Consider the following 550,718-nt stretch of genomic DNA (forward strand, 5'->3'; position numbering starts at 1 on the left):
TTGCAGTTGTTGTCTTCAGTTTTTTTGCAAGAGCACGACAACAACAGCAGTAACAACAACAACAACAACAACTATCGATGACTGGCAATCGATCAAGCATTTCGCGTACATTATCCGAGATGCGTGGGATAATTCTGTTCTAATTTGTAGACAGTCAGGCTGTCTGTCTGTCTGTCTGCCTGTCTGTCGAGCAGTTAGTCTGGAGGGCAACTGTTGCCACTTGACGTCAGCGCTCCGAAAATTGAAATCGAACTGTCCATGCAAAGCACGCATCGCACATCATAATTAATTAACTGCTTAAAATGCTGGCACGCATTCAAAGGAAGTTCTAACTGGCCACCGACAACGGAAGAGTTTCGTTGGCTCTGCCAGTAGGTGTAGATGTATGTGTAGGTGTGTGTGTGTATATATGTCTGTCTGTCTAGGTGGCAGCATTTAAGCCGCCCGCCGTTCAACTTCCGTCGCTTGCACTTGCCACTCAAGGCAGCGTCATTCCCCAAACAGTCGCTGCATGCAAATGAGGAAATGGGCGATTGAGCGAATGAGCGAATCGATGACCACTTCGGTAATCAGGTGAAATGGTCACGACCTGTTAATCGTTTTATGAGTGTAGCGGTGCTTTTGTTTCCTGTAAGCCACCGCGTACGGTACTTTGTACAAGAGAACTAAAAACTGAAAACTGCGAACTGCGCACAACAAAGCCCCAAATGGGAAGGAAGCCCTTTTGCTTGTTTTCTCCGTTGCTCTGGACTGTGCCTCCATTTATTTAAATTGTAACGCACAGCCCGGTGACGAAGGTGCGCAGGTCTACCGGACAGTCAGCCGAACAGCCAGAGAGGCAGATCTGCAGATCCCGCCAGCCCCTTATGGTTTATTCATGAGGACTGGCAAACACGAAAAAAGTGGCCTGTACCAATTGGCAATTGGTTGACGTCGGCAGTGGACGTCTGCGGTGCGTCCCTGGCCTGCTCCGGACACTACTGCTTAAGTGGCTCATTGTCACCCCAGCGCCCAATTAGACACCTGAGCGCGATGTAGCCTTGTGGTATTGAAATTGAGGAAATTGGGCGACTTGGCTGCATTACAAGCAGAGGTTAGTTCCGCCCATTCGGACAGAAACTACTGAGTGCAGCAAAAAAAACATACATAAAGGCTTCTAGTATGTTAATAACTTATTACTAGGGACTTATCTGCCCATCTGGAAAAAAGAACGAAATTCACTCAATATTTGGAACTTTTGAGGAGCACCAACGCTTTCAAAAGAGACTTGTGAAAAGCTTTGAATTCATATAATAATTCAAGTGCAGTACCAGAAAGAATCATTCTTAAGAAGAAGGTATGCTTCCTATATACCGTTGCTGTGCGAAAATCGATAGTCAAAAAAGTATAAAAGTGTTGCCCTTTTAAAGAAAACTTTTTAAGTATTGTAGACGATTCAAAAAAACTTTCTGCTGAAGGCAACTTAGCTACTAAAAAGTCTGCATTTCAGCTCCATTCCCCGGCATTGAATTATAGCTGAATATCCATCCTTAAAAGCGCCGGTTGCAAATGTGTTACAATCCAAAAGTTTGAACTTATGGTAGTATGTGGAACACATAATAATAGCAAAACCTGTTTTTTTTAGACCAAAAAATAGAAAATATGACAATACAAACATTAGTTGTACAACAGTCCTCAGAATATTTGAAAAGGTCAATTCATATCCCGCATGTTGACTCGCTTCACACGGCTTAAGAAAATAGATTCTATGAAGAATAAAGTCCTACGTTCTCCTTACTTTGCCCCATCCTGAAAATATGCTGAGAACTTGAACTTCTCAAATTATAATCATAGCTAATCGTTCCATTTATCTTTGAGAATAAAATACGTTTGTACCATATGCACACATTTTCATTACTTTAAATTTTCCCATTTGTCCATATTTTTAATGTCCCAAGCACCCAGAGAAACTTCTGACACTGAGTTAGTTATATGCGCCTCTAGCAGAAGAATGAGGAAGAACAAGAATTAAGAACTTGATGCTGCGTAGTACTGGAGTGAAATTGTTTCGCCAATAACTATCTTAGATTTAACCGATTTAGATCAAATTTGAAATAAAGTAGATAATTGTAAATAGAAAACCTATGCAATACATGGTACTAAGCTTTAAAAGGAATGCGACTGCAATATTTCGAGAATTACATTGAAATCACCTGAACCACTATGTTATATCCAGAAAGACCCAGAAGAAGAAGAGGAGTGTAGCTGCTCGAGTGAAATTGTTTCAATAATAACTTTCGGACCGAATTTTAACGGCATTCGAAATAACATAAGTAAATCAATAATGCATCTGTCACGAGTTTGGAAGGAATGTCCGTCTTTCAAGTTGGCCAGACTTGGTTTGTAGATTTTTACAATTTTTAAGCCAATTAACTGAGTTATACGTTGCCTACATGTTTACAAACAAAAATTTGTTCAATGTACAACAGGCATTGCATACTTACAATAAAGAGTTTAAACATGGCTGAGCTTCATTATTCATTATACCTCGCTAGAAGTCGTTTTAAAAGATGAAACTGATATTAAAACAGTTCCTGTTTAATAGATTATGCCAATATCCTGATTGCGCAAAGGCAACTAGGAGTCGAATGGAAAGGGAAAACTATATAGTTTTCGAAAAGCCCAGCGGCACCTCTGATTCATACATTTTGTAGTCTTTTTGTTTGTATGTATGTATGTACATAGAAGAGTATACAATATGCAGATTATACTTAATCAAAGGCTGACATGGTTGAATGTTCCTGTAATTAATGCCAGGCTTGCATTTCGCCGGACAAAACACCGCAGACTAGAAAGTGGCCCTTATCCAGTAATGAGTATTTCTTCAGCTTTGGTTTTATTAATCTCAGATCATTTTGGTTCTACCTTCACACATACGAAGAATCATTCCTGAAATATTTGAAATGTTGCATTCATGTTGAGTAAATAGCTTAGCGATCATCGTTGGCGCTCTGTTGTTGCCAGAAAAAGCCTATAAATAGTAATCTTAAATGAGCTACAGAAGCAACACGGGCACAACAGCAAATCAAAATTTTCTAAATGGAAATGGAACAAGCACTTTCGGCAGAACTAAAAATACGATACAACTGTGTCTATATATGCCACCATAATATGATCTGCATACATACCTATACACATACATTATGGGTGTGTGTCTTATGCAGTTTTGAAGGTGAACTCTGGCACTCTGTTATATAATAATAAATATGAGTGCAGTTGAGAGCCCGCTGGCCAATGCATAGCTGGCATAAACGCACGTAAAACGCTGGCAAAACGCGCGCAAATAATTAAGTATTAGAAATGTTGAGAAATTCCTAGGAAAATGCAACAACAGAAGAGGCAGTCGAGGCAGCAGCAAAAAGTAGTTGCACACAGACGTTCCCAGCTGAGGCCAAGAGCCTGACCAGGCCAGACAAGCTGACGTGCAGTTAGAAAGACAGCCGCGCTGGAGCCTGCCGAGTTCCAAGCTTACAACTCGAGACTCGAGACCCGATGCTTGATGCTTGATGCTCGATGCTCGGGGCTCGAGCCTAGCCCCAACCAATTAGTAAGCGCTGCACAGAACGCGCTACAATTGTGAGAACCTTGGCCCGATAACGAGCACGGGGAAGCCGAGACGGGGGCAGCACATAAAAGTCGATCTTGGCGTGTGAGTATGATGAAATGTCAACTGAATCGGCAATCTGGCAGCCTGGCAACATGGCTATATGGCTATACATATGGCTACGTGGCAACATGGCAACATGAGCTCATACAGCGCCTGAGCTCAACATGCTGTCTGCAGCGCGCCTGCCTTATAGAGCATGCAACAACGTTCTATTTTGACAGTCATTATGATTAATTTAAATCATTAGCCAACGGGCGCGGGCTTAGGGAAGAAGATGAAGTAGAAGAAGAAGAAGAGGAAGGCATACGCGAGCCTAAGTTTGTTTTTTAATTAAATGCAAGCGGGAGAGCCGAAGAAGCTGGCCAACTATTCGCGGAAGAGACAAGCTGGCGACAACGACTATGAGGCTGGCGGACGACGCGGCTGAACCTGGGACTCAGCGTTGTTGTCAATGTCTGCAAAAGGCAGCATAACCATTTGTAGCTACTGGCGGACTTGCGATCCGATGGATCGATCGATCGATCGTCGCTTGTGTTGCGTCGCATGAAGAATGTGCCGCTGCCTGGCTCGATTATCAACTGGGAGCAATAACTGCAGATGCGCAGACGCAAACGCAGACGAATCTCGGCTGTGGCAGTATATCTGTATCTGTTAGTCACTGCACGTGGCCAACAGCAACAACAGCACCAGCAGCGGCAGCAGCAGCAGCAGAATTTTCTTGTGAACGGCTATTTAAGGACATGGCCGGAATGCCCGCGTCTGTGAAATATTCGTACTTGCTACTGGCCACCATCACCGCTGCACCACCCCCGCCTCCTGCCTCCACCTTGCTGTCGTGTTACGCAAATCCTCTAGAGCTTTTGCAGTGCGTGCATTGCGCATTGGCATGTTCTCTGCCCATATTGGCAGACACAGCACAGCAAAATTCCTCGCATTGCTGAAGTGTATCGGTTTTAACCTTCGTATCTGCGTTCTTACCCTGTCTTGCCATTCCATGCCGTGCCTTTTCCATTGGCTTGCCCCAATGGGCCCAACAGCGGTTTGCCTAAATTACAAATTAACTTAATCAGCGCTGATAAGCACAGAAAATGGCCGATGATAATTAACATGCGCACTCATTAAGTGCGCGCGCATTAATAAACTCAATCACGCACAAACGACTGCAGCAGCGCAACAGCAGTATCAGCAATAAAAACAACATAGACAGCGGCCAAGCCTGGGTAGGAGGAGTCTGCTCGGATACTTTGCTGATCTATGCGCAGGCGCACACGAGTCAATGAGCCAATGGGACGCAGGCAAATGGCAGACGTTTACTAATGAGCCGCCGTAAATTATGCATAAGTCAGTGAATGTGGGAGAGGGCGTGGCGCAGACTAGAGTCTGTTCCACATTATAATGTCTGTGCATAGTGTGTGTGTGTGCAATGGGTGTTGGAGTTTGATTAATTAAGCCATAAGACAAGCACACACACACACACACTCACACAGGCATACACACCAAGCTGTCTGCCAGTCACACACTTCTTATGTACGTACTGATTTTTTCGCTCTTTGCCCGATTGTTAAGAGCGGCGGCACTCCCACAGCTTGAATCACTCGCTCTTGTCTGCTGCAGTTGTTCATCGTGAGCAGCAACCGGTTCGGCCCAAGTTTGGCGGCAGCATTGACGCTGCTGTCGCTTGCCATACGCGTGCGTTGTTATTAGGTATTTGCACGCCATCTGAAGCACAACAAAGGCAACATCGATCGCAAGTTTGCTCGACCGCACTCCAAATAAACATACACACACACACATGTACACACAACTAAGCAACGGCAGCGCGTAATTTACGTCGTTTCAATTTGGTCTTAACAACAACAACAGCAACAACAACAAAAATAAAAGCATCAACTATAGACAGACAGCAACATTAAATAACTAATAAAGTCAAAAAAGACAAAAACAAGTGCAGCAGCTCAGCATAGACCATAAAAACACTACGCAAACAATTCGAACATAAAAAATGAGCAAATGCTTTAAAATATAGAACAAGCGCAACATCAGCAACAACAATAAGTGTTAACAAACATAAACTTTACATTGTTATTAAACAAAATAAATATTTTGCAACAAACGCAAATGCCCTTTAAAGAAAATTCGAATTTTCCGCCACGACTCGCACACATTATGCAACACTGCAAATAGTACTCGCGCACCCAGCCCTGGCAACGCCTGCTGACCGACCAGCGACGAGCTGTCAAACGCTGTCAGTTTTTTTTTGTTGCGCCGCGACGGATGGTGTTTGCAACAAATATTCGTGCGTGTGCGATTTGTAATACAATTTGAATTTATTGAAAACTGCGTGCAACGCATCGCGATTTGTGCGTGGGTCGTGTAAAAAGTGCAGCTAGCAGACGACGCATCGAACAGCAAAAGCGACCGACGCAGTAGAAGCGCGACGTAAAAAATAGGCACACACAAAAACAAAAAGCCCGAAAAAAAGGCAAAACGCGGCCGCGCGATTCTGTGTGTGGTGTGTGTTTTGTGTTTATTTTTGGAATAAAAAAAGCTGTCGACAAAGCGGGCGGGAAGAGTGGGAAGAGGACCACTAAGGCTAAAATCTAGCTAATAGCCACAGCCACACGAAGACGTCGACGACGACCAAGACTACGTAAATTTGTGCCGCGGCCGGATTTCGCAGCGCAACGCAGCGTCAGCGTCACTTCAAACGCAATAATAGCTGCGCGAGGTGCCTTGGATTTATACGCGTACGCAGTGCCGCCGACGCCGACTACGTCGTCAACGTGCGGCGACTTTAACGGCTCCGCGGTGGAGAACTTTTACCTCAGAATGGACCCCACGCGCGGTGACTCGCGCTATAACCTAAACTACTCCATGAGTAGTATAGGTCTGAGCCTGGCCGACCAGGCCGACATGTATGGCAATCCGGCAGTGGCCGCTCTGGGCGCACGCCCGCCCAGCGGCGGCCTACTTCAGAGCATGGGCGGCGGTGGGGGTGGTGGTTTGCCTATGCAGCGGTCAAATACAACAGCAGCAGCGGCTGCGGCGCAATGCCAGACGCTGGCCAACAGCCAGACTCATAGTCCACAGCACGTGGCAGCGGCGCAACAGCAGCAGCAACAACAACAACAACAGCAGCAGCAGCAGCAACAGTCCCGTGGCCTGAAACGTGCCGGCTCTGACTGCTATGAGGACCATCGTGCGGCTGGCTTGACGCTGCAGGGCCTGGAGAGCTGTGCCGCAGGCAGCGGCACTAGCGGTGGCGGGGGTGGTGTGGTTGACGATGGCGTCGAAGGCTACAATCCGCTGCCCAACAAGAAATCGCCGCCCGCTAATGGCAAAAAGACAAAAGGACGCGTCAAAATCAAAATGGAGTATATTGACAACAAGCTGCGTCGCTACACGACCTTCTCGAAACGCAAGACGGGCATCATGAAGAAGGTAGGTGGTACGGCTCACTGGCCCCATTTTCGTGCACCAGCTTATGTGCAATTAATAAATACTATCCACCTCTTTTCCTCCCCCTTCTATTCTACCATATGCCTCCTGTTTCATTGTGCGCTTTCTAACAATGCCAAATGTTGGCGGTGCTTTATCGTCTCGATGCCATCGTGCCCCAAGCTGCTTTGGCGGCAACTGCACACAATGTCAGCATGGGCGTAGATTCCCAGAGTGTTGGCTAGGCAAGAAACTTTCTGTCTCGGTCAATATTAAAATAAACGAGCTACAAAGATATATTCGCCTGCGTCAAAGCTATATATTCTATTATTCCCCCAAACTCATGCGCCTAGAACTGCATACCCTATTGTGTCTCTACTGTCTAAGCTTTAAAAATTATATTTTGGTCCTCTCGCGACCCACGAGTGATGCAATCAAAAATGACAAAAAATTTAGTCGGTATTAAGTTTAGTTCAAACATTTTAAATTTTTCCTACGAAAACTCCCCTCCATAATTCATATCGGTGGTGTAGTGATCTGACGGTTTCAACGTATTATATCTCGACTATCTCTACAAGAGTAAAGATTGAACCAAGTAGTCAAGTCTCGTCCTGCTAATCATAGATGTACTTATAACCTACAATCATTTGTTACAAAATAACACATCAAAATCATAAGACTACCTTACACCTTTAACATCATTTAGTTCGATTATTTTAGAAAGGCAATTTAACATTTGGACACATTTAATATTAATATGTATCTTGGCAGAGTGAGTTAACAATACACAACAGACAATGGAAATTATATCTATCTTAAAATTGATTTGATTAAATTTAATTTGATTTATAACTAAAAACTAATTTCACATTTTAAAAGTTAAAACTAAACTTTTAAAAGTTCCAGTTCCGGCGGTTCAACGTATTTTTTTTTAAGGATTAGAAAACAAATCGATTAATAGCGGTAAAACTCACCTTTTTTAGCTACGCCCATGGGTCTTCTCACTGCGTGGCGCGTTACTCTGGTCCTTTGTGACTGTGTAAGCGCGGTAGCCACGATTCGCATTTCCCTTTGTTTTCGGCTCCATAAAATGTTAATTTGCCGCCGCAATTGCATTCAAAGACAATGTCCAAGCTGCAGGCGCGTTGCGTGCTCTGGCCGCTGCCAATACGCCACTCCAAAATTGCACCAGACAATGCTTGCCCTCAGTTCTTAGCCTTTTTGTGTTGTAGCTTACTGGCATTTTCAAATGATCAATTTTCACACGCAAACTTACATAATTCATATGCGAAAGCCAAAATGTTTAACATTTTTAAATAGACTTCTCGGACTGACCCCTAAACTCTGCATTTTATCAGGCAGCAGGGAACAGCAGGCGGGCAAATCACGATCTCAGCACGATCTTGGATCTTGCACATGTGTAAAAAACACAAAAATCTTATAAAATATTTGACCCCAGAGACAAGCTCCGTCTCAGATCACTAGTGGGGGGAGTCGTAGTCAGCTTTATGCTACTTATGATAGGCACACACAGCAGATGGTGGGCGACGGGAGGCGAACGCGGGACCTCCGACCGACCACAAGGTACAAGCTTTTGTTATACATTTTCTGTTGACTTTGATGTGGTCCTCATCGTCGTCGATGTTGTCACATGCGACAGTTGACAGGCACACAATGGATGACGGCGCTACAGTCGGGAATCCTGCGAAGCTTTAATGCCAATATATTTCCAATATAGCCAAGTTATGGGCTGGCGTCTACAAATTGAGGCCATTGACCCTGCGGATGACAGCCAACCTGCCGCTTTACCCTCATATCATACTTTCCTTGCCTAATATGGGCATTTTGACTAAGGCCTGGCTGGCACCGTTAGCACCGTTGGCGTGGGCGCCGCCGAACTTACCCAAAATGGATATTTCGCCAATGCGCACAAAAAGTGAAAAGTGAGTGAGCTAATGTCAGCAGAGACTCTGAAGAAGACGATGCGATTGTAAAAAGTGATCTCATTTGTTGTTGGCCTAATTGTGTGGGCAGCTGCCGCCCCGTTGCTGGGCATGGTCTCATGATGTAGACAGGCGGGCTTAAGCACGCGTGTGCTATTGCCTAGGCGTGTCTCTGGGCATGTAAAGCGATTGTTCAACAATGGACAACCGAAAGCCCACGGCAAGCGGCACAAGGCAAAATGCAGCAGGCGCAAAATGCCGCCAAAAGGTGTTAAATTGAAATCACGAAGCGCGTCCTCAGCTCATGAGTACCGGCTGTAGGAAAGCGCAGCCTTGGCCACAAGCTTGGGAATTGTTGGTGCTGTTGTTTTGGCTGTTAAGGCTGCAGCACGGAAGCGTATTGATACGCGACGATCGGCAGATTGTGCGATAAGCCGCGCCAGCTTGGCTGCCTGGCCATCGGTAAGCATCGCCTTCGTTGGTTCGTTTGGTCGGCGCGCCTTTGGCCGATTGCAACAGCAACAATCGCGTTCTAACAAATGACTCTGGCAGGGTCTCTGGGGCTGCCTTGTCCTGTCAACGTATTGGACTGCTCGTTGTCTGCCCGCTTGACTCCCACCCTCCCTAACCACTTGTCGTGTCCTTTGTCTTTGTTCGAAATTCAAATTGACATGAATTGTTGCTGCCTAGACCAGGACCAGTGGCAATACCGACACCTACTCGCCACGGCCGTGTCAATTGTTTGCATTTACACATGTTACACATAAAATTGGAAACCAGAAATGGACAGTAGCCAGTGCCCGCCCCTCTACTGCCTGCTAGTGCCCAACAATTTCATTAATACAGTAGACGCTCGCACATCAGAAATCTCAGGCACATGGCCTTACACGATTCAACTGCTAATTTCTTTAGTTACTCGGCTACAAGAAGAACCGGGCCAGTTGACATAATATAGCCATGACCATCTGTAGGACCTCGAAAAGTATACGAATTAGAACAATGAACTGTGTATAATGAGGTCTTTGTCTGTCCTTTTGTTTATTATTCTCAATTAATTATTTTAACTAAAAAAAATTTAAATAATATTTTATACATTTTTATTTTTATATTTTTTTTTTTTTTTTGATGAAGCGAGTATTGATATATAAGAGCCCTTAACCTTTAACATTCCATTTTGGTTTTAAAATAATGTTGATAAGTGCTTAACTAAGCGATAATAATTGATAAATACCTATCTTGGATTGGAAGACAAGTAAAGACACTAATATCATCTCAAGACTTCATACAAACTTTAAATTATAGTGTATCGATATATCGTTTTAAACATAGAGAAGCGCCTGGATTATGGTGAGAATATTCAATTTATCAAGCTAATTAAGTCCAGCCACACAGGTCCATCAAGTCAGTTAATAGTGGGGTGGATAATTGTAATTCAAAAAAAAAAAAAAAAAAAAATGTATATCTTCATCTTACAATAAATTCATTTCGAATTGATTTCAACCTCACAACTCTTGCCCCAATACTTTTAGAATGATACATTACATATATTTTTAAATTGATTGTAGTTAATTGCGTTTCTCAGATCAAATAATGAATCATTTTAATACAAGTGCATTAAATATCAACGTGGAAACTAATGAAATCGTGCCGACGCACAAAAAGTTTTGAACTTACTTACTTGTATACGTACCCCTATAAGAACTTCGAATTCCAGTTAGCATTTTATGTTTGTTGTTTTATTTCTTTCGTTATTTTAGTTTCAGGAGTCATTTCTTTGTTTTCGGTAATGATAGTTTTTTAATTTTAATTTTATCTGAGATCGATATGTATATAGTAAATATATATTACAAATACGTAACGACCACTCAAGCAGTTTAACGCCTGCCAAAACAGACAGACATTACTGATTAAGTCAGCTATATATGTAAAGCGGTAGGTGTAGGAACGCAGAGGAGGGCTGTGACTTTTGCAATTAATTATCATAATGGAACATAAGCATTATGCGGATGTAACTAAAACTATAGAGTTAAAAAGTTCAATTACAAAATTTTGTGCCTAGTTCTTACTTGTATAGTCCCTGAGATCTAGGTTTTTATATTGACAGGGCGAGTAGGTGTTTTTCGGCGCGGTGTTTTTGGAACTAATCGAGATTAAACTTCTGGGAGGCAAAAAGTTATATTAAAATGGTATTGACTGATCCATTAGAAATGCCAATGCATCATCTTTTGTTGTAAGTCAATCGAACTTGAGGCACCAATTCTTTCAGTTGAAAGATTTGGCCATTTTTTATATGATTTGTCGTCATTGCATTCTCGGCCATCTTTGAACATGCCATTCATAAACTTTTGGTGCGTGCGTGCAGTTGTGGAAAATGGAGTTATAGAGAATCACTAATTGCGTGGGAGAGGGGGAGGGAAATTCCGAAACACGTTTTTTGCGTATTCACATAATGCATCTTGGCTTAACAATTTGGGGTCTCTTGCTTTTATGGTCTCCGAGATATAGATGATAATACGAACGGCGTGTGAAATAACGCATATTTGTGTATTATTTGGTGTCTCTATCTCTTGTAGTCTCTGAAATTTACGTGATTATACGGACAGACAGATAAGACTAGATCGACTCGTCTTGTCATGCTGAACAAAAATATTGTATATACTTTGTGGGGCCTGCCACGCCTCCTCCACCTCCCGCAAAACTAATATACTTTTGTACATTTCATGTACAGAGCATAATTAAGTAGTAAAGAAACATTTTTTTTTGGATTTCCTGCACCCAAAGGATATACTTGTTTAGTGGGAATGTATGTAATACATATGTATATGCAACGAACGAAAATTTGGTTATTACATCCAGTTAGTGATTATGTTTCCGTACATTATAGTAAGTTTCATAACGAAAGGTCAATTGTGAAGAAAGTTGTTGTTGCTGCTTTGACTCAATTCTGTACTGCATACATACTTGCTTAGACACGATTCTGATGTAAATGTATGCTGTTGAAAACACTTATGTACGAGGTTGTATGTATAGAATATTTTATATATATGTTTTGTGGGTTGGGTAAAAGGTATATAGGAGTTGAGCCTGCTCGACTCCAGCATTCCCTTCTTGTATCAATTAAATTATGGCACACCTTTGTCGAACCGGACCATACATCTCTTACACTTTCCGGTATCCTTTCGCTCATACCGACAGACAGACGAATATGGCTATATTATTTAAAAACTTTGCGGGATCTACCACGCCTCCGTCTGTGCGTAACACGAATTCACACTAAACTAGTTTACTTCGTACACTTTGGGTACAATCCAAAAAAAAAAAAAAAAAAAACCCCTTCCAAAGAATCTGGAGAAGATGCTTCTAATCTCATGAAACTATCTGCAATTATGTGGTCCATAAATTAACCTCTAACTTTCTTTACTGGACTCTGTTAGGGTTAAATAGTACTTACTTTATTTGAGCTCATGTACGTACTAACAGCATAATTTGATCATTTTGTGCGCGTTTTGCCGGCGAGTTATTTATTCGCGGTGTTGTCGACAGGAACGGCAGCAACAACACCCGCTGCAACAATTTACAGTAATTACGCGGTGTTGATAGGCTACCGTTGCTCGTTGGCATTAGCTGTTGAAGTCTGTGGCCGCTTGTTTGCAAGTGCTTATCGCAACATAATCGCATTGCCTAGTCTGAAATTTATGTGCCGCCTTAACAACAGACTCGACACTTAAGCGTAATCTCACTGATATATATTGCTCTTGCTTTCCACTCTTTGCAGGCCTATGAGCTTTCGACGCTGACCGGTACACAGGTAATGCTGCTGGTGGCCTCCGAGACGGGTCACGTCTACACATTTGCCACGCGCAAGCTGCAGCCGATGATCACCTCGGAGGCGGGCAAACAACTGATACAGACCTGTCTTAACTCACCGGACCCGCCCAGTGTAGGTGGCGGAGACCAGCGCATGTCTGCCACGGGCTTCGAGGAGACGGAGCTCAGTTACAACATTGCCGACGAGGACTCAAAAGTAAGACAATTAATTTATGGTCATCACGGGCACGCTCATCTGGGGCATCCGCAGGCGCCGCCCTCGCACTATAGTCTCGAGCAGAGCCTGATGCAGTCCAGCTACAGTGGGGGTCAGGCTTCGCCGCTTTCCCATGCCCAGGCATATGGGGGGCACGCACATCATGCGCATGTGCCCCATGTGCCGCCGCCACACTCGACGCATTCGCACATGTCTCATACGCATGCGCAACGTTAGGCGGGGCACTCGATATGGGACTTAGACAATATAGGTGTATCTACATATAGGGTAATTATGTTTATGTAGCACTGTTTCTTAGGCAGCATTCCAAGTTAAGCCCAATATCCACCTCGAGCCAATCGGTAGAGAGACACAAACCAACCATACCGAATTAAAAATTTGGTTGGTTCAAAGGAATTCAAAAGAAAGAAAAAATTGATTTAATCCCTGAAAATTGCCAAAGTTTATTCCTTCATAAGATAAAAGCAAACTTCATACTTCATAATAATGAGTGAGTGATAAAAAGTGGGGCTGAGACCTGAGACCTGATGATATGATTGTTTATCAAAATCCCTAATATCGCTACCCTTTCTCTTGATGTGGATACTTGAGCTTTAAGCAGATCCAAAGTGCAGCAAGTGGTTGGTGTTTGGCCGGCCACACGATCTCGCCGCTCTTTATGTTGGGTGGAGGACGTGAACCCGATTCTCTTGGGGCGCATTTGATGTCTAACTTAATATAATTTGTATATGCTAGTCATTTATAGAGCAAAACTTGTACTTTCATTTTGCAGTCTGTGCCATAGCCCAATCATACATAGAGCTCCATGCAAAGCAAAACTAGTGCCATTTAACAGCGAGTAAAATAACGAATCAAACGAATTAAACAAGCCGACCGCTAGAGACTAGAGACACCGACGCGAGTGCCTTAAACACAAACACAACAAACAAACAAACACATTAGCACAAAAACTTACAAATAGTACTACCTGGGCTGGGTAGACAGCCTAGACTGCTTATTCGATATGTAGTATCGTAGTTATTCGTTAAAATAAGTGCAATAAGTCGCATTACAAATCAACAAAAAAGGCACTGCAGGCATACAGATATAGATATGCATACTATATGCAAACATATTCAATATTCGTGCATGTCTAGTAGCAATAGAGTACTCATAGAGATTTGCTGTGCAAAGTCTACTCGTACTGAGGAGGAGAGGGGGAATAGCAAATGTTTTTTGGTAAAGGGGGCGCGCTGACGGGTTCTTCTTCTTATGATGTATCGATGAGCGTGCTCGCAGTTCTTAAGCTAATTTAGTTGCAACTCTTCTTCATTTTGTCGTTTAGCCTAATGTTAGCGCTATTTATAATTTATAGCTATATTTATATTAATTAATATGAATTAACATTGATTGACTGCATTTGCAAGCAAATGTTGAAGTTATTCTCTCGCTAATTCCCATGCTTGCTGGGAGATCGGAGATGTTCGCTAGTCATAATGGTTGAATATTCAAAGGTGGAAGACAAAACAATCAAAACCGGCCAAGAATATTCTTTGCAGAAGATAATTCATATTTCTAAATTTATTAAATAATCGATGATCAGGCCTTTTGGCAAGTTTTAAGAAAACAAAAAAGTCATTGGGATTGTTTTCGTAGGGACATGCTCGCTTCCACGAATATTCAGCAATTTCGAACTAGTTCCTGTCATACTTAAATCTCTCCAGCAAGCATACAAAAAAAAAAAAAAAAAACATTAATCATACTTTGAGTTGCCTGTTGCTTTACTAATATTTATTGTATTTAAAACTTAAAATCAAACCAAAATTACAAAGCAGCTCAAACAAAATCTCCCACAAAAATATTTGGCATGCAAGCAAGAATGCGGCTAAGCAATGTCCGCGCAATTTACTGTAATTTATTAATAAAAACGTATCTTAGTTTTTCCGCAACTAATTTATTTTAATATTTCTGTCAAACAGAAATGCAAACCAACAAATACTTATATATAAGTTAAAGCAATTTTTAATTTTGAAATACTCGTGCAATTTTGCAAGCAAGAAAAACTTGATTGGTTATAAACTTAACTACAAAAAATCAAAACTTAAGCTAAGTGCAGACATACGAATAGATATATATGTTTTAAAAAAAATCAACGTATAGTACATTATACATATTATCGCATATTATTTAGCGCAATATTAAACAAAAAATAATAAACAATGAAATGGAAAATCAGATCGCTCTGCGGCTTCGTGTCCTGCCCACAGCTGCCGAAAAAGTAGTCGATGTGGTTGTTGGTGTTGGAAGTTGTTGCAAGTTGTTTGTAGTTTTAGCTGAGGTTGTAGTTTCAAGAGCAAGGTTAAGAGCTTCGCTTAGCAAACAAACAAACACTCAGTTGGTTCGATTCGGTTCGGCTCGGCTCACTACACACATACAAAACATACATACATACTCGTAGATAGTTCATTTCAGGTTAACCTACACATGCCCACAAATTAGGCGAGTGGGTTGACATATCGAAGCATTCGCAAGCGACTGTGAATGAATATTGTATTTGTATCTGACGGTTTCATCATTGTAAAAGCTTCCGCTTGAACTAATGCGCGACTCTACTGTTGATTTGTTGAGTGCGCCCAAAACAATGCCAAATTGCACGTGGGCATTGCGGCTGTGACGTCATTGCGACACCACGACATGACGACCAGTTCATAAATCGATCAACAACAATCGGCTCGTCCAAGTCCGCTACCAACCAACCGCTACGAGTCATGCACCAACTAGTCGCTGACTTGACATGCAAATCGCCAGTGCGATGCTTTTTCAATGCCAGTTGCCAGTTGCAAGCCTACCCTCCTCTCTCTCTCTCTCTCCCTCTCTCACCTACCCACCCGCTCACTTAGTCGGTCGTTCGCGTAGGCCTCACGTTTGGCTGATGTTGTTGTCGTCGTTCTTGTTGTTGTTGTTGTTGTTGATGACGTGTGTGCGCGCCGCGCCACTCTTTCGAGCAGTGCGCATGCGCAGCTGTGGATTGTTATTTTTTTGTGTTCTACTCAATGAGTTGAGTGACTTGCCAAGCGACGACGAGTATGAATGAAAGCCACGCACACATTCAAATTCGTTAGGCCCGCTGGTGGGTGTTTTGCTTCTGCTCTCTGCTCTGACACCCACGATAAAGCACGGGTCACCGTTTTCGCAGTTGTTGTTGTTGGCCAGCTGACTTACCACTAATATACATTTTGTAGCTGTGTCCCCTCTTGGCTGCTGTAGGTCGTAGATGTTGTCGTCGCCGACGTCGCCGGGAACGCCAACTCTTGGTCGTAAGACCAAGGTTAATTGTCAGCCCGCGCCGCCGCTTTTTGCAGTGGGCTGCCACATTATATATGTGTATACACATTATGTATATTATATATTTCTATATATACAAGTATATATATATATATGCATGTATATATATTCGCCGTGCGGGTGTCTTTATATGGTTTGCCTAGTTTGGCGCGCTCACCTGCGCATCGCACGCAACGCCCACCAACAGCAACAAAATTTAAAGTCAAGAGTTCTTTTCGGTTTCAGTTTAAGCTTTTATTTTATTTGTTATGGCAAACATAATGCTCGGCTAATTGTGCCTGCGCATACGCTTCTACACTGACAGAAACGGTCAGATCTAAAACCAGCATATACGGACATGCTTGTGCAACTGATCGGTTCTACTTCCACTTATAGTTTTAGTAAAATCGGCTTTGATCTTCCTTTAAATTCGAAGTACATGTCAATAATTTGAGCAATTTTACAATAATTCTATGATTGGGATATCTGAAGCATGTTATTTGCTTGACTTACGTTGCACGTTAAAATAAAACACAAATATTCAATACAAAAAATATTTGTCCAATTAAAAATAACATTTAACTGGACACTTGGTATTTTCTTATCATAATGACTACTGCCAGGTATCTATACGCGTTTGTGATCAGAATAATTTTGTAAGAGGTCTGTCTACATTTTTGCGACAAATTTTCCTTCAGTGTAGGCAAATCACATGATTGTTGTTATTGTTGCTGCAGCAGCTTGTTGTATATCAGTTTGAGAAATTAAAAGCATTTTGCGGTTTTGCTGCTTATCGAGCAACGACGCCCCGCGCCGTCTCGCGTTCCTAACGACATTTCAATGATTTTTTTCCACTGCTGCTCCTGTTGCTATTTTGGCCGAGAGTCACCCTGGACTGGCCAATTGGCCACGTGCGCAGCTTCTGCGTGTCGCGCGCGCACTCTCTCAGACATAACACACACATACATGTGCGCGGACCCAAACGGACTTCACAAAGGGATTTCCAATGCGCCGATTACGTACGAGGGCGACCCCTGTCAGGCAGGCATTGAACATCGGGGCTGTGGCTGTCCAACCAGCCACCAACAACGCAAATGCTCGCCATGCACGTAAAGAATCTTGCGTGGCGATGCTGGCATCAGGCTGATGTATATATACGTGTATGTGTGTGTGTGTTTCTTTAAGCCGCGTTGTAAAGTTCTAACCGCATGCCGCCACAATGTCCTCTTAATTTCTTAGCTCAGCTGCGTTTGCTGCGATGATATCGTCGTCGTTGTTGTTGTTGTTGTCGTCGTCGTCGTCGTCGATGTAGGCTTCGTCGCTTTTGCTGCTCCCTCTCCATCTTCCTCAGCTCGAACTTCTTCTTTTGCTGCTGCGGCTGTCTGTGCTCGGAGCTGCGCTCGTTTTTTTAAATTCAACTGATTGTACTGTAGCTTCTGGAATTCGGCATTTCTTAAAGCATTTCGCATGCAGCACCGCGCATTGTCATCGCCATCGTCGGCAGAAACTTCTTGGACCAGCCTGCCCGCCTCCAATCTCCAGCCTTCGCTTTCGCCCTCACATTCGGCATCGGGTCTTGGCCATGTGCCGCCTTCGCAATCTGAAAAGGTTAAGAAATGACAATTTGTGAGCTTTTTCTTCGTTTTGTTTTTGTTGTGTATTGTTTTTTCTGCTGCTGCTGCTGCTGCTGTTGCTGCTTCTGTTGTTATTGTTGTTGGTTTTGTTTTGCTTGCTATTAGCTTGTTGTTGCTTTCATTGTGATTATTTAAAAGCGGCAGCCAGAGTCGCCGCCTTAACGAGGCAGGCGCTTCAACAGCAGCAGGCAATCGGACCTTTCAGGATTCACATTTAGTTAAGCAATTATTGTTGCAATGCAAACAAATAATGCGTACATTGTATTGCCTGTTCAACTGTCTAAGCCACCCTTCCCCAATCCCACTCCACCACCTCTAGCACGATCGACCTGAACCGAGGCCTCAGCCCATGCAAGATTTCGTTGCGCCATCGTTGACTTACTCCAATGATTTTCAAGTTAATCAAAATTCTTTGCTATCCGCTATGAAATCCAACGACCTTACCTACCGCCTAACGAGTGGCTGTGTTGCTTTGCGGCTGTGTGGCTCTAGCGCCATGTGGCGGCAACAGAAAATCGGGAGGTACAGACCACGCCCAAGCGCCCAACTACTGAAGCGTGGCAGCACTTTCTCGACCGTTGCTTTGGTCTTATGTAAACTAATCTTACAATGCGCAGTCAAGCATTCTTTGGCTGAGAATTTTTAAGCGATTGCCTCACATTTTAATTTGAATAAAATCTTTCGAAATTATCAAACGATTAGCCCAGTTAGGTGTTTTAGTGCCACATAATTGCGAAACATTCATGAATATCACTTCGAATGACACATTTTGTTTACTCCAATTGAAAAGCTATTTTACCTATTGCCAATTTTCTTTTTCTTTTTATATATTATCTGATCTCTGAAACTGTGAAGTATTTTAAAAAATGCGTTACAAAAGTCTGTTTGAACTTCCGAATAATAACCAGAAAAGAATGCGAAAATGGAACAATTGTGGTCGCAGGCTCCTCTTATATGAATAATTTTAACGATCGAGCCCAGAGGGAAGTGATTTCAAAATATTCACTATTCACAAAACCATTTTTATGCCGTTTTTGATTTTCAATTTTTTTTCGTGCATGAGCCTCGTTGGATACCAAAAAATTGTTTATAACAATGTTTATACAAAAGTAGTTTTCTTTTTATAACTTCAGCACCTTAAATCAGTTCTCCTTACGTATACTCTTATATTAAAATACAATCGGAAACTGTAGTACCCTTAATTTAAATTTTTTACTTAAAAGCAAGAAACACGAAATCAAATTTAAAGAACCTATTGTGCCTGTCTGCAAACTAAACTAAAAAAATGTTGATCGCTAAGGGTTAGGAGTGTATTAAAAGGCCCAATAAGAAGACTTCTTATTCATATGCAAAACAAGGATATTGAAAATCCTACATAGCCTGAAAAATGTTCAGAACTTAAGACCGATGGATAGATATTTTATTTATTATACCAATTTGATACCTTTTCTCATCTTATTTTGAAGTTTTATACAAATATATTCTTATAACCTGAACCCGAAGGGTAAAGAGGAATTATATTTTCTTGTAAACCTCAAAATAAATAAGACCTTTTTATAGTGTTCAACATAGTCGCTATATAAGCATCGGTGAATGAAAGCTAGTCGGAAGGCTATATCAGAGAAAAGTGTCTGGTTCAGGGTTTTCACTATTCCGGTTTTCGCTCCTTTAGCGTTCCAATCGTTACATTTTACGACCCCAGAAAAATGGCTCGTAGCTATATTATACAGGACTAATGTCAGGGCTATCTCAAAAAGATATCACATATTACATAATTGTGGGTGCGCTTTTCATATCGATACGGATATGCTGTACCCGATGGGTAAAATAAAATGGTTACTTTTTGTAAGAAACGCACCAATCCTAGCAACAGGGTGACGTTCTGATATATAATATGTGTATCCCGATTTTCTTGGAACTTCGTTGAATAAATGTAGTGATAGGTATCCGCTTAAATATTGCTCCCGCCAACTGTCCAGAAATATTCTGAAGTCTTGCAAGATAAGCTAGATGAGATCGATGGTACAAACGGATAGTGAGTGGCAGTCATACTTTCTGTAGACAGTTTGATTAAAATCGCATTTATGTGCGTCAGACAGAATTGAAAATGTAAAGCAAATCGTGTGTTAATTGCAAGTTGCGTAATCATCCGATCTCAGTTTTGTGTATAGCCACTTGACACGACTCCACTCAGAGCCGCTAAACTTGAGTACCACCGATCAGCGATCACTTCCTGCCACAATTGCGCTCGCAGCTCTTCGCTCGCCGCCCATGATGCGTCTTTGTTTTTGAGCAAGTAACAGAATTAGAAACAATAATAAAGCGCAGAATCGTCTTCAGCAATCGATTCTAAGGGCAACACGCAGTCGCCACCTCACACTTGCGCCATTATTGTATAATAAATGTGACTCGCAGCCCACACAGAGCCAGACTCAGAGCGACCCACAGCGGCCCACACAACCAAAGCAACAGCAGCAGCAGCAACAACAACAACAGCAACAGCTCAGCTCATTTCCTGCCCACTACAAAATAAAATGTTGAAACAAATGTTTTTAAGATATAAAGTTAAACAAAAAATATAATTTATAGAAGCAAGAAGACAAACAATCAACAAATTAAGTCACATAAATTCTCAATTAAATTTCTCAAGCCTATTGAAAAAGTTCCTGCACCGTGCAAATGTTTGAAGCTGTCTTTTTTTTTATTATTATTTACATACGAGTATATAAGTATAGGAAAATGTATTTTTTTTTATGCTGAGTCTAGACGCAGACCCAACCTTAGTTTTAAGTCATCATTGTTCAAGTCGTTGACGTCGTCTTGGCGTCTGATTGGCGCCGATTAAGCCATACATTTAAAGACGACGAGGCAAGCGCTGCAATTATTTGCGAATTAACATTTATAACACTTGATCCTGTACGCATCCGTTGGATAGAAAGCGGGCACGCTTGCGAGCAACGTTGCGAGCTGCCTTGACGCTTCAGCGCATTTAAAAAGTATTTTTATACGCGTTGCCCATTGCGTATTGTATGCAATAACAGCAACAGCAGCAATAACAACAACTAGAGCCTAGGAAATATTTTTCAGCATTTACAGCCACTCAGCCTGCTGCTGCTCTGTCCACTCTGTCCGTTTGTTTGTTTGTTGGTTTGTTGGCTTGTTGTACTATGTCTGTTATGCGGATTCATTGCAGCAGCGACCACAACCACCACATGCGGCTGCTGTTGCTGTTGCCCGAGCTGTTGTTGCTAATGTTGCTGCTGGTGTGCTAAATTTCACACCAACAATGAGCGCGCGCCACAATGAAAATGAGTAACTGACTAACTGACCAAGTGACTGAGCAGCGAAGTCCAAGTGTCGCAAGTGGACGACGCTTGCCAGCTTCATCGATACCTTAATTTGCTGGCACGCAGAATGCTTCAGAAGCGTAACCGCATTTTTGGATAATCAACTTAACAACAACAGCAACAACAATGAGCCTGTCCGTTCTCATTCCCTTTTGGCACGCGTAAGATTTCCTGCGCAGAGCAACTGATGCGCAACTGAGTGCCGAAAATAAAAGTCCACTTGCACTTCTCAGCTTACGGGGCACAAAATTTGGTTGTTTCTTTTATTTATTTTTTTTGTTAGCTTCCGTTGACCAACTTTGCGAGTTGCTGCTTATCTGTGTGTGCATGAATGTGTGTACTATAGTATGTGTGTGTTGCAATGCCTTTTGAAAAGCTGTTAACATGCGTTGTCATCGCCGCCATATGTTGCACGACTCCTGTTCAGCTGTCGCCCGTCGTTGTTGCCGATGCCGTTGCCGTCGCTGTTGTTACTGTTATTACTGCTGTTGTTGTTGTTATTGTTGTTGGTGCATTGGCAAGCGGAGTCAGGCGGCCCGCCAACGCCACCACATGTTACAACTAATCCAATTTTGCGTCTTATCCATCAGCAGGCTGAGCCGCAGTTTGTCAGCAAGCGTTGGTTTCCATTGAAATCAATGCGAAAGTGGAAACGCCAGCGATTTGCGTAGCTTCCAGCGCTAGTTATAGCTTCCTCACTTCACATGTGCCGTCCCTTATTTGGAAGCTTGTGCAGTGCGCAAAAAACACCAACAGCAATACTAATACCAACAACAACAAAAGTCAAGCCCGCAAACGCACACATACATATATACATATAGTAAGTATATACATATGTATGTATGTATGTATGTATGTACATACTCGTATATATAGATTTACACCGTTTGCTTGTTGCATCGACGACATCGAAGTCGTCGTGGCTGCCGTCGCCACATTGGCTGACTTATGACGAAAATAATTGCGGCTATCGTGCCTGGCGATCGCGTCATCGCGCTTCGGCATCGCCATCGGTAGCAGCGGCAGCGGCAACGGCAACGGCAGCGGTTTGTAGAAAGCTCATCAAGCTGCCTGCAATAGTTTACTGTTTGGCCGTTGTACGGTGCGTATGAGTAATCAATAATATTTTTTATCGCCATTTGGTTGTTTGTGTGGTCTACCCGCATGCATTTAATTTTCATAATGCCGTGGCACACTCCTCCCCTCTGCAATCAGGACAGCCAACCAAATCGATTGGCATAGTAATTTCGCACAAATACAAACAAACTATACTATATGTACTCGAATGTAGATATAGCGCCAGACAACAGCCGTCTGAATACGAGTATCGACTAGAGTCGCCGCTTAGAGCTCCTCCATCAACAATTTCACATGCGATATATTGTAATTTATTTAATTCGTTCATACGATATCTCTCGTATTTTTGTACGCAAATTTGCATTCGCAGCGTTTCTTTATTTCGCATTTGTTGTTATTGCTATTGTTGTTGCTTCGATAAAGTGCAGCCTTTTATTTTACTGCTCTTTTTCTGGCGTGTTGGTGCGTTTGATATGCAAATTTTTTTGGTAGTTGCTCCACAAGGCAGACATAAAAAGATCGACAAACGGCATCAGCAGCTTAGCACACGAAAATTACAGCCATACAAACACATTTCAACGTGTAGAAGATGTAAGTAGATGTAAATTCAGATATTGAAATGGCTCATGTACATGTATGTATGTGTTTGTGTGCGTGTGTATATGACTGTATAAGGCGCGAATATGGTGACAGAAATCTAATAGAAATTATAGAACAGTTTATTATCTGCAGACGCCACATGAAGAGTTTAGGTGGTCTTAGCTATTTAGTGTCTATGTGTTGGGTATTTAATCACCATGAATGGCTATCCATGTAATGGTGAAAGCACACAACACTCGGAAAGCGGAAATCAATCGGAAAGTATTGAAATACTCTTTCAAATTTCAAAGAAATTGACGATAACAGGTTTATCGCCGTTTGAATGACTTTTGGAAAGCCGATTTCTTAAATCTGAGGAAGATCCTGCATAACCCTTGTAGTCAGAGTTAACATTTTTTAGCTCTTCCATCGATTTTCGGTCCAACGATATAGAACTTCTATTATGTGCATTTTGATGTTGTCATTCATACAAAATAGTTTGAGGGTAATTGTTTTGTTAATCGGAAGAGACAACAATAATCGATCACTGAGACTGACTGTGCATATCTCTTTGGAGGAGGTGAAAAGGTAATTGGGATGCAGTCAAAATGTTTGGGAATATCGGTGTTGATCTTTCGACACAAATTGATGTCCAACTCTTAATAATTTGCGGTCAAACTTTCGCCATCCAATTTCTTACCTAGTCAAAAAGCGTTTTATATTGATTAGAGAGTACATTTGAAAGTCCGAGCATCGGCCGATAAATACACATTTTCTCAATACTTCTCTTTAAAAACATGTTAATAATATAGTTTCCTGACTGTTTCGTACGAAATTTCAGCACTTTAGCCTTCAAATAGTTGTGGGAGTACTGATCGAAACAGACAGGCCGATTTGGATCGTCTCGTCCGGCTGGTGAAGCTCTCTTAGTTGAAATCTCTTTTATCCTGGCAACCTTTCTAAGCGGACACTTTTTCTAGAACATTCGTCCCCTTGAATAGACACTTGCATTGGTCAGACAAAAGTGAGTCCGGCCAATTGCGTTTTCACTGTACATATAACATGTGGTCTCCCATTCCTTCTGGCTATCACAAACTTACACACGAAAACAATATGACAGTTAATTCTGTATCAAAATGTTAAAAATTTAATAATAAATTATTAATGCAAAGGGAATTCCAATTTCAATTAAAAGCAAAATTATTCAATGCTTTATAAAATGTTGTTTTATCCATTTTTATACGCTGTACCCAAAGGGCAAAAGAGTATACTAGTTTTGTTCGAATGTATGTAACACACAAAAGGAGGCGTGGCAGACCCCACAAAGTAAAAATATATTTTCAATCAGGATGACAAAACGAGTCGATATAGCAATGTCCATCTGTCTGTATTAACGCAAGGATCTCAGAAAGTATAGGAGCTAGAATAATCATAGTTGCTATTCCCGCCCACTCCCCCATTATCAGTTCTTGGAATTTCAAACTTAAATTTGGCAATCCAGGTAACGATTATGTGTCCGTATTTTAAGTTTCTGGTCACTTATCAAAAAATTTGGAGCTAGAAATGAAATCTCTGCCCAAGCTCTCAGCTGTTGTTGGTACTGCTTTGACTTAATTCTGTACTGCACACATGTACGAATTTTATATTCGCATATACACAATTCCGATGTAAATGTGTGCTGTTGAAACTCTATATGTTTATGTCTCCACTTATATATTCATGTATTGCATATTTCTAATTAATTTTAATGAATTTATTAAGTTACTTACATTTTTTAAAATTAATTTAAAAAACTTTTTAAATACAGTACAGGGTTTTTAGGAGTTGAGCTCGCTCGGCCCTAAGCCTTCCTTTCTTGTCTTTATTTACTTTATGTGTACTAACCTCCTCCTATGTATAGTATGTAATACATGCAGGTCGTATTCGACCTTATACTCGTACCCAGTTTTATGTCGGCACTGTAAGACGGTCTGGAAAAGGATGAGGCAGCCTGAATGCACATTCTCCGCATTTGCTGCACTCTCTACTGGCACATTTCATTAGTTTTTTCATTAGTTTCATTAGCTTGATTGACTTAAAACAACTGCCCAAAGGCTGCCTTGGACGACGACACGAGGCGTATGCGCAACTTTTTTGCGAGGCATAGGCGCGATCGTTTCAAGTGCTGCCACTTACGCGACGCCTTGACATGCCCACACGTACAGCAACGACCAACACATAAGTAGTAACAACAGCACCCAACAACAACTTTGCAACATGCCACGAAACTTTTGGAATTTGTGTTTCTGTTTTTTGCTTTTTCATTTTTTAACGGGCGGCGTGTGAGAATTTCTTTGAAATGCAAGGTACGCGTGTTTAGTTTGGCTTTTTAATAAGCTGCAGGTCCAGGAGTGGGGGACAGCAGCGAGGAGCCAGGCCCAGTTGCTGTCCAGAGTCTCACAGAGGCGACGAAATTTATAATGTGGCACCAAATTAATTCACTGCCAAGCTGCCACGTTGCCAAGGTGCAAAAATTATCACACCATTCAAATGACGCTCACGACGCTCAGCAACTGGAAGCAGATGGATGTAGGATGGGGTCAGCAGGGAGCAGCGAAGCAGGGGAGCACATGTCGTCGGTCAGTGCTTTGGCGGCAAACATTTAACAAGCAGTCAGCCAGCCTATGTCCGCAACCAATGTCCAATAGATGTACCAAGCCACCTAGTCAGCTCGCTAGGCGTCCAATTGGCTGGCGGCTCGCTCACAATGGTCTGCCTGGTGGTCCTTTGTCACAGAGAGTGGACAAGCGCTCGCATTTGCGGCTGTCAGTGCTAATTTGTTGTTTTTGTTGTACTAAACGGATGTGTGTATAGTATGTGCTATATTTCTGCTGTAACTGTTCAGTTTCAATTGGAATTATTTCGATGCACAGTCTCTGTTTCTGGCAGAAAAGCTCGCTCGGGTGGTGCTAAACTGAACACGTTTGTTCCCCCTAGCCATAGAATGATATTTCATATATGGGCGGTTTCACATACCCTTCAAGCATACTTAAGTGTTCTAAAGTGCTGCCAAATCGAGCCTCAATATTTATAAATATTTAAAATTATACGATAAAGTAAATGGTTCGTCGTTTGCGTTCGTACTCAAGAGAGATTTTGAATATAAATGGATATGGAGATTTTCATACTCTTTCTGGTTATATGCGTCCGTTCCGCAACAGAACGAAAGGGTGTCGCCATCCTAGAACGATTCTAGACAATTCTAGTTTTCTTCTTTTTCTAATTAAATGTGAAAAAGGTCGGAGTTTAAAATAAAGTGCCCCAATGAGTCGAACTCATTATGATAGCAATATAAATTTCGCTTCACTCTACAATACGCAACTTTAACGACTCAAATGAATTGTTTAAAAGAATAAGTAGGCATATCCCATGAATTGGGTTTTCTAGCTCAACTAGGCCGAACAGGCACATGTTCTGAGAACGTGTGCTTCTTCGTATGTTGTTGTGGAGGAACTAATTGAATTGACTACAAGGCCAAAATATAGTTATAAATATTAAAAGCGCAATAAAAATCTGCATGTGCATCATTTAATGATGGAACGTGCGAGTTGTACAAATTATACGACGAATTCCTTTTGCTGCATTTATATTTTCCCACGTCTCATTAAAGTTGCAGTTAAAAATGCAGTCAGACGGTCAGACGATCAGACAATCAGGTACGCAGGCAGGCAGGCAGGCAGGCTGGCTGGCTGGTAGGCCCATGCTGTTTGCTTCTTTTACTTTCTATCTTGGCATTTCATCGTCTTGATTGTTGCTGGTTGCTCGTCGCTTCTCATCATTATTGTCAACTCGATGAGTTACCAATCTCATGGCTGCTGTCTGTTGCATGCAGCATGCAGCATGCCGCATGCTGCCTTCTGCCTGCTGCCTGTGTTGCGTTCTAGATTGATGTCTCAGCCTGGCGAGCTTGGCACAGTTTGTGCGCTATTCGATATTGACAATTTTTGTTTTTTCCTCGTTTTATTTTGGGTTTTCTGTTTAATTTTTGTTGTAGCTCTCATTGTTTTTTGTAGCGCTTTGTCTCACACTGCGCGCTGCTGCAACCCACTCGTCGACTAAAGCGCTCAGAAGCTCTCCACGACTTGATTGTTTTGTTGTTCAGTTTGTTGTGCTTTCAAATTACACATATACTTAGTGTGTTTATATACACGTGTGAGTGTGTTAGTGTACATACATCTGATTCGCGTTCATATACTTGTATACGCGCTTTAATTAAATACTGAGCGCGACTCGTGGGAGTTAATTAGACTGAGGTGCGGAGGTGTGCGGGCGTCCCTCCCTCTCTCTCTTCCCCCGCTTCTCCCTCTACTCTGCTTCGCGTTCATGTCGAGCATCAGCTATTAGTCGCTCGATATTACGTTAACATGTTACATTTATGTTTCTGTGGCTTCTGTGATTATTTCTAGTCAATTGGTCGGCTACTCGATCGGCCATCCCTGCTCCCCCTCTCCTGCCAGTACCCGTGCCCGCACCCTTTCTGAACAGTTCTCTGTTCACACGCTGCTCATCAACAATTGCTGTCACGAATTTTCCACTCTGTGCGTTTTTTTTGCGCGCGCTTCTTGTTTGTATTTTAAAATTTATTTATTTGTGCAGCATCCACACCAGCAAGCGGCCAGCCACCAGCGGACACTGGCTAGTGTTCCGTTCCGTTCAGAGGAGCAGAAGCATCCACACGGCTGCCCTGGACACACAAAAGAATGCATTTGATCAGATAATGTAATTCGCATTTTAAATTGAGGCGCATTCCCAGTTATACTTCTTCTCACATGCATTTACCGAACGATCCCGCGACTGCTGCTTGCGTAGGCATCCTTCAGGTAGTTGCTTAGTTGTTCTCGTTGTTGTCGCTGTTGTTGTTGTTGTTGCTGCTGCTGCTGTTGTTGTTGCTATTGCTGCAGCAGCAGCAGCAACAGTGGCTGCCTCTGCGTATCGAACGTTGCGGGCGTTCTATTATTACGCACAAGTAAATCATCGACAACGCGCAGAGTCAAATGGCTTGTTAAGTAATTTAGTTGCATTTTTTGCAACATTTTTTTTATTACATTTTTCAATGCATTTTGGCATACTTGTATTTGTTTAAGCGCTGACCGTGCAATAAATGGATTTCAAATTGGAAAGTGGGAGTTAGTTGAAGGTTCGGCGGCAAGTCCGCATATCACAATAAACAACTCTGATTGAATATAAATCAAATCATCTAAGTATTACCATCGTTCAAGCTTCAAGAGCAAACAATTAAATCGTTTATAGCGATATCGTACAGCTTATAATAGTTTTATAGTGCCTCAAAATAATATAACACCAACAAATTACGCGAAATTTACTTTAAGCATTCTGTACTTTGGTTTATTCCTTTTTCATGCATCCCACTGCATGTTTTTTATAAAATGTTTAGAAAACATGCTTATATGAAAATGTGTTTATTTTGAAATCGTAAAGAAGCAATAATACCCTTACTCCCACAGTTAAATACATATGTGAATACCCTATGCCCTATGAAAGGCGTGTGCAAAGCACATATGTATGTAACGGACGGGAAGACTTCATAAAGTATATATATTCATAATCGGTATAACGATGAAATCGCGTTTTGTATCGTACTTCACCTTGATCTGAAGTTGTATCACCATTTCATAGAACATATTGTTCCTATGGCACGTTTTGAAAAAAAAAAGTTTATTTTAATTGTATGGCTGTAACGGGGATGGAAATGTATACATGGTGTTCAGGAGTCTAGTGGTTTATTATATCAACTTCGCATTCGAAACAAATGTTACGACGAATAATGTAATATTACTGATAGTCAACAAAATGTCGGCCAAAATATGGGTATAAAGCGGAAATAATGTTGATTATGGCCTGCGTTCCCAGCTCATATGAGCTCTACACAATTATTGGTCACATTGCGTATTTCTGTTTATTTTTTTTGTATTAGATATACATTTAGTTTATATGCCATGTACCCGAAGAGAAAAATGGTACTTACATTATATTAGACATTACCATTCTTTATAAATGAACAACATATTTTCGGAACAAGTAGGTGGAACAGCCTATGCTGGGCAATGGCTACTTCATACATACTTGTAACTTAAATGGGATCATTTTTATTTCAATGGAGTTTTCATGGTATTTTAGCACAATAATCGGGAAACCTTTATGCAGAAATTGTTATTCAAAAGTATCATTAATATTGTTGAGAATTTTGGCAGAGTTTTGCGTCATAGTGGTAATTAGATTCTGCTTAGCGATAATATGCTTAGATCATAAAATGTGTTTTCGCTTTCGAAGGATTAATGAAGCTATGGGGCTCATTTAAATATGAATATAAAATTCATCCGATTTATCGCATACCACCGTCGCGATCTCTCGATATATCGAGCCCAAGTATTTGCATATCTGCACGCAGATCTATAACCACTCTGGTTGGCCACAATTTGAATAGCAGTCTAACGCTGAACGCTTATGATGTCGCTCGTCCAGCTGACAGGCGATCCACCCGCCACAAGATCGTCGTCGTCTTCAATCTTTGTCCTGCTTTCTAACGATTGAATTTTGATATTTGTGACACGCAGATTTTCCATCAGTGTCAACAAGGCATTGTTCGAAAACGTCAACGTGGTTGGTCCGCACTTTGACTGACAGCCTGGCTTAATCGCAGGCTGCCTGGATGGTTGATTGGTTGGATGTCAGAGTGGTTGAGCGCTGTTTGGTTCGGCTGTTCCTTCGTCTGGCTGGCAAAGATTTTTCAACATCAGCCAAAATGCAAACTTGCAAAACACAACGCGTACATTTGCATAGACACAATATTATAGGACCAGTCGCAAGGCGCAGGCAACTGCGCGCAACAGCTTCCTGGTCCGGGCCTGAGAATTTATGTACCCACACACAAATGTATCGGCGCTATCTGGCCAACTGACTGTTCCGATCGGGCCGCGCAAGTGTTGCCAAACACCGTTCTATGTAGCGGTTGTTTATTGGCCTGGAAAATCTATCAAAAATGCATCATGCATTTATTTATGTATATTTATTGTACGTAAACACAAAAATAATGTGCTTGACATTTGACCCGACCCAACCGTCTACCCGTCTACCCTCCCTCTCCCTGTTGCACCCCCTCGCCGCATGGTGTTGTTGCTGTTGCTTTTACTGTGGTTGCTGATTATGAAACTTGCGCTGCGTGGCTTTGTCGGCCGGTACTTGCATTGTTATTGTTGTTTGGCCCGTTCGGTTGGTCACAACATTTGCATTCTAACACAAATCAAACAGTCGGCTAGTCTGGCCGTCTGGCCATCTGACCGTCAGACCGTGAGGTCGTCAGCACACTCCTCCCGAGCCACATTGGCTTGGCCACTTAAACGCTCGGTTATAATGTTGTTAAAATACAATAAATAGCCAGGACTCGCAGCAGGCGGTTTGTGTTTGGGCCGATAGATACACATGCTGATTTATGAAATGTGGCCGCTGCTTTGGCGGCTAGACTAACCTAGCTGACTTGCTCAATGGCTCAATGGCTGGCTAGCTGGGTTTCTTGTCTTGTTGCTATTGCTGCTGTTGTTGTGGCCAAGTGATTGTGTGATTGCGCACGCCTTTGATTGAGTTGTCGAGTGCCGCGCCACAGCAAAAATTGTGTACGGGCCAGCTTGCGCGCTACTGGACAGTAGTTAATAATGAAAGACAGTGAAAGGTGGCTCAGAATTGACTTGTGCAAATGTTCGAGATATAATTTAAAATGGCAACGGGACAGAATTCGGTGCTAGCTAGCGCTCACCACGACTTATCAGTCGAATTATCGTAATACCCAAAACCAAATCAACGTTGATAAGAGAATAATACTGGGGAGGATCACCCCTTCATATACGAGTATATAGAGCAGAATTTGACGTCTTAGGCAAGCGACGAAATAGCATGGGGAGATCAGGAGCTAGGCTCTAAGCCGGAGTAGCTTAGCTCAGAACGATTACAATGCCCTTAGCCCTTCACAAGCTAGGAAAACACAAGTACTTTCATTTTATCAAGTTTTCGGTTACATTTTGAGATTGTGACATATCTTAAAATTCTCATCAAATTTCTATTTCTAACCCCTTACCGCTGCTAAAAGATATTTTGTACATCTCGTTAAATTGTAGCTTGAAATATAGTTCACAAGTATTTTCATGTTCATATTGGAAATAGTTAAAAATAAATAGACTTATATTTTATAAGCTACATAACTAAGTATACTTTTATCTCAAATCCGAGTATTACTTACTTAATGTTCGAAGATGCAGCTCATCGGGCAATCAACGTCTGGAAGTTTAATTTCTCACACTACTTCACTTAACTCCACTGTTTGTTTAAAATGTATACTGAGTTTTTTTTAAGTTTTTTTTGTTGCACTGATCTGTGTAGAGTTTTTCAGTCACTTTATTACGTCTTCCATTGCACATTTTAATGGCAATTCTGCCGATCTTTAATCGTACGATTGGTCGTCGTTCATACGTCGTCATCGTCGTGCGCCTCACACAGTTCCTCACAGACTGAACAGGCCAGCAGAGCTCAGCCAGAGACATGGGCACCACTCAGGTCTTCGAGGAACTCGTTTCAACTTAAGAGCATGCGCAGCGTTGCTTCCAACCAGCAGAATAGCCCGAATCGCGGACTTCCTCTCACAGTTCGACTCGCGCTCTTTTGTTGTCTCTTAAGATCGTCAGCTCTCTCAATTTTCAATGGGCACTTATCTTTTATGGCTTTAAACATACGAGTATGTACAAGAGCTGTGGGCGTGACTTATCGTCGCTCGTGCGCGTATTAGATTTTATAGGCGCTTTCGATGTGCTTCCCAGTACATTTTGGGCCTGGTTTTATGTATATATATATTAGGTATATACACATATAATATGTACGAAGACTTCGCGTTGGCCGGCACGATAAATGAGCAAACAAATGAGCGGCAATTTATGTGTTTGTTTTTTCTACATTCTGCGAACTGCCATACAGACATATGTACATTCATACTTGTATATGAAAATTAATTAAACACGAATCTTAGATTATATTATACTTATATGTATACTATATATTTTAAAATCAATGCAAATACTTACATAGATATACTTGTACATAGTTGAATGTGTTGGGCGTAACCAGTTTGTCGTTGTGAAATCTATGCACAAAATGTGAAATCAGCATTTGGACGGACGTGGGTTTTGTGGCACGAGTTTTGCTCATTTTTGGGAAATGTATATCCACATGACACAATACAATCTTAGGTAAGATTTTGTTTAATAACCTAATGATCACATCGCTAATCTCTGAGAGGTAGTTAGTCTTTAAAAAACACTTAAAAACATAATATGCTTCAAAGGCAGAACTACTTGATGTTTTCCGAGTGTTTAGCTGCTCTCCCTGGAGTTTTTATTGAAATGCCCCATTGATAAATATTTTCATAACTTTCCAAGGTTTTATGTTATAGTCTATTTACATCAAAACCATTTTGCACTATTTCGTTTTTACTTGTATCTCGGCTTTGCAACCAATCTGTAGTCGGTCAGATCTTCAATCGGTTGAAATCAAAATAGTCTGTCTCATCAAAGATGAATAAAAATTGTGTCTCTACTTACCGTGGATGAAAAGATATAGACAGAGATTATGCAACATTAAATTTGAGCTTATTAAAGAAGCTAATAAAAACGTTTCTCAAACAGCTTTAATATCAAGTAACTGATTTCAAACAAGAGAGAACGCTACAGTCGAGCAAGCCCGACAGTGTAATACCCTGTACCCAGGTAAACTTCCGTCACTGAGTTATATGCGCCCATAGCAGCAGCAAAAAGAGGAAGAAGAAGAGCGAACTTGTTGCTGCAGTTTGTGGGGGTTGTACTGGCGAGAATTTGTTTCGCTAATACCTTTTCTTAGAATTGACCGAATTGAATAAAATGAATAAATGAACAACAGTAGACAAATATATATAAATTATGTGTGCAAAGTTTGGTTTAGGTAGCATTTGAAATGTGGACGCTATTAGCGAAATTCTGCAGCGGGGGAAGGGGGGGAAAATTAAAAAAAAAAAAAATAAACTCGTCCTTACTCGGACCTAGGAGAATCTGGATGCCAACTTTGGTTATTCTAGCTTTTATAGTTTCTGAGATCCTCGCGTTCATCCAGACGGACGGACGGACAGACGGACGGACATGTCTAGATCGATTTCTCTCGTCATGCTGATCAAGAATATATATACTTTATGGGGTCGGAGATGCTTCCTTCTGTATGTTACATACTTTGCACAAACCTAATATACCCTTTTTACCCTACGGGTACAGGGTATAAAAATCGTTACCAAATTATTGTGCTTGAACTATACTGTATTCAAATATGACCCTGGAATCGCTCGATTGTTTCCATAAGTACAAATCCTTTTGTTTTTAGGTTCCATTTCACTCCACTTTTTTTTAGCTTACATGAGCATATGTTTTGTGCGCATCTAAATGTGAATTTTATTATGTTTAAAACGTTTAAATTTTTTAACAAATATGTTCGGTTAAATTTTGTGTAAATCATAGAATTTCTATAGCGTTAAGATTGTTGCAGAAGCAGGCTACGTCAAAAACTTAATTTAATATTATTGCATAAATTATCCAAACGCTTACTAAATTAAAGAATTGGGGCTTCAAATTCGTCCGTTTACAACTAAAAACATTGCTAATTCTGTTGGCATTTCTATTGTAGTCAAACCGCGTTTGGTTCCAAAAGCATTGCACCTATGCACTCGTTCTTCGTGACCATCTTGCCAAAAATAAGATGCATATCGTTCTATAACCACCTCATTCGCATGATTTGAATCCGTGAGTCTTCTGGCTTATAAAGAAATTGAAAACACCACTCCGGAGACACACAATTAGGAAGTTCAAAACCGAATAAATGAAGGTACTGAAGGCTATTGCAGAAAATGATGTTTTGTACTGATTCGAGTTTAGGAAAAAGCGTTGGCATAGAAGGGAATTACTTTGAAACCGCTAAAATAGATTTTAATGAATAAAAACATATGTTGAAAATTATAATAGATAGTGCGTGCTATATTTGTGCGACCTAGACCCGGCTCATTGAGAAATTTTTATTTTATTTGCACGGCCAGGGAGCTAAATCCACACCCACTATAAGCACATAAGCCAAAACTCAATCCTGATTCAAAGTTATTTAATTTCAATATTTTTTGATTAACTTATCTAGATTGTTCATCAATTTTGTATTCTTATTATTGGTATTTTTTGGTAAAAAATATAAAAAAGAATTAAGAAAACCTGAAGTCGAAATTTCCAAAAAAAAAACCCCCCCTCTTGAACTTAGAACTAGAAATAAATAAATAGTTAAGTGTGGAAATATTAGATTCAGAGTACATTTGAACTTGTTTAGCATGTTCATATGGAGAATTTTGTCCGACCTTTTAAAAACTGAATGGCCTGCTGCCAATTACGTTGCTTTGGTAACTGGCCATCCAGCTAACATCAGCCAACTCATATGCCCTATGCCTGCTCCTGCGCCCCCCCACCATACCACTGGAACACGCTCACACACAGACACACACACACACACATTGGGATCAGTTCATGGTTACGTGTAATTGCAATTTCCATTCAACTGTTTACTCAGCCAAACTTCGTTTCATTTGTTTGGCTTGTATTTGCAGTCTCTGTTGTTGTTCTTGTTGTTGTTGTCGCTGCTACTGTTCTTAGTGCCTATCATAAATTGCAGAAAGTGCGGCTGCTTGGCAAACCCCGAGCTAATCGGTGGCGTTTCATCTGGCAGTGAAGCAAGTTACCAGCTGCAGGCCCAGCTCGGGATAGCGATAAGTTGTCGTTGTCGTTGTCCTGCAGCCGACTGAGTTGTCCTCCACTCCCCCGCCTTGCTGTTGTATAGGAGTCTTCGAAGACAGAAAGACGCAAGCACACGCATAATAAGGCCTGACATTTGAAAGAGGGGGTACGGGAAAGAAAAGAAAAATTGGGAGAAGAATAAGAGCTAAGTGCTTGCATTGCGCGTTGCAGGTCCATACAATTTATCCAAATAATTGCAGTTAACATGAGTGGACCTGGTCGAAACAATAACTAAACGAGCATGCCCCAGTCGTTGTTTGTCGTTGCTGCTGTTGTTGTTGTTGCAATCGTGGCATCTTAATGCCCAATGACATTTAAATAGATGCTAATTCACATCATAACTGGCCGGCAATCTAATGAATTTTAAACTTTGGCTTGCTGAACTGATAGCTCGCGTTCCCTCATTTATTTGTTCATACTATAATGTGCGCGTCTAGCTTTCTTTGCACTCAGAGCGTGAATCCGTGCAGCCACAATGTGTGTGCACAGTGATTTGACCAAAAATAGCTAGACAGTAAAAACGCTCGTCTAGCTCTGGCTTGCGGATATAAACGTTTTCGGCCCATGTTGTTGCCCGGATGCGGCAACAACGACAGAGTCTCAACGTCTACGCAGCTACCATCCCATCGCTGTATCTTGGCAACTGCTGCTGCCTGCTGTTGTTGTTGTTGTTGTTGGTGTTGTCGTCGTTGTTTCGTGTCAACTGGCTTTGGCTTTGTTTGCAAGCCGACCAAGCGGACAACCAAACAACCAACCGCCAACCACCAGCCACCAGCCGCCCCATTTACTCTTTCGCGCAGCCATAACATTTGTTTAACGTTTCCTGTTGAACTTTCCTTGCTCCGACTGCGGCTGTGAATGCTAAAGAGGCCGTTCAGACAATGAAACAATTTTTTCAAACTTACCAGCTTCAGCTTCGATTGCTGAAATGGAACGGATATTTCAATGGTATTTCCAATCGTAAGCTACGAAACTAAGTTAAAGAATTTTTCTTTTGGTATCAACTCAATGAAATAGTACTTCCAATCCTAAGCTACCAAAATAATTTCAAGAATTTTCCTCTAGGTGTATTTTTAGTGAAATGAACAATATCTTTCAATGGTACTTCCAATCCTAAGCTACCGAACTAATTTCAAGAATTTTCCTCTGGGTATCTTCTTAATCCGACTCTTGAGTACTCTGTACGCGGTGTTACTGCAATGTTACTGCAAAACTCATTTAGCGAAAATATAAGCAAAAAGCTAATTTTAAATCACAAAGAAATCGCATTCTTTTAAGAGATTATTTATTATGAAGAAGGGGGGACGTCATGTGTACATGTATGATCAGCATGAAGAAGCGAATCTATATAGACATATCCATATCCATCCGTCTTTCTTTCTTTATGCTTACGGGAATGTATTATCCATATCTGGGCAACAAACAGCAAACTTTTCTTCAACGTATTGATCAAATTTGAATTAATTTTCAATTATTAAGAATTCTTAATTAAAATTTTTTCACTTATTGGTGACTTTGTCCATTTAATTGGGGTTGGTCTCAAGATTAACAAAATGTATAAAGAAACTTACCAAATATATTCATTATTTAGGTTGAGTTAATTATGTTGAGCAATCAATTACATAAAAGGGATGAAAGGTAGTCACAATTCATAAACTATATATTTATAAATAGCTGCCCTAATGTTTTTGTTTCAAATTGTTTTTATTGGCTGTAAACTACACCGTGTAGTCTACCGACTTGGCTTAGATTCAAATATAGATTCATAATTGGAAACGCTTTTATACTTTTCTTCAGCTATTAATTGCAACTAGACCTTAATTTGAAAATTAGAATATAAAATAAGTACGTTGTTAATGTAAGGGGACTGAGATCAGTAGAAAACTAAGTCTGAAATCTCCTGCGCTTGAATAGTCTTCTGGAAGGTCTTCCAGTTAGTATGGAATACAGTGCCTTCATGGGTGATGTATTGTCTCCGATCAGGCCTACACATGGTTTGCAGTTATGGAGAAGCCAGCGCGCTCCTGTCGTAGGGACTTAGCCTATTGAGCTATACTCTTCAGCAATTTGTAATGGGAATGTGAAAAGACGTCAATGAATTTAATTTTATTTAATAGATTGGCGATGGGGAAACTATTTCCCAGTTTGAACGGTACCTTAAGTCTGCTGCGGCAATTGCAGCGGCGTCGGCGTCGGTTGACGGTGTCGGTTGTGATTGCGTTCTTGACGTCGTCGTCGTACTCTTTTGAGTCTTCGTGCAATTGTGCGTTAGATTTAAGTGCTTTCGTGGCAGCCTTAATTTGCATTTTTATTTTTATGTTTTCATTGAAAGCGCCATCATCAATGGAAGCGCGCGCCAGTTGGGCGACCGGAGAACATGCAATGTCCCGTCCCAATGCCGGTCACATTTTGGCTGTTTCCTTTGTTCGCGACTGTTGGCGGTATCAGCGGCGGTAGATGCTAACAGCATCAACAGTAGCAAGAACAACAACAACAACAACAGCAGCAGCAGCATGCAAATGCAAATGTTTATTGCCCAAATGCTGCCATTGCAGCAATCTGCAGTGCTATGCCGTGTCTTGCCCTGCCCTGCCCTGCCCTGCCTCGACTCACGAGCTGCAAGCTAGAAGCTCAAAGAGCGCGCCCGGCCAATCTTTTGTCGTTGGAGTTGTTGGAGTTGTTGGCGTTGGACAATCCCAGACCAAAGTAGTGCGCAGGTGATGACTGCCAACAGTTGTCGCCGTTGTTGTCACCAACAACGTTGTTGTTGTCGTTGTTGTTGCTGTTGTTTTGCGATTTTGTCGCCATGTGGCCATTTTGGTAAAAACAACTAATCAATCCGCAAATGTGCCATCCGTCAATCATGAGACACAAGCGGCATCGGCGGCGTTGAGCGGTTCGCGCGCTGCTGTAGGTCACACGCCGAAGTGAGTCGCATTCGCCAACGCCGCCAACATCGGTGCCGCTATCGGTGGCAACAACAGTGGCACCAGCAGTGGCAGCAGTGGCAGCAGTAGACCAGAGCCAAATGCCACCACCTTGGTTGGTATTGGCCAGTAGCAATTGAATGTCACCATTCCAATTTGAAAATTCATTCATTGCTCGCACCGATTGAATGACTGAGTGACTGACGGACGGACGAACTGATCGACTGTCATTGTTAGCATTTATTTTTAGCCTTTCCCAAATTGCCTATTTTTGGCGCAGCCGATGGCCACACATACTCGTATGCAGCAAAAACTACAACAAAAGCCCCAACACTGCTGCTGCTGCTGTTGCTGGTGCTGTTGCCGTTGCCGCCATGTGCCGAACATACTCGTATTACGGCAAGACAAATTTCTATATAATTGCATTTGTCGCAGGCTCAAGCCCCTAGTCAGTCTCAGGCCCCCAGTCTCGGGCCCGTCGACCATGGCGCATTTAGACTTTATTTTAAAACGTGCCGTATGGTCATCCAACACAACGCAACGCAGCGCAGCGCAGCGCTTCGGCCCCATTCGCCCAGGTTGAACAATGCTGCATTATTTTTATATAAATTGCATGCCATTGCATGCCATTCCACTGCTGGTAGCCGCTGCTGGGTTGCTCGCTCGCCTTATATACTCGTATATATTTTTATTTTTTGTTTTCGTTTCATTTCGTTTTGAGTCCGCAGCGCGTTCCAAGCTCAACTCTAATTGTCATTTAATGAGACACGCTCGGCATTTGCGCACGACACACGACTATCAATTCAATTTGCGAGCCTTGACTCACTCACTGCCCGAAGATGAGATCCTGGCGCTGCGCTTTCGGGATGGGTTGTCTTGAATGCCAATTCCATTGGGTGGCTTGCCCGCAGATTCTGGACGCAAATTGAGAAAGCTGCTTGGGTAAATGAGTGCAGGTCGGGTCTGGAATGTACTATAGCATTGCAAACTCTCCTAGTCGCCAATAAATCCCTAATGAGACAGTGTTCATTTTATTAATACTTTCATCAATTCACCAACAAAGCAGAGTGAAATATAGAGGATTACATTGGTGTTGTGCTATCAACAGTTCCGACACATTATTATTACCAATATTTGTGCAAAAATATTCCAAATATTTTAAAAATACAAATATAACAAATCGTACTCAATCGTTGAAGTTAATGTTTTATGACAATATTGCTTTAAAGAATGTTTGCTTATTTGTTTACAAACAATTTGCATTTAAATACTTCTAAAGTTGCTGATGCTTTATTTGAAAAGCAATATCAATGGTGTTTGAATGTCCACTTAAGGTATTTTGATGAATTTCTGCGCAAATTATTTGTGTACATACCTGGCCGTAGCATAGTATCTGATTCAAAGAAACTCAAAACACAGCAGAGCAAGGTTTACTAGGTATTACTACAAGGTGCTAACATATTTTATACATTAATCCAAATTCCATTTTAAAATGTTGACGGAACGGCTTTTTAAAAAAAGCGGACCAACAAAAGAAAGCTCAGAAAGAATGTTGCAAAAGTATTTTGTTAAATCATACTCTCGAAAATACATGGATTTCGTTCCTAATTTCTTAACTGAATGTATCGCTGATACTGAACCTACTAGTATAATAAGACATAACAAAAATTGCAAATAAGATAGTAGTAGAGTTATTTTAGTAATTACCGTCGCAAGCTTCTAACAATTAACACAAGCTTAGAAAATATAAAACCGAAGTAATGAAGTTATAAATATATCTTAGTACCGATGTTAATATTTTCGCAATGCAAAAATTCTGATTTCGTCTTGCAAAACTGTAAAACACACTTTCAATATTGGTTGGTTGCCTACCAATTTGCAGCGCCCACAACGTTCAACCAAGCCCAGGCCCTTCTCTGCTCATTGTCAGCAACTTATGTAAACCGCAAGGCGTAACCGCAGTTGCAGTTGCAGTTGCACTTGCCGCGGTATCATGCCCGACTTAGAGACAGTTTGTCTTCGCTCTTGCTAATTAAAATGTCTTGGTGCTGTCACTCAAAAAGTGGTTGGTCGCTCGCTTGGCCGACTCGGCCGACCCGGCTTGACGCCCATTTTTGTCAGCGTCGGCCAAGCAACACGCAACTCGCATCTCGCAATAATGCGATTTTGCCTTTAGAAGCGGCAGACTCTCGGCGAGGCGACAAGACAGCCCGGCTAGACATCGGATGCACTGCTACAATTTCATTGGAAGTCACAGCCATGACGCGATCGGTCTGTGGAAGCTGCTGATGCCGATGTCGAAGCCGATGCCGATGCCCGGCTCATGCGACGTATGAGCAATGCGGCGTACAAAATGGCGGCCGTTGATTCGATGCGATCGCGTTGTTACAATTTGCAATTATTTTGCGTGGCAGGCACCAATCAAAATTAAAATGACGTTGCTGTTGTTGTGGCAGTTGTTGTTACTGCTGTTCCTGTTGTCGTTGTGGCCGTCAGAGTCAGAAATCAATATTCTAAATTCTTTAACGCGTGTGCACATTTAAGGCAACGGCGAGCTGTGCAGCGAGCAGTGCCTGTGGATTGAAGCTCATTGAAATGCGGCGCAGACGCGCACCAGCGAACAGCGCAGTCGGCACTTATACGCAATTTCGCGCCTTATTTGGTGCAAACGTTTTGCTGATATTTTTTTCAGCTTGTGTTATTTGCAGTGCCCAGCAGCAGGCACTTGGCTGGCATACTGAACTTTGGCTGGCAACTTAGCCACATTCAGTTTGCCGGTCTTAGCTTAAGTCAGACAGACTATTTGGCGCCTAATCTCGGTATTTTCCTTGCTTTCTAGGATGAACGCTCGCCCACTTCGTCGGGCAACGAATCGGACGACTCGTCCGATGTGGAAATGCCGACGGCAACGAATTGTGAACAGTCCAGAACAGGGGCCAAAATGTCCTCAGCGCCCACAATGGAGTCCAAAGCAGAGGCGACTACGACGGCCACAGCTCAAGGATCGAACTTTCAGACTGAGCGTCCCAGTACCAGCGGGAGCGCCATGACCACGGCATTAACCAGCAGCACCACCACCCCCACAGTCCCAAGCATTGGTGCTGCAGCTGCAACCATTGCATCGGGTGCATCTGGTGCATCTGCCACGCCGACTGATAGCAAATATGTCTACCCCGCAGCCTCGTTCGCCAGCATACCTCCGGACATGCTGCGCCAGCTCATACAGTCGGGCCACTTGCAGCTGCACGCGGAGGAAGGTAGGTTATTCGCAAACTATTGTTTATAATCTGCATCATCAATTATCACTTCATTTGCATAAACCTTTGAACGGATTTTGAACTTCTGTAGTATAATATATATTTTTTAAATAATTTTCTAACCGCGATAAGCTCCTTGAGACATTGAATGAACACTTTTGCAATGTGAATTCAGAATCGGTCCACCATATTTTGAGTTATAGTCCAAATTATTGTTTTGAAATGTGATTTATCTTCCAATTAATGTACTTATTAATCAGCACCGTAATGAACTAATTTGTAATGCCGCCCACATTGTAAAGGTTATTAATGGAAAGATTATATATCATATATTTTCCCATGGTCCCATATGCAAATAATTTGGCTGGTTACTTTCGAGTTTTAAAAGTAGCCTTTGAAAAGTAAGCGTAATAAAGTGTTGTATCAGATAATTAAATTTGAGCGTAGACTTAATTGACTTTAATTGAAATATTTGTGTTATACGCATCAAATTATTTGCACCCAACCTTTGTTTTCAAAGAAAAGCTCTCATTCTAATACTAAGAATAATACTATATTCAAGAAGAGTTAAGTTCAATGCTTAGTGAAGTAAGTCGGTTTTCAAATTCAGCCGATAATAGCCTCTTCGAGTTCTCTGCCACCCAGCATCATATTGCATTCAAGTAAAGGACATACCTTTTTTAGAATTATACAGCCTTTGCTTTTGAATTTTATTGCTTTACATAACTGAAATAAAATATGCACTTCCCTATTTCATTTTCGCTTTGCAGATGGCAATCAATATGTGACCATACCTCTGAGCTCTACGGCGGCCAATCTTATCAAGAGCAACAAAATGGCCGCCAGTTCGAGTGCACTGTCGGCGGCGACGTCTGCAGCGGCAGCAGCAACCAGCACGACCGGCAAGCCTGAGCAGAGCGCAGATATAAGTTTGTCGATTAAACAAGAGTATGATTAGCGATGGCTTTCTGTGCACAACTAATAATTGCTTTTACAACAACCACAAAAACATAAACAACTTGCCACGCCCAAATCATACGTATATATCCAAATATACTTGCACACATACTTAACAAGGATGTTGCCTTAAACATTCGGCTTCTTAAACTGATTCTTTGCAAACAAATTGTAAATCACAAATGTTACTTCTTAAGTAAAAAATCTAATTGAGGAATAATTTAGCACTAAAATGTGATTAAAAAGCGAAATTCAAAGAATTACGGGAGGTTTTAAACATAACGGTCTATATTTCACGAATATGGTAGCACATGCAATTCATTGAGAAACATATTGCAGGCAGTAGGCTAACACTTTGGTTATTAACCATTTAGATATCGATCCAGAAAGTACGGAGAATGCTCAAGTATTCATTACAAAACAATAGAAAAAGACTTTTTTTGTTAGCCCACAAAATAGCCTTCAGTTTGAAAGATAAGCTTCTCATTCGAGGAGAATCTATTACTTTTGTCGTGTTTTTATCGATTACAGGATTACATTTACAAGTACTCCCCAACAGCCCTATTTACCCACCTTTCTGAACAATTTCGTTCACATTCATGCACTTCATTGATTTCTTAAAATCGTAAGATTGACAATAATATCTGTACGGCTACGTTTAATATCATCTATCCAATTTTGAACTCGCTTCAAATAAGATATGTAGTATATTCCGTGAATTTCATCCGAACATCAAGTGAATATCGATGTATGAGTGCATTCTCTTAAGATATTTCACCCATTAGAAAAGAACATGTTTCAAAGTTCAAACCTAAGTTTCACGCTCGTAGTAACAAAAAGTCGTTCATCTGCCAAATCGACTGCTGCCTGTTATGTTAATTAGAGAAAACCTGAGATAACGCTGCGTTATTACTAAATGACACCAAGCAGATCATTCTCTAGTGTTGATTCACAACTAAAGAGCACGTATCGGCCTTTTCTATTTACTTTAATGATTTTTAAATGCGTTCAGTTTAAGCAACTTAGTCACAGCTAGTCTGGGCTGTGCACTTACACATACATGCACTAAGTCATATACATACTTATACATACATATGTATACCTACATAAAGAACTATATATCATGTAAAGAAATATTTTTATACCTATCTGAGCCGTAACCTTTGCGCTTGGTTGACGCGATAAATGCTGACAAGCAAATACGTAAATTTATAATGAGAATTATGAGCAAAATAAATATGAAGATGATGTTCCTAAGCTTCAGAAATAAACGTTGCTTTGTTAATAGTTTATATTGTTTTATTAATTATATACAATACATACACTATAAACCGATTTTTCTTGCAAACCAACAAAATGAATTGTTTCTGATTGTATTTTTGAATAAACTTAAATTCAAAAGATAAATAAACCCAACAGCTATATTCAATCTCTGAAGATGGTAAGTCTTTTATTCCTATGAAAATTGAAAGGAGAAACAAGATATCTGAGATCATTGTGTTCATACAGACAGACAGACGGACGTGGCTATATCGACTCGGCTTGTCATTCTGATCAAGAATATATATACTTTTAGGGGTCTGCCACGCTTTTTTGTGTGTGTTCCGTGTACACTCGCACAAAACGAATATACCCTTTTACCCTTTGGTTACAGGGTATAAAAATCTGTTTACCTCACCTTATAATATAGATTCTCGGGTTTCTTTTCCCATATTTGTACTAAGTATACTGTATACTAAGTTTGTCATACATTTGTCAAAAATTTAGTACCTTCTTATAATGTGCTTGATATAACCTTTACTGACCGAAGAGCTTTCCTAAGTTTTGATGAAAAATATTTTAACTAGAACTGAAATTGCTTGTATCGATTTTATGAAATCAATGAAATACTCGTACAGGTATAGAAGGTGTAGAATAGGAATAGAAATTTAAAAAATTAAGAAAATTATAAAGGGAATTTCCAATATATACATTTTCTGCGTATTGATTATACGAACGAATATGAAAATCCCCCATAGGGGGGTAGTGAGGGAAAAACAAATAAATAAAACAAACTTGTATAGTGTACACTGTACACACATAAAGCGTCTTTGTGCAAAATTGTGTTATAGTATCTGAGATCTAGGCGATTATACTGACGCACAGGCAGGGCTAGATCGACTGATCTTGTCATGTTGATCAAGAATATACTTGTATGTATATATTTTGTGGGGTCTGCCACGCCTCCTTCTACTTGTTACATTTTTCACCTCTCTAAAAAGTACATCTACAAATACATACTTATGTCTCAGAAATATGAAGATGAAATAGAGCCGGTGTTCCGATAGGAGCAAAGCCTTCGGAATGCTTCCAGTTGGGGGGAAAAGGCGTTGGCATATATGCTTATTACTTGTGCGTATTATATATGCTGATTACTGTGAAGGCGATGAAATAGGTCAAATAGAATTGTTTCGAATTGATTTTAATCGATCTTAGCCTATGCACCAAAAGATGGAAAATAAAATGCGGATTCACGGTGGAAGTCCACGCATGAGAATGTTAGGATGCCGTAATCCCTTTTCAGAGCGTAAAACGTCCTATTTTAGTGTTTACCCGCTTGATTGATGGATGTCAATGCTTAATGAGTAGTGCCATGATAGTGTGTGCCATTCATTGAGCGATTGATTGACTGACGACATAATCTTATTGACACTTAACCTAATTAGACGACGCTCATTACTTAGTGTCTGTCCATCGCCACGAGTCTCTCATCGACCGCACTTAAGTGCAGCACCTGTTATCTGAGGGCAGAGGAGGGCGAAGGCGTCGATGGATGTGTCCCCGCTTCCGTTGCCGACCAAGCACTTTGCATGCTAAGCTGCCACATGTCTGAGTTCGTTCAGTTTGCCACAAAGACGCGACGTGTTGCTCATATAAATATGCGCACTCTGCCGCATTGCCTGGTCATTGCTGACACGCGCCGTGGCTTCCGTAGCCAGCAACAACTATAAGTCTTCGGCCGGCTTTCGAGCCGGAAGCCGTTAGTACAGCTGACATTTATGGAAAACGCCAACAACAACTGTAAAAAAAACAGACAAAAAATCAAAACCTGCCCGTCCCTGACGTGGTCAAAGTTGAGTGGGTCACTAAACTCGGGCCTAGTCTGCCGTTCGGTTTTGTCATCGTGGTCGCTCTAATGGAGCTGTATGCAAATGAAACTGCAATTAGCGTTGATTATCGTCGAGTTGATTGACATTGTTTGTACTCGTACAGGGGTCTGTGGTTTATTAACTACGCCCACGCTACCACCTTGTGAATATTGATCCTGCGGCGCGTACACGACCTGACCACTGTTGTCTGTCCAGCTGTTATTATTAATGGTCGGTCACGCGCCCAAGGCTCCGCGTTAGTCAATTGCAATTTTAGTTTCCGTTGCGACTCACCGAGCAACGGGCGCAATTTTTTGCATAGTCCGTCGTCCACAAAGTCTGCGAGCCCTGTCTGGAAAAAAATCAATACTAATGAGCCCTCAAATAGGTGTCTTTTAATGAGTAAAGTGCCAGCAAATACCGTGTCATAGGCAGCCGCAGTTTCAGTTCACATCGGAAATTGAATATCCTAGCGTCTCGAACGGATGTAGTCGAATTGCTCGGCGGGAAATCGTTCCATCGCCCACTCAAACCATAGGCTTAAAGGATACGCAACAAGAGTAAAGCGGAAGTGTGTGCGTGAGACGCCATGCGCCTGGGTGCCTGACTGCCTCCTGACTGCCATGGGCTGCTCGAACTCGAAGAGCACGCCAGTCGTAGACGAGAGCAAGGTGCCGGCGAAGAGCAACAAAATGGAGGCAATGAACAGCTCTAAGCAGGAGTACCGTAAGTAAGAGCCAGTAGATGCAATTAGCCCCGGTCTAATCGCTTTGCACACAGCGGCCTCAGAGGCATTCACAATACCTCTGGATAACGACGATGACAAAGCAGTGGCCCCCCAACTGAACGAGACTTTGCGGGAGCCACCCAAGCGCATCCAGGAGCTTATGCGACAGGCGGCCAGTACGGAGCCTCTGACCCTGGACGAGCTGGAGGAGAAGCAGCAACGCGCCGAACAAAGGCGCCAGGAACTGATGCAACAAAAGCTCGAAACCATACAGAAAAACACGCAAATGCTAATGCGCGGACACGAACGAGATGCCTCGAGAGAAGGAATGGATAAAGAGGAGGAGGAGGAGATGAGACCGAGTCCCCCACAATAAGCACCCAGATATCACGATGCATCCTCAACTCTTACACTTTCTCACGTTCGTCTTTTATTAAAAGCTTGAATCCACATACTCGTACTTGAGCGCATCATTAGTATTATTATGTATTGTAGTATATTTCCAAATTAGATTGTATGCAATTAAATCTCATTTCATATCCGTGTAACGCAAGGAGCAGAGATAGGGGTATCTCTAACCGCTTGCCATACTCGTAAGCGCGTTCGTAAAGTTTACTTAGCAAATTACACTATACAACTATATATAGTATTGTAGGGCTTATTGGAGGTGCAGCTCTCTCGTTGCTCCTCTCACTAAGTGTATACCCGTACGTGTAGTAGGTGGTACTTGGATGTGTGCGTGGTCGTAAATCATGTCTTTTGGTTGATTGGGTAACTCTCCTTAAACTCCGCTTTTACTGCGTATCCATATACTAGGAAGTGTTTATCTGGTGCCATACGGCTATCTAGTATATTTCATATTTTAGCCAAACTCCTATCGCATATTGCTTTCAATAATACAGTTTAAGAGGTCGTAGTAGTAAGTTACTGGAATTATACGCATTCTCGTATGTATTTATGCTTATATTTGAAATAATTTATTTGTTGCGTTTTGACTACACTGTGATAAAAATTGTGTTATTCTCTGCTTATTCTGTATTTGTCCATGTAGGTATGTATTTCCATATGCATTTAATATGTTTACATTGTTTGTTCTACTAACTTGATTTGGTGCATTTCAAAATTATATTCATTAGCTATGACATTTTCTTTAAGTGGTTTTTTAAGTTGTAAGTATCCACAAACCACGACATGCAAGGAGCGAATCGAAAATATCTAATCCAATACATTTTTGAAACCCATTCCTAGCTTAAACATCTAACGAACCTCTCGTTTCCTATGAATCGGAAATTATTGTATACTAATTGAAAAGTATAGCAACCAAGAAATTGCAAATCGTTTAGCCGACTGACTGAATTGAAAAAACATTGCTATGCCATATGATGAAATATTATATTAAAGATCTTCTGCAACGGGTTTATACGCTAGATGAAATGGTGCGAGTGTGATGGATTCTACATCGATAAGTCAGAAAACATAAGTACAGAGCTAATTAGTCTACAGATGCTCTGAAGTCATGTCCAGAGGGTGTTAACGTATCAGTCTTGGGATCCAATTAATGACTAGATTGACCAACCAGTTATCTTGATCATACAAAAAAGAAACGATCAATTGAAATGCAATTCATCATTACTTGGAAACTTATACAATATCCATGAGAACAAATTAGTGGATTTTTCGTCTATGATAGAAGTGCTCTGAAAGATGTGCGGACTATCTGAGATCACCAGTTCACCGTACACTACTAGCGATATTATAAGTGGGATCATTAATTATTGGTCTACGTACTTCTGCAATCACATTTCCAAAATTCCAATTAGTAACTAATTTCGCAACCGGAAGATTCTGCTCACCTGCATGTCGCTTTTATGGCATATTGTTTTTGGCACAATTTGTTGGCCGTTTGCTTGTTGCTCAATGTTTAAAATATTTTTTTTTTTGTATTTAATTATCTCTCAAATTTAGTCAACAGCAATAAAAATGGTTTGTTGTTAGTAGTTTAACTATGGTGGGTTACGTTCTTAATCCGTATATACTATATGTATACGAGTTCTACAAACTTGAATAGCATAGTTATGTGGTTTGTGTTCTTATTCTTATATTTTTTATCCGATATATTGTTTTCATATACCTCATTATGGGGGCTCCTTTCGTGCGACACCCATGTACAAAAATGCTTTAAACTATCAAAAGGAGTAATACAATCACATTTACACTTTTGCTTTAGTTTTAGCTTTAATTTGGTAATTCGATTATACATTTCATTTGAAAAATACCTAGCACATAAGCTGGAAATGAAAATCGTAAACGCAACCTCTTCAATTTCGTCAACGTGTTGGGGTCCGCCACAGATTCGATGCCTGCGGGCCTTATCTCTATATATTTTGAACTTGGTTAAAGCTTTTTTAGTTTTGGTTTTGCTTGGTTTTGCCACTTGCATCTGTCCACTAAATGTAAATACGCCAACAACTTAAGCTTAAATATTTATGTATAGTATATTTGCATTATGTATTCTATTAGCATAGTATACTATATATTCCAAATTTGTTGTATGTGTTTATATTTCAATTAAATTCTCTTGGTACGCTCAAACTCAATGGGGGCTTTGAGGGGCGAGATTTTCTCGTGCCTACCTAAAACTAAATGTGGGCATACATGTTTGCATATGTACTGTACTTTATATATTTATCTATCATATATATGGGGCTAGACATCAAAAATCAGTACTTCTTGTAAAGTGTAGCTAAGCCTAATCTTTGAATTTTCTTATATTTCTCTGCAACTGTTGCATAACATCTATTGTATATAAACGCCTACACCTGCACCAGACTTCAGGACCCCGACCTTATGTAAGTCGCTAAATCTGAACATCTGTCCAGTCCACCAAGTAATGTAAGTATTAGAGGTATGTATAGGTATACTTCCAACTCGAGTGGGCTGGAGCGCTCCAAATGCTTCGTGCTCGGCATAGACGTGGTGTATGACTTTCACAACTTAGTTATAGACCCCCCGGACCATGCCCTCACGGTTTCGGGTGTGCCACTTGCAGGTGAGGATGCGGATGTAGGTGCGTCGGAAGCTGGCATTGCACAGTGCGTAGCACATGGGATTTATCGTAGAGTTGATATAGCACAGAGCATAGAAGAAGTCCCACAGCTCCGTGGGTATGCAGTCGGAACAGGTGGTGAGAGGCTTGATCAGCACCAGAATGTTGTATGGAGTCCACGTAATGATGAAGCTCAGCAGAATGGCCGACAGCGTCTTCGCCGCCTTGGACTCTTGCCGCTTCTCCTGCGACTTCTTCTTTTTTTTGGCCGTGTTTCGGGCATTCAGCACGGCATGGCCTGGCTTCCCCAGCTGCTTGGGGATGACCTTGGCATTCAGTGGGATGCGCACATCGTGCGGCGCATGCGACATCCGCCGGCCCAGCGGAAGGCTATACTCTGAGTCCCTTGACGGCAGCGGGCGCCGAGTAGGGGGAGCAGCGATGGGTGCTGTCGCTCCCGTTGCCACATCCTCGTGTATCATCTTGATGGAGGGCGCACCTTCGCCATGACCGCTGCCTCCGTTTGCCGCACTCGCACCATCCGAGGGTAGACGTATGAGTATTGTATATACCGAGTCCTGGCTCACCGACCGCGAGCCAATGCGATTGGCAATGGGCAGCGTTCGTGTGTCCCGTGCTCCGGCTGCGGAGCTGATGTTTCCACTACCCACAACGGCCGCTGAGGCTGAGCCCGAGGCGATACTTCCTGCAGCGACCACTGTATTCATTTCCTGCATTTGAGAAATGGAATTGTGTGGCGGACGTAGGGGAGTCGGTGAGACATCCGGCAGCATGATGCTGGGCGGGCGTACGCCGCTCACGCTCCCGCCCATCGAGTAATTGTCCCGCATCACGTTCATCGAAGTGCATCTGTTCGTGTCGAGAGAGAGAGAGAGAGAGAGAGAGAGCGGGGATGAGAAAAGGAAGCGTTAGTGTGTTTATTGAGCATTGTATGTAATATGCTTTTTGAATTGTTACAATAACAACAACAACATCATCATCATCAATAATAACAACAGAGAGGGCTTGCAAGTATAGTAAGGTGCACTCATGCAGTGGATGAGTGCGGTACGAGTACGAGTATGTATGAAGTCTGAGAATGTTTGGCTTCGTCATTCACTTCAGGTAAACAAATATTGGGCGAGGAATGAATTGTCGGTGCTTGGTGCTCATCATGAGTGTGGGGTGCATGTGTGTGCGGGTGTGTGTCTGTGTTTGTCTTACACAAATAGTCGTAAAAGAGCTGCTTTTGTACTACCTGGAGACGGAGCTTTGTAAAGGAGTTTCAATTGTTACAGGTGTTGCATACCCTAAATCAGAAGGCTCCTCCTGCTCGTACGCAAAATCGTCCGAGTCCTCGCGCCCGGAATGCCACCACGCAATGCACCACTCCTTGATGCTGCCAAAGCACGAGTATGGCTTTTTGATTGTATTGGTGCTTTTGATCTATGGGGAGCGAAAAATTCAAAAAGAGTTGTGAGACAGTTAGGTCATGTTATAATAATAACAATAAAATATAATTAATAATAATTTAAAAAAAAATATTTTTCTTTATTAAAATGGGAAGTTATTTTACTATTCTCTATTTGTATTTAAAGAAATTAACATTAAAGTTAAATTAACATGAAATTAAAATTTAACATCTAAGATACACATTTTCAGCAAAATTATCTATAGATACGAAGAAAAATGGATTCATTTCATTTACTTTATTTCGTTTCTATAAAAAGTTCTGTACTTCTTTAACACAAACCCCTATAGAGGCTATTAGAAGAATAGGGTCATCCAAACATGATCAATTTATTTATGAAGACCTTGGATTTAATGCTGCAATATAGTGAATTTGAGGCGGAACTGAATTACAATATATACATAGCTGACATAAGAACTCGCTAGTTTAAGAGAAGTCTATATAAGAATCTATATAATAAATATTCTTGGGTACATTGGATCCACAATGAATTAAGCATAGCAAGCAATTCGTTGTAATACACAATTGAAACCCCGGAAGTAGTTGCGCTGAAATATAAGCGCTAGAAAAACTAAAATACAAGTAGTATTACATTTTAAGTGTATTCCCTTAAAGAGTAGCCATAAAGAATACAATTTACTTCGACAACTCGGAATGACGATTCGCCATTTTCAAATTAATGACTATTATTAGTGAGTATTAATAAAAGTAAATAAAGTAGTAATAAATTATTTCGATATATGCCTTCATAATCACATCAAATCAACTTACGCTAGATTTGCGCGAATGCATGCCTTGATAGCCTGAATCTATGACCATATTGGTCATATACACGCTTTCTGCATCCGCTGAGCTCTCGGAGCGCGGCCGTCGCCAGGTGTCGTGATCATTGGCGCCGAGCTGGGCAAAGGCCAGCATTCCAGTCGCATGGTTGACCACGGTGTTCTCGTCACTGTCAGGTGGGGTACATAGGTACATAGAAAAGGCATTAATGGGGTTTTTTAAAAGTAAAAGTAACATTTGGTGGTCACTCACCTGGAATTGGAACGCTTCGACGAGTCCTTCTTTCCTGCCTGCAAATTGGGCAGATCCTTCTGTCGCTTCTTCGTCTCGCGCCAGATGCGATAGTAAAGAAAACACATGATTGTGACCGGAAAATAGAAGGCCGCCAGGGCCGTCCCAAATGTAATGTATTGATTTGTTTCGATGAACTGAATGTAGCACTCGTCCTGCGGCACAGTCCGCTTGCCCTCAATGTAGGGCCAGCTGTAGATCCAGGGCGGCCACAGAAGTAGGCTGATACCCCAGGCGGCACCAATCATGACAGCCGCCTTGTTGGTCGTACGTTTCGCACGATATGTCAGCGGACGCGTCACGCTGAAGTAACGATCAAAACTAATGATCAGGAGGTTCAGCACCGAGGCGTTCGATGCCAGATAGTCCAAGGCCAACCACGTGTCACACACGTGTGGTCCCAGCGGCCAGTAGCCTAAGATGGTTGTGACCGCAAACAGCGGCATGGATATGGCCCCAATTGCAAAGTCGGCAATGGCCAACGAGAAGAGGAAGTAGTTGCTTATCGTTTGCAGCTGTTTATCAATCTTGAACGAAATCATGACCATGACATTGCCCGCCACTGTTACCGTGCTCAGAATCGCTGCTACGAAGCCCATGACCAACATTGAAGCTAGTGAGTATCGCGGACCCTTCGGCTCATAGGCGAGCGTGCTGTTCGTGTGATTGCCAGACATGGTGGAGGCATCTCCTTCGAACAGACCGCTCGCCGTCGTCGTCAGATTCTCCAGCAGTGCCGTCAGCAGCGTTGTGCTGGGCGCCAGGGTCGTTGTGGTGGTCGTTGTGCTCGTCGTCGTCGTCGTGGTGCTCGTAGTTACGGTTTTAAACAACGGCTCCAGTATGCTGGGCGGCCCGTGCGCTGCTAGCGCCAAACTCATCACAGGCTCCATGACTTATGCTTTATATATATATATAAACATATAAATATACATTCATACGAATATATATACATATATATTTATAACGCTTCTCAACACTTAGCCAACAGTTAGGCAAACTGGCTTTAAATCGCTTTCGAATCTATGCTTTATCTATTGCTTATTCCAGCCGCAGTCAGTGGCAACCAAAACCAACCCAAGCAGCACTGCCGCCTTCGTTTTGCAGCCCTGAAATATAGGAAAAGAAACGCAATGAGACCTACAAATGTATTAATATTCTCGTACATGGTATATTTGCGGGCATTTTCAAGCCTAGAAAACTTTCCATTTACCTCGTCTAAACGATTAATACAATACGATTTCTTAAACACTACTCGTAGATGAGGTGACATCGTGGGCATCTGAGGGTTGCATCTACTCGTATTAATCATTCTTCAAAAGGATTTAAAGCCGTTCCGCACTTTAAAGACACAGAAACATGGTGGTGGGTGTTTCAATAAATCAAGTCTACATAGAAATGTGTTTTCCAATGGGCGAATGACAATTAAGGAAACGTTATCACACATTTATCTGATACAAGTATATAGAAAGTACCTGTACATTGTATACATTGCATCTTTCAGAAAAATCGCTCTTTTAGAAGAAGAACCTTTTTAGATAAAAACCTTTTTAGAAACCGGAAACGTAATTTTGCAGAATTCGAAACACTTCTAACTTATAAGTATTTTGGCAAATGACGGCACTTTTCTTTATGAATTCTACATAAGTTGCTATAACGCTCTTTGGGATCTAACTGATTGAAACATATTCCCACGAATCTGTAATACCCGCTTTTCTCGTTTTTATTAGTGTACAAGTAGATGGTGGAATGAAAATGCAAGAGTTATGAGCGGTCCTTTGATATATCAACACCCTCCCGGCGGCCATTTCTGCGGCTTGTCATGGTCACAGGCTTCGCATTGTCTGTATAAGTTGTATATAAGTATATTGTGTTTTTTATTTTGCAAATGGCATTTTCTGTGTGATTTGTTTTAATGAAAACTGTTTGAATGTGTTTCCTTCGTTTGACAGCAGCCAAGATAAACACGACCAGGCCCAACCCATGCCAAAGATGCCTGCGGGCAACAATGCGCTAGAAAACACACACAATACAGAGAGACAGAGCAGCTCCGAGTATACACATACTACTATACATTGCTCATCCTTGTTGTTATTGTTGTTGTTGTTGTTTTTGCTTTTGTTGGTATTTTGATTATTGTGCAACAGTCGGAACTTCGCTCGAGGACTCGAACGCTCGAGCACTCGACGCAACTCAACTCAACTCAACTTGATTCGCTTTGCGGCGACACTTTGGCACGGAAATGTTCAAGGCTACTTCCTGACACTTTTCACAAACTATCGATGTTCCCTATGCCTATAGTATTCGAGTCTGTACATGTTTCTTTGTGTTATTATATGAGCGTGTGAACGTGTGACATTTCATTTTGCAGCCATTGTGTTTTGATTTGAAAAGTTTTTTAATGAAAAAAAAAAACATTGCGCATACGCCACGTATGCTGCGTCTTTTTATGTTGCTATTGATTGATATGCTTTGATATGATATAAATGCCATGATTGATTTGTATTAAGGCAACTAAAGTATGTTGTATTTTGTATGCGAACGACATCGTTAATGGGCTTCAAATAGAGCGGGTATACCAGCATTATGAAATCACGATTGACAACTGACATGTGTTTGACGAGCAAGAACATTTTTGTGATAAGGACAACATAGAGTATCAGTCAACAGGTTGTCTTCATTTATTCATTTCTTTCTGACAATGTTAGCGCCTACTACATGAGCTGATGATTAGCTACCAAGTGAGATGATCGATATGTCAATCGAAAAGTTTTAAACCCCGCTTTCAGAAATTGAATAAAGATTTGAAATGGGATTGAATACCTTACATTTTTGGATTCTGCGACTGTTTTTGTCGAATCTTTTTTTCCGTTTATTTTCCGCAACTAACAGCAGGAACTTCAAAATCTGACCTTCTATTTAAAATACATGAACAGGTTTATTCATAATCATAAGTTTATGGATTTATTGGCTTTTGAAAAGGTTTCTTTCTTACAGCATTTTGATACTATATATTGTTAAACATAAACCAAAAAAGGTAAAGTCGAGCGGGCTCACCTCTTAAATACCCTGACCACCACACAAAAAAAAAATTAATTAAAAAAATATATTAATTTAATTGAACAATTGAATTAGATATAAAATAATATTTTATCATATTTACATCAGAATCGTGTCTGTACGTGTTTGTGTACTTGTCCATATGTACGTACAAGTATGTATATATGCAGCACAAAGTTGAACCAAAGCAGCAACAACTTTCTCGGACTCTGGAGAATCTGGAAACCAAGTTTGGTCATTCTAGCCCTAACACCTTCTGAGATCCTTTAGTTCATATGGACGAACAGACGGACATGGCTATATCAACTCGTGTTGTCTTCCTAGTCAATAATACAAGGTGTGTTCCAAAGTAAACAGGACTTTTTGAATCTAGCGCCCCCTGGTGGCGCTATTTATATATCGACTGGTGCGTTAGAATCTGCTATCTTTATCGATTGCCCAGTGAGAATTTCATGACATTTCATCGATTAGAAGTGAAGTTATTGCGTTTTAAGTGTCAGTATGTTTGTGTTATCGGTGCGAAAATGAGCTTCGAACAAAGAGCCAACATTCAATTTTGTTTTAAAATTGGTAAAACTTTTACCGAAACGTTTCAATTGATGGAACAAGGTTATGGCGATGATTGCATATCCCGTAGCAGAGTGCACGAGTGGTTTCAACGTTTTCAAAGTGGTCGTGAGGACATAAATGACGATCAACATGCGGGCCAATCAAAATTCGTGATCACCGAAAATTTCATCAAAAATCAGCCGAAATCATCATTGAAATTGATGGAAATGGAATTGAACATCTCCAAAACATCGATTTATCGCATTTTGACCGAACATATGGGCTTACGAAAGGTGCACGGTTTGTTTCGCACAAATTGACTGACGACCAAAAATTGCTCTCATCGATCGACGCTTGTGATTATTCAGCTGATATGGTACCGTGCGACTTCTACCATACCGGCCAACGATCTAAAACACTCGTTCGACATGCTTTTGGATCGTGCAAAAAGCTGTATTGAAGCAGAAGGAGACTATTTTGAATAAAATAAATTGATTTTGCCGAAAAAACCATTTGTTTTGTTTTGTTTTTTTTTTTTTAAAGTCCTGTTTACTTTGGAACACATCTTGTATATATGTACCGCCTCCTTCTGTGTATACATACATGCGCACACAACTAATTAGGCTATATTTTGTTTATCTATATATATAATATGTTTGACAAACACTTTTTACTCTGTTTGTCAGTGTTTCATCTTGCTTCATCTTCATCTTTGCGAAAGGGCATCTACGTCTAGAGCCATTAAAACGAAACAAGAATGGGAGTTGCGGCTTCGGCAATTGCGCGAAAGGGCATCCAGATCTGATCCAAGAAACAAACAGCAGGGGGCGATGGACATCCTTTGTACAGACGACGAAAGGTGGAAAACAGTGGGTACTCATCAAGGACGTAATCGAAGCCATAAAAAGCGAAGGACGTATTGGGAAAGATGTGACGTCGGAAAGAAAAAAGCACTGCAATTCAGTGGCGCAGGAACGCAATCCGGAAGCGCTAGTATGTACTATACTTATAAGTCTATACCGCAACCCGTTTTGCTGTGGCTCATTCTCATGGTATGGATAAAAAAAAAACAAAGCTGTTATAAAAGTTATTCCCGAATACTCGAGGCTATACAACATTTATAGCCTGTACCCAAAGGGTGAAAGGCTATACTAGTTTGGTGCGAATGTATGTAACACACAGAACGAGGCGTGGCAGACCCCACAAAGTATATATATTCTTGATCAGGGTGACAAGCCGAGTCGATATAGCCATGTCCGTCTGTCCGTCTGTATGAGCGCAAGGATCTCAGAAGGTACAAGAGCTAGAATGACCAAACCTAGGCAGGTCAAGTTTATGTTTTTATTTCCCCGCAGTTGTGTGTTTTTTCATAACTCCCGTAATTCTCGGAATTTCGAACTAAAATTTGATAACTACATCCCGTTAGTGATTATGTGTCTGTTTCATTATAATAGGTCAATTCTGAAAAAAGTTATAGCCATAAATAAAATCGCTGCCCATGCTCTGCTTGTAGCTCTGCATGCAGCTGTTGTTGTTGCTGCTGCTTTGGTTAAGCTTTGTGCTGCATACATACACGCATATAAACACGCAGAGTCACGATACTGATGTAAATGTATGCTGTTGAAACTGTACATGAACATGTCCTCAATTTAATTAAATTATTCAATTAATATAATTTTTTTAATTAATTTTAAAAAAATTTGTTTTTTCGTTTTTGGAGGTACAGGGTATTTAAGAGTTGAGCTCGCTCGCCTTTAGCATTCCTTTCTTGTTTTTGTATGCGTAGATATGGAAAATATTTCAGGAAACATATAATTGTCTAAGTTGTAAGAAGAAATCCATCTGTATACCGCACAACTACAAACATCCTGACCGTTAGCAGTTTTGGTTGTTATTGTGAACGTCAATCCAATTCGGAATTGCAATCTTTGGTTTGAAAGGCTATATCGGTCGGGATCAATGCAATTCGAAATTATAAAATTAATTAACCGATATGAATGTGCTTTCTTACATTTATGACCACATGGATACCAAGTTTGGTTATTCTTGTTTTTATACTTCTTAGAGATGGACGATCAGAATGTACCCTTCGGGTACAGATTATATTAAAGTATTATAGGGAGATCTGTTAAGGTATTTTTCCAAGACCGGAACATATTGTTGAGCAATTTTGCTAAAAAGTAGCCATTATTATAAGTAATTGAAATATAATTTTCACAACAACGTATTGTGAGAAAAGAGCCTGTTTTATGGTTCAATCGAAACACAAATCGTTTCCAAATAATCCTTTTCTGAATTAATATAAAGAAAATCATATAGCGTGATCAAATGACTAACCAGCAGGCTTTCAGTTCTTCAAACTAAACGTTTACTGGTACTTAACAGTTGGTTGGCTCTCCATTTATCATCGGATTAATAGGTCGGTGCAGTGCTTGCACAGAAAAATGGCCTGTTTTTGGGGCCAAATCAAAATTATAGCCAATTAAATTCCCTCCAGCCAATAAATCAATCAAAATCTGGATATTTATCTCATTTTCTGCCATGCAGAGTCGCGAGCACACAAACATGCATAAATCAACTGAAGAGCAGGCACCCATAGGGTGCCATAAATTGGACCGCCATATCGTATTCACAACGACGACGGCAGAAGAAACAATAATTCCAACATTTTCGGACAAATAAGTGAAAAAGAAAATACCAAGTTAAAAGCGAATCGGCTATGGATGGGTGGATGGACGACGTCTGTGTGTTCGCACGAAAATCTCTTTAACAATTTCACAACTTTATCAGCAAAGTAGATGTAATTTGAAACTAACTAAAGCCTTCCGCACTACGTGCTGGCGACAGGACTATGTCAGCTTATGCTCGCACAGCAACACATGCATACATATTTGTGAGGTGGGGCACCCAATCAAGCTAAGGAGTCGGTAAAATGGAAATGCGTGTGGCTGACTGTCCGCTCACTCACTCGAAGGCCTGCCAGTTCTCCTGTTCGCCTGACTGCTCAAGGCTTTAACTTGGGATCGGGCTAAGTTTTGGGGTTGGGCTCATAATTTAGGTGTGTGTCCTGGCTAAACGTCGCCTGTGCAAAACATTCAAATATGTCAGACAGGCGAGCGCTCCTTGAGCTTGAAGCGTATAATCGAATTGGAAAGTGAAGGAACACAACTGAACAGAGCAGAGCAGAACAGGGCACAGGCCACAGGCGCGCCTTATTTGCCATAAAAAAAGGATTTATGGATTTATTATGAAAAGAGGAGCGACGTTGTCGACGACCGACGAAGTCGGGCGACGCATAAACAAGCTAGCAAGCAAGCAAACAAACAAAGTAGCAAGTAGCAAGTAGCCAGGCACTCTCACACACACCTCCTCACACACAACCATACACACAGTCACGCACACATACACGTATGTATGTACATTAGTACACATGCCTTGAATAAGCTGCTGTTAAGTACCAAGTTTTTCTTGCTTGTTTCTGAGGGCATATGCCCACAGCTTTCAGAAAGTCACAAGGCGCACGGATTTGTTTGCCGCTTATTAAGCTATTTTTATGACACGCACACACGGGCAAACACTTCGACAGACGCGTCCTTTGACTTTGGTTATGAGGCAGCCTCCATTCTAAATTGACATTTCCTATTTTCATTTTATTTTATTTTTAAACAATTTAATCGCATTTTTTGTACTTGACGTGGGTGTGCCGCTACACTGACTCATTTTATTTTAACACGCACACCAAAGCACATTTTCAAACCCATTCACACACACATACACATTGTTAGTCTCTGACGGATGGCCGCCAAGCGCGTTCATTCAAAACTAACTGCATACTTTTAGGCACAGTTGGCAAACTTTTCGTTGTAGTTTGTATTTTAATTTTGTGTTTTTTGTGCGACGCGCCTTTTTATGCAAATTTCTATTGAAGCGCCTTCAAATAAATTTGCCCCATGGCACATACTGAACGTTGACATTTGTGTCCCGTGGGTGGGATTGCATTTGAACATTTGTCGTCTTTCTTATTTTTGGGTCATGTAGTTTTGTTAGACATTCGGTCTACTATAGCTGCTGCCAAATACGCCACATGGCCCCAGCTTTGAGTGCCTAAGTGCCTGAAAGCCTGCCTTTTGCTGCTTGTTTGCGGAAATTAAATTGCTGCTTGCTGGTGCGTCTTACCTTATGCTGCTGCTGCTCTAAGCATATTGTATTGCTAGCGAGCGCCGCACCCGACGCGCCCCACACACCAGCAGAAGCACCCGACTACATACATACATACATACATACATACATACATGTATGTACATCATTCGTAAGAGTGTGAGTGTGCATGTGTTACCCTTGGCAAACTCACAAGTTTAATCAAAACGAGAGCACTGGAAACGCACACATCAACACACACGTCTGCGCTCGCTCTCTCTCTCCCATTGTCGCTGGTCGCTCACTAACTCACTTACATGTGTACGCTCTCATTTGTTGTTGAGCATCAATTCTGTTGTTGTAATGTTGACATTGGTGTTGTTGCTGCTTCTGCTGTTGATGGTCGTCGTTGTTGCTGGTGGCTTGCCGTTTATGTTACTGATTTTGTTGCTGCCGATGCTGCTACTGCTGCTGATGTTGATTTCGGCCATTTGCCGCTCCCAAAAGTATGCTTTGTAATTCTTTTTATTGTGCGCGCACATTTTTGCTGCTTTTGGCCAAAACTTTGCGCTGCCGCCGCTCAATTCATTCTTCTTCACTCCGTGCTCTGTGACTTGCCCCCGCAGCCACAGCCGTGGTCGCCCATTTCATCCCCGGCGTGCCTTAGTTTGGGTCTTAGGCTAAGCAGAAGCAGCACCGCCCTCTGTACACCCGTGTTGGCGCGTTGGTGCGTTCGCGTTCGCTTTTGCAAATTTTATTATACACAATGCCGCCTGCTTCGCTTCCCCTCCGCCTACTGTGTCTACGCTTTGACGATTTGCGTGCCCAGCTTTTTACATTTTACATTGACGGACAGCGCCTCAATTTATCGTTCACAATCGCAACTTTTTTGTGCACGCTAACAATGAGGGAGATGCACATTTAATTCGCGTGAATTGAACTAACACAAATTCGCTTAATTAATTATTGTTTTTTTCTTTTGTTTTTTTTTTACTATTATTTTGTTGCTTAACGCAGGCGAAAACGTCTATACGAAGTGCGCTGCACCACGTATGTGGGCGCACGTTTCTAAATCTCGTCCGGGACTGAACTGAAAATTTCAAGCGTATACACTCAACATCGTGCTCTCTACCAGTCGCAAGCTGGCACACGAGCTGACACGAGCGGACGGCCGACGTCGTTTACTGCCGACGGCCAGGAAGCTGTGTAAGCATCAATGTACACGTATATGTATATATAAGGGTGTATGTGTGTGTATGTGTGTCAAAGCTGTTATCTCCTATGCCTTGTGCTGGAATTTGTGTTTGTTGGGCAACATGGCGAGCATCCTCAGTAACACTCTTAACAATAAAGGCAGCCAGTGCGTAGGTACATATATGTCAGGGCATGTATGTATGTATGTATGTATGTATGTGTACGTAAAAGCGGAAAAACTGTTACAATCTATGCAAGTATGCGTGCCTCTGTATTTGTCAGTGTTTTAAGCTGCAGCAGCAGCAGCAGCAACAACAGCACAAAACGAAATGAATGAATGAAACAGTCACAGCCAAGTGCAGACCCAAAACGTGGGGAGTGCCCGACAGACCAACCAAGAGCTACCCACAAGGTGCTTTGGGGCATTGCTGAAGCGTGCTTCTAGTTGCTGTTGTTGCTACAATTGCTGCTGTTGCTGCTGTTGCTGTCGGTATTTGTGCTCTTCATCAGCAGCAACTTGTGTCCGTCGTCCGCGACCGCCTTTGGCTTTTCAATGAGTGAAGTGCGCTGGAAAAGCGCATTCTCACATTTCAATTAAATAATACCACGAGCGTATTTCAGTTGCTCTTCTTATTGTTGTTGTTGCTGTTGCTGCTCCGGCCATTGTCATTGCAGCTGTCACTTTATTAATAGGAACTCGTGTTGCGTTTAAAATAAGCGACATCAGTAGCCGCAGCAACAACAATGGCTAACATAGGCAAGGCTTAGATACGAACATATGTATATACATATGTATATGTATATATTTTTAGCAAAATGGCCAATGCACAATGAGCAAAAAACCTATAAAAGAGGTTGTTCACACACACGCACACACACACACAGCAAAGGGCTTTGACGGTTCTGCGCCCAACACTGCGCTACATGAAATGAGAATGAGCTAGCTTTTCGGCTTTGCGGTCAACAAGACGCGGCATTGGGTTCGCTGGCTGCCAAGACCACTTGGGTCAGCTTATTTGAAAGGTTCTGCAATGGGGTATCTGTTTTGTGTTGTTATTTGTGTGGGTGTATAGCGCTTTTTTCTGACGACCGCAAAAATTTCTATTGAAATTTCAAGCTTATGATGCTTCACACTACAATTTAATAGAAGGGCTCTTTAAATATTGTAGTATTTGTAAATAGTTAGCTCCACCGTTCGTGTTGAATGGATCAAAATGGTTACAAAATAAATCAAAAGACCGAAAAGGTTACGACTCAGACTCCAGCTAATCAGCTTTTGATGCAATGTAAAGGGTTCTAAGTGTCATCGTCCATAGTTTACTAGCAGACCTAAGCTTTAATTAACTCTTAGGATAAGAATAAGTAAAGGGAACATCTGACCATCTAAATCTCCGACACCTGCGCTATTAAATGATTATCCTAAAGCCAGTTTATTAGACCCTCTACACGAACAGGATTATTATTATCTCTTTATCTCTCGGGACTGTGGGAGGATTAGTGATACAGTGACATATGGACGTAGGTGTTTTATGGACGTTGGTCGAAAAAATGTAATAATATTAAACACAACTACCCTTCTGTTAAATTCTCTAGTAAGTCTTGTGCTTATTTATAAATACTGTTCATACATTTGGTGTCCGCAGTAATGTCTGCTTAATAAATGCACAACTGAGTACGAATTTCGCAATCCTTTTTGGGTTTTAAGGTTTCCTTTTTTACCTTTAATGTAATAAACAATTAATTAAAATAAAGACTCAGTGTACTAAATACTTTTAATTAAAGTTGTTTTGGGAATTTTGTTAGGTCTATTAGTCTCTAACCATACTCGCTGAGAATCGGAGCAACTCCTTAATACCCTATGCGTGTCTCTATGTGTCTATGTATGTGTCCCGTTTGTACTCTTCCACGGTCTTTGGAGAATTTGGCAAGTTTGGTTATTCTAGCTCTAAAATATTCTGACAAATCTCCTTCTGGGTGTTGCATATACAATAGACAGCGTATCCATCTTTAAAATTCTATTCCATTCAAACTATTCTTTCTTGCGCTGTACTTATCGCTTGCTCTTATATTCCAACATCTGATGGTTTCTCTAAAAATCAGTTGATATTGGATTCGCATTTACTTTTTACTATATCTCTATTTTTACTAGCAATAATTGGCGTATCATTGATTAATTTGCATATTTTTTCAAATCAACTTACTTTTTATATTTAATCCCGAATTTCGATTAATTAATTGTTTCTGCTTTGCACAGGCACGCGAGATTTTCATAGACAATTCCCTCAGTGTGCAGTTAAACACTCTTTGCGTCAGTTCAAATGCAATGAACAAGTTTTTAAAAAAAATTGTAATTGTTTTAAATTCTATACCTTTCTATTCCATTCATTCGTTACTTTCTTGTTCGTTACTTTCTTGTTTTTTATTTTTAAGTTTTTAATTTGCTAAGCCCATTCAGAGCCCATTGAGCCAAAATATATAGGCATTTATATTGTTTTTGGAATAATTATTATTTTTTTAAATTGATCAACATTTTATTTAAGCCCCAAACTATGGCGTTTTAGTATCAATTATTTATTTTTTACTGAAAAATTAACGGTTTGGCTTACAAGATATAACTATTTTAATACAGACACGCATAGACACGATCCTGATAATTGCTTTTAAGACTGTACACAACCAAATGTCTTTATGTGTTGATAATTGTTTAATAACATAATTACATTTTTTCAAATTAGTAGCATTTCTTTTTTGTTAACATATTTAATGTGTTAGTGTTAGTGTTAATGTGTTATTTTTGAGAGTGAACGCAATCTGCAGTACCTGGTACTTACCTTCTCCTTTGATGGTTTTACTTAGTGGTTCCCTTGTTTTTTCATCGCGTTAAAGGTTACCCAAATACCTTTTACCCTCTAGGGTAATTCAGCAATGCAGCCGATCGATAAGTTGGATGGCCAATAAAGTGTGCTCATAAGTGCCGACTTATGGGCAATGGTATGCGAAGGCGTCGTTAAGACACGATATATAGAGTGCTGAACAAAAACCTGTGTTCGATGAAACAAATGAAAAGGCGTTGGCTTCTATTATACTCTGAAGGCATCGCAAATATGTAAATAACGAGAGCATGGCAAAGGCTGAGAGAAATACATGCATGCAGTTAGTCATGTCCGTTGTGCTAGTTTGTTACACACATATAAGTTCATATGCATACATACATACATGAGAATTCTGGAGTCGAACAGAAGTGTGACATATACAGTTGGCACAACAATAACCAATTAAATTAATATACTGAGTAAATTAGCGTAGATTTATTATAAACCAAAAACGATAATCAAAACGAGCAATTAATATACCAATTACATATTTTAACAAGAGAGAACGCTACAGTCGAGCAAGCCCGACAGTGTAATACCCTGTACCCAGGTAAACTTCCGTCACTGAGTTATATGCGCCCATAGCAGCAGCAAAAAGAGGAAGAAGAAGAGCGAACTTGTTGCTGCAGTTTGAGGGGGTTGTACTGGCGAGAATTTGTTTCGCTAATAACTTTTCTTAGAATTGCCCGAATTTGATAAAATTTTAAACAAGAGTAGATAATTATATAGAAACTAGCAGGTATTGCCCGTCTTAACCCGGCTCAATATAATGTTTCCAATTGTATTTATTTTGTGTGTGCATAACCTACCCATATGTTTTCACCTTATAAGTTACCAGTAGGAAGGCATTTAAGGTATTTAAATGAACATTTTCTGTTCTTGACAAAAAATTGTTCAGTAGTCCATTAAACTATTATATTAAACTATTTCGTTAAACGAACATGACCGCTATAACTAATATTTTTTAAAGCTAGTTTTCCCCCCTTTGGAGCTAGAATTTTCCAAAAGCCTTTCTTAGTGTGCTCCTACACTATGATGGATACTATGAAAGGATACTTGAGTCCAAATTTCATCTTTTACCGTTTGGGCTGTGCGTTGATCACCAATCAGTCAGGACAAACTGTTTTATATATAGAGATAACGCAACGTTTTAAGATAGACTATGTGCAAAAAAGGGGAATAATTATAAGGGTATATCCTAATTTTAAATTCACATTTGAGTCTTTTCGTGCCATATTGAGTCAATACGGTCACGCACAAACTCGGAATATGAAACACGGCACACTGTTGTTTTTAGAGCATTTTTTTTTTTTACAATCAAACAACTGTGTTCGATTGCCCATTGTATACATTAATACGAATGTACATACATGCTATATTCATACACAGGCATACATACATACATATGTATGTTTCTCTTTACTTTTTCAACCGTACGTAGAGAACCGCACACATAGACACGAACTGTTGCTTGTTGTGTGTGTGAGTGTGTGTATGTGATGTCCCCAACTATTTGATATTTGTTGTTGCTGCATAAAGTTATTAATGAAAACCCTAATGCCAAATGCACTAAACAAAGAAAAAAAATAACTTTTAAAAATGTTATATAATTTTCAATTAATTAACATTTCTTGCTCTGTCAGTGCAAGGCGAATGTACATACATACATATGTAGATACATATGTACGTACATGCCCCAGGAAAAATGGTGAAAGCCCAAGTATACAGTTTTTCTTGTATTCTTTTTGAGAGTATACAAACTAAGTTTGAAGTTAATTGGATGAAAATTGTAGATTTTTCATACAAAAGTTGGAGCTCGTTTTCCCCCCTTTGGCGTTAGAATTTTCCAAAACCGCTTCTTAGTGCTCACCTACACCACTGAAGACAACATGTGTCCAATTTTCAGCCTCCTAGCTCTTACCGTTTAGGCTGTGCGTTGATTGCAAATAGCTTTTCGTTTACCGAATTTTCCACCGGAAAATCATTATTATTCAGGCCGCAGGAAAAATATTGAAAATTCAAGTTTACAGTTTTTTTGTATTCTTTGTGAGAGTATACAAACTAAGTTTGAAGTTAATCGGATAAAAATTGTAGATTTTTCATACAAACGTTGGAGCTCGTTTTTCCCCCCTTTGGAGCTCGAATTTTCCGAAACCCCTTTTTAGTGCTCACTTTCACTATAAGAGGGATCTTGTGTCCAAATTTCAGCTTCCTAGCTCTTACCATTTGGGCTGTGCGTTGATTGCCAATCAGTCAGTCAGTCAGTCAGTCAGGACAAACTGTTTTATATATATAGAGATTGCAATCATTGTTTTGTAATTTAAAACAATTATAGTCCCTGAAGCAAATTTGAAACACAAATGTTCGTTATAATGATTGAGACAAAATTTGTAGTACATCCTGATAGATACAATTGATACAATTGCAAAGGATGTTATAGCCACAAATGTAATCTCTGCCTAAGCTGTATCAGCAGCTGTTGTTGTTGTTGCTGCGCTGGCTAAACTCTGTACTGCACACATGCTCACACATGTACGCAGTTCCGATGTAAATGTTCAGACCTTTATGTGAAATCAAATACCCAAGAAGGTATAAAACATTTGTTTTTCGTAGATTTTTAAATTTTTTAAATTTCTATAATTATTGTACACATAGGTACAGAATATTTCGAAGTTGGGGCACCCGACATTAGCTTTTCCACTTGTACTAGATATTAGTTTTGAGACGAGTTACGATTGAGTTTTACACAACGACGTGATGTGAGCAATTATCTCTCAATATTTTCAAGCACATAATTAAAGTATATCTTGAAAGTTATTCTCACTGCGAAACTGGAAAGATACACACGCACAAATCACATTCTACAAATAATAAAAATTTATAGGCACTGAGAATTGAGTGCGAATCAACACCAAGTTGGAAGTCAAACATTTTAATATCGTGCAAGAATTATTTAAGTCAGAACTAAACAAGAGAGAACGCTACAGTCGAGCAAGCCCGACAGTGAAATACCCTGTACCCAGGTAAACTTCCGACATTGAGTTATATGAGCCCAAAGCAGCAGCAAAAAGAGGAAGAAGAGCGAACTTGTTACTGCAGTTTGGGGGGGTTGTACTGGCGAGATTTTGTTTCGCTAATAACTTTTCTTAGAATTGACCGAATTGAATAAAATTTTAAACAAATAAATTATATATAAATTATGTGTGCAAAGTTTGATTTAGGTAGCATTTGAAATGTGGACGCTATTGACGAAATTCTGTAGCGGGGGATGGGGCGGAAAATTTAAAAAAAAAAAAACTCATCCTTTCTCGGACCTAGGAGAATCTGGACGCCAACTTTGGTTATTCTAGCTTTTCTAGTTTCTGAGATCTTTGCGTTCATCCAGACGGACGGACATGTCAAGATCGATTTCACTCGTCATGCTGCCCATGAAAGGAAAGCGTTATGCTGACGTTGATGCCATCCAACAGGCGGCGACCGCCATCCTCAACGCTATACCGACAAGTATATGCACTTTATGGGGTCGGAGATGCTTCCTTCTGCATGTTACATACTTTGCACAAACCTAATATACCCTTTTTACCCTACGGGTACAGGGTATAAAAATAACTACTATGGAAATATTCAAAAATTTCGAAAAGGCTAGCTTCAAAAAGGTTTGCTCCAAAGCATACTTGTACGCTAAAGCCTTTTCATCAAACACCCTAAAACGACTTACAGTGGGCTTTTTACCAGATCATGACTCAATAGGCGTCATGATTGATTCCTCAGATATGCTTATAAATATTTTTTAATTTCTTGACAGTTTGTTTTACCGAAAATACTTTAAGCTGGTTAAATCAGATATTTCATCTTGCACGTGTTCATTCACACAACTGATTCAAAGGATGGCACTGAATGCCCGAACATTATTTGTGAAAAATATTTTTCGAGTAAACACGTCTTATAATGGGAAAAGAATTTTTTCTCGAATTTAAAATAGGCCAGCTTTGTGGAAAAATAAAAGTATAATACAAAAATAAACATTTGCGCATTAAATTGTGGACAAAATACTTAAAAAGCAACAAGAATTTGTTAAAGACGTTTATATGGAAATGGTGAAAAAAAGTAAATTTTGTGCTCGCTTACACAGACGCGCGCTAAATAACATAAAAGGAGCGTTTCCTAGACGACCACGCATCCTTTTGTTGCTCTAAGCAAATTTTTATTGCCATCAAGGAACGATTGTATTACTTTCCATCAATTCTGTCGGGCTTTTTCGCTAGCAAACAATGTTCGTGTAGATAGTGGGGAAATGCATTTTCTCTCGACGAACAATTTCGCATTTGGAGGGCCTGCTTTACAAAAACCGTGCGATTATTGGTTGGTATCGGTACTGCCTTTGTTCTTTGATCTAATAGTGACCAGCATAAGCAGTATATGAATACACAATCGCGCCCATGAAAAAGGCACGAAGAACCGTTACGTAACGGTACTTTTTAAGTTTGTTTTGTATTTAATGGCGTTCAAGTGCAAAAATTGCGTCAATTTGAACAGAATTAGAAGATCGCGTCCTGAAATGAGCCAATGTGCAGAGAAAACGATGGTTTTAACAGAAATGTAAAAAGTGTATATTATTAGCTTTAAAAGGCAAAACTTATCAACGAATCATTTGTAAGGAGATTTTGGGTAAAATACTTATTTTAAAACCGAGAGTTTAGCGCGCCTGTCTGGCAGCGGACGTCCAAGAATGACTAGTGAGCGTCAGGACAGGAATTTGTTCGAATATACCGTTTAAAAACGCTTCTGAAATTGCAGAGGAACTTTAAGATGCCAGTTATCTCTATATATATAAAACAGTTTGTCCTGACTGACTGACTGACTGACTGACTGACTGACTGACTGACTGATTGGCAATCAACGCACAGCCCAAACGGTAAGAGCTAGGAAGCTGAAATTTGGACATAAGATCCCTCTTATAGTGAAAGTGAGCACTAAGAAGGGGTTTCGGAAAATTCGAACGCCAAAGGGGGGAAAACGGGCTCCAACGTTTGTATGAAAAATCTACAATTTTCATCCGATTAACTTCAAACTTAGTTTGTATACTCTCACAAAGAATACAAAAAAAACTGTATACTTGGATTTTCAATATTTTTCCTGCGGCCTGAATAATAATGATTTTCCGGTGGAAAATTCGGTAAACGAAAAGCTATGTGCAATCAACGCACAGCCCAAACGGTTAGAGCTAGGAGGCTGAAAATTGGATACATGTTGTCTTCAGTGGTGTAGGTGAGCACTAAGAAGCGGTTTTGGAAAATTCGAACGCCAAAGGGGGGAAAACGGGCTCCAACGTTTGTATGAAAAATCTACAATTTTCATCCAATTAACTTCAAACTTAGTTTGTATACTCTCAAAAAGAATACAAGAAAAACTGTATACTTGGTTTTTCACCATTTTTCCTGGGGCATGAAAAAAGGGGGGTTTTCCGTGGAAAAATTGAAACACAATCAACACCCCACAGCCCAAACGGTAAAAGCTAGGAAACTGAAAACTGGGCTCAAGTATCCTATCATGGTGTAGATGCGCACTAAGAAGGGATTTTCGAAAATTCGAGCTCCAAAGGGGGGAAAAGTAGCTCCAAAGTTTGTTTGAAAATTCTGCATTTCTGAATCGATCAACTTTAAATTTGGTTTTTATAATCTATAAAAGAATACAAACAAAACTGCATGCTCGGTTTTTCGAAATTTGTGTTGGAGCTTGAATTATTGGGGTTTTAATATTTATTCATTTTTTCAAATGAAAAGTTTGTGTTATAAATTTTGTCCGATCGATTTCAAATTTGGGTAATATAATCTACGTAACTAAAATTACAACTTTGCATTTAACGATTTTTAAAATATGCATTACAAATGCAGGCAGAACAAACAATACAAAATATCAAACAGTTGGGGACAACTAAGTATACATACACACACACATACATATATACAAGCAGCTGTTCGTGTAGTTGCGTGCAAACGGTTGAAGTAGCCAAAGCAAAATGTGAGACACTAATGTGTGAATGTTCATTTGTACAAATGTATGTACATATATACATACATACATATGTATAAAAGTACATTCGTCTTGCACTGACAGGGCAAGAAATGTTAATTAATTAAAAATTATTAACATTATAACATAAACATTTTTATGTTATTTTTTCTTTGTTTAGTACATTTGGCATAAGGGGTTTTTAGGACAACGGACTACAAGGCGTACGCTGGTTGGGCAGGGGGGACATTGCTCCCCTTAGAAAGAATTTCGCATTATGAATTACACCAGCACCATATGTATTACATACGTACATACATATATACATACGTCTGTATGTATAGTATGTACATATGTACATCAATAAGTCTGTATGTACGTACATACATTCTTATATACATATATAGGTTTGTATGTATGCAGTGGGCCATCGAACACTGTTGTTTAATTGTAATAAATAGTGTTCTATGTTTTCAAATCAAAATTTTTAAAACAACAACAACAACTTCAAGTTATTGGCTCGCAAAACTTCTTTAGTTTTGATAATTTACGGCTGTTAATTGCATACGAAAAGTGCCAAAAGTTTACAGTTACCGTACACACACAAATACATTTGTATGTATGTATGTACATATGTGTACAGTGAACAATCGAATACAGTATTATAATCAATAACTCTCAAACGATGTTTTTCGATGTATTTGTATTCGACATGTATTACGATATATCAACACAAGTATCGATATTTTCGATATATCGCATTTAATTTTATTATTGGGGTTTTAATATTTATTCACTTTTTCAAATGAATAGTTTGTGTTATAAATTTTGTCCGATCGATTTCAAATTTGGGTAATGTAATCAACATTATATCAACAAATTGGCATTCAACGATTAAAATATAGCAATATGTTTTTTACTTGCCATATATCAAATATCAAATAGTTGGGAACAGTTCGTGTCTATGTGTGCCCATGCATACATACATATGTACAAGCATATGTATCTATGCCTGTATATGTATGAAGCATGTAAATACAAAACAACAACAACAACTTCAAGTTGTTGGCTCGCTCATCTTCTTTCGTTTTGACCATTTAATGTTAATTGCAAAGGCACAACGCCAAAAGTTTACAGTTACCGTCGCTAAGCAACGACTGCGTATGCGATAGTAAAGCAGAAACCGAATAACAGAGCTACGCATATTCTGCTTCGCATTGCGGGCAGATGTATGTATGTATATGATTTGTTCCTATCGATCTCAATAAATAATTAGATTTTATTATTTAAATATTCTGCTTATTGCATTCAAACTTCGATATTTTGATGGTATCGGTGGCTTCAACTATCGAAAGTTTTACTCTAGCAAATTGAGATGAGAATTGTCAGTGCTTTTTGATCGTGGCTCATCGCTGCACGGCATTGACACGAGTGCCGTGTTTCATATTCCGAGTTTGTGCGTGACCGTATTGACTCAAATGTGAATTTAAAATTAGGATATACCCTTATAATTATTCCCCCTTTTTTGCAAATCGTCTATCTTAAAACGTTGCGTTATCTCTATATATAAAACAGTTTGTCCTGACTAATTGGTGATCAACGCACAGCCCAAACGGTAAAAGATGAAATTTGGACTCAAGTATCTTTTCATTCGTCGTGGAGTCAATAAAAGATTAAGTGATCAATGTGTGCAAAGTTCTGCGTTGCATTCCCCATACATTATGATTGGGGGAGCAATTCCAAGTCGTGGTGTTGGAGAACTGTGATTGGTGGAAGGTATTGTCAACTCGTTAGCCGATGTAGAAATAATAAAAATGGGTGTTTTGCCTATAATCGAGCCTCTAGCTGAACACGATTCAAAATTGGTTTTTCAAGATCAAAACTATTCTTAACTTGAATAATGCTCTTGAATAAATGGGAATTGGTACTGGCTATACTAGGCTTATTGTGTGGTACTCAGAGATAGTGAGGATGTATAAAACATCCAGAAAAAGGCGTGGCATAGTATTGTATATAATTTTGTAATCGTTGTTTTTGAAATTTGTTCGCCAAGTTTGTCGATCCCATCCTGTTGGTTCTTATTCTTAGTCTTACTTTTGCCTATTAGTTTGTTCGTTCCGGTCCTTAAGATTTGATATCAGATCTGCACAATACTACATTTCAACAAAATGAAAAGGCTAGTATGTATAGCCTTGATATTGAACTTAAATTCAAAACTGCACTAACAACGCTATAGGCCACAGCGTCCTTAAAAAATTATCTGTTAGTTACTGTTATATTTCTCGCACCTAATTTTTTTTGTTTTTCTATTTAAATGGGAAATCTTTAAGTCCGGCACAAAAAATCAGTTTCTCGTTGAGCTTAAGATATATAATATAATAAAATACACCTAATTCTGTTTTGCACGCTAGATTGGTTCTAGAAACAACCGTGTAAAAAAGACATTGATCATATGCAAAAAAAGATGATTGGTTCCTTATCTCTAAAGAAATATACATATGTGAAATTTTGAATTTTCAAACCGTGTTAAATCAAAACCGTGTAAAAAAAAGGCGGTGTAAAAACAGAATTAGGTGTATTTAATTTGGATTGACCTTCTCGAATTACATACAAACACAAAACATTTCTGCACGGTTTTTAAAATATATTTTTCATTTGTTTAAATTAAATACATATAGTAAATTATATAGGCATAAACTTTTACAAATATAAATATCTTTTTTTATTTGCCGGCAGATGCCGCCGCTCTTATTCACATGCTGTCTTGCGTCATTTGCGATCTGCTATCTATATTGTTTTTGTTGTTTTGGGACTGAGCGGCCAGCCACGTTACAAATGTTCCGCATTGACTTTTTCTAAACTCTCTCACACAATCTTAAATGTTTATCTATGCATTGTTGCTGTTTTCGCATAATTTATGTATATATATTTACAAAAGCAGTTAGGTCAACAAAAGATTACTAGTGTGTGTGCCTGATTTTGTTAGTATGTATGTGTTTTTTATTTTGTTTGTCTATTTATCTGTGTGGTGTGTTCTTGTGTGGGTACATAGTTAAGCATTAAGTAAGTTGCTGTTGACGGTTCTTGTGTACATATTTAAGTGTATATACGTGTATATATAGATATGTATGCTATATGGATAGATGCTCTTGTGTATGTAAGACATACTCGCTCTCCATAAATATAGATTGATTGATAGATATAGATAGACATGTACAATGTTAATAATTATAATAATAATAATTTGTAAAAGGCTAAAATACAATGCAATATTAAAATTAAACCTATGCAATAGATTACGACACAAAATAAACTTGAAACACTGCGCTCCTTAGCGCATATACAAAATATATATGTACATATATATGTATCTTCTTCTTAGCCTTCGGAATACGAACTCAGGCTGCTGCGCGTCGAGCCCGTAAAATGATCGCGCTGCAATGTATCCGTGGGCATGGAAACGATCAAAGCGCCGCCATAGAGCGTCTCCATCTCGTCCAGCTGCTGTGCAAATGTTTCCTCCAGGCGCTGAGGGATTCAAAGTCAATTAATAATTTGGGTCATATATTTATTTAAATATAATTGTAGGTACAACACATATATATATATGTATACAATTCATATATGTATGTATGTATGTATGTTTGTAGATAGCGCATGCATAGCCATAGCCAGAATAAGGTTTCATATTTGGAAAAGAAAGCCAACTAACCTCTTGTTGCAGCCGCTGCTGTAGTTGCTTTACATATAGAAGTAGAAGAAGATCAGCAAAGAGTGGGTGTGATTTCGGAAAGGTTTTAAGAATTTTGTTTCATTTATTTGATTCAGTTTTGTGGCAACAGCGCGTTGATTTGAATTTCGATTAATGTGGCATAATGAAATTTGTATAAGTATGTAGTTATGTTAATAAGTTCGTTGATATTGAATGTGTTTATGTTTGTATGTATGTATGTATGTAGTCTAAGCAGTGGTAAATGCTTGGTGGTAACCTGCATCTCATGTGTGGGTGTATGTGTATTTGCGTCTTTATGTTTTGGCCATCTAGCTAAGTACGTTGCATAGATAATACTGCTGCTATATATGTATGTTTGTATATGGAAGGTATGTAAGTGGTAAAGAAATTTGGCAAGCACCGGCGCTTCGTAACTATAAAGTTAGCAAACAAATTTATTGTTTAGCGAGAACATTACTGTTACTCAACCGCTTATAAATAAATACAAAAACAACGTTTAAAGACTAACAAAAAATGTTGTGTGCGCACGAAATATGGCGCCAACTTTGGCAAACATTTTATGGCATTTTCTTTGTTTCCCCCTTTTTTTTTATCATAAATAGAATGCATTCGAAGAGAATAGAATAGGGTATTGGGGAATTGGAAGTAATTGTTAATTCAGGTAGATGCGGGATACATGTATGTGTGTGTGTGTGCAGTTAACCAGCACCGAGTTGAGAAAGCAAGCGAAAAGATTAGTATAGCTAATTAGTGTAGCTAAGCAGAATGATAGTTAAGGCGAAATGCATTGGAATGTGCCAGGTGATATCCATCCGGCAGCTCAGGACAGTCGAATCTCAGGCGGCCGACGAGTCCTCACTCCGACTGTACTGCGTTTGACCCACACGAGGTAGTTTGTATTTCTGCTTATACAAATCATAGTATAAGTCATCCACAGTTTCCGTCATTGCATCGTCCTCCGGCGTATTTTTAGTGGTGCTGCGAAGGTTTGGCTGCACCTCATCAAGCAGCGCTGCTGCTTTCCGTCCCGCATCGTAGATAAGCTCGGCATCGCTGAATCGGGTGCTCAACTCATGCATATTGTACATTGACTGAGCGCTGCTAAGAGAGGACCGTCCGCTGCTACGGCTCGTCAACGATGGCCGTTTGATGGCAAAGGAGGTGGAGTGGAGAAGACGCTGCGCCTGCGCCGTGAGCACCGGGCCCTCGTGTATGCGCAGCTCAACCTGATTATCCACGCCTCCTGAAACATTGAAGCGATTGGCCACAAAACCCACCTTTTCCGGTGTCTTAGGCATCGGTGGTGGTGGGGGTGGTACGCTTTGACGAAAAGTGCTCATGGCCGACGGCTGCTTATCCGCATCTGCACTGTAGAGCGGCGGCGTGCTGGTCACCACTTTTACTAGCTCATTGGATGGCGGCACAGCCGCCTTTGTTTTTAAGCGTAGCTCTCCGGGCATGGTAGACACACTGGCACGTTTCATTGGATCCACCTCGGCATCCTCCTCCAGCACCAGTTCGCTGATCATTTGGACACGTTGCTGCTTGTGAAAGATAGGCGTGCTTGGCACGCTACGACTTAAGTCGGGTGCTGAACCGCGAAAGTTTGAGGCGCCACCGCCGCCAAGCATCAGCAGCGAGGAACGTGATCGTGGCAGCTGCTGCACATCGATAAAGGTGTTACGGGGCAGCAATCGCGCCGAGCGCTCATTGAAGATGCCACGCAGGCGCACGGGCAGCTCCACCTCCAACTCCTCGAACTCGCCACGATTGGCTACCAGGCCATAGCGTTTTTCGAATTCATCGATGGCCGCGCTGATCGAAGCGTTTAGTTTCTGCATTGGATTAACATGCAAGGCCAGTAGTTGGATGTTAGTAGTTGGAAGCACAGCAGTAAGCATTTCATTTATTTTTGGTTTAGTTTTGGATTTGTTTTTTTTTTATATATTAATTTTGTAGTAGGTAGTATGTAGGTACAACATAGTAGGCCACCACAGTGTATGCATTTGCGTGGGTGTAAAGAGAAAGAAAAAGTTAAAAAATAATTGAATTTTAGTTGGCGTTGATCATCAAACTCAAAACGGCAGGCGTTGTGAATTTGAACCACCATAGTTCACCATAACCACAACTACAACAACTACGATATGAGGATAGGTATATTCTATGCACAACATCTAAGACACTCGATCCAATTTGTGAATCTATTTACAATGTATCTACGACTTCACAATACACACACAATACACCGATTAGGGAAAAATTCTCTAGTTGGATCAGCGCTAAGCGCCGAAGATACACACCTGCTTGCGAGGAACCAGCTGCTCTCGCCACTCTCGTAACTCGGCCTTAAGCCGCTCATCGATCTCCGATAACTTGGCATGCTCATGTTCGACTAGAGCTTTCCGTTTTTCATTCTGCAATTGCTCCAGTTCCCTGCGAAGAATGTAGACAGTTATAAGCAAAATAACACTATATAGGAGATATTGTTTGGTTTCTATGCAAACTCTATTACTAAATGGCATTAACTGCCCTTATTATCTCCTCATACAAAACTCCCCACAAGTTAGGGGTACTCTCGGGTAAATTACAAATAAACCGTAAAGAGGTTTTAGGCCAACACAAAGATAGAAAAGATTGATAAGATATAGAACAACGTACCTAATTGCGCTTTCACGCGTGGCGCGTAATTCCTCTAATTGCTTTTGGTGCTTCACCTCGAAGCGGCGCTCTTCTTGCATATAGCGTTTTTTCTCTTGCTCTTGGAACTGAAATAAAGAAAGGGATTTCAGCGATCCCAATTGAAGTAAATTTAATGCATTCTCACCTTCTTCAAGCGATCGCGCTCAATGTCTGGATCAAGATTTGTTGATATTCGCAACGATTCACGGAACATTAGATCGCGGGCCTTACGCTCAGCACGTATACGCTTAGGCAGCGCACGCTTTTCCAGTGTCTGCTTCTTTACCAGATCCTCCTCCTTGCGCTGTAGCATGCGTTTAACTTGGTCCAACTCCTTCTCGTGCCTAATGATCATCTGATGCCGTTGCATGAAGCATAGTTCCTTGACATGACGCTTAGACAGCTGGTGGCGTTCATGTAGTTGCTTCTCTTCTAGCTCCCAAAGCAGAGCCTCCCGCGTTCTCATCGCATTTTGTTTCTGTTGCAAGAAGTTGCGATTGATAGTTGCCAAATGGTCGCGATGTTTCTCACTGAGCCGGCGCAGAAGCAACTCATGCCTTTCTTTGAGAGAGTCAAGGAATGCTCGCTCCTTCTCCTCATGGTCCAGTTCCATGGCGCTTCGTCTCTGTTTGAACTCATCCTTACGCTTGTCTTTGGGAAACAGATCGACTTCTTGCTTCAAAAGGCGTATCTCTTGCTTAAGGTTCTCGCGGAATATCTTAAGCTCCTGCTCCTGTTCGGAACGTATGCGTTTGGATGAAGAGCGAAGCTCATTTTCCTGCGTCTGTTCAGTTTTTTCAATCAGCTGCTTATGTTGGCGCGCCAGCGTATCCATATCAGCCTCGTACGTCTTTTCTAGCGAGACGCGCTCCTGATCAAATCGACGATCCTGCTGTTCCTTGGCTAGCTGCTCTTTAGCATGAAGCTCGTTCTGCTGCTTCTTTTCCTGCTTCTGCAGCATTTTGAGCTCTCGGAGCTCTTGCTTGCGAAACACGTGATCATCGTAGATGCGTCCGTTCTCCTCATCGCCGTAAATCACGCGACTAGTAGTCGTGGTCATTTGCACGCCGTCGATCTCGAATTTGCGGGTGCGCTTGCGCGTCTTCTTGCGCAAATTACGCAACTCGATCTCTTCTTTGGTCAGCCCACCACCGGGAGCAGTGCTAACCGTCTTAGCCGCAGCCGGCACACGGGGCTTTAGACGTATGACCACATCCTCCTCATCAATGACATCGTTTTTGCCAGGATGATTGTTGTTGTGATTGGTTGCTGACGGCGGCGGCGGCATCAAAGGTTGCTTGTGATCTACCTCGTTGCGACTGTCCTGACTAGTGGTGGTGCATATGCTGTCTGCATCTCCTGTGATCAGTACCTCAGTACCGCGTCGACCACGCACCGACCCATTCTCGCTTAAAGAGCCCATACTACTGTCCGGCGAGACGCGTTTATCCTGCTCGGCGTGAGGTAACGGTTTAAAGCGATTCACAATTATGTTTACGTCCTCGGGCACAGCAATGCCATTGGGTTGGCGCTTAACTACCGACTCGTGACTGCTGTCCTTTACTTTAATTTCATCACCCACAGTAACGACGGAGACGTGACTCGTGTCCATCAGATGATCGCTATGGTCGTGACTGCCTGAGGCAGTGTTGTAGGCGGAGTCGTCGTCCGCATACGACGGACTAACAATCAAGACCTCGCTCTCGTCCAGCTTACGCGCATGAACGGCTTGAACAGCTGACTGGGCAGCCATATCCTGGGCAGCTGACGCCGGATGCTGCCGTTCGTTGACTGTCAGTATCATGGAAGATTGTTTATGTGGGGGTGTCGCGTCACTGAGGCTATCGTCCAACGAGGGGAAGTCATCATCGGTGGATGACTCATGCAGATGAGTACTCTTATTTAAGTCATTTGACACTATGATGACCTCATTCTGAGTTACCGACGACAACGGGGGTGGCAGGGAGTTGTCAATAATCACCGGTGGATGCGTACTGGTTACTACAGTAATCTGACTGACTGAATCGATGCTGTTGGGCAGCACATGTTGAGGCTGCGGCAGCGCTCGCGCCGCTGGTGATGCATCGCTGTTAATGGTAATTAGGGAAGTGCTCGAGCTTAGCAAAGCACCGGACACACTGCCAGAGCTGGATGAGCTGGCCACCGATTGCACCGATATTATGGAAGATGCTGTAGGCGAGGGTGGCTGCGGTTTCTGCTCCACATCGTGCTGGCTAATGCTCACTTCAATGGCTGTTGTTGTAGGCTCAGGATCGGGCGGTTGAGGCTTCTTAGGAGACTCGCCCGCATCTTCAAGTGGCGGCGTTGTGGACTGCTTGACAATTGCTGCTGAAGGTGGCGGTGGCGGCGCCTTGCCCTTTTCCTTTTTGACAAAGGGTTGCTGCTGTAATTGCAAACAAAATCAACATTGTGGTAAATCAGTGATGCGTTACTTTTCGAAACAAAGATAATTTTGTATCTCGTTTAATTAATGTTTTTAAAAAAATTTTAACTTAAACAATTTTATATGAAATTAATTACTGAAATGAGTATAGAATATATACGAATCTAGATAACTGGAATAAAGTAACTACTACTAGTGCTAGTTTTTATTTTTTCCATCATGAAAAAAGATACTTAATTTTTTTTTTTTAAATTCTCTTAAATTTTAAAAATAAACTACCTTGAGGAAAACAAAAAAATAAAGTTTAAAAAAATGTATTGACTAAATGGACTTACTTTTTTGTCCGCATCTGACTTTTCAGCTGTCTCCATTGCAGGTGCAACGTCTTCTTTGATTCTTTGCAGAGCTGCAACATTTGATTGTTGTTGTTGTGGCGGTGCTGGAGCGGGAACTTTTGTATGGGGCACTGTTGGAGTCGCCACCGCTGCTGATTCCACATTGTCCTCAGTGGAAGATTGTTTGTTGCTGTTTGGTTTGTCTGTCGTTGTTGCTGTTGTAGTTGTTTTCGTTGTTGGAAGACTACTACTTGGTAGGGATTGCTCTTTTAAATCCCGCGATATGGATGTAGGTGTACCTGGAACTGCAAGTAAGCGTGTAAAATCGTGAATCGTTTTATTATTATTATTTTATTAACAACAAAATACACCGGGTAGTCTTCAGAGCTTTAAAAAGCTTTTTCATTGAACGACTACCAAACTTACGTTTGTCAATGTCTTGGCTCTGCAGCGAAGCAGAGTCATCGTCCAGGTCGAGCTGGAGCGCCGAGTTGCGGGGTTCCTGTAGAAAAATGACAAAATAACAATTAATAAATTGTTATCAATTAGAGAGTGTTGGTTGTGTGCTCAACTAGCTTAGACAAATGGCAGCCACTCAAAAGACAATGGAAATCAAGAACTCAAACCAAAATGAAAATAACAAGTTGCATGTGATAAACGCTTGACAATATTGATAAACAAAAAAGAAAATAAGACCAGTGTCAGTGCTGATGCCCAGTTGAAGAGGCGTGTGTGTATAGAACGACTTACCAACCCTCTGATATAGCGAGCGCCGCTTCACTTGGCGTTTAAGCTTCTAAATAAATTTAAAATAACAAGTGACGACGCACATCAAAAATAACGGCGACGAAGACGACGGAGGTTACGAATGACATTAAGCGATATGGTTATAGTTACAGATACAGTTATCGCATTGTGAGGGTGTTTTGTTTACGCGTTAAGCAGCGTGTAAGAGAGAAAATTACAATAGAGAGCAGGTGAAAAATGCAAAATAAAAAACTTATTAGTTGCTATCTTCAGCCAGCACAGTTTTATAATTTATAATTCCCTTTAAAAGTTTTTAAAAAGGCTCTACTACAAGGATTATTTTTAATACGAAAATACTTAATTGATAAATTTCCCAGAAGTTAACTCTATTTAGGTAATTTAATATAAATAAATTACATATGTTTGGTTTAGTTCCGTCTACAAGGTCAGGTTGAATTTTAAGTTAATGAAAAATATTAATTAGCTCTTGAAGATTGTTCCCTCTACCAATTTTAAAATCAAATTGCATAAATATCATTTAAGTATGAGTTGTCAGTTGATTTCATGGATGGATGAATGCATATTAATAATAATTCTTCAATTTGCTCATTGAAATGTGCTTGGTTTAAGATATCAGTGAAGGTTTTGAGCGTATAGGATCTTCTAACTACCACATTGGCTGTTTGTAGGTGCTCATACAATAGACACATAAAACATATTTAGAGACGCTTACCTCAGCCTCATCATCGACCACCTCCTCAACCACTTCGGCCTTGTACTCGAGCAACAAGTCCTTGATGGGCTTGGCATCCAAATTGGTATTTATAAAATTATGTTGCAACAGCACGTCTGTGGTAGGCCTTTGTTGGGGATCCTGAGAGAAAAGGAAACAATATAATATTTTCCTGAATTTATTTGAGGAATCTGCGTTTTGAAGTCAAATCGATAACAGAATACATCACATTATATTACTTTAACATGTTTCAACATGCTTAAATAATAAATTATAAACCTCATGAATTAAATATTCAAAGAATACCTTACCTTAACCAGCGATTTTTTGAGAAAGTCATTAAAATCTTTGCTCCATTTGCTAGGTTGGTCCAACTTGGGCGGTTCACTCTTTTGAATTTTTAGCAGTACACGCATGGGTGACATTTCACTATTCGGAGGTTCCATTTGCGCCAGCTCGATTAGCGTTATGCCCAGCGACCACACATCTACCTTGTGATCGTAAGGATTGTCACGAAAAGTTTCGCACAACACCAATTCAGGCGCCATCCAATACGGAGTGCCTATGAAGGTGTCGTGTTTCTGCATGGTGTGTTTGTTCTTTGCCGAAACACCAAAGTCCGCTGTAACAAAACAGGCAGTTAAATTGAAGTAATTGGAGCAGATGCGGACTGTCTGCTTTACGACGTCTTACCCAGCTTAACGCCGCCTTCCATTGTGAGCAGAACGTTGCCAGCCTTCAAATCACGATGTATGACCTTATTTCTATGCAGAAATGTTAGGCCCTCAGTCATGTGCTTGCACACGTAGGCAATCTGTGGCTCAGTCAATGGTTTCTCCAGCTCAACCATAATGCTATCTAATGCACCACCGTCACAGTACTCAATGAGCATCTGCAGATATTAAAAAAGATGTTTTTGTTTTTCAAAATATCGTTAGCAAGAAGGTTCTCACTTACCCATAATTTATCATCTATGGAGAAGGCCTCGTAAAGTTCTACAATATTTGGATGCTTAATCTCTGAGAGTATATCAATCTCTACCATATGATCACTTAGATTCTCTTCATCTTCTAACGTGCACATTTTGGCCGCTGCAAAACGTTTTTGTTCCTTGTGTTGCGCTTTGTAGACTTTGCCAAACGCACCATCGCCCAGTTCGCCGACCATTTCCCAGAACTCCGCCGGATCTGTATCCATTTTGATGTTATTATACAGCCGCTTCTTCTTGGCCTCACCGCCGCCCAGGTGAAAGACTTTTTTAAGGTTATTTATGAACGACATCTTAGCCGCTTCTTTTCCTCTCAGTGGTACACAAAATTTACTAGTTTCGGTGCGCGATTACGTTTTTGGGTACGAAATTTTTGTTTGCCTACATGCTGCAGGAGCGTCGTTAAGACACCACTACACAGATCCAAAAGGAAAACTAGATTTGGTGAAAGCTGTCGCATAAAGATATGAACGCACACATGCATGCATGCATCATTGATTGTCCGAAGCAATAGTGTGTTCATTGATTGATTGTATTTAGTTTAAACTAACACGATGTCGATTAAACTACTACTCACCTTCTATTTGTTATTTTTTCAGGGTGCTACCGCTACCACTACAATCGCCGCTTCTGGCGAATTAAGTGAAATAGGCCAATGAAGAGTCCGAGTAGTGGGCTTGGTCACAGACGTTGTGGTCGTTTGGTGCCGTCTTTTAACGCTTCTGTATGTTTTTTAATTTAATTAGCAGCTTTAGCTCTCGAGCTCCTAATATTTGTACATGGCATCAAAAAAAAACATACGAATGGGAGGAAAATGATTACAAACGAGAAAAGTTAAAAGACGTAGACAAAAGAGCATAGCAGTGCGACTGCCTGGCTATGTGCGTGCCAATGTCTGTATGTATATTTGTATGGGTATCTTGTGTATGCATGCGTGTTGGTGTATGTGAGAGCCGAGCTGGTCTTTGCGTTGACTGCTTTCTTGGCAATTTAGAAAATGTGGCCAAATGACCGTTGTAGCGCTGCTGATAACGCTTTAATTTACACAACGCCTCAATTTTGTAAACACAACGCGCACTTCGAGCTCTACTTCGTTTTGCACTTGTTCGACAGCACCTCATTGATGATTATGCCGCCGCAGAGACAGCGGCCGAAACCGAGACTGGGCGTGAAACTGTAGACGAAGCCAGCGAAGCAAGTGCTTCGGCCAAAACAATTACCTCATCGTTGTTCACGCGTACATTCATTTAATCATATCATATCAATTAGTATCGAGGCGGCACAGTTACCGCGATTTTATAGCATTAGTAACTTTTCGTTAAGATAAAAACCGTTTGACAGCACAAGCCAAATTACTGGCTGCCCAATTAATTTCACTCTTGCAACGTTGTGACGTAGCGTGGCCAGACTGCTCTGATAGTGCACTAAAGGGAGTCATATTGCATGCCACACTTAATTAACAAACATTCTCCCACTTTTACAAATTCCACTTCCTTAAAGTTTTAAATTAGACGCAATTAATATTTTGTCGTTCAAAATTGACTGCCATTTAACTCGACCCTTGTAGTCTGGCAACGCGCATAGCATAGCAAAAAATGGCGTTTAGTCATCTGTGCGAGAAGAGGATACAAATACACACGGCTTACAGTGCTCGCCGCCACAGGCGCAACAGAATAAACGCTATTGCACACACCAACACACGCACACGACGAGAAAATAAATACAATTTTTATCACGTCTATGAAAAAATGCCAATGCCATTAAACTATGACTTAATGTTTGTATTGTGGCGCTGTTCTGTAGCACAATTTGGCACGGATTTGTGCACTATCACCAGTTTCGAAGCACTTGCAGCTAGCATTTATCTTGTTGACGTCTTGGAACAGGAAATGTGCTACGTAGCGCTTTACACATGCATTACATCACAACTCCTCTTCTAGCCGCTGTAAGGGCAACGAGAACGAATATGACAAAGATACTAACATTTTCTAATTAACGCTTGCCAATTTTTGAAATGTAGTTAATAATTATATTATTTGCTTAATTCTCTTTAGACCAGTGTTGTGTAGGGATGTGGTAATTATCGATATTAGAAGAATTTTATAACGATACTTTGATGTCATATACCTACTTGACGATTTATTATTATCGATGTTTGAAGTTCCGTATCACGGGTGAGCATTGTTGGTTCTTTCATTCGATACTTCCACGTAAGAGTGTGTTTCTAAATAATTTCCAGAACACTTTGTTTGTTGAATGGAACTTGGAACAAATGTAAAAATCGAAGACGATAGTAATCTCTGCAAAGTGTACTTTAAAACCTAGGCTGTTCAGGTCCTTAATCCAGCCTAAAATAATATTACTATAGATCAAAAAGGCCATTACCCAATATATTCTTTGTATTGCATCATGAGAACATTTCCGCACCAACGGTAATAAGTTTAAATAAGTATTTCCTACTAAAAACAGGTTTAAATTTACCTAATTGAAATATTTTCTAAAACAAGGACTGTTTTCTGCATTCTTCAACAAATTAAGATCTCAATTTTTATTCCAAAAAATTTTGAAAATATAATTTTTTGGTATAAAAATACTCAATTTACAATACCGATATCGGAAATTGTTTGCGACATCGATAAGTAAGTGTCAATGAATATTTTATTCCAGCGAATTGTATTTGCATAAGAAGAAGAATCTGCTTGTCATTCGTGTCGCTTCATTTTAGCCGCAACAATTTTTATTGTTCCACTTCTGAAACTGTGGAAAATAAATCAAACGACAACTTAATCTTAACGGGCCGTTCCTGTTTATTAGCCGACAAATTATAACACACACCGTCAAAATGCCATCGCTGGAAGTTAGTGTAAACAAAGTCATAGTTCATCCTCTGGTCCTCTTGTCCGTGGTGGATCACTTTAACCGCATGGGCAAAATAGGCAACCAGAAGCGCGTTGTAGGAGTCCTTCTAGGCTGCTGGCGCTCCAAAGGCGTGCTCGACGTTTCAAATAGCTTCGCAGGTAAGCATTGAAAAGTCGATAAGCGAAACCCTTAACCAAAACATTTTCAGTGCCCTTCGACGAGGATGACAAAGACAAATCCGTGTGGTTTTTGGATCATGATTATCTGGAAAACATGTATGGAATGTTCAAAAAGGTCAATGCTCGCGAACGCGTGGTTGGCTGGTACCATACTGGGCCGAAACTACATCAAAATGACATTGCCATTAATGAACTTATTCGGCGCTACTGTCCCAATTCCGTGTTAGTGATCATTGATGCGAAGCCTAAAGACTTAGGCCTGCCCACTGAAGCCTATATATCTGTGGAGGAGGTGCACGATGACGGTTCACCCACGAGCAAAACATTTGAGCATGTTCCCAGTGAGATAGGTGCTGAGGAAGCCGAAGAAGTTGGAGTAGAGCACCTACTGCGAGACATCAAGGATACCACTGTTGGTAGTCTATCGCAAAAGATCACCAACCAGCTTATGGGTCTCAAGGGGCTTAACGCACAACTGCGCGACATCAAACAGTATCTGCAGCGCGTACGTGATGGCAAGATGCCGATCAACCATCAGATTGTGTACCAGCTGCAGGATATATTTAATTTGCTTCCGGACATTACCAGCGATCAGTTTACAGACACCATGTACGTAAAGACTAACGACCAAATGCTCGTCGTGTATCTGGCTTCCATGGTTCGCTCCATTATTGCGCTACATAATCTGATTAACAACAAGCTGGCGAATCGGGATGCAGAAGAGGGCAAGAAGACTGGTGATGTCGACAAGGAAGCGAAGGATAAAAACAAGGATGGCAAAGACAAAGATAACAAAGATACAAAAGATAAGGATGCCTCTAAGAAGGAGGAAAAGTCGGACAAGAGCAAGGACGACGGCGGTAAGAGCGGCAAGAAATAGGAGCGAAAGAAAAAACGAAAACCACGTCGTAAGCGAAAGAAGCAGCCACCTCCGGAGCAGCAACAATGAATAAAACCACAACAATAGCACAAGCTGCGACGATCGCCGGCAATAACAACAGCGGGTATCAGAAAATTAATTGCATTCACTGGGGATTTTTGTTGCCAACTAAATTTTGGCGGCATTCAACTGCATATGTGGGCGGGAACATGAACTGGCTTCAACATATTAAATTGCATAATTCATACATTTATGTATACAAACATTTCGCTAAAACAAGCTACTAATTAACTGCAAGTTTATGTAATTAAAATATAAATAATTTAAAATCGAAAGTTGTCTTTTAGTTAAAACTGTAGGAATTGGTATGCAAAAATATGCATTAAAAGCATAGTTCTTAAACATCTTTATAGAATTTTAAATGACGTAGTTGTAATTACTCCACGTCTCGCATGATCTTCCTTCCTTCATTTTTTAATGTTGGATATTAATATGGGCTCCAAAATTTGAAACAAACCTATGGGACATATAATCCCGATCGTTTTATAATTCCAGTATCATCAATTGCTTGAATTGGGCTACCTTCCCGAGAATTTTTAATTGTAGAAGATTTATTTCAGTTATGAATATTTGTCTGTATCTTTCGGCCTTAGGCAATAATTAAAAGAGAGCTTTGATGCCAGCAGTAATAACCGATTGATTCACATGTGAGTTTCTGCCTTAAACTACTGAATTTCCTATGAAGGACTTTCACACTTTTTTTTTCGTGTATCGGTTATAAATCTTAAACGGACAGCACTCATATTTTAAGTCTAAAAGCACTTCAGAGGAACGATCTGCTGGGAATTGGAAATGTGGCTTAAATACATACTATTTTAAGTAATGTTTGCATTTCGTTAAAGTGCCGAACGGCATTTTCTGTCGCTCGCAGTAGAGATTAAATTTTTAAGGTAGACTCCATTTATTGACTTCTGGAGCCCTCAAATTCTAAAAAATCATCATCCGAATCAAGCGAGGTGCTTCATTTCCTCAGTCGCTTACTTTCCTTTCTGCATATAAAATTGTGTGAAAAAAGTTTCGGAAACAATATTGGGGGGATAAATATCAATAACTGGGGTTAAACTATTTTCAAATAGCTCAGATTTGTGGCAACTGTCATCTGCAAATAACTGGCAAAAATGGAGATTTACGAGAATCGTGGAGATTTTGAACTCATCCTGTTCTGGCCACCAATTGGATGCATGCATCAGCATGTCTCTGCAGAAATTTTCAATAAGACAGTCTCCACTATGGTTGACAACAATTGAATTTAAAATACCTTATTTAGAACAATGGAAATTTTTGCATAGCTCCCTACTAAAACAAGAGAGAACGCTACAGTCGTGCAAGCCCGACAGTGAAATACCCTGTATCCAGACAAAATTCCGGCGTCCATAGCAAAAAGTAAAAAAAATAATGATGCCTGCAGTTAGTTGGTGCAGTACTGGTGTGAAATCGTTACGCTAATAACTTTTCTTAGAATTGACCGATTTTGAAATTTGAAACAAAAGTAGATAATATATATATACAAGTAGATTACGTGTCCAAAGTTTGGATAATGTAGCTTTTGAAATGTGGACAGTATTGACGAAGTTCTGTATACAAAGTTTGGTTAATATGAAGTCCAGAGACGGAGAGATAGACGGACACGACGAAATCGATTTCTCTCATCATGCTGATTAAAATATATATACTTCACTAGGAACACATGCACTCCGATGTCTTATAGACGTACATGTGCATGTACTCGTATGCATTACAAGTGCATTAGCAAAATGTTTCCTCCGCTCCTCCGTTATTATTGATCTTTCATAACTCACATAATTCTTGTAATTTTGTAATCCATTTTGGCAATTATTTCTGGTTACTGGCTTCTGTCCGTATGTCATGTCATGTCGTGATAGGCCAATTTAAAAGGAAGATAAATGATATTTATGCCCAAGCAATGTACGCAATGTTGCTGCTTTGGCTCAAATCTAAACTAAAGAGGTATAATCGGTCAAAAAATTATTATGCCCTGAACTGTACCAGTTTTGTGCGAAGGACGCGTGGCAGACCCCACAAAGAATATATATTCTTGATCACGATGACAAGCTAAGTCGATATAGCCAAAAGGTACACTCCCACACCCCAGCTATTAGTGAATTTTCATAGCTCACGTAATTCTTGGAATTCAAATTTGGTAATTCAAACCCATGAATGATTATGTGTTCGTATGCCAAGTTTCATAATGATAGATCAATTATGAAGAAAGTTATATTCATAAAAACAATCTCTGCCCACAGCGGTTGTTCTTATTGCTTTGACTTAAGAGTACTTCGAAGTCGGGGCACGCTACTTCAGCTTTTCCACTTGTAAGAGTTGAGCCCGCTCGACTCAGTGAAAATCAAACATATTGTCAGATATAGATATAATATGCATTTACTATTTATTTTATATCCTGACAGACCTTTGCGAAGACTGCAACGATTAGGTTTTTTCAAAACATTTAGATAAGCATAAGCCACCACTAACTTATTAATCCTCGCGCGGAAGTGCTCGAGGTTGGGCTATTTTATATTTGTAACAAGAAAGGAATGCTAAAGTCGAGCAGGCTCAACTCTTAAATACCCTGTACCACCCCACAAAAAAGTAATTAAATTAATTAATTAATTTAATTTAATTAATTAACTAAATTAATTTAATTAATTAACTAAATTAAATATAAAATATTCCATGCATGCATACATACATTTACATTTACATCAGAATCGTGCCTTATGCGTGTTTGTGTACTTGTACATATGTATGTATGTGTGCATTGGGCCTGGTTATATGGCTATAACTTTCTTTCCGATCATTCTATCATAATGAGACTTGGTATACGGTCATATAATAACTAACCTAATGTGACTACCAAATTTTAGTTCAAAATTCCAAGAATTACGGGAGTTATAGAAAATCGTTAATAGGGGGGGAGTGGGGGGGTGGATCAGAAAAAATGAACAAACTCGTCCTTTCTCGGTCTCAGGAGAATCTGTATACCAAGTTTGATTATTCTAGCTCTTATACTTTCGGAGATCCTTGCGTTCATACAGACAGACAGACGGACAGACGGACAGACAGACGGACATGGCTATATCGACTCGGCTTGTGATGCTGATCAAGAATATATATACTTTGTGGGGTCTACCAAGCCTCCTTCTGTGTGTTCCATGTGCACTCGCACAAAACTAATATACCCTTGTACCCTTTGGGTACAGGGTATAAAAACGAACAAATACTCGTACACATATTACTGGATCCATTTTTATCTGCAGTATTGAAATGACTTAATTTTAGTTTTTACATTCCGTTTCGCGCCACTGTAGCCTCTGCTTGAGGCGCCTGCGCTCTGCCAGCCATGATTTCCATGGAGGCAAATCAGCTGTGAAGCTGCCAGTCCAGTAATTTGGTTGTTACATAGTGAAGAGAAGTGCAGCCAGCGGACGAGTTGAAACGTGCAAACTTTGCATAGAGTGCTGCGTAATTGAGTGCAACCAGAAGGAGTCCAATTTGTTTCTGAATTATTTAAAGTTTGTGTGAAAAAATGTCGAGACACCTAAGATCTGGTTAGATGTAAGGGTAATTTATAGAACTTCGTCGCACACCTGTTGAATTTTGGGTTGTTAGATAAGTTGAAGTTGCGGGTGCCATCGTTCAGAATATATGTACTTATGTATGTACATATGTACAAGTATAGTATATACTTGGAAGTGAAAAATCAATATTCGCGAGCATATGCTAACAAAGTACTTTGATAAGCCCAATGCTCTGAATATATTGCTATTAATCAATCTGGGCTGTGTGTACCGCCCACAACTACAGCAAGCAACACCAACACTTCAATTGTGGAGAAGCCTCGAGTTCAGAACCTGCCACGACCCTGAACTTTGCAGTGAACTCGCGAAAGCGCAGACTGCAAAACAACATGGCCAGTATGGGTCGTTTTGGTAAGGTGAGTAAATAGGGGGAGCACGGGGGTCGTGAGTTGAATGTCCTTGGAGCACGCAATCAGTCCGTCAGATGCCTTATGAATGTGTCCAGGCAGCGGTTAATCGATTAAGGCTGATTGTGCGAGTAGAGCTCATGCCTGGCCGGCTAAAGTCAATGTAATTAGAATGCGAGGCACGACTGGCGACTGCCAACTATAGCTGCTAGCCTCCCACATTTGCTTTTTTATTACATTTGCGTGTTGTTGTCTGGCTTGCTGGCCCGCTGGCTTGCTTGCCTTGCTCAGTTACTGACCACTCGCCAAGGCGAACGCGCGTCCAAGTCGCTCAACTCATAGAAACATTTATCTTTCTGTCTAGTTCAACGCAAAAGCGGAGAGAGAGGAACTGGCTGCCAGCACAGCTTTGCTGAAATCATCGCCCAACATTTTGGAAAATTTCCCGTACGACGATTTCTCCGTGGAGCACGCCCAGCTGAAGCGCATGGCCACTTCACCGCAGGCGCCGCGATTTAGCGAAACACTAGAGCGACATGCTTTCATCCGTAACGTGATCAACACCCAGCCGTGCACGGGTCGCAATGGCGAGCGACGTTACTCCACTCCCGGCGAGCAGCAGGCGCATGTTCGACGAAGTTTGGAGGAGATTTCTAAGGATATCAAAGAGATCGAGCAGTTTCTGACCGCCACGGAGCAGGTAATGCAGCGCGAAAAGCAAGTAGAGCAGGCCAAGGAGCAAATAAAACGTAAGCGTGACTACCCCAACAAAGAGAACAAGACGCCCAGCCCAACTAAGAAAGTGACCTACAAGATCAATGCCTACAAGGTACCGCAGCGACGCCAGCGCCCGAATAGTCCCCACTTCTATTATTCCCGATTGTATCTTCGCAACGGACGCATTGGGTGCGTGGAAGCCGAGAAACAGGCGAACAATATTGAGAGCACACATGCATTAGTTAAAAAGATTCTCCGATATGAGCACGAAAAGCCACTAGTCAGTCCGGCGAGTGTACGACGTGTCTTGACCGGTCGTGGCAGAGCAACGACAGAGGCTATAGATCTGACTCCACTACCGGGCGCTGTGCCCCTGGAGGTGCAACGTCAAGCGGAACTGACGGCAGCCACGGGACAGGTGATAATCCCAAAGGAGCCGGACCATTGCGACAGCGTTTCGCAGGCCGTCTTCGATGTGGACGACGACGAACAGGATGTGCAAATATGCTACAATGAGTCACCTGAACTGCAGAACGAAGACCGCAATATCCGTGCAGTTCGTTCGCCTTCCCTGAACACCAGTGAAATTGTAGCTGTCCTTGAAGCTGATGAAGATGTGCCCACAGCCATGTCCACGATGCACAGTCAACGCTTAAGTAGTGCTGGTAGCCTAGATTCTCAGAGTCAAAAGTTCTTGCGCGATCAGGTGCGCCATTTGGTTAGACGATTTACGGCGCGAGCCAACAAAGTCAAGTCGCGTATTGAACAGCCACCCACGCCCTCAAGCAGCGCAGGTTCATCATCGCCACCCCCACCGCCGACATTGCATGCAAGTACCAAGACCCTGCATCCTTCTCCGGAGCACAAGGTTCGTCTGGTGCCCGCCGGACAATCGCCACATCGCGGCCGTCTCTTCGAGGCCGATACACCACGCTCCAATGTCTGGCTTTGCTCCAGTTTGTGTGGCGCCAACAATGATGAGCGTACACTTGATCCGCAGGGCAAAATCTATATTTCTTGGCTTTGTGTGGTCTCACTGTCGTTCCTGTATAATGCCTGGGTTATTCCACTCCGTGCGGCCTTTCCCTTTCAGAATCAGCAGAACACGAATATTTGGCTGGCCTGTGATTTCTGCGCAGACATTATATATTTGCTGGACGTGGTGTTTTTCAAGCATCGCGTCATGTATCTGTTCGAAGGGTTTTGGGTGAAGAACAAGAATCTGACGCGGAAAAATTATATGCGAAAGCTTCAATTCAAGGTAAGTATTGTGTCTAAGCATATCAGAGGCACTCGTGGAACTTCCACACCCATTGCTATCATTCTAACTTTAACCGAAGATCTAAGAGGAAAGGGAAGTGGTAATAGTATTACAGTTTTTGATCTAATATTGGTAGAGAAAATTATATCTTTAAATTATTGACGTTCGATGACAATAGCTCCCAACCTCTTACCCTAACCTTATTCCATTTATATCAAGATTGGGTCTAAGTGGTTGCCGAACTACAGCTCTTCTTATCCGTGGCTCAAGAGCTGTAATTCCATTGGCTAGTAAAAAGAAGATTTTCAAGCACTTACTGAGCACGGCATATTCAGAATTGTTAAGCTCTGCACCCAAAGGATAAAAGGGGATACTAGTTAAGTGTAAATGTATAAACAAGAGAGAACGCTACAGTCGAGCAAGCCCGACAGGTACCCAGGTAAACTTCCGTCACTGAGTTATATGCGCCCATAGCAGCAGCAAAAAGAGGAAGAAGAAGAGCGAACTTGTCGCTGCAGTTTGGGGGGGTTGTACTGGCGAGAATTTGTTTCGCTAATAACTTTTCTTAGAATTTACCGAATTGAATGAAATTTTAAACAACAGTAGACAATTATATATAAATTATGTGTGCAAAGTTTGATTTAGGTAGCATATGAAATGTGGACGCTATTGACGAAATTCTGTAGCGGGGGAAGGGGGGGAAAATTCCAAAAAATAAAATAAACTCGTCCTTTCTCGGACCTAGGAGAATCTGGATGCCAACTTTGGTTATTCTAGCTTTTATAGTTTCTGAGATCCTCGCGTTCATCCAGACGGACGGACAGACGGACAGACGGAAAGACGGACGGACGGACGGACATGTCTAGATCGATTTCTCTCGTCATGCTGATTCAGAATATATATACTTTATGGGGTCGGAGATGCTTCCTTCTGCATGTTACATACTTTGCACAAACCTAATATACCCTTTTTACCCTACGGGTACAGGGTATAAAAACCATATCCCTGATAAGGCGAGTCGATCTCAGAATGTATAAATTTTAGATTAACCAAACCTGGTAATTGTGTTTTTCCCCACTGATTTTATGAATTTTTCTTAGTCTTTGCCATTCAGAGTACAGGGTATTTAAGCGTTGAGCCCGCTTGACTCTACCATTCATTGTGGTTTCTCTGTCATGTCAGATCTAGATGCAAATAACGATTAAATATCTACCCAGTGTGTCTCTGTTTCTTTTACAGTTGGATCTCTTAGCACTGTTGCCATTAGAGTTGTTCTACCTAAAATATGGAACGGCCGCCGTTTGGCTACGTTTTCCACGCTTCTTCAAGATTCAAAGCTTTTGGGAGGTGTTTCGTCTGCTAGATCGTGTAATTTCCTCACCACACTTCGTAAGTTACTTTTTAGATCTGAACGATTGCCGCGGTTCCTAATTAATGGAGCTCATTCCAGGTGCGTGTAGCGAAGACGCTGACCTACATGCTGTACATGATACACATCACAGCCGCTCTTTACTATGCTTACAGCGACTACCAAGGATTGGGACAAAATCGTTGGGTCTTCAGCGGTAAGGGTCATCCTTATGTTCGCTGCTTTGCATTCGCCACCAAGACGGCCACCTCTATTGGAAAAAATCCTAAGCCGGAGCGTTTGGGGGAGTATGTCTTCATGACGGTGGCCTGGTTAATGGGCGTCTTCGTTTTTGCGTTGCTCATTGGTCAGATTCGCGACATTATCTCAACGGCCACGCGTAACAAGCACGAGTATCGACAGCTAGAGGACGAGACTCTGGAGTACATGAGACGTTTGAATTTATCACACGAGGTGCAATCACGTGTCAAGATGTGGTTTCGTTTCACCTGGGAGCAACAACGCACTCTAGGTAAATACAGAATATACAGAGAGCTCTGGGAGCGTATGATTACCAGATTTATTACAGATGAGTCCAACATTCTGGATGCCTTACCTATCAATCTAAAGACAGATATAGCCATTTCAGTGCACATTCACACGCTTTCAAAGGTGCAGCTCTTCGCCGACTGCGAAGAAGCACTGCTTCGAGATCTGGTGCTCAAGCTGCGCGCTGTTACCTTTCTTCCGGGTGACTTTGTGTGCCGGAAGGGCGAGGTGGGTCGCGAAATGTACATCGTTAAGCTCGGCCAGGTGCAGGTTATGGGAGGTCCGAGTAGCGACGTGGTGCTGGCCACACTAACCGAAGGGTCTGTTTTCGGAGAGATCAGCTTACTTGGAATTAATGGCGCTGATCGGCGAACCGCCGATGTACGCTCCAGAGGTTATTCCAATCTGTTTGTGCTCTCAAAGTCAGACCTAAGCGAGGTAAAATCAAACAAAGCACATCGTACCTAAAATAATTGGCTTCATATGCAATTTAGGTCATCGCTTACTATCCCAATGCCCAAGCCATTCTCAAAAAGAGGGCGCGCCAGCTGATGCGAAAGAATGCGGCAAGAGAACGCGAGGAAGAGCGGGAGCGGGCCAGGAGTGCACTGCAGGCAGACGTGGTTATCGGTAATCCAAAGACACCAGAGACGCCGCCTAAGCTGCTTCAGACAGTCATACAGGCACTACCCTACGAGTCACCAGCGGTCATGCTCATCACCCGCGGCTCTAAGCGCATGCGTCGTAAGAGACATTCGTCGCAAATGGAGACCATTGTGGAGCCTACATTGGATGTGAGTGGTCACAATGATGTATTGTGCATGGATGCTGCCTCAGTCAAGCCAGGTCGGGGCTCCCCAGATCTACTATCATCCATTCAGAAGGAGCTCGAGTCTAAGCACAAGTTTATCAATTTGACCGACTCGGAGAAGGCTTTGATTATAACGCATTCGACGAATAACTCCATGGAATGTGTGCAGGAGGATGTCTAGGGTTATTTAACAAATAGAATTGCGGTGTAGGTTGCGGTACATGCAACACAAATACCAAGTATGTGCGCTTTATAGATAAAGTTGTCTAACAATATGCTTTATTAAAAACTATACTATTTAAACACTTGCGTAATATGTGTCAATAATGAGTAAGGATTATAATTTCAAGAACTACTTACATACGTCCTTCTATGTTCGAATATTTTAAAATAGCATGATCAGTTATCATTTGAAATGAGTAGTGGTTCCTAGTAGTGGATCTCAGAAGTGATTGGAAAGAAATGCACTTTTGGGATACAGGTTGCATATCCTCGCACCATATTTTAACCATCCTAGAGCCATCGTGTTGAGTCTTCTTGTAGTATAGATCACAACATCATACAGCTTTTATAGAAAAGAGTTGATTTAAGAGGAGTTTTTTAATAAAAACTTATTTATTTATAACAAGTAGTGGATCCAAATTGAATATTCATAATGTTTTTTCTGCCGGTGTTCTATATCCTGAGGCGGACGATTGGTGACATTTTTTTTTATCGGTTTTCGCGTGTCCTAGCTTGGGTTCATCACATTAGAGAGAAAATGCTCCAAATAGTCCTTTTGCGTGTACCTTCAACTTAATTTGTTTATAAACAGCAATCACCTTGACAATAATTGATTCTTTTTGTTACTATTAAGCTCATCGTTTATTTTAAGTTTGATAAAAAAACACAACAAGAGTTTGACTTTTACGATGTATTCAGTCTATTTCTAAATGCTAGGATGCATTTCCGACCTCTCTCTCCCTACGAGCGTATGTCCTTGTAGTGTTTGTCCTCCATATCTTTATCCAGCTTGATCGAGTATTTGCCAATTAGAGAGCCCTCTACATCAGCCTGACCATCGGCATTGAATTGGGGACCTTCGCCAATTTCCTTGGTATCTTCTTTAATCACGCGATAGCCATTTTCATCAGCCTCGTAGAACACGGTGCGATGGACATACCCGTCGCTGTAACTGTAACTGCCCGTCACTTTTGTGCCGTCGCGTGTCTCCTCTCGTCGAAGGGTACCGTCATTAATACCGTCGTCAATATTGGAGTCAAAGGAATACTGTGCGCTTTCATTTTGTATCCGTTCCATTTCCCGTTTGTCTTCTTCTTCTTCGGGAGTCTGAATTTGCGAATAGAGGAAGAACACGTATAAATATTGATATTCAATGACACCAATGACACGCCCCCTATTTAGCATACAAAACATACGCCGTGCCTTTAAACCTGTCAAGCTACTAAGCTCATTAACCTAATTGGAGGTTATGCGAATACACTAATATAAAACCAGAGTGAACGCTAGAGCCGTTAAATACCCGGTACCCACTCCCAAAAAAGCGAAAAAAAAATATTATAATTGCTGATCGGTTTTGTAAAAGTCTAGTCTTTGGATTATTGACATACGATGATTATTCTATAGCAATAGCTCCCCAAGCTGTAACTCTGACCTTATCCTAATTATATCAAGACTGAGTCTAAGTCTAGCCTATACACACTTATGAGCTCCTTGCGTCCATACACACGGACATGGCTATATCGACTCGGCTTGTCCCCTTAATTATAAATATATATACTTTGTGGGGGCGATATATGAATTGTCAGTGCTTCACTGGCAGCCGTATGCGCAATGTGGGTTATATTGGAAATACGACGGTAAGTAATGACGTAAATGACTAAACAAGTTTTTAAAATTGGTATAACCTGTATTAGTCGGATTTTTGTATGAGCTAGAGTCTCCAAACTTGGTACAAACGATTGCCTAATCCGGGAAAGGACGTGTACTCGTATATGTTCGATGCAGCTCCACACTTCCCCACAAGAAACTTTTGGCTACAATTTAATTTTGCCATCTCCATAATTGGCATCTTAGATGTATCTACTATATAGTATATCTAAGAATGCAAATGAAATGTAAGGAAGCCTATACTTCTATATACATAGAGTTATATATTATTGGATCAATTGTGTAAAATTCAATCGTAAAGATATCTTAAGCAACCTCGGTAATTATGAGTTTCGTGACACCTTGAGATTTTTTGTTGTTGACTGGTTGAAGCGCGGATGCAGAGTATTTGAAAAGCAGACTGGCACGGTTTAAGCATTCTTCTCGTCTTTAAAATGTGAACCTAGAGCTTTTAATTTTTGTGATAAATGAAAAAATGCTTGTGTGTTGCAGAACAGCAAAATACGCTTCATACAAACTAATAAATTTGTTTAAAAGTGTAAGAGCTATAAATAGGTTTTTACGAGGAAAATCTTTTCGTTTGTTAAATTTGAATAAATTCATGACTTGGAAATTTGAGAACAATAGTAGCAGCTGAAATCGGAATTAAAAACATACATACGTAGGTATGTATGTACATATACAAGTATACAAGTATATATGCTATTCATAGGATTCACGGTGTGTGGCGGAGCTTGGACGACCTCATAGGGAATAAATAAAATGTGCTTAGAGCAGATAGGTAGAGCTACCGGTGATATATGTAGATGCTAAATCTCCTATGGATATTAGCTGCGGCATTATTGCTTGCCTTGCGATTACCGTGTAATCTCTGCATCGCACCTGCTCCCCATCAGTGCCCCTTCACTCAACGGAGACGACTTTAAATTGCAAATCTTGTTTACTTGCCATTTTGCATGAGTGTATAGTGTGTGACGCATTTCTAATTATTTTTCTTAGGTCGTTATAGGGGCCGTTCTTAAGTGAATGAGCGGAAAACGCAATTGAAATATTGTATCTATACGTGTACGTACATACATATTCGTATGTGCTATACACTAGTGCGACAAGTGCTCAATTCTCAGAAGAAGATCCAGATATGCGCTACACTTACAGCGATATCTAAATTTTAATTTATACTGAAGATGTATACATTTTAATAAACCTTGGAAAATGATTGCAAGCACCAATAAGTAGTCTCATATTCGCTATTGCTGAACTTGTTTTCTTCGATTGGTTCTATAATTTATGGAAAAGAAAATCGTTTCAATTCTGAATGATAATAAAAGGCTCAAAATATCTCATTCCAATACTACTACCTCCAACTTGGTAGGGTCTATGTCTACCGCCTACAGCTCACATCGAAGTGCACGGCCGTTAAATTGATAAATGTTGTATAGTTGTTGCGTTTCAAGCAAAGCAAAACAATAAAAAAATGAAAAATAAATAAATAAAACCAAAACTTGTTGTGTGGCTTGGTCCGCCTGGGCAAACAAGTAACATCATTGACGATCGCTGGCATATAAAGCGAGCCGCTTCAGTCGTAAGTGATTGAAGCAACGGATCGGACGTCGAACAAGATATACTCGTACATAGATACATATACTATACTCGTACTATACACCAACAAAATGGGTAGGTAGCAAGCAAAAATGCGGAAAAAAGCTAAAGCTGAAGCTGTTGCTGAAACTCTCTCCACAAAAATCACAGCTAACAAAGGAAACCACCTGATGCTCGCGTTGCTCGTGATTAGCGCCTGTTTGGCCACAACTTTGGGGGCCGGTGGTATGTTGAATTAACTCTAGCTCTGATAAACTGGTCTATTTCATCCATCCCTGCAACAATCCCTGCAGACTGCCCCTCTTCGACGAAGGTGCAGAACTGCACGCCCAAGTGCCTGCACGACAGCGAGTGCAGCGCCATTGGGGGCAAGTGCTGCCCGAACTTGTGCAATAGCCGGAGCTGCGTACAGCCGAACCTTCTGGGGAATTCGGGAGGCAACAGCTCGCCCTTCAGCAGCAAAAACTGTGAGTGCGACATGCATGCTATGAATTTCAGCATTTCAGGGGGCGGATTAAAATTGTTTGTTCTTTGCGTTGCAGCTGGCGGCGCCACGGGCATCTACTGCGGCAACGTCAAGTGCAACAGCTTCGAGAAGTGCGGAATGGACCGCTCCACCAAGCGACCAATGTGCATGCGCAGCTAGACTTGGGCAACATTTACAAGCAGTAACAACATTCAATAAATTTGGCACCAAATGTCACAATCTCTTACTGTACTGTACATGTATTTTATAAATCAAGCTTTTTTCTTTGCACTCACAAGTGGCGCAGCAAAGGCGACGGTGGCCAAGAGGCCGGCAACCAACACGAATTTGAACATTTTTCGATTTTTTTGAATTTAGTGTATTGTGTGTAGACTTCGGTTCGAACGTTTCCCGAGCTGCTTTTCTTGCTATGCGCGCTGCAAGTGTACTTTTTACTTTGGCTTGTTGGCTGCGTCGGTGGCGCGCTTTTATATCGCACTTGAAAGTGTGCTCTGCCGCAGTTGGCAGCTGCAGGCAGGCAGAGGCGCCGACAACGTCGCCAACGCCGACGACGACGCCGACGCCGGAGCTGGCCAAAAAGTTGCTTCAATTTGTTGTTTACATTTGACAAGCTGCGATCTTCGCCTCGTCGCTAATGCCGCCATCGCCTCCGCTTCTTCACACTCTGATCGGGTTTGCAGCATACACGTACTAGTAGGTTTGGATTTCAAACGATGATGGGAATTTTGCAATCGCTTTTCACAACGACGGCTGCAGTTTGTTTATCTAAAGATTTATGCGTGTGAGCAATGCTTGTATTCGAGCAGTGCACTAAGCCCTACGCTCAGATGCATTGCGTAAGTTTTACAGCCTCTGTCTCTGCCTCATCGCTGTCGTTGTCGCTGGCTCTGCGGCACCCCAAGGTCAGTTGGTCAACTTGCAACCAGTTTCCGGTGCACACGCGGTCCGGTGAACGCCTGGACAGGTCTGATCGGGCCTGGCCAAAAGAAAAGGCCAGAAACCTGTGATAAAGGCGCACGACTTTGTGGCATTGGTTGCGCATCGTTGCATTGCTACTCCCCTTACTTCAATTCACTTTTTATAGTTTTTGTTGATTTAGCTGTTTTTGGTTCCATTATGCAATTTATGTGAAGCTCTGTGCAAATTGAAAGTCGCCGCTCGCATTGTTGTTGATATTATTATAGGTTTGTAGTTGTTTTTTGCACTTACGAGGAAGTAAGTGGCGGTCCATTACGTTGTGTAGTATGTTTGTGGCACCCTTTGGATAAAAAGTCGCTATAACGTGGCAATGTAGGTACAGTGGTTCATCGGATACTGCGGATTTTTAAATTTGGACCGCGTAATCGGCCCTCATAATTGGCAAATTTTTCATATTATTGGTTGCGAGGAGTGCTCGCGAAGTCTGTCTATCTGAAGCACTACTTTTTCCATAGTTTTGTGGTTATATAGCTTAAGCTTTGCTCAACGCTTTTTCCTGTCAGACATAGATAAAAGGGGTATTCCTGATTGCTGCTCAAGGTTTGATTTCGATTTTAGTCAAACGCCTCTTTAATTTAAAGTATTCTTTGCATTTAACCAACAAAGTGAAGAATGTATTTTATTGCATTTGCCATATGTACGTACTTACATAATTTTCAGTATAACATATCTGTTCCGACCAAATCAGATCAGAGCATTACTTGTATATACATAGATAAAATGAATATTAAGGCTTGATGTATAAAGGATAAGCTTTAAAATGACACAGCTTTTATAGTGGCTAATCAAAATCATTTTTAGCTTCATTAACACTAAACATAAAATTTAATAATATGATAAATATAATTCTATCCCTCGAATGGTCTAATAAAAAAATAATAATAATAATAATAAATGGTCTAATAAAACTGTCTTTTTAATTAAAGATACTTATGTCATTTCGCTTACAGAAATTAGTCGCTTTGATTTCAAATAGTTTAAATCTTAGATTTATTTCCAGCTGATAATAGCTCGCCCATTGAATTAATTTTCAGGCAGTTGAATTTGTTAAATAATTTTGGAGCCCATGTCAAAATTTCGATAAAATTTTAAATTAGAAATTAGTAAAACAACTACATGCAGAGCCTTTCTTAAATACCACTAAGCAATAAAATACAAAAAGCTTAATATTACATTTCATTTCCTATTTACTAAATTATATTTTTCGGAATAAGTAAAAAAAGTTAATTAATGTATAGCTTAGCTTATAATATGCAGCTTAATGTATGTAATTTAAATATAAATATACAAGTATATCATAAATATAATAATATTTCCAACCAGATGTCGGTTTCGTGGCATTACATGGTTACAGTTTCAGAACATATTTGTGGATTCGACTGAAACGATTGAATCTCTCTTTCAAAAATTGTTCTCTGCTTGGTATTTGCTTTTGTAGGTCGCTCTTTTATTGTGACCCACTGTACATCCGTCCGCCTTGCACGTTCCCACTTTCAATTCGGGCTCTTTCACATTCACTCGCGACTTTCCTTAGTTTCGTCGTCTATTTCCAAAATAAACGTTTGACATATGTATGTATAGTTACGTACAATTTGTATTGTTTGTTTGTGGCTGCTTTTCATTTGTATTGACATGATTTCGATACTGCTATAAGTATTACTGATGCTTCGGTTACATGCTTGAGTCAAATCAAAATAAAAACCTGAAAAATACAAGATTTTGCTCTTTATGCCTTTTCGTTGTTGATGAAATCAATATATTATACATATGTATGTATGTACGAGTACATAATACACTCAAGGTAAGATAGCGCGCCAATTTCTGGTCGTCGTTGTCATCAGCCACTCGCACGCAACACCAACAACGCAGTGTTAATAAAGATTTACTTTATAATAATACATACATACAAGTGTTATGTTGTCGGCCAAATGATGACGGCCAATGTAAAAACCGGCAAAAAGCTGTAGCAGCTGCCAACGCACGCCCGCTACCCAAACTTTTGATTGATTGACTCGTCTAGCACGCCACTTGCATGCCATTTGCCTAAGCCCCCTTCAATGGGTATCGTCCACGGGGTCTCCAGTTTGTGGCTTATACATCGCTTCATTAATAATCAACACACTTTCGATATTTATGGCGCCGGTACCTTCACAAATTAGCGCAGAGCTCGAAGCGGCTAATTTTCATGTATTGGGGCATCTTCAGGCGATGTCTTCAAGTCACCTCGTGCCACGCCCCACACTCTACGCTTTACGCCCCTCAAGCCTAGGCGTTACAGTGACAAATTGCTAAGCTCACTCTTTTATCAGCGCTTTTATGTAAATTTCTCGTTTTTGTTTTCAGCTGCTTTTGTGGTTCGGACTTAACTTTGCCGCGATTTGGCTCAAGGCCAAAGCAATTTGACATTTTGAATAAAAAACGCCAATTAAATATATTCAAAGATGGTAAGATGTAAGTATGAAAATAAAAGGCTTGGTTGCGGGCTAGTTTTGTTTACAATTCAATGACCTTTCTGGCACAAAAATAAATGCATATATTATATATAAAAAATTATATATACTTGTATATGCAAAGATATGAACATATATAGTGCACGCCTGACAAAGCATATGCCCACATTTACGGAGTAGTATAAGATGGTTCCTCTAACACTAACATTGTTTATGACCTCGTGATTAATAAAAATGCTTTTGCCCTTTGTTTCTTTTGCACATATCTTGTCCATGTTAAGAATATGATTATTAAATATTATTATTATTATATTATTATTAAATAATAATAATAAAACAAAAAAGGAATGCTAAAGTCGAGCAGGCTCAACTCTTAAATACCCTGTACCACCCCACAAAAAAGTAATTAAATTAATTAATTAATTAAATTTAATTAATTAACTAAATTAATTTAATTAATTAACTAAATTAAATATAAAATATTCCATGCATGCATACATACATTTACAATTACATCAGAATCGTGTCTCTGCGTGTTTGTGTACTTGTACATATGTATGTATGTGTGCATTGAGCCTGGTTATATGGCTATAACTTTCTTTCCGATCATTCTATCATAATGAGACTTCGTATACGGTTATATAATTACTAACCTAATGTGACTACCAAATTTTAGTTCAAAATTCCAAGAATTACGGGAGTTATAGAAAATCGTTAATAGGGGGGAGTGGGGGGGTGGATCAGAAAAAATGAACAAACTCGTCCTTTCTCGGTCTCAGGAGAATCTGTATACCAAGTTTGGTTATTCTAGCTCTTATACTTTCGGAGATCCTTGCGTTCATACAGACAGACAGACGGACAGACAGACGGACATGGCTATATCGACTCGGCTTGTCATGCTGATCAAGAATATATATACTTTGTGGGGTCTACCAAGCCTCCTTCTGTGTGTTCCATGTGCACTCGCACTAAACTAATATACCCTTGTACCCTTTGGGTACAGGGTATAATGAATAGCCATAACATGGGGGTTCCCCTTTACATACATAGAGAAAATTTCAAATGACACTACAATATTTATGTGCTACTCAATAATATTACAAAGCTTTGGCCAGCGTTATATCTACATCATATAAATGCCATATAATATATATAATACATAAAAATTGCTTGTACGGTATTGCAAATACTTTTGAATGGGTTTTTGTAACAATACAAAAATCCCTTGGCCAGCTTAAGTAGCGAAAGTAGAAAGTAAACGGAAAGTCATATACGAAGTCATCTCATCAAGCTGATCATACTATATAGCCCACATTCTATAAATTAAATGTATTTTCTACGACTAAGGCATCTTCTGACCTATACTTTCATGCAAAGCTCAAAGTTAAAACCATTTACATGTCCATCAGCGACTAAGATGAGCATCGATTGGATAAAGCGAAAATTATTTTCTTCAGCAAGAGGTACAAGATTGAGATTAAGCAGTGATACTGCAGTATCCCTCAGACCAAATATATACTTTATACTTCTTTCATGAGTACTTATTGGATATGTAATATTGAGCTGTTGTCAGTTCCACTGCTTGCCTATTTTCGATTTTTACTGTCAATATTTAAAGCAAACATTATTATATTTTACAACAAAGAATATTGTAATGAGATAAGGGTATTGTATTATAACTAAGTTTCTGACCCTACTCCCATTGCTTTGAGTCAACCCAATATTGGAACAAATATTGCCCGATATTGGTTGTTTAAAATGCTATCACGATGTTTAATTTTGTTCATGTCAGCGAGTAGCAAATATAAACCTTTTAATACAAATTTTATAGTGATAATAATATATTTTGAAAATAGTGCTCTTTGATGTCGAAAGGGTTTACTAAACCTAAATAAAAATCGGAAATACATTTCTTATTGCCATTGTGAGTAATTTTTTATTTGATTCATTCTATCGATCATTCACTGTTAACTTAAATATAAATACTTTTATATTGTGTGTGTTGGCATTCATATGTATCTTCCTTGCGAACTCAATTATTAAATGATAACCTCAAGACTTGCAATAATCACAATAATTTACAGAAGTTTATAGCATGTGCAGAATTAAAAATAATATTTATTTAATTTGGAGGCACTGGAACACGACGCAGCAAAGGAGAACGGACAACAGCAGAGCCAAAAATAATTACGCCGTTCAACTCAGCTTTATTTCAACGCACTTTATAGGCCTTCAATGGAGAATGAAAGGGGCCGATGGCCCAAAAATGTAACGATTTAATTACAAAGAACCGCGTCAGCCGCAAGAACTGGAAGAACAGAACGGATCCTTGAAGTTGGTTGGGGTCGAAGCTTTGAAGCTGGTTGCGGTGGAAGCCTTGATCTAGCTAGAACAGTTGCTTGCTATTAGCCCTCAGCGGGCGTATCGACGGGCGGTAATCCGTACGCTAGTGGCGCCAAGTTCGAGATTTAAATCGTCCGGATCAAACGCAGACGGCAAGCTTGGCATAAGTTATTGTTACTATGAGCATTAAATTCGTGTTGGTTTAGTTTGGTCTTCTTGTGACAGTAAATAAAATAAAACAAGAAGGAAAAGCCCAAAAATTAAACAAGATAGAACGCTACAGTCGAGCAAGCCCGACAGTAAAATAGCCTGTACTCTCCACAAAAAAGAAAAATTAAAAAAAAAAATTAATTAAATTATTAAAAAAATGAATGAATGAATTAATTAATTAAATTAAATTAGAATACATGTTTATGTTCAGTTTTAACAGCATACATTTACATCACGTACCTATGCGTGTTTATATGCGTGTATGTATGCAGCACAAAGTTGAACCAAAGCAGCAACAACAACAACAGCTGCGGGCAGCGCTGCCGACAGAGCTGCAGGCAGCGCATGAGCAGCGATTTTACTTATGGCTATAACTTTCTTCAGAATTGACCTATCATGATGAAATTTGGCATACGGACACATTAGTACTAACTGGATGTACCTACCAAAATTCCGAGAATTACGGAAGTTATAAGAAAAAACACATTGCGGGGGGTGCATCGAAAAAAAAACTCAAACTCGTACTTTCTCGGTCTTAGGAGAATATGGAAACCAAGTTTGGTTATTCTAGCCCTTATACTTTCTGAGATCCTTGCGTTCATACGGACAGACAGACGGACAGACGGTCAGACGGACGGACGGACAAGGCTATATCGACTCGGCTTCTCATCCTGATCAAGAATATATATACTTTGTGGGGTCTGCCACGCCTCCTTCTGTGTGTTACATACATGCGCACAAAACTAGTATAGCCTTTCACCCTTTGGGTACAGGCTATAAAAAAAAATTTTAATTTAAAAATGAATCCAAAAAAATTGACTACCAAATTTAAGTTAAAGATGCCAAGAAGTGAGTTATAGAAAATTGTTAATAGCGGGGGAGTGGGAGGGTGTATATATGCCCTTTCTCGGCCTCAGGAGTATCTGTATGCCAAGTTTTGTTATTCTAGTTCTTATAATTTCTGCGATCCTTGCGTTTCATTGTACTATGTATATACATGCGTACTAACCTAGAGATCTACACAATATACATTTGTATGTGCAACATATTTAAGGCCTTTAATCACGAATAAACTGGCCCTCTATCAAAGGGTAGGTGTCCAGGCAGTATCGTCTAACTCCACACCCGGCACCAACAGCAGTGATGTGCCAAATGCCAGTTAGTGGCAGAAAAGAAAATCCGCTAATTTTCGTCGGCATGTAAATGTATGTATGTGTCTGTGCATATTTTAGCAACACACATTTTATTGCATTCCATCCGCAAGCAAGCTCACAAAAACATAAGAGTTACAACGTAAAACTTCAACAGCCTCAAGGTTGCCGGGTAGCCCCTGAAATTGCTGCTCATTTACATAGCCAGCTGCCAAAACTGTTCTAGGTTGTTATGTTGCGCATACGCACCGTTGACGCTGACGCTGATACTTTGGATGTCCTTGAAAATGGCTTCTCATCACGAGAATGAGAACTGGCCGTCTGTTGCAAAATGTCACTGGACATGTCCGTGAATGTGGTATTAGCTTTACAATATGAACTACGGCGAGTGGCTTTTTTAAGGTTGTATCCTTTTAAAACGCCTTGTGTGGGTGCAACATAAAACATAAATTCACAGCACGCCTGTAAATAAATCCCCTTAACTACTTAGCATATATAGTAAGCTTTTAGTTCATGTACACCTTTCATTTAACTTTTAAATTTAAATAAATGGTAAAGACCAGGGAAAAATGTTTGAACTGGAAAGGACAAATGTCATCTTATGACGACCTGTCCAAGCTACCAGAAAATCGAAAATTAGCTGAAAATCTAGGCGCAACAGTAAAGTTGATTTTGAGACAATTTAAAAACATTCCTGCAACACTTTCGAAAAATTAGTTGTTGATGATGACCATTAACTGTAGTGTGTGAATAATAATCATGTTTAGGGCTATCCGGTAATAGTATGATCCTCTAATTGCTGACCACAAGTACATGTTGTAAACAGCTTTATTCCTGCAAAGGCATCTCCTTCCAAGCGTACTAGCAGGTAGAGAACTTTCACATAAAAATAGATAATAAACAACAACACTTTTTTGCAATATTGACAGTTATATTAAAATATTCTTTTCGGGAAGGTATAACTATAGCCACACACTTTAGTTTCTCATTCTGTTTTTGCCTATCGACAAATTACATTTCTGGTTAAGTACTTAAATGAACTCCACCGGGTACGTGGAGATGTTAAAAGCGAATATCACGCCTTTTTTGAGATCTCAAAAACCCAAGAAGTATATTTTTCAACAAGGACATCGTATCAATGCATGTTAGCCGTGAGACGCATTCTTGGCTCGAAACCAATAAGGTCGTTACTTTCGAGTGGCTTGCATGTTTTCCGGACATGAATCCAATTGATAACTTGTGGGCTCTGCTGGTACGAAAAATTAATGCCAAAATACTAAATATGGCAATATTAGGTAGCTAAAAGAAGCCATTATTAAGGCTTGGGAAGAGCTTTCAGAAAAGGGTCTAAGAAGTTTAGTAGACAGTATGTCACACCGAATTTTTCAGTTAATTCCTGTTAAGAAATTGCACTCAACATTAAACTTAACCAAAAAAATTAATTACTTTTTATTTCCCTTTATTTTCTTTAATGTAGTGAGGTGCGGCTATAGTTATGTACCCTTCCGAAAACAATATTTTAATTGTAAATAGTGCAAGGAAAGTGTTGTTGTTTATTATCTCTTTATTACCTATTTTGATGCCCTTTCAAGCGGTATTAGCATTATTTTTGTATCTCAACTCCTTCTTTCATAGACACTGAAAACATGGGTGCGGCTATAGATATGCTCCAAAGTGTCCCTATAGTAGGTATTGGGAGCTAAATAACCTTTCGGTACCAATATTAACGCAAATGTGTCCCTCGGCAGACCTCGGGAAACCTGGATACCGACTTGGTTTTTTCAAGCTCTTATTTCGACCCATGGGTATGTCTTCAGAAAACCCTTTCAGAAATATATACTTTGTGGGGTCTAAATATATAAGTGAACTGCTAAATAAGTATGCCATATAAGCCTTTGGGTATATGATATTAAAAATATATCAGTGATTAGGAAAACTTCCATGCATGAATATTTTCATACTTTGTCTATTTCTGAGAGCTTCTTTATAGCCTTAACCTAAATATGGTTTCTTGGGGCACTTTTTAAATCGTACCGCTGGACAATTTAAAGGTGCCCTTTCAAGCGTCGTGCTCCGCCATTTGTTGTCTGACTTAATTAAGGCTCACATATGCACACGCATGGCACATTCAAACAGTCATTGTTTTTGGCTTTCATCCCCTCCTTCGCCTTCGCCTTCCCATTCCCCTTTCCCCTTTCCACTGTCACTGTTGTTCTGATAATTACTTTTGATAACTTTTGTTGGCTTACGCGGCTTGGTCGTTTGTTTTATTTTGTTTTAATGTTCGCCGGTTCGTTTGTTTATTTTGTTGTTTGCTTGTTTGCTTGTTTGTGCAATCCTTGTGTGCTTTTGTTACGAGGCCATGACTTTAGCATTTGGCGCCATTACAGAGCTTGCACTTGCAATTGCATATCCATACACCCTCAGGCCACACCCAAGCTGCTAAGCTTCAGTCTTAAGCTACTTATTTTCGTGAGGCTGAGTGCCGTGGAAAGTCCATAACCGGAGATGGGCTCAGCATTACTTACTAATGGTCCAGTCCGACCGTCGAATCTGCAGTACGTATTCAATGCAATTACCATGCGGCCAACGGCACAAAAAATAATATAATGCAATTATTATGGCACTAATGGCCGCTCACATCGCCAGGCACATAAATTGCATACTATATGAGAAATGGCTCTCTTTAAATCAAATCAAGCTGGGGCCGCCGTAGACATGCTTCGGACAGGCAGAGCGCCCTGTCTGTGCAGCATTGACCCTGCAGCAAACGCAGAGGGAGCTAGAGGGAGATAGAGAGAGCTACATGTGTAATTGTGTCGGTGGCAGCTATTTAAGCTGCTGGTGATGATGTGGTGTTGGTGTTGCTGCTGCTGCTGCTGCATGCAACATACAAAAGCGCCAACCGGAAGCAAGTGAACACAAGTGGCTGTTGACTGGCTTGTCAGGAAAGAGCAAAGGAGGGACGGGACAGAAACTCTATACGGCTGTGGTGGCCTGGCTGTTGCTTTTATTAAGCAGCAAACAAAATCTAAACGTCAAGGATGCACTGTGGATAGCTCATGCATAGTCAGCAGGCAACATCCATTGGCTGTTTCGTACACAGAGATAACAAACTTCACAATACAAGTATAACTGAGCTGCATCCAAATCGTTGAAAATCAATAAATATTCGCAGTCACATATCTTTAAAAACCAAAATCAGAAATTCCCACATGTCTTATTCAACTATAATAGAGGGAGCTCATCTCACATATCCTTCTCTGTATGAACACAGACAAAAGGAGATGTGCAGAACGACTTATCATGCTTGTCTTGTCATGCTCAAGCAGGAATATATTCTTCCTTTCATAATACCATTTTATGCTAGAATGCTTGAAACATGCGGATTTGACTCTTAAAACCCTGTACCCACTTCAAAACGACATACCTATGTAAATATGTGCATCTATTGAAGCAAAGCAGCCACAACAACAACAGCCGCTTTTTATACAGGCATTTATATGAAGTGATTGTTAAAAGGGTAAAAAATTAAATGCCATCTGTTTATTAAAACCCGGGAAACATGCAATATGTTCAGACTCGTTTTCTTCCCTTACTGCCATAGCCAACTTCGACAACCACCATTACTATCCTACCACAATCAGATCAATATTACAACACAAATTCCCTAAAATAAAACTTATTTGGGTACCTAGCCACAAGAATGTTACTGGAAACGAAACAGAAAATACTTTTACAAAACTGGCCACAGGTCTTCCTCTTATTTACACCCCCAACTACAATTCCTCCGACATAACCCTAGCTGTAAAAAATTATTTTACTCTAAAACAAGCGACTCGATTCAACCAAACATCCTATTGGTATCAGCAAAGCAACGCCGACAATTTATCTCTCCTTGACCTGTACAATAACAATCCGCAAAACCTCCTATCAAGAACAGAACAAATACAACTTAATAGAATTCGCATTGGACATACCGCATTAACACACACACATTTCATGGACGAAACTCTATCTAAACACTGCCCTTTCTGCAATAACGCGCTAATAAACATTGCACATATCCTCACCTCATGCCCCACACTCCTACCAAATAGATTATCTATTTTCCCAAACGTTAACCCCATCACCCTAATTGCAAACCCATCAATACATAACTCCAAACTCTTATTTAAATATTCAAAAGCCACATACATTTACCACAAAATCTAAACCCAATCCCCATACATATGTATTCCTACTTTTTTCTGTAAAATGTACATACAAAGTTAGCTGAAGGCCCTAGTAGCCATTGCTAACATAATTATATAGACTACAAGAATATGAATATATGTACTTGTAGCAACTTTGTATGAATTTTTAAATTCAAATTTAATTTTACTTATTATGAAATACTGAAAAACTAACAAAAATAAAATGATAAGGTCGGGCGGGCTCGTTAGGGCTTGTAATTTTATTTGTAACCTCCATCCTAGCGTTACAAATATTAGGTTACTTTAGTAGTTAGTTCGCTAGTCACTAAATGTTTACATCCATATCAGTATATATTCCTTAACTATACATATCATATAATTTTATGTAAAAACATTTAATTTAATCTTATTCTCATTTGTTCTATTTATTAATTTATAGCACAATATTTAAAAGTTACATTGTTTTGTATATAAATGTACATACATTTAAATTTTAAGTTTTTTATTTTTTGGCCCTTTTTATTGTTATTACTTGTACATACATATGTATTGTATTTTCATTACGTTGTTTTCTCGAAAGTGTGCTTTAATACTAATTCTAAAATGTGTTTCACGGTTGATTATTTTTAAGTTATGGGGTAACAGACGAACAGTGCCTTTCTGAGCAGGATAATCTATGCCAAACGCAAACTAAATTATTAGTTTTTCTTGTCATACAGATAATTCGGTTCTTTTCGATTCATGGTTCTATGCAAGAAACTAACAGTCCTACGTTTTATCCACGAGTTAAGGGTCTAGTTAAAAGTTTTATTAGCGTATGTCGTCATTGGGTCTCTTTTTTAATGTTAAAGACATATCGTGCAATGCTGTTAAAGGCTACTTTTAATTTGGTCTGGCTTACGCCAGCACAGTTTCCGAATTTGTTAACTCCATAAAATAGTGAGGTACGTCTTAGCAATAAGGAGCTTGAGTTTGGATAGGAGGAAATGCTGCGTCCAAGAGAGATGCCTTAGTGGTCTATCGGTTCTTCCTACTGCATTATTTCTATTATTTGAAGCTCGGATTTTCCAGGACCGTGCTCACTTACAGAATGAAAGGCAACTTGACACCAAATTTACGTTTATTTGTTCCAACTGTTCGTTGATTAGGAATCAGTTGGTCAGTCAGGATGGGATTTCTAATGCATGTATGTATATTGTATATTAAAACATCTGCACATTCAGTTACTTAAAGACTAAAGGGATTGCGAATTTCGCGTAGATTTCGAACAGCAGTAGACTATTTTTTCTCCCTGAATGTTTCGCAAAATGGACGTACCGTCTTCTTTCTTTTCATGTCTGCAACCTTGTTGCTAATTAAAAAGTTCAGTGTACAAGATGTTTTGAGGTGAGGAGCGAGAGAGGGGTAGCCATTCAATGTGGCCCGACTTTAAATTTATGCACACAACTTGTCACGCCAAGCGGCAAGACAAGCAAGGCAACCAGAGGTGGAGACGCAAAAGGGGGGTGTGGGCAGCCCGTGACTTGTGGGTGCAACAGCCTGAGTGGCGTGTGTGTTGCAATGCTAAGCCAACGTTGCTGATGACTCTGGCTGCGCAAGCAATTTACAACGCACAATGCGTTGACACACGTTGTCCACAAATCTGCGGCTGGCTAAGACAATGACAAGCCATGCACCTGCCCCGTCTGCCCAGCCAGGAATCGCCCCCATCATAATCCATCTTCTGCCATTGCCAGGGCGCATCATTAAACCTGAAAAGTGTCAAATGCTGGTGGCAACAACTTAAACCTCAAATAGAATTCAATGCCGTGTTAACAGAAGCAACACAGTAAGAACAACAGCGCTGCTCTGGCCAAGTAATCTGGAACCGAGCAGCATTCGAAAGTTGTTGGGAACTTATGTGCACAGGCGCTGGCCTGGCGAACGACTGCAGTCATATTTCAAAAGTGTTGACAATGAAAATGAAATTCCCATTAAAATGCAATATGTTGTAGTTGTACTTCTTCAGCTCCTGCCTCCCTTCCGCCGGCCCTGCTTTTAATTTGCTGGCCAAGCCGTATAGCCAGTACAAACATTGACAATTTTGAGGTGGAGACGAGATGAAGCTGATGTTAAGCTTCCCAGATAGCAACAGACAGGCTTGGGCAGACAGTACGCCATGCCACTTATGGGGTCATTACTTTGTGGAAGAGTGTGAGTGAGTCCATGTGCGTTGCAGGACAGAGTGTGCACGATATTACAAATTTCATTTGGATTTGTAAAACAAATATACAAGTATATAGCTTCAATTACGTTTATGGATCATTTTCAGCAGAAATACTTGTATCTTTTTCCTTATTAACTTGTATTTACAAAATCATTTGACTCGGCAGTCAGCATATCAGGGCAAAGAAACATTTTGACATCCTGACCCAAAGGATAAAATGATATGTTAACACGTTGATAGCCGAAGCTTTGAAGTACTACAAATAGTGGAACAAGCGCGATAGTGAAATATCCTGAACCGAAAAAACACGCCACTTTGTTATAAGCATCGATATCAGAAGAACTAAAATGGGAAAGAGCGAACCTGATACTGCATGACTGGCATAAAATTGAATTAGGAATTTCGATTCAATTATTTACGTAACAGAAATTAAATTTTTGCATGACCTTTAGAATTGTGGGCAATACTTGTATTGACATTATTCTGATGCAGGATAAGGAGACGGACGGATGCTATTTGAGTAAAAAATGGTACGAATTGTGAGTTGCGGAAAAAAGATAATAGCGGGTTAGTGGGTGGAAGGACCCCCACCTTCGGTGGTTATTGCATAAGGATTTATTTTATTATATGCATTTTATTTTTTGTCAGAGTGGGTATTTAACAATTGGGTCTGCTTGACTGAAATCTGTGTCGCCACGTGGTTAAGTTGCGGCAATGACGAGCAGAATGCTTATACTGCTGAAGGGTTTCTTTAATTTTATTTCAAGCATAAGGTAACACACAAACTTTACAAATAAAAAATCTGCATGTTCGAAAAGCACTCACAAACACGTCCAATCGCAATAAAGAATATATGGTAAAATCTTTCAATTATAATGGCTTTTATTTAAACAATTTATAAAGGTTGTGTTCAACCCAGCCTCTTGTCAAAAGAGGAACTGCGTTTACAGGAGATTCCTGATTAACTTTAATGTGGACGTAGAAAATTACCAAAAAAAAAAGGGGGTCTACTGCTACCGAGTATTTTTAGCGTCTAGAACTACAAGTATGTAAAGTGGTAGAAGCGCCAACACTACACATACCCCGTGTAGTGGCATGAGTTATTCGAGTTAGAGCACGACTGTTTGTGAAGCAAGCACTGTCGGGTTTAAAGACAGCAGCTTAAAGTGTTGGTGATGCGCATTTGCACACAAATTGTGACCATAAAGAAAACGTAAACGAAAGAAATAAACGTAGGAAATTGGCTTGGAATCATTGCACATAAAATTACATATTTTCTGGCTCACTAAACAGCAGCAACAACAGCGGCAATGGCATCAACAACAAACAAAACATATAGACTCATGTTCACATGTCTGCATGTCCGCTTGTGTACGTTGATGTGCGTATGTTTCTATGTGTAGTCTTAGCCAATATTATGCATACAATTTTGCGCTGAAACTGAAACTTTCCATCAGAGGAGGCGGAGGTGGCGGGCACGCAGAATGGAAAATGGAGAGGCAAATCAAACCCGGCGCCTCAGACTCAGCCTTAGCCTTAGCCTTCGGCCACGACTGTTTTATGCTTTTTATGCCTTCGGTTTGGGTCTCGAACACAAATTGAATTATACGCACACGGTACAACATGGCGTATGCACAACATGCCAGTCTGCCTGGGTCTCGTTCCGTTTTTTTATTGCACCAACCTACTACCTACACTACTTTCGAAAATATAGTACTAAGTACATATATATATGTATACATACATATATGCTGACGACAAGCGATATGTGCAACTTGAGCAAGCTTTTTATCATGGTTGAGTTCTTCTTCCCAGGCAAACAAATTTTTCGGAGCTGGAGGTGTGCTTCGCATGGTGAGACACGCAGGAAGCACGCATCTGTATGTAGGTATGTGGGTGTGTGTGTGGGTGTGTTGTCACAAATATGTGCCAGTGATGTCACTTTTTAGTTGTCTTAACTAGTCAGTTAAGAGATAATAAATAGGCAATATTGCTAATTGTGGCGATATCTAACTAAGATTGGGTTTTCAATTTTACTGTTGAGCAGTTCTTAAAATTGTGTTGCAGAAAAAGAAAATCATTCTCCTGCACAGACCTTTATGAGAATGATCCTTCCAATAGCAGCAATGAATCTTATCAAATATTTGGCCCACTAATACAAATAAATACAAGGGAGTTTCGACATTGTTTTGATAGATATTTCTGTCTTCTGCGCTTTGATTATGTGCTTGGTTGCTTTTTGATATTATTGTCAATTTAGAATGCGAACCAAGGTAGCAAAGACACTAAAAGTAACTGCGAACATAGAATGAAACGCGAATAAAATGTAATTTAATATTTATGAAAATACTAAATTTAATGAAGTTATAAATATAATCTTTAAGTCGGGGAGTGGGGTCGCATGGGCAAAAAAATCATGAACTCGCCCTTATTTGGACTTATGGACTTATATTCCAGCATAGATGTTTCACTTTCCAAGATCCTTAGGATGATATTAAATAAAATATTATGAGAGTTATCAGACCGGCGGAAAGAATAGAATTTCAGTTGGAAATTATGCGCAAAGATGCGAAATATTGAACTTTGATTAATAAAATGGAAGCAGTAAGTCTTGTTTATTAATTTTTAGTTTACTTCATCTTTTGGGTTAAAATCGAACAATATGCTTTTGGAAGCACCAACGCGAACTGCATCGAATTCATGCCCAGATGATCAGACAAATGTTTCATGTCTACTTGATGGATATACTATAGCTAGTACAAAGGTTTACATCCGCCAGAAGAAGCGCTGGGCTGGCATCGCTGCCCTAGGAACGACCTCACACTCAGACAGCCACACGCCCATACAACATGTTTTTTTTCTGCTTTGATTGGCGACTTTTGTTGTTTCTGTTGCTGCCACTTCGGCAACGTGCCTTGAGTGTCGTTTGCGTGCCTTATTGTTGTTGTTGCTTGCTGCTTGCAAAAAGCAAAGATTTTGCTTTGATGTTTACAAATCTAATTTAGCTGCTCCCCCAATACATGCACAAGCAAGCACACACACACACACATACTCACACGTACGTTCACAGAGTAGTCGTTAGCATGGCAAGCTGAAAAGTCGGAAATATGCCCCCAAGTTTTTGCTGTCCGACAATAAAACTTCTGTGTTCGTCTCAATATTACGCATACGCAGTGTTGATTGGATTTAGTTGGCACCTATGTACATAGCTGCTGCCTTTGCCGCAGAGTAATCATTTGTATTTAAAACATAGCACGACCAGCAGCAACTCAGACAAACTTCGTGTCAGATTCAATGCCAGCCGACAGGCAGCCGCCCCCAGGCTTATCCTTGGCACGTTCCTAGATGGCTGTCATGTCACTTCAGCCACCTCACTAGCTGACAAGATATGGCACCTGCGTCTGTAGTTGTGTGTGCGGCTTGCCAGTTGACTGCATAGACATTGCATTACAGCTTCTGCAGCGACTTTTAAAGAGTTCACCCAAACACAACAGGCGCTCCACATATTATCGACTATAGTAAGTCTACATAGACATTCGAAACACAAAAAACTGCTAGTCAACTCTTGTTCCCCCGGGTACAGAGGTATTAATTACAATTAATTAAACCAATATTATTTAACACTTACGTACATACATTTATTTAACTACTTATTCATGCGCATTCATTTCAACGGGCTTGTGCTTATGTTTAGGTGTGGAAGCAGATTTGAACCAACACCAGCAACAGGAACACCTGCCGGCAGCGCAAGATTACATTTATGACTATAACTTTCTTAAGAAATTTGCCATTTGGGAATGGGACTTATTATACAATGAGTATATCGACTCGATTCGCTATACTGACCAATAATATATTTTGGGGTGGTCTGCCATGCCACCTGTGTGTTACTTACAGGGTGGTACATACAGTGGTTTCTCTGTTTTTTGATCATAGGCTTTCTCTTTTTTTGTCTGAACGGAGTCAAGTTTTTAAAATTTTTAATATCTTAAGATATGATAAATTATTATGGAAGTGATTTTGATTTGATACTTAAAGCTTGTCAAAGAATTCTAGTTGCTATATTACCAGACTATCTCCTAATAGAGTTTACTACCCATATGTATATGTATATATGTATAAAAAAAAACAATTATATTTGCTCAATTATTTTTATATGCAAAGATAGTTGTAATATCTTACTACTTTCAAAGCTCCAAGTGATTTTATATTATACTAAAATTGATTCAATAACCCGCAGCATTCCTTAATAAATTAAGTATAGACGGTCGACTCAACTACTTATATAACTTGTAAGTCATTCCATATGATTTTCAAATAGATTACACTATAAGTTGTTAATTGTATTGAAACATAAACATGAAATCAACTATAAGTGACATCATACATTTTGTAAGTGCTTAACATTCGGAAAGTCCATACGAACAAGCAGAGCAGGGGAGACCTGAAATTTTCAGCTTGCACTTCTCACTTTCCATATTGGTCCACAATCTGGCTCACTGTACTGCAATCCTTGTCGAAAAACTAATGAATTTTTGCTGTTGTTTGTGGTTGCAGCCTGCTGCTAAAACTTTAATTCCCAGCAATACTTAAATATGCAGTGATCTGTACTGGCTCAGGATTTTATCCAATACGAAATTGCACAAAGATTTCAAAGTAACGGCAAACGCGCTTGGGGCGCCAAGGCGCAACATGTCAGGGTAAATCGATAGGTGGGCCAGTGCTTTGGAAATGGTTTCATTAGAATGCATAGCTACAGCACAAAATTCATCAAAGTTGAGCACAACAGCAGCTGGAGATCGATGTCTGCGGCGCACATACACTTATATACATATGTACATAGTACAGTCAATATATGCATGTACTCGTATGTGTATTCACATCCAAATAAGTATACACAAGTACAGAGCATGATTGATTAACTCGAGCACTTGGTTGCTCGATGAATGGACAGCTGGCTCAAGCAAGTAGCCGTGATTTAGCAGAAAAAACTGCACGCGGGCGTAATTTAATATTTGGTATATACAAAATGCAAAGCAAGCTGTAACAGGAAACAGAGGCGGCTGGCAGCGACAGGAGCAGCAGTGGCCCAGCCGACTGACACTTAATTAGAAGTGCCGGAAACGGAAACGAAATGCATGGCCTTGCCAACAGGGTAATGCCAGTGCCATCTTCTCTGCATGCACACATGCACATGTCCACCCAGCCAACATAAATGACGACAAATCCATCTCCGATTTCCACAAGTAAACTATCACTTTTAACTCATTTTGGGATTCTATTTACTCATTAAATAATGATGTTTTATTTAATTTTATTAAATTATACCAACCCAGGCAGAATCAGATTTTTCATTCAAGTCGGCGGTTTCGTTTTGCTTCTCTCTGCTTCGCCTATACGATTTATAACACGTTTATATTGTAGCGGTGGGAGTTTTTTTTTTTTTTTTTTTGGCTACACACAAAGGGCATGACACTGATGGGCTTGATCCACTGTAACATCATTTTTAATATACTTACATATATATACTGAAACACAGTTTTTCATTTTGAAAGTTAATGGATTAAATTCCTAATGTTTACGTTGGATCGTTTTTAATTGTTCCTCTTGGCATTGTTCAGTTTTTGTTTCTGTTCGCAACACAGATTTGTTTGTCGGGTGCGCGTGTCTCAGCTCAAATACCGTCGACGATGACGACAAAATTAAATTCTATACACATAGACAGACCCACACACACAGACACAACGTCACTCTGCTTCCAGCATTTGCAATTTGTTTTGGCTTGACATATATGATAGCATACTTCAAGGCTTCTCCTCAGCCATCAGTTGCTTTTTATTGGCTTGCTTGGCTGATTTGATTTCAATGCGAATTGAAGGAACAGCCATGCCCAACTCCATTTGCCAGCTGCCTCGCATATTTGTGCACAAAACATATTTTGGTGCATTTTTGTGCGGACAACTTTGCTCTGTTTATCTAAGGGTACACATCATAATTGTGCACAGACCCCAAAGCGGCGACGTCGACCGGCGTTCCTGCGCATAATTGAAATTCCAGCCTAAACGCGTTTGTGACAGGAAATTACGCGGCCAAACAAACGCGGACGATAAAAGGACGGAAGACGGATGTGCAGGCTAAATATTTGGGGTTTTGTTTCTGCTGATGATGACCTTTTGGCGCACGTTTGTTTATAATTACTTTTCGCATTGGGGGTTTGCGGAAATGAAGCCGCTTGCTGTAAAGCACTCGTACATAATTTGTTTGTATGTACAGTCAAATAATTAATAACAATATTTTATGGGCAAACAAACAAATGAAGGATGTGGCCTGGCTGAGCAACCTGGACAGCATGCAAATCTCAAATGCGTAATTAAATATTTATATGAAATCGGCACTTAAATCATGGCGCGTGCTTTTTTCTTAAAATGTAATTAATTTTGGCCAAACAATAATTATACATGGTTATAATGACGAGCGGCGGCAGTTCAATGGGCCGCACGCATTGCAATTGCAGTTGTGTTGCTTTTACTTTTGTTGTTGTTTTTTTTTTGTTGTTGTTGCTGTAGTGGTAATTACATTTGGAACACACATTACGCTCGAGGGAAACACAATGGTATAAATCTGAGTGCGAGTACGGATGTTAGGGGGTGCAACGCAATCAATTAAAAATGCCAATGCAAGTGCATTTGAATTTAACTACCTCCATGGATGCATGTAAATCATCTGACTCTTTCGAAAAGAGCATGCAGCGTTGCCACCTGATGCGAGCGCACAATGAAGCGTCGCACTGCGCATGTCAACGCTTTCCAGGAGTTGAACAATGTTTTTCCAGCATGACTTGTGCCACAGGATAATCGCACTGTGTTGCGACAGTACCAGCGGAGCTATCACAACGCCTCGTAGCAAACGCGCGCTCCCAATGGGCAACATCTTAAATCATATCATAATAAACGCGCAAAGGCATAGTATATTAAATTGCTAAAGAACTTTTATCTACTAGTGAAATAATAAAATGTATTATATGTGTGGAAAAAATAAATATACATAGCTAATTTTTATATTTATGTTTTTATCAATCAATTTAAAGCAAAAACGAGTGCCGCCTTCCTGCACCGCACTGGCAACCCTGGCTTGCTGCTTTTGTTTTGACAGCTCGCTCGCTCACTTGCTCTTGCTGGCTCTCGCGCTCGCACGCAGCGCTCGCCGCAGTCACCGTCTGATTTTTACAAGTTGAAATGTTGCGTTCCCGTGGGTTGCGACGCGTTTTTGTTTATGAAACAAATTACTTATATTAAATTAAGTGCTAACGTGCAGTAAGTTGTGCAATGCCATTCCCCGCGACGCGCTAGAGGCTGCAGCGCTGCCGTCCAGCCATAACATATCAAAGCGCCGCCGCTGCCGCCGTCCTCATCGTCGCCGCGAGTGAAACAAGAAAAGCAAAATATGCAATTTTTTATAAATTGTCACAAATTGTGTTGGTGTTGTTGTGCTCAAAAAGTAGCCATGTGTTTAACAAGTGCACGTTTTGTTAAGTGAAATGCTAAGAAAGCGCGCTGGGGCGCACAAGATAACAACAAAGAGCAGAGGCAGAGGCGCTGCTGCGGTCAGTGTAGCAACTACAACAACGACAACAAGCAGCAGCAGCGCAGCCGAAGATGCAATTGTGTGGCCTAACAACGACAATTGACTAACCCTAAGCCACCTTTATCACCTAACCAACAAAACCAAATTAAAATCCACAGTGCACCACTAAACAGCACCACAGTCCATACCACCACTACCACAAAAAGTAGTAGCAGTAACAACAACAACAACAGCAGGAGCATCGTCATCAACTATCAAAATGCAGGCCAAAAAACGCTACATACTTGTCTTCGTCTCGTGTGCGTTTCTCGCATATTGCTACTTTGGTGGGTACCGCCTGAAAGGGGCGCCGCACCGACCACGTCGGGCACAGCACGAATCCGCAAAGGATGGGGGTGTACAACCCTACGCTCAGTTGCCTAACTATTTGGGAAGCCATGAGCTACAGCCCCTATCCAATAAAACGAATGCAACAGTCAAGCGTACGGTCGCCTGCCGCATGGAAACCTGTTTTGATTTCACGAAATGCTATGATCAGTTCCTGGTTTACGTGTACCCCCCAGAGCCGCTAAATTCGCTGGGCGCAGCACCGCCTACCTCAGCTAATTATCAAAAGATTCTCACTGCCATACAAGAGTCGCGCTATCACACCAGCGACCCCGCCGCAGCCTGTCTCTTTGTACTAGGCATAGATACATTAGATCGTGACTCGCTGTCCGAGGACTATGTGCGCAATGTGCCCTCTCGCCTAGCGCGTTTACCCTACTGGAATAATGGACGCAATCACATAATCTTTAACTTATACTCGGGTACTTGGCCGGACTACGCTGAGAACTCTCTGGGCTTCGATGCCGGGGAGGCTATTCTAGCCAAGGCTAGCATGAGTGTGCTCCAGATGCGTGCCGGCTTTGATGTTAGTATTCCGCTATTCCACAAGCAATTCCCATTGCGCGCGGGTGCCACCGGAGCCGTTCAATCGAATAATTTTCCCGCCAATAAGAAGTACTTGTTAGCGTTCAAAGGCAAGAGGTGAGTAGATGAGCAATGAACGACCTGGCCCAACTGCCATTCAGTAGGACTTGCAGACTACTGTTTGACTTTCTCACTTCACTTATGAATTATTCAACCCTTGAGGACCTGTCAATTTTTTATACCCTGTGCCCAACGGGTAAAAGGGTATCATGGAATCGTTTAGTTGTGGTAACATCTAAATCGAGACCTGGTAGACCCTATATTTATTCTTGATCAGCATAACAAAAACGGCAATCTTTAATCTCTGTACCGTACTATAATCCAAATGTTAATTTATGATATTGAAATTATGTATAAACATTTATCTCTTCCTATTTATTTTGCTTTATCTAATTTTTAAACATTTTTATAAATTTTGTTGTTGTTCTGGGAGTGGGGTGCAGGGCATGTATGAGTCGAACTCGCATTGCATTCATGTATTCATATCCAGTCAGGCAGTAAATTGCACTCCGCTTCCAGGCGCTTCCAATTTTGTATTGATTCGTGCTAGAGATGACATCGTAATGTTGATAGGCACGAAAAAGTTACGTTACATCCCAAAAATTGAAGGAAGTTTTAAAACAATTGTAAATGGAACTCTACTATACTTTTATTTTTAGCTTTCTTTTAACAAGATTAGGGCCAGAAAGAGACAAAGTAACAAATTGTAATTGTCAAATATTTCATTTTAACTTCTAAACTTTTTTTTTTTTTTTTTTTTTTTTTTATACATATATACAATTTATTAAACTAGTTTTCTACTACCAATATGGCAGCTTAAGCTAGTTGAAAGTTAGGGAATACAAAAGTTGTCTATAGTAAGCATCTATAGGACGCACTTATATCTATGTACATATATACAATATTTACAATGTTTTACATGAAAAATGATTATATTTTATGATATATACTATGTATTTTATACAAGGGCTCTTGTGGGGAGATCCTTTGGATGGCACTTCTTCAGTCTTCTCTTCTTAGGTTTGGACAGGAGCCGCCTCGCTAGTGCGTTGGGGTGACTGCCGAGTCGCTTCTCGTAATTGCTTGCGTGCATTTGAATGACATCGCCAACCTTGGGGACACATAAGTCTCTTTCGATGTCCCTAGTGCGCATATACCAGGGAGCGTTGCATATTTTTCTGAGTATTTTAGCTTGCGCAACTCTTATTTTGTTTAGGTTTGAAGCAGCGGCAATGCCATAAATTGGTAGCGCATACTTCCATATTGGACTTAATATGGACTTATATACTGTCACCTTACTGTGCAGGGACAGCTTGTTGCATGGTGCAAGCAGCCATGCCATCTTTCCGGCTTTCGCCATGACCGATCGCTTGACCATTGTTGTATGCTTGCTGAAGTTGAGTCTTCTGTCCAGAATTACACCAAGATATTTGTGCGAATTTGTATGACTGAGCGTGCACCCCAACATTGTGATATCTCCGCATGACGACGGCCTTGTTGTAAATGTGACATTCGCACACTTGCTGGCGTTGATACCAATGTTCCAATTCAGAGCCCACTTCTCGAAACTACTTACATACTGCTGTAAGGCTTCCGAAGCTACATCGATATCTCTGCTTCTGGTAAGCACCGCAGTGTCGTCTGCGTAAGTAGCTATTAGTGCGTCATCCTCGTATACTCCAATGATCTCTTGCGGTGCAGGCATATCAGCAGTAAATAATGTATACAGGGTAGGACCGAGAACACTGCCTTGGGGCACTCCTGCACAAATTGAGCGCCTCGTGGATTTCACTCCATCAACAGCAACTCTGAAGCTTCTGTCCCTTAGAAAGCTTTCGATGAGTTGAAACAATTGAGGAGTTAGCATGCCTTTCAATTTGCAGAGGAGACCATCATGCCACACTCTATCAAAAGCTTGTTTAATATCCATAAACACAGCCACTGAGTACATCTTTTGCTCCATGGCTTCCAGGGCGAAGTTGACCACACGGTGGAGCTGTTCCGGTGTTCCGTGACTTCTTCGAAAACCAAATTGCCATTTTGGAATTCTGCGCGTCACGGCTTCGAGCTGGAGAATCCGGTCCAGAATCACGCGTTCCATCATCTTCCCGAGGGCAGGTAGCAGACTAATCGGCCTATATCCATCTACTTCAGTATGCTGTTTCTCTGGCTTTGGAATCATCGTAATTAGCGCCATTTTCCAGCAGTTTGGAAAGTGCCTCAGCCTGAGTATGTTATTCATGAGCAAGACAATATACAGCAGAGCCCTTGTGGGGAGCAGTTTCAGCGTCCTGTTGTCTAAAAGGTCTTCTCCAGGCGCTTTTTTTACCTTTAGATTTTTTATCTGCTGTACCACTTCTTGAAGTGTAACTGGGCTTGCAGGCAAGGCCATTTGGAATGGCATCTCCAGCCTAAGCTCGACTACCCTTCGCCTATCTGCTGTTGTAAAGTCAAAAGGCTTAAATCTTTCCTCTAGGCTGTTTGCAAAGATTTCAGCTTTCTGCTGACTGGAGTAGCTCCATCCACCTGTAGGATCCTTAATTGGAGTCTTAGGGATGACCAGCCTCTTAAATCGCCTCGTAAGCTTCCAGAGCGAGTAATTAAATGATGCATCTGGACCAGCACTTTCCAATATGTCATCAATTCTGCCTTGTCTGATTTTAGCAAGCTCTTTTTGCAGTCGATTGGACAGTCTTTTGTAGATTTGATGAATGCGAGTATCTCCAGTTCTTGCATATTCTTTCCTGACTCTTCTTTTCAGGCTTAAGAGCGCAGCAGCCGTTGGTGGTAGACTAGCTTGACTATGTTGGGTTGGCAAGCGTAAAGTTTTCGGTGCAGCAGAAGACGCAGCCAGTGAAATGTTCTTCATGAGGATTGATATCGCGTCTTCGATATCCTCTGGGCTGTTAATTTCGACGTTCAGGTTAATTCTTCTTTCGAGATCGGCTTTAAAAACATCAATACGGGAGCCAGGTGGTAGAATATATTCCCTCTTGGGATTATATTGCGGTGCATGATGTAGCGTCGCTACTACTGGAAGGTGATCCGATGCGAGCTCATATTTTGTTTCAACGGTGAGTCTGTTTAGGGCAATCCTGTTGACAATAAAGAAGTCTAGTGCAGAGGGGTTAAGCCGTGTGTTGTAAGAGTAGAAAGTTGGCTCTCCAGTAGCAAGAACTTGGCAAGTAGTACTAGCTATGGCCTCTTGCAAACACCTTCCTCGCCTGCAAGATCTGGAATTACCCCACCATTGGTGTTTTGCATTAAAATCACCGCCTACAATACACTTATCTCCTAAGGTTGCAAGCAATAGATCAAAGTCGGCCCTGCACCAAGCTTCATTGGGAGGAAGATATAGGGAGGAGACTTTGATGCTTCCACCATTCGTCGGTATAGTTACGCTGGCCGCTTGGATGCTTGTTTTTAGAATTGGCTCATTCTGTGAATGAGCGATACTTGATCTAATGATGACTGCAGAACCACTTTTAGCGGTGCCACTAGGATGATTAGCGTAGTACTGGTCGTATCCTGGCAAATATGCGTTCAAGCCAGGACGCATATGCGTTTCGGTTATTAACATGATATCGATCGAGTTTGAACTTAGGAAAAGCCTGAGTTCATCATTGTTTTTGACCAGGCCCCGTGCGTTCCATAATCCGATTTTTAACAGCGGATTTAACATTTGGATATTAGTTTTTGTACCAAGTCACGGAAGGCTCTATTGGAATCCATATTTTCCTGTATGAGCTTATACATTTGATCCATTCTTGCGTTTAGATCTAAAATCGCCTTTTCCAGCATACTAAATTTGTTGTTTAGATGCCAATCTTCGGCGGAACTGTGTGATCGGGGCGAGTTTTGGTTTGTTGGCGCGCTGGTACGTTTTTCTCCAATTGGCCTAGCTGCATCAGCATAAGAGAAGCCACTCTTAACAGTAGAGTTTGAGATAAACTGTACTTTAGTGCCTTGGTTATTTGGGTAACTCCTATTGCTACCGATAACTAGTCCATCTTTCGGCAACCTCACAGCTGGCTTAAGTTTTTTGGCTAGATCAATTCTTACCTTGCAGCCTCTGAAGCTCGACATGTGGTCTTCGCCGCAATTAGCGCATATAAATTCCCCATTATCATTCAGGTTACATGATTTTGAGCCAGTATCATGGTCCCCCGAGCATTTACCGCAAACCGGCTTTTTAAGGCAATAGTTCCTCGTGTGCCCGAAATCTTGGCATCTGAAGCATTGTACCAGCTCTTTACTCTGTTTGGCCTTTGATATTGTAACCCTGTGTCTACCAATTTGAGTTATTTTTAGTGCCTCAGCAACGTTGGGTGCGTTCTGGAGGTTAACGTAAAACATATTTTGTCTTGTTTTGACATTATTTATGTCTTCACCATCCTCCTCATTAATTTGAATGTTACGCCAGTCCGGTTTTCTGGGGCAATATATATTCAAAACTGTAAAGCCCTTGTCGGTAAAGGTGCGCTCTATTAATTGCCTGGGTACATTGGGATGAATATCTCTGAGCACCAATCTGCAGGGTTTGTTCTCCTTCAACTGGTGGTGCCAGAATTGACAATTTTGATTGGACAATAATTTGATTATTGCACGAAACGCATTCGAATTCTTCGTATAAATACGCGAGATCCCAGATTTCGATGTGCGTATGTCGTAATCGTTAGGGGAGACAGCAGAATTGAGCGCCACCTCCAGTTTATCCAATTTGTTGACTTGTGGCACACATATAGCAGGAGGCTTAGGAATACTACTTCCCTGCTGGAAACGGCTGGCTTCATTTTGCTGGCTCGATGGATCTTCGGAATCTGGCTCTTCCATTTCCATAATGGAATCAGCTTCTTCCGAAAGGGCTGCAAATCTATTATTTTGAAGCGCTGGCGGAGAGGAGGACGCAGTTCGTTGTCCCTGGGTTGTATTGACAGGAGTTGGCTTATTTTTTTGAGCCGATTTTAGTGACTCGACGGCTCCTTTCCGCTTCCTATTAATACCGGGTACTGGCATTTGAAACGAGCAAAATTTGTCCAGAGTTGGATTTGCAACTAAGTTTGTGATTGAAGCCGGTGTACTCACAACGGCGGGTGTGGAGCACAAACTGCCATTTGATGTCGCTACTGTAGTATACATTGATTGAGAGTTCACCACAGAAAATGTTAGGGTACTTGTAGTCGATGTACAAGTGGTTGAGGCAATCCAGTTACTGGTTGAGATTGACGGCTTTAAGTATGGTTTTCCCATTGACATATGCAAGTCCTTGGTTATTTTTGCTCTCAGCTCCGAAGGTGATTTACCAGAAATTTTTCTCATCTCCACGTACTTCGGCAGCTTATTGACTACTTCCTCAGCTGCTCCGAGAGCGGCCGAGTCTTCATCAGCATTCATTTACGTGAGATAAGATGACTTGCAAAACAAGCAAAGAAGAAAAATTCTGGGCTGTCTCTGCTCCGATGACGTGTATACGTCAGCAGAGCAGCCCCATACAGCAGATTAATTGTTGATTGGAATCCAAGAAAATAAGGATACTAAACGATTGCCAAAAAGCCAAGGTGAAACTAGGTTTCCGGGTGGTTTTTTTTTTTAACGCACTATACGCGAAATAATTGAAAAAGAGGAATTTATTACAATTTTTCACGGAGCGCACAATAAAAAGTCGACTAGACTGAACTTCTAAACAAATTATTATCTACGGCCAATGCTCTTGATGAATATTCTCCACCTTCAGAGTATTATCATACCTGCCACAGCAAAATAATTCAATTTCGTCATTGTTCGACACTCATAGTTTCATATCATGGAGACAACGAATATCTTTGTTTGCCCATTGTTTTTCATACAAAGATTCATTTTAAAATGTAGTGGTTGGGTGTACAGGTCTGATCTAGCCTTGTAAGATAAGTAATAATTGAAAAATACAAACGAGTTTTCTATGTCTTACAAACAATATGTAATATACTTAATACACAACTTATACTTAACACTTAAAACACAACTTACGCAAACCTCAGCAACATACACATTTAAATAGATGTCAGATAACTAAATATATGGTTTAGGTGTACTTATGGAATAATAAACAAGTAGCCGCGCGAACCCGTCTCGTACTTCCTGTACACACCTTCCGCTTACAGTGCTTCGACTAAAATAAACTTGATTGTACCAATGGTTCCCAGCTAAATTATATACTTTAACATTTTTAGACAATTTCAAGATATATTGAGCTATAATTGTAACACATTTATTCCAAGTCTGGTTACCATATCGTTATAAACAAAATGAATTATTTTCATTAAGGCTATTTTTCAATAATAATAAAATGTGAAGGCTGTATGAGATGTATTACAAATTTGGTGTACCAAGCTAGTATGGTTAAACAATTTTCGACGTACATATATAATAAGCGATTAGAGTAGAGGAGTAATTTATATTCGTTCGTGTATATAGTATGTGTTTATTTTCATATTCACTTCGCATATTTAAACAATTATTTACAAATCCCACAATTCTACACCTTTTGGTGTGAAACTATAGTATGTATAAAGGCGAATAACTCAATGCTTATTTTTTAATCCATGCCATAAGTCATTAATTGGTTTTGTTGTCAAATATAATGTTCAGCTATAGATTATTTACGAATGAACCGCTATTGATAATCATATTACATATTTTATTTTAATAAAAGTATACACGGATTTAAATATAGCGAGTCGAATGCTGGATTTATTTAATTAATTTTTGTTTCATAGTGTACGAAGTTTGATTACATTTCTTGATATAACTTCCTTTCAAATTTACCTATCATGATAGAATTTGGCATACATAATCAATAATTGGAGATATTCGTCAAATGTAAGTCAAATATTCAAAGAATTACGGGATATATGTTTCCTGCGTATTCATAAAAAGGGTTTTGTGTCCCTAGCTCTTATGGTCTTCGAGATATAGATAATTATACAAACTGCGTTTTCGAAAATCCACTATAGGGGGAAGTGGGGGTGCATCTTAAAAAATAAAACAAACTCGTACAAAATTTGGTGTCTCTATCTATCTCGTCTTGTTTATCAAGAATATACATATATACGAATTCTTTGTGTCTATCATCTATTACATTTTTCACATCCCGCAAACCTAATATATTCTTGTATATTTTATGTACAAAGTATAAAAATTGTGTGTCATTTTATGTTAAATTTTGAAGCATAAAGAAACCCCCTTTTGACGCATAAATAAATATGATTATTGTTAGCTTTAACATTGGTAATTAATATAATATAATAATAATGGGTAAAGAATTAAAGATGTCATATTACGATTTCGGGAAGTAATATTGTAAATATATCGTTGCCTCAAAGACAATTTTGCATGCAAAGAAACATTTTGTCACGTGCACGTCACCAATACGCGTTCGCTCACCTGCATTTTGAAAACAACAACCTGGCTACCCAACTGCAACAAATCCCATCGCGTTGCCAACCCCTTCTCGCTTCCTCCCACTTCCTTCAATGAAATGCCAGTCCAGGGCCTGTCACATTGCTTTGGCCGTTTTGGGCATTTAAATTGAAAAATTGTCTAGCAAAGCGTCATTCATCATGCTTCCAACTGCCTCCCTCCTATTCCCCTCATTGGCCACCTCTTGCTTCGCCACCCTTTACCGCTGCTCTTGCTTGTTGTTACTCTTTTGTTTGTCTTCACTTTATTGTTGTTTGGCTTGTGAACGCCCACTTCGCAACGGCCGCCGTTCTTTTGACAAGTAACTGGATTCAATAACGGCCACGTCGTCGTCGTCGTTGTTGCCACTCACATCACACAGGACATTGCGAAAAGGACGCTCGCATGACCTTTCATGTTGTTATTGCTGTTGTCGCTTCTCTTGTTTGCAGGGTGGAGTTGTCCTCTGCTTGGCGACAAAGCCTGACTGCGATAGTTGCTGTTGTTGTGCTTTGAATGAGCTCATTCGCATTGTGCTAAATTTAAAATTGATTTTTGGTTTTTCTTTATAGTGGCGTTGTTGTTTCAGGCAGATGTCGGCCACTTGAAAGTTTGTTACCTCATTAGCGCCTAGTTACCCAAATTGATATTAATTGTTGTCGTCGTGATGGCCAGACATGGCCAGACCAGTCCACTAGCTTGCTGGCCCATGCTCATTAGGGAAAGGAAGGAAAAATTGCATATGTCTTCATTAAACTGAATGCATGCCAACAATTAACGAAACGTGCCGACAAGAAGCGGCAATGGGGCAGTAGCAAATGGGCTTGCAAGGAATTTTTACGAGGCAATTAATAAATTTATGTTGGCTTCACAATGATGATGCCGACTGAGTCCTTCGTCCCTTTCAGTCCGCCAACAATTGAGTCACTTAGCATTCATATGTTGGAACGCTTGAGATATGGCGATGTGTATGTAAATGTGCGCATGAGTGTGAATCTGTGTGGGTGTGGCTGTGTGTAGCTCATTGGGTCACACTCTAATGGTGAATGTGGTGGATGCGGAGAGGTGCTGCAAGATTAAACAAGCAACAACAGCGCGTTTTAAGGGGCACGCCAAAGTGATGTTAAACTTGTTAATGATGCAAACAGACACACACACACACATACGCACAGAGGAAGGCAACCAGAACGAGACACACAAACAGATGGAGCATGGGGTGCTGGCGACTCTTGGACACATTGGGTTGAGGGCTACTTTGCTCATACAATTAAAACCGAAAGCTACGACACATGCCAAGCCACTTTACAATTATGCGCACTTTAAAAACAACAAGAGCAACAACAGAAAACAAGATGACGGGTACAACAGCAACACACAGACATATGTAAAAGCATTTATGTGCCACCACCTCTGCATTCTCTATGTCCTTGTCGTCCCTGTCTCAGTTTTTGCTTTGCTTTTGGACGCAGCTAAAAAGTTTTCCCTAACGCATTTAATTGCGCATCAGTTGTGTCGAAACAGTCCATCGTGTGTATTCGTATGTGTATGTTGAAGGGCCAGAGGTAGTGTGCAAACTTCCCAAGGATGGTGCCTGTTAATCTGTGGCTTTTACTACCTGGAATGCAGGATACATAGTTCATTCACTTATCGTGCTAGTTTGGCTTCAGATTTTAACGTGTTTATTTAGTGTACTAGGAGTTTTATTAAAAAACTTTTCATGTTCCTCTTTTCTAGCACATGGAAAAACCTCTGATTTGCGGTTGACTGATATGAAGATATTTTTGCAACAATAATACATTGTGTGCTTTAGAGATAGTCGATGGCAATGATTGTGTTTCGAACGCGCCAATGCTCCAACAAGAGTTGGGATCGCCGGGTTATCATATTCATAGTTGACCGGATTTGTTTTAAAAATAACAAACGAAAGAGATTACACTCTTAAAGTAAGGGTCGAAATTTGTTTGCTATATTAAACGCATGTCCTGGAATATTATTTGCCACATTATTTGATACATTTCTAGCGTTCAATTAAAGATTTGTTTATGCCTAATAGATCTTGAATATTGTGGCAACCCTATAAAAAGAAACAGTAATGGAATGATAGAATGAAAGTGTTACACCCTTTAGGTTTATTATTAATTAATAACAATAACAACTAATAACAATACAAATCAAAACCCCTATGTACACATTCATTCATTATACTCTGTACATGAAATGAAAAAGAATATATATTATTATATTATATATATATATACATATAGTATTCTTGATTAGCATGACAAGAGGAGTCGATCTATCCTGCCTGTCTGTATGTCCGTCTGTCCCTCCGTCCGCATAAGCACATGGATTAAAGAGACTATTAGAGCTAGAGACACCAAATTTTGAACAAATATGCGTTATGTGTGTACGCTTTGCAAGATTGTTTTATTTTTTTCATTTTCCTACTTTCCCCCTATGGGGGATCTTCGGAAATAATCGAAATAATCATCTATATTTCGAAGACTATAAGACCTAGGGTCTCAAAATCCAAGATACCTTGAATGTGCAGAAAATTTGTATTTCGGATTTTTCCTCCCCCGCTCCCCCGCACTTAGCAATTTTCCATAACTCCCGTATTTCTTGGAATTTTTGGCAAATACCTCCAGTTAGTGATTATGTGTCTGCATGCTAAATTTAATAATGATATGCCGATTTAATATGAAGTTATAGCCATATATCTAATCACTGCCCAAGCTCCGCCCGCAGCTGTTGTTGTTCCTGCTTTGGTTCAACTTTGTACTGCATACATGCTTACACAGACATGAATAGACACGCCTAGACATGCATACACTCACATAGACACAATTCGTATGTAAATGTGCAATTATACACCCTTAACGTAAGTTAAAATCGAACCATTTTTTTTTTTTATTTTCTTAATTTTTTTACTTTCTATAATTATTCTACACATATGTACAGAGAATTTCAAAGTTGGGACACCCGACTTTAGTTTCTCCACTTGTTTTTCTTTTCATTTGGATATACTTTTTTGAACGAGTATGTATGTATGCGAAGGATGTGGTAAAGTATGTGTGTTTCAGGAATAGCAATCCAAAAAGTAGCAAATTAATCTCTAAATATAAAATTCCTGATTGTCTCGAGAGTGTTATTGTGAGTTATTGGCGGAGTTCCTGAATGTAGCTATTAAAACCGACTTTGGAGACTGGTAGGCTTTATTAGCATTTCATTAATTTTTGTACCCTGCATATTAGGTTTTTGCAAGGTAGCAGAAAGACGTATCTCCGACCCCATAAAGTATTTTAATAAGCATGACAAAAGAAATCGATCTAGTCATGTCCATCCGTCCATCTGGATAAACGCCTGGATTTCGGAAACAGTTGAGCGCTCATTAGCCAAACTTGGTATGTAGATCTCCTAGTGCCTTGGCTACATGGGTTTATTTTATTTCTTTGATTTCTCCGCCCCTCCCCGCTACTGAATTTCGTCAATACTGTCCTCAATTTAAAAGCCACATACATAAACCAAAATTGGCACAATCAATCTATACACAATAATCTACATGTATTTTTGTTTTAAATTTCATCTAAATCGGTCAGCGAAACTAGTTAATTCTAGTATATACTACGCCCACAAACTGCAGCCTCAAGTTCGCTCTTCTTCTTTTTGCTTCAGCAAAAAGTTTGTCTGGGTACAGGGTATTGAGCTGACGGGCCTGCTTGACTGTATCGTCCATTCTTCTTTATCATGCGAATTTGATAGGTTTCTCCCCCACTCTTTTAATCATTGTCAAGTTTCCATCGCCTGACGAAGATCTTGCAATCCTAAACTTCATGTTGTGGCCCAATTAGGTTCGCTCTTCCAATCGTTTGGAAACTAAAACAAAAACTGTTAACTGGAGATGAGATAGCTAGCTCTACAGAAAGTTACAATTGCAGCAATATTTGCGTGGGTTATAAGCCAGTTTTTGTTAATATTTTCGTTTCGCCAATTAGTAACAACTAAAACAACATCATACACGTACAAGAACATCATATCTACTTGTCTCTACGTGTACTTAAGTGCGTTGTCATATTCCTTCTGATACGCAAATTGAGCGTCGATGAGTCGACGTTGTTTGTTTTCGCTTCTTGGCTCTTGGCAAGTGCGTGCTGCGTTCATTAAAATGAGTGAACCTACCGCCCCCACGCCCCTCGGCTTTCCAAGCCACGTCTGTAGCAGAACAATAGCAATTAATTATTTTTGCGCAAATTGCGAAGCGCAAACCACAGAGCCTCTGGTGGTGGCAACAATGGGTGGCCACTTCAAACTCTTGCCTCAAGTGCAGCATGCGTCGCAACGCATTGATAGACTCGTTGCCCGGCCGACCGAAGGTCGGCTATAGCCGAATGTTTGCCACAGACCAACTGTACACCAACGAATTGAATAAAATGCTAATCAGAAAGACCAAATACAAAATATAAATCCTAGACTTGTAGAATTCATGTGCATGCTCATACTAATCCCAAAAAGCTCAAATGTTGTTTTGAAACACTGGTCTGCAAAGCACTCAAAATATTTAAAATCAAAAAGTAATAATCGAATTACTATTTTATCTATTGGGTGGTCAGATAAGTACTTAGACTACAAATGAAAAACGAACAATTTGGAGAAGTGGCGATTTATTTCTCAACTTCGTCTCCTTTTAGCGCGGTAGACTTGACCCACCGATTCTTCTTTGATCCGTCCGAAAAATACGTTTTCAGGAGGTCTGCAAACAAATACTAGAAACGCAGTCAGTAGCACCCTCTGCTTTCTTCAATATGTAATCAATATTGAAACAGAGGTCAGTTTTCGGAAATTTATAAGAATGGTCTTTGTTTCTGAATATATGGACATACTTATAATTATATCAATTATTTTTAGTGGATGAGCACTGTCATACATGAATAAGTATTATATGTATGTTGGCATTGTCGTGTAATGCGCATTGATGTGTCTCTATGTACGTATGTATGTACATGTACATAGTATGTGCGTGGATATTTGGAGTGTACATATGTGTGTGCGCCTGGCCAAAGCCAATTGCATTTTACAGTTTACATTTTGGTGCTGTTTATACCCTGTACCACAAGGGGAAAAAGTGTATTAGGTTTGTACAGAACGAAGCATCTCCGCCCTTCTGATTGGCCGCCTGGAATTCAGACACACACCTTATTGGATGTAAGATATGTTATTAAATAACATACAACAAAAAACGAACGTTTATTCTAATTTAGTTATTGTTCAGTGAGATTTTCGCGACTGCTGACTTCCCCTGATTATGGACTTCTCGTTGCAACTCTCTACTGACCTGCTCCATGCTTGTGTCTAAAAACAGAAGGACATGTTTTGTAGCTTTGTAGCATATTTCAAAATTCATCCAAGTCGGTTAATCGTAAGAACATTTATTCTACGGAGAAAATGTGTTTTTGGTACAGAGTATTTCGCTGTCGGGCTTCCTTGACTCTCACAATCTCTCTTGTGTGTTTTTTTCTTGCGACCCAAGCATTTGAAATTGTTCAAATCAATTCGGGTTTGAAAAAAGAAGCAGGAAAGTGCGACCCCAGCTGCACTCACACATACGCACACATCAACGTATTTCGTAATATTGAGTTAATTAATTTTCCTAAATTTTGCCGGAGGTATGTTCATATGTATGTACATGGATGCCGCAACTCGCTTTGCAATCAAAAACGAGTGAGTCCTGCCATAGCCGCCATTTTCTTTTTAGTGTTCATCTCTACGCCATTTTATTTTCAATGGCATGTGTGTGTATGTCTGTTTTATGTGTACCACTTGCTGCTCGGCGCTGGCGGTTATTGTTGGCTGTTTGTGGAAGTTGGCGCTTGCCATGTCATCAATCGTTTTCGGGCAAATAAATTTCATGATTTTTATCTATTTAGTGGAAAGTGCAAGGCCCTAGTAAGGCGTGGGTTGGCAATTTTTTAAAGCACATGCTTCAGAGTTAATTTGACGCCGATTTAGCCCCGAGTGCGTGCAACCTTTTTTATATCCCATAAAAATTATTTATTGTCAACGAGCTGGTTTTATTTTATTGACTTTTATTCGCTACTTCTACGATGCGGCGGCTGGTGCCCAGTTGACCTTAAACTTATGCCAAATCTGCATAAAGAGGAATTGGGGGGTTGAATAAGAAAGTAATCTAAAGCAAAACAGAGAGAGAGAGAGAGAGGGAGAGGGAGAAAGAGTGAGGCAGAGGTTAAAAGAAAAACGCCAGTTTATGTCAAGTCAAATGACAGCGAAGACGGGAACGCTGCCACCAACACCAGCTACGATGTCGTCAACAAAGGCGACTTGGGCAGCAGATGAAATTCGAGAAAATTTAGCAACAGTTTAATGTGCCACTGCGTCCGCATCTTCCACTACCTATGCCGCCGTCTGTGCTGGACAAGCTTGGACATTTTGCATAAATTGCGCAACTGTTTTTTACAGTTTTTATTATTATAATTTTTTTTTGCTCAGCTTGAGTGATTGAGTGAGGGGAAATAGTAGTGCCCGACGTCTCATAAAATCATATCAAATGAGATGCGATGAGATGAAATGACGTCTTTAGCTTGGCGTGCGCGATAAACTGCTCTCACTCATTGATGATAAGACCGGCGTAATGAGTTGTAGTTATACTAGACTTCCTGTTGGCAACATCGCGCACTGAGGTATACGACCCCAGATCTGAAAAAGTTTTTTTAAGTGTCATACTAATCCCAAATTTCTAGTCGAATACAACAAAGGAATGCCAAATTTGTTGGTGACCTGTACCAACTCCCACAAAATAAACAAATCTAAATTACAGAAAATATAAATTTAACAAAATATTGTTCAATTAAGTCCGACATGATATTACAAAAATAAAGACGCGTCGGGACTTACTGCTATGATAAAGTTTGTTCTCCAAGGAAGCCAACGAGAAACTCAAGCAACAACTCAACTTAAAGCTACCTAAGCTAAATAACGCCCGTCCGTCTGGATATTGTTCTCAAATTATTGTTGTACCAATTAAACCTGATATATCAATTATATATGATTCAAAATGCACTGAGCAATGAGACTAATAATTATTTAGAGTTAATATTATTTTATAGGCTTGATTGTTGGGCTGCAATCGACTGTGGCTGCAATCTTAGATGAGACATCCTGCAAGAGGATTTGAATGTAAATCGAGCGTAATTTGAAGTTTTACTTGTTAATCTGACATATTTTCTTTTACGAGATAGATGCGCAGGGCTCTGTAAATACTTTATAATGTCGATGTTGCTTGCATTGCGCCACAACTCGGCGCCATAGATCCAGATAGGTTTAAAAACGAGAAAAATACAATAAGCTAATAAAACAAATAAGCAATGGTTTGCGAGAGCTAGCGCCAGTTTTGTTCCCGACAGTAATTCACACGCCCGAAGCATTTCCACCGACTATGGGTTTGATATACTATATATACATATACTTGTTCTTAGTATGTATTATGTGTGCATGCTCGCTGTACAGACGAGAAGCTTTAAAAGGGCGCTGTGGCCGATTTTTATACTCTGTACATGAAATGTACAAGAGTATATTAGGTTTGCGGGGAGTGAAAAATGTAACAGGCAGAAGGAGGCGTGGCAGACCCCACAAAGTATACATATTATTGTTCAGCATGACAAGACGAGTCGATCTAGCCCTGTCTGTCTGTCCGTCTGTCCGTCCGTATGAACACCTGGATCTCAGAGACTATAAGAGCTAGAGACACCAAATTTTGCACGAAGATGCCTTATGTGTGTACGCTATACGAGTTTGTTATTTTTTGTTTTATTCCCCCCCCCCCCCCCCACTTCCCCCTATGGGGGTTTTTCCGTAACGCCGTTCGTATAATCGCCATTATCTCGGAGGCTATAAGACCTAGGGATATCTAATTTTAAGTCCAAGATGCCTTATGTGAATACGCAGAAAATGTGTTTTTTAGAATTTCCCTACCTATTATGTGTCCGTATGCCAAGTTTCATCATAATAGACCGATTTAACAAGGAGTTATAGCCATAAATATATTTGATGCTGCAGCGCTGCTCAGCGCTGTACAGAGTATTTCAAAGTCGGGACACCCGACTTTAGCTTTTTTACTTGTTTAAAGTGGCCTTCGTTTTGGTCTCTGTTTGCGCCCAGCACGTGCAGCCAATAACAAGTGAAGCACATAAACTATTTTGAGCGGCTTACACGTCATAAGCAAAAGTGAACCGTTTGAGATTCACAGATTTTGTTGTTGCTTTTGTGGTGTTATTGCCTAGAATCAGCTGATAACCTGCCCGGGCAAACGAATCTTCGAGAACTCTTATGTTACTTGGAAAAATACTATAATCAAACGGAACGCCCTCTTCAGACCCATGCGTGTGGCACATTTCCATAAAAGCCTAGGAAATAAAACAGTATATCACTCTTGGCAGTGAAATTCCCTGAACCCTAACGAATAAAGAGAATATTAAAATATAAAATATATTGAATATATATTCCCTGTACCCCATCCATCTAAATCGGTTAATCCAAAAATATATAACCAATTTAATTCAGTAAGTACTGGAGCCAGAAATTGCACCGTATTGAATTTTTCGAGGTTTTTCAGTAGCTGATTGATGCCCATTTGATTTGATTCGCCTAACAATTTGTTGTCATTGTGACGCTCTGTTTTACTTTTGATACAGATTATGGAAATGTTTGACAAACGCTTCGCAATAGATAGATAATTGGACTGATAGATAGATGAAAACTATCGGTTGAAAAATTATGATCGAAATATTAACTTTGGTTTTAAGCTTAGTAAAACTTTTTTAAAGTCTACGAGTGGAGTACGCGATTGAAGAATGGTTGAGATTAGTTAAGTTTTGACCAACATGACCATCCAAATTTCCAAAGATGCAGTCGAAAAATTGGCCAAAAACTTCAGTGAAATGAATTGAAATGGATTTGAATATCTCAAAACGAACCATTAATCGTCTTTATACCGAACAATTGGGTCTGATTCTTGATTTGTTCCGCAAGTGTTGACTGTTGACTAAAAGTTGGCCTCATGGGTCGACCCTTTCGAGTGATTTTTTGACAACAAAAAATATATAATTTTTCCCATCAAAACCACCATTAACCACTACCTATGATTTCGCTCCGTGTGACAATTACCGTTTCAGAAAATTGCATTTTTCTATTAAAGGCTTGTAACACCTTTCTGTAGGACTGCCGTTCGAATGCTTATTGTTCAATATGCTTATAGATCCTGCAAAACGTTGTACAAGTATTGAGTCGAAAGAGGTATATATTTCAAATAGAATAGTCAAATTTAGGCTATAACCTAAATCTTGTGTTCTGATATTTATAAATTGCTGTTTATTTTAAATAAATAGAGATATATGTACTAACGAAACTATGACAATTAAACAGACATTAATAATTAACAGTAAATACTGTTGAAAAAAGTTTTTTGCTAATTTCATTTTCTGTCAGAATTTTACTCAGAAGCGCTCTTAGGCTTAAAAAATGCTAAGTTCAATAAAAATTCAGTAATAATATAATTAAATCCCGAAGCATCTACTTAAATTTGGTCGCTTTGCATATTTAACAATTATTGTGCTTATTTAGTGTTAAAGCAACAAAAAATATTAGATTTTAACTACATCTGAAATTTTGCGGTTCACCTGCTTCCGACCATCGAGCGTCACACCCAAACTTTTCCCACTATGAAGTGTTTGGTAGATTGGCCAAGACACATTTTGGGCTACAAATAAAATAAGCTTAATTGTAATTTAATTTTTTAATGAGGCAGAGTGTGTGTGTTCGGATGTGGGCAGGCAGCGACGGAGATGGGTAGTCGGTTGGGTTGGTTGGTTCGTCGGTTCGTTGGTTGGTCGCTTGGTCGCACTTTTGTTCTAAATGTGAGTGTCGTCCTTTCAAGCCTTCGTCCGCTTGCTGCACAAATTTTAATTATGCCTGTGTGAGTGCAGTCGTGTGTGTATGTGTGTTGGTTCCTACGAGCCTTTCACTTGGCTTTCCACCCAACTGGCAGCCTGTTGTTTCTGTGCATGTGTTTATGTGGTTTGCGTCCGTGCTAAATGCGCATGTGGCGCGAAATGAATTTTGCACCGAAAATAACAACAACAGCACAAACAATGCGCTGGCAAGTCCACGGATGAAATAATATGTCATGTGTGCACTTTTGAACCTAGAGCTACACACACGCCACATATGTAATAGCTGTTGTTGCTGTTGCTGAGGCTGCAGCAGCTTGTGTGTGGTAAAGACCTGCAGTGAATTAAATGTTTTTTTGTAAATAAAAACATTATAAATAAAAATTCATTATGCACTTGGAATATGGGCCATGATAAGTTTTGTCTCCATTCCTGATCTGCATGGGAAATTAATCCACAAGCAAGCGGCTGGTTTAACATGTAGTCTAATTTGTTGTTGTATGATTCTGAAAGCACTGCGAGTATACTTAAAATATAAATAACTTTAAATTAAATTTACATTTAGGGTCAGGAAACCTGGTCCTAATGTTCAAATGTATTTCTATAGTGAAACAATTTACTTTTTACAAAATATCAAAAAGTAAAATAAACTCGTGTTGCCTAAGAACTATGAGCGTCTACATACGAAGTCGTCTGTCTCCGAAATCCCAGCGTTCCTCCAGACAGATGGACAGACAAACCGATTTCTCTCGTCATGCTGATTAATCGCTTTTTAAATTGATACACCATCCCAGAAGGAGAAGATGGGCTATTTTATGTTTGAAATTAGCTATAAAAAGTATTTAATGTCATTGCTGCGAATCCATTTCGCAACCTACATATAACGCTGAACAAAGTCTTTGACATTTTATAAACAATGCTGTATTTACATACATACATACGTGGCTCGCATCTAGTTTCATGAAGACCTTGTACAAATCGTTAACACCCTGTACCAAGTAATACCAAGTAATATAAAAACTTTGTAATATAAACATAAGGCTTTTCCATTGCTTCTTGTTTTAATAAGACGGAATTGCATGATAAGTATTGCGCCTAAGAAGCTTATTTCATTGAGTTTTCAATTTTCGCGATTAAGGTGTATGTGTATTTTCTTGCATTCTAACTAACCACTTGTTCACTTATTTATTTTTATACCCTGTAGCCAAAGGGTGAAAGGGTATACTAGTTTTGTGCGATGTAACACACAGAAGGAGGCCTGGCAGACCCCACAAAGTATATATATTCTTGATCAGGGTAACAAGCCGAGTCGATATGGCCATGTCCGTCCGTCCGTCTGTCCGTCCGTATGAGCGCATGTATCTCAGAAGGTATAGGAGCTATAATACCTTGGTATCCAGATTCTCCCAAGACCAAGAAAGTACGAGTTTGAATTTTTTTCGATGCACTCCCCCGTGTTTTTCCATAACTCCCGTAATTCTGGCAATTTTTAACTCAAATTTGGTAATTACATCCATACTGGGGGATGCCAACAGCTTTTGTTGTTGTTACTGCAAGTCAAAGCAGCATACTGCACACATATGTATAGTATCATACTACTAGTATGTACATACACGCATATAAACACACATAGACACGCATGATGCAAATGTATGCTGTTGCTACTGTACATAAGCATATGTCTCCACTTATGTAAATATGTATGTATTGAATATATTTAATTTAATTAATTAATTGAATTTATTTATAAAAATAATTAATAAAAAATATTGAATTGTTTTTTTTTCTTGTTTGTAGGAGTGCGTACACTGTTGTGTACACTCTCTTGTTCACTTTTTTACTCGCCATATAAATACGGATAATATATCATCCACATCGTCGAACCTAATACGGGTGGCTGATAAGGGCTGTACCGCTCCCAATTCAAAGCCATCAGCTCCAAAATTGGCCGTACATGTTGAGTCACAGTCGATTACTGAGTATTCCTACTGTTGCATAGCTAGGGCATTCCTGAAGCACTATGTTTATTTTTTATTTTTCTCTTTAACGACCTTTAAAAGTATTTTTAAAGCATTAAGGCATTGTACTTCGTTGGGAAATAAGCATTCATACTTGTATTACACTTTAATCATACTGTTTAACAACGAAATTAATTTCATTAACTCATTCGGGCTCTTTTGCCATTTATTTTCCAACATTATTTCAATGTGTAACTATATCATCCAGATTTCAGGAATACAATAACTTGCAGCTTGCAGCTTGATAAGAGCATTAACATGACGCACTATTTGCATGAAACGAAGCAACATCGACAGCAACAACAACAAGCACTACAAGGAAAAATTCAACTGTACGCCCACTTGGCTTGGCATGAGTTTAAAGAGCTTTAATCAAAAATTCCTGCTTTTGGGTCCTGGCTTATATTTAAATTTATATTGCAAATAATATTTCAAAGTAGCGGCTTCTGCTAATGTAATTATGATGAAATGCGTCACCGGAACGAGTGGAGTGGCTGGAAAGGGAAAGAAGATGCCAACAACTCCAACATCACAGGAACGGCTGAGTTTCTAAACCAGCTCTACACTGAAAAAGAATTGCTGATTTCCTTAAGAAATTGTCATTAGTCTTTCATGAATGGGATGTTTTCAACAGTTATTTTTAATGGCATGGCAGACCCCACAAGTGCATCTCAAAATACACACCCATAGATATACCCATATTTATTCGAATTGGACAAATATTAAACGTTAGGATAAGGTTTCAGCAGGTGCAGTTCTGAGAACAAGTGTGATGTTGGCTGATAGACTGATAGATTTCTAAGAAAAAGAGTAAATGGACAGATCCTACTCAAACAGCTGGGTTGAAAAGAGTATAATTATTATAATATTATTATTTATTGTCTGGACTTAAAAGGTGTCAACGGATTTACGTTATGATACGCACTTTCGTATTATTTTTACTTACTTTTTGGATTTATTTAATATTGCCATTTCTAAATGACTCCAGTATGAATTACGTGAAATAAAATATTGTACTCTATTGAAAAACTTCTGCCAATATGCTTAAGTATATACTTTGGTTCTCTTTATCTAGTTTTTTGTGTAAATATTACTTATTAAAGTATACAAATTGATTTGACGTGTGGAAGGACTTCCGTTTTTGAAGTTAATACCCATTTAAAGAGCTTTGGTCTAAATAATGACGACGGAGATTGCCAGCAAATAATGATTGCCGTCCTATTTAGGATTATTTTACTTTCAGATATTCTCGAAAAATATACATTTTACAGTTAACTCAAAATAACTTTTCTTAGAATTGACCGATTTGGATCAAACTTTAAACAAAATTTCATAATTGTATATATACTTGTAGTGTGGAAGTACTTTCGTTTTTAAATTTAATCCTCGTTTAAAGAGCTTTGGTGTAAATAATGACGACAGATATTGCCAGCAAATAATGATTTTCGTTCGTCCTTTTTAGGATTATTTTACTTTCAGATATTTTCGAAAAAATATAAATTTGGCCGTTTAATCAAAATTAGATCTTGATCGCGATTTTTTGTTCCCGTGTACGTCACTCGCTACTACTACATTGTACTTCTGATTCTGTTGTGGCTGTTGCTACTACTTTTGCTGGAGCTGGTGCTGTTGCTGTTGCTGTTACTGCTACTGCTTGCCAGCAATTTGTTGCTAAAAACACGCAGCAACACTTGAGTACACGCGTAGAAAACAATAAATTTATAAACGCTATGCCTGCGACTCGCAACAATAATGGTGCAAAACGTTCCTGGCCGGGTGTTTGCTGGCAGCCTGACAAATGCCGGGGCAGTGGGTGCTCGGTCCTCCTCCCTGCACGTACGTGCGCGGCGCTTTTGTAAAGGATTTCTGTACATCGTTGGCTTTTTACGTATGCGTTACAAATACTTTTCCAAATATAATACACACCAAAGTTGGAATGTGAATGTACCTGCATGTGTGTGTGTGTGTATGTATTTAGGTATGTATGTGTATGCAGCTTTTATTGGTTGTATGCCTGCTCTGTGCCTGCGGTTGCCGTCGCTAAACAATGAAACTTTATTTGCAATTTTTGTTGTTATTGTATTTTCATTGTTTGTTATTTACTTTGGCACTTTTTACGCTCGTTTCTGACTTGGCGTGGTCCTTGTTGTTGTTCCCGTTTTTATATGTATGTAATCGTTTGTATTTATGTATGTGCGTTCATATACACGTACTATATAAGTATGTGCAGGCTTTTAGTTAAAGGGATCGACCAAAACATGCTGCTAACTTTTGTGCTTTTTCTTTGACATTGGTAGGGACGCGTCGTACGCTGCTAATAAATTGATTAAATTTCATGACACTTCATCATGCCGCAGAGGCAGCCACAAAACCAGCAACAACAACGATAACCCACAGCGGCGACAATTTGCGCGTTCTTCAAGTGGCTTTTGAATGAGCCAAGCAACCAGAAAGACAGACAGACAGACAACCAACCAAGCAGCAACTTTTACGAACTGTGACTGTCTGTGGTGTAGCGCTTCTGATCCTGTTCTGTGTTCTCTGATGGGTGTGGGGCGGGCAGGTTTCCAGTCTTAGTTGGCTGGCATGCTTTGCTTTTTATATGATTATTACTATACTTGCTGAACAGCATGGATAAGAGATGGGGGAGGTGGCGAGACGCCCATAGTATTTGGTGCATGTCATATACGAACCATTTTATGATTTTATGTACTAAGTATTTACACTAATTAACAGCAACAACAATAAAAACCAGCAGTAACACAAGGAATTTTTTGAAAACACATTCTAATTGAATTTACTTTTTGGTATTTGTCTACCATAAGGATTTGTCTTTTTACGTACTGCCGTTGTTGTTGAATGAATGGCGTGTTGTCATACTTACCAGGTTTCGTTTTTGAACGTAAATAAAACAGCAACAACAGAACCCACATGCTAAGCCCTGAATGCCATTTTGTTTGTTTGCCCGTTATGTGTTTCTCTGTGTCCAATGAAAGTGAAGAACCATGCATACACATATTTGATTTAATTAAAATTGTTGCTGTTACTCCATGCAGCAGGCAAAACAAAAAATGGAAGAAAAGAAAGGAGAAAACTCGGAAGCAAGAAGATAGAGCTTAGAAAATGAACTGTAAGGCGGCAAAAGTCAAGCAAAAGGCTGAACTGTACATACGGGTTTTTTGTAGTCAATAGCTTTGTCTACTAGTGCAGTAGCAGCGAAACAACAACAATTATTATGAAAATTGGTTTTTGGTCCCTTTAGCATCTGATCATGTGCTGCATTGAAGGAGCTCAAAGAATTTCGATGTTTTTCAATACCCAGAAACCGAAGGCTAACAAGAAAGGAATGCTAGACCCCAGTTGGTTCAACTCTTAAATATCCTGTACCCACCGCACAAAGAGAGAAAAACTTAAAAAAACAAGAGAGAACGCTACAGTCGACACAAAAAGGAAAAATTAAAAAAAAAAATTAAATAAATAAAAAATTAAATTATTAAAAAAAATGAATGAATTAATTAATAAAAATTAATTAATTAAATTAAATTAGAATACCTGCTTATGTTCAGTTTTAACAGCATACATTTACATCACGTATGTACCTATGCGTGTTTATATGCGTCTATGTATGCAGCACAAAGTTGAACCAAAGCAACAACAACAACAGCTGCGGGCAGCGCTGCCGACAGAGCTTCAGGCAGCGCATGGGCAGCGATTTTACTTATGGCTATAACTTTCTTCAGAATTGACCTATCATGATGAAATTTGGCACACGGACACATTAATACTAACTGGATGTACCTACCAAAATTGATTTCAAATTTATAAGAAAAAACACGAATTGCGGTGGAGTGGGGGGTGTATCAAAAAAAATAAACAAACTCGATCTGCCTAGGGCTTATAGGAACCTTGATACCAATTTTGGTTATCCTAGCTCTTGTACTTACTGAGATCCTTGCGCTCATACAGACAGACGGACAGACAGACAGACGGACATGGCTATATCGACTCATCTTGTCATCCTGATCAAAAATATATATACTTTGTGGGGTCTGCCACGCCTCTTTCTGCCTGTTACATACATTCGCACAAAACTAGTATACCCTTTCACCCTTTGGGTACAGGGTATAAAAATTACTTTCAATTTAATTTTTTAAACAACTGAATTCATTTAACTAATTAATTAAATTAGATATAAAATATTCAATTTCAACAGCATACATTTCCATCACAATCATGACTATGCGTGTTTATGTGCTTGTATGTGTGCAGTACAGAATTAAGTCAAAGCAGCAACAACAATGACAGCTGCAGGCAAGAATATATATACTTTGTGAGGTCTGCTACTCTTCTTTTTTAAGCCCCGCAAACCTTATATACTCTTGTACATTTTATGTAAAGATTATCGATTAACCGATTCTATTCATGAATGAATTGAAGAATTTTAATAGTTTTGTGGAAACCGAAGCTTTAAACGAGGAATATCGAAAACTTGGAATGGATATATATTGCTAGCAAATACAAAGAAGTTCAGCTACTTTCTGCCTTTCCATCCCTAATTTGCGAATATTTAGGGCTCCAACCATTCCAACTGAAGTGCTCCCCAAGTTTTTCCCTTTTTTTGCCAGCTATCTTCGCACTTTGCAGAGGCTTGAAACTTCACATTCACTGCCAGAATTTTGTATTTCAATGGAATTTGGTTTTTATTTTACTTTTCTGTTAATTTGATTTAATTTTGATGCTGCTGGGTGGCTGTTGTTGTTTCTGTTGTAGTTTCTCGAGTCAATGCTCGTTTGCCTCTTTGGCTTATGGCTGTACTTTTGCCCGGTTGTCTGTCCGTCTGGAGGATTGCCCCAAAAGGACTTTTCATGTGGATAATTAAACAAAAAACCAACAAAAAGCGAGCGAACTGAAAAGCACTCGGAAGCATTTTTTATGCCAACAGCTACAAAATAGAAAATAGCAAAATAAAAATAAAAGTGGTTGCTGTTCTATTTTCCTCAAGTGAACGCCTCACGCCTTTCCTTGCCTTGCATTTTCATTTCATTTCATTACATTATTTTCCTTTTGTTTAATACTCAAAGCACTTTATTTGCGGTTGGGCGTAAAACTTTTGCAAAACATTCTCCCAAGTATTCATGAGTATTATTCGTGGGTACTCGTGTTTTATGCGCACATTTGCAGCTAATGAAATTTTTTACGTCGCTCTTACAACAAAAACACCAGCAGCAACAAAAGCAAAGGACGCGTCGAAGTGCAATGAAAAATTCATGTAAAATTTGCATGAACATAATAACGATGGCTCATAAATGCCGTAAAGGGAAGAATCCTCTGCATGCCAATGTTTTTAGGCAATTGTTAATTAAAAGTTTTTGTAGTTCAATTTCTGAAGCTATTCAATTGTTTTTACTTAAAGCTGTAAAAACATTTAGCCACTGTAACTGACTACACATACAAATGTGACTCGAACTAAACGCTGACGTCATAAGTGTGCTTCAAGTGGGCCAGGCCACCATTGTTGCAGCTGCATATACGCATCCGCAGGATATGATGCTGACTGCAGATGCAGTTCGCTTCTGACTGCCTGCCTGAATGCCCGCCTGCAATCGACATAATGTGCTTCAATGGTTTTCTAATGGACTTCATCCGCCATTTAATGCACGCACCACTCGCCTCCACACTCACACGCACATGGCATTGAAGTTTTGAAGAGGCAAACTCGTTGGCAGCTGCAGCAGCTTGTAAAGATTAATGATCAAAGCCGTGGCACCAGCTTCGCCATCAATGCCAGCAGGCAACATGGCGCGATAATATTCGATTTGGCGCTGGCCGTGCACTATCGAGCGTATCAATAAAAATTGCTTGGCCCTCTTCTTCTTCTTGTTCTTCTGCTATTGACAGAGCCATTGCCAGACGAGGACAGCTCAAGTACTTTGGGGCTGCCACTAGTTAGTCATTTAATAGCAACATTTGAGCTGAGCAGGGCTGAGCTGGGCTGGGTAGTGTTGCCGCAAAGTGTTATTCTCATAAAAATTGAATGTCTTGTACAAATGCATTGCGTGCTTTTAGGCGCGCCCCTTAAAACAAATTCAATGTTTACTATGTATCTTACTATTTCACAAAATATTTATTATAGTGATGTGCAAAAAACACGCCCGCAATGCGCCACTTGAGCAGACATCAAAGGTGATGCAGAAAGGTGCGGGTGAGGCAAAAAGATAAAGGAGATGTAGCGGAGCGGCACACGCATGCTTTCATTTGTTGTTATTCAAATGGGTATGTGTCTGTATGTTTGAGCGTGTGAATGTGTGTATGTGTGTGTGTGCGTGTAGCATTTGTGAAACCGCTCAGTACCGCAGTTTTGCATTTTTCCAGCTTTTATGCCTGCCCAGGCACTATACAGAAAACACACACATCCGCTCACAAACAGACCTATCGACATAGACTCACATACATACATATGCTGCTGTAATTACCGCCGTACCGCTGATTACACTTCAACAGCTGCCACATACAGACAGACAACAACTTATGCAGCCCCTTCTGCTGCCTCTAAGCACTTCTCTTTCCCCACCCCCACCCACGCACCATGTCCCATCTCCCAACACGACCAGCAATGGCAGTGGGCCTTTACGTGTGTCAGATCTGGGAATAGAGCGCAGCGCCCGCTGGGCTTTTAGCTGCACTAGTTTACAACGAGTCAGTGCAGCCAACCGACAACACACAAAATGTCATATGGTTATGGCGAATACAAATTTGAGTTGCATAGCGTTAAGTTCCCACATATTCAACGCTCCGGAGTAGAGTAAACGATGGAACAGAGTTACCCTCGCGCCACACAAGTTTAAGAAGTGGGAATAAATTGCAATAGGCTAGCTTTAATTATACAACTGAAAATCAAAGCTTGAGATCATAGGACTTTTTAGACAACAATGTCGTAAATGAAAAACTCTTTTAAATAATTTTTGATGGGTTAAAAAGCAGAAATCAAGAACTGTTTTCACACAATTCTTATGAGATGAAATATTTTACTTTTTTTTATGGTTATTATGTTGCAACATTAGATACTGGCAGAAGAAAGCATCTCCGACAAGAAACAAGACAACAAGAAAACTTATTAGAGAAACCATTTTACAGGGTATCTCTCTGTCGGGCCTGCTCAACTGTAGCATTTTATATGGTTTTAAAAAAAATGTAATTTGAGCATGTAAACCGAAAATGATTGTTTAGGATAAACGATAATCACAGTCTTGATGGACCATATATACAGTGGAATAATGAGTCCAATGCTTGCCCTTTAAAGTGTCTCTTGTACTAATTTTCATGAAATTATTTTCACTGTAGGAACTATTCCTTATGATATGTTCTCCTTTGTCGCCTGTCAAAACCGTCTGCGCTATATGTAGGTGTGTATTTTTGTATGTGCTCCAATGCATGTCCCTCTAGAGCGAGTACAGTTGGTGGCGCTGCTGTGTATTTGAATATTTAATTTTTTAGCGTGTGTGCAACACACGAACATTTCGCACTTCTAAACGCTAAACGTTGTCGGGCTGCTTCGCCCACATCCTCGCATCGTCATCATTATCGCTGGCTCTCCTGCAATTGCTTTTTCCCCAGCTGCGCCCAGGCAGCGCCCCCCTCGTGGTAATGCCCGTGGTTTATTAAGCAAACAAAGCGTTTTCTATGCAAACTAGCGTCTTGCTGATTGCTGCCTGCCATTCGAGCCGACAGTTCAATGCACTTGGCCAGCGTCGAAAAGCAGGCACAGCGTACGAGTATAAATTGCTTGTTCTTGTAATTAATAAAATTTAACGGAGCACATGTTTTCAAGCTGTCACTCAGGCCGCTTATACAAGTAGTTGTTATTAAACGCCCCGAAAGACCGAATTTTTAGATTTAAATATTAATTGAGTAACAATGGCTTGCGAAATGACTCACGCAAATTGACAAATTGTTTAAGCTGACAACGTGATGCAAAGCTGTCCTGTTGGGAGAATGGTTTGAAAAGAAGGGCTAAATGGATGGTAGAAAGAGGGAGATTGGAAGTACGGCTTCTTCTTTTAGCATGCAAAACATGTTTTACGTAATCGATTCGTGTGGTGTTTCATCGATGCGCGTGCGCTTCGTAGGAAAAGCGCGCGGAATTTTATTTCCTCCTTTTTTTGTTTCCTGTTACGCACTTCAACACACACATTTTCCATACCAAATTCCATTATCCCCTTTGACATTTTGCAGCGAGTTAGTGTCCTAGTTTGCTATACAAAAAAAAATCTCCCAACTTTCCGAAACAACCGAAAATAAAGGAAAGATGGGGAAAAACGCGCGCAAAACTGCATGGCATTATTACTAAGTTGTTGCTGTTGTATTCGCAATCGTTGTTATTGCTGTCGTCTCACGCGTTCTACGTGCGCTGGCGTTGCATTGTCACCCATAGTGCTAGCCTGCACCCACAACCATGCACACGTATAGTCCGTATGTATGTATGTACAGTACATACACACACTCTCAGTACACACCCACTTCCGCTCCGGTTGCATTGTTCATTTAAATTCTAATTTGTATTTTGTGCACTCGACACTGGGACATGCTTCCTACCAGGCTGCTCGGACAGCTCCCCTCTGGCCGTGTTATCACGTAACCAATATTGTCCTTGAAAAAATGGTGACATGTATGCAGGTGTGTGCAGGGCTGTCTGTCTGTCTGTCTGTGTGTATCAAGTAAAGGCACTTTGCTTGAGTTTAGGTCTATGGCTGGTATATGCTGGTTCTGAAAGAGCGTTAATAGTGTTGTTGTTCTCTTTAGATTTTTACTGGGCTCATCATTTACAAGTATGATGAAAATTACTTTGCCATAAAATGCATCTTTAACGATTTACTCGAATGAAATGAAGTTTCTTGCCAAAAATTTAAAGATATACTTATGTACAAGTACATTCGGATGACATTTTTATGGCTTAACCTGCCGGAAAATTCCTAACCACAGCTGCTGTGCCTCGGAGCGTTCTTCCCCACGGTTTTAATAATTTACACCACTTTTTAACCACTTCCGATAGAATCTTTGATAGCACAGGCCTCTAAGTTGAAGGTCAAGTTTTTGGAGTGGTTAGAAAATATTACTTTTTTTCTTTTTAGTGATTATTTGAAATGGTTTTTTACTTCGGTTTTTTTTATTGTCGTTATTGAATGCATATAGTATCTCTAAGTATATGTATACTTCTAACTCCGATTGGATTTGATATCGATATAATCTCATAAAACATACAATAATACCACAAAACCATACATGGTCTGTGGACAAAACGAGTATACTACTAATATGTAGATACATATGGTATTTTGATAAATTTGGTCAATTCTATTCCTTGATTTAAATAGCAATACAATGTTTGTTGAAACAGAAAAGGCAAAGAATGTACATTTTACTTGTATATTTTCTTTTAATTGCTTTCTTGGGAATTTTTCAACAATCAGATCTACGACGCGCACGAAAGAAAGATAAATTCCGGCAGATGTACTATAAACCGCATTTCATCGCAATAAACCCCTATATAGCCAACGCTTTGCATTCCAATCTGCGTGTGGCCACTTAAGCTACGCTATGTTGCATTTAAAGTTTATCGCGAATTTTTCTCTCAGTTCCTTGCTGCCCCGCCCTACCGTACGCTTGTGTCTTTCCCCAAATGCTCAACCCCTCTTTTAATTCAGTTGTTGTCGCGTTGCTTTACTTGATTAAAAACCACACAAAGTAAGCGCCTTCTGCTTATTTGTATATGTGTGTGTTTTTTTTATACCCTATGTTCAGAAAGTAAAAAGGGTATATAAGCTCTGTTAAAAGTATGTACCAGGTAGAAGGAAGTATCTCCGACCCTATAATGTATATAGTACAAATATATTATTAATCAGCATGAAGTTCATTCGTCCTTCCATCTGGATGTCGGCTGCAAATCTGAAACGGCTGAGTCCACATTAACCATATTTGGCACGTAGACTCTCCAAGACAAAAGGAGTTTATTTAATTTTTTTCCCCTTCCCAGCTACAGAATTTTGTCAGTACAGTTCACAATTCGAAAATCAATTTTGCATGCGTAATTTCTATTTAATTCTTAACCTTTAATTTCGTTAAAATCTATTTTACTCCAGAATTGCGACCCCAAATTGCAGCAGCGGGCTCACTTTGTTTCTTCTTCGGTTTTTTCTGCTTTGCGCAGATTGGAGGAACTTTGTTTTGGGTACAGAGTATTTCACTGTCGGACATGATGTAACATTCTCTCTCTTGTTTGTGTGTGTTGGTTTCTTTGTTGTTGTTAGGGTTGTAGAAGGAGAACGGCATAGAGCATTGTGTTGGGCTTTCCACTTTAGCCGCTGTCTTATGTCTTTTGTTCTGCTGCTGGAATTTATAGCAGGTTTAACCTACTTTGCCAGGCGACCGACGCCGACGTCAGCGCAGTTCGTCGTCGTTGGGTCAGCTTCAAGGCGATGCAAAGTTTTAAATTAGTTGTCAAATGCAATGAGCGGCAAACCATAAAGCAGCGAGAGTGGGAAGTGAACGCGCGAGTGAGCGAACTGTGGAGTGAGTGAAAAGTGCGGCTTAAAGCGCATCGCGCTGCATTAATTGCAATACAAATTATGGAGCTGGTCGCGCTTGATGGGAATCGCGTGCTTCTGGTGCATTGACTTGCCGCATGGAAGTGTGTGTGTGTGAATGTGATTTTTTCTTTTTATTTGCACTTAGGAAATGCCTTAAAACTATATTCCGACTAAGCTATTGAATTCAAAGGCTAGCAGTGAGCTCTTTGGTCCGCCCACTCGATCACATCTCATCGTAGACGGGCTTATCACCAAACTTGATGGAGCCGCGCTGTCGGAGATTGGAGTGCTGTCGCTTATACTCCGACTTAGGCAACCTGTAATGCAGGGGCTGCTGCTCCGTTTCATCTGGCTGCATGTAGGCAACGGCGCTGGGCCCTATGCTCAGATAGGTGTGCTTCACCTCCGCCGGCCACTTATCTCCCTGCATGGCATCGACCAGCGTCGCCTCCATTTCCTCATCACTTTGATGTTTGTCCTTCTGCTGATGCGCATCCTTGCGCTGCTGCTCCTGCAAGCGCGCACGTAAACTACTCATGGAGTGATTGGAATTGGAGGCGGAAGACGGCGTCGGCGTTGGCAGCCAGGGTTCTGAGTCCGTATGGATTATAATCACCTCTTTGTGCTGATGTTGTTGGTGTTGCTTATGGCGCTTGCCATGCTTTGTTGCTTGGGAATGCTCGCGCTCTCGCTCGCGATACTTTTTAAGATAAGCTGCGGGATAGTTTGGGGCCTCGGTGGTGGTGCTGGTGGTTGTTGAGCCATTGCGTGCCCGATACTGATGCTTGGAGGGCACAAAACCGCTTTCCATTGGGCCGAACGCTGTTATTGGTATGTGCACATGTACCTCACCGCTTTCCTCGCCAGTGTGCTCGGTCACCTCATAAGTGTGGCGACCCAACGCATTCTGCAGATGCACGTCGTCGGCATCTATTTCGTCATCTCCGCCTTGTGAGGCCACCAGCTTCTCTGGCTTGGGCAAGAGTTCGTGTCCACTTGCCACAATATCGGTGTGGAGCTGCGTCAGCGGTTGTGGACGCTGCGTGATAAAAGCGCTGGGCTGCTCACCAGGTCTGTACACTGGCTTCCAGCTTTGATACTCCATGATCTTGCCGGAGACGACCTCATTGTTGCCTCTCAATTTGTGCTGAAAGTATTTCTCCATTATTGCCTCATCGCTGCTCGCGGGCAGCTTGCCCTCGGCTATCAACTCCTGTTCCTTTTCCACTTGTCGCATGCGTGTATCGAAGCTCATCTTGTTAGGCAATGGCTTGGCGATTGGGTTGACCAACTTAACTATCTTTTTGGTAGAGCCCCTCATCTTGATTATCTTCATTGGTTTGTTAGTATGCGGGTTGCGTATAATGTACTTGACTCGGGTAGTCTCCGTGGGCAAAAAGTCCAGCATGCTGTTGGAATTGTGCATACTGCTTGAGCCAGCAGTGCCACCTGGCAACAAATCACTGAACATGGACTTCATCGCACGCGCTCCATGAAACATACGCCCCATTAGTCCACCCATCACAGAGTTGTCCATTTGATGCCACATAAAGCGTCGTTGAATTCTGAAAAGTTGTAGAATGCAGTTCTATTTCAGTTTCAAATCCACTCTTCCCTATTCCGAAGAAATTTATGAATTGTTAGCATGCATTTTAACAAATTTTTAAATACTGCAAATACTATTCAAATGCACATTCTTTAATTCTCATCGTATAAAGAAAAGGGCCCAATCCAGGGGCACTTTACGGAATTTTAACAGATAACAAAAGATCAACATTAATTAAAAGTGCAATCGTATTTGCAAAATTTCGAACAATGTAAAAGACATTTTTTTTTTTTTGTGTTTTGCACTGTTTCATATAGTTTCTAAATTATTTGTTATGTTTGAAATACTGATTTATGAGTATCGTATTAAAATGTCGCTTAAATCATCGATTCGAACAGTATGTGATCTAAGCTGCACAATTTCTCGGTTCAAAGCTACTTTACCTGTGATTTTCATCCTGATGCTCGTCCGCCATGCTCGGTAAGAGCAACATTGTCACTATCAGCCAAATCCAAAGCCAAATCCATGTGATCTGAAGTCCATAAATAGCTGCACTTCCTTAGTTAAGACAAATGAGACATGTTATTACTTACGCATTGCTTCCTCATGATTTTGACTACAGGCTACTTGATTGATGTGTTCCGTCTGTTCCCACCGCTTTGTTTTTTGCCATTAACTGTGATCTCTGCGAGTGCTATTACTGCATTGTCGGCGCATGCGCCCCAAGCACTTGCTTTTATACTCTTGGCTCGCTGCGCTTGCTCCAATTGCAGACGTCGTGCCTGCGCCTGCGCCTGGGCCTGCGGCTTGGCATTGGCATTGGCATTTCACTTTCAGAGAAACAATGCACCAACAGACTAGCTGGTTGCTTGGTTGGTTTGCATGCTAGTAAGTTCATCTGGCCGCCTTTTGATGAACAATTAGTTCCATTAGTTTTTAACAAAAGGCGACGTTGTGGTTGCCACCATGAGCGCCGGTGTCTGTTGTGGCTTTTGTGGTTTCTGTTTCTCTATTGCTTTTTCCTTCCTCTAGTTTTTTCGTCTATTGCTTGTTAGTTGCTTGTTTCCGCATGCATTTCATTTTCTTAAAGCTTGCTTTTCAAGCACATATCGTGCATATTTTGAACATATTATAATTTCTGTTAAGTCGTTGAAAATCGCCCAAAGAGAAGAAGCACCTTATGAGTTAATGCCTATTAATGAGTGTGCTTTTTATACTCTGTACATGAAATGCACGAGAGTATATTAGGTTTGCGCGAGCTGAAAATTATAACAGGCAGAAGGAGGCGTGGCAGACACCACAAAGTATATATATTCTTGATCAGGATGAGAAGACGAGTCGATCTAGCCCTGTCTGTCCATCTGTCCGTATGAACACCTGGCTCTAAGAGCTAGAGACACCAAATTTTGCACAAAGATATATTATGTGTGTACGCTGTGCAGTCCCCCGATAATTGGGTTTTTCCGTAACACTTTCGAATAATCACCTATCACCCTCGAAGAAAATGAGACCTAAGGACACCAAAATTTAGGCCTTTTGTGAATATGCAGAAAATGTGTATTTTGGAAGTTCCCTCCCTCCCCACTCACCCCCACAATTTTCCATAACTCCCGTAATTCTTTAAATTTCTAATTAAAATTTGGCAAATATCTCCAGTAAGTGATTCTTAGTCCGTATGTCAAGTTTCATTATGATAGGAAGATATAGTTTTAAATATAATCTCTGCCCGCAGCTTTTGTTGTTGTTGCCGCTGCTTTAGTTCAAGATTGTACTGCATACATGTTAACACAGACACGCATAGACATGCATACACTCCATAGACACAATTCCTTTGCAAATTGTAAAAGTGTGTTCGAATACCAAGGGAGGTAAAACCATTCAAACACTTTTTTAAATTTTCATAATTTTTTTAATTTCTATAATTATTCTACACAGAGTATGTACAGAGTATTTCAAAGTCGGGACACCCAACTTTAGCTTCTCCACTTGTTATACACGTACGAGCATGTAATTAATCGAGCAACTTATAGTCAATTGCATCATAAATTTACAAGTAGGAATGGCGCCATCTAGCGTGATGAAAATTCACTTGAGCTGTTTGCTCGTCGGCTTATTGAGGATTGCTTTGGTTAGCGCCTGGGTAAATGACTTTGTAGCGTGAATTTATTATTACATTTCAATGGTGATAAGTGTTTGCACGAAACGCTTAAATCGTTGCGCTGGATTTGTGCCATGTGGTGAAAATATAGATTGTAAATCGGACATAAAAACTAACCTACCTACTGGGGTAGTTGCCAATGAATAATTCAACCATTTTTTGTATCAAAAATTAGCTTTCAATGGTTATAAGAAGCCCATATTTGCTTAAATTATTAAAATAAGGGTGGTGGCATAGTACAGGCTCGTCTTGCTTTATATTCCATGCAAATGGATAAAAGTGTAATAAATGTTTGTTAAGCAGTATCTCTTGTGTCTATGTAGTACTTCCATGTTAAAGATTATCATCATTCGTCATATTACCAGTCATTCAGCAGAAGAACCTTCAAATTCACGAAAGCGGAATACACGTAGAATATAAGAATCAAGTCGGTAATTCTTATACATATATCGGTCAAATGGTTATGGTGTAGGAAGCGTCTTCAATTTGAAATTTTACGACTCTGCCTATATAAAATACTCGTCCAAATCATAGATTACACTTGTGATGAAAATGATCGCTTTCTAAAACATCCCTCATCTCGGGCACATCACGTTAGTTAGTTAGTTAGTTAGTTGAGCAAGCGAAAAGTTTGAAGTTCTTAATATAACAGCCATCATAGAAAAGCAAGTCACTCAATTTCTTAGGTGTCGTATCTACACTCTACAGTATTTTAAGATAAACAATTGCCAACCCCTTCAAATAACATCAAATGGAATGAATATATCAATACTGCAATCCAAATCTTCTTTGTGTTTGGGGCAGGGTTCAATTATGGCATATGTAATTTGCAGTTTGAAATTATCAGCTTGCAGAGCAATTAAGAAGCTGTTAAATAGAACAATGCCAGTTTCATAGATTCATTTGCACACACTTAAACACACATCTGCTCCAATTATCTACTGGCATATTTACAAAGCGCTCGTAAAGCGCCCAAAACACGTTGGGTTCGTGTACTGCAAATTACGCATTCGCAATGTTGCGCGCAGTTGCATTAAGTGCGTCTGCTGCCATTTTGTTTGTGTGCGCAACACACATACCTTCATGTCAATAATGTATTTAAAATGCCATTTGTGTAAATGGATTATGTAATCGATGCATTGTTGCTGTAGCTAATGCTTGTACTCCTGATGTGCCCTGCACAAAATGCCAGCGCTAGATTCGCCGTTGCCGCTATCGTCACAGATAGATATAGTATGTATACGTACATATGCACAAATAAAGGTCTGTCCCTACACATATGTATATGTAGAGAGAGAAAAAATTGAATGCACATGTGATCAATATCATATCCCAGAAACTTAGTGCCATCTCCCCTGGATATATTTGGAAGACATTTTCAAATATATCGAAATGTTTTTAGTTTTCGGTTAGTCAGTTTTCTGTTGATCAGATCATTTATCGTTATTTAGATAAGAAATTGGATAATTGTATTGTTTTCTTGATGTCTAGTTAAAATGACAACCTGTTACAACAAGTAACACTTGCGCTCCGTTCGCAAAACAAGGGAACAAACCATAGTTCAACTACTTATAAAGAGTTATAGTATATCCATAAATTAATCTCTTTTCATTTGCTGTCAGCAGCTTTACTCTTGCTCTTAGTTTATTTCAACACTGTACTGCAGACAAAAGCGTTGACAAAAATACGATGCGAGATTTTGTAATTGAAAATGTATATGTTTGTACCGTATGTCTGGTGTATACAATTATACCTTTAAATTGTTTTTTAATTTAAAAAAAAAAAAACGTTTTTATTTAATACAAAATATGTTTTTACAATTGCTTTTAAGTGAGTGCATGTCTTTTAAGAGTCGGGCCAGCTCCTGTATTAGATTTTTAGTATTCTAAATTCAGACCCTCAATTCGCATTTCCATACTTTCTGTGCCCGTTCAGGGGCTTGCACCTGCACCTTTTATTGAGATTCAGGGTTCTTTGTAGAGATTGTTCTAATTACTCGGTTTCTTCATGATTCTATGAATTTGCTTTTCGTCAGTGGTTTCAGTTAAAATTAAAATGTAATCAAATGAATAGATGCATCTAGTCGATAATAGCCTGCGCTTCAAATCACTTTTCGGATTCGATATGTTTTCATGATATTGTGATGTTGATACTTTTTTTGTTTCTGTGTACATAAGTACTTGCACATATGTATGTATGTACTTTGTATATGTATTTGTATTATTGCTACCAAGCTTGGCTTGCTGATAGCAATTCGCCAGCTGTTGTTGTTGCTCCTATTACTGTACTTCGACATTGGCATTCAACTTGTGTGTGTCTGTGTGCGAAAGCTGAGCAACAAACGCCGATATATACACCCTCATATGAGTATAAAGTATATGGAAAGGCAAATTGATGCCTTAAGCCAAATATAAACACAATAAAACCAAACAAGCCGCAACAACAATGAAGTGCACATAGGATCCGCACACATACACACACACACACACACGTGCATACGCAGTGGCAAGTTACAAGCAGAGGCCTTCCTCCAGGCTTTGGGTAAGCCACAGAGAAAGACGGCAGACGAACTGTTACCACTAACTGCGAAGTGTGTAAGTAGAAATTTGCCTTTAGCCAAGGCAAGTCTCAACACAGGAACAACGAGAGCACCAACAATGCCAAGTTGTATCGACAATGTTGATAACTTGGCGGTTTTGGGTTCGATTTTTATGTTGAAGAAGAACGAGTCAAGCATTAGTTACGATTACGTAAACAATGGCAGCAGAAACAGAATCTGACCAATAGGATTCTATGGATCTGCCAATATGAAAGAACTGATATCAACTGCTTAAAATTCTTTATGTGGGTATGAAACCCTGTACCCAAAGAGTAAAGAGAATGTATTAGGTTTGTACAATGTATGTAACATGGAGAAAAAAGCATTTCCGACCCCATAAAGTATGTATATTCTTAATCAAGATCGAACAATCTTGGTATGTAGATAATAATTCTAAAGCTAAATAAACCAAACTTTGCACACGTACATAATACTTATATAATTCTCTACCTTCGCATGAATCGGTCAATTCTAAGGAAAGATATTTGCGAAATAATTTCAATCCAGTAATGCACAATAACAATATTAATGCTCTAAGAAAAGCATCTGAAACATCACATTTCAAATTTAGTTTGCATGTACATATGTACTATCAATCAGAAATACTTAATTCGGTATTTGTAACATTCCATTTAAGTAAGCCATTGTTTTTTTCAGCCAACTGATATTTTCATGCAGTTTTCGTTTTTTTAATACAAATGTAAGCATTTTCTGGTAAAATATTTGCAACACCTTTTAAGTTTTTCACTTTAGTCTTCATTAATACCAATTTACTGTTAGTTTCTTGTAGTTTTCGTTTCGTGATTTAAAATTTAATTAAAAAATATCAAATTGAAACTTTGGAATGAAACTTTTTAAAGTTCTCAATTTAAGTTGGTGTACAAGGCTTTCAAGAGGTGGGCGAGCACAACTCTTGCAACCTTGCTTGTTTTTATAAAAATACGTTCAGTGGAGTTTTGCTGTATTTTAAATTTTACTACCATATCTATAAGTTAACTAAATATAGAATATGAAGCAAAAGCCTCGTATAACTATATTCTTAGCAAATATAACTAACAGTGAATACATTAAAAATTTCTGAAAGTTCATCTTTTTATTTCCAGAGGTTTTGTACTTATAGCTAGATCCCATTTCACAATTTTGTGGCATCGGGATTGATTATTACAGTTTCTTGGCATCACATATATCACGTATACTACTTATATACGACTATTTCCTCATTATCATTATTCTCTTTGTTGGCCCATTTATAGACTATTTCGTGATGTTGCAGTTTTTGTAGGACTGCACTTAAAATATATTTACTTACTGTTCTGTTGCCAAGTAAAGTTGCATTTTACTACCTGGCCATCTGTGTGACTGTGTATATCCGTAAATGTGTGTGTATTACTCTGATTTAATGCCGGGGGAGATGTTGCTCTGCTGCATTGTGAGCCGGCGACACAATTTTTACGTTATGCCTGGCACACATACGGAAAGGCACATAAAGATATAAAGATATGGCGCATACGCCACGTTTCCAACTTTACGTCTATGTCGTTGCTGCTACCACACCCCGATGCCCCTTCTCCATTCGGATGGTGGCCCATTGTCACAAAAGCTTTGAAGTTCCATAGAAAAGGTGGCGTCGCTGCATTGAGTGAATGAGCGAGTGCTGCATAACTTCAGGCTAATGGCCGCATATTGGCTCTGTGGCGCGCACATCTGATGCCAACAGTCGCGTTAACCGAAATCATTGTCTGAGTCGCGCCCTGCCTCTTTAAGTCTCTCAAGTCCAAGTTGCGCCAGTTTTACAGACTGGCAAGTTAATGGACCCATAACCTCATGCGATGACTGGCACCATTATACAATGTACTTGTATATGTGCCATCTCGGTGGTTTGGACTCTCTAAACTTTGGACAACACGTTAATTTGTTAATCCTATTCATTTTCATTTTTTTTTCGTCATCTCACGATTTGTTTACTTTCGCGAATATCCTTTTTATTAATGTAATTAAATTTTCTACAACCTGAATCAAAATCAAATAGTAAGTATGGTGTTACCACGTTGACCATGTTTACCATTTTTCAGGTTGGATTATCTTATTCAGGTACAGGGAATATAACAAATTTTAAGTTAATGTACAGGCCTATTCAAATTTGATGGTAAAGTGTCCATTCCTCACTTTTCATGGCTTTAATGTTCAGATTGTAAGTAATAGTTAATCCGAAACTAATTACCATATCGTTTATAGTATACCCTGTCCCCGTGGAATATTACAGTTTTCACAAGTTTAATATACTAACAAAAATTTGTTTTTAATTGAAAAGAAAAGAGAATTCACATAACTATTACAGGATTCGGTATTCGGGGTACATTTTGTGTTTCGAAACATCAGCTTATAGGTTTTCAACAGAATTCACGTAGTCACACGTTCTGCTTCAAGCTTAAGAAGGAAATAATTCTTAAAGGCTCCACTCCACAAATGTTAAGCTCGTTTGTTAAGTTAAACATATACGAGTAAGTAGGAATATGTATTTGCGCTTTCGCCGCAAATATGTCCCCGAATTCAGCCCACTTCTGTGCGAGGTCCGCTAAGCGCATTTAATGCGCGCATAAATTATTCAGAGTGGGGCCGAAAAAGCGCGCCATGGACGTCGGCCATACTCAATTATTTTAGATTATGTTTGGCTTAGTGGTCAGCGACGCGGTTCAATGTTTGCCTGGTTATTGCACTTTACGGCTGGCGCTCACACAAGGGGTACTTGCCTCTGTCCGCTCATTTTTTCCAATTGTACAAAAGCCTTAGGACTGCTAGACCCAATCAATGCATAATTGACCAATTTAAGGCATAAATTACATTAAAGCAGCCGGGACAGCAGAGCATACACATTTGTCCTTTTGTAAACGCATTTTTTTAGCCTACTTACGGGTAAAGTGCGATTCTGTTAGTATCTGTGTGTGTTAGGTTTGTCGTAGTGTTGGTTGGTGCATTTAATTTATATTAATGCTGTAATGTCATGCCCATTTACATTGTCTGGTCCATTCTACACTCTGCAAATTAATTTACATTGCGCAGCAAATCCCCAACGTCCTCTAATAAAATTGTATACCATTAAATTGAGCTTTTGTTTTAGGGGCCTCGCATCGATTGTCCTTTAACCGCAAGCCGTAATTTTTTAGCTCATCATACCGTAAATCAATGACATATTAGTAAATTTCCATTAGAGACTTTAACCTGCCAAGAACAAAGCAAAAATAAAAATGTCACAGTCAAGCAAGCTTGAAAGCAAGCAACGAGGAAATGCTGAAATGCACACTCTTTAATCTTTCAGTGCAAATGCAAATAACTCAGTACTCTGAATATGTATCATGCTCAATATTTTTTTTCATTCATTCTTCTGTATTTACACTTCTGTGAAAATAACTGTTATGCTCTGGAAGTGTACCGTTATTTTGGTTTGCTGTTTTCTTTGAAGCGATAGAAGAAAATGCATGGTTTTTTCTGCGACAGCCGATTAGCACACTTATGCTTCAGTGTTAATTTTTGCGAGTGCGTTGTCGTATTTGGCTTTTTAAAGTTTTTGTTCAATAAACTTAACCAATTTTCAATTAAATTGAGTTAATATGGGGAAAGCTAAACCTTTGAATGATACGAAAAAGGCAAAAATAATGACATATAAAGAGTGTTGTCACTCAATTCTTAAAATTTCAAAAATAATTAATGCAGCCGTAAAGTTATTTCCTCATTTTTAATTATGAGTATACCTATGGGAAAAATATGAAAGGTCGGCCCTCTTCTGTGATTACAGCAGCTGACAAGCGAATTATATTGAGGCTCGCGTTAAATTCACACGACTCAGCCACCAAAATTAAAGAAAAAACAGCTGTTATGGCGTGTGTTCGGACTGTACAAAGAGTTATTTCAAAAGCAGAACACTTAAAGCTCCTGAAAATAAAAAAACACCTCTAAACCAGCTCCGAAAGGCCCAACGGGCCTGGACCAAGGAAAGGGAGCGTCTTTTCAGATGAAAAAAAAAAAATTTAACTTGGAGGGTTCAGATGGCTATGCTACTACTTTCATGATCTAAGAAAGGAAGAGCATACTTTAAATCGACTCCACAGCCGTGCCGGTGGTGTGATGGTGTGGGGAGCAGTTACTTACTATGGGACCATAAAACAGCAATTTCTTACAAGTCGTATGAATGCCACAACATACACTGAAGTATTGAAAACAGCTTTCCCTGCAATCAATGATATTTTTGGGTCCTTGGAATGGAAGTTCCAGCACGAAAACGCCCCATACACACTGCAAGAACCGTAAAATCTTGGATTGAGCGTCAAAACGTGCCTTTACTGACATGGCCGCCATACTCGCCCGACCTGAACATTATAGAAAATGTTTGGGGATGGTTAGCACGCAAAGTATACGAGTCTGGAAAACAATACTCAACTGAGTCAGAGCTAATTGAAGGAATAAAAAGTGCGTGGGAGACCATTTCACTAAATTATTTATGTATGAAGTCATAGTTAACCATGGTGGCTCAACCCATTATTAATTTTTCTTAAATAAGTTAAGAAAATGCAGAAGCTTACGTAAAAAATTAATTTGAAGGTTTTCTGGTTTAAAAAATAAAAGTGAATTTTTGGTATTAAATTTGTTAAAATTCTGTTAGAATATTATTTATAAAGCAAATACAATAACTATTACTTTTTCTGGTGTATAATTTAATGAACTTTTATTAGCAAAGGCTTATGAACATTTTATTGGAATACATTGAATGTGCGTATAAAAAAGGAAACATAAGCTTTCCCGCACTTAGAACCTAAGACTAGCATAAGCATAAGACTCTCGGGGGTGCTTGCATTCATATAATCGGACGGACATGTGTATACTCGTACAAAAAAGAGCTAAGCAATTTAATCATATCCTTTCACCCTTCGGATCCAAAGTATAATTGCGGTTAATAAAAACAACAACTTCTCCGTACATTATTTATAAGATCCATTTCGACAATTTGTAAAGGTCTACTCATACGTACTATCACAAGAAAGGGCCCAAAATTTGAGCTTTTGATCTCTTTAGGATTATGGAATTTGAGTCGCCTCGAGCTATTTCATTCATTCATTATAGCAAGCGAAGCCAAGCCAAACTCAAATATCCGACTTGAATCCATGTTGATGAAATCAAATAACTTATGGTTTAACTCTTAAAGCCATTGAAACGAGCTGGCGAGCAGCTTACTCTTGCCTTCCGGCCTGCCTGGCTGTCTCCCTCGCTGCCTCCCCATTCGCCTTCCTGCTGGTCAGTCCAAAACGGAAATCAGCGTTGCCAAATCTGTGGCTAGCAACTGCTTTTGCTATTTCTGTTGTGCCTGCTTCTGCCGCCTACTTCATTGTGTATATGAAATTTGCTCAATTGCAAGCCAAGCAGAAGGAAATTGCGCGCACACAGCAGTACTCGTACACACACACACACACCGACTCACACACAATGGCACATTCATACTATACTATATACGAGTATGTGTGTGTGTGTGTGTTTATAATAACCACATGTATCTGTCGGCATACGAAGGCGCAGCGTCTTACGATTTTTTTCTACTTGACTGCGGCCGTTGCTTATGTTGTTTCTGCCATTTTGTTTTGCCATACACTTGACAACGTTTATTGTGTGGATGTAATGCGCGTGTTCCTTGCTGCCGGCCATTGTCGTAGTTCTAGTTGACTCTGCGTATCTTCTTTTGTTTCAATTGCTTTTTTTGGCCAGCGCAGATTTAAGTTTTGCGTGCAACTACGTCCTCATTGTCGTCGCCATCACTTTTCCCATTGTCATCCTCATCGCCGTCTTTGTCGTTGTCTTATCCAGGCAGACGCATCGTTGCTGCCCAGCTGTGTGCTTAGCTTTAACTGCTATCTCTCCTACATACTTTCTTCCCGACCCCTCTCTCCCTCCCATTTTATAGCAATTGATTTCGAAGTCGTTGCAATCTGCCAGTCGCATCTAATTGCCAAGCGCATTGGCGGCTTTTATGTTTATGACCATGACCATTGATAAGCTAAACTAAATATTTTTCCGCTTCCCTTTTTTCCTTTAACTTGCAGATATGTGCATGGGATTGGATCAGAAACACGCAATTCGCTCTTCCATTTGCACAACGGACGCGACATGGTGTTGGTCACCACATGTCGCCATGGAAAAAGCTGGCGAGAGCTGCAGGACAATCGCTGTGATGAGGATAATCGCGAATATGATAGGTAAGTGAGAACCCTACCCAATGGGGCAATGAAAAATAATTTATTTAGGCTGCGTGCCTTGCTAATAGGCGACATAGGACGCAGGGCAAGGTGCCACCCACTGGGTGAAACATTAAACGCAGAATATAAGCGCCGCACGCTGTCGCCTTCGTGATTAATGTGCCGAAAATCCAACTTGACAAGCTCATTTAAATGAGACGCTAAAGCGAAGCCAACACTTGCTGCTCAGCAGGAAGTTCTTCTGCTTACTTATATTCTCTCACCTTCCTTCTATGTTCCTTTGTCCCGCCCGACATTTGACTTGAATTGAGTTTGCTGATTTCCTGCTGATTACAAACTTTGCACACAAAATACATTACTTGCCATGCTTACTCTCCATCCCGTTTTCTCTTTTTTTTGCAATCAATTTATTGTTTTCTGCTCTGCACTTCCTCTCCAAAGGTTCATGTAGTGTCAGCACTAGGTTTACCTTTCACCTTTAATTGAATGTAATTTTTCATATTTTACTTCACATATTACGAGCATGCATACCTCAATTTCTCAACCCCCCTAAACATCCGTCGCTGTCTCCTTGTAATTTGACATGACTTATGCGACAAATCTGCTTTGGCGTCAAGTCAGCGATTTATGCGCCAGCCGACACTTGACTCGTTCCCCATCTACTCCATGGCCCCTTGGCAGTCCATATCTTTCTGCTTCCAACTCTCCCTGTCTCACCCCTTAACCCACTACTCCACATAATCAAGCAAATTGCTTTCCTACTCACATCATTTTTTATCCAGTCCTCGTTTTTAACGCTCCGACTTTCCGCATCAGCCGTAACTTCGTTAATGCACCTGTCAGATATGGCGCATATTTATATATGTCGAGCAAAATTGCATAATACCTTGCGAATGAAGCATCACCTTTTTTATACTCTTCATTGGAAAATGTAAGTGCATATTGATTTTGCTACGTAAGTTTGTAACGCCCATAAACAAATTCAAATTGTTGGGGCGCATGGCAAAAGCAGAAATAAGAGGAAGGGCGAACTTTGTGGTCGTAGTACTGGAGTAAAATTATTTCTCTATTAGCTCGTACTGCCTGGAGATGAAGAAAGTCTACAAACCAAGTGTGGTTTCCGTGGGACCAGCCGTTTCCGAAATCCAGGATGAACAGACGGATTGCTAGGCAGACAGACAAGTCTCGATCGATTTCTGTCGTCATGTTGATGAAGAATATATATCTATACTCTATATAATGAAATATTAGATAATGCGGAAAAAAAGGATATATACATAGTTCGCTACCAATTACCATAGATGAAAAAAGTTTCTTGTAAAACACAATAAAGTGTATATGAGCATAGCTACGACGCAAATTTGTAGCTCGCTTTTATACAAAAATGCACATGCTTGTGAAAAAGCTTATAAATGTTAAGGAATAGAATGATGTTGGGCATGGGGTTTTTATAAGCTGTGCATTAATATGCATAACGGGACTAAAGGAAAAGTACATAGTTATATTTCTGGATGATATTGGACCTCAAAGCAATTCAGCAATGTCCATCCTAAAGTTTTTGGAATTGTTTGTTTTATTTTTTGTAGTCAACGAACACGACCTTCAATTCAGATGACAGGCAGATACGAAGCCCAAAAGCAAATCCTATAACGTAGCACAACCTTCATATTTCTCTTTTCTATAAAGCGCCAATATCCATTACAAAGTTTTGCTTACAACTTTTTACAGCTGCATTGAGCGAACATAAAAATCTGAAGTAGAGAAAAACAGAAATCCTTGAGCTGCTTTTAATGAAATTTTTGACGCGTTCATGTTGTTTTTTGTTGTCCTCTTTTTCTTTTGTTATTGTAATGAGCCTAAGGCGACAACAGCAACAGCAAACGCTCTCTCGGGCAACATATGGCAAATGTCAGCATCCAAGAAAAAAACATCCAATGCATTTGTGGGTGTAACGAAAAAGTGAAGCATGCTTTTAAGGGCAGATTATGTTCGAGTTGCTTGCCACCGATGCTGATGATGTTGATGACAAGGCAAGTGGCGGCATTATGCTCTTTGATTTTGGCGTTCTTGATGTATTTATGAAACTTATTCCAAAAATCTTTACCAGCCCTTTAAAGCAAAACATGGCTTACGGTGTGTTAGCAAATTGGTTAAAGCCTCAATGCCTCTAGTTTTCAGTCTAGCGATGTCAATTATAATTTAAATATGTAAATTAAATTAATGCTGTCATATCAGTACCAAAAAGATGAAGAGCGAACCCACTGCTAAAGTTTAAAGGTATGTTACATACCTTCACATTAACTTAGAAATTGGATGTGGCGGTAATTAGAATAGTCTAGGGAAGGAGTTTCCCCTTTTTTAGAACACTCAATCATAATGCTCCTGTGGCAATTATATGATAATGCAGTCCGGTCTGACTTCAACCTTCAACCAACACCATTAGTGTTGCCATTTCCTTATAGGGTATATAAATTTTGTATAATCAAATAATATAAGCATACGGTAATAGGCTTTGACGCACAAGCGAATGGGATATACATATATAATAAGATACTTATACTCAACTGCTTTTACAATATATGTATAAAGGCTAATGATTTTATTAAAACTTAGCAATTTGTATATTTTTTTATAATAATAATAAATTATATGTATATATATAATTTGAGTGGTGTTTCCCAGCACTCTGGGCCCCGCTATCGTAGCCGGCATGCTTGTGCACTTAACTCCGTGTTGAGCACACACATCAAAACACAGAACACTGGCACAAACATTTAAAGGAACATACTAAAAATAATGAGACAAAACGTAATGTCCTTGGCAAAAAGTTTTTACTTTGCACACAATTTGACAACGATGTCGATAGGCGACAAAGACAGGGGCGAGAAACATGGCCGCAATCTAGACAATGTTGCATGTGCCGTTGTCATTACGTATGCAGCACGTCGCACATCCCTAGTAGACAACAGGCAACTCGGCAGGCAGGCAGACGAGCAAGAAGGCACTAGACGGCAACTGTTGCAACACGTAAGATGCCCACGCAAAGCTAGATGTTGGATTTCAGCTGCTTGGTGCAAGGTTATGTATGTGTCCTACTGTTTTCATCAGCCCGAAAAAACTTTGTGCCAACATTTTTGCCTTCAGTTTCGCGTAACCATTTGTAAAACTTTTTAATTTTTGCGTATTTGCATGTAATCCCAAGGGAAGCGTCAGGGGGAAAGTGGCAAAACTTTCTATATCCTGCAATCAAGGTTCGTCCAAAGTATGTAAACAGCCCCCATAAAGTATATATATTTATAATGAGCATGGCGAGACTAATCGATCTTGATATGTCTGCCTGTCTGTCTAGTTTAACCCACATAAACCGAGCTTGGAATGCAAGAGCCTTAACGACTAAGCTATACTTATATTAATACAATTTTACGACGATACTATGCCTCTAAACTGCAGCAGAGAATTCGTTCTTCTTTTTGATTTTGCTCATATACATAAGAGAGAGTTTACAATGGTTAAACTTTTTTGGGGAACAGGGTATTTGAGTGAAGGGCTTGCTCGACTGCAACACTCTTTCTTGTTTATTGGTGTGTGCAGCGTACGCTAAAGCAAACAAACGAAATGCTTTCGCCAACACATGCAGCATGTGGCATGCCATGGGTTCAAGGTCGCCTAATCATCAATTTTTGTGCTTCAGCACTTGCGTCACGGATTTGCTTTTGTTTTCTTGCTTATTGCTAACATTCCCTTGCTTAACTTTAATACCTAAAAGATTTTTAATTACTCTAAAATAAAAATGTAAATAACCCCGACAGTGACATACTCTGCACCCAACTAGTAGAGAAGCTAAAGTCGGGTATCCCAACTTTAAAATATTCTGTACATATGTTTACAATATTTATAGAAAAACAAGTAAAAAAGCAAAAGTCGGATGTCCCTACTTTGAAATACTCTGTACATATGTTTACAATAATTAAAGAAAATAAAAAAAAAATTAGGAAAATTAAAAAAAAAAATTTTGTTCGATTTTACCTTTCTCGGTATTCGAACTCACGTAAAGGGTGTATAATTGCACATTTACATTGCAATTTCGTCTGTGTGAGTGTATGTATGCCTATTCGCATCTATTCGTGTCTGTGTGAACATGTGTGCAGTCAACCAAAGTACCAGCATCAACAGCAGCAAATATATTTATGGCTATAACTTCTCGTTAAGTTCGAAATTCCAAGAATTACGGGAGTTAGAGAAAATCGCGATTTGCATGAGAGAGGGGGGAGGGAGGGAAATTCCAAAATACACATTTTCTGCGTATTCACATTAGGCATCTTGGACTAAAATTTGGTGTCCCTAGGTCTTATAGTCTCCGAGATATGGGCGAACGGCGTTACGGAAAAAAACCCATAGGGGGGAAGTGGTGGGAAAATCACAAAAATAAAACAAACTCGTATAGCGTACACAAATAATCTTTGTGCAAAATTTGGTGTCTCTAGCTCATATGTTCATACGGACGGACAGACAGACAAGGCTAGATCGACTCGTCTTGCCATTCTGATCAAGAATATACATACTTTGAGGGGTCTGCCACACCTACTTCTGTCTGTTACATTTTCAGCTCCCGCAAACCTAGAACATTTCATGTACAGAGTATAAAAAGTGTGTTTGGGTAAGTTTTTATCAATTTCCTAACTGGAGTTCCACGAAAATAAATACAAACCAATTTATGCAAAAGTGTGAAGAAGTTGTGTTTGTGAAAATATGTTGTCAACAGTCAAAAAAGTACTTTATCTTTTCACTTTGCAGCTTATTCCCATTTTGGATGCCAAATCACTCTTCATATACTCGCAATAAAGTTTTCGTAATATTGAATTATTTTGAAATTATTATACATCTTTAATCACATTTTGTTGGACTATGTAATAAAGATTATTTTTGGGTCTTTTGTCGCCCACAACTTTTAAAACGACGTATTTAACGACGCATTTATGCATTTTTAATAATGCGAAGAAATAATTTATGTCTTGAACGTCGTTGTAAAGCGAAAGCATCCGAATATAAAGATGAGGGGAAAATTTGAGCTTAGGAGAAGTCGCTTCGCAATTGCCTTTGCACCTGTCCAGCTACCCACAAGCCAGACGCGACCACTTACCCCCTTTCCTAGCCACGTTAATAAATCACTTTTAAAGGGACACACTTTCCAGCTGCAAGCGAAGGCGACGAGAACAAACGCAATTCCATTGAGTGCTGCCCCTGTCGGCACACGGCCCTTAATGCAGTTTTCGACATCCGTTTCTACCGCTTCACTTTTTATATTCTGTACCCAAAGGGTAATATGAAATCTTTCAGTTTTTATAACAACACCCAGAGGGAGGCGTGTTAGATCCCACAATATACATAGGCAGTTAGTAATTTTTGCAGCGTGTCCATGACAACGCCCTCCTATATAAACCAAACTTTTGTGTTGAGGCAAGGCATCTTTTAATGTGCTTCCGACAATTTCAGCCATATCTTAATTATAGTTGTCGTTCGACAATCGATTAACTGAGTCAATATCAGTGTTTTTGTAAAAAAAAACAAGAGAGAACTCTTCAGTCGAGCAAGCCCGACAGTGAAATACCCTGTACCAAGGTAAAATTCCGACACTGAGGTATATGCGCCTCTAGCAGAAGCAAAAGGAAGAAGAGCGAACAGAACGCTAAAAAAAGATAGATGCTGTCTATGGGGACTGAATTAAAACGTACGAGCTTGGATGACGAGATTCATCGCAGACGCCCAAAAGCTGTAACCACTTACGCGTTTGCCATATTTTGAATAACGAATCGCACTTGGGAAATCTCTCGGGAAGTTGGGTTCACATCCTACACAACAACAGTTTACAAGGCAAAAATCTATTAAGAACGCATTCTTACTTTATCTTCAACAGACTTCTTTTTATTTGCTAAGCACAAATTTTCATCGTAAAGCATCGCTGGGAGAAGTGTTTTGACTTAGAATGAGACTGATAAAATATCACCATTTCCGATTGCCCGCCCATTGCATAAATGCAAGGATTCCCAAAAGTATAAGAGCTAGAGCTACTAAACTTGGTATGTGCGCCCAAACTGCCGATAAAGTCAATATAGCCTGTACCCAAAGGGTAAAAGGGTATCCTAGTTTTGTGCGATAACACACAGAAGGAGGATCAGACTGACAAGCCAAGTCGATATAGCCATGCCCATCGGTCCGTCCTCTGTGCGCAAGGATCTCAGATGCCTTCTATAATTACCAAACTTGGTATCCAGGTTCCCCTAAGCCCTAGGCAGGTCAAGTTAGGTTTTTATTCTGACGCATTAATTTAATTTAATTATTTAATTAAATAAGCTAAAGTTTATTAAATAAATTGTTTATATTTTTTAGTGGTGTGGTACAGGGTTTTTAAGAGTTGAGCTCGCTCGACTTCAGCATTCCTTTCTTATTGTACTTCCTGTAATTGGTAGAATTCCATTCTCATCTTGCATTCGCTTTCTTTAAGTTCCTATTTACCAATGTGCAAAGTATTACCTTAAAAGCATAGTTTTCAAGGAAACTTAAGTCTAGAATATTACATTTTAAGCCCTACCAGCAGCTGTTGATGTTGTTGTGATTCATGCGCGTACTTTAACTCAGGTACACACATACGAACTTTTAATATATATCAATGCAATTTAAATACATAAGTACCATACATATATGAACGTAGAGTTGTACATACAAGTATTGTTGAATATAACAATACAGAACAATAGCTCTAATAGGTAATAGGTTTATGCAAAGTGTGTTACGCCTGTATTTCAGAAACAGTTTAGTCCACATTGACCAACCTTGGTATGTAGGCTCTCCTAATCCCTACGGAACACGGGCTTATATTAATTTTTAATTCACCCTCCTTTTCACCGGTACAATATTTCGTCAACACTGACCACACAAGCTATAAATTAATTAAACGTCAGAACGATGTGTTATGCTTTTGAGTCCGATACAATCTGATTCCTTAAGCTTAACTTAAATATAATGAAACCTCTATAGCCCGGCCTTGAGAAAAAGTCGCAAGTCGTATTGTACAATTGGGCGATCTTATTATCGTTGTGTGAAAGGCGTGATCATTGAAATAGCGGTAAGATAGTGCAGACATTATTGAATTATTAGCGAAATATTGCAAGCGATATTGATCACTGCAGGACAATTCTTAACTTACATAAACTAAACATTTCATTCCCTTTTTTATACTTGTATATTTAATTAAACACATCTGCAGTAGTTTCGCTCTTCTTCTGCCATGCACGCTGATGGCGTCCATGGCGGACTGGCATTGGTATTCTTTTGCATAGAATAGAAATTCATTTAATCACGAAGCAGGAGTTTATTGAAGGAGGACGGGGCTACACTCATTTTAATTTTTTTTAATCACCTGCCCATCCAAGTGTGTACTTGTATATAAGATGAATGATTCCAATACGTGCCAAATAAAAACGTTGTCTTAAAGCGCTGCGAGCGCCTTTTTAAGGAGGACCGTCTTCATAGTTGGGCCTTATTTGCTATACCCTGACATCAGTTTTTTATTTGGCTTTGCAACAATATACGCACGCAGCCTGCGTTTAAGAATGTGATAGACTTTTGTATGCGTACATTTCTCATACACATTTCAATTACAATTCCTGCAGAACGTCGCCTGCATGTGTCTTTTCGTCTTCCTCTCTCTCTCTCTCTTCTTTTCTGTTTTTGTCCCAAATGTTTGTTTGTTGCCTTCCCTTTCATAATGAGTCATTATCACAAGCTGGCAACAAAGGCGCTCACGCTCTCCTTCACTACGTATTTTTACACTTGAAACTAATGTGGCACGTTTAATGCCAGCACTGTCGTCGCACAGTGCCTTATTACACTTTTTCCGTGGATACATATGACCATCTGATACGCCTAATCCTGAGTGTTACATACATTCGCTCTCAGCAAGTATACTTCTTAACCCTTCGGGTACCCTAATACCCTATACTGTATATTGGAAACTGTAGAATAACTTTGCAATATTATTGAAAATATCACATTGGGAGAAAATTTGAATCTACAAGCTTTTGAAACGGTTTCTATATTAAATTGATTGCGTAATAGTTCAACAACAAAAAATAATAGTTTGAGACGCAATTCCTTAAATATACGTTTTACTATAACGAAATTCACTTTGCTGGCTCAGAAGTCCCAGGGTTTTGGCCGATGGAAAACAACTCTTGACCACTGTGCGCCGTCCTTTTGCTAACCATTGTGGTCGGTCCCTTCGTGGTGCTTCTAGTTCTCCACTTCCACTTATTGTCATTGCATTTGCACAAACAATGGTTGGCAACTTTTCTGCAGTTTTACAGCTGCTTTTTGCGTCTTATTCTAGCGCATGTTCTATCTCTATCCCTCTATCGCATTGTTGTCTGCTCCTACGTTTGTTTGCTAGGCAGCCCAGCGCCAAATTGTCTTTATTTCAAATGCTGTTTTTCAAAATGCAATTTTCATTGAAATTCATCGCAATTTCCTTTTGCTATGCTGTGGTTGCCAGTGCCTGTGGATCTTACTGCTATTCAGCTACTTATATTGTACCCCCTCGGCCCCTCGACCGCTCTGCCCATCTACCCGTTCATCATCAAGTCTTCAGCGCGTCCTCGTCGCATAATTTAGGAAACTTTTGCTAGTTGAGTTTTAAGTTTTTGCCACAAGTTGCATCGAGTTCTTTTTGTTCCGCTTGACATTTGTGCTGCTTGCCTGCAGTCTCTGCTGTCAGGCACTTGTGCATGCAGCGCACATTTTCGGTTTTTAATTAATTTTGCATTTATTTCTTACTGAAAAATAACAATACCAAAATAACTTGAACCTGGCGTTGACGCTGCAGCTAAGTCTAAGTCTGACAGCAGTCGAACCAGACCAGTGGATAACTCCCCGACCTTCTCGAATGGCTCCTGTTTGCTTTTCGAGGGACCCAATTGAGCTAAACTCTTGCAATTAACATTCGCTAGACAACAGTGCGTATGCGTAATGTGTGCAGGCAGGCGGCAGACTGACAAGCACTTTTCGCCAGAGCAGAGAGCGAGAATGCGAATGACAAAGCACATATACGCACACCCCTAACACACCCATACAGAAACACTCGATACACTTTGCTGCCTAACCAGAAACAACAATTGTGCACGATACAGTGAAGCACATTCAACGTTGCTTGCAACATTTTGTGTAACATTGAAGGCGCTTTTTTCCTGTTCCTCCGCAAGCAACGGCTCAGCTGTCAAAGCCAAAGCAATAAGCGAATTGGACAAATGAGCAGATGACGGTAAAAAGCAGCAAAAAACGATACATTCTCTTACGTACTACCTATACATGCTACACAAGTCCGTATTTACATACCTACTTAGATAGATGTATGTACGGGTATGTATGTACGAGTATATGCATTGCAATATCACAACGTAAGCCACAACGTCAAGCAATCAGTCCATCAGTCAGTCAAACAGACAGAGGGAGGGGAAGAGAGATGGAGAAAGCCAGCCAGTAGGTCTGCCAGTTCGTCAGTTACTGAGACAGTCATTCAATCAGCTTAAGTTGATTTCCAAAAATTATCATAGCATACAGCCAAGTGCGGCAACCAGTCAGCCAGGCAGACAGCAGATTTGAATGGCTAGCGGATGAACGGGTACCGGGTACTGGGACAACGGGGGCTCAGGCAGACGCTCGTGTCGAGCTTACTTGGCTAACCTTTGACAGCTGGAAACCACTTAAATTATATACCCGCTGTGTGGCTGCTGCCATCAAGTTCATGCTATTGCTTCTGTTGTTGTCGGTGGCACTTCTTATGTTAATTTTATTGGGCCTAGACTCAAGCAAAGTAAAGCAATTGACATGAAGTGACTTGCCGTGTTGTGGCCTAACATTGCCTGCGAACTTCGGTCTTGAAATGCTTGGCAAAGTGTTAGTAAATTAATTGCAGTGGCTGGCTTTCGAGGCTAGCAATTGGTACAGAATGGAGGCGTAAGCTCTAAGATGCCGCAATGGTTCTGGCTTATCACTTCTTTTGATATCAATGTTTGCACCAAGCTGCTTTTAAAAATACCCACGCAAACAACACTATATGTCATTATTATTTTTATACTCTGTACCATAAAGGCACAAGAGTATATTACGTTTGCGGGAAGTGAAAAATGTAAGACCCCACAAAGTGTATAAATTTTCGATCAGCATGACAGGACGTGTCGTTCTAGCCCTGTCTGTTTGGCTGCCCGTCTGTCCATATAAACACCTGGATCTCAGAGGCTATAGATATAGAGACACCAAATTTTGTACACTGGTACCTTATCCCAATCTTCCCCCTATAGAGGATTTTCCGCAAAAGCCGTTGGTATAATCACCTATATCTCGGAGACTATAAGAGTTAGAAACACAGTTTAATTCCAAGATTCCTTATATGATTTACTTATTTATTTTTCTGCAGCCACCCCCACAAAGAGTATATTATTTTTGCTGGAAGTAAAAAATGTTAGAGGCAGAAGGAGGCGTGGCCTCCACATAGATACAAATTATGAAAATGTCAAGCACCCCTATTTAGCTTTTCCACTTGTTGTATTTAGTACTTGCCGCCTACAAGCAATAACAAAAAAATCCCTTGTGTCAATCAGGTTACCTTTTAACTGGGGCTACTGGTGAAATACAGTCTTAGGTTATTTAATTTAATATTTGTACTATAAACATTTGTGAATAAACGAAGGTCACTTACAAGTTTTAATAAAACCATACCCTTAGGTGCATCAGCTGTTTGTTGCCAAGCATAAACCGCATCATGTGATTTTGTCGGCTGACTAAATGTCTATTGGAATAGTCAACTAACAGCCTAGGGCCTTTTATAACATAGCCTCGCCTAATTAAGTGCCACCCGTACTCTCTTCTGGGGCGGCTAGCTAAACGATAGTAAACTTTTTGACAACAAATGCGTGTAAATAGCAAAAGTTTCCATGTACGAGTATGTTGCCGGACAAGCTGAACATATTTCTTCTTGCTGACGCTAAAAATCATTTAATTAAAGTTGAGCAGGCAAGCAACTAAGCGGCCAACTAAACAACATGCTGTAGCGGCGCCTAATTGCTTAAACAAGTAGCTAACTAGCGCACACAAGCACACGAACTGTCTGAAATACAGTATGATGTACAAGTATAGTATGTACCTATGTATGTACACGTATGTGTGTACAAGTATGTGGTACTCGTATGTGTTTTCGATAGCCAACTTGCAGGCAGTTGGAAAAGTTGCACATGCATGCGTGTTTTATTGTAGAAGAGGCCGCTGACCTAAGCAGCTCTGCGCGGTCATTCAAGACGCCGCATATCACTGACTAATTAGTAAGGCACAACTACCACACCCACCTCTACACACATACACATACACACAAACACGCACAGGGGCGCAAAGGCATGCCAGGGCTGTCTTGGCACTATGCGCGCTCCATTTTACGTGATGAATGCCAAGGCGGCGCTCAAGGGCCAAAGAGCCGATTGGTGGCAGGTCTTAAATATTTTCAAGCAAAATGCAAGCAATTTACTGAAATGACCCTAATCCCGGCCAAGCCGCCCAGCACCGCACCCACCGCCAGGCCACTGTGCAGAATAAGCAGAAATATATTTTCAAGACAGCAGTCGAAGCTGCTGCGCGCACTCGAGAGCTGCTTACAAATGACTTCGGGGTGTTTGGGCTGCCTATGCGTTTGGCATTGCAATTTTTCAGCACTCGTGTTTAAAACGTCAAAAACAAGGCAAAATGCAATTTATGTTATTTATTTAAGATTATTCATTCGCCATGTTGCCCGCGACTGTTTACAAACGTGTTGCGTTCGCTGTCAATGCGTCGAGGATGGGAGGAGCTGGAAAGCGCTGTGCATGCAGCTTTCTAATAAATTTTATGCTGAATTCGCTCGAATCGTACACAGTGTTCAGTGGTTGACCCTTACGTATATATGTATGTATGATTGTATCCAGGTAACCATCGACTGACCTAGTGGGGAAGCTTACCATATGTGCGTGTATTAGTGAGGGAGAGTATGTAATTGTGAGCGTGGTACATGCCCAACTGCATGTAATTTTACGCGTAACTTAACTTGTAAACGAACACAGATATGGCGCACCACCCTACAGAAATACCTGTTCAAATGTTTGGCCAACATGGCGTATGGGCATTATGAGGTGCCCACAGCTCCGATTGCACTGTTCAAAACATAGGCAACCAGGCTCACTGAGTGATATGCGTGTTCTAAAACGCAAAAACTAGTTCTGTCTCAACAAAAATATGGCAACGAGAATGAATTGTATATATTATTCGTGTTTCCTTTACACTAACTTTTTGTGTTAAGAGTTATTATTTTAACCACGCACAAAAACGAATTTTATTCAGCACTTGAATATCTGAGAATTGCCCATTTGAAATAATGCCTAAATCTAACTTATCGATATACATCTTGCCCGTCTTTGCTGGCCAAGTAATTTTGCTTCCAATATATATTGGTTTATTATTAGCTGAACTATCACGTTTCGCTGTGGCACATTGTGGTTACAAGGGTGAGAAGCGAGGAACAAAACGAAGCATGTGTTTCATAAACGTTTAATTTTGCAATACTTGTGGGTATACACAATTTTTTGTTTTTCCATTGTTTGCGTACATATAAAGGCTATCGGGTTTGCAAACACGGGAACACGCAACATACATATATCCAAGTGAGAAGCAATCTAAATCTAAACCACACGAGAGATTGAGAGATTGACCTTCAATGATTGTGATTGTAATTACGAACACCATTCGAATTGGGATCATGTGAACTCGATGAATGAGGAATGCTTCTACTAAGTTCTTCATCAATTTCTTAACTGCGTGTCGCGTGCCGTACAGACTTAATATTCCCCAACATTTTAATTGGCACAGCTATTTATCTTCAATTTTAACATTTTAGCATGTGCGATGATGCCATCACTGGCAGATCAAGTGATTTCAGAAATTCCGATTGATAATTAACTGCTTCAACTGCTTCCACCAGCTAAAACTACCTCGACATGTGCAATAATAATATATCTGCAACCAATAAAGTGGCCCAAAAGCTGGCGTTTTGCAATCATAAATCAACTTGACTCTACTTCAGTTATATAGATTATTTGGATTTTTGTAAAATTCAAAGTAAATAGGACGTTTTAGAATTAAGAAAAACAAACAAGATAGAACGCTACAGTCGAGCAAGCCCGACAGTAAAATAGCCTGTACTCTCCACAAAAAAGAAAAATTAAAAAAAAAAAATTTTTTTTAAAAAATTAAATTATTAAAAAAAATTAATGAATTAATTAATTTAATTAAATTAGAATATATGTTTATGTTTAGTTTTAACAGCATACATTTACATCACGTACCTATGCGTGTTTATATGCGTGTATGTATGCAGCACAAAGTTGAACCAAAGCAGCAACAACAACAACAGCTGCGGGCAGCGCTGCCGACAGAGGCAGCGCATGAGCAGCGATTTTACTTATGGCTATAACTTTCTTCAGAATTGACCTATCATGATGAAATTTGTCACACGGACACATTAGTACTAACTGGATGTACCTACCAAGATTGATTTTAAAATTCCGAGAATTACGGAAGTTATAAGAAAAAACACGAATTGCGGGGGAGTGGGGGGGTGCATCGAAAAAAAACTCAAACTCGTACTTTCTCGGTCTTAGGAGAATATGGAAACCAAGTTTGGTTATTCTAGCTCTTATACTTTCTGAGATCCTTGCGTTCATACGGACAGACGGACAGACAGACGGACAGACGGACAGACGGACGGACGGACAAGGCTATATCGACTCGGCTTCTCATCCTGATCAAGAATATATATACTTTGTGGGGTCTGCCACGCCTCCTTCTGTGTGTTACATACATGCGCACAAAACTAGTATAGCCTTTCACCCTTTGGGTACAGGCTATAAAAATAGTTTGGCAAAATAAATTAGTCCTTAGAATGATTTCGCTGGATTGCGAATTGCGAAAAGCATGTCGAACAAGTGCTTAAGCTCGTTGGCCGGAATGCCCTTCAGGATGCTGGTATAAGCCTTGTTGATAGCTACTACGTCCAAATAACGCTTCCCTTTCATCGGCCAATGTATTTTTCGGTGAAGGTAAAGGTTAATAATAAAGATCAATTTTGTATAGCCTGTACCCAAAGGGTAAATGTGTCAACGAACGTATGTAACCCACAAAAGGAGGCGTGGCAGACCCCACGAAGTATATATATTTTGATCAGGGTGACAAGACCAGTTGATATAGCCATGTCCGTCTGTCTGTATGAACGCAAGGATCTCAGAAGAATAAGCGCTAGAATAACCAAATTTGGTATCCAGATTCTCCTAAGTCCGAAAAAGTATGAGCTTGAGCTTTTTTGATTCCATAACTCCCATAGTTCTTGGTATTTCGTACTCCAATTTAATATATACATCCAGTTAGTATGTGTCCGTATGCCATAAATCGAATCTCTGCCCAAGGTCTGCTCTCAGCTGTTGTTGTTGCTGCCTTAACTTATTACTGTACTGCACACGAGTAAAAACACGCATAGACATGATTCTGATGTAAACGTAATATTTCATGTGTTGAATATTTTATATAGAATTGAGTTAATTAATTAAATTAATTCAATTTTTTTTTTAAATTTATTTTAATTTTTTTTTGTGGGGTCGGTACAGGGTATTGAAGAGTTGAGGCTGCTCGAGTCTAGAATTCCTTCCTTGTTTCTCTTTGTTCGTCGCCAACTTTATACGCAACCCTTCCGCTTCCAGCAGAGTAAATGTGATGAATTTTTTGTTGGAAGTCGGGTAGGAATGTATCTTGTCAACCAACCTGTCACATACAGATGACGCCACGAAATGTCCTATTGCAAACCTTCTGTTTACTTTGGGAAACAATTTGTAAGTGTTTTATAACAAAACCTACTCTACCAACGGGTTTTAATTATTCTAAGCCAGCTTAAATCACACAAAAACTAGTTTAAACAATAGGCAGTACGGAACAAAGTATGAGAGCGGGACTGAAAGCCTTTTAAAAAATGAATCTTCAGGCACATTTGGCCACCTCTATACTATGTAGTCCATTGTCATTTAATTGCTGTCCAGTGCCTGCTCACACTAATTTCCTTCTCTATCCCCTCTCTGCCACAGATACGACTACGAAACATTGCTGCAAAATTCCACGTTTTGTTTGGTGCCGCGTGGTCGTCGCTTGGGCTCCTTCAGGTAAGCAACCAACATAAAAAGCAAGTCTATTCGTTTCCCAGTTGCATAGTTTTTGTGTGCATTGCAATTCACCTACTTCGGGTTATTTTTATTCACAGATTTCTCGAAGCATTGCAGGCCGGCTGTATACCCGTGCTATTATCCAATGCATGGGTACTGCCTTTCGAAACAAAAATCGATTGGAAACAGGCGGCCATTTGGGCCGATGAGCGCCTCTTGCTGCAGGTAAGCACCCACAAAATAACAAACACATTGTCATACACAAACGCATGCACTATAAATAGTGCAAATAACTTTTGGCATAAAATATAAAAAGGAGGACTGTTTTAAAATATCGAACAGCATGACAATCGCGCGACTTTTCGGCGATTGAGAGATGAGAGTTGGGCCGCATCAACTGTTAAACTGCCACACTGCTGCACAATCAACAAATTCCACTACAATTTTGTTATTTCTGTAGATTCTGTAGCACAAACAGTAACCTACATTTGTTTGTTGCCCCGTCAGCCCTAACATGTGCGCGTCATTTATTGACGATTTACAATAAATGGAAACGATGGTTGCATATTTTTGGAGAACGACTTGAAACAGCCACCATGTGCACAATCCGTGAAATGTATGAAAAATGTAGCACAGATTTTTGTTGCACGCACAGATGTTGCCCGAACGGACGTAAAACTTGCATGACATGTAGACGCCGTGCTTGCCCAGCTAATGATCGTTTGGAACACGATACAAATGCAACTACAACACAACTGAAACATAGAGCACTTTTGTCTTAGCCATCTCCTGCCCGCCTGTTCAGCTGCCTGTCTGTTCGTCCGTCTGCTTGTCAATCTGTCCGTGCTGCGCAACTTTGTTTACAGGGCAATTTTTTTGTAGCATGCTTCACTTGCCGTGCACCATTTGTTTGCCCAACGTCCTCGATGTCCTTCTTCTGTTTCGCTTCGTTGTCGCTACAACTTCATTCGCGACAAAGTCTTGGCGCATTGTTTGACAATTGTTGTGGAGGCCAGCATCGTGCCGGGGCATGTTTGTTTTTGCAGTTTATTGGCAGGAAATGCAATTAATTAAGTTAACTTGAACAGGAAACGGCGCCACTGTGTCCACAGTGTCGTACATTCTCCTTCTGTTTCTCTCTCTCTCTCTCTCTCTCACTCCTTATCTCTGTCCGTCTCTACTTGTGCGCCTGCCCCTGTTTGTAATGTAATAAGCAAACTCTTTAAACTCTGCAGCACTTGCGGTGCGTAGTTTATTGAAAGATTACAATGCATAATTATGATGGATGCACGTGGCTTGCCCTTTTACTAACCGAGGCAGTGCTGCAGGTGGCTCAGCAGTTCCTTACACTTTCTCCTACCCTTCTGCCGTCACATTTACTCCGCGTCGTAATTAATACATTAGTCCCAGGTGCTGTCTGTCTGGCAGTTTACTTTGTGCAAGTAGTCTTTAGCTGTGATTGCGTATACGCAATGTTAAACGCACTTGAAATCCAACTATATGCCCTCTCCTCTTTGCATTGCAGGTGCCTGATATCGTGCGCTCAATAAGCGCGGAACGCATTTTCGCCTTACGCCAGCAAACCCAAGTGCTTTGGGAACGTTATTTTGGCTCTATCGAGAAAATCGTCTTCACAACGTTCGAGGTAAGTTTCAAATGTTGCTTGCATACATTGCTTTAAAATAACCTGCCAGCTACTTGGTAAGTGTGCAACTTCGAATTGCCGCGAAAGCAAGTGAAGAGCGAAATTAATAAATTCCTCAACCACGACGCATTTCGGGAGCGTTTCGTCCAAGCGAATTAAATGGGAACAGAAAATGGATCAATATTAGCAAGCGCCAATATGTATTGTTAACCTTTTGATTTTCTCGTTACCTAAGAGGTCAAGTCATGGCATGAATTATGGCAAAACTATGTTTCTTTACATGTCTTGTATCTCGTTATATATCCAAGTGCTATTATTATGACAGATACACAAGACTTTACCCTTTGGATTAATAAAACTTTGAAAAAAATGGGAGTAGAGGCAACTATTTCAGCATGTTTTGAAGCATATATTTTTTTTAAATCAGCAATCGAATAACTATTAATACGAATATTTCATTCGTGAATAATAATTTTTTAATTAATAAACTGCTTAAGAATTTCAGTTTTTCCAACATACTATTTTTTTACATACAACTTAAATACGTTTAAAATCTGGAAATATAGGAAATAGTGAGGAAACACATACACACACACACACAGTAAATAACTACACGTTCAAAATTGCTTGTGCCAGCAGATGCAAAAACAAGATCGCTACACACTTACAACAACCACGAGAGACGCTGATGTGTTGCCAAAACGCAAGCAAGTCGCCTCACTGGAGACTACTTTTCAGCACCCACATTGACACACTCACAGACACACTCACACACCTACAGACAGATACTCGTATACATATTACAACGCAAACCCACGAAGCAAGCACTTAATTTTGTGTAATCATTGCGGAGTCGAGGGTCGAATGTCGTGCGTCAAGCTCGAATCTTTTGCGCTGACATCCACATTAACAGTTGCCGACATGGTGGTGTCGTCGACGAGACTAGCAGCATTGTATAAAAAAAGTAGCAATACAAACTATATTGACGCAAAAGTGTGTGTGTCTGCCATCAATATAAACAACAATGGAATGCTCGAGCCGAGCAGACCCAACTCTAAAACCCCAATACCTATTTTTCTAATTAAATTTTAAACAAGAGAGAACGCTGCAGTCGAACAGCTCCGATAGTGAAATACCCTGTACCCAGACACTAAGTTATATGCGCTCATAGCAGCAACAAAAAGAAGAAGAGCGAACTTGATGATGCAGTTTGTGGACGTAGTACTGGAGTGAAATTTTTCACTAATAACTTTTCCTAGAGTTGACCGATTTGGATGAAATTTACGTGTGTATAGATTTTTGTAGCTTTTAAAATATGGACAGGGTTGATGAAATTCTCGGGAGAGGGAGATGGAAGGGAAAATCATGATTGCCTAGGGACTAGTTGCGTATGCTTATGGTTAATGTCCGCTCAGTATGTCTCGATCGATTTATATCGTCATGCTGATTCAAAAAATATATACTTTATGGGATCGGAAATGCTTCCTTCTGCTGTTACGTACATCAATATTATGACCACGCGTGTATGTGTGCAGTATAGCTGCAAAATAATCGATGTTGACTCCATAAAAATATTTCGTTTGCTGAAAAGATTAAATTTTATTGTCATTTTCGATGAGGTCAAGGATGTAATTGACTTCATACGATTAATTGATTCTAAAAAAAAAAAAACAACAACAGCAAGATTTCCTTCGAATATTTTATTAACGGAGAAGTATCGACCAACAAAAATTAAAAAATAATATTCCTTAGTAAAAAGAGGAAAGTGAACATAGGATTAAATTATAAATAAACATCTAATTAATTTGCGATAAAGAAAACAAACAACAAGATTCTATCCTATTACAGTCGAGCAAACCCGACAGTACTATATAATAGTGTGCTGTTAATTTTGCAACATGTATAATATGTACATATATACATGTATGTCAAGCTTTTATTCTGCTTTCTACTATATATTAAATGTATAGTTCGGCCAAAAAAATTAAAATGAAAAGCAAATATTTTCCATGAATGTGAGCGAAAAATTAATTGAACCAAAGTGGTCCACCACACAGGACATTATTGGTACAGTGAAGGCCCATTAAATTGGCCCCACTTAAAATGTAAAATATGCTTTTCTTTATCTCCGTAGCACTGGTGCAAATGTAGCTATAAGGCTATCTTAAAATTAACGATTTTAAAATAGAGGTAAATATATACATACAAGTATAATGGAAGTAGATTACAAATAATCAAATGAACTGCCGTTATTGTGGGAATGTGGGAATTTACCCAAACTTTTGTCATTTTAGGCGAACGAAATCCAAGCATTCATGTTAACTGATTTACGAAATTGTCAATTTTACTCGTTATGCTGATCATGGCTTACATGAGATCCTTACTTCCTATACCTATATGCATGAAATTGCAATATCTTTATATAGCCTTTTATCATTATAATTGAAACGTATTAAAAATAAGAACACATTGAGCTATCAAAGGTCGGATGCTTCACAATATAAACTATAATGGCGCATTTGAGGCGGTAAAATCACCTGGTAAATATATATAAAATATTCGTATCCGTTTGAAAATCACAATTCATACATAACTAGATATGTAGAAACAAACTACTATAATTCTGTTTTTAACTTTTGCATTTTTGAGCTACTAGTACAACTGGCATTTATTCATCTTTAAAAATACAAGTGTCAGAAGAAATATCTACACGAACTGCATAGGAAACTAATATACGTTTACTATACGCGGTGTGTACTGTGTTTTTGTCCCACTCGACCTCGTACGTGTTGGCTCGTATGTAGTCCATAGTGTCTCGGATGTAATTGGCTGTCCAGACACGCACGCTATGATGTCCACGCATGTTTGTCAGCCTGATTTATGACCAACTATTTCACACTCTATTATAATGGGCTCTAATATCATTTAGTTGGCATTTTAATGCCGCATTAATTGGCTTTTTTCATAGAATGTATTGGCATTCGGTTCATTGTCCATTTAATATTTATTATGTGCGCCGAAAAGCACGCAACACTTTTTTACGTTATTTGTTGAGCGCACTCACATATTTGATTTATGCATTCCGATTAAAAAATGATTTGTGGCTTTTTCGACATGTGAAGAGACGTGTACATACGCCCCCGCATAGCGCAATACGATGCCTACACATCATTGTTTTTGTTGTTGGGCCACGTGCGTCACGTTATGTGCAGCAGCCCGACGCGTCGGTTCAGTTCCCATTCCATACGTGTATGCCTAAAATGCAGCGTTCCTTTTGGGTCAACTGGTGCTGCTCTAAAAGGACGCAAATTTCGGCCATATATGCTTGTGTGCTAAAAAATAGCTGACGCGAGGAGTGGCTTGGCAGACTGCCCAAATTGCTTTAAAATGCGCGGCGGCTGTCAGGTTGCTGGCCGGTAAAGCTGCGACATAAATTCAATTTATTTATGTGTGTAGGCACCGAAATTTATTTTATTAATAAAACGCATATTAAAGTTCACAATCCCCCAGTAGGCGTGCGGCTACTTAACGCCACTTCATGAAACAATGCGTCTTTATAGTGCAACCCCACTTTTTATTCATAACGCCAACTCCAACGCCATCGGCAGACCCTAAGCCATCATCGTCGCCCAATGCTGAACGCTACTCCCTAAGTGCTTTTGACAAACAAATCACGTCTATGTCACACACTCACATCCGCTTCCTTGTTCTCTTATAAATGGCGTGAAAGGACAAGAGGATGGGCAGGGTAGCGACAACGACGAAGACATGAGGACGTCATGCCTAATAACCCTTTAGTCTGATAGCTTAACCCAAAAATGAGCACGATAAAACATGACAAACGCACACGTACGCACACATTGTCGCATGTAAATGTGGGAGTGGGAACTACGAGTATGTCCCACTGCACCTATATGGATATTCGTATGACCCCACTTCCCAAAATGTTCACCCTCACCAGTCTCGCTCAACTCATTCGCCTCGCTCCGCTTAAGAATCATTCAAGCAGCAAATTGATTTAGGCATAAGCAAGCTTGGACCGTTTAACCCTTGCTGGCATGCTGACTATTGGGGCAGCAAAAATAAAAATTTCAAATAATTTTTGGTGCCTCAATTCCCATTGAGTTTCTATTTTTTTAACTTTTATTTTGCGATTTTGTTTTCCTGTTTTGGCCCACTTTTTGAATTGCTACTTTTCGGTGGATGTTGATCCACCCACTCCCAAAAGTTCGTGGGTTACTAGGCTTGCTTGCCTGCGGTTGGTCCATTAAAGTCCACAAGCTAACAACAACAATACTAACAACAGTTGGTCGCTCGGTTGCTCGCTATTTTGTTTGTCTCCTCAATTCTGCTCTGCAGCTGCCTCCTGTACAAACAACGGAAAAGGTGGTCGCTTGGCCTTTCCTTCTCTCAGGCGAGTCCAGTGAATGTTCTGTATCTGGGCTCGGGTAGACGGAAAACAAATTAAGCAGTTATTTGGGGCTTATCCGCTTTTGGCCTAAGCCACAAACACACACATTCACGCGTTCACTTAGCTCTTCCTCGGGTTACATAGATATATGCGTATGTTTCTTGTCGTTTGAAATGATGGAGGCAGCTCATTAAAGCGCTGCTAATGACAGTTAAGTTGGCAAAGAGTTAACAAAATTGACTACGTATGTTCTTGTATGTCTAGTAAATCTATGGTAAGGAAATGACGCTTCTAATGTAGTTGGGTGGTTTTTATGAGTTTTATGCATTTTCGAATATCAAAGACAATTGTGCCATTCCGTTTATTAAGTACAACCGTATTTATCAATAAGCTTCTTTATTAATTATTATTCGAAATCCAGACGTTCAACCAAAAATATATATTTCCACAAACCTAATCTACCCTTTTTCCCCTTCCGGTAAGGGGTATAAAATTTACAGTTGCCTAGAGGTTCTACCATTGGTGCGATAGAAAAACTGGCCCGTATTTTCATTATTTAAAATTATGACAGACTAAAATACTTTCAGTAAGATTATCAAATTGGGCAATTGTTCCAGGAGTGCTCAGATTAGAAAAGCATCTTATGCCTTTTGATCGAAAGTCCAAGAAAATATCAATTTAGAGAATCGCAAAATAAGGACAACTGATTTCGATTTATTTGATATGGTTTCTATGTATATATACTTAGTTTGGTAAACTTATGTAAGGTCTTTCTGCAAGGGCGTAGGCAGCTTTTACCAAAGGGGGGCCAAAAATTACAATTTAGATTAAATAATGCACGATGCATTTAAAAAATAACTTATGCATATGATCAATGAAAAAACTTCAACAAATCCAACCCAGATCCATTTTAAGGCGAAATAGTGCTTCATAATAATGAACGTGTTGTCGACTTTACTTGTATATGGCACAAATTTTATTTGCAACAAAAAACAAAATGTGCAAAATTTGGTGTCTCTAGCTCTTATAATCTCTGAGATCCAGATCATACAGAGTGACGGACAGACAGATAGACAGGGCTAGATCGACTCGTCTTGTCATGCTGATCAAGACTATATACACTTTGTTGAGTCTGCCACGCCTCCTTCTGCCCCTTGTACATTCCATGTACAGAGTGTAATTATCCGGTGAATCCTAAGTCTACCATATCTTCATTTTATACTTCGAAGTCTATGTAATTGAAAATTACTCTTAATTACTCCTTAGAAATAAAATTTGCATGCCAGCAAAGCCGAGAAAAACTTAAACTAAACAAGTCTTTTTATATACACATGTATGTATCTGAACATACCTACAATGATTTATACACGTATATGCATAGCGTGAATGTGTGAGTTCAGTGCTCGCTTGCCATTGTTGAGCAAGAGTGTACCAATTTTATACGGCTGATCCGTAGATTTGCATAATTTTATTGTGTGTTGAACTTTCGTCTTGCCACAATGAACCCATTCCCAGCCTTCTTCGAGCAGCCACGCCCACAAAAACCACAAAAAAGGTCACTCAAAGTCCACTTACCAACTAACTGCTGTCGCTCGATGCCAAATCTTGGCCTAAACCGAAAAGTCTGTTAGTGTTTGTGTGTTTGTGCTCGTATGTGTGGTTTCGGCCGATAAGCGTGTGCACTTAAGTTGCAGAGTGCCGCCAACCGGATGTTCTGTGGTCGCTTGCACCAAATGAAAAAGTTCCTTGCAAATAGTCACGAAAATAGCCCGAAAAACCACAATAAGCCAAAACCAGGCGGCAACCCGTTACCACTTGCCCCCCTCCCATCCGTCTACAATTTTACATATGCCCGACTTAAGTGTTGTCTCAGCGCATTTTGTTTATGGCAAGTCTTCTCGGTCCTCACCCTCTCCTCCATCGCCTATAAAAGCCGGCAACCAAGGGTTAAGTTTGTTTACATAGTTTTTCCTCGTGCATCGCAGGGCAGCACACGAAAATATGTTGCATACTTGTAGGCAGCAGTAAAAAGTTTGAGTATGTGTGTGTTTGTGGGCTAGGGTTATGGCTAGAGAAACGGTTAGAGTACACGCGTTTGTGCATACCTCGTCGTTTTGGCTTTTATGTCGCCCAGATTTGCATTTCAAAGCGACAAAAGCAGCGCCTATGCCCGCCCACACACATAAACAGGCACACCAACAGCACCTACAGCCGGACACACACAAACACACACTCACCTACAGCTTATTACTTTGACTAATCCTATTATGCACATGCAAACGTGCGCCAAGGCACAACTTTCTGTTACTACTTTGAAGTTTCCCGTCAGTCTGCCTGTCTACTTTGCTCCACTCTGTAGTATTCTTCTCAGCTCGCCCATTGAGCTCGGCGCTCACTCAAGCTCACTTAAGTTGTCTTAGTAGCAGCTACTATGGCACTGCTTGCGCATTACAATGCAACAAATCCACGGCAACCGGAAGTGGCGATGGAGCCATGATAGGGCTAAAATATGCACAGTGGGATGAGCCACCAGTTTTGCCTTCACGCAAATTCACGGCGTCACAAGAATTCACAAAATCGGATTTTCACGAAGTCGTCAAATACAAGTATTTGTGCACAACTTATACTATACAGCATCGCTTAAAATGGTCGCATTATATTCAGAGCAATATTATACTAGCATTCTAAAGTAAATAAATGTTAACATTCTAAATGGCAATATTTAAATATAGCAGCTTTATCGAAGCAAATGCCAAGAAAGAAAAAACAACATAGCAGCAATTATAAAGATATATGACCGCTGAATGTAATTTTTAAAATCCACGTGCTCGCGTTTGAGTCTCTATTGTCTTTGTAAACACTGTGCGATCGTCGCGGCTATAGTGTATATTATGTCCATACGCAAATAATCAGCAGAGTTTGAAGAATGCAGCCCAATATTCAAATGAAAGTCTTACTCCGTAAAACTATCGATCCGATATATATATATAATATGTATATATTTTATTAAAGTCAAACTAGACATTTTTATTGTCTAGTAATGAGTCATGAACACCTTTTCATCCGAATTAGCCGCAACAGGATTTGCGTTCATCTGTATGATATAGTTTAGCTTGTAATCAGTTTGTAATATTTTTTTCATTAGGCCACTCCTCGTTTAGTACCTTCATTGGTGCTGCTAGTTGTCTATCTAATTTCGTCCGCTTAGTGTCCATTATGCCTGTCCCATGCTTTGCTGGCAAAAGTTTTATATTCACACTGATAATCTTGATGCGCACTCTAAGCCGCTTTGATTCCTGCTTATCCCCTTGGCAATCTTTGAAGCGTAAACGGCTCCCAATTTGTTATATACTCGTACATACCTGAGTCTTGGTCACTCTGACTGCCGATTAACTGCGTTTATTGGTTTTCACGTTTTCTTGCCTTTTATTTACGATATGATTTATCAAATGCATTTTCCATAAAATGATAAATTACAAAAAAAGTTGAAATTCTTAAGCATATAACATAGAGCAGTGTGTTATAAGTGTTGTTCTTGTTGTACTTGTATTGTAAATTGCACTCTTGCAGTAGCATTTTGAGCGCCTCACGCGTTCTTAGATATGCATCAAGCCGATGTCTGATGATGTGTTTGTGTCTGAGTGAGTATCGCGTCCTCGTGCGAGTCTGTGAGTCTCTGTATGGATGTGTACGGTACTTTCCGTTCGGTTAGCTGTCTAGAACAACAACGAGAACAGACTTCTCACACCGGTGGAACCCGCGCCGGAACCGAGAGTAAAACCCGTGCTGGGGGTGCCGCTGGACCTATGCCGGGAGACGTGGCTGGAAACGTTTGCACGCACACGGTCGTAGCTGGCAACATCCTGAAAGAAAGAGGGGAAAAACGAATAGTTGAAACATTCTTAGGGCTTGTGTTAACGTGTTTCGTACTGGTCGAGCACAAACTCGAGGTGCTGGCAATGTCGGCAGATGTCGCAGGTGCCGCACGTGTTGTAAATCGACAAGACTCTCACCTCTTTGTCGGCATTAGCCAACACACTACGCATGGAATTGGCGACGGGCCACTTCTTCTTCATCACCAAATTGTTTGGTGGGTCATGTGCTGCACCCGCATCCACGGACCAGATGGTCACACTAGCGCCGCCTAGAACCTTGGAGCCACGGGAGAACTTGAAGGCTAGTTCCTCGTCGCCGGCAATGCGTGTAAGCTGCCAACCCGTCAAATTAATCTCCTCGGTGCCTTTGTTGTGCAGTTTAATGAAACGTCCTTCGGTATCTGCCTCGATGATCTCAAGTTCACCTTTTGCGGCCGCATTTACAGAGTATTCAGACAGGGTGCGATCTTCGCTTTCGTCGATCACCGTGCGGCGTCGCTTGACGGCTCCAGAGCCCGAAATTCCAGGCGTGGCCGAACGGCGTCCGCTAGGCGTTACGCGTCCAGATCGCGAACCACTGGCGGTCAAGTGTGTTCCATTGCTGGAGATGCCCGAGTCAGTGCCAGGGCGTCCGGGTGAAGTTATATTTAGACGACGCTCTTCACCACAGAGCAATTTGTCGTATGCAGCGAGTTCTAGATCCAGTGATACCTTGATATCCATCAGATCCTGATACTCTTGCAATTGGTGCGCCATTTCATCACGCATGCGCTGCAACTCGGCCTCCAAGGACGCAATGTACTGATTGTGACGTTGACGCTCAGTATCCAAGAGATTCTCCAATTCACGTATGCGACTCTATCATGAAGTTTAAAATATCAACAATTAATTATGTATCCGGTTGAAATAGTTTAATTCACTCTGTACTTACATTTAGCGTTCCATTTGTGCTCTCCAGGTCCTGCAGCTTAGCATTGAGTCCATCAATCTTGGTACGCATTATACGAACCTCCTCTGTAGCATGTACTGAGCCCTGAGCAGCGCGCGCTGCTGCCGCCTTCAGATTCTGTATCTCATTATCGTACAGAAGCTCGATCTCTTCACGATTGGCACGCATCTGTGCTTCGTACTGATCGCGCAACTCCTGCAGTGATTGCTGCAACTTCGCCTCGTACTGCCGGGCCAGCCGTCCATCGATTTCGCTGATCTCAATTTGTCGGCGCGAGCGTGTTTCCGTCAACTCCTGTCCGTGAATCTGCTCCTTGAAGGCCAGTTCTTCGCGCAGACTCTGGTTCTGGTTCTCCAGATCGACGCGGGCCAATGTCTCCGCCTCCAACTGCTTCCGCAGATCATCCAGCTGTCGGCGCAGGCGCTCATTTTCTGCTGCCAGTTCCTTGGCCTGGTCATCAGCCTTCTTGCGGTCGGCCAAGGCTTGGTTGTACTTGCCATTGATTTCGGTGAATCGAGATTCATAGAGGCGTGCATTATTCTCGGCTACGGTTGCCTCCTTCGTCTTTTTATCTAGTCTGAGAAAACAGAAAGAGAGAGCAAATGATTAGAAAAATGAGTAATCGCTATAACAATTTGCTTATCAGCAGGTTCTCATGACGTCAATAATTTGCCAACCGCACAAAATCGCGAGTCGCTCACACTCTCTTTTGTGATTAAGCTCTCAGAGATATTTTTACTATTATTTTATTGATAATTTATTTGTCATTTGCATGAGAACTCGTTTGCTCACATCTGCTTGATTTTTCTTTATGCTTCTGCCCTCTCCAAAAATACCTTGGAATTGTCAAATGCCATTAGCATTAAATAGTTCGGCTATTTATGATTCCCGGCTACTTAGCCCCCTCCTTTGCGACCGCTTGCCCTTGCCCGAGCGCATAATTAATGTCTTCTGTTTCAAACAATTTTTATTTTAGAATTTAAATTCTTTCGTATTTTTCCCAACAAAAATAATATTAGTTTATTTCATGAGTTCGCTTGCTACTTAAAATTCATGTGTCGTCTGTTGCCAGTCGCCCGATTTATCGCGATGGCTCTCGTGGGTAACACGTTTTTTGCTCAATTTTCGATCGTACATACCTACAGCTCAGCAACAAGTAATAACGATACAAATTTAATTACTCCATACCGGTTGCATATAAATTGAAATCTATTGTGCTCGGTTTTGTAGCCATACATGATGATATTACGACGTCGCCTTTTAAGTCAGCTAAGCCCCCTCCCCCAATGTTTTCCGTGTTCGCTTTGCTGCATTACAAAAAAGTAAATAAACAATTTTTCTAGCTAATCAGCAAGCAGCGTTGTACAAAAATAGCAAAGAGCCCAAGGTTATTTATTTACTTGCACGCTATGTATGTCTGCGTGTTAAATGTGTGCCCCAAAACGCGTCAAGCAAACGACCTAATTTATTAAAACATTTTTTATTTTTGTGTTCTACTTGGAAGCGACTTGATTTGCTGTCTATTTAGAGATATGTTGTAAGATTCCTTTATAAATCGACTGTTGGTACTATATTTTAAGTTTTAAAATTATCAGTGAAGTTACTAAAAGAGAAACAATTCCTCGTTTCGAGTTTCTTATAGTATTTAGATACACATGCAATTAAATCCTATGAGCTGGAAATTAAACCTAGCTGGTTTAGGTGACATTCTGTACAGCCTTAAAAAGCCACAACAAAGCCTATTCGAACCAAATGCCCACCCAACTGCCCAACAGCGAAAATCGCCAGCATATGGCGCCATAAGCTCATACATATCTTCGATTGTAATCTCTGTTCTTTGTGACTCGAAAATAATAATGCGGAATCTACGTTAAAGCCATCATGTAGAGCAGGAACGCTAAAGCAATGGCTGAAACAAAAGGCGTCACTCAATAAATACCAAAAATAAATATTGCCTTGGATGATAACACACGCAGAAGGCCCAACAAACGGCAAACCGCACGCAGACCCAAATATCCAAACATTGTACAAATGGAATGTGGCGTCGTTTGTTGACATCATCGCCGATGTCGTTTGTATACATACACGTACATAGGTAGGAAGTATGGTGGTAACCAACCGGTATTACATGTGGCCAAATACCCAAAACGCAATGAAAGAAAAACGCGCGCTATATTTTTGTTTAAATGACATCATAAAAGCGTTGCTCGTTTGCTTTTCGGTTTTCGGTTGTGGCTTTTTTCCCTCTCCCCCTACTCCATTTGTTTGTTGTCTAAGTGTATAACCTTGGCTAGGGCTTGAATTACGATGCGTCTGACCAACGCTAAGACGAGAAACTTTGTCTACGCAGCTGTGCTTATTTTGCCTACTCATTAGCACATAGAGTGCCGGCTCGGGCGATTAAACTTGGCATTTGCATTAAATGTGGCAAAAACAAAAAACGAAAAATACAAAAAGCTTATACATAAATGCGGAACGTTTTTAGATGCTTCTCGAAGCGCCTGCTACCATGTGTAAATACAAAAAATAAACAACCCGCTGAGAGAGTGAGAACAGTAGTGAGAGCAAGACCAAGACCAAGAGAAAGGAAGCATGTGCGTTGCATGACATCATCCGGCCATATGCCGACAATCACATAATAAACTCACAGACACAGTCACATAAATGACATCACTACGAGCTGATAAAGCAACTCTTGCCCAGCCGCATTACCTTGCCTTCAAGTCGTCGTTCTCTTCCCACAAGCGCTTGATATCGATCTCCAGCTTGGCCTTCTCCTTGGCCGTCTCGTCGAGCAGCTTACGGGCGGCGGCCAACTCCTTCTCATAGACCGCCTTCAAATTGGACGTTTCACGGTTCACAGTGTCCTGTGCTAGATGCAATTCCTGAGTCAACCGGCTGTTCTCGTTCTCCAGGTTGCGCATGCGATCGATGTAACAAGCGAGGCGATCGTTCAGGTGCTGCAGCTCCTCTTTCTCCTGTAGGCGGGTGGTACGCGCCGGACTGGTGGGGCTGGTGGCCCCTATACGCGAGGACGTCGATGCGCCGCCCACGGGCGTGGAATTACTGGCGCGCGAGACGCGTGTACCGACTGTGACGCGGCGTGCGGACATTTTTGACGTTTTTCGACTGCGACTTTCAATGAAGAATCAAATGTGGAAATATTAAGTACACGGTGCGCCTTTGCACTGTTATGTATGAATGTGTGCGTATATTTGGATTGTTTTCTATTTGTTTCTATATATGTTTCTCTTATGTGCACTGGTGTTCTGTTGTGCAGCGCGGTGCACGTCCGTTTGCTTTGACGCTTGGAATATAACTGAAAGTTGTGGCTCGTTTGGTGCTCGCATGAAATCATCGTCATCATCGACAAAATTAGTTGAGGCCCGCAAAAGCCAAACGCCATAAAAAAACTGTGTAGCGCTCCCGCTCTCTCACACTCACTCACACACACACGTTTCAAATACTCAAGGCATGCCGTCTCGTGCACGTATGTATGTATGTATGTATGTTTATGTATGTATATGTCTGAATATATACAATGTACATACATATGTATATCTGGACACCTCTGTTTGTTTGGCTGCCAAGCATGCTGTTTTGTTGTTGTTGCGCCACTTTCTTTTGCTTTTGTTGCTTGCTTTTGTTGTTATTATTGCTATTAGCATGGGTTTTTATGTACAGCTGCTTTGCCATCTAAAATAGAAAACGCCAAACAGCGGGCAAGCAATCGATGCCGGCACGCATACAAACTCTCATGCAAAACGAAGCTACAATCGCAGCTAAAAAGCAACAGCAATACAACTTCATTTACATTTTAATCAAATTTAGAATAAACGTTTTTGGAGATTATGTAAAGCATACTGCTCACTTAATACATCGTAAAATAAATAAGAAAAGCAATATTTTCTCCATTATATACCTACATACATACATATGTACAAAAATGGATAGATTTGTTATTCTTGATTGCAAATTAGTAATTTCTTTGAGAATGAATCTTTACACTAAACACGAAAATATTGTCGTAGTCAATTAATTTAACATCACTATATTGGAACCCGTCTAGAAATAAAGTACGAGAACATGGCCAAGCATTAGAAAGCTCTATCTGCAAGTGAAAGCAAGAACGGGTTGATCTTGAAGAGAGAGAGAGAGTTCAAGCACACTGATAACATATTAGTCGCAAGCTAAAAGGCATTTATATTTATTCTACACTGAAATTAATTATTCTACTCCGAACACTTAGCACCGATAAATTTTCTTTATGTCAAGCTGGATGCACACTGTTTTTTAACCGGTTTCCCTTAATTTGTTTCTAAACTGAATATCGAAATACATACTGAAATGCACCAAAAAACTGCTTATATACCACATCCAGCGCACAAACTCTCTATACTCGTATGTGTTGATGAGCTACAATAACAATTCAGATAAACATAAACATTCATTACGCATGTTCCATGCATGCAGATCCATTGCGCCCACCCATGACTCAAAAATATGAAATACGCAATGCAACAAGAACAACAAATTCTCCCGACTCCCACCAATTCCAAACTGCTTAAGCGCAATAAAAACTTGTCATAATTGAAATACTTATTGACAGCAGCGAGGTCTTGTCGTTTAAGTCGGAATGCCAATAAAAATTAATAAGAAGAAGAGCTACCAAAGATAAATGATTAGAGAGAGTGTTGAAGAAAACTTCAATGTTCAACATTTAAAGAAAGCATACAATACAGCGGCATTTTAAACTCTCTTGCTTTAACCCGCTCTATTGCTCTCTCTCTCTCTCTGTCTTGCTCTTTACAGTCTATGCGGACGTTTTTGCAACATTTTTCGTAGAAAACAGAATTTCTTCTTTGCAAAAGCACTCCCACACTTATTTCCGCGCTCTTGAAGCAGACAGTTTTCTCACTCACTTTTTGCCTATTGTAATTGTTGGGAAATATTTCAATACATATGTACATATGCATATGTATGTACACATTGCTTAGCGTTGAGTGTACAGCACGTCGGTTACCTTGTGACGTCATCGCTGTAAGCAAGCCGCCAAAGCATTGACCTCGAAAACTTGCCGCATGCCGCACTGTCTTGTTTGCTCCCAATATGCACGTTACGTCATCAATTTATTTATAATTATGTCGAGTTTTGTGCGCTGCGAGAAGCAAGCACAATCATTTATGTTTTTTGCTTTGCTTAAATTGTTAATAACCAGTGTATGTAGCTATTGGCTGTGCAATGCGGGCTCACACTTACTCTAATTAAATATAATTGCCGACAATTTTTAAATGAGTGAAAAAGGGAAACATTCTTTAAAAAAAAACGCTTAAAAGTTTGTTTCTAACAATATCATTTTTTTCACACCTTTTTGTACGTTCAAGTGCTCAATGTAGCTATTGTTGTTGGCCTCATAGTTAACAACAATGTTTATATTCCTCAGCAAGTTTTAATTAATTAAGTACAAGTAGATCAATTTGTATACCCTGTACCCGAAGAAGGAAGGAAGGAATGCTAGCGGGCCCACCTCTTATAAATGCCCTGCCGTGCCCACAAACAAAAAAAAAAACACAGCATATCGAAAATAATAAAAATAAAAAATTTAAAACAAAATTAATTAATTAAACAAAAATATTCATAACATACATACAAAACTGGTGACTTATAGTATGTTTTTGTACAGTTGTTACATCATATATTCCTATCAGAATCGAGCCTATTCACTATTTAACTGCGTGTAGTATGTGAGCAGTACAGAATTAAGTCAAGGCAGCATAGGCAGATGTTACATTTATGGCTATAGCTTTCTTCGTAATTGACCCATTACGGGCACATAATCACTAACCAAATGTGATTACCAAATTGAATTCGAAATTCTAAGATTTACGGGAGTTATGGAAAGTATTTGCAAATGGGTTTGTAATTAAATTTGGATTGCTTAGAAGAGCGATCGTAGCAATGCAATGCATGCGTGTTTAAAAATGTAATTGCTTTATCAAGTGTATTTCTACTTAAAAACACCCTTCAATTTTTTCCTTCGGCATTTCCCCTATTTGCCTAACACGTAATAGAACTATTTGTAGCCTCCGGCCAGCTCAGACTTATCGGAAAAGGACTACTTACACAAAACTTTACATTCAGCTGCCCACTCCCAAATCAAACACAATCGCAAATGCGCCTGCCAATAAATATTCACGCCATACTGCCCTCTCCTACTTATCACATTGTATGTCTTTATGCCTGTCTGCATGCGTAATGCGTACTGAATGTGCCTATCAATGGCCGAAAATCTCTTGGCCAACTTCGAACAGTAGAAAACCTCATTTCTGTCTCTCCTCTCCACTCCACTGGCCAAGTTTGTTTCAAATCTTGTTTTGTCGTGGCTTCAGTTTCTTGTTGTCGGTTTGTTTTTTATTCAGAAATTTGTCAGGGCAGCTTCATAACTTCGGCAGTTGTGTCTATTGACTTTGACTCTAGGCGCTAAGTCTGTTGCGAAGTTTGCCAGCCAACGAGGTAATGACATCATCAATATCATCATCATCATCACCATCGACGTCGTTAGCGGCAGATTAAATTCGAGACGGGAACGTTTTGGGGCAGTCATACCAATGACGTTATGAGTTCGGAGGTGGTGTTGGGAGGCGAACATGCAAATAAACCGCTGCAAATACTGGCGCACTTAATTAACGTGTGATACATAGCCAATCGATAAATATTTACAAAACAACTAAAAAGCAGCAAAATAAACGGGTTAAGCCAAATATTCCACTCGTAAACCGTGTGGAGCGCAATCGCCATCATATGTACATACATACAAGTACTTATAGTATACAATACAAAAATGCATATGCTTTTGTCACATGCCAAAAACCGCAATGCAGAATTTAAAAAACCAAAGTTGAAATATGCTGCACATATTTCGACATTGCCCGAATCGTGCTCATATATATACTATATGTGTATACACATACAAGTATGCACAATCGTACGAGCACATACCAACAAATACACAAACTTTACATGCGAATTAAATTTTTGGCGTATGCACTTTTTCATTAACAGAATGAAATGCGCATAATTTAAGTTATTTATTTAATAATTAAACTTTTCGCGGTTCTTCTGAGCATAATTCAAAGCAGGAGAATGGATTTACGAAAATTTCTCTACATCACCCATTCGCCACGATGTCAACGACAACTTTCGTAGTTAATTTTTAACACCCTATACTTAGAGAATCAAAAGCGGATACTACGAATGCTTCATTGCATCTTAATATCAATATTTAAGTTATAACTTGCATGCTTCCTTTTGGAACGTAGCAGCATAAAATAAAAGAAAGGGTTTCTTTTAAATGTGCTGTAAAATATTGCAGCTTATAAATTTGGGAACATACCATAAACTGTGGAACATATTTCTTAGGTTTTCGACTCTGCCCTTACTTGGATTTATACAAGCGACTGAAATAGGCCGTAATAATTTCTTTTATCACGTTAATACTTCTGCACGTTAGATACGTACTTCTACTTCTTTGGAACCGAGGTATCAAAATTAGAGACCATTTGTCGTTTTGACGAACTTTATTTTTACGTTTGCGGTGACTACCTTTTGATAAGTGTTGGAACTCTACGAAGTAAGGTATTACGTTGAGATCACTGGGCCTAGCCTTAGAAACCCATATAACAATATAATCCCCTTAGTTTTATAGTAGTATAGGTTCAACCACCCGGTGAAGCTAATTAACTTTGCTATTTTCACAACATCAATTTTTGATATCTCTGTGATAGCGTTGTTGTAGTTTCTTATTAATACCAATAATAAGGCGTGTTTGTATATCGATTCGTCTTATTATTCTTATTATATAGTACATGTAAGTACATATGTAAAGAGTATGTACCTGGTGTAAAGAAAATGCTCTTATTTATAAAGGGAACAATCGATTGTTGATATAGCTGCAAACTAATCGATGTTGATAAACAAATGCATTGGCGATGCATCGGTGTTTTGAAAAAATACCTTTTCATAGAAAATAGGCTTAAATATTAGGGTGAAAAACCAAGGGAGATATTTAAAATGAACTAGCTGATGTATGTGCGCTCATATTACTTACGTAATATTTAAAACTAATAACAACATGGTCTTAATCCAAACTTTTAATTAGCTTTTATAACAATTGGCTTAGTATTAAACATACTTAATAATTTTCAAAACATAATCAATTTCAAATGACCAACAAGTTTTAAGAAAATATTCAGAAAAACTTACATTTTACACAAATCAAAATTAAGATGAAATTTTTGGCAATATGAAATATACATTAAAATACGCATATATATTACAATACGCAATTTAATAAAAACAACAAATTTGAAAAATCAAAACTAACTATACTGCGAGACAGCAGTAAAAGCATCAAACAAAACAAAATAACAAAAAGTGGTATTAATCCTAACTTTTAATTAACTTTCCCGAACATTTTCTTAATATTAAACATAATATGGCTTAGGAAACTGAAAACAAACTGCTTTGTAGCACGTCACATATTATTTATTTTTCAAAAACTATTACATAAATCGTAGGACCAGAAAAAACATGCCTTGGCTGGGATTCTATAAATTTCATTTGCATATGTAGTATATATGTATATGTATGTACATGTATTTATGCAAATGCGTAATATTAAGTTTGAAACCCGCGCATACTTTTTAAGTAAAGAAATAAGTAAGTAAACCTATAACGGTTTTATACACAAATTAAAATAAACGCCTTATAATGTGAAATATACACATATTGACTTTAACAATTAACGTTTCATCAAAAGATTAAATCAGAAGAAGAAGATGATGGAAAAAGAAAGGAAAAAGTTTATTCCTATATATGAAAGCACAATCACATGAATATTTTACTAGGAATTAAAGCCGCTCTATTAATAATTTATTGCTCGTAATCGTAATTTTTTAACGTGAATGTTCTATTAGTATTTCACTTCGCCCTTGATTGGAAATTTAAATAATAACATCGAATATAGTATAGGGTATTCAGGGCACACACGAGTCGGGTGCCATGCATTCGACTTGTTTTTTTGTTGTTTAATACAAATTTGAATTCGTGGCAAGTATGTGCAGTAAAAGTTGTCCAGCTACTTACTTATGTATGTACGTACACAAATATGTTGTGTTTGTCTTGTTTGAAGTTCTTGTCATTCCTCCCCCTTCTTTCCCTGCTCCTGTTGAAGTTGATGTGTGTTTCTGCATATTTTAGCCAACTGCCAGCTGGATACAAGAACCAAGAAACATTTTATCATTGCATGTCACAGACTTTCCACACCGGGTGCAGACCAAATTCTGTAAATGCCTGTCACTGCAGCTTTGATTCTGTGAGCAGCTCCTGAAAGCATACTCCGATTTATGAATGCACGCATGTTTACAACGAAGGGGAGGGTCCGCGACCGACCATAGATATGTACATACATACACACAAAGTTGCACACTAACGATCTCATGAGTTAGCAGTGCACTCCTCTTTTTATGATAAGACCTACGCTGAAAAGTATGTACTTATATATCTTCAAATACTATGAGTCTCTATTCATCACAGAAGGCAGATGCCAAAAGTAAATCATTCTATAAAATACGTTATTAAAAAATAATGTTCGTCTTTTCAATAATAGAGTATTATCGAACCGGGTAGAACCAGGTGCGCGCGATTATAGTGTGAGACACGTAATTAATATTAACTAGTTTGTTTGGGTACAGGTATTTCACTGTCCGGCTTACTCCACTGTAGAATTCCCTATTGTTCAATAAATTGTCTCCAAATGTTCTTAAAACTTTTATTTTCACTTTTTAAAGTATTACGCTTCTTACCTTATAAATATTTCTAGAAATAAGGTTTAAACAAGAACGGCTCAAGCAGGCTCAACTCTTAAATACCCTGTACCATCTCACAAAAAAATAAATAAATTTAATTGAATAAATTAATTTAATTAATTTAATTAATTAACTAAATTAAATATAAAATATTCCATGCATGCATACATACATTTACATTTACATCCGAATCGTGTCTCTGCGTGTTTATGTACTTGTACATATGTATATATAGTATGTGTGCATTGGGCCTGGTTATATGGGTATAACTTCCTTTCTGATCAACCTATCATAATGAAACTTGGTATACGGATATATAATCTACCAAATTTTAGTTCAAAATTCCAAGAATTACGGGAGTTATAGAAAATCGTTAATAGGGGGGGACCGGGAAAAATGAACAAACTCGTCTTTTCTCGGGCTCAGGAGAATCTATATACCAAGATTGGTTATTCTAGCTCTTATACTTTCTGAGATCCTTGCGTTCATACAGACAGACGGACAGACGGACATGGCTATATCGGCTCGGCTTGTCATGCTGATCAAGAATATATATACTTTGTGGGGTCTACCACTCCTCCTTCTGTGTGTTACATGTACACTCGCACAAAACTAATATACCCTTGTACCCTTAGGGTACAGGGTATAATTAGTTTAGATTCAACTAAAATCGTTTTTCCCCCAACCTAGCTATTGCGCTTGGTACAGATTGTAGACTCAAGATTTATAGCATTTTTAATTGTCTTTATTCATTTAAACTAATGTTGTAGAAGCTAACAACAATATAATATTTCATAATTTCTTTAGTGAAACATAAAACAAGAAATTTGTATAATATGGAGCAGTTGCATTCCGTAGTCAAATATTTGTAAGTCTTATCAAAAATATTATATAGACTTAAACGACTAATTTATTGTCGCTCCTTTTCCATAATATTTTATTATGGGTTCAATAACTTCACATGTGGTTTTGTAAAGGTTTGAACCTGCGTACCACGTTTGATAGAAATATCTATACCGATGCCAGATTTAATAAATCCATGCTTACAATTTTATACTTCAAGTACAAGTACAGGCTATAAATTTGAATCTAAATTTGCCAAAATAAAGAATTTTGTATCATGATCCATTTTTATTTTTCTACCAAATACTCTAGCAAACAGAATGGTGTTTAAATAGTTCGAGAAGAAATACTTGAACCTTTGCAGGTCTATCGAATGTACAATCCCTATTCAGTTTTCGTAGTTTTTGTTTGCGAATTGTTAAAATTACACCCAACATAAGGAAATTAATGCTTATCACACATATCACGAAGACAGTCATGCATAAACTTGTACGAATTTGCGTTTCTTGTGCCAAGGAGAAACTTTTTAAAAAGCGCAAAGTCAGAGCGCATGCAATTAATTTAAGTAAATGCCTTTTTTGTGCCAAGAAAGCCTTGCCTGCTCTTAGGCAGCTACAAATGCAATTTGCGCCTAAACAGCTTCAGTCAAGACTCACAAAGAGGAGGCAAAGGAGGGACAGGGAATAAGAGAGTTGGTATGTCTAAAAATGCTTTGCAGCATCACAAACACAAAGCCTATGGCGACATCGTCTTACGTCTAACTTAAAGTCAGTCAAAAATTGCATTAGCAGTCACAACTACACGTGTGCGTGCATATATGTATGTATGCATGCACTCCTATATCCGTATCCATATCGAGTCCTTTGCATTTGCATAAGAGCCACGCCCACGTAGGCAGGCAGGCAGGCAGACAGACAGACTTTTTCGGACAAGAATTCAGAGGCAGACACATGCAAAATGCACTCACCTGTTTTATTTGCGTACATTATGCGCTCTATTGAGTTTTTGCACCTGCCTGGCTGCATGCCTACCTTTCTGCATACTGTCGAACTTGCTACCTGGCAGCCAGGTTGCCAGGTTGCTGGAGCGGCTTAATCAGCAGGTTGCATAACTTGAGGCGCACGATTGATGCACCCGGAAAACAAACAACAGCAACAGCACGGCAATAGCAGCAGAGACCAGGTTGTTGCAGAACTTTCAAAACTGTCACCAAGCAAGCAGTTCTTGCTACTGCTACCGCCCCCGCCCCCCCTTCCACCCGTCTTCATCCGCCACCACCACCGTCTCCATCTCCATTCACCCCTAAGTAGTGCAAAACCTTAAAACCCAAGTCGTACAGTTACTTGAGCGCGCTCGCGAAGCACCGAGCTACGTAGCATAGAAGTTGGTCGGGTACTTGGGCCAAAAAGTTGAGCATTTCCAACTTGTTAGCCCGGCCACGTTGTGGATACGTACACATAGCTCTACATAGGTATGGGTGTGGGCCAAGATTGAGTGGTTGACTGCCTCGTGCGAGTGCATGGACGAAGATGTATGGCATATGTTATGTACTGTGCAACAAAAACAGGAAATACTCAATTTCTGCTGACACAACAGCAGCAATAACGAAGTTGTATGCAACAGACATGGTTATTTGCGTACGCTTTAAGGCAATTAAAGCAATTTGTTAGCCAATTAGAATGGAGGACAGCGCCGCACATAAATATGCAGTGCGCATAATTAAAGCAGGCATAGACAACAACGAAAGACAACACACTCGCGCCCAACTACCGCTCTCCTCGGCGCTTCTCAATTATGCTGCAGCACCCAAACAAACGCAACGTCAACAACAAGATTGACTTAATTATGTCGCAAGCGCGCGCGCTCACACACACACACACACACACATACAAACGCACACAGAGCTGCCTCTGCGCCCCCTGCTCACACTCAAACACTCTCACTCTCTCTTACTGTCCTCTCTCTTGCCAACTGACACACACATGCACATAACTTAAAAAGCAAATAAACACGTGCGCTGCATACTTTTAGGAACACCAAGCACGATACACGGGGCCGCAGTTGAAAGCTGCTCCGCGTTAGTTGTGCGTTGATTATGCAAAATGCGATGATGGCAAAACAGAAAAAGGAAAAGAATTATAATTACAAAATAAAGCAGGCACTTGAGACGCAGACCACTACCACCACCACCAGCAGCAGCAGCAGCAAGTCAGGTTAACTGTCTCAGGCCGGATTACCAGGTTACTATGGCTGTTGGCCGTAGTCGGCGTTGCCAGCACACCAAGCGCAGAAACGTTGGCCGCGATGAATGCAAACAAAACATCAGGCCAGTAGGTGCCAAATGACATAGTGCTGCTTGAAATGCTCTTACTGTTTGGGGACATTCAAAACTGCCAGAAGATGGCAACATTTCTTCCTCCGAGGCAAATGACATATTTTGAGAAATGCACGATCCAGAACCATGCTTCCAAATAGTGTTCGAATATTACACAATTGTGAAAAGTGCTCATGCAATTTTTGTAGCTGTAGAAGGTAGAAATAAAGGTGTAATTGCATACTCTTTCATCGGATAAATATCTATGCAGTGCGTGCAGTTTTTGCTTGAACCAATGCATCAATAACAAAACTTCTGTTGCAGCTCAGCATGAATGCAGTTTATGTGTATAGTATAAAACTCAAGTAACTCTAATGAGTTACGAAAATTTGCTTCAGCTTAGGCGTGCGTCGATAGGTTGGCCAGAAATGGAATGCTAGCTTGCATTGCCCAGTCTACCAATCAGAACTTCCCCCTTTCCGAAAAAACCATCCATGTGCTTCGAACGGATTTGTCATCGAACAATTTTTGGTAGTTCTGGATTGATATTGCATTTCATGTGCCGATATTGCATTAGAGTTTATATCTATATACCAACTGGTAATCAACTTAGTTCGTTTGAAGTGTTTGATGTCAGCACTTTTGTTGTTCGGCGTGAATATAAAATGGTGGGAACGAGTTTGGCTACAGGCTGGATATTTAAATCGTTTTAAACTTAGGAAATCTGTGGCTTAATGTAATTTTGTAATTATAGAAGCGAATTGGGATTATTCGAACAGTGCTCTTTCTATAGTGCTTTGATGACTTTTGCTCTTTCTAACTGGTTGAATGAAATGTTTTAGAGAAGAGCGGGCTGATTTGAAAAAACTTTTGAAAATCTGTACTCTAAGGTATTCCGTTCTTTCCTAAGTACATGTGTTATATTCTTAGTAAGCACCGAGTGGACCGCTATTTTTTTGGATGGTTTTTATCATATTATGATCTGACTTTGAAGCATTTAAGAATAAGTGTCATACTTAATAACAATGAAATCATTCCGTTTAGAAAGCATTTCTGTTTCTTTGTAGAAACGGTAATGAGGTTAGGTGCGTAGCTTACAAACTATTAGCCAACAAACTATCTCTTAAATTTCGATTTAAATCTATTATAACTATGCATGCTGGCAGGCAGGCCCGCACGCTACTCATGGCTTCGCCTGTACGTAGCAATGCGACCCATTTATAATTGCATTTTCCAACAAGAAACCTTCGCTGTCCTTAGTCTGCATAAGTCCATGTCGTGTCTCCTCATACTACTTAGTTTATGTCTTCGCCTGTATGTATGTTCTTGGCATATCATACTTGTGGACTCATACACATACAAAATTTGCGCCTTTAGCGCGACAAATTAAAGGCATGACGGTGTTAATGACACGCAAGACGACTGAGCCGAGCCGTCCACAGAATCGTAGCACGCGTTCGGGCGTTCGCCCCACCTAGCACTTGACTCACGTGGCAGGGCAACAGCCGTTTGGTGGGTGGTGGTTGAGGTGTTGCTTCAGCTGCGCAGCGGATGCGCCAAGCAGAAAATTAGGCAACAGAGACGAGTAATGTGGAGCTTTTGGGATTATCGTGATTCCTACTCAGCCGCAAACAAACCGGAACATATTGCCAAAGCTCACGATAACTGACGTAATGAACAAAAATGTCCCTAATTCGCATTTGTAAACTATAACGATATTACTTCATTTCAAACCGGAACAAGGGTACAAAATTCAAAAACATAAAAATGGGAACTAAATATCGTTCTCCCAGATGGGATAGAATAGATCTGTGCAAACTTTGAAAACTTTTCAGATATCGCTGCATTTCGACAAGGGCCCTGGTGCACCCTGGGTCCAATTGAATTTATTAGAATAGTACGGACTGAGATTTAGACCAGCTTTAAAGCGGGGCAGGCCTGACACGGTGCCAACGCGCCCATCTCTAGCGTGCCGCTCATGCTGGCTTTATGTTAAGCGAAGCTCCATTGAATTATCACACTTAAATGGCCAACTGTGAGAGAGACAGGCAGACATTCTGATAGGCTGGCATTCAGGCACAGGCAGCCCTCAATGGCGCATCGCAATTCAAACGCAATTTGGCGCCCCTTCAAAATGCAATGAGGCCATGAAGTATCCGCCAACCTCCCCTCAGCTGCCGCAGCGCCTCTTATCGCCCGTTCATTAAGCAATCAATTTCTATCGCTTTTGCACTTCACTGCCAAGCAGGCCATTAAACTGCCGTTTGCTCAGCTGTTCTTCTGTTTAACTGTTCATCTGTTCCTCTTTTTATCTGTATCTTTCTTCGTCCCTTTTTCAGATCATCCGCGAACGTCTCCCCGATTATCCTGTACGCAGCAGCCTCGTGTGGAACAGTTCGCCAGGCGCTCTACTCACGCTGCCCACGTTCGCCGACAGTTCTAGGTAAGATTTATGTACCTTCCCCAGGGTGCATGTGTGTGTGATAGAGAGAGTGAGAGAGAAAGACAGTGCCATTAACCCAATTGTTGCCTCGCGCAGATTTATGCCATTTCTACTGAATTCCATGGGTGCCGAGCCGCGTCACAACTACACAGCCGTTATATATGTGCAAATAGGCGCTGCCTTGGGTCCGAATGCTGCGCTCTACAAGCTAGTCAAGACCATTACGAAGAGTCAATTTGTGGACAGGGTAGGTCGGCACTACAACCCAGCCCTTCATACACTAATATACTTCCATGCTCTACGAAAACACACACAGATACTCGTTCTTTGGGCAGCAGACAGACCCATGCCGCTGAAGAAACGCTGGCCACCCACATATCATATACCGCTGCATGTGATTGCCCTCGGGGGCAATGGACGCGGTACTGCTGGGGCCGGCTCTGCCGTTGGCGGGGGCGGAGCCTTGCCCACTAGTCGCTCACATAATGCCGGCATGGGAGCAGCCACCGGTGACTCCCCCAGCCCCGCCAATTCGGAGACCCTGACTGATAGCCGCCCAAGCATATCACAACGCTTTCTGCCCTACGATGAGATTCAAACAGATGCCGTCCTCTCCCTCGACGAGGATGCCATTCTCAATACGGACGAGCTGGACTTTGCCTATACCGTGTGGCGGGACTTTCCCGAACGCATTGTGGGCTACCCAGCGCGTGCGCATTTCTGGGACGATTCCAAGGTAATCGTCTACGGACAGTATGCCGGTTGCATTTTTTTTAGGCTCGTCTGCTGACACGCCTGCTTTTTGACTTGCAGAATGCCTGGGGCTACACATCCAAGTGGACAAACTACTATTCCATTGTGCTGACGGGCGCCGCCTTTTACCACCGCTACTACAACTACTTGTACACCAACTGGCTGTCGTTGCTGCTACTTAAGACTGTACAGCAGTCCTCCAACTGCGAGGACATCCTAATGAACCTGCTGGTCTCGCATGTGACCAGGAAACCGCCGATCAAAGTGACGCAGCGCAAGGGGTACAAGGACCGGGAGACGGGTCGTTCGCCGTGGAATGATCCAGACCACTTTATTCAGCGACAGAGCTGTCTAAATACATTCGCAGCGGTCTTTGGGTGAGTAGTGATGGTCCTGAGATATATATACACCTGATTCTGTTTGCGGTCCTGAGATATATAGACCTCATTCTGTTTATACACGGTAGATTGGTTCCAGAAAAAAAAAACGTGTAAAAAAATACATTGATCATAACTCAGCAAAAATAGGTGATTGGTTCAATCAAGGATTTATGTTTATTTTATTAGATCACATATACTTGTATAATGTGCATAGCGAATGGTTTCTAGCTGTTTGTCAGATGTGTGTGTTTTTGTTTATATATTTCGTTTTATTTTAAATCGTGCCAACAATATCTAAAATGTTTAATTTTAAATCAAAACCGTGTTAAAACAGAATTAGATGTAATCAACATCAGTGGGTTGATTGCATTTATCAAATGCTCGTAACAAACATTGATAGTGTTGATTCATTCTCAACCATATGTTCAATTCGCTTTGAGCTTCATTTTTGGAATAGTTTGAAACACGAAGCGCGATTTCTGAACTACAAGTATATTTACATACATTATTTAGCTTACGTAATCCTGGTATCAAGCACACAATATATTAAATATATTAAATTTTACTGACACCGGTTGATCCATATAGTAGTTTATTTAAAAAGAAAAATGTAATGACGTTTCAGTTCACTAATGGCCTTTTTTATTTGCTTTCTTCTTACCAGCTATATGCCGCTGATACGGTCCAACTTGCGCATGGATCCCATGCTATATCGCGATCCAGTTTCCAATTTGCGCAAGAAATATCGCCAGATAGAGTTGGTCGGCAGCTAGCGATATGTGAACAATGGCAATAGCTACAAGCGTTAAGGGAGTACTGAGAATTACCAGCCCACACACACACACACACACATACATCAACGCCGACCCCGAACCCGACCCCGAGCCCGACACCCACATTCATCCATATAGTACATATATCAATATCGGGAAAGAGGAGAGAACATCAGCAGCTGTTGTTTTGAGGGCGCTTTACAAGCGCCGCAAACTATGTTAATTATTATTAGTAGCAAAAAGATTTAGTTAGGATTTAAATCAAGCGTATGTGTATGTGTATTAACTATAACTAATAAGCATTCAGCGTTGCAATTATATACATATACATATATATAGTATACATATATTATGCATAATGTACATAAATTAAATATGTATAGCATTAGCTTTAGTTATCGAGCGCGGCAGTAGCTACATATATACTCGCGCATACATACATACGTAGAGAACGATAATGATGATGCTGATGATGAAGACGACGGTGATTATAATCATGATGTTGTTAATAATGATAATGTTGCCATTTTCGCTAATTTCAAATTAGTGCAGCAAATTTTTGGATATAAGTAGTCTATACCAACTGTATGGGGAGATGCAGTTTATGTGTCTGTATCCGTATCTGTGAATTTTGTACTCAATGACGTGTTTGTTTGTTTTCAGTGGATTTGTGCGTGTGTCCCATATACATGTATGTAAATGTTTGTATGTAAAACTGTTGTAACTATTAATGTATGTACTATCTTCTTAAATATATGTAGTTAGCGCCATAATGTCTTCTGCAAAGCCGCAAGCCATTTTATTTTTTAAATATGAATAATTCTATTGGTTTGCTACGTAGCTGCTGGCAATTTTAATTTAAATTTAGCCTAAGAAGAGAAGCAGTGCGCACAAAATGCATTAAAACGGCTCCAAACTGTCGCTTCTTAGCTTATCAATTTTTAATGTGCAATAACATTTGCAATTTCCATTTTCTGTGCCACTCTACGGCGCCTTAGTTTTATTCTCACTGATCATTCAGTTTTAGTTTGTGGCCATTTATATCGTGTAATCAACTACAATACAATACAATATACATACATATGCTCTTATATACATATACATACATACATACCTACCTATACATATGACGGAGTTAGCTTTTAGTTTAATTGATACGTACATTTATACATGCCACTTACTATATCTATCAATCTATGTATGTGTGTGCAAGGGCACGCACGTGTGTGTATGAAAGAAATCTATATATTATATATTTTTACAAAAACAAAAATACAAAATACATATAAGTTGTAAGATGGGAAATCGTTTTTTATTTTGTCTTGCGTGTTTGCTGCCTTTCTTTAGTGCAATGTGGAAAACAAGACCGCCGCTTAAGTCCCCTCCCCAACTCCTTAGTGGCCATATAATCTGTACTTTATGGCAGTGAGTGGCAGTCTCTAGTATCAAGCTGAATTTCAAGTGGCTACAAACCAATACTAACTTGCCAACTTGTAGCAACGAAACCTAAAACCGTTCTATTTACTTTCCCCGCTCGACCGCCTACTCGTCTTTTCCACAATCAAATTAAATTCTAAGTCTATATATTAATGTATGTATGTATGAGGCCATTCAGAAAAAATTTATACAAAAAGAAATGCTGATAAAAATAATTGATTGATTAATTAAGGAACGGGGACGTTGTAAAGAATTGTTATCTCATAAAGACTTACAACACACTTGTCAGTATTGTCCGTTGAATGCAACAAATGCGGGTTCTTTCATAACACAACGTATAACGAAGGACATGCAAGGTACTCATACATGCATAATTGCGATGGATCTACATAAGTCTATATGAACCGACTGAAACAAGATGGTTACCAAAGTTTAAGTTGGACCCACTATTCCAGAAATTTATACAAAAAATCATCTTTTGTAAAATTACAAAATGCATAATTTGTCTTGAAAGAAAGGTGGAAGGTCCTTACCAACAGCTTATAAAATTCTTTAACAGAACAAACACCAACAGAAGACAGTCTCGCCTCTTTAAAAAAGTTTCGGAATTCATTTCTTGATTCAAATGCGAAATTGTTAACACCCTGTGCCCAAACAAACTACCAACTTTGGGTTTTGTGGGTAAGCCGTTTCTTTAATTCAGGCAGATGTACGATATGTCCACATCGATTTGTCGATTACAAATATATATCTCTTTGAGGCCGGAGATGGTTCCTCCTGTCTGTTGCATGCTATGTACAAACATAGGAAGTCCCTTTTTGTTTGGACACTGTATCTGATTCATATTTAGATGTTAAGGCGGCAGATACATACAATTTTTGACAGGCGCACATGGCGTATACATAATGAATGATAAACACACGCACACCAACACCCATGCAGGCAGCGCCTGAGGCTAGGCAACAACCAACTATCTGAAAACAAAAACAATAACCAACACTTTTTGTACAGTACAAGTTTTTTTTGTATGTGTGTAACATATTTGTACATTTGTATTTGACACTAAAATAGAAACAAAAACAGAAACAGACGAAACATCTATGGATCTTTTTATACCTTCATACAATATATTTCGGATACTATATGTGCCCAAAATGTAAAGACAACAAAAGAAAACAAAGCCCAACAATTGACCAACAAAGCAGCAACAATTTTCCGTGTTCCGCCACAGGCAACACAAACATACAAACGCACATATTTATCTTCTCTCACAAAAAAGAAAATACACAGCCACACTAACAATTTAAACGTTTAACCGTTATGGATGCATTTAACATAAAGCGCTTGAAATAATAGCACCAAACATTGCCAAAAACCGAATCCAACATCCCAAAAACCAAAAATGAAGAAAGAAACAATGGCGGGTGCCATTAAAGAAATAACGATAGCGATAAGCGATAAAAAAGCAATGAATATGCAGGAAATGTCACACCAGTATTCGAGCATATTGCAGTAAACACACAAACGTAAAAAATAATACATCAATTGAATAGGAATTATATATGTTGTGATACGATTGATAAAGCATTGATAGTCAATACTTGCGTACATACGAGTACAGCTACATAACAAATCCTGGAAGCGTCAATTTCATTTTGAGTTCTGATTCCCACACAAACACAGACACAATACACAGCCATCGACCAACCCATTCGCAGTTGCATATTCAATTTCCAAATATTACATTTTCATTTTGAAGATAATTGGGCATAATCAATTATTTTGCCACATTTAACATAACAAGGAGTAACGACGCCTGCCCGCACTATAAAAATAAAATCCCAGCGTTACAAAAAGCATACATTTTGCAGTTGATTGTTTCGCCCCAAGGGCACAGATAAAAAATATCCGCACTCGCATGCAAATTTGCCTACAATATACAAATAGATAGATAACAAGAGAGAACGCTACAGTCGAGCAAGCCCGACAGTGTAATACCCTGTACCCAGGTAAACTGCCACTGAGTTATATGCGCCCAAAGCAGCAAAAAGAGGAAGAAGAAGAGCGAACTTGTTGCTGCAGTTTGGGGGGGTTGTACTGGCGAGAATTTGTTTCGCTATATAGAGATTATGTGTGCAAAGTTTGGTTTAGGTAGCATTTGAAATGTGGACGCTATTGACGAAATTCTGTAGCGGGGGAAGGGGGGAAAATTCAAAAAAATAAAATAAACTCGTCCTTTCTCGGACCTAGGAGAATCTGGATGCCAACTTTGGTTATTCTAGCTTTTATAGTTTCTGAGATCCTCGCGTTCATCCAGACGGACGGACAGACGGACGGACGGACATGTCTAGATCGATTTCTCTCGTCATGCTGATTCAGAATATATATACTTTATGGGGTCGGAGATGCTTCCTTCTGTATGTTACATACTTTGTACAAACCTAATATACCCTTTTTACCCTACGGGTACAGGGTATAAAAATACGCTCCACCCATAACGGACCTACACTCTTCAAATTGTTGTGATGCAACATAGCGCATCTGAAGAGGTACTTCCTATCTATAGTAAACCTGTCCCCCCGAATTCGGAGCATTCCAAGCATAAGAACAAACCCTGACATAATGACAAAAACTTTGTAGTCCACCCACAACCCACGAATTGAGAGGCTTATTATCTTGGTGTTACAACTTTTAAACTTCTTAATAACATTATAAATACAAGTATATATACAAAATGGTGGCAACAGCTCCAAAATGGTATTCAAATGATTTCAGCCAAACAACACGCATTTGCAGAAAAAAGTTGGATACATTCAGTTTTAAACTAGTATTGTCTGATGATTTTTAAAGAGGTATTTAAGGAATTTTCATATTGAAGCGCTTCGCTTATAATACACATTAGTCAGAACTTACTAATTGAAAGGACAATACTATCATTGTTAAAGTTAGCTTGAAATACAGGGTAGACGTGAGATGAAATTAAAATGTTTATAAGCAAAAGCGACTAAGACGGTCAAGGACGGTCAGCCCTTAAAAATGGATCCAAAAAACTTTTACTTGGCTTTTACAAAGTATGCATATGGGAGAAAAAATATAAACCGTGCAGGAATGTTGTTGATAAACTTACTTACTCTATAACTATGCACTTTCCTATCAATTTATCAGTTTAAAAAGAAAATGTTATCAATTTATGAGCATAATCACAAACGTAAGATTCGACCTTTAGCCGGCATTCCATACAAAATATTTCTTTAATAAACCATTTTCAGCTGCAAAGTTGTGTTTTGTTTTCCGTTTCTTCCCCTCATACATACAGAACTCCATGCATTTGAAAACACTTACTCTACATACTTGTATTTCCATGAAAAGATACATATGTGAATAATCTAGATATGTGCTTAAAATATGGTAAGAAATTTTGCTAGGGTTAGAATATTATTCAAAGGGCAGCAAGCAATTACACTTGTTTAGATGTGGGAACGATGCTAATGCGGGCAAATACATGAATACCGCATTTCTGCAACAGACTTCAATGTTCCAGTTCTACTTAAAACTGTTAAATGACGTTATTTGCCGTTCAATACAAATAAACTAAATTGTTAAGGCTTACGTTGACAATGCATTGCATCGCATCGCAAAGACAAATAAATGTATAAATACAAGAATGTAAAATACACTAAAACGATAACTAAAGATCATATACATAGTAGTAAGAAGAAAATACAAGTACATACATATAAACGAGCAGCTCGCGCAGCAAATAAATTAAATGAACAAATGTGATTTTTCAATAAAACTTAAATGACAAATTCAAAACCAAAACAAACCCCTCTTTATTTCCTGGGCTGGATCGCCAAGGTTTTGGCTTAAAATGGCAAAATTCATGGATTTTTTGGTTTGCTTTAGTGCCTGAGGGCATCCTTGAACTTTACTAAGCCTGCCAAGTCCAACTTGCGATTAGCTGTTCATTTAAAAAAAAAAAGTTACATTCGAGCAGACCGAACACTAAAACCGTTACCCAAAAATCTTCAGCCGCTAATTTAACTCATTAATATATGAGCGCAAAGCAGAAGCACCCAGATATAATTAGTTTATGTAGCATCGGAATTAAAGCTTCCTTTGTATAAGGATAATGTGGCTCCAATTATTTCCAAACTACAAAGGAATAAAGATCGATTTATCTTGATATGCTTCCTCCTGCATAAATCTAATCACTTTTTTCCGTACTGGCTTTCCCAAAAAAAAACAAAAAACGAAGAAGACAATCGAGACTGTCGGTGGCGGTTATTGGTTGGTAGATAACATTTTATCGAGGGGAGAGCATTATTAAATAGATATCGCAGAGCAACTATATCTGACTTTATGAAATATAGTAGTTCTCATTGAAGTACATGTCATATATAACCATTATACAGAAAAGTTAAGTAAATTCAATAAATTTCTGTAAAGAAGCATGGTGCATGTTTTGTCTGAAGTTCAATACCTGCTAAATTTTGTAATATTAGAAACTGGTGCACAGTTGCAATCATAAGAAATAGTCAAATGCAGCTTTTATTAAAACTTTATTTTCAATATTATTTTAGAACCTTTCGATCTTGCAGTTGAATATTTGCCGCCATTTAACAAACATTAAACAGCAAAGTAGGGTAAACAAATTTTTACACTAATTGAAAAGATTGTTGTTCAAAATAAAAATGGGCGTAACAATTACATTTATAAATAATCTTATATGTATATATTCCCCCAAAATGAGGTGCTGGATATACTCACGCCCACTTGTTAGCGCTACGTTTCTCGCTGTTGACATTGCAAGGTTGCCAGGGCCGTTTAAATACGTTTAAACACTCACTTGCGGACATATGTACACACTCGCACATACACACTTACACTGATATACACACGAGTACATATGTACTCATATTTATGTGAATGCGTTGCGTTTTCCACTCTAACAAAAATGCCTTTGTTTGCGACCGCGCTGCAAAACTGAACAAAGGAAAAGCAGAAAAAATAACAACACCACCACTGCCACCGCAACACTTGAAAACACGCGCAACCTCAATGGGCGCCTAAAAGTAGGCAGTGCTCTCATATGGTTTACTAGTCTTGTTTTTATACATTCTACCCGAAGGGCGAAAGGGTACACTAAGTAGAAAGCATAAGCGCCATATGTGAGTAACAGGCAGAAGAAGGATCGGCAGACCCCATGTTATAAGTACATGTATGATCAGCATGGCGAGACGAATCCACCCGTCTGTCTATCTGGCCTTGCGTATGAGCAGGGAGAACTTAGAAGCTTTGTATGTAAAGTATTCGTAAGGCCATATAGTATAGTGTATTATTTTACATAGCTGTCATAAGATCGATCGGCTCGTACGATACATTTTTATACCCTGGGGTCTCAGGAAATACAAGAGCTAGGATAACCAAACTTGGTATCTATGTAGCCGTATGCTTTAGGCACCCAAATTAATTTTAAAATATTTTTTTTCGTTTTTTTAGGGATTGGGTACAGAGTATTTTAGAGTTGGGCCTGCTCGCCTCTATCATTCCATTCTTGTTTGCTACGCTGCAACAAAAACAGAAACAAGAACAACACTATTTTGCATTAATTAGCAAATGTGCAGCGTGCGTGTTGTCGCTGCACGTATCCCCTTCCATGGGCCGTGCCTAGACTTTTGAGTGCAACTTGCGGCGCATGCAAAAACAAAAGTGCTTGCCACAAAATGTGGCGCGTTGTTTGTCTGAGCGGCAACGTCGTTAAATTAGACTTAGAGCAAACAACTACATCGAAATAAGTAGCTCCGACAGCACCATGCATTGTTTTGTTAAATATTTAGCACAAATTGCCGAGCAGTTGTTTTTGCTCATTACGTAAATATTTTTGGAAGCGTTCTTGCTGCGATTACGGGGATGTCCTTTTAACGCCGAAGCACATATGGGACTTTACAGCTGACATACACTATTAATTATCTCTTTGATGTTCGTATTAAAAATGGTGCCTCAAAAACCACTTCCAAAATTCGTACTTGCATCGATATTGTGTCTATAATATGCTTTTGAAAGCAGCAGCAAAAACAACAACTGCCGGAAGAGCATGATCAGAGGATACATTTATATATATATTTATTTTCTCACTACGAAACATAACATGACTTACAAAAATTGCCAAATTAGGGTATACAAGTGCAAGAATTACGAGCGTTATGGAACATCACTGATAGCGGGGTAGTGGGTGTGCATTCGGAAAAAAACATTAATTGGTTGCGCTTAGTAGAATATAAATACAAATGCCTAATCGAGTCATGCTGCCTCACTGATCAAGAAGATATATGTGCGATTATACTTTGTGGGGTCTGCCAAGCCTTCTTTTAAGCATTACACACATTCACACTGAACTAGTAAATGCTTTTGCGCTTCAAGTACAGGGTATTAAAATACAAAACAAGTAATTTCGTTAGCACCCAAGATTAGAATAGACTTGCAAGTTTGCTTCTACGCCATTTGTCAAAATGAACAATGAACAATCATGCAGACTTTTTTAAACCTGATTGTTCCGGTTGTTAATGGTCACCCAAAACAAAGTGTCCGCTTCCTATCTAGTTCCCAGTAAATTTTCTTTTCAAACTAATGACATCTACACCGACTTCAATAATGCATTTCACTTTGAAATCTTTATGCTTCGATTTCCCAATTTCACATCCAGATGGTGCTTACCTGCCCTCGTTTTAAGTTTCATCAAGACCGGTCAATTGTTAAGAAAGTTATAGTCATAAATGACAGCACACCACGTGCACACACACATACGTACATAGACACATGAACATAGACATTCATGAACACAATCCAGATGTAAAAGTATGCTTTTAAAACTGAACTTAAACATATGTCTTTATATGTCGATTTTTTATAGCCTGTACCCAAAGGGTGAAAGGCTATACTAGTTTTGTGCGCATGTATGTAACACACAGAAGGAGGCGTGGCAGACCCCACAAAGTATATATATTCTTGATCAGGGTGACAAGCCGAGTCGATATAGCCATGTCCGTCCGTCAGTCTGTCCGTCCGTCTGTCCGTCCGTCTGTATGAGCGCAAGGATCTCAGAAGGTACAAGAGCTAGAATTACCATCCAGGTTCCCCTAAGCCCTAGGCAGGTCAAGCTTGTTTTCTTATTTTGATACACCCCCGCTCCCCCGCAAGTCGTGTTTTTTTATAGCTTCCGTAATTGTTGGAATTTTGAAATCAATGTTGGTAGTTACATCCAGTTAGTGCTTATGTGTCCGTGTGCCAGTTTCATCATGATAGGTCAATTCTGAAGAAAGTTATAGCCATAAATAAAATCGCTGCTCATGCGCTGCCTGCAACGCTCCCCGCAGCTGTTGTTGTTGTTGCTGCTTTGGTTCAACTTTGTGCTGCATACATACACGCATATAAACACGCATAGGTACGTGATGTAAATGTATGCTGTTAAAACTGAACATAACATGTATTCTAATTTAATTTAATTAATTAATTCATTTTTTTAATAATTTAATTTTTTTTTAATTTTTTCTTTTTTTAGTTTTATTTTTTTGTGGAGAGTACAGGCTATTTTACTGTCGGGCTTGCTCGACTGTAGCGTTCCCTCTTGTTGTAATTTCATTTGTTTTTTTTTTTAAATTAGCTTGAAAAGGAACCTGCTGAACTGTAGCTTTCCATTCATGTTTTTAGCTTCCGGCCAATTGGCTTTACAGCTAGCTCGGACCCAGTTCAGTCCCAGTTTCCCACGCCAGTCCTACCCCACCTACCAAATGCCAGTCCGCAGGAGTCCACAGGTTGTCAAGACAAGCTGTGCTCGTGTTCTAAATGGCTGTGACATTTTCAACGTTTCGACTTCAATAAATTTTGTGAATAACAATCATTTGAATCAAAGTTGTGGGCAGGTGGCAATGCGGGGGCAGGGACCACTTGAAACACTTGACAAATATGCAACTACTGCGAAATTTGGATGCTGCACTGCAACAATAGCCACAGTAGTAGGAATGGCATATTTGTTATGCCTCTCAATGTTTTTGGAAAAGGGCAGTTGATTGGCAAAACTTTTGCTAATAAAAATATTTATGATTTTTGCCAAGTTTATTGTTTACGCAAAGCATCAGCAACAGCACAAACAAGAGCAAATGAGGGGGCCAGGACATATTGAAAACTTCTTTATTGCATTTCACAGAAACTAAGACAAACTATTTTTGACGCTTTTGTTGCCATCGTTGAATAAATTTCGAATTTATGTATAAATAGGATGGCTCAGCAGTTTAGTTGTTAAACAGTCAATACAAAGACTAGCCTTACAGACTTCGCATCGTATTTTAAAGCTGAATATGTGCATATAACGTAATATCATATCAAAATGTATCACACACAACTATGTCCCAAGTACGAGTACATGTACGGCTTCCAATCGCGCAAGTACAGTATTTTAAACAAATCAGAAATAAATACCTTATGAAAAATTATGTTGTTGTTTTTAGCGAAATTTTTATTGTATTTCATTGGTCTTGCTGATTAAGTACACTAACTTGGTGGGACAAGTTGGACTTTTCTGGTATTCTATATATTTGTGTTTTTATAGTCTGTACCCAAAGGGTAATATATTAGTATATTAGTTTTGTGGGAATGTATGTAACACGCAGAAGGAGGCGTGGCAGACCGCACAAAGTATATATATTCTTGATCAGCATGACAAGACGAGTCTGTCCATCTGTCCGTATGACCACCTGGATCTCAGAGACTATAAGAGCTAGAGTCACCAAATGTTGCCCAAAGATGCCCTATAAGTGTACGCTGTGCAAGTTTGTGTTATTGTTTTGTTTTTTGATTTTGTTTTGATTTGATTGCCAGTCCGGCCAGCTATGCCCCGACTGACTTCCATTAAAAAATTTGAATACCAATTTTTTAAATTTTAATTTATTAAAAATTTATTAGGAAAATAAATATACATATATAAATGTCTTTGATCGTTGCGTTCATATGGTGAACCAAAAATGAACAAGTAAAAATAAACATTTTCATATTTAATTCAATGTTTTAATATTTAGTATTTACATCAGCATAAATGTAACTAAGAACATATTCAATTACTGGCATAAATATAAATAATATTCAAAACATAGTAAAAATCTTCATAATTTAAGCGTCTTTCATTATTATCTTTGTACACATGACATAATAGTTCACAAAAAATACTTTATAATAGTACGATTTCCTAACTACTCAGCCATACATATACAGCTATAGTCAATAAAACATACTCAATTCACAAATATCAACAGCATTACTATCCGTTAAGTATTTAATTTACAATATGCAATCATCTTTTATCTATTGCATCATTCCAAATTTGAAGCAACGCATTCAAATGGCCTACAAGCTTTCTTGCCTCTCCAAAATCACAAATCTGATTACTCTTTTTTTTTCCTACCCTACACTTTTTATACTATACTACTATTAATTTAATAGTCACTGGGCCATGCGCCTATTTGATTTCTCTAGTAGGGGTATGTGCGCACAGAACCACACACATAATAGTGCATGTTAACTTACATACATACTACATACTACTTGTATGTACATATGTACATATGTATGTACAAGCCGAGAGAAATGAGGCATCACATACTCGCAGTATTGACTTTTTGACCGGAGCATAGCAAACTAGGCCGTTGCCATTTACAATAATTTAGGTCGGCTGCGAGCCGAAGTCTTCCAAAAACCGCCCACACAAACATAAATTGATTAAGTCCGCTCGTCGGTGGCCGACAGACAATTTAAATGTGCATTTCGTAGCTAAAATTAACTGAAAATTACGCGTTATGCGGTGCCGACAATGATGACAACGATGATGATGATGATGACGATGACGATGGAGGGCTTAGCGCATAATCCGTCGGGGCACCAACAAATTACTTTGTAAACTAATTAAAATGCAAGCGTATGTGCGTGTTGGTATAAATGCTGCCAACACTTATCAATGGTCATAGGAAAAATCGGCGCGGGCTTGGGGTTAATTATGGGCATAACATCGAACCATGATCCCAGCAGTCACCACGAACCGGAACTGCGCTTCACGTACCATTTGGAAAACAAATATAGCCCACCACCAACCAAAACATGCTGTATTTATGCCAACATTATGGTACATTATCTGCCCCAACTTATGGCCAGCAACACCAACTGGAATACAACTCCACATCTACAGAGGTCACAGAAGCAGAGCCCCGTATGCCATCAAGCGTACAAAAATTTACGTTCGGCAGCAACAGCAATCAGCAAACCCAAACATGACAACATCTACGGGGGTAGTTTCTTAAGTTTACAAACTACATTGTCCTAACGCTGTATCATAAAAGTGTGTAATAATATACAAATATAAGAGAGGAATGCTAGAGTCGAGCGGGCTCAACTCTTAAATACCCTGTACACACTCCCGAAAATAAGAACAAGAGAGAACGCTACAATCGAGCAAGCCCGACAGTATAATACCCTGTACGCAGGTAAACTTCCGTCACTGAGTTATATGCGCCCATAGCAGCAGCAAAAAGAGGAAGAAGAAGAGCGAACTTGTTGCTGCAGTTTGTGGGGGTTGTACTGGCGAAAATTTGTTTTGCTAATAACTTTTCTTAGAATTGACCGAATTGAATAAAATTTTATACAACAGTAGACAATTATATATAAATTATGTGTGCAAAGTTTGGTTTAGGTAGCATTTGAAATGTGGACGCTATTGACGAAATTCTGTAGCGGGGAAAGGGGGGGAAATTAAAAAAATAAAATAAACTCGTCCTTACTCGGACCTAGGAGAATCTGGATGCCAACTTTGGTTATTCTAACTTTTATAGTTTCTGAGATCCTCGCGTTCATCCAGACGGACGGACAGACGGACAGACGGACGGACATGTCTAGATCGATTTCTCTCGTCATGCTGATCAAGAATATATATACTTTATGGGGTCGGAGATGCTTCCTTCTGTATGTTTCATACTTTGCACAAACCTAATATACCCTTTTTACCCTACGGGTACAGGGTATAAAAAAATGGGAATTATAAATTAGTTAATTAATTAAATAAAAATTATTCAAACATAAGTGGAAACATATGTGTAAAGTACAGAATTATGTCAACAAACATCATCATAAAACACAACAGCTGCAGAGCTTGGGCAGAGATTATAAATATGGCTATAACTTTCTTTCTAATTGATCTATAATATACGGACACATAATCACTAACTGGATGTGACTACCAAATTTAAGTTCCAATAATTGGGGGAGTTAGAGAAAATCGTGAATAGAGGGGAAGTGGGGGGTGTATCGGAAAAAATGAACAAACTTTCTCGGGCTTAGGAGAATCTACATACAAAGTTTGGTTATTCTAGCTCTTATACTTTCTGAGATCCTTGCGTTCATACAGACAGACGGACATGGTTACCTTCTGTGTGTTACATGTACACTCTCGCACAAAACTAATATTCCCTTTTGCCCTTTGGGTAGAGGGTATAAAAATGAGAGTAGATGCAGCGATCCATTTACAATATCAGCTAAGCTCAAGAATTTGCAATTTACCAGTAAAAAATACGAGTTTCTGAAAAGTGGATATCGTTTTTGGAGTGTTAATTTGTAATCAAATATGTCCTTCAATCACTATTCCTCCAGAAACCGTTTTGCTATTGCATTGAACTTTTGCAATGAGACTTTTTTATGGATACCGATATCACACAAAAATACATTTTGTAAGAAAATTGTATTATTTATTAAAGCCCATTTGCATATTAAGAATGTTGTCATAGTTTCCAGTCAAGCGTTTATAGCTTCGGCCAGGACAAGGATAGCTTCTTAGGTCGTCATACGAATACGTTTTGTCTTATACAATTGCTAAAAGTTCTCTTTAAAGTCCAACTTTTTTAGATCATTATCATCAATTTGGATTTATTAAAACTAATCAAGATTAGAGACGAGTCGATACAGCGAACTAATTTGTTTTTAATTGGAAGCATTGTAAGCTGTTCCAAATTTCTCACCATTTTCTTCATTGCTTACATATTATATGTATACTATATGAGCTTTTGTTTTGTGTTTTGTGAACATCCATAAGTGATTTTCGATTTTTAAAATGTCCAAAATTATTTAACAAGGAAGTTCAATTTTGTGTAGAGTTTTCGAGAACAAAAGCTTATGAATGGCACAAAATGTTCAACTGGACACATTGTTGAAGCTGTTGATACTTCTAATTAAATTTTAAGAGCACTTTTGTGCCTTCTAAAAGTCAAATGTTTGGATTCAAAAACATCATTCCTCGTGAACACTTCGTTATAAACAAGACGCATATCGTTTCACAAATATCGTCTTTGTCTGATTTAGCTCCGTGAGATAAACTGAAAAGATTACGCCGGGGACAACGTTTTGGCTCGCGCGCGATTGAGGACCTTAAAGCCGAATCGAAAAAGTACAGGAGGCCTTTTTAGAAAAAGGTTTTTAGACTGCATCGAGCATATGTGCCTTTCCTCCGGAGGGAACTATTTGGCGATACAAAAATGGCATAAATAAACCTAGATATTGAATGTTATAACCAAATCGTTGTTTTTAATAGTTTGTATTTTGTTCATTTCATAATACACATACATAGATATATTTTTTGTTGTTGTGCAACAGAATACAATCTAAGAATAGTTTTCGCTCAGCCCTCGCACCGGGTCACATATGATTTGTTAAACTTTCCGCTTGCTCTCAGCGTACCAACTTGTGGGTTGTCCAGTCTTGTCCAGTTGGTCGTTGCTACGGCTGGCACTCTTACTCACATAGGCACGCACACACACACACACACACCTGTTGTCTAGTTTGTGCTGCTCGCGTTTTTTGATCTATGGATGCATGAATGATTCAACGCGCACAAAACAACACTCAAATACAAGCGACAGCAACAACAACAGCAGCGACAATACAATAACAATAATGACAGAAAACAATTGAAATAACTGTAGCAGAAATTGTGGTAGAGTGCCTAAAGCCAAGTTCTATATTTTTTAGTTTTAGTTTCGACCAAGTGTTGAGTGTGGAACGGCGTCAATTTTGTTTGTGCCCGGGAAAAGTGTAAAGAATTTTCGAAATATTTTTATCATCCAGTACTTTTCCACTGTCCAAAATAGAAGCATTACACTCATTTGGTGTGCTTGCCTAATCCAAGAGTCAATTAAAAAATAATTGTACTATGTAGATGTGTGTTGCACATTTGAAGCACCAAGATAATCATGTTGCATACGTTCGGGGTGTACAGCCTTATAGCAGTAGCTTGCATCGGCTTCGAATGCTGTTTGGGACAGCAAACGCACATTAAACTGGAGCAAGGTGATGTCATGGGGGTAAGTAGAGATTAAACATGGTCCACTCAGCAGACGACAGGCTTTAATTACTTCTAAATCTCTGCTCGACTGTGCAGCTGAAGGTCTTTCCGGATGGCGCACGCACCTCGGTCTACGCCTTTTTGGGTATTCCCTATGCCCAGCCACCGGTGGGGGAACTACGCTTTGCGGTAAGTTTAAGTCTAATAAACTTCATTCGTATTGAGTGAACACCAGTGTTCGTATCACTTTTCTCCCAAACATTTTTGTAGCACGTACCAGTATATGAAATCGTCAATTTTACATTCTAAATTAAAAACAAATAAAGAGCAAACAATCTAGATTTGGAATGGCTTCAAATTTTGGCTATGAATATTAAATGAGGTACATAGGACAGTTACTCGCATTCCAACTCTCAATTCCATCCCAAATAGCTATTGACTATGGTAACCAGTTATCTAGCCTTCGTAAGGCATAAGAATGTTAGCCGCGATAGATCGAAAAAGGGTTAGTTTACTCTTCCTCGTCACCTAGGCAGTTCCTCCAGCAATATTTTGCTTTAACGTTTTGTCTACTAATTATCCATTCAATTTTATGCGTTTATGCTTGTCTTAGTTATTTGATATTCTCTAAAATCTTTTTGTGTTTATTTTATGACTTACTTCCCGCCGTGCCCTTTAATGAAATGAACTTTAAATTTAACAGAATCCTGTCCAAGCCATTATCATTTGGCAATCTGCTTTTCATTTTAAACTTTATTATGTAAGCGAATTGGCTAAACCTTTAATCGATTTTGAGTAATTTGTTGTTTGTTGTTATTACCTCACTAATTTCACTTCCGATTTTGCAGGCCTCAAAGCCACATCCCGGCTGGAATAAAACTCTGCAGGCTGTTAGTATGCAACCTATCTGTCCACAACTCTCCAACACGGTATATGATGAGAGCCCAGAAAGCAGCCCTGCTCGCACCGAAGCAACGGCCGAAGATTGTCTATACCTCAATATTTGGACCCCTGAGGCAGGCATGCGATATGGCAATGTCCCCGTGTTAGTGGTCATTACGGGCGAGGAGTTCGCTTACGACTGGCCGAGAAGTAACCGAGCCAACGGTCTGGACCTTGCTGCCGAAGGAGTGGTCGTCGTTAGCGTTCAGTATCGGAGCAACATCTATGGCTGGCTATCATTGGGAAACAAGGAACTCCCCGGAAACTACGGATTGAGCGATATACAGTTGGCGCTGCGCTGGCTGCAGGGAAATGTGCAAAGCTTTGGCGGTAATGTGGAACAGCTAACTTTGCTTGGCCATGGTAGCAGTGGCGCGCCCTTGACTCTGGCCAGTGTCCTGATTTCGACACAACCGCTGCCAAAGCAATTGATACTTATGTCGCCGGGTCCTGTTCTTCGTGCGCTAGACACTGGACACGAAACACGCATTGTAGAAACTTCGCGCATACTTGTCCAAAAACTGGGCTGCCACTTTGTGGAGCAGTATCAACAAATGGTGGCTTGTTTGAGGCGCAAAAGCCACGACGATTTGCTACGTGCGTATGAGAGTGTCTACAACCATGGCAATGGGAGCCTGCAGCTCGGAGCACTACTACCTGGCGGTTTGGTGTCTAGAATAGGCAATGCAACGCAGCTCCCAACATTGCTGCTAGGCGTTGTCTCAAACGAGGGCGGTTTCATGCAGGACTACTGGCTGGACTTGGCACGTGAAGGTCCAGAGGCACTGAGACAGTATATTAACTACACCGTGCTGCCAAATGTACTGCGCTCTGTGGATGCCAAGGCCACTGGATCCCTTGTAGAGGCCATATTTTGGCGATACTTTAGTGGCGAGGCGAACAATAACGTCATACATATGCTATGGGGCATGCAGCGGTTGCTTTCCGAGGCGCTTTACGAGACGCCCTTTATGAGATTGCTACAACTACTCGACAGATTCAATGGTAACTACGCCTACATTTTTGACCACGCACATTCCATGGACATGCGCGGCAAGCGTAATCTCTTCGGGGGTGCCTCCCATAGCGCTGACTTACCTCTACTCTTAGGTCCTAGTCTCTTTCAGCAGATTGCTCGTCGTCGGTTTAATTCCGAGGAGGAGCAGCTGTGTCGCAAGTTACGCGGAGCCTTCGCAAATTTTGTGAAGAGTGGCAATCCGACGCCAGGCCGCATCTACGACGCTTGGCTTCCATATACAAAGCAGCGACCTTTTATTTACAGCTTGGGTGAATTGAGTAAGAAGGATTCAAGTGTGCCTCTGGTGGATGAGACGCAAATCGAAGCAATGTTGCATGGCGAGCAGACATCCCAACAGGATCGCAGTCTTTCACGACCCAATCGAAACGAGTACAAGGCGCCAATTTATTTGCTGGCCAGCAATAGAAAAGGAAACTCATATGTTGCAAACAACCAACTGGACTCAGGATATGGGTCACATCTGAGACGCGTTTATGGTTTCTGGCACCTGCTGGTACCGACAACAATGACAGAAAATGATGAGGGGTCTTCGAGTGGAAATGGCGCCTTAGGCCAGCGAGTGCGTCTAATGGAGGCTAATGCAGATGCGGCGCGCTATCGGCAGGGCTTTTATGCCATGTTGGGATTGGTGTGTCTGCTCTTGGGGTGCTTGTGTATATGCGTCTATTTGTTGCGGCGCGACCCGCTACGCATTGCAGGAGGATCTGCATCAGAGGAGCATTGCTGTTTATGACACAAGTGGTGGTTTCGCTGGACGACCATCTTTCGCCGCGGCGTCCATGGTTGCGCCGCAGATTCGGGCATCGCCAATGTCGAGTCCTGGCGGAAAGGTGGTCGACCAGCGAGACAGCAACACGAGCACGAGCATGACCACCTTCCACAACAGCAACGCACTAGACGTCCCAGACAGCAGCAGCCGTACGATGACATTCAGCAATCGGGCACAAAAATTGGCCACATTGCCCGAGGAGTTGGAGGAGGACGACGAGGAGAAGCCGGAGCAACAGCAACACGAGCAACAGCTGGAGATGAACAGACTGTTGCGGAACTCCTGGACACTGTACCCAGCAAATACGAACAAAATGTGGCTATTAAAAACTGGCAATACCAGTTAACATGTGATAAGTTCTAATATAGGGACCGGAAGAAAAATACCAAAGCATTTTTGAGGTAGTTAAACTAAGGCTCAAAAAATAACGATCTATTTATGTTTTTCCTTTACCTTTACGGATATTTGAAATATACTTACGACACTCAAACTCTGAACGCATCTGTATCGTTTTATAGAGTAAGGAATTAAGTAATGGTCTAATTATTTCGATATTTTATTTGCTGCATCGAATAACTTTCATTATTCTTCAAAAGTTTTATCCCGCCATGGTTATGGACCGAAAGCTATTTATGTATTATTATACTATACTTTCATCGAAAGCAATGGCTGACATTTGCAACCTACGCGAGTAATGCAACACCAACAGGTATTAAATTGGAATACCAACGTTCCCTTGCCATCGTATTCATGTAGGCTTTTGATTCTAACCCTTCCAACAATTCGTAGGGCTGTTCTTGGAGTACTTTTTCTCCATGGGCTGGTTATTTGTGAAGTAGACACCTCTGCCCTATTAGGTCGACTACACTTTTCAGTTCCTGGTAGATCAAAGAATTATTATCCATTTATCTTGTCTTGTTGCACAACTGGTTACGTCTTGAAAAATCGTTTTCGTTTTCGTTATGTGTTCCAATTATTACGATATTTCTCAATCACTCTCAACAATTGTTTCCGGGGAAATCATTACCTTCTTACCTTACCTTCTCTTTTTTTACTGATTAAGTTACCTAATTAGAGCTAATAAGAATAAAGTTTTTCAATTCAACTTAATATTTCTTGGCACCTTCTTTGAGTTATTAGGTCTTTTAATGTATTTGACCACATTTGGCTATGAATCGTAGCATAGCTGGCCGGGTGGGAAATAGAATCCCCCACGGGTCAGAGGCGTTAACGGACATTAATGTATATTTTGAAGTATATTGTTAACGCTACCTTATCTTTTAAGTGGTAGTTATCACGTATTTATGTGTATTTTACTCTTTTGTTGATTAATAAATTAAATTTAAATTAAATTCACTCTCCACAACAACTAAAATTCTCTTTTTTCATCAAATTAACTAGTGCATTTATATCGTAGCAATTCAAAAACTGTAGCGCTGCCATTTTGGCGACAGAACAGCTGTTCTTTTTGTCACTCTTGTTTTTGAAAATTTGTAGCAGTTGGCAGCCCTTTATTTTACATGCACGTGTAGCGTAAGCGTGTAGCTATTCTAATAAAACAATCATATTCTACTGCCCCAAAATGGGCACCAAAAAACCAGTGGAAGTGCATAGGTTTCCTTCAGATGTGGAATTTGCTGTATTCAGTGACGAGGATGTGCGGAAACTAAGTGTAGTCAAAGTTTTAACAGGTCTGACATTTGATGCCCTGGGCCATCCTCTTACCGGCGGCCTCTACGATACACGACTCGGTTCCTATGGCAAGTGCATGGAACCATGTGCCACATGCCTTAAAATGCTCGACTGTCCCGGCCATATGGGCCATATTGAGCTGGGCGCGCCAGTTTATAACCCGTTCTTTATAAAGTTGGTGCAACGATTGTTATCCATCTTCTGTTTGCATTGTTACAAACTACAAATGAAAGGTGAGTTAAGGACAGGTCAAGTTCATTTTAAGTTTAATGGCCCTCGCTTTTGCAGATCATGAATGCCAGATAATAATGCTACAACTTCAACTTATTGATGCCGGCTACATTATCGAGGCTCAGGAACTAGAGCTGTTCAAGTCGGAAATTGTTTGCCAGAATACGGAGGAACTGGTCCAGATTGATACTGGCGACAGCGTGCATCCACGAATCGCATATATGCATGAATTGCTTCGCAAAAACATAAGAAATGCAAATAATGCAACTAAGACCAGTTGCTCCCTGCGCACGGCCATCACGCATGCTGCACTGCAACGGAGTCAGAATAAAAAGTGCCGTCATTGCAGCAAGTCTATGCGCTATGTGCGCTACCTGCACAGAAGGCTGGTATACTATGTGACAATTGCAGATATTAAGGAGCGGTAAGTTCTTCTTCGAACATTCTCCGAACTTTTGTTAACCAAACTTTTGTTTAATTATAAATAAATACCACTTTCAGTTTTGGCAACGTGCCCGAGAATAGTGGACAGAATAAGATTATCTTTGCGGACGAGTGTCGTCGCTACTTACGCCAAATATACGAGCATTACCCGGAATTGCTTCAGCTGCTAATACCAGTCTTAAAGCTTCAAAGCAAACCTTCAAGCGAAGTTTCACCCGTTGACATTTTTTTTATGGAGGCGCTACCTGTGACACCTCCACGAGCGCGTCCCTTGAAAGTTGTCAATGGCATTATGAAGGGCAACCCCCAAACAGACATCTACATTAATATTATACAAAACAACCACGTGCTTCACGTAGTTCTTAAATGTATGAAGGGAAAGCAGGAAAAACTCAACGATCAGGCCTTGGCGGCGTACCAAGATATTGACGGGACCTCACCCCACGAGAAGCTATACAACGCCTGGCAAGCCTTGCAATCCTCTGTCGATGTACTGCTCGATGTGAATATGTCACGCGGTTCTAAGTTGGCGGAAGGCTTAAAGCAGGTTTTAGAGAAAAAAGACGGTCTTATACGAAAGCACATGATGGGTAAACGCGTCAACTACGCGGCGCGCACTGTCATTACACCTGATCCAAACATCAATGTCGACGAGATTGGCATACCAGACATATTTGCCTGCAAATTATCTTACCCAGTACCGGTAACCGAGTGGAACGTAACTGAACTCAGAAAAATGGTGATGAATGGACCGAACGTACATCCGGGTGCCAACTACATCCAGGAGAGCAACGGATTCACAACCTACATACCTGCAGAAAATGCGGCAAAGCGCGCCAGTATGGCTAAGCTACTGCTTTCTAATCCCAAGGATGGTGTCAAGATAGTGCATCGCCATGTCCTGAACGGCGACGTTTTGCTGCTCAACCGCCAGCCCTCATTGCACAGACCTTCGATTATGGCACACAAGGCCCGCATCTTGCATGGAGAGAAGACTTTCCGGTTGCACTACTCCAATTGTAAGGCCTACAATGCGGATTTTGATGGTGATGAAATGAACGCGCATTTTCCACAGAGCGAAGTGGCACGAGCTGAAGCATATAATCTAGTAAATGTGGCCAGTAATTATCTGGTACCCAAGGACGGCACACCCCTGGGTGGCCTAATTCAAGATCACGTTATTTCGGGTGTAAAGTTGTCTATACGCGGTAGGTTCTTCAATCGCGAAGACTATCAGCAACTAGTGTTCCAGGGTCTTTCCCATTTAATGGGTAACATAAAGCTATTGCCGCCCACCATTCTGAAACCTGCCATGTTGTGGTCTGGTAAGCAGGTGCTGTCCACTATTATTATAAATTTGATCCCCCAAGGCTTTGAGAACATCAATTTGGATTCGTTTGCAAAAATTAGCAGTAAGGTAAACCCATTTGCATATGCCCGAAACATTTTTTACCACGCCAAATTAACTACATATATATGTTTTAGAATTGGAATATATCTCGGCCGCGCACGCCACTCTGCGGTTCCACGCCTCTTGAGCAGGAGCTCAGCGAAAGCCAGGTTCAGATTCGCAAAGGTGAACTGCTCGTCGGGGTGCTGGATAAGCAGCAATACGGAGCCACCACGTTTGGACTCATACACTGCATGTACGAGTTGTATGGAGGCGAAGTATCCACATGCTTACTCACGGCGTTCACCAAGGTATTCACATTCTTTCTGCAACTCGAGGGCTTTACACTAGGCGTAAAGGATATTTTAGTAACCGAGGAAGCGGATCACAAGCGTCGTAACATCATACGGGAGTGCCGCAATATCGGGAACAGCGCCGTTGCGGCCGCATTGGAGCTTGAAGAAGTGCCACCGCACGATGTACTGGCCGAGCAAATGGAGACCGCATATGTAAAGGATCCCAAGTTCCGTGTGCTGCTGGATCGAAAATATAAATCGCTACTCGATGGCTACACAAATGACATAAACAAGTATGCTGAACTAAACAATTTAGAGTGAACCCAAGTAAATAAAGCAACAATTCTTTACAGAACCTGCCTGCCGGACGGCCTAATAAGCAAATTTCCCACCAACAATTTGCAGCTAATGGTGTTGTCCGGTGCTAAGGGATCTATGGTGAATACTATGCAAATTTCATGCCTTCTGGGTCAAATCGAATTAGAAGGCAAGCGCCCACCGCTCATGATATCCGGAAAGTCACTCCCCAGCTTTACTTCTTTCGAAACTTCACCAAAGTCAGGCGGGTTTATTGATGGACGGTTTATGACGGGAATACAACCGCAGGACTTTTTCTTCCATTGTATGGCCGGTCGTGAGGTAGACTATTCAATACAATATCCCATTGACTTAATTAAGCTAAATCTTGACTTATTTTAACAAAAATAATTGATACCTGGTCTGATCTAATTCCCAATTTTGTGCAGGGTCTCATCGACACGGCTGTGAAGACTTCGCGTTCTGGTTACTTGCAGCGCTGCCTTATTAAACACTTAGAGGGCCTAAGTATACACTATGACTTAACCGTTCGCGATAGTGACAGTAGCGTGGTGCAATTCCTGTACGGTGAGGATGGTCTGGATATTCTGAAGTCAAAGTTCTTCAATGCGGACTTCTGTACCGATTTTCTTACGCAAAATGCCACTGTCATCTTGAGACCTAGCCAACTGAATTTGATGAAGGACGATGAATGCCTAGCCACTGTGCTGCGGCATGAGAAACACATACGGTCATGGCGCAAAAAACAGCCGGCTCAGCTGCGGGCTGCCTTCACCCACTTCTCAGACGAGCTTCGAAGCGAAGTGGAGGTGAATCGACCGAATGAAATTAACAGCAAAACCGGAAGACGCCGCTTCGACGAGGCGCTGATAAAACTATGGAAGAAAGCTGATTCCGAGGACAAGGCCTTATATCGCAAGAAATACGCTCGTTGTCCCGATCCTGCGGTAGCTGTGTATAAGCAGGACTTATACTATGGGGCTGTATCCGAGCGAACGCGCAAAATTATTGATGAATATGCACGGAAAAGCCCAAAATATAAGAAAACGATTACGGATATTATGCACATGAAGAGTATCAAGGCTTTGGCATCACCCGGTGAGCCTGTCGGACTGCTAGCTGCTCAATCGATTGGTGAACCCTCCACACAAATGACATTAAACACCTTCCATTTCGCCGGTCGTGGAGAAATGAACGTAACATTGGGCATTCCGCGTCTCCGTGAGATACTCATGCTGGCTTCGTCAAATATAAAAACTCCCTCAATGGACATCCCTATTAAGGGAGGCCAACAACACACTGCAGAGAAGTTGCGCATATCTTTAAACCGTGTAACCTTGACCAATCTTTTAGAATGTAAGCATGCCTCTATATTTGACCCTTGCTGTTACTCACATTTTCGTCAACAGCCGTAGGTGTCATCTTCAGCCTAACGCTGGAGCCGGAACGTGCCTATGTCTACGATCTTCACTTCCAATTTTTGCCACGCGAAGCCTACAAAGAGGACTTTGGCGTACGGCCCAAGCGTATAATTAAATATATGCATGAAACATTCTTCAAGCAGCTTATACGCGCCATTCTCAAAGTTTCCAATGTCAAAAAGACCTCTCGAATGTGAGCGAAATGCCGATTTAAACAATAAATTAAATATTTTATTATATTCCATTTCAATTTCAGCATTGAAATTGAAGATAAAAAAGAGAGCAATAAGCAGGATGATGATAATTACCAGGACTTAGATGCGGCAGATATTGGAACACAGAAAACTGGCAATAATGATGACGACTCCTCTGACGATAGTGTAAGTGCTAATTGCAATCTACCTGTCTAGTATGTATGTATAAAGGTGTTAATTTTGCTGCTACCAGGGTGATGATGATGCTACTGGCGTTAAGCTTAAGCAACGTAAGACAGATGAAAAGGACTACGACGATCCAGACGACGTCGAAGAGCTCAAAGATGCCAATGGTGAGAAACTAGCTTAATAATTTGATTCTTTTTTAAAAAGTACGCTTGTGTTTTTAGAAGACGATGAAGAACAAGATGAGGATGAAGATGCTGCCCCTGATCTGAGCAATGAAGGAAATACCGAAGCAGATGATAAATCTGTTGAGAAGCTGCTCAGTAATGAGATGGTCAAGGAGTACACATATGATAAGGAAAATCATCTTTGGTGCAAGGTCAAGCTGAACGTAAGTCATCTAAAAACTAACATTTATATTACAATAAACAAAATTTATGACCCCAGCTGAGTGTGCGCTACCAAAAACCCGATCTGACGTCAATCATAAGGGAGCTGGCCGCTAAGAGTGTCATACACCAAGTGCCACACATCAAGCGCGCTATCATTTATGAAGGCAACAATAATGAGCAACTTTTAAAAACGGATGGAATTAACATTGGTGAAATGTTTCAGCACGACAAAATCTTGGACTTAAATCGGTTATATTCCAATGACATACATGCCATAGCACGAACATACGGCATAGAGGCAGCTGCCCAAGTCATCGTCAAGGAAGTGAGCAATGTGTTCAAGGTCTATGGTATTACAGTGGATCGAAGACATTTATCTCTAATTGCCGATTATATGACCTTCGACGGCAGCTTTCAACCCTTGTCACGAAAAGGAATTGAGCATTCATCGTCTCCGTTGCAACAAATGTCCTTCGAGTCAAGTCTGCAATTTCTGCGAAATGCGGCCGGATTTGGACGACCTGATGAGCTCAACTCGCCATCAAGTCGCCTAATGGTTGGTCTTCCAGTACGCAATGGAACGGGTGCATTTGAGTTATTAACAAAAATATGCTAATTGTATTTAAATACTTTGAGTAATCATGGTCCTATAAATAAAAGAGTTATCGATACTTTGTCTGAGTTGGCAGCTCTATACTCGTGTTCTAAGGCCGTGGTGAATGACAAGAGTAATTCTGTTTACACATTTGGTGGAGGCCGAAAAATTGTAAAGCACCCAATAAAATGTTGGCTTCAATGGTTAAAGATCATAATTTAAGGCAAGCCAAGCGCAAACAGGAGCAAGGTATGTGAATAATTAATGGGCTCCATTAAATCAACTAACAAATATAATGCAGAGGTACGACGCAAGGAAGCTATTGAAGCTTCAAATGAACTAACACAGGCGCTGGTGGATCACTTAAATGTTGGGTTTGTACCTATCGATACAGTTTACATATTACTCTAAAGCAATATTATCTGAAGCGTTGCCCAGGCGTACCTAAACCAAAAGCGACTCGATGTGGAGGCTAAGCAACTTCATGTGGGGGCTACAAACTTTGCAAAGCAAACACAACAGTGGCTGCAACTAATTGACAATTTTAGTAGCGCTTTAAAGGTATGCCTATTTTCATGTTCAAAAACACCAAAATACCTTATAGTACGAGTTTTAAAATAGACACCGAAAAAACAATTTCCTTGTTAGTCCTCTAATTGCTAACCATAAAGCCCATTTCTTTTTTAATTATATCCTGCTCCTACTTCCCATATTGTATATTTACTCATAGTTAATTATTTATTTCATGATGTGAGATCAAAATGTTCGTAATTGTCGATATTTTTACGTATATACGACCCAAATGGATTCCGAAATGTGATTTTTTGTATACTCTGTACATGAAATATACAATATTAGGTTTGCGCGAGCTGAAAATTGCAACAGGCAGAAGGAGGCAGACACCACAAAGCAAATATATTCTTGATCAGCATGACAAGACGAGCCAATCTATGTCTGTCCGTCCGCCCGTATGAACACCTAGATCTCAGAGACTATAAGAGCTAGAAGTTTCATAATCATCATCTTTCATATCAAGTTTCATAATGATATGCCGATTTCACAAGAAGTTATATGTCATATTGCCCAAGCACTGCCTGCAGCTGTTGTTGCTGCTTGGCACAGACACAAGAAACAGGCACACGCATAATTATTCTACACATACATACATACATATGTACAGAGTATTTATTTCTCTTCTCTACTTGTTCTTTTAATATAAGTGTACGCTGTTAATGTTTAATTTTATTTATATACATTTCTAGGAACTTGGCGATGTGGAAAACTGGGCACGCAGCATTGAATGCGATATGCAAATAATACAGCAAAGTCTAGAGTTGGCCTATAAGGCGTCTCGGGCCACACAAGGCACACAGAACGCTACAACGGCTGTTGGAACAACTGAAGCAAACAACACTACATAAACAAATTAGAAAAATAAATGATGTCTATATAGTTTAAATTTATATTTGTTGTGTTATTTAAGAATGATATTATTACAGTCTCTTTCATATACATACATAAAAATCTAACATGTGTGAGATCACAACAAATATTCAAAGATTGTACAGTTAGAACATGATCTTAATATGTTATTATATTAACACTAATATTTCTAACTACATATCTTTGTGGTTAGTGTGTGTCAGTTTTTAATTTACATTTCCTGTGAATAAATATTTGTTTACGTTGCCTTTAAAATACATATCACAATGTGTTAAGCTATGTGCGTTCACGTAGTTTAAGTGGACAAATACGCGGCTGTTGGTGTTGTTGCTGCAGATTAAACTACATTTACAAAATGAACGCAGCAAAGCACCACAATTTGCAACATTAATGGATTAGTTAGGTGATGATGAAAATAAGGTCAAACGAACCCAGCAGATGAAGTTTTGTAGTTATGGGTTGCCAAATGCTAGATCGAATTAACAACAAATACCATTCAGTCTTGTTCACGAAACAGCACGCAGGCAATGCTGCTGGGCGTAAGGAACATTTGGTTAGCATTTGGCTCGCAGCAGGCCTCTTTTACATATTAATAACGCGATTCACGCCCTGACAAGTAAATGCCGTATTATTATCTTGTTAAAACCACCCAAAGATTATTTCGATTCACTAAAACTTACGACGGCTACGCGAACGTGACTCCTCGCTACGACTGCGACTTCGATCATAGCGATTACGGCTGCTGCTCTTGTGGCGATGTTGACGATAGCGATGATCTCGCTCGCCATTGCAATGCCGGCGGTAGTTGTCGTAAGGTGAGGTTGAAGAATCACGGCCACGACGGCGCGAGCGTGACGAATCCGAGTTAGAGAATCCATAACGATCACGGGAACGATTTGTGTAGCTACAATAAAATATAATACAGAAAAAAAATTATTACATTGCGGTCTTAAACGGCCATTAGGGTATACATTTTAAAAAAGATATAGACATTAAGTGGTTTAAAACAGGAATGTAAGCAAATTTTTTGAATCAAATTAATTAAATAAATGTAATATATGTATACTCATATTATAAAGAGGAAAGATTTGATTGTTTGTATGTTTGAATTGAAAAGGCTCCGAATCTATTGGACCGATTTAATGGACTTGATCACTAAATGATCACAGTTGTGGAAGCTAAACTATCAACGGTTAACATGGGATATATTATATTTGCAAAAAAGAATGGAATCCTTACTAAAACGCCAATAATGTAACCAAAGGTGTAAAAAAATGTCCTTGAAAAACTCCTGAATAGCATGCTGTTAGTTCATAATCATCCTCGAAACATTGTCACTTTAAATATTAAGGCAATATTATTCAAAATATCCAAATACATAATTATAAATCGATCGACACCGTGATTGATATCGAAGACATTTAAATTCACTAAACCCTTCTGAACTGCCGCCACATGAATTGACGGTAAAATTTAATAGTTAATAGTGTTCTTTGTATTTAAGGTAAGCGATAAACAATTAATAATATTTCGCTTGAAATATTCGAAGGTATTCTATGAAGTTGGCTATCAATAACATACCGCGATGGACGGCCCATATAAACCCCAGGTGTAGGTGTATGGGGACGATGAGTGATGGAATAGTCAACCCGTATGCGGCGATCATCCACATCCATACCAGAACAGGCGTCCTTTGCTGCGCGTGCGTCACTCAGGTTCAAAAAATAAATAAAACAAAAACCGCGCGAGCGATGTGTCTGAAAACAAAATATGAAATATAGGTTATTAAAAAGCGGAAATAGCTTTATGTTCCGCACACCGATGGTTTTGCACCCTTGCTTTTCGATTGTCATCCAATATTATAATCAAATTGCAAACAAAATTAATGCTTGTGCAATCGAGCTACGTGATTAAGAAATCCGATCCGGCTGCATTCGAAGATATTTTTTCAAAAATCCAAACAGACATGATTACTGCGATCTCAGTGAGCTAAAATATGCGAGTGATTAAATAAGTGTTGCAGCAAGCCTTTAGTACATTGACAATAGCTTGCCTGTCAAGCACTCATAATTGCTGCAATAATCGTTCATACTCTTGCCACGTACCACGTAACCCAGAACACGCTCTTAGTAGAGTTGGAAGTGGCATTATGGCGGTAAACGAAAACTGGTAACAGAAGTGCAACTCACATGTGCATCGATGACCATTTGAATGCGCTCAATGGGTCCAAACTTGCTGAACAACTCGCGAACTTTGTGCTGAGTGGTGTTAGTGTTTAGACCAAAGACCCCAATGCAACGACTGGCCTGCGGGCGTTCCTAGAACATGAATCAATTATTGGCATTATTAACCTTGTGTAACAGTTGCGCCGTTGGAAACTTACTCGTGCCTGACGAGAACGCTGATGATCGCGCGACATATGGCGTCGTTCGGGAGATTCAGAAAAGGAACGCGAACGCCGGTGATTCTGAGAGCTAGAACGGCGATTATTGCGGCGGCTATTATAGCAATCCAAGTCCGACCTTGATGTTGTGTTAGAATGGAATGTTAGAGTGGTGTGAGATTTGTCGATGTACAAAATCTAGTTCGTGTTATGCTTTTGAAATATTCTTGAAAACAATTGAATTGATCTGCAAACTTTTGCAAATATTCTACATAATTAAATGTATGGACGTATGTATGCATGATTGGGATAAAATATTTTCAGCTTGGCTTGCACGCTTGGCTAAAATACAATTTCAATCAAACAAATTCTAATTATGCACGATCTGCTATAAATGAAACGGATTATATCTTATTGCCTTACATGATCTCAAATTGATTTTCTTTTTTCTTTGTAGAATAAAACACGTAGACTACACTCGCACTACAGGGAACAAAAAACCAAATGACCCAAAAAGCCGCATGTCATTCGGTTGACAGTAATAAGTCAAGGCCTGCCTGTGACCAAACAATGCTCTACTCGATATACATATGTACGTATTTTGAAAACAGATTCAAAAACGAGCTGCAAACTTGTGCACTGTGTACCAAAACAGTCTGGACGGAGCATCGATACTTCAACGCTTTACTCACCGACGTGTTGATGCCGAGTCCGGCGCACCGCTGGATCCACTGCTTTCCTCCAATTTGCTCGAACCCTGTTCCGATGCTGATGACGAAAAGCTGTCGTCGTCGTACCGTTTGTGATAGTTACTGCATTGGGCAATAGCGAATACATTTGGAGAACTATATATTAAAGCAGAGGGCTTCTACATACATACCTAAAGCTATATTTACAACGATTGCCACTGCCCGCCACCAGATTGTCGTCGGAAGGGCCAGAAGTGGACTGCAGAAAATGCATAGATTAGGATAATAGACAGGCATCGATTTGAACTGCTTTGGTGACACGTAGATCTGAACTGGAAAATGTAGGAACTTCTTCCTATTCAATGAATACTTACCATGCTAAAAATTACCACTTAAGTCTTTTTCCAAGCTAACTAATCGCGTTTATAAACAACGCCGCCCCAAACCCGGAAGAAAAGTAAAGCGTCGAAGCCCTCACACTAAAACTGCCAACTTGTTTGTGTTTACTTATAAACGACGTTGCCAGACTGGTTAAGCCGCAAATTCTTTTATTGTAGCTTACTGCTCAAATTTACGTGTTTCTGCGTATGTATACATAGGTCTAAGAATATTATCATCACTTTACAAAATTTTGATAGTGTTAGCAAAAATGTAACGCCTAATTGTACCTCTTAAAATGGTTATGTTTCATGCTAATGTAATTGTACAATTTTTTCCTCTCTAGATTGTACAAGTCAGTCAGTGTTTTAAGCATTCGCTTGTCATCATAATAACTCTTTGGCGGCGCTTCAATCAAATTTCCATTGGTATACCATTTCATTTCACTAAAATGCTTCTTAACGACAGCACGCATTCCGACCCCGCTAAAAACGGGCTTTCGAAATATTTCGCAAATGTTCTTCTTCCCGTATTTAGTTTGCAATTGGTCCAGGGTCTCAACAATCCTCGACTGAGGGCAATAAAAGAGATACCATAGCTTTCGCTCCGGTCTCCGGAAATCTGTAAGGCTTAATACGCCGAAGTATTCCACTACGGAGCTATTTGTCCTTTTAATCTCCTCTGCGCTTTTAAGGTAGAATATACGCCTTAAGTATTCCTCAAATCTATCTTCAAAGTCATAGGCTTTGCATACTTCTGGCGCATTGGCCTTGTTTAAATCGGCTTCAGCTGTAATAACAAGTTGCTTATTACTTTCATGCTTCTTGTATTTATTTTTCAAACTTACTTGTCTTTGGGCTAGTCATTAATGCTAGAGGTAATAGACAACGTTTCAAATATGTTTGCTGTAATGAAATTCACTTCTTTCGCTGATGATTTATATAGCCAAAAGTCAACTTTATTTCTATCCCTATTGAAATTAAAAAAGCTGCGTTTTTGATTACAGCTATGTACATATGTATGTATAATTTCACATACATACATACAAATGTTACTAACAAAGCTTCAAGGTATCGAGTACTTTTAGCACTAAAGTGACGAATTTCACAATTAATATGTATTTGTGTATGTATGTATGCAATATTTGATTAAAAAAAAATTATAACAAAAATGTTTATGTGCATGACATTGGGTATATTAAATTTTTAGGTGGTCTTAACAATTTAACAGTATAATTAAATGACCGTGTTTTCGTTACCTCACGGAGTTCTATCTACAGCTAACTATATATGTATGTATGTATGTGTGTGTCAAGCAATTCCCTTCAGATTATACTTTCTGGCACATCTTCCAGTTCGGATTTAATTTCCGAGTCCAGCGGTACCATTGCCGCAGCATTGTTGTTGGCAACACCATCGGGCAGTATGCACTCCTCGGGAGATGGCGATTGGTGGACAACATACAGCTCACTGCCGCCATGAGGCGTTGATGTCGCCGCAGTAATAGGATTTGAAATGGATCCAGAAGGGGTTGCAGGTGATAAAGGCGCTGTAACTGGTGTCACATTTGATTCACTTAGAAGGGCACTCATTTTCGTTGGAAACTTTGGGATTGCTGTGCCGACGTTGGATATTTGAGGGCATGTATCCACAGATCTTGTTACCGGTGTGGAAACCAACTAAAAAAAAATTGGGTTACTCGATTAACAGCCACATCACAAGTGTATAATTATATAGAAAGTATATGTAAATAGCTTAGCTCGTCTAATATTCAGTAACTTTCAACACTTACGCTGTTTTTTACTCCATTCGACTGGAGAAAGCTTGTCAGGGATGCAGGAGCCGGAGTCAGAGGCGCCCGCGTTCTTTGCACTATCGTCGTAGGTGCCGAGATCCGGTCAACGGGACCAGCAGTCACTGTTGGTGAAGTCAATGTAGTGTTTGCAGAAATGGGTATTGGGGTCCGCTGGTTTTTGATTAGTGTGTACGCACTTTGTGGTCTGCTAGCAGGTGATGGAGTCGTAGCTGTTGGCTGTCCCTTTTTCATAGTCGTACTAACAATTTTTTTATACTGATAACCTATTATTCTGCGATCTGGACCATAGATTGGCCTACTGATAGACTGTGTGGATAGTTGACTTTGCATTGCAGGCACGTTGGATGTCGCTGCTGTCGGTGGGGTGGCACTTCTGTTCTGGACGGGTAAACCAGTCATTCCGGCGGCATTGTTGGCTGACGGCACTACTCTACCCGATATCCGCAATGGGGACACATGTTTCTTTGTAGAAATGTTAAGATATTTAGCGTAATTTTCAAGCAGTTTTGTACCCACATCGACGTCAATGGGCATCAGTATGCTGTTTTTTACAATCTCCTCGATTGCGCTTTGGCGTTCTGCTATCGTCAATGTTACAACACGATTGGACAGCTTTTGCAGAACCAAGTCAAACAGTTGAACACGAGATTGGAGCTCAACACGAACTTTGTCAGTGGGACAAATGGGCGGTAATTGCAGCAACATTGCATTTCGATTGGGCAGTGATGAGACAATACCTCGCTGTACCTGTTTCGGCCGCACATCAATATTGCCTGCTACGGGAGTTAATGCAATAGGTGGTGTCGTCGATACCATTGGATTAGTTACAGTTGATCCAGTTGCTAACGTTGATGGAGCCGATACTTTTGTTTGACACGTTGGTTTGACTGGTACAGCGGTAGGTGGCGCCGGTTTTGATGTTTGTGCTGGGGTTGATGGTGCGGATGCTGTAGCGGCGACTGCATCGGACTGCATACCCAGCATCTGCACTACACAGGGGAGCCCCTCCTTAGCAGCCAAATGTTCTAACTTAGCACGGACTTTGTGCGGTATGTTCTGATCCTGCTTAGAGATAATCTTGGTCGATACTACCAGGAATTGCGGCAATTCTAGCACGGGAACCTCGGCTTTGCAATGAAGGCGGGTTGGATCTATGGCACGCATGGGTCCATCTAGATTGGGGCAGCAAAAGTCTAAGCCCACTTGGCCATAAGAGCGTTGGTATCGCGAAGGGTAAAGAAATGAGAAGACTTTTGTAGCGCCGAAAGTCTGCACTTCTGTGACGGGGGCAGTAGTGGTGGAAGTGGTGCTATTATTGCAGCTACTTGGCCGGCCCAGACTGGTTGTAGACTGTTGTTCAACATCTGGCGCTGTGTTCACTGAGGGCATGGCAGCTGTTGTTAATGGACTAGTGTCCTTTTCATGCTTTACCTCTGGTACGATCACGGGCTTAGGTACAGGTGCAAGTGCCATGGCTACAAGAGGCGCTGACGGACGTAACTCTCCAACAGGTAACAGGTCAGGCGCACACAATAGGGTGGAATCGTTAACTTGTTCTCTTCGAACGACTGACGAAGTTGTTGTATTTTCATAACGCTTTTGCCGCATTGCAGCTAATCCAGAAGCATTCTGTTGCAGCACCTCTTCGCTAGGCAAATGCTCGACCATCTCTTCAATGTTCAGCTTGAGTGAGTTGTCGGTGGTCACCTCTGGTTCTGAGCGACAAATCTGACGTCCCAATGTCTTCGTTTTCTGCCAATTTTTAACTATTTTGCGATTCAAGCGAACGCGCAACTTTCGTACCTTTGATACCAATGGTTGTGGTGGCAAATAGAGTTCCTTGGTAAGTTTATCAGCCGCCAATAGTTGCTTCTGCTCAACAACAACAGATTCCGGTTTTGTTTGCTGCTGTTCTGTTTTATTAGTTTTCTTTTCCTCTGTAAGGGCCAATTCACCTTGACTTTTTTGTTGCAAGCTCGCTGCCATAATACGCACGGGAAAAGCAATAGGTGGGGAAGGTTGCTCAGGCCGTCCCTTAACACGTTTTGCATTTTTAGCTGTTTCAGTTGCTGGCATCGTTGCTACTGTTTCAGTTGCTGCAACTGCCGCTTTACGCTTTCTTGATGGGGGATGATTTAGCGCTTGACTTATAGGCAGTGTCGTTTTACTAGTTGATTCTGTTAAGATGCTGTCCACCTTCTGCAGCAAATCTGCTTTTCGCGATCTACGCTGCTGCTTTTCGACCAACGCCGACGATTTTGTTGTAAAATCTGGTTTTGTAATGACTTCAATTTCAGTCTGTGGCGTGGCAATATTTGTGAGAGTCGATTCATTCGATCCATCTTTGGGCAGCGGTTCTGTATTACGCGTTGCCACAGTTAGTGTTGTCGATTTGGTATCCGAATTATTAACACCTGATGTACCTTGCTTCTGTGTTGTAGCAGTTGCCTTTTCTACGGTTGCTTCCATCGTGTCTTCGCCAGTGCGCAGAGCACGGGGCAAACGTTCATTAGAAGTTTCCCTTTTCGAAGCCAGTGTTATTGGCTTTGGTATATCCTTTGCAGATGTATCCTTGCTCTTCTCAGTTGGCTTAGTTTTTATTTTGATATTTGGTGGAGATGCATTGACCTTGTGTGCTATAGACTTGCGTAGGTCGATAAATTTGCCAAGATGCGTTTGTATCAAAGGTTTCTTAGGCGCTTCTGATTTATTCGGAATTTCACTTGACTTTTTGGAATCCACCTCAGTTGTAATTATTTTAGGTTGTTTGATCGGCAAGTTTTGGTTCAGTGATGTGTTTGCAGTTTTTTCATTGTCCATAGCTTTAGAGAGCGGTGGTTGAACTGGTTTTTTAGCAGAGTCTGCAGATGACATCGCCTTTCTGCCAGCTATAGCCGAGGGCGACGACTTCTTGTTTGTAATTTCACTTTTGGGCACAGACTTTCTGGTATTAATAGTTAAAGGTAATGGCTTTTCACTCGGAGTTTCTTTAGAAACATCGGAAGTCGTATGAGTTTTATCTATGGCCGCTTCTACAGGAGTGCCAAAATTGTCCTGCATTTGACCTAAAGAATCCTTTGACGCCTTTTGTGTCTCAGTATTCTGAATTATGTCCTTGGGTTTTATTGACATATTTTCAGTCTGTTTTTTGGGCATTGCAGTTGCGATCTGCACAGCATCTTTGGATTCTGTTTTTTGTAATATGTATGGTTTCTTTCGTAGTGTTGAAGTCGATGGCTCTGAAATCGTTTGTAAATCGATATTGCCATCTGACTTGCGTGACGCGGACTTATCATCAATAATGTGACCCACAGGTTCCTTAACTGGTGAAGCTGTTGGTCTTGCTGCTGTTGTTCCTTTCAGCTCTGCTCTAGCAGCAACTGCCTTTGTTTTTTGAGGTTTTTGTTCAAGTTGTTCACGTATATCGGACTTTGTATGTTCCAAAAGCGTGCTGCAGCTTGCCGTAATTTTTATCCGCTTTGAGCCTGTTTGTCCTTCCTCTAGTTGCTTGCGACGTCGCGCTTTTGGGTATGAAATTGATCGGTAATTAGATAGCTAAATAGTTTTTGTATCGCACTTACCCAATGTTGTGGTTTTAGTCACGTTAGTTTTGAACTCTTCCATCTTAGATGATTGATGTGCATGCACAATAGGCTTTGACATTTTAATAGCACGCTGTACCTTCGAGGATGTTCTAGCCTGGAGCTGCTTTCGCTTCGCCTCTATAAGGTAGAAAAAAGGGGATAGGAAAGGAAAAAATATATATTAGTATGGAATTACAGTTTGTGATGGGCAAAATAAATGATTAGCTATTAACCGTCTGGCTGTGTGGCCTCGGATTCACGTTTGCGTAGTGAACGTTCATGTGTCTGGTGATTTGACTGTTCGACATTAGCTGTGACACCTGTTATTTCGGTTGTTCCTTCGGAGTTCGCAACGTTGCATGTCTCTGTACCTTCGTCTCCTGTAGATTTACAAATTTTTATTGAAGTCTGAGCAGTATCTTCATCTTTTGTTTCTGTTGTTTTCAGGTCATCGATCTTCATTTGATTTTTTTCGGTATTATCAGATGAATCCGTTTGATGCTGTGCGCCGTCATGAGTCATCAGTTGCACCGATAAGCTATCAGTTTTGTTTTGCGGATTAGGCTCATTCGAATTTTTGGAATCTATTAAACTTTCTGTGATTTCTTTGGGATTGTCAAGTGAAAGATAATCAAATTGAGCGACTGTTTCGGGGGTATCGTTTTTAATTGAATCCATCTCAGGCGGACTTTCGTGCTCTTCGGATCTAAGTTTTACCCGTGGTCGTTTACGCAGTGCCCATTTTGTAGTTTGATTTTTAAAACTTTTGACGATTGACCGTTCAGGTGAAGTTTTACTTTTGCTTTGATGATAATCCGAAGCACGTGATGGATGTACGGTAGCCAATTCAGATTTCTCCACCTGTCTGTCTTCATTTTTCACATCTGTACAGTTTTCCCTCAAGGGCCGATTAATAGAGAGAGATTCATTCGGCTTCAATTCTCCTTCTTCGAGGTGGTTATCATTTACATTTTTATTCTCACTTTGAATTAATATTGTCGTATTTTCCTCAACTTTTTCCAATCCAACACCCAGGGTTGTAGACTCATCTGATACCTGCTCCTTTGAAATATTTAATTTGTCAGCTGTGTTGTCAACAGTGTTAGGTTTGATATCAACGCCCGATTCAACGGTAGGCGTTTTTGCTGCAGTCTCAAGTCTTTCGAAGAATTTAGGCAGCCTATCACTTGATGTTTTTTTAACTAAAATTCTTAGCTTACGACAAGAGTTAGTCGATGAGGTGGAACTTGGAGTTGATAAGATAGTGGGGTTTTCAATTTCATCAACCACTTTTCCAGATTTAATACTAATTTGGTTTTTGGCAAAACTTTTAGCCTTAGAAATATTTGTCTGGTTATCCTTTTGGGATTTTTGCTCGGTTTCCTTATCATCTTTCAGCTTATTACGTTTCTCACGTTTTGATACTGCCGTTTGCATTACCTCTTTCCTACTTCGAGTACTTATGAAATGATCTTCTTGCTTTACCTTTCCATTTTCATCGCTGGTAGCATTGATATTACTAGTTTCTGTAGTCGTTGGGGTTTTGCTGACTTCAGATTCCATTTCTTTCACTACCACTTTAGATCTGCGAGTTCTCATGACCTCTGAGGTATCCTTTTCCAAAATATCACCTTTTTGCATTACATCCATATCCTTTCGACTACAGCTCTTTTGTTGTTGTGCGTCAGCTGTACACAAAAGGTTTAGGGATTGTGTAGGTTCAATTTTAGTAATCCTAGTACCCATTTTATCCACCGGTTTTATCACCGTTTTGCTACTTAGATTTGCTTGGTCTGTGCTTCCAGAGACAGGCGACTTGTCAACCAACTTGCTGCTACGTGCACTCTTTTCGCGCGTTGTTGTTTCATTTCCGGTACATTGTAAACGCCTTGAGCTACGACTCTCACGACCTTGTGTGGGGACAGCGTTTTCAATCCGTAGATTGGAATCAAATTTTTGTAATCTAGTGACAGACCTGTCACGAAGAGTTCGCCTAGGAGTGTCCAGCTGTATTTCTGAAGACTTCGATTTTAATTGTATATCCTTTGATGTCGTAGCTATATGTAAGCTATCAAGCTTTACTTCGGGGGAGTTTTCGCTCGCAGTTTTAAGATGTGTAATATCTCCTTCTTTGTTGCATTTATGTGAAATGGGTTTGTTTCGAAGTTTATCTTTTGCGTTGTCTTCTTTAACTTCTGGTGCAGGGTCTTTTTCTGTTACAATTTGTTTACTTATTTCTTTGTCGACGTTATTTTGCACAATTTGTAGGCTATCAACAATAGGTTCCGCAATGTTCTCTGTCAATTTTTCGTGTTCAGAGTATACATCTTTATTTAACGTGCTCTTATCTTTAATCGGTGTTTTAGTTGATTCTTTATTTACCGACACAGCAGATTCTTCCGGGATTTCTGGATGTTTATTGAATTTAAATTTATTATCATGTTCCGTAACGAGTTTAAGAGGTTTATTTGGATCTTGCTGAAGAGTGTCCATGTTTCTTCCCGAACAAAATTCAGTCGCTTCTTCAGTAAGTTTTTGATCAGCTGTTACATCATCTACAGAATTTCCTTTTTCTATTGTGATTTTACTTGGGTTGTGTGAAACTTCAGCATCGCTCTCTTTTAATTGCTTTGATGACATATTTAATTTTATTTCGCTTTTCATAACATTTATGTTTTCCTCCTCTGTCGCGTTCAGTTGTGCTTCTTTTGGTCTCAATTGTTTCTCTGATTGGTCATTCAATTCTAGTAGACTTGAAAATTCATTTAATGCTGGTTTAATCGGCACTTCTTGATATTCCTCTGTTGTTTTCAATTCTTCGGAACATTTACTCAATAGAATTGCGACTTCACTTAAGTTGTGGTCATCTAACACTTTCAATTCCTTCGATTGTTTATCTATTTCCAATCCATGTTCAACTTTACTTAAGTTTTCTTGAACTAACGGACTCAGTTGCTCCTCCGTCAGTTGAAGTGTTTCCGGCTGGTTTTGTAACTTTAGCAGAGTCGTTAAATCCTCCGTAATAGGCAATTCGGACAGTTTATCCAATCCGGACGCATCCATCTCTTCATTTGTGATTTTTTGAATTGAAGTTAATGACACTGGTTGTTCAATTTCAATAGTCGTTAAATCACCCAAATGTTCTTCAAGTGTGGTATTGTTATCCTCAGTACTAGGCAATGCGGGCAGTTTATCCAATCCGGACGCATCCGTCCCTTCAGTTGTGATTTTTTTAATTAAAGTCGTTGATACTGACGGTTCAATTTCAATAGTCCTGGAATTGGGATCGCCTTCGCCATTTTTTGTATCGTAAATGAATGGCGATTCTGTTATTGTTCCTTCATTGGACATCAGGCTGCCCGCTGGAATTTCACTTTCAGTCATTGCGGTCGAAATAACCGGTGCACTACTGATCTCAAGACCTTGGTCATACTTATTATCAGATTTTTCTTTTTGCAACGCTACCAATTCATCTGTATCTTTGGCTAAATTGTCAATATTATTTTCAATACTGGAGAGATCCTTGTAGTCCGATTCTTTATTTGAGTTTTCTACTATTATCTGTGAACCGCTCTCTTCTAATGAATCTTGCTGTAAATCAACAGACAATGGTGATACGCTTTCTTGAAATGTCACTTTCAGTAACTCGGTAATAGTCGATTCGTCTGCAGATTTTAACATAAACTTGTCAGCTGAGCTCGTTTTTAATTCTGAGTCGCTGGACAGTGTTTTATCGTTCTGCCCCAAAGGAATTTTCTCTATATCAGTTTCATCTGCATTCGTCTCAATAGTAGCGGCTCTTTTCTTTTGCCGTAAGCCGCATCTTCGCTTTTGAATTTCACTGTCGCTTTTCACGCTAAGTTTTTCATTGTCAAAGGGTTCTGCAGACTCATTATTATCTCCCCTGGTTAAGTTTTCCTGGTTTTGAGCACCTCTATGCTTCGGCAGTCTACCACGTCGCCGCTTGGATAGGCGATTAACACAACGAGATTGCTTGTCAGGCGAATACGTTAGCTTTCGAATATGACTTTGAGTCGAAGAGAATGTACTAGCACCATCTTTTGAGATACTACGAGGCTTAGAGTTAGACCGCTTCTTAAACTCAATAGCGCGTTCCACACCAATGTCCATTATCTGTTCGGCCAAGTCCAAGCTCATACGTTCTAGTTTCTCGTATGTTAAATTTTCATCAACATAATCAGCTGCATATAGTCTATTATTAACATTTGTTTTGTCTGCACTACTGTTAGCAATTGCCGGCGACTTTGCTTTGCAATTCGGCGTACAAGATGATTCTTCCAATGTTGCAGTTGCTGCGAAACAAACCAATAGTTGACAAATCATGTTATATATTCATGTACATAAAAGAAGCGAATCCCAATCCCCACACTTACCCACTATGTCCGCTTTTGTTTCTTTAACCTGTTCTAGAGTTGAGATTTCGTTGAATGCACTAATTTCTCCACATTTCTTCGGTTTTGGTTTTGTTTCCGATATGGATTTTTTTCTGGAACGCATTTTTTTAGTGCTGGCCTTTTTAGACGTTGGTGTGCGTGGCACAGCCTCCGCGCTACTAAGATTATTCAAATACCACTGTAAACGTTCATTATCGCCGTTTGAATGCTGGACCTCATCCTCCGAAATAATAGGTGTCACATCGTCTACACAGTTTATGTTTTACGTATATATTATGGCATAAAATCAGAGGGTTGGCAGTATCAACTAGTATTATACATTAACTTACCCGCCATAGAGTTCGTTAAGCTTGTATCTGTCGAAATGTCAATGACAGGATCAATTTCATCTCCGTCCGTATCGTTGTCATCATAGACATCAGACTCAAACTCATATGATGAATCATCTGATTCACCAAAACATTCCAATAAATCTAAGAAATAAAGTCAAACATATTATTTGACGAATCAAAAATAACATAAATATATAAAATAATTTATTTGCTTACTTAAGGGATCCTTTTTGGCTACATTTTTGCTAGATTTTGATGCTGTTTTTTGAGGCTTGACTAAAGTTACACTTTTATGCACGCTTGCATTCAATGGACTCCTTCTATTGTGTTTTTTGACTGGTTGGGATATTTGAATTTTGGAGCTAGCCACAGGACTGGAAGCATTGGAAACCTTTCGCTTCGGTACGACTGAACTTATTTTATGCGTAATAATCTTGCTATTTATTGGGGGACGTCCTTTTATGCTACCCACTTTTTTAGCACTAGTACTACCAATGCTGCCGCTACTACTGGGCTTGTTACCGCCGTCAGTAGGAGATTTTTTCGAAATAACATTCTTAGTGGTTGATTTTTGAGCCGATAATATCTTTGAATTTGGTCGCATCAAAACGGCACCTATGTAAAGGGGATGTTAATTCGCACATATACAAATGTGCATGACAATGTACTTACTCAAATCATCGAGTGAATCGAATGATTCGTAACGGTCCCGCTTCTTGGTTTTATTTTTTGTGTTTTTCCTATTGAACAACGCATCCAATGCATCGTTAGAATCACTTGATGATGACGAGAGACGACTCCTACCTTTTGAACCAACTTAGAAGAGACAACAAAAAATCAAAAACCAAAAACGTCACGCCCGTATTTAAAATCTTACCCTCTTGCAGCAGTTCATCGTCGATAAGTTTTCCGTGGAATAATTTTTGAAATATATCTGCATCAATAGACGAAGAACCGCTTGAGTCTGATGAAATACGTCTTGCATTGCCACGCACCGTCATACGAGAAGCTGCAGAAATGGATGCAGATGGCCGAGTGGTTGTCTTTATGCCTAAATTAATATATACATATGTCTTTAAAGGCATTGAACTGTCAAAAACACAGAGCTCAACACGTACCCGGTAGCACCAAATCCTTGTATTCATCCAGGTATTCTATATCTTCCATATTCATAGGTAAACTTTGTGCTTCTTGCCGCTTTAAACACTTAGCAATATCATACCGAAATCAAGGCTAAGCGATTTACTATTTTACTAATTCATATCGCATGCATACATAGCAACAGTAAAGAACTATTATAAGTGAAAAATGGTCAATTTTATTGCAAGCTGCGGCGATTTGCGCAGACTGTGCTTTGTCATCCACGTGCAAAACAAATTATTTTCTGTGTTTTGGTTGTGGAGAGGGTGTTCAATCTATTATTTAAGCCATAAAGTTGGTTTTTCTTATTAATTGTACGATAAGCGTATCCAAATTAGAACTTTTACACCACCTTAACTTAATGCAAAACAAAACGCGGATGCGCACTTTCAAGCTAAATGGACGCCTTACGATAGCGTGATGCATTTCGATATTAGCTCTAGTACAATACTTTTCGATAAGGGTCGATAGCTTAATCGATAGCTTAATCTCATGGTGAGATTCTAATTATTTAGGTACAAATAATAAAGGTAAGGATTGGGGATGTAAGTCGAAGAGACAACATCGATGTCGATGTCCACTGATGTCTCTTAAAAAAAAAAACGATGCATGGTCGATGCATCGCATGAAACATCGATTAATTTTAAGGAGAAAATCAACAAGCTTCTCCAATGTATTTCGTTGTGCATGTTTCTTCGTGCCTCATTGTGTCAACATGGCCACGCACGAAATCGGAGGAAGAAATTCGACACGCGTGTTAACGCCGTGCAACGATGGGCCACGAACAAAAACCGCCGCTTATACCCATACCTTACATGATTGGGTGTGTACTGTGCCCAACTCTTTTAAATTTTGCTTAGTGTTGCCTAATACGCAAAGTGAAAAACGTATTTATATATTTTGAAAATAATTAAATACCAAGTTGTAGCTCTAGTTCTGTTGAATATACTTATACCGCAAATATAATATGGATCAGACGAAATTTGTAACACAAATTTTTCATTTAAAAAATTGGGATGAAATTTTTTAAACAATCGTTGGAGCCCAACGAAAAATTACCCTCTTTGAAGTTTGATTTTTTTTTCAAAATGGTTTTTCAGTTTTCACCTACACCACAAAAGACAACTCGAGTCGAAATTTCAGGTTTCTATATTTTTCCATTATGGTTATGCGTTGATTGCATATAGCTTTTTGTGTCCCGATTTTTTCACGACTAAACTGCAATTTTTCAAGCCTTTAAGACAATTCCAAAAAACAAAGTATGCAATTTATTTAGTATTTTTTCAGAGAGTATACAGCTACGGAGGGAGCTATCCGTTTGATCAACTTGTATTATATACATACATATGTATATGTACATACGTACACATGTAAGTATATAGATTGTTGTAATGTGATTTTTTATTCCTACTATTATTTTTATTTAACCTACTAAGCCAACATTTTAATTCGTCATTATAGGCGATTCCAGGCAGGAATAAACATAAAAATATCTACAATGGGGTAGCCAAGCTGCCCCAGTCGAATTTAGGGATTTAGCGCTGGATTTAGGCAGCCGCATTCAAAGCTAGCCGCAAAATAGTTGAAGAAAATACATATAACATGAGAGTACAAATTACTGCAAATAACGCGTTCACTAGCTCTTACTAAGAGCACCACAAGCGATCCCCAATCGCTCTCAATGGTATACATGTTAGTCTCTGTTTGATATGGTTGAAAGAATTAATGAACTGTAGAAATATTTGCATAAATACAATAAATAATACTCGTTTCGTAATGGACTAGCACAGGGTAAGTGCCCATCACTATTAGAGCTGTTTCGATTGCTGTCACTTTTTGGCGTTGCCAGCTCCTCGTTTTAGTGACGTGTAATGACAGACGTGGCCAGAGCTGTCAAATTCAAGAGCTGTCTTTACTCTCATTTTCCAGGTCAGCAACGCGCAGGACGGACATTAATTTCTTCATTTATTACAACCTACAAAAATAAATAAAAATGGTAAGTAAATAGCGACGAGCGTAGCATTTATCAACTTCCTAAATTATTATCTTTCAGCCGGCTCCAGCAAGTTCCACTTCCGTTGGCAGCGGATCACGTTCACCCAGCAAACTGTCGGCGCCACGTAGCGCTGGTGCGGGCAGCACCTTAAAACAGCGTAAAACTACCAGTAGTAATACAGCAGCCAGAAGCCGTGCTCCCGGTGGCGCAGGCACAGGTGGCATGTGGCGTTTTTATACAGATGACTCGCCTGGCATCAAAGTGTAAGACATTGGTAACAGCGATAGATTTGATCTTATTTCTGTGTCTTATTTTGCAGCGGTCCAGTCCCAGTGTTGGTGATGTCCTTGCTTTTTATTGCATCTGTATTTATGCTACATATTTGGGGCAAATACAACCGTTCGTAAAACACATTTCGCTGGGACTTAAATACTTTCACCAAAACAAACGCAGAGGGCCCCACTATCGACGTCATCAGATTTTATTGACATCAAAAAACCAAACAGATTCACTGGCGCGGTTGCTTCAGCATTCCCTTTAGTTGGGGCATTGGTGTTTTCCATTTGAAATTATTACATTAGCTTAAGTTACCGTCGTTACACCATAAAATAATTTCTTTGAATAATTTTCCAAATTCATGTCTGATTCTTGTTGACAACTTGAGTTTATAGCAAAAACTCTTTCCACAATTTATCATGGTCGTGAAAGATTTATTTTGTGCATTATTTCCTCGCACCGCCGATGCGAATACGAAATTCATAAAGTGCTAAGATAAAATACAAACGTTTTATACAAAAATAATTATGACAACTATTGTTCTGGGGAAAAGTTGCGACCGAAAAAAAAACAACTGAATTTAAAGAATAGTTACTTAGTTATTTAAGGCATATATTGAGATATACATATAGCTATATAAACATAGATTCGTATTGGAACAATTTTTCATATACAACATTTAGCTTTTGTAAAATACTCCAAGAAACTAACGCTAAGCGGATTTAAATACTCGTTCAGTAATACATCAATTCAGAAGGTGAAATCTATACAGTGACTCCAAATCGTGTAGGATTTCTAAAAAAAAAACAGTTTTTGGGGGATTTCTCGCTGACGTGCATATATGTACATATGTATGTACTTATAATGCAATAAATATAAATACTCTATTAGCTGTTTATATTCTTGTTTTGTTGGGGATAGTATGGTATTAAGCACTTTGATTTAGATGAACTTCCCATTAAGATTATAATCATTTCTAATTATTTTAACAATTAAATACCAAATAAACAAAACTAACTAGAGTGATATCATGTAGAGTTCATATAAGCTGGTACACCAAAATGACAAATTTCATAGAAACACAAATAGATAGATAATCATGTTTAAAAAATTTGAAGCTATGTATATTGATAGTTTTTTACGTCCCTACCTCAGCCGGTAAGTTTATAGGTGTGGGAAATATTTATTTCGTGACAATAACTATTCGGCGACATTGAACCTAACGACATTCGGTTATACATAATTTGGTGAATTCAACGGCAAGTTGAATAACGAAGGTGTTGAACAACGACGAATGTTCCATTTCAAATATATTTATCGTTTAAAATTATTTTTCTCTTTTTTAGTTTTAACATATAAACACTGAATTTGTCCTCGTTAATTATTTCGTTTGACAATATTTTGTGCAATTTTTTAATTATATTTTTTAAGTTTTATGTTCTTTATTTAACTTGAAGTATATTGATAATATTATAAAGTTTAAGCAATAATTTGTTTTTTTTTTTTTTTAAATATATTAAACGGTTCAGTTTTTATACTATGTTCCACTCTGGCATGTCTTTCTTGTTTCAGATTATAGTTGTCTGGAAACATAGAGGGGTGGTACTACTTTCAATCAATTTTAATTTAATTTTTCTCAACGTTTTTTATTTTATTCCCTTTAGTTGAATTGACGTAAATTTCTCCAAAACTGTTTTGCATTGTTCTCTGATGTTTTAAAGGTAACCCCTCATCGTTTATTATACGAGTAGGAACTAAATCAGGGGTAACATGTACATATGTATGTATATATGTATATACTTTCTTCAATTCCCATTGTCATTTGTACGGAATATTTTAGTGTGCTTTACACACATACATATACATACATACTTCGTGCAGCGAAGTATTTAAAGTATTTAATTTTAATAAAATGTAATCAAAATATTATTTGAAAAACAAATAACTAAACATACATAGATACAAATATTATTAGTCTGGATTTTGACATGCGAATTCCGTTTCCAAGTCTGATACCAAATAAATCTCGATTTTCAATTCATCGAATCGAAAACATCAATGGCATGTGTCGACATTGAAGATTGAATTTATCGTACAAGTTCGATATATCGAAGACATAGAGATTCCCTACATCTCTTAAGTTTGTTCTTCCATTTCCTTCGCTGCTTCAGATGTGGTTAGAACGTTTTTCCTTTAATTTGAGGGAATTAAAAAGTTGTGCTTAAAAATAATTATGTAGCTGTATACAGGCAAATATGCTACATGCCTTTAGTTTAAAAGATTTAAATAGGAATTGCGGATGCAACCAACATTTTCGGATTCGACTCACAAAAGGTAGGCAAGCAGCGTTTTCGTTTGGTAAGTGAAACATTTTTTTTCTGATGATTGTTCATTTGCTGAAGAGTCGAATGCAAATATTATTGCAAAATATTATTTGTTTTCTTATCTTGTAGAAAGAATAAGAACGGCCAACTGAAAAATGTTTTACCACTTCTTGCTTGAATTACAAATGCATGTTTTAATTTCCTCTTCTGTTACAGATGTTGAACACGTGGTACCGGTCTCGAAAAAAATGCAATGGTGGCCGTAAGTATCCATATGTACATACACATGCCTATTTTTAAATAGACATGTATATGAACATATTTTCTTTGACTTGAGATGTAATTTAAATATGATGATAAGTTTATTCTGAAGAAGAATTGTTGATTTCAACTTAAAATTATAACCAAAAGGATTCTGATAGTAATACCTTAGAAAGACTAATGAAGGAAGTTTATTCAATATAATAATACATATATGTATTTTACTTTTGCAGTTAAAAACGGAACTTGTAATATCTAAAAATAATGGTAAGTTGAGTTTTTTCAAATTATTGTTAAAATGAAATATCTAAAATATGATGATAATAATTACCGTACGATTTTCGTGATTAAAACTTTATGGCTGCATTTATGCAACTGATTTAAATTGTAATTTTAACCTGTACCATTCCAGAATTTACGCAACTAACTAAAATTTAATTTATTTCAGATATGTTGGGTTCTCCTTTTTATGATGAAGATATGAAGGTGGGTAGAAATTTCTAAATTTTAAATAACTAATACAAATCTAGATACACACCCCATTTGAAGATTATAATTGTCACTCAAGAATATACTGGAGTCTGTCATCTTGTTTTGTTTGTTACAACATCTAGAAAATTTAGTAACAGGATGGAAAGTTTACAATAAAAAAAAGTTGAAAAGTTATCGTAATTCGAGGGGCAATATCTAGATCTATGTATGTTAAATTCGAATTTGTATTGTGATGAATACCTTTATATATTAACTTTCGTTCTACTGAGAAGAAAATGCGGAACATTCTTACTGAATCTATGTACTAATTAAATAATAACCGCATAATACACCCTTTATAACATCTATATATGTGTTATTTTCTATTTCAGAACATATTCGGCAGATTGGAAGCCGGTTGATGCAACAGAAAAGTAAGTAAATGTTTAATTAATTGTTTAAATATTATCATGATGAAAATTCTATACTGAAAACATCTTTGCTGATCACCAAAAGAAAAACCAAAAGGATTCTGAAAACAATTTACATAATTTATGTAGACATTCAAAACATCTTGATTAAAAATAAATTCTTTTTACAGTAAAGATGAACCATGATGGGACAGTGAATTTAGCTTTTTTAAACCCAGAGACCGCAACGCACGGGTAAGTTAAAAACATATCATCTGCATATTCATATATTAATAAAAATGTAAATGATGTTCCTTCTTAGTATAGTTCATTAGAAGCAAACATGTTACAACTTTTGAAGCTGATAATATATTTACAAAGCGTAAAGCTTCAGCTTAAATTTTGAATTAATGTGAATTTTCTGCGTTTTTTGCAGCTCTTGGATTTGTGTATTTTATGGCCATCTTTTCCGAATAAAAAGGTACTTAACTTTTAAAATTGGTCCGCAAAGATACCCATTAACATGATGAACATTTCCTAATCAGGATCCCTCTACTGAGTAGAACCCAATAAAAACCATGCGGTCAAACTTTTCTAGTCTGAGCCAGTTATAACATATAAAATATTGGATATCTTTCTCCCATAGTTGTTAATGATATTTATTTTATCTCAATCCAACAGATCTATTTTACCTGGAATAGAAATATACAATATGTGACCTATTGGCAAGGAGTATAAATTAGGTAATTAAAATTGTATATACTTTATAGCTTAGAAAAGTTAAGTGATGAATACACCCGCAGGGTACCAACTGAATTAAGCCAATGATGTTTAATTTTTGTCTTCTTTCCCCGACTGATACAAAAAATGTTTAACGTACTTATAGATTAAGAACCACATTAAAGAATACATTCTCATTGCAGATATAAACATCCTGAAATGGCGGCTTCGATAGACAACCATCTATACCAGCGGTGGTTGAGCACTATAACAAAAACCACCTTTAGTTATGAGTAAATTCTGCTGTAAAATCGATCAACGATACGCACTATGAGTATTTTGATTTTACATAAATCTACTTGTGCGTCTGGCTGGCGCCACTTACTAAAATATAACGGAAAGAGCCACCGCTTATCTCTAAGCAATGTGTATTGTTTGTTGTAAAATAAAAACTGCTCATTTTCTTAAAATATACATTAATGTATTTTTATTGGTTATTTTTTACTTCAGCTCGCCACAGGCGTATATAACAATCTTTTGAGCCGGAGTGCCTGATTTTGTGCCGCAACGCTCCATTTTTCGCACCACATCGGCACCGCTAATTACATGGCCGAAAACCACGTGCTTGTTGTCCAGCCAGTCAGTTCTGAAAAAAATCAAATGTGATTTGCGTTAAGACTAGTCCGCTTTTTACTAACTTGGTCGTGCATATAAAGAACTGTGAGCCATTTGTATTGGGTCCAGAGTTTGCCATAGAAAGCGTACCGAAACTGTTGTGTTTCAAATTAAAGTTTTCATCGTTGAATTTTTTCCCGTAAATAGATTTTCCACCAGTACCATTGTTGTTGGTGAAATCACCACCTTGGCACATCTGCGAAAGGCATTATATATGCTATAACATGAATCAATCTTTTAAAAGTACTTACAAATTCTGGTATCACCCGGTGGAACGTACATCCCTTGTAACCATAGCCGTGTTCATGTGTACAGAGGGCTCGAAAATTTTCCGCAGTCTTTGGGACTACGTCAGCACGCAGCAGCATAACAATACGCCCAGCATCATTGCCACCAATACGAATGTCAAAGAAAACCTGTGGATTTCTTTTTTCTGCTTTTTCAATAACAGCAGGGCCCGTTGGAGGCGCCGGCGTGTTTTCTGATTCGGGTTCGCCATCTGGTGCTAGGGTCGCCCCGGCGTGTTTCTGTAACCAATCGTCATCCGCCCAAACAGGTTTGAAGCTATCTTCCTTCACGCGTACTGGTTTGGCCAAATTGACACGTATTGTACGTCCACACAGCTCTGAATCGTTCTACAGAAAATATATATTTATTTGATATGCCTATCACTCTTTCGACGTACGTACCATGTTGTCTATGGCGGATGCAGCATCTTCAGCCATCTCAAACTCGACAAAGGCGAATCCGCGATGGCGTTGGGACTCGAAGTCTACCGGCATTTGTATGTCTGCTATATCGCCAAATGGTATAAACGCGTTGGTCAAGAGCTTTTCTGTAACCTCGTCGGCTAAGCCACCAACGTACACGGTGCGTTTCTCGTTTGACATTATATTTATTTATATTACTTCATTTATAAACTATAAACAAATTTAACCAACGAACGACAAAAATTATCGAACAACAAATGCCGCCATTAATATGGCATTCGATAGTCGATACCTGGCCTCGAACATATGTCCTATATACAACAGTTGGCAACACTACAGTTTTGTTCGTCGAATCTGGTTTGATTTTAAAATCATATTGCTAAAAAGAAATCGAAATTGCGGAAGCGGGAATTTGGCTTTTAAAAAATGCATTGAGCTTTTTTACCGCTTTTTGTAATTTTGCCAAAACGTATGTAAAAAAAGTGGTAACGAGGCAGCTTTATCATTATTTTTTTTATCAATATTTGCCAAGGACACCACTATTTCAAACCATCTTTTTCTAAAAAGTGCGCGTAATTTGTAAAGGTGCGAATGTATTCATATCAAAAGAATACAAGAAAAAATGCTGAGCTGTTTGGCTCACCTACAGAGAAACACTCAATTCGATTTGTTTCTGGCACCTGAGCAACATTTGCACTACCTTTTTTGAATGCACATACGACACACAGAATAAAATGAGCTAATATTATATTAAATGTTCACCAATATGATTAAAAATCCTTGAAAATACATTTTTTGCAAATAGAAATGTAGCTTTTTTTACACTTTTTTGCAAAAGTTCTTAGCTTATTCATTATTTTACTCTGGGCAGGGTATATCAATAAATAGTACATGGTACATACGAATATTATTTGTGTTTTGTCTTCATAGGAGGCGCGGAATTTAAAATTTTTTTATCAAGTACTGTACGGTTAACATTGAAAGCAGCTGTTTTATATCTGGTTAATAAATTTTACAAGGAGAGTATTCCACTAGGCAAAGTTTAGTTTACCGCAAACTTACAAAATCTCTGGAAATCAAGGATCACAAATGCTGGACAGTAGGAATAGTAATTATCTCTGGAAACCAATTAAATGGAAAGTGGACTAATATCGTTTGTGTTGTAGAGGTCAATGTTATATTTTTTATGCCAAGTAGGAAGTGGACATTGAATACCATTTTGAAAAAGATTTCACCTTTTCATCATAAGTAGCAAAAGAGAATGACCCTTCCTTTTGGATATTCATTAAATAAAGCAACACCGTTTGGCCTCAGGCATTCGAAATATTCCAATTTATTTCCATATTTCTTTAATTTCTATTTTTAATATTTATTTGACTTGGCTGGAGCTAGATAGAAATGTCGCTGAAACACTGAAATATTATTATTTAAATTTAAGCAACTAATAAAAAATTCTACCAGAATAGGGAACACAGCATAGATAAGGGCCAACTTCATATTTCCATTAAACTGCCCTGTGTAGACATTAATTGGAGTAAGCCAGTCCGAAATTTTGGATAGGTAGGAATCCCAGTTCATGATTTCATGATTGTTGAAAAAAAGCAATATATGTATGTATGTACAAAATCCAAAGAATAGAGAGTGAATTGTATTTTTCAAATTTTTTATTTGGTGTTTTTATTTATAAAATGATTCAGCGCTAAAAAACTTATCTGCGCTCGTATAACTGGACGTATTACTGGCCGTTCCTGGCACCAGGAATTGAAAAAGTAGTAAACAGTAGCTCGGCACGTAGGCAAACGACGCGTAAAGAATGAGACACAAACAACTGCACAGAAGAAGATCTATAATGAGGAAAAGCACGAATTTGAATTTTGCCACTTCCATAGGATTTATAAATAGTATGTCGCGTTAATAACAGGCAATGCTGAACCTGGGCGGTGGCCTGACCGCAATAGATAAGATACCATTAAAAAATAAACAACAATTACTACAACGCTGCTCTGACTTTTACGTTGGTTGTTAGTTATTGGCAACATAATTCCACTTTTTTTTATACTAAAACTTTCATAGCCGGTGCTACTTACTGCAGAACACCTTCTCCCAGGGCTCGCAAATGGAAATTTGTGTATTGAGCTCATAGACAAAATATAGTCTTTGAAGGGAGCGTATAAATTTCTCATAAGCAGTTGGTTTGCGTTTGTTGTCGTCCATGGCGTTTGTAAGGTGCAAGTGAACGGTCTGGCCTGGTGCGTCTGAGAGTGCACGTTGAACTAAGCCACCTGCCGGCACAGGTGTGATCGTGGGCCATTGTCGTTGCTTATCTTAAAAGTTCGACAAGTATAAACTGATCGCTTTTCCCTTACTGAAGAGATAAAATGCGACCGTTCCCCTAAGTTTTATGCGTACACACGCTGTTTTATTGATTAGAGGCACAGTTAAAATATTGAACACGTCTTATCTGTGCTATTCTGCAAGTAATGGGGGATTACATACTGTTAGGGAGCATTCAGATGAGTCACTTATACTATCAGAGGCACTACTGATAATAGAAACACCCACACAGAAAGTATATCGTTGGCGTATGCATTAATATGGACGGCCACACAAAACTCAATGTTCGCATTGTTGTTGTAATGAATGCAAGTTGAACGTATTCGTTCCGATATTGCTGCGAGATTTGTGTAGGCGAAGTTGAGTGTGAAACCGTATAGCTGCAAGAGGTTAACGTTAAGTTAAGGTCCTTATATCAGAGCTGCAGACTTACTCTATAGTTTGGATACTCGCGCTCCAATTCTTCACTATACGAAGGCTCATCATAGTGTGGGCTGGTATGGGTAGCCAATTTTTCCATTTCACGCAATATGCTTAGCAACCTGGGCTGAAAGACCCTGAAGTGCATGTTAAACTATATAATTTACCTCATTCCATCATAATTCGCGCCTTACCGATTCCAGATGGTTTTACGTGTGGCCCGCCAGGCACTTATTTTCTTCATAACTTTCCGCTCTATTTGCTTTTGTAGCTCTCTCAGTTCGTAGCTTCTCTTAAAGACATAATCCAATTTTTGTACTCCACCTTGGGGTGTTGCTTTTCGTTTGCCAAATAATGGTAACCAACAAGCTGCATCGTTAAAATCAAAATTTGTCATGCTAATGCGTGTTTCCTCCTGAATATTGTAAAATATCTAAAAAAAGTCCAGATAAAAATTAATATATGTCACATCGCCTAATTGTTATATTCACGTTAATTGAAGTAATACCCGACCTATAAAGATTTCTTCTATTAAAACTTGTGCAACTCTTTAAAATTAAACATGAAAGAAATGCTAAAGTCGAGCAGGTTCAACTCTTAAATACCCTGTACCACCCCACAACAAAATTTAATTAATTGCATTAATTAATTAAATTAAATATAAAACATACAGGGTATAATTATATTTATATAACACGCAGAAGGATATTTGTTATAGCCTGTACCCAAAGGGTAAAAGGGTATATTAGTTTTGTGCGAGTGTACATGGAACACACAGAAGGAGGCGTGGCAGACCCCACAAAGTATATATATTCTTGATCAGGATGACAAGGCGAGTCGATATACAAGGTGTGTTCCACAGTGAACAGGACTTTAAAAAAAAAAACAGAACAAATGGGTTTTTCGGCAAAATCAATTTTTTTTATTCAAAATAGTCTCCTTCTGCTTCAATACAGCTTTGTTCACGATCCAAAAGCAGGTCGAACGAGTGTTTTAGCTCGTTGGCCGGTATGGCCACCAGTATGCTGGTGCAAGCCTTTTGAATGGCCTCTACGTCTGCATAACGTTTTCCTTTCATGGGCAAATGCATTTTTCCGAAAAGGTAGAAGTCGCACGGTGCCATATCAGGTGAACACGGCGAGTGGTTAATGGTTAAAATATTATTTTTGGTCAAATAATCGGTCACAAGCGTCGATCGTCTGAGCAATTTTTGGTCGTCAGTCAATTTGTGCGGAACAAACCGTGCACACACCTTTCGTAAGCCCAAATGTTTGGTCAAAATGCGATAAATCGATGTTTTGGAGATGTTTAATTCCATTTCCATCAATTTCAATGATTTTTGATGAATTCACGAACAGTTTCGTTGGAATTTTCGGTGATCACGAATTTTGATTGGCCCTCGACCACTTTGAAAACATTGAAACCACTCGCGAACTCTGCTACGGGATAGGCAATCATCGCCATAAACTTGTTCCATCAATTGAAACGTTTCGGTAAAAGTTTTACCAATTTTAAAACAAAATTTAATGTTGGCTCTTTGTTCGAAGCTCATTTTCGCACCGATAACACAAACATACTGACACTTAAAACGCAATAACTTCACTTCCAATCGATGAAATGTCATGAAATTCTCACTGAACAATCGATAAAGATAGCAAATTCTAACGCACCAGTCGACATATAGATAGCGCCACCAGGGGGCGCTAGATTCAAAAAGTCCTGTTTACTTTGGAACGCACCTTGTAGCCATGTCCGTCTGTCCGTCCGTCCGTCTGTATGAACACAAGGATCTCAGGAAGTACAAGAGCAAGAATAACCAAAATCGGTATCCAGATTCTCCTAAGTCCGAGAAAGGACAAGTTTGTTTTTCTGATGCACCCCCCACTCCCCCGCAATTTGTGTGCTTCCCATAATTCCCGTAACTCCCGTATTTATAGGAATTTTGTATTTAAAATACATTTATATAGTGATTATGTGTCTGTGTGCCAAGTTTCATCATGATAGGTTAGTTATGAAGAAAGTTATAGCCATAAACATAATCGCTGCCCAAGCTCTGCCGGCAGGGGTTGCTGATTTGACTTATTTTTTTACCCCCTTTGGTTATTCTAGCTTTTATAGATCCTTGCGTTCATCCAGACGGATTTCTAAATTTCATGCTGATCAAGAATATATATACTTTATGGGGTCGGAGATGCTACAGGTACAGGGTATAAAAATGAATTTGTTTATATGGGAGTGGGTGCGGCCCTGTTCGACTCTAGCATTCCATTCTTGTTACGGTTAAACTTTAAAGCATTATTATGCGGTCTAGACCTTTGTGTGCAGGGGATAATATATAATATAATATAAAATCCAATTATAAAAGTTCGCGTGTTTCAGCAACAAATTAATAATAAAATCAAGTAAAAATAAGAATTTATGTCTAATCGGGATATCTACTTACATTTTGCTGACCAACTACACAATATACACGAGTCAGCGGGCAGTAAACATCTTTGACACTATAGCGCTTACCCGTTCCGGGCGCCAGAAGCAACAGCTCACCACTGTCCAACTGCCTGTGAAGCACAAACGCGCATTCCCCAACGGGACAAGCAAGACCCAGGACTAGCCAGCATGGAAGGTCTAATGTGAGCATGAAGTTATACAGTAGTACGCCAAGATCCTTGGGAGAGCCCCAGGTACTATCCAACAACACTTGATTGTCTAGCCATACACCTTGGAAGCTCTGGCATGCATCGTAGCTACGTAGTTGAGAAATCAGCGACACAAAGCGACAGACGCTATCCAGTACATTAGTGCTAGTGGTAATGGGTAAGGGCACCGGCTCCAATAGTCTGGTGAGGCACACCCGCTTGCCATGAGCCGTGCACACCAGCGGGTCTACATAGCGTTCTGGCTTCATCTGCTGGAGTTCCAGCCAACGCTGTCGCTCAAGCAAATAGCTTTGTAACTCGGGCAACTCGGCACATGCCAGGGCTGAGGTCTGCACGGGCGGCAGCTCGTAATTACAGGGCTCGATGCTCAAGTAGAACCACAAATGAACAGACTCCTTCAACTCGGGATAATGTTCGGCTGCCATATTGGTGATGGAGTCAATCAGCGGACGCTTGTAGCCTACGAGCACCTTGGGCATGCATAGTTCTATGCAGCCCTCAAACTAAAAAAAAGAAGTTACATACATATGTAGATAGGTGCTAAGGTATTGCCATGACTTCTTGAATACTTTTTGCTTCACTAACCTTTTTGATAGCAAGCAGACTACTCATTGGTATCCGGTATTCACCTAGCCAGTTGCACTGCACCCGCTGATAGATATCTGCCTCATCACCATATGGCTGCTGTTGCTCGATCATTTCGTCGAAGAGCGTAATCTTGAGGTCATCACGTAACTCGCATATTTGTCCACTTAATTGCAATTGAAGCTGCTCATTCCAGGTGGGGTTCGAGCCCTCGGCGCTGCTGCTTCGACACAGGCGCTGACCATAGCTCAATGTGATGAATGGACGCACATTGGAGTACATTAGCGCTGCAATGCGAAAATAAAACAAGGAAGGAATGACATGGTCAAGCATATTTTAAAAAATTGTTTATAAAAATAAAAAAACGAATAAAATAAGGAATAAATATATAACCATTTACAAAAGTATTGTATCTATGTGCGTGCTCATGAACAGCTAAGAGGAGGGAAGAGGCAGAAATTACGCTTATGGCTATAACTTCCTTTACATTTGACCTATCATGATAAAACCCAGCATGAGGACACACAACTAACGGCAAGAAATTGCCAATTTTGTTTGTGTTCAAAATTCCAAGAATTACGGGAGATTTGGAAAATCGGGGGAGTTGGGGGTGCATCTGAAAAAAAACGTGACCTGCATAGCGCTTGTCCTCTTGATCAAGAATGCATGCTTTATGGGATCTGCCTCCTACTTGGTGTTTCATACATTCGTATAATTTCATCATTCGGAGATCAATGAATTTCAATCAATGAATAAAGAAAATATTTCAAAATAATATACATATGTAGATTGGCAGGGATAATTAGTATTATCTTCCGATTTTCGGAAGCTGCACATATATTTGGCAGTGGGTCGAACACTGTATGTAAAAACCGTGTTTCCATTTCGGAAAACCTAAGGATTTTTGGACTTCAGTCAATTTTAATTTTCATTTAACAAAGCCATGGCTAAGTACATAACTGTAATAAATCAAGTGGTTATGACTGACTAAGCGAAATAAATAGTCGCTTTCCCCAAAGATTGTGTCCGATTTCCGTATATTAGTATATCCGAATGTTTTATCCACCCTGAAGAACACAGATAACTTTTTAACTATGTATGTACATATGTACATACTCGTAGATATTAATGCATGTACATATGTACATATAGCAGAGGCAACTGGCTTGGTATGTGATCTTGAATTATGCATAGGCGGAGCACGTTTATTAAAAATGTTACGATCGACGCAAATTTTTGGAACCAGCAACTCTTAAATAATCTGGACACACTCCCACACAAAAATGATATGTGTGGAGTAGTTGAAACCTTTAACACTCCTTACACCGGGTATACAAACTTATTTGCTTACTACGAATTTTGTTTCTATATTCATTCATTCAAATTGGTTTGTTTGATCAAATAGAAACGATTGGGGAAACGGAGACTCTTTTAGTTTAAGGACTATGGCGGGGACAGGAACCGGGTTCGGGGTATTCAATTATTAGTATATTATTGACACCCAGTGCACTTACTTTGGGTTACAAAGAGACTGGCGCTCATATCGCCACCGCCACCGGGGTCGCTGCTGCTGCGCCGCCTGCTCTCCACGTTAAGTATGTGACGACTGCGAACGGGCACGCCGGTTGCTCGGACCACATGAAGCACCACCTGAAAATGCTGCACTTGATCCACTTGGGGGCGCCAGTCAAGGGAACGTTCACGTGACACTTGTTGCTTCATAAACCACCCCCCGAAGGCACGCCACAACGACGCCCAGCCAGGAGGTTGCTCGCCGTTGAGCAGCAGCAACGGTTGCGGCGTCTGCAGTATCTTGGCACGTTGGACGCTCTGACTGCGTATGCTCTCGTATAGCAGCTGTATGTACTTCCGCCCACGATGCTTATGCAGGTCAATTGGGTTCCAGCAGAAGCCTGGCTCCAGTACGCGACTAACACTGGGTATCAAGAACAAATCCTCCGCAATTTCGTGCTCTAGGGATGGCACCAGGCGGAGTTGTTTGGTGTGAAGGTTGCGTTGCGTATGGCGCGAGTGGAGCAACTGGAATCGTTTGTTGTTAAGCAGGCTGTCGATGCTACAAAATTGCAGTTCCTGTTCGGCAAACATATGCTGGGACCTCTCATTGTTTGGTCTTTTTTGTTTACCACATGGGGGCCGGTACGTAATATTACTTTCAGCTTGAAAGGAAGGGGTCGGCAGCTTTATAGAAAGTAGTTTGCGGCGCAAAACCTCCGGCAGCCTCTGAATGTAGTCCAGTTCTAGTGTGCGATCCTCGCATAGGCGGCAATCAAAGCGTAGGAATAAATCACCCGCAAATATTGACGTCGGTGACGACTGAAAAGTGAATTTTACGTGATCTGTCCGGTTGGCGCTTTCGCTGCTATTACCAAAGTCCAGTGGTGCAATTATCTCCGCAATTCGTTGGCTGTGCGTGGAGAGCGAGGACTTTTCGTAAAGCTGAAAATTAATTAAGGTAGAAAGCTCGTTATCCCGCAATACATATATGCATATACTTGTACAACACCTACCAGAGTAATGTATTCGAAAATAAACGGGGCGCGTTATGATTTTAATGTAGATATTGATTATTGAAACAGGTTGTGGCGAAGGCCCTGATTGATATTGGCTAGATGTCAAATCGAATGAGAATTTATATGTCAGATCTTAATAAATAAGCCATTACGGGGAAAATAGTATTGACTAGTTGGGACTTTTAACGTACTATAATGTAACGGTATCGCAAGGAAAGCCAAGGAAAGCAAGGAAAAGTGCTTTGAAAATACTTTAATCAAAGTATTCTTCTTGGGTATATTATATACATATGTACAAGGGCGTAGGCCGCTTTTACCAAAGGGGGGATGTATGGGGATGCAACGGTCCCCCCTGCCTACGCCCTTGCATATGTACATCGCTATATAAATGTATTGGCTTCAAGAAAAAAGTCGAGATATTTCGATATTTTTATAAAATGTTTGTTTACAAAAACGCTGGTTTGGTAGAAACTTTCAAAAAAGTCATAGATGAATGTGATATTTTATATTATATAATTAAAAGGTATTATGGTCCCTAGACACAAAGGCGTGGAAACTGCTTTTTTAAACCTGCAAGTGGTTGTTATCACAAATACTTAGTAAATTCAAAGACGCGGAAGTAAGTAGAGAACTTAAAAATGTTATCCTCGACTACTAAGATCCTGCAGGATCCTTACTAGAATCTAAAATCGATGTTCAAACCCATCTTAATAGGTGTAGACAATCAAAAGTTCAGTGTGCGTGCTATCAAACAAGTAAAAACGAAGGACAAGCCAGCAAGGTTGATGTTTAGACTGCCTGTACTTACCCAGACATGTAGCTGCGCCGGCAGAGCCCGCTCCAGCAGCACACCAATACCTTCATTCATGTACAAATGGAGATCCGGCTCTAGCCGATAACTGCGTGTCTGTGCCACAAACTGATTGTCAAAATAGAGTTTCATAAAGAAGCTGCGTCCCTTGTGCAGCGCTTCGGAGCCAGGCGTGTTCGCAGCGTAAATTGCAGAGTCATCACTATGCACCTGAACGACATTCACTTGAGGCTCCTCCGGATCCTTAAAGGCGCGCTCGTATTCCGCCCGCAGTTTTATCATGATTTTGTTGAATTGTGGCTTTCGAGGTGGCTTCAAGGATGTCTTTTCCTCCTCACTCCACAGGCGCCGCTTGCAATAGTACTCTTGCAGATGTTCGCGATACACCTCGGCCAGGTCTGCCTCAAACTGCTGCTTCCAAGCAGCGCAAGCCTCGTCAAGATCTAATGGTTGCAGCACACTCAAAGACAGTTGGAAGCGCGTGCACTGGAACTGTTGTTTCTTGCGCAATTCCTTCAGCCTGGCCCAATCGGTCAATAATTGTTGAAGCATTGAGCGCCTAAGAGTAGACTCCGCGTAGTACCGTTTGCGAAGCTGCTGAGTGAGTCGAAGTTGCCGTGTAATGTGGGCCTCAATCTGATCGTCCCCTGGATCAGGTCTAAGCAGCTGGGCCACCACGTTACGAGCTATTTGCAGTTCCTGTTGAACCTTCTCACAAACGTGGTTTTTCAGGTGCTGCGTGTATAAGTCATAAAGATCCTCCAGTTGTTGAGCCAAACGGTGTTCGTCAAGCATCTGCGGATGTGTTGTAAAACGTAACTGCTTAAAGAACAACTTTAGACAGCGGCGCGTGGGAAGACTTGTAACTTGTCCTGCCGGCGAAGGATCAATGAAAACGCTTAGAAACTCCCGGTCACATTCGCTGCGATAGATCGCATCATCCAATACAAAGGTGGGCAGCTCCGTGAGCAGTGCCATCAGGCTAGCACTAAGCTTGCTGGCATCTCTTTTGGCTTCCTCCTGAAAGCGGTTTAGGATACGAATTTGCTGTCGCTTTAGCTGCATGTCTAGCAGTGGCAGCTGAAAATTGGGCGTGTCACTGGGGCTATAAAGCATGCTGTCATCATAATAGTGCCGCTGGCAGAACAATTTTGGCCATACCAGTGGTTCACCCAGCTCGATTTGTATAAAAGTGGCCGCAAGAGGTGTTCCATTTTTTGTGATAACTGCCGTTGAATCATCTTCACTTTCAGAACCGGGTGCGAGTGACGCCTCCAACGAATGCTCAAGAGGAGCTGCTGCATGCTCAGTGGCATGGAAAAAAAACAGGTTACGTTTTTCAAGCTCCTCTGCTGTTCCGAAGATTTCTGCTCTTCCCTGTGTTTGCAGCAGAGTGTGGACCTCCTGGTCTGTTTTTCGAAAAGAGCGCGTTGTGTGTGTTTTGCGATTTTTCTTTCTTTGCGTTTTGTTTTGACTCGCAGAACATTTTTGGCGTTGCATTGTGCTCACATTAATTTTTTTTCTTGTCACAGATTCTTGACAATGGAGAAACATCCGTTTGTTTTGACTTTGCAAGGTTGCTATGGCAACGGCCAGTGTGTTTAAACACCTTGCCCAATCTTAATCACATTGAAAGAGTACTATTTGGAGAGAAGCGTTCGAAAACTGTTGGCTCCAGCATGTCAAATTTGGGGTGGCTCACCCTGAAAAAGTTCGGATTAAAATATTTATAGCGTGTAATCAGAGGAGTCATGTGTGCATATGTTTTTCAGCACTAGATACTCATTATTATTAATTTTTTACACACACACATGGTATGTCTACCATTGCGTATTCACATAAGGCATGTGGGACTAAGATATGGTGTCCGTAGGTCTTATAGTCTCCGAGATATAGGCGATTATACGAATGGAAAATCGTGAAAAGCGAAGTGGGGGGGAAAATCAAAAAAATAAAACAAACTTGCACAGCGTACACACATAAGGCATCTTTGTGCAAAATTTGGTGTCTCTAGCTCTTAAAGTCTCTGAGATCCAGGTGTTCATATGGACAGACAGACAGGGCTAGATCGACTCTTCTCGTCATGCTGATCAATAATATATATACTTTGTGGGGTCTGCCACGCATCCTTTTGTGTGTTACATACATGCGCACAAAACTAGTATAGCCTTTCACCCTTTGGGTACAGGCTTTAAAAATTAAGTTAACACAAAAGTTTGATGAACAAAAAATATGAGTCCACGTGCAAAACAAATTATGTCCTATTCAAGTGGCGCAAAAATTTTGTGTACATTTTATTTAGCAACTATATACAATAACGCTTGTCTGAGCTCGTCAGAATGTATTTATAGCCATTAAAACCAGTCTCAACGTAACTTAACAGGAGGACATCTAAGCTCTTTCAAATTACGGAAGCTATGAAAATTAAGTAACAGTGGGGTAGTAGGTGTATCATGAAATAACACAAATATGACTTAAGGGAATATGAATACCAGGTATGGAGATCCCTGGTTTTATCATTTCCGTGATCCTTGCGTTCCTACAGATGGACGGATATCTCTATATGGACTCTTATCACGCTGTTATGAATATTCGAGGTAGAAAAAGACATCGAAATTTTGCTTATGTTACCTAATCAAAAATGTATACATATATGCGTCTTTAAATAGTTATTATGTATAATATGTTTTATTATTTAAATATTAATTTTTAAAAATTGCATTACCATTTTATTACATATGTATGTATGTATATTTGACAATTTGTGGAGACGGCAAGTTTAGTCACGCTCGCACGACTTTAGCCATGTCCGTCCGTATGAACGCAAGGATCTCAGAAACTATTAGCTAACTAAACCACACTTGATGTCCAGATTCTCCTATATTCGAGAAACTACGAGTTAGAGGTTTTTTTTATTAATTCCTGGAATTTCTAACTTAAATTTGTTACTGTAATACTGTCATTATGACCATTAATTAAATTATGCTGTTGAAACTATACATAAAAATATGACTCCACTTATGTATGTACTGAATATTTTTTATTTGATTTAATTTATTTATAGAATCAATTATTTTTTTAAAATTAATTCCTAAACTTTTTTCTTTTATTTTGTGGGAGTGGTTGCAGGGTATTTAAGACTTAAGCCCGCTTGTCTCTGAAATTTCTTACTTCTTAAAATTTATTTTTGCAAATCTTCAAGGTCCTTGAGTAAGCAGCATTAGATAAACAACATGCTTTAATATTTCTGAGTCGCTAGGGGTTAAATATAATTTCATAAAAACGTATGCGAAGTTCGTTTCAGTCCACAGAAAAATGAATGTGCGGGTACTCCGTTTTAGCTTTGACCGCAATAGGAGCAATTTACAGCCCATGCCGATGGAACTCTATAAAATAGGTCGTTTAGCAAACAAATGAGTATCAGTCGGCAACATGGGAGGCAAGAATAAACTGCAGTACTACTTGAACTGGTTTTTGATATTGTGTGCCTTAATGCTGCCTGTTCGCGGCCACCGCACCTTTGACCGATGCAGCCTGGCTCGTAAGATGGACCAGCTGTATGTACCACGGGATCAATTAGAACGCTGGACGTGTATTGCTCAGCACGAGAGCAGTTACCAGACTTGGGTGGTGGGCCCGCCGAACACAGATGGCTCGCAAGACTACGGTATTTTCCAAATTAACGACCGTTTTTGGTGCCAGCCGGCAAATGGCAAGTTTTCGCACAATGGATGCCACATAAGCTGCAACAATTTACTAACCGACGATATTAACGCATCCGTCCGTTGTGCCCGATAAGTACTGCTGGAGCAAGGCTGGTTCGCTTGGTCTGTGTTCAGACCTCATTGCAGTGGTCACTTACCCAGCATTGATGATTGTTTCAAAAGTGAGTGGCAGGAGTATACTCTTTAAATCATGGCGACTATGGCCAAGCTGCTGGATGAAGTAAACGATGAATAATTCCTTGGCGTTGCTGTTGGGAACAACCAATAGGTTTGGGTCAAAAAAATAACATCTAAGCTATAATTTTAATTGCGAAGAAAGATTGACCTTATGGCACATTAATAAAAACGGTATTATAGAAATTTGTTGATTAGGACGAGACCACATAAAAGAAACGTGTCAGCAATTATGGGGGATGGGGGGTGGTATCCAAAAAAGCTTTTCGGGGAAGAAAAATACAAAAGGTATTTGTTTTTGTTTTCTTTTTTCTGTTGACATACAAATACATTGCATATTTCATTTTAATATTAGCTAATTCTTTAATAGACATGTTTAAGTATGCTGAAATTTTTGACGAGACTTTTAAACGAAGAAATTGTTTGCCGATTAAGATTGTGTTGTGTAGTGTAACTTTACTTTAGTGCTTAAGGACTGATTATAATGTAGGTATGCAATGATGTAATATGTTTGACGTAGTCTGCAAAAACGCGCTACTGGATTGAAACAGACCCCAGTCAAATTTAACTAGAGTGTAGTCGCGTTTTTTTTAATGTAGGACACTAGTTAATAGGTCAATATTTGCAGTTGGGCGCAAACAGTTAGCAAACAGAATGGTCTGGGGGTCGTTTACTCCAGGACGGTTATTTCTTCCTTGACCAAAAATTCAACAATTTCTTCATCGACCTCATCTGTTTCCAAATCATCCGTATCCACATCTGCAAATAGGTTAAAATATTATGGATGAGTAACTTGTATTACTTTGCATACCCTTTGGGTAAAGAGTGAAAGGGTATACTAGTTTATTTTGACTTTACTTACGCCCTCTGAGCATGACGCGTCTACTCTTTTGATCCTTCCATTCGGCAATTCGCTTGTTGCGGTACTCCATGAACGTCTCTCGCAGCTGCGCCCGTTTCTCGAGCAGCTCTTTTGATGCACGGGTCAACCGCAAGCGATCCTTTTGCTCAAAGACTGGATAGTACTTCTTCAAGTTCTTCTTGATCTCCTTCTGCTTGTCCTCGGAAAGTAAGGTAGGTGGTCGTGGGCGCCATAAGAACTGAACGAAATTCTTCAGGATGGTGCGTTTAATAATACGACCCTGGAAAGTGTACATATTGAAACCCGTATCTTCCTTAACTTTCCACGATGAAACACCGGTCACAACATAGCGGCCTGTCGGATCCCATTCAACTTCTCCGGCACGGAAATGATCCGGCGAGGCGCTGATAATATAGTCATTTGTTGTGTCTACGAACTCAAATGTGCCCATGGTCAGATTGGCCATGACGATGAACTGACCTCGCGGCGACCAGAACAAATGCGTACAGGACTTCTTCTCCAGCTTCTTCACCAAACTCGGCTTAACACCTTTATTGACTTCATAGAAACTCACATTCGATGAGTTGGGCTCACCATGTATAATGGAAAACTTATTGCCGATTGGCTCCCAAGCGAAGGCCAAGATAAGTTCGCGAATTTCCACGGAATCTACGGGTATCTCCTTTTCACGCATGTGAAATATTTCGAAGTTGTAGAACATGCCCAAAAACTTGACATCAAGCTCTTTTTTATCTTTTTTCAATTTTGAGTACCGATCGACTTTCACGCAGAGATAATCGCCAGACTTTTGCCAGTGTAGCTTACAGTCGGCGACATGAAAGAGGTTCTTATTGCGTGTCTCACGTTTTTTTGGGATCTCCATGAGCGTCACTCGGGCGGGTATCTGATTCTGCTCCTCTACCCAATAAGCAATCACATTATCAGTTGGCGACCAGGAAAATCCACGTATACCGGGTATCTTTATGGATTTCATATCTAGGAGGTAAAACGATGGCGTCTCATAGATGTGTATGGAGCTTTCACCCATGCGTGCCACAAACTTGTCATCGTGCGACCAACGGAACATAGAAAGCATGGTCATGCTGTCCGCTACAAAGGAACGCTTTTCCGCACCTGTGCGTATGTCCCAAATAATAATCTTTTGACCGGTTGGCGTTGGGCCGTAGGTGACCAGGTAATTTTCGCAAGGCGAAAACTCAACAAACTGAGTACCTGGGTGTGGAAATTTTTGTATCTTCTGAAAGTTGCTGCCACCCCATATGGCCACGCCAGGCTTGTGGAAAGTAACCACATATGTGCCTAGGGGGGACCATTTAACAAAAGTGTCTGTGAAGCGTTCCCGCGTCTCCAGCTCGGTGGGTTCAGGCAGAGTATTTTGCCAAAATCCAACTTGTACGCAGCTCTGCGCTGTCTCGGCAGCAACACAGTACTGGTCATACGCATCGGGATCGTTTATAAAATTGTACAAATCGTTTTGCACTTTAAAAGGCTGGACCGTCGGTGGGTCCCACTTTTCCGGTATATTTTCATACCTACAAGGAAAATTTGGTTACTTTCTTTACGGTTCTTCTGTGCTGGTGCTTACTTTTGGAAATCAGTAAACAAGTTCACGGCAAAGGTGTGGTTCTTGTCCAGGCGATGATTGTTCAATTTGTTAACAGCTTCTTCTGCCTGGTTGGCGTGCTTGTACTCCATGAATGCATAGCCCTTCGTTTTTCCTTCTTCATCAACCGGGTAAACCACATTCACAATGTCACCGCAATGCGAGAACAGCTTGTTAATCACCGACTTAAGTTTGTCCAAGCGGCTAGGCTCCACTTTTGGTATGTTGTCGACAACAACAACGCTTTCAACACCATCGGCCTCCGACGGGCGCTGGGCTATCATATCGCCCAATAAATCTGCAATTAATTCAATACATCAGTTTGAGGTTATGTTTTCATTTTGCAAGCTACTACTGCCGTAGCGTGTGCTACGCTGGCAAGCAGAGCCATCGTCACTCTCACCTTCATCGCTAATATTATCTACAAAATTAGGCGGATCTTCGAAATTTGGTTCCTCATTATAGTCGCTATCGTTGGCATCGGTGCCTGAATGCTCCTCACTTTTCTTCTTAGCCATTTTCAGCGATTTATTTGCAAAATACACACGGCAGCAAATTTTCCCGCAGTCATCAACACACAGGCAGAAAACCGAAAAGAGAGTTGCCAGTTTGTTGGTCGGCTGCTTGTCATCTGCTTCTTCTTCCTTTTCCAGCTCTCCAAAATTTAATATTCTGTGTTAAATTATTTCAGCACCTGTGTTCAATTTTAACTTTATAACTTTTTTGTATATATTTTCAATTTATAAGTGCAATAAATAAAACGCATTTGGGTGCACAGTATTATTTGTCATTAAAACCAAAAACTGTTCAGTAAAGTTGGTGTTTTAAATAGAGAATCGTAAATGAATTACATCAATTCAATATTATACTACATAATATTTAAGCGGAATGTAGCATATTTATGCGAAATTCATTAAAATCTGTTTTTAAATTACGATTTTTAATCTCAATTCGGGTGCCGAATTAAACTTTATTATTAGTAGGGGCGCTTGCTTTGCACATATTTGTGTAAATTATACTTAATAAATAAAGTATTTGGGAGAGAGTTTAACAAAAATTCATTTAGCTTATATATACATATCTTATGTAGATGTATGTATTTGTTGTAAATATTAATCAGTTGCAGGAATACCACTAGTTCCCGGATTTTTTGTATATCAGCGCATTTTAAGATGCCATTGTAATTAAACTAGTTCCGATGCTGCCACATTTGTTAAGTGCTGCTATAATTTTTCACTTTTTGCGAGTCCGTGGTTGCCACCTGGCAACTGGCGATTTTTCCGCGACAACGACATCTGCACAAAAAGACAAAACAAAAGAAATGGTGTAATATATCACCAAAAAAATTAAAACTAATGCTACAAACAAGCATAGAGTGTGTAGAACAGATCTATCTGTAAAGTGTAAAAAACTCCGCCGTGTGTGCAATAGAGAAAAATTCCGATACACCATGTCTCTTAGACTCTCAATCACGCACCTGCCGCATCCATTACGGTCGTTTTGTCTGCGCTGAAAAAAATTCAAATACAAAATCCAATGCAATAAACCTAATACTCCAAACCATAAAAAGGCAGTTGTAAATAAGCAAGAAAACGAAAAGACGACGCGAAAATATGAAGTTTTGCATATACATACATATATATGAATGTGTGTATGTAAATTTGAAATATGTAAATGCTGTAGTGGCACCAGCAGTTAATAGGTAGACAGGCGCATAGGCAAAATCTTTATATGTATATACAAATTCATTGTGGAAAATAAAAGGAGAAAAATAGCAGAGAAATCACCCAAAAAACGTTCTGCGTTTATGTGTGCGTGTTTGTGATACCTTTTTTGTTCATATGTATGTATATATATGCGCAACAAAATGCGTTGGTTGAGCTCTCTCATCGATACAACGCGCAGGCGAAAATGAGAGATTCGGGCTCTTAGAGAAGTGGTAGAGTGCTGTCGTGCTAGCCTTGTGGAATGTGTGAATGAATTTTCATTTACAGTACCAAGTGTTTGCCACTACTTAGTTAATTTAAATAAAATGCCATCAGCGACTTGCCATGGTCACATTATGGACGCACGCCCAAAAACAAAAATTATTTTACATAATTAAGTTTCCGTGATTTCCTGCAAATAGTACTCTCTTTTTCTCATTCAATACAGGCTCAGACTCAGCTTTATGCTTGCTGTGCTTGCTTGCTCTCTTTTGGACCTGAGTCTGTTACATCTTTTGTTGCTTCGAAAAATTCGTATGTGCGTCTGTGACGCTGCTCCATGAAGTTTTCCACAGTGTTTGTCTACACGCCCACATAGTGTGTGCACCAGCAAATGTGTGTGTGTTTGTGTCTGCGTTGAAAAAGCAAAAGTGCCTGTCGTCTATTTGCTGCTGATGCTGTTGTTAAACTTTAGTTCGCAGCTAATGGAAAATTGTTTATTTATGTTATATCTAGTGAATAAAAAACCACGCATCTCGATACGTATAAAACATAGTTTTAAAAAGTGAAAAAGTCTTTTTCGTCAACATTCTGTTGTGCCAAAAAAATATATATATATGTATGTATATATTTATATATATTTACATAAAATTGTCGTCGTGCAACTACAAATAAAATAAAAATTCAAATAATTCAGCAGCAGCCTCTGTACCCAAAAAAAAAAAAAACACGACCACCAACGTGCATCAACAGTACCACCCGCAGCACCAGCACCCAAACTACATCTAGAATAGCACCTGTTCCAGCCTCCAATCTACGTCGTCTTTGTTCTTGTCAGTCATTCCGAAAGTTTGTGCAGCAGCAGCTCTGAATGTCTTTATGCTTTAATCATGGTGTATTTTGCCACCAACAACAACACCGACACTATACGCTGCTATATTAGAATCTTTCTGATTACGAATCATGACAGAAGGACATGAAAGGTAAGTTTATCATAATAAAGTTCAAGCGCGCAAGCGCTTTCAATTCAAGCCCAAACGCAGCGTCAAATATGTTCAAGGAATTTGTGTAAATACATTATTTAGCATTTCGAGCACACACAGTTTCATTTTAGCAAGCAAAAATGCGTTTTAATAAAAGCATCAACGAACTTGTTACTCTGCTCAATGAATTGATGAAGTGACTCTATGTTTGCCTATGTACCCTTGGCCAAGCGAATTCACCGCCTCCCCAATAAAACTCGCTTCTATAGTCTCCGTGTTGTCTGTCGCCGCTTTTAATGAATGAAATGCTAGACGACTTGCCTGCCCTGGTGCCATTCTAATTGTTTAAAATGCTATTCTAGCACGCCCGTTCCTTACACAAGCAGGGCTGGCGAGGCAGCTTAGCTATTGATATTGAAAATGATGTCACTCGATTCTTGGCTACGCTAGCGTGTGAGTGTGTGCCAGCTAAAGCACTTTACTCATACCATTTCCATGTTGTCTTTGCCGTCTTATAAGAGCAGCAAGTTTTTTTTTAGTTTTTCTCATGTCTAGCTTTCATTCTTCTTATGAATGTATGTATGTTTTTAAATACGTATTACACATATACTATATGTAATGAATTAAAACCAAACACTATACCCACGCAGTCCATGCCCTGCTCAAGTTTACAATGGTGTGTGTATTTCAAACGGAAATAACATTCGATTTTATTTTTGTATCAAATGGCCATGCCTACATAGTACTTATGAATGTATGTACATATGTGTGTATGTATGTACATTGCATTTCTGATGGTCATGTGAGACAGTAATGTAACAGCGTAGAACTGCATGGCTTTTGTCCACGCGATAACTCTTTTAACAACATCCACTACATCTAATAAAATATGTATATGTATTAACAACTATTTTATTAACGGTCTATTGCCGCTATGTTGTTTGTTTGAGTCTTGGGTTTTACCCTTCAGTACGGGTAACTAATTCACACATAGCTAATAAATTCCTAACTACAAATTAACCTCGACCAGTTTCGCATAAATCCCCAATTTTTTACATTTGAATTAGTACGTTAGCTAAAAATCTTTCAATATCACCTATTTATCTAACTCATAATTTCGTTTTATAACTCATTGTATATTTAAAATCATATAAGTTGCTCGTTGTCCAGTCAGGCGAATACGGGGAGTTGTTGGTGGTGAAAATGCTTTTTCATCAAAAATCGCTCGCAAGTGAAAATCGATGGCGCACTATAAACAATGCATCAAATCGGGAAGATAAAATGCTTTATTAACAGGTTGGCCCGCTAGAACGACAATGCCCTTGAAATCGTACAAGAATATCGTCATTGTCTTCACTTTTGACTTCTTGATATTTTGCCTCGTCTGACGCCACGTTTTATCGCAAAAAAACTGGTTGTCCTCTTTGGCTTTCTTTGTGATGGCCTTCCAATGTTGAATTCAAAGCAATTTTTGGTCGTCAGTCATCTTGGGCTTAACAAACCTTTTACACACTTTTCAGAAACCCAAATGTCGAAATCCGATAAATTGGTATTCCATTCATTCATTTAAGTCCCGACGACCACTTTTAAGCCACGAATGCCACTCGTGAACTCTGCCCCGAGATAAACAATCAACATCAGAAACTTGATTCATCAGTTGAATCGTTTCGGTAAAAGATATGCTAGGTTTAAAATAAAACTTAACATTCGCTCTGTAGTGGAGAAAATGTTATGATGTCGGTAAGGATTGCTTTTTGCCAACCAACCATTCAAAAGTCATTTGTCCTTTAAAATCTACCTCAAATTCTGTGGAAACAAACATAAACTATTCGTACATATATACGTACATAGCATAAACAAGAAAGAAATGCTAAAGTCGAGCAGGATCAACTCTTAAATACCCTGTACCACCCCACAAAAAAAGAAATTAAATTAATTAATTAATTTAATTTAATTAATTAACTAAATTAAATATAAAATATTCCATACATGCATACATACATTTACATCAGAATCGTGTCTCTGCGTGTTTATGTACTTGTACATATGTATGTATGTGTGCATTGGGCCTGGTTATATGGGTATAACTTTCTTTCTGATCAACCTATTATAATGAAACTTGGTATACGGATATATAATCATTAACAAATTTTAGTTCAAAATTCCAGAATTACGGGAGCTATAGAAAATCGTGGGGAGTGGGGGGTGCATCGGGAAAAATGAACAAATTCGTTCTTTCTCGGTCTCAGGAGAATCTGTAAACCAAGTTTGGTTATTCTAGCTCTTATACTTTCTGAGATCCTTGCGTTCATACAGACAGACAGACAGAAGGACTCGACTCGGCTTGTCATGCTGATCAAGAATATATATACTTTGTGGGGTCTGCCACGCCTCCTTCTGTGTGTTCCATGTACACTCGCACAAAACTAATATACCCTTGTACCCTTTGGGTACAGGGTATAAAAATGCATAATTTTAACTGGAACGTAGTTAGTTGTCAACAAAACTCAGCTGACACACTGTTTGGTATTACAAACAAACAGTTTGGCTATGTGAAAATCTTTCCCACTCACTTAGCACCTAGTTTTAACAAATTATCATAACCAAATTTAGTTGAAATTAAAAATAAAGTAGCCACGGAGGCATGCTTTAATTATCATATAACTGCCTGCAGCACCTCCCTGGTAAGGGAGGATATGCAACGGGTAACTAGCGAAATATGCATTTAACTACCGCGTGTACTGAGAAGTATATGTCTGTATGTAGGTTTATTATATACATATATGTATATACATACTATGCATGCAAACTATCATTGTTCATTCATCTTTTACGAAAAGTGTACAAGTGTGTTGGTGCCAGTTGGTGCAAATAATTGGTAGCACAATTTTTGTTGTTAGAAAGCGCTGTGGAAAAATCAAACGAATAAAGCATGAAATGGTTATACAAAATTAATAAAATTACTCATGCATGATAAACAGGCTAGCACTTAACAACGGCTACGGGAAAGACAACGGCAATGACAACAACAGCTTCAACTCCCGTCCAGCATCAGCTTGTCTGCTCTCCCACGCATGCGCTATGTCTACACATACTTGGCTGACTGTCCCTTTGGGAGAGAAGCTTCACATTTTATTGCTGAGTAGCACTTTTAATTTTCGCTTGGGGCAGGCTCTTTTGTTTTTGTATCATGTATTTGTTGCTGTAATTTTTGATGAAGTTGTTGCTGCTTAGACTACACCCTTGTGTTTGTATGTGTGCAAGTGACAACTCCAACCGATTTCAATTAAAGTTGCTATCCCACACATACATATACTCGTACATAGTACACCCACATACACCTATGAGCTTTTGGATGACGCTTTGTACACTCATATATGTTCGTACGTACGCATACGTACATATGTACATACTTACATAGATACATGTAGATGCGATGCTAACTTTTTGTTGATTATTCGAAGATAACAGGTCCCTTTTCAAGCACGCCTGTCCCAGCATTTGTTCATTCATAGTTGCCCTAGGAAAAGCCGCCAAACCTTGGCCAGCAGCCATTGACGTGAGCGCTGCCTTTGCCGCTTCACCTTGAGTATATCTATAGCGTTGGCCTCAATGAAACTGCAACAGTGGTGCATGGTAGTCCTTTGTACGCATAAGTACATACATACATGCTTACAGACATACATACATACGTGTACATACATATGTACATATATTTGTGTGCATGTTCACATGCATGGTGGGGACAGCATAACGACGCTGACGTCCACATTCATTCTATAAAATCGACGAAACTAGGACAAAAGTGTGTATACACAAAAGGACTTACACACTCACACACATGTACCCGTAGTCACGCAAAGGCATTGGCAGGCCGCCAAAAACTCCCCCAAAGCTTTTTTCATTGACCAACTTCACGGTATTAGCTCCAGTTTTGAAAGCTGTGCGCAAGTCGCGCCTTGCATTTATGCTGCTGCTCCTCAATTCATAATGGCGGTCTGCAAGGTATTGAAAAGATGGCCTGGAGTCGCTCACTGTTTATGAAGGTGCAACCGGATGTTGTAATACATAACACATGCATAAAGTACATATGCAAGCAGTCAAGCAGGCTGCCTGCTGCCAACCTTTCAATTCATTATTTCGCTTTTAGTTTACGGCCAACACACATGCTTGTGGGTGTGACTGGGCGTATTTTTAATTAAGAGCCTGCTTCGAAAGCAACTGCCTGGCTGTAAGCCTGTGTCTGGCATAGGTTGATTTCTTGTGTTGTGGTCCTATGGCTTCGTAGCCAAAAATTGAATTAGCCGAATTAGCAACACTTTTAGGTTATCCATTTGAATATGTAGGCGCAGAATAGAGACACTGCCAGCCAGTTAGTGAAGAGCAGATATGGCAGCTGTCCGTTACACCAAGTTGAGTTCGAGGCCCAGCAATAACGGGAGATCTTACAGGTTCATTTGATCGAGCAATATACTTAGTGCTTATTAATATGAACATATCTTATCAGTAGTTTTATTTCATGTTTGAATTCCTTAACCATACAAAAATAGTTTGGCTCATTCTCAACACTACACGGAATATCTAAGGAAATGGTAAAATAGTACCCGTTATCACTGAAATCACTCTAACCAACTCCAACTCTGTGCATCTACAAGTATATATAATTTAAAGGTCTGTCCTACTGTTAAATGATCCTTGTTTTTCGCTTTTCTCCTCTGTTACAGCGATTTCTTAGTTACAGTACGCGCACAGGTAATGACCAGAGACGAGAGCACCGAGGGCTGGCTACCGCTGGCCGGGGGTGGTCTGGCAAATGTTTCGATACGCAAACGTGCTAGATTATCCCCATTGGCAACGGGTCATGACTACATCATCTATGGGCAAAGAATCTCTGATCAAAGTGTAAGCATATTCATAATGATTGTACATTCATTTCAATATTTATAGTATTGTATTTTTTTGCAGGTTATCTTAAGCTGTGTCATTAATCGTGATCTTAAGTATTACAAGGTAATGCCAACATTTCATCATTGGCGCGCCGGAAAACAGCGCAACGGACTCACCTTTCAAACAGCAGCCGATGCCCGCGCCTTTGACAAGGGTGTATTGCGGGCCTACAATGAATTAATTGATGGTATGCATTGCGCCACCGGGCGCCTGATCAGAGATCACTAAGACACTAGCTTTTTTAAGTTATTCAATCGCATGTCGCTTGTTTTTTCACCAAATACCCACGCTTAACCTCTTATCTATCTTTCACGAATAATTAAACATACACACTGCACAGAAACTTACCTTCATTGAAACTCTCGCCCTAATCTCATCCTCCGACGCTAGAGTTTTCAACATCTAAGCGCTATTTACCCGCTCTAAGCCCTTTAGCAGAAATTAGCCTCAAACAATTCTTCGCTTAGCATTTGCATTCATTTACTAATACAATACTTTTTCGTACGTTTTATGCCACTTTATTACAAAAAATATTGGAAATATGCAATTAAAAAAAAAAACAACATAAAAATATACTAATTTTGACTAATATGATTTATACGAATTGGTAAGTGCATTTTGAGGTTTATTTTTATATAATTAGTTTGTTCATGTGTGCGGTATTGTTTTTAAAAGTATTCAAGTTAAAAGTTAACTGTAAACAAATTATATTATTAGTCAGGACAAATCTGACTTTCAATATCTCAACATACACGTACATTCATTTTTTTATCATAATTCGCTAGAGTTTTATGAAACTTTCTCCTACAACGAACTTTCCCTAACAAGTACAAAATTTGTTGCTGCTTCTTCTTTAGTAGTCAAAAACGTATTTCTTCCAGTATAAACATAAAAATTTGCTCTAAAAAATCCCGTCATGTTAAACATTTTTTAACACAAATAAATGTGTATGCACGTATTTTTTGATTTTTTTATAATTACTATAAAATTTTTTACTTCGCCCAACAAATGATTCAACTTTATCAGCTCTGAAGACAGCATTCCAGATAAATCTATAAAGATTTATGATATTGTGCTCTGATCTGATCTCCTTATTATCTGCGTGTAAAAAAAGCCTTGGTGTTTCAAACTTGCTTTACGAGCTTACACACCAAAAACTATAATTATTTTGTCAAATCTGACCAAAATACGCGCTTTACGTTTGGGAGAATTTTTCTGTAATAAATAATACAATTTACTAGTCATAAATCAAGTTACCCATCAATTTTTCACTTTCACCACTAGAATAAGGTACACTTAAAGATTGTTTGAAACCGCGTGTTAACACATTGACCCTGTTGGACAAGTGTGATCGTTACTCATTCTATTTGCATTTTCTGCCTACTAATATCACGATTAGCTTAAAACTGCATTCTTCTTGCTATTAATACTGATCTTCTTTGCTCTTATGGCTGCTTAGAGTTCGTCGCTATAGTTCAAATTTAATTTGCGGCTGACTTGTTGCATGCAATATTTTCTTCTAATTACTCACTAAAGGATATCTCTGTAAATTCCTCTAGGACTGGCCAAATCAAACCCGACTATAATATGCCCACCATTGACCAAATATGATTCTGTTGGTGAAGATGATGTATTCATGGTAAGTATTCATTTTTTTGTATAAAATAATTATCAACTAATTACGGGGGTTTTGTTCGTCTAGACCCTGGACTTACCTGTGGAAAGTGAAAGTTTACAAAAAGTACACTCAAGCCCGGAGGGAAGTGAGAAAAGTCACAGTACGTATCCCTAAAAGTATAAACTATTCCATAAACTCTAATGCACCCCTTTCCGCAACAGAAAGCGTTAGTGAACGCTACAGCAACAATTCCGATTCGGAGAAGCTACCGGCACCGACTATACACTACATATCGACAGACAAAACAGTCACGCCAGGCAACAATAACTCCTCCTCCAGTGTAGCTGTGGCCGACGCAACGGGCCAGCCCACGCCGATTCCGCCTAGCGAGAACTATTCATATGTGACACTGACAGCGGTCCATCATGACTACAACTATTCAGTGGTCGATCAGCCGGTGGGAGCTCAAGTGCTCAATGCACGTCGCGAATCCATAAGCGCAGTGAAGAAGCGGAACGCTTTAGAAGCGGCCCAAGCAATGGCTGCCGCTCAAACGGCAACTGGCACGGCCAGCAAGCCGTTGCACAAACCCAACGTTTCCGACATCTTGAAGAAGGAGACACGTCTGCGTTGTCGTTACTGTCACGAGCTGTATAGCGAAGACTTCAATCGGCGGGGGGCGTGTGAGTATGCACCGGATCCATTTCGCAGTGGGTACGAGTGCATATCTGGAATGGGCTGTGCTCGCTGTATGATCTACCACTGCATGAGCGATGCCGAGGGCGAGACAGCGCAGCATCCATGCGAATGCAACGTGAGTGAGTCGGGCTGCACCAAACGCTGGCTTGGACTGACGCTACTTTCGTTGGTTGTGCCATGCTTGTGGTGCTACCCGCCGCTACGTGCGTGCCACTGGATGGGTATTCATTGTGGCGTATGTGGCGGCCAGCATAAACCGCATGTCTGACATTTGGAGGCTAGATTGCAAGGACAATTCGTTGACGACCCCAGGCACAACAAGCACACAAGCAAGCATGAGCATGAAGAGAGCGAGGAATATAACAAGCGACAACTCTTGGCCAGGCAGCTGCAGAAGCTCAAGCAGCGCCAACAACATCAGCCCCAGCAGCAGCCACAGCGACACTTTTACAACTGGGAGCTGTCCCACAGCTTGGGCGCGCCACAGCAGCAACCGCTGTATTTAATGCAGCCAAGAAGTAGTAAGGCGGCGCCTAACGACTATGGCCGCTTGTTGTTCTAAAAGTTTATCATTTGCTTTGTGTTTTATGTTCTGTTTTCTATAGTTTTATCTTTTATGTGTAGCATTTGATTAGTTTGCCATAATTTATTGTACATACAAATTTATGCTACAGGGCTTATGCATCTATTATTTTAACTGTAACATTATACTTAGACACAGAAACTTAATTATATTTTTGTAAAATCGCTTTCTTTTTTTGGAAATATTTTTTAATTGCCTAAGTTTTTAACGTTTCTTAACGGAAATTTCTTAATTGGAAATTGGAGAACAGTATTAAAGCCAATGTGTAACGTTTCATGAAGAGCGTTACACTTCAAGATTGTCTGTGCGCAATTCCAGTTTTTTTTATTTAAATCGGAATCAACAAGTAAAATGTATCGCGCGCAAAATATGCAAAGAACAAAACTACTTAAAGCGCAAATGAAAAGCACACAATATAAAAAATGTTAATGGACGTAATTGTAAATGCCTGTATATAAGAATTACAAATTGTTTTCGTCATGACAAAAGCTGCAGCGCCAATTAGTGCAACCTGTGTTAAGCGTAAGCTAACATGTTCACTTAAATTAGACAATTTGTTTTCAAACATTAAAATATATTAATTTATTTGAAAAAGAATTTTTTTGACTCTTCTTAGGGCTCATGAAGATTCAAAATATTTCTTTTGCCAATTCCACATATATTTGATTTCATTTCTTAGTTTATATAAACTACATAGACCGAAAAAAAAAATAAAGCCACGATAACCTAACCGTCATAATTGCGCGTGGTACAAGCTTTTAAACCTTTACCTATATCTCTATATACATATAAACAATTTGTAATTTGTTAGTAAATGCAAATCATGTTGTAGGCTTAAGCACTACAACGTCTTTGCATTTCCTCAAGGCTATAGAAATAAACATCAAAATCAATTTAAGTAACACTCCCATATATGCAGCTATATAGATATATATATATGTATATATATACAAATATATATATGTATATATAAAAATGTAAAACAAATCTATATATACTTATGTGAATGAAAGCTAAGTAATTTTTGTGAACTTAAAGATGAATAATAAAAACAAGCATTAATTTATTTCTAAATATATAATTATTGTTGTACTAAGAGAAAAAATTGCTAAAATGTATAATATTTATTCAAAAATAAGCAAAGGTTGTGCAAAAACACATTAAAAGCAACAAAGATTGTATTAAACCCTTTTAAATGAAAGAGCATTGCAGCAAAAGGCATGGGATATGTAATTGTTAGTCAAATAATAATGCAGTCTCAAAGAAAAACAAAGTAAATAAATGTTGTTTATATGATGAAACCAACCACAACACAAAATTGAACAAAGAATAACACTCAATAACAAGAAGTACAAAATGTTAAATATGTTTAATTTACTTTTTATTTAGCTTAAAACTAATTTTATCATAATGATCCACAAGTATGCCAACATATAATATACGAGAAAAATATAAATTGTCTGTTTCACATTTAACTGTGGATAGAAATTAAAATTTGCAGAAAACAGCCCAGTCATTTAGAATCTTTAAACCTGAAATTAGATGAACCAACAACAGGTGTTATGCTATTTTATTTTTAAACAACAAGATCAAATATAGTGCGGCACGAAAGTACGCTAATGTTGAATAGTTTATTGCAGTAAGCATGATCTTCTTTTCAATAAAATTTTTATTTGAATTATATAAAAAAAATTCACTTTAATTGCCGCATATACTCATATAAAAGCTGGCATTACCGAAATGGAAATAAATAATATATTTATTCATATAAATGTATTTGAAAATGTGAAAAGGAAAATACCAACAAAATAAAATTACCAACAAATAAAACAAATAATTTAATAAACAACTGCGACGTTTTGCCATCCACGCTCCAAACGAAAATTTGAATTTTGAATAGTAGGTCACATCAAAATATTCAAATACATATATTCATTTACAGGCAAAGTAACATTAAAACACGATCAGGTATGGATGAAGTGATGAGACAAAATGCTGCGCACCACCAAGAAGCGGATAATCCCGTTAAACGTGAGCTAACGTGCAGTGTACACTTTACCAAGTGAGTTTTTTTCAAAATACTTACCTTCACATATATACTATCTAAACTCTGTACCTCGCCTGCAGCCCCAAATTTAAGCCAGAATCGTCTCTTTCATCCGATGATGAACTCGGCTCGGTAACACGTCTGGTATCGAAGCCCGAGGATTTGGAGTTGGAGCACGTCTTTAAACGTACTGCTAAGCCGGGCGCTTTGGTGTACGCAACAAATCGTTCGCTTCTCTCCATTGGCTATGACTTCGAGGAAGCGCGTGACTGGTTGACCGCCGAGCAACCGCAGAAGGAGCAGTTGACAAAGGTGCTGCGCTATATGATGGAAACACACTCGAAGGCGACGGTCCAAATAGATATCAACAAAATGTACTTCAACTGCCACTTGGCCGTCTTGCAAGTATATTCAAAGTTTTTTATGGAATTAGAACAAACCCCAGTGGTGATCACGCTGCCTGAGGACAAAGTGTCGCAGAAGGCTTTCATGCTCATTTACAAGTGGATGCTTAGCGATGAGCCATACCTAGAGCGCAAGGACATCTTGAATGTGTTTGTAGCAGCGTCATATTTGCGAGTGGATGACCTCCTTTCCCATTGCTGGATGTACTTCGACGATGAGAGTTGTTTTAACGAGGAAACAGCATGCATTTTATATCTGGATACTCAGTGCAATCCGGCACTGGACGTTGTCCGCAATGTTATGTTAACGCGCATACATAAATTTCTTCTGACATTTGTAGCAACGCGCGATTTTCTTAATCTCCCTGTTAAACATCTCCTGTATTTGTTAAGTTCGAATACCATATGTGTTAATACTGAAGTTGAGGTGAGTAACAAATCCCAAGCTGACTATAACTAATCTCTTCAGTCTTCCAGATTCTTTTCATAGCCGTTCGTTGGCTGAGCCACGACTGGGCTTTGAGACGAGTGCACCTGCTTAAGTTGATTACCTGCGTGCGTTTCAGTTTAATGCCGCTGTGGTATCTTTTATGCGTACGCCAGCAAGAGCCGTATAAGCTGTTAAACGAGATCGTCAATTTTTCCGATGTTGATGAAATGATCAACGAGGCTATTGCATCTATAACAAGCACTATTTACGATAGTCAATTGGAAGGCAAACGTGTTGATCATGCTAGTCTTTTGAAAGGAAGCAACAAACGTATGTGGATTCGCGATCAGGCATGTCCTTACTATCACCGCGTTGGATGTCCAAATACCCGTGATATACGATACGCGCATTTTGTGACCTATTTAAAAGCCTTACAGCAACAGCCAAACGATTCATTTGCGAATGTTCAGTTTCTTGATCTAGACGACGATAGCGAATGCTGTAATGGCGTCAGATTAATTTAAAAGGTTACATTGTTATATTTGTGTCTCCTAATTCATACACTCTGGCGCACCAGCCAAAAATTTGGATGCAAGGAGGGCTTCACGGTTTTTTTCAAAAATGAATGGACACGAAATGCATCGCTTTTTCCTCAGTAGCAGGACGTTTTGAAGTATGTATTATTGTTTCAGTCGTTTACATCTACATACATATATCACAACTAGTCTGCATTTTGTTAGCATTGTTTTTTGTCCGCCTATAGGAGAGACAAATTATTTGCATCTCAAACAAATTTGATAGGAATCCAGACTTTATGTATTGTATTGTATGCGACTTGTTAAGGCTGCTCTTGTTGAATAATAAAAACTAAATTTTTATCGTGACTTATCATTCGCTTTGCTGTGGCATATCGTGCCTTCAACATGGATCCTATTAATTACAGCCCACACCTAAATCCTAGAAGGGTGTACTGGCATACTACTGCGAATGTATATGTATATGCAACGGGCAGAAGGAGACCTGTCAGACCCCTCAAAGTATATAAGGTATGGTGCATAACTATATCACACGTTTGAAAAAGCATCAACAAAGATAATAAACAACAACGCTTTCCTTGCAATATTTACATTTATATTTAACGATTTGTAGGTGAGAATTGGATAAACTTTAAAGATCGAAATGCACCAAATTAGGATGAGTTGCGTATAGTATGAAAAATTAAAGAAAACTCAATGCTAAAAATTGACCGTACATGTAGAGGAAAAACTGGGCTAGAAATGCTTTGCAGAAACGCTGCTCCGTAAGCTGGGAAAACACGACTTTAATGGTTGATAAACTTTAGGCAGCTGTTTATGTCCTAGAGAAATACTCTGTACATATGTTTAGAATAATTATAGAAATTAAAAAAAAAAGAATTAAAAAATTTTTTTGATCGATTTTACCTCTTTTGGTATTTGTACTCACGTAAAGGGTGTATAATTGCACATGTAAAAAGCAATTGCGTCTATGTGAGTGTATGTATGTTTATGTTCGTATATTCGTGTCTGTGTAAGCATGTTCGCAGTCAACCTTGAGCAGCGCTGCAGCAGCAAATATAATTATGGCTATAAGTTCTTGTTAAATCAGTCTATCATGATGGCATACGGATACATAATTACTAACTGGGGGTATTTGCAAAATTTTAGTTCGAAATTCTAAGAATTACGGGAGTTAGAGAAAATTGCGATTTGCATGGAAGAGGGGGGAGATAGGGAAATTCCAAAATACACATTTTCTGAGTATTCACGAAAATTTTGTGTCCATAGGTCGTATAGTCTCCGAGATATAGGCGATTATACGAATGGAAAATCGGGAAAACCCCCATTGGGGGAAGTGGGGAGGTGGGGGGAGAATCAAATAAAATAAAACAAACTTTCACAGCGTACACACATAACGCATCTTTGTGCAAAGTTTGGTGTCTCTTATAGTCTCTGAGTTCCAGGTGTTCATACGAACAGATGGACGAGTCGATATAGCCCTCCGTCCGTCCGTCTGTATGAACGCAAGGATCTCAAGAAGTGCAAGAGCAAGCATAACCAAACTCGTAACATAATTCAGATTCTCCTAAGCCCGAGAAAGGACGAATTTGTGTTTTTTCCATTACTCCCGTAATTTTTGGAATTTTGTACTCAGATTTTGCAAATACTTCCAGTTAGTGATTATGTGTCTGTATGCCAAGTTTCATCATGATAGGTCAGGATTCTGAAGAAAGTTATAGCCATAAACAAAATTCCAAGAATTGTGGGAGTTATGAAAAACACTTATTGCGTGGGAGTGGGAGGGGGGGGGTGGTAGTGAATTAGAATAAAAACACAACCTTCAACTGCCTAGGGCTCAGTATGGGGTGGGTCTGCCACGCCTCCTTCTGTGTATTACTTACATTCGCACAAAACTAGTATATCCTTTTACCCTTTGGGTACAGGCTATAAAAACAATGCAAAATAAATATTTAGTTATCTTAAAATGGGCGTTTAAATTTTCGGCTATCGTTCATATTTTGCATTACATTGCATTTCAAAGTACATTTTTGAGCTGGGACTCACTGTACATGCACATACTACGAGGACATATTTATGGCTTTATAAGGAAGTACGCAGCTTTTAGCAAAGGGGGAGGGGGAGCCAAAAAATTAAAATTTTGATTAAATAATGCACGATGCATTTTAAAAATAACTTATGCCCCCCCCCCCCCCCCCCTACACCCTTGTGGCTTTAGTATGCATCCCCCGCTATTAGTGATTTTTCATAATCCCCAACGATTTCAAATTGGAGTTCGTGAAAAACGGTAAACAAAATTAGCTATTCTCAGTGCATTTCACAGAGAATCTGGCAACACTGCGTGAACATCTGTTGTTGCTTACAATTTACGCGATTTTTATTCCCAACTAATTAAAGGCTGAAATGGAAAAATTGGAAGCTCTTAAAATATCCTCAATGCGTCCACGCAGTAACATACTGGATCGACCCCTGTCTAAAGGAAAGTCTGAGGTCTCGCAGAGTATAGTGGCGCTTCTATTCAGCGAAATTGTCCAGTATTCTCAATCCCGTGTTTTTACTGTGCCAGAGCTACAATCTAGGTATGAACGTAGACAGCCAATTTTACACTCTTTTTAATCTGACTTTTGCTCTAGGTTACACGAACTTGGACAGGATGTAGGGACACGAATCATTGATTTGTACTTTGTGCGTGAACGCAGTTCCAAACGTGAAACAAAGCTGACACAAATGTTGCTGTTTGTCAAGACGACAGTCTGGAAAAATCTGTTTGGGAAGGAGGCCGAGAAGCTGGAGCATGCCAACGATGATGAGCGCACGTACTACATCATAGAGAAAGAGCCCCTGGTTAACACATTTATAAGCGTGCCGAAAGACAAGGGCTCCCTCAATTGTGCCAATTATTCAGCTGGTATTGTGGAGGCGGTGCTAACACATTGTGGATTTGTAAGTACGTGCGCTATTTATTAGGACATTTGTTTGATTGTTTGTAAAATTATTCCAGCCCTGTAAGGTCACAGCTCATTGGCACAAGGGCACAACCTACATGGTCAAGTTCGAGGACTTTGTAATAGCGCGCGATAAGCAAATGGAGGAGAAATAAACGTATTATTTTTAAACGCGTTCTTTTAATTTATCTTAGTTCGTTCAATCAAATTTAATAATCTAAATGAATTTAAACTGACGATCCTTGTAGGCCACTTGCCCAGTGCGGTATTTTTGTTCGCGACTATCACGCTCGGACTTCAGCGCCCATGCATACACGACGATTGGTAGCACAACTGCAAAGAGGCCGGAACGGAATGAACGTCCAGTGGGCTTAAAATGCTCATAATTGGACACACGCATAGCTTGAAAGCGTGCAAGACCAGCATCAAACTATTCGGGAGAAAATGTCAATATTAGTACTGCGATGACATAACAGGCTATGTAGTACGTACCACTGTGCCTCCCTCGCCTGTTGCGTGGCGGAAGGGGTTTGAACTTTGTTTTAGGTATTCGTTACGCAGCTTTAATGTTTGCTCATGCTTGCGGCATATGAGTTCCTGCTCTTCTTTGGTTAACACGGACATTTTGTGCCAAATAAGCTTACACACTCACCTTAGAGCAACGCATAAACAGATGATTTAAAAAATAAAGAAGCAGAGCATGACATTCACACAGGCCCATCGAATTGGCAGCACTAGGAAAATAGGCAGCATTTTTACAAAGCTTTTTTCTAGGCTGGCAGTGCTGTTCAATTATCGTTCTGATTCTGTTGTTTATTCAGTATTCAAATTACTGGCTTTGTGTTTGGTGGACGATTGAGGTTATAGATTCAGTAATATTTATATTCCAGTGAGTGAAATATTAATTATACTAAACATAAGTTTCTATGGAATTAAATATATTTTCTAAGTTATCATGGATAATTATAATTGTAAAGTCTGCTGCTTCGTTGCTCTCAACCCCAAGCACCGTTATACGCACGCTCAAGAGCAAGCACTAACATGCGCTAGCTCTCCCCGCAGCATTGCACTTTTTATATACTGCGCATGTCCTGCAAAGTGTTATGCGCAGATCTCATGTTATTGTCCAGCCCAGTGCTGACTGCTTGACAAATCCACCCTCTTGGCATGGATCCCAATGTATTTAAGCCACGTCTGGGTATAAATCAAAATACCCTAATTCTAATCAGAATGTTAGTGCGCAGGTTGCGAGCGACAGTTGTCAAACTTCCTTCGTTGCCATCACTGTGTGCGTGCGTGAGCGAGTACTAATGGGCAGAGTGAGCGCGCATGTTTTGCGTAGTTGGGTGGTTTTGTTGGTGCACTTGGCTTAGCTGTTGTCCGGGCTGGTGGGCAGCACCGCGGCACGCTTATACATAGGGGTTGTTGTTGCCGCAGAGCTGCGCGTTCGCTGCAGGACCGACGGATAGGGCTTTCGTTTTTAAAGCCGACGACTATCGGCCGTAGTGTGAAGTCGCTTGTCGCCGTTGTTGTACGTAGCACTCTCTAAGGACGTGGTGCCGAGGCCATTTGTTGCCCTTTTAAATGAGTTAATTGCAAAAGCAACGTTTTCCGATTGTTTTGCGCATTATATTGATTTTCTTCAAAGTGACAAGAAGTCATTCAATCATTTGCATTTGTAGGTGTCAAAAGTGCTTTGATTAAGAGTTATATATGCATGTGCAACGAACGTGACGAACAGATTTTTCTTTTCAGGCGCGAACGATGAGCGTAAAGACGAGTGCACGTATCAAGAAACGACGGTCTGCGGAGGCGGCAGCCTTTGGTGCTGTGAGTGCAGCCAATCAAGGAAACAGCTCTACCAGTAATAGTAACACCAACCACAGCGCTGGAAGTGTTGGTAATGCTAGCGCTGGTGGCGGTTGCGGCAGCGGAAGCAGCAGCAGTGGCATAAAAAAACATGGTCCCGTTGGACGCAATCCAAATTTTGACACTGATGAGACTAAGCTGCTCATACAATTGTGGGGTGATCCAAAGCTTCAGCGCACGCTTATAACCACGCACAAAAAGCATGCGGTCATCTGCCAGTTGGCGGCTAAAATGCAGGAGTACGGATACCATCGCTCTCCTGAGGAGATTACTACGCGCATTAAGAATCTGAAGTGTTTTTACAATCGTCTGAAGAAGGATATGGAAAGTGGACTTGCTGGCGAGACTGAGCCTAGTTGGAAGCATTTTGCCGAAATGGACGCCATTATGACACGGCCGATTTTTAGCGTGCGACCTAATGAAGTTCCGGCGCCATCCCTTAAGTATCAAATGGAGCAAGCGTTGGAGGAACATGCAGAGCGGCGCAAACGCCGATTAGAGAATGGCGATGAACTATCTGATAGTGAGAACGAAGAAGATGATATGCTACTTTCGGCGTTGGTGCCAAAGGATAATGGCAAGGTGGGTACTGCCACTGGCACTGGGTCTGCAACTAAAAACGATAGCGACGGTTGCATTATGCCAGATGTGGAGGTGGAAATGGATATTAGCGAAGAGACATTTGCAGCCATAACCAGTGTGGCAACAAACGATAAAAACGGTACTAAACGATGCAAATACTCCGCTGGCGTAGCTGCGGAAGTGGACTTAGAGGAGTCATTAACGGCACGCATTAAGACTGAGCCGGGCACGCAGAAGGAGCAAGCGAAGCATTTGGAGACGAACACAGGTACCACAGACGAGGACGATGACGACTGTATGGTGCTTACGTTGCCCAAAGAGGAGCCCATTGATGTGGACGCCGACGATGACCGTGATGAGAAAAGAAAGTGAGTGCTTTTCAGAACCTGTTATGTGTCATATACATAAAATCCCATAATTTTCTTGCAGTGTAATTGCGCGTGTATCACCCTCGGAATCCTCTAGCAATGTGCGTGCAGCCATGCCCACACTTGCCGATATGCTTCAATTACCGAAGGGCGCTAATCTGCTGCCTCTAAATGGTGCCAATGTGATAATACCAGCAGCAAGCTTGTCCAGTAACACCACAATTCCCTCCCCAAATAGCAGCAGTACAGCATCCAAAGTATCACCAGGAAAAATTTCATTGGTGCCTACCAATTTTCTAATGCAGCCAAAGCTTCCGGGTGTTCCCACTCCCACTGGTGTCGGAGCAAACGTTGCAAAGGCTCCGCAGATTCAGCTGCTTCAGAGTGCTTTAAACAATGGCGCTCGTCTGATGTTGAGTGGCGGTACGACAGCACATGCACAGACAGCCAATACAGGCATTGTGAGCTCGAGTGCGAGTGGAGTCAAGGTTTATCTTGTCAATGCGGATCAGGCAGCGGCAGCAAAGGCTGCAGCGACTGTGGGCAAACCACCCGTAGCAGCCTTGCCCATGGCTGCAAGTCTGCAACAGCCACAGCAACCGCAACTGCAGCAGCAACAGATGGTACAGCAGCAGCAACTGCACCAACAGGAGCAGCAGCAGCAAAAACAGGAACAGCAGAATAAAAAGGATGAGAAGCGCCGCGCGCAGGAAAAAGCGCGAGAGGAACAACAGACTAAGCGTCACATGACAAGTGAGTATTTACTTAGCTTCCTAGCGATTCAAAGATTCTACTAGTAATGTTATAATACCCTCTTGATGAGCATGACGCTACTAGTCGATCGAGGCATGTCCGTCCATCTGTTTTTCTATATGAATGCATCAAACTAGTAGTTAAATAGTAATCAAAGGAAGAACAAAAAAATTATTAAATTACTTTTCAATATCGAGATAACCTATCTAACTTCCCATATTACCATAAAATTGAATAAATCATACAAATTTGACAAAAGTTCACCCATTTCTAAAGTTATGCCCTTCTCTTTTACGTTTTCTTTGGTCAAGTGAGTATACAGTTTTTTTATTAGTCTTATTATTTAGTGCATACGTACTCCTTTAAAATCGGCCGAATTTAATATCTATAATACGTTGTTTCCCGTCTTCCAATGGGTTCGTTACAAACATCAGATTAAATGCAATATACTCTTAGCAAGGGTATGCCAAGTACCAAGTTTTGACCTATGAAGGTTCTGGTAGGTTCATATAGGAAAAAAACTTTTTTAAATTAATTTTTTAAAACTATTTCTAAGTTATTTACGAGCAGAGATACAAACTAATTTTTTTTTATAATTATTAATACTCTTCCAAAAAGCAATGCGGATTTTGTTACGACAATTGCTGAATGCGCAGAACGAGGCCAATGAGATTCAACATAACCGGCTGTCTCTCGAGCGCGAGCGTTTGGACTGGGAGAAATCAATGGGTGATCGCTTGTTTACACTTTTGCCCACTCTGTTCCCGCCAGCTCCAACGACAAATGCAGCACCACACCATCCGCAAACGCACCAGCAACCCCAGTTCATCGTATCGGGCGCTACTTCGGCGACGCAGCGGCTGCAGCCTCCGAAGCTGCTCTTTACCACTGCGCTGCCCATGGCGAACGGCACGGTTTCCATGCCTCATATACTCACGCCATCTGGCACTCTGACAGCCTCGCTGCCAAAAGTGATTGCGGCACCAGCACAAGGAAATTCTAACAATGTCAGCGGCACTGCTGTTGGTTGCGTGAATCCTGTGGAGATATGCACACAAATCAATGATATTCAACTGGTGACGCCGAAGATGGAGAAAGAGGGTTGACACTTCCACAATAACTCATGATCTATACCATTTTCAGTGATCTTTTGAATGTAGAAAACAATGATACTCGGTACTTTAATAAATTCCAACTTAAATGCAATACGAGTGGCGCTCAACTGGTTCTTATATTGACCTTCTCCGCCAGAGTCCTTCAGCCTTCCCAATGCAACTACAACAATATGAAATAATAAAACGATTTAGATGATACATCAGATTATGGAATTACAATAAACTTGCACATCATAATATACTTATAGTTAATAGGTATTATAGAGCCAATTCTAGAGTCACACGAAGTAAATAGTCCTCGTCAATGTTCCAATTTTATCTGCACAGTTCAGTACTTTTTATACCCTGTATCCTTACCCTACGGGTATATTAGGTTTGTGCAAAGTACTATATGTAACTGGCAGAAGGAAGCATCGATCGAACGAAGCATATCGATGTTGCTTTATTTTTTTGGACCCCCACTCCCACGATAATGGTGTTTTTCCATAACGCTAATCTTATAATCACCTATATCTCGGAAACTATAAGACCTAGGGATAGCAAATTTTATTCCCAGATGCCTTATGTGAATACCCCTCTCTCCACCGCAATTAGCGATTTTTCATAACTCCCGTAATTCTTGGATTTTTTTTACTAATTTAGCAAATACTTCTTAGTGATTATGAGTCCGTATGCAAAGTTTTACTATATTATTATAGTCATTTATGTTCACTCTGCTCAAGCGCTGCTCGTAGGCTGTTGTTGTTGGCGCTGCTTTGGTTGAACTTTGTACTGCATACATACTGACACACAGACACGCCTATGCTTGATTATACACGCATAGAATCACATAGACACAATTCCCATGTAAGTCTGCAGTTATGGTGGGTGCCTAAGGCATAAAGGGTTCCTTTACATTTTATTTGTAATTTTCGTAATTTTTTTTAGGTTGTTTAATTATTCTACACATTTGTTTTTTCTATTATGCTAAATCATTTTATTTCCTAATTGGTGCGACAGCTCATCATTTGGGCAAATTCCATAGCTTTGTTATGCAGCATACGATCTGATTTGCAATGCAAAATGGCCCATTTATGATCTATAGGCATTGTGGCCAGAAATTTTTGTCGATCCATTGAAGACAGACTGCATTACTCTAGAATGGTATTATAATTGTGGGGATGGCAGAAGCCAAATTATATTGACACTCAGTTATTTCAGCTCTAGTAAAATGGCCCAATAATACTTGATATAACGTGGTACTAAGCTTACCTTTTGAGTGAGCTTAGGTCCACTTTAAAGTTATGTCTCCTTGATTTCGATGGTGTAGTCGGTACACTGTATCGTATTGCACGACCTTAAATATCTCTTACTCGAATCAAGTACGATCGTAATTGGTGGTCGTTTTAATATCTGGTTTCTTATACACCTACCTCAACTTCATTGGCTACATTAAGAACAGATAGTTTGTCGACAGAAATAGAGTCCAACCATATACTTGTATGTTCATATTTAATCCGGAAATGTTCAAAGGCCACACAATAAAACTTTTTTGGTCGTTGTAATAGGCTGTTTAGGGCATTTTCGCTATATCAACGGTTAAATAGTTAATTGCTACTTGGCTCGGTGTTACCTAAATTTGGTACTATTGCGCATCCTTGTTGTAGGATTGGTTGAGACCCTCTCTACTGGATACGTTCTTGATTTCACTTCTGCTATGAGCGGATATGGCTCAGACGCTGAAGTTCGTTTAGTATTTCACTGTCGGGCATGCATAATTGTAGCAATCCTTAAAAAGTGGTTAGCATAATTGCCAAAAAAAACTGTACAAGAGTTTACTACAAGGTGTATTCCAAAGTAAACAGGACTTTAAAAAATAACAGAACAAATGGCTTTTTCGGCAAAATCAATCATTTTATTCAAAATAGTCTCCTTCTGCTTCAATACAGCTTTTTTCACGATTCAAAAGCATGTCGAACGAGTGTTTTAGCTCGTTGGTCGGTATGGCCGCCAGTATGCTCGTGCCAGCCCTTTTGGTTGGCCTCTACGTCTGCATAACGCTTTCCTTTCATGGGCAAATGCATTTTTCCGAAAAGGTAGAAGTCGCACGGTGCCATATCAGGTGAATACGGCGAGTGGTTAATGGTTAAAATGTGATTTTGGGCAAATAATCGGTCACAAGCGTCGATCGATGAGACGGCGCAATATCGTGCAACAAACGCCAACTTTCATCTTCGCGATATTCGGGCCGAACACGTCGAATACGGCGCAACAAACGCTTCAAAACTCCAAGGTAGAATACCGCATAAACGTTTTGGCCGGGTGGAACAAATTCTTTGTGGACAATACCCTTTCGTCACCAGTCACAATATTGTAAATAAAGTTTTTGTCCTTTTTAATGATGTCCTTCGAATGTTGGATTCTGAGCAATTTTTGGTCGTCAGTCAATTTGTGCGGAACAAACCGTGCACACACCTTTCGTAAGCCCAAATGTTAGGTCAAAATGGGATAAAACGATGTTTTGGAGATCTTCAATTCCATTTCCATCAATTTCAATGATGATTTCGGCAGATTTTTGATGAATTCACGCAGTTTCGATGGAATTTTCGGTGATCACGAATTTTGATTGGCCCACATGTTGATCGTCATTTATGTCCTCACGACCACTTTGAAAACGTTGAAACCACTCGTGCACTCTGCTACGGGATAGGCAATCATCGCCATAAACTTGTTCCATCAATAGAAATGTTTCGGTAAAAGTTTTACCAATTTTAAAACAAAATTTAATGTTGGCTCTTTGTTCGAAGCTCATGTTCGCACCGATAACACAAACATACTGACACTTAAATCGCAATGACTTCACTTCCAATCGATGAAATGTCATGAAATTCTCACTTGAGAATCGATAAAGTAGATTCTAACGCACCAGTCGACATATAGATAGCGCCACCAGGGGGCGCTAGATTCAAAAAGTCCTGTTTACTTTGGAACGCATCTTGTAGTTTAGTAGAATGTATGTAAAACACAGAAGAAGGTGGCATAAGGGATCAAGGCGAGTAGCCCGTCTGGATAAATAAAACGATCTCAGGAAGTACAAGAGCTGGAATAACCAAACTTGGTATACAAAATTTGTTAGGAGTGGGTACAGGGTATTAATGAGTTGGGCACGTTAAACTCTTGCATTCCATTCTTGTTTTTTATTACACAACTGTGAATTTCCATTCATGTTTCTTGCGCTTAATTGCCCAATTTCCTATGAACACTATAGTATAACACTTCAGGCATTTCTAGACATTGCAACAATTACAATGTCATTTTTTACTTTATATTTGCAAAAGGGCGCTGATAACAACATTTGGTGATCCATGATTAAAAAAAAGATAGCGTGCTTACTTAGAACTCTCATGGTTATATGGCTATGGTTATATGTAGATATGTAAAATTGCAGATACATTCTCCCATTTCTCCGTTGTCTTGGAAGTTCATTCCTCATGTCAAGTTGCAGTTGTTATTGTTGCTGCTTTTTGATTCCACTCTGTTCTTCAACAAAAAACATAGACGCAAACCCTTATAGTTTAAGCAATTAAAAATACCCTGTTACCAAAGGGTTAATATGTCAGTCCACTCACGACAATAATCTAAAACACACTTTACGTGGTGAAAAGGGGCTTGAAAAAACTATGCCAAGGTTTGGAAGAGGCCGGCACATTCTCCGGATTACAATCCTACTGAGAATCGGTGGTGTTATGTTGCGCAAAAAATTCGAGCATTGCAAAAGGGACAAAGCCTACTAGGATGTGATGCCGTAATTAAAATATTAATGAATAATCATATTTATTTAATAATTAATATTTAATTCACCATATTATACCAGATTTAACCAATTGCAGCATTTGAAGTTATAAACAAGGGAGAACGCTACAGTCGAGCAAGCCCGACAATAAAATAGCCTGTACTCTCCACAAAAAGGAAAAAAAATTATTTAAAAAAAATTTAATTAATTAATTAAATTAATAAAGAAAATGTATTTAATTTAATGTATTTAAGACATGTTTATGTAGAGTTTTAGCAGCATACATGTACATCATCGTGTCTATGCGTGTATGTATGTATGCAGCACAAAGTTGAGCCACAGTAGCAACAGCTGTGGGCAGAGCTACAAGCAGAGCATGGGAAGCGATTTTATTTATGGCTATAACTTTTTTCAGAATTCAGAACTTGGCATACGGACACATAAGCACTAACTGGATGTAACTACAAAAATCGATTTCAAAATTCCAAGAATTACGAAAGTTATAAAACGGACGGACGGACATGGCTATATCGACTTGTCTTGTCATCCTGATCAATAATATAAATACTTTGTGGGGTCTGCCACGCCTCCTTCTGTGTATTACTTACATTCGCACAAAACTGACCTATCATGATGAAATTCGGCACACAGACACATTAGTACTAACTGGATGTACCTACCAAAATTGATTTCAAAATTCCGAGAATTACGGGAGTTATGAAAAAAAAAACACGAATTGCGGGGGAGTGTATCAGAAAAAATAAACAAACTCGATCTGCCTAGGGCTTATAGGAACCTTGATACCAATTTTGGTTATCCTAGCTCTTGTACTTACTGAGATCCTTGCGCTCATACAGACAGACGGACAGACAGACAGACGGACATGGCTATATCGACTTGTCTTGTCATCCTGATCAAAAATATATATACTTTGTGGGGTCTGCCACGCCTCCTTCTGTGTGTTACATACATGCGCACAAAACTAGTATAGCCTTTCACCCTTTGGGTACAGGTTATAAAAATACCACTATATTGCTAACTCTATGTCGCAAAATTCTTTTGATTGGGATTTTTGCTTAAGTTACCGATCTCAACAGCGCATTTCGGTTCCATGGCCGGGATTTGCAGAGGAAATTCAATGTACATATAGTATATGTATATTTCGACGCACTTATTCATAATAAGGTTATATTAAAACGACTTATTCTCTTTTTTTGAATAGAAGTCGAAGAATCCAAAAATCACAAACGATTTTTGTTTAAAAAGGTTGCACTTGAACCGGTTTAAATAAACAATAAAAGTTGATAGTGTGATATACTTAGTATAATTATTGGTTAAATATATGTATTTAGTTTTATTGTTTCATGTTTTTAGACATTTTTAAAGTTTGATATATTTTTTTTAAATTTTTGCAAAGATGAAATTATGGAAAAATGTGCATTTTATGAGTGGCTTACGTTTCGAAAACGGGTAAAGATAACAGTCCTAATTAGTTAATTCATAACATAAAACATATTATTAAGGGATTTGTCGTTGGGTGCAGCTGGGATTTCCTCTCAGATTAGTGTTTTTGTTGCTGGTGTGCGTAGCTTGCTGGTAGTGCATATTGACCCGCTCCATATCACGAATTTCCAATATGTCTGTTTTCAGGCGTTGTTTCACTATCTCACGCCATATTGCTTCCCGATCGCAATTGTTAGTAATGCCCATGCGCTGTAGTGTTATGTCTGTTATGCGCAATAGCGCGCGTCCAGTTATGTCGTGCTGTAATATTGTTGAAAGAACATTACAGATGGCATTAGTCACAGCAGGCGTGAGCTTACAAATTATGATGTTGAAATTAAATAAATGCTGAATATACGTTAAGTACTAAATTGTTGGATTTTGCCACCATTATAGCCGCAAGGAAATACAGCCCGACATCAACGCTATTACTAATCGCACGAAGTGCAGTATTTTATATACTTTATTCATACGTGTACATAAAGCAATAAGATCTAAAGGTGTGTAATTACTATTTTTTTAGCAAACTATTGCGGCAAAGCCGCATCGCTATACATACATATGTACTCACATATGTATCCTGAATGATTACCATGACTGAACAAATATGAAAAATTATTTGTTGTGATAATCAGTTGTGCTTAAACACGGAGAGAACCTTCTGTGAATAGTTTGGGCATTTGCTGCCATTTGGCAGCCGTTGACAATGGTTTCTATCTCCGTTGTCAACGGCGAGGACACCCTTTTCAACTTTGTTGTTTACCTTAGCAAAGAGCTGTTCGTACGATGTTTGCGATATATCTGCACAATGTCGTCGATACCATTTTAAAACATCACCAACAGTCCAGGCGTGTACAGCTTTAGGTCGAGTTGTTTTCGCCTTTGTCTTGTTTTGTGTAGAACCACTTGTTTCCTCGACCATCCTTTGTTGTTTTGTTGCAAATGTCACATATGGAGTTCTAAAACCGATGCAACCGTTCGAGATGAGCACATATGGTCACAGTTTCAGTGAATAACAGAATACGTGAAAATTTTCACATTTAATCGATATGTGCCATTCGATAGTGTGAGATACAGAGTCGCTGTGTTTTTCAGATTGATATCGTCGCAATATTATCGTCCCTGCCTCAGCTCTGAACGTGACTGGCGCTTAATAACAACGAAAGAAAGGAAAAAAAGAGTGGAAGTAGAAAACACGTACCAAGACACTAAATAAGTTTTGTTAACACGAAATATAATTACGCATACAGATTATTGCAATAGTTAAAATTAACAGATATACTTGATTAGCTAAGCTACGTTACCATATTTATAATCAAAAACCGACCGCATTAATTGCAAGATGGCCGGAGCTATACTTTTCGAGCGTGCCCAGGCAGTATCTACTGTGAACCGGGAGGAAGGCATCTCGCTATTAAACAAAATTGTGCGAGAACAGGAAGTTGCCGAGAATGACGAGGAGCTTATACGTATTAAGGAGCAAGGTATTATGCAGCTGGGCGAGCTCTACAAGCAGGAGGGCAAGGCCAAAGAGTTGGCTGATTTAATCAAGGTGACGCGTCCATTTTTAAGCTTGATCAGCAAGGCGAAGGCTGCAAAACTGGTGCGGTCATTAGTCGATATGTTTCTTGATATGGACGCTGGAACGGGCATTGAGGTAAGCCAAGAGGTTTCTGAAATGAAAAAGTCTTCTAACCTATGGTTTTTATCTGCAGGTGCAACTTTGTAAAGACTGCATTGAGTGGGCCAAACAAGAAAAGCGAACCTTTCTGCGTCAGTCGTTGGAGGCACGTCTCATTGCACTCTACTTCGACACGGCCATGTATACAGATGCATTGGCGCTAGGTTCCCAATTACTTCGTGAGCTAAAGAAGTTGGACGATAAGAATTTGCTAGTGGAGGTGCAGCTGCTAGAGAGCAAGACCTATCATGCGCTTAGCAATTTGCCAAAGGCACGCGCTGCACTCACATCTGCACGAACCACGGCCAATGCAATATATTGTCCGCCCAAGGTTCAGGGTGCGCTCGATTTACAATCGGGCATATTACATGCGGCAGACGAGCGCGATTTTAAGACCGCCTTTTCCTACTTCTACGAGGCGTTTGAGAGCTTTGATAGCGTGGTGGAGAGCGCGAAAGCACTAACGTCGCTTAAGTACATGTTGTTATGCAAGATTATGCTTGGTCAGTCTGATGATGTTAACCAGATTCTCAGCGGAAAGTTGGTGAGTTCTATAAAAATCTACTAGTAAAATATATAATTACATATAAATATTTATATATATATATAATCTAGGCCATCACCTACTCTGGCCGCGATGTTGACGCTATGAAATCTGTAGCGGAGGCCTCACACAAGCGATCGTTAGCTGATTTTCAGCTTGCGTTAAAAAACTACAAGAAGGAATTGGCCGAGGATGTTATTGTGCAGGCACATTTAGGTACGCTGTACGACACCATGTTGGAACAAAATCTATGCCGCATTATTGAGCCATATTCGCGTGTGCAGGTTGCCCATGTGGCCGATAGCATTAAGTTGCCTATGCCGCAGGTGGAGAAAAAGCTATCCCAGATGATTTTGGACAAAAAGTTCAGTGGAATTTTGGATCAGGGCGAAGGTGTGCTCATTGTATTCGAAGAGACTCCCGTAGACAAAACATACGAGCGTGTGCTAGAGACCATACAAAGCATGGGCAAGGTAGTTGACACGCTGTATCAGAAGGCCAAAAAACTGTCATAAAATGTATCAGCAAACAACGCATGCACGATATCAGTAAAATTATTAGACAGACACTTAAACACTTTGGGGTCTCCCTCTTGTATTCAAGCATTTCCCATTACCAAATTCCCCAATCTTCGCTTATAGCTTATTAATTTTGTTTCTGTAAACCACAAACAAGAGGGTAAAATTAACAACTGCAAATACAAATATATTGGTGGTAACAGCATCTACTTTTAAAATAATACATAAAAAATAACTCAAATTAACATAAGAAAAATTATCGGTAGAGAAATCGAATTGTTCACACGCGCGGTATATATACTAAGAAAAATATTCAATTTACAAATAAACGAGAGAGCGAAAAACCTATCAGAGGCTTTCACCAACATTGGGTTTTGTACGTCAGTAGTGACCAATATCGTAGATATTACTCAAATGTTTACTTCCAGTAAACTTTGGAAGTGATCGTTTTCCTCGAAGATACAATCCCAACGGGTTTTATACCAAACAACTGAAAACGGGTAAATGAAAATAGTTTTTCATAATAGTTTTGAAAATTGCCTACTAGTAACGAGGGGAGCCATCTCGGATTCTTATCATTGGGCGCGTTTACTAGATACTGATTACTTCTAATTTTACCTGTAGAACGTTGTAATTTGTTATTGCGATTTGAAAAAATGTGTATCAGCTGTGAGTATTTTGCCTATCAGCTGAAAAACAGAAATGCAAAAAGCTGCGTATGCCCTTGGATTATCATGAATTTTTTTGGAAAATATTTATATTTATGGATTGTTGAAAGGAAGATTTCAACGACTAAAACAAACCCCAGGCGTTCCAACTCGCATGTTGCATGCTACACAATTTCATTTCGATTAACAACTGTGCCGAGGACTGTGTTCATGAGGACGTTGCAACTGGAGAATTAGAGGATTCGGTGTTGTGTGGTGTGGACCATCCGAAAACGTCATTCGAGCCATTTTACAAAGGATATGCTTTAAAGAAATTATCTTAGACTGTTTAAATAAAATTGTATTTATCGTTTATTATTTATTTATTTTTATTAGTGTAGTAATATAAGTTTCGAAGAGATCATTTCTCCGCTTTTGCACTTCAATAGGTTCCTCCATTGCTGCTCTTATCCCTTTTAAAGTTTCATTTCGTTCTCTTTCGATATTCAAAATCTGTTTTGTTTGATAATACCGCTTTCGCTGTGTATTAGCCTTTATTATTTTTTGTTGTTGATTTGGTGCAATTGGAGTACTGGACTTTATTTCTTTCGCATTTTGGGCCATCCCGTCGTTGGAGGTTTCGCCAAATAGGATATTATCTGTCTCTACATCAGACAGCTCTTCTTTAATAGGAGGATGAAAAGCTGTTGCCTCTTCTTTACATAATATGGAAAACAATTCTCCATGTTGCTCCTCGTTCTCCTCTGAAGATACAAAGATTGATTCCTGACTGGTTCTTCCAGCGACGGTATGATCTTCCGCAAAAATTTCCTCCATGTCTTTAAAAAATTCCCACTTGATGGCTCTTTGTCCTTTGCTTTTGTTTTTTAGCCGTATGGTGTCATACGTATGTTTTAAATTCCGGAATTTGCGTTCCACTTTCTCCACATTGTGTTCTCGGACACCATTCTCCTCCATTTCATCTGAAATTTTGCGCCACAATATCTTCTTCTTAATTTTACTGTTACAGAAGTTTTCCTTGTTCTTCTTATAAACTGTTAGGAGGAGCTTTATGGCGTTCACAGGCCACTTGCTTTCATCAGCTGAAATTCATTGTTTTTATGCACAACTGACGTATATTTACGTTTGTTATGTGCGGCGCGGCAGTATTGGGAAACCACAAATGTCGTCGGACAAAAGGAGTGGCAACTCGCGCGATTGGCAGCTGGAGCGGGCCGATAACAAGTACTCGTGCGTGAGGGGTGAGGACCAGTGCTACCAATTAGGAGGGTTGCAAAGTGGGTAAAATAGCAATTCCGGGGGAATGGCAAGTCGTGGCCTTAGGGAAGAAGAAAAATCAATTGTGGACAGTGAGCGAGAGACACGTGCTATTGCGGGAAAAAACAAAAAAAGAGACAAAATAAGCGGAAGACAATATTCAAACACCGGAGTGACGACAGGAGGGTTGGGATATACACCAGCGAGGCTTCATAGGCAGAGGAGTAGCAGTAACTGCGGGCGTTCTGGGAAGTGCGCTGTGCGCGGGTCAGCACCGACCGGCAGTACTGGGTCTTAGGCCGGACCTCGGCCCTAGCGGAAGTCAGGCCAATTTCCATGCAACTGGAAGTCTGGGCTAAGTACCCTTCAACATTAAAATACTAAATATTCACACACATTCCGCTCAAACATAGAACCAAAATTGTATATACACCCTACATACATATACATAGCCATCTCACATACACCAGTGCAGCATATAACACAAAATTCAACTAAATACTCACACATATTCCGCTCAAACATAGAACACAAAATTTTATATACACCACACACTCCTTTATATACACTCCATACATGTTCACATACACCATATTCAAACACACACCGAATTTCCATAGCACTCAGACTCACATTCATCCCATAGCCACATAATGTAAAATACAAAACAAAAAAACAACACACAAAACAATTAACAATTTTCTGTTACACACATAGCCCAAACCATTCACAACATAATATAAAACATTAAACAGAAACACAACACCCAAACATTTAACCATATTGTAATACACACACGCCCATAGCCACATAATGTAAAATACAAAACAAAAAAACAACACACAAAACAATTAACAATTTTCTGTTACACACATAGCCCAAACCATTCACAACATAATATAAAACATTAAACAGAAAAACAACACACAAAACAATTAACAATTTTCTGTTACACACATAGCCCAAACCATTCACAACATAATATAAAACATTAAACAGAAACACAACACCCAAACATTTAACCATATTGTAATACACACACGCCCATAGCCACATAATGTAAAATACAAAACAAAAAAACAACACACAAAACAATTAACAATTTTCTGTTACACACATAGCCCAAACCATTCACAACATAATATAAAACATTAAACAGAAACACAACACCAAACAAGTAACCATATTGTAAACAAAAATTCAAATGTATACTTAAGAAAAAAGAACATAAAAAAAAAAGAAAAGTAAAAGAAAATGTATAAAGTCTAATATAAGCAAAAGAGGTTGGAATGTGTATTGGAGCGGCGCAGTTTTTTTTTTTGTTTATCTCCTTGTCATTACATATCATTACACCCCTCATAACCACATACTCGAGTATAGGTAGGTTAGGAGGTTCGAAAATCGAATAAGATAAATAGGCACAAAGAGCCAACAAACTGCAGCGTCCCAAAACTCAATGGCCTAAATACCCGAATATATTTTTATTGTAATAAAATTTAAAATTTGAAAATGAGTCTGGAGTAGAATCCATTTATGGGGTGAGATGGGGTGACTAAAGTCCCGGAGCAGAAGGGAAACCAAAGCAAGCATGTTGAAGGGAGCCGGCAACAAAATGCCAAAACCGGCTCAAGGTAGGGAGGGCCACGCGGCTACATGACACCAAAGTAGCCACAACTCCACCCAAATTCCACAGGCGTCCCTCAGCCGACAATATGAGTAGGTGTGTTTGATAAAAAAATATAAATTCATTGTTGGTCTGCCGCACCCCTGTCGCGGTCGAATCTGACCCTGAGCCGATGGCTAGCCGGCGTAACGACAGGGGATGCACTGGCAAAGGCGGACATAACAAGATGGCGCCCAATATAAATACACCTGGGTCTACATTTTAGCAAATGTTGCCCCAGTTCGAAGCGAAGTTAAAAGCCAGAGTCTTGTTGTTTGTTTTTTTTGTTGATTTGTATTCTTTATTTAGTGTTTACATGTAAATTTCAACAGCAATAGCTGCTGGCGGCCCCTGAGCTGGCGGGAAACGGTGCAACTGCCAGGTCCGTGGGTGAGCTTCACTAGGGCTCAGCCCATCGTTGCCGCAGTTGCATCTTTCTTACAGCGCGGTGTAGGTTGGTAACCAGCAGAATAGGCGCAGCGAAGGAGCGAGTGTAGCAGGTCCGTGAGGGGTCTTGGTGCCCACTCATTGTTGCCCTACAGGGTGCTCTGAGGCTGGAAAGATAGAGAGTAATGTCTGTCAGGTGTTAAGTAAAGAATAGTATAGTTGCCTTATGTTTTTTTTGTGTTAGTTACCGTTTTTTTTTGTGGTTGTTTGGTAGTTCTTATGAATGGTTGCGTAGTAGGTCCATGTCCTGTCCCAAGCGGAAGGAGCATCGTTGCCCTACGTATCAGAGCATAGGAGCAGCAATTCGCCATAGCCCGAGCAAGATTTGAGTTTTTAGTAGGCGCCTGGAAGAAATTGGGTGGTGTAAAGCGTGCGATACATATGTGTTTGTTTTGGTTGTTTACCTTCTACAGTGACTGCGTGCCGTGGTGCAGCGTCATACTGAGGATCCTCATCTCACCCTTACATGTCTAGTGTTGAGCCTGTGAGAGTAAAGAAAGATTGTTTTGATTTATGCTATTGTCAGTTAGTGTATTAATTACCTTTTATTTATTTATTTGCGTAGCAGCAAATAAATTATCAATAGACGGGGAGTCCATTGTGAATGGTCCCGGTCAAGCACAGCTGTTCCTGGGCTGAACCATCGATATTAATAAGTATCGACAGGGTATTTTGGCACAGATTAGCAGGTCTGTGCATAGGGCGGGAATTTGAAGTTCAACTTATCGTTAGTTTGTTTTTTTTTGGAGTAATTTTTTTCACTTAGTATTTTTTTTGTTAAGTCTTTTGGTATACATTTATTTATTCTCATTTATTTATTCTCATTTATTTATTCTTATTTATTTATTCTTATTTATTTATTCTTATTTATTTATTCTTATTTATTTATTCTTTTTTTTGGTTGTGTGTTTGATGGTATTCCTATATATATATACATAAGCATTTGATTGGATTAAATAATCCAACGGGTACTTAGCTAAGGATATTATCCCCGCTTATCATTTAAGAAAACACATACATACGAGTGGACCGATCTATTTATTTATTCGGAGTTTGCTCGTTTATAATATAGATATAGTTTTTTTTGATATTATAATCGGCGGGTACGGATCCGAGTACTAGCAGTGGTTTTTTTTTGGTTTGGATTAACAAGGTACTGAGAAATGAATCTTGACCCGAATGTTACCCGGAAGGTCAGGCGGAGTCAGGAGTTTATTAGAAATAGGCCATTGGTTCACTTGGACTCTCCTCCTCACGTAGGATTGAGTGAGGCGGGCAAGCCAGCAGAAGCACTCCAGGATGACGCATCGCCGCCGAGTGTAAACGAGGCAGCGTTCCGAGGATTCGGGGATGAATTTCCGAACAGTTCCGGAGCAACAACCGGCGCACGCGCGCGTGACTATGGCGGTGAAGAGCAGGGTGGCAGAGCCGAGTCTGCGCTGCCAAGCGAAATTCGGTCAGCGATCAACGTGGCATTAGCACAGGCCCACGAGACGTATCGCGCATCGTTGTCGTCAGAAGTAGAGGCCATTCGAGAGACGATGCAGGCCAGCATGCTGTCGTTCATGCGCGAGATTAATGAGGCAGTGGCAGCGCTGAGGCAGGAGAGAACGCATAGCGCGCCTCCGTCTGTAGCACAGGCGCCGGTGGGCAGGCCAGAGCGAGCTCACGCGCAAATGCAGCGGCCAGCCTTAGGCGGGTACGAGCCGGCAGAGAAAGAAAGAGATTTTGTAAGTAGTAGACCAGCAGCTGCAGCACCGACTCACCTGTTCGTCGACAACCGAACTTTAGAGGCAGAACAGCGGGCACATGTGGAGCAGCGGCAGTTCTCAGCCGATCCGTGGATGCGCGATTTGGGCCCTGACGTGCACAGGCCATTAAGGCGAACCACGATGGGAGACTCCCGGCCCGACGTCGTCCACATCAGAAAGTGGGGCCTTGTATTTGATGGCGAAACCAAAGGAATGCCGGTGGCAGAGTTTATATTTCGATTGGAGCATTTGCAGTCCTTGTATCAGGTGCCCTGGGCCGACGTGTTGCGAGACTTCCACTGCCTGGTGAACGGGAGAGCGAAAGATTGGTATTGGATGTACATACGTACCTCGGGCGTGCCGGACTGGCCGAATCTCCGATATGGGCTGCAGCAGCAATTTCAGACTCGAAGATCGGAGTTTGAACGAGAGCAGGAGCTGAGGGAGCGGAAGCAGCGGCATGGCGAGAGCATAGAAGAGTATATTCAGGCGATGCTGGTGTTGCGTTCTCGGTTGGTGTGTCCATTTTCGGATTATGACCTTATTAAGGTGATAAAGACAAATATTAAAGACACCGTGTCTAGGGTCATCTATCCGATGAATATAACTAATCTGCAGAAGCTGAGAGAGGAGTGCCAAGACGCCGAAAAGATGCTGGCAACGCGTTGGGCGCGGCCCTCAGCCAGTACCAACTACGGGCAGCAGCGAGAGCAGCATCGAGTACACGAGCTGGACGTGGTAGCAGAAGGTACACAAGGCGGCCAACTGGAGCATTTGGAGGCGGTATATAGGCCACATGAAACTGGTGGGAGCCGCTCGAATCTCAAGTGTTGGAATTGTGCACAACCAGGGCATACATATTTCGATTGCGAGTCGGCGGTGCGCAATATGTTTTGTTTCAAATGCGGACAGCCAGGCGTGGTGCTGCCAAGATGCCCGAAATGTCGTCCGGGAAACTCGGAGAGGAGTCCGACGCAGCCGGAGGAGTCGCACTCTCGGTAGACGGTGAAACGCGTACCTCCGATGATACAGTAGTTAGGATAGGAATTAGTAGCGATAAGGATAGTACCGTTAGTCATATTTACTCACAGATATATAAAGTCAACCAGGCAGTCCCACCGAAGAAAGTATGGTCGCAGCGGAAACCCTTGGAGCAGCGTCAGCGCGACTATGAAGTAGCCAGGAACCGCATATTTGGTAGCCAGCACGAACCGGATGCGAGAGGGGCGTCGAAGACATCCTTGCGGGCGCGTAGGAGACACCGCGAACGCCGACAGAAACGCCAGGCGGTGTGTGCCGCGGTGAATTCTGCATGTCGTTCCGACAGCCGCCCATATGCTACGGTAGCGATTGAAGGCAGAGAATTTACCGGTCTGTTGGATACCGGGGCGTCGGTGAGCTTGCTGGGAAGTGGTGCCATAGAGTCGGTCCGAAAACTAGGTTTGGTGGTACGCGAAAACAAATCCGCGGTAAGGACAGCCGGCGGCGCGCCACATTGCATTATGGGCAGCGTGATGGCGCGCGTTAGGTATAACGGAACAGAGTCGGAAATGGTATTCCACGTTTGCCCGTCGTTGTGCCAACCGCTTTATCTGGGCGTGGATTTTTGGCGCAAGTTCGGTTTGGCTCCGAATGTGATCCCGGCTGTGGACGAAGGACAGCACGTGGCTGAGTTGGAGGAGGAGCGCTTAGGAAATGGTACACCAACGGAGCCACACGATTTAGAGGCGTGGCAACAGGAGAAGTTACAGCGAGTCGTGGCCCAATTCAGATCCTTCGAGGAGCACGGTCTGGGTAGGACGCCAGTGGAGCAGCACCACATTCAGTTGACGGAGGGGGCACTGCCAGTGAAAGAGCGTTTTTATCCCGTGTCGCCGGCAGTGCAGGCGCTATTGTTTGCAGAAGTCGACGAGATGCTTCGGCTAGGGGTTATCGAGCCAAGTGAGAGTCCATGGAGCAACCGAGTGACTTTGGTGAGGAAGCCTGGAAAGAACCGGTTGTGCTTAGACGCGAGAAAGCTAAATCAGCTCACGGTGAAGGATGCTTACCCACTCCAGAGCATTGAGTCGATCTTGAGCCGAGTGGAGGATACCATTTACATCAGCAGCCTGGATCTAAAGCATGCTTTTTGGCAGATCGAACTGGATCAGGAAAGCCGGCAGTACACCGCGTTTACGATACCAGGAAGGCCACTGTATCAATTTAAGGCCATGCCGTTCGGGTTGTGCAATGCGGCGCAGCGCCTTTGCCGGGTGATGGATAAGGTGATTCCCCAGCGTTTGAGAAGCCATGTATTCGTGTACCTGGACGACCTTCTCATAATATCCAGAACGTTTGAGGATCATTGCAAGGTGCTGCTGGACGTGGCAAGTGCTTTGAAAGTAGCCAATTTGACGATTTCCTTAAAAAAATCCAAGTTCTGCTACAAGTACTTGAAGTATCTGGGGTTTGTGGTTGGCGATGGTGCGTTGCGGACGGATCCAGAGAAGGTCGAGGCGATTCGGGCGATTTCCTTGCCGACCAGCGCAAAGCAGCTCCGCCGATTCTTGGGGACCGCTGGCTGGTATAGGCGTTTCATTCGGAATTTTTCCACGATTTCCGCGCCGTTAACGGACTGCCTGAAAGGGAAAGGAAAGTTCCAATTATCGGGCGAAGCGGTTGCGGCATTTCAGGAGTTGAAAGGGGCACTCACCTGCGCGCCAGTGTTGGTGCATCCAGACTTTCGGAAGCCGTTCGTGATCCAATGTGACGCGAGCCAAGCGGGCATAGGAGCGGTTTTGTTCCAACTCGATGCAGACGGGGCCGAAAGGCCGATAGCTTTTTTTTCAGCGAAGCTTCGGGGCGCTCAGCTGAGCTATAGTGTCACCGAGAAGGAATGCCTGGCTGCAGTAAAAGCGGTCGAAAGATTCCGGCCGTACGTTGAATTGATGCCGTTTAAGGTGGTGACTGATCACGCCAGCCTGCGGTGGCTGATGTCATTGAAGGAGTTGGACGGTCGATTAGCGCGGTGGTCGTTGGCCCTGCAGAGGTTCGACTTTAATATTGAGCATCGGAAAGGCAAGGAAAATATTGTAGCCGATACCCTCTCACGGCCTTTCGAACTGGAGGAAGTTGATTTTTTTGATTTCGAGACAACCGAGTTCGAAGGTGCGGAGTATACCGAGCGGCTGAAGCAAGTGCGGGAGAACGCGGAGCTATTTCCGGATTTACGCGTGGAGGATGGGCTGTTGTATAAGCGGGCGCAGTTCACGCGGCCCGAGCGAGAGGAATTTTCCTGGAAGCTCTGGGTACCGCGTCCTGTGTCCGCAGCCCTTATACAGCAGGCCCATGAGAGCGACGCGGCTATGCATGGGGGCATGAAGAGGACCATAGAACGGCTCAGGCAGTTTTTTTTCTGGCCCGGGATGGTGGCACAGGTGAGGAGGTACGTTGCCGGCTGTGAAACGTGCAAAGCAACAAAGCACAGCACGCAATTAGCGAGGCCGGTAATGGGCGCCGAAACCGTATCGCTCCGACCAATGCAGAGGCTGCATCTGGATTTTCTAGGGCCGTATCCGAGGTCCAGGAGAGGGAATACCACCATTCTGGTTGTTCTTGACCATCTGTCCAAATTCGTGTGGTTGCGAGCGATGCCAAAAGCAACAGCGGCGGCAGTGGTCCGGTTTCTGCAGGAGGAGGTGTTTTCGGCATTTGGAGTCCCAGAAACCGTCCATACCGACAACGGTAAGCAATTTGTGGCCAACCAATTTACGGGGTTCCTGCAGGGGCTGAGCATCACCCACGTACGCACGGCGAACTATGCCCCACAGGCGAATGCGGCGGAACGCGTGAACCAGACAGTGTTAGCGGCCATCAGGACATATGTACAGGGCGACCACACGAAGTGGGACGAGAAGCTCTCGGACGTGCAGTGTGCAGCACGCAGTGCTATCCATGGCAGCATCGGCACGTCCCCGTATTTCGTTTTGTTTGGGCAGCACATGTTCACCAGCGGGAAGGATTACAAGCTGGCACGCAAGTTGGGGGCGCTGGAGGATGCGGAATTGCGCATGTTGCCCAGATCGGATCAGCAGAAGGCAGTGCGGGATGAGGTACAGCAGAGTGTCCACCTGGCATATGAAAAGGCGAAACGGCAATACGATAAGCGTGCGAGGATGGTAGCGTACGTACCTGGCCAGGAGATTTACAGGCGAAACTTTGTCCTCAGTCGTTTTAAGGACAACGTGAACGCGAAGCTGTGCCACAAGTATGTGAAATGCCGTGTCCGGAGCAGCGTGGGCAACAGCCTGTACGAGTTGGAGGACATGCACGGGCGTCGGTTGGGAGTCTTCCACGCCAAAGATTTAAAGCAATAGCTAAGGCCCGGCTTTGTTCGTCGGTAGACCGAGAGACCCATCTCAGGGTGTGGGCGGTGGCCTACGTTGGGCAGAGAAAGAACCGCGGCGCTTCTCACTCCCGTTTCTTCCGTTTGGCACCAAAATAAAACCGGAGTGTGGTGTTATGTGCGGCGCGGCAGTATTGGGAAACCACAAATGTCGTCGGACAAAAGGAGTGGCAACTCGCGCGATTGGCAGCTGGAGCGGGCCGATAACAAGTACTCGTGCGTGAGGGGTGAGGACCAGTGCTACCAATTAGGAGGGTTGCAAAGTGGGTAAAATAGCAATTCCGGGGGAATGGCAAGTCGTGGCCTTAGGGAAGAAGAAAAATCAATTGTGGACAGTGAGCGAGAGACACGTGCTATTGCGGGAAAAAACAAAAAAAGAGACAAAATAAGCGGAAGACAATATTCAAACACCGGAGTGACGACAGGAGGGTTGGGATATACACCAGCGAGGCTTCATAGGCAGAGGAGTAGCAGTAACTGCGGGCGTTCTGGGAAGTGCGCTGTGCGCGGGTCAGCACCGACCGGCAGTACTGGGTCTTAGGCCGGACCTCGGCCCTAGCGGAAGTCAGGCCAATTTCCATGCAACTGGAAGTCTGGGCTAAGTACCCTTCAACATTAAAATACTAAATATTCACACACATTCCGCTCAAACATAGAACCAAAATTGTATATACACCCTACATACATATACATAGCCATCTCACATACACCAGTGCAGCATATAACACAAAATTCAACTAAATACTCACACATATTCCGCTCAAACATAGAACACAAAATTTTATATACACCACACACTCCTTTATATACACTCCATACATGTTCACATACACCATATTCAAACACACACCGAATTTCCATAGCACTCAGACTCACATTCATCCCATAGCCACATAATGTAAAATACAAAACAAAAAAACAACACACAAAACAATTAACAATTTTCTGTTACACACATAGCCCAAACCATTCACAACATAATATAAAACATTAAACAGAAACACAACACCCAAACATTTAACCATATTGTAATACACACACGCCCATAGCCACATAATGTAAAATACAAAACAAAAAAACAACACACAAAACAATTAACAATTTTCTGTTACACACATAGCCCAAACCATTCACAACATAATATAAAACATTAAACAGAAAAACAACACACAAAACAATTAACAATTTTCTGTTACACACATAGCCCAAACCATTCACAACATAATATAAAACATTAAACAGAAACACAACACCCAAACATTTAACCATATTGTAATACACACACGCCCATAGCCACATAATGTAAAATACAAAACAAAAAAACAACACACAAAACAATTAACAATTTTCTGTTACACACATAGCCCAAACCATTCACAACATAATATAAAACATTAAACAGAAACACAACACCAAACAAGTAACCATATTGTAAACAAAAATTCAAATGTATACTTAAGAAAAAAGAACATAAAAAAAAAAGAAAAGTAAAAGAAAATGTATAAAGTCTAATATAAGCAAAAGAGGTTGGAATGTGTATTGGAGCGGCGCAGTTTTTTTTTTTGTTTATCTCCTTGTCATTACATATCATTACACCCCTCATAACCACATACTCGAGTATAGGTAGGTTAGGAGGTTCGAAAATCGAATAAGATAAATAGGCACAAAGAGCCAACAAACTGCAGCGTCCCAAAACTCAATGGCCTAAATACCCGAATATATTTTTATTGTAATAAAATTTAAAATTTGAAAATGAGTCTGGAGTAGAATCCATTTATGGGGTGAGATGGGGTGACTAAAGTCCCGGAGCAGAAGGGAAACCAAAGCAAGCATGTTGAAGGGAGCCGGCAACAAAATGCCAAAACCGGCTCAAGGTAGGGAGGGCCACGCGGCTACATGACACCAAAGTAGCCACAACTCCACCCAAATTCCACAGGCGTCCCTCAGCCGACAATATGAGTAGGTGTGTTTGATAAAAAAATATAAATTCATTGTTGGTCTGCCGCACCCCTGTCGCGGTCGAATCTGACCCTGAGCCGATGGCTAGCCGGCGTAACGACAGGGGATGCACTGGCAAAGGCGGACATAACACGTTATTTACTTACATTTGCCGCCGTCCATTGTTAAAGTGACCAAATAATAAAACAATAATCACAGCCGTTCAGCAGAGACTATTTAGGGATGTAAGTCGAAGGGAAAACATCGATGTCTCTTTATATAAAATCGACGCATGGTCGCAAAAAACATCGATGTATTGAAGTTTTAAAAAATTGTCGTTCAATAGAAAAAGAGGCTCAAATCAATAGAGATGATTGAAATCACAAATTTGTATATATTAAAAAGGTATGCCATAATGGTAATGTTATTAATGTTGTTAACTAATAAAGTAAGCGTACTTTTGATGAACTTGTTTGGTTTACATAAAAATAAACTTATTATATACAATTTCAAAAACAAATCAATCAGTTGCGCATATTAAGATCAAATGTTTAACTATCAAAAATAAATATAACAAAAAATAGATTTTTATTGAAAACAACATAAAAATTATTATATTACCTGAAAAACGTACGAAACACATTGAAGAAAGTCGTTATTTAGTGTTAATCAAACTACCGCGAGATATTATGTTGGTTTAAATTAGCATCAATTGTTGAGTACGTAGACTTTTTGATTTCTAATTTAGTCATAATCATAGTTAGTGCTGCCCAATGTGGCTGGTCATTTTAAAACTCGCCTTAGGCGACGAATTTTATGAAGTACCTGCACTGTTAGAATATTTAAGTTGATACACCGGTCTTGCAATATGTAACACTCACTCCTCTGACTACGAATATTGTTTGTAACTCCTTATTTTTGTAATGAAAACCACTTTTTCAATTTTGATTTGTGTTATTCCGTTACTGTTTTTATTTACAAGATGAAAAGATTCAACTATTTAACGATAGGGTGAATCTGATTTTAAATATCATATTATTATTAAAATACATTTTCTACGGATATTTTTGCTATCTAATACTAAATTACTATTGTAAACGTAATTTGAACTCAAATAAAAAGATAAATATTTAAAACCTCTGGTTATATACGTTTATGGCCCGCTTGTCAACAAATCTACCAACGATAATACATACAATGTATAACAATTTCAAAAATCAACCTGTAGCGATCTTCCTACCTACTGTTAACATACTTTTCAGTTTCGCTGTTACAAATTATAAAAGCAGCTTTGATTAATTAAAAATCTCTTGTAAATTGTTATCGGCATGATTAACGCAATTATATAAAAACATACATATGTTCATATCTTTTTACATTTTTGTATTTAATCTCACTCTTTCCTTGTGCCGTCTGCGTAAACGAAATCGGTTGTGGCTTTTATTTCGGGCTCGCCATTGCACTGTCAAATAAATTAATTTCCTACTATAAATATTATATACATATATTATAATTTCGAAGCCATTGATCAGTTTAATAATTTGTAGAGTAACGCTACTTGTTGTATAAATAAACTGCATTTTAAAAAATTAAGAAAATTACATTTCGTGCTTTATACTATATACCTACAAAAAACTTCGTGGGCCAACAATGTATTTTACGTATAGGGTTTTCATTAAAGGAGGGCGGCACACCCAGGCCATCCTCAGCGGGAACCAAAGATTCGGTCATCTATGTCTGCCTAGTTCTAGCCAAGTCGGGGATATTGACATACTTAATGGCCGTGACCTTTGTTGAGGGAGTAGTTAATTCTGGAACGTTGCGCTGGAATGCTAATTATTTGGTCATATTGTTTTTTGGTGCAAACGCCTTGTCGTCCACTTTGTGTACGCCATAGTTGAACCATTGCCCATAATATTTAGCTGTGGACTACCAATGGCCTTGATCAGAACAACTCGAGCATCTGCGCCGCTGTCGGGTTTAAAGCTTATGAACCACCCATAACTTGGTGCTCGAGTAGGTGTCAAATAGTACGACTAACGCTAAGTGAAAAAATCGCCATAATAACAGCAGCAAAGGTTTTGTGGTGAGCTGAGTTCTGAACTGGCTTCTGTTGCCAGCTTTCTTCAAGACCATTTTTTTATATGCGCGCATCTTACTCTACGCTTACTGAGTAACTAGTTCCCATGGGTTTCTTTGTAGCATTTCACCCACTTGTTGGACCCGCCTCTTTGACCGCTTTTCCAAGAAAAGCTCATTCGCAACCTCCAAGTTCTCGCATATTGAGGTTGGCACCGAGTCAATTTACCGCCGGAGAAGCATTGCAGTTGAGGAGTTGGTAAACGTTTAAATGAATGGTACCCTTCCAGGACTACAACGAAAACAGTTTGTTTTATCAATAAAAATACGAAAGATAACAGTTTAGAGACAAAGTGAGTGCATGAATGAGCTAAATCGAGTAATGCTGCTTGTTTTTACTCATTTCGAGTCATGTTTTGACGGTGAGTTTCGGCAAACATAATTGAATTTCATGCGCAGGAGCAGTCAAAGAATAGAGCTTTGATGTATTTGGGAAAAAGCTTGCACTGCGCAAAAAAGATGGCAGAATCTTTTAAAGTATTTGAAAAGAGTTGAAGAACTTAGCAGAAAAATCGCATATAGTATTATTAATTAATCTATTTAGTAAATATGATTGCTATGCATTTGTACCCTCACTCGAAATCTGAAAGGATATTATAAAATGCTCAGAGTCTTTGAAACACTTAGAATCATGTATGGTGTGCCAAGACGATATTACCATATTCGTTGCGTATGAAAATTTCATGATTAATTGTTTCATATGTTTATTGTTTAAAATCTCCTCTAACTGTTTAACGGTCGCAAACCAATCTTATAAGATTTAGAAGCATGCAAGCTTCGGTTATTCAGAGAGATACAGTTGATCGTTTTTCTTTGGAAGACTTGTAGCGCTGCATGTCCATTGCTGCTTAAAAATAAAATATTACGAGTACATATCCAGCTTTGAAATAATATCACATTTTCTGTGCAACGATAGCATCTTAAATTCTGTTTGGCGTGTGGGTTTTATTCAACATTAAACTTTTATTTACACCCAGGATGTCCTGAAAATGGGCTTAGTTTGTGATAGCATATAATGGTAAAAAACCTACTAACTTGGCTTGGCCAGATAAACCGAGGAAGTTAGGAATCCAGACCTTAATTTACTCCTAAAGTTTCGAAAACTAATTTCCTTATGTTTTTACATTCACGATGTCCTTGCCTTTGATAGTTGGCGGATAGGTTGGCGTTATTTGTGATTATGGAGCACTTTTGCGCCATGTTGTCAAGCCGCCCGCTCTCTCTTGTGTGCGCTCTTTCTCTCCCTCGTACAGGCGTTCCTGCATTTGTATCAAATCTCATTAAGTTTAACACACGCGCTTGAGCGAGCTTTTCCGCTTTTGAGCTCTTTGAAAAATTTTCAGCTGCCTGCCAAGTGCGCGTATAGAGGCAAGAAGTGTTCATCTAGTGAAACTTTTCTATCGATTACGCACGTAACAATTGTGCTAAAACGCTTCTTGAAAATTTTTATAAATGTGCTAAGCTACTTGGTGCGTGTAAGAAAAAAACATAGAATATAGTAGAAAACTTATATTATTCTATGAAGCGTTGTAATAATTGTGAATTGGGACATTTCCAATGAAAATATAAAGTGAACTTGGCCTTCAAGAAGTGCCATCATCTTGTCACTTGTGCAAAAAGTGCTTTGGAGAAGTATACATAAATATGTTAATATCTGCGACTGCGTATATTAATGGATACGATACATACGAGTATAACATAGAAGGCAACACGTTATGCTCTAAAGTGAAAACCTACATACTGACTCTGGCCAATTAATTTTGTGTGTAAATAATAATGGAGCTTATGTAAAAGTCTGGCTCTATTCAGTATTAGCATTGTATGGAGAAATTTGGGAACAAATACACCCGTACATAGATATACATACACACACATTAACAATATTGGAAACTTCAACATTTTCTGCAATTCTTTAGTTTTTAATTTACTATTCAAACCTCAGTACCCTTTTTTATATACATCTATTGGAACAACAATTCGTAGACACTCCGCCTATACAACACGTATACATATGTCCATACATACATACACACTTACCTACATACATACATTCATAAAACGTCTGCCGCGTGAAGCGTCAGCCGAATAAGGTACAGATTAAAGGAAAAGTCGTATCCAAAATTACTCAATGGGTATGTTGCGCAATGTGCTCAAAGTTCGCCCTTAAGCAGTTTCCACTAAACTGCCGCTGACACTTACACTCACGTACTCGTACACATACATATACGCATCGTGAAACACGTGGAGAGCGAGCTGAGTGGGGCCAATTCACTTGCCATCCGCTTTGCATTCTTTCGCATTTGTTATTGTTGCCTTCCACTATGAGTTCCATGTTGCTTGCGGCGCAATGGAATTGCCACTTTCAATGTTAAGTGGCCAGCTGGCAAACTATGTCATCCGCCCGCAAATTCTCATTTGTGTAGGGGGATCGTGCGTAGTAAGCATGTCAGACTAATAAGGACACTAGGAATGATAAATGCTATTTATTGAGTAATGTCTAGGTGCAGTTGTTGCGATACAAATGGATTCCAGTTTACTAAATTTCAATTTGCTGAAGTCTTCTAAATATGCGCTCTGTTTTAAATATGTTTGTCCATTATAACAATCAATTATTTACACTCTGTACATGAAATGTACAAGAGTATATTAGGTTTGCAGGAGCTGAAAAATGTAACAAGAAGAAGGAGGCGTGCCACAAAGTATATATATTCTTGGTCAGCATGACAAGACGAGTCGATCTAGCCCTGTCTGTCTGTCCGTCTGTCCGTATGAACACCTGGATCTCAGAGACTATAAGAGCTAGAGACACCAAATTTTGCACAAAGATGCCTTATGTGTGTACGCAGTGCAAGTTTGTTTTATTTTTTTGATTATTTCGATTTAACAGCAAGTTATAGCCATATATGTATATATGACTAAACAGTAACCGCAGGTGTTGTTGTTGTTACTGCTTTGCACAGGTACACAGACCCAAACATACACGCAAAGACACGCATAATTATTCTAGACATACATATGTACAGAGTATTTTAATGTCGGGACAACCGACTTTAGCATTTTTACTTGTTTTAAAGTTAAGTATAGCCAAGGAATAAGTATCTCCGTATATTTAAATGAGTACAATTACATAATATTAAATACTGGGTGCAAAAATTACATGGACTTTGGGTTTAATTTTGAAAATCTTTATTTATACATAAAAGCATTTTTATTATTGTCTTCAAAGTAATTCCCTCTTGATGCAATACACATATGCCAATGTTTTTCCGATGGTATTCTGTTATGGCCTTCAGTAGCCTTTTCAATTTATCAAATATCAGGAGTTTCATGGAGTTAAATCTTTGAACAGTTTGATTTATATGCTGACAATGTTAGTTGTTTTGACGATGGTGTCAAGATACACGAAATCTTTCACCGTTTCGAAAGTATAGTTTTCCACTACGATCTGAAGGTCTGGCTGCCGCGCCTCCTTGGTTACGGGAAACATTTGCCTCAACTTGCTCTCATTGATCCCTAAGCCCAGATTTCGTCATTCTGCAAAGTCAAACAAATTTTTCAGGAATAAAGAACTGAGATATTGCTGCATATATGCGGTCCCTCAAAAAATGTTTACCGTAAATTCGGATTCGTGGTTTTCTTCCAGAATTGGCTTGCCGTGAATATCTGATCAATAGAGGTCTGGTCAAGTATAAAGCTGCACTGATAAGGCCTAATCTGTGCCTTCGCAAATTGCTTTAGTTTATCGAACAATACGCTCGATTTAACCTTAAATACGACCTTATATTTCACGATAGTTGGTACAAACCTTAAGGATAGTACCAATGTTGTAGTCATCAGGCATACTTGCATTTAGCCAAGACGCCGAGCTATGGTTCAAGCTGTGGAAGGAAAAAATAAGTCAATATGTCAGAGCCAGAGGCTGGAATGCTCTTCCCTAGCATTAAAGCCGCTGTCTTGTACAACAGCAAGAATTAAAAGTTCTTTTAATATCTTAAGTAGAGTGAAGACTTGGGTATTCTCAACTCTTGTCGATCAAACGGTATGTCTGTTAAGCGTACACCGGAAATGGGCAATTCAAGATCAAGACGTGCTAGAACGGGTTTGGCTGATAAAACACGATTACTATTTTAAATTGTTATTTTTTACATTATGTATAGAATGTACACATTATAGTACAACGTAAAGCTTAAAGTTATCCCAGTATATTCTTAGTTTAGGTTAAGAGAAAAATCGAAATATCTGATTTGCAGACTTTGTAAGCTGTTTCTGCACACTTATGGCAAATGAGAGTAATTTCAAGCTTATTGTTGTTAAAGATATTTGAATGGCATTGTTTGTTGCAGCAACCATAGAGCAGGATGTTGCTGCTGTAGACAACGAGGTTGAAGAGCGGAAAAAGCAAAAGGAACAAACCAGAGCATAAAGAGCTTAGGTGAAGCAACTCGGAAGTGAAAAGGAAGAACAGCAGCGAGGCATCCAGAAGAGACAGTAAAATTTACTGTACATTAAAATGAATCCTTACAATCAGGGTGGCGGTCCAAACCCATTTGGGGCTCCCACGGGTGGTGTGGGCTATGGGCAACAAGCACCACAGCAACCGGGCTATGGCTACGATCAGCAGACATCTGGTTATGATCAAGGCACGAGTGGCGGTGTAGGTTATGTGCAGGAGGGCGCAGGCTATGGACCGCCTGGCGCTAGACCACGTGTCGATGTGGAGGCCAGTGGCGAAGTGGATCCCAGCTTGTAAGTGACAAACCATGGGTGTTTACCAAGCCATTCAATGCACTAAAAATATTTATATCTATTTTATTTTCAGATATCCCGAGGCAAAAGAATCAACGCACAAAATACGCGGCCACTCGGACATATTGGAAATGTTTTTTGGGCCAACAGAGCATGAGCTCATACCGGTGAAGAGCTTTTACTTTTTCTTCTATGCCGCCTTTGGATCTTTGTTCCCCCTGATGGGCGTTTACTTTAAGCAAATGGGTATGAATCCTGGCCAATGCGGTATATTAGTGGGCATGAGGCCATTTGTGGAGTTTCTCTCGGCGCCGTTCTGGGGCTCGTATGCCGATCGCTGCCGACAGGGCAAGAAGCTGCTGCTTGCATCGTTGGCTTGTTGGGTGCTGTTCACCATACCGCTTAGCTTCATACGCCCAGAGGCCGTCAATTGCATAGAGCGACGAAATGCCACGGACTTTGTGCTCACTTACACGCGCACCAAGCGCGATCTCTCTGCAGTCTACGACATGGCTGAAGTACCTGAGCACTATGACGGAACCTTAACCATGGATGAGGATCCCGAGGAGTCGCACGATAGGCGGAAGCGTTCTCTGCTGCTGCCCCGCATCGATGCCGGAATTTCCCCAGTGCACATCAACTTTGTCAGCAACTACGACCATAAGTATCATCGCGACTATGTGACTCCCATCTTCAGTTCTATGGTCTATCGCACTCCGGTGAGTAATGCAATAGAATCATTTATGTTAAGTCTTAAAAAAAATTTTAATGAACCACAACTACAGACAGCTCCCTGCAGTATGTTTGTATGCATCTGTGGGGGGAAACTATACAAGTAGATCAGAAGAATCCGCACGATTATCAGAAAGATTATTCGATAGAGTGAAAGGTATAACAATTTGTAATAAATTTAAGCATTCTGTTCGTAAGTGATGGCGCCAGCATGTTATTTATTTTAAACTAGCGTCCCGCCCCTGATTCGCACGTGTATTTTACTAAAAACAAGAAAGGAATGCTAAAGTCGAGCAGGCTCAACTCTTAAATACCCTGTACCACCCCACAAAAAAGTAATTAAATTAATTAATTAATTTAATTAAATTAATTAACTAAATTAATTTAATTAAATTAATTAACTAAATTAATTTAATTAATTAACTAAATATTAACTAATTAAATATAAAATATTCCATGCATGCATACATACATTTACATTTACATCAGAATCGTGCCTTATGCGTGTTTGTGCACTTGTACATATGTATGTATGTTTGCATTGGGCCTGGTTATATGGCTATAACTTTCTTTCCGATCATTCTATCATAATGAAACTTGGTATATGGATATATAATTACTAACCAAATGTGACTACCAAATTTTATTTCAAAATTCTAAGAATTACGGGAGTTATAGAAAATCGTTAATAGGGGGGGAGTGGGGGGGTGGATCAGAAAAAATTAACAAACTCGTCCTTTCTCGGTCTCAGGAGAATCTGTATACCAAGTTTGGTTATTCTAGCTCTTATACTTTCGGAGATCCTTGCGTTCATACAGACAGACAGACGGACAGACAGACGGACAGACAGACGGACAGACAGACGGACAGACGGACATGGCTATATCGACTCGGCTTGTCATGCTGATCAAGAATATATATACTTTGTGGGGTCTACCAAGCCTCCTTCTGTGTGTTCCATGTGCACTCGCACAAAACTAATATACCCTTGTACCCTTTGGGTACAGGGTATAAAAAGTAAAATTATAAATAAAGTTTGGATATTTTTGATTTGTTTTTTTTTTGTTCTTTTTTAGGTGTTCAATTCAAATAAACAAACAAACAATCAAATCTTTCGCCTTTATAATATTAGTTTATTGAAAATAATTGTGTCTCGATGAAAGCTATTAAATAGTTGTCTGATCTGGTTGGTCCTTCATAGATTGTAGCAAAGAATCAGCGGGATATCTTTAAAAATTAGGGAGTAGTAGCATTTGTAATCGTGCATTTTAATTGTTGTATGCTTTTACTTTGTATTTCTTTGGCAGGACATACAAAAAGCATTCTTTTTATTGCTGCTAGTCATATTGATTGGTGAGTTCTTTAGCGCACCCGCCATTACGCTGGCCGACTCGGCAGTCATCACGTTGCTTGGTGAGGATGCGGACAAATATGGGCACCAGCGCATGTGTAAGTAAATAGACATAAATATGTATGAATAATTAAACCATCGCGGTCTAATCACGTTGTTTTGGCAGTTGGATCGTTGGGCTGGGGTATATCCATGTTTCTCGTAGGCATTGCCCTGGACCACTCCACCTCGTTTTCGAATCATCCTTGCGGTGCTGGTAATAAGGAAAAGAACTACAACATATGTTTCTCCATATTCTCCGTGCTCATGACATGCGCAATAATTTCTGCCTCAAGGATCACATTCAAGTACGATCCATTGGACGAGCAGCAACAGCCTGCGGCGCAGTTCGTAGATCCCAACCAAAAAGCAGAGGATGAGTCCATGAATCAGCTTGCGGCCCAGCTCAATTTACCATCACTGGCAGTGGGTAGCGGCAGTGCCGCGTCGGGTGTCTGTGCCGGTGGCATAAGTAGTTATGTTGCTTCCAGCCATCAGCCGCAGCCGCATATAGGCGCCGAGTCCAAGGTGTTTGCACAAACGGCCAAAGAGATGCCAGAGTGGATGACGGTGCTCACGCACTTTAAGGATCTGAAGACCGCCTCGTTCCTGTTTGTTGCGTGGTTCATGGGATTCGGAATTGGTCTGATCTTTACGTTCCTATTCTGGCATCTGCAGGACTATGGTGGCACGCCTACGCTCTTTGGTGTTGCCTCTGTTATCAATCATGTTTCTGAGATCTTTGCCTACTTCTTTAGTTTCCGTTTGATCACACAAATCGGCCATGTAAAGGTCCTGTGTCTGGGTCTAATTGGTAATGTGCTACGTTTTCTGTACATTTCGTATCTGACCAATCCTTGGATGGTGCTGCCTTTCGAGTTGATGCAGGGCATCACGCATGCGGCTGTGTGGGCCGCTTCTTGCTCATACATTGCCCATAATACTCCGAAGCACCTGCGCGCCTCGGCGCAAGGCGTGCTCCAAGGTATCCACCACGGCTTGGGGCGTGGTTGTGGCGCCATTATTGGCGGCATGTTTGTCACCTACTACGGTACTACTGCTACCTTCCGTTGGTATGGTATTGCCTGCTTATTTGTTCTGGGCTTCTTCATCTTTGTGAACTTCTACCGCAAGGAGCAGGGCTTCATATCGGACATTCCCGTGACCGAGGACCCACACCAGGTGAGTACGACTATTTTCGTCAGCAGTTGACTGATTGTATGGGTTGCAGGTGGCTGAGGAAACGTCACATCTGGCGCCCCATGGCGTGCCCAGCAACCCCATTCCACGCGCGCTCTCCAACTCGCGTTTAAATGAAATGAATCCTAACGGCGGTACTGGAAATACATACGGAACCTATCAGACCACTGGCGGAAACTTGGACATACCTGGAGCTAATCCGCACAATCCTTTTGCACAGTAAATCTCATTACCATACACAAGTACGGGTATTTGCCATTCAAAACAATTTTGTTCGCAGTCTATGGGTTCATAAATTTGATTTTAATAGATTGAAAAACCATTCTAATCCATATTATAGGTATATAATAATACAGATTCGGTTAATAGTTTAAACACCAACAGCTATGCCGATTCGCATAGAAGTGTGAATATATTTTGTAAATTTCAAACATTTTAGTTTTGCAAAGATATATTACAAAATCGACCAGCGTTCTGAAGATTATGCATATAGTATATGTATATGTACTATGTCTATGTTTCCTGAGTGTTCACATTCGGACATAGTAGCCTGTTTTCCACACGATCATTAGCTATGGCTAAAACCATTCTAAAGCCCATTCTAATTCCATATTATAAATATAGAATAATACAGATTCTATTAATAGTTTAAAATCCATAGTTATGCAAATTCTCATAAAAGTGTGAACATTTCTTTTTGGAATAGGTTTCTTATTTTTAGTAAAATCAAATATTTTAGTTTTGCAAAGATATCTTAGAAAATCTACCTGCGTCCTGAAGATCATTCATATAGTATGTACTATGTCTATGTTTCCTGAGTGTTCACATTCTTACATAGTAGCCTGTTTTCCACACGATCGTTAGCTATGGCTTAAACCAATATTATTTTATTTCTTTATGCATACAATATACGAGTATGTATGTATACCTAATACCTATAACATAGAGATACGTTAGGTGCAACCTTTTGTATTACTAAGGACGGTCTAGTGAAATGAGGGAAAGGTCGATAGGGAAATCGGGTGTGCTACTGAACATGGAGAGCAGCAGCGAAAACGAACAAAATATAACCCTAAACATATCTTGGAGGTTTGCCTGCAAAGTATTTACATAGATGCATATATTTGTATATTTGTTGCTTAGAAGGATTTTCTGCTCATATACAAATAAGTTCGTGGACACATTGATTGCGTATGCAATCGGAAAACGTGCATATGTGTAGGTATATTTTATATAGAACAAGTCGCATGTTTAGTTGCAAGTAAATTATACATAACTGCACTGCAAGTACATACAAATAAGTATAATACACAAATAGCTTAATTATCCAATGCAGGTATATACATATGTATGTACTCAGCTGTATAAGCAACACACACAGACAGAAAACATCAGTAAAATAATTTTGTTAGTTGAACTTAATATAAAGGCTCCGTTTTATGTTTAAATTGTCGACCGCGACTTGAACGAATTTTCATGTAGCGCTGCTTAGTATAGAACAAAATTTACATACATACTTACAAATGTAGGTACAAATTATAAACATATAACTGTAAAACGTACATAGTAGATAGCATTGCTATATGTACGAGATATTTTATATTTTATTTGCATCGCAATCATATCAAGAAAACGGGGGCTAAGGGCTCAGCAAAAGCGTTAACATGACCGCAGCTGTGTTATAATTATTTTATAATTTTTTTGTCACTTTGCGGATTGTGCTGGAGCATGGCACTTAGTTAAGTGAACAAAGAGTGTAGTTTCATACATAGATAAAACAGAGGCTAATGAATAATGCAAATACATAGAGGAACAAACTTTAAAAGAAAAACCTATTCTATTAATATAGAACATACCACACAGTAACAAATATTGATTTCATATTAAGTACGAGTATTTACTTCGTATAGTAAATACAAGTATATCTAGGTGGTGTGAAAAGTGGCAGGATTGGCATTTAAACGTTAAGTAGAGGAGCATAATTCATATCCATACGTACTCGTACATACATACATAGATACTCGCACTTGAGCCAACCTAATCATACATACATATTGTACCTATAAAGCATAAAGCATGCAACATGTGTATTGATATTTTATGTTAGTTTATTGTATGTATATCGAAATCGAAATATGAAAGTCAGTTGCGGCGTTAAACACCGTCGCATTAATATATGCAAATACATACGTGTATATTTAGAGTTTGATTTAATTACAAAAGTAAATATACTTAAATTAGTATTGACGATAAACGTGTTATTTTGATGATTTACAGAAATCGAAATTTGCATATTTATTTATTGAAATTTACATGTCTTGAACATAAATAAAAAATATCTTTATATAAATGTAGTTGTTTATAAAGTAGAGGTTACTACAGAAGGTAGATATAAAGTAAAAGGCAGTCATGGAGCTTACTCGCTATATAGTCTTAAATCAATGTGCATTCCTGTCCAACCAAGGGCGATTTGTAATCTTTAAAGTACTTCAGTGTAAGCTGCTTAACTGCCGATAATAACAAAAATAAAAGAAGAGAACAAACCTCAAACTTGGAGGTATTCAAACAAATGTTGTAACGAATGATATTATGGAAATCCGCCTCATTGCAATCAACTGTTAAATATTTTAATTTTTACAAACTATATATATATAGACAAATTATATATACATACATACACAAGAAATTGCTATTTTGGCATAATATAAAAGCACCAAAAACATAAATATGTAAATCATATGAAATAAAAAAAACTGTGTCTAGCTAGATATGCAGATGTACCTAAGATATATTTTGTTTTAACAAAACTGTTTAGCTTGATATGTGTATTAGAAAACTCTATCTCTCTCTCCCTCTCCCTCTCTCTCTCTTTCTCTGTCTCTATTTATATATACATATACATACATATATATTTATATACATACAAACATTTAAATTGTATTGAATATTGTTAATGATAAATATGTATTAAATAATGTTAATGGTCTGTTTAAAGTACATTGCTGACTCGATTTACGCCTGGTTTTTATATATACAAGTATAGCACCTCAATGATACAATTAATCCATTGGATGACATCATATAACCGCATTTATAATTTCCAGAGTTTTAGTCTCTAATAACATTTGTACTTTTCTCCTCGATAGTGGAAGTAAGAGAATGCATTTCAGGTCGCTTTAAGCTGGTTTCAAGAATATTCAGATCCAATTAAATGCCTTCTGAAATCTCATTGACCAAATCTATCTGGAAATCGATGACTTTCATACAGAAAATTGTAAGTTGAGAATTGTAAGAGTAGTTCTGGTTCAATAAGTGCCATGAAATGTCATGTCTTTGCACTTTTTAAATACATACGCGAAATATTGGGATTTAAATATTTTTTCACTTTTTATAGCCTGTACCCAAATGGTAAAAGGCTATACTAGGTTCGTGCGAATTTATGTAACAGGCAGAAGGAGGCGTGGCAGACCCCACAAAGTATATATATTCTTGATCATGGTGACAAGCCGAGTCGACCGTGTCCCCCGCAATTCGTGTTTTTCATAACTAATTCTCGTAATTCACGGAATATTGAACTCAAATTTGGCATATACATCCAGTTTGTGGTTATCTGTCCGAATTCATCATGATAGGTCAATTCTGAAGCTCTGCCCGCAACTGTTGTTGTTGTTGCTGCTTTGGTTCAACTTTGTGCTGCATACATACACGCATACAAGCTGCGTTCCAAAGTAAACAGGACTTTTTGAATCTAGCGCCCCCTGGTGGCGCTATCTATATGTCGACTGGTGCGTTAGAATCTGCTATCTTTATCGATTGTCCAGTGAGAATTTCATGACATTTCATCGATTGGAAGAGAAGTCATTGCGATTTAAGTGTCAGTATGTTTGTGTTATCGGTGCGAAAATGAGCTTCGAACAAAGAGCCAACATTAAATTTTGTTTTAAAATTGGTAAAACTTTTATATGGCACCGTGCGACTTCTACCTTTTCGGAAAAATGCATTTGCCCATGAAAGGAAAACGTTATGCAGACGTAGAGGCCATTCAAAAGGCTTGCACCGGCATACTGGCGGCCATACCGGCCAACGAGCTAAAACACTCGTTCGACATGCTTTTGGATAGTGCAAACAGCTGTATTGAAGCAGAAGGAGACTATTTTGAATAAAATAAATTGATTTTGCCGAAAAAACCATTTGTTCTATTTTTTTTTTTAAAGTCCTGTTTACTTTGGACCACACCTTGTATAAACACGCAAAGGCACGATTCTGATGTAAATGTATGCTGTTCAAACTTAACATGAATATGTCTCCTCTTTTATATATACAAGTATATATACTATATATATGTATGTATTAAATAATTTGTATTTAATTTATTTAATAGTATTTTTTAAAATTAATTAAAAACAAGAGAGAACGCTACAGTCGAGCAAGCCCGACAGTGTAATACCCTGTACCCAGGTAAACTTCCGTCACTGAGTTATATACGCCATTTAAAAATTTGTATACCCTGTACCCGTAGGGTAAAAAGGGTATATTAGGTTTGTGCAAAGTATGTAACATACAGAAGGAAGCATCTCCGACCCCATAAAGTATATATATTCTTGATCAGCATGACGAGAGAAATCGATCTAGACATGTCCGTCCGTCTGTCCGTCCGTCTGTCCGTCTGGATGAACGCGAGGATCTCAGAAACTATAAAAGCTAGAATAACCAAAGTTGGCATCCAGATTCTCCTAGGTCCGAGTAAGGACGAGTTTATTTATTTTTTTTAATTTTCCCCCCCTTCCCCCGCTACAGAATTTCGTCAATAGCGTCCACATTTCAAATGCTACCTAAACCAAACTTTGCACACATAATTAATATATAATTGTCTACTGTTGTATATTCAATTCTGTCAATTCTAAGAAAAGTTATTAGCAAAACAAATTCTCGCCAGTACAACCCCCCCCAAACTGCAGCAACAAGTTCGCTCTTCTTCTTCCTCTTTTTGCTGCTGCTATGGGCGCATATAACTCAGTGACGGAAGTTTACCTGGGTACAGGGTATTACACTGTCGGGCTTGCTCGACTGTAGCGTTCTCTCTTGTTTTTGTTCGTTTTTGGTGGGAGGTACAGGGTATTTAAGAGTTGAGCCTGCTCGACTTTAGCATTTCTTTCTTGTTACCAATTGAAAAGTTTGTCTTATTTATTTATTTTGTCCGATCGATATCAAATTTGGGGTCCATAATCAACTTAACTATATCTAGAATTTGGTATTCAACGATTTCCAAAATATACTTAGAAATAGGTTTTTCAATTTACCAATAAAGTCAGGTATCCCGACTATGAAATACTCTGTACATATGCTTAGTATAATTGTAGAAATTAGAAAAAAAAATTTTATCGATTTTACCTTTCTCGGTATTCGAACTCACGAAAATTGTGTATACTTGTAATTGCACATTTACATAGCAATTGCGTCTGTGTGCGTGTATGTATGTTTATGAGCATCTATTCGTGTCTGTGTAAACATGTTAGCAGTCAACCAAACAGCAACATCAACAACAGCCGCGGGCAGCGCTTGAGCAGCGCTGCAGCAGCAAATATATTTATGGCTATAACTTCTTGTTAAATCGGTCTATCATAGTGAAACTTGGCATACGGACACATAACTAACTGGAGGTATTTTAGTTCGAAATTCCAAGAATTACGGGAGTTAGAGAAAATCGCATTTGCGGGGGAGAGGGGGGAGGGAGGGAAATTCCAAAATGTACATTTTCTGCGTATTCATACAAGGCATCTGGGACTGAAATTTGGTGTTCCTAGGTCTTATAGTCTCCGAGATATAGGCGATTATACGAATGGAAAATCGGGAGAACCCCCATAGGGGGGAAGTGGGGGGGAAAATCAAAAAAATAAAACAAACTTGTATAGAATACACACATAAGGCATCTTTGTGCAAAATTTGGTGTCTCTTTCTCTTATAGTCTCTGAGATCCAGGTGTTCATACGGACAGACAGACGGACAGACAGACGGACAGACAGACGGACAGACAGACGGACAGACAGACAGACAGGGCTAGATCGACTCGTCTCGTCTTGCTGATCAAGAATATATATATACTTTGTGGGGTCTGCCACGCCTCGATCTGCCTGTTACATTTTTCAGCTCCCGCATGTAAAGAGTATAAAAAATCATTGACATCGGGAAGCGTGATATTGAATTATTCGCCCATATGTCGCGCACATACTTAGTTGAAATTGACAACTTATATGGCTTTCTCAGGGATGCCATTGTCAGAACTGCATCAAATTAAAGTGAGACCATTCGGGAAGCACCAGCTTTCAAATGGAAAAAGAATCATTAAAATCAGTTCATCCAGTCGAAAGTTGTGAGGTAACAAACATAAAAAATTTAATAATACAGACGTATTGAGAACCTCCTTCTTTTTTGAAGTCGGTTAAAAGAGAATTTAACGATTCCTTTGCCTTTCCATAAGCAAAACATCACTAATAAAGGCGCCACCCAATAAGCATTTGGAGCGCAATTATCATAAATGTTAAATTTAATGAGGAAAGCATTTCGGAGTCGAGAACCGGTTGCGCATGCATTGCGCAATTGGAAGTTCGTCTCAGCACAGCTGCTGTTCTTGGGACCGGTTCGAACCGGCTTCAAATGTTTTTATATAAACATCGGCCTTGGGGACTGAAGGACACAGAAGACAAATTGAACTAACAAGATGTATAAGCTGTCTTTAGTATTGGCCGCAGGTAAGACTCCAGTGTTTGTTTCGAAAAGGATTCGAGACTTACAGTTTGTTGTTACCTTTCAGTGCTGCTGTGTTTCGTCTTCGCCACAGCGCAGGTTGTGCCAAATTCAGAGATCGGTCGTGTTGCTGTAGAAGTACCATTGCTGTCCAACGAAAAGCCCCTGACGGCTGACGATCATGTGGAGATGGCCCGCGTAATTGAGATCACGCCGGGAAAAGTGGTTGAGGAGGTTGTGGTGCCACCCACTGTGGAAGTTCCCTTGGTGAAGGAATCAGTACTTGTGCGAAATATACGCGCTATTGTGGAGGACCCAAAATCTGGAGTTTCGGATCCTGTAGATATTCCTCGAGTTATTGAAAACAAAAAGGACAAGATTGTGGAGACAGTTGCTCAAATGCCTTCGACAAAGGATGCTTGGTTATCTCGGGACAGACGTGCCGTTGATGAGGATGTATCTCTTATCTCGAAAAATGTGGATAATTCCCGAGTAGCTGAAAACAAACAGGACAAGATCGTGGAGACAGTTGCTCAAGTGCCTTCGACAAAGGACGCTTGGTTGTCTCGGGACAGACGTGCTATTATGGAGACAACGAATAAAGGAATACCGAACCACGGCATTCCCAATCCTGGTATTCCCAACCGAGGTCTTCCAAGTCCTGGTATCCCGAACGAAGGCATTCCAAACGCAGGGATTCCAAACCATGGCATTTCCAATTATGGTATTTCTAATCCTGGAATTCCTCATAATACGGGGAGCAGAGCCGCCTCCGAAGTCATGCCCGTTGCTGTCCTTCCACCCACCACCATCCCAACCCCAACTATAGTTCCCAAGCGTGGACCCTCAAAGACCTGCCATCAGCTCTTGCTAGCATATATGACCACAACGCCATTACCCATAATGATGGAGTCTAAGCCCTCAGAGAACTGTGATATTCTCTGCACCAAGCATGACTTCGTGCCCATTTGCGCGCATAACGGCATCTGCACGCATGAGTTCGCCAACCAGTGCGTCTTGGACACCTATAACTGCAAGAATCGTGATTTGGCGTTCCGCGTCGTCGATGAGGATGTCTGCCGCCTAGGCTTATGTGCGCGACGCTGTAACGATGATGATCTTAAGGTTTAAGGGGCAGATGTTAGTTTAGTTTCTGAGGTCAGGGAAAAGTTAAATTACTTTACACACTTAAATTTAAAAAAAAATATATAGCTATAAAAGAATTTTTTAATAAAAGTTCTGAAACAATATTTGTAGCTAAAAGTTTGTTTGAATCGGTTTTTGTTTTAGTATTATTATACCCTGTACCCGTAGGGTAAAAAGGGTATATTAGGTTTGTGCAAAGTATGTAACATACAGAAGGAAGCATCTCCGACCCCATAAGGTATATATATTCTGAATCAGCATGATGAGAGAAATCGATCTAGACATGTCCGTCTGGATGAACGCAAGGATCTCAGAAACTATGAAAGCTGGAACAACCAAAGTTCTAGATTCTCCTAGGTCCGAGAAAGGACGAGTTTATTTTATTTTTTTTAATTTTTCCCCTTCCTCTACAGAATTTCGTCAACCAAACTTTACTTTTACTTAAAATTTTATCCAATTTGGTCAATTCTAAGAAAAGTTATTAGCGAAACAATTTCTCTCCAGTACAACCCCCCCAAACTGCAGCAAGAAGTTCGCTCTTCTTCTTCCTTTTGCTGCTGGAAGCGCATATACCTCAGTGTCAGTAGTTTACCTGGGTACAGGGTATTTCACTGTCGGGCTTGCTCGACTGTAGCGTTCTCTCTTGTTACTCTACGGGTACAGGGTATAAAAACACTCTTGACCTGCCTAGGGCTTATGGACACCTGGATACCAAGTTTGGTAATTCTATCTCTTGTACCTTCTGAGATCCTTGCGCTCGTCCAATCGGACGGACATACGGACATGGCTATATCGACTCCGCTTGTCACCCTGATCAAAAATATATATACTTTTAATGGTTGCCACGCCTCCTTCTGCCTGTTACATACATACATACTTAGTATTTGTATATTATTGATTGACAAGTCGAGTCGATAAAGCCATGTCCGCCTGCCCGTCCGTTCGTCCGTCTGTATGAACGCAAGGTACAAGAGCGAGAATAACCAAACTTGGTATCCAGATTCTTCTAAGTCCAAGAAAGGACGAGTTTGTGTTTTTTTTCTGATACAACCCCATCCCACCCACCGCAATTCGTGTTTTTCCCGTAACTCTCGTAATTTTTGGAATTTTGTACGCAGATTTGTCAAATACCACCAGTTAGTGATAACAAGTCTATATGCCATTTCATTACGATAGGCCAATTATGAAGTTATAGCCATAAATATATAATCTGGCCAAGCTCTGCCCGCGGCTGTTGTTGTTGCTGCTCTGACATAATTATGCAATGCACACATAGTTGTACATATGTAATGCACACATACATGCAGAAACATGCATAGGCACGATTCTGAAGTAAATGTATGTATGTATGCATGTATTGCATATTTTGTATTTCATTATATTACTATACACTATATTACTTATATTTTTGCACCTTAATTCTTTTGCATCGATATAAACATGAGTTACTGGTGCGAAGAGGAGGCCGTAGCAATGACTAGCAAGCCCATTCCTAGAATATTAATGATCGTCTTAAAGCTGGTGCACTGCAAAACTTTAAGCTGTCAAAATCCTAGATTATATATCTTCAAGACTGTGTAAAATGAAAGAAATACGAGCAATTTCGAGGCCATATCCTTTTTGCATGCTTTTATCTCCAAACAAGATAGAACGCTACAGTCGAGCAAGCCCGACAGTAAAATAGCCTGTACTCTCCACAAAAAGGAAAAATTAAAAAAAAAAATTAAAAAAAATTAAATTATTAAAAAAAAAAGAATTAATTAATTAATTAAAATAATTAATTTAATTAAATTAGAATACATGTTTATGTTCAGTTTAAACAGCATACATTTACATCACGTACCTATGCGTGTTCATATGCGTGTATGTATGCAGCACAAAGTTGAACAAAAGCAGCAACAACAACAACAGCTGCGGGCAGCTCTGCCGACAGAGCTGCAGGCAGCGCATGAGCAGCGATTTTACTTATGGCTATAACTTTCTTCAGAATTGACCTATCATGATGAAATTTGGCACACGAACACATTAGCACTAACTGGATGTACCTACCAAAATTGATTTTTAAATTCCGAGAATTACGGAAGTTATAAGAAAAAATACGAATTGCGGGGGAGTGGGGGGGTGTATCAGAAAAAATAAACAAACTCGTTCTGCCTAGGGCTTATAGGAACCTTGATACCAATTTTGGTTATCCTAGCTCTTGTACTTACTGAGATCCTTGCGCTCATACAGACAGACGGACAGACGGACAGACGGACATGGCTATATCGACTCGTCTTCTCATCCTGATCAAGAATATATATACTTTGTGGGGTCTGCCACGCCTCCTTCTGTGTGTTACATACATGCGCACAAAACTAGTATAGCCTTTCACCCTTTGGGTACAGGCTATAAAAAATTGCTCGCAATAGGTTGTACTCCTTTATAATGTTGCCGAATGTATACAACTTATCATGTTGTATAATCCCATATAATTTATTAGTTTGTAATGTATGCGATAATTGGGTATTAATTTAGCTCAGTAATTATATAAATCCTGGATGCCATTTATGAAATATGTAGTATAGAATTTTTTCTAGTATAGACTTTTTGGCTTTTCTACTTCTACCAAGCTGTATAAATATTCCATCGAAGTCTCTGTGCCATGTTTCTGTCTATTTCTTAAAAACTGGTGCACCTCTACTGCGCACATTTGCTTTCCAAACTCTTACTGCAGCTTCCGTGCTCCAGCTCCACTTAATAATTGTTTGTGATACAAAAACTTATGCAAGTGTTCCCACCCTACAGTAATCTCAAAATTCTCGAATTCACTCGGGATTGCCAGTAGACGAAAACGAAGAAATACTGGCTTTTACATCTGGCAATGTGAGCCGCCTATACCTGATTCCTACGTTACCGTTCAAAAGAGCTATGGCCATTAACTGCTCGCTTGGACATCTAAATTAAAATGTTCTAAAAGCCTATCTTGTAACACGATTTTTATCTCGGTTGTGGTTAAGCAGCTTGTTAAGTTTTTGCTTTGGGCTCGTGCATTCGTTGCCTACATATATACCCTTTTTACCCTTTATGCACTGGGTATAAAAACGTGTCCTTCACAGATGAATATCTGGTGTATTAACCCAATATGCCCATCAAATTCGAATGCATAATTGTTGATCTCGCAGTCTACAGAAAATAACTGGCTTGTACAATGGCCAGGGGCTGCCACAACGTGCTGCCATAATGTTACCAACGCAAAAAAGGACACATGCATATTTAAAATTCTATTAAGTCAGCCCTGGTAGCGTGTGTGCTTGTGAATGTGTGTGTGTGGGTGGGTGTATGCGTGTGCTTGCTAATAAATTGTATGACTTTTAGCGTATTCTTTTTACGGCGGACAAACTTGGCGGGACCTCTTTTTCCTCGCGCCGCTTTGTTCTGTGGGGCTGGAAAAATAGCTGCGGCATGCCGGAAACGCTTCCAGTTGCTTCGCTCATTCGTCTCTGCGATTTGTTGGCATTTTAACGCGCTCAACCGCTGCCCATCACATACCGCCCATCGACCCCCTCTCAGATGCCGCCCACTACTCACCGCCCAGAAAAAGCCCGGTTGGCCTGCAGTTGTTCAGATGCTTGTCAGCTGCTGCTCTTTGGTTTATGTTGTTGTTGGTGGTACTGGTCGGGTGGAGTTGGGGTTGGGGGCGTAGTCGACTGCTCATGCAATGATAAATGAAGTTTTAGTGGCTTTTGACCCACTTAATAAATTGTTAAAGTTGAAAAATGTGCAAGAATATTGTAAAGTTTGTAACGTGCACGACATCATGCGGTCTCGGCAACACCTCTGTCTACTATAGGGGTCCAGCCGTGCTCAGGGCTAATGGGGGGGTTCTTTGGTGCTGCTTACTCCATGGCCGTCACATAAATAAAAATTCGTAGACAGATAAGGAATGAATCCAAAAAGCCACTTGTATTACCTTGAGATGCGTCTACTTTATGTATTTGAAGAACTAAGATGGAAGTGTTCTTCTTCTATACCCTCCCTACCTGTAGGATCGGAGAACTTATAGGATCCTACCCTTTTTGCAATTGAGGTGTGAGATACTTTAGGTGCCCATAGGGAAATTAAATTATATCATGTTTTCTTCAAAAATAGCCGCATATAATTCAAGAAAATTCATCTTTAGAAACAATTCATATTGATTACGATAGGAAGTTTAAGTAAGATAAGGAAAATAAGAAGTGTTTTTACAAAATTACTTATAATTAGGAAGTGATATATACAAGAATAAAGGTGAATAGTTAAGTATACTAACAAAATGTACGCCGCATTCAATTATAGGCGTTTTACGTAAACAAAAGTTTTCTAGCGGATTGCTATGCTATTGTTGCACTCAATTTATGACCTTTTACACTTAATATTTTCGACTGTGCCGTACTTACAACATTCAGAGTCCATCGATGTCAGCAGGCCTGTTGACGCTGATTGGCTGTTGGTACAAATTGGCATTTTATGTTTGCAACAATACACTCATAGCGCACCGAGGCTTTATAAGACGTAAAAAGAAAACAGAATTAGATTTAACCTATTAAATTAAGATTATTTGCAAATATGACTTATCCCATCGATACAAAGATTGTGGTCTGTGTGTCTCTTTCAATTAGGTGCGGTCAGATCTAAAACCATTTGAACTGGAGGTGGATTTGGCAAGCGCCATGTTTTAATACGAAAGATCAGCTTATAGGGCGCGCATTGGAGTCAAATTCTGGGGTTCAGTAGAGCTGGTGTTGGGCTTTAGCATCAGTTCATGCTCTGGCAACTGAGCTAGCCGGGAGTGTCTCTAACGCCTGCCCATGCTGGGCCTTAACACACGTGTTCCTAGCGCCGACACTGCGATCTGGGCTGGGTAAGCGTACCAAAATTTCGCAAATGCGTTGGTAGCCCAAAACAAAAGCCACCAATATATGTCGGGGCCGTTACACTGGTGTAAAGGGATGCTTGTTAGAAGCATTAAATTATTGACATTGCACGAGGCTTACCTGGTGTAAATGCCAAATTGCACCAAAATATAAAAACAATCAAAATAATCACGGCGGCGCGCTTAGGTGGGGGTTTTAAAATAGTCCGGCACCTCGAATAAATCGCACAGTTTTTATATGGAGACGATGTCTTCCGATTAAATATTTTGGGTCTAACACGTGACCTTATTAAATATTATAAGTGCTTTAGAGCGACGTGCATCCGATCTTGAGTAAGACTTGAGCAGAAATAAATCATCTGCTTAAGCCGGAAATCTAATTAGATTAGGAAAGCTTATTTTTGGCAAATAAAAAGCTTTGGAATGCAACAGCTGCGCATGGGCAGTCGGCTGAGTGCAAGGCTTTTAGAGTTGCACTCCTACGATCGCGTCCAGAATAAATGAGCACGTTCCCTTGGAAGTTTTACAATAGGGTCCATAATAATCAGTACTCATTTTATTTGGGTCAAAATACTTGCACCCTCACACCACAGGTTTAATCTTGGCTACCAGCCTAAGATAAAAGCTGAAAAAAAACAAAGGGTGCTTTTCGAATCTTCTTTACCAAATATCTTTGGCATGAAATTTTCCTAATTCTCTTCCTTTAAGATCTTCGAGAAGATAGATAGATTGGCCAAGCTTCTGCTTAATTCTGGCTTTGGTTCCTATTGGGGCTAATTTTGCATTGAAATTAGTAGACATATTGCTCAAGGCAAAATTTCGTTTTATTACCTCTTGCCCCACCTCAAATGATCGTGGTCTACTTCTCAAATCATATGTTCGCTGATTCTTTTCGTAGGCTTTCGTTAACTGTTTTCCTATCGTTGAACGAATTTTCTGAAAATCATCAGCTCTTCCCAATTTCTCAATTCCTTCGCTGAGTAAGTCTAATTTCTTTAACAACTTATAATCTTGACCGTGAGTTATCATATGTTGGCCAAATACTACAAAGTATGGCGACATTCCAATTGACTGATGGATTGAATTTCTTAACGACGAATTAATACTAGGTAAATATACGTCCCATGTACGCTGATCGGTTCGTATATAAGCTCTTAACGCTGCATTAATAGATCGATTGACTCTTTCTGCAGCGTTTGATTGTGGAGCATATGCGCCTGTGCAAATGTGCTGAATACCGTACTTGGATATAAATGCCGCAAAATCATGGCTTTTAAATTGAGTGCCATTATCGCTTACAATTACTTCGGGTACTCCAAAACATGTAAATAGTTCTTCTCTCAAAAAGTCTATAACGATTTTTGACGTGAATTTCTTCACTGCCTTAAGAAAGGTAAACTTTGAAAAATGGTCAAGAACAATAAAAATTCCGACTTTTCCACTTTTAGTTCGAGGAAATGGACCAATGAAATCAATATATAATCGCTGAAAGGGTCTTTCGCTCGACACTTGATTTCCCATGGGTGGTTTAAGTGCGCATGTCGGGTGTTTGGATGTTCTACATATATCACACTTGCCTATATAGTCCCGCACATCACTAACCATTTTTGGCCAATAAAATCTACGTCGAATACGTTCAAGGCATTTGGCAATACCACAATGTCCTGACGATGGTTGATCATGAGCGGAGCTTATCACGTTATTACGCAATGCTTCTGGAACAAACAATTTCCAACTGTCCTCTTTATCTGCACTTCCTTCATGAAAACTGCTACGCCGATAGATGTAATTATCAATTACTCGAAAGTCTGGTAGATTAGATGACAAATAGTTATCTTTAAGCTTACTGTATTCGGGGGACCGAAAAGCTTCAGAATCTAAATCAATTTCTGGAAAGAGTTCAATCTCTACTGCGGCAATTTCGTTACTTTCTTCGAATGAACGAGATAACGCATCTGCTACTACATTTTCGCTTCCTTTACGATGCTCGATGCTGAAATTGAATCCCTGCAATTTAATTGCCCATCTCGCCAATCTTCCACTCAAGTCAGCTTGGTTCATAAGCCAACGAAGGCTTGAATGATCAGTGACGACTTTGAAAGAGTGTCCTTCAACATACATACGGAATTTCTTTATAGCTAATACTACAGCTAAACATTCAAGCTCAGTAACAGTATAGTTACGTTGAGCTTTATTTAATTTCTTCGACATATATGCGATAGGTCGCTCGCATCCTGTTTCGTCCAGTTGAGCTAAAACCGCACCCACGCCATACATTGAGGCATCACATTGTACAATAAATTCTTTTTCATAATTCGGATGGACTAAAAATGGAGCTGTGCATAGTCTATGCTTGATATCGACAAATGCCGTTTGAGCTTGCTCATTCCATTCGAACGATTTGCCACGCAGTAATTCCGTGAGCGGAAAAATTACTGATGAATACTGGGAAATGAATCGCTGGTACCAACCAGTAATTCCTAGGAATCTTCTAAGTTGTTTGCGCGTCTTAGGCGCTGGAAATTCTTCAATGGCTTGAATCTTATCAGGGTTAATTTGAAGTGTACCTTCGCCAACAACATATCCAAGATAATCAACTTTATTTAAACAAAACTTGCTCTTACTAACGTTTATGGTAAGTCCAGCTTTGCGCAGTTGTGTGGATACTGTAGCAAGATGCTCTAAGTGCTCTTCAAAATTAGATGACATTATCAATAAATCATCGAGATATACTAATACATGTGATTTTAACTGATATGGTATAACCTGATCCATCAACCTACACATGGTTTGTGGAGCGTTTGTGAGGCCGAAAGGCATTCGTTTAAACTGATACAGGGGTCGATTCGGAATAGTAAAAGCTGTTTTTGCACGAGAATCCTGATCTAATCGAATTTGCCAAAATGCATCTTTTAGATCGATTTTTGAAATGCAATGCACAGGAGGCAGTCTACTAAGCAAGCCCTCTAGAATTGGCATTGGATATGCATCCTTGATGGTTACTGCATTAACCTTACGAGCATCAAGACAGAACCTAACTTTTCCTGGCTTGACGACGAGTGTGACTGGAGAGGACCACGGCGATGACGGAGCTTCTTCCACAACTCCTAAATTGATCATGCGGTCAACTTCTTCACACAAAAGTTTCTCCTTAGCCGGAGATAAAGGGTAAAACCGTTGCTTAATAGGTTTGGCATCTGCCGTGTCAATTGTATGCTCAACCAATGAGGTCTCCCCTAATCCATCACGTTCAGATGAGGGAAAGTAATTAATGACAGATTGTAATTTAAGTCTCTGAACATCGGATAGTAATAATTGGTTCGAATCTTCGTTTATTTCCACATTAATTTCGCTTATAGAACAAGTTGGTAAAATAGAAATGTGAAATATTTTCCAGAAATCCATTCCACAAATCACATTCTGTTGAATGGACGGTACTACTAGAAATTCAAAGTTTTCTTGAACTGAGTTATACGTCAAGGGTATTATTATCGTTCCAGCAACGCTTTGCTTGTGGCCATCTGCTGTATGTACTACTCCTTTTATATAATTAAATTGCATTTGTTTGGAGATAACTTGTTCCGCCAGTGTTCCACCAATTACGCTTTTGTTGGCCCCACTATCTAAAAGTGCTAAATACGAGGTGCCAAATATCTCTATGCTAGTAAAAGGGCGTATATCGTTACTTTTATACACAATGGAAGATATTTTAAATTGTTTTAAACGGTGTCTATTGAGCCAAAATTTACTCATGCGTAATGAAGAACGATGCTTTGGAACAGCATTGAAAATCTCAGCTTTCCGTTGCCTAAATTCTTGTAATCGTATATGATATGGTTTGAATGGAAAATTACGTGTTACGTCTGGTGTATTATATGGTATGTCTGGTAATGCTTGAGATGAAACTGTATTTGAACCCAAGGCTAACGTCGGACATCCCCTATCGAAACACGGTGGACATCCTGTGCTGAGTTTTCCGATATCGGTGTACATTTAACACAGTTGGGCTTATAAGTATCAAGTAAGCCACACCCGTAGCAGAAAACACGACGAGGTTTTAAACAATCATGGTATCTATGACCTTGCTCGTCACAGTTCCAACATTTCAACTTATTTGCTTGGTGTATCGCGCAGACCTGATCGACAATTTCAAAATCTTGTTCTGGTGGTTCATCAAAATTCTCTTCATGATTGATAGAATTAATAAATCGCTTGGGATATGGTTTCGTTCGAAGGTGACGATAGAATTCTTCGTGGCGATGACATTCCTTACGTAAAGTGGCTAAGTCTGGTGTATTTACGTGCAATAATTCAAGTTTTAATTCTGGCTTTAAGTTATGTCTAACTTCAATAATTATGTCACTTTCTAACATGGGATCTCTTAATGAATCGGCAATTGCTAACATTGCATCGAGGAATTCGTCAAAGCTCTCATTATTGCCTTGCTTCCGACACCTCATTGCATTTTTAATATCTCGGTCAGTTCGCTGATCTTGATATCTCTCTCTCAAGCGGTTACACAACTCAAACCAATCCATATGACCTACGGTCCTATGAACTCTCCAAAAGAAAGAAAGAGCAGGTCCGGAAAACAATAGATTTGCAAACTGGTACAATAACTCAAAGTTTCCATCGAAATATTGTGAAGTCAAACAATTTACTCTGTATATAAAATCTTCGATTGGGATGTCATTTGCAGATCCCGAGAATTTTAATTTCCAATTAGAAATAACATTTGAAATTCTATCGGGACGATCAATCGTAAATTCCTGTGTAGTGGCTCGAACATTGGCCGTTCTATTTCTTTGACTATGGTCGTGTCCAATGACTGAACGCGGACCGCCTAAATGAATATCATTTTCCCATTCAAGTTGTGGCTCTTCTCGGGCTTCTCTTGAAAGGCCAGACAAAGACAAATTCCGTACTGCGGCGCTGATCTGGTCAGTTACTGACGCAGTAATATTTAGCCGATAGTTTTCTAAAGAATTAGCAATTATTTGTTGAATACGGTCTTCGGATATGGTATTAGTCTCGGAAGCCTGAACACCTGGTGCATGCCTTATGCGCGAACTAGATGATGGCTGCATATTTACTCTACTTGGAGTATTTCTATTTTGTGCTCTCGTTGCCTGCCGAGTTCTAGGGGCGGCACTTGACTGAGTGTTACCTACTGGAGCACGATGTCTCCCAACGACACCTCCAGAATTTGATCTAGGTTGTGCCGAGAGATTATCGGAGCTCTGTGCGAGCGTACAAGGCTGCCTACAAATTGGGCATGAGTTGTTATTACTCAACCACTCTGATAGACAGTTCCTATGAAACTTATGCTTGCAGACGGTTTCGGTGAAACCTATTTCTGAACTTGTGTCATTACAAATGGTACATATAACAGACTCGTTCGGTACGCCTGATAAGCTGACTAAGTCCTCGGTACTACGACGTACAGCCATGACTATGAATTAATGAAAAAAAAATTTTCCTTATAAGAGTATAACAATTTCGATGTATCGATAGATAAAAGATAGTTGCGAAAAATTTATTAAATGGGACTTATCCATAAGCACTCACACAACAATTTATGTATACATGCATAAAGCAGGGCATCTCAATGGAAAATACTGAAACTACTTAAAAATCAAATAGAATTACATTCCAAATTGAAGAGGGACATGCCGAAAATATCCAGCGTGAACAATCTCGATTCTATTTAGAATGAAATATAATACTTAAATACTTTTTACTTGGAAAAGATTCGACTACCAATCAGATCTAATAGTCCTAAGCAATGAGATATTTAACGTAATATTTTACTTGAAAGATTTATGACTGCTTATTACAGCAGACATAAACTTACAATAATCTCGTATTAATTGACTGCTGGTCTGACTACGGCAATAACCTTAAAGTCAGCTTCTCCTAGCTAGATTCAAAATATACGGTCGGAAACTAATAAAAGAACGTTGGATGATTAGGCGTGGTTTAAGGAGAAAAGGAATATTAGAAGGGAATTTTGGGAAGCGCGGGGTGTTTAGACATGAAGCCTAAAATTTCTTCTTCTTCGGGCCCCACACGTTGGGCGCCATTTTATCTTATGTAACGTGCACGACATCATGCGGTCTCGGCAACACCTCTGTCTACTATAGGGGTCCAGCCGTGCTCAGGGCTAATGGGGGGGTTCTTTGGTGCTGCTTACTCCATGGCCGTCACATAAATAAAAATTCGTAGACAGATAAGGAATGAATCCAAAAAGCCACTTGTATTACCTTGAGATGCGTCTACTTTATGTATTTGAAGAACTAAGATGGAAGTGTTCTTCTTCTATACCCTCCCTACCTGTAGGATCGGAGAACTTATAGGATCCTACCCTTTTTGCAATTGAGGTGTGAGATACTTTAGGTGCCCATAGGGAAATTAAATTATATCATGTTTTCTTCAAAAATAGCCGCATATAATTCAAGAAAATTCATCTTTAGAAACAATTCATATTGATTACGATAGGAAGTTTAAGTAAGATAAGGAAAATAAGAAGTGTTTTTACAAAATTACTTATAATTAGGAAGTGATATATACAAGAATAAAGGTGAATAGTTAAGTATACTAACAAAATGTACGCCGCATTCAATTATAGGCGTTTTACGTAAACAAAAGTTTTCTAGCGGATTGCTATGCTATTGTTGCACTCAATTTATGACCTTTTACACTTAATATTTTCGACTGTGCCGTACTTACAACATTCAGAGTCCATCGATGTCAGCAGGCCTGTTGACGCTGATTGGCTGTTGGTACAAATTGGCATTTTATGTTTGCAACAATACACTCATAGCGCACCGAGGCTTTATAAGACGTAAAAAGAAAACAGAATTAGATTTAACCTATTAAATTAAGATTATTTGCAAATATGACTTATCCCATCGATACAAAGATTGTGGTCTGTGTGTCTCTTTCAATTAGGTGCGGTCAGATCTAAAACCATTTGAACTGGAGGTGGATTTGGCAAGCGCCATGTTTTAATACGAAAGATCAGCTTATAGGGCGCGCATTGGAGTCAAATTCTGGGGTTCAGTAGAGCTGGTGTTGGGCTTTAGCATCAGTTCATGCTCTGGCAACTGAGCTAGCCGGGAGTGTCTCTAACGCCTGCCCATGCTGGGCCTTAACACACGTGTTCCTAGCGCCGACACTGCGATCTGGGCTGGGTAAGCGTACCAAAATTTCGCAAATGCGTTGGTAGCCCAAAACAAAAGCCACCAATATATGTCGGGGCCGTTACACTGGTGTAAAGGGATGCTTGTTAGAAGCATTAAATTATTGACATTGCACGAGGCTTACCTGGTGTAAATGCCAAATTGCACCAAAATATAAAAACAATCAAAATAATCACGGCGGCGCGCTTAGGTGGGGGTTTTAAAATAGTCCGGCACCTCGAATAAATCGCACAGTTTTTATATGGAGACGATGTCTTCCGATTAAATATTTTGGGTCTAACACGTGACCTTATTAAATATTATAAGTGCTTTAGAGCGACGTGCATCCGATCTTGAGTAAGACTTGAGCAGAAATAAATCATCTGCTTAAGCCGGAAATCTAATTAGATTAGGAAAGCTTATTTTTGGCAAATAAAAAGCTTTGGAATGCAACAGCTGCGCATGGGCAGTCGGCTGAGTGCAAGGCTTTTAGAGTTGCACTCCTACGATCGCGTCCAGAATAAATGAGCACGTTCCCTTGGAAGTTTTACAATAGGGTCCATAATAATCAGTACTCATTTTATTTGGGTCAAAATACTTGCACCCTCACAAGTTGTGTAGTTGTAGTTGCAATTGCAGTTGCCCGGCTAGAATTAGGGTTAATTTAAAAGTTGCCATTGCGCTGCTTGACCCATGGACTGTGAGTTCAAGTTGTTGGTACGACGTTGTTGATATAGTTGCCGAGCTGTGTACCATGTTGCAAGTTATGCTCACTCTCTGTGCTCCACTTTTTGCTGCACGTTGCAGAATTTTAAATAATTTTGTTAAATTGCATAACATGCTCCGTCGCCCCCTTCGTCCCCTTCGTCGCTATCAGCTTGGCTGCTCCTGCGTGTTGTCGTCAGGACTTGTGGGGCGCCAGTTGGGAAACTTTAAACTATTGTTTATTGAGTTAGTTGCTAAGTGTTGTCAGTTAAACGAGCTAACGTCATTATAGACCATTATAATAAGTTATACTTCCAATGCCATTTTTAATTGGAAAATTGAAATGCAACAGAAAATATTCATCCATAAGCGGCCTCTATTCTGAGCCATAATAAACAAGAGTCTATTTGCAATAAAATTTAAGTAGGACCACCCAGCCCTGTCGTTTTAAATAGTAAAGACTGTACGAGTATGTACATATTGTAAGTAGATGTGTGAAGTTGTGTGCCAAAAGCTATATAAACAATTTTCTTTTACACAACACAACACAAGTAAGAAGCAGGGCAAAAATGCAGCTTGGCACAAGAAAGCAAAGCTGGGCTGAAGCTAGAATATGGCTACAGCACGAATAAAGAAGCAGAATTATGCTCAAAATAATTATGCCCAACTTGAAATTTGTCAAACACACAGAATTGTTTGTGCTACACAATTGGAGACCGCTTTTGCATACAAGGTGTGTTTCAAAGTAAACAGGACTTTAAAAAAAACAGAACAAATGGTTTTTTCGGCTAAATCAATTTATTTTATTCAAAATAGTCTCTTTCTGCTTCAATAAAGCTTTTTGCACTTTTGCATTTAATATATGTATATATATATATATATATATATATAATTTTTTTTTAAAGACAGCCATACTGGACAATTTAAAATATTGCAATTTTTTCAAAATGATTCTAAAGTTGCAATCAATATGTTACTAGTATGTCTGCTAGTTCCATGTCTTTAAAGGGAACAAACGGCACATTGCTTTAAGTTCCTTGAACCTAATAGAGCTGATTATATTTTTAGAAGATGCACTTCAACAACAACAACATCTCAATAATTTGTATACCGTGTACCAGAAACCCAAAAGGCTATACAAGTTTAATGCGAATGTACTGTATATAATAACAGAAAGAGACATGGCAAACCCCGGAATGTATATATTCTTGACCAGGATGATAAGACTTCCATCCGTCTACCTATCTGTCTGTATATAAATAGAAAGTGGAAAAGCTCTGTACTTATGTGTTGAATAATTTTATAAATTTACAAAAATTTTAAAACAATAATAAACCCAGTTGTGGTAAAACCTAAACAAAAATTTGTGATTGATTATACTTCCTGTGGGATTCGAACCCACGGAAAGGGTAGATGACTGCACATTTGCATTGGGATTATTTCTCTTATGCAACAACAACAGCAGCGGGTGCATCAGAGATACGATACGATAACATAAGGCCTCTAGCTCTTATAATATAGGTCAGAGAGACAGTTATACATATGTGGGGTGCTGTGTCGTCTTCCGTCTGTTACATTTTTAGGTACAGAGTATAAACAAAATTGAGTTCAAATCGCGATCCACTTGCTCTTACTTAACTTACTGTACTGCTCACGTCGCAACTGTGATTTAAAAAATCCAGTTTTAGTCACTTAAATATTGGAAAAAATTGGGCTGAAAAAAATAAGTAAAAATAATCGAATATCCTTTGAATACAGTATGAAGATTTAAAAAAGTTTTTTCAATTCTCCAAGGATCAATCATATTCAGGGGCACCATAGAAAACTCCGCCATAGGAAACTCCCTCAGCAACACTAAATTTGCGCCAAGTTCGTTTACTTAATACACAGTTTCATGAATTTTATTTGAAAGAAGATTTGGGTCAAACAAATATTTTATTCTTAACTTTCGTTCAAATCACAAAATAAGACTCAGCAAAATGTGATGTTCGCAAAATGTAATTTTCTTTTTGGGCTCAGTGGGCTTCTCTTCGGCTGTTTAGGATGCTGTGTGAATGCTACTGTTTTAACTATAGATTTAGTAATTTGCTAATTGAATAATATTTGCATAAGATATACAAAATATTTTTGATGCAGATTGTTCAGAAAATCTATAAGGTTTATATTCCAATGATACTTTTCTTTTTTGTGGGAAAATGTCTTTGTTATGTTTTTTTTTGAATTAAATATCCAAGCAAAAGACGAGAGAATTGGGTTTGAGGCGAAACTTGGGCGGAAGAGATTTCTGTGGCGCCCCTGATTGATCTTGATATCTGCATTCTGAAGCATTGATTTCTCAGTTATTCTTTGGATATTTTTGTAGGGTCCGCAAATATATTTTAAAGTCTAATGTTTTAATTTTGAATAAGGTTGAGCCTTAGCAAGTATGATGACCTTCAAAAAGGATGTTTGCTTGCTCAAATGTATCAGGCCACATGGACATTTCGAGGAAATAATGCAGTGTGCAGTTTATTGTAAGCCAACATTTGCAACTGAAGCCACAGTCGGGCCAGACGCCCAAAGCCGGTGGCAGCCACAACAGTGCACAATCGAAAGAAGCCAGCCACATACCTATACATGGACGGCAGGAGGGATGAGAGGCAAGCGTGTCGTTGTTGTAGAGAAGAGAAAAGTGCTGAGCATAAATAAGACATTTGCGTGTGTAAGCAACAGCAGAAGCAGCAGAGGCAGCAACAATAACAAAAGCAACTACAGGAATCTTGGCTTAAAATAACTGCACACGCAACATTGAAATGCAGCGTCTCCGGGATGCGGCTGGGATGCCGCGCCTCAAGTTCTTGGAGACATGGCAACATGCGACAATGGCAAAGGATTTGAAAGACAATAATTTCAAACTGCTTTCGAAAGCACGTTGAGAGTCGCAGCCACAACAGCAGCCGCAGCAAAAGTAATGCAAATGCAGCAACATCAGAAGCAGTAGCAGTAGCAGGAGAAGGAGAAGCAGTTGGATCAGCAGTAATAGTAACCAGTCGTAGTGGGCAAAGGACTTTTGCTCGCCGTTGTCCTCGATGCTCGAGTGGATGTGCCCCCTTGTGCTCATCCTTTAAGTTGAGATTTTTTCTTTTATTTAGGTGCGGGCGCAACGTGCACATGCATTTTATTTAAATTCCATTGTCTGTCTGGCTGTCTGCCTGTGTGTCGCTGTATTTTGCCAATGTATTCATTGTGTGTGAAATTGTTTTGTGTATGCCGTCGCATAATGTCTTTCTTTTGGTCCTTTTGCCCTCCTTGCTCGCTCTGGCTGAATCTTGCGGTTTTTAACTTGTGACAGTTTTAAGTGGCTTGCGTTTGTCTCGTGTGAATGGTGAATGGGTGTGTGCGTGTGTGTGTCTCTGTGTGTGCGTCTGTGTGTGTGTGTGTGTGTGTGTTTGGAGCTACCGAGATTTACATAGAATTTAATGCTTGTCATTTGGCGCTTATAAATTTTGTAGCTGTAACGATGGTAAGCAGCTTCCCTGTTCAAGCTTTTCCCCTTCAAATGGGAAAGTATTTCGCTAGATCTGGGTTTGGGGCAATTGCAAATTTCACGAACGTTTAATTTTGAAATGCTTAGTAATTCAGGTAAAGATGCCAATGTATTTCGCTTAAAGCAGATTCGGCGTCCCGATTTTTGTTGATACTTAGTTGGTGGTTACTAATGCACATAGCACCTGCACATGGTATGAGCACTATATACTAATAAGTAAGCTAATTACAACTTTTTATTGGCTGCACCAATTCAGACAATCTGACAATCTTTCAAATGTGAATTTGAAATAAATTTGGCGTAACCGGATTTACTGTTTATAGATGTTTTCCTGGTAAGGAACTTGCAGGACCATTGCAGTCGGTACCGAAATCCCCAGTAATCAGTTGCTTAAATATCAAGTTCGCGTAATTCAAAAATGTTTGCTGACGAAAATTTTCGATAAAATATATTTCGATTTTTCGTTAAAATGAAATTATTTTCCTTTCCCTTTCTAAAATATAGAATTTACCCCCGAACAGAGAACAGTAACTGGATATGTTTTTCCTATACCCAAGGCGAAATGTAGCAAAGTATGTATATGCATATATATTAAAGGAGAGAATATAAGAGCTAGAATAACAAACTAGGGTATCCGGGTCCACAAACTTGTAAGATATTTGGCATTTTATTAATTTAATTTTTAGTCCTTAGAAATATATAAAACAAATTTGAGTTTCTTAGTTTTTTCTGAAATTAAATAAAAAGATTATTTTTGGTATGTAAGGATTTTTTGAATTCATATTCAATACTCTAAATAGAAGTCTGTTATCGAGGAAAGACTAAAGGCTTAAAAGTTATCAATGTCTTTATAGACGAGCAAACGGACAGACGAATATGTATGTATGTCTATCAGCAGTTGATTTTTAATGTCCGAGACCTTTTTATATCGGTTTCAGCTGGTATCCCTTTTTATCGCCATTAAATTTGCAGTTATGCCCTGAGCTCATCGGCAACTTTTAGAGTATTAGTTTAGGTCTGAAGCCTGTATCCTCACCTCGAGCGGCACTTTAGAGCAAATGCTTCCGACTGCCACCTGTTCATTGTTGTTGTCATTATAAAGTACGTCATATATGTATGTCTTTTTGCTGTTGCCCACCCATGGGCACGCACTTAGCTCTAGGGTACACATATGCTTGTTTGTATGTGAATAGTTCAACATAGATTTCTGCTGGCAGCAACCTCTTTTCTGATATTGCTGTTGGTGTTGTAGTTGCTCTAGTTGGTTGGTCGTTGTTCCGCGCCAAACAAAGGAAAACAATTTTCATGCGTGCATGGGAAAAATCAAAAGAAAACAGAGAGCGAAAAACACAATGCACGTTGCGCATGAGGCATGTGTCTGCATATAACAATGCCTATTTTTTTTTTGAGATAAGAAAGCGCAAAACAACAACACCAACAACAACTATAACAATAGGAGAAGCATCATCATCATCATCATCAGCAGCAGCAGCCGGTAGCATTCAAAGTAATTTCAAAGTGGCATTGGCTAAGGCCTAAGCTCAAAGCTAGCAACAAGGCGCTTAAGTGGCTGCTCTGAGTTTTCCCTCTACCGCCGGATGCTGTTGTTGTTATGTTTAGTTATTGTTGTTTTTGGTGCTGCTCCTGCTCCTTTTTCTGCTGTCATTGTTGTTGTTAGTTTGGGGTCGCACTTTATTGTCAGGCGCAGAAGTGCCTGGCGCCGTAAACCTTTGTGGGCAGGTTGAATGACATGATTGAAATTACGTATACGACGAGTAAGCCATGTGGACTACCACAGCCGTCATTTTACGGCAATGTTGCTTTTACCAACATTCGTATGTATGTAGGTATGTATGTATGCTGGCGAAACCAATTAGCGGCGGCTGGCGTGTCGCGATTTCAACAAACTCATTAAGCGTTTAAGCAAAAATGCCAATAGCACGCTAATTAACAACAAACTGAAACGCCCGCCTTCACATTCACATCCGCATTCGGAGTCGGAGTCGCAGCCAACGTAGTGCTACTTCGTAGCTCGTTACAATTATGTTGTCGTCGTCACCCATCGTCGTTCGCCAGGTACTTGGCGCCTTTTGCCCACCTGGCAAATACTTGTCGAAACTTTTATAATTATGTTCGAGCTATGGCAAAAGTTTCGATGCTGCCAGTCTCGCCTCCGTCCATCCCTCACTCGCTTCTTTGAGGGCTGCGGCTTAAGCGCCTGCAATTTCAAAGAATATGTTTAGACGCACAGAGCACAAGTTGGCATTTTTTATGCGGATTGCTTGCCACTTTTAACTTTCTTCAAGTGTGCAGTACTCTTTTTTGGGATTTGTGCTGTTTTTGGGTGGCGTGGTGGGCGTGGCGCGGCATACAAGTTAATTATGCGCTGGTACTTTGTGCGTGTACCGTACTTCCGGTTTGGGTGATGGGCACTTCCGCTGGCGCGCCGTAGGAAATTAAAAATGTCGCTCAACAAAAATGTCGAGCAACTGCCACAGTGCTGTTAATTAAACGCCACAAGAGCAGAAGCAGCAGAAAAAGAAGCAACAGAAGCGGTAACGACAACTGCTATAATAATTGCAACCGATAATGATCAGTGGCGGCCATTTTTTAATCAATTAAAAACGCCGCCAGTTTTCCCCGCTTTCAACACTAGCCGTCCCGCCTCGTGCAATTATCGAAAATTTAATTAAAGCGACAAGTGTCACGGCTTCTGCTGACAGGAGTCGGTGTCGTTCACATCGGCTTTCCAGCACCTTGCCGCGCCTTAGCATATACTCGCATGTAGCTCGGCCTTTATTGATGTTAAGGCTTTGATGCATCATTAAGTTCTGGCCTCCATCGCATCGCAGTCGACCCACTTACATACGCACGACTCTATACGTACATTCTTGTACAAGTATGTGTGTAAGTGACAATACGCTACTAAGCTGAGTAATTTGTGTTGGGATATCGGGATTGTCACAAATACCAAAGGTTCGGGCAAGAGAGAGTATTCGGCTTTAAAGAGTGAGCTGTACAATGTGTTGGTATGTACTAACTGGCTAGATATTGTAAAAGGGATTTCATCTTAGATAACCTGACTTTTTTACACAAACAAATAAATTGCACGTTAGTGACACAACGATATTTCATATTTACAAGAGTAATAACCTAATAAAATTTCTTGAAGTGGTGATTAAATTTTTTTTATGGGGGTGTCCCCATAGAGTATATGATCTTCAGAACTCGACTTTAGTACGCAAGTAACTTCGGAAATATGATAGCTAAGTTCCACCGCGACTATAATATTCATACGAAAGTTCTTTTATGTCTATAAAAGGACAGGTATATGTTTTTTCTCGATGCATCCTCCCAGACCGTTAAACTAACCTAGTGTAAATATAGTTTCTCCCATTCTGGGAGAGTATGCAGAAATAACGAATATATAATGAAGGTTCAGTAATATAGAGTATATAGTCCAGTTCATAGTTCACATACTTTCCCGTTCTGCAATTTTTGAATTATCAAGATTTTATATGTCACCAAATTATTTAAAAAAAAAAAGGTTTAAATTTGAAAAATTATCATAAATTTGGTGACTTAAATTCAATTCTTAAAAATTTTAATTTGCACTTTTAAGTTTGTTGCTAAACGAATTAAATCAAAGGCTCGTCATTTAAAGAATCAAGTAAAACCTAATAAGAACTATCTCGCAACGAACGATCAATGCATGCCCGTAAAGAAGAGTCATGGGGTAGATTGAAATGCAAGGTGGTTGCCATCAATGTCCTCCTTCCTGGTCGTTCCTTTCAACTTTGCTTCGTTATGTAGTTGTTGTTGTTGACAAATGCAAAACCATTTGCCAAATAAATAAGCAGCTCAACGTAAATAAATATGCTTTCGCCACGCGCATTTACACTCAATAAAGATGCTGCTTGCTGACTCCCAGGCTTCCATACTGTCTTGCTGCTAGGCGCTGATGATGGCACTGGCGACGCGGGAGTCAAAGGATAAGTCTGGCAATGCCAAGCATAAAAATTGTATTTTAATGCTCGCGCATAAATAACACAAACACACACAGGACGTCGTTGACAGCGACGCCATTTTATCAACGCAAACTCCCATTGCAAGTCTGAGTCGAAATCGGAGACGGAGACGAAGTCACTGGCGCAATCGTTCTTATAGCTGGCTCTCACTAATTTAGGTGCCGTGCCGAAAATCAACAGGAAACAAACATTTCCAAACTGGAGGCGATGGCAACGCTGTTTAGTCGCACGCCTCACTGCACAGACGGCGCTCGGCATTGACAAATTCCAAAAAAGGACAGCTTTGTTGGTGTGTGTGTGTGTGCGTGTGCATGTGCGTGTGTTTGTGGGTGTTTCTGTGTGTTAGATGGGGTGCTAACGCATGCGGTAGTGCCCTCAGCGTCTTCATCATCGGCGGCATATGTTGCGTCGACGCTGACACTGGCGTTTGGCGCTCATCAATAAAATCATCGAGGTCATTAAGTGGATTAACTGCAGCCATCAAAAGCATGTGGTGCCACAGCAGCAAAACGCAAAATGCCAAATACAGGCACACACACACATACATACAAATGGTACATACATATATGTACGGACAAGCACACACAATCTAACCGACTAATACCAAGAAGTAGCTTTCCCTTGCTATTTGGATTATTCTTTGGACTTCATAACTGACGATGCACAATGGGCGAGAGCGACAGAGTTTCGATTAAAAACGAAAGAGAATATTATGGTTGATGGAGCTTACCCGACAGTGCAATACCCTGTATTTAAAAAGAAATCACCACTGCAGCTTGGATGTCGTTGCACTACTTGTAATGTAAAATGGTTTTTATACCCTGTACCCGTAGGGTAAAAAGGGTATATTAGGTTTGTGCAAAGTATGTAACATACAGAAGGAAGCATCTCCGACCCCATAAAGTATATATATTCTGAATCAGCATGACGAGAGAAATCGATCTAGACATGTCCTTCCGTCCGTCCGTCTGGATGAACGCAAGGATCTCAGAAACTATGAAAGCTAGAATAACCAAAGTTGGCATCCAGATTCTTCTAGGTCCGAGAAAGGACGAGTTTATTTTATTTTTTGGAATTTTCCCTCCCTTCCCCCACTACAGAATTTCGTCAATAGCGTCCACATTTCAAATGCTACCTAAACCAAACATCATTTATATATAATTATCTACTGTTGTTTAAAATTGTATTCAATTCGGTCAATTCTAAAAAAAGTTATTAGCGAAACAAATTCTCGCCAGTACAACCCCCCAAGCTGCAGCAACAAGTTCGCTCTTCTTCTTCCTCTTTTTGCTGCTGCTTTGGGCGCATATAACTCAGTGACGGAAGTTTACCTGGGTACAGGATATTACACTGTCGGGCTTGCTCGACTGTAGCGTTCTCTCTTGTTTTTAGACATTTTCTTTGTAAAACTGATTTACTACTATATATGCATGTACGACTTACGTGTGCAAGATTTGGTAAGATATAATCCTAATTATGGATAGAATCGAAGAAATTCTTTGGGGGCTCATCTGATGGAGTGTTTATGAAGTCTTAGATGCTTCGTTTCGTATTGCACTTCTGCTACAGGTTACACCAACAGCAGGAGACGCTGCAGACCCCATAATATATATATTTTCTTGATCATGATGAAAAGATAAGTCGATATAGCGATGTGCGTCCGTCCGTCTGTCCTTCTGTAGGTACGAAAGGATCTCAGGGTGTACAAGAGCTAGAACAACCCAACTTGCTAAGGTCTACGCAGATCATTCGCTATTAGAGATTATTCATAACTCCTGTAATTCTTGGAATTGTTTACTCAAATTCGGCAATTACTTTTGGTTAGTGTTTATTTGTCCATATAGCCATATATGTAAAATTTGCCCAAGCTCTGCCCGTAGCTGTTGTTGTCGCTCTTGCTCGATTCTGCACTGCACACATACAACCGCGCACACAACCACATGCAGAGACACAAATGGACACATTCTGATGACATGTTTAATTATATATGGCGTGAATAAATTTAGAACATTAAATTGAATACATTTTTTATATCAACTCTTTTTGTGGAATTTGGTATCTGATATTCAAGAACTGTCTCTCCGACTGTAGCATTTTATTGTTTTTTTATTTTATATACTGGCATTCGTATTCAAAGTTTCATTTTGACTTAGAAAGGCTTGGATCAAGTCAATTTGTTCTTTCCATTCACCAATCCTTCAAAGCTCGCTCTTGCAGACATCAACAAACATTATCTTCATTCGTTGGAAATTGCACTTAAATACTAAGTATTTGGAAAATGAAAATGGACAAAGTATAGAGATTGGGAGATTCACGCCAAACAGACAAACAACGATGAGTTCCATAAGGTGACTACAGGTTAAAAAGCCCAACAGATCAGTATTAGGAAATTAGATCAATTGCAGAATCTGATAATATACTTGTATACATATTTTAAGCTTATGTTCATAGAATATCGGGGTTTGCCGTATCATATCCTTTGCAAAAGTCAAGAATCATAATTATCTTGATAATTTCGGATGTCTTCTCTCACATCTGTTATTGTTGTTTCTCCCGAAACCAGCTTGCTTTCTAGGCAGTAAGTTGGTTCTCGTTTGGTTCTCGAAGACCTTAGTCAGAAATGGAAATATAGAATTCTATCTATATCCTTTTTTTTTGGTTTTTGATAATTGAAGTGTTAAGTTGCTTCAGCCATGTGACAGTAAATGATGTAAATATATATGTGCAATGTAGCTTATGAATTTTGGATTTGTGTCGTCAAATTTAATGTAAGGATTTCAAAGCAACTCGCTCGTCAACTCAACATAATCGTTGGCAGCCGGTTTTTGTTTATCGACTCCGACATTTTTCAGGCCATTTTGGTCCTGTGGCTATTGGGCTCTTAAAATTTGAGGCTTAGCACTTTTTCGCTTCAGTTCAGCTGACGAGCCTTACAGCACATCTTCTTAATCGTTTATTTTGGCTTGAAAGCTGTCTAGTCTTCCACTTACTATTATTAAACCAGAAAGTTGTTTGGGCCTTTTTTCCCATTGTGCAGAGTCCTGCACGTCTGCCGGCCAACGTAGGTTTGTGTGTCTAGATGTCTGTGTCTGAGTCGCTTTTCTTTCAGGGAGCAGTGGAGCAGCTTGTCTTGTGTCTGAGTCTTGGTGATGGTAATGTTGTTGTTGCTGTAGTGTCGTGGTTCCTGTTGTTATTGACATGTACGAATTAGGTTAAATTTATTTACTGTCAGTTCAGTGAACTGCAAATGGTTTTAGTTTATTAAATTTTCCCCAAGCTTTTCAATCTGTTTTAAGTTTGTTAAATGTTCAAAATCAAGATTGAGTTGTCTGCCTAAGTTGATGGCTTGCTGCTTCTGTGGTTGGAGCAGAATTCAGAATTCAAGCTTTAGAATTCAGAATTCATTGGGCTCCCTTAACTTTTAATGGGCACAGGCGAAAACGAATAGCGAAGCTTCCCACAGGTCGAAACTCGATTGCGGTTTGATTAATTGTGCTGCATAGGATTTGCCACTCCAGTTGCATTAATCAGTCCACGTTTGAACGTTGCTCATTTATTTGCAAGCGCTGAAAAGGAACGCAAAGTGTGGCAGGGGGAGTATTGGTTGATGTGCTTGAAAATCCACTTCAACAAATCGCAGTCAAAGTAAAGCTTGCAAAAAATAAATGAAAAATGTGGAAATGCATCATGCACACGGTTTTTCATTAAAAGCTTTTGCGGAAAGTTTGTTAAAAGTTAAGTAGAAGCAGAAACAGCAGCAGAATCAGCAAAAGTATACGTACACGTATAGTATAGTACCAAAAAGCAAAATCAAAACCAATTAAATTGAAATTACGCATACGACAAGTGTGCAAACAAGCGGCGAGTAGCAACGGCGGTCGCTTCCTTCACTTTCACTTTCTGCTGAGTTTGATTTTTTGGGAAATTGAATTTGTGTCTTTGCCGTTAAATGTGCAGAACGTGCCGCTCCAAAGACGAGCGGTGAGGTGCAGCGTTTGGGCCTATCTCGGTGTGCGCCTGAATACGTTATGTGAGAGCTTGGATGGGTGTTTAAATATTTGCCAAATTTGTGGAGCATACACACACTCTGGCCGAAAAAGAGAGAGAGAGATGCAAATATGTTAAAAGCATTGCAAATTGAAGGCCGCTACAGTTTTTGAGTGCAACAGGGCAACATATTCGTGGAATCAACTGAATGTGTGAATGTTTGGTTATGTGGGATTTTTTGATTGATTGCATAATTAAATGATGGAAATGGTTGCCCATTTCGAGGGTATGCTTAGGCCACCCGTTAATAAAACGTAATTGACTGTTTTTTTTTTAACTAGTGCTTTAAAATAAAACATGTGCTGGCATGTGCGAGTGTGTGGATACAAATTTTTTTATGATAACCAGTTAGTTAATCAGGGCTTGAGTACAGAGTTATTTATTTTGCTCGAAGCTCATGTAAGGCACCTTCCGGGTGCAAAACTTGGACCCCACTAACGTTTTTATGATACAGTTAACTTAATATTTCCACAAATGTTTTCGCTCGGCTGTGTAGCGACTTCATTAATTCTGTTGAAAGGAGAAGAGTTTATTCTGAGAATAATAATCTGGCCCGTTTTTTGTTTTTGTAGGATGATTGTCGGTCACAACCAGTCGTATGGCACACGGTCCGCAATCCAATTTGATATGCATTTTTGTCGCACATGTGATGATATTATGGAAACATAATACACAAACCCCCTGTAGTTTCTCTTTACTTTTTAGATGCACTACTGAAGCCTTTGAAATAGAAAAAAGTGTCAGAATATTCTTTTTAGATTGTGTGCATTTTTCATAAGACCAGTTAATCAATCAAACAATTAATTTTAAACACGTGAATGAAATGTTGGGGATGTGCATTCAATACTTGACAACCCTGCACCCATTTCAAAAAAATATATTTATGTATGGCTACGTGCACGCCCGACAGTAAAATACTGTGCCGACCGCAAAATAGAAAAATTAAAAAAAAAAAAAAAAAACAAGAGAGAACGCTACAGTCGAGCAAGCCCGTACACTCCACAAAAAAGGAAAGTTAAAAAAAAATATATTAAAAAAGTTAATTATTAAAAAGAATTTAATAATAAAATAAAATATATTTAGTACCTACATACATACAAAAGTGAAGACATGCCGCACAGTTTCAACAGCATACATGTCGGAGAAAATATTTAGGGCTAATAATTAACCTATCCTAATGACGGACATATGGTATACGGACTCGTAATCACTAACTGGAGGTATTTCCCAAATTTGATTTCGAAATTCCAAAAACTACGGGAGTTATGGAAAAAACACGAAATTAGGGGAGAGGGGGTGTATTAGAAAACATAAACAAACACGATCTGCCTAGCGCTTATGGGAACCTCGATACCAAGATTGGTTATTCTAGCTCTAGTACTTGCTGAGATCCTTGCGCTCCTACAGACAGACGGACAGGCGGACATAGCTATATCTTGTCATCCTGTGGGGTCTGCCACGCATCCTTCTGTCTGTTATATACATTCGCACAAAACCAATACAGCCTTCTACCCCTTAGGTACAGGCTATAAATATGGCTCACAAGTGTCGATGGATTGATGGTGCGATTTTTCGTGCGAATTTGAAAATGCAAGAATAAATCCTGCTATAACAAGTAAACAAGTAAAAAAGCTAAAGTCGGGTGTCCCGACTTTGAAATACTCTGTACATATGTTTACAATAATTATAGAAAAAAACAAGTAAAAAAGCTAAAGTCGGGTGTCCCGACTTTGAAATACTCTGTACATATGTTTACAATAATTATAGAAAATAAAAAAATTAAGAAAATAAAAAAAAAAATTTGATCGATTTTACCTCTCTCGGTATTCGAACTCACGTAAAGGGTGTATAATTGCACATTTACATAGCAATTGCGTCTGTGTGAGTGTATGTATGCCTATGCGCATCTATTCGTGTCTGTGTAAGCATTTTCGCAGTCAACCAAACAGCAACATCAACAACAGCCGCGGGCAGCGCTTGAGCAGCGCTGCAGCAGCAAATATATTTATGGCTATAACTTCTTGTTAAATCGGTCTATCATAATGAAATTTGGCATACGGACACATAATAACCAACTGGGGGTATTTCCAAAATTTTAGTTCGAAATTCCAAGAATTACGGGAGTTAGAGAAAATCGCATTTGCGGGGTAGAGGGGGGAGGGAGGGGAATTCCAAAATATACATTTTCTGCGTATTCACATAAGGCATCTGGGACTAAAATTTGGGAAAACCCCCATAGGGGGGAAGTGGGGGGGAAAATCAAAAAAATAAAACAAACTCGTATAGAATACACACATAACGCATCTTTGTGCAAAATTTGGTGTCTCTATCTCTTATAGTCTCTGAGATCCAGGTGTTCATACGGACGGACAGACGGACAGACAGACAGACAGGGCTAGATCGACTCGTCTCGTCATGCTGATCAAGAATATATATACTTTGTGGGGTCTGCCACGCCTCCTTCTGCCTGTTACATTTTTCAGCTCCCGCAAACCTAATATACTCTTGTACATTTCATGTACAGAGTATAAAAAATAAGAAAATTAAAAAAAATTTGATCGATTTTACCTTTCTCGGTATTCGAACTCAAGTAAAGGGTATATAATATACAAGCAATATACATATACAAAGCAATTGCGTCTATGTGAGTGTATGAATGCCTATGCGCATCTTTTCGTGTCTGTGTAAACATGTTAGCAGTCAACCAAACAGCAACATCAACAACAGCCGCGGGCAGCACTTGAGCAGCAAATATATTTATGGCTATAACTTCTTGTTAAATCGGTCTATTATAGTGAAATTCCAAATTACACATTTTCTGCGTATTCACACAAGGCATCTGGGACTGAAATTTGGTGTCCGTAGGTCTTATAGTCTCCGTGATATAGGCGATTATACGAATGGAAAATCGGGAAAACCCCCATAGGGGGGGAGTGGGGGGGAGATCAAAAAAATAAAACAAACTTGCACAGCGTACACATATAACGCATCTTTGTGCAAAGTTTGGTGTCTCTACCTCTTATAGTCTCTGAGATCCAGGTGTTCATACGGACGGACAGACGGACAGACAGACAGACAGGGCTAGATTGACTCGTCTTGTCACGCTGATCAAGAATATATATACTTTGTGGGGTCTGCCACGCCTCCTTCTGCCTGTTACATTTTTAGCTCCCGCAAACCTAATATACTCTTGTACATTTTATGTGCAGAGTATAAAAATTTGCTTCTATGGAATGATTTATTTGGGGACAATGTCTTTGGAATCGAAATAGCAAATCAACATTTTCGAATGTTCAATTTTAAGCAATTTTTGGTCGCCAGTCAACTTTCAGATCTTTTCGGTAGCCCAAATGTTTGGTTGAAATACGATATATTGAGGTTTGGGAAATGTTCAATTCCATGTCTGAGGGTATTGGTTAATGTTTAATGAATTTGATCGAAAGTTTTGGAGATCACGGATAAAAGACTTACTAAGTTTAAGATAAAACCTATTGGCTCTTTGTTTTTGTAACAGCGAAAAGGCTTCGTTGGAGACTCTACAATGCATATGAGAGAAGTCACGTATTCGTATTTTTGATAAGAATGACAACGTGAGTAAATCTAATGTAGACAAGTTCGCATGTCTTTTCGTAGCTAACCTGGACATGCAGGTTAGCCGTGCCCGAACACACTGATATGTACCCTTCTGGAGCCGCTGGTTCATTTAAACCAGCCTGTCTGTCCTTAGCCAGAAGGAAGCTAACGAGATACCCATTCCTTTTTAGTACTTTCTTTTTCAAGGATGCGTACGGTCTTTCCCTCCCAAGCCAGCTAATCTGCAATGTTTCTGATACTCGAATATGGATATATTTTTGAGTTCCCATACGTTTGAGATTGGGGGTAGTTCGCGTACTTGGGATTTCATAATCTTTGACTTCTCTTATGTTATCTTGCATTACCACTCTTAGCTCTTGGATTTCAGGATCGTGTGATAGCAGGCTTAAAAGTAGACTATAAAGGAATATATGCTTCATTTCCTTCGTGCGGCGGTCTTCTCTTTGAGCTTTCTCCCCGCCTTGTGCACACAAATTAAATTTTCAACGTTTGCCGAGCGACGCCATGTGGTGGCTAAATGTTGACTAAACTGGCGGCATTGTTGTTTATTTGTACAACACACACACACACACACACACACACACACACACACACACACACACACACACACACATGTAGGATAGCAATTTGAGTGTATGGTGCATGTCTAACACATACGAGAACGCACAGAAGTGCGCGTTCACTCTTATATACGTGTATGTAAGTAGATAAGTATGTGTATACACTCGTACATACATACATAAACAAATTGCCGGGCTTTGTGTGGGGATGTGTGTGAAAATTGCAAAAACAAATTAGTTGTGTGTAATTTAATTTGAAATACGCCCGCGTTTATAAAAGAAAATTAAAACCGTGAAATGGAGTAACAACAGCAACAACAATAAGAGCAGCAGCAAACACAACAACAGCGATAACAGACAAAGAAAGTACTAATTGGATTTGGTTTTTCCATCCAAGAAAGTTGAGCTGTGCCTCCAGCTTCATGCCTTGTTTTTTACGCGTTCCGTTGATGGCGAAGTTAATAAACATGATGAGCAATTATGATGTTGCTGTGTGGTTGGGCCTCAGATGTTGCCGATGCTGGTTAGACTGACATTGATTTTGGCCAGATACACAGTAGGCTCATTATACCCTGTACCCACCCGATAAGTATGTGAAAAGGGTAAATTGGGTCTGTGCAAATTATGTAACTGACAGAAGGAAGCATCACCGAACTCATAATGTATATACATATATGTATGTATGGCATGGGCTGTCGAGGGCCGTGTTCCGATTAAATTACACACGCACCTTAGTGTTTTGAATTATTTTATTAATTTATATTAGGTATGTAGGTAGGTTGTGTTATTTATTATTTAACATTTGTATAACTCTTTGTTTGGTTTTAGCACAAGCACACTCAATTCTGCTCTCTATCTCAAGAACTCAGGCCTAATTGCCTGATCTGATCCTACTTACCTATGTTGTTACTTCGTTTTCTTTCATTGGCCTTCTCTTCTCTTTTATGCCAACTGTGATTTTCGAAACAGGGCTACCACTCCTACATATATTTAAAATCAGCATAAATATGTATCTTCCATCGGCTTTCCATCTCCACAGAAAAACTAAATCGAAATTGAATGTATTGCTGTATCATCCAAATCTATTTTAGGCCACTGCTATGCCTCCAAGCTGGAGCAGCGGGCTTACTCGCCTTTTATTTTTTGCTTCTGTTATGTGGATTCTTTTCTGTTTAACTTGATTTTTGATGGTTAATTTTTGAAAATATTTCAACCTCTACTAATCGTTTCATGTCCTGATTGATAGTTTGCCAGTGGCTTTTCATTTTGAACCGGCACATATTAATATAACCTTGAAACTGATTTTTACTTCCCACACCTTCCTTCGGATAGACGAGTATATACGTATAGCATACACAGAAAATTAATAGGATTAACTACCAAAAAGCAAACACAATTGGCTGCTGAGCACACAAAAAGAGAAAGCACTCAACTTCTGGGGGTTGACAGCCAAACCAGGGTGAACCAGGCAAGGACTCAGCCTGGTCCTTGAGCAAACATCATTAGAGCAGAGAGAACCTAACGTGCTTAAATGCAGGTGATTAATTGCTTTTGAGGTTCGTCGACTGTGTGTTGGAAAATTTTGAAAATTTCATTAGAAGTGTGTTGAACTTTTTACAAGCTTACAAGCAACGGGATGGCAAAAGCATAGATGCGTGACTTTTGTTAGGCGAAGGCATCAGCAGCCATTTTTAGTTAGTAGATGAGGCAGGCAGGCTAATTAAGTTAAAGTTGCTGCCTGACTGGTTGGATGGCTGACAGTTCTGCTGCTGCTAATGATGGGGGGAGGCAAGCCTGCTTCCAATTGTGTGCCAATTGTGTATCCAACCTTCCAATGCCTTTAAATTGTTTTTGATTTACTTAGCTCCACGTTGATAAATTACATTTGCTGAACACGAAAAAGACTACGCCGCCGTCACCTCCAACGCGACGCTCACATTGATGACAAAGTTCAGCAGCTAATGCGGAAAGTTTGTTCGCTAGTTGGAAGCTTGTCGAAAAATTTGAATAATTTATTCATATGTTACTTGCGTCTGACATTTGCACGTTGCGCCATTTTGTATTTATTGTACGAGTACGAGCATGTACAATATTCGTATATTTTATTGTGTCTGTCAACGGATTTGTGCTTCAACGCTTTGTCGTCCTTGGCGTTCGAGCCACACCAGCGACTGCGACTGCGACTGCGAAAGCGACAGCTACGAATGCAAATTTAATTAGGCTTGAAGTCTATGAAAATTTCATTACCAAATCGTGAGGTTGGCGCGCTCAAAAGTGCGTAAATAAATCATAAAGTGTCATCAATGTTGACAAGTCAGCGACGCTTTTCTGTGAGTGACTTACTTCCTTTAAGCAAATCTGTGTAGCATTTTGTTTGCTCCAGCAACATGGGGGGACGGGAGAATTTTCTGTCGTTTTTAGGATGGTGGAATCATTGAAAATACAATCAATATTATAACTTGTTTTCCCATGCACTCAAACTGCAGTCACACTGTCCAGACTCTTAAAACCCCTGCTTACACAACCAAACAAAAACCAGAATGCAATGATGGAGTTGTGCGAGCCTGACTCTTAAGGACCCTGCACTTACTTCAAACCAAAAATAACACAGGCTCGCACTACAAAATTTTTGGGTCCCTAACAAGGTCCTTGATTAGAGTTGCCTTTCTTCGGCTATTTACAGAACCAAAACCATTAGGGTACCTTAGGATCAATAGCAATCACTGTTTTTGAGGCCAGTGCTCACCATCTCATCTAGAAGACCTACTCTTCAGTCATATATGTTTTGTTATGTGAGCCTGGGTCATCATTAGTTAATTGTTTTAGGAATTGGTGGGCTGCCAGCATCAGATTTGACATACCAGGGCACGAAACGATGCGATATGCGGATGAAAACTCAACTGCGTGCCGACTGTGATGCCCAAATACTGATATTTGTCGATATATGGCAAGACTACTTCTCCAATCCGTAGATAACGCTTAGTTGAGTGCACCTTCCTCCTCTAACCTGTTTCGGCATCCTTCCAAACGCTAAAGAAGCACGTCCATGTAAATGGTCCACTAATTAAAATCTGAGTCCTTGTGTAACCGGAACAGTTACATCTCCATATCTGCTCACCATACTTTATTGAATAAATCGACAGATACACTTGTTGATTTAAATAAATAAATACTTGTAAATAAAATACTTGCACTGCCACCAGAGAGAAAGCATCGCCACGAGCTAATTTCCCGACAACCCGAAGCCGAAGCTTGGTACTAAGGTCGGCACTCTACCAGGCACTTTTCCTTACAGCATTTGGCTACCTGCCCCTTAGCAATAGATCGCATGTAATGTGTACGAGCGATAGCATTGGAATTACTTGATGGTTTAACGGCGTTTCCAGCGTTATCCCGACCAAGTGCCTCGAAAGTAATAATGACAATAATGCGGGCCACACAGACGCTGTGCTAACGATCCTAAATTCACTATTGATCCGAACTTGTACAACTCAGAGGAATTCAATCTGCTCCTAGTACTTAGTGCGATAGAGTTGGTAGCAAGGCAGCTATAAAATGTTATCATTCTTTCCTTCCAAGATAGCGTGGTTGGGATGGTTCTTGCACACAGAGCCGCAGCGAATACTAAAGCGTTTCTTTAGACGCATTTTCCTGGCTCTATCTGTATTTTTGATATTTGTCAACAAGTTGGTGACTTAATATTAACTGTCAGGTCTGGCCTCTTTAGTTCTAAATGTATCGGGAAGTATATACACCTGCCTGATACAGTATTCGAACTGACTCCACTGAACATACTCCTAAAAAAAGCCATTATGGGTATATTTCGAAGCTAGTGGACTACTGGATTGCTTGCACTCCTAGCATTATTCTGCACGGTGATAGATTGCCAGATCACGGGGCTTAGTTTTAACAATAATTTAAAAATTCCCTTATTGCGAACATAAAGGCCTTCGCGACTGGAAGAAAACAGATCAAGATCTCGATTCTAATGAGCTAGCGTCTTTCACTCCAAGGTTCAATCATAATGGACTGTTCCAAACAAATAATACTCAGTAGAGAAGCTTTTATAGCTATATTTTTGAAAGATAAGTAAGTATACAGGCTATGCTCTCCTCGACATCATTATCAAAGCTGGAAAGCTACAATACTTTCAGCAGTGTTGGGCTTCAGGTTATTTTTAAGTCCTTGGAATATCTAGATATTAAAGGTATGATGGATCCCATTAAGCCGCCGAGAACCATGCTGGCTTGGCTAAATTAAATCTAAAAAGTAATGGTTTTCTTCAAGATTTTAGATAAAAATGTTGTAACTACGAAAAAGGAAAAATGTATGCCAATTATGCTTAGCCCTGTCATTAAACGTCTTGACTACTCAGCCCATTTCAGCATTAAGTATGCTTAACTTCTTCTAGATAAGTACATTGTATATATCATTCAGTTTTTAACAGACAAAAGTACATACATGTGTGTGTATGTGCGAGTATATAGTGTATAGACATAATTACTGCTGTCAGCTTAGAGATTCTGTGGCAAGCAATTAACGCAAAAATGTAAAAATCGCATCGCCAGAGCAATGTTGCCAATGTTATTAAAACGGGGCAGGACACGACGTTGGTTTCCATAAAACGCTGGCACTGTAACCCAATCTAAATGCCATTTATCATGACGTGTGCACAAGTGTGCTTGTGTGGTGGGAGCTGCTAATAAATTATGGTATGCTGCAGACTTGCGCTACACACACACACATACACACACACACACACATACCCATCAACACAAACGCAAAAACATGGCTTCTCGCTGACAGTTTTAAATTACAAACATTGTCGCGCCGACTTGCTGTATGTGAGATGTGTGTGTGTGTGTGTGTGTGTGGCGGTACCCTTCTATGCTAATTAAACACAGCATTTGCCAAACCAGAAAAACGTTAAACGTTGCTGCGGCTTTTGTCCCATAATTTTACGTAGCTGTTTTGTTTTTAATTGACTTGGATTTGTATTTTAATAAATAGTCTACTCTCGTTTGAGAGATCGACCGCAACAAATGGTTCGTAAATAAAAAATATGAGTTTGTTGTTCGTTTATTGTATATTTATAGTTTTTTTTCAAATATTTTTTTTGTATTTAATTAAATCTGCTTTGTTTTTCTTTATTTCATCTTAAAATGTCTTTCAATTTATTTCTTTTGTTTTTTTCTGTCCTCCAACATTTCTGTCCATTGTTGGCCATTGCTAGCATCCATCCATGTGTGTATTTAGATGCTTCCAATGCCAAGTGGCGAATGCTTGAGAATCATCGGATGTGGTGTGGTGCTGTCGAGTGGATCCTTTGATGTTGCAAATACAAAACAAAACTCACCCACCAATGTACTTTTCAGTCCTTCTGACAAAAGCCATGTACTATACGTATATGTTGCATTCCATTGTACTCTGCTTAAGTGCAAGCAACGACCAGGTCTGGGCTAGTTTTTCCGATGGCTAAGTACATACATACAGGTATGTACGCAAATATGTATATGGGTATGTATGTACGAGTATACAGGTTAATGGCGCAAATGTAGATTTTCCTGTGCCGTGCATTACAACAACTAAGCCCACGTGGCTACCATAGACTAGCAATCAAATTTCACATGCATGCAGCGAGTAAGTCAGGGGGTGGGGGGAAGGAGGCCTGTTCACGAACATTTATCATGTTTCCTGTGAAGCAACAAAAACATGAACTACAATAACGACATCAGCTAGAGCATATATTAAACATCAGGTATTCGAGAACACAGCGGGTCATCAAAAGGGGGAGCGACTTTACAACATTTCTCGTCTGGTTGTGTGAAATTAAAAAAGGTACGCACGGAATGGGGAGAAACTCAAGAAAGTGAAATCAAATACATGCCGAGATTGACAGTTAATAAGGTGCGGCAAGTGGCCAGGTGGGCATAAGGATGGTAGCTGGTGTGGCCGAAAAGACACCGTGACGACTGTGATGTTGAAAACCTGATTCGATATGTGGGACAATTGCCAAAGTTTTGGCCGACAGCAAATTAAATCAAAACGAAGAAATACTCGAAGTTATTTGAATATATATATCTACGTATAAATAAACAAATACTCCACATATTTTATTGTGGTACACTTTGTCGTACCGCTCATCAATATTGATGAAACAATCTTAATTGTTTTAATGGAATATAATTCTCTTTTTCTGAATTCCCGCGATGGAGTGTACAAATGCACAAACGTATACAGCACTTTTTTAATCTTATCACTTAATTTGTTTATTTTAATTATATGTTAATTTTTTCAAAGGTAAGAGGATTATTGTGGGAGTAACATTTAGTTTCCTTCTCGATCCAAATGCCATTTCAAAAGTTTCCGCATTATCGAGTAAGAACTTTAGAAATAAGGGAGGGACATACATAACCAAAATACTGTAAGGAGAGAATGCTACAGTACAGGGAGTTCAATGCGCCCACAGCGGAAGGAAAACAAAGAAGATGAAGAAGAAGAGCGAGCCCACTCTCGCAGTTAGTGGGCGTAGTACTGGAGTGCATTTGCTCCGCTAACTTTTTAAAGAATTTATCAATTTTGATGAAATTTGAAACAACGGTACCATGTGCATAAAATGTATCAAGATAAGTTCGAATGTATGTAACACACAACAGAAGGCGTGGCACATCTCACAAAGTACTACATATGTATATGCATATATTTTTGATCAGGATGACAATACGAGTCGATAAAGCGATATCCGTCCTTATGTTTGTATAAACACAAGGATCTCAGAAACTATAAAATCTAGAATAACCAAAGTTGGCATCCAGATTCTCCTAGGTCCGAGAACGGACGAGTTTATTTTTTTTTTAATTTAATGACGTCGTGTTAATCGAGGGCTATAAGTCAAATGGATAAACGAGTGACCCTAGTAGTATAAATATGCATGTATTAAGTTGAAATGGAATTTAAATATGGCACGCTTTGCTTTACAGCTGCATCGTTTATGGGCTTTAAATCACTGACATAATGCATAAATTAAATGCACATTTGTCACACGAAGCTTCGGAAGCAGCAGCAATACACAAAGGGGAAAGCAATTACCCTCAATGCCTGCTGACAGCCGGAGACGACAAATACATATACTCGTACATAGCTACAAACACAATTACATTTCCCGAACAGCAAATAAAACAAGAGCAACAGTAGTCGAAATAGAAGCAGCTATAGTGATAAGTATCAGCTCAAATTTGCTGACATTGCGTATGTACGAGTATGTACTACTTGTATGTACAGGGGATTTCGAAGTCGAGTCCGATATTAGCTTCTCCACTTGTTTTTAATATTTTAAAATTTTATTTTTATTTAATTAATAGTTATAAAAGTATTTGTAATTGAAGTAAGATTACTGAAAAAGTTTTCTTTATTGAATAATTTATTATTCTAATCGGGCCCTCATGCATCTACACTGATAAAAAAGTTGCATAGTACGGATGAATATTTTCATATTAAATTTAATTTCATATTCAAATCAAATAAAAACATCGTACATTTTACTAAAAACATATTCAATTAGTGATTTTAATATGAATAATATTCAAAACAGAGTGTAAAACATCGTTATTAAAGTGTGTCATATTCAATTTAATGTTGAGCCATATTGAATATTAATATGCACACACAAACAAATAGTTAAATTTACTATATTCCATAGTAAATTATAATATTTTTCTGAACTTTATTTTGCTGTTTTTTGTAGTCGATTTAAATATACTAGAAATATATTAAATTTCAATTGACTAGACTTCTCAAGTCGGTTTTCAGCGGTTGTGTGGTATAAATACAAAGTGTAACCGCTTGACATACAGATATGGTCGTTAGGTATGTATCAAATAAGTGTTATTCAATCAGCTGCTTCTCATTTTTAATATTAATATTGATCCAAACTATATCTGTACTAAAAGGCAAAAAAAAAATATCAAAAAAACTAATTCATATTAACAAAAGAACTTTAAAATTACTTTCTGATAAAAATTGTGGTTCTTTAGAAAAAAAAATATATATAGAAATAAAATATGCATCATGATAATGTCAATATTGAAAAGAAAAAGTGGAAAAAATATTTTATAATTATCAATGAATCAAGGCCACGTCTCCACATCATCACTTGTGATTTAATATCGTCACACTTTAAATATAATATTTTAATATTAAATTTTTAAATTTAAGTGTGCACACTTCATATTTACTAAAACACACGATGGTGCAAAATCGATGGTAAAAATAGTTAAATCTATAGTACATACGTGTAGATATTGAAATTTTCGTGCTTCTTATACTCTGTACATAAAATGTGCAAGAGTATATTAGGTTTGCGGGAGCTGAAAATGTAACAGGCAGAAGGAGGCGTGGCAGACCCCACAAAGTATATATATTCTAGCCCTGTCTGTCTGTCAGTCCGTCTGTCCGTATGAACACCTGGATTTCAGAGACTATAAGAGCTAGAGACACCAAATTTTGCACAAAGATGCGTTATATGTGTACGCTATACGAGTTTGTTTTATTTTTTTGATTCCCCCCCCCCCCACTTCCACCTATGGGGGTTTTCCCGATTTTCCATATTTTGGAATTTCCCTCCCTCCCTCCTCTCCCTCACATATCGTAACTCCCGTAATTCTTAGAATTTCGAACTAAAATTTTGCAAATACCCCCAGTTAGTTATTATGTGTTCGTATGCCAAGTTTCATTATGATGGACCGATTTAACAAGAAGTTACAACCATAAATATATTTGCTGCCCACACGCTACCCAAGCGCTGCCCGCAGCTGTTGTTGATGCTGGTGCTTTGGTTGACTGCAAACATGATTACACAGACACGAATAGATGCGCATAGGCATTCATACACTCACATAGACGCAATTGCTATGTATATGTGCAATTATACACCCTTTACGTGAGTTCGAATACCGAGAGAGGTAAAATAGATCCACATTTTTATTTAATTTTCTTAATTTTTTTATTTTCTATAATTATTGTAAACATTTGTACAGAGTATTTCAAAGTCGGGACACCCGACTTTAGCTTTTTTACTTGTTAATATTTAAAGCTTTTAATTTTATTTAATTAATTGTTATAAAAGTATTAGAAATTGAAGTAATATTACTGAAAAAGTTTTCTTTATTGAATAATTTATTGAAAGAGGGAAATCGGACCCTCATGCATCTAGCATTCCAGTCATGTTTGAAATTTAATTTGAGGATATTTGAAATATCGTAACGCTGTATGATATGTAAATTTAATCAGTTATTACTTATAATGTAAGGAATCTAAAAAGCCATGAAATTATGACTCAGTCCGACATTTTCCTTCTTGGCCGTTGGACAGCTCGAAGTCTTGGTGGCATACGCACAAGAGGACCCCCTTGATATGACTCATGCTCGGCCTTCTACTGTACCAAATTAGCAGGCCATAGCGGAAACCATCCTATTTGTGTGTTTGGTGTATTAGATTAACAAGTCATAGTGTATTTCCTAATTACATTTTTCGTATGTTGCACCAAACCAAGGTTAAAGTTTTTTCCTCAAACTTCTAATGAAATTTAATAGTAATAAGTTAAGTAGCTAATAATTTACAAATAATTTAACTTTTAAACTTATAGACAACGTAAGAGGTTAAGGTGACTGACCCCTTTTTTTGTTGCTCAACTCAACTCTGTTTTCAACCGGCCGGTGTTGTCTCTGAATTTTGGTAATTTCACAATCCTCAGTTTTCGTAGGATCATTTGGGAAGGGATATTTACCCTAGCCTGCTAAGTACTGGATAATAGTTCTTTACACTTGAAAGGGTGGCTTGGATTTTATTCTTGCAGTTTATTCATCAACCAAAGTGAACCAAAGAGGGCTCACATCCCTACCACGAGTGTCGAAAGTGACTGAGATTTCCTCATTAAATCGTACAACGCATGGCAAGAATTGCATTTATCGCCTAAAAACAATTCCCAATTAAAAATTGCTTTTAGTACTAACGTCTACATATACATACATTTGAATATCTACACCTTCAACACACTTAGCTACAAACCTGCCATGTCTAATGAGTAATACAAAACTTTTCATTGCCATTTTATCTTGCATCGTTTTTTCCTCACTTTTCCGCCCCCCATAGTTGGCATGTCATCTTCAAGAGACCCTCGCAGCTGCTTAAGTGACAGCTCGAGTTGAAAATTGTACGACGGTGCATGTTCCACGGCTGTTGCTGGTTCCATCAACTAATAGGCCTTGGTCTCCGCGTTGTAGTGACATTTCTCTAGTAGAGCAAAAATAGTTTTTCATTGCTGCTGCTTCTGTTTTTTGTTTCTGCTGTCTTGAGTGTCTGAGTGAGTGATTCACGTCAACTAAAGCATGATGATTCTATAGAATTAAACAAGTCTTTTTTGTGTGTTTTTTGTGTGTGTGGGAAGATGCTATATATAAATATATGTGTGTGTCTAATGTTTGTGATGAACAGCAAAAAAATATGCAATGTCAGTTCTCTTAGCAGATTACAAGTAGAACTGAAATTTCACAAAATTATTTACAATGTTCTACAAGTATGTTTGGATTTTATGGCAAATTACTCGTATAAAGCTCTTATAAAAAAGTTATTATTTTTGAATTATAATTTATAAAGACAGAAAACTTTCACATAAGTCGGTAAATATAACCGGACTGGACTCTCAAATATAACTTATTAAATTGTACAATTATTTTTATTGTTAGAATAAATTTCAACAGAAAACAAGATAGAACGCTACAGTCGAGCAAGCCCGACAGTAAAATAGCCTGTACTCTCCACAAAAAAGAAAAATTTAAAAAAAAAATTTAAAAAAAAATTAAATTATTAAAAAAAATTAATGAATTAATTAATTAAATTAAATTAGAATATATGTTTATGTTTAGTTTTAACAGCATACATTTACATCACGTACCTATGCGTGTTTATATGCGTGTATGTATGCAGCACAAAGTTGAACCAAAGCAGCAACAACAACAACGGCTGCGGGCAGCGCTGCCGACAGAGGCAGCGCATGAGCAGCGATTTTACTTATGGCTATAACTTTCTTCAGAATTGACCTATCATGATGAAATTTGGCACACGGACACATTAGTACTAACTGGATGTACCTACCAAAATTGATTTCAAAATTCCGAGAATTACGGAAGTTATAAGAAAAAACACGAATTGCGGGGGAGTGGGGGGGTGCATCGAAAAAAAACTCAAACTCGTACTTTCTCGGTCTTAGGAGAATATGGAAACCAAGTTTGGTTATTCTAGCTCTTATACTTTCTGAGATCCTTGCGTTCATACGGACAGACGGACAGACAGACGGACAGACGGACGGACGGACAAGGCTATATCGACTCGGCTTCTCATCCTGATCAAGAATATATATACTTTGTGGGGTCTGCCACGCCTCCTTCTGTGTGTTACATACATGCGCACAAAACTAGTATAGCCTTTCACCCTTTGGGTACAGGCTATAAAAACTATTGGCACTGGCTTCTTGGTTCTTTGTATAATTTTAAATTCAAAATGTTAAATAAATAAAAATGATCATAATAAATATCTATTGCAAGTATAACTTTCAATTAAAAATATAACAAGAGAGAACGCTACTGTCGAGCAAGCGCCACCATGAAATTCCCTGACTGGATTGTTACGCTAATAACTTTTCTTAGCATTGACCGACTTGTCCATACCGACGGACGGTCAGACAGACAGGACTAAGTCGACTCGTCTTGTCATGCTCCATTTTTCAAATTGCACAATCCTAATATACTCTTGTACTGAGGTGCAGAGTATAAAGAGTGGCATTGTGATGCGTCCGACTTTTCTGTTTATTGCATGCCCTTTTAAACTGTTTTGCACTATTTACCAACCTAATGTATACATAAAGAATATGTATGTATATACTATAGTAGACGCAGATGGCAGTGCGAGAGTACAGCTTTTGCTAATGCGAGTGCTCACCACGCTGCGTATACGCGATGAAAAATTTAATATTGGATATTAGCCGAGTGTCGTTACCCACTCACTCAAATATTTGTGCTTAATTTGTTGGATGCAGCGCTTATTAAATATTTGCAATTCTTGCACACAGCTTACCCCGCCTGCCCCACTCCTGTTCGCCTTTCGGATGGAGATATGATTTAATTTGTTCTGCAGGCAGCTGCGAGGGCACCAGAAACATCTGCATCAGCAATGAGGGCGGAGCGATCTTGAAATATGCCACGTTGAATCAGTGCATGCGCGTAATTAGCAATTTTCCAGGAGCATTTCCCAGTTTATTTGCGTATGCATACTATTTTTAGTCAGCAGCTTTAATGCTGGCAGTTCCACGACAGTCTTCGCATGGATTATAAGAATTTCGTACAATTATGCGGGACAACTAAATCGAGCGCATAAGAATCGACGATGCTGGCGAGGCTGGCTATTGAGGGCCGGTTGTCTTGTCCCGAATTCACTTGCCACTTCTTCACATGTTGACGACAAAACGACTTTGGGGAAAGTTACCCAGACACGCTGCTGTAGGTCTTTGTTTTTAGTCCATGTGCCAGCTGACCGCGTCCCCGGATGATTTTGCCGAAGCCCATCCAAGGTTGGGCCTGCCAGCACCTTGCAACTGGTGCTGCGCAAACTAATAATAAAATGTGTTTCACAATGTCAGTAACAAGGGGAGCAAGACGTGTGCGAGTGCGTGCGCCTTCCTCTTTTCTAAAAATAAATGGAGCGACGCTAAGATGGAAATCGGGCGCGGCGCCACATTCGAAACTCTTAAAACGAGGGCTGCTGCTCGGGCTGCTGTCGTGCCATTTCTTTGATTGTTGTTGACGTTTCCTCTCCCTTCGTTCCGCTACACTTATACTCCTATGTGTTCTGTTATGTACTCTAAATTATTTCTGCTACGATATTAGCGCCTCATATACGGCCGGAGTCACGTTTGCGGCATCAGAAACACGCGGTGCACGGCACTTCAAAGTGGCAGCGCCAAAGTTTGCTACGCGCCAAATGATTTGCCAAAAACTATTTATTGAAAATTATGGCTGTAATGTGGAGCAGTATCATGGGTGTGACGGCGCACAGTGGCTCGACTGTGTGTGTGCGTAATTTAAGAGTGGCGGACTGAAAATTGGGATTGGGAACTGGCGGGTGTGAGATATGTATTTGGCGAACGAAATACATACTTTCTAAAATTATGGGAAATAATCAAACTAAGTGGTTATGAAGTTTGGGAGTATTTTCCAATTATTGTACATATTTAATTCATTGTGCGGGTTCAGCTTACTTAAAAATCAATAAACTGTAATACATTTTAAAATTCGTTCATTCTTCCCTAATAATAATAAAATCAATCAACAAATTATGTACACACACATTTTCTGGTGTATTCTGCATTACGGATGTCGCTGGTAGTAGTTAATAATTATAATTTTTATAGCCTGTACCCAAAGGGTGAAAGGCTATACTAGTTTTGTGCGCATGTATGTAACACACAGAAGGAGGCTTGGTAGACCCCACAAAGTATATATATTCTTGATGAGCATGACAAGCCGAGTCGATATAGCCATGTCCGTCTGTCCGTCTGTCTGTCCGTCTGTCTGTCTGTATGAACGCAAGGATCTCCGAAAGTATAAGAGCTAGAATAACCAAACTTGGTATACGGATTCTCCTGAGACCGAGAAAGGACGAGTTTGTTCATTTTTTCTGATCCACCCCCCCACTCCCCCCCTATTAACGATTTTCTATAACTCCCGTAATTCTGGAATTTTGAACTAAAATTTGGTAGTCACATTAGGTTAGTAATTATATATCCGTATACCAAGTTTCATTATGATAGAATGATCGGAAAGAAAGTTATAGCCATATAACCAGGCCCAATGCACACATACATACATATGTACAAGTACACAAACACGCATAAGGCACGATTCTGATGTAAATGTAAATGTATCTATGCATGCATGGAATATTTTATATTTAATTTAGTTATTTAATTAAATTAATTTAGTTAATTAATTAAATTAAATTAATTAAATTAATTTTTTGTGGGGTGGTACAGGGTATTTCAGAGTTGAGCCTGCTCGACTTTAGCATTCCTTTCTTGTTTTCTTATGAGTTACTAAAAAAGTAAAATTATAAACATAGTTTGCATAGTTTGTAAATGGTATTTGAATTGATAGATTTTTAGGAGCTCCGTAAATCGATCCCTACTAATTCGAAGGTTTGGCCTTGGGTCTTGTTAATAGGAAACTCGACGTTTAAATGGGATTGACAGATCAGTTTGGATCATCGGTATACTCGGTATATGAGCTAGTTGAACCAGCTGGTGGGCTGATTCCTTAATAAGTGTCCTCATCCCGTTGCACAATTCATGTGGCTGCAGTGCAGAAGGGCTTAGTGAATTTAAAAATTCCTGTGGGTAATACACTGTGTCTTTGATATTAATCCTGGGCTTAGCTGGTGCAGTTTTTGGAATGAGTGACAAGTGACCGTAACTATTGTCATATGGTTAAATACTACCATCGCCAAATGTCTGCCTGCCAACGCAGAATAAAGGCTCTGTAGGGATGACGATGAAACCACAACGCACCTCTTGTGCGTAGGAACATGCACCTTCGGAAATTATGCTTTCCCCAATGAAGGAGCTGCTGACCCCTATAAATGCGATAAACCCACTCTTGACAGAATATACCACATAGGGTATTATTTTCCAAAACTCTCGATTTATGTGTCTTTATGTTACATCAATATGGGCCAATTGTAAGGAAAGCTATAGCAGCTGCTTTAATTGTTTTTGCTGCTTTGTCTTAATTCTGGACTGCACACATAAGTACATACAAGTAAGTATAGAAATAGACTCAATCGCGATGTAAATGTATGCTGATGTATAGATGAAATCATAGCTAAATGTCTCGATGTGCATGTTATATGTATATACTTTTCACTCTATTTAAAAACAAAAAATATTATTATTTTTTTATTTTTATTTATATTGCCGGCCATTTCTTTGATACACTAATCTAGTGCAACCCAATTTGTCATATCAAATACTAAACGCAAAATTTATGTGTTTATAGGGGAATGGCGGGGAAGCATTTGTAGTTAAAAATTTGTTTGTGTGTTTAGTATATGTTGGCATGTTTTGAGGCCAAAATATGTGCGGACACTTGCGGCTGTGAAAATGTTTTTGTTGTTTTTGTTGATGCTCTTGATTCATATGTCGCTACGATATTATGTTTTCGGTGTTTTGTCGTGTTTTGTTATATAAATAAAATTGTGTTATTTATTTGAAGCTTCCGCGCACACATGACGATGGCGTAACGTAACATAAAACGCCCTTTGCTCTTTTTTAATTTGGCTGAAATAAAATAAAAACATTTATTTAAAAATGCCCGGCATTTGTGTGCGCATTGTCTGGGATGTGATTTTATAAACCACGGTCCAAATCATTGAAAATCAATTAAAAACATTTATTTATTTTTATTGCAGCATTGCTGCGTCAGAATGCTCGTATTTTCGCCATTGATTGCACATTTGGTTGCCCGCAAATTATGTAATTCAAATATTGGTGTGATGATAATAATGAATATGGGGCTTTTCTGATTGGCTAGTCATTATTAATTTAATTGCGATGCATGCAATAATTATAATTCAATTAAAATTGTGCATTGGCTTAGCACAACAATGTTTTTGAACCCATTCTAGTATAAACCTTAACCCAACAAAGGAGAAGAATAAAGGACCAATGCAGTCAGCAAGCCGCAGGTTCATTTTGTTGTTAACAGTGTATAAAAAACAATAACAACTGCAACAACAAACTATAATGAAGAAGGAGAGCATTTCAAAATAAATAACAACCTAAGAGATACAAGGACTGTTGGAAAATCGTTTTGTACTAAGCATAACAATTTTCTGAAAGCATAAATAATGCTTATAAAGTTGCAAAAACTTTCTTTAAATAGGAGAGTTTTCGTGGGTTTTCATTAAAAATCATAGATGGACAACTAAAGATATTGCTAATGCTGTTGGCATTTCTAATGGATCAGTTAAGGGCTATTGTGCCACGAAAAGTCAAAAACAAAAGCATTCATTCTTCCTGAAAAGACAGAAGAGATCGACGCAAAATCGAAAAATGTACTGAAGGGCATTCCAGAGAAGGATTTTTCGGACTGCTTTGAGGATTGGTAAAAGCGTTGGTAAATGTGCATTGCATCCAGAGATAAGCACTTTAAAGGATATAATGATGCATAAATTTTGAAGATTTTGAAAGTTATATCCGAATTTCGGGTGATTTTTGTGCAAAGTAGTATTATCTATATATATGTTTTCTTTTTATCAATATTCAATACAGACTTTAAAACCATGACGAATTAAGCATTCTTAAAAGTCATTAAATCCGGTGAGCCAAGCTGTGGTGCTGCCTTCAGCCCACAAAAACCCACTAGCACACCTACGAGTACATATCTCGAAAAACAGTCATAAACACACAGTAACAAACTTTTGACTTTTCAGTCGTGGTGACTATCTGTCTGTGTGTCTGTCTGTGTGGCTCTCGTTCAGTCTCTCCGTCGGTATGTCCGTTCGTCCGTTATAATTTGATGCCTAACTGTGTCAGCTTTTGGCTTTTGCTCGGTCTGCGTTGCCTCTCAGGCTGCACTTTCGCGTGCTCTTCACACTGCAAGTGCTCATGCATAACGCATTTTTGCGCACCTAAAAGTTGCTATGACAGTGTAACTCATACGAGCTGAGCTCTACCTGTTGCCCGCCCCCTGCGAACGCCGCCTCCTAACACAACCGCCCACGACGAATCAGCGAAGCACAAACAAGTAGCGAAGCCCACAACGGCCTTTAAATCAGTTGCCGTCCGTCGTCATTTCATTAAAATGCACGCACAGCTTGCAAGCCGGTTGCTGTGTGTGTCTGTGTGTGTGTGTGTGTGTGTGAGCGCGACTGGGGGAGATTATTTACAGCTTTGTATGTTTGTGGGGCCCTTCCTTTTTGTTTAAATTTTTAACGCGTTTTTACGCTGCGTGCACCTTTGGCGACCTGTGTGGAAATTAAATTTAGCGGTATTAAATTTTTTTTTTATTTTTTAACATTTTTTATGGTCATAATTTTACGCGGGTGCAAGCAAATATAACACGGTACTTTTCGTTTTCTGTCTATTCCTACATTACCAGGGGTTTATGTGCACCAAAATACCCTCTGAACTGAATTTAATAATTACGAGTAAATCAGCTAAAGCTAAAAGGTTTTCATACTCAATATACCCTGTACCCAAAGGGTACAAGGGTATATGAGTTTTGTGCGAGTGCACATGGAACACACAGAAGGAGGCTTGGTAGACCCCACAAAGTATATATATTCTTGATGAGCATGACAAACCGAGTCGATATAGCCATGTCCGTCTGTCCGTCTGTCTGTATGAACGCAAGGATCTCAGAAAGTATAAGAGCTAGAATAACCAAACTTGGTATACAGATTCTCCTGAGACCGAGAAAGGACGAGTTTGTTCATTTTTTCTGATGCAACCCCCCACTCCCCCCATATTACCGATTTTCTATAACTCCCGTAATTCTGGAATTTTGAACTAAAATTTGGTAGTCACATTAGGTTAGTAATTATATATCCGTATACCAAGTTTCATTATGATAGAATGATCGGAAAGAAAGTTATAGCCATATAACCAGGCCCAATGCACACATACATACATATGTACAAGTACACAAACACGCATAAGGCACGATTCTGATGTAAATGTAAATGTATGTATGCATGCATGGATATTTAATTAGTTAATATTTAGTTAATTAATTAAATTAATTAAGGTAATTAATTAATTAATTAATTTAATTACTTTTTTGTGGGGTGGTACAGGGTATTTAAGAGTTGAGCCTGCTAGACTTTAGCATTCCTTTCTTGTTTTAATTTGTGTTATAAGTATGTATACCCTGTACCCGCTCTTTCAAATACAATTCAAAATACTTTTTAGGTAAAATTATTTTTTTAATCAATTAAAAAAAAACGTATTTTTATGAAAGAAATTCCTATGTAAATGTGAGTTCGAATATGCAAGAAGGTCCATGAATCGATCAAAATGATTTGTGTTATATTTGTTCGAGGGTAGCGTTCTCTATTGTATTTTAAATTAATAAAAAATTAATAATAATAAATTCTCTATAGTTAGAAATGTCTGACTTACAACCATGATATAATAAAATACTCTTTCCAAATAGTAGGAAATACTGCACAATTGAGAGACAAATTAAATCGGAACGGTTGGCAAAGGCCAGTACTACACTTTTTGAGCACATAACTAGGTACATATGTTCTCAAACTCAGGAGAGAGACGGAATGGAGGTTTTTGAGATTGTATATAAGATATAATTTGTAATTATTGGTGCAAATATAGAATTTGAAGGCCACATACAGAAGTTTAATTTTGTCGACATGAATTATAATAAGATAAATGAAAATAGATAATTAAATGCAGATTGGTTTAAGTGGCTATTGGCAATTGTATATCTATTTATATTGGTTAATGGCCTGAGATTCAGGAACACATTTCCAGCTAGGATATGGCATAAGATACTTACTACGAAGTTCTGCCTTCAATTCAATTTATAATAAAAGAAGTTCAAATTTGATAGAGCTCAACAAACTTGTAGATTATACGTATGAAACGAAAAATCCTAAGCCGGGAAAAATGCAAACACGGGCCACAAGTAAGGAAGTGAATGTCGGATGTGATTCCAGCTCTGGCCAAGTCATGAGCGCTGACATACAAAGCAAATGCCAACAAATAGAGAATTATATTCAAGCATACGAATAGGTGAAATACTCAAACAAGCAAATACATGTGCTGGTACTTATGTGAAAAGAGTGTATTACCTGGCTTGACTCTGCTTGGCTGCACACTACTTATTGTGCCCGGAGCTGGGAAAAAGAAAGGAAAGAAACAGTCCCTTAAATTGCCAATATAATTCAAATTTAACCTTTCTAAAATTCACTGGCTTTCTGCTCGTTGTTATAGCCTGTACCCAAAGGGTGAAAGGGTATATTGGTTTTGTGCGAGTGTACATATAACACAAAGAAGGAGGCGTGGCTGATCCCATAAAGTATATATATTCTTGACAAGACGAGTCGGTATAGCCATGTTCATCTGTCCGTCTGTCTGTATGAACGCAAGCATCTCGGAAAATATAAGACGTAGAATAACCAAACTTGGTATTCGATTTTCCTACGCCCCCTACGTTAGTGATTATATATCTGTATCCCAAGTTTTATTATGATATGTTGATTAGAAAGAAATTTATATCCATATAACCAGGCCCAGGCTCTGTCCGCAGCTGTTGCTGCTTTGACATAATTATGTAATTCACACATACATATGTAGCACACATAGACACCATTCTGATGTAAATGTAAATGTATGTATGCATGTATGGAATATTTTATATTTAATTTAATTAATTACTTAAATTAATTAAAGTTTTTAAATTAATTTTGTTTTTTGTTGTTGGGTGGTACAGGGTATTTAAGAGTTGAGCCTGCTCGACTTTTGCATTCCTTTCTTGTTATAGTATTTAACAAATTTTTAAACTACTTCTAATTCATATATATCATTCACATTACTATTTCGATCATTATACTCTGTACATTAAATGTATCAGGTAGATCCCACAAAGTATAATTATTCTTGATTAGCAGAATAAGACGAGGCGATGTAGCCTTGTCTGTTCGTATGAATACCTGGATCTTAGAGACTATAAGATTAGAGACACTAAATTTTAGTTCCAGATAGAAATTGCCAATGTGCATTTATATACCCTTTACATATGTAAGTTCGAATATCCAAGGAGGTATAATCGATAAGCATTTTTTTTTGTAATACATACTACTATTTCGTTGCTCGTTTTTTAATTTTCATATATTTTTAAGTTACAATAATTATTCTGTTAATCCTATGCGCGCACAATTAACCCACTCTTAAAGTGGAATGTATTTTGATCCATTTATGCCTTTTTCTAGGTGTGACTCTTTCAAATATCACAAGTCATACTCAATGCTCATTTATGAAGACATTCGAACTACTCGCGAGTTATTGATCATCAAATCATTTTCTATTGGCTTATAAACGGTTATACTCCAGAAAGTTTTCTTGTTATATTGGTATCCAGCCGGGAATCATTAGTATTTAGGACACTGAGTAGCTCCTTCATGTCAGCATTCTTGATATTTGATATATTTATGATAACTTCTCCCTTTCTTCTGGTATTGGAAGCCAATAGTTTCCACATTTCAAAAGATAGATTCAACAATTGTTGCTCTTATTCTGTATGTTATTCGCAATCTATATTTTAGCCCTAAGAATAGGTATGAATAAACACAACGTAAATTAAATTGATACCCTGTATGAGCCGATTGTCCCTTGAAAGGGAAGAGGAGAAAGGCATTTTGTGTTTTGCTTTTGTAACTATCGATACAATTTTTTAATTCACATCTGGGGAGTACCAGAGAATCATTCAGTTTGAAATCACAGTGCAATATTTCGTAGAAAGAACAAAAGTCACTAGCTATGGATTAAGCTACATATTTATGTACGTACATACAAGCCAAGCTCATTTGTGAAAGGATATTCGCAGAATATCTACGAGTTTATTTGCTTGTTTTTATAAACTGACAGATTGATGCTGTTGTGGTTCGCATTGATGCTGCTGTTGTGGTTGCATTTATTTTGCAATCCACCCAAAAAAGTGTTTGTGCAAAAACTATGCTAAACACATGCATAGCTTTTATGCAAATATCCTCGTATTTGTAAAACAAAACAAATGCAACAAAAACAACAACATCAACAGCCAGTACAGGTTAGTGGCTAAATCGTCATGGTGCTTCGGTGGACTGTGGTGGCATTGGCAGTATCTGTGGCGGTTCTATTGCATTTGATGCTTTGTGTTCAACTTTCAATAAAAGTAGCAGCTGCAATAACAATAATAACAACAACAACAGTCACAGCCACAACAACAAAGACAACAATCAGACTTAAGAGGGAGAATACAGTCTGCATTTTTGTAATACTTATACGCAAATACGTGTACGCAAATGTGAGTGAATGTCAGTTGTTGTGTTGCTCCACACAGCTACATATATAATGTTCGGTTGCCAAATGCCAGCTTTATTAGCAGTGGTTTTAGTTTTTGGCAGTTTGGCTGCAAATGTGCCATCACTTGTTCATGGTGCATGCTATATTATATTTGTACTTTAATGTGCCGATTTTACATTCTGAATGAATAACACGACTAACCGATACGACACATAGTGCAATGTCTTAGTGTAGTGGTGTTGTGTCTGCTCAGGTGTGGAATAGAAAGTCCCAGAGAGAAAAGAAGCAGAGAGAGGACTTTTAAGAGAGCGTTGCGCATGTCCAGTAAAGACCCTGAGAATTTTGGGAATTTTATTTCTTGCTTTAGATGCAGTTGAGCGACAATTTCCCATTATATTGTATGCTATCAAAGCTAAAAAAATTATTCAATGATATTAGTAGAATAGTAGAGTATTAGAATGAACTTTTCAGGTCCAGAGTATGATGATATTGCAGGACATGTTTGAACGCATAGGTTATTGGCCTTGTAAATAAATAACAAGAAAGGAATGCTAAAGTCGAGCAGGCTCAACTCTTAAATAAAATAAAATCATACAACAGTAGACAATTATATATTAATTATGTGTGCAAAATTTGGTTTAGGTAGCATTTGAAATGTGGACGCTATTGACGAAATTCTGTAGCGGGGGAAGGGGGGGAAAATTAAAAAAAAAAACATAAACTCGTCCTTACTCGGACCTAGGAGAATCTGGATGCCAACTTTGGTTATTCTAGCTTTTATAGTTTCTGAGATCCTCGCGTTCATCCAGACGGACGGACAGACGGACAGACGGACGGACATGTCTAGATCGATTTCTCTCGTCATGCTGATCAAGAATATATATACTTTATGGGGTCGGAGATGCTTCCTTCTGTATGTTACATACTTTGCACAAATCTAATATACCCTTTTTACCCTACGGGTACAGGGTATAACAAGAGAGAACGCTACAGTCGAGCAAGCCCGACCCTGTACCCAGGTAAACTTCCGTCACTGAGTTATATGCGCCCATAGCATCAGCAAAAAGTGGAAGAAGAAGAGCGAACTTGTTGGGGGGGAAAATTAAAAAAATTAAAATAAACTCGTCCTTACTCGGACCTAGGAGAATCTGGATGCCAACTTTGGTTATTCTAGCTTTTATAGTTTCTGAGATCCTTGCGTTCATCCAGACGGACAGACGGACGGACATGTCTAGATCGATTTCTCTCATCATGCTGATTCAGAATAAATATACTTTATGGGGTCGGAGATGCTTCCTTCTGCATGTTACATACTTTGCACAAACCTAATATACCCTTTTTATAAAAACAGTATATAAGTATAACAAGAGAGAACGCTACAGTCGAGCAAGCCCGACAGTGTAATAACCTGTACCCAAGTATATATAAATTATGTGTGCAAAGTTTGGTTTAGGTAGCATTTGAAATGTGGACGCTATTGACGAAATTCTGTAGCGGGGGAAGGGGGGGAAAATTAAAAAAAATAAACTAAACTCGTCCTTACTCCATACGGACAGACGGACGGACATGTCTAGATCGATTTCTCTCGTCATGCTGATCAAGAATATATATACTTTATGGGGTCGGAGATGCTTCCTTCTGTATGTTACATACTTTGCACAAACCTAATATACCCTTTTTACCCTACGGGTACAGGGTATAAAAACAGTTTGTCCTGACTGACTGACTGATTGGTGATCAACGCACAGCACAAACGGTAAAGGCTAGGAAGCTGAAATTTGGACTCAAGTATCCTTTCATAGTCTAGGTGCCCACTAAGAAGGGATTTTGGAAAACTCGAGCTCCAAAGGGGGGAAAACAGGCTCCAACGTTTGTATGAAAAATCTACAGTTTTCATCTGATTAACTTCAAACTTAGTTTGTATACTCTCAGAACAATTCCAAGAAACTGTGTACTTGGTTTTTTGATATTTTTTTTGAGCCTAAAATATGGGAGTTTCCCAGTAAAAAAATGTTGGGGCACAGAAGCAAACCGCGTCAACAGCCCACAGCCCACAGCCCAAACGGTAAAAGCTAGGATGCTGAAATTTGGGCTCAAGTATCCTATCATGGTGTTGATGCGCACTAAGAAGGGATTTTGGAAAATTCGAGCTCCAAAGGGGGGAAAAGTAGCTCCAAAGTTTGTTTGAAAAATTCGCATTTTTCAACCGATCCACTTAAAACTTAGTTTCTAAAATCAAATAAAGAATTCGGTTTTCGGTTTTTTTTAATTTTATGTTGGAGCTTGAATTATTGGAGTTTTCTTGGGGCACAAAAGGAAACCGCGTCAACAGCCCACAGCCCAAACGGTAAGAGCTAGAAAGCTGACATTTGGGATCAAGTATCCTATCATGGTGTAGATGCGCACTAAGAAGGGATTTTGGAAAATTCGAGCTCCAAAGGGGGGAAAAGTAGCTCCAAAGTTTGTTTGAAAATTCTGCATTTCTGAATCGATCAACTTTAAATTTGGTTTTTATAATCTATAAAAGAATACAAACAAAACTGCATACTCGGTTTTTCGAAATTTGTGTTGGAGCTTGAATTATTGGGGTTTTAATATTTATTCATTTTTTCAAATGAAAAGTTTGTGTTATAAATTTTGTCCGATCGATTTCAAATTTGGGTAATATAATCTACGTAACTAAAATTACAACTTTGCATTTAACGATTTTTAAATTATGCATTTTACAAATGCAGGCAAACAGTTGGGGACAACTAAGTATACATACACACACACATACATATATACAAGCAGCTGTTCGTGTAGTTGCGTGCAAACGGTTGAAGTAGCCAAAGCAAAATGTGAGACACTAATGTGTGAATGTTCATTTGTACAAATGTATGTACATATGTATATACATACATACATATGTATAAAAGTACATTCGTCTTGCACTGACAGGGCAAGAAATGTTAATTAATTAAAAATTATTAACATTATATCATAAACATTTTATGTTATTTTTTCTTTGTTTAGTACATTTGGCATAAGGGATTTTAGGACAACGGACTACAAGGGCGTACGCAGGTTGGGCAGGGGGGACATTGCTCCCCTTAGAAAGAATTTCGCATTATGAATTACACCAGCACCATATGTATTACATACGTACATACATATATACATACGTCTGTATGTATAGTATGTACATATGTACATCAATAAGTATGTATGTACGTACATACATTCTTATATACATATATAGGTTTGTATGTATGCAGTGGGCCATCGAACACTGTTGTTTAATTGTAATAAATAGTGTTCTATCTTTTCAAATCAAAATTTTTAAAACAACAACAACAAGTTATTGGCTCGCAAAACTTCTTTCGTTTTGATAATTTACGGCTGTTAATTGCATACGAAAAATGCCAAAAGTTTACAGTTACCGTACACACACAAATACATTTGTATGTATGTATGTACATATGTGTACAGTGAACAATCGAATACAGTATTATAATCAATAACTCTCAAACGATGTTTTTCGATGTATTTGTATTCGACATGTATTACGATATATCAACACAAGTATCGATATTTTCGATATATCGCATTTAATTTTATTATTGGGGTTTTAATATTTATTCACTTTTTCAAATTAATAGTTTGTGTTATAAATTTTGTCCGATCGATTTCAAATTTGGGTAATGTAATCAACATAACTATATCAACAAATTGGCATTCAACGATTAAAATATAGCAATATGTTTTTTACTTGCCATATATCAAATATCAAATAGTTGGGGACATCGCATACACACACTCACACATACATACAACAAGCAACAGTTCGTGTCTATGTGTGCCTATGCATACATACATATGTACATGCATATGCATGTATGCCTGTATGTATGTAGCATGTACATACAAAACAACAACAACAACTTCAAGTTGTTGGCTCGCACATCTTCTTTCGTTTTGACCATTTAATGTTAATTGCAAAGGCAAAACGCCAAAATTTTACAGTTACCGTCGCTAAGCAACGACTGCGTAAGCGATAGTAAAGCAGAAACCGAATAACGGAGCTACGCATATTCTGCTTCGCATTGCGGTGATTTGGTCTTATTGATCTCAAAAAATAATTAGATTTTATTATTTAAATATTCTGCTTATTGCATTCAAACTTCGATATTTTGATGGTATCGGTGGCTTCAACTATCGAAAGTTTTACTCTAGCAAATTGAGATGAGAATTGTTAGTGCTTTTTGATCGTGGCTCATCGCTGCACGGCATTGACACGAGTGCCGTGATTCATATTCCGAGTTTGTGCGTGGCCGTATTGACTCAATATGGCACGAAAAGATTCAAATGTCAATTTAAAATTATGATATACCCTTATAATAATTCCCCTTTTTTGCACATCTTAAAACGTTGCGTTATCTCTATATATAAAACAGTTTGTCCTGACTAATTGGTGATCAACGCACAGCCCAAACTGTAAAAGATGAAATTTGGACTCAAGTATCATAGTCTATCATAGTGTAGGAGCACACTAAGAAAGGCTTTTGGAAAATTCTAGCTCCAAAGGGGGGAAAACGAGGTTTAAAAAATATTAGTTATAGTGGTCATGTTCGTTTAACGAAATAGTTTGGCAAGAACAAAAACAATTTTTTGTCAAGAACAGAAAATGTTCATTTAAATACCTTAAATGCCTTCCTACTGGTAACTTATAAGGTGAAAACATATGGGTAGGTTATGCACACACAAAATAAATACAATTGGAAACACTATATTGAGCCGGGTTAAGACGGGCAATACCTGCTACTAAATATATATAGTATTTATTAAATGGACTCGGCTGCTAATGCAGATCAAGAATATATATGGGGGTCGGAAATGCTGCCGCCTGCCTTTTATAATTCTGCACAAACCTAATATACTCTTATACCTTTCAGTTACACTGGTTCTCACAAAATTCGGATATCCAAAAAGATGTCTATTTAAATAATTACGCTGAATCTAGCAATAAGATGGGAAAATACAAAATATATTTTAAGAACAAATTATTTGGTATTACAAATTTTGAAAATCTTTTTCAGAACCTTTCGATTGACTATCCTGATCGGTGCAGAATTAGAGCCAAGTCAGGTGAATGATAATGTGGCAGGATAAAAATTAGTCCGATTATGCCACAATAAAAGCCGAAAGGACACAAACAATAGCCATGCCCAAGACAAATAGGCGAATTGTAAAGTAAATGGACAATAATTATTCACTGCAATAAATTTCACGACCGCATAATTTACATACAAAGGCACGTGAACATGTTTTGACCATGTATTATCTGTTTGTGTGTATACGAGTATATGTATGTATGTATGTATGTATTTATATGCATATAGTATGTAAGCTTGGAACCTTTGTTTGGCAACGTCACTCACGTACAAATCATTTAAGTGCAACATAATTGTGGTGCCCCCAATGCTGGACTGGACATGTCGTTGCCTCCCCCCCTGGTCCGCTGACGGCTTCTTGTATTACTGGGTGGGTAATTGCTGCCTCCCCATGTGTCAATAGCAATTATGTTTAGGGTTTCTTCGAAAATGGGCGTCTCTGTGTGTGTGTGTTTAACGCTTACAGGTGAGCTTGTGTCGACGCTTCATTCCCTCAAGTAGTATGAACTACCCATCGGTCGAAACTTTTCGACAGCCGAAATCTACTTTGAAGCAAGTAATGAAGGACAGGGCTGGGCAGGGCAGCGCCCACGCAGACCCAGCTTGAAGTCACAATCAATATAAATGCGTTTGACTTGTTGTTGTTTATTGGGTGTTGTAGTTGTAGTTTCTGTTGTTGTTGTTTCTGCTTTGCTGCTGTTGCTGCCTGTACATGACCATTAGCGTGTTGTTTAATTGAATTGTAGCAATTAAAGTGCTTCAATTGGTTTTAATCGGAAATTGTGCTCATTGTTGGCAACAGTCAAGTTGATAGTTGTTGTTGTACGATAACTAAATTGCTTTTGTGCCTGGCATGCGTTGCATACCATGAGGCGCTTGGTGGTTGGCGCTTGGGACTGGGTGTTAATTGCAAGTCAAGTTGAGGCTAAAGTCCATGCAATGGTTGCTTCATTAATGTTCTGGCATTCAGATGCCAAAAAGGAAATGTGCAATAATGTGACGTTCTCTCAGACCACGTCGGGGGTGGTGAAGGTGTTCCAGTGGCTGTGTACGTGGCGGTGACAGCGTTAGCAGCGACGCTCAACAGGCTGTTTTTTTTGCCTTTGCAGCAAAATTTCCCCAACATTGAAAAAGTCCCAGCCAGAGAAATGCGGAGCACGAACAGCTGTTCAGAGACTTCACTCTCATGCGTTCAAGCAGCCAAACGGCAATGTTGCTCGCACTCTTGCAAGTCTGCTCTCTCAATGTACTGTTTGATTTTGTTCGCCTGCCTTTTGGTGCTTTCACTCAGTACGTAACGAACTTTGAGCGCAGGCGGTTCTAGTGTGTCTCATTTTCTGCTTATTTTGAACGCACTGTAAACATGCGCGCCAAAGCCAAAACCAAAAGCATATAAACGACAAATCGGGCACGTGAAAAAACATTAAAACACAAAAATAAATATATACGAACGCGCGTGTGATTGTGCATGCCTATGTGTGTTGCGCCAAATGGGCATTTATTTTTGAGCAGCGGCAAATGTGAAGTGTATAAAATTTAAAATATAAATAGCCAGCGCTACTGCGACGGCTACAACAGCAGCAACAAAAAACACTTACACACACTCAAGTGAATTGAAGAAATATTTGTGAAATGAAGCCACCACAATCGAAAGTCAAGCGTTTAACAGAAATGCAGTGCACCCCATTGCAGTGGCTGCTCCTGCTCTGCTGCTGCCTGGCAACCCTGGGCTCTGGCGCCGATCCCACCAGCAGCAACAGTGGCAGCTATGGGGCCACTTTCATATCCAATCCAGCCATATACGCGTACACCGTGGCTAATCAGCAGCAGCAGCAACAACAACAGGAACCAATACAAAGCAAAAACTACATTAACTTTGCTACTGCTAATGCCAACCATCGTGGATCCAGCAATCGCAATTTTTACTACACAAACACAAACAGCAACAGCAATAACAACAACAATTTTGATGTTGACAGCACTCCGCCGTTGTTGGCTGCCGCAGCGCCGACGCCAATAGCGCCGCTGGCCACGCAGCCACCACCGCTTACCGGCTGCACCCTGGACCGCTTGGCCGTCTACAAAGTGGTGCTGCACACTTACTGGACGCGCGAGCTATTTCCCAAGCACTTCCCGGACTGGCGACCCACAGCACAGTGGACCAAGACTATAGGTAAGTGATGAACTTAGATGACCTAGGTCTGGCAATATTCGTTCTACTATTTCAAAAAATGTACATGGGATGGACTAGCTTGGCTTTGAGGATTTTTAGACAAATTGCTCAATCGTAGGGGCCCAGTAAATAGGATAAACTGGACCTTAAACTTAGCTTTGAGAGATATTTTATTAATTCTTTTTTTTCCTATATACTAAGCTCAATCTGTAATGATGTTTTAATTATGTCCAAGCAACTGAAAATTTCGTGTTTTGTGTCACTGATCTCCACAAACTAAACGTATTGCCTACCGACGTTGATTGAACAACTTCATTTAGTGAGTGGCACTGGTACATTAGTGCGAAAGTATATAATACACAGAAGTAGTTTGGTAGACCCTACAAAGTGTAGTGTGTATATACTTGATAAGTGTTACGAAACGGGTCCATACAGAAATGCACTTCCTTCTGTGCATCTGTCCGTTCGTCTGCATGAACGTGTAAGTTAGTTGCAGATGAAACACTCCTAGTGTATATTAACACAACTAAATTACTATTTATTAATTCGAATGAATACAATTAAGCTATAGAGATCGACGCATCAATTGATTAGAGATGTGGTCGCTGCAAACGCAAGGATGTCAAGAAGTACAACAGCTATAGTTACTAGAGTTACTTGGTAATTTTCTAATTTCTCCTTAGCTCTAAGCAAGACAAGTTTTTTATTTGATGAAGCTCCTCACTCTCGTGTTATTCGATTTTTTCTGTAACTCCGGAAATACTTGTAATTTGGTACCTAAATGGGCAATCTCACGTTATATCCGTAAATAAGTGTTGTTAATTCAACTTCGATTTTAGTTCAACTATGTATGTACTATACACAAAGGTATAGACACAATTCCGTTAATAGTTAATGCAATTGAAATCGCAGATCAATGCATATTTTAAAAATCGAATAAAACAAAACAAAATTTGTTTTTTTTTTTAAGTAGATACATGTCTTTTTAAACTTGGTTTTGATTGTTATGCTGTTTACATCAAATTCAGGAATGTACATAACATAAAATGTATATAATATGCACTGTGTTTATGTGTAATTCAAATGCTATTAAATAGCTGTTTAGTTAAATCTAATCTTGAACACAAGTTCAATGTGGTCGGGCCGTTGTGTGTGAACGAATTGCTTAAAAAAACAAGTAGAGAAGCTAAAGTCGGGTGTCCCGACTTTGAAATACTCTGTACATATGTGTAGAATAATTATGCGTGTATGTGTGTGTGTCTATGTATGTATGTCTCGTGTGCCTGTGCAAAGCAGTAACAACAAGAACAGCTGCGGGCACTGCTTGGTCATACATACATAAATGGCTATAACTTCCTGTACGGACTCATAATAACTATGGAGAATCAGTGATTGCGGGGGGGGGGGGGGGGGGAGGGGGCAGGGGAGAAGAAGGGAAATACCAAAATACACACTTTCTGCGTATTCACATAAGGCACCCGGTGTCCCTGGGTCTAATACTCTCCGAGATATAGGTGATTATACGAATGGAAAATCGGGGAACCCGCCAAAAAAATAAACTTGCACAGCGTACACACATAAGCCATTATTGCAAAATTTAGTGTCCCTAGCTAGGTGTTCATACGGACAGACGTCATTACGGGCCACTTGAAGTCAATTTACTCCTTCATTTACATTTATTCTTAGTTGAGGCTTTCGCGCCAGGTTGATGTCAAGTTTTTCGAGTATATCCGACACAACCACCATCCAGCTTGTAAATCACCAAGGAATTATATAGACTAGTCTCCCGCTTGACATCCAAGTAGGATCTGTTCTGGTCATCACATTTCTCCCTTGTTGTAATAAATCCTTACAAGCTAGATACGCGTAATTAGGAAGAATCAAATTAAATTACAATAATTGCTTTTAATTGGCCCCGATTCACAATCAATTGTTATCAGAGATGTTCATAGGCAAGTAACAAATTCTAAAATACAAATTTGATTAAAAACTGATAAAAGAAGGGAAACAAAGAAATAATTAATAGTTCTATCCAATGGGTATTACTTATAAGATTAGGTTATATCTTGACTAGTTTATTCCATGGTCACATATGTGTGTATATATATATATCTCATTTACATACTCGTATATATTTCTTTGTGTCCAAAATTAATTCCCTTTTCGCGCCCCTTCACCCATTACGTACTTACAACATTAACACACTTGGTAGAAATTGCTTCCAAAATCCTTATAAGCAAAAATGTTTTCCTTGCAATAGCTGTATTCAGAAGATGGTGTGGGGGGACCGCCGGACATTCCGATTTGGATCCATGCATAAGTAGGTATGTACCATGGACTAACAAAACAGGGTATAACATGAAGCAAAATTTATTTACTTGGCTAAAAAGTGTAAGGGTATATTATTTTTGCAGTATAGTACTATTTATATACATATACTTGTAGTATGTATATGTACCAGTAGTTCTGATGCCAAGCGTGGGCAAGTCCTTCAATTAGGCTTAGCACATGGTAGACTTAAATGTTGTAATTCTGCACAACTACGAAAATAACACAAAAAGCACCAATATCAGCTACATACTCGTACACACGCACACTAATTTGTCACAATAACTTGGCAGACAAACAGACGAGACATAAAAATAAATCGAAAAGCAATTTCGCAGCAAGTTGCCTAAACATTTGGATTTGAAAGGGCCAAAAGGAATGGGCAATCGGCAGTCCAATAGATGCGATAGATAGCCAGATGAGTTGGGCGACAGAATTTCAGAGTCCTAGCCACATTGGCATGTTGCTTGTCTTATCATGTTTTTTGCAGATTTGCTGTCGATTTATTGCAAACTCTCTCTCTCTCTCTCTCTCTCTCTCTCTCTCTCACACACACACACATACATACGTACCCACACATACTCAGAATCCAATACACAACACACGACAAGTTAATCTGACAGGAAAACAAGCGCTGGCATACTTTCAGGCGCACATAAAAAAGGATAAGCGTGCAGGCAAGACGAGGCAGGCGGGCAAGCGTGCGCCTAAAAAAAAAATGCGATTTGTACGTGCTTATGCGCTATATGCTGGTCTCAGCGTAAAACAAGAAAGAAATTGGATAAAGTTGTTGGCCCGGCCCAGTTGGAGGCAGACAAAGCTACACAAAGCTAAAAGCGCGCGAAATTTTGATGTTTTGATTTTCGGCACTGTTGCACTTAAATTCGTACACCACGACCCATACCTTCGGCTTTTCATCTCCTTCTCGCCACACTGCCACCCCATGCCACAGGCACACATGCCACCTCTGGTCTGTTTGTTCTTGTTGTTGTTGTTGAGCTAATCTCTTGGCAAATAAACAATAAAATCATAAAACATGCTTACCGCCTGGCAGGAGCAACAACAACAACAGCAGCAGCAGCAGCAACAATAACAGTTTCAAAGCTTTTCCTGACAGCCAATTTTCTTGTCTTGCCTTGCCTTACCGTGCCGTGCCGTGCCTTGGCATACCTTAACTTACCTTAACTTACTCTTTTGGTCTGGAGCTTAGGTTTATACGCTTGTCGGACGCTTTTGCAAAGTTATTTTTTACTACGCTTGCCGCATCATTTGCGCTGTCGGCTTAGCAGCTACACACACACACACATACACACACACCCACATACTCACACACACATCCAAATACTTGTGGAACTGTGCTTTGCATTTAGGCACATGGCCATAGAACATTTCAAATGCTAATTAAGCTCGGCCCAGTTGCTCACAATGCGATATTTTCGTATTTACCGCCCATGTATCCTTCAACGTTCCCAACGTTCCTCTCTTGCGGTTTCAACTCAAACTGTGCCTAGTTGATAATGTCCGTAACTGTGATTTATAGTTCTTGCTGCTTTTGATGCTGATGCTGATGCTACTACTGCTTAAAACAGTGCCGTATTGTATGTAATTTATGCTTTTGGTATCAGTCTCCGTCCACTTCAAGACCTTGCGCGTATGTACATACACGTATGGAGAGTATTGTCGCAGCTATAGGCAAGCTATTAAGCATTCGTCATGGGGTTCACAACAACATAAATTGCAGAAACATCGACACCCTAGAGAAATGCGGAAATGAAATCGTGTGCCTGTGCTCAGGTGAATGTTCCTCAAGAAAATTAGACTATGAGCAATGGCTACAAGGGTAGAAGACATAGAACTATTTATTTGTAGTTTACATTTTTACCCATACTTTCTAAAATTACTGTTCTCAAATATCACGCAAATATTTATTGTGTGGCTAAAAAGACATAAATAACAAAATCGTTCAAAAAATGGGTGGATGGTCGTCTTTCTAGATTTTAGCCCAAAAGTGTAACCGCTTACAAATCGATCAAATCAGCATAACTTTTGAATAAACAAGTGCAAAGCTAAAGTCAGATGCCTCGACTTTGAAATACTCTGTACATACAAGTATGTGTAGAATAATTATAAAATTTTGAAAAAATTCGACTCTGAAGTGATCAAGGACCTCTTCAGAGTCTGGAACAATATTTTTAAAGTTCAGTAAACAGCCGTTGATTAGAATTAAAGAAACAACTAATGGTAAATTAACTTCTTCTTCCGATATTTATAAAATATCATTTCCAAAATATATAGGCAGAGTATAAAATCTGTACATGAAATGCATTACAAGAAGAGCAGAACTACCCCTGAAAGGGAAGGAGGGAAATTCCGAAATACTTATTTGCTGCGTAACCATATAAGACATCTTGGACAAAAATGTAGTGCCCCTAGGTCTTATAGTCTCCGAGATATAGGTGATACGAACGGCCGAAAAACCCAAAACAAAACAAAACTTGGCTCTATTTCTTATGGTCTCTGAGATCCAGGTTTATATGTGGACTTTGTGGGGTCTGCCACACCTCCTTCTGCCTGTTACATTTTTCACCTCCAGCAAACCTAATACTCGTATACTCTTTTTTATTTTGTTTACAGAGTATAAAATATTGACATCAATCTATCTATTCGCAGTATTGTAGTCATTTCTGATTTTTAAAAATGTATATATTTTCAATAAAAAGAAAATTTGTTTTGGTGTTTATTAAAGGGAGGTTCTTGACAATACCGTATATTAAAACTTCAGTAACATGAGCTGCCACTCCCGTTTTGGAATCGCCTCGTATTCTTTCGACCGGGATTTCTTCTATTACATAGATGTGGCCATATAATCTGCTCAACAGAAAATATATATGATGATATAGTAGTTTTCGCCACCTTATTTTATCATAATGCTAGTCAGCCATGCAGCTCACAAATAAATTTTTGTCACTAAAAACTAGTTGGTGCACTTTTGCCAACTCTGTCAGGAGATGGGCGAGGCGTCGGGTAGCGGCAGCGTCTCGCATCCTGCCTGTCATATCCTGTTTGTATATAAATTTTTGTGCGCATTTTAGCATCCGGTACATTTCAACTAGTGGAGCAATGAGCTGGAGCGCTGGTCGGCTCCCAGCCCAGGCCAAGGAACAACCATTCGTAACAAAACTCAACTCTTCGGCAGTCTGTTGTGGCTTCTGTCGGTTTTGTTTTGGCCACGCCTGTCGAATGTGATGATGCGCCTCCGCTGCCGCTGCACGACTATTGTCGTGGGTGGGGGTGGGGCACTGGCCCACAATTTATTGTGAATACTTTGGCCAAATATTAAACAAAAAACAAGTCAACTTTGGCAGCGACAAAAAACAGCAACGCTCTTCTTGCTTTGAAGCGACGGTGACAACAATGTCGGCGTTGGCGACGATGGAGACGTTGGCGACGCTTTCTGCCAAGTCATGCCCGTTGCTTGACTCTTGGGTCGTTAAATTTCATTTGGTGCCTGTTTTTGTTGGTGGCGTGTAGCTGCTCGCGTGTAGCTGTTTTTATCATAAATTGAAACTGAAATACATTTTTTGCTTGTAGTTAAAGCAAAGGCAACAGAAATGGCTACAGAAGCAGAAGCAGCAGCAGCAGCAGCAACAGAAACTAAAACCAAAAACTGAAACTGAAGCGACAGCGCGTATTGCATTTTGCGTAGCATATTTGTTTTATTTGCCTCTGGCTTTTTGTATAGAATGCGCAGCCTTGCAGTTTTCAACCCAGAACGGGTTTTCTTTTTTCTGCGAATGGGGCTTAGCTAAAAGTTTTGTGAAATAAATTTTGCGATTTTTTTATTGCTTGCCTGTATGTATGTTGGGTTCTACTTTCTACTTGATACTTCCAACCTCCTCAGCAGCCGTCAGTTGGACTTGTGCTAGCTTTTTGTTTCAATTCTCAAGTGTTTTGGCAGGATGTGCTGCAGTTGTTGTTGTTGTTGCTTTTGCTGCTGATGCTGATGCTGCCTGCTACAAAATGAAATGTTGCATTCGCAATTGCATTTTAAATTGCTCTTCATTTTTCAGCCAGCGGCCAACGCCCAACTTTGATTTGAAATCAATAGCGTATAGAATTTGACTTGACTGGCTGTTATCATTGTTGCCGTATTGTAGTTCACCAGCAATTTGGCGAATTAATTCAATCAAATTGTTGGCAAATAAACAACAAAACCCACTAAATCACTTACGAACATGTATGTCAACGGGTGTAGCCAGAAATCTGCCAAGCAGAAGCTCGTATCATTTAATTAAAGGTTTCTTGATTAATGGGGAATCACAAATAATTTAGCACAAAAACTTCAAATTGGGGATAAACGGCAATTATCATTTATTAAAATAAATGCCTTCATGTACACTACATATGAGTATATTCAAGAGTTATAAAATTAATGGTCTACTTATTGTAGTAGGATAAGTATAGTATGTTCACAGGAACTCTGGCATAGGTGATAGGGCACCTATTTCTCCGATCTCGCTCTACCTTGTAACTTGTAGAAATTCGCTCGAGCTCAGATTCTGACGCGTCAATTAATAAATAAGACGTCTCTTGTAATTGTGCCTTGTGTTGTATTTGATGTTGCATTCGCCGGAGGTGAAGCAAAACTTTTAATGAATTACAATAATTATTTGGCATATTCATATAATTATTTAACAATTAGGATATTTCAGTTTTATATGTGTAGTAAGGACCTGGCATAGCTCAACGATCTGGCAGGTATCCCAAAATGTGAGTTCGCTCATTTAGTAAGCACTCGGCTCGAATCACTCGCAACCATTATGACAGAAGCATGATTAAAAAATGTTAAAGTTACCATAAAAATATTTGTAACATGGCTCTTTCTGGGAATTACAAAAACTAAACGATTTCATAATACTCTTTTAAACTGACGGTACAGAGTACATTCACATAATTGCAATTATGTTGTTGATATTTTTTGTGTTAAAATTTATTTATTTTTAACATAGAATGAATAGCTTAGAGACTTGATACTCTGCTTAAAGTTAGGATGCTTTAAATTCAACTTTGGGCCGTGAAGATTAAATTCCGCAAATTCTTAGCAATCAAAACATTCATTAAAATTACAATTGCAATTTGAAATTGATAACAGAATAGTATCATAACATAGAAGGCACGCTCTTAAGAAGGTGTGCTGCAGAGTTTGAAAATGGAAAAGTAATTTCTCGGGTGTTCTATTACCTAGTGTAGCTAATATGAACAGCGACTCTCGCAGAGAAAAGCCGCAGGCACAGTGAGTCGAAAAGTCAATTTGCAAATTGTGTTGCAAACGCCGACGCGTCGCATCGAGTCCATTGTCATGCAGTGAAGTCCATTAATTGCTATTGTGGTGCGCCATGCCAATTATACGCTGTTTGAGTTTGCCACAAGATGTGCAAATGTGTGTATTGTGTAGTATATGTGTGTTGCCTTCTTTTTTTGTTTTATTTTTCTCTTTGACCGACGGGCTAGAAATGGTCGCATGTGTACGAATTGTGAGGTGGTGCTGTTTTCATAGTTGGTGTTAAATGCTCCGCCTCCGGGCATTTTCACGCCTAGAGTTTTCATTGTGGGCTTCCCCAAACTTGTTGTTGGCACTAAACAAATGAAAAGCCTAATTTTTGTGCTGTTTGCGAGTGTTTTATAAAATCGGCTTTGCAACGCGCACAAATGTATGCTACATAAATATGACATGAGCACAGGCGTCGGCTAATTGTATGTGGAGCAGTTGCTCGTTTGCGTTGGCGCATATTTAATGTCTGCGGCTCTGTACGTATATGTATGTTCATGTGTGTGTGTGTGTGGGTGTCGTTGCGCCTTTTGGCTAGGCAATGCTTTTTGCGTGCGCATTCATAACAAACTTTAAATGTGTGTAATTTGTTAGACAGGCACACTCGCACACACACACACACACACACACACACACACACACACACACACACACATACAAGCTAATGTCTTGTACTAACACATGAAGAGGCAGGCTGGCTAACAACGGGCACAAGTGAAAGCATAAGGCGCATGTTTCACGCCAATAAAAGCAAAAGGCACAGAAGAGCAAAAATCATAGCATACAACATGGCGCTGATGGCGATGCCGCCGCCGTCGTCGACGTTGAAGCTAGCGTTGGCGCTGCTGCTGTAGCATAAGTACATTAATAATAAATGTAAATTTTGTTTTTTCGCGTCTGCAAGAGGAGCATTATGACTTAGTCAGGATGTTGGCATGGCACAGGAATCGACGGCGTATGTTTGTATGTATCTGTATTGTATGTACATACATATGTATATGGAAAGTTACATATCTGTATGCACGTCTATCTGAATAATCGCTTCAAGTTTTTTGTACTTTTGTTGGTACACACGTATACATGTATTTAGAAGATATGAAGCATGGCCCGATTTCAATATGTTTGACTGTACTTTCAGTTTTGTTAGGGACACTGTTATACTCTATACCTAAAAGGTACACGATTATGTTAGGTTATATTGATCAGCATGACTAGACGAGTCGATCTATGTCTGTCTGTCCGCCTGTCCGTATGAACACCTAGACCTCACCTTCCCACTCACCCTCTATTAGTGATTTTCCACAACTCCCGTTATTCATGAATTGTACAATCAAATTTGGCAAATATATTTTGTGGTAATGTGCCAAGTTTCATCATGGTATGTCAATTTTAAAGGAAGTTAGAGCCTTAAATGTAATCTCTGCCCAAGGTCTGCCCGCAGCTGTTGTTGTTGTAGCTTGACTTAACTCTGTACTGTGCACATGCTCACACTCAGACACAAATAGACTCAACTAGCAACAATTCCTATTTAAATGTGCTTTTACACACGCTTTTTGTGAGTTCGAATACTCAATGAGTGAAAAAATGTTGATAATAATACAATGTCGATATTTTTTTAATTTCTATAAATCTTCTACACATATGTACAGAGTATTTCAAAGTCGGGACCCTCTACTTTATCATCTCCATTTATTTTTATTATGAGCTGAATGGGCTTACTCCTTCATAGTTCGAAGAGCGAAAGAATAAACGGTGTCCAAAAAATGACTTCAACACCCGTATCTACATTGAAAACTGATTAAACTTAGCTAAGAACAATTTTTCGCCTGCGCTGAACCTATATCGTGTAGCCTTTCTTCCTTCTGATTGTTACAAACTTGTGTACAATATAGACTTACACCTTTCAGTAAAGGACATCATAAAAATTAAGTATTTTCATAGTGCATTATTCTGATTTTTGTTTTGTTTACCCATTTCCTTGTAATGGCGGCACCTTCGATGCATATTTCATGACTGCCAAGGATGGTAATGCACTTGTTTGTGCGTCCTGAGCTGCTAAAAGCTTAAAGTGTTGTAATTAAAAGCAAAGGCAGCTTCAAATCCACAGCCAACGCTGAGGAAGCTTTACTTGGGTGCGCCCACAGCTTTTGGTTTGATTTGGTTTCATCTTACCACGCCACAACCAATCCCAGCAACCTCTTCTCTTCTCTCAAACGTAAGATGAGTCGCGGCCACATTTTTACTTGTCTTACCCATTACGGGCCTTATTTCGTCCTTGCTAAATCACAGCGCGATGGCAGAAACAGAAACAGTTTTTATGCACGCTTCTTTACTGTTGTTGTTGTTGTTACTGTTGATTTCGCTCCTTCTTCTTCTTATTTACTTGCATGAATAAATTTCGGTCTCTGTGCATGTCTTTTATGTTTTCCACACAACAGTTTGTGCTTTGTCAAATTCATGTCATTATTCATTCATACATGATTAGACAACAACAGCAACTCAGAACAGACAACCGACGGGCAACAACAGCCAACACAGTGCACAGGTTTTGAATTACACGCGAGGGGTGTGAGGAGTAGCGGGTGGCTGTTGCTGCATGGCTTGATGGATGTACAGGATACCAGGCCCAGGCCCTGGCCCAGTCCCATTTCCAGACCCCGGCCCTGGCTCTGGTCCTGGCACACGCTTAGGCGGGCGAAAGCTCAAGCGCAGACAGGCGTGGCATTGGCAAATGGAAATTAATGAATGAAATTTGATATAATGTCGGCTGAGCCGTTTCTTGGGCTGCCGTTGCCAGGGCTACCACATAGATCATTTTATATAGGAACACATTCGCAAAGCGAAATGGAAACTTTTAATTTAATTTATGCGCGCACGTATTTTAAGAATAAAAACGATTTCCGGTATCAATTTTCCCATGTAAACGAGAAATTGCACGCTCTGTTTTAAGAGCGTTCAAACCAATTTTAATTTGTCATTTATTAGGCATTAATTTTGCATTTAATTTGCATTGAGAATACTGTTGCCGCCTGCGGCTGAATTTATAATCAATTGTGTTTATGCTTAAGCACAAAAAGTCGCTCACATTTAAATTAGCTGCACTAATTGGACATAGGTTGAACAATGTTTGTTTTTACATTTTTTTTGTCTCGGGTTCAGGTTAACAATTAAATGATTTAAACAATGTTCTACAAATTCAATTAAAGCTTTGACTACAAGCTAATTTAAATTTAATAGTTTAAATTGCAGTATTAATGCCATATTGGAGGAAGAAATTTCAAATCTGCTCTCACAATAACTACAACATTATTTATCATATCAGTAATGTTACCAATTTTAAGATATTCTATCAATTTTATTATTTGGAGCATTCAACGAAAGTACACAGCTCTAGCTAAATGAAGTTTGATATTCTCACTCTTTTTTGAAACAAATGCTTTAAGCGTGTACAGTTGGCACAAATGACACAACTATATAGAATGAAAAAGTTGACTTCTAAGCCATCAAAACAATTAAACAGCTTTCTTGAATTGTAAAAATAACCCGATGTTACCATGTGTGAAAACACTCGCAGTGCTGTGATTTTCTGTTTTTGTGACAAAATTTTGTCCCTATGGTTATTCCAGATTTCTGTTTCACGTTTAATTTTCATTTTTTCAATCAGCTGTTCACAGATAATTCATACAAAATCTACATAAATTAAATCAGACAGCAGAGAATAGTAGTCAGGTACATTTAAATCTAATCCATAACCATTTGGTGCTCCGTTTATGTCTCAGGTTAATTAATATACATCAGAAATACCTTAATTTGTAAATTGACTAAGAGAGAACTCGGAGAAAGAAAGAAAACAAGCCTATTTAAATAAATACGAACCATATTTACGCAGCTCGTATATTATTTGATACTGTTCAAAATTGGAGCGTGGAGCGTGCGGAGCAGAGCCAACAATCTCGAAAGAAAATATAAAATTGTTGACAAGCCAAAGCACATTCTACAAAATATATGTAAGCACATGTTGAATTACCGTAGAGCAGAACGTCATGCTTATTCTAATTATACCATATGTGTATAGTTAATTAAGCAGATTTGAGTAAAAATTATCAAAATTACAGCCAAAGTTTGAATTTTGATGCATGAATTATTCGTAATGCTAGTCCGAATCATCGTAAATATAATTCTCTAGGTAGTGAGAGGACTTTTTAGCTTCCCTTTTCCATAACGAACAAAAATGTCTTTTCAAGGGGTTTCGTGTAGTGTCAGTGTAAGTCCATTCGAACAATTTATTTTTGGTCGAAGGCTAATATTATTATAATTACAAAAACCGTGGGAACAAAATATGTATAGAAACTTAATCATGATGGACTGACTTACTTTACGATATATATTTTAGTATATAGTAGGTGATTACTTTTTAAGTAATGGTGTAAGTGGAGCTGGGAATTCGTTGCAGTACAAATGAAAAGCAATATGGTTGCACACTTTTATGCTTTATCTATAGAAATTGTCGGCAGTTTTAATTTATTTTATATGACCTCAATTAATATGACAAAATAATTGCATGCAACAATCAAATGCAAAGGGAAAGCAACTACAGCAGCAACAACAACTCGTTTATTGTGCGATATTTATGACGTTTGTATTGGAAAATGGCAACAGCAGCAGCCTGCCTGCCTTCCTGGCTATTGGCTCTGCTCACTCATAATTGAAATGTAGTTCGCGCTTCATGGACTACATACACGTATACTGTTTCTGGATTTTGTGTAGTTGTTGGCATTGAATCGGGAACGCTTCTTGATTTATTTGAAATCAATAAAAATGCACACCCTTTAAAGGAGGCGGTTTTTGCGGACCCTAATTAACTGTCAGGCATAAATCAAATTGTGGGCCAAGCTGCACGCTCATTAATAAAACATTATAAACATGCACAACATTTTAAAGCAGACAAATGCGAAATCCGTTTTGTCAATTTATGGTCCAAAGTTGTGGCCTAAAAAATATATATACGAGTATATGTACAAGTATGTAAGGAAAATAGATAGTAAAATTGTCGTTGGCGTTCTTTCTTAATTATGCATGGGATTGTTGCTGCTGTTGTTGCTGTTCTACTGCTCTGGAATGTTTGCCTGCTAATGGCAGCCTAATTATGTTGACCACAAACATCGGCCCTGGTGGCAGCGTCACAAGAAAACCCTTTTCTAACAGACATAAATTTGCGCTTATTGCCAAGTGAGGCCGACTTGGATATCCCCCTGACAACTTTAGGAAGCGCGCACCTTTCTAGACTGCATAAATCTTTGGAAGATGCGTGGCACGGGCTAAAGGGCGGTAGTGGCAAGGGCGTATTTGTGGCTTCCTCCCCCAAAAAAGGAGGCGTCTTGCGTGCCAGACAAGGCGCAGACAAACAAAGGAAAGCAGTCGGACAGACGCAAAAGCAGAAAGACAGACAGACAGACAGTTTAAGAGCCATGCGTGCCTGGCAAGTAGGCAGGAAAAGTTACTTTGTTGCTTTCTTGTGTTATGTGCGCTGATTGTACCACGTATGTATGTATGCATGTGTGTATGCGTGTGCGTGTTGGTTTGGGAGTTTCCTTGCTCGCGGCTGTTAGGTGAAAAATGTGTACAAATTACGACACACAACTGCTTCTTATTTTATTTGTTTGTGAAATTTTTCTACTGTCTGGCTACGCATATTTGGAGAGATGTCGTTGTTGTTGTTGTTATTGTTATTGCACTGGGCGTGCCATCAATGGCAAATGTGTGTTTTGAAGTTGACGCACTAATTAAGGCTAGACGGGGGCGCGATGGTCATAAAATGTCATATTCCGTGCACTATCAAAATAAATAAAATTTTTTGAAGCATGCCTCTAAGCGTCGAGCATAAAATTTTGGCTGGCGCATAAAACACGCAATAAATTCATTTAATTAAGCAATTCGATGAGCCGGCCGACCGTATTTGGAAGCGATAAATAGACAGATAGATAGAGAAGGAATGGCAAGAGACAGAAGCCAAGAAGAGATAAAGGAAATGTTTGAATAGTGCGCTGTGTGGCGATTGACTTGTATACGGCCTGAATGTCCCTCAGGGAATTGAAACCATATATTTCACTAACGCAATCATCAAAGGCCAAGCAAATATATAACTTTTCATTTTTATGGCTCGACTGGCGATTGCTCTTCAATTTTTATGGTCAATCGGGCGTATAATAAGATAAAGTTAATGCAATCAACATTGAATGATATTTGCGGCTGCCGATAAGACGCTGCTTCTCAAGTACAGCGCTAAATTATACGTTACAAGAGGCTATGGAAATGCGAAATTCAATGCATTTTAAATGAAAAGAAGAAGGTGAATGAAGTAAAAGGACAAAAACAGAGCTAGGGAAAGTTCCTAAGAATGATGAAAAGAACGAAGTAACTTCAAATATTTTCTGCGACCATAACAGGGACATCAGCTTAAAAAGCAAGCAACTATTATGAGAGGTGAGTGTTTGACTAAACTGGAAGTAGTCTCTGTTGTTATAGATTAATGTTTATCAAAAAACTATAATATCGCATATTAGCACCATTTCGCATTTGCCGTTTTATACCAAAATATTTGCTGCTTCAATTTAACTTTTACTTATAAATTTTTTTAACGAATTATACTTTCCTTTGAAATAGATTGGACGTGATTTTTGGCTGTATATTTTCTACTAGCAGGTATTGCCCGTCTTAACCCGGCTCAATATAATGTTTCCAATTGTATTTATTTTGTGTGTGCATAACCTACCCATATGTTTTCACCTTATAAGTTACCAGTAGGATGCATTTAAGGTATTTAAATGAACATTTTCTGTTCTTGACAAAAAATTGTTCAGTAGTCCGTTACATTTTTGTTCTTGCCAAACTATTTCGTTCAACGAACATGACCACTATAACTAATATTTTTTAAAGCTCGTTTTCCCCCCGTTGGAGCTAGAATTTTCCAAAAGCCTTTCTTAGTGTGCTCCTACAATATGATGGATACTATGAAAAGATACTTGAGTCCAAATTTCATTTTTTTTACCGTTTGGGCTGTGCGTTGATCACCAATTAGTCAGGACAAACTGTTTTATATATAGAGATAACGCAACGTTTTAAGATAGACTATGTGCAAAAAAGGGGAATAATTATAAGGGTATATCCTAATTTTAAATTCACATTTGAGTCAATACGGTCACGCACAAACTCGGAATATGAAACACGGCACTCGTGTCAATGCCGTGCAGCGATGAGCCACGATCAAAAAGCACTGACAATTCTCATCTCAATTTGCTAGAGTAAAACTTTCGATAGTTGAAACCACCGATACCATCAAAATATCGAAGTTTGCAATAAGCAATATAATATGCAATAAGCAGAATATTTAAATAATAAAATCTAATTATTTATTGAGATCAATAAGAACAAATCATACATACATACATCTGCCCGCAATGCGAAGCAGAATATGCGTAGCTCCGTTATTCGGTTTCTGCTTTACTATCGCTCACAGTCGTTGCTTAGCGACGGTAACTGTAAACTTTTGGCGTTTTGCCTTTGCAATTAACATTAAATGGTCAAAACGAAAGAAGATGTGCGAGCCAACAACTTAAAGTTGTTGTTGTTGTTTTGTATGTACATGCTACATACATATACAGGCATACATACATATGCATGTACATATGTATGTATGCATGGGCACACATAGGCACGAACTGTTGCTTGTTGTATGTATGTGTGAGTGTGTGTATGCGATGTCCCCAACTATTTGATATTTGATATATGGCAAGTAAAAAACATATTGCTATATTTTAATCGTTGAATGCCAATTTGTTGATATAATGTTGATTACATTACCCAAATTTGAAATCGATCGGACAAAATTTATAACACAAACTATTAATTTGAAAAAGTGAATAAATATTAAAACCCCAATAATAAAATTAAATGCGATATATCGAAAATATCGATACTTGTGTTGATATATCGTAATACATGTCGAATACAAATACATCGAAAAACATCGTTTGAGAGTTATTGATTATAATACTGTATTCGATTGTTCACTGTACACATATGTACATACATACATACAAATGTATTTGTGTGTGTACGGTAACTGTAAACTTTTGGCATTTTTCGTATGCAATTAACAGCCGTAAATTATCAAAACGAAAGAAGTTTTGCGAGCCAATAACTTGTTGTTGTTGTTTTAAAAATTTTGATTTGAAAAGATAGAACACTATTTATTACAATTAAACAACAGTGTTCGATGGCCCACTGCATACATACAAACCTATATATGTATATAAGAATGTATGTACGTACATACATACTTATTGATGTACATATGTACATACTATACATACAGACGTATGTATATATGTATGTACGTATGTAATACATATGGTGCTGGTGTAATTCATAATGCGAAATTCTTTCTAAGGGGAGCAATGTCCCCCCTGCCCAACCTGCGTACGCCCTTGTAGTCCGTTGTCCTAAAATCCCTTATGCCAAATGTACTAAACAAAGAAAAAATAACATAAAAATGTTTATGTTATAATGTTAATAATTTTTAATTAATTAACATTTCTTGCCCTGTCAGTGCAAGACGAATGTACTTTTATACATATGTATGTATGTATATATGCACATACATTTGTACAAATGAACATTCACACATTAGTGTCTCACATTTTGCTTTGGCTACTTCAACCGTTTGCACGCAACTACACGAACAGCTGTTTGCATGTGTGTGTATGTATACTTAGTTGTCCCCAACTGTTTGATATTTTGTATTGTTTGTTCTGCCTGCATTTGTAAAATGCATATTTTAAAAAATCGTTAAATGCAAAGTTGTAATTTTAGTTACGTAGATTATATTACCCAAATTTGAAATCGATCGGACAAAATTTATAACACAAACTTTTCATTTGAAAAAATGAATAAATATTAAAACCCCAATAATTCAAGCTCCAACACAAATTTCGAGTATGCAGTTTTGTTTGTATTCTTTTATAGATTATAAAAACCAAATTTAAAGTTGATCGATTCAGAAATGCAGAATTTTCAAACAAACTTTGGAGCTACTTTTCCCCCCTTTGGAGCTCGAATTTTCCAAAATCCCTTCTTAGTGCGCATCTACACCATGATAGGATACTTGAGCCCAGTTTTCAGTTTCCTAGCTTTTACCGTTTGGGCTGTGGGGTGTTGATTGTGTTTCAATTTTTCCACGGAAAACCCCCCCTTTTTCATGCCCCAGGAAAAATGGTGAAAAACCAAGTATACAGTTTTTTTTGTATTCTTTGTGAGAGTATACAAACTAAGTTTGAAGTTAATCGGATGAAAATTGTAGATTTTTCATACAAACGTTGGAGCCCGTTTTCCCCCCTTTGGCGTTCGAATTTTCCGAAACCCCTTCTTAGTGCTCACTTTCACTATAAGAGGGATCTTGTGTCCAAATTTCAGCTTCCTAGCTCTTACCGTTTGGGCTGTGCGTTAATTGCCAATCAGTCAGTCAGTCAGTCAGTCAGTCAGTCAGGACAAACTGTTTTATATATATAGAGATTGATATCGAAGAAAATATAGTTTTGTTTAGTTTTGTGTGTGTGTGTCACTTTACTTCTGTGTGTTTCATACATTGGCACTAAACGAGTATACCTTTTGATTCTTGAGGTACAGGGTATAATAATTAATTACAAGGATTATTTCAGGGTGTGGGTACGCAGCATTTAAGAGTTAGGCATTCGATTTATGATTCTTTTGTTCTTTTTGAATTTCGAGTCTGTTTCTTAAGTATTTACATCGGTCATTCATTACTATATTTGTAATGATTATAATCAAGTAGTTTAACTGATTTAATATCTTGCAAATATCCAGAAACAGCAGAAAACAACTACAACATGAAGACATTAAGAAGCACAGCTGCGTCAACTTCAAAGTCGGCGAGAAATTCTGTGGTAAACGTGGATGAGGACTTATAAAAATTGAAACTTATGGAGTTCGGGAGACAGTAGCAACATGATGCTAGCAACATAGTCTGCCTCTCAATGTGGCATGCACGTTCACGTGATTTGTGTCCATTAACTAGGCAGCTACTACTCGCATATTTAAAATGGCCCCCGCATCAAGTTTGCCAATAAAAATAACAAAGAAAAAGAAAACTTTGCTAAAGCGTTAAAAAATGTACTTGGGCGGGGCGGGAGCTGCTGGTGAAAAAGTTGGCTAAGCGTAAATAACGCAAATAAACTTAAGACGCGTCGCGCGCTCATGAAAGTTGCCCCGGAGCGACAATCGTGGGCCGGGACCCACGACAAGTTGACTAAGTTGTTTTCTCACTCTTTATGTTGTTGTGTTTGGTGTTGTTGTGTCCCCTGCTTCTGTTTCTTCTGCTGCTGTACTCGTATTATTGCCTGGCTGAGAAACTTACGCTCAACTTGGCTTTGAGACAGTTTAGAGTTTGCTTAGCGACCAACAAAATATCTATAGCATCAGACTCAGTGCGCAGCTCATGTGCGTCGTCTTTCCTTCATACGTGTGTGTGTGCGTGTATACATTGCGGCTTGGTGTGAATAATGCGGCTGTTGTTGTTCTTATTTATGCCTCAATGCGCCACGCCCAGCAGACAAAAAGGAAAAAACGAAATTGCAATTTTCAACGCCCCAGACTTGGGCACTTTCACTTTATGTTTCTTCTTACCGACACCCCACCCCGATTCCAGGTCCCACCCCAGCCGCAACCCAACCTCTGTCTTCGACCAAAATGAAAGTCAACCCCTAGCTGGCTGCTTTTTTATTAAAAGTTTTGGCGGGCGCTGAACAACATCTACAGCCACAACAACAACAGCAACAACAATGTGCACAATTTTTAAAGTGTTTTTTATTGTCGCGTTAACCGACCGCAACGACTTACAGCAGAGCCGAGGGTCCTAGCTCATTCCCTTCTAGAACAGGCATGTAAGCAGGAGGTGGGGGGAGGGGCCAAAGAAGTTTCTGCCCACTGCGTAAGTGTAAATTATTGTTAAGGTCAAAAAGTTACTTTTCCTACTAAAACGTGTGGGCCAAGTTTGTTTCCTAGTTTATAGTTTGCGGGCTGCTTAGGGCGCTTCCGAGTATAGTAGACATTAACTTAGTGTCGCTCACTAAACTATACCCGCCTCTAAGAATGAAAGCATTCAGCAAGCTATGCGCCGTTCAATTAGCACAAATTTCAGCATATTCCACTTAATTAGTTAAATCACAGAAGTATTTGTGAACAAAAATGCCGCAATAACTTCCAATTAGGATTGCGAGGGCAGCGTGACAATGGGATGAGAGCTACCCCTGGCTCACCATTAAGGCAACAGTCGGCGAAGTGAAATGCTTTCCAAGTGAAAGCAAAAATAAACAGAGCCTTGTTCTGCTCGTTCCATTTTAAATCAAAATTTATGTACGCCCCTTGGCCGAGGAACACTTTCACTAAATGGCAGCCTACAACTAGACGACCGCGCTGTACTTTTTGGCATTCAGCCCCTAAGCTGTGGCCTGGGCGTTTGGCTGCCACTTGAAATACAATATAATATGTTGGCCATTTGGCTTTGAAATTGACCGATGATGTTAATACACTGATCTGGGCGTACAGCAAATAAACAACAGCATGTTTTCATTATTCTGGGAAAAAGGAAATGGACCAAAGGCGATTGCCTGAGAACTTTATTTGCAGTTATGATGTTTAAGCTCAGAACCCACTAAGATATACAAATAGGCGAATGTTGCAGCATCAGAGAGTGAATAAAAAATGCCATGATCTTTATAATACGCCTTATTTCGCAGTAATTAATAAGTTGACTCTTGTTCTACGAATTTTGGAGCGCTCTTAATGTCAGCTTCGAATCTGTTGGAATATTATTCCCTAATTCTGGATATCAACTAGCAAATTAATCTTATATTCATAAGCCATACTTTTTTCAGTAAATTACTGCCACTGCAATTAATTACTGTCGGAACTGAAATATAAAATCGGGAAAACAAACTCGTCCTTTCTTGGGCTCAGGAGAATCTGTATACCAAGTTTGGTTATTCTAGCTCTTATACTTTCTGAGATCCTTGCTCCTGCTGTTCATACAGACAGACGGACAGACCGACGGACATGCCATATCATGCTGATCAAGCATATATATACTTTTTGGCGTCTGCCACGCCTCCTTCTGTGTGTTCCATGTAAACTCGTACAAAACTAATATACCCTTGTACCCTTTGGGAACAGGATATAAAAATGGTTAATTTTGTTGTATACATCGTAATTAGCTCGATCGAACATCTAATACAAAAGTAATCCTTTGCACAGGATTCTTTCATTTGTGTAAGTTTGAAAAACGTGCAATATTATGAAGGGGAATGAAAGAGAATATGCAACTTCACTTGCTGAATTCCAAATTGAAAGTTGAACCTTATTTGAATTATCAAAATCAAATGTTATATGCGAGTACTGACATTAATTTCATATTTTTTAAACTCCTGCTCCCTTCGCGGTGGGTTGTATCATGGATCGTTTATTTGTATTTAACATATATTCAAGTGGTATGGTTAGGTACTAGCCATTGAACAATGTTTGAAAATATTGTGTCAAATTACTTGGTTCTTAAAGAGGATCTTAAAGCACTTGACATTAGTGCTTGGGTGCAATTAACATGTCTATTCATACTGGCTTTTAATTAATATTCAGTCTGCCATGAATGATCAATAAAATCAGAAAGTAGTCGGGCTGCAAAAGTCAATTAAAAGTCAATATTAAACAGTCCAAGTCCGCTTATTATACATACTGTCCAGCTAAATGGCGCGATAGTCAATATTGCAATAATTAATTTATTGCTTAAAACCAACATATTTTGAGAGCAATGAATAGTGTTGGTCAATCGAACATAATGATGTTGCACTGTTTGGTTATGTTTTGCAATATTCTGGTTTTATAGTGTTTACGATGTGGTTGTATGCATTTATAATGCTGGTATTGTGTTATGCAGCTATGTATATGGGGCTTTGTTTGTATTTTGTTGTTGGCAAACATTTGAATTTCAAAACATGTTTAGGCTGAATTCGAGGTTTTTTGTATACTGTACAACCTATGGAGTGGAAATCGTTGAATCATTTTTAAATCGACGGCCTACTTCTAATACTGTACTTACCTCTCAAATTTACGTAAACTGGGTCTATCCTATAATATTTTTTTATGGCTGCATAGAGCATTGCTAAATGCTGCTTTTTTCAATGCAGAGACCTAAATATAGCTTTGTGCTTGATAGTGTATGTTAATCGTTTTATCATTTTCGTTATTTCTATACATATGAAGAGTTTTTAAAATATTTTATTCTCTTTTTTTAAATATTTTATTCTTCGTATTATTTTTGCTGTAATTATAACAATAACTTTCACTAATGTGATTACAAAAAAAAAAAAATAAAAAACCTAACAAATGATGGGGTTTTTAAAAACTAGACACTGAAGATTTCTGTGGGGGAGGTCAATAGGGTGCGACCTTCTCAACCTCCTCACCACCCTGTCGTCTCTTATTCTCGCTGCTTCAGTAGGCACCTGGCAAGTGCGTTTGGATGGTTTTTAGACGACCGGTATAATCTTGGTTCGGTTTTGCAGATAACTGTGTATTAGCATTCACAGCTGAGGAGGCAGCAGGACTACATAATAGCTCATCATGCCAAACTCGATCGAAAACTTGCTTAATTCTTATCTAAGTATACTTATTCTAAGTATGTTGCTACCACATATTTTGTAGCCTCGAATCCTTAAGGATGAAGTTTGTCAAATATAAAAAGTGGGTGGCTAGTAAGTTTTCTTTGTAAATTAAGAATATAGCCGAAGAACGGCGATCAATTAATTTTGCTCTAATTTCATTTTATCTGTGGCATAAATACTTTCGATGCTCTTTGTGTTTTAGTAGAGTATCAAGATTTCTGTCTGTTTCTTTTTCATTTTGTTTTTGCAGGAGTGGGTGTTGAAGAGTTGTGCCAACTCGAATCTAGCATTTCTTCCTTGTTAATACGTACATCATATGATAATCGTTAAAAACAAGTCGTACATTTTAAAGGAACACTTGGCTTTTCATAAGCACAATGTCATTTAGGTTAAGTCATTTCGGCTAGATCGCGATTTTCTTCTACAATAGCACAAGGATCACATATTAGGAATCATCATTAGCTTAGTTTAGATTATAGATTCAATACCCAAGTATATATGTAGTATGTAGTATATGTATGTATATGTAGTATATAGAACTTTTTGTGCTGACTGCACATAATTTGTTGGGCAAAGAAATGCTGAAAGAAACGCTAACGCATATATGTACGTATACTCGTAACTTACATAAAAGCATTCAGTGGCGCATTTAACTTATGATTGTGCGGAATGTTGGTATGGTATGCTACAAAGGGTCCCATCAAATTTTAATGCCACTCATAATTTCAACACAGGCAGCACTGAAAAAAGAGAAATTCAATAGGTTGAAGTGCGTACAAAATATGGTACGAGTATGTACGAGTAAATGCCAAATCAGCGGATGCGGAATCCCAATGAAAGGAACTACATATAGTACTCATAACAATGGCTACTTCAGGATACCATATTGTATGCGTGCGTTTGATGCCCATGTCCTTTTTTTCGTTTTGGGCTCAAAGGGCTGCTTCTGTTTATTGAGTTATGTGCGGTGCAGTACAAACAAACAAACAAACAAACAAACAAACAAACAAACTAACAAACAAAAACAACAAATTGATTCTGGCATTTTTAAAGCATACTTTCGGCAGAACCTTTACATTATAATCATGCGACTTCTATATAAATATGTATGTACATGGATGTATATACCATATATAGTATCTGCACAATACATTTGCAATTTAAGATCGTAAAAATGTGTGTGCAGCGAACATAAAAAGGCGTCTGCTGCCCTTTGTGTCGGTGCTCATGTTAGTGTTTGTGTGGCGTTTGTGTTCATTTCCCCAGTGGCAAGAGGCACATGTGTGCGTTTTATGTGGGTGTGTGGGTATGTGGGTGTGTAGCTGTATGTGTGAAGAGGCTGCCGTTATATAAATATAGTAGAGCCCGCCAACGGAGCAACGCAGCATCGCACCAACGCAACAGTAACGTGTAGTTGAGCGTGAAACGTAGAATTTATTATGTTATCGCTTCAGCGATTTACTTTATCGATTTCACAATCACGCAGCCAACACTCTGCAGCCCTTGCTGGGCGGTATAAAGGGGCGGAGGTGGGGGGAGGAGATTCACCCTCGCACCCCTTTATTCCTGCTTTTATTATTATTGTGGACTTGACGTCAAGATTTTTCCAAACACTCGCTCCCCAGGTAATTTGCGCAATGTTTTCGCCAATCTGTGTGTGTGTGTGTGTGCGCATTTGTTTGTTTGCCTGTTTGATTTGGCTTGGCATTTTACTGCTGGCTGCTTTTGGGCTTTGTTGTTGCGCTGGCTTGCGGCTGCTCGCAAATATTATTATTTGTTTAATTTTAAAGCACAACAGAAGCTGGCTGCGCCTTCAGTTGTTAGCAGTGCGCTGTGATATGTTTGCCAGGGGCTGTGCCTCTGAAGGTGGTGGCAGCAACGCAGTATTATGAACGGGTATTGTGCCACACTTCAAAATTGTTAATGAGCAACTTAAGAATTGAATGGTGGTTGCCTTTGATGTGGGTTTTATTTGATCGACCAAAGAGTTGCTAAACATGCTCGTATCAATGAGCGGCTTAGCGTTGCCAGGCACCATTAGGTGCGCTTGTGGATGTATAAATACATATACATATATACAAGTATATTTACATACATATTGTGTATATATGCATCGGAGTTGGACGCATAGTCAGGCACGGACGTAAATCTATTAAAAATTCAATCAAGTTGGTCACCTGACTATTTATAACTCCATCTACGTATATACAAGTATGGGCTGGTAGTCGTAGCGCATTCCCCGTTGTGTTTGTCAGTGAATTGATAATAATTGGATTAGCACAACATTTGCCATGGGGGGTAGTAGATTGGTGGAAATTTTCACGAGCACGGCAACCAGCAGAAATGGCTCATACGCCACGTTGGCCACGCAGCGAAGCGTCTAGTGCAAAATGTGGACCACCGATGACCCCAAAGCTCCGGCATGCATGCCACAAAATATTTTGCAGAATTTTGAGCTGGCCATATAAAATATTTTTGCAGCGTGGTCCCCTCTTTTTAGGTTGGGGTGAGAGCCAACTCTACAATTTATATGACCAGGCAGCGGCCTAAATCGACCAAATGCGTGTGAACGTGAATGTGGGTCTGTTTGTGTGTGTGTGTGTGTGTACGAGCGATTGTGGACAGGGTGGCAAGTTTATGCGCCCTAAAGTATTCATCACTTAATTTCCGCGTGCTGCTCCTCCCCTTCTTGCCGCTGCCATTTTGAAATTTATGACTTTGCGCGCATGTTCTCGACATCGGTGTTCTAGTCCTGCTCGTCATGAGCTTGTCGCCATCAGCACACACACGCTCACACAAACAAACAAAGTTGTTAACTTTTAAACCCCCTTCGGCGTTCGGAGCTTGCCAGCTGTCAGCATATAAATAGAATTATGTCAGCTAATTGAATTTGCTTTTGACTTGACGTGGATTTATGCACTAATGTAGTTTTGGGCGAAGGCACTAATGAAATTTGATGCCGCATGGTAGTTCCGCAGCCTTTGGCCAATTGGTCGGCTTTACAACTTTTGGCCTTGGCCAATAACCATCAGCCATCGCAGAAAGCTATTTGAAAGGTGTCTGTCATTAGAACTCAGAAACTACAACAGCCGTACGAGTATGACAGAATATGTGAAAAGTTTAAGCTAGAAGGTTACACCGAGTTTGGTCATCGTAGCCTCAGTTTCGGTGGTTTGGGTAACTGGCAATTTGCTAGAGACAACTTAATTTCAACCACTTGTTATACCCTAAGCCCGAATGGTAATTAAGTCTTATGATATCGTTCAGTTGTTTTTTTAGGTAAAAGAATTCACTTATTTCGTGGTAATGACAGAAGAACGGAATTGCAAGACATGCCGATATACATAGCCATGGCCGTCTGTCGCAAATCCGATATAATTGAAAAATTTATAAATGCATGATTGTATCTAAAAAAGATTTGTAAATTAATGTGGGAGCTTTTCAATAAAAAAAAAAAAACGAAACTTAAAATGTTGAAATTGGTATCAAGAGTTTCTATGTCTGAATAATTTGCAAGCTTTCGAGCGTGCATCTAAGTTTAAATAGATTAGAAGTTCATAAAGAAGTTACCGTAAAGATAATGTGTAAGATACTTAAAGATCTTTATGAAACAGTTCTAATTTACCTACAAAACGTAACTAAAGTGCATTATTTGTCTAGCGAAAGATCGATTAATATTATTTGAATATTTGGAGATGAGGTGTAGAATTAAGTTTTAGGTGATATACATGTTTTGTCCCTTATGCCAATTTGTATTTTATTTACTTTCTTAAAAATGTATGCTTATATTATTAATGTAAAGTATGTATACGCACTTCCGTTGTGTCAATTATACTTGAATGATAGCTCAACAATACTGAAGGAAAATATGTATGTGATGGTCTGCCGTTGTGGCAAACCATTTAAGAGAGATTTGAATACTTTAGCAGGCTTATCCAATACAATTTTGTGATGTGCCTGCGGAAGCATATCATTGGCTGCGCTGTGCACTAAAAAAAGAATTTGCTCTTATTTGTGGCACTTTCACAAATCCGTGGCCTGTCAATTACTCAGTCAGTCATTTTATCAGGCGGCTCTTAAACTGTCATTTGTCTTGCGGACCGCAGTCGACTGCTTTATAATGAGATTTTTCGTTTGCCTGCGCCGTTGATTGATTTTGTGGTCATGTCGAAGCTTTACGCAATCACGATGGTTCAGTAAACTTATACTCCCATACACACATACTCCTACACCAATGTCATATTCGAGTGCACAACCAATGTCAGCCGCACGCACGACTGTGCCAACAATAATAATGAAGATTTTTGGTTTTGGTTTCAACTGCAGGCGTTTCCAGTTACCGAAAAACTTCCAACCCTGCTGGTTGCAATTCAATTTAAGCGAATAACATACAAAGCGCCACAAAGTATGCAGCACAAATTGTGCACAATTATTTTGCCATCCCTATCCCTCGAACAGAGCAGAGCAGAACACAGACCAATAATAATAGCAACAACTAGAAGCGATATCTGAAATGAGCATGAAATCTATCGAAACGTAACGAATTGTATCGAACGTGCCTAGCTGTTAATGCGGTTATAATACGCCAGCGGATTATCATTGATTATGGATATGATTCTATGTGTGTGTGTGTGTGTAGTGTGTGTGAGTATTGGCAGTGGGGGTGCTCAGACACGCCCGGCACAAAAATAACTGTTTGTGCAGACAAACACACAGACAGACGCGGCCATAAAAGTTCGTCGTACTCGTATGTGAGTATCATGGGTGTGTGTGTGTGTGTGTGTGTGTGTGAGTGTTGGTATTGGGGTCGAGTGTATAGACATAATTTCAATTTTCATTCGGTATTAATGCCTGTGTGCACGTGTTTGCGTGTGTGTGTGTGTGTGTGTGTGTGTGTGTGTGTGCATGTGTTCTGTGGCAATGAGTACAAATTGTTGTCTTGAAGCTGGAGCTGCCACTAATGGGGACTGGGGTTGTAAACATACAACGTTGTTGTACAACATATAGCTACAAAATGTGATATTAGCGAAATCCCAGGAGCGCGCTTAATATGATAGCTGGCAGGAGCCGGAAGGGAAAGACGGCTGTGTAAACGGTATGGAAAATAATGCGCTTTCGCTGATAAATGGTCAGTCTGCCTCCCCAATGATTATCTACAAGTTCAACACGTTTTACTAATTTAAAGTTCAAAAGTAGCAGAACACATCGAAATATTAAGTAAATAAAATAAATAAATCCAAAAGTATTTCAAAAAGGATCATTTATGTAATGTGTGGTATTCAGTTTAGACTGGAATATTTATTTTGTCCTCGAGTGTATTTGGCGATAAAGAAGGTAAGAAAAGAAGAAGAAGAAAACAAAACTCCGTTTTCGCTCTCCTAATAAACTCTTCTGATCTCTTCGGTCACCTTGGATAAGAGAGAGAGAGAGAGCTTTTAGCCAATGCAGCTTATCACTCTCAAGGTCTGCATACGTGCAATAATAAGGTCAAGCTGAGCATTAGATTCATTGCTTGAGATCAGCTGAATGTGGACGGTCATACTTCTTGCCAAATCTCTATTAAAAATTTTGTAAAGTGCCCACGTGCAACATTTATTAATTATTATTGCCAAAAGTGCATAAAATTGTATAAAGAGATTTCGAGATTGCTTGGATTTCGGCGGATTAATATTCCACCCCTTTTCTTCGCTGGAAAGATTGTTTAATTTATTAAAGGAAGCAGAGTTGTATTTACACCAGGTAAATCAATATGGTTAGCTTCGTTCGGTTTTTAAAGTAATTTTTTTTGTTTAGAGATCGAGTTTCATAACCCCGAGCGGCAGGTATGGTGCTCAGGGCCAACCTGCTGCGGCTATAATTCCGTGCTGAAACAACGCAACAACTTTAATAATTTTGTCTACACCGCACCGCAGATCCAGCAGCTACACGACTTTACTTTCTCGGCAACACCAGAAGTGCCTGTGACTAAGCCAGCAAATTTGCAAGGAATAGTACAGATAGGAAACGGTCTTTTGAATAACGAGCCTATGTTCATTTAAATTTTATTAACTTTGGCCATTTTATTCGGTTTTCTATGACACTTAATGTCATTGCAAAATACAAACGGTCGTCTTACTACAACGGTTGCATATTCAATAATAGTTAAATAGCTCAATCCAGCACATTTATTTGATTAGATATTTCAATTAAAACTTACAAAATCTATGATAATTGATTAGTTTAAAATGTATACTTAATTTTCTTCTTTTTTTTTTTCTTTTTTCTTTAAAAACAACAAAAACATGTACAATCCATCTACTTGATTGCATATGCAAGGCCACATAAATCCAATTAGTTAACAATGATATTCATGCATTAGGAATATATATATATATATATAAATTTAATGAATTTCTAATGCAAATTAATAAGTTGTAAATGCAAAAGTCTGTGGTAATGTTAGCTGCGTCTTCGATTGAGCTCAACGATCACCAAGCTGAGTAAGTATGTACAAACACAGACAAATTAAAAGCTACAATTAACCTGAATCATTAAATTTACCAGATATATTTTACAATGCATATACCATATTATATTTAAATGTACTCATAGGATATGTGTATTTTTTTTTTTGCATATACAATCAGGCTAGGGTCTTAATGAACATAAATTCTGATTAGACATGAAATTAACTATGAAATTGTTTTGGAATAAATGAATAATATTTTTAATTTTGAAATCATGAATTGCTAACAGTATTTCTTTTTCGGTCCGTCGCCTAAAATTTAAATCATGTTTCTTCCCAGTAATTAACTATTCGTATAAAGTTCTTATGGGGCAATACCTAAACAACTTATATTGCCATGGTCGGGTGGGTACAGACGAGGATGCTAACAACATCTATGCTCCTCACTAGATATTGCCAAATCCAATCCAATTCAGTAGGGTTTCAAGCACGATTATTCTTCAACTTTGGATTTTTATTTTATTGTCAATTGAACTGTTGGTTTTTTTTTATTAATGTGCACTTAAACTATTGTGGTAGTGTAGTATGGCAGAAGGAGGTAAGAACCCCACCCCATATCCGGCGAGCTAAGTTAGAGCGTAGCAAGAAGTGCACTCCTTCCGAATTCTGCCCATGCAACAAAAATGGATAAATATAAACACCATACCTACCCACACACCACATAATATGGCGCCCAACGTCGTGGGGCATGAACTAGGTTAATCCGAGTATACTCTGCGAATAGCAGGTTTGGGAGAAAACTTAGTTAGCATCACGGCAATCAGCTCTAAGGTTATCCATCCATTTCGGGTTTGTATTAAAATTTTGAATTCAAATTAAACTTCACGTTTTGTTAACTGACGCTATTAGTATAGGACATCGTCTCATGGAATTGCGACTGCAATTCGAGATTATTTGCGGATTGGTCGACCGGAGCGAATCTATTCTATAATTGGCACATGTTCAGAATATGACAGTTTACGTAGGACTTTGTTTTGTATTTATATGTCTGTGTTCGGAATCGCAAGACACTGGAAATATTTCGGTGACTTGACCAATATAGATAAAGTATATACATTGCAATTCGGCAATAGCATTAGAATTTATAGATAGGGGAAAAAATCTTGGGTTTAGGATTTGGCAATATAATATTTGGGTTGGAACTTTGATTTAATTGAGGGTGGCGGACCAATAATTTTTGATTTGATTTGATTTTAAGAAAAATTAGTTGTGAAAAATGGCTGTTAGGCATAGCACAGAGGATTTAGTTGAAGTTTTGCGCGAACGAAACGCATTTTGTGGAATCTGTAATGAAACATTGAATGTAAGTGAGCTAATCGCAACAGCTCCATGCAACCATAAATTTCATTATAGCTGCTTGATGCCACTGATTCAGACAACTCCGGTTTGTCCTATGTGTAGCCAGAGCTGCACTGTAAATAAACTGATGCTTTCAAATAATAATTTAGAGGTAGAATTGAATGAGGCTGAAAGTGTTAGAGGGGATTCTCAATCCGGTGGACTCTCCACTACTTTGCCAGAATTTACCGCTACAAGTCGATCCAACAGAGGTCGTGGCGCTACTCCTAAAGCGGGTATGCAAACCAGGTCAATGCGAAGAAATGCACCTGATCAGCGTGCGCAGAATGATGAAAGGTCAATTGATATCGCGACTCAAGAAGTTGTTGACAGGTCGGAAATGGTCAATATTGTCAAGAGTTGTTTGCAAACACAACAAAATAGCTTATTGCAAACTCTAACTTCTGCTATAAATGAAGCAGTAGAACAAGCAATTCAAAATAAAATGGCAGTCTTGAATATTAGCCGTACGGACCAAAATCGGTCTCAAACTAGAACTATAGATCCACCAAGAAATCCTGTAAGGCAAAATGACTTGAATTCGGCTTTGCCTTCTGAAAGCCATAATAGTAGTCAACAGGCTAGCGAATTTACACATGAATTTAGGGCGTGTAGTAACATTCCACCAGAAAAAGTGTCGAGTATTATACAAAGCTGGCGTCTCAAGTTTGACGGTGCTAGAGATGGCATGCATGTAGATGACTTTTTGTATAGAGTTCGTTCTTTGACAGTACAAAATCTGGGCGGAAATTACCAACTCCTTTGTGATCATTTGTATTTACTTTTTGCTGGAAAAGCAAATGAGTGGTTCTGGAAATTTCATCGCTCTTTTCCTAGATTTAATTGGCTGTTATTTTGTGACGAATTTAGAAAGAAATTTGAAGACATTGATTCTGATATGGATATTTGGGAAAGAATTAATTCACGACGGCAATCTGATAATGAACCCTTTGAGGAGTTTCAGTTCGCTGTAGAGAATCTAGTAGGTCGTCTTAGGAATTCTATATCGGAACAAGCTTTTGTTAGAATTTTAATTCGTAATTCAAAAACCTCTCTTAGATATGAAATTATGCATTTAGGAATTACAACGTTGTCTCGACTCCGCGAAGAAATTCGTACACACGAGCAGTTCTTTAAACAAGTAAAGAGTCAGCCGTTGAAATCTAAATTCGGAAATCGTCCTCAAGTTTGTGAATTACTAACAGAATCAGACGAACTATCGGAAAATGACATTTCGGAAATTCAGCGCATTCGTAGAGCTTGCTGGAACTGTGGTAAAGTAGGCCATCGATTTGATGACTGTCTGGAAGCCCGGACTCTCTTCTGCTACGGTTGTGGGATGAAAAATATCTATAAGCCAAAATGCCCCAAATGCAATCCGACGGAAAACCGGCAACAGGATGCACAGAATACCATCTCTCTGATGCATCCAATCGAACAAAGCCATTAATGATAGATGCGTATACTCAAACTGAAGATTTGATGTCTTCAGCTCCGAGTTATTCAGTCCAGGATGGGCAGGACTTTCGTACAAAAATTACCGGACTTAATCCTTATCTCCCATTTCATATTCGCCTAGCAAATTATGAGTCTGCTCGTGAGCGTATATTAGGAGATGTTAATAATATTGATTTAAATGTCAAACCCAGAAGATCAACTTTAAGATTAAGGTCATTTTGGAAAAATGTGTGTTCAGTGCGTAAGAAATTTGTTTCGTCTATCTTTTTCAGCCATGATCATAGATTGTACACAGAAATTATTATTCAGAATAGAAAGTATGTAGGTCTACTCGATTCTGGCGCCTCTATTAGTTGCCTTGGTGCAAACGCAGCCGCAGAAATGATGAATAATGGTAATCTTCAAAACTGTTCTGGAAAAATTCGAACGGCTAATAGTTCCGAATGTGCTGTAAAGGGAAGAATTTTAGCGAATATAACATATCGCCACATGGAAAAACCTATAAAATTCTTTGTAATCCCCGAGCTAAGTCAAGATGTATATCTTGGAATTGATTTTTGGGAATCGTTTGGTTTAGTTGACAAATTGTTGAATCACTCAGTTTCCGAACTCGATGTTGGTAAAGAAGATTCAAGGGATAATCCTAAGATGCATATTTTATCCCCTGAACAACAAAATTCTTTAGATCGGATTATTCAAAAACTTCCATCTTTTGAAAAAGAAGGTCTAGGTCGTACTCATTTAATTGAGCATCACATGGATGTGGAGCAAGCTAAGCCCGTGAAGCAAAGGCATTGGCCCATATCTCCGGCAGTCGAAAAATTGATGTTTTCAGAAGTAGATAGAATGTTAGCGTTGGACATTATAGAAGAATCAAAGAGTCCATGGAGCAGCAATTGTGTGATGGTAAAAAAAGGTGACAAAATAAGGTTGTGTCTAGATTCTAGGGTAGTAAATAAAGTAACTCGGAAGGACGCATATCCGTTACCTCACATTGATGGAATCCTTAGCAGGCTACCGCCTGCGCGTTTTATAACTGGACTAGACATGAAGCATGCATTCTGGCAAATCCCTTTGGAAAAACAGTCGCGCCAGTATACAGCTTTCACAATTCCAAATCGGCCTCTCTATCAATATAAAGTTATGCCATTTGGATTGTGCAATGCGCCCCAGACACTATGCAGGTTGATGGACCACGTCATTCCTCCACACTTGCGAACTCGAGTTTTCGTCTATTTAGACGACCTTCTTCTACTTTCTGATGATTTCAACTCCCATTTAGGTCTAATTGAAGAAGTCGCCCTATGCTTACGTAAAGCTAACATTACGATTAATGTTGCTAAGTCAAAATTTTGTATGCGGGAAATTAAATATTTAGGATTCATTATTGGTTATGGAGAATTAAAAACCGATCCTGGGAAAATTCAAGCCATAAATGAATTTCCTGTGCCCAAAACCGTTAAACAGCTACGACGCTTCTTAGGTTTATCGGGTTGGTACCGACGGTTTGTTGAAAATTATGCTGCCATAAGTTGCCCGTTAACAGATCTCCTGAAGAAAAATAAGTCTTTAGAGTGGAATGATTCAGCTAATGAAGCATTCAATACTCTAAAAGAAAGATTAACTTCTGCACCTATTTTAAGAACCCCTAACTTTTCTAAAACATTTAAGTTGATATGCGATGCTAGTTCTTATGGACTTGGTTGTATATTGGCTCAAGACAATGAGGATGGAGTGGAACTTCCCATCGCTTACATGTCCGAAAAGTTGGCGAAAGCACAACGGAATTACACAGTGACAGAATTAGAATGTCTTGCTGTCATAAAGGGAATAAAGAAATTTCGTGCATATATTGAAGGACAGAAATTCGTTATTATCACTGACCATGCTGCATTAAAATGGCTTATGAATCAGAAAGATCTCACAGGTCGTTTAGGTAGATGGGCTGTCAAGTTGCAGGGTTATGAAATGAACATTATTCATCGCAGTGGAACTCTAAATGTGGTTGCTGATACCTTGTCTCGGCAAAATGATCCAACCATATCAGAACTTGTCGATCTTGGACCCCTAGTTGATTTGTCGTCGAATGAATTTCAGTCACACGAGTATTTGAGCCTAATTGAACGAATTTGTGATAACCAATCCAAGCTTCCTGACTTAAAAGTTATAGATAATTTTGTCTATAAAAGAAATGAACACGCAACTGGTGATTGCATCCAGGAATCCCAATCATGGAAACTATGGATCCCCTCAGGATTGAGACAAGATATCCTACGTCGAACGCATGACGCTCCAGATGCAGCTCATTGTGGCACCGGCAAAATGATCTATAAATTAAAAATGTATTTCTTCTGGCCAGGCATGGTTTCCGAAATTCGTGAATATGTTGCTAATTGTTCTGTATGTCGTACAACGAAAAGCCCGAACATTGTGTTAAGACCCCGATGGGCAAGTCAATGACATCAGAGAGGCCCTTTCAAAAATTATATATGGATCTTTTAGGACCATACCCCAGATCTAAGAGTGGAAACATTGGACTTCTAATTATTGTAGACCATTGTACAAAGTTTCATTTCTTACAACCATTGAAAAAGTTTACTTCTTATCGCATCTGCGAGTTTTTGGAAAATAGCATATTTTATACATTTGGTGTCCCTGAGATTATTTTGACAGACAACGGATCCCAATTTCGTTCCTCATACTTTGAATCATTTTTAACTCGATTCGGTGTTTCGCATACCTGTACAGCAATTTATTCTCCCCAGGCAAACGCTAGTGAACGTTTAAACAGATCCGTTATAGCAGCGATCCGTGCGTACATAGGAGTCGATCATTCCAACTGGGATAGGAACTTGAACGAAATAAGTGGCGCTCTCAGAGCTAATATTCACCGTAGTACCGGTTATTCACCTTACTTCTTGGTTTTTGGCCAAAATATGGTTTTAAATGGACAGGACTATAATCTGTTAAAGAAATTGAATCTTGTAAGCGATGATACTCAACTTAAGACTTCAGATGCTTTACAGATCGCACGCAGGAAAGCAAAAGTTAATGTAGCTAAATCACATGAAACAAATGCAAAAGTTTACAATCTGCGCAGTCGATCGATGCAACTTAAAGAAGGTGACGTCGTTTACGCTCGCAACTTTACGCAGAGCAACGCTTTAAAGAAATTCAACGCTAAACTCGCCCCAGTTTTTATAAAAGCTAAAGTTCAGCGAAAATTAAGTCCCGCTTATTACGAATTGGTAAATGAAGCAAATAAAATTTTAGGAGTGTATCACTTGAAAGATATCCAAATTCCAAAAATATCAAAGAAACAGCCTTAACCGAATTGTTTCAGTTAAAGACGCCTGAAAATACGATTTTATTCGCTTTAACTGTGCTGTGGTATTCAGTTTAGACTGGAATATTTATTTTGTCCTCGAGTGTATTTGGCGATAAAGAAGGTAAGAAAAGAAGAAGAAGAAAACAAAACTCCGTTTTCGCTCTCCTAATAAACTCTTCTGATCTCTTCGGTCACCTTGGATAAGAGAGAGAGAGAGAGCTTTTAGCCAATGCAGCTTATCACTCTCAAGGTCTGCATACGTGCAATAATAAGGTCAAGCTGAGCATTAGATTCATTGCTTGAGATCAGCTGAATGTGGACGGTCATACTTCTTGCCAAATCTCTATTAAAAATTTTGTAAAGTGCCCACGTGCAACATTTATTAATTATTATTGCCAAAAGTGCATAAAATTGTATAAAGAGATTTCGAGATTGCTTGGATTTCGGCGGATTAATATTCCACCCCTTTTCTTCGCTGGAAAGATTGTTTAATTTATTAAAGGAAGCAGAGTTGTATTTACACCAGGTAAATCAATATGGTTAGCTTCGTTCGGTTTTTAAAGTAATTTTTTTTGTTTAGAGATCGAGTTTCATAACCCCGAGCGGCAGGTATGGTGCTCAGGGCCAACCTGCTGCGGCTATAATTCCGTGCTGAAACAACGCAACAACTTTAATAATTTTGTCTACACCGCACCGCAGATCCAGCAGCTACACGACTTTACTTTCTCGGCAACACCAGAAGTGCCTGTGACTAAGCCAGCAAATTTGCAAGGAATAGTACAGATAGGAAACGGTCTTTTGAATAACGAGCCTATGTTCATTTAAATTTTATTAACTTTGGCCATTTTATTCGGTTTTCTATGACACTTAATGTCATTGCAAAATACAAACGGTCGTCTTACTACAACGGTTGCATATTCAATAATAGTTAAATAGCTCAATCCAGCACATTTATTTGATTAGATATTTCAATTAAAACTTACAAAATCTATGATAATTGATTAGTTTAAAATGTATACTTAATTTTCTTCTTTTTTTTTTTCTTTTTTCTTTAAAAACAACAAAAACATGTACAATCCATCTACTTGATTGCATATGCAAGGCCACATAAATCCAATTAGTTAACAATGATATTCATGCATTAGGAATATATATATATATAAATTTAATGAATTTCTAATGCAAATTAATAAGTTGTAAATGCAAAAGTCTGTGGTAATGTTAGCTGCGTCTTCGATTGAGCTCAACGATCACCAAGCTGAGTAAGTATGTACAAACACAGACAAATTAAAAGCTACAATTAACCTGAATCATTAAATTTACCAGATATATTTTACAATGCATATACCATATTATATTTAAATGTACTCATAGGATATGTGTATTTTTTTTTTTGCATATACAATCAGGCTAGGGTCTTAATGAACATAAATTCTGATTAGACATGAAATTAACTATGAAATTGTTTTGGAATAAATGAATAATATTTTTAATTTTGAAATCATGAATTGCTAACAGTATTTCTTTTTCGGTCCGTCGCCTAAAATTTAAATCATGTTTCTTCCCAGTAATTAACTATTCGTATAAAGTTCTTATGGGGCAATACCTAAACAACTTATATTGCCATGGTCGGGTGGGTACAGACGAGGATGCTAACAACATCTATGCTCCTCACTAGATATTGCCAAATCCAATCCAATTCAGTAGGGTTTCAAGCACGATTATTCTTCAACTTTGGATTTTTATTTTATTGTCAATTGAACTGTTGGTTTTTTTTTATTAATGTGCACTTAAACTATTGTGGTAGTGTAGTATGGCAGAAGGAGGTAAGAACCCCACCCCATATCCGGCGAGCTAAGTTAGAGCGTAGCAAGAAGTGCACTCCTTCCGAATTCTGCCCATGCAACAAAAATGGATAAATATAAACACCATACCTACCCACACACCACAAATGTAATAAGAGATGGATTTCATTCAATAAGATTACAGTTTCATTTCCACACTCTACTATACTGTAAGATTTCACATGCTGACAAGTTTATCGCACAAGTGGGTATAATTTCCCAAAACCACATTGAAGTGCATCCAGAGGATCTGCCTACGAGTGTCCTCTTATAGTAACATCTGTAGCATAGCATATCAATGTAAATATGTGTAAAGTTCTGTGTGCTTGTAAAATTCTGATAAAGATTACTTTTAGTCTCCAATGGATCTCTCCAGTAACATATAGTACCTTACCATACTTTTACCATTTGGGTATGTGGTTGTGTTATTCAAATCAACATTGTTTAAAGGAAAATTTGTTAGAATAAAGAATCAATTTATAAGTATTTAAGGCATTGCGTAGAATAAAAGTGAAATACTTTAACATACGGGTATGTTACAATTATGGCTGTATTTTCAGTTACAAAGAAGATGTAATTGGGGAAAAGATTGAGAATAACTTGAATTTTTTTTTGCTTTTGAGGAGATTACTGTTGGGAGCAAAAATATCTCATCTAAGAGTTTAAAAATATAATATTTAATTTTTTTTGTAATGTACACGTAATGTGCTGGTATTGTTTTGAAGTATTTTTTTTTTTGGAAAAGTAAAAATAGAAAATGAAAACACAATTGAAGTATCTCGCTAACGCAAGACAATACAAGTATGTAGATATGCTTAGCCTTAAAATGCTGTCTCTTTGAGTGATTGAACATATTGTGAAGTTAAAAAACAGTTCCTTTTAATTGATTTTCAAAATAAATATCAACACAGAATAAATGTTAAATGTATTCAAAATCGACCTATTTTCCGTTCTTTTGCCTTCCGTGCTAATTTTGTTGGGCATGTCGCCTATTGGTCCTAACTTCCTCGCAAAATGGCTTTTAATTAAAAATAAATACATGGAGTTTTTGAGAAGACGCTGCTGCAGTTGGAGGTGGAAGGAGGCTTTGTGGCAACTTGAATAACAAAATTTACATTGCAAATGGAAATCAAAATCAGAGCCCAAACGAACCCGAGCCCAACCGCAAAAGACAAAATGCCTGCAATTCAACGACAATAGAAAGCGACAACCGGCCATAGACATGGCCATTAAGTAAACCAATCAAAGAGGAAACTTGGTGCGCCAAGGAATTTAATAACAGGCCATAAAAAACATGAGACGAGCCGGACCGAGGCAAATACCAATGCCAAATGCAAAATACAAACAGCTTGTGGGCACAGAAACCTCAAGCACAGTAGGCCACTTCCACTTCTACTTCCACTGGCCCTGCCACATCTATTTCCGGAAATCCCGCTTACCTCTTACACTTCTTCCTCAGTCCTTGGGTATCATGCCTGTCTGGAGACTGTTGTTGTTGTTGTTGCTGGTCGGTGGGTCGCTCGCTGTTGCGTGCTTAATTAAATGATCATCATTTGCGCGCAATCAACGCACAAATAAATTTGCTGCGCAATTTTGTGTGTTGCCTAACCTTAGGCGTGGAATTCTGTTTCGTATTACGTTATGTTTGTTCGGATGGTTTCCGCTTGAAATTATACGGCGGAGCATCCTCCTGGTCGCCCTGCTCGTTGTCATGCTGCCCGTTGTTGTCTTAATTAATTCCTAATTTTCTTTTGCACAACTTTCTCTTTTGCTTCACATTGCTTTGGTTTGCTTAGCTTAGCCTTGCATTGACTCCTTTTTGCTTTGGCATTCGCGATGGTAGATGAAATTTCTTCAAAGACGTTGCTCGTTACCGTCCAGCGAACCGGCTGGCTCCGCCTGCCGCCTCCTTGGGCGATGTATTCATGACCAGTTGCTATGTTTATGGCCACGTTAGCGCGCCCAGCTGTTGGCCATTTGGGGCGCTCGTTCATTTGCATATTGCTTTCACACTTTGGCAGCTCTCGGCTTTGTTATGGCTTTGTTTATGATTTTATATTGCGTTTTACGCGAGCACGCTTTTTTATTGGCGCATTTCAATTGTTGTGCATAAATTTGATTACATTTTGGTAGCAGTTTGCAAGCTCACGCACCGACTTGTCCATTTCTCCATTTATCAGACCGTCTGTCTGCTCATCTGCCTGTCCGGCTATTTGCCAGCGTGTAACTTTGCGAGCACTTTGGCCCGACTGTCAATTAGCTTGCCTCTTATTGTTCGCTTTTATTGCAGCTGCGCTCACCCCAGGTGACAATGCCCCGCCTTGTCCCATGCCTTTGGCCTTAGGCTAATTAAATTTTAATGCACTCGCTGCAAACGTTGGTCAACAATTCAATTACAAATGAAAAGACTGAGAGGTAGGCATCAGACAGAGCCCTAGGACTTGAGTCCGCACCACTGTCCTTTAATGAGCCTTTAATATTTATGCTCCCCCAAACACGCGCCAGTTACGCATACGCACTGTTGGCTTAGTGGGACCCTCAATCAAATATTTACCTATAGATTTCATAACAAGGTTTGAGGTGTTTTATGTTTCGTGCAGAGCAATAACAGCCTAAATTGCATTAATTCTTAATACATCTTTGGCCGATTTGTTTTCTCGTTCATTGGAGAGTTTCATCTCATCTCTGCCAATTGATTCTGCAGGCCGTGTCTGTTTATTCATTATTGTTTACCGAACGAATGCGCAATACATCCAGTATCAGGCACATATCGTTTTAATTACATTTAGATCGCCTGCGTTTATAAGCTGACATAATTCAATTAGCATTTTGCAGCTGCGTTTTCTTTATTATGATATATATTTATTATTGGTGCAATGCACACTCATTGTGTTTGCCATAAACATGCCGCAGCATAATTTCATTTCAAGCTGCAATATGCATAAATGTGCAAATGACATTAACTCTTGTCGCCACACTCGCCCAATTGCACATTCGCATATTCCTATATCTACAAATAGGCATGTATTGCTATGCACTTGCCAAAGCTTATTAAGCGTCATTGCAATGCAATTAGCACAATTTTTGTGAAAATTAGATTTACATGCCCGCGAAAGTGCATTCGAGTACACCCAGCACTCGCTTAACACGAGCTCTTTTAATACGAACTCGGTCTAAAATGATTACAAATTTACTACCTTTTCTCTTTTTGTTGTTAAAATGAAGGCATGCCCGAGGATCAGGCCAGTTTGATGTTGAAAATAGGTGATTATTTTTTTATGCGCTTTGAGTTAACCAAAAGTGTCCTTCCATTCAGTTTAGAATCCAAGGAAAACTAATCTAGGGCTACAAAGGCAAGGCAGCTACAAATTGTGAATCGATTACCATTTATCGACACTTTTTACGCCTTGAAAACATCGTTCTTACACGTTAGAAGTTGAAATATATTTTAAAAAAGAAGCGTATTACTTTAAATTACTTTTGTCTCGCTTAACACGATTTCGCTTAATACGAGGTTTTCTTGGATGCCATCCCCCGGGTTAAGCGAGCGCTAGGTGCATGAGCGAGTTGCGAAATGGAAAACAGTTGATATTGCTCATTTAAATATTGATAGCTTAGGATGTGGCTGCCAAATAAATACTCGATTATATTTGTAAATTGTAACATTGAGATAACTCATATCAGATCACGATATCATACTTTCTAACTTGATATTAATAGTTTATACTTTACGCCACATTTCTCGTTATTAAGTCTACCGTATTGCCCTTGATATTCTATTCTATTACATGCTAAGTACATATGTATATACTTGTATATAGTACGTATTCAAGAAGTTATAGTTTTGTTCGTTACATGTTCGTTGAACAGCCTCACAACTAAATAAGCATTTGATAAAAAGTGCTTTGAAAAATGTTATCATTTCGACATACAACAGGAAAAGCTGCCAATAAAAATTAAACAAAACGATAAATTTTATAAAAACCAAAAAGGCATTATAATAAAAATTAAGAGCTCAAAATAGCGGGTGCCACCAGGAGGCGAGGGGAATTTTCAAAGCTAATTTTTCCAACATGCTTTATTTAACATGCGCCAGCGGCGCCTGTGGCGGCGGAATGCGAAAGACAAAAGGCAGACAGAAAGGCAAATGAAGAATCAGGAGCATAGCAAAAAAGGCACAATGACAATAACAAAATACAATTTTTAAAGGCACCAAGAGGAACACAAACACACGCAAAACAAGCCATAAAGATAAAGAAAATTTATGACTTGGCAGCCACAATAACAACTTCAAGTTCGCAGAGTCGACAACTGAGCATTAGAACGCGAAGGAAGGCGAGTAAGAGCGGAAGAGCGAAAGAGATAGGGATGGAGAGGGAGAGCGAGAGCGAGAGAGAGAGAGAGGCGCTCTTTAAAGCTTCCAGGAAATTAGGTTAACGATTTTTCGCTCTCAACTGCATTGTGTGCTCCTCTTTGCCTCCCACATACCAAATATGTTCTGACAACAATAACAACAACCGCACTGACTATTAGCATCTGAGAATGTTAGTTTGCATTCCCTTTGTTTTCTCAGTTGTCTCCCCATCTACCAGCCCCACACCCACTTGGAGTCGCTCTTTTTATCGCACTAAACGACGCCTAAGTGACGCTTCAATCGCTTGACGCCCGAGCAAATAGGCCAAGACCCCACCCGTTCGACATTAATTCCAATTCCACTTGCTCAACCTCAAAATGCAAAATGTCTTGTCGAATTGGCCCAGGCCTGGTTAATGTGTACAGCCCTTCAAGATTTCCTCGGTGCCTTGGTTTTCCCTTTGTTGTTTGCCTTTTATTTTGGTCTTTTTCTATTTCACTTTAAAGGCTGCCTAAGTCCACAATGCGGTTTTTGAGACTCACCCCGCAACCAGCTTCTAGGCCGGAGTAACCGCTTTGCGCTTTTAAAAGTTTGAAACCCTGTAAAATTAACAATTTTAACAATAAATTCTTTTATTCGAGCACAAATCTTTCGAGCCCTTGGCTTAACTTTAAATTTTGTTCTCCCTTATTTTTCGTTTTTGTGTGTAGCATAAAATTAATTAAAATTAATTACCGCAACATATTTGCTTTTGGGTTTGTTACATTTATTTTTATTGTTGCGGCTGCTGTTACTCTTGTTTAGGCTTGGCCTGCGCCTTTGGCCCTGTCTGCGACTTGTACTGTTGTGATTGTTAGAAAAATATTTGTGTTGGCTTACAAAACAGCGAAGGAAAACTATATGTGGCGAAAAAATACACACAATATTTCGTATATAAAATCAAGCAGCAGACGGAAGGTGGGCGTCTTGATATATTGTATGACCTACATGGCAACTGATACTAGCATACGAGCATTCTGTGGGATGGGCCACGACAGAAGTCTGAAAGGAAGGCCAGAGATTTTTCGATTTGGCTGAAGAAAAAGTTTGATGTTGGTGATTGAAAAAACATGTGGGATGGGCAGGCAATAAGGAAGGAGAGAGAGACCTCAAAAGACGGGTACGGGTATTCCAATATACTTGTATATACGAGTATACATATTACTTTTTATACTCTTCATTGAAAAGTATAAGGGTGTACTATATATTTTTTGGGACACTTTCCATACAAGTATATGATTAAACATCAGTCTGTTTCTGTTACTCTCCCCACACTCTTAAAGCTATCGCGTTGAAACTAGTTAATATGTCGAGGAACGCTATAGAATAACTAAAGAGTTTTGTATGAAAGAGTTCTTGTTTGGAATTAAATTGAATATTGAGAATGTTGTTGTCACAGTTGATGGTGTTGTAATATCCGTGACCAAATGAAAAAAGTTGTCACTCAAAAAATTGGTAGGATGGACACAGTAGAGAGTATAAAATGTTTGTTGCACAGACGAGTACAACTTAGCTCGATGTAAGTTGTTTTGACTTTGGCGACTTTTCTATTTAGTCTATGTTCTATATAATAACCTTTATTCTCATACTATATACCTGAAAGGTAACAAGATGATTCGTTCAGTACGTCCGTCTGTCAGTCTATTGAAAAAAAAGATCTTCAAAAGTATAAGAGCTAGAGTTACAAAAATTTGGAATAAAGGAGAATCCTTGGCCCGGAAGAGTTTATATTTTGTTATGTTGCCACATGTGCCATTAACATTCCTACCGCATTTTATCGCCATTGCTCCCTGCGATTTTTGTCTATCTGATCAAGTCTAACAAGATAGAACGCTACAGTCGAGCAAGCCCGACAGTAAAATAGCCTGTGCTCTCCACAAAAAGGAAAAATTAAAAATATTATCGCCACAAAACAATAGCAACTCACACCCATATTAGGAAAGTATATTTGGAAAAGTATTATTATTCTTCTGCACGCTGATAGTAAAGCAAACATACAAGGTAAGCACAGTGGTGGATAAAGAGTATTTTACTGTCGGGCTAGCTCGACGTAGCATTATCCATTGCTTTAGTTTGCTGTAATTGGTGGAGTCGGAACACTGCCGATTCCCTCCTTGCGCAAAGCGTTTTGGTCTGGCTTTTGGTCTGGGACTGCTTGTTAAGTGAACTTCATGCGGTTGGGCTCAAATTGCACAAATAGTTGTAAAATATGTAGCCGAATGTAAATGTAAAGTATTACAACTATTTACAGAAATTTCCATTTGCAGAGCATTGACTCCAAATATGTTTGCAAACTCATTTGAGTTTTATGTAATTTGATTGCCATGGCACTAAAGCAGTAGCTGATGCAGTTACAGCTCAACAACTACAACTACAACAACAAGAGCAGCAAGGATGTGCTCATGCAATTTTTATAGGACGTATGACCGGTTCGCCTTACCTGGGGCTCAAAGCTGGGTCGTCGTGCCATGTCTAACGTTTTGTTTGCATTCTCCGTTTTCCAAAAGCAATTCCTTTACAGTCTGCTAAGCAGCAGCAACAACAAAATCAACAGCATCGGCGTCGTGCTGCTCGTTGACGTGCTTACATTGTTGCCGTTGTGTTGCTGTTGTGTTGCTGCTGCAGCATAGTGGGCGAATGTGTGGCACACTCCCACTAACAAAGCAACCGACTCATGTGGCAGTCGTGCGTGCGTGTGCATAAAATATGTTAAAAATGTAAATACGGAAAATATTGTGCCCTGCCCCACATACTATATACACGTATGTATAAGTAGTATATACATACAAATGTACGTGTACTCGTACATACTATACTCGTACAGTTGTATTTACATGCAAATGCATGCACTTGAAATTTTGTTAGTGATTTTCGTTTTCATTTCAATTGGCCCGAGTGACGTTGCCTTGGCTACAGGGCGTTTGCGCAATGCCTTTACCATGGAAATGCCGGCATGAATATTTCATATTTCATATTGGTTCTGGTTTACATGTACGAGTATATGCAAATTCAGTGAAATTTTAATGCAATTTTGCATGGGCAAGCGGTGTTTTAATTAAGGGAATGAAATATCGAAAATATCGCCGATGCTTGGCATGCCATGATAACCTAAGTGCTTATACATGTATATATAACAAGTATGCATGCATCAAACAAGATGGAAGGTCGACTTTGAAATACTCTCTCTGTTTTATGCGCAGCCTGCAGAACCACCGGGAACAAGAAGAACGAAACCACTGTTGCGGCTTAGTGGGCTTGAAACAATTTCTTAAGATTAACATTTGAATGCCACTTCTAATAAAAGTAGATAATTTCTAAATATTATAAGTAGCTTAAGTGGCTTTGGGATTGCTCTACTGAAGAAATTCAGTAGCATGAGTGAGATTGACAAATGTAAATAATAAACCGATGTTGTCCGGGAATTAGGAAACTCGATTTGTTTCGTTATGTTGATAAGCAATACTCGTATACATAGTATATGCTACGCATACTTTATCTGGTCCTTCTGCCTGTTACATACATTGCGCAAATATAATAAGCCATTTTGATTCCCTTCGTTCAAAAATGGAAGCATAACGTGGGGCGCCAGCTTGTATGCACCCCATAGTTAGATGCGAGTTGTCTGGGTAGTATTTAAATAAAAAATGCTAAGAAAATACTGAAACGGTAAAGCAAAAAGTTGCAGGTAAGCACACACACACACACAAACACACACACACACAAGCATGTTCACAGTGTCTCGAGGGCGCAACGTGTAAACAAAAGTTGAGCCGTTAGTAAGATAAGCTCCCAAGTATGCGCATGTGTGCGTCCGCGCTGACAGTTTACATGGCATAGCAGCAAACTTTCAAGAGTTTAAACAACAAAACGCCAAAGGAATTATGTACACACAGCACTCGACAGAGAGCCGGGAGAGCGAAACGACAGCCTGCCGCCTGATTACAAAACTTGTTGTTGTTGTTCAGCTACGGGCGAGCACGAGTGCAAGTACAAAGCAAATACAACATGCAACAACGAAAACAACGAGAACAACTACAACAACTAACCACGCAACTTTAATTAAAAATTCCACTAATAAACAAGCGGGTTTTAAAGACACCATCTAGCGCTGACACACGCACAGGTGGAATACTTGTAAAAATAGAAATAAAGGAGCCAGGCATAAGCAGCAGGAGAAAAGTTTTGTGGCTGCCCATTCTCAGTAAACATTTCGGTTGCCAGTACATGTGTATTTATAAACATTTATTGTTCAAGATAAACTTTGGTGCTTTTGTTATTTTTAGTTTTTCCGTTTGCACTGCACTTGTATGTGCGTGCCTAAGTATGTGTGCGTCTGTGTGTGTGCGTCTGTGTGTGTGTCCTTTGTGTGTCGTCATTCTGTAATGTAAGCTTGTTGGCGCTGGCGCAAAAGTTTTACCGCTGCCGTTTTGTAAATTTGCGTGTGCATTATACTCGTACATACACATATTTGCAAATTTGCTTTGTTTATTTATGCGCGAGCGCGTTGCTCACAATACAGCGCACTTGTTTACATACTTATGTGCTTATACGAGTGTACATGGTGTCACACATAGTACGAGTATAGCACTACATACTACTTTTAATAATTTTCAAAATGCTTAAGCGCTTGTTAAATAATTTTTGGTTTAGTTTTTAATTGAAATTAAAATGAAAGTATACCCGAGCACCGGAAAAGTGTAAGCGGTTATTGTATTTGAAGTGTAAATTTGTAACATCTGTGTCACGTTGTGGAGCTGAAATGGGGGAACATCGATAATATTGTAAGATCGCGTCAGGGGGTCCCAATACAATAGACTAAGCAACTAACGTATTTTAAAGAGTTTCTTGCTTTGGGACTAATCACGAATACTGCTAAATAATAGTAAATACTTACTCTTTTCTGCCGCTATTCTTTTAAACTGTGAGGTGCCACATGTCTCTTAATATATAGATTCACTTAATTATATAATTTGAATATTAACGTCCACTTATGGCTATTCGGCATCTATATATATATATATATATATATCTTACGGTAGTCGCTCATATGTGCTTGTATGTGCATCATAAGTAATTATTTACACACATACATATCTTTCAATATGTCAGATCACTGTATTTATTTATGCACATAACAGCTATATGATTAGAATATAGTTTTGGAAGCGAACAGCATGTAACGTATAGTATATTTGGGGCTTCATTGGACTAATGACTAACAGGAATTATATAATATGCAAGGCTGAAAACGATTCATTACTTATTTTCAATCTGAACACAAATGCCCTGCATGAACCACGATCGCTGGTAATACTCGTATTTCAATTACGCTGCTACATAAGGTATGGCAATTAATTTATTAATAAATTATAAAGCTAATTAAAGCTTCATTGCAATCAATGTAGCATGTGCCACAATTGCCTATTTAATGCCAAACGTTATGTTTGACTTATTGATTGAGTTTCATGAGCATATATTGCTACTGTGTTTGTTGTTGTTTCAGCTGCTGCCATGCAGCTTACTTGTACATGCTAATTAATATTACTTTGTTTGCAAAGAAATTTCATTCTTGCAGAGGATTGCATAAAATGCAAATGAATGGAATGGTTCTGTATACATAGTTAAACATTCCACTCTCGCATGTGCGGTTGCATAACCATATGCTGAAAAGCCTAATAAGCATTAAGTACTTGAGTGGTTTCCATAGATTGCACAATTATGACAGTCAACCACAACAAAACAAAAACAAATGCTTGGTAAAATACTCGAAAGCACTGCTTTTGACTGTATTGTTTAGGGATACGATCAATGTATCAATTACAATTTTCAAGTGCCTCGAATTATGTTGAGCATGAAAAACATTCACATTTCTATTTATTGACTGTAAATACATACGTCTTTACACATTAAATATCCTTCCACGGGCAATTAGAATGCTGCATTTTGCTTCTTCAGTAAGGCAGTACATTTATGTGTACCTCAAAGCAGATTAATAATGATATACCTGTACAGTGGATTTTTGATATATTTCAAATCGAGTGGCAACCGCAACAGCGCTGCAATGCTCTCCATCTGAGCACGAACATTTTTGAAAAAACACAAGTTTAATGAAAGGTTATTATTTCAATTTGTTTGAGACAGAAATAGCCTTGACGTGCACTCTGCAACCTTTCCAAACACATTCTGCCTGGCAATGGCAATATATCAAATCGAGGGGTATCTTTGGCAACTTTATTTGTGCGCTCTTTATTTGTTTTACAATTTTGTTCAATTATTTTAATGCAACAAATATGTTGATGACACGTACACCGTATTCTCGCCTGTGTACTTTATTTTCTTTATTTTTGATGGGTCGTTGTAGATGTGGATGTAGATGTCGCCATCGAGTGGTTTTTATGGCTTTTACTTTTTACTTCTGCCGCCTTTTATGACGCACGCGAGCCAATGCCGGTCGGTACACTCTGGTGGGAGTTGAGTGCGCGTGTCAGACATGGCCGTTAAACAATGGCGAACTGTGTCAGTGTGCCTGCATAGAAATGTGGGGGCTATTGACGGTTGAGGACTCAGGTCGGCGAACGTGGAAGGCTCTAAAGGCGAGTCCAGTGTCTGTCTCCGAGTTGCCACAAGAAATCAATCAAAATTGCTGGCACGGCACACGCGACGCTCATCCAATTCACTCTCTCTCTCTCTGCGTGAGTGTAGATGTGCATATGTGTGTTATCGGTCTGCAACGTATGTGTGTGTGTGTGAATGTGTGTGTGTGTGTGAGTGGGTTGTTTGGCTCTTTTGTGTTTGGTTAGTGCAGCGCAAACAATTGACAATGCTCGACATGCAGTTGATTCCTTTCTTTCTTCTCCCCTTTTTTGTTACGGCCGCAATCGGCTGCTTATTGTTATTGCTGTTTTGTTGTTGTACTCGAAGCAGCTAGACAATATGACTGACACACTTTTCATGCTACAATAAGCCATTATAATGAATGTTGCCCAAAACTAACAAACACACTTCACATGTTCGTTTGCCGATGCAAAAAAGCAATGGGGAATAATTGGCAGGCACATTACAGAGCTCAAGAAAATGCCGCTAGCCAGGCAGAAAGACGGGCCAGCCAACTAAGCTACAAGTATCCTTATATGTCACATGAATGTTATAGACCACGGTCTCGACGCGTAGGCCCAGAAATCTTACAGCACAGCACAGCACCACGCCTCTCTCACTGTCCCGCTGCCTCTGAGCAACGACCACATGTCCAACTTGTCTGCTTGTTATGTTTTTGGTCAATTTCGTTTGTAATCCCTTTGAGCCTACATAGTGCACACAAAATGGCGTCAATGGCGGCAGTATAAATGAGAGCCCTAATACATAGAGTGGCAGTTCAACATATATGTATGTACATACACATGCGAGTAGACAAATATCTACACGCATGTATAGGCCTGTTTGTCCAGATAATTGCCTGATTGGTGATGATTTGGTCATACGCCCCATTTGCTTAAATGCTGCCGGTTCAGTCTTTAGTCTTCGTCTATGCTAATCCCAACATGGCTGCACATTAATTATAAAAGATAAGCCCACTAAAGTGCAGTTGGCGTTGCGCTTGCATAAGTTTTGCGCAATCTTTTGCCAAACCATTAAAGTAATGGCCGCATTTTATTTACCCTATAACAGCCGTCCGGGCGAGACAGTGGTGGTCGGAAGACAGAGTGCTCTGCGGTTGTGCCACAAACTTAAACTGAATGCTGTCAATTTGCTGTAGGAAAACAAAACAGCAGGCGGGCACAGCCGAAGAGAAAGGCAACGGGAGGTGAAGCTGAAGCTGCCTACATTGCGACCTAAGCAGCAGCTGCAGATACAGATACAGATGCAGCGGTAGGATCAGGACCAGGAATAAAAGCATTGCAGAAAGTAGGTTACCACGTCAGAAGCGTCATCAACTTGACATTTTATCAGAGCGCGCTGCCGCATTGTAGTTGCACAATTTGCAATTTGTAGGCAACCCTGGCAGAGTGCCACCCGTTTGCAAATATGACAGAAATGACTATTAACAGTGGCGCATTGTCGGTCCCGCGCCTCCTGCCTCGAGGTTTGCTTTATTGAGCGCATGAAAATTTTAACATATTTTTTGACATTTTGCATATGGGCGCATACGTAATGCACCCACACACCCATACACTCAAACACATACTCTGCCTTAAGCTATGCTCTTTGGCATTACAATGCCTCAGTTCTTGACATATATGCGACAATGTCTGAGATTTCAAATGCAATGTCGCTGCACGAGCTTTGCATATCAAATGGCAAGGACATGACATCACAAGAAGCTGAAACAGAGCTGAACGGCGCACTGCGTTATTAGAGAGGCAAAGAGTGAATAAATTGAGGCTTGGTTTGGCCCTGAGTAGCACACAACTTCTCCGTTCAGCATGAAATTGGCCTGTTCTACTAATTTAAACCAGTTTCTGCATAAATTATGCATACGCACTGTTGGAAAGTGTCCTGAATAAACAACTGCAAATGTTCGTCTGGACAATATTATATTTAAATATTATCTATATGAATACTATATTGCACTTGTATCGTTCGCAATTGGAATTTTGCTATTGGGTAGCGTGTGTCTGATCACAATTTATAATTTATTATAAAAATAAAACACGTATACGCCATGTTTCACCTGCCAAGCCAATTAAGTTTGACAAATACACGCAATTATCATAAGAGATTTCGTTATGACAGATGACAAAGAATTTTCAAAGTGAATTGAATTTATAATCGACACGGATTCCGGTTTGTAAGTTCGTGGCATGATTTTAAAATCGGTTTTTTTTTTGGAAGCGATTGCATTTCGTTTGTGCATACATTAATTTATAGAAAATACGATTAACGAGCTACACACTTATAGTATTATTCTCTTTATGCCATTTTTACATTGAACGTAGAACCAAGGTTCTAAGATGAAAGAATGTTGAAAAAAATATTTAGTTAGTCAACGATCCAGACTTTAAAATGTTTACTATTGTCATTACCACATCTTCTCTTCTTGACTGGTCTTCAAACCCGTTATCGGGCTATGACCTGACGTAACACAGCTCTCCACGCGCCTCTGCTTCGCGCGCGTCGCTTCCAGTTGGTCACTCCGCAGGTAGTAAGTGCGTTCTCTACCTGGTCCTTCCAACGTAGGCAAGGCCTCCCCCGTCGTCGTCTCCCCCCAACATCCGCATCGAGAACTTTTTTCGCTGGGGCGTCTTCTTCCATACGCACGACATGACCTAGCCAGCTTAGCCGCTGGATGTTTATTCGCTTGACTATGTCAATGTCAGCGTAGAGCTCGTACAGTTCGCTGTTCCATCGTATGCGGTAGTCGTCGCCAACGCGTATGGGACCGAAGATCTTCCGAAGCATCTTTCTCTCAAACACTGCAAGAGCTGCTGCATCAGTCTGCGATATCACCCATGCTTCTGCACCATAAAGCAGCACGGGGAGGATGAGCGTCTTGTAGAGCGTTAGCTTGGTTTTTCGGGAAAGGTCTCTGCTACTCAATTGCCTACTGAGGCTGAAGTAGCATCGATTGGCTAGAGTTAATCTCCATTTGATTTCTAGGCTGACATCGTTGGTTGCTGTGACGGTGGTGCCAAGATACATAAAATCTTTCACCATTTCGAAAGTATAGTTTTCCACCGCGATCTGGGAGTCTGGTTGCCGCGTGTCCCTGCTAGAGGAAAACATATACTTAGTTTTGCTCTCATTTATCACCAAACCCACTTTTGCAGCTTCCTTCTCAATAGCCGCAAATGCTCCGGTGACGCCTCTCCTGGTACGGCTGATAATGTCTATATCATCAGCGTACGCAAGAAGCTGAACGCTTTTAAAAAAGATCGTTCCGCCTCGGTGTACACCAGCTTTGCGCACCACACTCTCCAGCAGGAAGTTGAAGAGATAGCACGAGAGGGCATCGCCTTGCCTGAAACCTCGAACGGTATCAAAGGGTTCGGAGAGGTCCTTTCCTACCTTGACGGAGCTACGAGTGTTGCTCAACGTCATTCTGCAAAGTCGCACTAGCTTTGCAGGGATACCGAACTCAGACAGTGCGGCATATACACGTTCCCTCCTCGGGCTATCGAATGCTGCTTTATAATCGACGAAAAGATGGTGGGTATCGATTTGAAACTCATGGGTTTTCTCCAGGATTTGGCGCAGCGTGAATATCTGGTCAGTGGTGGATTTACCAGGCATAAAGCCGCACTGATAAGGCCCAATCAGTGCTATCGCAAATGGCTTTAGCTTATCACACACTACGCTTGATATGACCTTATATGCGACGGAAAGAAGGCTGATTCCACGATAGTTGGTGCAGACCGTGGGATCACCTTTTTTTAGGACGGGACATAGGACACCGAGATTCCAATCATCAGGCATGCTTTCAGTTAGCCATATTTTGCAGATGAGCTGGTGCATGCACCCTACCAACTCATCGCCGCCTGCCTTAAACAGCTCCGCAGGCAGCCCATCTGCTCCCGCAGATTTGTTGTTTTTGAGCCGCTGGATGGCTGTTTCGACTTCGTCATGGCTAGGTGACGGTACTTCAATACCATCGTCGGCGATCGGTTCTGTGGGGTCATCTCCGCTGGCGGAATTGTTAACATCTTCGCCTGATAGAAGATTGGAGAAATGTTCCCTCCACAGTCTCAGTGCCGCTTGCCCGTCCACCACCAGATTTCCTTCCGAGTTCTTACAGGCTGACGCTGCGGGCTTAAAACCTTGTGTTAGACGCTTCACCTTCTGGAAAAATTTCCTAGCGTCGTTCCTGTCTCTACAAAGCTCCATCTCCTCTCGCTCTCGCTTTTCTTGCTCTCTCTTCTTGCGTCTAAAAAGCCGCCTCTCCTCCCTCTTCTTCTCCCGATATACATCATGCACAGCGCGCGTTGTCGCCGTCTGCAGGGTTCTTTTGTACGCGGCATTCTTCGCTGCAGTGGCTTCGCGGCACTCCTCGTCGTACCATTGGTTTCTCGGTAGCGGCTGTTGGAAACCAATGACATCTTCTGCGGCTGTGTGCAGTGAGCGGGAAATATGTGCCCAAAGTCCGCTACCAGTATCGGTTTCCGAGAACGGTTGAGAAAGCAGCTCAGAGAGTTGAGCGGAGTAAGCTTCGGCAGTCTGTTGTGCTAGCAGCTTTCCGACGTCTAGTTTTCGCTGCGTGTTGGGGCGTACATTTTTCGCCATGCATAATCGCATGCGGACCTTGGCTGCAACAAGTTGGTGGTCCGAATCAATATTCACACCACGGAACGTACGCACGTCCAGCACACTGGATGCATGCCTTCCATCTATCACAACATGGTCTATTTGATTTTTTGTCATTTGATCGGGTGACTGCCAGGTAGCTTTGTGGATATCAAGGTGTTCAAATCTGGTGCTACTCACCACCATGTTTCGTGCTGCGGCGAAGTCAATTAGCCTCAGTCCATTGTTGGATGTTGTCTCGTGGAGGCTGAATTGTCCGACTGTCGGGGCAAAGACGCGCTCTCTTCCAACCTTGGCATTAAAATCGCCAAGAACAATTTTAATGTCATGAGAGGGGCAGCGGTCATAGACTGTCTCCAGTCTCGCATAGAACTCGTCCTTGGTAATCTCGTCTTTGTCCTCCGTCGGAGCGTGGACGCAAATCAGGCTTATGTTGAAAAATCTCGCCTTGACACGGATGGTTGCCAGCCGTTCGTTCACAGGTGTGAACCTAGAGACACAGTTACGCAATCTCTTGCTGACCGCAAAACCGCATCCAAATTCGCGTCTTTCTGCATGGCAGCTGCAGTAGATGTCAAAGGCTGCTCTTTGGGAGCAACCCTGACCTGTCCATCGCATTTCCTGGATGGCGGTGATGTCAGCTCTTACTTTATTGAGAGCATCCGCCAATTGGATAGTAGCACCTCCTCTGTTAAGGGTCCGGACATTCCAGGTGCATATCCTTAAATCGTGGTCCTTTAAACGTTTGCTAGGGTCGTCAACTTTTGGGTGTTCCTTATCCGAGGCTGTTGTTATGTCCTTCACTGGGAGTAAAAAATTTTCATGTGGTGGGTCCCAAGCCCTACGCACAAAAGCGCTGCACACATTTGCTCACTTACCAACTCCGGATGGAGCCGGAAAGCTACCCAGAGAGCACCGCGAGGAGGTCGTGTGTCAACTTGATGATGGCAGAGACAAAGATCACTCTGGCCATTTCCACGTTAATGGCAGTCAGAAGCTTTACATTGTTCTACCAAAATCCGAGCCCTCCATTACCACATCACTATTGTTTTATTCCTGGTACAGATTCAAAATTATAACTTGATTTTCGTAACTTAAATTGTATTATATTATATTTAGATTTTATTTTATAATATTGTATTTTGTTGGTCTCATTGGCTCGAGGTTTGCCATTTGTATAACCAAATAACAACACTAAAAAAATAAACAGGATGTCTGCAAAAGTATTTCGGGAAGCTTAAACTCTTTTCTCTTCCGACACACTTCAGGCAACTGACGAGCCATTCTAGTCACTTCAATCGGTTTTCTTTAATGAAAATACAACAATGGATCCTGTTAGTACTTATGTACAAAAATAAATTACTTGCCAATCAATTAAATAAATAAACAAGTTCTGCCTGCTCCGGACAATTCGCGACCCATTGGGTATTTTACTTTCTCCTTGTAATGGCGCCCAAGAAGTACGCCTCAAATATTTGTATTTTATAAATACATATGTTATAAATGGAAAATGTTTATTTTATCATACCGTTTCTATGACAGGTATACGGTGGTCTCAATTATTTGTGTCCGTTAAAAAGCTTAAACACAATAGCTCTAAGGATTTGGGAGAAGTATTGTTTAAAACAGATAAAGGGATTGGCGAATATTGGCATTTACATAAGCAATACACCCTTACAGTTTTCAGTAAAGGCAATACAAATTAAATGAAGGATACATATTTTTCGCTACTCTTAGGTACAAATAAAAGAAAATCAAATGATTATTGCCGAAGGGCTCATTTAAAGAAGAGACTCTGATTTTTTTCTTCTTCTTAGAAAAATATCTAAGGTAGTTTTTTGGAACGGTTGTTTCATTTTCAAGTACATGATAAAGTTTGTTGACTGACTTCTATTCCTTAAGAATCAAACAAGTATTTCATGTTGGCATAATTGCTGGATCGTACCAATGGGAGCTGATCAAATTTAAATGATCTTAATTATACATATACCATCCGTATGAGGTAAATATTCGAATGATGGATAAATGTAAGGACCTCAATTCATGCTAATTGTAGCCTGACCCAAAATAGATATTGTTTAGGAACGTCCCATGTTATAAGTAGATGATGACATACAAAGTTTAGTTAATGTGAGTGTTCCGTTTCCGAAATCCTGACGTTCATCCTGAGAGACGGACATGTCTAGATCGATTCGTCCCATCATGCTGATTAAAAATATATATATATGTATACGTTAGGGGATCGGAGATGCCTCATTCGGCCTGTTACATACTTTGCACAACCGTAATATAACCTTATTTCCCTACGGGTACAGGATATAAAAAGTAAAGTGCTGTTAAGCACAGGATATTTTAAGGTCGAGAATCGCTAACCAACTTTTCTATTTAAAGTATAGATGTATAGTTTGCCTTCTCTTGATTTGCAGTTTTAGTGTTTTTATACCCTTAAATAGATATTTAAAATCAAAGCTTTATTTCAAATATGCGTAGGAAAGGCCTTAAACTGTCGTTCCAGGGTCAACAATCTGTCCATTTAAATGACCTCATACCCATACAGACGCCAGATTTTAAAAGTGTGTGTGTGTGTGTGTGTTTTTTTTTTTTTTTTTTTTTATAGCTATACGAGCTAAAGGCTGGGTAATCTTCGAAAGATATTGGTAGCCCGAGCTACCAATATGCACGATTCGCATGTGAGACAAGACTTACTCTTTGGCTTGCTCGCGCCTACGTACTAAACCCCCATCCTTATCCGTATCCTCCAGACCATGTGTTCCCCCCGGTACCGCCGTCAAGCATGACTTCAGGGGGTGGTGATTCAGCGAGTGCTGATCTCTAGGGTTGCAGCTCTTTCTTTTTCTGCCATCCTTTGTAGCTTTATGACTTCTCTGGCGAAGTCGCACACATGGGTCCAGTTTTCGATGGATGCCAGCATCAGGTTTACTACCGTACTATGTGTAACCTGCGCCCCTACTACCCTTTCTAGGTGGTTCCGCTGGCGGTCGTATCGCGAACAGTGGAAGAACACGTGTTCTACATCTTCTATGCAACTTGCACATTCCGGGCAAGTGTTGTTGTTGTCATGCTTGTATTTGTGCAGGTATGCGCGAAAACAGCCATGTCCTGTTAGCAGCTGGGCCAAATAGTAGTTGACCTGCCCATGTCTCCTTTCGATCCACTCCTTTATGTTTCCTAACAGCTTGTGTGTCCATCTTCCTTTGGTGGATGTGTCCCAGCGGTGTTGCCATGTTGCCATCGCCTCATCACTTAGCCTCCGGGAGTATGTTACGCCGGTTCTTCTGCCAAGGTACCTCTGCTTTTCTGCCTCTGCCAGCAGCTCTAGCGGTGGCATTCCTGCGATTACTATTGCTGCTTCCGTTGATACAGTACGGAACGAGAAAGATACCCTAAGGGCACACCTTCGGTAGGCTGAGAGCAGGTGCTTCTTATATGAAGTTTTAGCCATTGCTTCAGACCAGATGGGCGCTGCGTATAGGGCTACTGATGTGACTACATTCATCAATAGTAACCTTCTGTCTTGCCTCGGTCCACCAAGGTTGGGCATTATTCGTGCTAGGGCATTGCTTACTCCAGCACACCGTCCTCCAACATATTTGAGGTGCTCCTTGTAGTTGAGTCTGTTGTCTATCATGACTCCCAGGTACTTGATTGCTGCTTTTGAGGTGATCTGTTCATTCCCTACTTCTATTGTTATGAACTCTACTTTTTTCCTGCTGCTTACAAGTAGCACCTCTGTCTTGTGGTCAGCTAGTTTGAGTCCTATGCTTGCTATCCAGCTCCTAGCTATTGCTACAGTTTTGTTACACATTCTTGTCAGTATGTCAAGGTGTTTTCCCGTCACTACTATTGCTATATCGTCCGCGAACCCAGTGATTTCTGCCCTCTTGGGCAGTTCCAGCCTAAGTATGCCATCATACATTATGTTCCATAGTATTGGGCCTAACACTGATCCCTGTGGTACACCCGCTGTCACGGCATAATGCTTTCTGCCTTCGTCTGTGTCGTACAGGAGCACTCTGTCGTTAAGGTAGTCCCTAATGATCTCTACTAGGTACTTTGGTACATTTTTCCCATCAAGTGCTGCAAGAATGACATCCCAGTCTGCTGAGTTAAAGGCATTTTTCACGTCCAGCGTGATAATGGCGCAGTACTCTTTTTCTCCCTCGAGCCACCGCACTCCTTTAATGGCGTCTTTCGCTGTGTGTATAACTGCTGCTATCGCATCTACTGTGGAGCGGGCTTTGCGGAAGCCATATTGTCGGTCTGAGAGGCCATCTCCTTCCAGTGCTTCGTCCAGTCTTCTGCTAATTATTTTTTCCAGTAGTTTGCCGGCAGTGTCAATCATGCAGAGCGGCCGGTAGCCTGAAGCGTCCTGGGCGCTATTTCCTTTTGGGATTAGCACCAGTCTTTGCTTCTTCCAGATCCGGGGGAATTTCCTCTCCTTAATGCATGCGTCGAAGGTCTCTCTGAATAGTTCAGCTTCGTGTTCGATAGCCGTCCTGAGGGCAATGTTTGGGACTCCATCCACTCCAGGTGCTTTCTTTAGTTTTAGTCCTCTGCTCGCCGCCTCTAATTCTTCAAGAGTGACACCTGGGATGTTTTCTGTGGCCTCACAGCTTGCCACTGAGTATGTAATTTCTGCCCTCTGGGGGAAGAGTCCCTCCACAATTGCCTTGAGCTTCGTAGCGCATGTTGTGACTGGTGGACGGAAGCTGCTTAGCTTTTTCATTACCAGCTTGTACCCTGTGCCCCATGGGTTATTCTCAACGTCATCGCACATCTCTCTGTAGCAGTTCCTTTTGCTTTGGGTGATAGCTTTTTTTAAGGTGGCTCTCGCAGCCTTATACTCTTCTTGAAGTTCGACAAAGTTTTCGCGACCTCTAGCTCTCTGGCATATTCGACGTGCGCGTATGCATTTCTTGCGGAGGTCGGCAATCTGTCTGTTCCACCAGTAGACGGGTTGTCTTCTAGCCTGTTGGCCTTTCTTGGCCATAGACGCGTTACAGGCATCAGCAATGCAACGCATCAGGATGGTCGCTTTGTTGCTCGCACTACCCATTAGGTGACACTCACCCATCGACAGTTTGAATGCCTCTTTGTCGAAGGTGGTGTCTCTCCATCCTGGATTGGGTCGGATGCCATTTGTTGGGTTCCGTCTCGTGGGTCGTCTGTGGATCTCAAATATTATTGCCTGGTGGTCACTGTGCGTGTATTCATCCGATACGTGCCATTCCGCTGAGGGTAGTAGGGCAGAACTGATGAAAGTTATGTCGATCTTTGAGCTTCTCCCCCCTCTGGAGAAAGTGTCCTTTTCACCGCAGTTGAGCAGTGCTACATCCAGGGTTGCAAACGCTTCAAGAAGGTATTCTCCCCTGAGGTTCGTGCGATTTGAGCCCCACTCGACTGCCCATGCATTGAAGTCGCCTGCGATAACTATGGGCTTTACTTCTTCCGCGTCTTTGACGAGCTTATCAAGTGCATGTCTGTACGTCTCTAGCGGCATGCTGGGGGGGTAGTAACAGCTGTAGTATGTTATTCCGTTCACTGTGCTTTTTACGTATCCTTCCTCGCCGCTGTGCGTCTTCTCAAGTGGATACTTGCCGCATGTCCATATTGATGCTTTATTGCATCCGCTAGTGGTCCATCGTTGTGAGTCATCCGCTCTGTAGTGTTCGCTGAGGATTGCTAGGTCGATTTTTTGCTCGCGCACTATCTGTTTTAGAAGCTCCTGGGCAGCCTCGCAGTGGTTTAAGTTCAATTGAAGGACCCTCATTTGTGTTTATTCAGGACCTTCCTGCGGGCTGATATATAGTGGGGGCATTTAGGCCCTCCTGTGACATGCCTGGCGTCGGCATTTGGGTCGTTTCTGCATAGTAGGCAGTGTGGGTCTCCTTGGCACGCTTTGGCTAGGTGGTCAAGTCCCCCGCACTTGAAGCAGTGCTTCGACCAGTCTTTGAGACTTCTACAGTTTCTTGCCATATGCCCGAAGTCAAGGCATTTGTAGCATCTTGTCGGTGTAGACCTTTTGAGTAGTCTGCAGACTGTCCATCCAACTCGCAGTTTGCCTAACTCTTCTGCCTCTTTTGCCTGTTTCTCCGGTATGACGATTATGGCCGTCCTAGTGCCACCAGGAGCATCCCTGATTACTTTGATGGCCTCGCCATGTATGTCACCTATCTGGTTCCTCCATGCGGTGAGTATTTCGTCCTCCGTAGTCACTTCATCGAGGTACCTTAGCTCGAACGTGGCTTCTTGTGTAAGCATTCTGACCTCGACCTCAGTGGGCAGTATGCTTTTGATGTGCTCCTGTTGTTGTCCGGTGGTCACATCGGTTGCTCTCTTAAATTCGAGCAGCAGCTCTCCTTTTTGCGTCTTCCGTACGGCATGGACCTCTTCTCCGACTGTTTTCAATTCAGGGGCGTTTTTTACCTTCCTGAGAATATCTGCGAATGACAGTTTCTCCGTCGGCTTGATAATCATGACATCAGGCCTAGGCGGTCTCCTTCGCTTTTTTGATACTTGTATCCACTTGCTGGTTGCCTGGCTGCTTCCTCCTTGTGTTGGTGCCTTTTCCATCTCTTGACTCGGTCCGCTTGCTTTGTCGGTTTTTGGCTTCGGTGTTCTTTTCGGCATGCTTGCATCTGTGTTATCCTGGTTCTCCTGTCTGTTAGTTTTCGTCTTTTTTGGAGGTGTTCTTCTAGGTCTCTCTACCTCTTCTCTTAGCCTTTTTGGTGTGCCGCGTACCTCTTGCTGTCGGGCAGTCTGCGTGCCCCTATCATTTGTACGCACGGATTTCTCTGCCTGCGGCTCCTTGGCCCTAGCTATTTGTTGGTATAGTGATGTTATCACCGCCACCAGGTCGCGCATTGGTTGGTGGATAGACCTTCTCCCACCACCAAACATTTCGTTGAGCTCGCCGATTTTCTCCCCCAACTTCGTGAGAGGGTCTCTCCCTTGTTTCGGAACCTGGACTAGCATTGGTTCGCTCTCTAGTTCAGGAGGAGATGACCGTGATCTTTCCATACTCCGCACCTGCAGGGTTTGTACTGGGGAGCGTGGTAGCCTCGATGCTTTTTGGAACGGGTTTTGCCCCGGGCTTCCCGTTAGTGCCTCTTTTGCGCTCTTTGCGCCGGCCTGAGGGCTAGAGCCTATCTGTACTTCCGCCAGTGTTGTTGTTGTTGTTTTTTCCATTTTTGAGCTGTTGGGTCCCAACTCGTAGCCGTTATCTTGTATTCGTTGTGTAGTTACCCTTATTTGGTCCCATGGTTATCTTTGCAATGCAGGGAGGCCATGCGAGGGTTGACACAAGACCTTATGAGTGCATGTGTTCAGAGCCAGACCGGGAGCTAGACAGAAGGATAACCTTAACTGACCCTACACCCCAACTTAACGGGACGATTACAAGAGCGTTCTACGAGGCTTGCCAGGTTTTAACGGTGTGTGTGTGTGTGTGTGTGTGTGTGTGTGTGTGTGTGTGTGTGTGTGTGTGTGTGTGTGTGTGTGTGTGTGTGTGTATGTGGGTGGGTGTGGGTGGACGCAGGCCTCCGTGTGACCGAGCACGTGCTGACAACCATTGGTCAACTCGGAAACTATGCAGAGAGACGAAGCTTAATCCTTTTGTTGCTGTTATTTTTTTATTATTAAAGCTGGTCGGGCTTTTTAAACTTAATGCCGCTATTAAAATCAAATTTATGGCCTATAATTAAATTTCGTGCCAGGCGCAAACAGCAAATAAAAAACTTTTTCGGAAATTGTAGGAAATTGAGCGTGGCATGCATGAAAAACAATTCACTTGCCGTGCGCAGTTTAAATAAATTGCCAGCGAAACGAATGATGAGGGAAGGCGAGAGAAGAGAGAGGAAGAGGGAGAGGGGCAGAGAGAATCGAAAAAGCCAGAAATGATGGAAAAGTGTGTCAGCTCTGCGTCATACAGTGGACGCCGTGGCGGCAAAATTTGGCTCGTTTATTTATAAATTTCACTTGAAAGAACGTCTCATCCGAAAAGAGGTCCATCGGTGCGGACATCTACATATATATGTGTTTTTGGGCCAATTAATGTCAGCGAACAGGTGAATGGAAGGGCTTTCTAATTAACGCTGCGTATGAGCAATTCGATCCATAATCCATGCGTCATGTAAGTGTCGCCGAGTCATTGGCTTTGCGCCATATTTCAGGGAAAGCACAAACACATAGCTAGTAATCCACATACCCACACGTTCATTTCATTTTGTCATATTGTCATTTTGGCAATATTGTATTAATTTGTTTCCCGCTAGCTGCGATTTTCACTTATAATTGCTGAACCGGCAACATGCCGTATGCGGCATGCCTCGCCTTGCACTGAACACCATTTCGATTTGACTTTCGTTTCATTTGGCGCTAACAATAATTTATGGCCCATACGTGGCTGCGCGCGTTTGAAACGTGCCTGCGTTGCGTTTAACGAGCAAACGCATCGATGTCCATGGCCCCGTTGCCGCCTACGCCTGTGCATCGTATCCTGCAACGTGGCAGTTTTGGCTTTTAATGTGCATAATTAAGCATTAATTACAAGACACGCAGACGGTTCCTATGTACAGCCCAATACATTGCCTTCATTATCAATTTTTACAGCGGGCATTTATCTCACTTCGCTTCATGCGGTCTGGCCATTTAAGCAGCGCGACCATTGCCCACCAAACATTCGCGCAATTTAAGCATTTAATTGCGAATTTATTATGCTCATTTTGTGGATTTGGCTCATTTTGTGGCCTTTTAATTGAATGAATTATAAATTAGATTGTCTTATGGGAACAAAAGGGAAAGTACAGTACATGTACATACTCGTATACATATACTACGAGCATTCTATGTACAATTCACGGTTACCTCGTTTTCTTATTTTGAAATAAATACAAAGGTATCAATCAGCCTGCTTCCGGCTTGGCTAAGCCCCACTAGCACTGAATACTCAGAACTCTTGGGACTGGAAAAAACTGCTGAGCTTGTCGAGTTTCCACAAGAAACAAATAATAAATACAAGATCAGTCCTTTTAATTTATGTTATTTCTAACAGTATAATTTATATTTGAATTTGGCTTTTTCTCTATTTTTTCACAAAATGTGCCAGGAAACACAAACGGATCGGACATAAACCAATTAATAAATGTATACAAATACAAATTTTCTAAGTCTTAAAAAGTACTCCGCTATTAGTGATTTTCCAAACCTCCTGAAGTTCCTGGAAGTTTGGTATTTACATCAATGCACTGATCATGTGTCCATATGTCAAGTTTTATCATTATATGTTAAATATGAAGAAATTCATAGCCATACATCTAATCTCTGCCGAAGCTCTGCTCGCAGCTCTTGTTGTTGCTGCTTTCACTTATTACTGTACTGCACACATACATATATATACACGCTTATAAACACGCATAGACACGATTCTGATGTAAATGTATGCTGTTGAAATTATACAAAAACACTTATATATGTATGTATGCATGTGCTGATTAAATTTTTTAAAATTAATTTTATTTTTAAATATGTTTTTCTGTGGGGTGGGTACAGGGTATTTAAGAGTTGAGCCCGCTCGAATTTAGCATTCCTCTTCTGTTTATGCAAGCTTCAAGCCCTCTTTGAAGTCTTAACATAGTTTTCACAGCTTCTTTTAAATGATATATAGTAAATAGAATACTAATCACAAATCAGTCACAGTTGAGCCAAATTTGAACCTAAGTTTTCGTTCATGGTGTACGTTAGTACTAAGAAGCGGCTTTGAAAACTTTTAACTCCAATAATAGGGACAACAGGCCTTAAGTTTTGTATGTAAAATATAATTTTTTTACCATACAAAAAGTTGCATTCGCCGGATTAGTTTTGAATTCATGAAATGTACAAGAGTATATTAGGTTTGCGCAAAGGGAAAAATGTAACAGGCAGATGGAGGCGTGGCAGACCCCATATGGTATACATATAAAAGTATGTTCTTGATCAGCATGACAAGACGAGTCGATCTAACCCTGTCTGTGTGCTATACACAAATCCCTTACATATATTTTTTTCGAATTTTTTGGCATAAGCTCCAAAAAGGCACATATAATATGGATGTTATTAGAAATTAATAACAAAAAATGTTGATTGATGGGTCACGCCCATATTCAACACGGAGTACTTCAAAATCCTAACGTTCGACTTAAGCTTCCCCACCTGTTTAGACGACTATTCGTGTCTTGTACGAGTATGTACATGAATACATGTATGTATTGTATAGCCGAAGCGTAAAAAGGGTATATCAGGCTTGTACGATGTATGTAATTTTCTGCTTTTGTTTCATATTTCACCCTAATCGGTAAAATCGGGGACGGCCACATACCAATTTTGGTCAATGTTCTCTCAGCCGTCTTCAAAATGCAGGCGTTCATCCAGATGGACGGACATGTTTGGATCGATTCGTCCCATAGATGCTTCCTTCTGCCTGTTACATACTTAGCACAAACCTAATATACCCTTTTTACCTTACAGGAAATACAAATATATAGTTTTGAGCAAAAATATGTTAGCCTGCAACATTGTTGTTGCTGGTAACCAACAAACTCTAAAAAACAAGTCGATGCTAGTGATGAGAATTTTCTCATATGTCATATCCACATCTTTTGATCCATAATGTTTTGGCCTAATTATTATCATTAAACATGCTCTCTCTAGCTCAAAAATAATTTTCAATTTAAAAGCGGACCGTTCTCTGTCTCTGACATTTTTTCATTTAATCAGACTTTTCAAAAAGTGTCACACGCTGCCGCCTACGCCAAAGCTCTGTACCACCCCGCTCCATCTTACCGTACCGCCCCTCAGTTCCCAGCCACCGAAGCTTGCTGGTGCGGTTTTTGTTTGTGCGCGTCTTTCTCTTAGCTCTTATTTTTCTTCAATTAACATTGCAACTTGGCACTGCCGTGGCAGTTTGTTTTTTACGTTTTCTGCCTTTCCCATTCGCCATTTTACTCGGAGATATGTATTTCTCTTGCCTTTTTATGTCAGTTTATTTATTATTATTATTATTTTTGTTTTATTTGTAAGCTGTTGCCGTTGCTGTTGCTTTCGCTCTTTCACTTATTTTTAATTCACAAGTTTTCACTGAGTGAGTGTGTCTCTGAGCTACTTTGATAGAGCGCCGTGACGACGTGAATGACTATGAGGGAAAGCCAAGCTACAAAGCATATTTGTGCCTTTTGAACTTTGCGCTTTGGTGCGGCGCCCAACGTGGGGCCCTCGAGCTGTCACAAACTGTGTCAAATACAATATTAACCATATTATTTGTGTTCAGCAGCGAAGAAGGCTTTTAAGTTGCACGAGAGCTGCATTGTATAATTAGCAAACATAAGGCGTTCTTTAAGGTTAAAAGAATATTTCATTAGGCTTCTCAAAGGGTCGAGCTTAAGTTTACTCTAAAACAAGAAAGGAATGCTAAAGTCGAGCAGGCTCAACTCTTAAATACCCTGTACCACCCCACAAAAAAGTAATTAAATTAATTAATTAATTAAATTAAATTAATTAACTAAATTAATTTAATTAATTAACTAAATATTGACTAATTAAATATAAAATATTCCATGCATGCATACATACATTTACATTTACATCAGAATCGTGCCTTATGCGTGTTTGTGTACTTGTACATATGTATGTATGTGTGCATTGGGCCTGGTTATATGGCTATAACTTTCTTTCCGATCATTTTATCATAATGAAACTTGGTATACGGATATGTAATTACTAACCTAATGGGACTACCAAATTTTAGCTCAAAATTCCAAGAATTACGGGAGTTATAGAAAATCGTTAATAGGGGGGGAGTGGGGGGGTGGATCAGAAAAAATGAACAAACTCGTCCTTTCTCGGTCTCAGGAGAATCTGTATACCAAGTTTGGTTATTCTAGCTCTTATACTTTCGGAGATCCTTGCGTTCATACAGACAGACAGACAGACGGACAGACGGACAGACAGACGGACAGACGGACATGGCTATATCGACTCGGCTTGTCATGCTGATCAAGAATATGTATACTTTGTGGGGTCTACCAAGCCTCCTTCTGTGTGTTCCATGTGCACTCGCACAAAACTAATATACCCTTGTACCCTTTGGGTACAGGGTATAAATATATTATTCTTTTTTCAAAAATAATAATATATAGTTCGATGACTGTTTCCTTTAGTCGGTATTCTGTATTCAGAATTTACAAGTATGCTGAAACAACCATCTAAATAAGATCAGTACTATACCTTAAGTTATAATTCTTGAAACGACTTTGTCGAGTGTTTTTTAAGCATTGAGTTTGCATCACTGACGCATTGTACAATTATATGTAATTTTCAGGTCGCACCCACAATGCCAACTACGCGCTCTACCATATCGGACAGCCAGCCACGCCGGGAGTGAAACAATTCGCGGAGACGGGCAAGAGCGAACAGCTGGATAGCAATGCTGGCGAGCAGCAGCAAATACTGGCCCAAACACAGATACAACCGGCTCTTAAATCGAGTACCAATACAGAGCGCAGCGTGTTCGATGAGTTCACAATGCCAGCCATTCAGTTGGGCGCAGGACGCAGCGAGGCGAAAGTGTTCGTCGACAGCAATCACAGTTTGGTCTCACTAATGACGCGCATTGTGCCATCCCCAGATTGGTTTATCGGCGTCGATTCATTCGAGGTAAGCAAGCGTGCCGTCTGCACTAGCCCCATTGCCAGTGCCATTGCCCTTACCATTGCTATTGCGTGCTGCTCGTGCAAACATGTCGACAACATCATCAACAGCAACCACAAGGACGGAAATCACACAAATCGCCGCATTTGCTTTGCGTGACGACACGTTACCGAAAACCACAGCAAGAGCAATAACAGCACCAGTGACGGCGCACACAAATCGCTAACCCAAACCCAAATCCGAGCCGCAAATACCAACATAATCAGCGCCAATTGCACGCACTTTTAAATATGTCCTCCTCATCCCTACCCCACTCCCCCTCTCCCTCTCTGTCTCTCTGCCTGTCTCTCTTTCACATAGTGTTATCATCCTGTGTTTCCATTTCCATTTGACTATTTGCAGCTGTGCGTAGGCGGCTCATGGATTGACACGGTCACAGTTGAATTGGATCCACTTGATGCGGGCACCGACAATGGCTTCACCTTCACCGCACCCAATTGGCCCACAGCACCACAGGGCGTCATCTATCGCATTACGTCGCGATATCCCGCGCATCCGGCTGGCAGCTTTTACTATCCAAAGAGCAAGCGGCTACCGCCAATTGCAACGTTTCAGTTCATCAAGGTAAGGAACACCCGACGTTTAGTCGGGCAGCCAAGGCAGCCAAGGCAGCCAAATCGCAAATGGTGGAATCCAAAAACTGACAACTGGCACTTCAAAAACGAAAAAAGATTAAACAAGCTAATTAACAGCAAATTAGCAGTCAAAATGTAGCCCCTAACAAACACACTCACACACACACTCCAATACACATAAACGCGCTTAATGACTTTTTATGTGCTGTAAAAAAAATCAAAGTGCTAATGAGCCATTAGCATTACAATGGCGTCAACTACAAGCGCCCTTTTACATACGTAATGGGTCCTCCTATACGCATGTATACCTACATGCTTGTGTGTGTGAGAATGGGTGTGTATTCGTGTAAGGCGCACATATTCCTGGGGCCGTGTGTTAATGCGCTTTATAATTCCGACTCGCAGCTGGCGCGCCAACGAAAGAAATGCTTAACGAAAATAACATGAGAAAAGCAAGAAACATTCGCAGACAACGGCAAAAATGTTAATTACAATAAAATAAAATACATTACACTGTAGTGTGTAAAAAGTTTATGTTGTTACTTTCGCAAAAAAATCGCGTAGACAACCAGAGCATGAGGTGAAAGTGGAAGGGATCCTGAAAACTCTATGCCAAGTAGACCTATGCGATGTGCAGCAGTGAATTGTTGCTACAACTATTCTAATCTACGTATACTGAACAAATGAATAGTAATAAAAAGTATATATACATATATGCATTTCTCGATCTGTCGTCGCAGAGAGGAGTGTGTAACTCCCATCCACTTAATCCCCTTAATCTTAGAAGTGGGCGCTCTCATCCTTCCTCTGCATCTAGGGTACTCGATTGTGTTCTCGTATCCAGTTCCTTCTTTTTCAAACGATGAAGATTCCTAACACAGGCCGGTTCAAATCTCCAGTTTTCTTCGCTGCTGATTATTCTTCTACCTGTTACCCGGTGTAATATATCGCCCTCGTTCCTCTCTTAATTCTTCTAAGTGGAGTATTGTGAGATACAAGCTTCTATTTCTGTGCTTCTTGTTTTTCCCATTCTGTGTAGGTAATAGTCGACTTCTCCGCATGTCCTTTGTATCCAAATTCTGATGTGTAGCACCCTGGCCGCCTACCTGCCAGTTTCCTCATTTCACCATTTCTCGTGCCATCATTTCAGTGTCTCCAGCTTACAGAGCTGAATGGTTTTTCTCGTGCTTGTGTGTGGGTATCGGTTCCAATAAGTATATTGGCATCCCGTCTGCTAAGGCAGGTGCGGCTGCTCCAGATGTTATTCGATATGCGCTTTCTTTTTTAGCGCATTGGTCCGTTGTATCACTAGCAGAGCCTCAAGTCTGAAATATTTATCCTCAGTGTATCTGTTTATATCTCGGAGTCGTGTAGTAGTACGGCATTGTGCGCATCCACGAGGAGTTTCCTAGATTGTAAAGGTCGTCTCCACTGCCCTACTTTACAAGTATTCATACGGTAGCTGTGATCAAAATGCCGGTTTCCGGTCCAACCTAAGATATTTAATTGTCATTTTCTGTGTTCCTGTAATATCCTCGTTGATTCTCAGATCGATATTCAATCCAGATGCATTTTTGTTGCCGTGATATTGAAGAATACATTTACATATATACTTTATGGAAATGCTTTGTTCTGAATATTAGGTACTTGGCGCAACAGGACATCATGGAGTAACACCCAAGTTAAACTCTCTTCACATTCAAAACACCCTTTTTCTATATATCGAAATTCAATGACAAAAGAAACATGAATCTTTGCACATTAATTTTTTCGGGGTGTAGAAGCGGACCAAGACGCTGCACTGAATATTTTTAATTTGGATCAAACGGGTTTGAGGCTAAATATGTTTGGGGAGCTTCTATAAATACTCTATGCAGTGGACATCAAGGATAAAAGAAACTTAAAATTGGACTCAATTATTTAAAAAAAAAAATTATTATAAAACCCCTAGGTACTGGGTATTTAAAGTGACAATAGAAGAAATAATCAGTGCAATTGAAGCATTTTGAATATACTTGTATATTGCTTAAATGAAGATTCCAAGTTCTAAGTGGGTGTTTGAGCCGCCTTTGACTCGTTAAAGTGCTCATATTTCTGGCATACGCCCGCACATCTTTAGAACTCTAACTATGACAATCCATTAGTACCGCACAAAACGTGATCCGCCACTTTGTAACAACGACTAATGCTGAATGTGATGCAGAAAGCTCTAACTTGAACGGCACACAATTTATGCTTCGCCCGCCCATTCTGCCCATTGTAATTATGGGAGGGTATGTACGGGCAGTATTTTGGATGCCACGGTTACGATGCTGGCGAGTGCGGGTCAGCAAGTGCGGCACTTGCGGTTACAGTCACTTGCCAGTCGTAGACGCTGCTCATCAAAATGTTGTTTGTGTGTGTGGGTGCTCTTGAATTTGCCGGAGATGCACATAAAATGTTCGCTAGGCGTTGTTCCACACGTCGACTAAGGGCGAGGACTCGAGCGAGACGAAACCTACACTTAAAGAAAAGTAATGCTTGCGATTTTGTCTCCTGCTTTGCCCCGATGCTTGACTACGACCGCTTAACTCATGGGTTGAAAATTCCTATTAAGGAATGAAGGACAAAACTAAAACTATTAGAGCGAAACTAAATACCTTTATTTAAGTAAGCCGTGTCGGTTTCCGCATCCATATAAGCAATAAGTCATTTATACAAACAATAATTTATTCATCTAAAAATATGTACTATATTGTTCTAGGCTGAATAAAAAAATTTAACTAAACATTATTTGCAACAGTTCTACGAAATCCACATGTATAGTATGAGGATTGTGCTTAACATTTTGTTTATTTTTTATTAAAGGGGCCGAAGATGTATGTATTGTCTAAAAAAAACTTCAAACTCATTGTTCGATTAGTATTTTGTATCAAACCAGTTTCTCGTTAAATTCTGTTCACTTACCTCTTACAGCGAACTTCACCAATTAATTTCATCCAGTAATTCTCCGAGGTTTTAGGCTATTAATATCTTCTCGTTATTGGTATTAACTTATCCGTAGTCTGTATTTGGAATTTAAGTTGGAGCACTTGGAGCAGATTTAATTTCACCCAAAATTAAATCGCAAGCGAATTGAATTTAACTGGAAAAGTTTTATGAGCACCTCTGAAATTTGGTTGTATTAGGCTATTTTAAAAAAATTCCGTGTTTCGCAAACAATCTCTTACTTGGAGCTTAGATCCAATTTATTGTTTATTTGTATTTTTTGTTCTCTGTAGACTTTTGCATTAAGTCTCTGTGTGGGAATGGGCGTCAGTGCGTGGCTCCCCTTGCTTAACGTGCAGTCATTATTCTTTATTTGTTGGCTAGAGCTGCCATATTGTTGTTGCTGTTATTGCTCTCGTTGGTGGTGGTTGCTGTTATTGTAACGCCTTTTTGACACTACTAATTCCAGTTTTATTTTCTATGCCTCTAGCCATAAAACTGTCTACTCAGTCTACTCCTTTTGAGGAGACGCCTACGCTTCCGCCTGTATTCATGCAAAGGCTGGGGCAGCTTGTCTTGTTTTCTGTGTGGGAGCTGCCTTTGTTTATGGCCAACGAAATGGAAAGTTATTTACTTATATGCGCATTTTATGACCGACACATGCTGCTCGTCCAGTTCAGTTGCCCGACATTCCTCTACTTGAAGTTAGTTGTGGATGCTGCTCATGTAATTATGTGTTGATTTGCTCAGTGGCATTTGAAGCTTCACATTAAATTCTTCTTAAATTTCTACTAGAATGTCAGCATTGACTTTGCCACGCCATGAGGCCGCAAATGCTTCGCATGTTTGTGTGTCATTTGCGCATGCCAAGTGGCACGTAATCTCAGCAGCGTGGAATGTGAGTGCGTGTGTGTGTTTGTGTAATCCACAAGGAATTTCACAGTTTTTGTTGTCAGGATTATATGTATGTACGCGTATGTATGTATGTTAATGCTGGCAAACAACGCGCGGCCGGCGCATTTGCAAAATGGACGACTGCAAAGGTATTCATCCCGAAATGTGCGGACTCTGATAAGCCAGCGAAACAAAGCACAAAAGTACTAAGCATTTGGAGCAGCAACAATAGCAGCAGCAATGACAACAGTGTAAAACAAAACAACAATAACGTTGAGTCGTATAGAAAATGACAGCAACCCAAACAAATAAATTAAAATGCGCGACAGCGCGCCAGAAAGTTTTTCCTACTGTTGTTGTTGTTATTGTTGTTATTGTTGCTGTCATTGTTGCCATTCCGTAGACCCTCGTTCCCCGAACCTCTGCCAGTCGTAGCCCGTCTCTGCCTTCGTCCCCGTGTCAATATTTGCCACAAATTGAAATTAGCAACGCGTTAACGCACCTGTCAGCCCCAAAGTATGCAACGTTCATTGTTCAAACGCCAGCCCCCAATCGTCGCGTCGTCAGCAGTCGCCAGTTGGTTGCTTATGCCAAGCACATAGCACTCCCAAATTAATATGCTGCACATGTGGGACTAACATTTTTCTCCGAAATACTAACATTTACACTCACACGTTTCGTTGCAGCTCAAGGAGTACGAGCTGAGCGAGGTGTTCAACTTTGCCGAGGACGATCGCAAGTACGAGACGGTCAAGACGCAAACACACCTGGAAACCGAACACAACCATGTGGAGATGAACAACGAGCTGTCGGCGAGTATAGAACGGGAGCGCCAAACTGAATTTGGAGCGCAGCAGGAGACGGAGACCGAAAGGCAGAGGATACGCGCCCAACTGCTGGCCAAAATGAATCCCATGTAAGTGGCAATACTTATGTCAATACATACGTGTATATATACACATATACGCATTTGAATTAAGCTGCATTTTCTCCTCATACATACACATACAGTTTTTACAGTCCCGTAGAAACGTCAAAGAACAAAATTTAACAATATGTTCTTTTTTTTGTTGATTTACAATTTATATTAAACCGGTATTCTGCTACCAATATGACAGCTTAAGCTAGTTAAAAATTCCCCATTAATTTTCAACAACAAGAATTAACTTCTTATACACACTTAAATGTATGTAAATATGCAATGCAATATTTTCAAATTAAATATGAAATATATTTTATGTAATTATATATTTTACACTCGGGGAGATGCTTTGTGTGAGTGTGAATGCTGCTTCAGTCGTCTCTTCCTGGGTCTGGAGAGCAGCCAACTCGCTAGTGCGTGAGGGTGATTGCCAAAGCCATCCTCATAAACAATTTGTTAGAATTGATTTAAGCTTTATTTAAATCTAAAAAATCTAACAGACAGAAGGCAGGCCCACAAAGTATACATATATTTGATCAGCATAACAAGACGAGTCGATCTATATCAGTCTATCTGTCCGTCTGTCCGGATCACCTGAATCTCAGAGATTATAATAGCAACATACTTGTACACCAAATTTTGCAAAAATATGCCTTATGTGTATACGCTGTGGAAGTTTGTCTTATTTTTTTGTATTTCCCCCGATTTGACAGGAAGTTATAGCATTTTGAAAAGATGTTTCTCAATTAGTGGTATTTGCCAGCCGCATATTATATTAACAAAGTTCTGAATACCTAAGGTGTTAGAATAGGAATGGTTGGAAATTAATCAAGTGTTCAGACCGAAGTACTTGTACAAGTATGTTCGGCGCTGACGTGTGTGTGGTATTCGAAGGCAATAATTTAAAGATGTCTGCCACATCGCCCAGTAAACGCAACACAACTTTGAAGGGTACTTAAAAGAGCATAACACCACTTTACCAGCGGAAGAAGTACGGATCGTGCACGTACATAGGTAATGCTGCATCTTTAAAGAGCCTTTTGCCTAAAACTAAACCAGTAAGGAGGACGATGGCGGGTAGGCAGGCACTCAGGCAGTCAGCCGCGACCGTCGACGTGCAGACACAAAACTTAAACTAATCCAGTCGTAGCTCCAGACATCCGACCAACCAACCGAACAACCCTCCACCCATCCGCCCACTCAGCACCGCCTCGTGTATTTTTGTGCCACTTTCGGCTGCTGGAGTGGATTTTGGCACCATTGGCACTAGTAACCTGCATATTTAATGGCAAGCAAAAGCAACAGAAAAGGCTTGCATACACGTACGTGTTCGAGTGCCAAGAAACTAACTAAAGTCTCGTAAAAGAAGGCGGGTCGCACCACTGGTAGCCAGGAATGGCCTGGAGCGGACTGGTGTGGACCGACATGGAGTGGCGCAGATGGGCTTCTAACAAATGCGCTGCAGACATGCGTGGGTGTCGACCAACTTGTAAATTCCACTTAAAAACTATTGGCATGTTGACAAAAATACTAGCGCATGTTTGGCAGCGGCGAACGGGAACGGAATATGGCATCCAGTATGACCAAGCCCATGCTCAAGAGCGGCAATGAACCGAAAACACAGAAGCCTGCCAAACTCTGTTCCTAGGGCGCTCACTAAAAGGTATTAATTATATCTTATCAATGAGTTGCGATTGGGCTGGAAAGAAGCGACTGCCGATAATTAACACCAGTAATGTGTTCAGAACGCTCTTCAAAGTAGACGAGCCCAACTACTGCATTACATTTCATTTGAGTTTTTTTCCCACCGAGCTATGTTTTCAAGTTGGGGAAAAGAAAAAAATCGCTGGGAGCTACGTAGGGCGAGGAACGTGGATGCGGAAGCAATTCGTAGCTAGTTCGTGTGCTTTGGTTGCGACAATAAAAGATGAATGTAGCGGTGCGCTATTATCGTGATGGCAGGAGCATATTTTCTTAACCAACAGGGGCCTTCAATATCTTATCGAGCATGTCCAACAACTCAATATAGTGCAGCCCGTGATTATTTTTTCTTTCTGCTGAAAGATGTCCCTGAGCACATTCAAAATAATGGTGGCAGACTAATAGAACCGACTTTGTCTTCTTCGGTGGGGATTCACCCGAAAAAATCCACTGTTTTGGCTATCTCTTGGCCTCTGGCGTGTAATATTGTATTTCACCTTGAACGGTCGTCATAGATAGTGAACGGTCTCCATAGACAGCATCAAACTTCACTATTATGTTTGGCATGTTTTTATACTCTGTACATGAAATGTACAAGAGTATATTAGGAGGCGTGGCCGACCCCACAAAGTATATATATTCTTGATCAGCATGACGAGACGAGTCGATCTAGCCCTGTCTGTCTGTCTGTTCGTCTGTCCGTCCGTATGAACACCTGGATCTCAGAGACTATAAGAGATAGAGACACCAAATTTAGCACAAAGATGCCTTATGTGTATACGCTATATCTCGGAGACTATGAGACCTAGGGACACCAAATTTTAGGCCCAGGTGCCTTATGTGAATACACAGAAAATGTGTATTTTGGAATTTCCCTACCACCTCCCTCTCCCATGCAAATTGCGATTTTCTCTAACTCCCGTAATTCTTGGAATTTCGAACTAAAATTTTGCAAATGCCTTCAGTTAGTTATTATGTGCCCGTATGCCAAGTTTCATCATGATAGACTGATTTAACAAGAAGTTATAGCCATAAATATATTTGCTGCTGCAGCGCTGCTCAAGCGCTGCCCAAGCGCTGCCCGCGGCTGTTGTTGATGTTGCTGTTTGGTTGACTGCTAACATGTTTACACAGACACGAATACTTCCTTGGTAAATGAAGCATTTACTCTAAAAATGCAGACTGATGTCGTTTACACTGACTTCAGTAAAGCATTTGACATGATCTCCTGCTCTTTAAGCTAAGTCGTTTAGGATTTCCCTCCGCTTTTTTGTGTTGGATTTCGTCTTATCTAAAAGGCAGATCCCAACGGATCTTGCTTAGGTCGCACATCTAAGCCTGTTTTTGCATCTCAAGGTAGCCATCTTGGCCCCTTACTTTTTACATTATTTATTAATGACCTGTCCGCTACCTTGTCACACTCTCATATTCTTATGTACGCTGATGATGTGAAACTTATTCTGACTTACGAAGACCCTTCTCATGTTCATCGCCTGCAGGATGATCTGAACTGCATGCAATCTTGGTGCTTAGCTAACCACTTGTACCTCAATTGCTCTAAATGTAAGTTCATGACATTTCACCAAACCTTGCCTTATTTAGGGACGTATACGATTGACAATGTGCCATTGCAACGTATATCGACTGTTCTTTTTGATTCCAAATTGAACTTTAACTTTCGCATATCTAGTATTGTCAATAAGGCCAAGGGATTACTTAGATTCGTTAAACGTTGGTCCAAGGAATTTAATGACCCTTATACCACTAAGCTTCTTTCTTGCGTTTGGTCTCCGCAGTATAGAAAGCATCAGGAAAGTATTGAGTCTGTTCAGAAGCAATTCCTTCTTTACGCCAGCAAGCCTCAAACCATTGACGAGCTCAAGGCAAATATTCGTGCAGAAATCATCGCTATACCACCTGAGATGCTAGAAAAAGTGATGGGAAACGCTGCAAAAAGGGCACATTTTGCTGTGTCCAATAAAGGCGGCCACTTGTTGATGTTGTTTTCAAAAATTAGTCTGAAGAAATTGTACAGAACCAAATTAAATAATAATATCTCATACTTGAAAATCGGAAGCTTATTTTCAAAGATATTCAATGTTTACATACCGACATAAAAGATGGCGCACCCTGTACATTTTTATTTCAGGCATCTATGTTGATTTGCTCCCTAATAATAGCTTTTTATACCCTGTACCCGTAGGATAACAAGTAAAAAAGCTAAAGTCGGGTGTCCCGACTTTGAAATACTCTGTACATATGTTTACAATAATTATAAAAAATAAAAAAAAAAAATAAATAAAAAAACAAGTAAAAAAGCTAAAGTCGGGTGTCCCGACTTTGAAATACTCTGTACATATGTTTACAATAATTATAAAAAATAAAAAAAAAAATAAATAAAAAAAAAATTGGATCGATTTTACCTCTCTCGGTATTCGAACTCACGTAAAGGGTGTATAATTGCACATTTACATAGCAATTGCGTCTGTGTGAGTGTACGTATGCCTATGCGCATCAATTCGTGTCTGTGTAAGCATTTTCGCAGTCAACCAAACAGCAACATCAACAACAGCCGCGGGCAGCGCTGCAGCAGCGCTGCAGCAGCAAATATATTTATGGCTATAACTTCTTGGTAAATCGGTCTATCATAGTGAAACTTGGCATACGGACACATAATTACTAACTGGGGGTATTTGCAAAATTTTAGTTCGAAATTCCAAGAATTACGGGAGTTAGAGAAAATCGCATTTGCGGGGGAGAGGGGGGAGGGAGGGAAATTCCAAAATATACATTTTCTGCGTATTCACACAAGGCATCTTGGACTAAAATTTGGTGTGCCTAGGTCTTATAGTCTCCGAGATATAGGCGATTATACGAATGGAAAATCGGGAAAACCCCCATAGGGGGGAAGTGGGGGGGAAAATCAAAAAAATAAAACAAACTCGTATAGAATATACACATAACGCATCTTCGTGCAAAATTTGGTGTCTCTATCTCTTATAGTCTCTGAGATCCAGGTGTTCATACGGACGGACAGACGGACAGACGGACAGACGGACAGACAGACAGACAGGGCTAGATCGACTCGTCTTGTCACGCTGATCAATAATATATATACTTTGTGGGGTCTGCCACGCCTCCTTCTGCCTGTTACATTTTTCAGCTCCCGCAAACCTAATATACTCTTGTACATTTCATGTACAGAGTATAAAAAGGGTATATTAGGTTTGTGCAAAGTATGTAACATACAGAAGGAAGCATCTCCGACCCCATAAAGTATATATATTCTTGATCAGCATGACGAGAGAAATCGATCTAGACATGTCCGTCCGTCTGTCTGTCCGTCCGTCTGGATGAACGCAAGGATCTCAGAAACTATAAAAGCTAGAATAACCAAAGTTGGCATCCAGATTCTCCTAGGTCCGAATAAAGACGAGTTTATTTTATTTTTTTTAATTCCCCCCCCCCCCCCCTTCCCCCGCTACAGAATTTCGGCAATAGCGTCCACATTTCAAATGCTACCTAAACCAAACTTTGCACACATAATAATATATATAATTGTCTACTGTTGTATAACATTTTATTCAATTCGGTCAATTCTAAGAAAAGTTATTAGCGAAACAAATTCTGGCCAGTACAACCCCCCCAAACTGCAGCAACAAGTTCGCTCTTCTTCTTCCTCTTTTTGCTGCTGCTATGGGCGCATATAACTCAGTGACGGAAGTTTACCTGGGTACAGGGTATTACACTGTCGGGCTTGCTCGACTGTAGCGTTCTCTCTTGTTTTTCTATGAAAAGTTATTTTTTAAAACATCGATGCATCGATGTTTTTTTGCGATGCATCGACCATGCATCGATTTTTAATAAAGAGACATCGATGTACATCAACATCGATGTTTTCTCTTCGTTTTACATCCCCAATTCACGGATGCCTAAAGCATGCACAATCTATTGTTCGCGAACATTATTTAATAAAAACATTCAGCGCACGAGTTGGTGAATGCGGAAAAAAATATAGTAGTAGTCTTGATAGAAACCAAAAATGCGTATGGAAACAAAATTAGTAAATTTTCAATCTTTTATTGCAAAAATGTTTGTGATCTACCCACACATATTTTTCAAAAATGATGTTCGTGCAAACAATACCATTAGTTGTCGAATAGACGCACAAAATGTCGAACATAAAATTGATCGCCAATATTTTCACTAATGACGAACATTTCGTCGGACCGAACAAATTCGACGAGCAACTGCACGTGTGGATGGCCTGACCAGCAACATTTCAGATTGCCCTCGTATATCCGGAACTGTTTTGTATACTATACATATATCCGTATATCCGGCACTATCATTACAATATGTTTTAACTTTGGAGCTCTTAATTCAGTAAGTCAAAGCAGCATAGCTGCCTGCGTAGTGCACAATCTATGAAGTTGCCTCATAGCCTATTCTCGTCCACTAGCTATCTTATCGTTAATTTGAACAAATTTAATTTTAAGAAATATTTTACACTGATGGTGACGCAATGCTTAACACTGCCTATAAATCGATGCGGGCTACTGTGCTCTGTGCTAGTAAGTAATTAAACGCCGTGCGGAACAGATCAGAGTGTGTAATAAAAGTAAAGGTTATGACGCATCATCATAGTTCGACTACAACGATGATGGTGTCTACCCCGACACACCAGCACCATCACCATCTCCAAAGCCACCATCATCACCATCACCAAAGCCACCATCATCACCAACAAGGAGGTGCCAATCAGACCCAGCCAAATAGACCACAACCTCAGAAGCCTGTCGCACCACAGCCGCCTGTGCCACCAAAAGGGCCAATTACACCCACACCTGGAGTTCCAGTAACAAAAACAGACAACTCCGACGTCCAGATGCAAACGGCTTTAAATGTCGTACTATTGACAGGCATGCTGGCCTATGAAGAAGACGGTGGCAAGCGTAAGAGGCGCCGGCGGAGCTACCAAGTGAATGCCAAGGAGGAGGAGCAACGCAAGAGCAGCTGCATCATAGCATGACACGCCTGGGATTTCCTCTGCTGGAACATGAATCGGACGTCTATGAAAACACATGGAACATGGAAACAAAAGCCAACACACACACACTTAAGCACCCCTTTCGCAATCACTTGTGAGTCAGTGGGCGCTAAGCCCTCTTATCGTTGGAAACGAGTGCTTAGGTACGAGTGCTTTTCTATCTTATCACACAAATCAGTAAAGAAAAATCACCATCACCGAACCTTCCCCGAACCTAATCGATTACTAATTACCACGGGCTCGCTGAAGTACTGATAAGTGGCTTGCAATAAAATCAAAAATCACAACTCAATGACCAAAACGAGTTCGAGCCACTTGACAGTGTATAGTTCAGATCGGCAATACGGGAACCTACACGTAAATAATAATATAATAAAATAAAGATGCCGCCGCCCGGTGGACGACACGGTGGATACGGTCCTGGTCCAGCTCGCCCTCCGCCACCACGTGCCAACGTCAATGTGGGCATCAATATTGGAGGCCCGCCGCGGCCAGTGATTGGCTTTGCTCCGCCACCGCCGCCAGCACTTGTTATAGGTGGACCACCCCCACCTACTGTAGTAATTGGCGCTCCGCCACCGCCAGCTATGGTCATCAATGCACCACCTCCACGGCCCGCCGTCGTAGTGGGCGCCCAGCCCACAGCCACCGTATATGCGACTCCGCGCGATGAAATTTTCTGCTGTGTGATACTTTGAGGAAAATAGGGCTCCGTGCCCCTTATTTTGTATTAATCGAGTGTAGTTGTTGACTGTGAATAAATATAAATCGTTAAGTGCTTTCCAGAACCGACAACTGTCCCTTGTCTCTTGTGTCTTGTATCTTGTATTTTGCCAATCACATGACTGGGGCCTTACCCATCTTCACGAGGCGAGCGCTTTACTTCTAAATGCAAATTGCGCATAAAATCATATTCTACTACATTTGCATGTAACGGTAATTGCTGCAAACATGATCGAACCAAATTATCGCTAATAACTTCCACTCGCACAGATGCACAAGTAAACTGTTCGGGTGTATCTGTGTGTGTCTGTGTGTATCTTTGCGATGGTAAATTTCCTACTTTGTGAAGAAAAATGTTATAATTTCAATTTCTACATTTTGTTCATCACCCTGGACGGCTGTCCATGTAGTGGCGAAGCACTAGAACGTAGTGTCCACACACTACGCTAATATCGCAGCTAATTTTTTGCTTTTCGTTGGCTGCCCAGACCGATGTGGTCGATATGCCAATCGAAAGGAATTGAAAAACGCTTTCAGAATGATTAGTGACATTATTGAATTAATTTTTGAGTGTTCGTTTTAAAAACTAATCTTCATCAAAAGTAGACATATGAAATGTTTATTATGGCCAAGGGAACCCCCGAACACTAAAACGCACGATAGGAAATATCTTCGTTTCTTTTATGAGAGCATTATTGAAATGGAATATCTTTACGTGGCGTAGGAATGTTTAAAACATTCTGCACATTGTGAATATTGAATATTGAAATAATTAGATACATACTTATATATTTTCCCGTCTGACTAGTAGATTCTTACTATTGGAATTGAGCAGACGTAACATTCATTCAGACATAACATTTCTATGTTGATTATCTTTCGGCACAGGTTTATATCAGAAATGTTGTGAGTTGAAGTCTTACTTTCGCCACTACATTTCGCCACTCGTCAAGATGTTTTTTATATTGATTATATTTACTGGCAGTTACTGCTCTTGCTGCGACTTCAAAAGCAGTCAGTCCTTGTTGGTATTCCTTCTTCCGTCCCGCTCCCACACAATCCTGCACACACACATACATTCATATACACAACACGGACAGTGGGCCGAACTCCACAAGCTCATACACAGTAATGAACCAATCTATTAATATACACAGGTTAAAAAGAGAAATTATTGATATTGACAAAATGTTTTCTAATTGTAGGCTTAGTCTAAAATCAACGTATTGCAAATATCTTGAAAGAAACGCACTTAAGACTATTACTGGACTCGGAGCCATCATGAATACTTGTATTTCAAAAGTACATATATATTCGTGTACATGTAAATATATACATATATCTTAGAAGAAGTCGGTTATGATATACTTGTTTTTTGTGAACTGAAATGAAAACGTCTTCGGATTTTTTGCACCACTTTTGTGAGAGCGATCCATTGTCCGCCACGATATGCACGTTTTCAATATTTTTGCCAATTTACTTGGCATTTTGTAGGGACGTTGTCGTATTTTCCTCCATTTTCTTCTATCACTGCCTTAATATTTGCGCGATTTTGCACGACATACTCGTACGCGGCATGTGTATGCAAATAAACGAAAACTGCGGGAAACAAAACACGAAAGTCAGGAAGGCAGTCGAGGAAGGAAGCCAGGAAGGAAACGTCGGCGCAACACATGTTGTGGTATGTGTGTAGAACCAGGGGCGGGCGTGGGCCCAAATTTAAATTGAAATCGTCTACTGCTGACAACAAGAAATGAGCCCGAATAACAAACACCTTTTCGTATAATAGATGTACATACACGTACTTATACTTGTATAATGCATGAATCATCGAAAAAAGTGTTTATGTTCCTTTAAAAACTTGAATTCCAAGTCAGCTTAGATATGTACGTATATTGCCATAATTGTCGTTGCAGCTACAACAACAGTCAACAAGCTAGCAATGTGGTCCCCAAAAATGACAAACATGCGCTCATGCAGAGCATCGCCAACAGCTATAGGCGCTCGGATGCCCGTGGCGTATCTGGATCTGGAGTTGGGACTGGGGTCGGCTTCAACGCTACTGCCACGTATCCAGCGCGCAGAAGGACTGCACTGGGCACGAAGAGACGCCGCGATTGCCGCGTCAGCCACTGGTCCGAGTGGACGGCCTGCAGTAAAAGCTGCGGCATTGGTGAGATGTATCGATATCGGAAAGTCATTAAGCATGGCAAACGAGGCGGGCGACCCTGCCCGGCGCTGCAGGAGTCGAAGTGGTGCGGCAGTGAGCGGGCCTGTCAGGGGTCGCAGAGCTATTTTAATTGGTAAGTAACCAGGAGAAGCAATTTTAAAATATGCATAAGTCCCTCACCCACACACCCAAATACCGACAAACCCCACGCATTTGTGCTTCCAGGTCCGACACATGAACGCACAGCGTGCAGGAGGTCGAGAGGACGCCGAAGAGATGAGGGCGAAGGAACGAGGATGATATAAGTATAATTTTAATTTAAGGCGTAACAATTGCTTTTTGGAGATCCGTGAGAGCAGACCCGAATGAGATTTTAATTTAAATTTAGATTACGATGCGAAATTGATTTAAATACTCGTATGCGCATGCAGATAAAGCCAACAGAAATCAGCAAGAAAATTACAATGCATGTAAAAGAGAAGACTACAGACAATATTTAAAACCCAAACCAAAACATTTGGCTGACATACACGTAAAATTAAAACCAAATTTGAAGCGGCATTTTATCTAAATACGTGTATGTATGCACGTATTATAATTTGCTTACACATCACACTTGGCTTGGACTATGAAATGTGTTCGGGATGCGTAGAACAGTTCCCTTCGATTTCCAAATATCATTGAAAACTCATAGTCTGAGCAACAAGTATGCAAGTATTTAGCGATTTTATCAAAGAGCTAAGGAGTCATAAGTTTCATTTACTGTAAAAAGCAGGCACGATATTAGTAGGAATGTGCCACTGAATAGCACATAGTAACCAAAAACAACAACAAAAACAAAAAACCACAAAAGAAAACAATAGACGTACAAAGTAAGTCGCATCTGCTTTACATATGTATGTATGTATGTATGTAATGTTCATGTATGCCAGGGGAAGCAATAAAGTAACATACACGAACACAAACAAGGTAAGCCAAATGTAAACCAAATTATGAAAATACTTGAACTACAAAAGTGTAATGCAGCAGTTAAGCTAACATTAGATGTATAACATTAAAATAAGTTTATTAAAGTTACAAAACTATAATGGGGCAGAGAACAATTGGGTACAGTCCCGGTCAAGTCGAATTAAATGCATGTAGTTTAAAGGTACCTAAGAATCTAATATATATTGATAAAGAAAATCAAACCAGACAGCTACACAGTTTGAGGGAAACCCAGCCAGTCAACGACACTTTGATAGCCAATAATTGATGAGGGTATGGAGGCGGCAGCTTGATCAGCACTGCGAAAATAGTCCAAGGCCTAGCTTAGACAATTCATTTTCTACTTAAATACCAAAATGAACGTATCAATAAGTTTCTTAGGACCCATACCAAACATTATTTGTTTGTTTAAATGATTCATTACATTTTATTACATGTACTACTTATATTTTATAGACTTCTTGTGTCCGAAGTTTTTGTTTATATCTACTATATGACTACAAAAAAAAAGAAGGTTAACTTTCATGCATTCGAGAAGGTACTCGTATCAAAATATATTGGCAAGTAGGTTCTTTAATTTTTTAATAATTTAAGATGCCCCTGCAAGGCTTTGAGATCAACAAAAAAAAGGTGTAAAATAATGAAATGCCAGCGTTTAAAACATAAAACAATAAACACATGAACCAGATTATTGCAAATCATAGCATTGAATACAAATTAGACATAATACTTTATGTATGTATCATGTAACACAAAAACCAAAAATAAGAAAAAGAAAACAACCAATGCAGACAAACACGTGCATAAGAATTTTTGTAAAATGAACGAACAAGTAATAAACTACGCATAAAACTGTAGAAAATGAGAGCCCCGTATTAAGCAAGTTGCTCAGTTATTTAATTCTCTAGCCTTCTTCTGCTTTCTAATATCACGATTGCGCACTATGGTCGGCAAAGCTAAAAGCAGGCCGCCCGCTATCATTATGCAGGATCCGGAAAAAGCAAACGCTATTGTATAGCCACCGGTTTGCTCTATAAGCACGCCACCACTCGTCGTGCCAATGAACACTCCAAGGCCCATGGCCAGCGCGGAAATTCCAAAGGCATTGGTAAGCTTGGCCAGACCCAGGTACCGGACGTATATGAGTGCTCGCAGCGTGGCAAAAACGGCTGTAAAGAGGGAAGTGCTTAGACAGATCAGGTTCTGATATCTGGTGAATGGCCTCACCTGGTGCAACTCCATAGCATATGCCATATAGAATTTGAAACCAAAACAAATCTCTTCCGAAAAAGGCGCTGAAAAAAACGATCAAGCCCCCAAAGAACATACCTCCGCCGCACACATAAGTCGTCCATGTACGCAGCTTGTAGGCCAGAAAGCCGCATGCAATGCGGACCAAGAAGTTGGTGACCCCTATCGCTGGTCCGATCAGAAAGGCTTGGTTACTCGGGATGGTCGCACGTGCCCGAGAGTACACAAACGGTATGTTGAATCCCATAGGGTACAGGAAGGCGGACAAAAGTAGCAACCTGAATTCAAAATGCTTCAACAGATGAAAGTCGAAAAGGCGATTAAATGCGCGCGCAATCTTTGTTTTCAGCCAGTGCTGACGCAGCTCCTCCTTCTTATGTCGACGGCCTTCGGCAGGATGGCCAGGTGTGCGCGTCTTACTGGTAGTTGGTGAGTCATAATCTTGTATGTGATGTAACCCGTAAGCAACTCTTTGCATCTACAAGAAATACATTTTCAGAGATAGGTAAGTATGTGGCTTTATAAGTTAAAAACTCTACTCACTTGCTTCTCGGAACCCACAAGCTCCAAAGGCTTTCCTTCGAGCTGCTGTTTCTGCTGGGCTTCCTCATAGTCCGCTGGTCCGGTATAAAATAGGTCCTCGCGCTGTATGGGATCGGTACGTATTATATACTTTCTCTCTGAAAGGGAAGTTTCACTTCGATGCAAGGCAATCTCTTCCTTTTTCTGAGGCTTTTCACGTGCAAAGCACGGCGAAATACACTTGGCAATGCGGCGCAGTCGACTAGGCTTCTTTTCCGGATGATAGTGCACTGTGTGGGAGACAGAGAACTTAATAAGAGAACTACCTCGGAGAGCTTCCCCGAAAGGACCGGCTATATAACTGCTTGTGGATATCTTAGAAAAGGAATGGCTCCTATAAATAGAATGCCTTTAAACACTATGATTTATCTACCAAAGACTCGTATACTTGTATATTATAGATAGTTAAAACAATAAAAGTGCTATTTCTGAATTGTTTATTCTGGTTGTGAAATTAGATATGTAGCTATATTATGTTGTGAAGAGCCCTGGTCTGACTTCTATCCTGCAGCTTAGGTCTTATGATACTTGGTATAAAATATATGTGAGCCTACCAAGAATGTGAGATGCTTTTGAGGATGTGTCGTCACGTAGAAAGTTATGGACGTAGAAATTGCCGTAATATTCGTCGGATGAGCTGCCCGGTAAGGGCTCAGTCTTTGCCACAACGCCGATAGGTGTGGGTGAAACCTCTAAATAAGCTATCCCAATAAAAAATACAAATATAAGCAGCGCCACTTGCACACGCATCGTATTGCGCCAATCAATCACCGGAACAAGTGCGGTATTCAGTAAGGAGATGATGAGCATGCCAGCGCCAGCACCGGAGCATGAGAAACCGCTGGCAATGGGTCGATAGCGCTCGAAATAAAAGCCAATGATAAGTTGCGAGCTTGTCCAGATCATACTCAGTCCAGGACCAGCTGTAAAACTGCAGAATTTGTAGCGCTTCTATACAGGACTACTAAGATTGCTATACCTACCAATGGCACTATAGAACAAAATCATAAGGGGCAGATTCGGGCTGAAGGTAGCTGCTAAAATGGCAACCGAAGAAATAACTACCCCACATATACATACAGGCCGGAATCCATAGCTGTTGATGAAGGCGCTCGATATAGCCCCGCCTGTGAAGTAGCATCCAATCTGAATGGAGCCCACAAGCACTACTGAGGAGTTGCTGGCGTTGAAATCTTTCCTGATGTAAGGCAACAAAATACCAATCGAGAAGATAATACCATCAACAATGAGTTGGGCCAGAAACGAGAGTATTAAAATGACCCAGCCGTAACCTCCATCCGGCGGTATTACCATGTAGATCTGGGGACGTTTAATTGGAACCATGGCTAGCTACAGTTACTCATGTCACTCACTTACAAAGGCCAAGCCGGAGGCCAGACTATGGCCCGCCAACTCAACATGTGCATGTTCATTTGAACCATTGCCGTTGGAGTCAAGACTCAAGGATTCACTGCTTGTGAAGAGTATGCTGCTCGAATCCGTGTTCCTGATCATGTCGGTGACATCGGAGGGCGCCATATCCGTCTCCATGGCATTAAATGTCAAAAGAGACATTTGCGAGCGGGTGAAGGCGCTGTAAGGCTCGTTGGCCGATTCATCGGAGTCATCAACAAGTGGTGTCTTTGGCGGTCCTGAGTAGTAACTTCAAGTTGGTAACAGAAAATTGAAATCATGATACAAGACTTACTCTTCTTAAGCACCTTTACTGTTTTGGTTGTGATAGGTGGTTCACGATCATATTCTCCGGTGGTACTAGATAGTGATTCTGGTGCAAGATCTATAGGACTATCAGGATCTTTGTCAGCTTGCGCCAACAGGGGTTTTGCTTCGGTAAAAGTTACGTGAGGGTCTTTCCGTTTAGGCCACGGGTCCGTTTCCGTCTGTGCGTCCACTCGGGGTGCCTTAGTGCGAGGTGGTTTGGTGGCTTTTACGCTCGTCTGTTGCTCATCTATTTCATTCCCCGGCGTTTCCTGCTCTTGCGGCAGTTGCTCTTCTGCTACCTGCTCTCTAGCCTCATCCTTTTCAGGCGCCTCTTCTGCCACAGCCTGTCCTTGAACCGTCTGCCCTCGGTCTCCTTGTTCCTCCGGCGATTCTTTGTGTGGCGCCTGATTCTCTGGATCCTGTTCCTTTGATACCCGCTCCTCTTGGGTCTCTTGCTCTGCCACTTGTTCAAGTGGAGCATGTTCCTCTGACGCCTGATGAAGGCCCATTTCTGTTTCACGTACTTCACGCTCCCAATCCTCATCAGTTTCTGGTGTTTGCCCCACATAGTCTTGTGTCTGTGGACGCGTTGCTGCTGCCCACTCAGCATCAGTGCCGGGAGTTTGAAGGCCAACAGTTGTGCGATTGCCACTAGTGCTTGTCCCATCGAGTTCTGCATTATTTGTAGCATCCAGTTGCGACTTTGTGCTGCAAGGTTTTGAATAGTGGTTGAGTTCAACCACATCCTGGTACTTCCAACAAACACTTACCTACCCTTAGTATGTTCTCTGCTCATTTTTCAACTAAAGCTACGACCCGTTTCTCTGACATTTTTTTCAAATTCTTTACGAGGAACAGGATACTATTGTCTGTAATGTCAAAGCTGATGTTTTCGGCATCCGATGTGGACAGCAGCACGAGGCCAGTGCCTCTCTGATTCCAGCCACCACATCTCCCGATGCCGCTGTCTGAATGTCAATGGCAACGCATGAACTTTGAGATAGTCCCAGTAGTACCACGACATTTCCCCAATACCAATGCAGGCGCATACTATGTACGTGGCTTGCATTGACATCAACTAGCAACTGCCGGTAGACATCAGACCTGCTTCCGAGCAGCGCGCAACGGGCAACGGGCAACGGGCGCTGCATCTGCACCGCTTTAGCAGTATACGTGCTGTCAGCCAAAAATGTCGCTGGCAATATGAGAAATTCCCGTCTCCAACCTTACCATAGCTCCAAACCACGCCGGTAGCTGGGCATTAGTTGATATCTTGTTGGTTGCTGTACAGACTGCCATGACCGAGAGGGACGCCTACGAGCTCAGACGAACGCAACGTGCGTGTAAAACTCACCCACATCGAAACATCGAGGTACTCGTGCTCGTCCATCCAACCACATCCGAGCACATCTATTCCATACCCACTGTTTATTTTTTGGCGCAGCAAAATTGCATCTGTGCAATTTCATTGATTGCAAGTAAATGAAATCATTGCGGGGGCACAGAGACCTGCAGGTTCACTCGCAGTCGCAGTCGCAGTTGCAGCCACTGTCGCTGCTTGCCTCGCGATGACGGGAGAAGGGTTTGTGCTTTATGGCTGCAGTTTTGCTTTAAGGGAACGCCAAATAGCAGCAGGAACGATAAGCACTTAAGTTGATGCAGCTAACGAAATATGCACAGGAAACGAATAAGCTTAAGTCTATGCAGTGGACGGCAATGATCTGAATACATTTGTGGCCGACTTGTGCAGAATAAAGACACTCACCATGTTCTAGTCTGATTCTAACTAATGGATTTAAGAAACAGTTTCCTTTACCGATATATCTATAGGGGTCACACAGGGACGTGTGGATCAGTTTATTGGTCGTAATCATGCCGAGTGCTCTATTTTATTACAACATCTATTCTACTATACTTGTACTTTCAACTAGAAATTGCAAAGAAATCTACTTAAGTGTACGTAAGTCAAACCAAATTAAGATCTGTGATCTGCGTTTATATTACAACTAAACAATTGTTATTATTCTGCAGCAGCAAAATAAAAAATATAACTTCACTCATTGCGTTATCACTAGAGTATCCGGTTTGGTTTCAAGCGTTACTAGAAATAGATACGTAATATATTAATCATCAATCCAATCAATCCCTTTATTTCTATATACAATATGATTATATGTACCGATCGTGAGCAAAGTCTCGGTACAGCGTGCACAAAGTTGTGAATAATTGTTAATTTGAACAAATTATGCAGTTTGAAACGCATGGGTATTGTCTATATTGCTTTATCAATGGTTTTTTACTAATCGAACACATTAAATGCTATTAAATATGACCGTTTTGTGCGGCCTGTGGCTGATGAGAAGATCCCATCTTAAATACAGGATAGTCTCAACATGGATGGGAATCATTTATGTGACACCCTAAATGGCTAAGTAATATATAATAATCTTTGATGTGAAATAGAGGCAGCCAAGCACCTCTGTGAGTGCTTATTCGGTCAACAAAAAAACTTATCTTTTCAAATGTTTAGGACATCGGATGCTTTATTCAGTTTCCGGTTTAAAGCCAACTAAATATGCCCTGTTGCTCACTGTGCTCACTTTTTGGGTCTGTCATAACGGAAAAGATTTAAATGGCTTTTGTGCTGTTTGTTTTGTAGTGCAACAATCGTCAGTTAACTTGCAACGCTGGGCGGGCTTTAACGGAAGCTGCTGCTACTGTTGCTGCCACCGTGACTGGTGCGCCAAAACAATAAAAACGACATGAAAGCCTTGCAGAACAACTTTTTGCTCACTCCATCCCTCTACTTGCTGGCCGAAAAACAAGCTCATGTATTTTTTGTGCACAAGTAAAATGCAAACAAAATAGAGCACAAGAGCAAAAAATCCAATAAGTATACGCGCCATTGTACCTTGCAGCTACGGACTACGGCGGCCAGTTTTCGCTTTTACGCCGATTTTTTAACGCGCCCTCCCCCTCTCCACTTCAGCAGTGCATGCATGAGTGTTCGGGTGCTGATGGTGGTGCTCCCATAAAATTGGGTCAATTGCTGTTAACAATTTAACGGCGCAATTTTTGGGCCGTTTCGATTTCAAGGCACCGAGTGGTGAAAAAAAGGTGAATAAATACGGTACGTACGGCACAAAGCCTTTTGAAAAAACTATTTCGCATAGAGTTGTTGTGCTGAACAAAAAACGGCATGAAAAACGTACAAAATCGCGATGGCACTCAGTGCCTGGCTAGCCTGTGGCTGATTCGCCTGGGCACCGGCCAAGCAATTGGGCAGCTGGTAAGCTGAAGTGGCCCCAGAAGCTCAGAGACTGCAATGCCGCGCTCGCTAATTAATTACTGCACTTGGTTTTGCTTATTAACAATGCATTTTAATATTTAAGCTTTTGAGTTTAAGTTTACATACGAGTATACTTGTATAAGGTTTTATTTATATGTACTATTTTATTTTAGTCATCAAATAAAATTAATAAATAAATTAAATTAAATTAATAAATTTAGTCATAAATTTAAATTATAATAATAATAAGGAATCCGTCTTGATGCTCTTCGACAGGTATGCCCAAATAACAGCACAAAGTAGGCAGGGACTACATATATTAAACTAAGCAATAATTGCAATAAATTGAAATAAAATTGTATACATACAAAAGTTAAAAACATCTGAAAAATATAATAATAACATATTGCGTAACTGAAATAATTTAAAGTAATTATAGTATAAAGAAAATGACAAATACAAATTCTGCAATGAAATTAATGTTATAAGCAAAATGAGAAGAAATCGCTCTATAACCATTAGAAACGTAGTGTGCTCCTAACATGCTTGCATATGTATATAGTATATACCATTTACTCGTATGTCTAAATAGAGCCTTAATTTTATAGCCATAATATGGTAAATTATTTTTTTAAGTTTATGTGCAACTTAAGTAAGACAATCGAAATAGCTCCTATCAAAAAGCATATCCAGTTGAAAGTGAACGCAATTTACTTATTTTTTATTTTTATTTATTTATTTATACTTACACTAACTATTAATTATTCTCCATAGGTCACGCAATTTTGGAATTTTCATGATAGATTATTTGTAAAGAAAGCTACTTAAGTAATTGTGATCCGAAAAAAATTACCTTTTTCCGATTAAAATCCGAAACTCAATACTGGATCAATTAATATTCCGGCATTCCAATATTTTCACTGCATTAATATGTGCATTTATAAAGCTAAGAATTAGATATCAAAGCATTTCTCGCATGCAAATAAGTTCATTTTAAGCTCCGTTTATGACCAAATTGAGTATGTGTATGTGTGTGTGTGTTTGTTTGTGTAGCCCCAAATCCATGCATCCTTTGTGTAATTGACACCCACGCACAGACAGACACACATGCATCCATACATACATGGACCATCATATTAACATAACACGCAAGCTCAACTGGGGAAACGTTAGACATTCCCCATTGGCTGCTGGCGCCCGTGCGTCCCAATATTCCTACTTCGTCTAAAGGTCCGTGATTGCCGGCACTGCAACAATGGCAGCAACAAAATTCCAGTCTGTCTACATATTTGCGACTTTGATCATTTGAAACTTTGCCATATCATCATCACGTTGCTGTCTGCGTCGCCTGGCAGACAAGCCAAAGGTCCCAGCGGCGTTCCGGGAACTGGAACGGAACTACTGCCTGGGTAAGCAGCCAAATAATAATTTTTTTTTTGCATTAGAAGAGTGTTAATAATAAATGAGAAGTCCTTAAAACAACTTCAATTACAAGGAGAATAGATCATTAATTAGTGGTTCCAAATATAAAATCAATTTTTAAACACCCCATTACCTGTAAGGATCATGTTGCAAAAGTATATTTCCGGAAGCATAACGAAATCCATCTCTGGTATTGAGATCACAGAATAATCAAAGGAGTTTGTGGATTTAACTGTCCTCCTCAGTCAATATACACACACGACATGTGGGTTCGAGCATATGGTCCACAATCCAATTCGAACTTAATTGTATGCGGTGCTTTTTTCTGGAGATCCTCATACGAATAGCGAAAAAGTTCGTTCCAAACTAGTTCTAAACTTAAGCCGCAGGGAAAGGCATGTGCACACAAACACATACACACAACAAAAACGAAAAAAGCGGATGAGCATCCGGAACAAGCAGGATGATTCCCCCCTCCCCCACCACCTGTTCGCACCCGGTCTCAACTTAGTGTGCAGAAATCTAATCATCATCAGTGCACAGTCCAGTGGAACATATTGACCAGCGTTGTTTTTTACCCACTCCATGCGCGTCGTGATCAATTTATGTACATTATTTGTCGCACATGTCCAGGCTGCATGTTGGGCTTCTCGCTTCTGCAGCAGTCGTGTTTGCAAACTCCTCCTGCGCATCCTGAAATGTCATTTGTATGCAAACGAACTCGTCTATGCCATGGCAATGATTTTTACTGCCAAAGCAAAGACATCAAATGTATTTGAGATTTATTGCATAAATTTTGCCGCTGCGAAAAATATGAACGATACTGCGGCACTTTAAAGTTTCTGCGCACATCCCACCACAACCAAACATCCATGTTGCAGTTCCTGGTCACTCGGTTTTGTTGTTTACTTGCCCCATTCCCCTTATCCCATCCCCTGTGTGCTTCATTCTGCTGTGGTTAGGTGCATTTGACTTTAAGCCATTGTTTACTGCAGCAGTTGCTTGGTTTCGGTCAGTCTCTAGTGCCTTGGGATAGTTTCGGTCTCCCGCTCTTGGTCGCACATGGCGCACGCCAAGTGCAAGTTTTGCCGAACGCAGGCACAGAAGCTCGAGTTTGTCTGTCCGCTGAACTCGATCCTACACAGCTTCCAATGGCAAACAATTTTAATAACAGTATGGGTGTGAAAATAATTTTGTGCTTATCAGAGACTTAGAGCTCCGGGGCAACATGGTGTATGGGTGTCCATATTCTGCACACGCCAATACACACACACACACGCACACTGCCGAGCACGCATTCTCGTCGTTTGCAAATTTGCATATTTGATTATTTTATTTCACATTTTAAAGCCAATTTATATTCATGAATTTCTAAATTAGCCAATGTGCCTACCCTGAGTGAAAGACGAGATGGCGGCATCAGCGCGGACGGGGCAGTAGCGGCGGTGCTGACTTCATAAATGTTTTGGCATCATTAAAAGTTTGGCCATTAAAATGCAATGCATGTGTCGGAAATTTCGCAAAACCCAAAGCAAGTTGGCAGTCCCAAAAAATCGCATGCTTGATGCTTGCTTGCACAACATCAATTACGCAGTGGCTGTCAAACTGTAAATGACTTGCTCGCAATCCAACCATCAAACATTACTGAAGCATTGTCGTTGTTATTGTTGTTGTAGTTGTTGTTTCTGCCACGCTTGAATTGGTTGTAGTGCATAGCAGATTTTTTAGTTGCCACTTCCATGTCATGCTCTACTTAAGCGCAACAATTAAAGGGAATCTCGCAGACACAGACACACACACAAACATACTCTTACACATGCACATACACATACATAGAAGCCGCCTTATCAAACTGTCACTTGATAAATGGCAGGCACAAACTTTCTCGATAATTGTAGCCAAGTTTTTGTTGGTTGTACAGAAAGTGAAAAAAGTAGAGGTGGAAAGACTGGAACTACTCACAAATTTGCGGCTGTCAATGCCGGAGATCTGCGTGTTCTGCGGGCAAAGTTAAACATATAATAAAGTTTTTAATTATAAGCAAAGGCTGCGGAAAAAGTTTATTTTCTTGTGAAACATTAAGTTGCTGGATCGCAATCAAGTTGCGGACTAGGACGAGGTCAACTTACTCGTAAGTGACAGCGAATACGACAAAGACGACGACGACTCCCAGCCAGGGAGGGGGGCCATGTGTGGAACCTTATCTCGTGTGCATGGAAGCCAATGAAATTACTGCCGGCAGCGTTGGACTCCCTCAAACGGAAGGATTAAAGTCAGCGAGATGTGGGCATTCGTGTCGTGAGGGTGTGTTTGTCACATATACATGTACTTGTGCATCCATCTATCACGTAGAGTGCAATAGAAAAGTTGGGCGTCAAGTCTTATTGGTTTGCTGGTGATAATACAAGTAAAACCGAAGGACTTAATAATTAGTGGTGCCGGAAGAAAAGATGCGCATGTTGCCTTAACTATTCTCCATATTTTTAAGGAAGCGTTAGCTTTTGAATTTTGTTTAGAACATACAATTGATTCAATTGCATAAACTAAAAATCTGTGTATTTATATAAAGTAGTTTGTCCTGACTAAGTAGCTGACTAATTGCTGATCAACGCATTTGAAAAAACTTCATTTCAACAACAGCTACTCGAGAGAAGCATCTCTTCGATGGATCAATTAGAGATTCTAAGCTGATCCCATGTTACAACGGTTTGGTGTTGATAAGCAGATGTGTTTGACAAAAACGCAAAGCGTTCTAATTGTTTTTTAACGTGAAGTTATCTTAAATCATGAATAAATTAATCTGAAAACTGAAATCAATTCAAATAATAAGTAAATACATTTTTCATAATGAGCAAATTTGAATACTGCAAATGGCATGCCAGAAATATCATTTACTAAGTAAGGAGGAAGTTAGTTTACAAAAATTATTTTATATAAAAAATAACAAAAAATCGGAAGAAAGGCAATACTTTAAAAAATAGCGAAGAAAATCGCTGCATGACTTGTTTTATTCAATACAGTTGTTAGCAGAAAAAATAATTGATGTGGCTTAGTTGAATTTACGGAAGACTTTCGACCATTGTCCCGTTTAAGATACAGCCTACAGATTGGTAGCAAACACGATTTTCCACCTCTATTTAACACTCTCCTTGTGCTCTGAGCCCTCGTTTTTCACGATATCATCTATCCATTTGTTCCACATCTCCTTCCATTTAAGAAAAGCGATTGACTTTTCCTCGTCCGATAGTGTGCTATATGCAATCGAGTTCTTCGCCACTCTTTTTAAGAACTTCAGGTCTGCATTAATCGGGGCGATACCTAGAAATGCCATATACATGTCATGCGACAGCGGTGCTGCATGCCAATAGGACGGACTGCCCGAAGATATGATAATGGGCACGTTGCGAGCATACAGCAAAGAGGCTGGGTGGGACCGAATGTCCTGGCCCAGCTGCAAGACTTGATTCGAAATGGGACACACCTCAATGCAAATATCCAGATATTTTGCCAGTGCCATAATGAGTGGATGCTTTGTGACTGCATATCCATGACCAATGCGCTTTGTTCCTAACAGCACCGCATCAACGAGGTTAGCGTCCACCTCAGAGCCAGACCAATTGGTTTGACCGGCGTGGAAATAGAACTTTACTCTAGTGGGCATCTTTACAAGTTCCTCAACAAAGTCTACCAAAGGTAGTCCCACATCCTCTTGGCCAACTAAATCAAAGCCAACCAATACATCGGGAAATTGTTCCTGGAAAAGATAATGATTCGTGTATCATTGCCTACATATGTATTTTATACATTGAAAAAATGAACTCCTTAAACATGATCTACAAGTATCATATCAATAATTCGACCTTGATAAACCCTTAAAACATTTGTAAAATCCAATGCGGTAAAAGATCATTTTAGTGTGGTTTCCATGCTTTTAGAAACAGAGCTTATATAACTAAAACAGACGGAGATACCGTGATAAGCTTAAAAGTTGTCTTCATATGCGTCGAAGCTTTATACCCTTCTTTGAGCCATACAACAAAATTTGTATTCTCTCCTGGTCCTTGTCAGCGAGCCTCTGCCCTATAATATTACATAATCTGACACGGGAAAGCATTTTTAGGTGTATGGGTAAATCATATTTTCTCTATGTGACAACTGTGGGTGGAGTAGTGATTCAAATATATAGATGGACAGACGGGCGGACGGAAAGACTGGCTTTGCGATTTGAATTTATCTCATTATGCTGCTCATATATCTACACATGAGATGAGGTTTTCAAAGTTTCGGTTCGCAAAGTTTCGGGAAAGAATTATATGAATTATGCGATAGAATGATCTTTCATGTAAATCTATAAAAACTTACATTTAATTCAGAACAGGTCTTAACATACTTCGCAACGCCGGCGCGATCGACATTGCGTAAGGGAGCGTAAATGAGTTTCGCTCCTATAAAATTCGGATGATCCTTCACAAACTTATTTATTTGGTCTTTATAGATCTGCACTGTCTCACTAACGGGGAGCAGCGTCCCGTCTAGGCAGTAAAGTTGCGGCAATAGCGTTCGCACTTCCATGTACTGCACATTATCGGCTAGAAACTCCTTCATCGCATTATAGAAGTATTCGCCCCATATAGGGGCATACTGCACCAGGCCATCGACAAGGTCAAAAATGTGCATAAAATGCCGCCAGGCCTCATTATTGGAACTAAAGCTTCCCAGGGGGTACATGCTGAACCGGCGGTTCAAGTATTTACGCACATTCTCATCCCCGCGCCGCTCTCTCAGAGCTTCCATGGGCTCCCAGTTACACTCCCTATATGCCTTAATGGTGGGCTTCTCCTTGGAGAAACGGAAGGCGACGACCTTACAGCCCTCTTTTCTGGTACAAACCCACAAGTTTTCCCGGTATGTCAGCTGAATGAGGTACTCCGTGCTGCACATCGAGGTATCATGCGTAGTCAAGGCGCCGCCTTTTGGCATTTTGGCGAGTATTTTGAAGAGGGCCGACTCGTTTATTTTCGGTAAAGCCTGGAAGATGTGATAGCCGGGCGCAAATTTTTCCGGATCTAGTATGCCCGTGCTGTATTCGGCCTTCTTTGCCTTCATTATTATCTGATTGGCTTTGTGCTCCTGTGCAGTGAGTTCTATGAAGCTGCCAACCGCTGTCGATCGTGAAAAAGTTTTCGCGATCTTACGCAACTTCTTGTACGCCTCAGGAGAGGACTTACGCAAATGGTAGTCCATAGATGGCGTCCAAGTAATATCTGATTGGATCAGGCCTGGGTCACTGCATTTTGTTTCAGAGTATTTACAAAAAAATTGGCAAATGCATTTCGGCAAACTCCGGCAAAGGGGGCGCCGCATTAGCTGACACATTGTGGCTCCTGGTGCGATATTTTGGTCTTCTCACTGCATATTTTTTAAAATCGAATTTTGTAAAATTTTGACAATGTATTCTGAAATCGAAATCTAGTTTGATATATAAAGGAACTTTGCAATTTTTTTTTTTAATTCGTCAATTGTAGATGGTGCTCCAGAATTGAAAGGTAGGCGAAGACTGATGAAAGATGAATCCTTAAAGAAATTATTATACTCGTATCGAAGGGACTTAGTAGAATAATAATATACAGGGTGCGCCATCTTTTATGTCGGTATGCAAACATTGAATATCCTTGAAAATAAACAACCGATTTTCAAGTATGAGATATTTTTATTTAATTTGGTTCTGTACAATTTCTTGAACTGAGGTTTTCAACACTGGTCTACTCAAATCAATCGGTTCACTAATGACAAAGTTACTCAATATTTACATACCGCCATAAAAGATGGCGCACCCTTTACGCGTAGTGCAAAAGTGGAATAGGTTTGTACAAAGTATGTAACAGGCAGAAGGAGGCATCTCAAGGCAAATATATTCGTCTGTCTGTCTGGGTGAATGAATATCCAGACAGCCCGCTACACAATTGAGTACCGTCCACATTTCATGACAAGGTCGCTCTTCTATTTTTCTTCTACTATGGGAGCATTTAATTCACCGCCCAAAGATTGTTTGGGTGCAGGGTATTTCCCTGTCGGGCTTTCTCGGCTGCCAATGTTCTCTCTTGTTTTATATTTGGTCACGGGTGGTGACAAAATAAATAAGGATTAATGTAAGATTAAGTAATATAGTGGATTGAAGCTGCGTGTTAACAAAGTTAATTGTCTTATGCAAGAAAGATGCATATTTTGCATCAGGTCTTGCAACTTTGTTGTATAGGTACAGTAGAAACAAAAGTATGGACATAAAAGTGTTTCTGGGTTTATGAGCATCTAATGATAATGTACACACTACTTTTCTTTGGCAGAGACAATGTGTAAATAGGTAAGGCGTAATATTAAGTGCTACTTTGAAATTGCCTCAGATCAAGAGCAACCTTGGCAATGAGCATCCAATATCAACTTTTACAGCTTAACAGGCTAAGACCTTTGCTTGAATTCAAAAACGGTAACAGCATAATGTTATACTTAATGTGTACAACAATTTGGGTCTTAATTGTGTGGCAAGCAAAAGTTTTTTAAGCTTATGAAGCTTAGCCGGCGTACTAGGCAGTTTCCTTCTGCCGGCAGACGTGTTTCTTTCATTTAAAGCTTTCCCATATGAGAGTTTTTTCCTTGTTGCTTATCTTTAACATATCTACATATATTTTATTTCATTTTTTAGCTCGGGTTTTTTTTTTACAAATTATGGTCGTATTAAAATTGTATAAAACATCTTTCTTCATGGCATTTTATGTTATGCCATTTGTTGTTTCAACTGTGTCGTATATAACATTCACACTCACACATAAACATGAACATTTGCAGATTGTCGAGTGCCTTACATTTGGGGCGCACAAAAATAGGCAACGGCCATTTTATCAGTGTATGTGTGTGGGGAGGCGTGTGTAGAGGAAAAATGAAGAGCAATTCACACTTGAAAAGTTTTCATATGCGTTTTTAAGTCGCACACAAAGGCGTCCCAACTATTTCTTTACGCTCTTCAAGCTGACAGAACAGTTATGCTGAAATACAGTGGGATGGGATGCATATAAGTGTCTGTACCGTGAACGAATGTGTGCTAAGCGGCATGTCTACGCACAACAAAGCGTCTGCTTCAGCTTCGTGTGTGTGGCTGATGATGATGATGATGCCCGGCAGCCCTAGTCTGCCATAATGGCAGTCCAAATACAGCTGTAGAGTCCAGGCACTTGCGTGTGGGTGTGTGTGCACGTGTGCTCTGCATTATATAAGACCCGCTCCTGGGCCCATAAAAAAGGGTTCACTAGTGTCAGTTTATTGTTACATTTTCAACGCTTTGCTGCTTGTTGCTGTTTATTTGCCTAAGCTTACTAATTTAATATGCATAAATGCTAGCACATGTTTCATAAATGGCATTTTAAAGCTGCCCAAATGTGTTTATTATGTAGGTTTTTTCAAACACTTTCGCATCTCTGAAATTTGTGCGCATTTGGCATGCAATATGAATTTCTATAAGAGTTGTAAGTATATCTCTTCTGTCTCCGTCTTCTCATATCTGGGAATGTGTTGACTCTGTGTAATGTATAAACAGAAGCAACAACGGAATTATTTCCTCACATGCACAGTATGCAGCAACTAGACAACAGACAAGCATGCCTGTGTTTCAAATCGCACATCCGCCTGGCTAAGGAGAAGGGTAGACGGGATGCCACAAAAAACTGTTGCATACTCTCGAGCGCATTAAGAGGCGTAAGCCACGTACTGTGAACTGACAGTTTAATGTCATAATTAGAGAGCGGCGACAGAGTTAGGCTTTTTGAGACGTGCTGCAGAAATGCAAAAACCGTTGACGCTCGTCGGTTTGTTCGCTGACGTCTGCTGGCCCAAATAATACGACAGTTAGACGTAGAGCAGTCAGAATCGCAGACATCTGGCATGCGATAGCGACACAGCAGCCGCTTCAACTCTTTAGCACAATATGTTCATTTGTCGATTATTCAACCATCTATTGTGGTCTTACTACTGGCTGACCGTTGGCTTGTTGACTTTTCGAGTGAAACAATGGATGCTCGTTGGCCAATTTTACTCTAGCACGATTGTCAGAACCGTTGGCTACTAGCTTTTTCTTGTTAGCATCTTTAAATTTTTCTCTTTTTCCAAAATTAAAACATATACTCCTGCCTGCAAACACTCTCTCTGTTCCCAATTTTGGTTTTCAGTGTCTCTAATTTGCATTTTGGCGCGTTTATTTCATTGGATTTGCACGGCACGTTGTCGTGTTGTTGTCTATTTGAATTTTGTCAATAGACATAAGCGTTTGTGGCATTTCAAGTACCTAAATGTCAATAGGCATCAACATCGTTGAGTACAAGTGTGCAAATCTATTAATGTATGCAAATAAGCATGGTACATACATACCGCCTCTCTCCTCTTCACTCATCATCTGTCCTTAGGGTTACACTGCAATAAATAGAATGCAAGGACATTGTGTTATTATTTTTATATCGACGTACATCTGAATGTTAAAACTTAGCTTAGCCTAACACAGGATTTTCGACTTGCACCATATTTTTATGTAGCTTTAAATGTTTTTTCTTTTTGGTTTTTTTTATAATCTGCGCCCTATGCATGCCCTGAAGAAGGTATACTAGTTTGTTGTGCATACACACACAGACACATAGACACACATAGATTCAATCCCAATATATCCCAATCCCACATACTTGTTTATACTTTTTTTTTGTTTTGTGGGCACAGAGTATTTCGCATTCCATTCCCCTTTTTTCATTCACTCACATATGAAACCATTGGCTTCGATTAACTCATATAGCCATATCGAAATCAAACGGTGTACTATAATGGTGATTTTTTTTAACAATTGTCATTCGTTAAATGAGTATAAACATTAAAGAAATGCTAGAGTCGAGAGCGCTCCACTCTTAAATATCCTGTACCCACTCCCACAAAAAATAACAGAATCGTGTGTATGAGTATTTATATGTATATTCGTGAAAGTGTGCAGTACAGAATTAAAGCAAAGCAGCAACAACAACAGCGACGGGCAGAGCTTGAACAGATATTCTATGTATGGCTATAACTTCCTTTTGTATTGACCTATCATGGTGAAACTTAACATACCGACATATAATGACTAACGGGACGTAATTACCAAATTGCTGTTGAGTTGAAAATTGTAAGAATAAGAGAAAATATGGAAAATCATAGCAGAATAATAACACAAATTTGACCTGCCTAGGGCGTAGTGGAACCTGAATATCAAGGGCAGACGGACATGCCTATATCTATTTTATTGAATAAACTCTTAAAGTGTTTGAATTATTTAACGTAAAGATGTATTTAAGCGTCCATAACGGTTTACTTTAGTTTACAACTCAACTCGACGCCTTGATGAACGTATAAAGACTCTGTATACTGCAAGTGCAGGGTTCGCTTGTGTCGTTAGCAGACTAATTACCCTTATTACCCTGTAAACAACAACTCCCACCTTCTGTATATCCTACGAATATAAATACGTGTATATATTTCCTTTGTGAAGTCCCGTTAACTACTTGTATTCGGTTGGGATAAAATGGGACGCCGAAATATCTCTTTTCCAATCGCATCATTGTAATGACAGGTATGTATATTGATGATAAAATGATCTGATACGGTCGGTTGCCAACAACTCCTTGTTTCGAAACGTCTGCAAAGACCCAGCAGCCACAGATCAAAGTGTTCTGCGTTTCAGGTAATGTTTTTATGACTTCATTGCACATTTACTTCCCTTTTTTTTAGTCGTTTTCAAAAAGTACAGCAGCTATCAAGGCAATCAAAAGAAATTATAAAATAATATTAACAATCTGGCAACAACAAGGATGCCTAAGCACCCAAGCTGGCAGTCAAGTAGTGCCAGACAATTATAGCCATGAACACACAAGCTGGGTGCGGAGGAGGCGCAAGCGGGGATAAAACATGTGTGTAAAGTGCAGCAAAAATAGTTATTTCCATTTATAGATCGGGTGCACCGTAGGAGCGCTCTGCTTACTGCCAGAATGGAGAAGCAAACAAGCCAAATGGCCGAGGCAGGAGGAGACGTGAAAAGGGACAGCGAACACTAAGCGCACTAAGCCTCTTTCCAGCACATTAAAAGTGTACACGCAATTAAGGTCTAACGTCTAGCTGTGGGTGCTTACGAGCAACACGACTAGCTCTTCTAATTGGCCTAGAAAAGCAGCAGAAACGAAAGGAGTTATAAAAGTAGTTTGCCGCGGGCAGGAAACAAAATTTGTGTGCTGAATGAAATACATTTGTTTCTTCCTTTGGAGTGCTAACACAGTGCCAATTTTTCATGGCTCGGCCAAAAATTGAGCACCCTAAACCGCAAAAAGCTTTTAATGTGCCAACCAGGTGCGCCCACCAGTCCACACATTCAGAGAAATGCCCTGGAGTGCTGTTTGTAATGTCGTAAGGCCTCATTTTTCCACAGCCGAAGCTCCATGTGGCATATTTCTTGCTTTATGTAGGTTCCAACTCTGTGTAAGCCTCTAACATGCTCTCTTACATACACACATCCAACAGCTCTTACTGTATCTATTACTCAACGGGACACACACGACTCAACCTCAACCTCAAGCCCGAGGCCCTCACCCCTAAGACCCTAGCCCCAAGCCCCGAGCCAACCAACGAACATTCGTAAAAAACTTTTATAATAAAATTATTTGTTTTTTGGGCACCACACACAAATACACAACTTTTCAGCCATACATTTCATTTGCGCGAGATGTGACCCCGGGGCATACTTTCAGCAAACAACAAATAGGAACAATACGAGTAGTAGCAACAACAAGGACAATGTTTGCCAAATTTTCACAGCCGCTGCAGGCTCTTGTGTCAATGCCAATGCAACAATTAAATCATGCAGTTGCATGGAGAGCCCACAACGCTAGACTAAACATTTGCATTTACATAAAAGTGCATTGCGCTCCGTTGGTGCTATTCATTAACGTGCCCCCGCCTCCTTTCACTCCGTCGTCTGGCCGCACAAAGTGTCTTTCAATGTAAACTTCAATGAAGAATTGTTGACATTTGTGCGCGACAGCCACAACAGCAGCAGCAACTAAAGCGACAAAAGCAACGGCAACAATTTACGATAAACATCTCAGCGGCATGCAAATCCCTTTTAAGGACGAGCGCACTTTGCGCCTGCAAGTGGGGCGGGAATTGGAGTTAATAGTAATAGGACGAATAAAAGCAAATAGCTAAGTGGTGGCTAGGAGGTGGTCTAGAGCAAGGTTCCTGAAAAATTTAAGTTTAAGCACGTGTTGAAGGACAGTTAACAGTTACACATGTTAGCGCCTCGAATGCACTAGAAACTAACAACGCTTCTACATTAGTATGAACCAAATATGTATGAGTGTATGTTATATTTATTTGTATTTAGTCCGAGAAAGAAGGAAAGCAAGATAGATAAAACCAGGAAGCTTCGCAGTTGAAATGATGCCTATAAACCTCCAAAATTCATTTGCAAACATATTTAATTTTAATTAATTTAATTTAATTTTTTTAACATACTTAAAGTGTACACAATATTTACTACAATTAATTAAACTCTGTGCATCAAAGGCTTGCGCGAGCTGAAAAATGTAACAGGGAGAAGGAGACGTGACAGACCCCACAAAGTACATATATTCTTGATCAGCATGACAAGACGAGTCGATCTAGCCCTGTCTGTCTGTCCGTCCGTCTGTTCGTATGAACACCTGGATCTCAGAGACTATAAGAGCAAAAGACACCAAATTTGATGCCTTATGTGAATACGCAGAAAATGTGTATTTTGGGAATTTCCCTCCCTCCCCCTTCTCTCACGCAATTAGTGATTTTCCATAATTCTTGTGTTTCTTGGGATTTTTCATTGAAAAACGGAAAATACCCTCAGTTAGTGATTATGAGTCTGTATGCCAAGTTTCATCATGATAGGCCGATTTAACAGTAAGTTATAGCCATATATGTATGTATGACCAAGCAGTGCCCGCAGCTGTTCTTGTTGTTACTGGTTTCTCTTTTGGTGTTCGTTTTTTATACCCTGTACCCAAAAGGGTATATTAGTTTTGTGCGAGTGTACACACAGAAGGAGGCGTGGCAGACCCCACAAAGTATATATATTCTTGAGCAGGATGACAAGCCGAGTCGATATAGCCATGTCCGTCTGTCTGTATGAACGCAAGGATATCAGAAAGTATATGAGCTAAAATAACCAAACTCGGTATCCAGATTCTTCTAAGCCCGAGAATGGACGAGTTTGTTCATTTTTTCTGATGCACCGGCTCCCAGCCTATAACTCCCGTAATTCTTGGAATTTTGAACTATAATTTGGTAGTCACATCCAGTTAGTGATTATATATATGTTGATTAGGAAGAAAGTTATAGCCATATAACCAGGCCCAAGCACTGTCCGCAGCTTTGACATAATTATGTAATTCACACACACATACATATGTACAAGTACACAAACACGCATATATACGATTCTGATGTAAATGTAAATGTATGTATGGAATATTTTATATTTAATTTATTTAATTAAATTTTTTTAATATATATATATTTTTTTGTGGTATAGGGTATTTAATAGTTGAGCCTGCTCGACTTTAGCATTCCTTTCTTGTTCTTAAAAATGAACTTAATTTGCAATAAGGGAATTTTAAGGTTATTTCCTACTGTCTAAAATATAAAAGTAAAATACTGAGTAGAGTAAAAATGTAAAGCCAGCTACAAGTTAGCCATCACGATGCAGTCGTCGTTTATTGAGGCGTCTGTAGGTACGCCACATTTCACACATTGAGCCGCTCAGGCATTTACACTCTACGTAAGGCGGCTTAACCAATCGCTCTTGCTTGCACTCCGAGAAGCTTGGATACTGGGTCTGACGTCGCTCCTTTGGGGTTTTTTTGGGCTTGTATCTGCAGCGAGTGTTTTTTGATGCGCGTGGACACTCACACAGTTGCGTTTTCGGGGAGCGGTCAATCTTCATGGATGCCTCCTTCAACTTGGGTCCCTCCATTTCCATGATCAACTTACATCTACTTGTGGTTGCAGAGCTGCAGCGTGGTGCAGGCGGCTTACGACGATTGTACTCCACGGGCAAAAATAAACAAATTCCTCGCTGTGAGCGCACGCTATCGCCTGCAAACTCCGTCCATGTCTGCTGATATTCGCGGTCGTAGCTCTTGCTTGGTCGGTAGCGGGTGTTATCAAGACGCGGTGGCTCACCGAAGCATGGTGGGCCACACTCGGGAGTCATCGGCGTAACTTCCTGCTCGTGCTGATTTCGACCGGAATAATCGGATCTCGATTTGTTTTCTATCTTGGCCGTGAAATCAAAGTTGTGCCGTGGGCTGGCGAATACGGAACTATTGCGTTGTTGGGTGTGTACATATTTGCTTTGCTGTTGAATCTGGTATGGCAACTGATTTACTGTACTGGGTGATGGTACTTTATTTGCCGCCAGGATCAACTTCAGGGCATTCATGTCTATGGCATTGATTATTTAATTTTGAATGGGTGGATGAACGAAAATGAATTTTGGAATTGAAATTGAAAAGCCCTGACGCATAAATCGTATGAGTTTTTCCCAATTTTACAGACAGTGCATATCGATATATTGCCAAAAAAAAAAAAAAATTAATTAATTAATTAATTATAGAAATTAAACAAGATAGAACGCTATAGTCGAGCAAGCCCGACAATAAAATAGCCTGTACTCTCCACAAAACAGAAAAAATAAAAAAAATAAAAATTTCTTAAAATTAAATTATTAAAAAAAATGAATGAATTAATTAATTAATTAAATTAAATTAGAATACATGTTTAACAGCATACATTTACATCACGTGCCTATTTGTGTTTATATGCGTATGTATGCAGCACAAAGTTGAACCAAATCAGCAACAACAACAACAGCTGCGGGCAGCGCTGCCGACAGAGCTGCAGGCAGCGCATGAGCAGCGATTTTCAGATCTTCAGAATTGACCTATCATGATGAAATTTAGCACAAGGACACATTAGTACTAACTGATTTCAAAATTCCGAGAATTACGGAAGTTATAAGAAAAAACACGAATTACGGGGGAGTGGAGGGGTGCATCAGAAAAAAACACAAACTCGTCCTTTCTCGGACTTAGGAGAACCTGGATACCAAGTTTGGTTATTCTAGCTCTTATACTTTCTGAGATCCTTGCGTTCATACAGACGGACGGACGGACGGACAGATGGACATGGCTATATCGACTCGTCTTCTCATCCTGATCAAGAATATATATACTTTGTGGGGTCTGCCACGCCTCCTTCTGTGTGTTACATACATGAGCACAAAACTAGTATAGCCTTTCACCCTTTGGGTACAGGCTATAAAAAGTAAGAGAATTAACAAACAACAAGAGAGAACGCTACAGTCGAGCAAGCCCGACAGTGTAATACCCTGTACCCAGGTAAACTTCCGTCACTGAGTTATATGCGCCCATAGCAGCAGCAAAAAGAGGAAGAAGAAGAGCGAACTTGTTGCTGCAGTTTAGGGGGGTTGTACTGGCGAGAATTTGTTTCGCTAATAACTTTTCTTAGAATTGACCGAATTGAATGAAATTTTAAACAACAGTAGACAATTATATATAAATTATGTGTGCAAAGTTTGGTTTAGGTAGCATTTGAAATGTGGACGCTATTGACGAAATTCTGCAGCGGGGGAAGGGGGGAAAATTAAAAAAAAAAAATAAACTCGTCCGTACTCGGACCTAGGAGAATCTGGATGCCAACTTTGGTTATTCTAGCTTTTATAGTTTCTGAGATCCTTGCGTTCATCCAGATGGACGGACAGACGGACGGACATGTCTAGATCGATTTCTCTCGTCATGCTGATTCAGAATATATATACTTTGTGGGGTAGGAGATGCTTCCTTCTGTATGTTACATACTTTGCACAAACCTAATATACCCTTTTTACCCTACGGGTACAGGGTATAAAAATTTGATCGATTTTACCTCTTTTGGTATTCGAACTCACGTAAAGGGTGTATAATTGCACATATACAAAGCAATTGCGTCTATGTGAGTGTATGTATGTTTATGCGCGTCTATTCGTGTCTGTGTAAGCATTTCGCAGTCAACCAAACAGCAACATCAACAACAGCCGCGGGCAGCGCTTGAGCAGCGCTGCATCAGCAAATATATTTATGGCTATAACTTCTTGTTAAATCGGTCTATCATAATGAAATTTGGCATACGGACACATAATAACCAACTGGGGGTATTTCCAAAATTTTAGTTCGAAATGCCAGGAATTACGGGAGTTACGATTTGCGGGGTAGAGGGGGGAGGGAGGGGAATTCCAAAATATACATTTTCTGCGTATTCACATAAGGCATCTGGGACTAAAATTTGGTGTCCGTAGGTCTTATAGTCTCCGAGATATAGGCGGTTATACGAATGGAAAATCGGGAAAACCCCCATAGGGGGACAGACGGACAGACAGACAGACAGGGCTAGATCGACTCGTCTGCCTGTTACATTTTTCAGCTCCCGCAAACCTAATATACTTCTGTACATTTCATGTACAGAGTATAAAAAGAAGAAGCGCGAACTTGATGCTGCAGCTTGTGGGCGTAGTACTTACTAGAGTGAAGTTGTTTCGCTAATAACTTTTCTTGGAATAAACCGATTTGGTTGGTTGAAATAAAAAAAGATATTTATATGCAAATGATTTATATTTATACAAATGTTGTTTTTGAAAGATGGACAGTATTAACGAAAAACTGAAGCGGGGGGAGGGGAGGGAATATCAAAAAATAAAATAAAAAAAACTCGTGTAGCTTAGGGACCATGAGCGTCTATATACCAAGATTGGTTAATGTGGGATCAACCGTTTCCGAAATCCAGATGGATGGACATGTCTAGATCGATTTCTCTCGTCATGCTGATCAAGAATATATATACTTTATGGCGTCGGAGATAGCTCCTTCTGCCTGTTACATACTTTGCACAAACATAATATACCCTTTTTACCCTACGGGTACAGGGTATAATAAGTGATATGTATGCCACAGGGTCCGAAAACGCAAACACCTCGTCGTTAGAGTAACAACTCGAAGTCCCGTAAAAGAAGGTGAAATGTGGATGTGTGAGTACTTCCGCTGGAGGATTTACAAGCAAGGGGGGGGCTTATTGTTATCTCACAGTCTGAGCAAACCCTAATCGTTTTATCCTTCATAAAGGTCTGGCAATAAACCAATTTATTGATTATTCGAAATACCTATCTGCCAGCCCTCTTTTTATACCCTTTACCCAAAGTGTAAAAGGGTATACTAGCTTAGTCCGAATGTATGTAACACACAGCAGAAGGCGTGACAGACCCCCAAAACTATATACATATATTATTGATCAGTGTGACAAGATGAGTCAATATAGCCATGTCCGTCTGTCGGCCTGTATGAAAGAAAGGATCTCAGAAGATACAAGAGGTAGAATTACCAAACTTGGTATCCAGGTTTCCCTAAACCCTAGGCAAGTTTGTTAATTTTTTCTAATGCACCCCCAACTACCCCGCTATTTGCGATTTTCAAGAACTCCCGTAGTTCTTGGAATTTCAAATTATATCCTGTGAGTGATAATGTGTCCGTATGCCAAGTTTCATCATGCTAGGCCAATTTGGAAGGAAATTATAGCCATAAATATAATATCTGCCAGAGCTCTGGCCGCAGACGTTGTTGTTGCTGCTTTGACTTATTTATGCATTGCATACAAATGTATGTATGTTGCAAATGTATCGTGTTGAAACTGTACATAAGCATCTGTACGTATGTATTGAACTTAATTTTTAAATTACTTTTTAAAATTCTTTTTTTATGGAAGTGAGTACAGGGTATTTAAGAGTTGAGCTCGGTCGACTTTAGCATTCCTTTCTTGTTTGTAAAATGTTCTATTGTTGTTAGGAATGTTTGCCAATTAATTGTTGTCTGCTTCTTAATTGCCTCATAGCAACTGAATTTATAGTTGCTTTTGCCAGATTGTGCAATATAATAGCGAATTAAATTGCGAGAAAGCAATTTTCAAATCACAAAAGTGAATTTATAAACATATTATGTTGCTAATTTGTGCGACGGCCTAAAAGTAGGCAATGCAATACGTACATTTGCGCATAAATAATCTGTGTATGTATACACGAGTGTGCTCGGCCTGCAAATTGGAGCCCAGAAACAGCAACAACAACAACAACTACTACTACAACTGCAACTGCAGAGGCTCCAACAATGGAGTGTGCACGCAGCGTGAATTTTACGCACACATGCATGCATCGACTTTTGAACATACACACCCTAATGATTTGCCATTTGATTTTGGTATCAATGTAACAGCCCCAACAATAGGATAGCAAAAATCCAGGCGGTGCCTTTTCAAATCATATGCAAATGCAATGCGTATGACATTTCAATTCGAATTTTATTGTCTGCCTGCTTTTTAAATTATTTAGAGCTTGATTCCTGTTGCCATGACGAGTACGAATCGTACGTTTTCAGTTGCCTCACATCCACACAGACACACACCCGGATAACACAGAGGCGCATAATTTATACAAATACATGTGCAGGTTTTAGTTGCTCTTTAGCATTGAATTGAAGTGCTCCTTGTGTGCGTCATTCAATTCGACATCAAACCTTTTTGGGTCTTAGTCTTTTTCACATGCAGTGCCCCTTTTTCGTTTATGCAAAGTGCTTGATTTGCTTGTGTGCGTGTATGAATGTGTATCCTTACAGGCGTGGGTGTGCATTTCACGCCTTTTGGTTGCTGCCGCCGCACCCCGCATAAAAATAAAGACAAGCGAATGAACCAAGCCTCTTTTTATGTGTAGCCAGGCGTGCGTGAAAAAACACACAAGTTCATTAAATTTTAAATCTTTTCCTTAAGTAATAAATAAAAAATATGCCGAAAGGTTTTATTAATACTCGTAAGAAGTGGTACACATATAGAACAAATGCTGCTTTTCTCATGCACATTGTGTATCAAGATGAATCGCCATATGATTTTTTTTTGTTTTTTCTTTTCACAATATACACGTAAATTTTAAATTTTAATTAATTATTGGATCCTTTTGTAAGCAATACAAATATTTAGTAATGCTCTTCTAGATACTATGTCGGCAAATTTGCAAGTTCAACTGAAAACAGCACTTTTAAATTGGAGACTAAATTGCATAGCTTTCTAAAAAGAAACCCGCTTTAGATAATCCGATTCGCAAGTGGACGAAAAGTGTGGTCAAAAGGGCATTGGTAATACTTTTTTTGAATCGCTATTGGCAACCAGCACGTCGTAAATGTAATCTCTGCCCAAGCTCTGCCCACAGCAGTTGTTGTAGTTGCTGCTTTGGCTCAATTCTGTACTGCATATACATATATTGTATGTAGACAGACGCATATACACAATTGAATATAGGCGCAATCCTGATGTCAATTGAAGCCAAACATGCACTACATAAGCATATATATGTGGCATAATTATATAACATTAATTTGTTAAATTAGAAAATAAAATTTGAAAAAATTCATAAAATAATTTTTTGTGGATTTGGTTATTCTATTCTTATTTTCTTATTTTAGTCAAACTTGATTCGTTAAGCTTAATGGTAATGCACTCTCCTCATTTGGTCTTGATTGTGGTCAACAATGCTTACACAATATTGCAATGATTGCATCTTCTACAACTCCATCGAAATTCCATTGAAAAAACGCCTTTGAGGGGGAAAATAGAACATAGAACCAATGCACAATGCAAACCAACTCGGCAAATCCTATTATGGTGTGGTGAGAGACATGGACACACAACAATAATGAAGAATGCAATTGCTCAAATACCAGACGCCCAGTGGGTCCCAAATGTTGTTCATTAACAGAATAAGACTGGCAGACATGTTATAAGCTGAAAAGGCCTTCCTCTAGATGCTCTAAGTAAACTGGTGATGTTCAATTAATGGGGTGCACTTCACTCATGACAGGTTTGAGCCCAAAAGTGCCATTAAAAGCGAGCTAAATCATGAGGCGGCGAATAGCCAACTTTTTGCAACGAATTGGTTGCAAGCTTCGGAGCTGCCTCAGTCCGCCTAGAAGGGTGCAGTACAAATATCCGCATCGGAAATTGCAATGAGACACGTGAGCACAGAGAACGATGGCAACACGGAAAGTGCGAAGGAGATACAAACCCTGAGTCGGGCAGCCGGACGACTATGACTTTTGCCTGCAAACTTCCGACGGCCAGACATATAAATCTTCATTTTCGTGGAACTTACTGCGGTCTGCAAGTTTTGTAGCTGGGCATAACTTGATTTGGACAGACGGCAAATTAACAGCTGTTGTTTCGTCTGCCACTGCCACTGGCACTGCTGCGGTTTTGATGCACAGGTGATTTACGGGCCCGAGCACACTGTGTGCATATTAATTTGGTTTAACCTTCGCTTTTGCTATAGCTCTTCCGGTTTGCATTGCACAATTCATGAATGGAGCCATATCCGAGGCAACAGTACACTGATGCAAGCGATCAAAACATTAGATCCTTCAAGCTCAGTAATGGCTGACTAGCATATCTGTTGGCATCATGCTGCCATTTTTTTAATTAAAAAAAAAAGAAGCTGTTTCTATCTGGAAGAAAGGGCGAAAAAAGCTGAAAATGTATAGAAACAAGAAAAGGATGCTCAAGTCTAGCAAGCTCAACTCTTAAATACCCTGTACCTCCCACCAAAAAGAAAAAAATGAAAAACTTTTTTTTTAAATATTTAAAAAAAATTAGGCAATAATTACATTAAATCATTCACTTCTGCGAGGTTCGCATTTCACATGGTCGTACCAATCATGCGTAAATGATTATTAACAATTGGTAATCAAAGCAGCATAGTTTTGTCGGGCAAATTGACAAAGTCTATTTTTATAGTCTGTACCCAAAGGGTGAAAGGCTATACTAGTTTTGTGCGCGCGCATGTATGTAACACACAGAAGGAGGCGTGGCAGACCCCACAAAGTATACGTATTATTGATCAGGATGACAAGACGAGTCGATATAGCCATGTCCGTCCGTCCGTCTGTCTGTATGAGCGTAAGGATCTCAGGAAGTACAAGAGCTAGAATAACCAAACTTGGTATCGAGGTACCCCTAAGTTCTAGGCAGGTTAAGTTTATTTTTTTATTCTGATACACCCCCCCCCTCCCCCGCAATTCGTGTTTTTCCTAACTCCGGTACTGAAGCGTTCTCTCTTGTTGTTGTTAAATAAAACAGTTCATTGCACTTGCAAAGAATGTTGTTGCATGAGTGCGCAAATCACTAAGCTTGGCTGTGATACTGATCTTGCAATAGCTGCACTAAGCCCTATGTCCGCCCGAGTCATCTTTGCGAATCACATCCTTGAATTCTTCGCTTTTTAGCCAAGCATCTTGTCAGTTTGATAGTACATAATTCTGTTTTTACACGTAGATTGGTTCCAGAACAAACCGTGTAAAAAAAGACATTGATCATATGCAGAACTGCCAAAACCTATTAAAATCAGTGAAAAAACAAGTAAAAAAGATGAAGTCGGGTGTCCCGACTTTGAAATACTCTGTAAATATGTTTAGAAAAATTATAAAAATTAAAAAAATTAAGAAAATTTAAAAACAATTTGATCGATTTTACCTCTTTCGGTGTTTGAACTCACGTAAAGAGTGTATAATTGCACATATACAAAGCAATGATATGGCTATAACTTCTTATTAAATCGGTTCATCATAATGAAACTTGGCATACGGACACATAATCACTAACTGGGGGTATTTTCCAAGTTTGAGTTTAGGAATGGATGAGATTGAGTATACAAGGCAAAGTGACTGATTGCATTCAACTTGGTGAATGCCAGCAATACTGCCAATACTCTCTCTAAGTTGACGCACTACCTCCACGTGGTTCCTCCTGGATTGCTACGTAACACCCGTTGGGTGGCAAACTAAAGTGCGCGGCGGGTTCCCTAGAACCGTAATCTAGGTTGTGGCGTAGATCCACCCACATAAAAACCCTAATTCAATGAAAGATGCAAGAGGAGCCTCGGATAGGATTCAAAATAAAGTTGACGACCATGGCAAACGTAAAAAGGACAATGACTTGAGAGTATGCACCTGGAATGTACGATCATTGTACAGGCCTGGTGCCGCTCAACAACTATCGGATGCTCTGGAAAAATGTAAGGTGACATTACTGCTATCCAGAAAATGCGATGGATAGGACAGGGCTGCATAAAGAAAAACAAATGTGACATATACTACAGGTGCCACCCGCAACGGCATGAGTTTGGTTGTGGCTTTGTTGTTGGCGCTCAGTTACGACGCCGTGTCTCTCACTTTCAGCCAATAAATGAGATACTGGCAACGATCCGAATTACTGCCAAATTCTTTAACATCAGCCTTATCTGTGCGCACGCTCCCACTGAAGAAAGGGACGACGGGACCAAAGATGCCTTCTATGCGGAGCTCGACCGTGCCTACGGCCGCCGTCCAGCTCATGACATTAAAATCCTTCTTGGGGATTTCAATGCCAAGGTTGGGCGAGAATGTGTCTTTGGAGCAACAGTCGGCCGATTTAGTCTCCACGAGACCACCTCGAGCAATGGTCTGAGGTTAATCGGCTTTGCTGCAGTGCATAACATGGTAGTTAGTAGTACCAGATTTTGTCATCCTGACATCCACAAGGCTTCCTGGCTGTCTCCTGATCGATTAACGCGGAACCAGATTGATCACGTTGTGTCCGATGCAAGGCATGCATCCACAATACTCGACGATCATTCGTGTCTGGGTCCTAACATTGACTCGGACCATTATCTTGTTGCAGCCAAAGTACGCACGCGACTATGTGTGCCCAAAACGCCGCGTCGAAGTATGATGAATAAGATGAACATCGGGGAGCTGCAATCACTACAGACAGAGGACGCATACTCCACTCAACTCTCTGGCATGCTCAGCCAGCGCTCTCCCACGCCTGCAAACATCAGTGATATGTGGGCGCACATATCCCACTCCCTACGTGCTACAGCAGAAGACGTACTTGGGTTCCAGCGCCCCCCACCACGGAATCCATGGTACGACCAGGAGTGTCGTGAAGCTACAGCAGCAAAAGACGTCGCATACCGAAGAACATTGCAGGCTGGTGCTACTCGAGCTGAAGTAGAGGCTTATAGAATAAAGAGGAGAGAAGAGAAGCAACTTTTCAGACGGAAACAAGAAAGGAATGCTAAAGTCGAGCAGGCTCAACTCTTAAATACCCTGTACCACCCCACAAAAAAGTAATTTAATTAATTAATAAATTTAATTAAATTAATTAACTAAATTAATTTAATTAATTAACTACATATTAACTAATTAAATATAAAATATTCCATGCATGCATACATACATTTACATTTACATCAGAATCGTGCCTTATGCGTGTTTGTGTACTTGTACATATGTATGTATGTGTGCATTGGGCCTGGTTATATGGCTATAACTTTCTTTCTATCATAATGAAACTTGGTATACGGATATATTATTACTAACCTAATATGACTCCCAAGAATTAAGGGAGTTATAGAAAATCGGTAATAGGGGGGGAGTGGGGAGGTGGATCAGAAAAAATGAACAAACTCGTCCTTTTTCGGTCTCAGGAGAATCTGTATACCAAGTTTGGTTATTCTAGCTCTTATACTTTCGGAGATCCTTGCGTTCATACAGACAGACAGACAGACGGACAGACGGACATGGCTATATCGACTCGGCTTGTCATGGTGATCAAGAATATATATACTTTGTGGGGTCTACCAAGCCTCCTTCTGTGTGTTCCATGTGCACTCGCACAAAACTAATATACCCTTGTACCCTTTAGGTACAGTGTATAAAAACAGGAGCTTGAAAAGCATGAGTGTGAGATTGTGGAGCGAAGCAGAGACAGGAATGAAGCCCGAAACTTCTACCAGAGGGTTAAGTGTCTGACCCAGGGCTTTAGGAAGGGCGCATTTGCCTGCAAAGATGATGACGGAAACCTGGTCACGGATGCAGAGAATGTGCTAAGGCTATGGAAGGATCACTTCTCAAGCCTACTTGCTGACGGAAATGACGATCCACGAACCCCAATCGACGACGATGGTATAGAAGTACCGGTTCCAAGCCATATGGAGGTTAAGGTTGCAATACAGCGGCTTAAGAACAACAAAGCCCCAGGTGCTAATGGACTGCCTGCTGAGTTGTTTAAATCTGGTGGTGATGAATTAGTAAGGTCCATGCACCAACTCAACTACTGTGTGAGAGATTGAAGCCACATGCAAAGACACTGACTGGACCTTATCAGTACGGTTTCAGACCGGGCAAGTCCACCATTGACCAGATCTTCACACTGCGCCAGATCCTGGAAAAGACCTACGAAAGTCAGATCGACACCTACCGCCTTTTTGTTGACTACAAGGCTGCCTTTGATATCCCATTGCGAGATTGCCTATATGCTGCCATGTCTGAACTTGGTATCCCTGCTAAGCTAACTCGGCTCTGCAGAATGCCGTTGAGCAATACCATCACCTCCGTTAAGGTAGGAAACGACCTCTCCGAAACCTTCACTACCAAGCGAGGTCTCAGACAAGGTGACTCGCTCTCATGTATGCTCTTCAACGTTCCTATGGAGAGCATTATAAGGAAAGCCGGAGTACATCGGACGGGCACAATATTGACAAACAGATGTGTCCAGCTCCTTGGATATGCCGATGATATTGACATCATTGGTCGGACCAAGCGTGATGTCACTGGTGCTTTTGGAGCGATCGAAAGGGAATCGGCCAAAGTAGGTCTTGCGGTAAACATGAGCAAAACAAAGTTTATGGTGTGCTCTAGCAGAGAATCGCGGCGTCTTGGTTCTCATCTAATAGCAGGGAACTATAACTTTGAATCTGTCAAGGAATTCATATACCTTGGCTCTGCTCTTGACAACAGCAACAATATCAGCCTGGAACGATGAGCTGTATGAGCTGCAAGGTGACACTGACGTAGTCAGGCGAATAAATACGATGAGACTTCGCTGGCTAGGTCATGTCGTACGTATGGAAGAAGAAGCTCCAGCTCGAAAAGTATTTGATGCGGTAGTTGGAGGACAACGGAGGAGAGGAAGACCCCGAATACGTTGGAAGGACCAAGTGACTGAAGCCCTAACATCATTTGGTGATACCAATTGGAGGAGACGCGCGCAAAGCAGAGACGCGTGGAGGCAAATTGTGCATCGGGCAGAGACCCAATAGGGTTGTTTATGCCAAATAATAAAAAAAAAGTCAAAATTCCAATTATATGAGAATTACGGGAGTTACGTTATTTGCGGGGAAGAGGGAGGAGGGAGCGAAATTCCAAAATACACATTTTCTGCGTATTCACATAAGACATCTGGGACTAAAATTTGGTGTCCCTAGGACTTATAGTTTCCGAGATATAGGCGATAATACGAATGGAAAATCGGAAAAACGCCCATAGGGGGGAAGTGGGGAGGAAAATCAAAAAAACAAAATAAACTTGCACAGCGTACACACATAAGGCATCTTTGTGCAAAATTTGTGTCTGTAGCTCTTATAGTCTCTGAGATCCAGGTGTTCATACGGACAGACAGATAGACAGACGAGACGAGTCGATCTAGCCCTGAATTGCAAATACATCCAGTTAGTTATTATGTGTCCGTATGCCAAGTTTCACTATGATAGACCGATTTAACAAGAAGTTATAGCCATAAATATATTTGCTGCTGAAGCGCTGCTCAAGCGCTGCCCGCGGCTGTTGTTGATGTTGCTGTTTGGTTGACTGCTAACATGTTTGCACAGACACGAATAGACGCACATAAACATACATACACTCACATAGACGCAATTGCTTTGTATATATGCAATTATACCCTCTTTACGTGAGTTCGAATACCAAAAGAGGTAAAATCGATCAAATTTTTTTTATACCCTGTACCCGTAGGGTAACAAGAGAGAACGCTACAGTCGAGCAAGCCCGATAGTGTAATACCCTGTACCCAGGTAAACTTCCGTCACTGAGTTATATGCGCCCAAAGCAGCAACAAAAAGAGGAAGAAGAAGAGCGAACTTGTTGCTGCAGTTTGTGGGGGTTGTACTGGCGAGAATTTGTTTCGCTAATAACTTTTCTTAGAATTGACCGAATTGATTTGACCGTCCGTCTGGATGAACGCGAGGATCTCAGAAACTATAAAAGCTAGAATAACCAAAGTTGGCATCCAGATTCTCCTAGATCCGAGTAAGGACGAGTTTATTTTTTTTTTTTAGTTTTCCCCCCCTTCCCCCGCTGCAGAATTTCGTCAATAGCGTCCACATTTCAAATGCTACCTAAACCAAACTTTGCACACATAATTTATAAATAATTATCTACTGTTGTTTAAAATTTTATTCAATTCGGTCAATTCTAAGAAAAGTTATTAGCGAAACAAATTCTCGCCAGTACAACCCCCACAAACTGCAGCAACAAGTTCGCTCTTCTTCTTCCTCTTTTTGCTGCTGCTTTGGGCGCATATAACTCAGTGACGGAAGTTTACCTGGGTACAGGGTATTAGTCGGGCTTGCTCGACTGTAGTGTTCTCTCTTGTTTTTAATTCTCTTTTTTATTTTCTATAATTATTCTAAACATATGTACAGAGTATTTCAAAGTCGGGACACCCGACTTTAGCTTTTTTACTTGTTTTAATTAGATTTTACCCTTACATGGATTAACTCTTTTATGGGTTTAATTAATTAAAACATGATTATTATTGTCCCGTGAGTCTCCTCGCTGGTAGAATCTGCTTAATAATGTCTAGGGGTGTACATTTTAATCTTTCTACAGATCGGATAACTGTATCCAACTGTTTCTTTTGTACCCTACCCTGAACATGTATATACACGTATGTGTGGGTGAAAGAAAAAGAGAGTCCACTTGAAATTGTTGTTGAAAATGTACGAGTATCTATCTATCATTTGAATCCATCAATGTGTGTTTTGCACTCATTGTACACGTTTAAAATGTTGTCAAGATTTTGTTTTTCACTTTTTTTTTGGAACCAGTTGTCAAAGAAAGATTTTAAAAATGGGAGTGAAAACTTTGACATACTCATGCCGGAATTTCACTTATGTACATCCCTCAACGCCAACGACATCCTTTTTGTCATCGCCATTGTCGGTCCAAACATAAAGGGCGACCGTCCGCAGCACATTTTATATTTAGTTTATGGAGTGACCGCACGTGTGCGTAAATGCAATTGTGTGTGTGTGTATGCTTTTTTAAGTGACTGCTTTATTTTGCATATAATAGAGAAAAGTGTGACTATAGTGGGGCGAGATGGCAGTGCGGACAGTATGCACATGTATTGTTTCGCTTTTACACAAACAACACGTACTGCTTCGAGTCCTATAATAGTTTTGACCGCCCAGCACGACAATGGCGGCGATGTTATCGTGTATGTGGTATTACTTTTATTGCTACTGTTGATGCCCCTGATGCTGTTGCTATCCCGCTGCAATGGAAATCACTAAATGTTTGCGTTTAGCCGCACGGCATTTTGCAACAGGCCGAAAATTAATATCTAATGCTGCGCCTAATTTGATTCCAGTTTTTATTTTTGGTCAGTTAATGCGCAGTCCATTAAATAATACAACGCCAGTGGGCGCTTTCAATTTGTAATGCCAAAATGCATTAAATAAAGTTGAAATAGGCTTTCAGTGGCCCCTTTCCATAAGGGGATTAGCGTCGGCGAGCGCCGCCAATCAGACGACTGCCAAAGAGGCATGAACAAAAAACAAATAATAGCCAGAGCGCCTGTTAAAACCATGAGGGAGGCGGAGAGCAGCCGAAACCAAAGCTAAAGTGCGCTTTTCAATTATTTCGAGTGTATACTTGTGTGTGTATATATATATATGTCCATTCAATGGCCAGTCAGTCGCACTTGAATTTGTGTTTGGGCTCGCTTTAATTGCTCACTGAGGCTCATGAAGGGAGCAGTGAGCAGCGAATGAGGCAAAGCATTCTCGATGGACATGTTGCTAATGAAGTTTTTATAACAACATTTCTCTCATGTTACTCATAATCTGTTCATCTCGGGGGCAAGCGGCTTTGCTGCCACTTAGTCCACACCACCCAGCACCCAGCTCTTGAACTAGCCCACATAAGTATCTGCACAGTCCTGGCTGCTTTCTTTCTGCTGCATCCGGCACAATTCATAGACACGTCAAGATATGCGGTATGGATCGGGCTGTGTAAAATAGATAATTGCTATACATTTATTGCTTATTACACTATACTATAAGTATACTCATGAATATAACTTTATAAAGATATATAAAATCTTACCATACTTGTATTATAATATAATATTCACTAATAGTTGCAGTTAATGAACCACGTTTGGACAGTTATGTGGGTTTATTTATATAACGATTAGTCTGCTGTGTGTAACGTTCAGAAAAAGGCATGATATAGACATAACTGTCCGTATGAACACCAAGAACTTTAAACCATAACTGTTAAGGTACCAAATCGTATCCTAATAAACAAAAAGTTATTCTACTGAGAGCAATTATGGCACAGATCGGTCCATTGGAACTGTCTAAAATAACTTCAAGGTCTGGCCTATCATTGCTGGGCTACGCATTGCTACGCATTTTTACGCACAATTACATACTATATATTTATTATACCTATCATATTTGTTCTCCCACATATTGTGACCATTTTCAGAAGAATTTCTCTATAAACTTTAAAGGCGTTCTTCTGTTTTTGAAAATTTCAATATTTACAAGTACATGTACATTCGAAAACAAGAAAGGAATGCTAAAGTCGAGCAGGCTCACCTCTTAAACACCCTTTACCACCCCACAAAAAAAAAAATTTATATATTAAAAAAATTTTATTAATCAATTAAATTAAATATAAAATATTCCATGCATGCATACATACATTTACTTCAGAATCGTGTCCATGCGTGTTGGTGTACTTTGGCTATAACTTTCTTTCTAATCAACCTATCATAATAAAACTTGGGATACGGATATATAATCACTAGCTGGATGTGACTACCAAATTTTAGTTTAAAATTCCAAGAATAACGGGAGCTATAGACAATCACGAATAGCGGGGAAGTGAGGGGGTGCATCGGGAAAAATGAACAAACTTGCGCTTTCTCTGGCGTAGGAGAATCTGGATACAAAATATGGTTATTCTAGTTCTTATACGTTCTGAGATCCATGCGTTCATACAGAAAGACGGACAGACAGACATGGCTATATCGACTCGGCTTGTCATCTTGATCAAGAATATATATAGTTTGTGGGGTCTGCCACGCCTCCTTCTGTGTGTTCCATGTACACTCGCACAAAACTAATATACCCTGTACCCAAAAAGTAAAAGGGTAAAAAAAAGTTTAAAGAGAGGTGACTTTTGGAATTATTCTGATAATATATGAAGCGTAATATACTGCAGTATATGTTATTGTTGTTGCTGCTACTTAGGCGCAATTCTGTACTGCAATACAATGTACAGCCACGCATTTATGGCAATGAAACTATGCATAATTCTATGAACGACTTATATATTTTGTAATTCAATTTGATTATTTTAGTAATATATTTTTATACCCTGTACCCTAAGGGTAAAAGGGTATATTAGTTTTGTGCGAGTGTACATGGAACACACAGAAGGAGGCGTGGCAGACCTCACACACTATATATATTCTTGATCAAGATGACAAGCCGAGTCGATATAGCCATGTCTGTCTGTCTGTCCGTCTTTCTGTATGAACGCATGGATCTCAGAACCTATAAGAACTAGAATAACTGTATGGCAGACCCCACAAGGATATATGCTGGACTGTAGTTTTTTTTGTGTTTTAATATATAGAGACACCAAATTTTGCACAAAGATACCTCAATGTATGTGTACGCTGTGAAAGTTTATTTTATTTTCCTCCCCACTCCCCGATAATGGGGATTTTATGTAACTCCGTTCGTATAATCACATATATCGAAGAGACCATTAGCCCTAGGGACACCAAAATTTAGTTCAAGATACCTTATGTGTATTCTTGCTATTAGAATCTGGATACCAAGTTTTACTATTCTATCTCTAATTCCTTTTATAATACTTATGTCCATTCGGTCAGAAGCACATTTCTAAATCGACTCGTTCTGTCATACTGTTTAAAAATATATACTTTTTGTAAACTAGTGAACCCTTTTACCCTTTGGGTACAGGGTATGAAAGTGTTGTATTTGGTTGATCTTCCCATTCGACCATTCAGTAATTTGTGTTCACTTATTCGTCCTCACCCCATAAACTGGTAAGGGCCATTGGCTGTTTTGTTCCCGATATTGTAATTATATAGAATGTGGACCGCAGCAATGCAGACCTCTAGTACAATACTGCCTACATGAGCGATATGTATTCAATATATTGACATGTAGCTTTGCGTAATACAAGTTTAATTTAATTAGTTGTTATAATATGAAAACTGAATTTCATAAATACAAATTTAGACATATGAGATGCTGCAGGGCATATAATAATATACACGAGTACATACATAACATACACGTACGAGTATGTACATACTATATGTATGTATGTAGGGGCAAAGCTGGCCGATGTCGTTCGTACTCTTGTAAATGTTATTGTAGTAACAGTTTTGTGAATTTTAATTGTTGTATTTAACATTTAAAGCCAATTTATATTTATGAAATTGCAAATTACCAGCACGCGCATGGTTCAGCCATGGGGCGTATACGCAACTTTCTCATTTGACATAAAATGCGTGGCGCCATACTACGAGTATCAGGCAACATCATGTGGCATCGTTTGCGCTTGTTGTGCGGTAATTAAAATGACTGTGCGCATTGGCGCAAAAGTGTAAGGCACATGGCATTGTCATACTTGTATCACTTGTATACGTGTATGTGTATTGAAGAGAATGTGCCGAGCAGCATGGCGTATGCGTAATGCCATAGTTAAATTATTCATATATGTACATACACATATTTGTTGCATCCGTCCTGACTAGCAACAATAATTTAAGCGGCATCAATGAGCGGCTTTAAGTGTTTGGCAACAAATCGCAGTAGAGTTGAGCAGCCGGCGCCAGAAGCGAAGAGCAACTTTGAGGCCTGCAACATTGCAAGTGCAAATTATACCAGAGGCGGTAACAACAACAGAAACGACCGCAACAACGATGGAAAGGACGACAAGTGCCACTTGAAATGTTTTAGTTGGGTTCATGCTGCCAGTGCTGCTACGGCTAGTCGAGTCTGGATTGTTTGCATTGCGGCTTGTGCTTAGGCATTGGCAGGCCGCTCGGGCATATGATTAATTTTACCGCCACAAAAAATACAACGAAAAAGGAAGAATCATAATAAAAATACATAAACATAGGTTGAGGCAAACAGTAAACATTTAATTGCTCGGCAAATATTTGGCCTGCCAATGAACTGGGCTCAATGTTTCGAGTGCTTTACAAATAGGCCCCGTAGCCGTAGTAGATGAACAACCTTAATGGCAGAACCTTGTCCCCCACCCCTGTGGAGTATTACCCCCTTGCAGTAATGGCATAGGCTTGTGGCTCATCATACACACATACTTAAACATATACGAGTATATACTAAGTATATACATGGACGGAACTTTGGCAGTTGCCAGAAACTTTGCCGCGTCACTTGACAAAATGTGCTCCTGTCTTCCCATGTTCGTGTGGGCGTGTGTGTTGCTGTCTTTATCTCATATGTGTGAGTAAGCCTGACATTTGTATGCAAAAATCTTAAGTGAAGTATCGATTTTGCCATCGGCTAAACATTATTTACAAACGAGTGAACTTTCAAAGTAAAAAGTAAGCAAATACAATGTGTACCACACATTCCCCCAAGTTCCTAAGTTTGTATAAGGGAATATTTCAATATTGTTTGTCATTTGCATGCCTGCAGTGCTTACATCAAAGACTTGTTTTAAGCAAAAATTCCACTTCTTTCTCATTCGATAAAGTTCTGCAAATATTCCGATTCTCTCTTTCATATCTTTATTGCCATAACATTTATATTGGTCTACGTGGTTTAAGCTGGGATCCCTACCTCTGCTTGCATCGTACTCTAGTAGACTGATGCTTACAAGCCTTCCTTCTTCTGTAAATCGTAGGACTGTTCTTGAAGTAGTTTTTCTCCACAAATAGGTTATCGCTAAGGTTGACTCATCTGCCCTCTTAGGTCGCCTTAATTGTTCAGTTCCTTGTAGACCAACAAGGAATTATTTGCCGTTCATATTGGCACGATGCACAACTGATTACGCTTTGCACAATCGTTTTCGGGTCATGTGCAGACATTATAATGATCTTTCACATTTACTTTCGACAGGACTCTCTCTCTGTTCTATAAAAATTATTCTTTACAATTATCTTCTGGGAAATCTCTAACCACTTACTGCTGTGATTTGGGGCATAGCTTGCCGGACTGGCATTTAAATTTTCCCCCACCGGCTTGGAAAATCGCCCCAACTTGTCGGAGGCATTAATAGACGTTATTGTACAACTTTTTCTTAGGCTTTCTTATCTTTAAAGCTTAGATTATAATGTTATATTAAGTCATATCATCCTTTTAATTTTTTTTATATTTATATATAAAATGTTAAAATATATTTTAATAAAACCAAAGATGTTACAGGTTATGCAATCACATCAGAAACAGAATTAATCCACTATGGGATTCTACCCCATTACTCCTCCGTTTTTTCAGCCGAAACTATAGCAATCCAAAAAGCAATCGCAATCTGTTTATTAAAACCCGGGAAACATGCAATATGTTCAGACTCACTTTCTTCCCTTACTGCCATAGCCAACTTCGACAACCACCATTACTATCCTACCACAATCAGATCAATATTACAACACAAATTTCCTAAAATAAAACTTATTTGGGTACCTAGCCACAATAATGTTACTGGAAACGAAACAACAGATTCTTCCTCTTATTTGCACCCCCAACTACAATTCCTCCGACATAACCCTAGCTCTAAAAAATTATTTTACTCTAAAACAAGCGTCTCGATTCAACCAAACATCCTATTGGTACCAGCAAAGCAACGTCGACAATTTATCTCTCCTTGACCTGTACAATAACAACCCGCAAAACCTCCTATCAAGAACAGAACAAATAAAACTTAATAGAATTCGCCTTGGACATACCGCATTAACACACACACACATTTCATGGACCAAACTCTATCTAAACACTGCCCTTTCTGCAATAACGCGCTAATAAACATTGCACATATCCTCATCTCATGCCCCACACTCCTACCACATAGATTATCTATTTTCTCAAACATTAACCCCATCACCTTAATTGCTAACCCATCAATACATAACTCCAAACTCATATTTAAATATTTAAAAGCCACAAACATTTACCACAAAATCTAAACCCAATCCCCATACATATGTATTCCTACTTTTTTCTTTAACACTGTAAAATGTACATACAAAGTTAGCTGAAGGCCCTAGTAGCCATTGCTAACATAATTCTCTTCTGTTAGTTTTAAGATTTTAATCTTAAGCTAGCATTATATAAATAAACTAGCAGGTATTGCCCGTCTTAACCCGGCTCAATAAAATGTCTCCAATTGTATTTATTCTGTGTGTGCATAACCTACCCATATGTTTTCACGTTAAAGGTTACCAGTAGGAAGGCATTTAAGGTATTTAAATGAACATTTTCTGTTCTTGACAAAAAATTGTTCAATAGTCCGTTACATTTTTGTTCTTGCCAAACTATTTCGTTAAACGAACATGACCACTACAACTAATATTTTTATACCCTGTACACGTAGGGTAAAAAGGGTATATTAGGTTTGTGCAAAGTATGTAACATACAAAAGGAAGCATCTCGGACCCCATAAAGTATATATATTCTTGATCAGCATGACGAGAGAAATTGATCTAGATATGTACGTCCATCTGTCCGTCCGTCTGGATGAACGCGAGGATCTCAGAAACTATAAAAGCTAGAATAACCAAAGTTGGCATCCAGATTCTCCGAGTAAGGTTTATTTTTTTTTTTTTAATTTTCCCCCCCTTCCCCCGCTGCAGAATTTCGTCAATAGCGTCCACATTTCAAATGCTACCTAAACCAAACTTTACACACATAATCTATATATATAAAACAGTTTGCCTTGACTGACTGATTGATTGGTGATCAACGCACAGCCCAAACGGTAAAGGCTAGGAAGCTGAAATTTGGACGCAAGTATCCTTTCGTAGTCTAGGTCCCCACTAAGAAGGGATTTTGGAAAACTCGAGCTCCAAAGGGGGGAATCAGGCTCCAACGTTTGTATGAAAAATCTACAGTTTTCATCTGACTTAGTTTGTATACTCTCAGAACAATTCCAAGAAAAACTGTATACTTGGTTTTTTGATATTTTTTTTGGGGCCTAAAATATGGGAGTTTTCCTGTAAAAAAAATGTTGGGGCACAAAAGCAAACCGCGTCAACAGCCCACACGGTAAAAGTATCAAGTATCCTATCATGGTGTAGATGAGCACTAAGAAGGGATTTTGGAAAATTCGAGCTCCAAAGGGGGGAAAAATAGCTCCAAAGTTTGTTTGAAAAATCCGCATTTTTCAACCGATCGACTAAAAATTTAGTTTCTAAAATCAATTAAAGAATACAAACAAAACTGCATACTCGGTTTTGTAAATTTTTTGTTGGAGCTTGAATTATTGGGGTTTTCTTGGGGCACAAAAGGAAACCGCGTCAACAGCCCACAGCGCAAACGGTAAAAGCTAGGATGCTGAAATTTGGGCTCAAGTATCCTATCATGGTGTAGATGCGCAATAAGAAGGGATTTTGGAAAATTCGAGCTCCAAAGGGGGGAAAAGTAGCTCCAAAGTTTGTTTGAAAAATCCGCATTTTTCAACCGATCGACTTAAAACGTAGTTTCTAAAATCAATAAAATAAACAAAACTGCATACTTAGATTTTCGAAATTTGTGTTGGAGCTTGAATTATTGGGGTTTTAATATTTATTCATTATTTCAAATGAAAAGTTTGTGTTATAAATTTAGTCCGATCGATTTAAAATTTGGATAATGTAATCTACGTAACTAAATCTACAACTTTGCATTCAAGGATTTTCAAAATATGCATTTTGCAAAAGCAGGCAGAACAAACAATACAAAATATCAAACAGTTGGGGACAACTAAGTATACATACACACACACACACGCACACACATGCAAACAGCTGTTCGTGTAGTTGCGTGCAAACGATTGAAATAGCCAAAGCAAAATGTGAGACACTAATGTGTGAATGTCCATAGATACATATGTGCACATCTATGTACATATGTATCTACATATGTATGTATGTACATTCGTCTTGCACTGACAGAGCAAGAAATGTCAATTAATTGAAAATTATATAAAATTTTTAAAAGTAATTTTTTCTTTGTTTAGTGCATTAGGCATTAGTGTTTTCATTAATAACTTTATGCAGCAACAACAAATCTCTATATATATAAAACAGTTTGTCCTGACTGACTGACTGACTGATTGGCAATCAACGCACAGCCGAAACGGTAAGAGCTAGGAAGCTGAAATTTGGACACAAGATCCCTCTTATAGTAAAAGTGAGCACTAAGAAGGGGTTTCGGAAAATTCGAGCTCCAAAGGGGGGAAAACGAGCTCCAACGTTTGTATGAAAAATCTACAATTTTTATCCGATTAAATTCAAACTTAGTTTGTATATTCTCAAAAAGAATACAAAAAAAACTGTATACTTGGATTTTCAATATTTTTCCTGCGGCCTGAATAATAATGATTTTCCGGTGGAAAATTCGGTAAACGAAAAGCTATGTGCAATCAACGCACAGCCCAAACGGTAAGAGCTAAGAGGCTGAAAATTGGACACATGTTCAGTGGTGTAGGTGAGCACTAAGAAGCGGTTTTGGAAAATTCGAACGCCAAAGGGGGGAAAACGGGCTCCAACGTTTGTATGAAAAATCTACAGTTTTCATCCACTTAACTTCAAACTTAGTTTGTATACTCTCAAAAAGAATACAAGAAAAACTGTATACTTGGTTTTTCACCATTTTTCCTGGGGCATGAAAAAAGGGGGGTTTTCCGTGGAAAAATTGAAACACAATCAACACCCCACAGCCCAAACGGTAAAAGCTAGGAAACTGAAATTTGGGCTCAAGTATCCTATCATGGTGTAGATGCGCACTAAGAAGGGATTTTGGAAAATTCGAGCTCCAAAGGGGGAAAAGTAGCTCCAAAGTTTGTTTGAAAATTCTGCATTTTTGAATCGATCAACTTTAAATTTAGGTTTTATAATCTATAAAAGAATACAAACAAAACTGCATACTCGGTTCGAAATTTGTGTTGGAGCTTGAATTATTGGGGTTTTATTATTTATTCATTTTTTCAAATGAAAAGTTTGTGTTATAAATTTTGTCAGATCGATTTCAAATTTGGGTAATAAATTCTACGTAACTAAAATTACAACTTTGCATTTAACGATTTTTAAAATATGCATTTTACAAATGCAGGCAGAACAAACAATACAAAATATCAAACAGTTGGGGACAACTAAGTACACATACATACACACACACACATACATACATACAAGCAGCTGTTCGTGTAGTTGCGTGTAAACGGTTGAAGTAGCCAAAGCAAAATGTGAGACACTAATGTGTGAATGTTCATTTGTACACATGTATGTATGTACATACATACATACATATGTATGTACAAAAGTACATTCGTCTTGCACTGACAGGGCAAGAAATGTTAATTAATTAAAAATTATTAACATTATAACATAAACATTTTTATGCTATTTTTTCTTTGTTTAGTACATTTGGCATAAGGACAACGGACTACAAGGGCGTACACAGGTTGGGCAGGGGGGACATTTCTCCCCTTAGAAAGAATTTCGCATTATGAATTACGCCAGCACCATATGTATTACATACGTACATACGTCTGTATGTATAGCATGTACATATGTATGTATGTACATCAATAAGTATGTATGTACGTTCATACATTCCTATATACATATATAGGTTTGTATGTACAAGTATGCAGTGGGCTATTGAACACTGTTGTTTAATTGTAAAAAATAGTTTTCTATGGTTTCAAATCAAAATTTTAAAAACAACAACAACAACTTCAAGTTATTGGCACGCAAATCTTCTTTCGTTTTGATCATTTACGCCTGTTCATTACATACGCAAAATGCCAAAAGTTTACAGTTACAGTACACATACAAATAAATTTGTATGTATGTATGTGTACAGTGTACAATCGAATACAGTATTATAATCAATAACTCTCAAACGATGTTTTTCGATGTATTTGTATTCGACATGTATTACGATATATCAACACAAGTATCGATATTTTCGATATATCGCATTTAATTTTATTATTGGGGTTTTAATATTTATTCACTTTTTCAAATGAATAGTTTGTGTTATAAATTTTGTCCGATCGATTTCAAATTTGGGTAATGTAATCAACATAACTATATCAACAAATTGGCATTCAACGATTAAAATATAGCAATATGTTTTTTACTTGTCATATATCAAATAGTTGGGAACAGTTCGTGTCTATGTGTGCCCATGCATACACACATATGTACAAGCATATGTATCTATGCCTGTATATGTATGAATCATGTAAATACAAAACAACAACCACAACTTCAAGTGGTTGGCTCGCTCATCTTCTTTCGTTTTGACCATTTAATGTTAATTGCAAAGGCAAAACGCCAAAAGATTACAGTTACTGTCGCTAGGCAACGACTGCGTAAGCGATAGTAAAGCAGAAACCGAATAACGGAGCTACGCATATTCTGCTTCGCATTGCGGGCAGATGTATGTATGTATATGATTTGTTCTTATCGATCTCAATAAATAATTAGATTTTATTATTTAAATATTCTGCTTATTGCATTCAAACTTCGATATTTTGATGGTATCGGTGGCTTCAACTATCGAAAGTTTTACTCTAGCAAATTGAGATGAGAATTGTCAGTGCTTTTTGATCGTGGCTCATCGCTGCACGGCATTGACACGAGTGCCGTGTTTCATATTCCGAGTTTGTGCGTGACCGTATTGACTCAAATGTGAATTTAAAATTAGGATATACCCTTATAATTATTCCCCTTTTTTGCACATAGTCTATCTTAAAACGTTGCGTTATCTCTATATATAAAACAGTTTGTCCTGACTAATTGGTGATCAACGCACAGCCCAAACGGTAAAAGATGAAATTTGGACTCAAGTATCCTTTCATAGTATCCATCATAGTGTAGGAGCACACTAAGAAAGGCTTTTGGAAAATTCTAACTCCAAAGGGGGGAGGTTTAAAAAAATATTAGTTATAGTGGTCATGTTCGTTTAAAGAAATAGTTTGGCAAGAACAAAAATGTAACGGACTACTGAACAATTTTTTGTCAATAACAGAAAATGTTCATTTAAATACCTTAAATGCCTTCCTACTGGTAACTTATAAGGTGAAAACATATGGGTAGGTTATGCACACACAAAATAAATACAATTGGAAACATTATATTGAGCCGGGTTAAGACGGGCAATACCTGCTAGTATCAAATAGTTGGGGACATCACATACACACACTCACACACAACAAGCAACAGTTCGTGTCTATGTGTGTGGTTCTCTACGTACGGTTGAAAAAGTAAAGAGAAACATATGTACATATGTATGTATGCCTGTGTATGAATATAGCATGTATGTACATTCGTATTAATGTATACATTGGGCAATCGAACACAGTTGTTTGATTGTAAAAAAAAATAATGCTCTAAAAACAACAACAACTGCAAGTCATTAGCTCGCTCTTCTTCTTTCGTTTTGACCATTTAATGTTAATTGCAAAGGCAAAACGCCAAATGTTACAGTTACCGTCGCTAGGCAACGACTGCGTAAGCGATAGTAAAGCAGAAACCGAATAACGGAGCTACGCATATTCTGCTTCGCATTGCGGGCAGATGTATGTATGTATATGATTTGTTCTTATTGATGTCAATAAATAATTAGATTTTGTTATTTAAATATTCTGCTTATTGCATTCAAACTTCGATATTTTGATGGTATCGGTGCCAGTGCTTTTTGATCGTGGCTCATCGCTGCACGGCATTGACACGAGTGCCGTGTTTCATATTCCGAGTTTGTGCGTGGCCGTATTGACTCAATATGGCACGAAAAGACTCAAATGTGAATTTAAATTAGGACTCAAGTATCGTTTCATAGTATCCATCATAGTTTAAAAGCACACTAAGAAAGGCTTTTGGAAAATTTTATCTCCAACGGGGGGAAAACGAGCTTTAAAAAATATTAGTTATAGTGGTCATGTTCGTTTAACGAAATAGTTTGTCAAGAACAAAAATGTAACGGACTACTGAACAATTTTTTGTCAAGAACAGAAAATGTTCATTTAAATACCTTAAATGCCTTCCTACTGGTAACCTTTAAGGTGAAAACATATGGGTAGGTTATGCACACACAAAATAAATACAATTGGAAACATATTGAGCCGGGTTAAGGCGGGCAATACCTGCTAGTAGATTATAAAAACCAAATTTAAAGTCGATCGGTTGAAAAATGCGGATTTTTCAAACAAACTTTGGAGCTACTTTTCCCCCCTTTGGAGCTCGAATTTTCCAAAATCCCTTCTTAGTGCGCATCTACACCATGATAGGATACTCGAGCCCAAATTTCAGCATCCTAGCTTTTACCGTTTGCGCTGTGGGCTGTTGACGCGGTTTCCTTTTGTGCCCCAAGAAAACCCCAATAATTCAAGCTCCAACAAAAAATTTACAAAACCGAGTATGCAGTTTTATTTGTATTCTTTAATTGATTTTAGAAACTAAGTTTTAAGTCGATCGATTGAAAAATGCGGATTTTTCAAACAAACTTTGGAGCTACTTTTCCCCCCTTTGGAGCTCGAATTTTCCAAAATCCCTTCTTAGTGCTCATCTACACCATGATAGGATACTTGAGCCCAAATTTCAGCATCCTAGCTTTTACCGTGTGGGCTGTTGACGCGGTTTGCTTTTGTGCCCCAACATTTTTTTTACAGGAAAACTCCCATATTTTAGGCCCCAAAAAAAATATCAAAAAACCAAGTATACAGTTTTTCTTGGAATTGTTCTGAGAGTATACAAACTAAGTCAGATGAAAACTGTAGATTTTTCATACAAACGTTGGAGCCTGTTTTCCCCCCTTTGGAGCTCGAGTTTTCCAAAATCCCTTCTTAGTGGGGACCTAGACTATGAAAGGATACTTGAGTCCAAATTTCAGCTTCCTAGCCTTTACCGTTTGGGCTGTGCGTTGATCACCAATCAGTCAGTCAGTCAGGACAAACTGTTTTATATACATATGTATATGTATAGATAGATGTGCATACATATATAGATCAGCGGTCGGCACGAAATTTTAGTTTGGGAGTCCTACAACAACATCTACAACAAAAACTACCGTTTGGGTTATGAGAACAACATAAACTGCGAGCAAAAAATTAGGAAAAAAAAAGTACACCGAAAAAAATTTTGATCACATTTATGAACATTCATTTAATAATTTTTCGAAGTCTATTTCCTCTTCACTTAAAGCAATTCGTAATAAATCTGATAAATTTATGTCCCTTAATTTATTCCTATAAACATTTTTAATATATTTAATGTTTGAAAATGCAGCTTCGCACACATAATTTGTCAATACACTTTGAATGTCAGTGCAGAAGTGACCGTCAGCGGGTATTGCAAATCGATCATCAGTACACACACTGTGTGTATTTTGTTATTGCATCGATCTACTTGTGCATCTGGCTGGCGACAACACTGCGTGTATTTTGTTATTGTAAGTTTGCTCGAGATCGGTACTTTGCTTGTGCGTCTGGCTGTCGCCAGTTACCAAAACATAACGGAAAGAGCCCTGGGAGCCCAAAGAGCCACTACGTGCCCATCGCTGATATAGATTATGCGTCTGCTGCGGGCGACTGCGCTGCCTGCGCCTGCTGCTTGACCAAACAGAACTCAAATTTAAAAAAAAAAAAACAAAATATAAATTAAAGTAGCATAACTTTTTTTAATTTAACAAATAATAGTTTTGTTGGCTTCTTTAATTTACTTATATGCATTTACATACTTGTATACGAAGTTACTATTGAACTAATAGCCGAGAAAACAATAGAAAATGCGTTAAACAAGAGAGAACGCTACAGTCGAGCAAGCCCGACAGTAAAATAACCTGTACTCTCCACAAAAAAGAAAAAAAAAAATTTTAAATTAATTTACTAAAAAAAATTGAATTAATTAGTTAAATTAAATTAGAAGACATGTTTATGTTCAGTTTTAACAACATACAATTCCATCAGGCAGATTATATGCGTGTATGTATGCAGCACAAAGTTGAACCAAAGCAGCAACAACAACAACAGCTGCAGGCAGCGCTGCCGACAGAGCTGCAGGCAGCGCATGAGCAGCGATTTAATAGCATACGGACAAATAACTATGAACTGGATGTACACTTGCCCGCATAACTCTGCGTACACACAAAAAAATAGACAAATTTTAGCTTTAACTGTGAATATCTTTTAACATATGCAACTTATTGATCTACATGTTTTTGATTTGCTTAGATTCGACATTTTTCTTAATAACTACATTTTTTTTAATATTAATATAACAATGAATATATTTTATTTCTATTTTTTAACAAAACCTTATTGAAAAATGGACCCGCAAAAGTCTGCGTACAAGCAGACTAAACTGTGTAGAATAAGAGAATATGCAATTACAGTTATCTTAGTTGCACTTTTTCTTTTGTTTGAAGTTTGCAAAAGACTTTTGCTATGCATTGAAGTTGTGTTTGATCAATCACAACCATGGCGCCATCAGGAAAAGAGATCGACACTGACCTTCGAAAATTAATAATTAATTTGCGTGTCCAGGGCAAATCTTATAGAGAAATTGGGCAGCTGGTGGGCAGAACTCACTCATCATGTCAGAGGGTGTTCAATAATTATGTTTACTCGGGTTCGGTGTTACCAAAGCCACGATCTGGGCGTCCGTCTCTATTAACAAAGCGAGAGGGAAAGCGTATCGTTGCTTTAGTTCGCTTAAACCCAAGGATGACTGCTCAGCAGGTGCGTCTTGAGGTGGAAGAAAGGTTCTCCAAAACCATATCTGAAGACACCGAGCGAAGAGTTATTAAAAAAGCTGGATATCACAGCCGAGTTGCCCGTAAGAAGCCTCACATTTCAGAGGTGAATAAGAAAAAGCGCATGGAGTTCGCAAATGAGCACGTGTCAAAGCCTGCTGAATTTTGGGACAAGGTCATTTTCTCGGATGAGAGCAAGTTCTGCATTTTTGGCATAAAAGGCAAGAAATTGGTGTGGAGAAAATCTTGTACAGCATTAAATAAAGAAAATTTAGTTCCAACTGTCAAACACGGCGGAGGAGGAATAATGGTTTGGGGGTCCATGGCAGCTAATGGCGTTGGGAAGCTGGAGTTCATAGAGTCGATAATGGACCAAAAAGGCTATATCCAAGTTTTAAAGGACAATTTGCTCCCAAGTGCCCAGAAGTTGGGGCTGGAAAATGATTTTTATTTCCAACAAGATAATGATCCCAAACATACAGCTCACAGCGTAAGGCTGTGGTTGCTGTATAACGTAAAAAAACGTTTGCTAACACCTCCCCAATCTCCAGACCTCAATCCTATAGAGCATTTGTGGGACTTGCTCGAGCGCAGAATCCGGCAGCACAACATTACCTCCAAAAGTATGCTCAAGGAGGTAATTTTGCAGGAATGGGAAAAAATAACACCGGCGGACACAAAAAAGCTGGTGGAATCGATGCCTCGACGTCTGGCGGAGGTCCTTCAAAGAAAAGGATACCCCACAAGCTATTAAAAACGAATTTAGCGACATAATATGTTTGAAAAACAATTTGTACGCAGACTTTTGCGGGTCCATTTTTATACTCTGTACATGAAATGTACAAGAGTATATTAGGTTTGCGGGAGCTGAAAAATGTAACAGGCAGAAGGAGGCGTGGCAGACCCCACAAAGTATATATATTCTTGATCAGCATGACGAGACGAGTCGATCTAGCCCTGTCTGTCTGTCTGTCCGTCCGTATGAACACTTTAGTTACTCAAAACGCCAACATTGAGTACCAAATTGTCGCACTGACCGACGCACGTGGCAAATCAACGTGCTGGGAAATGCTGACATAAAGTCTTGGGTGTCCAATTCGGTGCATACGGGGTCAACGCGCTGGCAAGCCAGCTACCGTGGGATCGCAACCTCAGCGATTCTCGGTGCAACGTCGACGCCGACGTCAACGTAGGAACGTTGGGACAAAGGTTTCGTTAGGGCTTAGCTTAAATATTAAGTTCAGTTTGTAATCAACTCGAAAAAGAAGCACATAGTGCTGTAATAAATATTTTTTTATATCAAATAAACTTAAAATTGATTAATTGGCGCCCGAGCAGGGACCGCGGTATATAATTCGAAAAACATAAGACCATAAGGGTCTGTAGTGTTAAAAAAAAAGTCCGCGAGTCAACTATAAAAATCTCGTGATACTGGCTCCCTAGTAGTCTACGTGAAGTAGTACAAAAGGGAAGGACGTAGGTCCTAGCCATCCGGGATCGGTCAAATCACACATATAAAGAACAAAAAGTGCATACAGAAATTATAACGAGAACACAAGTTAATATCGAAATTGTTTAACCTTCATTAATAAATCTACATAAGAAGTGAAAAAGAGTGTATACTGGAAGTAAAAACAAAAAACAAAAACAAAAAAAAAAAAACAAAAAAAAAAAACAAAAAAGAAACACAAGTGAACACAAAACGAAGTTGCCTAAACAGAAGAAAGAAGGAAAGAAATCAAATCAACGACTACAAATTTAAAGACATCCAAACATCCTCATTCCGAATACATTGAAGACAGCCGAGTGCATCTGAAGACAGCCCAATACATCAGAAGAAATCTATCATGAGAAGACATCTATACAACCGGACTATGGCTATTAAGTTATTCCTAGCAACATTAATGTAAGTCGTTGTTATCTTTGTTAAATTATAATTCACTATAAAAAGTAAACCAACTCATATGAACCAGGAAGAAAATTTATCAGAATATTTAGCCAAAATGTCGTTAAACAACATGCCCTTAACTACTAACCCCTCCAGTTCATCCCCACTAACTCTATTTTCGCCATCTCAAAAACTTGAATTAACAAACCTTATTGAGCAAATAGTTCAAAAAGCAACAAATCCGGTCATAGAAGAAGAACAAGAACCTCAAATTGATTTTAATAGGAATTTAGCTGATTCTGAAAAGGTGCCAGATATAGTGAAAAGCCTAAGAGAATTTTCAGGAAAGGCCAGCGAATTCAGCTCATGGAGGAAATCGGTAGACAGAATTCTAAAAATGTACGAAGGTCAGAAAAATTCGCCAAAATACTTTGCTATTTTGCATACAATTAGGCATAAAATTATCGGCGAAGCCGATACTGCGCTGGAGTCATATCGTACACCTCTTAACTGGGTGAGAATTAGGCGTTGTCTGATGCAACATTACGCGGATAAGAGAGATATTGGTACTCTAGAATACCAATTAAACACATTAGTGCAAGGCAGAGATAACATAACATGCTATTATCAGAAGATCTATGAAATTCTTTCACTGATTCTAGACAAAATTAATTGTTTAGAGTATCAGGAAGAAGCCTTGTTGGCAATGACAAACTCTTACAGGGATAAAGCATTAGACACGTTTATAAGAGGATTAAACGGTAACTTGCCAAGTTTGTTAAGTGTTAATAGACCTACAAGCTTGCCAGAGGCCTTGAATATTTGCCTTAAGCTAGAAAATTTGAATTACAGATCGTTTCAGGCTAATACCATGCATAGCAGTTTATCGCAGTATGCCAGACGTGGTCCTCAGCCAAATTACTATAATGCTTTTTTCCGGAGTTAGCTCATTTTGGTCGAGGTAATCCTAGGTTCGCGCAACAGCAACCACAATTTCCACCCGCACTACCGCCAAGACGGCAACCTCCACCTACTCCAATGGAAGTAGATAGTTCAATCCAAACGCGTCAAGTAAACTATCAGAATAGACCTCAACAAAATTTTTCTAACTCAGCAAGACCACAACAATATTTTTCAAATGTAGCAAGGCCACAGCATTTTTTCAATCAACAGGCACCACAAAACTCATACAGGCAACAGAACAACGAAATACAAAAAAGGCCGCATTCACAAATAAGCCATCAACCAAATAAGCAGCAAAGAGTTTTTAATGCAGAAGCACTTGTTCATTATGAACAAGATTACGAACCGGAATATGATACTGATGAGGCAGGTCAAGAATTTGCAGATGAGAAACATTTACAAAAAAGCTACGAAATTGCTGACGATGTTAATTTTTTAGACTAGCTTCCTCCTCATTACCTTATTATGAGTTTGAAATGAGGAATGGAAATAAACTAAAATTTTTGACAGATACAGGTTCAAATAAAAACTATGTTAAGCCAGCACTTATTCGAGAACCCATCCGCAATGAAGTTCCATTTGCAGCAAAGTCGATTGGAGGCGACGTTAATATTACACATCATGCTTATATAGATATATTTGGCAACAACATAAACAAGCAAAAATTTTTTTTACTACCTAATCTTAAGACATTCGATGGTATTATTGGCCACGATACAATGAAGGAATTAAAGGGTATAATTAACACACATAAAAATCATTTTACATTATTAGGGAAGTATAAATTTAACACGAAAGAATTACCAATGACACGCATTGCTAACATAGAACTTAGACTTTCGCATTTAGATGAGAAGGATAGCCAAGTAATTGAAGAAATAGTTCATGAATGTCCAGGTCTTTTTGCCGAACCTGATAAAAAACTCACTTTCGTTACTCAAGTCAGGGGGGAAATAAGAACAAAAACCGATACCCCAGTTTATTCAAAACCCTATACTTATGCTATGGGTTTAAAAGAAGAAATAGACAGCCAAATAAAGGAATTATTAGATAACGGTATTATTCGTCCATCAAGGTCACCTTATAGTTCTCCAGTTTGGATAGTACCGAAGAAGGAAGATGCGTCAGGAAAGAAAAAATTTAGAATGGTGATCGACTATAGGAAGTTGAACGAACTAACAATCCCAGATAGATACCCAATGCCAGAAATAAATACTATCTTATCCAATCTTGGCGAGAACAAGTTCTTTACAACTATCGATTTAAAAAGCGGGTTCCATCAAATAGCGCTAAAAGATTCTGATATTGAAAAGACAGCCTTCTCAATAAATAACGGAAAATTCGAGTTTTTAAGACTCCCATTCGGGCTACGCAATGCCCCAGCAATTTTCCAGAGAACGCTAGACGACATATTAAGGGATCACATAGGTAAACGATGCTATGTTTACATAGACGATATCGTTATATTTGGAAAAACAAAAGAAGAACATTTCAGCAACTTGCGATTGGTTTTTGAGACATTGGAAAATGCAAATCTTAAAGTCCAATTGGATAAATGCGAATTTATGAAAGATAATTTAGAATTTTTAGGTTTTACTATTAGTAAAGATGGATTAAAAACTAGCCCAAAAAAAGTAAATGCAATAGTTAATTTCCCCAAGCCAAAAACTATACATGATCTTCGCTCCTTTTTGGGAATGTCTGGATATTACCGTAGATTTATTAGAGGATATGCAGAAATAGCAAAGCCATTAACTTCGCTTCTTAGAGGAGAAGCTGGTAGAGTCTCAAAAGCAGTCTCAAAACGAACATTCATAAACCTAGATGCAAAACAGACAGAAGCCTTTAAACAAATTAAGAATTGCCTTATTTCTGAAGATGTTGTTTTACATTTTCCCAGATTTAATGAACCTTTCGAATTAACCACAGATGCATCAAATTATGCATTAGGTGCTGTGCTCTCACAGGGCGGCAGACCAATTACATTCCTTTCAAGAACACTGAGTTCTAAAGAAGAGAACTACGCAACAAATGAGAGAGAAATGTTAGCGATCATTTGGTCACTTCGAGAACTACGTTGTTTTCTCTACGGTGTTAGTAAACTCAAAATTTTTACAGACCATCAGCCATTACCCTTTGCCCTTAGCAACAAGAACACGAACGCTAAAATGAAAAGGTGGAAGGCACAGTTAGAAGAGTATAATTATGAACTTGTCTATAAGCCAGGAAACACAAATTTGGTTGCAGATCTTTTATCCAGGCCACCAAGGAGCCAAATAAATTCTTTAACTCCGACGGTACATAGCAGCGAAAGCTCATCCGAACATTTGATTCATTCAGTAGAAATACCAATAAATGCATTTAAAAATCAAATATTTTTGCAGTTGGGTGACGAATCCTCATACAAATTTCAGATTATATTTCCAACCTATCATAGGCATTCCATTGTTGAAAAAGATTACACAGAGGATCAGCTTAAAAACTTATTAAAACGTTATCTAAATCCATCGGTTATTAATTGTATAAAAACACCAGAGACAATCATGCTTAAGATTCAGAATATTTACCCAATCCATTTTGCAGCATATAAAGTCCGTTTTAGTCAAATTGTAGTTAATGATATTACAAACGAACAAGAACAGCAAAACATTATTATAAAGGCCCATAACAGAGCTCATAGAAACGAACAAGAAAATAGACTTCAAATATTAGAAACGGACTACTTTCCTTCAATGAGAAGAAAAATTCGCAAAATTGTAAGCTTATGTAAAATCTGCAAAGAAAACAAATACGAGAGACACCCGAATAATACAAAACTTGGTAATACGCCGATACCAGAATACCCAGGTCAAATCTTACATGTAGACATATTCTCGACTAACAAAAAGTTAGTTCTTACATCTTTAGACAAATTTACAAAATTCGCAGTTGTTAGGTCTCTAGAAAACAAAAGTGTAGAAGCAATTAGGAAGCCTTTAAGAGAAATATTATTCTACTTCGGCGTGCCTAAATCTGTTATAATTGATAACGAAAAATCGCTCAATTCACAAGCAATAAAATTTATGCTTGAGAACGAATTAGGTATAGAAGTTTTTAATACTCCACCACACAAAAGCACAGTGAATGGACAGGTGGAAAGGTTTCATTCGACACTGATAGAACTTATGAGATGTTTAAAACAAGAAAAAAATATTGAGGATTTTGACGAGCTCATGGAAGTTGCTGTATGTGAATACAACCACAGTATTCACTCTACCACAGGGAAGAAGCCGATAGATTTGTTTTTTGGCAGACCCACCACCTTTGGGCCATCTGAATACGAAAAGACTAGGAATAATAACTATGAGAAACTGATACAGAAACAGCAAAAAGATTTACAGTACCATAATAAGAATAAAAACGAGGTAATACAATATGCACCTGGCGAAAAAATTTTTGTGAAACAAAATAATAGAATAGGGACTAAGATGTCAAAACGTTTCAAAGAAGAAATAGTAAAAGATAACAAACATTCAACAGTCACTACACAGTCAGGAAAAGTTGTCCATAAAAATCATATAAGAAATTAAAAGATTGCTCTTTCTTTTATTGTTACCAGGTTCATTATGCGCTGCAATGCCACATATGAAATTTTGGACTATACTAAGGCCGAGGTAGCAATTATCGAACTCGGCGATAGCAAAGTTCAATCAGGAAATTTTAAAATTCTGCACCACATTAATATTAACGAGTATAAACTTACTATAGACCAGATACAACACGATTTGCTCAATAATATCTCCCTAGCAAACCCACTTTTTCCCTTCATTAAAAAAGAAATTGAATTAGTAAAGTTCCAAATTAACAAACTAACCTCCCACTCCATAAGAAAAAGGGCAATAAATGAGATCGGATCCGTATGGAAATGGATTGCTGGTAATCCAGACCATGAGAATTTCGAAATGATAACTAATAAATTAAATGATGTCATAAGCAATAATAACAAGCAAGTAATTATAAATAAAGACATCATACAAAGAATCAATAAATTAACAGAAGATAACAACGTTATAATAGAAAGCATAAGAAATTCAGAAAATTTCCAGAACATTTTTGCCACACAGCTAAAGTAAAAGATAGATTTAATAAAAGAAGATTTAAGTAATATCAATCTTGCCATTCATTTATCAAAGGCAAATATAGTAAATACCTTTTTAATATCGGAAGAAGAAACCGAAATAATAAACAGCATTTTCACAGAAGAAAATATTCCGTTTAATAATATAGAAGAAGCTCTAAATTTTGCTGATATAAAAATCGCATTTAATGGCGAAAAGTTAATTTATATTATCGACATTCCAAAATTAAATAATGAAATATGTAAACATTTACTCATCAAACCATTAAAAAAGATGGGAAAGGTATTAAAGATAAAAGACGAAAATGTCATTAAATGTAAAAATGCAGTCTTTTCAACTAACAACCAATGCAAAAAAATTAATAAAATCAGTATGTGCTTAAGATCAAATATTGTAGATATTTCAAATGACAACTGCATTTCAAAGTTAATAACAAATAGACCAAACAATTGTACCATCATTAACGATAATCACATAAAAGCAATAGAACTAATAGATACAGGTATTCTTCTTCTGAACAACTTTAGTGGTAAGATTTCAAATAATAATGAATCCCAAACACTTAAGGGATCGTTCATAATTAAATTTAATAATTGTACATTAGATATAGAAAATCAGTTTTTTTCATCATACGAAACCTCTAACTATAAGCCGCTACCAGCTATGATTCAACTGGAGAGGCCGCTGACAACGATGGAGGAGGTTCTATCCCTACAACTGATGAAGGACCTGAACATCAAAAATACAGAAAGGATAAGTGCTCTGCAAGCTAACCTCAAGGCAAACACATTCTCAAGTATTGGGATATCAGCCGGAGTTGTGTTTGTGTTCATCACCTACGTAGTAAAGCTAAAGATGAGCGGACCGAGCACAAAAGTAGTGGAGAAACAAAGCAATCCCTCAAGCGAAGTGCAGCGCCCAGAGAAGATCAGCACGGCAGAAACTCCCTCGGAAAGCCATACTAAAAAACCTAGAAGCATCCATGATCTCCCCGGATTTTAATTCATCGACCGGGACGTTCGAGATCAGGGAGGGAGGAGTTAACACTTTAGTTACTCAAAACGCCAACATTGAGTACCAAATTGTCGCACTGACCGACGCACGTGGCAAATCAACGTGCTGGGAAATGCTGACATAAAGTCTTGGGTGTCCAATTCGGTGCATACGGGGTCAACGCGCTGGCAAGCCAGCTACCGTGGGATCGCAACCTCAGCGATTCTCGGTGCAACGTCGACGCCGACGTCAACGTAGGAACGTTGGGACAAAGGTTTCGTTAGGGCTTAGCTTAAATATTAAGTTCAGTTTGTAATCAACTCGAAAAAGAAGCACATAGTGCTGTAATAAATATTTTTTTATATCAAATAAACTTAAAATTGATTAATTTATATATTCTTGATCAGCATGACGAGACGAGTCGATCTAGCCCTGTCTGTCTGTCTGTCCGTCCGTATGAACACCTGGATCTCAGAGACTATAAGAGATAGAGACACCAAATTTTGCACAAAGATGCGTTATGTGTGTATTCTATACGAGTTTGTTTTATTTTTTTGATTTTCCCCCCCACTTTCCCCCTATGGGGGTTTTCCCGATTTTCCATTCGTATAATCGCCTATATCTCGGAGACTATAAGACCTAGGATGCAGCGCTGCTCAAGCGCTGCCCGCGGCTGTTGTTGATGTTGCTGTTTGGTTGACTGCGAAAATGCTTACACAGACACGAATAGATGCGCATAGGGTCTGCCACGCCTCCTTCTGCCTGTTACATTTTTCAGCTCCCGCAAACCTAATATACTTCTGTACATTTCATGTACAGAGTATAAACATTTAGATCAATAAGTTGCATATGTTAAAAGATATTCACAGTTAAAGCTAAAATTTGTCTATTTTTTTGTGTGTACGCAGAGTTATGCGGGCAAGTGTATATGCCAAATTTGAGTTCAAAATTCCAAGAATTACCGGAGTTAGGAAAAACACGAATTGCGGGGAAGTGGGGGGATGTATCAGAAAAAAAACACAAACTCGTTCTGCCTAGGGCTTAGGGGAACCTGAATACCAAGTTTGGTTATCCTAGCTATTGTACTTGCTGAGATCGTTGCGCTCATACAGACGGACATGGCTATATCGACTTGTCTTGTCATCCTGATCAATAATATATGTATATACTTTGTGGGGTCTGCCACGCTTCTTTCTGTGTGTAAAATACATTCCCACAAAACTAGTATAGCCTTTCACCCTTTGGGTACAGGCTATAAAAATACGTTCGATCATTTCTTGCACGCAGGCAAAAAGTTTCGGTCACCGCCGCTCATTCTGAGTCTTTGCAGTTGTGAGTCGAACTGACTGGTTGGCGAGCGTTTGTTTACAACCGGTCATTGCTTGCATTCATGCAAGAAGTTTCGGTCACAACCGCTCACTTCTGAGTTTTTGCAGTTTTGATTCGAACTGAGTGCTCGTGGAGGGCTCGTTCGCAACCAGTCATTGCTTGTCACTATACCCAAATGAAATAATCATACCGAGTATGGGTAAATACTCGAGTATTTAATTACACCAGTTTTACAAATTTTACAAGATCTGGAAACCCTTAAATGTACATATTTTCATATAAAATGTCGGCCAATTTGTCAACTGACATTTTTACCAAGAACATAAATTAAATTAAATAATATATTTTTAAACTAATATTTTAAAATTAATTTGACAACTGACATTTTTACCAAATTTTTTTTTTTTTTTGTACATTGTACGCACAGCGTCTTTCAGACTCAATTTTATTACCATGAAGGTGCCGTGTGTTGGTGCCCCCTTTGCCGCCATGTCCACTGCGCTGTTTTGAGGAATACCCACGTGACCCGGTATGTAGTGGATATCCAGTGCCAAAACCCTGGAGCAATTGTTAATTTTCCTTTTAATGTTGTTGGCTATGGAATTGTTTGGAGATTGCTTTATTAGGGTTTGTACGCTGCCACGGCTGTCTGTTAGGATTGCCACCCTGGGAATGCTCAGAGGGATGGCATGGTCAAATGCCTTCTCTATTGCAATCAGCTCTGAAGAGAGAGATGAGAGAATTTTATTAGTGAAAAGCTTGCCAACTTGCTCTGACTCCTCGTGTAGGAAGGCCGAACTGGAATGACTCGCGGAGACGGAACCGTCAGTAAAGAACAGTTTAAACCCTCTGCTTATCAGACTTGAGGCTTTCTCGTTGAAAATCAGATGCATGCTTGATTGATCGATGGAGTGTTTGTTCCTCGCTGCGCCCTTCAGAAAATCGGTGTCTCCTTTAATTTTGTGGCAATTGAGAGGGAGCGGATTGACTTCTTCAATATGGTCAAAAATTGTGGCAAACTGTCTATATATCCTCGCGTAACTGGTATTTACCGTACTGGCGCATGACAGCGTTTCGCATATTGGCAGGTTGAAGGCAAACGTCTTGGCCAGCTCTTTGGCTGTAAGAAATTTATACGTAAATTCGGGAGGCATCTCAGCTGCTAAGTGGTATATAATAGGAACGGGCGCGCATTTTATTAGTTCTAGTGCCTTCCTGAGGTGCATATTAGTATGCCTTTGGACCTTGGCTAGGGCAGACTTGGATAAGTTGCTGAAAGAAGAGCACGAGTGTTCCAGTCTGCTTCTAATAAAAGCCTTGTGCAATAGAACTCCCTGCTTAGCGCTGACGCCAAATTGGCAACCACTGAAAAGCTTAAGGAAGGCACAGGATCTGTTGGCATCCGAAAAGGCCTGGTTTATGTGGGCGCCAGCCGAATTATTTGCAGAGATGGTTCTGCCTAAGTAGCTAATTTGTTCTACTTCCTTAATGAAAGTGCCTTGGTGTGACAAATTGAGTTGACTTCTACGAGCGCTGAAATGTATTACTTTTGATTTGACTGCGTTAAAGGACAAATTGAGCCCACTACATTCCCTCTCAAAATTTTCCACTCTGTCCTTTAGAGTTAATACGGCTGTGTCGAAACTCCGGTGGAAGCAAATGGAAGAAGTCGTCGGCATATTGAAAGAGCAGGCAATTAGAGTTGTTAATGTTGTGCAATTTGGCTGTATACAGATTGAAAAGTGTGGGACTCAGGCAGCTGCCTTGACAGACTCCTTTGTTTACTTCCACTTTGCTGGAACCCTTAAACAAAGTTCTGTTCCTGAGGAAATCCGCAATCCACTCAACGTGGTGAGGATCAAACTCCATGGAACTGAGTTGGCCTCTGAGAATTTCAACGTCAACACAGTCGAAAGCCTTTTGGATCTTGTTGATTAGATCGTTTATGCACAAAGCTGTTGATCTGCCTTAGGATCTCTCCGGCAGCAGATCACGGCTTGTGATATGTTCATCCAATTTTATTTGAATTAGTCCTTCTACAGTTTTTAGAACTGTACTAAGCAGGCATATAGTTCTATGGTTGCATACTAGGTCAGAGCTGGAGCCCCTTTTGGGTATCGGCACTAGCTTGATTTGTCTCCAGGATTCCGGAACAACTCCAGCCAGCCAGATGTCATTTAGCAGATTGAAGAGTTGAATCCTTTTAGGGTTCGGTAACGACTGCAGCATCCTATAAGAGATGCCATCAAGTCCCCTTGCCGAACCCGGATTTCTTGCGTTCAGCACAGAGATAAACTCATCGAAGTTGAAAGGAGCTGGGGCCCCATATCGGACTGGAAAATCCGCCGTACTGGGAGATCTGTATGTTGTGATAGCCGTGTCCTTTACTAATTGAAGGAACTCCTCGGCCTTGGACCAGCTGTTCGCTGTCCTTTTTACTCTTTTATATAGTTTTAACTGGTTAGTGCCACGCCACATTGAAGGGATTGTTGACATTTCATCTATATATCGTCTGAAGTTGGCTCTGCGGCAATTTTTAATGTGGTTTTGTAATTTTGTTTCCGCCACAATGAGAAGCTGTGCATCCTCAAGCATCTTGGAGAAGTAGAATTTCTTCTTGCTTGCGTTTCTTAGTCGAAAAAGTTTATCAGCGAAATAGTAACAGTGTTCGTTTTTGTAATCAAGCGGACGCTGCCATTGAGTGACGGCAGGTTGGAGAAATCACAGTTATTTGCAAAGACTCTCGCTATCCTATTGTGGAGAACTTTTTTGTGGCTGGTACTCGAGTTTAGGTGAACCAGATCTATAACGACCGGGAAATGATTACTGTTGGTTAACTTGCAGTTTAAAGCCTGCCATCTAAAATAAATATTGTTAATGTTGCAGAAGGTCAGATCCAGTACCGAATTTTGGCCTGGACAGCGCGAGAATGTAGGAGACCCGTCGTTAATACAGACAAAGCCAGTATTAAGTGCCGCCCGTTCTAGGCAGTGCCCTTGGCCATCGCTACTGGCACAGCCCCATGTAGTGGATTTTGCGTTAAAATCCCCACAAATTAGAGAAGCAGTGCCCAGGGATGCCGCATAGTCGAACACTTCTTTTGCCCCTTTTTTCAGGATAGAAGCTGGCGTTGTGGGGCTGCATAAACTCCATAGAGGTACAAGTTTCTCTTGAGATTCAGCATCTGAATGCCTAAACATTCGAGAACATTGCTTATTTTCATGATTTAAAATTTAATGTTATTCCTTAGGAACACCCCCACTCCGCCAAACCGTCGTCTCTTGGCTTTCCGTAAAAATTGTAATCTGGAATCCTACACTCAGAGTTATCTTTAATCCAGATTTCTGCCAGAATGGCGATGTCGATGTTGTTATTTATGAGGAACATGTGGAGGAGCTGTTTGTTATTGTTAGAGGTCAGGCTTTGTATATTAAATTAAAGGATTTTCATGTGGAGGCGGAGTAAGACGGAACTGAAGCGATGCTTATTTGATTGGCATCCAGCTCTGCGTTCGCGGCGTTAATAAAATCATTTAGTTCCTCCCAGAATTGACTTGACGAGTCGTTTACGATGTTTTTATTGGGGTCCGTTAAGGAGGTTGAAATTTTTTCCCCTACCATGTTTAGTTTTGCCTGGGCTAATGACTCTTTTGCTGCCCCCACTTCGGACACCTCTGACCTGTGCACGGTATCTGACAGGTTTTGGTTGGTTGTATTACCGGTATTGTAGTGCTTGAGATTAGGAGTTTCCCTAGTTGCTCTACCTGAAAACCTGGCAACTCTGGCATATGGTGCGATAGCATGCACCTCCCTTGCCACTTCATGACTGTCGTAAGTGCGCACGGCTGAGCTACGATTTGGCCTCTTTAAATAAGGAAATTCCACCTGATCCGTTAGATCAGGCACCGTCTTCTTGAAGAGAGACGGGTATTTCATCTTTACATCCTGCCTGAACAGATTTTCCAAAGCCATGCACTTTTGTATTGTGTACTCCTTCTGTCTGGCGGAGCAATTGGGTGCTATTGCCATATGTCCTTGTTTGCAATTGACACAGGCAATATCCGTGCAAATAGCCTCCCTCTCATGCTCCTTTCCGCACTTGAAGCGCCGTGCGTTCCTCTTGCAGTGCTTGGCCATGTGGCCAAAGCGTAGGCAACGGAAGCATTGTTTAAAGTGGATGAACGGTTGTACCGCCACCTTTGATTTCTTGTGGCAACTGCTGTCCCTTAAACCAGTTCTTTACTCTGGGGGTAGGGACCAGCAAACAGGAGTTCCATTATGTGATCGTTGGACATATGCGTGGGAATGTTACAAATAATCCCAGCCTTACTAATAAAGTGCTTGAAAATGTTGGCCTAAAAACCGTGAGCAGCGAGAGCTTTCAATGAGGCCAGGTCATTGGCACTTTGTGCCAACACGCAAGTAACCTTGCACCTGCCATGCCCTATCCTGCTCACTTCATCTATGCCACCGATTTTCAGCGAAGAGAGCAGCTCAATTAACTCAAATTGGTTAATCGCTTACTCCCGTATCGCGTACTCCCATTTCGCTGGCCTTGTCAACATAAACAATAAAAGGACCCTTGTGGTCCCCGTCATACTGCATGGCAACCAAAATTTCCTTGCCGACCACGCTTTTGCTTCCCGCATTTATTTCATCAGATATAATAGGATTCTTAGAATTGTACGACTTACATGAAAGTCCGTCCTTGTCTACTTTAACGACATTTACCGAAGTTGCTTGTTTACCAACACTAGGCTTTGGCGCGCTTTTGGACACCTCGTTGGGGTTGGCGCGGCGACTGGTGGACCCAACAACCCCGGTGGTGCATTCTCGTCCTATCGGACGACCAGCTCTACTCCTGCATGCCATAAAACCTCGAAATGCACATTTTCGCACGAATGCTGCGTTTCTGTTGAAATTTAATCCTTTAGGTAGTTTAATTGTTGCAAATAATAAATTAATGTGCTGTAGCACATTAAAACCGACAAGTCAAAAAGTTGCTGAGAAATTCAAAATCCACGAACTGCCCGATTGCAGAAAAACGAAAGAAAACTTGAAAACTGATAACCGACCGCGATGTTGTCACCTCAGAAACCAAAAAGCAACTGTGACCAATGATTTTTAAATTAATTTGCAAGCCAATCAAACAAAAATGTATGAAATGAAGCATCTATGTATATGTTGTATGGTTAGTGCTTAGGCTAAGTTAACAACAGTAATAAAGAAAGAAGGTAGGCCGAACTGACGAATCATGGCCATAACCTTTTTCTTTTCTGCTTCCCAATGAGAAGAAGATGTACGAATACCTCTAAGGACCCTATAGCCTTCATCGTGGCGAATAAGATGATCCATATGTTCACCATTAAGGGCGGTAGTAGCTGTTATACCGTGAGGGGCGCTATGCTTTCTCAAACATATTAGAGTGTTTTTTATACCCTGTACCCCTAGGGTAAAAAGGGCATTTTAGGTTTGTGCAAAGTAAGTATGTAACATGCATAAGGAAGCATCTCCGACCCCATAAAGTATATATATTCTGAATCAGCATGACGAGAGAAATCGATCTAGACATGTCCGTCCGTCCGTCCGTCCGTCTGGATGAACGCAAGGATCTCAGAAACTATAAAAGCTAGAATAACCAAAGTTGGCATCCAGATTCTCCTAGGTCCGAGAAAGGACGAGTTTATATTTTTTTTAATTTTCCCCCCATCCCCTGCTACAGAATTTCGTCAATAGCGTCCACATTTCAAATGCTACCTACACCAAACTTTGCACACATAATTTCTATATAATTATCTACTGTTGTTTTAAATTTTATTTAATTCAGTCAATTAGCGAAACAAATTCTCTCCATTGCAACCCCACCAAACTACAGCAACAAGTTCGCTCTTCTTATTCCTCTTTTTGCTGATGTTAAGGGCGCATATACCTCAATGTCGGAAGTTTACCTGGATACAGGGTATTTCACTGTCGGGCTTGCTCGACTGTATCGTTTTCTCTTGTTATAATTGAAGAATGTTTTATCAGTTCTACAACCTCTCCTAAAAGCTCAGACCTAACAATGGTTGTACAACTTTGAGAAGTCTTTCTATTCATGCCAGCAAATAATGTTGGAAAAGCTAACTCTTCTCTTCTGAGTCAGCATCAAGAATCATGTCCAGGGGTCTTCGGCCTTCGGCAGGAGCAATTGTGATTCTTTACATGGCAACATTGTCTATTTGGTTATTCTCAAGCAGAGTTTCTTGACCCCCAGGATGGAGTTCCTCCATTTCCACATCCTCATCAATATGGGATGGCTCACGAACTCTTCGCATTATTCCCTCTGGGAAACAACATCAGACACCCACTGTACATTAACTACTACATTATGCTTTCTATAAAGTTCTGTGTTAACTAAATATCTAATTGCATCAGCAATTTTTGAGGGCCTAATGGTTTCAGCCATGAAATCATGGGAATATTCCATTCTACGCTTGAGGTGGAGCTGGACGACCTCGGCTTCATGGAAAGATCGTGGGAGGGAAGTCACGATATTGCTTGCCGGTATGGGGACATTTACTACAGCTCCTTTAATAGCACTTTGGCGCTCAAAACCTAAAGACTTAATAATCATAAATGGAAGGCGAGGAGAAATAAGGCGTTCCTCTAAAGGAGTAAGCCCTCTAACAATCGGGCAAATTAGGAAAATCTAAGCCATTAGAAATGGAAAAATTTGGTTTCTTATTAGATTTAATACTGCGGGCACATGTTTTGCAAAACTTGAAAATGCCGTCAACAGAAGGAAATTGACTGGAAAGAATTAAAATGTCCGCACTAAAATCGTTGCAGTTCTGAATATAATCGCGTTTTATTTTTTTCTGTTTGGTGGGGAAACCATAAGCGTTTGCAACAAACGCAAATTTGGTCTGGTCCCAACTTAACCATCCTATTATACACTGCTAAGTTAGCCTCCATATTATTGGGTACCATGACATTCTGAGAGATATTAGATTGTTCACCTTCATTTTGGGAAGCATTATTCCGATTTTCTGCTTCTATATTAGCCCTATTACTTCTATATTCGATAACTCTTTGGCTAATTCTCCTTGAGGCATCTAATGCTGCTTGTCGTGCTAACAACCGTGCGCTACGACGTGCTGACATATCGCGCGCTCGTTCTACAATCCTTCTAATAGGATTGTCCCTAACTTGTGACCTATTAACCCTGTCCTGCTCTCTTTCTAATATGCGGCGTTCTACATCGGATCGTAATAAGGCCCTTCTATCTGCGTCCTGCCTTTGTTCATTAGCCCTATAGTTGGCGTCTATCCGTCTTCTAAACTCAGTATTCTGAGTCTGTTCGTTTGCCTGAAATTCCCTATCTAATCTACGATTCGCTCGACGCAGAGTATCGGCTGCCTGCTCATCCTGCCGAAACCCTGCGTCCCCACGTCTCCGTCTTCTAAACTCAGTATTCTGAGTCTGTTCGCTTGACTGAAATTCCCTTTCTATTCTACGATTTGCTCGACGCAGAGAATCGGATAAGTGCGCATATGCATATCAACAATAAGTCACAAGTTTTGGTTTGATTTGCTGGATGCGGGGAGGAACGTCGCAGCAGGGAAGGAGGGGAGCTTACTCTCAAATTATATTTTGACCGGCACTCTCTTCTTCCTCTCATTGCTGTGACTTCATACAGTCGGGTGCACCTGCACTTTGCATAACATTTTTATAGCCTGTACCCAAAGGGTGAAAGGCTATACTAGTTTTGTGCGCATGTATGTAACACACAGAAGGAGGCGTGGCAGACCCCACAAAGTATATATATTCTTGATCAGGATGAGAAGACGAGTCGATATAGCCATGTCCGTCTGTCTGTATGAGCGCAAGGATCTCAGTAAGTACAAGAGCTAGGATAACCAAAATTGGTATCAAGGTTCCTATAAGCCCTAGGCAGAACGAGTTTGTTTATTTTTTCTGATACACCCCCCCACTCCCCCGCAATTCGTATTTTTTCTTATAACTTCCGTAATTCTCGGAATTTAAAAATCAATTTTGGTAGGTACATCCAGTACTAATGTGTCCGTGTGCCAAATTTCATCATGATAGGTCAATTCTGAAGAAAGTTATAGCCATAAGTAAAATCGCTGCTCATGCACTGCCTGCAGCTCTGTCGGCAGCGCTGCCCGCAGCTGTTGTTGCTGCTTTTGTTCAACTTTGTGCTGCATACATACACGCATAGGTACGTGATGTAAATGTATGCTGTTAAAACTGAACATAAACATGTATTCTAATTTAATTTAATTAATTATTTTAATTAATTAATTCATTCATTTTTTTTAATAATTTAATTTTTTTTAATTTTTCCTTTTTGTGGAGAGTACAGGCTATTTTACTGTCGGGCTTGCTCGACTGTAGCGTTCTATCTTGTTTCCCTCGCAATTATGCATGCGTCTTGTGTGTGTACATACATACATATGTCGGAGAAGGGTTAGATAATTCGCGTGGTGTGACGCGCTGTTCGGCCATTTTTTTTATTGAGCACAGCAATTCGCAGTTGTAGTGTTGCCTTTGACTTCTTGAAGCAGACTGACTTGCATCACTGCTCACTCGAGGCTCGTTGCCTTACTCTTCCTTTTTGTTCTTTGACATTTCCTTTTCTCAACTGCCTAGACAACAACAATGCGCTTTGCTCGGCTAAGGCAATATTTGCTCTTAAACCCTGCTCTTATTATAGCCTGCAAACCGATCACATGACACATTCTCTTTGTATTTGTTTTACACACAACATCATTTAATGATTTACGTTTCTTTATTTAAGTGTTATTCTTCTACACATACATACGTTTTGCAATGCATAAAGCATTTGACCATTCAGTCATATAGAAGTATTATAGTGGTTTATTTTATCAAACCTGTTAATGGAATTAACACTTAAAGAAAATATAAAAGGAGGGGCATTTTGTGATTTACTGGGATTTTTAAGATTCGTATATAATTTTTTATCCCGCCAAATTTAACAGGTCGATCTTCTAATATTTTTTATGCTCTTATTATTGACAAATAGAGCTCGAAATTCTGTCATATGACAGTGTGATGTCATAACTCTTTCTCTTTACGCTCTTTATTATTGTGGCCTTGAAATTATTTTCAGTAGCATTAGCCTTGGCCTTGATCGAGTAAAGAAAACACGAGTTGAGATAGGCCATGGTTGATATTCCTTGTTGTCTTCTTTATTAAATATTGAAGTTCATGTGCACACACATACATATGTATGTATATAGTACATATAACATAATTGATTTCTTTAATAATTATGCAAACAATATAATTGATCATAAAAATCATGTAGTTATGTATAACATTGTAAAAAACAAAATAGATTTTAAAACAAGAAAGGAATGCTAAAGTCGAGCAGGCTCAACTCTTAAATACCCTGTACCACCCCACAAAAAAGTAATTAAATTAATTAATTAATTTAATTTAATTAATTAACTAAATTAATTTAATTAATTAACTAAATTAAATATAAAATATTCCATGCATGCATACATACATTTACATCAGAATCGTATCTATGCGTGCTTGTATACTTGTACATATGTATATATGTGTGCATTGGGCCTGGTTATATGGCTATAACTTTCTTTCCGATCATTCTATCATAATGAGACTTGGTATACGGTTATATAATAACTAACCTAATGTGACTACCAAATTTTAGTTCAAAATTCCAAGAATTACGGGAGTTATAGAAAATCGTTAATAGGGGGGGGAGTGGGGGGGGTGGATCAGAAAAAATGAACAAACTCGTCCTTTCTCGGTCTCAGGAGAATCTGTATACCAAGTTTGGTTATTCTTACTTATACTTTCGGAGATCCTTGCGTTCATACAGACAGACAGACGGACAGACAGACGGACATGGCTATATCGACTCGGCTTGTCATGCTGATCAAGAATATATATACTTTGTGGGGTCTACCAAGCCTCCTTCTGTGTGTTCCATGTGCACTCGCACAATTCTAATATACCCTTGTACCCTTTGGGTACAGGGTATAAAAATTTTGTTTGCATCATCTAAACCATAAATTGGTAAAAATATAAAATAAATTTAGACCAGCAATCATTTCTTGCAACATAAAATCGTAAATATTATTAAATTACAGAAAGTAAATTTAAAATATAAGAAAAAAAACTGCTAGAAAAACACACCGCACCGGGGTTTGAACTTATGAACGCGGCGACTCAACGTCTTTGAAAACCGCAACTTAAACAACTATGCCACCGAGGCACTTAACTCGAGTGAAGCTATAACAGTATATTAACATAAGAACTAACTATCATTGGTCAGTTCAGCAGATCACTCGCTCTTCTTACTTCAGTGTTATGTTAGACTAGCAGGTTATGCCCGTCTTAACCCGGCTCAATATAATGTTTCCAATTGTATTTATTTTGTGTGTGCATAACCTACTCATATGTTTTCACCTTATAAGTTACCAGTAGGAAGGCATTTAAGGTATTTAAATGAACATTTTCTGTTCTTGACAAACAATTGTTCAGTAGTCCGTTACATTTTTGTTCTTGCCAAACTATTTCGTTAAACGAACATAACCACTATAACTAATATTTTTTAAAGCTCGTTTTCTCCCCTTTGGAGCTAGAATTTTCCAAAAGCCTTTCTTAGTGTGCTCCTACACTATGATGGATACTATGAAAGGACACTTGAGTCCAAATTTCATCTTTTACCGTTTGGGCTGTGCGTTGATCACCAATTAGTCAGGACAAACTGTTTTATATATAGAGATAACGCAACGTTTTAAGATAGACGATTTGCAAAAAAGGGGGAATAATTATAAGGGTATATCCTATTTTTAAATTCACATTTGAGTCTTTTCGTGCCATATTGAGTCAATACGGTCACGCACAAACTCGGAATATGAAACACGGCACTCGTGTCAATGCCGTGCAGCGATGAGCCACGATCAAAAAGCACTGGCACCGATACCATCAAAATATCGAAGTTTGAATGCAATAAGCAGAATATTTAAATAACAAAATCTAATTATTTATTAAGATCAATAAGAACAAATCATATACATACATACATCTGCCCGCAATGCGAAGCAGAATATGCGTAGCTCCGTTATTCGGTTTCTGCTTTACTATCGCTTACGCAGTCGTTGCCTAGCGACGGTAACTGTAAACTTTTGGCGTTTTGCCTTTGCAATTAACATTAAATGGTCAAAACGAAAGAAGACCGAGCCAATGACTTGCAGTTGCTGTTGTTGTTTTGTATGTACATGCTACATACATATACATGCATACATACATATACATGCATACATACATATGCATGTACATATGTATGTATGCATGGGCACACATATACACGAACTGTTGCTTGTTGTATGTATGTGTGAGTGTGTGTATGTGATGTCCCCAACTATTTGATATGTATATGGCAAGTAAAAAACATATTGGTATATTTTAATCGTTGAATGCCAATTTGTTGATATAGTTATGTTGATTACATTACCCAAATTTGAAATCGATCGGACAAAATGTATAACACAAACTATTCATTTGAAAAAGTGAATAAATATTAAAACCCCAATAATAAAATTAAATGCGATATATCGAAAATATCGATTCTTGTGTTGATATATCGTAATACATGTCGAATACAAATACATCGAAAAACATCGTTTGAGAGTTATTGATTATAATACTGTATTCGATTGTTCACTGTACACATATGTACATACATACATACAAATGTATTTGTATGTGTACGGTAACTGTAAACTGTTGGCATTTTGCGTATGCAATTAACAGCCGTAAATGATCAAAATGAAAGAAGATTTGCGAGCCAATAACTTGAAGTTGTTGTTGTTGTTTTAAAAATTTTGATTTGAAACCATAGAACACTATTTATTACAATTAAACAACAGTGTTCGATGGCCCACTGCATACTTGTACATACAAACCTATGTATATATGTATGTATGTATATACTTGTAGGAATGTATGAACGTACATTCATACTTATTGATGTACATACATATGTATGTACATACTATACATACAGACGTATGTACATATGTATGTACGTATGTAATACATATGGTGCTGGTGTAATTCATAATGCGAAATTCTTTCTAAGGGGAGCAATGTCCCCCCTGCCCAACCTGCGTACGCCCTTGTAGTCCGTTGTCCTAAAAACCCCTTATGCCAAATGTACTAAACAAAGAAAAAATAACATAAAAATGTTTATGTTATAATGTTAATAATTTTTAATTAATTAACATTTCTTGCCCTGTCAGTGCAAGACGAATATACTTTTATACATATGTATGTACATACATGTGTACAAATGAACATTCACACATTAGTGTCTCACATTTTGCTTTGGCTACTTCAACTGTTTGCACGCAACTACACGAACAGCTGTTTGTATGTGTGTGTGTTTGTGTGTGTATGTATGTATACTTAGTTGTCCCCAACTGTTTGATATTTTGTATAGTTTGTTCTGCCTGCATTTGTAAAATGCATATTTTAAAAAATCGTTAAATGCAAAGTTGTAATTTTAGTTACGTAGATTATATTACCCAAATTTGAAACTTTTCATTTGAAAAAATGAATAAATATTAAAACCCCAATAATTCAAGCTCCAACACAAATTTCGAAAAACCGAGTATGCAGTTTTGTTTGTATTTTTTAATAGATTATAAAAACTAAATTTAAAGTTGATCGATTCAGAAATGCAGAATTTTCAAACAAACTTTGGAGCTACTTTTCCCCCCTTTGGAGCTTGAATTTTTAGTGCTCACTTTCACTATAAAAGGGATCTTGTGTCCAAATCAGTCAGTCAGTCAGTCAGGACAAACTGTTTTATATATATCGAGATAACTGAGAGTGAAAGCAAGACAATCAAATTCAACTATATTCAATGTCCCGATATTATATATATTATGTTTTTAAATAATAAACAAGAGAGAACGCTACAGTCGAGCAAGCCCGACAGTGTAATACCCTGTACCCAGGTAAACTTCCGTCACTGAGTTATATGCGCCCATATCAGCAACAAAAAGAGGAAGAAGAAGAGCGAACTTGTTGCTGCAGTTTGTGGGGGTTGTACTGGCGAGAATTTGTTTCGCTAATAACTTTTCTTAGAATTGACCGAATTGAATAAAATTTTGAACAACAGTAGACAATTATATATAAATTATGTGTGCAAAGTTTGGTTTAGGTAGCATTTGAAATGTGGACGCTATTGACGAAATTCTGTAGCGGGGGAAGGGGGGGAAAATTAAAAAAAAAAAAATAAACTCGTCCTTACTCGGACCTAGGAGAATCTGGATGCCAACTTTGGTTATTCTAGCTTTTATAGTTTCTGAGATCCTTGCGTTCATCCAGACGGACGGACAGACGGACAGACGGACGGACAGACGGACAGACGGACGGACATGTCTAGATCGACTCGTCTCGTCATGCTGATCAAGAATATATATACTTTATGGGGTCGGAGATGCTTCCTTCTGTATGTTACATACTTTGCACAAACCTAATATACCCTGTTTACCCTACGGGTACAGGGTATAAAAAATAATAGCAACACAAAATATAAACCTCACTCCTCTTCGAGAATCGAACTCACGCGCACCGTGCACGAGCAACCGAGGACTTATACGGCTTTGCCACGGATGCTATCACACACCCGGAAGTTCGGTTGCTTAATCTAAGTGACACTAAAATATACATATATTGATGGAGGCATTTGAAACGTTTTTGCACATTTATGGCTATAACTTCCTTGTTAATCTGCCAATCATTACTAAAATTGGCGTATACACTGATGATAACTAACTTGAGGTATTTGTCAAATTTAAGTTCGAAATTCCAAGAAGTGAGGGAGTTACGATTTGCGGGTAGAGGGGGGAGAGAGGGAAATTTCAAAATATACAATTTCTGCGTCTTCACACAAGGCATCTTGGGCTAAAATTTGGTGTTCCTAGGTCTTATAGTCTCCGAGATATAGGCGATTATACGAATGGAAAATCGGGAAAACCCCCATAGGGGGGAAGTGAGGGGGAAAATCAAAAAAATAAAACAAACTCGTATAGAATACACACATAACGCATCTTTGTGCAAAATTTGGTGTCTCTATCTCTTATAGTCTCTGAGATCCAGGTGTTCATACGGACGGACAGACGGACAGACAGACAGGGCTAGATCGACTCGTCTCGTCATGCTGATCAAGAATATATATACTTTGTGGGGTCTGCCACGCCTCCTTCTGCCTGTTACATTTTTCAGCTCCCGCAAACCTAATATACTCTTGTACATTTCATGTACAGAGTATAAACAAGATAGAACGCTACAGTCGAGCAAGCCCGACAGTAAAATAGCCTGTACTCTCCACAAAAAAAGAAAAATTAAAAAAAAAAAATTTAAAAAAAAATTAAATTATTAAAAAAAATTAATGAATTAATTAATTAAATTAAATTAGAATATATGTTTATGTTTAGTTTTAACAGCATACATTTACATCACGTACCTATGCGTGTTTATATGCGTGTATGTATGCAGCACAAAGTTGAACCAAAGCAGCAACAACAACAACAGCTGCGGGCAGCGCTGCCGACAGAGGCAGCGCATGAGCAGCGATTTTACTTATGGCTATAACTTTCTTCAGAATTGACCTATCACATTAGTACTAACTGGATGTACCTACCAAAATTGATTTCAAAATTCCGAGAATTACGGAAGTTATAAGAAAAACACGAATTGCGGGGGAGTGGGGGGGTGCATCGAAAAAAAACTCAAACTCGTACTTTCTCGGTCTTAGGAGAATATGGAAACCAAGTTTGGTTATTCTAGCTCTTATACTTTCTGAGATCCTTGCGTTCATACGGACAGACAGACGGACAGACGGACGGACGGACAAGGCTATATCGACTCGGCTTCTCATCCTGATCAAGAATATATATACTTTGTGGGGTCTGCCACGCCTCCTTCTGTGTGTTACATACATGCGCACAAAACTAGTATAGCCTTTCACCCTTTGGGTACAGGCTATAAAAATTATATTAATTAAATTAACGACATGATCATGTGCAGTTTCAACAGCATACATTTACATCAGAATCGTGTATCTGCGTGTTTATATGCGTGTATGTATGCAGCACAAAGTTGAACCCAAGCAGCAACAACAACAACAGCTGCGGGCAGCGCTACAAGCAGAGCGTCGGCAGCAATTTTATTTATGGCTATGACTTTCTTCACAATTGACCTATCATGATGAAACTTGGCATAATCACTAACGGGATGTAATTACCAAATTTTAGTTCGAAATTCCAAGAACTACGGGAGTTACGATTTGCGGAGGAGAGGGAGGGAAATTCCAAAATATATGTTTCCTGCGTATTCAGATAAGGCATCTTAGACTAAAATTTTGTGTTCCTAGGTCTTATAGTCTCCGAGATATAGGCGATTATACGAATGGAAAATCGGGAAAATCCCCATAGGGGGGAAATCAAAAAAATATAACAAACTTGCACCGCGTACACACGTAAGCCATCTTTGTGCAAAATTTGGTGTCTCTAGCTCTTATAGTCTCTGAGACCCGGGTGTTCATACGGACAGACGGACAGGGCTAGATCGACTCGTCTTGTCATGCTGATCAAGAATATATACTTTGTGGGGTCTGCCACGCCTCCTTCTGCGTGTTACATACTTTGCACAAGCCTTATATACCCTTTTTACTCTACGGGTACAGGGTATAAAAACTTGTAACGACTTAATTTAGACTCAATCCTTTCACCCTTTCCTGTGTCATTGAGACAAGACTAGGCCGCGTCGCTATAAGCATTAATCTTTGGGCGCAAAAGTTTTTCGGGGCGAGTCAGTCAGGCAGACAAAAGTGGAAAGTAATTTAAACTTTCAGTCTTACTTTTGTCTGCGTTCCACTCAATAAACGCTAGACAAATTGAACTCAACACTTCTGCCTATTGAAAATTTGCAGCCATCTGGCAGCCATTGTAAGCAATCAAAATAAAAATATATGTGTGCACATAAACATATAAAACATTTACATTTTTTCTATTTTAGCGGCTTAGGCGCCTGCTTTGCTTTTTTCACGTTCGGCGCAATTTGCAGTTTTAGGTTTATGGCTAAGACGTAAATTTTTCATATACTCGTACTCGCAAATTGCAAGCATAAGAGTGAAGCATTGCCATCTTTACACGCTCGCACACGTACATAAGTACTGTGTACGTGTATATCAATGTATGTGTACATCTTTGGTCTTATCCACAGGACCAAAAATTCAAACACGTTACAGGTACAGTCGTAGCTCATTCGATTTTGTAAAGCTCTAATCGCAAATAGTTGCTACACCTAAAAATTACGTTTTGTACGTTATTGAAAGATTTGTTTTATTTTGATTAAACTTTGGTGTCGCGTTGCTTCTTCCTTTACATTTATTCTCCACCAGAGCTTTTTCTTCCTTATTTAAGTTGATGGTTGGCATACCTTCCAGACCAAGAAACTGTTTTTCATAGCTCGAAATTGGTTGCCAGTACCGGTGATGTCTGCATTATTCGTCTCTAAAGAATTAAGATCCGATGAAAACTGCGCATTTTTAGGAATATCTCCGTTGCCAAATACCATTGATTTTTGTCGTACCAAAGGAGGCAGGAGCATGTCCGTTTTATATGAAACAATTTCATTTCTTGCATAACAAATCATATGCGCTATTCAAAAATTAAAGGGGAGCGCAGAAGCCCCATTGCTCCTGCCTCGTTGCCAGCGCCCAGTCAGTGGGCAGGGCATTTACGTAAATCAAGCTGCCATAACTTCCTGGGCAGCTGCAGCGCAGGTCGCTTGTTGCCAATATCGAGTCCATTAAAACAGGTAAATAATGGTGCATCGGCTGGCTGCCTGAGTGTCTGCTTGTCTGCCCATTTGTCCATTTGTCCGGCTGTTCGTTGCCATTAGCTAAGCAAGTGTTACCGTTGTAAAAAGCGTTTTGCACTCGACTGCCTCCTTTTTTCCCCAACGTGCCAGGGGTGTGTGCTTGTGCCCATGTCCTGTCTGCATCTGATAAATGCATCACACAACTTTAATTAAAACATTTGCTATGTTCAGACCCAGCACACACCCAGTTCGTTGGCCATCAATAGACATCAATAGGTTTGTGTTTATTTTTCAGCACAATCAAGGCGTAAACATAACAAATACCAAACTGGTAGCGACATATAGCATCTCACATACGTATATGTATGTACTTATAGTATGTGTAAGCCACCACCCCCATTAATATTGCTGTTACTTGTTTGCTTTGACATGTTCCTTAAATTGCGTGCGTGTTTGTATTTGCATTTTCTGATGTCATTATTGACGACTTTCGTAGCGGGATCCATATATAAATTTAAGTCGAATTTCATTCCGCATTTTTGGTTTGTGTAAGACTTGTTCAATAAATTTAAATCTGACTGCAAACATTATCATCACCTCATTTATGTGAACAATGTTGGTGCTTAGCTATACCGGCAGCGGTTTTTTTATTTTACGCCACTTTTGTGCTCCAACTAAAGGTCCATTCTCATAAGTTTTTATTAAGCCATCAGAGATCGCATATGCGCTGCTCTCTTTCGGTCCCACAGGCATGGCCATGAAACTTTGACTTGAAACCTATGTATTGAACATTTGTAGACCCTATACCCGAAGGGTATGTTACACCCAGAAGGAGGCGTATTAGGAAGCTGCCACAATGTTAATACTATATATTCTTGATCAATGCTTCAAGGCGAGTCTATTAGACATGTACGCCTCTCCGGCTGCATGAGAGCAAGGATCGAAGGAAGTATAAAAGGTAACATAACCAAATCAATAGAATGGTGAGTTAGAGTTAACTTGTTGAGGGAAAGCACCGGCAGAAAATATTCTCATATACTTGCACACTGACCACTACATAGCCGCTGGTAATTAGTTTCACACTACAACAAAAACACGAGCAGGAAATGTATATGCACACACAACAACAAAAATTTGGATTATGGGTAGGGAACGGTATGGTTATGGAAAATGCGCTGGGCCTGCCACTGACATTTATACATAATGTATGCAGCTATTATGTTCAGAGCAGCCATAAAAACAACAACATCGACTGGCCGCTTGGTATTTGCGGCCATTTCAAATGAGAAGTCCGCACCACATACACATTGTACATAGTATTTGGCTAAGCAACAAAATGGTGACAGCAAAAATTCAATTCAATCAATTGCAAATTTATTTACCTACGAAATTGTGTAAAGAGCAAAGCGAACCAATCCAAATACCGTTGGCAATTTTTCAAGCCTTTGTTGTTGTTGTTATTGTTATTACAGATGCTGCTGTATCTGATTTTGATTCTGGTGCGGTTTTGGCATGTCCTTGAACATTCGCAGCCAGCTATAAAACAAAATGACATATGGACAAATGGCCATGGCACTTTTATTTGCATGCCACCATAAATCGCCAATAATAAAATCGCACAGAATCGGCAAAAAATAGTTTCACGTTAACGAGTTTGCTTTTTGACTGCAGTTGAATATTGTCAATGCATGTACGAGTACGAATTGAAATGAAATAAAGATCTTTTCATGGGTTTCAATGCATATACAAGGTGCGTTCCAAAGTAAACAGGACCTTTTGAATCTATCGCCCCTGGTGGCGCTATCTATATGTCGACTAGTGCGTTAGAATCTGCTATCTTTATCGATTGTCCAGTGACAATTTCATGACATTTCAACGATTGGAAGTGAAGTCATTACGTTTTAAGTGTCAGTATGATTGTGTTATCGGTGCAAAAATGAGCTTCGAACAAAGACGCAACATTAAATTTTGTTTTAAAATTGGTAAAACTTTTACCGAAACATTTCTATTGATGGAACAAGTTTATGGCGATGATTGCCTATCCCGTAGCAGAGTGCACGAGTGGTTTCAACGTTTTCAAAGTGGTTGTGAGGACATAAATGACGATCAACATGTGGGCCAATCAAAATTCGTGATCACCGAAAATTCCATAGAAACTGTGCCTGAAAAATCAGCCGAAATCATTTTGACCGAACATTTGGGCTTACGAAAGGTGTGTGTACGGTTTGTTCCGCACAAATTGACTGACGACCAAAAATTGCTCAGAATCCAACATTCGAAGGACATCATTAAAACGGTCAAAAAGGACAAAAACTTTCTTTACAATATTGTGACTGTGACGAAAGGGTATTGTCCACAAAGAATTTGTTCCACCAGGCCAAAACGTTTTTGCGGTATTCTACCTTGGAGTTTTGAAGCGTTTGGTGCGCCGTGTTCGACGTGTTCGGCCCGAATATCGCGAAGATGAAAAATGGCGTTTGTTGCACGATAATGCGCCGTTTCATCGATCGACGCTTGTGACCGATTTTTTGACCAAAAATCACATTTTAACCATTAGCCACTCGCCGTATTCACCTGATATGGCACCATGCGACTTCTACCTTTTCGGAAAAATGCATTTGTCCATGAAAGGAAAGCGTTATGCAGACGTAGAGGCCATTCAAAAGGCTTGCACCGGCAGACTGGCGGCCATACCGGCCAACGAGCTAAAACACTCGTTCGACATGCTTTTGGATCGTGCAAAAAGCTGTATTGAAGCAGAAGGAGACTATTTTGAATAAAATAAATTGTTTTGTCGAAAAAACCATTTGTTCTGTTTTTTTTTTAAAAAGTCCTGTTTACTTTGGAACACACCTTGTACGAGTACCATGTGCGCCATATAAGAAATTTAAATGAGCGATGAACTTAATTGATTTTTAATTGTCGCAATGTAGTTTAAGATACGAATATATCACTGTTCGCATCTGTTAAAAATTGATAACAAATATAAATACGTACATATATTCCGGTAAACACCCAAAAGGAAGAATAGTAGACCACATGTTAGTTACTTACTTTCGTTTAGGGAAATTTGACTGATATACATTCTTATTGCTTGGGTTGTACGATTTTTGAGAAGGTTTGGGTAAATTCTTCCTCTTATCAATAGTAAACCCGTTCCAAGCGACCAATAATAACATTCATGCATAAAAACAAATATACCTCATCGAAATAGATGTGCATAGATGTTTTTATACCCTGTACCCGTAGGGTAAAAAGGGTATATTAGATTTGTGCACAATATGTAACATGCAGAAGGAAGCATCTCCGACCCCATAAAGTATATATTCTGAATCAGCATGGCGAGAGAAATCGATCTAGACATGTCTGTCCGTCCGCCTGTCTGGATGAACGCAAGGATCTCAGAAACTATAAAAGCTGTAAGCTTGTCATCCAATCTTCATAGAAAGCTCAAAGTACTCATGGGATCTGACCGATAACTGAGTATATAGTATATATATATATATATATATGTAGCTAGTAAATCGATATTTTATGACTAAACACAAGCAGCAATACGCACACCGTACATACCCAGCCCATACATCATTGTCAATGTCAAAGTGTCAAGGCAAACTTGCTTGCATAGTTTGCGGAGAGCGCAGCTTTGAGACATAACCAAGCACAATAAGACAAGCGATACCAGACTTTGGCTGTTTCAGGCCACACCCAGAAAGATTGGCATTTATGACGCTGCTTTCTGGCCATTGCCACTAAGGTTCGTTGCCTGTAAAATGCAATTTGTGCAGAAACTTTTCCTTGAAAAATTTACTTGCCTCAACTTTCAAGCTAACAGCCAACAATTTGAACTGACAAAGTCCGGCGATAAAAATTGCTTAAGTACTTTAGTGGCGCATTTTGAACAGCAGCAGAAATGCATCAGAAAGTTTATTAAACAAACAAGTGAAAAGGCTCTGGTAAATGGTAAAGTAAAAGCTTAGCCCAGCGAGCCATGAACAAGTTCCGTCCCGCCCATCTCAACTGCTGTTTGAAGCAACCATCCACCTGGCGACTGCTGACCGCTCTATGAGCATGTGCAGATATACGAGGGCCGTAAAACAAGTACCAGCGTCCAATTAAGCCCTTCGCTATACAGATCTATCATAAATAAAGTGGATATTTAGTGTGTCTCAAAGGAACACTGACACGAACAGGTTGGTTAACGAATATATAAAAACAATTCCATGCTTTTGTAACGACCTCCAGTTATGCCTGGAATGAAAGCTGGGCAGAGCCTTGGGCTGTTTTAGAGTTTGTACCCCAAACTTATTTCTATTTCCGAGAATGCATGCACCTCATCTTGCCATTGCAGGAACCGCCTCAGGCTCTCTCGTACACATCAAGTTGCTCTGCTCTGGCTTTACTTTTTGCCTTCATGGTCCTTGGCCGAGAAGATTAGGGTGTATACTGTGCTCGAAATATCGAACCTGTATGTAAAAACCATTTTCTCTTATTTTTCATTTGACCATCCATTACTATATGCTACACCATCAAATTTGACAACTCGGTCTATCAAAAAATTGGAGAGGGATTGACACAGACAGATGGACAGATGGAATGTCATTGCGATTTGGATTCGTCTTCTCATACCAACTATACCTAATACTATATATACACTGCCATGCACTTGAATAGGGACAAGATTTTCTAGCATTTGTATTGTGTTTTTCTCTTTTTGGCAAAGGGCTGCCTTCAAATGCTTTGGTGTTTCACTTAGAATGCAGCATCAGGGAACTGTACAAATTTACAGTTAGCTTTTAATAATTAACCGTTATGGACTATCACTGTTTTGCTTTTGACTATGCTAAAAACACACAGTTTTTGCCATGCACTTGAATAGTAGTACATGTACCCATAGCATGTGGTCTATCATTCCTCTATACCTTGTTCTTTTAACCAAAACACTTCTTTTGGTATTAAGATTTTAATTTGAAGCTAGAATTATATAAAAAGAAATAAATAAATAGTTGTAAAGTGACAGTGAAAGCTTTGTTTATTGAGCATTCTAAAATAAAAAATACTTTACCCTACATTTAAATCAGCAGCTGCTACTTTCCACTACCGAAATCGTATGCTGGTTTAACCGAATCTCTGTAACGTATTGTAGAAGGAGGCGGGATAGACCCCACAAAATAAATATATTGTTCAGATTACGATACGGTTGCCATATCTGTCTACCCGTCTGTATGAATGCAAAGAAAATATCAGAGAAGTCGTAAGTTCTGAAAATTACAAGATTTTTCCTGTCGTTTTCGTTTCCAGTCTTTCACAGCACTACAGTAGGTAAAATTTTTTCTTATTGTTAAACATTTTTATTTATTAGTGATATCTATGCTAATATTATAAAGAGGAAAGATTGGATTGTTTGTTTGAATTGAAAAGGCTCCGAATATACTGGACCGATTTAATGGATTCCTTCACTGTTGGCAAGCTACACTGTCGACGGCTAACATGCAGAAAGGAATGGAATCCTTACTAAAACGCCAATAATGTAACCAAAGGTGTAAAAAAATTACCTTTAGTAGTTAGTACATTATCATTCTCGAAACATTGTCACTTTTAGTATTAAAGCAATATTATTTAAAAGCCCCCAGCCAAATAAAAGATTACAAATCGATCGACACCGTGATTAATATTAAAGACATTTAAATAGTGAAACCCTTCTGGATAGCCGCCACATGAATTGACGGTAAAATTCGGAATTGCAATCATGCTTTTGAGAAATTAATGCCTTCCAAGTATGTGCAATGAAACGAGGCTGCTTATTAAGGAATTGCAGGACAATTTAAGTGTAGCAACTATTATCAACGGCCCAGCAACTGGTCAACTAGCTCATATAACGAGGATACCGATGATCCCATTTGATCATTTATATGGCTTCAATTTCCGGTAGTCCCAAGGCCAAGCCTTGAATTATTAGGGATCGACATACGAAAGCAATGTCTTACTGTATGTTGACCTATCACGGGTCGGAGCTCATGAAAACCAATTTATTTTGCTACCACAAAATAAAACATCAAATATCTTTTACAGAGAACCTTTGACCTAATAAAGAATAACAAGAAAATCTAAAAACGAACAAATAATCATTAAAATAATAATATCCAAAATAAATGTTACTCCTTTTTAGTAACTCATAGCAAAAAGATGGGCGTGTGTGTGTGATAAAAGGTATTATTTTTAAAATTTTTGTAATAATACCCGTGCGAAACAGGGGCAGGACACTAGTCTTATTATAAGAGAAAACATTAACGTGTTTCTTCAAGTGTTTAAAGTATTGATGTGTATTTAACTTTTTCAAACGCACCATTTGAGTTATTAAATAATTATGACAGACTGGTAATTTTTGGATTTATAGTCAGGCAGCCCTCGTATCTGTTTATTTTGTTAACATGAACACAAAAATCGCTTGCCATATGCACCGCAGAATGCACTGCCACATATGCCACATCGTCGGGTTTTTGTTGTTATTCTCGTGTTGCTTTTGTTGCTATTTTACATCTCACATCGAAAGTTTTCCCCTTTTTGTCTGTCAGTATGTGTGTGTGTGTGGATGTGTTTGTGATTGTGAATGTTGCTTTATAGTGCATGTTTTTTTGCGCTGTTTGTGTTATTGTTTGCATATTTTGCGACTTTTGGCATTGGCCGTGGTGAAGAGTTTGAGCATTTTATGACTTTAATTTCAATAGCAAACACAATCATGACTTTAATAAGTAGTCCATTTGTGTATGTACATACATATGTTTTTATGTATGTATGTATGTAGATATGGGAGAGGCAAACCCAGCAGAGCAACTAAGTTGTAGTATTTTTAGAAGTTCAAAATATATAATTTTTTTATGTAAAACTTTAATTATACTGTTATTATTTACAATAACTTCAATTAAACTTGTAGAAAAATACAAATACAGCTTACAAGTAAACTAGGAGTTTAATCTTATTTATGTATTACATGTACTAGAATCATCTATAGCTTTGACAAAAGCAAATATCTTTGCATTTTTCAGATATCTTATTTCTTTGTTATTAAGCTATGACCCCTAATCTCAACCCTTAAAAAATAAATACTGCATTCATAAAGACTTTGAAATATTTTTGAGTGTTTATAACCTGTAAGGCAAAGTTAAAATAAGGTATGTACTTGTTTCTAAGGTACTATAAATATAAAACGTAAATTTATATATACGAGTAAAGAGGGTTTTATATTGATTTGTCTAACTACACGGCATCGCGAAAAACAGATGAACTCAACGGTTGTTTCAATAAGCACCTCTTCAAGAGTGACACGCAATATTTGTCTTCCCCTCTCAACCAGTGCTAATAAAGATTCAAACCTACTATTAAACATATATGTATGTATACCTCTCGCATTATCAATTATGCGTCTGCTATCCTAATCCATCCCCCAACTTTACACACCACGCACACAAGCAATCGGCCAGCCGCGTGTTTTGCCCTAAACTTGGCAATTTATTTGCACCGGAAACTCAACATAAATCAAACTAATTTCTCCAGGGATTTTTGAACAAGTTCAGACGTGTCTGTCTGGACTCTGTTTGGAGAGGGTGAGC

At 39.7% G+C, this 550,718-nt stretch overlaps 39 protein-coding genes, 2 long non-coding RNA genes and 2 other non-coding genes across 58 annotated transcripts; 23 read left to right on the forward strand and 20 right to left on the reverse strand.

The window, feature by feature from the left end:
• Window positions 1-5,937: 5,937 nt before the first annotated feature.
• On the forward strand, window positions 5,938-43,276 carry LOC115623794 (serum response factor homolog). Its single transcript, XM_030518339.1, has 4 exons — window positions 5,938-7,087; window positions 12,803-13,051; window positions 40,670-41,087; window positions 41,858-43,276. The coding sequence occupies exons 1-4, from the start codon at window positions 6,476-6,478 to the stop codon at window positions 42,043-42,045; spliced, it is 1,467 nt and encodes a 488-aa protein (XP_030374199.1). The 5' UTR covers window positions 5,938-6,475; the 3' UTR covers window positions 42,046-43,276.
• A 2,519-nt stretch (window positions 43,277-45,795) lies between these two features.
• Window positions 45,796-46,275, forward strand: LOC115634160. Its single transcript, XM_030531743.1, has 2 exons — window positions 45,796-45,898; window positions 45,953-46,275. Exons 1-2 carry the CDS (start codon window positions 45,796-45,798, stop codon window positions 46,273-46,275), a joined length of 426 nt encoding a protein of 141 aa, XP_030387603.1.
• Window positions 46,276-47,682: 1,407 nt separating this feature from the next.
• On the reverse strand, window positions 47,683-52,380 carry LOC115624493 (muscarinic acetylcholine receptor DM1). 2 transcript variants are annotated; one of them, XM_030519199.1, is made up of 4 exons: window positions 51,452-52,380; window positions 51,188-51,368; window positions 50,204-50,391; window positions 47,683-49,815 (listed from the first exon to the last, which is right to left on the reverse strand). In XM_030519199.1, exons 1-4 carry the CDS (start codon window positions 52,378-52,380, stop codon window positions 48,894-48,896), a joined length of 2,220 nt encoding a protein of 739 aa, XP_030375059.1. In that variant the 3' UTR covers window positions 47,683-48,893. The 2 variants fall into 2 exon arrangements, with proteins under 2 accessions (XP_030375059.1, XP_030375067.1); XM_030519207.1 differs by having other exon boundaries at window positions 48,894-49,815; window positions 50,255-50,391.
• A 19,555-nt stretch (window positions 52,381-71,935) lies between these two features.
• On the reverse strand, window positions 71,936-82,996 carry LOC115634783 (serine/threonine-protein kinase 10). 4 transcript variants are annotated; one of them, XM_030532686.1, is made up of 12 exons: window positions 82,152-82,360; window positions 81,509-81,697; window positions 80,901-81,344; window positions 80,637-80,835; window positions 80,255-80,565; window positions 79,944-80,084; window positions 78,890-78,965; window positions 78,464-78,768; window positions 75,870-78,128; window positions 75,704-75,810; window positions 75,346-75,478; window positions 71,936-72,840 (listed from the first exon to the last, which is right to left on the reverse strand). In XM_030532686.1, exons 3-12 carry the CDS (start codon window positions 81,222-81,224, stop codon window positions 72,691-72,693), a joined length of 4,005 nt encoding a protein of 1,334 aa, XP_030388546.1. In that variant the 5' UTR covers window positions 81,225-81,344; window positions 81,509-81,697; window positions 82,152-82,360; the 3' UTR covers window positions 71,936-72,690. The 4 variants fall into 4 exon arrangements, with proteins under 4 accessions (XP_030388546.1, XP_030388544.1, XP_030388543.1 ...); XM_030532684.1 differs by lacking the exons at window positions 71,936-72,840; window positions 82,152-82,360 and adding exons at window positions 73,108-74,880; window positions 82,915-82,996; XM_030532683.1 differs by lacking the exon at window positions 71,936-72,840 and adding an exon at window positions 73,108-74,880 and having other exon boundaries at window positions 82,152-82,380.
• Window positions 82,997-83,233: 237 nt separating this feature from the next.
• Window positions 83,234-85,184, forward strand: LOC115625536 (26S proteasome non-ATPase regulatory subunit 7). Its single transcript, XM_030520617.1, has 3 exons — window positions 83,234-83,363; window positions 83,599-83,948; window positions 83,999-85,184. Exons 2-3 carry the CDS (start codon window positions 83,774-83,776, stop codon window positions 84,847-84,849), a joined length of 1,026 nt encoding a protein of 341 aa, XP_030376477.1. The 5' UTR covers window positions 83,234-83,363; window positions 83,599-83,773; the 3' UTR covers window positions 84,850-85,184.
• Window positions 85,185-88,370: 3,186 nt separating this feature from the next.
• On the forward strand, window positions 88,371-93,846 carry LOC115632093 (cyclic nucleotide-gated cation channel beta-3). The gene is made up of 6 exons (XM_030529072.1): window positions 88,371-88,864; window positions 89,220-90,833; window positions 92,073-92,222; window positions 92,284-92,713; window positions 92,771-93,168; window positions 93,225-93,846. The coding sequence occupies exons 1-6, from the start codon at window positions 88,838-88,840 to the stop codon at window positions 93,720-93,722; spliced, it is 3,117 nt and encodes a 1,038-aa protein (XP_030384932.1). The 5' UTR covers window positions 88,371-88,837; the 3' UTR covers window positions 93,723-93,846.
• A 531-nt stretch (window positions 93,847-94,377) lies between these two features.
• LOC115633741 (cuticle protein 21) lies at window positions 94,378-97,931 on the reverse strand. Its single transcript, XM_030531215.1, has 2 exons — window positions 97,793-97,931; window positions 94,378-94,870 (listed from the first exon to the last, which is right to left on the reverse strand). The coding sequence occupies exons 1-2, from the start codon at window positions 97,850-97,852 to the stop codon at window positions 94,505-94,507; spliced, it is 426 nt and encodes a 141-aa protein (XP_030387075.1). The 5' UTR covers window positions 97,853-97,931; the 3' UTR covers window positions 94,378-94,504.
• On the forward strand, window positions 96,973-97,768 carry LOC115633742 (WAP four-disulfide core domain protein 2). The gene is made up of 4 exons (XM_030531216.1): window positions 96,973-97,105; window positions 97,181-97,255; window positions 97,324-97,497; window positions 97,573-97,768. The coding sequence occupies exons 1-4, from the start codon at window positions 97,102-97,104 to the stop codon at window positions 97,674-97,676; spliced, it is 357 nt and encodes a 118-aa protein (XP_030387076.1). The 5' UTR covers window positions 96,973-97,101; the 3' UTR covers window positions 97,677-97,768.
• A 20,425-nt stretch (window positions 97,932-118,356) lies between the features above and the next one.
• Window positions 118,357-206,978, forward strand: LOC115625667 (exostosin-1). Its single transcript, XM_030520806.1, has 10 exons — window positions 118,357-119,664; window positions 161,994-162,146; window positions 177,347-177,421; window positions 177,520-177,646; window positions 178,947-179,066; window positions 203,664-203,767; window positions 203,864-204,014; window positions 204,084-204,503; window positions 204,581-204,897; window positions 205,565-206,978. The coding sequence occupies exons 1-10, from the start codon at window positions 118,895-118,897 to the stop codon at window positions 205,671-205,673; spliced, it is 2,346 nt and encodes a 781-aa protein (XP_030376666.1). The 5' UTR covers window positions 118,357-118,894; the 3' UTR covers window positions 205,674-206,978.
• On the reverse strand, window positions 149,828-151,153 carry LOC115634431. Its single transcript, XM_030532138.1, has one exon. The coding sequence runs from the start codon at window positions 151,151-151,153 to the stop codon at window positions 149,828-149,830; it is 1,326 nt and encodes a 441-aa protein (XP_030387998.1).
• Window positions 186,890-191,600, reverse strand: LOC115625677 (lamin-C). Of its 2 annotated transcripts, none has more exons than XM_030520824.1 (4): window positions 191,014-191,600; window positions 188,284-188,878; window positions 187,491-188,210; window positions 186,890-187,340 (listed from the first exon to the last, which is right to left on the reverse strand). In XM_030520824.1, exons 1-4 carry the CDS (start codon window positions 191,412-191,414, stop codon window positions 187,194-187,196), a joined length of 1,863 nt encoding a protein of 620 aa, XP_030376684.1. In that variant the 5' UTR covers window positions 191,415-191,600; the 3' UTR covers window positions 186,890-187,193. The 2 variants fall into 2 exon arrangements, with proteins under 2 accessions (XP_030376684.1, XP_030376678.1); XM_030520818.1 differs by having other exon boundaries at window positions 187,408-188,210.
• A 12,343-nt stretch (window positions 206,979-219,321) lies between the features above and the next one.
• LOC115634168 (acetylcholinesterase) lies at window positions 219,322-223,196 on the forward strand. Its single transcript, XM_030531756.1, has 4 exons — window positions 219,322-219,371; window positions 220,417-220,501; window positions 220,579-220,671; window positions 221,331-223,196. Exons 1-4 carry the CDS (start codon window positions 219,322-219,324, stop codon window positions 223,194-223,196), a joined length of 2,094 nt encoding a protein of 697 aa, XP_030387616.1.
• Window positions 223,197-224,770: 1,574 nt separating this feature from the next.
• LOC115634760 (DNA-directed RNA polymerase I subunit RPA1) lies at window positions 224,771-230,482 on the forward strand. 2 transcript variants are annotated; one of them, XM_030532651.1, is made up of 11 exons: window positions 224,771-225,157; window positions 225,213-225,579; window positions 225,657-227,016; window positions 227,085-227,578; window positions 227,639-227,924; window positions 228,032-228,959; window positions 229,013-229,217; window positions 229,281-229,404; window positions 229,472-229,571; window positions 229,629-229,795; window positions 229,852-230,482. In XM_030532651.1, the coding sequence occupies exons 1-11, from the start codon at window positions 224,815-224,817 to the stop codon at window positions 230,410-230,412; spliced, it is 4,935 nt and encodes a 1,644-aa protein (XP_030388511.1). In that variant the 5' UTR covers window positions 224,771-224,814; the 3' UTR covers window positions 230,413-230,482. The 2 variants fall into 2 exon arrangements, with proteins under 2 accessions (XP_030388511.1, XP_030388512.1); XM_030532652.1 differs by having other exon boundaries at window positions 224,815-225,157; window positions 229,632-229,795; window positions 229,852-230,412.
• A 24-nt stretch (window positions 230,483-230,506) lies between these two features.
• LOC115634762 (biogenesis of lysosome-related organelles complex 1 subunit 1) lies at window positions 230,507-231,854 on the forward strand. Its single transcript, XM_030532657.1, has 4 exons — window positions 230,507-230,640; window positions 230,693-230,765; window positions 230,820-230,952; window positions 231,654-231,854. Exons 1-4 carry the CDS (start codon window positions 230,580-230,582, stop codon window positions 231,810-231,812), a joined length of 426 nt encoding a protein of 141 aa, XP_030388517.1. The 5' UTR covers window positions 230,507-230,579; the 3' UTR covers window positions 231,813-231,854.
• A 62-nt stretch (window positions 231,855-231,916) lies between these two features.
• Window positions 231,917-235,385, reverse strand: LOC115634761 (transformer-2 sex-determining protein). Of its 3 annotated transcripts, XM_030532655.1 has the most exons (8): window positions 235,281-235,385; window positions 235,098-235,165; window positions 234,910-235,029; window positions 234,218-234,356; window positions 234,024-234,152; window positions 233,416-233,591; window positions 232,515-232,738; window positions 231,917-232,443 (listed from the first exon to the last, which is right to left on the reverse strand). In XM_030532655.1, exons 1-8 carry the CDS (start codon window positions 235,281-235,283, stop codon window positions 232,424-232,426), a joined length of 879 nt encoding a protein of 292 aa, XP_030388515.1. In that variant the 5' UTR covers window positions 235,284-235,385; the 3' UTR covers window positions 231,917-232,423. The 3 variants fall into 3 exon arrangements, with proteins under 3 accessions (XP_030388515.1, XP_030388513.1, XP_030388516.1); XM_030532653.1 differs by lacking the exon at window positions 235,281-235,385 and having other exon boundaries at window positions 235,098-235,234; XM_030532656.1 differs by lacking the exons at window positions 234,910-235,029; window positions 235,098-235,165; window positions 235,281-235,385 and adding an exon at window positions 234,641-234,828.
• Window positions 235,386-235,486: 101 nt separating this feature from the next.
• Window positions 235,487-236,241, reverse strand: LOC115634696. The gene is made up of 2 exons (XM_030532574.1): window positions 236,132-236,241; window positions 235,487-236,073 (listed from the first exon to the last, which is right to left on the reverse strand). The coding sequence occupies exons 1-2, from the start codon at window positions 236,148-236,150 to the stop codon at window positions 235,565-235,567; spliced, it is 528 nt and encodes a 175-aa protein (XP_030388434.1). The 5' UTR covers window positions 236,151-236,241; the 3' UTR covers window positions 235,487-235,564.
• A 21-nt stretch (window positions 236,242-236,262) lies between these two features.
• On the reverse strand, window positions 236,263-246,926 carry LOC115634695 (mucin-17). 3 transcript variants are annotated; one of them, XM_030532571.1, is made up of 11 exons: window positions 246,549-246,926; window positions 246,308-246,481; window positions 246,103-246,246; window positions 245,647-246,045; window positions 245,428-245,571; window positions 245,078-245,344; window positions 240,917-244,996; window positions 240,681-240,821; window positions 237,276-240,620; window positions 237,076-237,200; window positions 236,263-236,962 (listed from the first exon to the last, which is right to left on the reverse strand). In XM_030532571.1, exons 1-11 carry the CDS (start codon window positions 246,601-246,603, stop codon window positions 236,609-236,611), a joined length of 9,228 nt encoding a protein of 3,075 aa, XP_030388431.1. In that variant the 5' UTR covers window positions 246,604-246,926; the 3' UTR covers window positions 236,263-236,608. The 3 variants fall into 3 exon arrangements, with proteins under 3 accessions (XP_030388431.1, XP_030388430.1, XP_030388432.1); XM_030532570.1 differs by having other exon boundaries at window positions 236,264-236,962; window positions 237,076-240,620; XM_030532572.1 differs by lacking the exons at window positions 240,917-244,996; window positions 245,078-245,344 and having other exon boundaries at window positions 236,273-236,962; window positions 237,076-240,620.
• A 1,417-nt stretch (window positions 246,927-248,343) lies between these two features.
• LOC115632271 (protein transport protein Sec61 subunit beta) lies at window positions 248,344-249,367 on the forward strand. Of its 2 annotated transcripts, XM_030529365.1 has the most exons (4): window positions 248,344-248,361; window positions 248,500-248,566; window positions 248,624-248,829; window positions 248,886-249,367. In XM_030529365.1, exons 2-4 carry the CDS (start codon window positions 248,564-248,566, stop codon window positions 248,971-248,973), a joined length of 297 nt encoding a protein of 98 aa, XP_030385225.1. In that variant the 5' UTR covers window positions 248,344-248,361; window positions 248,500-248,563; the 3' UTR covers window positions 248,974-249,367. The 2 variants fall into 2 exon arrangements, with proteins under 2 accessions (XP_030385225.1, XP_030385216.1); XM_030529356.1 differs by lacking the exon at window positions 248,344-248,361 and having other exon boundaries at window positions 248,482-248,566.
• A 1,622-nt stretch (window positions 249,368-250,989) lies between these two features.
• On the forward strand, window positions 250,990-253,502 carry LOC115619992. 2 transcript variants are annotated; one of them, XR_003995179.1, is made up of 9 exons: window positions 250,990-251,200; window positions 251,383-251,428; window positions 251,661-251,694; window positions 251,876-251,913; window positions 252,291-252,332; window positions 252,500-252,563; window positions 252,745-252,789; window positions 252,990-253,051; window positions 253,232-253,502. It is a non-coding gene; the product is annotated as an uncharacterized LOC115619992 (long non-coding RNA). The 2 variants fall into 2 exon arrangements; XR_003995178.1 differs by having other exon boundaries at window positions 250,990-251,176.
• Window positions 251,511-251,591, forward strand: LOC115620096. The gene has a single exon (XR_003995193.1). It is a non-coding gene; the product is annotated as a small nucleolar RNA Me28S-Cm3227 (small nucleolar RNA).
• On the forward strand, window positions 252,363-252,441 carry LOC115620097. Its single transcript, XR_003995194.1, has one exon. It is a non-coding gene; the product is annotated as a small nucleolar RNA Me28S-Cm3227 (small nucleolar RNA).
• On the reverse strand, window positions 253,488-254,645 carry LOC115619988 (peptidyl-prolyl cis-trans isomerase E). Its single transcript, XM_030513056.1, has 4 exons — window positions 254,393-254,645; window positions 253,955-254,338; window positions 253,727-253,899; window positions 253,488-253,674 (listed from the first exon to the last, which is right to left on the reverse strand). The coding sequence occupies exons 1-4, from the start codon at window positions 254,591-254,593 to the stop codon at window positions 253,530-253,532; spliced, it is 903 nt and encodes a 300-aa protein (XP_030368916.1). The 5' UTR covers window positions 254,594-254,645; the 3' UTR covers window positions 253,488-253,529.
• A 1,414-nt stretch (window positions 254,646-256,059) lies between these two features.
• On the reverse strand, window positions 256,060-256,627 carry LOC115634179 (serine palmitoyltransferase small subunit B). The gene is made up of 2 exons (XM_030531768.1): window positions 256,501-256,627; window positions 256,060-256,257 (listed from the first exon to the last, which is right to left on the reverse strand). Exons 1-2 carry the CDS (start codon window positions 256,625-256,627, stop codon window positions 256,091-256,093), a joined length of 294 nt encoding a protein of 97 aa, XP_030387628.1. The 3' UTR covers window positions 256,060-256,090.
• Window positions 256,628-256,935: 308 nt separating this feature from the next.
• On the reverse strand, window positions 256,936-265,251 carry LOC115634189 (coiled-coil and C2 domain-containing protein 2A). Its single transcript, XM_030531779.1, has 7 exons — window positions 263,749-265,251; window positions 261,924-262,866; window positions 260,410-260,696; window positions 259,611-260,327; window positions 257,362-257,600; window positions 257,181-257,304; window positions 256,936-257,127 (listed from the first exon to the last, which is right to left on the reverse strand). The coding sequence occupies exons 1-7, from the start codon at window positions 265,249-265,251 to the stop codon at window positions 256,936-256,938; spliced, it is 4,005 nt and encodes a 1,334-aa protein (XP_030387639.1).
• A 1,932-nt stretch (window positions 265,252-267,183) lies between these two features.
• Window positions 267,184-267,663, forward strand: LOC115634199 (lysozyme X-like). Its single transcript, XM_030531788.1, is given in 1 exon segment — window positions 267,184-267,663. A coding segment is annotated over 1 exon segment (480 nt).
• A 417-nt stretch (window positions 267,664-268,080) lies between these two features.
• On the reverse strand, window positions 268,081-270,741 carry LOC115632338 (eukaryotic translation initiation factor 3 subunit B). Its single transcript, XM_030529447.1, has 4 exons — window positions 270,540-270,741; window positions 270,119-270,434; window positions 268,513-270,065; window positions 268,081-268,409 (listed from the first exon to the last, which is right to left on the reverse strand). Exons 1-4 carry the CDS (start codon window positions 270,652-270,654, stop codon window positions 268,321-268,323), a joined length of 2,073 nt encoding a protein of 690 aa, XP_030385307.1. The 5' UTR covers window positions 270,655-270,741; the 3' UTR covers window positions 268,081-268,320.
• A 2,035-nt stretch (window positions 270,742-272,776) lies between these two features.
• On the forward strand, window positions 272,777-281,057 carry LOC115620751 (sprouty-related, EVH1 domain-containing protein 1). Of its 2 annotated transcripts, none has more exons than XM_030514150.1 (6): window positions 272,777-273,044; window positions 277,769-277,946; window positions 278,010-278,178; window positions 279,551-279,630; window positions 279,694-279,769; window positions 279,831-281,057. In XM_030514150.1, exons 1-6 carry the CDS (start codon window positions 273,025-273,027, stop codon window positions 280,574-280,576), a joined length of 1,269 nt encoding a protein of 422 aa, XP_030370010.1. In that variant the 5' UTR covers window positions 272,777-273,024; the 3' UTR covers window positions 280,577-281,057. The 2 variants fall into 2 exon arrangements, with proteins under 2 accessions (XP_030370010.1, XP_030370019.1); XM_030514159.1 differs by having other exon boundaries at window positions 279,617-279,630.
• A 1,804-nt stretch (window positions 281,058-282,861) lies between these two features.
• On the forward strand, window positions 282,862-284,296 carry LOC115634207 (kelch-like protein 40b). Its single transcript, XM_030531800.1, has 3 exons — window positions 282,862-282,953; window positions 283,019-283,769; window positions 283,820-284,296. Exons 1-3 carry the CDS (start codon window positions 282,862-282,864, stop codon window positions 284,294-284,296), a joined length of 1,320 nt encoding a protein of 439 aa, XP_030387660.1.
• Window positions 284,297-286,664: 2,368 nt separating this feature from the next.
• On the forward strand, window positions 286,665-287,424 carry LOC115625859 (trafficking protein particle complex subunit 5). The gene is made up of 3 exons (XM_030521071.1): window positions 286,665-286,887; window positions 286,942-287,251; window positions 287,310-287,424. Exons 1-3 carry the CDS (start codon window positions 286,712-286,714, stop codon window positions 287,406-287,408), a joined length of 585 nt encoding a protein of 194 aa, XP_030376931.1. The 5' UTR covers window positions 286,665-286,711; the 3' UTR covers window positions 287,409-287,424.
• Window positions 287,414-287,943, reverse strand: LOC115625868. Its single transcript, XM_030521082.1, has 2 exons — window positions 287,746-287,943; window positions 287,414-287,683 (listed from the first exon to the last, which is right to left on the reverse strand). Exons 1-2 carry the CDS (start codon window positions 287,875-287,877, stop codon window positions 287,471-287,473), a joined length of 345 nt encoding a protein of 114 aa, XP_030376942.1. The 5' UTR covers window positions 287,878-287,943; the 3' UTR covers window positions 287,414-287,470.
• Window positions 287,944-288,810: 867 nt separating this feature from the next.
• LOC115625850 (serine/threonine-protein kinase pakD) lies at window positions 288,811-292,036 on the forward strand. The gene is made up of 4 exons (XM_030521059.1): window positions 288,811-288,931; window positions 289,009-290,072; window positions 290,134-290,825; window positions 291,444-292,036. The coding sequence occupies exons 2-4, from the start codon at window positions 289,018-289,020 to the stop codon at window positions 291,929-291,931; spliced, it is 2,235 nt and encodes a 744-aa protein (XP_030376919.1). The 5' UTR covers window positions 288,811-288,931; window positions 289,009-289,017; the 3' UTR covers window positions 291,932-292,036.
• A 5,003-nt stretch (window positions 292,037-297,039) lies between these two features.
• On the reverse strand, window positions 297,040-298,173 carry LOC115631021 (protein aveugle). Of its 2 annotated transcripts, none has more exons than XM_030527640.1 (2): window positions 297,979-298,173; window positions 297,040-297,476 (listed from the first exon to the last, which is right to left on the reverse strand). In XM_030527640.1, exons 1-2 carry the CDS (start codon window positions 298,135-298,137, stop codon window positions 297,231-297,233), a joined length of 405 nt encoding a protein of 134 aa, XP_030383500.1. In that variant the 5' UTR covers window positions 298,138-298,173; the 3' UTR covers window positions 297,040-297,230. The 2 variants fall into 2 exon arrangements, with proteins under 2 accessions (XP_030383500.1, XP_030383508.1); XM_030527648.1 differs by lacking the exon at window positions 297,979-298,173 and adding an exon at window positions 297,787-297,947.
• Window positions 297,589-300,306, forward strand: LOC115631010 (26S proteasome non-ATPase regulatory subunit 11). Of its 2 annotated transcripts, XM_030527619.1 has the most exons (4): window positions 297,589-297,715; window positions 298,506-298,872; window positions 298,931-299,440; window positions 299,512-299,955. In XM_030527619.1, the coding sequence occupies exons 2-4, from the start codon at window positions 298,558-298,560 to the stop codon at window positions 299,953-299,955; spliced, it is 1,269 nt and encodes a 422-aa protein (XP_030383479.1). In that variant the 5' UTR covers window positions 297,589-297,715; window positions 298,506-298,557. The 2 variants fall into 2 exon arrangements, with proteins under 2 accessions (XP_030383479.1, XP_030383487.1); XM_030527627.1 differs by lacking the exon at window positions 297,589-297,715 and having other exon boundaries at window positions 298,558-298,872; window positions 299,512-300,306.
• A 3,443-nt stretch (window positions 300,307-303,749) lies between these two features.
• LOC115622232 lies at window positions 303,750-304,656 on the reverse strand. The gene is made up of 3 exons (XR_003995337.1): window positions 304,536-304,656; window positions 304,398-304,475; window positions 303,750-304,337 (listed from the first exon to the last, which is right to left on the reverse strand). It is a non-coding gene; the product is annotated as an uncharacterized LOC115622232 (long non-coding RNA).
• A 10,933-nt stretch (window positions 304,657-315,589) lies between these two features.
• Window positions 315,590-325,284, forward strand: LOC115623559 (major facilitator superfamily domain-containing protein 6). Its single transcript, XM_030517994.1, has 6 exons — window positions 315,590-315,674; window positions 318,549-318,951; window positions 319,025-319,670; window positions 320,991-321,132; window positions 321,201-322,255; window positions 322,305-325,284. Exons 2-6 carry the CDS (start codon window positions 318,716-318,718, stop codon window positions 322,494-322,496), a joined length of 2,271 nt encoding a protein of 756 aa, XP_030373854.1. The 5' UTR covers window positions 315,590-315,674; window positions 318,549-318,715; the 3' UTR covers window positions 322,497-325,284.
• Window positions 325,285-328,944: 3,660 nt separating this feature from the next.
• On the forward strand, window positions 328,945-330,148 carry LOC115634216. The gene is made up of 2 exons (XM_030531810.1): window positions 328,945-329,022; window positions 329,085-330,148. Exons 1-2 carry the CDS (start codon window positions 328,992-328,994, stop codon window positions 330,146-330,148), a joined length of 1,095 nt encoding a protein of 364 aa, XP_030387670.1. The 5' UTR covers window positions 328,945-328,991.
• Window positions 330,149-386,346: 56,198 nt separating this feature from the next.
• Window positions 386,347-468,255, forward strand: LOC115632398. The gene is made up of 6 exons (XM_030529532.1): window positions 386,347-387,151; window positions 451,013-451,347; window positions 451,744-451,965; window positions 456,524-456,753; window positions 466,150-466,536; window positions 466,629-468,255. The coding sequence occupies exons 1-6, from the start codon at window positions 386,611-386,613 to the stop codon at window positions 466,639-466,641; spliced, it is 1,728 nt and encodes a 575-aa protein (XP_030385392.1). The 5' UTR covers window positions 386,347-386,610; the 3' UTR covers window positions 466,642-468,255.
• LOC115632405 lies at window positions 436,912-437,529 on the reverse strand. The gene is made up of 2 exons (XM_030529544.1): window positions 437,161-437,529; window positions 436,912-437,107 (listed from the first exon to the last, which is right to left on the reverse strand). The coding sequence occupies exons 1-2, from the start codon at window positions 437,437-437,439 to the stop codon at window positions 436,943-436,945; spliced, it is 444 nt and encodes a 147-aa protein (XP_030385404.1). The 5' UTR covers window positions 437,440-437,529; the 3' UTR covers window positions 436,912-436,942.
• Window positions 463,817-464,208, forward strand: LOC115632414 (protein diaphanous homolog 2). Its single transcript, XM_030529555.1, has one exon. The coding sequence runs from the start codon at window positions 463,894-463,896 to the stop codon at window positions 464,206-464,208; it is 315 nt and encodes a 104-aa protein (XP_030385415.1). The 5' UTR covers window positions 463,817-463,893.
• Window positions 468,256-468,278: 23 nt separating the features above from the next.
• LOC115634226 lies at window positions 468,279-470,129 on the reverse strand. Its single transcript, XM_030531821.1, has 4 exons — window positions 469,778-470,129; window positions 469,185-469,453; window positions 468,720-469,119; window positions 468,279-468,559 (listed from the first exon to the last, which is right to left on the reverse strand). Exons 1-4 carry the CDS (start codon window positions 470,127-470,129, stop codon window positions 468,279-468,281), a joined length of 1,302 nt encoding a protein of 433 aa, XP_030387681.1.
• Window positions 470,130-470,391: 262 nt separating this feature from the next.
• Window positions 470,392-472,207, reverse strand: LOC115634236. Its single transcript, XM_030531832.1, has 4 exons — window positions 472,176-472,207; window positions 470,932-471,653; window positions 470,597-470,875; window positions 470,392-470,543 (listed from the first exon to the last, which is right to left on the reverse strand). Exons 1-4 carry the CDS (start codon window positions 472,205-472,207, stop codon window positions 470,464-470,466), a joined length of 1,113 nt encoding a protein of 370 aa, XP_030387692.1. The 3' UTR covers window positions 470,392-470,463.
• Window positions 472,208-478,625: 6,418 nt separating this feature from the next.
• Window positions 478,626-481,088, reverse strand: LOC115633718 (adenosine deaminase 2). The gene is made up of 2 exons (XM_030531183.1): window positions 480,019-481,088; window positions 478,626-479,410 (listed from the first exon to the last, which is right to left on the reverse strand). Exons 1-2 carry the CDS (start codon window positions 481,030-481,032, stop codon window positions 478,790-478,792), a joined length of 1,635 nt encoding a protein of 544 aa, XP_030387043.1. The 5' UTR covers window positions 481,033-481,088; the 3' UTR covers window positions 478,626-478,789.
• Window positions 481,089-488,204: 7,116 nt separating this feature from the next.
• On the reverse strand, window positions 488,205-489,223 carry LOC115634130. Its single transcript, XM_030531695.1, has one exon. The coding sequence runs from the start codon at window positions 489,179-489,181 to the stop codon at window positions 488,429-488,431; it is 753 nt and encodes a 250-aa protein (XP_030387555.1). The 5' UTR covers window positions 489,182-489,223; the 3' UTR covers window positions 488,205-488,428.
• Window positions 489,224-550,718: the final 61,495 nt, after the last annotated feature.

Source organism: Scaptodrosophila lebanonensis, unplaced genomic scaffold, assembly GCF_003285725.1.
Source record: "Scaptodrosophila lebanonensis strain 11010-0011.00,11010-0021.00 unplaced genomic scaffold, SlebRS2 tig00000001-arrow-pilon, whole genome shotgun sequence".
Taxonomy (NCBI): Eukaryota; Metazoa; Arthropoda; class Insecta; order Diptera; family Drosophilidae; genus Scaptodrosophila; species Scaptodrosophila lebanonensis.

Coding starts and splice junctions, on each gene's coding strand:
- LOC115623794 (XM_030518339.1), top strand. CDS start 6,476: ATGGACCCCACGCGCGGTGACTCGCGCTATAACCTAAACTACTCCATG. Junction 13,052..40,669: donor TTGCCGACGAGGACTCAAAA/GTAAGACAATTA, acceptor CTTGCTTTCTAG/GATGAACGCTCGCCCACTTC. Junction 41,088..41,857: donor GCAGCTGCACGCGGAGGAAG/GTAGGTTATTCG, acceptor TTCGCTTTGCAG/ATGGCAATCAATATGTGACC.
- LOC115634160 (XM_030531743.1), top strand. CDS start 45,796: ATGGGCTGCTCGAACTCGAAGAGCACGCCAGTCGTAGACGAGAGCAAG. Junction 45,899..45,952: donor CAGCTCTAAGCAGGAGTACC/GTAAGTAAGAGC, acceptor CTTTGCACACAG/CGGCCTCAGAGGCATTCACA.
- LOC115624493 (XM_030519199.1), bottom strand. CDS start 52,380: ATGGAGCCTGTGATGAGTTTGGCGCTAGCAGCGCACGGGCCGCCCAGC. Junction 50,392..51,187: donor TGCATTCGCGCAAATCTAGC/GTAAGTTGATTT, acceptor CGCTCCCCATAG/ATCAAAAGCACCAATACAAT. Junction 49,816..50,203: donor TTACAAAGCTCCGTCTCCAG/GTAGTACAAAAG, acceptor CGACACGAACAG/ATGCACTTCGATGAACGTGA.
- LOC115634783 (XM_030532684.1), bottom strand. CDS start 81,224: ATGTCGTTCATAAATAACCTTAAAAAAGTCTTTCACCTGGGCGGCGGT. Junction 75,479..75,703: donor ACGCGTGAAAGCGCAATTAG/GTACGTTGTTCT, acceptor CATTCTTCGCAG/GGAACTGGAGCAATTGCAGA. Junction 74,881..75,345: donor AGCTGGTTCCTCGCAAGCAG/GTGTGTATCTTC, acceptor AATCCAATGCAG/AAACTAAACGCTTCGATCAG.
- LOC115625536 (XM_030520617.1), top strand. CDS start 83,774: ATGCCATCGCTGGAAGTTAGTGTAAACAAAGTCATAGTTCATCCTCTG. Junction 83,949..83,998: donor CGTTTCAAATAGCTTCGCAG/GTAAGCATTGAA, acceptor AAACATTTTCAG/TGCCCTTCGACGAGGATGAC.
- LOC115632093 (XM_030529072.1), top strand. CDS start 88,838: ATGGCCAGTATGGGTCGTTTTGGTAAG. Junction 92,223..92,283: donor TAATTTCCTCACCACACTTC/GTAAGTTACTTT, acceptor AGCTCATTCCAG/GTGCGTGTAGCGAAGACGCT. Junction 93,169..93,224: donor CAAAGTCAGACCTAAGCGAG/GTAAAATCAAAC, acceptor TATGCAATTTAG/GTCATCGCTTACTATCCCAA.
- LOC115633742 (XM_030531216.1), top strand. Junction 97,256..97,323: donor CACAACTTTGGGGGCCGGTG/GTATGTTGAATT, acceptor CAATCCCTGCAG/ACTGCCCCTCTTCGACGAAG. Junction 97,498..97,572: donor GCCCTTCAGCAGCAAAAACT/GTGAGTGCGACA, acceptor TTTGCGTTGCAG/CTGGCGGCGCCACGGGCATC.
- LOC115633741 (XM_030531215.1), bottom strand. CDS start 97,852: ATGTTCAAATTCGTGTTGGTTGCCGGCCTCTTGGCCACCGTCGCCTTT. Junction 94,871..97,792: donor TCGCCTTTGCTGCGCCACTT/GTGAGTGCAAAG, acceptor TCGCAAATTCAG/ACTCCCGAAGAAGAAGAAGA.
- LOC115625667 (XM_030520806.1), top strand. CDS start 118,895: ATGCAGGCCAAAAAACGCTACATACTTGTCTTCGTCTCGTGTGCGTTT. Junction 179,067..203,663: donor TCGTCTTCACAACGTTCGAG/GTAAGTTTCAAA, acceptor TCCCTTTTTCAG/ATCATCCGCGAACGTCTCCC. Junction 204,898..205,564: donor ACATTCGCAGCGGTCTTTGG/GTGAGTAGTGAT, acceptor TCTTCTTACCAG/CTATATGCCGCTGATACGGT.
- LOC115634431 (XM_030532138.1), bottom strand. CDS start 151,153: ATGTGGCATCAAATGGACAACTCTGTGATGGGTGGACTAATGGGGCGT.
- LOC115625677 (XM_030520818.1), bottom strand. CDS start 191,414: ATGTCCGCACGCCGCGTCACAGTCGGTACACGCGTCTCGCGCGCCAGT. Junction 188,211..188,283: donor GCACAAATGGAACGCTAAAT/GTAAGTACAGAG, acceptor ACTTCATGATAG/AGTCGCATACGTGAATTGGA. Junction 187,341..187,407: donor CTCGAGTTTGTGCTCGACCA/GTACGAAACACG, acceptor TCTTTCTTTCAG/GATGTTGCCAGCTACGACCG.
- LOC115634168 (XM_030531756.1), top strand. CDS start 219,322: ATGGCACAAAATGTTCAACTGGACACATTGTTGAAGCTGTTGATACTT. Junction 219,372..220,416: donor TTGAAGCTGTTGATACTTCT/AATTAAATTTTA, acceptor CGGGGTGTACAG/CCTTATAGCAGTAGCTTGCA. Junction 220,672..221,330: donor TGGGGGAACTACGCTTTGCG/GTAAGTTTAAGT, acceptor CCGATTTTGCAG/GCCTCAAAGCCACATCCCGG.
- LOC115634760 (XM_030532651.1), top strand. CDS start 224,815: ATGGGCACCAAAAAACCAGTGGAAGTGCATAGGTTTCCTTCAGATGTG. Junction 227,579..227,638: donor TACACAAATGACATAAACAA/GTATGCTGAACT, acceptor AATTCTTTACAG/AACCTGCCTGCCGGACGGCC. Junction 229,796..229,851: donor GGTGCAAGGTCAAGCTGAAC/GTAAGTCATCTA, acceptor TTATGACCCCAG/CTGAGTGTGCGCTACCAAAA.
- LOC115634762 (XM_030532657.1), top strand. CDS start 230,580: ATGTTGGCTTCAATGGTTAAAGATCATAATTTAAGGCAAGCCAAGCGC. Junction 230,766..230,819: donor GTGGATCACTTAAATGTTGG/GTTTGTACCTAT, acceptor TATTATCTGAAG/CGTTGCCCAGGCGTACCTAA. Junction 230,953..231,653: donor ATTTTAGTAGCGCTTTAAAG/GTATGCCTATTT, acceptor ATACATTTCTAG/GAACTTGGCGATGTGGAAAA.
- LOC115634761 (XM_030532653.1), bottom strand. CDS start 235,180: ATGCATTTTCTGCAGTCCACTTCTGGCCCTTCCGACGACAATCTGGTG. Junction 234,153..234,217: donor AGCGTTCTCGTCAGGCACGA/GTAAGTTTCCAA, acceptor TTCATGTTCTAG/GAACGCCCGCAGGCCAGTCG. Junction 232,444..232,514: donor GTCACGTTCGCGTAGCCGTC/GTAAGTTTTAGT, acceptor TTTACTTGTCAG/GGCGTGAATCGCGTTATTAA.
- LOC115634695 (XM_030532570.1), bottom strand. CDS start 246,603: ATGAATATGGAAGATATAGAATACCTGGATGAATACAAGGATTTGGTG. Junction 245,345..245,427: donor CTTAACGAACTCTATGGCGG/GTAAGTTAATGT, acceptor TAAACTGTGTAG/ACGATGTGACACCTATTATT. Junction 244,997..245,077: donor AACAAAAGCGGACATAGTGG/GTAAGTGTGGGG, acceptor TTTGTTTCGCAG/CAACTGCAACATTGGAAGAA.
- LOC115632271 (XM_030529365.1), top strand. Junction 248,830..248,885: donor GACTCGCCTGGCATCAAAGT/GTAAGACATTGG, acceptor CTTATTTTGCAG/CGGTCCAGTCCCAGTGTTGG.
- LOC115619988 (XM_030513056.1), bottom strand. CDS start 254,593: ATGTCAAACGAGAAACGCACCGTGTACGTTGGTGGCTTAGCCGACGAG. Junction 254,339..254,392: donor CATCCGCCATAGACAACATG/GTACGTACGTCG, acceptor TATTTTCTGTAG/AACGATTCAGAGCTGTGTGG. Junction 253,900..253,954: donor ACCGGGTGATACCAGAATTT/GTAAGTACTTTT, acceptor TGCCTTTCGCAG/ATGTGCCAAGGTGGTGATTT.
- LOC115634179 (XM_030531768.1), bottom strand. CDS start 256,627: ATGGACGACAACAAACGCAAACCAACTGCTTATGAGAAATTTATACGC. Junction 256,258..256,500: donor CTGGGAGAAGGTGTTCTGCA/GTAAGTAGCACC, acceptor TCCTCATTATAG/ATCTTCTTCTGTGCAGTTGT.
- LOC115634189 (XM_030531779.1), bottom strand. CDS start 265,251: ATGCAACGCCAAAAATGTTCTGCGAGTCAAAACAAAACGCAAAGAAAG. Junction 257,601..259,610: donor GTGTAGTTGGTCAGCAAAAT/GTAAGTAGATAT, acceptor GACTTTTTTTAG/ATATTTTACAATATTCAGGA. Junction 257,305..257,361: donor CGTAAAACCATCTGGAATCG/GTAAGGCGCGAA, acceptor CATGCACTTCAG/GGTCTTTCAGCCCAGGTTGC.
- LOC115632338 (XM_030529447.1), bottom strand. CDS start 270,654: ATGGCTAAGAAGAAAAGTGAGGAGCATTCAGGCACCGATGCCAACGAT. Junction 270,066..270,118: donor TTGTTTACTGATTTCCAAAA/GTAAGCACCAGC, acceptor TTTTCCTTGTAG/GTATGAAAATATACCGGAAA. Junction 268,410..268,512: donor ACGCGTCATGCTCAGAGGGC/GTAAGTAAAGTC, acceptor ACCTATTTGCAG/ATGTGGATACGGATGATTTG.
- LOC115620751 (XM_030514150.1), top strand. CDS start 273,025: ATGACAGAAGGACATGAAAG. Junction 273,045..277,768: donor ATGACAGAAGGACATGAAAG/GTAAGTTTATCA, acceptor CCTCTGTTACAG/CGATTTCTTAGTTACAGTAC. Junction 278,179..279,550: donor CTACAATGAATTAATTGATG/GTATGCATTGCG, acceptor AAATTCCTCTAG/GACTGGCCAAATCAAACCCG.
- LOC115634207 (XM_030531800.1), top strand. CDS start 282,862: ATGGATGAAGTGATGAGACAAAATGCTGCGCACCACCAAGAAGCGGAT. Junction 282,954..283,018: donor TGCAGTGTACACTTTACCAA/GTGAGTTTTTTT, acceptor CCTCGCCTGCAG/CCCCAAATTTAAGCCAGAAT. Junction 283,770..283,819: donor GTGTTAATACTGAAGTTGAG/GTGAGTAACAAA, acceptor TCAGTCTTCCAG/ATTCTTTTCATAGCCGTTCG.
- LOC115625859 (XM_030521071.1), top strand. CDS start 286,712: ATGGAAAAATTGGAAGCTCTTAAAATATCCTCAATGCGTCCACGCAGT. Junction 286,888..286,941: donor GTGCCAGAGCTACAATCTAG/GTATGAACGTAG, acceptor CTTTTGCTCTAG/GTTACACGAACTTGGACAGG. Junction 287,252..287,309: donor TGCTAACACATTGTGGATTT/GTAAGTACGTGC, acceptor AAATTATTCCAG/CCCTGTAAGGTCACAGCTCA.
- LOC115625868 (XM_030521082.1), bottom strand. CDS start 287,877: ATGTCCGTGTTAACCAAAGAAGAGCAGGAACTCATATGCCGCAAGCAT. Junction 287,684..287,745: donor CAGGCGAGGGAGGCACAGTG/GTACGTACTACA, acceptor TCTCCCGAATAG/TTTGATGCTGGTCTTGCACG.
- LOC115625850 (XM_030521059.1), top strand. CDS start 289,018: ATGAGCGTAAAGACGAGTGCACGTATCAAGAAACGACGGTCTGCGGAG. Junction 290,073..290,133: donor GACCGTGATGAGAAAAGAAA/GTGAGTGCTTTT, acceptor ATTTTCTTGCAG/TGTAATTGCGCGTGTATCAC. Junction 290,826..291,443: donor GACTAAGCGTCACATGACAA/GTGAGTATTTAC, acceptor TCTTCCAAAAAG/CAATGCGGATTTTGTTACGA.
- LOC115631021 (XM_030527640.1), bottom strand. CDS start 298,137: ATGGTCGAGGAAACAAGTGGTTCTACACAAAACAAGACAAAGGCGAAA. Junction 297,477..297,978: donor ACGAACAGCTCTTTGCTAAG/GTAAACAACAAA, acceptor ACAATATTACAG/CACGACATAACTGGACGCGC.
- LOC115631010 (XM_030527619.1), top strand. CDS start 298,558: ATGGCCGGAGCTATACTTTTCGAGCGTGCCCAGGCAGTATCTACTGTG. Junction 298,873..298,930: donor ACGCTGGAACGGGCATTGAG/GTAAGCCAAGAG, acceptor TTTTATCTGCAG/GTGCAACTTTGTAAAGACTG. Junction 299,441..299,511: donor AGATTCTCAGCGGAAAGTTG/GTGAGTTCTATA, acceptor TATATAATCTAG/GCCATCACCTACTCTGGCCG.
- LOC115623559 (XM_030517994.1), top strand. CDS start 318,716: ATGAATCCTTACAATCAGGGTGGCGGTCCAAACCCATTTGGGGCTCCC. Junction 319,671..320,990: donor CTATGGTCTATCGCACTCCG/GTGAGTAATGCA, acceptor TTTCTTTGGCAG/GACATACAAAAAGCATTCTT. Junction 322,256..322,304: donor TGACCGAGGACCCACACCAG/GTGAGTACGACT, acceptor TATGGGTTGCAG/GTGGCTGAGGAAACGTCACA.
- LOC115634216 (XM_030531810.1), top strand. CDS start 328,992: ATGTATAAGCTGTCTTTAGTATTGGCCGCAG. Junction 329,023..329,084: donor GTCTTTAGTATTGGCCGCAG/GTAAGACTCCAG, acceptor GTTACCTTTCAG/TGCTGCTGTGTTTCGTCTTC.
- LOC115632398 (XM_030529532.1), top strand. CDS start 386,611: ATGAAGCCACCACAATCGAAAGTCAAGCGTTTAACAGAAATGCAGTGC. Junction 387,152..451,012: donor ACAGTGGACCAAGACTATAG/GTAAGTGATGAA, acceptor TGTAATTTTCAG/GTCGCACCCACAATGCCAAC. Junction 456,754..466,149: donor CTGGCCAAAATGAATCCCAT/GTAAGTGGCAAT, acceptor TTGTCGTTGCAG/CTACAACAACAGTCAACAAG.
- LOC115632405 (XM_030529544.1), bottom strand. CDS start 437,439: ATGACGTTGAGCAACACTCGTAGCTCCGTCAAGGTAGGAAAGGACCTC. Junction 437,108..437,160: donor TTGAGAAGGAAGCTGCAAAA/GTGGGTTTGGTG, acceptor TTCCTCTAGCAG/GGACACGCGGCAACCAGACT.
- LOC115632414 (XM_030529555.1), top strand. CDS start 463,894: ATGCCGCCGCCCGGTGGACGACACGGTGGATACGGTCCTGGTCCAGCT.
- LOC115634226 (XM_030531821.1), bottom strand. CDS start 470,129: ATGATCTGGACAAGCTCGCAACTTATCATTGGCTTTTATTTCGAGCGC. Junction 469,454..469,777: donor AAAAGCATCTCACATTCTTG/GTAGGCTCACAT, acceptor TCTCCCACACAG/TGCACTATCATCCGGAAAAG. Junction 468,560..468,719: donor GACTTATGTGTGCGGCGGAG/GTATGTTCTTTG, acceptor CCCTCTTTACAG/CCGTTTTTGCCACGCTGCGA.
- LOC115634236 (XM_030531832.1), bottom strand. CDS start 472,207: ATGCCCAGCTACCGGCGTGGTTTGGAGCTATG. Junction 470,876..470,931: donor AGTAAAGGTGCTTAAGAAGA/GTAAGTCTTGTA, acceptor GTTACTACTCAG/GACCGCCAAAGACACCACTT. Junction 470,544..470,596: donor CTCCGGCTTGGCCTTTGTAA/GTGAGTGACATG, acceptor AAACGTCCCCAG/ATCTACATGGTAATACCGCC.
- LOC115633718 (XM_030531183.1), bottom strand. CDS start 481,032: ATGTGTCAGCTAATGCGGCGCCCCCTTTGCCGGAGTTTGCCGAAATGC. Junction 479,411..480,018: donor AGACCTGTTCTGAATTAAAT/GTAAGTTTTTAT, acceptor TATCTTTTCCAG/GAACAATTTCCCGATGTATT.
- LOC115634130 (XM_030531695.1), bottom strand. CDS start 489,181: ATGAATGCCCTGAAGTTGATCCTGGCGGCAAATAAAGTACCATCACCC.